This window comes from Polypterus senegalus, chromosome 9, assembly GCF_016835505.1.
Source record: "Polypterus senegalus isolate Bchr_013 chromosome 9, ASM1683550v1, whole genome shotgun sequence".
In the NCBI taxonomy this organism is placed as follows: Eukaryota; Metazoa; Chordata; class Cladistia; order Polypteriformes; family Polypteridae; genus Polypterus; species Polypterus senegalus.
The window spans coordinates 4,224,106-4,800,821 of NC_053162.1; the positions used below are offsets into that span (position 1 = coordinate 4,224,106).

Sequence of the window (576,716 nt, forward strand, 5' to 3'; positions counted from 1 at the left end):
GAAGAGCTTTATCACGTGCAGTACACGTCTGGACCCTCCAGGCCTGAGACCATTTCATGATGAAGGACGGATGTCCTTGCAGGTGTGAAGTTCGTCCTATCAGTCATGGGTGAAGTTTGCCAAGGGAGATCTCTTCAGACTTTGAGTCCAATTCCCTTCTAAAGGCCTCTGAGGACTTTGGAGTCCTGAAAGTGACTCTGGATTTTCCGGCCATATTTCCACATAATATGAAGTCAGTAGATGGATTGGGGGGTCATGAGGTCGCTAGAAAAGGGGTGTGTGGCGATCCTGATATCTCTGCAGAAGGACAAAGGTCCAAGTCTTTAGAGTCCTGGTGCTCCCTCTTTGTGAGACATGGCTGCTATCCAGTGACCTGAGATGAAGACTGGACTTCGGTGTCTCTTCAGAGAATCCTTGGGGGCCGCGGATTTGACTTTGTGTTGCTCATGGAATCCCGAATGAGGCACATGACCTGCATTGTGAGGGAGCGCCAGTTACGGCACTATGGCCATGTGGCACGATTACCCGAGGGTGATACGGCTCACAGGGTGGAGAACCAGTGGATGGACCAGGCCAAGGGGACACACATGTAACACCACATTGCGACACATGTGCAAGGGAGGCAGCTAAAAGGCTCAAAAGACGATAATTCCTTGCCAAGCCAGGGGATGGCAGAGTGCTCTAATCCTAGCTCCTTGCCCTTTTTCATTGACAGACCAATCACGGGAAATTCCGCTTGGGTCCGAGGGTCGATTCCATTTCTGGACCCCAAGGACATCACTTTTGGTTCCTTCCTGATGACTTCTTTTCCCATTTCCACCATGTTTCCCAGTTTGTGTTGTTCTTTTTCTGGACTAAGGTCCATATCATTGAACCCATCTCTAACCTGCCTTTCTTAAGTAAAGTTCTAGAGAAGGCAGCCATTATGCAGTTAAATGACCACCTAAATAAACCTGCTATTCTCGATAAATTTCAGTCAGGTTTTAGAACAAATCACAGCACAGAAACTGCACTCGTTAAAGTAGTCAATGCAGACAGAGGCCATTTATCTGTTCTCATCCTCTTAGATCTGAGTGCTGCATTTGACACCATTGATCACAATATTCTTAGAAATCGCCTTAGTCAATGGGTGGGCCTCTCTGGCAGGGTCTTAAATTGGTTTGAATCCTACCTGACAGGGAGAAAATTCTTTGTTACTTGTGAGAATTACATACTCGAAGACACATGATATCCGATATGGTGGTCCACAAGGCTCTATCCTGGTCTGCTGCTCTTCTCAATCTACATGCTTCTGTTAGGTCAGATTATCTCAGGGCACAACGTGAGCTACCACAGCTATGCTGATGACACACAGCTGTACTTATCAATAGCACCTGATGACCCCGATTCTCTTGATTCACTAACAGAATGTCTGACTTGTATCCCAGAATGGATGAATAGTAATTTTCTCAAGTTAAATAAAGAGAGAAACTGAAATTTTAGTGATCAGCAATAATGGATACAATGAGGCTATTAGAAATAAACTGGATACATTAGGATTAAAAGTCAAGACGGAGGTAAAAAGTTTAGGGGTGATTGTTGACTGTAATCTGAATTTTAAATCACATATTCATCAGATCACTAGGACAGCATTTTTTCACTTAAGAAACATAAGTAAAGTTAGACCTCTTATATCACTGAAAGATGCTGAGAAATTAGTTCACGCGTTTGTTTTCAGTCGACTAGATTACTGTAATGCACTCCTCTCAGGACCACCCAAAAAAGATAAAAATCATTTGCAACGAGTGCAGAATGCAGCTGCTAGAATCCTAACTAGGAAAAGAAAATCAGAACACATCACACCAGTTTTAATGTCACTACACTGGTTACCTGTGTCATTCAGGATTGACTTTAAAATTCTGCTTATGGTTTATAAAGCCTTAAATAATCTCACTCCATCTTATATATCGGAATGTCTGACACCTTATATTCCAAATCGTAACCTCAGATCCTCAAATGAGTGTCTCCTTAGAATTCCAAGAACAAAACTTAAAAGAAGTGGTGAGGCGGGCAGGCGGCCTTCTGCTGTTAGGCACCTAAAATCTGGAATAGCCTGTTAATAGGAATTCGCCAGGCTGATACAGTAGAGCAGTTTAAAACACTGCTGAAAACACATTACTGTAACATGGCCTTTTTATAACTTCATTTTAATCTTAATTTAACTTAATCCTGATACTCAATATGTTCAATTTCCTCAAAATAACTATTCATGGTGGCTCTAAAATCGGTACTGACCCCAACTCTCTTTTCTGTTTCTTTTTCCGGTTTCTTTGTGGTGGCGGCCTGTGCCACCTCCACCTACTCAAAGCTTCATGAGGCTCCAACAATGATGGATGGATTAAAAGGCAGAAGTCTACGTGACCATCATCATCATCAAGCCCTTCCGTGAGAATCCTAAATCCAAAGAGGACTGTTTCATTTATGTTAGGTAGAATGCCCAGAGGGGACTGGTCAGGGGGTCTCATGGTCTGGAATCCCTACAGATTTTATTTTTTCTCCAGCCGCCTGGAGTTTTTGTTTTTCTGTCCCCTGGCCATTGAACCTTACTCTTATTCGATGTTAATTAATGTTGATTTATTTTTTTTTATAATTGTGTCTTTCATTTTTCTATTCTTTAATATGTAAAGCACTTTGAGCTACTGTTTGTATGAAAATGTGCTATAGAAATAAATGTTGTTGTTGTTGTTGTTGAACCACAACCTTAGCTTCATCTGGCAGCCAAATTCAAGTATAAGGGCGGCCGCCCCCAAACTTTGTTCCATCTTGTGTGGAACTTATTACAAGGGTCATTTCCATTGGACTGGACCGTGTGTCTGCCTGGGGGGTTGCCAGCCTGGGGTCCTGAGCTGTTTCGCTGTGTGGTGGGCGCTGTACCAGTGCATGCCCCCCCAACTTGACCTGACCTTTCCAGATATTTTCCACCCTGACAGTCCTGTTCATGTTGGCGCCTGCTGATCTAAGGGTCCTCCTGTCATTTTGTACTTTCAGCAGGGCACACGCCTCGCTCGTTGGTTTCTGATCTGCTGACGTGCTTTGTGATGGTGACTTCTTCTAGGCATTTACTTATATATGGATTTCCAGACTCCACATTAACGTGTCGGTCACCAGTTGTGGCCTTCCTCAGCATATCTCAGTCACCCCATATGGTCTCCTGGGGGCTGTGATGGCTCCTTCTGGGCAGAGACGGTTATCTGAATCAGTAAAGGCATTGTCTGGGTCAGCACAGGGGCTCATAAAACCTGGGGAAGTCCTGCCCAAATAACTTCCCGTCTCCCTTAATCAAAACCGATTTCATGCCAACACGGCATCTGAAGATCACGTCCAACACACATGATTGAAACTACCCTCCTGTGCCAAGCTGCTGGGCCTCTGCCCAGTCATGCCAGCCTCTCAATGCTGAAGGGTCTTTAAGCACTCAAGTAAGTTCCAGTGGGTTCTTTGGGAAAGCTAGCAGATGGGCTGCTCTTCATCATCGTTAGTTCAGAAACTGACAGATGCAGAAGACGTCTGCCATGACAGGGTGAAGATCAGCCAGAAGGCTCACCCTGCATTTAAAGATGAAATGCCACTCCACGGGCTCACTTTACAGCTCCCACGGGTGGCAGTCTAAGATTCACAGTGATTTATTGATTTATTTCAGTGGAGATCCCAGGAATGCACCCCCAGCCTTGGCCCGACTCAAACGCACTCCCTCACAAATGGTAATAAAACAAAGATCCACAACTATATTAAATAATAATAATAAAGGAAATCTAACCACACAGACCCAAACAATCCCACCCCAGTTCCTTTTACAGAGATACACAATTAACACAAATTAAGCCACAACAAACAAAAACCGCACACAATGGAGTCCATGACAAAATCCATAGGAAACGTCAACCAGTGTCGTGAAATGAAGTCTGAATAATCCAGAGATCAGCTCGCTGTTACTAAATGTAAAGAACAGTCCTACCGGTATATCCCGATGATGAAGAGTAATAGGATCTGGAGCGATGAACAATTGAAATCAGTCCTCACACAGCAGGCAGACACCAGACAGGAGATCATCCAGGACAAGAACGATAATCCAACGGCAAGGAACGGGAAGACACAACAAACGGGTAACTCCAGACGCAACACCACGTGTCTTCTCTGAGTAACCGGGCCCCCTTTGAAACTCGCGCTGGCCTTCTTGAACCTGCAGTTGATCTGATTGGACAACCGCTGAGGGTGCAGGGGCTGCTGGGAACAAGAAGGCCAGCGCAAGTTTCAAAGGGGGCAGTTGACACAATACAATACAGTTTATTTGTTGTATAGCCCAAAATCACACAGGAAGTGCCGCAATGGGCTTTAACAGGCCCTGCCTTTTGACAGCCCCCCAGCCTTGACTCTCTGAGAAGACAAGGAAAAAATCCCAAAAAACCTTGTAGGGAAAATGGAAGAAACCTCGGAAAGGCAGTTCAAAGAGAGACCCCTTTCCAGGTAGGTTGGGCGTGCAGTGGGTGTCAAAAGTAGGGGTCAATACAATACAATACACAGAACAGAACAATTCCTTAATACAGCATAATAATAAAAATTTTAGAAGTACGGTTTAACAGTAGATGATATGACATAATTAGGTTTGGATATTTTTAGAGTCCTGGAGACCTCATCCATCTAGCTGCCTCCCCATTTGGCCATGCCACGGCTGAAACTTTGCTGCTCATGAAAGGACCCTCTTTCCCATGATTCCTGTGATCCTCCATCAGGGATGACTTTACCATAGGCAGGCAAACAACTTGGCAGGTGGGCGTGGCACCAATGCCACATTTGGGTACCGAGAAAGAAACAGAATAGGTGAGGGTTAGTATTCAAATATAATTATCATGTTACTTATGTTTTAGTGCTAATGACTAACAACAGAGATGCTGTACAGTTAACCAGCAGCTCTAGTCAGGATATGCTAAACTGAAGTAGTGAGTCTTCAGCCGGGATTTAAAGGCTGAGACTGAAGGGGCATCTCTTATGGAAGCAGGAAGACCATTCCACAGTTTAGGGGCCCTGTAACTAAAAGCTCGACCTCCCACTGTTATTTTATTAATCCTTGGAATCCTAAGCAGACCGGCATCTTGAGATCTTAATGTGCTCAGGTTTGTAAGTCATGATAAGTTCAGACAAGTAAGCGGACCTCGGCCATTTAATGCTTTATATGTTAAAAGGAGGATTTTGAAATCTGCCCTAAACTTAACTGGGAGCCAGTGTAAAGATTTAAGAACTGGGTTATGTGTTCATATTTTCTTGTTCTTGTAATAATTCTTGCAGCGCATTTTGGATTAACTGGAGGCTGTATAGAGAACAGTTTGAACAGCCAGTGAACACCGCATTGCAGTAGTCAATCCTACTAGAGATAAATGCATGAATTAATTTCTCACAATCCTGTTTATTTAGAAAGCCTTAATTTCCTAACATTTTTAAGATGGAAAAACATGTTTTGGACGACTTTGTAATATGTGCTTTAAATGACACGCTAGAGTCAAAGATAACTCCTAGATTGCGGGCTGATTCAGTAAAATTAATTGGGATTCCAACTGAGTTAAATGATGACAAAATATTGCTGTGATCAGCGTCATTCCCTCCAACAATTAACATCTCTGTTTTATCTGTATTTAAAGACAAGTAGTTCTCATTCATCCATTCCTTTAATTCACTAACACAACTAATTAAAGACAACATCGGAGAAACTTCATTTGATTTAAATGAAAGGTATAACTGGGTGTCATCTGCATACGAGTGAAAATTAACATTATGTTTCCTAATGAGAGATCCCAGTGGAAGCATGTAAAGTGAAAACAGTAAAGGTCCCAGTACTGAGCCCTGGACACCATATTGAACTTCTGTGTATAATGATGGAGTACTGTCAGCACATTTCTGTACATACTGGAATCGATTTGATAAATAAGAACTGAACCAAGCGAGCACGGGCCTGTAAGCCCAACATCGTTTTCTAGCCTGTGCAGTAAAATAGAATGGTCAATGGTGTCAAATGCTGCACTTAAGTCCAACAACATAATTACAGTGGAGTTTCCTTCATCAGAGGATATCAGAATGTCATTTACAACCCGTGTTAGTGCCGTTTCTGTACTATGACCAGTGCGAAAGCCAGACTGGAATTTCTCAAATAAATTGTAATGCGTAAGGTGTGACTGAAGCTGACTGGCGACTACTTTTCTAGTATTTTAGAGAGAAATGGTAAATTTGAAATAGGCCTATAGTTATTTAGTATGTGTGGGTCTAGGTCTGACTTTTTAAGTAAAGGTTTAATGACTGACACTTTTAGTGCATCAGGTATGTGCCATGCAGTAATGAACTATTGATAACGGTTAGAATAGGGCTGCAAGAACATCCATTGCACTTTTACTAGTTTTGTTGGCACTGGATCTAGGGAACAAGTAGTGGGCTTCATTGTAGTAATTAAAGTTAAGACTTCCTGTGAGTTACAGGATTAAAATTACTAAAGTGCTGAATGCAATGTGCAGGGTCTGCTAAGCTAGTATTTGGTTTGTACTGTGATGCTGAGATCTGGGATCTTATATTTTTAATTTTCTCATTGAAGAAGTTCATAAAGTCTGTACTGCTAATATCTGTTGGTATTTTGCACTGTTGATCTGAATTCCCATTTGTTAATTTAGCCACTGCTCTAAAAGTACCCTAGGATTTTTATTATTGCTATCTATTAATGTAGAATAGTATTCTGAGCGAGCTTTAAAGAGGGCTTTTTTATATTTATTAACACTCTCTGTCCATGCAATTTGAAAGACATGTAGCTTTGTTGTTCTCCATCTGCTCCAGTTTTCGACACTCTAATTTAAGAGCTAGAGTATTTTCATTAAACCAGGGAGAGTTTCTATGTGCTTTGATCACTTTTGTTTTAGGGGAGCCACTGTGTCCAGAGCATCTCTCAAGGTCACATATAATAATTAGCTGATGTTAGCTGATCTAAATGGTTTTCCACAATTACACTCGACTTACTCAAGGTATCTATAAATTTTGAAGCAGAATTACAATCTAGATGTCGCACTGTCTTTGTTTTAATCTGCGAGTGCTGGCATGGGCAGAACTAAATCAAATGTAATTAAGAAGTGATCGGAAATAACTACATTTAATGGAGTAATATTTAAATTTTGAATTTCAACTTTGTAAGTTATAATTAAATCTAATGTATGGTTATGATTATGAGTTGGACCTTTGACAATCTGACAAAATCCTACTGAATTTAACAAATAAGTAAAACATTTGCTAAAAGTGTCAGTTTCCACATCAATGTGTACATTAAAATCCCCCATCAGAACTACATGATCATAATTTATAGCCAAATCAGACAGAAGGTTGCTAAATTCAGTCATGAACAATGAATATGGCCCTGGTGGTCTGTAGACTAGCACTATAATTGTGTTGGAATCTGTTTTAATATTTAAAATGAATGCCTCAAAGGATGTAAAGTTGCCTAAATTTTTAGGAGTGATTTGCATTTTGTTACAATGAATTATTCCAAGGCCTCCTCCTCGACCAGAATCTCTAGACTTATGAAGGAACGAGTATCAATCTGGTGACGCCTCAGCTAGGGGGACAGTGTCACATTGACTAGGCCAGGTTTCAGTGAGAAGACACAGATCAGATTTTGTACTTAATATAATATCATTTACCAAAACAGCTTTAGTGCCAAGAGAGCGAATGTTCAATAAACTGCATGGTCCTTTCTGAACTGCTGATATATTTTTTGTTTTAATTTGAAGTAAATTTCTATTACAGATGCCCCTGGTGGAGGGTCTGGTTTTTATCCCTTGGTCTAATTATACACCTTATTTTTTGGTTATCAATTAATTTAAGGTTTGTATCAAGACTAAATTTACTGGATGCCCCACAACAGGGATTATGGGTAACAGCTTCAGGAAAATAAATGATTGGACGCCTGCTAAGGGTGCAGGGGCTGCTGGGAGTTGAAGTTTTTACTGCTTGGAAGCACTGCTACAAACGTCCCTTTTTTTTACCAGTTCAACCAAAGTAATCATTCATTCATTTCCCAAACTCGACTTGGTCTCAATCTTAGGCAGGACCATATTGGCACGAAGCATGTTTGTGATGCACCATCTGTTGGAATGACAAATTGAAAGCATTTTATTACCACATGCAGTACAAAATACCGTTCAACAGATGGTGCACTGCAAATGTTAATGCTGAAGTGGACATTGGAGTTTAACCCCCATCTTCGATGGGTAGAACAGCCAGACCATCACCATAAAAGGATAAGGGTCTGTCTGCCTGCCTAAATTTCAGTTTTTGTGCATTGCACGCTTGTGTTGTTCTCATAATGCAAGAACAAACCCCGATCCTGTCCGTTTCTGTCCTTTACTTCTGAAGAAGAAGAGTTTCTCATAGTAAAGTCATTTCTGGAAACGCTTCGAATTGTTAAGCGAGGGACTCCTGTACACGGGAGTCGTCATTTAGCAGGTTGGGCTGCAATTCCCTACTTGAACGAGGGGTGTCATCATTCCACAGTTTCTTCAGACTGTTGTGTCACGGAGGGCTCAGAGTTGTCGAAAATAAGTGAGTGTGCCCCCCTCCTCGTTAAGTTCTCCTTTATAAGTCCCAGCTTTTGCATGGAGAGCTGAGTGTGCACATTGCAAGCCTATTTTTGTGCATTCAGGCAGGTGGGTACATGTCGGTATTTGGACCACCTTTGTGGATTATTTAATGTCAACATACTGATAACTACAAGTAACGAGAAGCGTGTTGTTAGAAAAATGTTACTTTGGTTCATCTGCAGCTTCAATGTTTGCTAATATTCTAAACAAGCAGTGCCCACCTCAGTAATGCTAGCAGTGTAACTAGTAAGGTGGAAGATATGAATGGTAAGGCGAGAGCTGCAGCTGACATGGTGGCCCCTGAAACCCACCATCGCTTTCATACTACAAAAGACCCCAAGAGTGTCTGACTAAAAGAGAACACGGCGGAGAGCTGAGCAGAAATGGAGTAAAACTGAGAGTCCACCGTGAGACGACAAAGGCACAAATAAGCGAATGTAACGGCGCAGTCCGCCTGGAGCGACTCTCCTGTGTCTCTAAAATTAGAAATGACAATGCTGGCCGTCCGAGAGTTTGATTCTCATCTGTCGAACGTCTTCTAAACAACAGCTCACTGGACGGAAAGTCATCTAAAAACTACCAGCGAAACCTTTGAGGCTTTCGAAACACAAAATAAACGATCTTAGAAATAATCCAGTACATCCCCCCCCCCAGAATTAGTCCTCTGGATACCCCCCCGGCATGCCCCCTTAAGCGAGTTCAATTCTATTACTGGAGCAGATTGATCCGAATGGCGCAGAATTATTTCTCAGCTGAGACCCTCCAACCTGACATCGTAAACTTATCTTTACATACGGGGGTCTTCCCTGACTGTCAGTTGCTGAAGGAAAATAATCTCGACCCTCTGTCATTGACAACTGTAGACCGATTTCTAACCTGCCTTTCTTAGGGAAAATTCTAGAAAAGGCCGTCATCACGCAGGTAAATGTGCACTCGAATAAACCTGCCATTCTCGGTAAGGGCTTTAGAAGAAGTCACAGGACAGAAACGGCGCTGGTTAAACTGGTCGATGACCGGCGGGGTCAAGCGGACGCACAGGCCACGTATCTGCTCTTGTTCTCTTAGACTGGAGGGCAGCAGTAGACCACCGTATTCTTGAAAATTGGGAGTGCAGCTGGATGATAAACTGAACTGGACTGCCAACACTGATGATCTGTGTAAGAGAGGACAGAGCTGACTATGCTTCATTAGAAGACTGGCGTCCTTCAACATCTGTAATAAGATGCTGCAGATGTTCTATCAGACGGTTGTGGTGAGCGCCCTCTTCTACGCTGCGGTGTGCTGAGGAGGTGGCATAAAGAAGAGGGACGCCTCACGCCTGGACAAACTGGTGAGGAAGGCAGGCTCTATTGTAGGCACAGAGCTGGACAGTTTGACATCCGTGGCAGAGCGACGGGCGCTGAGCAGACTCCTGTCAATCATGGAGAATCTACTGCATCCACTGAACAGGATCATCTCCAGACAGAGGAGCAGCTTCAGCGACAGACAGACTGCTGTCACCGTCCTGCTCCACTGACAGACTGAGGAGACCCCACACTATGTGACCCGGGGAGGTAAACGTTAACATTATACAAAGTTATTGTCTGTTATACCTGCATTGTTATCACTCTTTAATTTAATATTGTTCTTATCAGTATGCTGCTGCTGGAGTATGGGAATTTCACCTTGGGTTTAATAAAGTATCTATCTATCTATCTATCTATCTATCTATTATATAGTGCCTTTCACACATCTATCTATCTATCTATCTATCTATCTATCTATCTATCTATCTATCTATCTATCTATCTTATAGTGCCTATCTATCTATCTATCTATCTATCTATCTATCTATCTATCTTATAGTGCTTTTCACTTCTATCTATCTATCTATCTATCTATCTATCTATCTATCTATCTATCTATCTATCTATCTATCTATCTATTATATAGTGCCCTTCACACATCTATCTATCTATCTATCTATCTATTATATAGTGCCCTTCACATATCTATCTATCTATCTATCTATCTATCTATCTATCTATCTATCTATCTAAAATATCACCTGAGTCAATGGGTCGGGCTCTTAAATTGGTTTCGGTCTCACTGAACAGGTAGAACTTTCTTTGTGAGTTGTCATTAAAACGTTCAAAGCATTTCATTACAATAGAAGGAAGTGCCACCCTTCATTCAGACAGCTTGGCCTGAAAACCTTAGAAACTGGGGTCCTGACCGATGGTTTTCCACAGCTTAGGTACAACACCACGGGGTCTGAGACCAGTGTAAAAGCAAATGAGAAACTGGAGAGAGCCGCTTAAAGCAGGACCCGATATGCCACCTGGCCCCTCTGCCCTGTTTTAGTTTCAGCCCACCACAAGCTTTTCTCCACTTCTGATGAACTGAATCCTAGCACAGCAGAGTTCCTGGTGTTTTTATAACCGATGTCATAGATGGTGCACCACAAGGGTCTCTTCAGGGTCTGCTGCTCATTTCAGTCTCCATGCGTCCATTAGGCACAAGTTGGTCTACCACGGCTATGCAGATGACACGCAGCTTTACTTATCTATAGCGTCTGATGGCAATGACACTCCTGGCTCTCTGATCCAATGTCTTAGCTGCATTTCTGACTGGATGAGGAGTAACTTTCTCAAACTATTCATCCATCCATTATCCAACCCACTATATCCTAACCACAGGGTCACGGGGGTCTGCTGGAGCCAATCCCAGCCAACACTGGGCGCAAGGCAGAGAATCCATCCTGGGCAGGGCGCCAGCCCACCACAGGGCACACACACACACCAAGCACACACCAGCGACAATTCAGAATCGCCAATCCACCTAACCTGCATGTCTTTGGACTGTGGGAGGAAACCCACGCAGTCACGGGGAGAACATGCAAACTCCACACGGGGAGGACCCGGGAAGTGAACCCACCTTACTGCGAGGCAGCAGTGCTAAACACTGTGCCACTATGCCACCCTTTCATAAACTAAATAAGAAAAAAAAATCAACATTTTAGTGATTGGCAAACATGGACATGAGGAGAGCATTAGAAATAAACTTGTAACAATCAAGGTGGAGGAAAAGAATTTAGGGGTAATCATCCACTCTGAACTGAACTCTGAACGATTACTAGGACTGCATTCTTTTCACTTAAGGAATATAACAAAAGTCAGATAAATTTACAAGATGAAGAAAAATGAATTGAGGCTCTCGTTTTCAGTCGGCTACATTACTGGAATGGACTCCAACCTAACAAAGACAAGAGTCGTCTGCAGCTAATGCAGAATGCAGCAGCAGGAATCTTAACTAGAAAAAGGAAATCTGAGCACATCACACCAGTCAAGTCAAAAGCAACCCCTCTACCTTGCTGTCATGGACCCCAAGGATGTGCACCCAGAATGCCCTGATGGTAGACACACCCCTGTTTTATTTATTTTTTTTTTTTGTTGAAGAAACTGCTAGAAGGTCGGTGGACCAACAGGTCTGATGGGGCACTGAACAGGACTTGGATTTTTGACCCCACACTTTATTTTCAAATCAACTTCTTGCTTCATTCGCCAATCCTGGGCTCTGCGCCAGCCAATTCACGTCTCTGCCGCTCGCGTTTGTGGATTTCACTTTCACCAAACAACAAAACTTTTAATTCTCACAGATACAGTACGTCTCCTCATTGGGAAGAAACCCTACTTTTCCCTGATGGCAACGTGAATTAGACGATCTACACGTCTCCGACTTACCAGTTTAAAGCCAAACAATATCTTCACACTTCTGTCATATCACCTACAGTATCTCACCAAAGCGAGTCCACCCCTCACATTTTTGTAAATATTTTCTTCTATCTTTTCATAGGACAACACTGAAGATAAGACACTTTGATCCGACGTCCAGTAGTCCGTGTACAGCTTGTATCACAGTGTAAGTTTGCTGTCCCCTCAAAATAACTCAACACACGGCCATTAATGTTAACAAAAGTGAGTCCACTCCTAAGTGACAAATGTCCAAATTGTGCCCAAAGTGTCAATATTTGGTGTGGCCGCCCACCATTATTTTCCAGCACTGCCTTAACTTTCTTGGGCATGGAGGTCACATGGGCTTCACAGGTTGCCACTGGACTCCTCTTCCACTCCTACATCATGGAGCTGGTGGATATCAGAGACCTTCCCCACAGATGCTCAATAAGGTTTAGGTCTGGAGACATGCTTGACCAGTCCAGCACCTTTACCCTCAATGGCCATCTTGGAGGTGTGTTTGGGGTCGTTATCATGCTGGCATACTGCCCTGTGGCCCAGGGAGGGGATCACGCTCTGCTTCAGTATATCACAGTACATGTTGGCATTCATGGTTCCCTCAATGCACTCATGCAGCCCCAAACCACGACACTCCCACCACCATGCTTGACTGTAGGCAAGACATCCTCACCTGGTTGCCTCCACACACGCTTGACACCATCTGAACCTAATAAGTTAATCTTGGCCTCATCAGTTCCAGTAATCCATGTCCTTAGTCTGCTTGTCTTTCTTGTGCATCATCTTTAGAAGAGGCTTCCTTCTGGGACGACAGCCATGCAGACCAATTTGATGGCGTGTGCGGCGGGCATACAGTCTGAGCACTGCCAGGCTGACCTCTGCAGCAATGTTGGCAGCACTCATACGTCTGGTTTCCTAAAAGACGACCTCTGGATGTGTCGCTCAGCACGTGGCACTCAACGTGGCGAGGCCTGTTCTGAGTAGAGCCTGTCCTGTTAAACCTCCATCCATCCATCCATTTCCTAACCCGCTGAATCCGAATACAGGGTCACGGGGATCTGCTGGAGCCAATCCCAGCCAACACAGGGCACAAGGCAGGAACCAATCCCGGGCAGGGTGCCAACCCACCGCAGGACACACACAAACACACCAAGCACACACTAGGGCCAATGTAGAATCGCCAATCCACCTAACCTGCATGTCTTTGGATTGTGGGAGGAAACCGGAGCGCCCGGAGGAAACCCACGCAGACACGGGAGAACATGCAAACTCCACGCAGGGAGGACCCGGGAAGCGAACCCAGTTCTCCTAACTGCGAGGCAGCAGCGCTACCACTGCGCCACCATGCCGCCCCCCTGTTAAACCTGTCGCCGTTAATAACCTGGGGCTGCTGCTATTTTTAATATATAGAAAGGATTTAGATGGGAATATAAGGAACAAGCTGGTGAAGTTTGAGGATGATACCAAGATTGATGGATTAGCAGATCATTTGGAATCCGTTATATCATCACAGAAGGACTTGGACAGCAGACAGGCTTTGGTCTCGGCCTCTGTGCTGCAGCTCAGTTTCAGGGTGTTGGCAGTCTTCTTATAGCCTCGGCCATCTTTATGTGGAGCAACAATTCTTTTTTTCAGATCCTCAGAGAGTTCTTTGCCATGAGGTGCCATGTTGAACTTCCAGTGACCAGTATGAGAGAGAGAGAGAGTGTCAGAGTGAGAACACCAAATTTAACACACCTGAGACCTTGTAACACTAATGAGTCACATGACACCGGGGAGGGAAAATGGCTAATTGGGCACAGTTTGGACATCTGTCACTTAGGGGTGGACTCACTTTTGTGTGTTGAGTTATTTTGAGGGGACAGCAAATTGACACTGTGATACAAGCTGTACACCGACTACATTGGATCAAAGTGTCATACCTTCAGTGTTGTCCCATGAAAAGATAGACGAAAATATTTAAAAAAATGTGAGGGGTGGACTCGCTTTGGTGAGATACTGTATGTCCATATATTCCGTCTCTTTTTCGTCATTTTCCCTTTTCGTCAAAATCGCATTGAATTTTGATTCCGTGTTTGGAATTCCATCGAGGCAACGCAATGTCTAACCTCCCGTGAGTGAATATCATTTCTTTCTCTCTGACAGTAGCATTCACACATGACAAGGACAGGAGTTATTCTGAACAGTCAGCATGGGTTCAGAAGAGGGAGGTCGTGTTTTACTAACATGTTGGAATTCTATGAGGAGGCAACAAAAGGATACGATCAAAGTGGAGTGTATGATATTATTTATCTGGACTTTCAGAAAGCATTTGATAAGGTGCCACATGAGAGGTTGGGCATCAAGTTAAAAGAAGTGGGAGTTCAGGGTGATGTTTGTAGATGGGTGCAGAATTGGCTCAGACAAAGGAAGCAGAGGGTGATGGTGCGAAGAACCTCATCAGAACTGGCCGATGTTAAGAGTGGTGACCAGCAGGGGGCAGTGTTAGGGGCCACTGCTATTTTTAATAAATAGAAATGATTTAGATAGGAATATAAAGAACAAGCTGGTTAAGTTTGCAGATGATACCAAGACATGTGGATTAGCAGATAATTTGGAATCCGTTATATCATCACAGAAGGACTTGGATAGCAGACAGGCTTGGGCAGATTTGTGGCAGATGAAATTTAATGTCAGTAAATGTAAAGTATTACACATAGGAAGTAAAAATGTGAGGTTTGAATACACAATGGGCGGTCGGAAAATCGAGAGTCCACCTTATGAGAAGGATTTAGGAGTCATAGTGGACTCCAAGCTATCAACTTCCCAACAGTGTTCAGAAGCCATTAAGAAGGCTAACAGAATGTTAGGTTATATAGCGCCTTGATCTGTGGAGTCACAGGAGGTTCTGCTCAAGTCTTTATAACCCACTGGTGAGGCCTCATCTTGAGTACTGGGTGCAGTTTTGGTCTCCAGGCTACAAAAAGGACATAGCAGCACAAGAGAAGGTCCAGAGAAGAGCGACTAGGCTGATTCCAGGGCTACAGGGGATGAATTATGAGGAAAGATTAAAAGAGCTGAGCCTTTACAGTTTAAGCAAAAGAAGATTAAGAGGTGACATGATTGAAGTGTTTAAAATTATGAAGGGAATTAGTCCAGTGGATCGAGACTTGTATTTTAAAATAAGTTCATCAAGAACATGGGGACACAGTTGGAAACTTGTGAAGGGTAAATTTCGCACAAACATTAGGAAGTTTTTCTTTACACAAAGAACGATAGACACTTGGAATAAGCGACCAAGTAGTGTGGTAGACAGTAAGACGTTAGGGACTTTCAAAACTCGACTTGATGTTTTCTTGGAGGAAACAAGTGGATAGGACTGGCGAGCTTTGTTGGGCTGAATGGCCTGTTCTTGTCTAGAGTGTTCTAATTCTAATTCTAATTCTAATTCACACGAATGAGAGATGATTGAACCGTGGGCGTGGTTATGAGGGCGGGACTTTTCCAAATGTCTTTGCATAAAGTCTTGTCTCGCGGGGTTTGAAATTTTCTCTCGTGGGATTTCACTTTCACTCAGCAACCAATCTTTTCATTCTCAACGATTCTTTTCTTGGGAAGAAACACTAGTTTTCCCCGATGCCAACGCAAATTAGACGATCCACAAGTCTCTGACTTAAAGTTTAAATCCGAACAATATATCCGATCTCTTTTCGCTGTTCCGTTATTTCACCGAGTAATAATTTCCGTTTGTTAGAGACTTTCAAATTTTCATACTTCCATTATCTCTAACCTGCTCTGTATGTGTATTCGAGGCAACGATTCAGAATTCTTTACGACGTCCTACTCTGCCATCTTCTCTTTGTCTTTTATTTCTGGCCCCGGGCCTGGTTCAATCTCTTGGCACAAAGACTCGTCTCATCTACTTCCAAGATTTTTATTATAATAGAGAGACGTAACTCAGGTGATATTGAGGTCTGATTGTTTATTGAACTCATTTGTTCGACAGTTTTGGACTTGTGAGCTCCCGTGTACGTTGGCTGAATGCTTTGTATGAACAGTGACTGTGTGCTTTACTGGTGATAAATTGAGTTTTGGTTTTTCCTTCTATTAAATTTGTTGGTAGTTACAAGCTGGTTGTGTGTATTTGTTTTATTTGGAATCAAACTAAAAATATTTGGGGCTCTTGAAGATGAATAACGTTAACATCAGGCATTAAGAAGCACACCCTAAAATATACAATGGAGGTGGCACAAGCTCAATGTCTGGAACTGCTGTGCCCCCCCAGCTATCGGTGAGGTCTCAGTGGACACTCCTGGTCCTGTCTGCCAACGTCATCAAGCTGCATGGAGGTCTTTCATTTGTCTTCTCTTCTGGGCCCCCAATCCACCCCCCAGGTATCTCTTCTCTTCCTCCAAATTAACCCATTTCACATTCACCAGGTCTTTCTTCCCCACCAACAAGATATCAAGGACAGAAGGCAGGATGGCATGGCCGGAGGTTTGTGTTTGTCACACACATACGCATAGGAGACAGCAAGAGGACCAATCAAAGGTAATGCCATGCCATGCCCCGCCAGGGGGGCAGCAGGGCACACTATTCTTTCCTCTGATATTCTGGCAGATCAAATAGGGAAAATTCTGCTTGAGTCCGCCCCCCTCCGATGACATCACTTCTGGTTACGACCCCCCTCCGATGACATCACTTGCTCCGACCTAATATAAAACCCAGACAAGCTCCACATGTGTTCAGATCTGTTTTGGACTCAAACCTGTTCACAACTTTGCTTGTATTTGCTCTTTTGGATTGTGTGTACTTCGGGGGGGTTTCTGCCCCAAACTTTTTTCTGTGTGTCAAGGCCAATCATTTTCACGGTTTTCTTCCTTTTGTCAATGACGTGCTGGTTAAAGCGGACACACAGGCTGTGTATCTGCTCTTGTTCTCTTAGACTGGAGGGCAAAACTTGACACCATAGACCACCGTATTCTTATAAATCACCTGAGTCAATAGGGGGGGGCCTCTTCAATTGGTTTCAGTCTCAATTAACATGTACAGGGTGGCCCACGAAAAAGTAGCCCGCCTCCCTGGCGAAAAAAGGCGCCCTTCCATAAAGACTTGAAATGCAAAAATCTTTACTCACTCTTAACAGAAAGTGCTGAAAATGATTCTTTGTGGAATGGAATACATCGCTCAGCTCGTACTCACACGTCACACGCACTACGTCTACACAGCTTTCGTGATGAGGGTAGTCAATCGGCGAGCCACTCTGGCAGGAAGGCGGGCTACTTTTTCGTGGGCCACCCTGTAGAACTTTCTTTGTGAGTTCAGAGACCCCCGATATTATAGATGGTGCACCACAAGGGTCTCTTCAGGGTCTGCTGCTCTTTTCAGTCTCCATGCGTCCATTAGGCACAAGGTGGGCTACCACGGCTATGCAGATGACATGCAGCTTTGCTTATCTATGGCGTCTGATGGCCCTGACACTCCTGGTCCTCTAATCCAATGTCCTAACTTTATTTCTGACTGGATGAGGAGTAACTTTCTCAAACTACCGAATATACTCGCAGATAAGTTCTCCCATGGATAAGTCAGGACTTGATTTTATCGTACAATTTCCGGTATTTTATAGGTTGGACTATTGGTCCAAGAGATTACAATCTGCCAACGCCCACCTGAGGGAGTCACCACGGGGCACACGGCCTTTTCTTCTATGTGGGTGTGGCAATGCGTTGTATCAGCGTGCACTCCTAACCCCCCTCTCTCTCTCTCTCTATTGTGCCTACGTGACCACACGGTAAGACCCACACTATTCTGAAGCGACGTTTGCACCGATTTGTGTTTTTTATAACTCACACCCTTCTTCTTCTTCTTTTGACTGCTCCCATTAGGAGTTGCCACAGCGGATCATCTTCTTCCATATCTTGATGTCCTCGTCATCTTGTTCTGTCACACACATCACCTGCATGTCCTCTCTCATCACCTTCTCTTAGGTCTTCCTCTTCTCCTCTTCCCTGTCAGCTCTATCCTTAGTACCCTTCACCCAGTAAACCCCTCATCTCTCCTCTGCACGTGTCCAAAGCAACACAATCTCGCCTCTCTGACTTTGTCTCCAAATCATCCAACCTCAGCTGACCCTCTAATGTCCTCATTTCTAATCCTGTCCATCCTTGTCTCACCCAATGCAAATCTTAGCATCTTGAACTCTGCCACCTCCAGCTCTGTCTCCTGTGCCACCGTCTCCAGCCCATATAACATACCTGGTCTCACTACCATCCTGTAGACCTTCACTGTCACTCTTGCTGATACCCGTCTGTCACAAATCACTCCTGTCACTCTTCTCCACCCTGCCTGCACTCTCTTCTTCACTTCTCTTCCATAATCCCCATTACTCTTGTTGATCCCAAGTATTTAAACTCCTCGACCTTCGCCAACTCTACTCCCTCATCCTCATCATTCCTCTGACCTCCCTGTCATTGACACACATGTATTCTGTCTTGGTGGTCCTACTGACCTTCATTCCTCTCCTCTCCTCTCATATCTCCACCTCTCCAGGGTCTCCTCAACCTGCAGATCACAATGTCATCAGCAAACATCAGTTTTGTGAAGGTGCATTCCATTTTCTAACTTGAGCTCAACTCCCCCTTGTATATTTGCGTCAGTGCCAACACCGGAGGTCTTTCACTGTTTTGCCGTCAGACGCAGCTGTCAAATGTGTAAAAGTCAGTCAGTCAGTCAGTCAGTCATTACCCAACCCGCTATATCCTAACACAGGGTCACAGGGGTCTGCTGGAGCCAATCCCAGCCAGCGCAGGGCACAAGGCAGGAAACAAACCTCGGGCAGGGCGCCAGCCCACCGCAGGTCACACACACACACCAAGCACACCCTAGGGACAATTTAGGATCGCTAATCCACCGTATATAATGTAATGTGTAATGTGCATCACAGGAAAATTAATGGAAGGAATTATTAAGGATAAGATTGAGCAACACCTGGCAAGGACAGAAGTTATTGTGAACAGTCAGCGTGGGGTCAGAGGAGGGAGGTCGTGGTTTACTAACAGGCTGGAATTCTATGAGGAACAACAAAAGGATACGACCAGAGTGGAGCAGAGGAGATTATTGATGTGGACTTTCAGAAAGCATTTGATGAGGTGCCACGTGAGAGGGTGGGCATCAAACTAAAAGAAGTGGCAGTTCAGGGTGATGTTTTTAGATGGGTGCAGAATTGGCTCAAACACAGGAAGCAGAGGGTGATGGTGGGAGGAACCTCATCAGAACTGGCCGATGTTAAGAGTGGTGACCAGCAGGGGGCAGTGGTGGGCCTGCTGCTACTTTAATGATTTAGATAGGAATATAATTAACAAGCTGGTGAAGTTTGCAGATGACACCAAGATAGGTGGACTAGCAGATAATTTGGAATCCGTTATATCATTACAGAAGGACTTGGATAGCAGACAAGCTTGGGCAGATTTGTGGATGATGAACTTTAATGTCAGTAAATGTAAAGAATTACACATAGGAAGTAAAAATGTGAAGTTTGAATACACAATGGGCGGTCGGAACATCGAGAGTCCACCTTATGAGAAGGATTTAGGAGTCATAGTGGACTCTAAGCTATCGACTTCCCGACAGTGTTCAGAAGCCATTAACAGACTGTCAGGTTATATAGCGCCTTGACGTGTGGAGTACAAGTCACAGGAGGTTCTGCTCAGCCTTTATGACACACTGGTGAGGCCTCATCTGGAGTACTGGGTGCAGTTTTGGTCTCCAGGCTACAAAAGGACATAACAGCACAAGAGAAGGGCCAGAGAAGAGCGACTAGGCTGATTACGGGGGTACAGGGGATGAGTGATGAGGAAAATGGAAATGGAGGATGGAAAGAGCTGAGCCTTAAGGAGATGAAGAGGAGACATGATTGAAGTGTTTAAAATTATGAAGGTTATTAGTCCAGTGGATCGAGATGATGACTTGAAAATGAGTTCATCAAGAACATGGGGACACAGCTGGAAACTTGTGAAGGGTAAATTTCGCACAAACATTAGGAAGTTTTTCTTGACACAAAGAACAACAGACACTTGGAATGAGCGACCAAGTAGTGTGGTGGACAGTAAGACGTTAGGGACTTTCAAGATTCGACTTGATGTTTTCTTGGTGGAAATAAGTGGAGAGGACTGGCGAGCTTTGTTGGATTGAATGGCCTGTCCTCGTCCAGAGTGTTCTGAAGTTCTAATGAACCCTGCATGTCTCTGGACTGTGGGACAAAAACCCACACAGACATGGAAAGAACATGCAAACTCCACGCAGGGAGGACCCGGGAAGCGAATCTTCAAGTCAGCAACGCTACCCACTGCGCCACCGTGCCACCCATATTTTAAATCCAAATCTGGTGGCCAGAAATCTGAAAATGTGTCGTCATTGGGTCTTCCTGCAGGATGATGACCCTAAACATATGGCAAAAGCTACACAAACGTGGCTCAGCAGACACAAAATCAAGCCCACGTGTAAAAGTAATAAATATAAAAAGTACAAAAGTCGAAGGAACCGCTTGTACGGTAAAATCAAAAGCAGTAAACTAATTTGCAGTTGAAGTCTCTCAAAATGTTTCTCTGCATTTCCACTTTCGTTTCAAGTTCTGCAGTCAGGCAGCCCTCCTCATTAATGACGGCGTCACAGAGTGGTGACGTGTGACACATTGACTGCCACCGGCTAGTAAGAGTTTCTCTGCCCTCGGTAAACGACGACATTTTCTACCCCAAATCGTTCACCTGCCCTTCTTCAATGTCCAGATTACCACCGAGTAACAGAAATCCTGCTGGGAACTCTTTTTGGATTCAGGAAGCCCACCAGATGCCTGCTAAGCAGAAAACACGCGAAGCAAGACAAGGTGAGCCATAAAAGAGAGATGACTTGATGTCCAGTAAAACAAAGAGGATTGTGTGGCTTCAATGTCCAGACACACACTTCATCATCATCATCATCATCAGGGTCCTGGATTAGAAAGAGCAAACCAAACGCGTACGTGTAAACAGCTTGATGGTGAAAGAACGCTGAACATTCGTGCATATAGCTTTCAAGAATCAAAGACTTTTGGTGTAGGTTTATTTGGCATTTTACGAGGCATACAATTTGTAATTCATTTACGTTTTGACCAAACAACGTGGACCTTTTCAACGGCAGATATAATAAGATAATGAATCCAAAAATAAGATAAGCACAGCAACCATTGTCCTCAAAGAGCTCCCTCCAGCCCGCCATGAGGAGCAAGTGGGTGGGGCCTCCCAGGTGAGCTCCGCCCCCGACAAAAAACGCTCCGCTGCCAAATGCAAAGACCACCGATGATCCAAGGGAAGAAATCAGGCATGAAGTGAGGAAAATAATAAAAAATAATAATAATAATAATAAACACAATGAAAGTTGAGAAGTAATAATAAAGTCAATTGTTTTCAGAATCAAAATACATTGGAAGCCAAGAGTGAGAAAACATGAAAGAACATTTGCAAAACCTCAGTAAGCACTTCAAGTAATCGTATAAAACACACAGGCAAAACAGTTCTGGAAAATTCCTTTACGAGAATATTTTAATCGTACAACTTGGAAGCGTTCAAGTGGTTTGTTTCTTAAACTTTCACAGGGCCTCGGAGCGACTGACCAGCCGTCACGTGACTCTTAACGCTACGTGCACAGGCGCCGCCCCCTCCACCCTAGGCCCCGCCCCCAAGCCCCCGCCCCTTCCCAGACACATGGAATGGACAGAGAAAGAGCAAATTGCACATTTCCTGCTTGCGTTCTTAAAACCATTTACAAAAGGTGACAACAACTGTCGAGGAAGATGAGGTGACAATCACTGGTAGGTCAATATCATCAAAGATAAATTAGCACCACAGACATTCTGCAAGTTGATTACACTTTGCCATTAATACAATCAGAAATATTGCATTTAGACAGTCGCTCTTTACAAAGGGCCCCGTAAGCTAATAACAGAAGGGAAAAAAAAAATAAAAATCAAAATAACAGAAACAAAACAAAGCAATTCACACACAAAGGTACGGTCCTGTCTAATGAATATGTAAATTGCATGCATAAAATTAAGAGCCAGGAATACGCCGAGAGCACTGAGAGATTTGGCAGGGTAGGATACCATCAGTGTTTTACTGAAACAAATAATAATAATAATAATATCAAATAATAAAAATAATAATACAAAATGTGTGTATATATACACATATATACACATACATATATACATACACACGGGTAGAGCACCACACAGGGGAAAGAAATTAGCACCTAGTTTTTTCCAAAAAAAAAAAAACATAAAGCGTGGTATCCCTCCCATAAATAATCTCCCCTGCGTCTATTTCATGGGAAAATACTGAATTATAAAATAACGAGCAGAAATGTAATTAACTTAAAACCTGCAAACTGAGCCCAGCAAGTTTACAAACACAAAAAAAAAACACGAGACAAAAAAAAAATAAAATAAAACTGTGACCTAAACAGACGCTCGTGGGAAACTCTTCTTTTAAACAAATAATGCTCAGATGATCGAGCCGAGTGCTATTTTTTTACCTTTATTAATATATTTAGACTTCAAATTTTTAAAAACCAAAATAAGGCCGCACTTTACACCTCTAGCAGAAAGATGTAACTTGGTCAAATCCCCCTTTTTTATTTTACAAAAAAAAAAAAAGGTCACATGCATGTTTTGAATCCGGAAATTATTTTAACATTACGTGAAAAAAAAAAAAAAATATACAAAAATTACTTACAAAACATACAAAAATTTATATTTATATTAAATGCACCACACTAAAGACCGAGCAGAAAAAGAACGCATAGGACGAAGCAAGGCGTGAAGATTAAATACTCGTTCAGTCCCCCCCACCCCGAATGGTTCACATTACCCAGCGGCCCAACGCCAGTTTCGTTTTTTTTTTTTTTGGGTCATGTGACTGGACTTGCAACCGTGGCAACATGTTAATGCCAGAGAGAAGTGGAATTCAATGATGGCAGATGAAGAGTCCCATTTGTCCAGTTTTCCAAAACCTGCATGTGACGAGAGAGGCACGCTGAGGTTGTAAGGTTGCTGTTCTTTTTTTCTTTTTTCTTTTTTCCTTAAAAAAAAAAAACCTTTATTTTTGGAGATGGTTAAAAATGCGTCCTTTGTATTGTTTTCTTTCTTGATTTTTCAGAGACACGTCAACCCATGAAGCACACCGGCCCGATTTCAAAACCAAACTTTTGCGTCGCGTCGCCAAAATCGTTGAACATGACATCAACGAATGGAACTTGCTCCACTTTAGGGGTGTTGATCTCGAGGATGGTCTTCTCATAGCCCTTCTTTAACTGAAAAAGACAAAAGACAAATAAAATAGCTAAGTAAACTGAAGGCCTATAGAAGAACCATGTCAAACAAAAATAGAAATCTAGACATTTTCATGTAAGGATGACAAAGGCGGCTCTGCACACTAATCACGGTGTGTTACATGCTGATTAGCAAATGCAAGTAAGAATTTCACACGGGACCATAATGTCCATCTCTAGCCATCAAGTTGGAAGGCAAAAGTTTCAAAATAAGTCAGCGCTACTCACTCATAATGGCCATGGCCTGCATGTGGATTAGCAAAGGCGAGTAAGAGTTTCACACATTAGAGTAATGACCTTACCTATCTACAGCATCTATCTATATAGTGCCCTTTATCTATCTATCTATCTATCTATCTATCTATCTATCTATCTTTCTATATAGTGCCTTTTTCATATCTATCTATCTATCTATCTATCTATCTATCTATTATATAGTGCCTTTCACATCTATCTATTATATAGTGCCTTTCATATCTATCTATCTATTTTATAGTGACTTTCATATCTATCTATCTATCTATCTGTCTATCTATCTATCTATTATATAGTGCCTTTCACATCTATCTATCTATCTATTATATAGTGCCTTTCACATCTATCTATCTATCTATCTATCTTTCATATCACCTGAGTCAATGGGTCGGGCTCTTAAATTGGTTTCAGTCTCACTGAACAGGTAGAACTTTCTTTGTGAGTTGTCATTAAAACGTTCAAAGCATTTCATTACAATAGAAGGAAGTGCCACCCGTCATTCAGACAGCTTGGCCTGAATACCTTAGAAACTGGGGTCCTGACCGATGGTTTCCACAGCTTAGGTACAACACCACAGGGTCAGAGACCAGTGAAAAAGCAAATGAGAAACTGGAGAGAGCCGCTTAAAGCAGGACCCGATATGCCGCCTGGCCCCTCTGCCCTGTTTTAGTTTCAGCCCTAACTAATCTATCTATCTATTATATAGTGCCTTTCATATCTATCTATCTATCTATCATATAGTGCCTTTCTTATCTATCTATGTTACAGTGCCTTTCACATCTCTATAGCTAATTAGTGACTTTTAAATCTATTATATAGTGCCTTTCATATGTATCTATCTAGCTACAATACAGCATATTTCAAATCCATCTTGCTAATGTGTTCTATGGTCTCTTTCATAATTATATAAATATGCATATCTTACACATAATGTTTTTTCTACTTTCTTTCTTATTTTCTGTAGTGCCTTTGATCCATTTATTTATCTACTTTATAAACTACTTTTCATATCTATGTTTAATATAGTACCTTCTATCCATTTGCTTCATATAGTGCCTTTCATATCTACCTAGTATATACTGTTTTTCCTTTCTATTATATACGTATCTATTTTTTTATACTGACATCTACTTTTAAAGCACCTTTCATCCATCTCTTTATCTGTTTTCTATAGTGCTTTTGAAATCTATCATCTAATGTCTTTCATATCATATCTATATTGTTATTTATGATACAGTGTATTTCCGGTCTGTTTTATATAGTGCATTAAATAATCCATCTATTTATCTACCTTATAAAGTATCTTTCATAGGTTTTATGGAGTACCTTTCATCTACCCACTTGATATAGTGCCCTGCATATCTACTTTCTATATTGCCTTCTCCTTTTCATCCACCTGTTCATTCCTACCTCTGTTTTGTCCAGTTCATTTCATACCTCCCTATCTATTATATTGTTTTTTCCGCTCTGATATATTTTGTGTCTTTATTGTATATCTGTTTTATATTCTGTAGTACCTTTCATCTGTCCATCTATTGCAGTGTGGTCGAGTGCTTAAGGCCGTGGACTTGAAACCCTGAGCTTGTGGCTTCAAATCCCACTACTGACACCACTGTGTGACCTGAGCAAACCACTTCACCTGCCGGTACTCCAATTGGAAGAAACACCAGAAATGAAACCAGTTGTGTGTCAAATGTTGCCTTCGGTGAAGATGTTGTCATCTAAGTAAGAAAATGTTGTCTATCTATTTAACCCCAAGAGGCCACCAGTGATAAATGAGCAGACGGATGGACTGGCACTGAGGACACTTACTGCACAGCCGTCGACCAGTGTGCTGATGTAAGGATTGTTGTCGTAGGACATCTCCTCATCGTTTGATCCCAGGAAGCGAATGGCTTTGTCGTAGTTATCCAGAGTGGCATCATGCCAGGCCACAGACTGGTAGCAGTTATAGGTGAAGTTCTGGCGGGCCGAAGCACTCAGAAGTCTGAGGAAGGTCATCTGCACGACTCCGATTGGGTTGCCATCTGAATCCACATATGACAGCTAACAGAATACAAAAAAAGAGAAAAAAAACTAGGCAGTGGCATTCAAAAAAGGAAACAAAAATGAACAAAATCAAGGAAGAGGAATCATGGGGGAAGAAAGAGAAAGAGATGACTAAACAGAGATTAGGGGGGGGGAAAGAGACGATAACATTGTGGAACCTGTGAAAGTGAAAACGAGTGAGATCATCAGACATCCTACATCCCGTGGAGGTGAAGAAGAGGAGTAGCAGAGGAGGACGAGGAGGAGGAGAGGGCGTGGCTACCAGAAGATCATCATTCCAACAGGATTCTGAAGCGATTGTAGATCAAAGTCAGCGGTCGATATTTAACCGGTGCAATGAACGAGTTTCCATTGACTTTCGAACACAGGGAATGCACATGAGAGTATCAATGGAGATTTAATAAGCAGGTGACATCATCCTCACCAGCCATTTAGAGCCAGGATGCAACACAGCAGCCACGTTTGACCAAAACAAATGACCCAAAATCGACTTCAGTTGGGTTAGGACCTCTGCTTGGTTACTTCAGCTTTTAGTTGGGATGCCAGTGCGATTTTGGCCGTTGGGCTCCCTTTAGCGATCCTCTTGTTGCCTCTCCCTGTAAAGGGCTCAGCTCAGCTCCTCTGCTGGTCCTCGCTGTTCCTCTCCTGTCTCTCTGGTCAAGGCAGTTTTCATCTTAGCCATAGTAAGAGCAAGTGAAGACGGTTAGCCCTACTCGTTCTTCAAAATCGAGTGAATCGGGAAATGAGAGGAAGAGCGTTAAATGTCTTGTTAGAACAATCTTTCAGTCCGCAGAGAACTGTATACTGGGAACAAGATGGGAACCGATGAAAACAAGTTGTGAGACTTGGACATTTCTATTTAATACGGCAGCTTTCACTGCTGGTGTTCATGAAACAATGAAACGAGTCCCTCTGGAGCTCGAGCTCAATGACACTTCCGGCATACGCAGTGTGGCTCATTAGTTTCCACCTTTTACAAATGTCCCCAAAATGACAGGGTGACTGAAATCTCACAAGTGTCCGGCTGCGAGGCAGGGCTGTTTAGCAGAGTGATTTCCGTGTATAAAATTAGACAGAGGTGACATGTTGACAGACTGTTACTGAACACGACAGCCCACATGATAATTAGGAGACATTTCTACTCATAAAAAAAAAAAAAGTGTAAAAAGTGCTTTTATCTCATCACGATTCTGAAAAATAAATATAGAAAAAGCTCCCAATAATGCTTGAGGAATTACTTTTTGACAGCTTCTGTCAGACCGAGTATGGTGGTGTGCCCTTTAAAAGTGACAGCTTCTGACTTTGCCTGCAGTTTGAGTCAGCTTGCTGTTCAATAAAAGTTGGAGAACACAAAGGAGATAATCCATCATTAACACCTCACCGAGGCCCACACGCTGGGACTGATCACGCCGGATTTACTTGACGCCCTCCGTAATGAGGCTGAGTCTTCATGGCAGCTGCGAGATCAACGAGTGACGGATTTGGGGGATTCGTCTTTGCATCTGACAGGTGCTCAGCTGAGGTGGCTTTTCTAGGTGTGCTCAGTCACATGGGATATGCAGGACGGTCACCAAAGTCACAAGGATAAATGGACAGTGCTGCCCCCTAGTGCCTAAGGGGCTTGGCAGTCACAGGTCGGCAGGTACAGCCTGCATCACAATCTACGGACAGGCCTCACCTCTCAGTCCATTGAAAATGACTTGGGAAGGCGAGCTTCACGAAAAGGTTAGGACGTAAGACTAGACCTGTGGGTGCACTGGGTTATCATTTAATAGAGTTACTTCTACAACATAAAAGATCGATCTGCTGGTTCTGTATGTTTACTCTTTATTTATTTTTCATATAATGCTTTTCATATCTGTCTATTATATGGTGGCTGTCTATTTATATGCCGGTACAGATCCCTGGTACAATTATTCCCTATTACTGTATGTAGTGCCTGTCAAGTCTACCTGTATGTCTGATCCTTATAGAGTGACTTACTTATGTGTTGTAGAGTGGCTGGCCATCTGTCTATCTATTATACAGTGACTTATATATCAATTGTTAACATTTATTTCAAAAAATATATCAAAATAGGATTTTTCTCATCTATTTGTTACAAGGTGTCCATCTATGTAGATCTATGGCCGAATTATTGTTTGTTACATTGAGCCTTTCACACCTAATGCTCTGCTTTTCACTTCCGTCTATTATGGCTGTCTGTCTATCTATCGGTGCAGAGCCATGGCACAATTAATCTCTAATATTTAGTGCTTTTCAAATCAATACTGTACATGACAGCTGATGATCACCTTCCTACCACCTCTCAAATCTTGTCATTCATTTTAAATGTATTTATTTTTAATGAACTGCCTTTGTTATCTGTCCATTATACATATACCTGTCTGTTTATGCATCTACAGTATATAGATTTATGACACTGTCATTCTCTATGATACTGTGTCTTACATATCCATCTTTTATATTTTTAATAATCTTTGATTTAAATTTTTAATAGTTCCATTTTTATCAATCTATTATACAGCAGACCTCTGTCTGTCCCTGTAGATCAATGGTACAGTTACTCTGTATTATATAGTGCCTTTCAGTATGTATCATCTATCTATCTATTCATCTATCTATCTTGCCTACTATACCAAATTCCCTCTCTATGTTATATAGTGCCTTTCATATCTATCAATCTATTTATTATATAGTGCCTTTCCTATCTATCTATCTATCTATCTATCTATCTATCTATCATATAGTGCCTTTAACTCTGTCTATCTATTATGTAGTGCCTTTCATATCTATCTATCTATTTATCTATCTATCATAAAGTGCCTTTCACTCACTCTATCTATCTATCTATCTCTCTATCTTGCCTACTATACCAAATTCTCTCTCTTTGTTATATAGTGCCTTTCCTATCTATCTATCATTTATATAGTGCCTTTCATATCTATTAATCTATCATTCATATAGTGCATTTCCTATCTATCTAACTATTATTTATATAGTGCCTTTCCGATCTAACTTGCCTACTATACCAAATTCCCTATGTTATACAGTGCCTTTCCTATCTATTATATATTGCCTTGCATATTTAATTAAATATAATAAAATAATTAAAATACTTTGACTTTTATTGTTGTGTAACATCTGTCTATCATTTATATAATACCTTTCCTATCTATCTATCTTGCCTACTATACCAAATTCTCTCTCTTTGTTATATAGTGCCTTTCCTATCTATCTATCTATTATTTATATAGTGCCTTTTCTATCTATCTAAGTATAAATCATTTGGCTTCTGTTCAATTTATTGATCATGTAGCGCCTTTCCTTGTGGACTGATCACAGTTGATTGATTTTTTTTATTTCTTGCATGTCAGTCTGAACCTTCTCTAAGAGAATCCCCAACTGAGGGGCACCAGCTACAGTGACTGAAGTGCATCAGCTGGTGGTCCCGGTGATTTGTGGCAGGCAGGTAGCTGAGCAGCTTCACCTGACAGACGCGGGGGTGCAGACCTGTCGCGGGTGGTCCACAGAAGCACAAAGGGTTTGGGTCTTGATGGTTATTTTGTGCTCTGGTGTGTTCTCTTTTTGTTTATCCTTTCATTATATTTTCTATGTGGAAATATAAATTGTATAATTGTACTCCTTTGATTTCCTTGTTGTTATTATTCTGTGAGGAACAGCGTAAGAGCGCCCCCTACCTTCCACATTGGACTGAATGTTTTGGTAAGTGAGCAGCTAATCTGCTCGTTTATCGTGGCCTGCTACAGAATACGTATGCGTTGTAAGAGAAGAACAGACATTTTAATGACATGAATTCTGATTCAGCTTGTGTTCAGATTATAAAAGCCATTTTTCATCTCTTTTATATCCCTCTTTATTAATGGATGTCATCATGGACCAGAAAAAAAATGGTCTTAATGAGGCCATAAAATTGATTTGTTAGTTTTAACATGTTTTTCAAGAGTGGATATCAAGCAGCAGGTGTTAAGTGGCTGCCGGAGTGCCCATGTATGCTGAACCAGCCTGACTGAAACATGGAGGCCTCAGTCACTCACAGATCGCTCCTACTTGGTGGTATTCACACACCTCGATGAAAGGGCATGCTGGGAGAATCTGATGGGGTCTTCACCTAGCATTAGTGAGCCAAAAGACTGTTTGTGACCCAGCAGCCAGTGACCCACACAAAGAAGACGGGTGGTGGCCCCAAAATGGGAAAAGGACAACAGCAGCCCAGGAGCAGAGGGCAAGGAAAGAGCCTGGACTGGAGGCCAGTGTGGATTTGACATAAAACGGTGAGAAATTAGACAAGAAGGAAACATTTAGTGTGCAACATTCCTGAAGACCATCATTCAGCATTGCTCTGGTAAACCTTAATAAGGGCAAACGTTTGATCATCCACCTTCAAATTGGCACAAATCAGTCAGGGGGCTGCCGTATGAGCAGAAAAAAAATAAAATGAAATGTAAAGACTTTAGGGGGTCACTCATCTGAAGAGAGATAAAGAGATAAAAAGAAAGATATGGGAAGGCGCTATAAAAGATAGGCAAGACAGATACACAGGAAAGGTACTCTATAAGAGATAGACATGAAAGATGCTATATACAATAATTCATAGATGGAGAGACAGATAGACAGCTATATCTTAAATTAATATAAAACTCACAGTATTATATATAGAAATATTTAAAAGGTAGAACATCACAGATACGGAATGACATAGATGGTGAAAGGCACTATATAATAGAAAGAAAGAAAGAAAGAAAGAAAGAAACGCACTATATAAAATAAAACAGATGGAGAGACAGATAGATAGTAATATAATATATTAATATAAAACTTACAGTATTATATATAGAAATACTTAAAAGGCAGTACACTATAGACAATGAAAGCCAAAATCCACATAAATAGTAAAAGGCACTATAATATAGACAGAAATGAAAGATATTATATAACATAACATATAGTCCAACAGATAGATATATATTATACAAATATAAAACTTACAGAATTATATATATAGAAATATATAAAAAGAAGACTATGATAGATACGTAATAAAAACCAATATCCATATAGATAGTTAAAGACACTAAATAAGACATAAACTTAAATGAAAGGCACTCACAGATAATTTACATAAATATAAAAGTAATATTATATATAGAAACAAAAAAGGCAGTGCAAACATCAACATAGTGACCGAAAAAATAAGAGATTGATATGAAGAGCATTATAATAAACAGACATAAAAGATAGATAGATAGATATGAAAGGCACTATAAGATAGATAGATAGATAGATAGATAGATAGAGTGAAAGGCACTACATAATAGATAGATAGATAGATAGATAGAGAGTGAAAGGCACTATAAGATAGATAGATAGATAGATAGATAGATATAAGATAGATAGATAGATAGATAGATAGATAGATAGCACTGAAAGGCACTATAGATAGATAGATAGATAGATAGATAGATAGAGTGAAAGGCACTACATAACAGATAGATAGACATGAAAGGCACTATATAACTGATAGATAGATGTTACACAACAATAAAAGTCAAAGTATTTTAATTAGAACACAAACCATCCACACAGAGGGTGAAAGGCGCTACAGAATACAAAGCAGATGGATGACAAGCTCATTCTAAAATACTCGTATACTTTGACCACAATGGCAACACAATGTTGATGAGATTAACCCAGAGGGTACATTGGGGTCCCGTGTGTGTGAAGTGGAGATTTTTCTGTAAGTGGGTGCTGCTCTGTGTGACAATGCAATTGGTGGTCCCACTTTCCCCGAGGCCCTAGTAAGGTGGGTGTGCTGGCTTTTCTGTTTCTTCTTTGGACCATGGGATAAAATAGCAGGAAGGTCCCTTTTAGGACCCCTGTAACCCAATGTACCCCTGGATTGATCCCCTATTACAAATAAATGCAAAGTTATTTGTCTCTAATTTGAAGTCACAAAATGGTTCACTTTTATGATTGAGAATGAATCATAGACACATTAAACAATGAAATAAAGCCAATAAGCAGTTTAGGAGATGATTGATGATGTTCGCATCAACACAGCAATGAAGCACCACCAGCACCACCACCACCACCACCATCATCATCATCTCTTCTGTCAAGAGGACCTGGACAGGTTCATTTCAGTCAATACCAACCGTCTGTGCTCCATGTGATCCCAGTGGTCTTGGAGATGGACATGACTGACCATGGAAGCGCGCATGCACAGCCATTAAATCAAAGGCAGCAAACCAGACCAAGCTACTCAAACTGGACGGCTGTCAGATCTTTCTGATTTTCCCATCGTTTCATATTTTAGTTCCAACAAGTTTTAAGTGTTTCTGTTGAAAAGCCCAGAATATGCCCAGTGATGCATTTGAACAAAATGTGGTTTAATGGCGATGAGGTATAAGGAGCTGTTATTGTGTTTTCCTTTATTGTAGGTAGGCACTCTCTGGACAAGGCGCTATAAAAAGAAGAACTGAACGCTCAGCTGCTGTCCACTTGTCTGTGAGAGTCACGCAGGTAAGAATGTCACAGGACTAAGGACATCTGAAGACCTTATTAACATCACACCTCTGTGTCATCTGTAATGCATACTTGAATACTTGTGTGTGGGTCTTATAAATTGCACTACATCAAAAATTGAGAAAGCTCTAGAAAAAGATGAGTTAATATAGCGCCTTGTTGTCAAGCTCTATTTTGTACAGTACTCTTATTTACTTTATAATGTGCCGTGTGTTAACACATACCTTGAAAGTCACTATTGTTATCAACCATCCTTCCATCCATCCACTTTACAATCCGGCTTATCGAAAGCAGGGTGATGGGGGAGCTGGAGCCTTACCCAGCAATCACCTGGCAAAAGGCAGGAGCAACCCCTGAGTTTGGGGTCAGCCCCTCACAGCATGAGATCATGAGGAAATGAAATTTACAGCCACACTGACCAGTCTGACCACAGCAGGGCCAGAAAATGTTTCAACGGCTGACCACATCACCAGTAGTAGCTGGCCGACTTTTACTGTTTCTATTGTGATGTCCATCAAACTACTCAGCCTGCAGACTGGCCAGAGGATATCACCTTCTACATCTAAGGACGGTGACGTGGATGAGACACCCTCAACATCAACATAAAGGAGTTTTCTAGAAGACCTGACTTGTGTGCACCGAGGGGCTTTTATGTTAAAGCGGCAAAAAGAAGAAAGACACACAAACTGAACTGCAGCTGGAAAAGCATTTCTGTAAATAAACTGGCAAGTGGCGGGATTGTTTAGTACTAGCTAGCCCAGCGGCACGGTGGCACAGTGGGTAGCGCTGCTCCCTCGCAGTTAGGAGACCTGGGTTCACTTCCCGGTCCTCACTGCGTGGAGTTTGCATGTTCTCCCCGTGTCTGTGTGGCTTTCCTCCACGGGTTTGTTTTCTGCCGTGCACTCTGTGGCTGGATGGGATTGGCTCCAGCAGACCCCATGACCCTATAGTTAGGATATGGCGGGTTGGATATTTGATGGATGGATGGATAGCTAGCCCAGTCCATGAGCAGCTGTGAAATACTGGCCAGCACTTTAATCCGAGTGCACAACTGTTACCTAATTGTCATGAATTCAACAGAGTGGAACTGCTGTCTGTAAAACGTGCAGCGTCACTGGTGTCACCGTCACGCCAGGGTGTCATTCGCAACATGCCCATTCTATGAGTTCCCTTCCATTGGGGTCTCTGAATAAGGCAGCATAATCTAGGAGAGTGAAGGATGACGAAGGACAGCTTAGACACCCAATGGGCGCCATTTGTCTCATGTATTTATAAGGTGCACTGCACTTTTCATTCTAACAGATGGCGCATACAATAGGCACTAACACCTAATAAGGAAATTTTAAATAGAAAACATATCTGTCTATCTGTTATATAGTGCCTTTTATATCTATCTATCTATCTATCTATCTATCATATAGTGCATTTCATCTATCTATCTATCTATCTATCTATCTATCTGGTATATAGTGCCTTTCATATCTATCTATCATATAGTGCATTTCATATCTATCTATCTATCTATCTATTATTATATAGTGCCTTTCCTATCTATCTTCTATATAGTGCCTTTCCTATCTATATATTACATAGTGCCTGCGCCACCACCACCTACTCAAAGCTTCATGATGCACCAACATTGATGGACTGAAAGCCAGAAGTCTACGTGACCATCATCATCAGGTCCTTCCATGAAAACCCTAAATCCAAAGAGGACTGTTTGACTTATGTTAGGTAGATTGTCCAGAGGGGACTGGGCGGTCTCGTGGTCTGGAACCCTTACAGATTTTATTTTTTTCTCCAGCCTTTGGAGTTTTTTTTTGTTTTTTCTGTCCCTGGCCATCGGACCTTACTCTTATTCTATGTTAATTAATGTTGACTTATGTTTATTTTTTATTGTGTCTTCTATTTCTCTATTCATCTTGTAAAGCACTTTGAGCTACATTTTTTTGTATGAATATGTGCTATATAAACAAATGTTTATTGATTGATTAAGTGCCTTTCCTATCTATCTATCTATCTATCTATCTATTATTATATAGTGCCTTTCCTATCTATCTTCTATATAGTGCCTTTTTCTATCTATCTGTTATATAGCACTTTTCACATCTATCTATTATATAGTGACTTTCCTATCTATCTATCTATCTATCTATCTATCTATCTATAATATAGCGCCTTTCATTTCTATCTATCTATCTATCTATCATTTTTGAATTTAATTTTTCCTTTTGTATGCTATGCTGTTGATGTGTCTGCTGCATCACTAATAGACTAAATGATTCTGGTACAGCAGTGCTAATGTTTGTGATGCACCACCTGTTAGAATGGAACATGCAGTTTTTAAAGACCACATGTATTACAAACAACATTTAAATATATTTTGCATGACAAATAAATGTAATGCTGAATACAACCAATAAGAGTGTAACTGTTGGCAGGATGGGAAGCGGTTGATATTACATATGAGAAAAAGGATGACAAATTTAAAAATAACAGATTGAAGAAGTAGTATAGATGGCATACGGGTAATGTTAAAGGAGAGAACAATCAAAAGAGTGCAGCTATGGGACTGATAGAATTTGGATTATATATAGTGCATATGTATATTTTGAATTAAAAACTTACATCATTAAGTTACAGTGTCAGTTTGGTGTAAATGTTTGTGATGTGCCATCAGATGGAAAGGAAAACACAACACATTTTATTACTACACACATTCTAACAGAGAGCACATCACAAACGCTTAACAGAGCATAGAGTGCTTTTGGATTGGCTTGTATTATATAGATTTGTTTTTTTTTTATTTCATTTTTCTCTTATTAAGTTATTGTGTCATTTGCTCGTTTCTTTCCTCAGCTGTATGGCTTTGCTATGCAATTCTCAAAAGCAGTGCGACTGTTTGTGATGTGTCATCTCTTTTTTATTACTACAGGAATTACAAAATGCATTCCAACAGATTGGCGCCCTGCCTAGGATTTATCCCTGCCTTGCGTCCTGTGCTGGCTGGGATTTGCTCCAGCAGACCCCCGTGACCCTGTGTTAGGATATACTGAGTTTGAAATGATGGTTCCTACAGATGGGATTTGGCTCTAGTTATCGCTGAATACGCCAATCAGATTGTACCTGTCAAACTGACATGAATTAGCTTATATTATCAACATTTTTTATTCAGTGTCTTTGTTTTGTCTGTTGCGTTGGTTAAGCTGCATTTGGTACTGTGCTCTAAACAGTACATTTCTGATGCTCCATCTGTTGGATTGAAAAATGCAATGGATTTTATTTACTACACACTTTACAAAATATATTCCAACAGATGGTGCATCACAAATGTTAACACTGAATAGGCCTCAACAGAGTGTCGCTGCCAGATGAACAGAAATTGGCTTGTATTATATAAACAGTATTTTGTGATTGTATTAATGACTGTAACTATTGTGTAGCTTACGTTCAACTTGAGTTAATGAACTTTTGTGATCAGATTTGTACGGTAACCAGCATTGATTACTGTGTGCACGAGGGCTCTTCAATTATCTGGAGAAAGATGTCACAGTTACTGATAATGAACTTGTTGGAACCTGGGCTGCAGCTCAGTCCTTTTTTGATTTTCGTTTCTTGCACTTTTCAAGTTTCAGTAGCTCTTTGCTGGATTACAAAGGGAGCACAATGCCTTATGAATGTCACTGACGTCCAGCCGTTGAAGCATCGAGCAGACAAAGCCACATTGTCACCCTGGCATGTGAGCGAGCCGCGGTCCTAGTGCATGGCCTCGGGATCAGCCGCTGCCGCATTTCAGGCGACTGGATATCTTTGGCCAAGTTAATGTCGACTGACAAAAGTGAGCAGAAGGCGTCAAGTCGCAGGAGTCTGAACGGCGTGGATTTTAATCGGAATTGTAATTTGTAATTAGTTACCTGTGGATTTTAAAGGAGACCTGCGCTGGCAGCTCAGACCTGATAATGACTGCGTGACCGAAGTCATTACTGTCTGGCCGTTGACCTTTATGGTTCATTAAATGTCTCGTCTGATGTATTAGTTACGTATGCCAGCAGCTTTCACTTTCCTTGGGCAGAAAAAAATACTACTTCTTAAGTCTCCCAATTCTGTTCTATAAAATATATATACAGTATATATACTGTATATATAAAAAAATACTTTTTAAAAGGGTGGCACGGTGGTAGGTGGTAGACCTGGGTTCGCTTCCTGGGTCCCTAGTGTGTGCTGGGTGTATGTGTGCCCTGCGGAGTGCTAGTGCCCTGCCTGGGATTTGTTCCTGCCTTAGCGCCCTTTGCTGGATGGGATTGGCTCCAGTAGACCCCCCGTGTTAGGATATAGCGGGTTGGAGAGTGACTGACTACTTTTTATAAACCATACTTATATTAAGTTAAAAAGTGTACTAAAAAGTAAAAGATAAGTCTCTCATACATCACTCGAAGAATAAAAGTGTGGGCGCTCTTCATTAATCAACGTTCTTAAAATCTTAGCAAAAGCGCCCACCTTGCAGGTCAGGTGCATTGGCGATCCTAAATTGTCCCTGCTGTGTGCTTGGTGTGTGGGTGCCCTGCCCAGGGATTTGTTCCTGCCTTGTGCCCTTTGCTGGCTGGGATTGGCTCCAGCTGACCCCTGTGACCCTGCGTTAGGATTTAGCAGGCTGGAGAATGACTGACTGACTGACTGACTGACTGACTGACAAATGACTCAAACACTCAGAAGATTTCAATAAAATCCAATTCGCAGGTATGTGACATTAACTGATTATGTACTTAAAGGAGGCTCAGTTCACCATCTACTAAATACTAGTAACAAATCACCTCAGTGTAGTGCTTCACGAATTGTCTGCAATGCTGCAGGACGTCTCGCCGGACTAAACGTAGACTAAGACGATAGCAAAACCAGGTATGTGGAGGATTAGAAACAGGCGGCCCTTCTGTCTGCATGTCACCTTGTGCACGGGAGCCATTTCTTTTGTTGAAGGAGTACTGCATACATACAGTCATATGAAAACGTTTGGGACCCCCTCTCAGCCTGCGTAATAATCGACTCTCCTTTCAACAGTAAAGATCACAGTGGTACGTCTTTCATTTCCTAGGAACATCTGAGCACTGCTCTGTTTTCTGAACAAAGATTTTTAGAGACGCAGTATTTAGTTTTATGAAATTAAATCAAATGTGAAAAAATGGCTGTGCACAAATGTGGGTCCCCTTGTCATTGTGCTGATTTGAATGTCTGTCACTGCTCAGTGCTGATTACTTGGTTGGATGAGCTCGTTAAGCCTTGAACTTCATAGACAGGAGTGTCCAGTCATGAGTGGTCAAAGGTATTTAAGGTGGTCAATTGCAAGTTGTGCTTCCTTCCCTTTGACTCTCCTCTGAAGAGTGACAGACAGCATGGGATCCTCAAAGCAACTCTCAGAAGATCTGAAAACAAAGATTGTTGAGTCTCCTGGTTTAGGGGAAGGCAACAAAAAGCCATCTGAGAGGTTTAAACTGTCAGTTTCAAATGTAAGGAATGGAATCAGGAAATGGAAGGCCACAGGCACAGTTGCTGTTAAACCAACCAAGAAAAATACAGGAGCGGCATATGAGCAGGATTGTGAGAAGTTACAGTTACAGACAACCCACAGATCACCTCCAAAGACCTGCAAGAACATCTCGCTGCAGATGGCGTATCTGTACATCGTTCTACAATTCATTGCATCTGCATGGCAGGGTGATGAGAAAGAAGCCCTTTCTGCACTCGCACCACAAACAGAGTCGCTTGTTGTATTCAAATACTCATTTAGACAAGTCAGATTCATTTTGGAACAAAGTGCTTTGGACTGATGAGACACAAACGGAGTTATTTGGTCAGAACAAAAAGCGCTTTGCATGGCGGAAGAAGAACACCGCATTCCAAGAAAAACACCTGCTACCTCCTGTCAAATGTGGTGGAGGTCCCATCATGCTGTGGGGCTGTGTGGCCAGTTCAGGGACTGGGGCCCTTGTTAAAGTTGAGGGTCCGATGAATTCAACCCAATATCAACCAGTTTCTCAGGATAATGTTCAAGCATCAGTCACAAAGTTGAAGTTACTTAAGCAGGGGTTGGATATTCCAATAAGACAATGAGACAAAACACAAAGGCATTCACGCAGAGGGAGAAGTGCAATGTTCTGGAATGGCCGTCACAGTCCCCTGACTTGAATATCATTGAACATCTATGGGATGATTTGAAGCAGGCTGTCCATCAAATTGAACTGAACTGGAGAGATTTTGTATGAAGAATGGTCAGAAATACCTCCATCAGAGTCCAGACACTCGTCACAGGCTACAGGAGGACAGCGTCGAGAGGCTCAAAGGAGCAAAAGGAGGCTCAACTGAGTATTGATGTCATATCTCTGTTGGGGTGCCCACATTTATGCACCTGTCTAATTTTGTTATGATGCATATCGCATATTTTCTGTTAATCTGATAAACTTAATGTCACTGCTGAAATCCTACTGTCGCCATAATGCATGTCAAATATTAAAAGGAAGTTGCTACTTTGAAAGCTCAGCCAATGAGAAACAAAAATCCAAAGAATTACGAGGGCTTCCCAAACTTTTTCATATGACTGTATAAGCTGAAAATGAATAAACTGATTGAACGATAGGAGGAGAATGTTCTAGAAACCCCTTTGTTTGTGACTTGCTTTTGTTCTAAATTTCATTTTCATGTCTCGTCTCTCGTAAATGGTTTAATTATTCTCTGGTAAAACAAAAATCTGATAATTGCATTTTTCTTATTTTGTTTTTCCTGTAACACCAATCTAGGAATCCATTTTTTTTCTGGTTATGTTTGCTAACGTGTTCTCATGTTGAATGATGTTTGATGGCACAAGTCAGACTGTACAGGGTGGTGCAGGGAAACGGGACATTTTCTATTGATGTTCAATGCACAAAAAAAACATATATACTGCATATTATATATATATATATATTATATATATATTTACAAACATATTTAATGATAAAATATATTGTACAGGATTTGCAATTAATGATGGTGATCAATATTCATTTTATGTTTTGAAGGTGTTGTCCATTTCTCCGTACACATTCTGACAGCCTGCATTGCAATGCCAGCGATTTCCTCTTCAGTCTTTCTTTTTAGTTCCCCCAACGGTTGCAGGACGTGTGCTCAGTACAGATGTCCCTTAAGATGTCCCCAAAGAAAAAAAATCACAAACAGTGAGATCTGGGGATTTCGGAGGCCATGGAATGTCACCAGGTGGCACGGTGGCGCAGTGGGTAGCGCTGCTGCCTCGCAGTTAGGAGACCCGGGTTCGCTTCCCAGGTCCTCCCTCCTTGCGTGGAGTTTGCATGTTCTCCCCATGTCTGTGTGGGTTTCCTCCCACAGTCCAAAGACATGCAGGTTAGGTGAATTGGTGATTCTAAATTGTCCCTGGTGTGTGTGTGTGTGCCCTGCGGTGGGCTGATGCCCTGCCCAGGGTTTGTTTTCTGCCTTGTGCCCTGTGTTGGCTGGGATTGGTTCTCGTGACCCTGTAGTTAGGATATGGTGGGTTGGATAATGGGTGGATGGACGGAAAGTCACTATTGCGTGAAATGACGCGTCTTCCAAATAATCGTCGAATTGCTGCCATCGATTGTCGGGTTGTATGTGAAGTGGCTTCTTTTTTTAAGGCCAAATCCGTTTCTTCAAAATTTACGCATCCATGCTGCACGATCAAACGCGACTGTGGCGTCCTAACTGGTAATGCCGCTGAAATTCCCTCTGTGCAGCAATAAGCTATCACCATTCTTATAAAAGGCTTTCACAGCGCACGCTTGCTGGGCACCATTCCGCTGCTCCATTATAACTAATGGCAAGGGGCTCTAAACGAGGTCACGTTGGTCCCAAACAACTGCCAATGCCCCAGGGTCGCCAACACCTAGTTCCAAAATTTGCTGTTTCCCTGTGCCACCCTGTATAAAGATCAGTGTCAGATACTTTTGGATCATCCGAGATTTCAGATATTGGCCTCTTTTTTTTTTTTGTGTACCAAGCTTTGGTTATTTCGTATTTCAAGGACCGTTCATTGACTTGTGTTAATTGTGTTTGACGACAGATTTTCCAACTTTTTGGTTTGGATTTGGGCTTCATTTTCCCAGTCCCTTCCCATTCTGCCCATGTGGCCTTCCAATTTCCATCCTGTGTCTCCGGATGTATTACTCACCAACTTACTTCTGACGAGGTTTGGTTGAAAAATATAAAGCTCGAAAGTGAAAGGCTGCCCAAATATTCTTCATCTGATAAAGACACACCGAGAACCCATTGGCCATTCTTGAGCAAAAGAACAAGTGAGACATGCATTTTATTGAGCACAGCCAGTGGCGTGACACATGCACGACTCAAGGCTTGATGTGCAACTTACCAATGAGCCCCGCTTGTACTGACTATACCAAGTATTGGGCCGCTCTTTGGGCCAACGGGCCATTTTATTCTGTAAAATATAAAACTGGTTAAAGGAAGAGAACAGATACAGGAAGGTGGCTTACCAGTTTACCCCGTTTGAATTCACTGAACCAGGAGCCTGGATTTTCCTTTGCCCATGATGTGATTCTAGCCTGGTGTGCCAGATGGAACAGAGAGGAAGAAAAAGCCAGTTACATAGAGAAGGCGAGCCCCATGCCCCAACAATTTAACCCGCACATCTTATAGGGGAGACAGACGGGACATGCGAGGGGACAAGACACTTTGAAAAACAATAATGGAGGATTTCAAATGAAGAGAAGCTTTAAAGCAAACAAACTGAGCAACCTCTTGAGAGAAGGTCAGGAGGTGAAGAGTAAGCCCCCTTTACCCGGTGCCACCTTTGCCAATTCATTTTAGTACAAAAAAATTCCACACTAATACAGATAAGAATTTGGCTGTTCAGAGGGGACACCAAACTTATGAGGTTCTTCATTTATAAACCAGGCTGAGCCCAGGTGTGAACACAGTGGGTGCTCTCATAGCTGCCTACCCACCCAAAAGGATGTCAAGTTGGCCACATTATGAAGACAACACTTTGAGTGAGGACAGGTGAGTGAAGTCCTGTCTGCCTGGCTTATGGACCTGCCCGCTTCCAGTTCTATTCGAGTTGCCATGTCCCCCTTTCATTCTGTGCCATGTTAAGATGGCTACTCTTCTTTCTGACAGGTGGGTATTCATCCTTTGCTTGCCTCCTTCCCTTCCTTGTCAAGGAGTGACCGTTAAACCTCCTTGTCTCCAGGGAGGAATTTGTGCAGGGTGATCGCTCCAAACCAACCAACCAACCAACCAACCAACCAACTGCCACTCCCAGACAAACCACCCTACTCCAGTGCTGCTCAATATCCTCGGCAGCTCTGAGGTTTAAACTCAAGGCATCCGGATGAACAACTTCCTGGGCTGCAATGGCCAATCAAGGCTCTGATTGTAAGGGCGGCTTTACACCGCAGCAGGCCCCCGTCTCTCTGCTTCACTACAAGTCACTGCACCCACTAGTCTCTGTTAGGGAGTCAAGGCTTGGGGGGCTGTCAGATGGCAGGGCCTGTTAAAGCCCATTGTGGCACTTCATGTGTGATTTTGGGCTCTACAAAAATAATTTGTATTGTATTGTATTGCTGTGGTGGGCTGGCGTCCTGCCCCGGGTTTGTTTCCTGCCTTGCACCCTGTGTTGGCTGGGATTGGCTCCAGCAAACCCCCGTGACCACGTAGTTAGGATATAGCAGGTTTTATAATGGATGGATGGATGGATGTATTGTATTGAGTGATTCACTCAGGGTGATGCCCCTGGCAGCTTTGAGACTAAGTTGCCACCTCTAGATTGCAGAACAACCATCTCTGTCTGCAGAACTAAAGGAGAACTTCCTTGGCTACAGTGGCCAATCAAGATATTACCTGTGTTTGTGTTTTAATGGAGCAGCAGCCTTTCTCTGTATTTTTCTCTGTGCCACTACACTCGACCCGCCAAGTCATAGCCACCAAATACACTATATGGCCAAAAGTATTGGGACACCTGAATTTACATACACATTAACTTTAATGACATCCCATTCTTAATCCATAGGCTTTAATATGGAGTCGGCCCACCCTTTGCAGCTCTGACAGCTTCAACTCTTCTGGACCACAAGGTGTAGGAGTGTATTGATGGGAATGTGTGACCAGGAGAGCATTTTTGAGGTCAGGAACTGATGTTGGACGAGAAGGCCCGGCTCGCTCGCAGTCTCCGCTCTGATTCATCTCAAAGGTGTTCTGTCAGGTTGAGGTTGGTCAGGGCTCTCTCTGTGAGGGCCAGTCAAGTTCCTCCACACCAAACTCGCTCCTCCATTTCTTTATAGACTTTGTTTTGTGCACTGGGCTTGAATATGGAGTCGGCCCACCCTTTGCAGCTCTGACAGCTTCAACTCTTCTGGACCACAAGGTGTAGGAGTGTATTGATGGGAATTTTGGACCAGGAGAGCATTTGTGAGGTCAGGCACTGATGTTGGACAAAAAGGCCCGGCTCACTCGCAGTCTCCACTCTGATTCATCCCAAAGTTGTTCTATTGGGTCTCTGAGAGGGCCAGTCAAGTTCCTCCACACCAAACTCGCTCCTCCATTTCTTTATAGACTTTATTTTGTGCACTGGGCTTTAATATGGAGTTGGCCCACCCTTTACAACTATAATAGCTTCAGTTCTTCTGAGAAGGTTTTCCACAAGGTTTAGGAGTGTGTTTATGGGAATTTTGGACCATTCCTCCAGGAGAGCATTTGTGAGGTCAGGAACTGATGCTGGACGAGAAGGCCCGGCTCGCTCGCAGTCTCCACTCTGATTCATCCCAAAGGTGTTCTGTCAGGTTGAGGTCGGTCAGGGCTCTTTCTGTGAGGGCCAGTCAAGTTCCTCCACACCAAACTCGCTCCTCCATTTCTTTATAGATGTTGCTTTGTGCACTGGTGCACAGTCGTGTTGCCATCCGCAAACTTGAAATTGTCCAAAATGGCTTTGTATGCTAAAGCATTAAGAGTTCCTTTCACTGGACCTAAGGGGCCAAGCCCAAGCCCTGAGAAAAAACCTCACATCATAATCCCCCCAGTCCACCAAACTTTACACTTTGCACAATTCAGTCAGGCGAGTCCTGTTCTCCTGGTCAGACTCGTCCATCGGATTGCGTGATTTGTCACTCCAGAGGACATGTCTGCTCTGCTTGAGAGTCCAGTGGCCGAACTACTGCATCTGACGCTTTGCATTGCACTTGGTGATGTCAGGCTTGGCTGCAGATACTCGGCCATGGAGACCCATTCATTCCATGAAGCTCTCTCTGTATGTTTCACTGTTCTTGAGCTTTTGGTGGTCTGTAGATTATCGACTCTGCAGAAAGTGGGCGACTTCTTCACACCTCAGCATGCGCTGTCCCCGCTCTGTGATTTGATGTGGCCTACCTCTTCGTGGTTGAGTCGCTGCTGCTCCCAGTTGGTTCCACTTTTGTTCTAATACCACTAACAGTTGACTGTGGGATATTCAGTAGCGAGGACATTTCAGGAATGGACTTCTTGCACAGGTGGCATCCTATCGCGGTACCAGGCTTGAATTCACTGAGTTCCTGAGAGTGACCCCTTCTGTCACTAATGTTTGTAGAAGCCAGCAGTCAGCATGCCGAGGGGCTCAATGTTATACACCTGTGGTCATGGAAGTGATTGGAACACCTGAATCCAGTGATTTGGGGAGGGGGGGTTCCCAATACTTTTGGCAATATAGTGTATAATCTGCTGTGGAATTCACCCACAGCGTTGACCTGTCTTGTACTGATCACCCTCTGGCAGTTTTGGAAACTGAACTCAGGGGGCCTTTGGGATACAGAACAACCATCTTGACCAGTGGAGGTCAGGGAGAACCTCCTTGGCTACTGTGGCCAATCAGACATCTTAACTGCTAGTTCCTTTAATGCAGCAGCAGACTCTCACTCTCATGGGCTGCACTCACCCCTCCAGGTCACAGCATGTAATCCTTATATATAACTTGATACTATCCGTATGTATGGTGTTCACGTCAATACCTGTATGTTGTGTCAATACCCCGTATGTATGGTGTTCGTTATAAATACCCCGTATTTATGGTGTTCACGTCAATACCCCGTATTTATGGTGTTCACGTTAATACCCCGTATTTATGGTGTTATGGTGTTCGTTATCAATACCCCGTATTTATGGTGTTCACGTCAATACCCGTATGTTGTGTCAATACCCCATATGTATGGTGTTCACGTCAATACCCGTATGTTGCGTCAATACCCCGTATGTATGGTGTTCACGTCAATACCCGTATGTTGTGTCAATGTATGGTGTTCATTATCAATACCCCGTATATATGGTGTTTGCGTTAATACCTCGTATGTACGGTGTTCACGTCAATACCCCGTATTTATGGTGTTCACGTTAATACCCCGTATTTATGGTGTTTGCGTTAATACCTCGTATGTACGGTGTTCACGTCAATACCCGTATGTATGGTGTTCGTTATCAATACCCCGTATTTATGGTGTTCACGTCAATGCCCGTATGTTGCGTCAATATCCCGTTTGTACGGTGTTGGCGTCAATACCTCGACTGAATACAAGTTAGAACCCTGCAATGGGACTCTGCCTCTGTAGTTAGAACATAACGTGGCAAACGCAGACGCAGTATTGCATGATTGGCTAAGAATGTTTGAATGCTTCAGTGACACCACTGGATGGCCGAGTATAGTAAGTCAATGTTGGTTTGAGCAGATAACAGTAAGTTCGGTTGGTTTTTGGAACGTTGGTTTGGTGGGGCGTACTTTCCAGGCCTAACATCATCGACTGAATTAAACCCTTCGACAGCTCCAGAACCGTAAGTAATTTAGAACGTATCGCCATTTGCTTGGTACATCGAAATCTATCTTTGGGCAGTTCGGCTTTGGCATCCGTCGTTCTTACATCTATTGGCAAACTGAGTAATGACGGCTGGGTATTAACAACGGTCATTGTTTAAATTATAGCTGATCTCAGATCTAAAATGACCACAGCAACATAATTATTACTCCGACTCTGATTAGAGTCGTAAAATACGGTTTGTTTTGAAAATTTGTCTGCTGGAAAAAATCAAATGAGGTGCGCCGAAGAGCTGAGCTCACGTCTCGCAGCCCCGTTTAAACAGGAAGCTCGTCATTACGTCAGCCGAAAAGGTCTATTTAGAGCACAAATCAGTGCCACGATAACAAAATCATTTCAAATATTTTAAAAAAAGGAAAGAATTCTTTGTAGAGAAAGTATGGATTTCACAAACGTAGAATTTGTAATGGACTCCCAGTCGCTAGTAAGTATATAAGTTTAATATGTCACTGAGCTCTGTACAAAAAATATTTTATAAATCCACTCACATGAATAGCTAACGCAAGGCCAGCTTTAACACATAAGAGTTCACCACATAAGAACTGCTAGGCAAGCTTTTTAAGACAAGACAAGTTAAGGACAACTACAAAATGGGCCTTGTACCATTTCTGTGTGTCAGAGTCAGCATGGCATTGGATCTTCTTTTTCTTGTTTGAAATGGCATGATTTACTGAAATGGGGGCCTGAACGTGTAGAAAGGGTATAAAACCTTGGCACATTGCTGGGCACACCTTTGAAGCCGACGGACGGATGGGAGATAACGTCATCCGATCCGGAAAATCCTTCAAGCGGAGCAACGAAAATGGCAGACTCTACCCGAAATGTCTTGTCATGGCTGCCTCGTCTGTTATGCCGCGTAAACCGTCATTAAAGAAAGCTACAGTACGTTATTTCTCCTATGTGATTTCTTACCGCCGCATCACTAAGGGAGGGGTATCGCCCTTTTTATATTATATCGATATAGTTTCGGGTTATGTAACACGCCACCATTATAAAAAGAACTTATTCCAACCAGGGAGCTAGCGCCCCCTGCTGGATTCACAGCACCATTCGTCTCTGCTTAGGGATATGTTCAGGGTGACCCCCAAAGCACAAAGTGCTTCTAATCCCTGACTACTGTAGGATTTGAACTTCAGGGCTTTGGATTACAGAACAACCATCTTGACCCATGGAGCTAAAGGAGAACTTCCAGGGGTTCTGTGAACAAACAAGCCTCGTATGCAGCAGCCGGCTCTGTCTGTCTCTCCCTCTCTGTCTCACTAACCTCTCCACTCCAAATGAAGGCACCACTGGTTTCTGTTTAGTGATGGCCTCCCTGGCAGCTGTGGGAACTCGGGGCCAACCATCTTGATCAGCGGAGCTAAAGAACTTCCTTGGCTACAGTGACTAATCACAATTCTGACTTGTCGTCTTCTTCTTCTTCTTTAGGTTGCTCCAGATAGAGGTTGCCACAGCGGATCATCTTCTTCCAGATCTTTCTGTCCTCGTCATCTTCCTCTGTCACACCCGTCACCTGCATGTCCTCTCTCATTACCTTCTCTTAGGTCTACCTCGTCTCCTCTTTCCAAGCAGCTCTATCCTTAGTACCCTTCTCTCAGTATACCCCTCATCTCTCCTCTGCACAGGTCTAAACCAACGCCATCTCGCCTCTCTGACTTTGTCTCCCAACCGTGCCACCTGAGCTGACCCTCTAATGTCCTCATTTCTAATCCTGTCCATCCTCGTCACACTCAATACACATCTTAGCATCTCTAACTCTGCCACCTCCAACTCTGTCTCCTGTGCCACTGTCTCCAGCCCCATATAACATAACTGGTCTCACTACCATCCTGTAGACCTTCCCTTTCACTCTTGTCACAAATCACTCCTCGTAATGTCTTGTAACTGTGCGGATGCCTTTACACAGCAGCAGCTTGTCTCTCTGCCACCTCCTTGTTGGGGTCACAGCACCATTATTCTCTGTTCAAGGATTCACTCAGGACGATGCCCCCCTCTCTGTTGCATACCTCATGGCAGCTGTGAGATTTGAACTCTGGCCCTTTAGATTACAGAATAACTCTCTCAGCCAATGAAGCTAAAGGATAACGTCCTTGGCTGCAGTAACAAATCAAACTTCTGTCTGCAAGGGCGTCTTGTCTCTGTGTCTTCCTCTTTGTCACGGCAATGTTTATCTCTCTTGATCAGCGTGACTCCACCACTCATCCTTTGGTCACCCGACATTCAAAGTTGGTCCCCATGGGGGTCACTACTGCTGAGTGACTCTTAGCTTAAATGCATCACATTGCTTCATGGTGGTTACAGCATTTGCTCTCTCCTTTATTCAGGTGGGCACCCCCTATAACACCAGGTGAAAGCGGCCGTTTTAGGGGTCTACTCCATGGTTTGAAAAACCCACAAAATGTCATACATTCGGTGGAGATCTGCTGTAGAGAGGAGAGGAATGAAGGTCAGTAGGACCACCAAGACAGAATACATGTGTGTGAATGAGCGGCTCTGAGCCCGTTCGGAGGTCATGGAATGGTGAGGATAACATCAGTGATCAGTAGGGACTACTGAGCCCGTTCTTATTTATAATGGTGATGGACAGGTTGACAGACGAGATTAGACAGGAGTCCCCGTGGACTGAGATGTTTGCTGATGACATTGTGATCTGTAGTGAGAGTAGGGAGCAGGTTGAGGAGACCCTCAAGAGGTGGAGATATGAGAGGAATGAAGGTCAGTAGGACCATCAAGACAAAATATATGTGTGTGAATGACAGGGAGGTCATGGAATGGTGAGGATAACATCAGGGATCGGCTCTGAGCCCGTTCTAATTTATAATGGTGATGGACAGGTTGACAGACGAGATTAGACAGGAGTCCCCGTGGACTGAGATGTTTGCTGATGACATTGTGATCTGTAGTGAGAGTAGGGAGCAGTTTGAGGAGACCCTGGAGAGGTGGAGATATGAGAGGAGAGGAATGAAGGTCAGTAGGACCACCAAGACAGAATACATGTGTGTGAATGAGAGGGAGGTCATGGAATGGTGAGGATTACATCAGGGATCGGCTCTGAGCCCGTTCTAATTTATAATGGTGATGGACATGAACTGTGATGTTCACTGATGACATTGTGATCTGTAGTGAGAGTAGGGAGCAGTTTGAGGAGACCCTGGAGAGGTGGAGATATGAGAGGAGAGGAATGAAGGTCAGTAGGACCACCAAGACAGAATACATGTGTGTGAATGAGAGGGAGGTCAGTGGAATGGTGAGGATGAGGGGAGTGGAGGTGACGAAGGTGGTGGAGTTTAAATACTTGGGATCAACAGTACAGAGTAATGGGGATTGTGGGTGAGAAGTGAAGAAGAGAGTGCAGGCAGGGTGGAATGTGTGGAGAAGAGTGTCAGGAGTGATTTGTGACAGACGGGTATCAGTGAGAGTGAAAGGGAAGGTCTACAGGACGGTAGTGAGACCAGCTATGTTATGTGGGCTGTAGACGCTGGCATAGGAGACAGAGCTGGAGGTGGCAGAGTTAAAAATGATAAGATTTGCATTGGGTGTGATGAGGATGGAGAGGATTAGAAATGAGGACATTAGAGGGTCAGCTCAGATGGGACTGTTGGGAGACAAAGTCAGAGAGGCGAGAAGGCGTTGGTTTGGACCTGTGCAGAGGAGAGATGAGGGGTATACTGAGAGAAGGGTACTAAGGATAGAGCTGACAGGCAAGAGGAGAAGAGGAAGACCTAAGAGAAGGTTTATGGATGTGGTGATCGAGGACATGCAGGTGACAGGTGTGATGACGAAGACAGAAAGATCTGGAAGAAGATGATCCGCTGTGGTAACCCCTAAAGGGAGAAGCTGAATGAAGAAGAAGACTGTTAAGTGGCATGGACTGTGAAGACCTGCGCAGGATCAGACAGGAAGCCATTCAAACAAGACTCTCAGGGGAAGCTGCTCATTTTTTCCAGGATGCCAGACAGCAAAGAAATCCAAGATGGCGGCTACAGGAAGGAGAAGCTGTGTCTAGGCTGCTTTTAAATGATAGTATTAGGTGGAGCGGGAAGCAGCAGGTTAGGACAGCCTGACCATTGAACCCAAGCAGGTGGTATGGAAGAGCAGGTTGGAGCAGCTGGACGGCAGAATGGCACCCATGAGCAGCAGAAGAGAAGACAGGGAGCCGGCCACCAAAAGCAGGAAGAATACCCGGCACGGGCTGAGGCAGGACCCACAGGCCTAATAGATTGATCTCTTTATGCTTTCATAACCTTTGCACAATAATTGCTGCTTCTGCCAGTCATATAACTATCTGAAATCCCCCTAAATTCATACAAGCAACAAAGATGAATCCAATAATACATTTATTATTATTGTAAAAAGTTGTACAGTATATTCCATGACAGAGCCGCAAGAATATGGAGCAAACTGCAGCAGCCCTGACGCCAACCCTGGAAGGGATGCCAGTACATAACAGGGCCTAATTCACTCACACGCATTGCGCCCCTCCCAGTCACCGGGGCTTGGGAATTTAGTATCAGGTCACCCTAACCTGCACATCCTTGTTGTTTTGGGGGGGACATGCAGAGAAAACTCCAAAAGCAGCAAGGAGGAGAACATGCTTGGGATTTGAACCCAGAACGCTGAATCTGTGAGGCCACAATATACATAAACATTAATAAATATATGATAGCAAACGCAGTTACTTCATACGTCCTAACACGTCATAGCACTGGAGAAGCAGCAGGTTCCAGTTCAGGGTCAGGCATGAAGCGGCCCTGTAAGGGATGGCAGCCTAGCACAGTGCACACTCACTTGTATCGTCACACGCGCGCGTCTGAGGGTCTGCTGACGGGCTCTGTCGAGGTCTGTAATGACCCTCCAAGCTGACAGAGGGCGCCGCCACTAACGCTGTCTTCTCACTCTCTCCCTGCAGCACCGAAAAAAAACAAAAAAACGCCCAGTGAGGGCGCCTAACTCCGCCCCCTTCTGGTCCCCCAACCATAAAGCTGCCATTCCTGGAACACAGTGCTGCATGGGGCGAAAAAGCCAATCCTGGAAGACATGCCAGTCTCTCCCAGGGCGCATCCATTCACCTTGGGCCAATTTAGAATCAAGTCGGCCTAACCTGCACGACTGTAGGGGATACGCAGAGCAAAAAAGGAGGAGAAGGTGCATGGGGTGTTGAACCTCTGTGCCCACCATATTCACTTATATTGGGGCCAGTTCAGGGCAACCACATGTCTTTAGATGTCAAGTTGGGGAGCAGGCACTGGTACAGAGTGTTGCCGCACCCACCATACGACGAAACAATTCGGGATCCCGGTTGGCAACCCCGCGGTCCAGTCCCACCATCTGGAAATGACCCTTTATCTGCCCCACGTTGGCACCCTCTTGGCCTGGTCCAGCCCCTCACTCAGGTCCTCAACAATAAGAATCCTGTGAGCCGGATCACCCTCGGGTAATGGTGCCACAGGGCCGTAGCGCTGTGACTGACGGTCCCTCACAATGCAGGTCATGTGACTCATTCGGGACTCAGTGAGCAACACAAAGTCAAACCGGTGGTGCCCAAGGATTTTCCGAAGAGACGCAATACCAAAGGAGTCCAGTCTTGCAGCACTTGGAGGAAAACCCACACAGAGGGGATTTGCAAACTGTGCCATGACCACTGGAGCTGTGAGGGAGCTGGATGAACCACTGGGCCAGCACTAGGCCGAGATCCGCACACTTTAGAAGAGATGCTAGCCTGTGCCACGTGACCGTAGATATATATGGGCGGAGATGACAAATAAAAAGGTCGTTACAGTCGATTTTACATCAAAGTGCTAATAATGAGAAAAGAATTTCTTAATTCGTATCCCGTTCAGGTGTATTTATGGATTCAACTGCTCATCTGATTCAGGATACCTGAACCCATGCCAACATCTTGCAAAGTTCCACCCCCGCCGGATGGGGTGCCAGTCAGTTAAAGTCTAACCGGGCAAGTTTTAAACTCACCAGTTAGCCTAACATGGAGGTCCTCAGGATGTGGTAGGAAAACCACTGAGGCACGGCGAGGACATGCAGGGAGATTCACCTGAAAGAGGCCCCGGATATTCAGTTGTAACTCCCGTTAGGATGAAGCTATCTAAATCCGCTCTCCACCTCGACGTACGTGTAATCGATTGCATGACATGCCATGCTGGAAGTGGTTTTCCGTTTTCAGCCAGACACGTTTCGACACGGCGCTCCGTGTTCCTGAACGTATCGACAAGCATCCCTGGATAGCAGCAATTTCACGTTGGATGTTGTCCTTCAGATATTCCACAGTGTTGTTCCGGTAGACTTCACCTTTGAGCAGACCCTAAAATGAAGAGGTCTGGTGGTGTCAGATCTGGTGACCGTGGTGGGCAATGCCCCCTGTTTGCCAAAGAAAGACTGACTCCATTTCTGCCAGGCTCCTTGCCCAATGTGTGACTCGTTGCTCCATCTTGCTGGAAGTCACCTTCCGTTGTTAACTCGCGATCATCCAGTCGATTCTGATTCATCGCTTAAACGAATTGGTGACCCGATAGGTTCACACCATGAAGACGCGCTGCCCGATACCATAGACCACCATCCTGATGAGAAGTCGAGTGACTTGAGTGAAGGGGTACGGGCGGTAGGCACCCAGAAGTTACAAACGGCTGTCCATCCAATCATTCCGGCTTGTTGGAAGCTCCGTATACCGAGGGGCACGTTGCACGTTGTTTCGTTCAGATTGCTTCGTCTCAGTGAGAGTCATTACAGAATATTCGGGGGGCCTCTTTAAAGTGAATCTCCCTGTACAAGCCCCCTGCAAAAAGACGGAAGGCTGGGCTTTGCTCGCGTGACTGAAGGGGTGAGCAGCAAGAACACAAACTGCTCAGCCACTTGTTTGATATCAAATCAGAAAAATTAGACGATGGAGAGAGGGCAGTCGGCGGATACATTTGATGGGCATCTGACTTGTTGGAGAGATGCCCGCCGGATAAACTGTGCGTGTGCGTGTGTGTCAGGAATCATTCAAGTAGGCTGCATCAGACTAGTAGAATTCAAGAAATAACTGAAATTATTAAGGATCTTGGTGATAACTGACAGGTGATTTTGTCCTTAATTGATAACAGCAGAAGGCCATTAAGTGCCCTCCTAAGTAAATTACGGAATCAAGCAGCCCTGAACAAGCCAGCCTGTCACGGTATCCGAAGGCATCAGACGTTCTGTTCAAATCGATGCAAATGAACACACACTTCAGACGAGCTCGGGCATTTTAAAAATTCAGGGTTGGCAACTTGTTATCTGCAGCTCACAACCACATCCTTGGCAGTGATATGGGCATGGGTGGCATTTGTGGCAAAACACATTCACACTTTAGAAGCCGCTGATTTGTGGCGTTCAAACACATAAATGCAGTAAAGCACCAGATAACAGACACTGCAGTTTATTAATACTGAAGTGAAGAGCAGCAGCATCAGGGTGAGGCTATGGATCAATCGGAAGGCTGCCGGTTCGAATCCCGTAAATGCCAATAGGGACTCTGCTCTGTTGGGCCCTTGAGCGAGGGCCTTAACGTGCAATTGCTGAGTGCTTTGAGTGGTGAGAAAAGCTCTATATAAATGCAAAGAATTATTTATTATTAATTTAACAAACTTGTGCTTATTCTACATTAAGATCAAAGAAGGGGTTGGTAGTGAAAGGGTAATCAGGGCATCATGTGCCAGCAGATGTGTGCTCAGGGTCAAGCAGACCTGCTAATGAATGAATGAAGTCTGCTTGGCACCCTGAGACAGCACCCGCGGCCAGCAGAAAAGTGAAAGCAAGCCGGTCAATGACTTTAAAATGTTACTCACTCCTTCGGACTTCTTGTCTGGATAGATGCAGCTCTCTCCTCCAGCTGTGAAGTTACAATACACCTTGAAGGAATCTCGGGAGCAGCCCTGGTTGGGGTCGATCCAGTATTCACCTGTCATCCAAAAGTGACAACGTCAGGCATTTCACGCAGCAGTAACAGGAGGAGGCCATCGACACACTCACAAGACTGATCACAGCAGGGTGTGTGTGTGTGTGTGTTACGTATAGTTAGCAATCTGCATTTACGTCAGTATATGAAAGGCACTATATAATAATTAAAAAGGTGCCATATCAAATAAAATATAGAAATATGTGAAGGCCATCTTATAACAGAGGGATAGGAAAATAGACAGATGAAGGCCACTCTGTAATACATGGACATGAAAGGAGATGTACAATGTACAATAGAGAGACAGATGAAGGGCACTCCACATAAAAGATATGTGCATAGACAGATATAGGAAAAATACTATTTAACAGAAGGGTATGAATGGTACTATTGGATAGATAGATAGATAGATAGATAGATAGATAGATAGATAGATAGATAGATAGATAGATAGATAGATAGATAGATAGATAGATAGATAGATAGATCTAGAACAGCACTATTATAAAAAAAAGATATTAGATTAAAGATAGATAATAGGTAGATAATGTAAACTTGATAGATAATAGATGAATTGGAAAGATACAGTACAATAGATATATTGTGTAACAGATACATGGATGTGAAATGCATTATATAATAGATTGATATTTGAAAGTACTATAAAGAGGTATAAAAGGCACAATACAACACAGATTGATACAAAACATTATATAAAAGATAGATACATAGACATATGGATTATTTGCAAAACAGTATACAATAGACAGATGAAAGGCACCATATAAGACAAGAGATGAGAGGCATTATATAATGCATTTATATATAAATGGATGAAAGGCAGCATATTAAAGATAGCTGGATGAAACATTTTATATAATAGATAGATATGAATGGCAGTATATAATAGATGAAAGACACTATATAAAAGACAGATATTAACAACAGTATAAAATATGTAGATTTAAAAGGCACTATACAATTGAAAGACAGATATGAAATGCACTGCATGATAGATAGATAGATAGATAGATAGATAGATAGATAGATAGATAGATAGATATGAAAGGCACTATATAATAGATAGATAGATATGAAAGACACTATATACAGTAAAAGTTAATATGAAGCCAAGTGTCAGCCTGACATATTGTCTACCCGCCCGCCCACTTGATCCATAGACCTCTGCAGCGTAGAGCAGAGTTTTTACTGGGCCAGTTCAAGTACTGGTGGACGCTCCATTGAAGGTGACTGCTGTACTTGTGAGTTTTTTTAGAACAAGTCTGAAACAATGCATTGTCTTGACCCGTCCTCAGTCCAGCAGTGATGGTCTCCCTGATCTGCTCAATCCCCCCTTGCTATTCATAACCGAGGCCCACCACTCTTACACATGCAATGTCTAAGGTTGGGGATGTGAACTTTCTGGAGGTCTGCATCGATGGCACTTTGGGGTCTGATCACATTGCTTTAGCCGTCTCACTCTGTCTTGGCCAGCCTCTGGACTGCCAGGGAGCCCTCGCTCTCTAACTCTGAAAAGGGGCGTCACTGTATGCTAATTTTCAAATGTAGTACACCAATGAGGACAAGTGCATGCACATTTCAACACTAGGTGGAGCTTTTGGGTGTGTCAACACTCTGGTAGACCTCTACAGACCTCCCTGCTCAATCGTCCAGTACCACCAGTCATCAGGGCCCAGATCTGAAGTTGGTCCCTGGAGATTTTAGGCAGGATTGATGCTCAGCTGGGCCTCCATGCCATTCATTTAACTAACCTCAATTTAACTAAGTCATTTCCCAGATTTGAGACTTATACTTGTGCTTATATATGTGCTCTGTAAATGAGTGTATTAACCAAACGTATAGGACACTATACCGTCTGGGAAGTCTGGGTGGCACAGCTGCAGGTCCTTGCACGTGCGCGCCGGGTTGTTCTGAGTACCCAAGGGATGTTTCATTTGTTCAATTTCCAGCTTCAGAGAGTTGAGAGAGCCAAAGATTTCCTCCATGCCATCTGCATAGTCCATGTAATTTTCAGAGTTGCCTTCATCCATCAGCTGGCTGGCATCAATGTTACGCTTGCTTCGCTTGGATGATTGGATGGGCAGCGGATGAATGACATCACCGGGAGGCCCCTAGAGGAGAAACAAAACCGTGGAGGGCAAAATAATCAAGTCATGGCAAGCAGCTTTCGTTACTTTGAAAATTAAGGCATAGCCCATGAACTGGGCATAAGAGCTGCAGGGCAGATGCCACTCCAGATAAGACTAAGAGGACACTTACCGCAGGACCTGGAGGTCCGGGCACTCCCGTTTCACCCTTGGGGCCTGTTTGACCCTAATTAGAACGAAATGAACAGCATTAGTGCCGTAGGATAAGAAATGTGCTCGGCAAGAAATTAATGATGCTCTCGCTATGATACAGATGGCTGAAGGGGCAAAGGGGACAGGGATTTGTCACAAGACACTTTACTTCTTACAGTTATGTAATTATTTAAATAGTTACACTTTTCTAATAGCACCTTATTATGGTAAACTAAACTTCAAAGCACCGCTGCACATAAGCATATCCTCAAAAAATGACAGCGGCATCGAGTGTTACGATCAGAGCCAGATCCACCATGGGACCCCCTCACATGTGGCTCATTCACAGTAAACAATCACACCCTGAGGGAGAATACAAGGAAAGAGCCACTTAAACACTGGGAGAACATGCAGACCCTACACAGACAGACACAGGCGCAGGATTGGAAACTGGGACACTGGAATGGTGAGGTGGCAGCGTGGCCCACTGTGCCTCAGTGACCCAATACATATTAATATTACACATAGTTGCCACATGGGGGTGCTTAACCTCAACAAAATGCCGGCACAGTCAAAATAAGGGGTTAGAAGTGTAATTGACTAAACGAGACACAAAATACAAAGGACAGGGGGAAGACAATAATAATAATACATGCTATTAAAATAACACATTACCAGTGCTCAAAGTGCGAGGTGTGCACACTGCACAAAATGGACAACGGGATAGCAAAGCTCTTTGACCAACCTACACACTCACCCAGGTACTGAAATATCAGTGAAAAGGCTCTGTCCCACCTCCCAGCCTTCCTCTTCCTCCTCCTTCACCGGGTGGTAAGACCTTACCTGTGCTACTCACCACACACCATGTTTCTCAGACTGAGGAGGTGAAAGACCCTTAAAGGCCTTGTGCCAGTTTGACGGGGAAGACTTCCAGTTCTCCATTGTTTAAAATGGAGACACTGGCACACACTACATTTCCCAGCAGCCTCTGTGGTAACTTCAGGTTACAGCAGCAAAGTACTGATGCTGCCTACTAGTGGATGGGAAAGATACAGCACCCTTACAGCTATCTTGGGACAAAATGGTGTAAGCATGGGATAGATAGATAGATAGATAGATAGATAGATAGATAGATAGATAGATAGATAGATAGATATAAAAGTCACTATATAGATGATAGATAGATAGATAGAGAGATAGATAGATAGATATGAAAGGCACTATATAATAGATAGATAGATAGATAGATAGATAGATAGATAGATAGATAGATAGATAGAAGGCACTATGAATAGGCACTATATAGATAGATAGATAGATAGATAGATAGATAGATAGATAGATAGATAGATAGATAAGAAAGGCACTATATAGATAGATAGATAGATCAGGCTCTTTCTTTTATTTCCTATCATGTTTTCTATTTAAAATGTCCTCATTAGGGGTTACTGCCTATTGTATGTGCCATGTGTTAGAATGAAAAGTGCTGTGCACCTTATAAATACATGAGACAAACGGCGTGGGTGTCCAAGCTGGCCTTCATTGTCCTTCTTCAATCTCCTAGATTATGTTGCCATATTCAGAGAACCCAAAATGTGCCAGATGTACAAAACAAAGAAGAAAAAAACTTGGCTGATGATAACTAAGCAGTCAGTCCCAGTAAGGCACTATAAAGGCAATACAGATATACTTGTACTGAAGTGAGATGAGTTTTATGGATAGCTGATATGTTCAAAGGAATTCATGTCATACTTATAGGGCCACAGCCTGTCCCAGTGGCATTGGGTGCCAGGCAGATCCTTACCCTAGACAGGACACCAGTCAACCTGTGGGCTCAGAACTGGATCCATGAAGCAGCAGTGCCAACTGCTGTGTTCCTGTGGCTTGCACACTACGTACCGTACATGTTAATAAGTGTATCTGACACGTATCTCATTCTCAAACCGGACTGAAACGGAGCCCAGAACCACCATGTGGTGCAGAGAAGAACCACAGCGAAGGTAACCCACACATCCACCCTCACTCGTGCCATGCCAACTGAGGATAGCCAGCCACAATAACCTGCACATCTTTAGGACGTGAGCAGAGGCTGAACTGCCAGGAGGAGAGCCACAGGGTGGCACAGGGAGTGCATGCGGGGTTAGTGCACAGGAGCAGAGAGAGGCGTTTATGACAGCCATCAGGTTTCTCATATTTTCAGTTTCATTCAGAATGTTTAAACACTCGACATATCCACAAACTTAACATATAATGAATTTTTTTACATACCGATGAACCCTTAGCACCTTTAGGACCGGGTGGACCCTAAGAAGAAAATAAAATGACATGTTAAATCACATTAATGGTCATTAAACAGTTGCAATATTCAATTAATCATTTCATCTTTTTCTTATATTGCTAACAAATTTATAGTGAAAAAAAAAAGGCATGGCATAATATTTACAAACTGTAATACGCCTCCTTAAAGTCTTTACACCTCCCCCACTTGCCAGTCCGTGCCCACATTTGACTTACTGTGTACAACAGTGCCGGTACCGTCACCCGTTAACCTTCATACTGTAGAATGGAGCCAATGGAACTCCAGTTACAGTGCATTCTGGGACAATACTTAAGACAATACAGAGAAAGGCGCTATATACAAATTCACTTTTTGCGGCATCTACAGGGCTAAGGGTCTGGACTGCAGCTGTGATGGCGGTCAGTTCAGCCCTCGTCTGACTTGCTGTATGTTATGGAGCAGCGCAGCTCACAGGCACTTCATGGCCGCCGCAGCCTCAGCTTGTGAACGAGTCCATTGTCTGCCAGTTCATGGCCTTCCATCTGGAGAGCTGACAACTTTTCCTTTTATGTTGAGATTTTCTTTTAAAATAGACATTCTAAATACCACAACACATTCATTTATTGTCTGATTTCTCATTTTATTTGAAATTCATTAATTTATTCATCCATTCTGTGATGAGATGTTTGCTCTGAGGGTGTTGATGGAGAAGTTTAGAGAGAAGGCCAGAAGGAGTTGCATTGTGTCTTTGTGGACCTGAGAAAGCATATGACAGGGTGACTGAGAGGAGCTGTGGTATTGTATGAGGACGTCGGGAGTGGCAGAGAAGTACGTAAGAGTGGTACAGGATATGACGTGTGACCGTGGTGAGGTCTGAGGTAGGGGTGACGGAGGTGGGATTACATCAGGGATCGGCTCTGAGCCCGTTCTTATTTATAATGGTGATGGACACGCTGACAGACGAGATTAGACAGGAGTCCCCGTGGACTGTGATGTCCGCTGATAACATTGTGATCTGCAGGTTGAGGAGACCCTGGAGAGGTGGACATATGAGAGGAGGGGAATGAAGGACAGTAGGACCATCAAGACAGAATACATGTGTGTGAATGAGAGGGAGGTCAGTGGAATGGTGAGGATGAGGGAGTAGAGTTGGTGAACGTGGATGAGTTTAAATACTTGGCATCAACAGTACAGAGTAATGGGGATTGTGGAAGAGAAGTGAAGAAGAGAGTGCAGGCTGGGTGGAGAAGAGTGTCAGGAGTGATTTGTGACAGATGGGTATCAGCAAGAGTGACAGGGAAGGTCTACAGGACGGTAGTGAGACCAGCTATGGTATATGGGCTGGAGAAGGTGGCACAGGAGACAGAGCTGGAGGTGGCAGAGTTCAAGATGCTAAGATTTACATTGGGTGTGACAATGATGGACAGGATTAGAAATGAGGACATTAGAGGGTCAGCTCAGGTGGGACGGTTGGGAGACAAAGTCAGAGAGGCGAGATGGCGTTGGTTTGGACCTGTGCAGAGGAGGGATGAGGGGTATACTGGGAGAAGGGTACTAAGGATAGAGCTGACAGGCAAGAGGAGAAGAGGAGGACCTAAGAGAAGGTTTATGGACATGCAGGTGACAGGGATGACAGAACAAGATGACGAGGACATAAAGTTATGAAAGAAGATGATCCGCTGTGGCGACCCCAAAAGGGAGCAGCCGAAAGAAGAAGAAGATTCTGTGATACTGTCACATTCACTTTTTTAAATGTCAGTAAATCATTCATTTTTTTATTAATTCATTGATTTGTGCTCTAACTGCGTTTAAGATTAATTTATTTGTTTGCTCATTTTGTCATTCTGTCCTTTTCTAATTACATTCATTCAGTAGTTTGTAATTAAGCGACTCTTTTCCATTTCATATTACAAATCGATTCATTCAATCATTTTCTTATCTCATTTCAAACGGATCAATTCATTCATGCATTTTGAATTCAGTTCAAATGAATCGACTCATTTTTTTAATTCGCATTTTAATCTTCTGATTTCAGGTGATTTTTTTTTTTTTCATTCATTCCTTCATCTTCCAATCACCTTGAAATGACTTCATTCAGACATACACTTGTTTTTTAAGATTACTGCTGAATTTCACTCATTTTCTAAGTGATTTGCCAATCAGTAACGTATTCATTCATTTACTGGTGTCAACCATTCAGTTTTTGTCATCTAATCATCCATCCATTAATTGTGTCATTTCATTCCAAATTCACCCATTCATTTCCTTACTTTAATTTAAATCCACTAATTTTTTTTTTTTTTTAATCAAATAATTGTGTTCATTTCCTTTCTGATTTCAGATGAATTTCACTCATTCATTAATTTATCTTCCAGTTTATTAACAATTCATTCCTGAATGCACTGAATCAAACACAGATTACAACTATCCATCCATCCATCCATCCATCCATCATCCAACCCGCTATTTCTATCTACAGGGTCACGGGGTCTGCTGGAGCCAATCCCAGCCAACACAGGGCGCCAGGCAGGAAGCAAACCCCGGGCAGGGTGCCAACCTAAGTCAAGTCAAGTTGGAGAGCATGCACTGGTACAGCATGTTGCCACACCCGCTACACAACGAAAAAAATCGTACAGACACATCGTCCAGTCACGTGCGCCAGGCAGGAAACAAACTCCGGGCAGGGCGCCAGCCTACCACAGAGACTACAACTAACATCAATCAATCAATCAATCAATCAATCAATCTCAGTCCATTCATGTATTCGTTTCTGATTTATTTGACATAACACAAAGTATTAATTCATTTTCATGGTTTGGATGCCATTCAAACATTTCTTTATTCACTTAGTTCATTCATCCATTCATTTATTTATGTTCTTATTTTATTTAAAAATAGTTATGAATTTGGTGATTTTTGAATTCATTTTCTTACTTCATTCTAAATCCATCTATCCAAACAGTCATTCATTTTCTTATTGAATTTGAAACTCATTCATTCATTCATTCATTCATTCTAAAGTCAATGAAGCCATTTTTGAATCTGTATAAATGTTTTCATTTTTGATTAAATACATTTATCCAAATTATTATTAATGAATTCATTGATTCGTTCCTGCATGCATTCATTAATATTCAGGTTGCAGTAACATTTCCTAACTTATTCGTTCACTTTCTCATGTGATTCGTTCATCAGTCATTCATCGAGCCATTCGTGCGTTGATTCATATTCTGATTTGATTTAAACCACTACATGTATTCATTCGTTCATCCATTTTTTTTTTCTTATCTTCTTATCCGAGCTGCAATCTGTTTATTCTGATGTCAGTTAAACAAAATGATGAGTTTTGCTCATTCGCTCATTTATCTTCCAATTCTTTCACGCACACCTTCATTCATTTTCAGATTGCAGTTCAATTTCATTCATTAGTTCTTCTATTTCAAGACCATCTGACATTCATTCATTCACTCATTTAGGACTTCATTTTTTCATTCCACCTCACCTCTGTAAATATGGCCCACCCGAATGCCCAGAGTGCCTGTAGTATGCCATGGGGTGGTGCCAAGTATGGAAAGGTGTGATACAAAACCACGAGACACCCACACTGTAGAAATGCGTGAAGAGCACCCCTTATCTGTGACCCCCCGAGTCTTTATGATTTTTCAGGGCTGGTGGCTCTTTGTCTGTCACTTCTCTGGGGTTACTTACTGAAAACCCACCACGGACATTCTGTGTAGCCCGGGATGAGCTGCACCAGCTGCCCGGGCTCACATGTCAGAGTTATGTAGGACGCAGTGCCATCCAGGTGGGCAAATCGCTCTAGATATGATCGTCAGCTAAATAAGTAAGAAATGTTAACATCAATGTTCTTCACCCACTTCTTACACTAACAAAAGTGCTAGAAATCTCTGGGAAGTGTTGAATGATGATGGCACTTACGCCACGAGGCAAGAAAAAAGCAGGATGTGTGAAATGTGGCAGCTTCACCCACACACACGACACGACACAACACAACAGTGATTGGCATCCCATGACGGCCAAAAGTGACAAACATCCACAGCACTAGAACACTACAAGGAAGTCAAGCAATCACTTACCGGCAGTCCAGGGGGGCCTGGTGGGCCAAGTGGACCAGCAGGACCAGCAATGCCCTATAAATGAAAAAAAAAAATCAGTCAGTCAGTCAGTCAGTTATCATCCAACCCGCTATATGCCAGCACAGGGTCACGGAGTTCTGCTGGAGCCAATCCCAGCCAACACAGGGTGCAAGGCAGGAACAAATCCCGGGCAGGGTGCCAGCCCACTGCAGGGCACACACACACCCATATGGGACAATTCAGGATCGTCAATCCACCTGACCTGCACGTCTTTGGACTGTGGGAGGAAACCCACGCAGACACGGGGAGGACATGCAAACTCCACACAGGGAGGGAGGACCAGGGAAGTGAAACCAGGACTCCTTACTGCGAGGCACTACCCACTGCGCCACCGTGCTGCCCATAATAAATGTTTCCATATTTTTACAATTTAACAATCTACTGAGTTAGTATGCCCATTAACACTTGGATTGTTTATTATTAAATGATGTTGGACTCATCTTGTTTGTAGGTAACACAAATTCTCCAGTCACTCCATTTTATAATCTGCTTATCCAGTTCAACATAATGGAGGCCAGAAAATATGACTGAATCCAAGCCATCCATAGGACACACAGACACACACACACAGAGCTGCCAATTTAGAGGGCACCATTAAGCTACACATCTTTGGCATGTGGTCAGAAACCTGAGGCTGACACCAAGAGAACATACAAACTCATACAGGCAAGGATTTGAATCCAAGGCACGGGGACCATGATGCATCTGTGCTGTGCCATCCTATATTATATTACAGCATCACAAACTCAAGTCTATTTAGTCCAATTTGTGGTCATAGATGTATGGAGCCTCTCTCTGCAGCACTGGGCATAAGGCAGAAAACAATTACTGACAACAGTGCCAGTCAATCATGGCATTATATTATGTCATGCCATGTCATTTTCTAACCCACTCAATTCAGACCACTTGTGGAGCAGTAGTGACAAACCCAGAATCAGTCATATCCCGGGTCACTGGAAGCAGAAAGATAATAATTCTTTGCATTTATATAGCACTTTTCTCACTATTCAAAGCGCTCAGTAATTGCTCAAGGGCCCAACAGAGCAGAGTCCTTTTTGGCATTTACGGGATTCGAAATCGGCAACCTTCCGAATGCCAGTGTAGATCCCTAGCCTCAGAGCCACCATATTGGGAGACGGGGGGCAAAAGCAAGCAGAAGTGATGACTTGGAGCTTCTAGACGTTTTGTCATTCTGGGATGTGTGGAGTAAAGACCCCAGGGCTACCAGGAGGTGGCACCGTGACGGCAAACAAACGTCTGAACTAGGTGGGCACTTACAGAATCTCCCTTTGGACCATGAGAGCCCTGAGGGCCCGGAAGACCTCGGTCACCCTTCTCACCCTGCTCTCCAGAAGGCCCAATCATTCCAATTAGGCCGGGGTGACCCTGATGAGAGAGAGAAAGAAAAATAAAAAAAAGAAAGTCAGATTATTTTATAAGAGGCATTCTGAGTTCTACAGCAAAAGTCATTCATTCATCAACTCTCCGACTTCAATTGAAATTCAGCCATTTTTCTATTTATTTTCTTATTATTGGAAAAAAAAAAAAAAAACAATCACTCATTTTTTATTCTTTCTTTGAAATGCAGCATTCTTATTCACCTTTAATTGAAATCTGTTTATTTGGTCGCTTTCTCATTTCATTCAGGTCTCTCATCCATCCATCCATTCATCAGCTCATTTCAAATCCAGTCATTCATCTACCCAACAATTTCCTAATTTCAGATCAATTTCATTCTTGTATTAAATCGGGGCATTCACTCAATCAAACTCTTATTGTAGTTGGTCACTTCATATTTCATTGATTCATTTCATAATTTCACTCATTCAATCATCCATCCATCCATTATCCAACCCACTATACTACAGGGTCACGGGGGTCTGCTGGAGCCAATCCCAGCCAACATAGGGTGCAAGGCAGGAAACAAACCCCGGGCAGGGTGCCAGCCCACCACAGGGCACACACACTAGGGACAATTTAGGATTGGCAATCCACCTAACCTGCATGTCTCTGGACTGTGGGAGGAAACTGGAGCACCCGGAGGAAGCCCATGCACCCCTTAAATCATCCATCCATCCATTATCCAACCCACTATATCCTAACTACAGGGTCACGGGGGTCTGCTGGAGCCAATCCCAGCCAACATAGGGTGCAAGGCAGGAAACAAACCCCGGGCAGGGTGCCAGCCCACCACAGGGCACACACACTAGGGACAATTTAGGATTGGCAATCCACCTAACCTGCATGTCTTTGGACTGTGGGAGGAAACCCAGGCAGACACGGGGAGAACATGCAAACTCCACGCAGGGAAGGAGGACCTGGGAAGTGAACCCGGGTGTCCTAAATGCGAGGCAGCAGCGCTACCCACTGCGTCACCGTGCCACCCTCATTCAATCATGTATTGAATCAATCTCTAATTACAGTTCAATTTCATGTATTCATTCACCTTCTTATTACAGTCATTCATTCCACTTATGATTCATTTATTCATTTTTGAACTTGGTCATTTATTTGCTTACTCATTTACATATGAATGAACTTGTACATTTTCTGATTTCAGTGGAAATGCGTCAATTCCTTAATTATAAATTCATGTGCCCATTTTCTCAATTACGCCAAAATGTTTGTATTCCTTCATTCATTTCCAACTTTTTAAAATCATTCATTCCTTCAATCTCCAATTCATTCAGTTATCTCTCCTCTGATGGCATCCGTTCATTTCTTCATTACTTCATTTTATTATTTCATTTGAACGTCATCCATTCATTTTCAGTTAAAATTCAGACATTCATTAATGAATTCATTTTGGTTTTGAATCACCCTTTTGTTTAATTTCTGTCACACACGTGCGCATGGGAAACAGAAAAGGGCTTAAATAACAAGAATTCTATGCCAGACTTCGGCAGAGTGTGCTAACTGTCTGTTTCTCTCAGTCTCTTGTAGACCATTATCGGGGAATGATGATGACGTCACTTCCGGTCATGAAGATGTCACTACCGGTGTCGATGAAGACGCCACTTCTGGCTCTGGGGCCAATGAAAAGGTCACTTCCGGTCATGAAGACGTCACTTCCGTTTTTTTTCCCGGATGCCGGTGATAACGACACTTTCAGTCATGAATGCGTCACTTCTGGTTCTGGCACTGCTGACGTCATTTCCCGTCCTATCTGTTAAAACCGCCATCTTGTCTCAATGCAAGTCAGTTGTGTCTTGGACTTACGCATTTAAAATCAACTTTTGCAGCCCGGAAAAACAACATAGGGTGGTTGCCCCAAATCTTCATGATGTCTGTGACTCGTTTGTTTGACAGTGGCGTAGTCCGTCTGTGCCAGAACTGGAAGTGACGTCTTCTTGACCGGAAGTGACGTCATCGTCGGCGCTGGCACCAAGCGGGATTCCCCGAGAGTGGTCCGCACGAGACTGAGAGATACAGTTAGCACAATCCGCATACCCCGGTCTGGTGTAGAATTACTGTTTTTAGGTCCTTTAGCTCTTTCCCATGCGCACGTGGGTGACATTTCAAAAGCATTCTTTCACATATTCATTCATTTTCTGTTTTCAGAACACTTTCAGTTATTAACTGTTTCTTTATCAAAAGCATCTGGGATTAATTCATTCATCCAACTCATTCATGCATTCATGGCCTGACTAAAGCTGAATTAATTTCCTCCATTTATTGAGTTTCAAATTGTACTCATTTATTAGTTTGTTCAATCATGTTTCCATTTTCTGAGTTCAGTTAAAACACACCGATATATTAATTCATGCCTTCAGTTCCTTGATTTACTTCAACTTAGTTTATTTTACTTGAAATTCAAAGATGTATTCAATCAGCTGTTTGGGAATTCATTCATCCTCTGATTCCATCTATTCATTCATTCATTTATTAATCCATTCACTCCATAATTATTATTTTTTATTTCCTGGGAAGGCTGTTCATTTATTTTCTGGTTTCAGTTAAAATCCACATTCATTTTTTTTAACTTATGTGATTATTTTATGTAATAATTCATTCATTGTGTTATGTTATTCAGTCAGTTTATGATTTATGTGCTGAGTTTCTAATGTTATCAATTCACTCTATCATTTATAAATTCATGTTGGTTCATTTTCTGACTGCAGTTAAAATTCATCCATTACGTCATTAATTCATACACTTTTTATTTCTTTTATTTGACATTAATTAATTAATCCATTCATTCATTCATTCAATCTCTGATTCCATGCAAACTGCTCCAAAAAATGAAAGGAACACTTTGAAAACACATCAGATCTCAATGGGAAAAAGAAATCCTCCTGGATATCTATACTGATATAGACTGGGTAATGTGTTAGGAACGAAAGGATGCCACATCGTTTGATGGAAATGAAAATGATCAACCTACAGAGCCCTGAATTCAAAGACGCCCCAAAAATCAGAGTGAAGAAATGATGTGGCAGGCTAGTCCATTTTGCCAAAATTTAATTGCAGCAACTCAAAATTGTCCGCAGCACTTTGTATGGCCCCTGTGTTCTTGTATACATGCCTGACAACATCGGTGCATGCTTCTAATGAGACGACAGATGGTGTTGTGGGGGATCTCCTCCCAGATCTGGACCAGGGCATCACTGAGCTCCTGGACAGTCTGAGGTGCAACCTGGTGGCATTGGATGGACCAAAACATAATGTCCCAGAGGTGTTCTATTGGATTTAGGTCAGGAAAGTGTGGTGGCCAGTCAATGGTATCAATTCCTTCATCCTCCAGGAACTGCCTGCATACTCTCACCACATGAGGCCAGGAATTGTCGTGCACCAGGAGCCACTGTACCAGCATAGGGTCTGACAATGGGTCCAAGGATTTCATCCTGATACCTAATGGCAGCCAAGGTGCCTTTGTCAAGCCTGTAGCGGTCTGTGTGACCCTCCATGGATATGCCTCCCCAGACAATCATTAACCCACCACCAAACTGCTCATGCTGAATGATGTTACAGGCAGCATAATGTTCTCCATGGCTTCTCCAGACCCCTTTCACTTCTGTCACGTGCTCAGGGTGAACCTGCTCTCATCTGTAAAAAGCACAGGGCACCAGTGGTGCATCTGCCAATTCTGGTATTCTATGGCGAATGCCAATCGAGCTGCATGCTGCTGGGCAGTGAGCTCAGGGCCCATTAGAGGACATGGGGCCCTTGGGTCACCCTCATGAAGTCTTTCTGGTTGTTTGGTCAGAGACATTCACACCAGTGGCCTGCTGGAGGTCATTTTGTAGGGCTCTGGCAGTGCTCATCCTGTTCCTCCTTGCCCAAAGGAGCAGATACTGGTCCTGCTGATGGGTTATGGACCTTCTATGGCCCTCTCCAGCTCTCCTAGAGTAACTGCTTGTCTCCTAGAATCTCCTCCATGCCCTTGAGACTGTGCAGGGAGACACAGCAAACCTTCTGGCAATGACACGTATTGATGTGCCATCCTGGAGAAGTTGGACTACCTGTGCAACCTCTGTAGGGTCCAGGTATCGCCTCATGCTACCAGTAGTGACACTGACTGTAGCCAAATGCAAAACTAGTGAAGAAACAGTCAGAAAAGATGAGGAGGGAAAAATGTCAGTGGCCTCCACCTGTTAAACCATTCCTGTTTTGGGGGTCATCTCATTGTTGCCCCTCTAGTGCATCTGTTGTTAATTTCATTAACACCACAGCAGCTGAAACTGATTAACAACCCCCTCTGCTACTTAACTGACCAGATTAATATCCCATAAGTTTCATTGACTTGATGCTATACTCTCATTAAAAAGTCTTCCTTTAATTCTTTTCAGCAGTATATAAATGTCTTCATTCCTTAATGTATTTTTATTGTCTCATGCGCATGTTGCTCATTTCTTTTCTGATTTCAGTTAAAATCAATGTATTCATTATTTTTTAATTTTAAATGTGTTTATTTCATGTAATAATTCATTCATTTTGTCAGTTTATGATTTATGTGCTGAGTTTCTAATGTTATCAGTTCACTCTATCATTTATAAATTCATGTTTGTTCATTCTCTGACTGCAGTTAAAATGTATCCATTACGTCATTAATTCATACACTTTTTAACTGAATTCTCTTTAAATTCATGTATTTCTTTCATTCGACATTCACTCATTTATTCATTCATTCTCCGATGTATAAGTGTCCTCGTTCCTTAATGTATTTTTCTTATTTCATTTCTTTTCTGATTTCACGTGTTCATTGTAGTTCCCGACTGAATGTGCCCGCCCCGGTGTAGTAGATGTTCTGCACGTGGGCACAGTTACATTAGCAGAGAATGTGAATGGCGAGCCCCGGTTCACAGCGTGAATGCCATCAGGTCTTCGCAGAGTGGTGACTGCGATGCCCCACCCGCCGTCTTACCTTTTCGCCCTTCAATCCTGAGTCGCCCTTCAGGCCTGGTAATCCAGGAGGTCCCTGAAACAGAAGGAGGCCTGGTGTCACTTGATGGAGACTTTGAATGAAATAAAAGCACAGACGCATAGACAAAGCTTTCATTACGTCAAGCCCCGAGTCGTGGGGTCAAGCATCTCTTCTACTTTGAAGTCTGTTACTAGAGACTGGTGCCAGCTTTACTTAGTGAGGGGGATGCCAGCAGCATCAGAGGTCACTGGCTGTGTCTTGTGTGCCTGGCAGCAGGTCCCACCGAGACCTTGGCTTACATGCCACAGATCTGCTGAGCAGAAAGACGGTGGCAGCAGATGGTGCAGAGAAAGGTCAGCAGAAATGAGGCCTGCGAGCGCCGCATGGCAGACGCTTTAAATTTAGTGCCATGGGCTGGGATGGAAAACAAACTGCCAAGAACAACTGTCTTCATGTTGGAGACAAACTCACCATTGGGCCAGGAGGACCATCTGGGCCTGGAGATCCTGGAAGTCCTTGTTCACCCTGAAAGAAGAGCAAAGTTAAAGAATCAGCCAGCCATCCCTTTTATTTTTTTCCCCATCAGTCCACTTTAGGGACACGGGACCCTTTTAATCACCCATCCATCCATCCATCCATCCATCTGGACGAAATGCAACTGTCGGGTTGCAAAAGGCCAGCAGCATTTTAAAGAAGAATGGGCTGTCAGTCCATTAGGGGGGCACACCCATACTCACATCTGACAAAATGACAGGAACACCAGGAAATGACATGGATACCAGGAGAACAGGCAAGCTCTACTCAGACTCACATAAAAAGCTGGCATTTGAACCAAAGGCTGTAGAGATCTGGCCTACTGCACATCTGCCCATCGTCAGACCCACTCAGTGCATTTTGTCAGATTGTGGGGGCTGGCGTCTACCCAGCAGAATGACGCACACAGCAGGAATGGCACACTCATGCCCACGTCCGCCCAATCACTCTTACCCCAGTCGAGATAACAGGAGCCAATGTACTGAAAGAATAATCCACATAGGAACGGGCAAACTCCAAAAAGTCAAAGATTCGAGTCAGGGCCCTGGAGCTGCGTGGTGGCACTGCATTAATATGCCACCCATATTCTCCCATATAACTGTTAGTTCATCTAAATGTAATGTTCTGACGATGTGAGAAGAAAATACAGGAACACGAACACAAGGAGATCAGGCAGGCTCTGCATAGAAGGAAAAGAACTCGGGTGACCGGAAATGTGATGCCTATGACCCTAACCAGTGTGCCATAATGCCAACTGCACAAGAGATCCACATATATCAAGAAATAAGAGGTGTATTGACAGAAATGAAAAAGAAGTGCATCAATAATAATTCTTATCCCCTCAAATGAATCAGCAACCTGATGAAGTGTTTTATTGATTCATTCATTCATATCTAGGACTGATTATTTTCTAAGGGTTTATGGGATTGGATCCACCCAGCAGGATCAAATCCTATATGGAGTTCCGATCCATCACCGGCTGCAATCACATCCCACGGTGCCACCCTGATCTATCAGTATGATGGAGTACAATAAACTAACCTGAAAACTCGAGATGTGACAGACTGTAAAAGTGTGCTGAGCTTTAACAAGTGCAAGAGAGAATAATGAAAGAAAAGTACGTCAAGGGGTACGGCAGCTGGAAATGGGGGTACAGCCAAGGAGGAGACACGTCTTAGCTCAGCACATGAGGGGTGACAACGGCCTGGACAGTCGCACAGTCACCTCTCAAGAATTGACACTTTGAATCGAAACCAACTTACCACTGGACCCGGGATTCCTCTGAGACCCTCGGAGCCTGTCTTTCCTGGAGCTCCTTGTGGACCAACTGGACCGGTCTTTCCTTGTGGACCTTCCAGGCCAGGTTCACCCTGAAGAAGATAAGAAAGATATCAATATAAATAAAATACATGATTATTATCTTGGCATTTCAAAAAATGCATTTTAAGATGAATGGACATATCTGAATGGCACAATATGATAATAATGACAATAATAGATAGCTACATATGAATGGCACTATAGGACAGATAGATAGACAGACAGACAGCCAGACAGACCGACAAACAGACAGAAAGACAGATAGATAGATAGATAGATAGATAGATAGATAGATAGATAGATAGATCTGAAAGGCACTATATGATAATAATGACAATAATAGATAGCTACATATAAATGGCACTATAGGACAGATAGATAGACAGACAGACAGCCAGACAGACCGACAAACAGACAGAAAGACAGATAGATAGATAGATAGATAGATAGATAGATAGATAGATAGATAGATAGATAGATAGATAAAGCTGGTATTCTAAACAATAGCTGGAAAGATATGCAAGGCACTACATGTGACAGAGTGACAGATGGAATTTTCTTAAATCATATTATTTTGTTTAATTAGATTATACTGTATACCCACCCAGACCACTTATTCCCATGTTGTTCCCCTCATTTCTGTCCAGTCAGATTTTTCTTTATAGATGGATAGATAGATAGTGGTGCCTTTCACATCCATCTATCTATTATATAGTGCCTTCCTATCTATCTGTGTATTTATTATATTGTGCCTTTCACATCAATATAACAGATAGATGGATAGATATGAAAGGCACCATATTATAGATAGAGATTTGAAAGGCACTATATAATAGATAGATAGATAGATAGATAGATAGATAGATAGATAGATAGATATTAAAGGCACTATATAACAGATAGATAGATAGATAGATAGATAGATAGATAGATAGATAGATATTAAAGGCACTATATAATAGATAGATAGATAGATAGATAGATAGATAGATAGATAGATAGATAGATAGATAGATAGATAGATAGATAGATAGATTGATCCTAACATGCAGAATCAGGCTCTGTTTCCATGGTTACCCCAATGTCTCGCCCCCTTCTTCTGGCCCCACCCCTTTCCACGATGCTGTTCTGTTATTGGGCCTCTCCCTGCAGCATTCCAGCTGGACACCACACAACACAAACCTGACATTAGCTGTTCATACTGTGACTTTGGGGTCTCTGTTGACAAACTCAATTCCCCTTGTAGTACAGTTAAAAACTGAAATTGAATTTGGAGTCATGGCATATGAGGGAAATAAGCTGGTCAACTTTCAGAAACTTTCCTGACCTACACAACAGTAAGTGACCAGGCCAGAAATCGAACCCAGGTCCATGTAGCTCTTAAAGAGCTGCACTGACCACATAGTGTGATCATGCCATCTCGTCCTGAAGTGCTGTCCCCTCATTCACCATGGCACCAAAAGAATTAGAGGGTCTATTCAACTGAGAGAAATGTATTTATTTATTTTTTACCTTTGCACCTTTTTCACCCTGTCTGCCCTCTGGACCTGCAGCACCAGGAGGACCCTAAAATGAATAACCAGAAAGAGTCATGAGCACCACGCAGACAATAAATTGAAACATGTACAACATGTACTGAACTCACTCATTCCATTATAGAGCAATTATGGGGGAACACAATGTTACAACCAAGGAACCAACCTTTGAAGAGATGACAGTCCATCACTCTCATAAAATTCATTTTGCGATTTGAGAGGAAACCCACCCAGGGCATAAGGGGTTAGCTACCTAAACTGAACCCAGATCCCTGCCGCTTTAAACTCACTGCACCACCATGGCTCCCCTTGTTGAAAGGTAGTGATACAAAAACCTTAATGACTCACTCGTTTTCCTGGAGGGCCTGAAGGCCCAGACTCGCCAGTAGGACCAGGTGACCCCTAGAAGATTTGAGAGGAAGGATTTTGTTACACATCATACATATCACAAAATGTTAAAACAAAAAAAAAAACTAAAGGCAATGCTTCATTTACAGGTTGTCCTGCTTCGCCGTCTTCACCCTTGTCACCAGTGGGACCATCTTGACCCTGAAGGGGAGAAACAAACATTGTCAGTAAGAGACATGGAGAGGCGATATCTATGAAAATACTTCAGTACACGGGTGTCAAATTCTAGGTGAGATGTAAGCTGACATGATGAGACGTGCTCCGAGTTGTTATCCGGAGCTTCACACGCTTTTCCCATTGTACGTATTCGGAGTGCAAGATTACCCAGCAGTGTATAGACATGTGGTGGAACTGGTCTGTCACCACCAGGGGGCAATATGGCCCCTAATAATTTAGGATGCCCCAGAAGGTTTAGTACTAAGATGTGGGTGGCTGGGTTGGGGTACCATACTAAGATGTTAAGTTTCCCTGGGACTCTAGAGGGGAGTCGATTTGGGGGTTAAGAGGGTCTACTGCTGTGTGACAGATAGGGGTTCACTTGAAGAAGGGCAGTAGGGGACGGAAGGCAGAAAGCCAGGATTACCAAGCATCACACAGATGAGAGCAGGGAGGCCCATTAGGAGACTGTAATTGACAAGGTCTTGACTAGCATTGGGAACAGAGGCCAGAGAAGGAGAAGAAAGGTGGTCTAATAAACAGATGAAGACCCCCATTAAGTATATTTGGGATGGCAAGCACACAAACCAGCTTACCACACAAATAGTGGCTATGAGGTTTAGTTTTTTTTTTGTTAATGCTGCACCTTGTGTCTCTAATTCTCATGTACCCTTCTGTTTTGTATTATTTTCATAAAATAACCCATCCAATTGGCACTTTTTAGCTCCTATTGCTTACGATGCTTTTTTTGATCCCATGATTTCCTTTTCAAGAATCCATCCATCCATTATCCAACCCGCTATATCCCAACTACAGGGTCACGTGGTCTGCTGGAGCCAATCCCAGCCAACACAGGGCGCAAGGCAGGAAACAAACCCTGAGCAGGGTGCCAACCCAAGTCAAGTCAAGTTGGGGAGCATGCACTGGTACAGCTTGTTACCGCACCCACTACGCAACGAAAAAAATCGTGATCTCGGTTGGCAACCCCCCAGGCAGACACATGGTGCAGTCCCACCCTCTGGCCAGGTGTTACGTGGGCGACCTCTTTGCCTGGTCCAGACACTCGGGTCCCCAGCAATGAGGACCTTACAAGCCAGATCACCCTCGGGGAAATGCTCCACATGGCCATAGTGCTGTAACTGACGCTCCCTCAGAATGTAGGTCATGTGCTTCATTCGGGACTCCATGAGCAACACAAAGTCAAACCAACGGTACCCAAGGATTCTCTGAAGAGACACAGGAGTCCAGTCTTCATCTCAGGTCACTGGATAGCGTACATGTCTCACAAACAGGGAGCACCAGGACTCTAAAGACTTGGACCTTCGTCCTTTTCCAGAGATATCAGGAGCACCACACACCTCTTTATGACCTCATGACCCCTCATACTCTAAAATCTGTCTGCTGACTTCATAGGAAGAGTCACCAGAGTCATGAATGTCACTGCAGAGGTCAGTAAACCTCTCAATGAGGTCACACTCTCTCTGCAGACAGACACACTGATGTGCCCAAGAAGTCATTAAAGGCCTGGATCTTTGGTTTTTATCAGGACCCTCGCAAGCCCAGACCCTCAGACTCCTCACTCAGTCTCTCCAGCGTCCCGATCAGAGCCTCCATGGACTCAGCGAAGATCACAGAATTATCAGCAAAGTCAAGATCCGTGAATCTTTCTTCACCAACAGATGCCCCATAGATGCTGGACCCCACGACCCTGCCCAACACCCAGTCCATACAAGCATCGAGCAGAGTAGGAGCAGAACACACCACCCTGACAAACCCCAGAATCAACTGGGAAAAACACAGAGGGTCTGCCTCCACTCTGCACACCACTCCCAGTACCAGTGTACAGGCCAGCCATGATATCCAGCAACCTCGAGGGGAACCCTCAGGATGTGCCACAGGGCAGCTCGATCAACTGAGTCAAACGCTTTGTGAAAATCGACAAAAGGCTGCAAAGAAACTCTGCCGATATTTGAGTTTGTGCTCCATGAGGACCCTCAGTGCCAGGATGTGGTCAATGGTGGACTTCTTAGGTGTAAAACCAGACTGCTACAATCGCTGGTAGGTGAGCAGGTGATCACGGATCGTATTGAGGACGACCCGGCCCACCGCAGATAAATGAATGACACTAAATAAAACCTAAATATTACCATATACTTGTTTCACATGTCACCCTAACCTGTAAGTTTTTTGTAATTTACTGAACCCGTGTAAGAACGAGGGGGTTAATAGCTACCCTCAAATCTCCTTAACATTACAGAAGTGCATTAAAACTTTGAGGAAAGTGTGCTGGTGAGACTCTAAGGTGGTCATTCAGAGGACTTACTGGCTGGCCAGGTTCTCCTGGGGGTCCTGGGTCTCCGGGGAAGCCAACTGGACCCTGAAAGAAGAAATAAAGAGTTGGTAAATGCTGAATTGGTGAGATGCCCCTGAATAATTTCTCTTTAAACACTACTTCCACCGGCTAGCCCCAAACCCGTTTAAGGAATGACACTGCAGGATGTTTCATGGTGCCACTTGCCGAAACACCAATGCGAGAAACCCCTCGAAACCCTCAACAATAGCTGAATCGAGCTCCCATTCCCATCACCGGCTGCACTCACATCCCATGGTGCCACCCTGATCTATCAGTATGATGGAGTACAATAAACTAACCTGAAAACTTGAGAAGTGACAGACTGGAAAAGTGTGCAGAGCTTTAAAAAGTGCAAGAGAGAATAATGAAACAAAAGTACGTCAAGGGGTACGGCAGCTGGCAATGGGGGTACGGCCAAGGAGGAGACACGTCTTAGCTCAGCATATGAGGGGTGACAACGGCCTGGAGAGTCGCACAGTCACCTCTTCACGTGGCCCAGAATTGCTGCTTTGAATCGAAACCAACTTACCACTGGACCCTCGGAGCCTGTCTTTCCTGGAGCTCCTTGTGGACCAACTAGACCAGTCTTTCCTTGTGGACCTTCCAGGCCAGGTTCACCCTGAGCCTCCATTTGTACATTTTTTTATTAAATCCTCTTGATTACTTGACACCAGTCAACAACCAGTGAAGACACCACATCACATTTTTACACTTTATTTTCTGGGACCAAACCACAATTTTGATTTAAGCCTTTCAGGGTGTCCAAAGGGTTAATTAGAGGTCCCAGCCCAGGTGGACCCCCAAGCGTTTCACACATTTTCTTTTCAGGTCCCTGCCACATCAGAATGAAGGACTGAAATAAGTTAAAGTGACCAGTACTTACAGGGCTGCCTTTTGGCCCATCGTCTCCTGGAGGGCCTTTAGGACCAGGTGGACCTGCTGAACCAGGTGGACCGGCTTCCCCTTTCTCTCCCCTCTCTCCTCTTGGACCCTAAGGAGACAAAGCGGCATGTACGGATTCGTGAAACGGCGACATTTTGGGTCTCTGATAAAGCGGAAAGCCACAAGCTGGGTATCTGATTAGTTTGGCATCCCCTAGGGCAGATGATGCCAGGCTGCACAACTGTTCTTGCATTTCTGGTTGGAGGCTTGCAGAAGGTCTAAGACAGAGCAGATGGCCACATTGGAACTTGAGCTAACAAAGGGGAACTGGGAATGTTATGGGAAAATTTGACCGCACGAGCATTGACTATTTTTGGCATTTTGCTGCAAAGACAGAACTGTGCCCCCAGATCATGACCTATCATACTCCCCCCATTTCAGCTTATGCTAGTAAAAAAATCAGAAAATCTATCTATCTGTGCTTTCCACTCCACTTATTTCGGGACAGCAGGGACAGTTTGAGCAGCATACACTGGTACTCCAAGCATCAGCAGCAAACTCCAAACTTTCCTGAAAGATTCCCAAAGACTCCCATCTGAAACGGTGAAAACTCTCCCTCCTGTAGCTCTCCACACCGGACGTATCTTCTTTCTCTGCCACTTCAGGTTCAAGAATCTAAACCTGACTCCCTTTCGATGGGCACCGGGTTGGCCTGCTTCAGAAAGAAGCTCTCTCATCCCTTAGGAGCAGCTGACCAATGTTCACAGGGAACCCAGCTCCACTTTGGTCTTCAAGGCACCCGTTTGAATATTTGCTACTACCAACAAGATCTGAACCTGTGGTCGCTTCACCTGGGCACTCACCCTAGGATTTGGTGCAAACCACAGCGGGCCTCCTACTTGTCACGTGGCTGTGTGTCGCCAAACACCCACACCATTTCGAAAGATGCTTCTTCACAGACCTACCAAGATGCACCTTAGAGAAAAATGAGCTACACGTGGTAAAGAGGCTCAAACACACCAATGGAACCTTGGGGGTAAACCAGGAAGGGTCACTCTGGACCAGTGGCAGTTCTGCTGACTTCTAGTGTATTAATTAAATAATATATTCTAGGTGATTTTTCACAATGTTTAGTCTTCTAACCTTATCTTCTGTCGTTTATGTTGACACATCCTCGTACCCTCCATGTTAACTTTTGCCAACACCTGCCTTGAGCGAATTAATCAAAAATGTGGTCACTTTGAGAACACCACTGGATTGTAAAACACGCTGGTGGCCGTATATATTGGTCCGCACTCGGGGACAAGTCAGTCTTCTTATTGAAGTGCTCATTTTAAAGTGACAATTGGGGTCCACTGTACTCTTTCCCTTCATATTCCAAAGCGCTATCATCATGTTATCATGATATGCCCTTCTAATTAATGCACAATGAAATCCTCAGCCAAAGTTCACACATTTAAACTCGATGGACATCATTAAAGTTTTAAGAACCTTCCTGAGTGATAAAGAACAAAAAAACCAACAACAACCCTTAACAAGGTTCTCAGCTCAGAATGATTGAAGAATATGATTCTCTAGAGGGATGTTTTAACATTAGTGGGAAATCTACCCCCTGAACAGTTTCCAACTGTGTCCCCGTGTTCTTATTGAAATACTCATATTGAATTTTTAATGTTTTAATGTTTTGAGAACCTTCCTGAGTGAAAGAAAAAAAAAAACAAAAAACAACCCTTAACAAGGTTATCAGCTCAGAATAACTGAAAAATATAGACTTAGACTTACTGGAGGTCCCACTTCGCCAGGTGGTCCAGGTTCACCAGCTTCACCAGAGTCACCCTGTGGAAATAAGGAATGAAATGAAATGTTAAATAACATAGAGTGTAAAATTGTTTTCTGTGATTGAATCATTAAGATGAGGGGTCCTCAGTTCCGGTCCTGGAAGACCACCGAGACTGCCTTCTAGACCCCAAAAAACACATTTTAGGCCTTTTTTGAACCATACTGTGCGCAGGTAATTACACCCTCATGGTAAAGAGTAAAGCAATGGGTGTCATCAACAAAAATAACTATGAGAAGGTCATGAAGTTGTGCAGGTCACATCTACTGACCACAGGGGATCACCCCCTGATGGGACATGAGGGCTCAAAGTTACTCGTTTTCACAAAATGTCATAATATGGGCCTGTGGAATGCTGCTGATTACAAACACGAGCCTATTTTTTGATAACTGATTCTTTACCAGAGGTCCTAGTCCTTTATGAGCCACTCCCGGAAGGTTAAATATGACAAATTTCAAACAATATGCACATGGGGATATCATTTTAAACAATTTCAAGGTCAGCGTTCCTCAATATGATGCGGATTTTAATTCCTTTCCTTAAGATCTAAGCCCTCTAATGGGCCTGAATCAGAGGGTGGAAAGGACAAATTTCAGTGACAATGGAGAATATTTAAACATTTCAACTGGAGCCACATTTTAATATTTCAAATATTTGGCGTAGCTGTCCTTGTTTATTACTTACTTGCTACCTCATGCAGTAAATCGTTTCATTTCTTATGAACATCCCAAATTGAGGTTTGATTATTTTCAGGTGTTTTTGATTTATTCTGCTTCATGTAATTTTTGGTTAATATTTTTAAACTTACATTTTTTTATTTTTTTTTTAGTATTTATGTTCTTAGCTCATGTTCATTGTTTTTTGTGAGTGGAAAAAGAGGCAGGTCCCCTGTGACATCACTGCTGAAGGGTCTTTTCCCTTAAGCCTTTATATTCAGGCAGAAGAGGCCCTTAGAGGTTCATTGAGGCTTGTGAAGTTTACTTGTATTGGAAATCTTCCGGTTTAATGGATTTTATTTTACTTTTGGCTTCAGGTTCTGGACAGCTGATTGGACTGGTTTGCCTTGGCTTGATATTTAAGTTATACCCTTTTGCCTTATTTTTGCCTTGCCATATTTGTGTGCTTCTTTTGTTTATTTAATAAATTCCTGTTTTTGTTGTCTCATGCCTGACATTTATGGTCATCCTCTCCTTTGAAGAGAGTTGTTCTATATTAGTAGTGAAGCTTCAGGGTAGGTACACGCCACTAAGTTTTCCTTTAAAAACATAGACATTAGTCTCTATTTTCGCCTTTCGGTCACACTGTGTTTTAAACCCCAAATAATATAGGCTTTTGAAAGTACAGCAAGTCATGCCAGTTATATGCAGGGGGTATAGAAAACAATCCCCCCCTTCGACATATTCCCATTTGTTTTGCTTTACAGCCTTAAATGAAGACACACAAACTAATATGCTGCTGCTGGAGTATGTGAATTTCCCCTTGGGATTAATAAAGTATCTATCTATCTATCTATCTATCTATCTATAGTGCCTTTCACATCTATCTATCTATCTATCTATCCCTCCCTCCCTCCCCAGCTTTACTTACTCAATGCCACCTCTAACATCCAAGTGAAAGACATCACAGCTACAGTTTAGAAGAATTATAAAAAATAAAAAATAAGAAATCCTGAGATTAATAAAGGACCCCCCCATGTCATTTTGTTGAGCCCCCTTTTCCTTTAATGACAGCCTTGAGTCTGTTGATTCTTCTCTCTCAGCTTTGCCCCCCACTCTTCGTTACAGTTTAACTGTTCAAGTTCGGTCACATTGGACGGTGAGCATTGCTGGTCTGCTATCTTCAGATCTTTCCTCAGATTTAGGTCTGGCTTATGGCTGGCCACACCAGGACATTCACTTTTTTCTCCTTCAGCCACCGTGTGGTCCATTTTGCTGTGTTCTTCGGCTCATCGTCGTGTTGAGAGGTGAACATTCTGCCCATCTTCAACTTTCTGGCAGAGGGTAGCAGGTTTTCCTACAGAATTTGACAGGATTTTGCCCCATCCATTTCTCCTTCTACCCTAATGGGAGCCCCAGCCCCCCCACGACAGGATGTTGCCCCCTCCGTGCTTTACTGTCAGTATGGTGTGTTGTGGATGGTGAGCTGCATTGGTGTACTGTTTGGTGTTGGGTCAAATAGTTTGATTTTGTTCTCATCTGACCAGAGGACACTTTTTCCACTTGGCATCAGAATCTTCAAGGTGCATTCTGGGAAAGCTCAAACGAGCCTTAATGTGGGCTTTCTTGAGAAGTGTGACCCTCCTGAACAAGCCACAATGGTGGAGCGCTTGTCAAATTGTTGTCACCTGCACACCACTAATGACCAGTCTTTGCCATCAAATCCTATAACTCCTTCAAAGTGGCCACTGGCCTCTCGGTAGCCTCTCTTACCAGTTTCCTCCTTGTTCTTCTATCCAGTTTGGAGGGTCCTTGTCGTACCAAACACTTCTTTATGATGGACTTTACTGAGCTCCTTGGGATTGATAAAGCCTTTGAGATTTGTTTTAGTCTCCATCTCCTGCCTCATGTCCGTCCACAACTCTATCCTTGAGATCTTTTGAGAGTGGCCTGCCACCCGTAGTCAGTTGTTTGCTGTCAGTGGCACTGCCAAGCAAGGAAATGAATGGACCAGGAACAGCTTCACTAATCACACTCATTACAACTGAGCACAGGTGGGAGGAAACCAGTAACCGCAATGGAAATGCTGATTGAGTTTAGGAGGGGGGGTCCTTTAGTCATCTCAGGATTTCCTGTTTTTAGTTTTTGATCATTCTTCTGAACTGTAGCTGAGGTTTCTTTCACTTGAATGTTAGAGATTGTATTGAGTAAGTAAAGCTGGAAAAAATATAAGTTAGTGTGTTAAGGCTTTAAAGCAAAAAAAAAAGGGAATATTTCGAAGTGGGGGGATTCTTTTAGATAGATAGATAGATAGATAGATAGATAGATAGATAGATAGATAGATAGATAGATAGATAGATAGATAGATACTTTATTAATCCCAAGGGGAAATGCCCACTGTATATTGACTAGTGATGCTACAGGTAACAGAAAGATTTAAAAATATTTACTACAGTTTCTCTTGCCCTGCATCTTCTTTCCTAGCCGTCCCACTCTGTGCCGACTCGTCCCTCTAGCGTGTGTTCCCATTAATCTGCTCCTCTGACTCTGTCATCGTTTTCGGGGCGCCTTTCTCACCTCCTGTCCACTTTTATCCTTGTGACTCTCTCAGTGTGCACCTTTACTTCCTCTCTCGTCAAGTCACATCACCAGAGCCAAGCTGACAAACCAGGCTGCTCTGATGGACCTTACTACAGGGTGCCCACAGAAACACTCCTTGACTTTTAAATGGTTACAAAATCCAAACTTCTTGAAATACGTTTATAAATAAGATGACAGCAAACACATGAACTCAAAACATTTCTTCTTTTCCACAACTTACTGAGGTAGATGACTACCTTTTTCAACAACATGGGGCAACCACCACACTGGCATCTCACTGTCTGTAATGATCTCAACGGGCGCCTGCCAAACAGATGGATTGGTCACACTGGACAAAATGACCAGGTGTTCTTCAAGTGGACCCCCCTCCCCCCAAGATCACTGGACATTACTGTTTGTGACTTTTTCCTTTGGGGGGTACATGAAAGACAGAGTGTACGGACCTCCACTACCCGCAACTATGGTTGATCTGCAAGGACACATCACTGAAGCTAGAAACGTGATAACGCCGGATATGCTTCGGAGAGTCTGGGCTGAGCTCAATTATCGCATCGATGTTTGCCAAGTAACAGGTGGGGCGCACATCGAGTGTATGTAATCAACAGAAGCCATATGAAACTTTATGAGGTGATGAAACTCTAGCCTCAAAGGTAAAAGAATATTCCAATAAATGTTGATTTTGGAACCATTTACAGTCATATGAAAAGTTTGGGACCCCCTCTCAGCCTGTGTAATAATCGACTCTCCTTTGAACAGTAAAGATCACAGTGGTACGTCTTTCATTTCCTAGGAACATCTGAGCACTGCGGTGTTTTCTGAACAAAGATTTTTAGAGACGCAGTATTTAGTTGTATGAAATTAAATCAAATGTGAAAAACTGGCTGTGCACAAATGTGGGTCCCCTTGTCATTGTGCTGATTTGAATGCCTGTCACTGCTCAATGTTAGATGAGCTCGTCAAGCCTTGAACTTCATAGACAGGAGTGTCCAGTAATGAGTGGTCAAAGGTATTTAAGGTGGTCAATTACAAGTTGTGCTTCCTTCCCTTTGACTTTCCTCTGAAGAGTGACAGACAGCATGGGATCCTCAAAGCAACTCTCCAAAGATCTGAAAACAAAGATTGTTGAGTCTCGTGGTTTAGAGGAAGGCTACAAAAGCCATCTCAGAGGTTTAAACTGTCAGTTTCAACTGTAAGGAATGGAATCAGGAAATGGAAGGCCACAGGCACAGTTGCTGTTAAACCAACCAAGAAAAATACAAGAGCGGCACATGAGCAGGATAGTGAGAATGGTGACAGACAACCCACAGATCACCTCCAAAGACCTGCAAGAACATCTCGCTGCAGATGGTGTATCTGGACATCGTTCTACAATTCAGAACATCTGTATGGCAGGGTGATGAGAAAGAAGCCCTTTCTGCACTCACACCACAAACAGAGTCGCTTGTTGTATCAAATGCTCATTTAGACAAGCCAGATTCATTTTGGAACAAAGTGCTTTGGACTGATGAGACACAAATGGAGTTATTTGGTCAGAACAAAAAGCGCTTTGCATGGCAGATGAAGAACACCGCATTCCAAGAAGAACACCTGCTACCTCCTGTCAAATTTGGTGGAGGTCCCATCATGCTGTGGGGCTGTGTGGCCAGTTCAGGGACTGGGGCCCTTGTTAAAGTCGAGGGTCTGATTAATTCAATCCAATATCAACAAATTCTTCAGGATAATGTTCAAGCATCAGTCACAAAGTTGAAGTTACTTATGCAGGGGTTGGATATTCCAACAAGACAATGAGCCAAAACACAAAGACATTCACACAGAGGGAGAAGTCCAATGTTCTGGAATGGCCGTCACAGTCCCCTGACTTGAATATCTTTGAACATCTATGGGATGATTTGAAGCAGGCTGTCCATCAAATTGAACTGAACTGGAGAGATTTTGTATGAAGAATGGTCAGAAATACCAACATCAGAGTCCAGACACTCATCACAGGCTACAGGAGGACAGCGTCTGGAGGCTCAAAGGAGCAAAAGGAGGCTCAACTAAGTATTGATGTCATATCTCTGTTGGGTGCCCACATTTATGCACCTGTCTAATTTTGTTATGATGCAAGTTCATATTTTCTGTTAATCCAATAAACTTAATGTCACTGCTGAAATCCTACTGTGTCCATAAGGCATGTCAGATATTAAAAGGAAGTTGCTACTTTGAAAGCTCAGCCAATGAGAAACAAAAATCCAAAGAATTACGAGGGCTTCCCAGACTTTTTCATATGACTGTAAAATCAAGGAAGGTTTCTGTGGGCTCCCTGTATAGTCGGTATGTGCTATGCTGTAGTTTTCAGTACCTATTTTCATTCTATATTTCCTAAACAAGTGTTTCATAAACTTTGGGTTGCGAGTCACCATTGTATTTAACGCCTTGTTGCTTAAGTTTATTTACAATTATATAAAAAAAAAACGATTTGTGTTTTTGCGGTCAAGCAGATGCTAAATTAAGTGGATATTGTTAATTTGTATATAGCACACAAGCAAACAAATAGCTGGTAAGTATTTTTAACTTAGCACAACTTTTCTCAAATTTGGACAATTTCTCAAAATTAGCAGCCAAAACCGCCATGCACGGCCACGCCAACACTTCACTTCCATCAGGCGGATGTAGTTTCTAATTATGACTGCTAGATGGCGTGACCAGTGCTTCCAATACAATCCTTGGTACGTATCGAATACGCATCGACCGGTATTGGCGGGATACATACGCCTCCTCGGCGGCATTTAGGCCGGAAGCAGTTTGAAGCGACAATCATCTTCAAGGGGTTAATTGGAATGGGTCACGTATGGTTTGGACAGTAAGTCGTGGAAGGTCGCCAGCGGATTGTTTAAGCAATCAGCATCGGCGGCGACTCTTGAAGGGGACATAAACTCCGATATTCGGGAGGACAGACAAGATGGTCGTCATGGAATGGGTCTTGAAGACACTAAGGTTGTACTCACACTAGACCTGTTTTTCTTTATTCCGTGCCAAAGCACCACTCCCTACTCCCGCGCTGCACTTAATGTTCTGCGCCCGGGCACACTTTGCGTCACGACCATGTGACTGTGTTTAACATCAAAACTAGATCCGAACACGGAGTGACGGCATGCACGTCCAAAACAATATTACTTATTTTGTGGTTGTTTGGATAACACTCTAACCGTCTTACCGATTTATTGAGTGAATTGGAAATTTTGCTGTTAATTGTGCTGCACGTACAGGATGTTACGGGAGGAATTTGAAGCTTTTCTTGCCAGCTACGATTCACATTCATGTTTAAGGTGAGAATAAAAACCCATTTTTACCTCAAAAGATATTAAATGAAACGACTTGTTGCATCATTGACGCCACCTCTGTTTTCCGTGCTCGGGCACGTGTAGTGATCACACTGTTCCTGAATGCTACTAAGTCGTACTCTGGCCAGGGCACGGTATGGCTGGCCTGGCATGGAGCGATCACACTAGTCAAACAAACTAGACTTTGCGGTGGTTACATGTGTAGAAATGTGCTCGGGCACGGAACGAATTGCCAATGTGAGTACACCCTAAGAGGGGCAAGATTGGACCGCAAAAAAAAAAAACCCTGTGCCATGGAGATCATGTTGATCATCCATCCATCCATTTTCTAACCCGCTGAATTCGAACACAGGGTCACGGGGGTCTGCTGGAGCCAATCCCAGCCAACACAGGGCACAAGGCAGGAACAAATCCTGGGTAGGGTGCCAACCCACCGCAGATGTTGATCATTGGTTTGTTATTTTTATGCTTGCGAAGGTGGCAATGCGGCACACCTCATCATAAGACATACCTTCTCACCAACAGCGCCTGGGTTTCCAATGCCTCCAGGGGGTCCTTGAGGGCCGTCTGCTCCGGGTGGGCCTGAAGGACCTCTTGGTCCAGGAGGACCAGGTGGGCCCTAGTAGAGAATAAGAAACACACAAATGAGAATGAAAGAAGAAGATACTTGTATTATTGAAGATGGGATCATTAAAAAACCTCACCATTTGACCAACGTCACCAGTTTCACCCTTCTCACCAGGGGGACCAGGTAAACCCTGAAAATAAAGAAAACGTTTATTAGACTATTGTAAATGGTGTCTTAAGAATTCAACATGCATACAAAGAAAAAAATATATAATTTATATAAATAACAGCATGCAAATCACAGGCTTGAACAGTAGGTGGCAGAATTAACAATAAAACAAGCCAGATTTTTGCAACATGCCAAGTATTTTAACATTCTCGGAATGGTCGATAGTGAAAAAAAAAAAATCAATTTTTAAATATGTAATGTAGAAAATGTTTAACTTTCGTTGCGGGAATGGGGGGGGGTGGGGGGGTTATTGTTTGTGTGAGCAGAGGAAGTCACATGACTGTTTCTTCTGGTCAGCCAGGAAGAAGCCACCTATAACCTCAGTTAAGCTCCACCCCTTGCCCTGCCTCTTCTCAATATGCTGTCCAAAGACCTGCGGGGTCTCATTGCTGCCACCTTCTAACCAAACGACCGCATCTCCTAGAGAGATGCCAGCTGGCAAACTGAATGGCAGAGGACATCTAAAGAACAGAAGTGTTTCTACCACTTATCTGAATCCGGGTTGTGGGTTGTCCAGAACTCCTTTTTTTCCCACCATCTTCTGTGAGGATTTGGATACCAACCTGTTCCCCAGGCCAGAGCTGAGTGAAATCATCTCTCCAATGTGTCCTAGGTCTGCCCTGAGGTCTCCTCCCTGTTGGATATCCCCAAATCAGTGGCTCAAACCACCTCAACTGGCTGCATTCAATCGAGGAGCAGCGGCTCTACTTTGAGCTCCTTCTGAATGTCTGCGCGCCTCACCCTACCTCTGAGGCCAGAGCTGAGACACCCTGCGATGGAAGCCCATTTCTTTCACTTGACCGTTTTCTTTTGGGCACTACCCAAAGCTTGTGGTCATAAGTGGGGACAGGGACATTGACTGGCCGTTAAATCAAGAGCCTTGCTCTCTCTTGACCATGACTGACCAGTGCAACGTCTGCATGAGAGTCCACATCACTCCTATCCAACTGTCAATCGCTCCCTTCTGTCCTCACCTGTGAACGAGACCCAGAGATACAGTACAACTGCTTGAAGCAGTTTTCCTTCCTGTGGGCCCACCACCTGCCGGAGGAGCCATAAGGGTGTGGTGCATTGTGCTCTGGGTGCCTGTCAAGGGTAAGTGATTTGCTGAACTGATCCCTGGATGCTGAAACTGACTCTGGGGACATGGAATGCTAAATTACCCCCTTGGGACTCTCCCTCTCTATCTGTCTATTTATCTAGTGTTGGATTGGTAGTAAAACTTTTACTTCAGTATCGATGCCAACGTTCGGATCAGTACCGGTACCAAAACGGTATCAAACACATTAACATATAACTCAATGTTCCCAGCAAACAGCAGCCTCCCGTGGACACATCAGAGGGAAAACCGTGTGCCTCCCCGCCTTGCTGCACCTTATGTATATACAGGAGCCAGTTCCCATTCGGGGTCTGCGGAGTCTGGGGGTCCGGATGTGGGTGACTGTGGTGCACCACCCCGTGAATGTAGTCTGCAACTCGTCCAAGTGCAGCATGTAATGGGTGAGTGCACAGACTTTGAAAAATAACATTTATTTCCAATAATGAAATGCTGGTACTGCACCATTTTAAACACTGGGATTTCCTGGAATTTTTCAGTGCTGGGACAAAACACAATTCTATCTATCTATCTATCTATCTATCTATCTATATAGTGCCTTTCATATCTATCTATCTATCTATCTATCTATCTATCTATCTATCTGTCTATCTATCTAGTATATAGTGCCTTTCATATCTATCTATCTATCTATCTATATAGTGCCTTTCATATCTATCTATCTATCTATCTATCTATCTATCATACAGTGCCTTTCATATCTTCTTCTATCTATCTATCTATCTATTCTATAGTGCCTTTCTTATCTATCTATCTATCTATCTATCTATCTAGTATATAGTGCCTTTCATATCTATCTATCTATCTATCTATCTATCTATCTAGTATATAGTGCCTTTCATATCTATCTATCTATCTATCTATCTATCTATCTTGTGGTCCTACTGGTCATGCTGGTGGTTATTTGGAGGTCAGCTCACTCTTTTTCCCATTACTACACTGGTATAAGAGGTCATATCCATCCCCAACACAAGATGCAGTCACCAACTCCTCCTTGGGAATTTGAACCTCTCCTCCAGTGTTTCCCCTCCCTTTCATTAAAGGCCATTCTTTCGTAGTCTAAGCACCCTGACATATCTGCATACCGGAGGGAAAGCCATGTGGCAAGTTAGTGAGCGGACCCCCCAAGGGACTAGACAGACTTGGAGAATTTATATCTGTGAAGAATTGTCATGCATTGGAAAAGGATCATTTACATTTTTTGTAGAAGGAAGTGACATTGACAATAAGCAAAATGTTCATTACCTGCTGGCCAACTGGACCAGGTGGCCCAGGAAAACCTCGAGGACCTTCATCACCTTTCTGACCAAAGAGACCCTGTTGTCCACGTGGTCCTGGCTCTCCATCAGCTCCCTACAGTCACAATCAATTAAAAGAGGACTTTGAAATATGTCAGGTCTGGTCAAACAAGTCATAGGACAGCAGAGGCAAGGACATGAGCAAAAAAACAACCCATTACTGACTAAAGAAGTCGGGTGTCTCATTAATACACTTGTGACATTCAGCTCTCTCTGGCCCTGAGCCCCCCAAAGCACAAATAAATCCAAAGGCATAGATCTTCCCAACTCATTAGCACAAAAGGCAGAGATTTGATTCAGAAGAAAAGGTCAGAAACAGCAGCTTAGGATAAGAGCCAAGTTCACGAAAAGAAGGCCGCATTGTGTCTTGTGACAGTGAGCCATTACTGGCGAGGCACAAAAAAACGAGAAACTGCACTTTGGGTTCTGCCTGCCACTGCGAAAAAGAGCTGGGAGAATTTAGTTAGCATAAGAAATCTCGTTAAAAACGTTTAATGCCTGAATTCGGCATGCGGAACTGAACACATTCAGATAAATAACATAAAAAAAGAACGATAAAGGATAAGATACATCTGACAGAGCGGAACATTTAAAAACCAGCATCTGAAACAGCAGAAACTGGACTGGAGACCTGGGAGGGCTGTGCACACCGGGCAGTCAGGCTTTACATCCATCACCCACCACAGCCTACTACAGTATGAGCCCCCGACACGGACACCTCATGGGCTGCACTGGTGGGAAAAATAGACTGGGAAGGCATGCAGCTCATTCTTTGACCCTGAGGAAGCTGTGCAACCTGTCGGGCACGAATGTCTACGGGATTTGAGAAGCTGCACACAAGATACTGGTCAAGGTCAGTGGGCCATAAAGGCTCTGTGTGGAAACGAGGAGTGCAAGTTTGACAGCCGACATTAAACTGAAGGGAATTGAAACGAGAACAGGATGTGGCCTGCTGGAGGCTCAGGATACCCATTGGTAAGATAGTCTGATTAAGAGAGCAAATCTCAAATAAAAATAAGAAATATAACAAGGACACTCTGCTGAACTGATCTATCTGTGTTATATAGCGCCTTTCTAACAATCACATAGTGACTTTCATAGCCGACTAACCTCTCGGACCTAGAAAGGGCTTGTTGTTAATTTTATTACATGCTGTGCCTTTTCTGCTCATCTAACCATTACGTCAGGCCTCTCATTATTATATAGCGCCTTTCACATCTGTCTGTTTAATGGTGCCTTTCAGATCTACCTGTTTATGCTGCTCTTCGTATCTATCATTATCTACAGTAACTGTTATACAGTGCCTTTCACATCTGTCTGTCATATATTACCTTGCAAACCTATCAATTGCAATTATCATTACGCTACAACTTATTAAGTTTATTACATAGAGAATTCACAAAAAAATATTTTTGTTGCTGATAGATGGCAGCACGATGGATTTTTGTTTATTACAAGAGATTCATATATCTATCTATCTATCTATTATATAGTGCCTTTCATATTTATCTATCTATGTGTTTTATAGTGCCTTTCAAATCTATCTGTTATATAGTGCCTTTCACATCTATCTATCTATTATATAGTACCTTTCACATCTATCTATCTATCTATCATATAGTGCCTTTCATTCTATCTATCTATTATATAGTGCCTTTCACATCTATCTATCTATCTATCTATCTATTATATAGTACCTTTCACATCTATCTATCTATCTATCTATTATATAGTGCCTTTCACATCTCCCTATTCATTATGTAGTGTCTGCCCATTGACATAGCATCTTTCTCTCTTCTAATCTTTCCATCTTTTCTATAGTGCCTGTCCCATCTCTCTTTCCATGAACACACACGTTTTTTAAAAGCACAGTCCTAATCTGTTTGTCTTTCAGAGAATTCAAGAGTAAAACTTCCTCTGATAAAGTCCGTTGGCCACTCCGTCCCTACTTTTCCACAGTTACCTGCTGATGCGCCTCACAGACAGGCCAACATTTTGTGAAGTGCCCTCATGAGGCTTTCTAGTTTTTAAAAAACCCACAACTGATTGCTTTTTCTTTTAACTCCAATCAGATCGTGCAGATTTTGTTATCGCTGAATTTTACTTGCCATATTCACCGTATTTTAAATGTAGTCTCACTGTAATCTACATTTTTTCTTCCTGTTTAGAAATAGTTTTTAAAATGAGAAACTAAGAAAGCCAGTATTTTGAAAGTCATTAAGTTTATAATAAACTCTACATAAACATCATCTGTCCAAACAAGAGAGATGAAGTCTATGGTCTTCCTCAGCTCAGGTCCTTCCTCCTTTCACCTCCTGCTGGCTCTGATCAGGTATGCAGTAGCACTCCATGGCGAGAGGGGGCGCTCTCACTGACTGTCTTGTCTCGTTCTTCTGCAGTACAGGTAAGATTAGCTAAGATGCTGGCTGGCTGGCCACTCCCTCATCGCTTCCTCAGGCCACGCCCCTTCTAGTCCCCCAGAAGGTGGCATCTCACTCCGACCCAAACCCACAGCAGGACGGAGCTCCCAGTCAGACAAAGCAAATGGCGACATTGTGTTTTAGCGTCCCTGTTTATTTCACTGCAGCTTTAAAATTTGAAAAGACTATCAAACAGAAGAATCTGGTTGGCCGCCCCCCATCCCCACATATATTTGGGACTCGGCAAACTGACTCGTTTTCCACAACTTCAACGTCAAAATTGCGATTCCCATTCCAAGACCAATGACATTAATATGGAGTTGACCCCCCCGGCCCACTCCACCCATTCTGTCAGAAGAACATTTGTGAGGCCAGGTGCTGATGAGAAGACCTGGCCCACCAAATCATCCCAATGGTGTCCAGAAGGGTCAAGGTCAGGACTTTTTGTGCAGGCCACTCGAGTTCCTCCATGTCTTTTTGGACCTGGATTTGGGCACAGGGGCACAGTCATGTTGGAAGAGAAAAGGGTCTCCCACAAACAGTACCTTTCGCTGGAGCCAACATTGCCATTATCACTCGGCCAGCAAACTTACAACAAGTGCAATGCAGTCCATAAGGTTAGTGTCCTCCTGGCAGCTGCCAAGCCCAGACTGGTCCATCAGACTGGCATGTGGTGAAGTGTGATTTATCACAACTCCAGAGTCTAGTGGTGGGCAGTGTGCTTTACCTCACGCCAAGCATCAGCTTGGCACTGCCCATCGTCATCTTTCAGGCTTGGTCACGGAAACCCGTTTCATGAAGCTCTTGAAGCTGGTGCTGATGTTGCTCGCAGAAGGATTTTGGGACTCGGTTGTGACTGATGCCACACAGGAGAGGACATTTTACACTGTTAATCATTCAGCAGCCCAAAGCCGCATGCTGTTGCTCATTGACGCGTCTATTTCACCATAATGGTGCTTACAGATGACTGGGGCAGGTCTAGCAGGGCATACATTTCGTGTACTGACTTGTGACAAAGCAAAGTTGCCATCCTACGGCAGCGCCATGTTTAAAGTCACAGAGCTCTTCAGCTTCTCTGCATGACCATGCGTCTGATCTGATGCACCAACATGTCACCACTGGCTCCTCACACACCAAACGCAGCCCACTTTGCCGATTGTTCCCACTCTGTTAGCGGTAATGGATGTTTGTATTGCTCTACTTTTCTTAAAATTAAGAAGGACGTCTCTTCTGTGAATTTGTGCACAAACACTTTAGTCCAGAAATGCTGTGGTCGACTCAAAGGAAAATCCACTCACTAAGGATGCCAAGAGCTGAAAGAGACGCGAGGAGAGCAGCAGGAGGAAGCCTCTTTGAAATGCCACTGCTCACCGCGTTTATGGCCATGGACACGGCAGGACAGGGCAACATCCTGGGACGCCTTTTCTGTCTTTAAATAACAACTTACTGCAGGAACATTTCAAAATTCAACTTGAGATTTATTGAGGAGACTTCATACTTGTGTGTTGAGGTCACAGAAGAAAAGCTAGGATGGCAGAAGTCACATTCTGATACTGCGGTGAAATCCACAGACAAGCCTGATGGACACTTAGTCTGAAAGTAGGAGCGAGAGAGACGGCGCTTGAGGGCACCACCTACTGGCAGCCGTATAACTAAAGACCACGCAAAAAGTCAAACCAGCAATGCCAGTGAGTCAGGCAGGGCTGTGAGGGTAAAAGAAACAATTACAGTGAAATGACAAAAGACAGTAGTTACTTACAGCTGGGCCGGGCTGTCCGATAGGACCCTGGGGACCAGTAGGACCAGGAGGACCCTTAAAAAGAAAACAGCATAGAAATAAATAACAGATACTGTAGATAGATAGATAGATAGAGAGATAGAGTAAAGCCACCAAACAATACAAAGACAGATTGAGAGCTACAAAATGCACAGTATAGGATAGACAAATACAAAATGTACTATATACAGAATAGAAAAAAAGAAAAAGAAAAAGTACAGTGGCTATGGATTACACTATATGATAGATAGATAGATAGATAGAAAGAATTTGGTATAGTAGGCAGGAATAGATAGATAGATAGATAGATAGATAGATAGATAGATAGACAGATAGATAGATAGATAGATAGATAGATAGATAGATAGATAGATAGATAGATAGATAGACAGAATTTGGTATAGTAGGTAGGATTAGATAGATAGATAGATAGAAAGGCACTATATAACAGAGATAGACAGACAGATATATATAAAAGGCACTATATGATAGATAGATGTGAAAGGCACTATATAATAGATAGATAGATAGATAGATAGATAGATAGATAGATAGATAGATAGAAAGGCACTATATAACAGATAGATAGACAGACAGATAGATATGAAAGGCACAATATGATAGATAGATGTGAAAGGCACTATATAATAGATAGATAGACAGATACAAAGAATTTGGTATAGTAGGCAGGATTAGATAGATAGAATTTGGTATAGTAGGTAGGATTAGATAGATAGATAGATAGATAGATAGATAGATAGATAGATAGATAGATAGATAGATAGAATTTGGTATAGTAGGTAGGATTAGATAGATAGATAGAATTTGGTATAGTAGGTAGGATTAGATAGATAGATAGATAGATAGATAGATAGATAGATAGATAGATAGATAGATAGATAGATAGATAGATAGATAGAAATGGCATTCTAAACAATAGCTAGAAAGATATGCAAGGCACTACACAGGACAAATGTCATTTTCTTAGATCACATTATTCTTGTTTACTTCGTTTCATTTGATTGTATAATCAGACCACCTTCCTATTCCCATTCTGATCCCCTCATTTCTTTCCAGTCAGATTTTTCTTTATATATTCCATATAAATAACAAGCCCAAAGGGGGATTTTTCTACTAGCAGCCGTAAAGGGACATTAAAGGCGTCACTCGGACCTCTAGTGACCTCTGTGACAGCCCCTTCTTGTATGTGCCCTTAGACATGTCCATGTATGTTTATCAAACCTGCTTTAACCAGTTTAGGACTGTTAGAGGTTGGGGTTACAAAGCAGAAGACCCCCTAGGTAGAACGCCAGTCCTTCAAAGTGTTATAGCCTTGGAATTTTAGAAAGCAGGCTTATCAATGGCAGTATCCATTGTTTTATTTTATTTTATTTTTATATGATGAATGGATTCACATTCAACTAAATGTTAAATGCTTTGTGAAGTTTACAGCTTACTCAGTGTGAAAGGTGCAGATTGTCATAGTGAGGTTTTAGAAGAGACCACATGTGCCTACATCTTAGTTAGATATAATACACAAACAGGTTTCAGCCAAATAAATTAAATATATATGAAAAAGATAACAAAGCAAGAAATGCCTACTGGTCAGTTCTACGTGACATTTTTAAACCAGTGTCAGATGGAGCACATAAACTACTTTTACTGGACCAAGGTTTAGAGCTCCCCCTGGTGGACATCATTCACATCATCAACAGCAGCAGACAATACAATTCTGCAGGCAGTGCTCGTGAACCTTTTTTCTTTTTTTGTGTCTGATTTTATTAATACACACCTGCTCACCCTTGTCACCTTTGCTTCCTTTCTGTCCGGGTTCCCCAATCTCACCCTGTTGGAGAAAAATAAAAGAGTCAGACAGATTTCTTCAAGTATCAATTCAGCCTGTGGGTTTTGTGCATTCAGTCATAAAGCAAAGTATCGATCAGCTGAGATGAGAACCAAATAGAAACCAAATCGAGTTTTTTTTTTTTTCTTGTTTTTCATCCTGCTGAGTGCCAATAATCCCCAGGAAATGCTGCAGAACTTTGTAGCCAGGAGATTATGCACTCGCCGACAACAGTCTGCATTCCCGTGGCTTTACGCTAATCCCTTTCTGTATTATGTTGCACTCTTAAAACATCAAGAGGGATGCAGGCGTGATGAAGCTATCCAAAAGATTTGCTGTTCCAGTTGGGATACTGCATGTTAATGCGGAAAACAATTAAAAGAGGATGGAATGATTTGGCACCACTGAAGGAAGATTAAACCCCATCGAGTAGGCAGACAGATTCCAGCATTAAAGAATCGTTTTTATTTTCTTGGAATTTTCTAGAAAAACTAATAAGCTTTTGATCAAATGTCCAGTTTTGTCTTGAAATTTGATGCAAACACTTTTGTTTGAATGGCAGGATCTTTCAGGTCCCCTGATTGTCTGTTATTAATGGCAGGAATCAAAGGAATACCTAACCCTCACCCTAGCTGGCACTGAGCAAATGAAATGGCATAAGGGTCTAACACTCTAACTCTTACCTTACCCTTCATCTGGAGTTGGCACTAAACAAGTGAGATGGCATAAGGATCTAACACACTAACTCTTACCCTACCCTTTATCTGGAGTTGGCATTAAACAAGTGAGACAGCATAAGGGTCTAACACCCTAACTCTTACCTTGCCTTTTATCTGGAGTTGGCACTGACCGAATGAAATGGCATAAGGGTCTAACACTCTAACTCTTACCTTACCCTTTATCTGGAGTTGGCATTAAACAAGTGAGATGATATAAGGGTCTAACACACTAACTCTTACCCTACCCTATATCTGGAGTTGGCATTAAACAAGTGAGATGATATAAGGGTTAATCACCCTAACTCTTACCTTACCCTTCATCCGGAGTTGGCACTAAACAAGTGTATATACTCTGTCCCCTTAAAACAGAGTTCTGGGGGTGGGGTCATCATGATGTCATCACTGAGGGACCACCCATTGCTGCTTTAACTCCAGGCAGAGGATCAGGCCAGCCATTAGAGCTTTGGAGAGCTTTAGAGTTTGGATTTGATTTTTTAGTGTCATTGATTGTTTGCTCTGTTTCTGTGGATTTTGCCTTTGGTTCATGTATTGCGATTTGCCGCCTTGGTTTACCCCTTTTGCCCTTTTTTTGTTAATATAAATAAACGTTTCAATTATAACACAGTTTTGCCTCTTTAAGCCAGGGGCTTTTATGGTTTCCTCTCCCTTTTGTACTATTTTGAAGAGTGGATTTTTTTAAATGAGAGAGGATCGGGGGCCTCATTTATAAAACTCTTCGTGGATTCAAGCATGAAAATATGAAAATATGTCTACGCCAAAAACACAGGAAAATGTGTATGTCAAAAAAAAAAAAAAGTCTGCTATATAAAACCTGCTGTAAGCACATTTCTACTGTAGATAAATCACACTCACCTTGTTAATATGTACACATAAGCGTGTCTCGCGGGCCGCCCTGCAACCTTCATATATGGTGCATTCTAATCAACCTCATACATATGCAATCAGGATGCTGCAGGACTTCAGTGGGTGGTAGAGTTGACGGGTTGAGACCCCACCACATGCATTTAAGTGTACCTGGCTGTGCTCTGCAAACGAGTGCAAAATGTATGTGTGAAATTTTAGCGTCTCTCCTCTACGCTCTGGGAGTCTGGGAAAGGCACAAGGTGCCAGCACCTGAGCAGGCAGACACTATCAGCTGGCACGTGTAAAGACGAGGTTGCTGTTACGGGCCACAAGAAACACGGGGGGTTCAGTCAGTCCTCTTACCGACAAGCCAGCCACCACATACCGAACGGTCACGTCTGCCAAAGCTAGTCTGCCTCGAAATAAACGAGTCACGGGTTGACTCAGGCACTTGGAGACACCATGTTTGCCAGGCGTTAATGGAATGTCACTGCTTACGGTTAACAATAGCAGATTCATTCTTGAGAGGTGGTCTGAGTATGTTAGGGGAACCAGACAACATGGCTGCAAATTGACTTTTTATTTTGGCAAAAACCTGGTGTTATGTGTACAGTGGGTATAGAAAAGAGTCCATCCATCCATCCATCTATCCATTATCCAGTCCGCTACATCCTAACTACAGGGTCATGGGGGTCTGCTGGAGCCAATCCCAGTCAACACAGGGTGCAAGGCAGGAAACAAACCCCAGGCAGGGCGCCAGCCCACCACAGTAGAAAAGAATCCCTCCCTTTGAAATATTCCCATTTTTTTTGCTTTACAGCCTTAATTGAAAACACACCGTAAGAGCCATTTTCCTACTTCTATAAGATTCATGAATATTTTACTAGATGACAACCCATAATCTATGGAAGGTTCCTAAACCCCCCGTAAGTAGAATTGTATTGGTATATTCTTGACATTTCTAACAGCTTTGAGTAAACATTATTCTTCAGTTAGTGACCAGCCTTGCCATGTGTAAGCTGCAGAAGGCATAAGGTTTTAAACTGTGCCAACCGTGCCAACCGGCCTTTTGTGTGTGTGACACAACTCTAAGAAAAGATCACTTATTTAAGTACTGTACCGTACGCTTAAGGTGTACAAATTAAGAACCTTTAAGTACAGAAAGAAGAACTAAAGTTTATAGAAGATACATTTTTCCTTTTTTTTTTTGTTTTTTATTCTACGTGTGTAACTATTTTCCCTTTATTCCTGTGTGGATTTTTTGCTTTTAACTTTCACTAAATATTTTTAAAACAAACTTTTGGACAGAGAGATTTCTTTCGGCACGCGTTTTACCCGTGCTTGATCTTGCCTTACACTTTGGCGAGCTACGCACACACAAACTAATATTTCTTGCCAGCTTTACTTACTCAATGCCACCTCAAACATCCCAGTGAAAGACATCACAGCTACAGTTGAGAACAATTATAAAAAATCAAACACAAGACCTACTGAGATTAATAAAGGACCCCCCCCAATGTCATTTTGTTGAGCCCCCTTTTCCTTTAATGACAGCCTTGAGTCTGTTGATTCTTCTCTCTCAGCTTTGCACACCCACATTGTGTAATCTTTGCCCCCCACTCTTCTTTACAGTTTAGCTGTTCAAGTTCGGTCACATTGGACGGTGAGCGTCGGTGGTCTGCTGTCTTCAGATCTTTCCACAGAGTTCGGTCTGGGCTCTGACTGGCCACACCAGGACATTCACTTTTTTCTCCTTCAGCCACCGTGTGGTCCATGTTGCTGTGTTCTTCGGCTCGTCGTCGTGTTGAGAGGTGAACATTCTGCCCATCTTTAACTTTCTGGCAGAGGGTAGCAGGTTTTCCTCCAGAATATGATAGTGTTTTGCCCCCTCCATGTGTCCTTCTACCCTAACGAGACCCCCACAACAGGATGCTGCCCCCTCCATGCTTTACTGTCGGTATGGTGAGCTGCATTGGTGTACCGTTTGGTGTTGAGGTCAAATAAGTTTGATTTTGGTCTCATCTGACCAGAAGACTGGGAATTTTCAAGGTGCATTCTGGGAAAGTTCAATCCAGCCTTAATATGGCCTTTCTTGAGAAGTGCGACCCTCCTGAACAAGCCACAATGGTGGAGCGCTTGTCAAATTGTTGTCACCTGCACACCACTAATGACCACTCTTTGCCATCAAATCCTGTAACTCCTTCAAAGTGGCCATTGGCCTCTCTTCCCAGTTTCCTCCTTGTTCTTCCATTCAGTTTGGAGGGTCCTAGTAGTGCCAAACACTTCTTTATGATGGACTTCACTGAGCTCCTTGGGATTGATAAAGCCTTTGAGATTTGTTTTAGTCTCCATCTCCTGCCTTGTGTCCGTCCACAACTCTGTCCCGGAGATCTTCTGAAAGTGGTTTGCCACCCATAGTCAGTTGTTTGCTGTCAGTGGCACTGCCAAGCAAGGGAATGAATGGACCAGGAACAGCTTCACTAATCACACTCATTACAACTGAGCCCAGGTGGGAGGAAACCAGTAACCGCAATGGAAATGGTGGGCACTGACAACTGATGGAGTTTAGGGGGGTGGTGATCCTTTACTAATCTCAGGATTTCTTGATTTTATTTTTTATAATTCTTCTGAACTGTAGCTGTGATGTCTTTCACTTGGATGTTAGAGATGGCATTGACTAAATAAAGCTGGAAAAAATATTAGTTTGTGTGTTAAGGCTGTAAAGCAAAAAAATGGGAATATGTCAAAGGGGGGATTCTTTACTATACCCACTGTACATGTGCGCCCACAAATATATACGGAAACCAGATGTAGCGCCTTGTCAGTCGGTTAATGGCTTCTAGCACAGCAGGCATTATGGAGTGAAGCCTGGCTGAGATATCCATGACTTGTCGGCCAGTGACCTGAGAAGTGACAACAGGTGGCCGAAACAAACTGACGAATAACTAAACAAAGTTCTTCAATGTATTTACACAGCATTGACCATCTTAAAAAGGAACTCAAATGCAGCCTGTGCATGACAATCATCACATCTGATGTGTCGGTCATCCTAAGAACGACTGGGTGATATGATTGATTATTATCATCGAGAACACGGTGGCACAGTTAGAAACTTATTACAGGCAGATTTCCCATAAATGCTAGAAAGTTCTTCTTCGTGGCCACAGACAGATGGAATAAATGACCGAGTAGTGTGGTAGACAGTCGGACTTTATATCTCGGCTTGATGGTATGTTGGAGAAGTTAGGCAGACAGCATTAATAACCTTGAAGGGCTGAATTCGATTCATTAGATCAGAACCCTTATCATTTTTGCTGAGCTTCTGGCTCAGACACAGGCAAGCAGAGTGTGATGGTGTGAGGAACCTCATCAGAACTGGCCGCTGTTAAGAGTGGTGACCAGCAGGGGGCAGTGGTGGGGCCGCTGCTATTTTTAATATCTATAAATGATTTAGATAGGAATATAAGGAACAAGCTGCTGAAGTTTGCAGATGATACCAAGATAGGTGAATTAGCAGATAATTTGGAATCCGTTATATCATTACAGAAGGACTTGGATAGCAGACAGGCTTGGGCAGATTTGTGGACGATGAAATTTAATGTCAGTAAACGTAAAGAATTACAAATAGGAAGTAAAAATGTGAAGTTTGAATACACAATGGGCGGTCGGAAAATCGAGAGACCACCTTATGAGAAGGATTTAGGAGTCGTAGTGGACTCTAAGCTATCAACTTCTCGACAGTGTTCAGAAGCCATTAACAGAATGTCAGGTTATATAGCGCCTTGACGTGTGGAGTACAAGTCACAGGGGGTTCTGCTCAGCTCTTTATAACCCACTGGTGAGGCCTCATCTGGAGTCCTGGGTGCAGTTTTGGTCTCCAGACTACAAAAAGGACATAACAGCACAAGAAAATGTCCAGAGAAGAATGCGACTACAAGTCACAGGGGCTGATTAACCCACTGGTGAGGCCTCATCTGGGTCCTACAGGGGATGAGTTATGTGAGGAAAGATTAAAGAAGTTGAAAGTTTTAACAGCTTAATGTCAGTAAATGTAAAATATTACACATGGGAAGCAAAAATGTGAGGTTTGAATACAGAATGGGAGGTCTGAAAATCGAGAGTCCACCTTATGAGAGGAATATAGAAGTTGTGTTGGACTCTACGGTATCGACTTCCAGACAGTGCTCAGAAGCCTTTAATTGATTGTCAGGTTATATAGCGCCTTGACGTGTGGAGTACAAGTCACAGGAGGTTCTGCTCAAGTCTTTATAACACACGGGTGAGGCCTCATCTGGAGTCCTGGGTGCAGTTTTGGTCTCCAGGCTACAAAAGGACATAACAGCACAAGAGAAGGTCCAGAGAAGAGCAACTAGGCTGATTCCAGGGCTACAGGGGATGAGTGATGAGGAAAGATGAAAAGAGCTGAAAGTTTTAACAGCTTAATGTCAGTAAATGTAAAATATTACATGTAGGAAGTGAGGTCTGAATACACAATGGGAGGTCTGAAAATCGAAACTACGCCTTATGAGAAGGATTTAGGAGTCGCAGTGGACTCGACACGATAAACTACCAGACAGTGTTTGTCAGAAGCCATTAAGAAGGCTAACAGAATGTCAGGTTATATAGCGCCTTGATGTGTGGAGTACAAGTCACAGGAGGTTCTGCTCAAGTCTTTATAACCCACGGGTGAGGCCTCATCTGGAGTCCTGGGTGCAGTTTTGGTCTCCAGGCTACAAAAGGACATAACAGCACAAGAGAAGGTCCAGAGTAGAGCAACTAGGCTGATTACGGGGGTACAGGGGATGAGTTATGAGGAAAGATGAAAAGAGCTGAGCCTTCACAGAGATGAAGAGAAGACCTGAGTGAAGTGTTTAAAATTATGAAGGGAATTAATCCAGTGGGTCGAGACAGCGACTTTAAAATGAGTTCCTCAAGAACACGGGGACAAAGTTAAAAACTTGTTACGGTTAAATTTCACACAAACATTAGTACTAAGGTGTTGTACCGTGTTAGCCATTATGAATGTAGACAAAAGCCAAGCAAAATGACCCCTTGTATTGGCTAACTAAAAAGATTACAATTTACAAGCTTTGGAGGCAACTCAGGCCCCTTCTTCAGGCAAGGCTTTTCTCTACACAAACATTAAGAACAACAGACACTTGGAATAAGCGACCAGGTAGTGTGGTAGACAGTAAGACGTTAGGGACTTTCAAAACTCGACTTGATGTTTTCGAGATAAGTGGACAGGACTGGCGACCTTTGTTGGATTTTCTTTTCCTAGTTAAGATTCTAGCAGCTCCATTCTGCACTCGCTGCAACTGATTGATGTCTTTTTTTGGTAGTCCTGAGAGAAGTGCGTTGTTGTAATCTAGTCGAATGAAAACAAAAGTGTGAACTCATTTTACAGCACCTTGCAAAGTTAGAACATCAGAACACTCTGGACGAGGACAGGCCATTCAGCCCAACAAAACTCCCAGTCCTGCCCACTTATTTCTTCCAAAAAAATGAAAGGGTCGGGTTTTGAAAGTCCCTAACGTCTTACTGTCTACCACACTACTTGGTCGCTTATTCCAAGTGTCTTTGGGTAAACCCCTTCTATGGTTTTTGGCTGAGGATACGCCTTCAGCCCATAAAAAGCGTCTCACTGCAGGATACTGCTTTTCTGACATGCAAATGGAGAGCGAAGTGGCCATGTGTACTCCTAGGAAGCAATAGGAGAAAATGACGGATGGAAGTCGACACTTCATCAGTGGGACCACAGGCACACTGCAAGTCCACATGTGAACAACAAGTCAAGTCAAGTTGGGGAACCTGCACTGGGACAGGGCGTTGCCGCACCCACTACACGACAAAACAATTCGGGATCCCGGTTGGCAAACCCCCAGGCAGACACACGGTTCAGTCCCACTCTCTGGAAATGATCCTCTATCTGCCGCGGCCAGGTGTTACATGGGTGACTCCTTGGCCTGGCCCAGCACACTCGGGCCCCAACAGTGAGGATCTTACAAGCTGGATCACGCTCGGGGTAAACGCCCCACATGGCCGTAGTGCCATAACTGACGCTCCATCACAATGCAGGTCATGTGTCTCATTCAGGACTCCATGAGCAACACAAAGTCAAACCAATGGTACCCAAGGATTCTCCATAGAGATACAGGAGTCCATTCTTCATCTCAGGTCACTGGATAGCGTCCATGTCTCACAAACAGGGAGCACCAGGACTCTAAAGACTTGGACCTTCGTCCTTTTGCAGATATTGAGAGCACCACACACCCCTTTCCAGTGACCTCATGACCCCCCCAATGCTCTCCCAATCCGTCTACTGACGTCATAGGAAGAGTCATGAATGTCACTGCCAAGGTAAGTAAACCTCTTAATGACGAGGTTGACACTCTCACCGCAGACAGACACACTGATGATGGCCGTGCCCAAGAGGTCATTTCAACTTTCAATTTCAATTTCGATTCTTTATTCTCATGTGTACAAGTGCCATGTACAATGAAATGCTTGCTTGCATGTGCCCACGCAGATAGTGAACAAAAACAAAATGCTCAATAAATAAATGAATAGAAATAAGTAAATAAATAAGACCAGAATCCCAGGAATAAACAGAGACAGTGGCAGACGCATATGTGCAGGTAGTAGCGGAGGTGACACAAGGTTACTGATTGTTCATGAGTCTGAGTGCAGTTGGGTAGAAACTGTTCCTGTACCTGGAGGTGCCCGTCCGAATGGACTTTAGTCACTTCCCCGATGGGAAAAGGGTGAAAAGTGACAGAGCATGGTGGCTGGGGTCCCGCCTGAGACCGTTCACTTTCCTAAGACAGGGTGTAGTGTGGATGCCACGGGTCGCGGGGAGCTGTGTGCCCGTGATCTGCCCTGCTGTGTTCACCACCCACTGCAGAGCTCTGCAGTCCTGAAGTGAGAAGTTGCTGTACCAGGATGTGATGCCTCCTGTCAGGATGGATTCCACAGTACACTTGTAGAGTCTGCACAGGGTTGTGGGGGACACCCGGGCCTCACTCAGTCTCCTGAGGAAGTAGAGGTGTCATTGGGCTTTCTTGACTACTGCCGCAGTGTGACTTGACCATTTAAGGTCATCAGTGAGGGTCCAGCCACTCAGGTTCCCAACAATGAGGATCTTAGGAGCCGCATCACCCTCGGGGAAACACACCACATGGCCGTAGTGCTGTAACTGACGCCTTATCACAATGCAGGTCATGTGTCTCATTTGGGACAACATGAGCAACACAAAGTCAAACCAACGGTACCCAAGGATTTTCTGGAGAGACACAGGAGTCCAGTTTTCATCTCAGGTCACTGGATAGCGTCCATGTCTCGTAACCATATAGCAAAACAGGAAGCACCAGGAATCTAAAGACTTGGACCTTCGTCCTTTTGTGTAGATATCAGGAGTGAAACGGGATCTCGAGTTGTTTCGCTATGTAGTGGGTGCGCCAACACACTGACCAGTGCATGCTCCCCAACTTGACTTGACTTGACTTGTGAGGGTGACTCCGAGGAACCTAAAGCTGCTGACCTGCTCCATAGCCTCACCTCCACCGCCTGTTTTCAGGAAATCCACAATCATCTCCTTAGTTTTGCTAACGTTGAGGGTGAGGTTGAACAGCCAACTCAAATAAAAAAATCAAAAACGGTGCCCATAATTATTGGCTTACCCTTGTACTTTTCCTTATTAATATTCCTTCCACAATGTCTAAGCGCAGTCTCAGTTTGCCACTGCAGTTTCTTTCATCGAGACAAAAATGGACTCCAATGAAGATTTTGATGTTGCCTCCGCTTAGGCAGTGCAGAGCACATCTTTTATAAACCTCTTTGGTGTAAATGAGAAGACTGAAAAGTGAGAAGACACCGGAAACAATGCCTTACCTTGTCTCCATCTTCACCAGGAGGTCCTGGAGGTCCAGCTGGCCCAGGGAGGCCTACTGGTCCTTGGATTCCATCTCGTCCAGCAGGACCTTGTGGGCCTTTCTCACCCTGAAACACAAACATATGTCAATGTTTTTTGGAGTTCGGAGTTTCTTTTTTGGTGTGTGAACTTAAATTAAACGAGCGGCCCTGACGTCTATGACACAGACTTTCCAGCTGTCGTCACTGCTGTAATACCTTCAGTGCTAATTATAGATGATGTGATTCATTCATGCGCCACACGCGCAGCACATTTCAGCGTTTTTAACGTCTCTCTTTCCACCTGTCTGCTTTCACTACAGCTGTGGTATTTGAGTAATGCCCGACAAGATGACCTGTGTCACGTGTGGCCTGCTAGTGTTTGCTGCTCTGTGAAATTCTCGTGCCCACTTGTTGGCAGCATATGTTGGCACTGTAACCTGTGGTATTAAAACCCAATACCCTTTACTGCATCTGTTCAGCACCAGCCTGTCACCACGATATGTAAAGTGTTCACAGTCTCAGTCCCTGCTTCTCTCCAAGTCTTCACTTCCAGCTAAAGGTTCACGTCTCCAACGCCTGTTTAATGTGATATATTCACCTGCAAAGTCAAACACCCCGGAGATATTATTAGCATTGGATGCAGATAAAGCATTTGATTTGATTGATGGAACTACCTTTGTGCTTGGAAGTTTGTGAACCCGTTAGAATTTTCAATATTTCTGCATAAATATGACCTCAAACATCATCAGATTTTCACTCAAGTCCTAAAAGTAGATAAAGAGAAACCAGTTAAACAAATGAGACAAAAATATTATACTTGGTCATTTATTTATTGAGGAAAATGATCGAATATTAGTGAGTGGCAAAAGTATGTGAAGCTTTGCCTTCAGTATCTGGTGTGACCCCCCTTACTAAACGTTTCCTGTAACTTCTGATCATTCCTGCACACCAGCTTGGAGGAATTGTATCCCATTCCTCCGTACAGAACAGCTTCAACTCTGGGATGTTGGTGGGTTTCCTCACATGAACTGCTCGCTTCAGGTCCTTCCACAACATTTCGATTGGATTAAGGTCAGGACTTTGACTTGGCCATTCCAGAACATTCACTTTATTCTTCTTTAACCATTCTTTGGTAGAACGACTTGTGTGCTTAGGGTCGTTGTCTTGCTGCATGACCCACCTTCTCTTGAGATTCACTTCATGGACAGATGTCCTGACATTTTCCTTTAAATTCTCTGATATAATTCAGAATTCATTGTTCCATCAATGAAGGCAAGCCGTCCTGGCCCAGATGCAGCACAGCATCCCACACCACAATACCACCAGCACCATGTTTCACAGATGGGATGAGGTTCTTTTGCTGGAATGCAGTGTTTTCCTTTCTCCAAACATAACGCTTTTCATTTAAAAAAAAGTTCTATTTTGGTCTCATCCGTCCACAAAACATTCTTCCAATAGCCTTCTGGTTTGTCCACGTGATCTTTAGCAAACTGCAGACGAGCAGCAATGTTTTTTTGGAGAGCAGTGGCTTTCTCCTTGCAACCCTGCCATGCACACCATTGTTGTTCAGTGTTCTCCTGATGGTGGACTCATGAACATGAACATTAGCCAATGTGAGAGAGGCCTTCAGTTGGGGTCCTTTGTGACCTCGCCGACTATTACACGTGTGTCTTGCTCTTGGAGTGATCTTTGTTGGTCGACCACTCCTGGGGAGGATAACAGTGGTCTTGAATTTCCTCCATTTGTCTGTCTGACTGTGGATTGGTGGAGTCCAAACTCTTTAGAGATGGTTTTGTAACCTTTTCCAGCCTGATGAGCATCAGCAACTCTTTTGTGAGGTCCTCAGAAATCTCCTCTGTTCGTGCCATGATACACTTCCACAAACATGTGTTGTGAAGAGCAGACTTTGATAGATCCTGTTCTTTAAATAACACAGGGTGCCCACTCACACCTGATTGGCATCCCATTGACTCGAATTTCACCTTCAAACTAACTGCTAATCCGTGAGGTTCACTTACTTTTGCCACTCACAACTATAATAATAATAATAATAATAATAATAATACGTTTTATTTATGTAGCGCCTTTCATACACTCAAGGACACTTTACAAATATGTAATATTCGATCATTTTCCTCAATAAATAAATGACTAAGTATAATATTTTTGTCTCATTTGTTTAATTGATTTCTCTTTATCTACTTTTAGGACCTGAGTGAAAATCTGATGATGTTTGAGGTCATATTTATGCAGAAATATAGAAAATTCTAAAGGGTTCACAAACTTTCAAGCACAACTGTACCTTTTCACTACATTAGAGAAATTTGGCCCGAACATTTGTGCATGGATCAATCTACAGGGTGGTCCAGATCTAATTATGCAGATCCTGATTGTCTGGATGACTTTGATTTATGTGGGGACGATTTCAATTCGGCATGAAGGCGACTCTTCATGTCGCCAGTTCGCACACTTCTCGCTGGTCTGGGATTTTTCAGGTGATTTTCTATGTAACAAACTTAATAAGTTATAGCGTAATAAAAGTTGCATAATTAGATCTGGTCCACCCTATTCTGTATACCAATCCAGAAGCTTCAATCTGTATCAAGAACATTTGTTCAGACTACTTTAAACTACCAGACAAGGATGCCCCCTGTCACCAGTGCTATTTGCAATGGCCATTGAACCACTGGCAGTTCACTGTTGAAATGCTTATCAGATAAAGGGGATTATCAGAGAAGGACTTGAACAGAACATTTCTCTCTATACAGATGATACGGTGCTGTAGATATCAGACCCACAACATACTGTGCCTGCAGTCCTAACAGCACTTACAGAATTTCTCTGGTCTCAGAATTAATTTGACTAAAAGTCTGCTCTTTCCAGTGAATTCTCAAGCACACAATATTAGATTGGACACCTGCCGGTTATACTCATCAATTTATTTATTTTTACTATTTTTAAGTTTTATTCCATTGGCCATGCTCTCCTTCTCAGGGGTGGGGGTTGATTTGTTTTCAATCCCATTTTTTTTGTAAAAATTGATCTATTTGTATGGAATGATTACAATAAAATCAATAAAGTTAAAAAAAAAAAGGTTCACGTCTCCAAAACAAGCTTGTCTAAATGAGGCAGAGTGAGTTATGAAATCCGACAGGAAGGAATTCACTTGGTATGCCAAATGTTTATTTAATGTTAATACGGTGTCAGTTTGGAGTTACATTATTCAAAGTTGTCACCTGGAGAGAAATTCCCAACATGTGTATGAAGCAAATGTGATGGCAGAAACATTGGCTTTATTTAGCCTCTGGTGGCTTGTAGTGTGCCTCACGCAGACAGGAGATGTACGTATACTGAATATATATATATATATACTGCATAAATGAGGCCACAGGCAAACAATACGACAACGTGACAAATCTCACTTATACTGTCACACACGCATGCTCTGGGGACAAACTCAAGGCTCTGGTAAGGTAAGCAGCTCCACCCCGGATTGAGAGGGAAAGCCGATGCTGACTGCCTTGACCTTTGCTCTCATTGCACCAAGGGGGGGTTGGGGGTGTGGTTATCAAGAAGACTTCTGACCTCACTTCCCCTCTGGACCAGAAAGTCCTGCCGTCTCTGGATACTGGCTGGCTGCAGGAAGACTCTATTCATACTGGGACCAGCACTTGAGAGAGACGGGGCTCCTTCTCAGTAGCTGAATCCAAGCCATTTAAACCACCACTGAGGCTCTTGTACAGCAGGTGCGTTCATTAAACAGGGTTTTACCAGGGTGATGTGCCCTCTGTCTGTGCCTTATTAACTATACTGTGACACTCAACTGGAGGCGGAAAGAGAGGAAAGAGTTTCATGGTTTCAGGTGATTAATGGCTGTGCTTATTTGTATAAAGTGCTTGGTGGATTAAACATCCATTATTTGAGCCCATGATTGTGTTGGGCCTTATTGAGTCTGGGCCCCCTACTAGTTACAGTGTGTGTGGGTATAATGACCAGTGAGGGGTGCCAGCACATCCAGCACATCATATCCTGCCAGTACAGGCCGTTTTTATCAAATGCAAATATGAGTCAGTCCAAGGCAAAAGAAGCCATCGCAGTTCACTTGAGTCTCAGTCGCTTTACCAGATTGTCTCCTTAGGGTTTTACACCCCAGAGGGGTTACAGGGTGTCACTGATCTCATTGCTCTCTGAGTGGTAGTGGGCCTTCTGAGTGGCCTTCACCAAGTGTCACCAGACATTCTCTTTCACATTACCATAAGAATTAGAGACCTAAAAGTGCTTGTCCATTTTGGTGTCCTTCAAATCGTTCCCTTAAAAACAGTATTGAATATAAAGAATAAAGGAGGCATGAGACGTCAAGATACAGACATCACGGTCCAATATTACCACAGTATGAAATCTTCAGAAAGGGAATACTGTAGATACTCTGTGTTTAGTGTTACTTATTATTAAATGATATCATCAATCAAAACACTGCAAAGTAACAAATCAGTGCGCACAAACAAATGTGATTTTGTATGCTGTATCTTTTTTATTAAAATAATATAATCTTAAATATTAACAAAAATAATTTAACTGCAGTAAAATAAGATGTCATTAAATTGCATCTATTTATCTGTCTATCTGTCTACAGGGTGGTCCAGATCCCGGACCATCGAGAAGTGTGCAAACTGACAACATGAAGAATCATCTTCACGCCAAACTGGAATGGTCCCTGCATACATCAAAGTCATCCAGACGATCTGGATCTGCATAATTAGATCTGGACCACCCTGTATCTATCATATAGCACCTTTCACTTTATCTATCTATCTATTATATAGCACCTTTCACTTTATCTATCTATCTATTATATAGCACCTTTCACTTTATCTATCTATCTATCTATCTATCTATCTATCTATCTATCATATAGTGCCTTTCATATCTATCTATCTATTATATAGCACCTTTCACTTCTATCTTCTATCTGTCTATCATATATCATATCTATCTATTATATAGTGCCTTTCTATTTTATAGTGCCTTTCATATCTATCTATCTATCTATCATAGAGTGCCTTTCACTTTATCTATCTATCTATCTATCTATCTATCTATCTATCTATCTATCTATCTATCTATCTATCAGATAGTGCCTTTCAAATCTATTTATCTATTATATTGTATTGCATTATAATTATTATTTCTTACATTATAGACTATAGCAAGTCTTTGTGTATCTACTTTTCTGTATTTTTTGTTATAATAAACCTTCTCTTCCTGTTTAATTGGTAAAAACCTCCAAGGACGGCCAAGACCACGGTTGGCTATAACGCCCCCTACAGCTCACTGAGATGTATATATATATATAATTTTTTTTATTAATGTTTTGCCCTTCTGCTGTGTTCGCCAATATATTCTCCTGCAGCTGCATTCACAGGAGTTACTATATAACAAACTTGAGACATGGCATTCACATGAGTCCGCCTCAGGTTCCGGAAGTTCCCACTTGTTTTTTTAAGGATTATTAAGTAGTGCCCTAATGGCCTGGCGTGCAGACAGGAGCGGCTGTTTATGTGCGCCTCATAAAGTGCTGCCAGATTTACTGGTCATGTGGCCTCCGTCAAAAGTGTGAAATTGGGAGGGTCTTTGCTCACAATGTAAGAATTTCAGCTATGACTGAAAAACAAAATCTGTTAATTATATCCCAATAAATCTGAGAAGAAGCTATGCCATGCAGCCATCTGCACTAAGTGCTTGGGCACACAGCACATTATTACTTTGGCAGCAACCGATTATAAGCATTTTTAAAAGTCTACCACATCAACACAAATGGTTGCCCTGATATAAAACATGCAGCACTTACCGGAGCACCTTTCTCTCCAGCTGGGCCTGGTGGGCCTTGGGGTCCAGGTCTGCCAGGGAGACCGATGGGACCGGCTAGACCAACAGCTCCCCTCTCACCAGGTGAACCCTAGAAATAAAAAGTAAAATTTCAGTTAAACTAAGCAGTGGCTCTTCTTTTCTTGTCAATCAAAGCTGATGCTCCTTCTTAGTCACTTTGGGTGACGCACAGTGCCTACTCTCAGGGTCTCGATGTTGTTCACTGTAGATATCTTTTCGATGAAAAAATTTTGTCCAATTAGGATCCCAAGAGACACACCATGTTTTAACAGCAAGGTGGTGTCAACTAGGATGGAACACCAGTCAATGCTTTGAGACGTGAGGTTTGTTACTGGCTCAGTCATTAATGTGTGTCTGGAGTTCACATGAATGGCACTGACACCTCAGCACTGTGTGATGATCACCACTGCACCACCTTCTCTGAATGAGTTAAAGTACATCCAATAACACTTTTACTGAACCTGAGGGCAGTGAGGAGAAAGGCAGGAGCCAGTGTAGTCAATGGAGGAGAAACCAACCTGCTGGGTGGAAGGAACCTGCAATACCCGGACAGTAGCCATTTGACCATACAGATGATGTGCAAACTCTTCACAAAGAGTGACTGGACCTGGACTTGAACCCAGGACTGAGGAGAACATCCAGACTCCACACAAGACTTAGTGAGTTTAGCCTTGAATCCATGTCTCTGGAGCTGTAAGGGGGAGAACATGTACACTGCAGGACTTAGGAACCTGCAATACCTGGACCAGAGACAGTGGACCATGGAGATGGTGTGCAAAGTCTTCACAAAAAGTGACTGGACCTGGACTTGAACCCAGGACTGAGGAGAACATCCAAACTCCACATAATGCAATGGAGGAGGAACCAACCTGCTGGGTGGAAGGAACATGCAATACCCGGACAGTGGCCATTTGACCATACAGATGATGTGTAAACTCTTCAAAAAGAGTGACTGGACCTGGACTTGAACCCAGGACTGAGCAGAACATCCAAACTCTACACAAGACTTGTGAGTGAGTTTAGCCTTGAATCCATGTCCCTGGAGCTGTAAGGGGGAGAACATGTACACTGCGGGCCTTAGGAACCTGTAATACCTGGACCAGAGACAGTGGACCATGGAGATGGTGTGCAAAGTCTTCACAAAAAGAGTGACTGGACCTGGACTTGAACCCAGGACTGAGGAGAACATCCAAACTCCACACAAGACTTGTGAGTGAGTTTAGCCTTGAATCCATGTCCCTGGAGCTGTAAGGGGGAGAACATGTACACTGCGGGCCTTAGGAACCTGTAATACCTGGACCAGAGACAGTGGACCATGGTGATGGTGTGCAAACTCCAAACACAGAGTGACTCAAGCTGAACTTGAACCCAGGACTGGGAAAACGGTCAAGGGAGAACATGCCAACTCTATACAGACATGGACTTGGCTTAAACCTGGCACTGAGAAGATCTTCACACAGAAGATGACTTGACCTTGACTTGAACCCTGGTCAAAGGGCCTGACAGGAAAGAACAGGCAGACTCTACACAGACACTACTTTGCCGTGAAGTCCAAGGAACTCACAGGTGAGCAGCGACCAGATCCTGGATTAGAACTTGGGTTCCAGGAGCTAACAAGAGGAGAAAATCCAAGCGATGAGCTGTCACAGAGCTTGGACTTGAACCCGAGTCATATGGGCATGGATTTGCAACCGGGTCTCAGTAGCTGACTCTACACAGACAGTGACTGGGGGCCTCGTGCTGAACCCAGGTTTGAAAAGCTGACAGGGGAGGACATTCAAATACCCCTAAAGATGGTGACTGGAACTGTACTGTACTTGAACTCGGGTCCTTGGAATTGACCTGGGATGGTGTTTGTGTTTTTGTTTTTTTTTTGGTTTTCTTGCTAACTTCACACATAACATACTGTATGTCATCAGAAGACCTTACACCCTGACTAGACCTGGACTTCAACCCATGTCCCAGGGGCCATCATGGGAAGAACGTGCACATTCAATGTCTGGACCGGGGACTAGAACCCAGATCCCAGAAGTTGACAAAAGCAGAAAATGAAAGCTACAGGCCACAAGGACTTGAACCCCGGGTCCTAGTATGGAGAACATTTGGGCAGGGATATGAATCTGCATCTCAGGAGCTGACATGAGAAGAATAAACAAACGGCACACAACTGTTTTTTAGGCTGAATGTGCACCCGGGTCTCAGGAGATGACAACGTGATCATGTACAAATTCCAAACAGACACTGGCTAGACAGGTCCCAGGATCTGATATGGCTTTGGCATGTGCTAAAATGTTTGGACATGGATTTGAACCCGGGTCTCAGGAAATGACAACAGCAGAATGTACAAGGTCCAAACAGTCATACTGACTAGGTCTAATCTTGAGCCCAAGTCGCAGTGGGGCTGGCATGGTGTGGGAAAGGCAGGTGCTAAAACGCATGGGCATGGATTTAAATCCAGGTCTCGGCAGATGTCAACAGCAGAATGAACAAAATCTAAATGGAGAACTCGTAGTGGGTGCTGTTTGGCATGAGCTAAAACATTTGGGCATGGGTTTGAACCCGGGTCTCAGGAGATATATAACATCCAAACAGACACTAAAGCCTGAACGTGAATCCAAGGCTTGGGACCTGACATAATGGTGGTGGTTGGTGTTTGGTACAATATTTGGGCATGGATTTGAACTACAGAATGTACAAAGCCAAAACAGAGACTGACTAAGCAAAGACTTGAGCCCAGGTAGCTGAACCATGGAGGGGCATATGCTAAAATGCATAGGCATGGCTTCAAACCCGGGTCTCAGTAGATGACAATAGCAGAAGGTACAAAGTCCAAACAAAAGCAGACTAAGTCAGGACATGAATCCTTGTCTCAGAAGGCAATATGCTGAGAACTTCCCAACTCCACAAAGACAGTAAGTAGCTAAAACCGGAACTCCATATCTGTATGGAAGCAGCGGCAGGGCCATCTTAACGCATGGGCACACTGGGCAGTTGCCTGGTGGGGGTACCCCACGCTAATCAAAGTATGTTGTGACTTGCTGACTGGTTGTGTAGGTAGGAGCCCCAGTGCCCTGCTTTGCCCGGGGGGGCCTATAATGCTGTTAAGCAGCCCCCTCCTATACACCAACATGTCTCCATATTTTAAACCTAAACATAAAAATCTAAAAGAGCCGAGCAAAAATTCACACCCTGAAGACGCCTGGAAATCACGAGAGGTGCAGAGCTCTCTATAATTCAGCACTCATTAGCCGAGAAGATTCACAGATACTAATGTGGACAGAGTTCTAATTATAATTTGAATAATAAATGTTATAATTACAATTGTAAAGTAGGCTTCATGTGCCTGCCATCCTAATCCACAGGAAAAGCAGGAGCGGGTAAAGGATGGAGGTGTCTTCTCCCACTTTATCATATCCACTTCCTCCAGTCAGACTGCCTTTCTGCACATTAATGAAGGCGTCTGCTAACGAGGATGGAGACCTTTAGGCAAATGACTGCCACTGCTGGCTTCAGTGCTAGCCGCTCATCATTCTCAGGGTGATGTCCCATAGGGGTGATGACCAAATGCTACTGATACTGTTGTGGTCGTCTGCCCCTCAGTCACTCAGGGAAACAACAAAACGGAACAAAATGAGAATCCCATAAAGAAGTGAGGGGTGAGGATTCACCTCAGTGTTAGTCTGCCGTGGAAGCAAAATGTGGCTCCAACCTCCACAGAGCCGAGGGTGGGGTTAGAAAACTATGCGAGTTAGGACCATAGACATATATTAGATAGACGTCACGTTCACTGTGTTGCCCAGTCGACAAGATACGTCAGCGCGTCTGCCATATTGCGAGTGGCGAAAGTGCCATTTAAACTAATAGAGGTAGACGTGGAAACCGGGTTTTCTGATGAAAAAACAATAACGTTTAAAACAGTATCGTTTACATACAAGAGATTTTGGCGAATCGTTTAAAAAGAAATTATTTATATCCATTTATACACTGATAATGACATTTATTAAATAATTCCTCCCATATAAGTAATATTTCTCAGACTGCCTTCTTCCATCTCCGACACATTTCTAGACTTCGTCCTGTTCTTACCCAACACAGTACTGAAGTGTCAGTTAATGCCCGAGTCACCTCACGTATAGATTACTGTAATGTTATTCTATCTGGCATCCCTCAAAAACGTTTCCATCGCTTACAACTTCTTCAAAATTCTGCTGCCAGGATAACAACCTGCTGTTCTAAATCCACTGAACACATCACATCGATTCTCTCTCGACTTCTCTGGCTCCCTCTTCACTACTGAATACGACACACAATCCCGCTCTGAACATTTCAAGCTCTCCACATCTCACTGATCTCCTCCAGACTGGCACTCCTCTCACTCACTCAGATCCTCATCAGCAGCTCGACTTTCTGTGCCACACGTCAGACTCAGTGCTATGGGAGCTCGTGCGTCTCTCCTGGTGCTCCTCAACTCGGGAATTCTCTTCCCTCTCATATCCGTCAGCTCGATTCAATCACACATTTTAAAACTGCCCACAAACTGGCATACCAATTGTGAATTTTGCACTGTTACTGCCAGTTATCTTTGTTTGTTTGCTAATTATTGCTTTCTGATTTATCATTCTCTTGTTTTAATTTTACTAATGTTGTTTAATTTTATTGTAAGGTGACCTTGAGTGCTAAGATTATAAAGCGGGATTTTCTAATGGCCAAATATAACCAAAACAATTGTTCAGCCTTACCTATGAGATGTGATCCCCCGGGATCTGGTTGGGAGCGTACAGCGGTTTGTACAATCCCAAGCAGCACATGTGTGAGGCATCTTTATCCATTACTTCCCTCCACAGCAGTGCCACACGCAATATGGCGGCGACGTTGACGTACGATGCTGCTGGTCATGCGGCGTCTAGTAATTCTATGTCTATGGTTAGGACCCCAGACAAACTCCAAGTTATTGTACAAGATCTCAAAGGCCTGTACCAGGAGATGGCCACTGAGGGCCACCATAGTTGAGGGACAGAATGATCACAATCACGGCTTTCTGCTGTTAGGCACCTAAAATCTGGAATTGCTGACCAATAGAAATTCACCAGGCTGATACGGTGGAGCACTTTATTTTAACATGGCTTCTTCCTAGCTTCATTTTAATTTAATCCTGCATTTAATTATCAAGATCATTCCTGGTGGCTCCATAATCCGTACTAACCCCTACTTTCTCTGCTATTCTTTTTCCGGTTTTCTGTACCACCTGATCAAAGCACCGTGATGTCCCTCCATTGATGGATTGAAGGCCAGACGTCCACATGACCGTCATCATCAAGTCCTTCCATGTGAACCCTGAATACCATGAGGTCTGACTGTGAGGTCATTGATGTCAGGTAGAATGACTAGAGGGGGCTGGGTGGTCTTGTGGCCTCAGTACCCCTGCAGATTTTATTTTTTTTCTCCAGCCGTCTGGAGTTTTTTTTTTGTTTTTTCTGTCCTCCCTGGCCATCGGACCTTACTTTTATTCTGTGTTAATTAGTGTGCCCTAATTCTATTTTCTTATTTATTTTGTTTCTTTCTTCAGCCTGTAAAGCACTTTGAGCTCCATTGTTTGTATTAAAATGTGTGACAGAAATAAATTTTGTTGCTGTCTAAATGAAGAGGTGGAGGATTTGAGGCCCAGATGGAGACCAAAGAAGATATGATTGAAAGAGGGAGGTGGGTGGCATGAGACGTTTCTCAACTCCAAAGGATGCTCAGGATTGTGGAAAGTGGAGGGAACAGACTGGCCCACCTAAGTAAACCTCGAAACGTCAGATAAACCGGTGATGATGAAGTCACTCTCTATGTGGAGTGAGTTCATTTTCCCCATATTTGCAGGAATTTTCTTCCAGGACTTCCAATTTCTCCTCCGTGTTCCAGATACTCCCATGTTAGGCTATTTGGAGTTTCTGAAAATGTCAGGTTATGCTGCAGATGGGTGTGTGGCATGTGCCAAGCTTGACGAATCACTGTTTCCAGTGTAGCCTCCCAGTGCAATGGTCCACTTTCAGGACACACATAGGTAGACACCAACAGAAGATGTCCAAGACAGGAACCACCACATCCCCACACACCAGTCCCCCTCATTTTTCCATAATGTCTAATGTACAGTCCAATATACACATGAAGTCTGCTTACACCACTGGCTTTCTACACCCAGACGTCCATGAAGAAGTTTCTACTTACAGCTGGGCCTGGTGGTCCACTGGGTCCCTCATTGCCTTTCAATCCAGCTGCTCCCTACGGCAAAAAAGACATTGAAAGAACACAGTCAAAGTCAAATCTGCTTATCCGTTTACACAACGCCTTTTTGAACTGTCAGGAATACAAAAGCGTCTCTAAATCATCCACCTCTAAATGAAACGAGAGGCATTTGAGCAGGAGTCTGTAGAGACACGTCGCCCTTCTTCTGGGTAAGAGAGGTGTGGTGGGAAGGCAGAGGCAGCAGGTGACGGCCGTACAAGCAGCGGGAGGAAATCTGGAAAACACTTGGAAGACTTTTGTCTTTCCCCCTTGTAGATGACATGACTGCTGCTTGAATGTGTGTTTATATTGCAGATGTTTGAGTGACAGGCGTTATGAAAAAAAGGCACAGGATGACGGGCGACTCCCAAACATACAGTAAGTCACCTGGCGTAATGCAAATGAAGAACGTCCCGATGCAACCGCACGGACCTCTCCTACCGAGTGTAAAGAGCTTTCTGATGTTCTAGCAGATTCCGGTCTTTATAATTTATCAGTAACTAGCAAAATACCGGCGCTTCGCAGCGGAGACGTGGTGTGTTAAAGAAGTTATGAAAAAGAAAAGGAAACATTTAAAAAATAACGTCACATGATTGTCAATGTAACTGTTGAGAAAGAAAACTGAAATGATTATTAGTATTTAACTCACAATACCTATGACTGTATTTTTTATTAAGCATGCTGCAGAGAGCTATATGATTTTACCTTCTATATAATTTGTTCTTCATTTAGGTAGAGAAAGAATTAATCTTATGCACAGAATTATTAGATTAAATTAGGGTTAGGATTAGGGTAGGTGATATGGCCCGGATTGGCATGCACTGGCACACTTATTTCCTAAATTGAAAAAACTCTTAAAGCAACACACACCCTCTACTTTCAAGTTATTAAAAACACTATTAAATCCCAGTAAAATGTCCTAAAAAATTCCTAAAATCAATAATTTATATATCCTTATAAAATTCCATTCATGGTGTACTTAAAATGATGACTCAAAAGGAGCGCCCCCTATTGGTCAAATATAACCATCCATCCATCCATCCTCTTCCGCTTATCCGAGGTCGGGTCGCGGGGGCAGCAGCTTAAGCAGAGAGGCCCAGACTTCCCTCTCCCCCCACTTCTTCCAGCTCTTCCGGGAGAATCCCAAGGCGTTCCCAGGCCAGCCGGGAGAAATAGTCCCTCCAGCGTGTCCTGGGTCTTCCCAGGGGCCTCCTCCCGGTTGGACGTGCCCGGAACACCTCACCAGGGATGCGTCCAGGAGGCATCCTGATCAGATGCCCGAGCCACCTCATCTGACTCCTCTCAATGCGGAGGAGCATTGAGTCAAATATAACATTACACTAAAATTGAAATAAATAAGGACTAAAAATTATCTAAATATAAAATTTTAAAAGGACATACAGAACAGGATAACAAAGTGTTAAAAATGCTCAAAAATAAGTTAATTTGGGCACTAAAAAGGGGTACATAAATAATGGTTAAAATTAGAAATCCCGGAGCACTCATCATTTTTTTGGAGATACTCCAGGTCTTTCACATTAAATTAGGGTTAAAATTCTTTAAAATTAGGATTTAAAACTAATCTGGGGTAATTTTTACAGTTAAGGGTGGGAATGGGTTGGTGTGGTTGGTGATAAAAACTTTGAATTTTAACCTTAGGGCCCCGAGTTATACAAACTTTAAGGTTAGGGATGAGGGTTGGGGATGGGGATAGAAAGGAAACTTACTTATTAAAACTAAAGGGGGTTTGAATTTTAACCTCGGGACCCTGGGGTGAGATTACTACTTAACCTCAGGGCCTGAGTTATACGAACTTTAAGGTTAGGGATGAGGGTTGGGAATGGGGATAGAAAAAAACTATTTAAACTAAAAAAGGGGTTTGATTTTTAACATCAGGGCCCTGGGATGAGATTACTGTTTAACCTCAGGGCCCGAGTTATACAAACTTTTTAAGGTTAGTGTTAGGGTTAGGGTTTCTCATTCCTTTCTGAGAAAATGCTGACCTTTTGATACTAACAGAACACCCTGTGATATTATAAATTAGTCACTTATGTATTAAATAAGAATGTGCTAAGCTAACTGAACAAATGTAATCCTTGGATATTTTATAAGTAATGTACATGCAAAGGAAAAAGGAAGCAAGCATTGTCTAAAACTGCTGAATTACATACACCTTATAACCGTTAGGAAAAAAACTTGCTATAACCGGTCTTATGTACGTGTAAGTGAGCAGAAGTGTATTTCTTAAAATTGTGAAAACACTGATTAATTTTTATCTGTAAAAAACACTGTGTTTTCCCTGCATGTACAAATTCAGGATGTGGACAAGGGCTACAGAAATCCATGTAATAACCTCAAGATGAACTGCTTTGTTTTTTTTTTTCTTTCAATGAACTTTAGTGTTTAAGGAAGTATCCCTTTTCCTCTTAGCAGGCTGCTGGTAAGGCTGACGGTCTGTAGCACACTAGACGTGACAGGGTCTGTAGCCTGCAGTCTCCTCTCACCAAGAATAAAAAGAAATTGCTTTTAATTTTAAATCGTTGTTTTTGACTCCCGTTGTTTTTTCCGACTTCAGCGTTCACAGTGTCATAAGCTTATTTTAGTATTGAGAGTGAATGCGATGATTGTAAAGAGTTTCATTTATGATCGTAAATGTCACGTATGCGCAATGCACATTTTTTAGGATGTCAGGATCTCTTTGGAAACGACGTTTGCAGTTCTGCCCTCTGAGCTCACTCTTGAGCGTGTAACGGACACTTGGCCATGTGAGAAGACATCTTGTGTCAAGTCAGTGGCATCCCTGTGACTTATTTATCGTCATAGCGAAGCAGAGACTCGCTGTTTGAATTGGAATGGGAGGTCGGAGGGTTTGAGATGGTCTCCCCATGAGTCAGTGCCAGTGACGACAGTTGCCTCAATGAGGTTCTTGTGCAGAGATGTGATCTGAAGCCTGGTGCCGTTACAAAGTTTCGTAGTAACATCATTGGTGCGCCAGACCTTCAAAAGTAGAGAGTGCGAAGGCCCGTCCGGAGGATTAAGAGTGTAAAGAAACTCTACCTGATAGAGCGCCGCGTCCTCTAGTTCTACAACAGAGTCGGCAGACTGGTATGTTTTTGTCTCGGAAGTTAGTTGGTGAAGTAAAATGGTGTTTATGTGTGAAGTCAGGTCATTTCTTGGTGTTAGAATAGCTCTCTCTCTCTCAACCATGGGACGTCCTTTACGTGTAGATTTCGTAGGTTGGCGTAAACATTTTCAATAAGGGTTTGTATGGTATTCACCAGGAGACAGAGATTGTTAGGAACTTTGATTTTATGGTTCTGTTCAATGAAACTGCCATCACCTATTTTGATGAGGAAAGCAGCGACCTCTCTGGTTTTTTTGTCGCAGTTCAAGTAAACCCTCCTGTTTATTCTTACGGTAAGAACATTGGTCTTAGGCCATCAGTGTGAAGACTTCAGACATGCTTTAACTTCATTGGCACGTGTTCCTCTTGGGACAACTGGGAAGTCTCCAGCCAGCAAGACTGTCAAGCCTCCCATCATTGTTGTCGCGTTTCTGATGTCTTGCAGGGTCCTGTCTAAATCTTCAGCACCTGCTCTGTGTGCCGTAGTGCATTCATCAAATACAATGAGCTGACAATCACGCCATGGTGCTCTGCTTGGATACGTTACACATGGGGGGAATCCGTATGGGTGAGGTTTAGAGGGAGCCTGAAAGAACAATGAGCGGTCCTTCCACCCTTGAAGCGGTGGGGTAAAGAAGAAGGGAGCAGTGAGCACGATGAACAGCTGAGGAGGCACATGAGCGTGGGATGGCGTTAATGTATATAGGCAGGGAGCCAACCACATGGTAGGTGCGTGGAAAAAGGAATGGGGACATATGACTTCCCTTGTGCATCTCTACCGTGAAACAAATCCTCTGTTAACGGAAATAAGGAACAAAACCGCCAAAAGGAGAGGTCAGTTACGAAAGTTCCTTACGGCATAATGGCAAGAACTGCCAAAAAGAAGACGTTATTCTCGACAGTTCGTTATGGGGCACGGCGCAAAATGAAACATACTTAACATTTGTAAGTACGGTGTAAAGGATGAGCATGGGAAATTTGGGCTTCCTATGTATATTGGAAGTCGCAGAATTAGTGAGATGAAGTTTCCCCTGTCTATATATACAGTTTTGGGGGTACACCCATTTCTCCTCCCTTGGGTGTTGCAATAGGACATGAAACATAACTAACTTTTGTACGTACACTGCAAGGAATGAGCACCCGAAATTTCAGCTTCCTACCTGTATGGAGAGTAGGAGAGTTAGTGAGGAGTCAGTGAGAGCTTTGCCTTTTATACGTATATACGTTGCGGCCAAAACCCAAAATCGGACAAATCGGGAAGTGTCGCTGTAATTTGACCAGCCAATGTCCGATCTTTTCCTCGATTTCAAGATTTGGGCGGCCAGTTTGTGAAATGGCACGGGGCGATCGGCGAAAGTCGGAAGGAAAAAGACATGAGCAGCGATTTGTTGCGCACTTCGTACTGCAATTGCATTGAGTGTAGCCTTGGCGGCTCTCGTTCAGAAAGCGGACTCCACTTGGTTGTTTCACAATAATTAACATTAGGTATGCAGTATAAGTAGGTTTCACATTTCTGTTATCATTTTACTCCTAAAATAGTGACTTAATATCAGGGACCCGTTTTATTGACCATAAGGTTAGTGTTTGGGCGAGGGGAAGGCCGTCTTTCTGAACAAGACTCGCCTTAAGAAGTTTCTCGTGCAGAATGGAAAACTCACTTCTGAATCTGCATCTGAAACTTTTAAGCATCTTCGCACGTCGAGCGGACAGTCTTACATCAGCACTTCGAATTTTGGCTAGGGAGTTCTCGCCACTTGGCGAAATGGCCGGCCAAAGTAGCATATAGAGGTGCGATCCAAAAGTTCCCGGAATCTATCTATTCTATCGGTTATATCAATCGGCGCTAGACAGCAGTTCGAGTTCAGTTCACGCGTTATAACGTCAGCGCATTTGTTTTTCAAGTCACAGTTTTCGTTTAAACTTCGGTTATGTCTGTGAAGGGTTGTTCGTGAAAATGAATGATTTGAAAGAGCAAAGAGTGTGTGTTAATTTGTGTTTTAAACTGGGAAAAACAGCAATAGAAAGCCATGAAATATAAAGGGTGTCATCCACAAGGGCAGACGGTGAATGGAGCTCTCTACAGGGATGTTCTAAGGCGTTTGCGAAATCGAATTCGCCGACCACGTCCTCAGATGTGGGCTGACAATGCACCAGCTCACAGGTCTCTGATTGTGCGCGAAGGTTTGGCTTCTGCAAAGTTTACTGCCATTCCCCGCCCTCCGTACTCCCCTGAGTTAGCGCCGTCTGATTTTTTTTTATTTCCTAAGATGAAGATGAGGCTCAAGGGACGCAGATTTGAGACCGTGGAGGAGATCCAAGCGGTAACAACCGACGTCTTGAACACACTGACAAAAAACGACTTCCAGAGGTGCTTCGAAAAGGTTGAAATCTCGCTGGGATTGGTGTATCAACTCAGCGGGTGACTATTTTGAAGGAACTGTTCACCATTAATTGTTATTTGGTGTGTATGCTTTTAAATAAATGCATTCCGGGGACTTTTGGATTGCACCTCGTACACTGGTCATTCCTAGTAATTCGGACATTGGCCACACCTCTCGTCCAAAATGCGAAATGGCCGAACAATTCGAGAACTGGCCGAACTTCAGGTTTTGGCCGTAACATATAAATATCCTGCGTGGACGAGTGCACATTACATGCTTCAGCCATCCTTGGCTCAGTTCTCTTTGGTTCTTATTTCATCTTTTGAATATTTTATTGTAAAATTAATTTTTAATAATGTATTTAGTATTACTTTATTGCTCTTATATTAATCATGTATTACTTTATTCTTTTTCTTCAGTTTTTGAGACCAGGGTTGGGGGCGGGGTCTCCTGATATGACCTCTGTGAGACCGCCCCCAGGCCTAAGGGTCAGCGCTGAGGCACTGACAAGTTGTTCTGCTTTAGTCAGGGTCTCCATTTATATTTCTAAGCTGCTATATCTCTTGTGTTTTTTTGGGTAGAACTTGCTGATGGACCACTTAAAGGCCCGAGGTCCTTTAGAGACTCATTGAGTGTAGTATTTTGAACGTATCATTTGCATTGAGGAACAACGCGGATTCCATCCTCTACAGCCTGGACAGGATCCTGGAGGGGGCATGGGAGTTTGTCTAACCAGTCCACATGTGTTTTGTGGATTTGGAGAAGGCATTCGACCGTGTCCCTCAAAGCATCCTGTGGGGTGTGCTCCAAGAGTACGGGGTACAAGGCTCGCTGTTTCAAGCCATCCAGTCCCTGTACAGGAGGAGCAGGAGTTTGGTCCGCATTGCCGGTAATAAGTCGCACTCGTTTCCTGTTGAGGTTCGACTCTGCCAGGGTTGCCTTTTGTCACCGATTCTGTTCATAAGTTATATGGACGGAGGGGCTCCGGTTCGGTGACCTCAGAATCTCGTCTCTGCTATTTGTGGATGACGTGGTTCTGTTGGCTTCATCGGACAGTGACCTCCAGTTCTCACTGGTGTGTGAAGCGGCGGGGATGAGAGTCAGCACCTCTAAATCCGAGGCCATGGATCTCAGCCGGAAAAGGGTGGAATGCTCTCTCTCTCATTACTGCCTCAAGTGGAGGAGTTCAAGTATCTCGGGGGTCTTGTTCACGAGTAAGGGAAGAATGGAGCGGGAGGTCGACAGACGGATCGGTGTGGCATCCGCAGTAATGCGTTCTCTGCAACGGTCCGTCGTGGTGAAGAGAGAGCTGAGCCAAAAGGCGTTCCTACTCTCACCTATGGCCACTACCCAAAGTTCGCAGATACAAGCGGCCAAAATGACTTTTCTCCGCAGGGTGGCTGGACTTTCCCTTAGAGATGATAGGGTGAGGAGTTCAGTTAGTAGAGTCACTGCTCCTCCGCATTGAGAGGAGTCAGCTGTGGTGGTTCGGTCATCTGGTTAGGATGCCTCCCTGGGGGGATGTTCTGGGCATGCCCCACTGGGAGAAGACCATGGGGCAGAACCAGGACACGCTGGAGGGATTACATCTCCTGGCTGGCCTTGAAATGCCTCGGGGTCCTCCCAGAGGAGCTGGAGGAGGTGGCCGGGGAGAGGGAGGTCTGGGCTTCCCTGGTTAGGCTGCTGCCCCTGTGACCCGACCTCGGATAAGTGGTTGATAATGGATGGATGGCATTTGCATCTTCTGCTTTCTGGATATTGCTATTCTCTTGTTATTGTCTGTTCAATTGTTCAAGTTTACTTTCACACCGGGGTCCTTTTCTTACTAGCTTACTTACTCCTGACTAGATGCCAGAAAGCAGTGACACACTTTGCAGTGTAGTACTGAGGTACCGTGATGAGGTCTCGAGGGAATTGTGGGTAATTAGTCCTTCCTGCAGTTGCTGCCACCATCAGAGGCAATGAGACTCAGCAACCGGCGACATTAAATTTGACAAGCTCTCCATCTAGAAGTCTGGTGGTGTGGTTCGGGCCTGAAGAGCAGGATGGGAATTCTTAAAGTGATTACATTCAAATAATACCGATGGGAGTGGGGTGAGATCTGATTATGTGGAATACAAGGAATTACTTCTTTCCAAATGAACAAAAGAAATCTCACAATCAATGGTAAAAATGTCATTTCAAGAAAGGTGTTGCGTCCCTTTGCAGTTTCTCCTTCTGTTGCTTTACCTGAGGAGCCTCATTATTTTTTTTTTTTTATCTACTCACACAGATTGCACGAGACTGGCGGTGATCAGATTATCGTGTTCTCATTTAAATGAAGTCCGAGTCCTTACAAAAATAGGAGGTGTGAGTCGATAAACAAGCCAAGTATGGCGTACAGATGCTGTGATTTAAGCCAATTACAAGTTCACACAACTGGGGGAAAATCGGGTCCTTTTCTTGTAGGTGATATGCTAAGTGGTGTCCTCGATCCACACGCTATTTATATAACATGTGCTGGCAAAGGGAGCACAAACTTTTTTAATGGCTATATTTTTTTCATATCCCCAACTGCGGCAAAACAATTCTGACTGTGTAAAGAAAACTGAAAAATGAAGTGTGGCTAAATTTAGCTGAATACGCAACATCACAGCTTTAAGAACTTTTTCTAGAACTCTTCATTCCCATTAATTGTCTCTCAGCAGCAGACACTCGCACAAACACATATGGAGGACCTTTGGATGAATGCAGAAAATGACACCATTAACATTAAATTATCCTTATGTTCAAAGCGCCGCTGAAATGATGTGTATGTGCTGCTTACACCAACTGGAGGGCAGTCACGTGACTGGGGTGGGCAAATGCAGAGGGGCGGAGCTTAGGACAAAACCACACAGTAATCAGGGGGAGAACATGGAAGCACCCATGGTGAGATGACTGGCAAATTAGGGGCCGGGTCGGGGCAGGGAGCATGCACTGGTATAGCACATTGCTGTACCCACCACACGATGAAACAGCTGGTTGGCAACCCCCCGGGCAGACAGGCGGTCCAGCCCCACCCCCAGAAATGACCCTCCATCTGCCACAGCCAGGTGTTACGTGGGCATCCCCTTGGCCTGGTCCAGCCACTCAACCTCTGGGAATCGTGCCACATGGCCATAGTGCCGTAACCGATTACAGGGGACGGTTTTATAAATTATTATTATTATTATTTAATTCATTTATGTTTATTTAGGGGGGATCATTTGGTCCTTATTTTTATTTTTAAATTAGTTTGACTTTGTTATGAATGTACCCTGTGTACAAGGAATATTGACACGTTATGAAATGATTTTGTTATTTAATGTTAAGTTTTTATCAATTAGTATTTGTTATGAAAGCACCCTGGACACAGAGAATACTAGAATATTATGTGTTTGTTATGTCATTATTCTTAATTAATTAATTTGAATTTGTTAAGAAAATGTGTAAGAGGAACATTAACATACTATGGAATCATGTTGTTCATACTATGAGTTTTTATTTACTTCAGCACATGCTCCTAACTTTAATGTGAATGCACCTTATGTAGCAAAAATACTGCAAATTATGAAATTATTATTATTATTATTATTATTAATTTGTATTTGTTATGAATGCGCCCTCTGCGTTGGGGATCCTGTCGCACCAGAGAATCATTTTGACTGTAATTATTGTTTTTATTCATTTGTATTTATTTTAAATGCACCTTGTGAATATTGGTGTAATATGTAAATATACTGTCATTATTATTATGTTTTGTTTATTTATTTAATTTGCTTTCATTATGAATGCACCCTGTGTACTGGGAATGCTGGGACACTCTGGAATCATTTTAGATTTTATTTTTGTATATACTGTGAATGTACCTTCTGTGGCAAGAATATTGGCATATTAAGAAATTATTATTATTATAATACGTATGTATGTACCATGAGTATTAGGAAAATTGGCAAATTATATACAATATATCAATGTGTTCATTTTCTCATTTTTTATTAATTTGCATTTATTATGCATGTACTAGGAATACTGGCATATTATGAAATTACTTTGTCTTAAATTATATTGTTATTTCCTAATAAAATGGAAAATTGGCAAATTTTGCAATTATTATTATTATAATATGTATGTATGAATGTACCATGAATACTGGAAAAACTGGCAAATTATATATATCTATTTGTTAATATTCTCATTTTTTATTACCATTTTTACTCGTGTACCACACGCCCTCGTGTAAGACGCACATCCTAATTTTTACAAAGAAAATCGTTTTGCCCCGTGTACGACGCACATTGTAATTGTATAGGAAGCGTTTAGAGAGAAAGAGTGCGCGAGCGAGCGAGAAAGAGAGAGTGCGAGCGAGAAAGAGAGAGCGAGTGAGCCCAAGCATAAAGAAGTAAACATTACAGAGTTACATTTCCTTGTGTATGACGCGCACCTGATTTTCTAATGCTAATTTTTGGGAAAAAATGTGCGCATGGTACACGCGTAAATACGGTAATTTGAATTTGTTATGCATGTACTAGGAATACTGGCATATTATGAAATTATTTTGTCTTAAATTATATTGTTACTTCTTAAGGGAATGTGTCATAGGAATATTAGCACACTCTAGAAAAAAATGGAAAATTAGCAAATTATGCAATTATTATTATAATATGTATGTATGTACCATGAATACTGGAAAAACTGGCAAATTATATATATCAATTTGTTAATATTCTCATTTTTTATTACCATTTTTACTTGTGTATCACACGCCCTCGTGTAAGACGCGCATCCTAATTTTTACAAAGTAAATCGTTTTGCCCCGTGTACGACGCGCGTTGTGATTGTATAGGAAGCGTTTAGAGAGAGAGAGAGTGCGAGCGAGCGAGCGAGAAAGAGAGAGTCGGCGAGCAAGAAAGAGAGAGAGCGAGTGAGCGAGAAAGAGAGAGTGCGAGTGAGCGAGAAAGAGAGAGTGCGAGCGAGCGAGAAAGAGAGAGAGCGAGCGAGCGAGCCCAAGCAGAAGAAGTAAACATTACAGAGTTACATTTCCTCGTGTACGACGCGCACCTGATTTTCTAATGCTAATTTTTGGGAAAAAATGTGCGCGTGGTACACGCGTAAATACGGTAATTTGAATTTGTTATGCATGTACTAAGAATACTGGCATATTATGAAATTATTTTGTCTTAAATTATATTGTTACTTCTTAAGAGAATGTGTCATAGGAATATTAGCACACTCCAGAAAAAAATGGAAAATTAGCAAATTATACAATTATTATTATTATTATAATATGTATGTATGTACAATGAGTACTGGGAAAATTGGCAAATTATGGGATCAATTTGTTAATATTCTCATTTTTTATTCATTTGCATTTGTTATGCATACAGTAGGAATATTGGCATATTATGAAATTATTTTGTCTTAAATTATATTGTTATTTCTTAATAAAATGGAACATTGGCAAATTCTTATTATTATGTTTGTATTTGTATGAATGAACCTTGTGTAGTGAGAATAGTATGACATCATTTTGTTATTATTACAATTTTCTATTAATTTATACCTTCTTTTTATAAATGCACTTTATGTAGCAAGAATATAGTACAATTATTTGGTTATTATTATTATTTAATATGTATTAGTTATGAATGCACCCTGTACATTTGGAATATTGGCACACTATGGAATCATTTTGTGATTTAAATTTTTTATTAATTTGTACTTTAGCAAGAAAATTGCTGTATATTAATGTAATATTTTGTCATTATTACTTTTATTATTATTATTATTTAAATAGTATTTGTATGAATGTACTCTGTAACTTGGGAATAGTGGCCTGTTATGGAATCAATTTGTTAATATCACTTTGTATTCATTTTCACTTTTTATTAATACACGCTATTTGGCAGACATTAATATATATATTATGCAATTATTATTATTATCTTAAAATTAGTTTGCATTTATTAGCACTAAATGACATAATCAAGGATAGGATGAAAAAGAAAAAGAAATAACTACAAATTATTCAAGTGCACCCCGGGTGGGGATCCTGACAGACGGTGGCTTTAAAACGACTTCAAATGTCAAACAGGCACAAAGAAGATACACGTGGTGTGGTGTGGTGTGGTGCAGGTCCACTCCTGACACTTTGATGGAGTAAATGTTTGAAAAGAGCAGAAGAATTAACATGACTATTAAAAGCACTGCACAGTCTGTACTTACTTGTGTGCCAGGGAGGCCTCTGTCGCCAGGGAACCCTCTTAGACCAGGTGGGCCATCTTTTCCGGTTGGACCAGGAGGCCCAGGGTCTCCCTATAATGATAACGCAGTATTACAACTCAAAATAAATGTCTTCTTGTCATGCAAAGACAAATCAACTTTTGCCCCCAGTTTCACCAATTTGCACATGACTCTTTGTGCAGTAGAACATTGTAGGTCCAATCAATTAATCATTTTTTAAATAAAATAAGCCCCTAACACAGGTTCACAGGGGTCCGCTGGAGCCAATCCCAGCCAACACAGGGTGCCAGGCAGGAACAAATCCTGGGCAAGGCGCCAACCCACCGCCGGACACATACCCACACACCAACCACTCTAGGACTGCCAATCCACCTAACCTGCATGTCTTTGGACTGTGGGAGGAAACCCACGCAGACACGGGGAGAACATGCAAACTCCACGCAGGGAGGACCCGGGAAGTGAACCCACAGGTCTCCATACTGCGAGGCAGCAGCGCTACCCACTGTGCCAACGTGCTGCCGCCTATTAATATTTAGGGGCAAAACAAGAGCAGAGGTAACTCACCTTTGATCCTTCTTTTCCAGCAGGTCCTGGAAGGCCCTGTTCACCAGGTGGGCCAGGAGGTCCTGGATGTCCTCGCTCTCCCATTGGTCCAGTCTCCCCTGTGGGGCCCTGCAGAAGTTATTTGGCATATTAATGGCTAGAAAACCACTTCGGAAAGAATAAGGACTTGGCAGAGGTGAAAATAAAAATATAAATTGAATAAATAAAAACATTAAATAACAATAATTATTTCAATGAACCTGGTCACAAGTACACAGTGGACTCCATAAATATCAGAAGACTGAAGTCTGAAGAGCTCGATCCACTGCATACTCAAGCAGTGAGGATTTTAGCTGACGCTGTGACATTTGAAGCAAAATGATTAAAAGCCACCTTTAATATTTGGGGGCTTTCACGCCTATATATTGTATACTGGACTTCAATTTGTTTTGTATTGGGAGTGCCGGAGTGTTTTCCATTTTTGCTCACAACAGCATTTTCCAATAATGGCTTATTTAACAATATTTTAGTAAAAGTGCAAATGTTTGGGGTGCTGTGAGCATACAACTGGATTATGTGAGATGAGTTAAGCGAGTTTTTTTTTTTTCCCATGGATATATTTGATATTTTTTGCTGTTGTCCAGCATTAGTCACCATTAATTTCAACTTGGTGAGACCAGCTATCTTAAATGGGCTGGAGATGGTGGCACAGGAGACAGAGCTGGAGGTGGCAGAGTTAAAGATGCTAAGATTTGCATTGGGGGTGACGAGGATGGACAGGACTAGAAATGAGGACGTTAGAGGGTCAACTCAGGTTGGACAATTTGGAAACAAAGTCAGAGAGGCGAGATTACGTTGGTTTGGACATGTGCAGAGGAGAGATGAGAGGTATACTGAGAGAAGGGTACTAAGGATAGAGCTGCTTGGAAAGAGGAGAAGAGGAAGGCCTAAGAGAAGGTTTATGGATGTGGTGAGAGAGGACATGCATGTGATGGGTGTGACAGAGCAAGATGACGAGGACAGGAAGATATGGAAGAAGATGATCCACTGTGGTGAACCCCTAACGGGAGCAGCCGAAAGAAGAAGAAGAAGAAGTCCAGCATTGGTCACCATTAACTTCAACTTGGTGAGATCAGCTATGTTATATGAGTTGGAGTCGGTGGCACAGGAGACAGAGCTGGAGGTGGCAGAGTTAAAGATGCTAAGATTTGCATTGGGGGTGACGAGGATGGACAGGATTAGAAATGAGGACATTAGAGGGTCAGCAAAGACAAAGTCAGAGAGGCGAGATTGCGTTGGTTTGGACATGTGCAGAGGAGAGATGAGGGGTATACTGAGAGAAGGGTACTAAGGATAGAGCTGCCAGGGAAGAGGAGAAGAGGAAGGCCTAAGAGAAGGTTTATGGATGTGGTGAGAGAGGACATACAGGTGACGGGTGTGACAGAACAAGATGACGAGGACAGGAAGATATGGAAGAAGATGATCCGCTGTGGTAATCCCTAACAGGAGCAGCCAAAAGAAGAAGAAGTCCAGCATTGGTCACCATTAACTTCAACAGAATTAGAAATTTTGTTATGTTCATTCTGCCTGAAAACACGAAAGTAAACATTTCACTTGACCATCACTACAAACTACATTTAGTATTTAATTTATTAAAAACATCACTTTGGGGTACAGTATTCCTTTAAGACAGGGGTGTCCAAATTACGGCCCATGGTCCATTTTCAATTGGCCCGCAGCAAATTCTAAAAATATCATGAAATATGGCCCACACACGAAACCTGTTCTTAACTGTATTGTACTTCTTCGGTTTAACACAAGGTGGAGCTACTGTCTCGATCAAGGCAGCGTCTTCACCAACAAGTGCAACCAAAGAACAATTTTGCTACGGGTGACCGAAAATGGCAGAACCAAAGAAACGCCCAATAGCAAGAGAGTGCAGAAAATTTCAGACACGGTGGAGAAAATGAATACGCCTTCCTAGAAGTGAAGGGCAAGTGTGTCTGTTTGATTTGCAGTGATGAAAGAGTATAATGTGTGTCGACACTGCGAAACCAAACATCCTCGACCTACACATCCTACGCTGGTGCCGAGCGAGAACAGAAAGTTTAAGCAAACGGCAGCCAGTCAACAACAGGATTTTTTCCGTGCTAATGAATCACAAGCCAGTTACGAAGTAGCGCAACTCACTGCCCGTCACGGGAAACTTGGCTCGTATGGTGACTTCATAAAACAGCCATCCATCCATTTTCTAACCCACTGAATCCGAATACAGGGTCACGGGGGTCTGCTGGAGCCAATCCCAGCCAATACAGGGCACAAGGCAGGAACCAATCCTGGGCAGGGTGCCAACCCACTGCAGGACACACACAAACACACCAAGCACACACTAGGGCCAATTTAGAATCGACAATCCACCTAACCTGCATGTCTGTGGACTGTGGGAGGAAACCCACGCAGACACGGGGAGATCATGCAAACTCCATGCAGGGAGGACCCGGGAAGCGAACCCGGGTCTCCTAACTACGAGGCAGCAGCGCCACCGTGCCGCCCCCTTCATAAAACAGTGCCTCAATAAAGCCGAAGGTGAAAATGCAGGAAGGTTCGCTTGTCCAGAAACACAGTTGTGCGGCGAAGTAAAACATCAAGTGTCAGATGAAGCTTGTGCTTTTGATTTTTACTCGATTGCATGTGATGAGAGCGCTTTGTAACACAATAAATGAAAACCCATTAATGGAGAGCTGTGATGCTGTTTTTTTTCTTTAAGCATATTCAATGATGAAGTATAATTTACTGGTTGACTTTGCTTGCTTAATACACAGGAGGTGAGGCAATAGACCTGACCTCTAGTGGGTGGCCCAGCCCTTTGTATGTTTCTCTGTATGTGGCCCCCCAGTGAAAAAACATTTGGACCCCCCTGTTTTAAGATCAAAGTCTATGTTAACTTTCTTGGTGTTAACCCCCAAGTCTGACTTGGGCTCAGAATTCTATGCAATTACAGTGAAACACGAGTCAGACTTGGGGTGACGCCTAATGAAGCGCTTCACATTATATTGTCAGGATAGTATTGTGCTGCCATCTAGTGGATGAAACAACATCCTGCTGCAAACAAATGAAAATTTGCATGCATTTTGCCACTCTAAGGTAACTCATCCATATTTAAGAGTGGGACGGGGGCCTCCAATGAAAAACACAATGGCAAATAAAAAGCTGTGAAGGCAGTTATAGAATGAAGTGAAACTGAACCATTGCTCAAATCGAGTGACAGTGGTGACGATGTGAATTGGTCATCAGACGTTGACATGGAGAGTGAAACAGATGCGTCATACGGTGCTTTATGACTGAACCTCCATGATATACAAGTATGCATATGTGAATTTGGGCGTGGAAGACAGCAGCTGATCCGACCGCATCTCCTTAGCGCGTGTTCAGAACCCCCTTCGCAATGCTAGCAGCGTTATACGTCCCGTGAGAAAGAGATTTAACCACACCCAGGGCCGGAAATAAAGGACAAAGAGTAGATGACAAAGTAGAACGTTGTAAAGAATTCAAAAATGTTGGCGCGATACACACGCAGAGCAGGTTAGAGATAATGGAAGTACAAAAATTCCAAAGTCTCAAAAAAAAAGGATTGCGTTTAGCGCAAACAAACAGAAATTATTACTCGGTGAAATAACAGAGATCGAATATATTTTTCAGATATAAACTTTAAGTCGGAGACTTGTAGATCGTCTAATTCGTGTTGCCAGTGAGAATTAAAAGATTACAAAAACGCTGTTGCGGTATGAAGTCCCGCGAGACGGAGACTTTTAACATGAGATTCTTTCAAGACACATCCTACTTACAACCATATTCAAACAAGACATCGGTCATCTCACCTCTCAGTCGTGTGAATGCTTTTGTCAGACACACTTCCTGCGCTCTCAGCTCTTAAAATGTTATCAGGACAATAATTTTATACGTTCGAGATGACACGTCAACGACAAAGCGAAGAAGAATAAGCAGGGACAGATATTCGAAAATTTTTTTAGAGAGAAAGAAACGATATTCACTCATAGGCAGTTATACGTTGTCAGTCCAAACACGGAATCAAAATTCAATGCGATCTTGAAGTAACATATTGTTTTACTAAAGTTTTTAAGTAAAAGTGAAAATAATGCATATGTAACAATGAAAATAACAATCTCTTAAAATTGTTTATCCGGTTAAGCAAACCCGGCAGTGCAGGGCGAGCGAAGCGAACAGGGGGCGGAGCCTCCTAGTCTTATTAAAACTAAAACAGCCTTTGTTACAAATCAGTAAGTGACATATCAATGCACCGCAGGCAGGCTTTACTCTGTGAAGAAAAATCTTATTACCTATCAGTAAGTGGCCGAGAGATGTGCTGTAAGAAACGCTTACTCTATAGGGTGGTCCAGATCAAATTATGCAATTTTCATTACGCTATAACTTATTAAGTTAATTACATAGAAAATCCCGGACCATCGAGAAGTGTGCGAACTGACAACATGAAGAATCGTCTTCACGCCGAACAGGAATTGTCCCCGCATAAATCAAAGTCATCCAGACGATCTGGATCTGCATACAGTAATTAGATCTGGACCACCCTGTATAAAGTGTTACCAACAACAAAAAGGACACTTTACAAGCACTTCATCCAGTTCAGACAATGACTTGGAGCTTGTTTTTGTCTAACGGTGGGACGTTTGTACTTTACTTGGCCAAAAGGGTGGCTTCTTCCTGTTGGGCGTTTACCACGTGTCTAAAATAGCAAGCCACCGTAAGACACACGCTGGTCACCTCTGGAAATTTCCAGAAATTGCATTATAAAGGAATATGACTCTTACCTGGGGTCCAACGACACCGGGAGGGCCAGGAGGTCCGGTTTTGCCTTGGAAACCCTAAAAAAAAAAAATAAAGAGAGAAGTCAACATTAAAATGAGTTAACGGGTACGGATGATGGAGCAGTAAAAAGGGTAGGAAGTCCGGGGCTGTTTCTGTGTAATTTCAGATCATCTACACACACACACACACACACACACACACACCACATTTCTATTTGGCTTGTTTGAAATGAGGATGCATTACAAGCAGGTTAAGTGACCTACTCAGGGCTAACTGGAGTCGATCTACAGTAGTGCAGCCATTTGAGTTCCTCAATGAATCTGAATCTTTGACTTTGTGCTGCCGCTTGCTGTTTTTAGGCAGCGTGTGCCAGCAGAGCCACCAATGAGGATGCAGACAGCGAGATGTGCCCCATCACGCCGGACCCTAAAGCCTAGCTTAGCGCCAGAATGTTACATTATTGAGGATATCTCCACAAAGCCAGACCACCAACTCAGTGCCAAATGGCTACCAAGTTGGCGAGGGAGCAAAACCTTCAATCAGGTGCTACTGAGGAGCACAACTGACAAGTTTTCATTCATATACAAATTCATATGACTGGCCGAGCAACGTTTCAGCCGTGGAATGGCCAAATGGGGAGGCAGCTTGATGGATGAGGTCTCCAGGACTCTAAAAATATCCAAATCTTGTTATAGGATATCATCCATCCATCCATTTCCTAACCCGCTGAATCCGAATAGGGCCACGGGGGTCTGCCGGAGCCAATCCCAGCCAACACAGGGCACAAGGCAGGAACCAATCCTGGGCAGGGTGCCAACCCACCGCAGGACACACACACACACACCAATCACACACTAGGGCCAATTCAGAATCGCCAATCCACCTAACCTGCATGTCTTTGGATTGTGGGAGGAAACCCACGCAGACACGGGGAGAACATGCAAACTCCACTCCCCTAACTGCGAGGCACCAGCGCTACCATTGCGCCACCGTGCCACCCTATGTGATATCATCTACTGTTAAATTCTGCTCCGTACTTCTAAAATTTTTATTATTATGCTGTATTGAGGATTTGTTCTGTTCTGTGTATTGTGTTGTATTGTATTGACCCCCTTTTTCTTTTTGACACCCACTGCACGCCCAACCTACCTAGAAAGGGGGTCTCTCTTTGAACTGCCTTTCCTGAGGTTTCTTCCATTTTTTCCTACAAGGTTTTTTTTTGGGAGTTTTTCCTTGTCTTCTCAGAGAGTCAAGGCTGGGGGGCTGTCAAGAGGCAGGGTGGGGATCGATCTGTTCTTAACTTAATTTTTCTTTTTGTAAAAACTTGATTGCTTTGTATGGATTGTAATAAAATTAATAAAAATAAATTTAAAGAAAAAAAAAAAAGCCCATTGTGGCACTTCCTGTGTGATTTTGGGCTATACAAAAATAAAGTGTATTGTATTGTATATACAGCTTTGGAAAACTGACACTAACATTTGTTTTGCAAATGCAAAATGAGAAATTCACTGAACATTTTTTGACAGTGTTAAATTTTTCTTTTTTGTGTACAGTAGGTGGGAAAAAACAGAATATGTCTTTCTAAAGCCTTGTTCACGCTTCACGTGTTGTTTTCGGCAGGTGTGTAATGGATGCCATCTGTACCACACTTGTAATTAATCCTAATTATTCTTATTCTCCTGTCCTGAATCAGCCTGGCTGCACTTCTCTGGACTTCCTCCAGTGCTGTTTTGTCTTTTATGTAACATGAAGAACAAAAGTGCAAATGTACTGAAAACCACAGAATACACTTTGAATACTCACCGTTTCACCTCTTTGGCCAGGGTGTCCAGGAAGTCCATCTTTTCCTGCAGGGCCCTAAAAGAAAAATTTGGCATTTTATTAAAAAGGCTTTAAAATGGGTTTACATGGACACGATTGATTTAAAAAGAAAACCATAACAAATAAACAAAGTTAACAGCAACAAAAATAAATGAATAATTAATTAAGTTGAAAGAGCTTTCACGTGTCAGGGCAGGTTATGGTGAGTTCAGGAACCGGTGCTATTTAAAGCAGGAGGGGGTCCGGAGATTTACGGGAAAACAAAATGCTAAAAAGCACAAACACTTTACAATTAAAGCTAAAATGTGTGATCCACACTGTGAAATACACGTTACTGACTAGGAGGGCGTGGGGTCATCCTGTTCATACTAATTTTGAAACAATGAATTCTGCTATGAACACTCAAAAGGTGAGTCATTGTGAACACTGGCATCTTCAACCAGGCCCCTTTGGATGGAACAGATTTATAATGACTTGTTACTTTTGTGGGCATGCTGTGCCCAAATGATAATACCATTAAATGTAAACCTATGGTACATCTGGAGAGGTCTGACCATCTTACTGCCAACCTACAGGTCTGTCCTTGACGGCAACAGCAGCTCTTCATTATCTAATGCAACTCTTATGTTTGGTTTGAAGGTTACCGTTAATAATAATAATAATAATAATAATGATTCTTTGCATTTATATAGTGCTTTTCTCGCTACTCAAAGCGCTCATCAATTGCAGGTTAAGGGCCTCACTGAAGGGCCCAACAGAGCAGAGTCCCTTTTGGCATTTACGGGATTCGAACAGACACCTTCCAACTGCCAGAGCAGATTAGATAGAGAAATAAAAATAAACTATCTATCATATAATATCTTGAACATATCTCATGTATTTATAAGGTGCACTGCACTTTTCATTCTAACAGGTGGCGCATACAATAGGCACTAACACCTAATAAGGAAATTTTAAATAGAAAACATGAAAGGAAATTAAAGAAAGAGGCTGACAGAGGAAGTGGTTTTGTTAACAATAAAGCTGAATACGCCCAGAAGAGTGGAACTGGGGGACTGGCAGAAATCAGCTTATTTATGAGTATCATCTATCTATCTATCTATCTATCATATAGTGCCTTTCACATTATCTATCTATCTATCTATCTATCTATCTATCTATCTATCTACAGTGCCTTTTCTATCTATCTATCTATTTATCTATCATATACTGTAGTGCCTTTCAGATCATTCTATCTATCTATCTATTATATAGTGCCTTTCACACATCTATCTATCTATCTATCTATCTATCTATCTATCTATCTATCTATCTATCATATAGTGCCTTTTCTATCTATCTATCTATCTATCTATTATATAGTGCCTTTCAGATCATTCTATCTATCTATCTATCTATCTACCTATCTAATCCTGCCAACTATGCTATCTATCTATCTATCTATCTATCTAACCAATACACCTTACCAAACAACCCTCGAGGTTTATTTTCTTCATTGTCTTTAATACCTGGAGTTTTTCTTATACGGCCATCTGATCATAACAATGGACATTTACAAGTTCAGTGTTTTGCACTGAAATAACCTACATGTTATATAGATAGATAGATAGATAGATAGATAGATATGAAAGGCACTATATGATAGTTAGATCCACCATAGCATCTGCAGGGTAATCTGAACTGATGGTTGAGTTTTTGATTTTGCACTTTCAGAATCCTCCACTGTGTGATGGCCGCTGTCCCGTCTGATGTTACTGTCTGACTTTATTGAATGAATAATTTCCCACACGCTCCTTAGAAGTCTTCAGCTGTCATACTGAATTTTGATTTTTCCTCATCAACACTTCCTTATTATTCTCATGTTACCCGATTTGTACAAATTATGTAGAAGAAGGTAATACTCACAGGAGGACCTTTAGGGCCAGGGAATCCAGTGGGTCCTTGAGGTCCAGGAAGCCCCTAGAAATGAAAAGGTCAAAGGTGTTAAGCAGCTGACACACATAAGTCGCATAACTCTTTGGGATGTGGGAGGAAACTGGAAACCTTGAGAACAATTCATATGGAGAGTGAGAAATCAACACTGAAGAAAATCCAAGTCAGTGCAGATATGGAGCCGCACTCAGGGGTCACCATGAGTGAAAATTCATTAAGTTCAAGGGGAAGTCTTGACTTTCAAATGCTGCTTGATAAACAGTCTAAGTAGGAAAAGAGGCATTAAAAATCTAAAAAAAGTCATGAAAGATGAGACACAACTGAGGGCAGTTAAGCTTAGCAAATTAGAAATGGGCATATGGAATGGAGGGATGGAATTTTATGAATGAACACAAACACCGTGAGATAAGAGAACAGATGCTCAAAAAAAGGCAGCAACTGTGAGTGAAGAAGACGGGAAAAATTACCCTTTCACCGGGAGGACCGGGTGGGCCATCACCTCCTGAGTTTCCCTGCAATGATAAAAAAAAAGAAAACCCAACAATTGAATCAGCGAGAAAAACCACCATTGTTATTTAACAACAAGATGGCAAATCCATGATTAGGAATGAAACTGTTGGCATTATAGCATTTGAAGAAGTACCTTAGGCCCAGGCTTTCCAGTGGGACCTCTTGCACCTCTTTCTCCACGAGGACCCTTGAAGAAAATGGAAAAAATAAATCAATAAGTAAACAAATAGTAACTGGAATAAAACAATACAGGCGGGCTAGAGAAAGAAAGGGAGAGAGAGAGAGAGAGACAGTAAGCTTTATTGCTTCTTTTTTTCCTTTTTCTTAATTAAGCATAATTAACAGTGAGATTAAAATTGGACAGACGTGACATTGAGTGCCTTTTAAAAATTTGTAAATCAACACATTAATGTGCTGGGCAGAAACGTGCAAAATGCCTGCTGCCTGAGTGAGTGGGCTGTAGTGGAGTCACAGGAGAAAAAACAGTGAATGTTAGAAAAGCAGGGAAAGAATAAAAAAATAATAAAAATAATAATTATTTTATTATAATAATAGTAAAAAAAATATTTATATACAGTATATATATATATATAAGAGCAGAAGAAGAAGAAAATGTTCAACCTATTTAATCCTGTTTACAGAAATGTGGAATAATATACATATATATACATATATATGTATGTATGTATATATATATATATATATATACATACATACATATATATATATATATATATATATATATATATACACATATCTACTGTATACATATATACATATATATTTTGTGGTGGATGGCAAGGATCCATGCCCAGCCAGGGCGACCCTTCACAATATGGTCAAGGGGAGCAGCCATGGACTGTGCAATACCTCCCTCTGGACGCTAGATGGCCGCCCCCCTGGGTTGGAGTGGTGCCTCGGTTTCCCACAGGGCTCCATGGGAATTGGAGTTTGGTGCAGCCCTGTTGGGTCCCACAGGCACCACCAGGGGGTGCTGCAGCTGGGACACCTGAGCCCTTATGGGCAGTGTATTCGCCACAACCGGAAATGTAGCCAGAACTCTGAAGTCAACCACCTGGAGCACTTCAAGTGGACTATAAAAGGGGCCAGGAGTCAGGAGGAGGAGGACGAAGCTTGACGGATGAGTGGTGGTGAAGGAAGAAGACTAGACTTGGGACTGTGTTGAGCATGTGGGGGTGACGGCGAAGACGTGCCCAACAGGGGAAGAGAAATAAAACTTTCTTTGGTTTTTATATGTGCCTCCAGTGTGAGTCAGTGTGACTTTGATTTATGCGAGGACAATTCCAGTTTGGCGTGAAGACGATTCTTCATGTCGTCAGCTCACACACTTCTCGATGGTCCGGGATTTTTCGGGTGATTTTCTATGTAATAAACTTAATAAGTTATAGCGTAATGAAATTTGCATAATTAGATCTGGACCACCCTATATATACATATACTAATATATATATATATTTATATATATATATATATACACATATATACATACATATACACACAGTATTATTAATAATAATAATAGTAGAAGAAGAAGAAGAAGAAGAAAACATTCGATAAGTGTATTTAATCCTGTTTAGGGAAATATGGAATAAAAAAAATAATAATAAAATCCATGACCCTGTCACTGGTTCACCAGTTGTCCTTCCTTGGACCACTCTTGGTAGGTACTGACCACTGCACAAGACCTGCCAGTTTGGAGATACTCTGGCCCAGTCTTCTTGCCATCACAAACTGGCTCTTGCCAAAGTCACTTCTTCTTGCCCATTTTTCCTGCTTCAAGACGTGAATGCTCACCTGATGTCTAATAATGCCACCCTGGACAGCTGCCACTATAATTTGATTATCAATGGTCATTCCCCTCACCTGTCTATATAGTCTGAATGTTGTTTCTGATTGGTGTTAAAGATAAATAATTGATAACAGCACTTTATCCATCTTGGTTTTCCACTTCCTTCACAGCAATTGTGGCAATAACCAATAATAATAATAATAATAGTATTTCCAATATCCCAAAATTGGATTACATGTGCTTGATGATTAACTATTATTATTGATATTATTATTAAAATTATTATACTCACAGACCTAATTATTGCTATCTTATCAGAAGGACTCTGATTACAGATAAGCAAAACCAAGGACTTTCATTTGCGAATGAAATGTGATCAAGCCATGCATACCAAACTCTTTGTAAAGTTCACAACATAAAGCTCAAAGCCAACAATCTCCTGGATCATGGACTACTTGACCAACAGACAACAATTTGTGAGGCTGAGGGGCTGTGTGTGTGTCAGAAATGGTGGTATGTAATACTTGAGCACCTCAGGGAACTGTCTTGTCCTGCTCTTTGTCTTCACAATGGACTTCCAGAATAATACCAACGCTTACCATCTACAGAAATTTTCAAATGACTCCTCCATCATAGCCTGCACTAATAATGGAGATGATTCCGAGTACAGGGAAGTCATGGAGGACTTTGTCCCGTAGTACAGGGAGAACCACCTGAATGGTAAGAGCTGGTGGTGGACTTCTATCATGCCAAGGAGCCTCAGTGATCAGTCACCATGAAGGTGTGTAGAGCTACAAGAATTTAGGAGTCCCAAATAAACAAGAAACTGCACTATAGATCTGAAAAAAACAAGAAGGGCCAAAGCAGACTGGATTTCCTAAGGAGACTCGGGTTTTTTGACACATGCAGCAAACCTCTGGAAATTGTTGTACCAGTCCATAGCAGCTAGTGTGGTGGTCTATGCTGTGGTCTTCTGGGGAAACAACATGAGCTCATAAGCTAATCGGGAAAGCCTAGTCCACCACAGGACAAACCCTGAATACACCGTGGAAAAGAGGACCATGGAAAAATGGGATGTAGCCATGGAAAATCTCCTCTTTTATCCACAGGCTCATTCCACCACAGTGTGCTATGAAATGTGATTTCTGCCCACTGCTTTCAATGCTTCCTCCCCAAGTACTGTGAGTCCGTATCCTTGTTTTTTTTATGTTTCTGCTGCTGTATGCATCTGAATTTCTGAAGTTAATCTAATCTTGCGTGGTGGACAAGGATTAGTACACAGAACTAAGAAAGAACTACAGTCAAGTCAAGTTGGGGAGCATGCACTGGTAAAGTGTGTTTCTGCACCCACCACACGGTGGATCCCGGTTGGCAACCCCCCAGGCAAACACTCGGCCCAGTCCCACCCTCTATCTTCCACAGCCAGGTGTTATGTGGGCGACCCCTTGGCCTGGTCCAGCCACTCGGGTCACCAATAATGAGGATCTTGCGAGCCGGATCACCCTTGGGTAATGGCGCCACATGGCCCTTAACTGATGCTCCCTCACAGTGCAGGTCATGTGCCTCATCTGGGACTCCGTGAGCCACACAAAGTCACACCAGTGGCCCCCAAGGATTCTCTGAAGAGACACAGGAGTCCAATCTTCATCTAAGGTCACTGGATAGAGTCCATGTCTCGCAAACAGGGAGCACCAGGACTCTAAAGACTTGGACCTTCGTCTTTCTGCAGAGAAATCAGGGAGCGCCACACACCCCTTTATGACCTCAAGACTGATGGTGGCCTTGGCCTGATCGAGCTCCTCGAGTCCTCAACAATGAGGGTCTTGTGAGCCGGATCACCCTCGGGTAATCACGCCACATGGCCGTAGTGCCGTAACTGACACTCCCTCATAGTGCAGGTCATGTGCCTCATCTGGAACTCCGTGAGCCACACAAAGTCACACCAGTGGCCCCCAAGGATTCTCTGGAGAGACACAGGAGTCGAATCTTCATCTCAGGTCACTGGATAGCGTCCATGTCTCGCAAGCACGGGGGCATCAGGACTCTAAAGACTTGGACCTTTGTCCTTTTTCAGAAATATCAGGAGTGCCTTTCCAGCGACCTCATGAATTCTCTCCCAATCCTGATCCTAATCCAAGAACTAAGAAACATCAAAAATCAAGAAAGCAAGCATCATGAAACCAGGCAGGAGAGAAACCCTAGGAAGAACATGAAGGGCCAGAAAGCTAATAAGACTCAGGATGAAGTGTTCAGTAGGTGAAAAGTGTGAATTCAAATGTGAGAAATGGAGTGTGGTGCGTCATGATGTCATGATGCAGAGAAAGGGCAAAAGAAACTCAGCACATCACTTCCGGAAAATCGCAAGCTCAGATAAGAAAAGAGAGTTGAGAAGAAAGGTGCAGGTAAGACAAGCAGATGGACAGGCAGGGCAGAATATTTGAACCCGAGCCGAGTGAATTCCAGATGGCCCGTTTTATGTGGAGTTTTCACTTTTATCTGCCACTGTGACCCGCTCTTCACAGACATCACTACCCTCGGGCTCGGACACATCTGCAGTAAAAGGCACCATTAGTTTCAAAGATGGCAGGAGAATGTTTCAACTTACAGTGGGACCTCTCTGTCCCCTTGGTCCTGGCTTGCCAGCAGTACCCTGATGGAAAGAAGAGAAATAAAGAAAACAAAATAAAAATCAAACTCGCTGGATCACAAACAAAGCGGGCACAGACATTGACTCCCAAGTACACTCAAATCCAAACAAATCCTTCGTGCCAGCTGTTGAGACGCACTTGAGAAGACGGCGTTGGCAGATATGGCAGAACTGCAGGTTGCAACACACACGCTGATCTCATTAAACTGGAACCTAATTAAGTTACGAGTCGAGCTGGCCTCCTTTGTCAAAAGAAAAGACGTCGCTCAGAAGTCAGAATCAATCGATATTTCATTGAGGGGGGCCGCATCATTTCAGTGTGACGTGCGCGTGTCCTGCCGTTTGCTTTGTTTCGGCTCTGGGTGAACTCAGTATGGGTGAGCGGTAGGACTGCTGCCACACACCTGAATCTTCTTCCTGTGTCCATCTTGGTTTTCTTCCCCATTAAGCTGGCGACTGTAAACTGGCTGAGTGTTGGTGAGCCCTGGGCTGAAATGGTGTCCTATCCAGGGTGGGCTCTACATATGAAGGGGGCTACTCCCCGTCACAGGACTAAATAGACAATTCCATATCCTTGACTGGATGGTGGCTTTGTTCTATGCAATTTTACACACAGATTAGCAACGATTCGCAGTGTAAATTTTATAACATCAGCCATTCAAAGATATGCAACGCCTTAACCAGTAGGGGGCACCACTTCCAGACATAAAAACAAAAAATAAAAACATGTATTACAGTATAGAGAGGGGCTCCTCATGGACCCCGTGATCATCAGAGGTGACTGTGCTGAGGGTGCAGACCTATAAATACCTGGGAGTGCAGCTGGATGATAAACTGGACTGGACTGCCAATACTGATGATCTGTGTAAGAGAGGACAGAGCCGACTATACTTCATTAGAAGGCTGGCATCCTTCAACATCTGGAATAAGATGCTGCAGATGTTCTATCAGACGGTTGTGGTGAGCGCCCTCTTCTACGCGGTGGTGTGCTGGGGAGGCAGCATAAAGAAGAGGAATGCTTCATGCCTGGACAAACTGGTGAGGATGGCAGGCTCTATGGTAGGCACGGAGCTGGACAGTTTGACATCCGTGGCAGAGCGACGGGCACTGAGCAGGCGAGTGTCCATCATGGAGAATCCACTGCATCCACTGAACAGGATCATCTCCAGACAGAGGAGCAGCTTCAGCGACAGACTGCTGTCACCGTCCTGCTTCATTGACAGACTGAGGAGACCCCACACTATACCACCCGGGGGGGTAAACATTAACATCATGAAAAGTTATTGTCTGTTATACCTGCATTGTTATCACTCTTTAATTTAATATTGTCATTTATCAGTATGCTACTGCTGGAGTATGGGAATTTCCCTTTGGGATTAATAAAGTATCTATCTATCTATCTATCTATCTATCTATCTATCTATCTATCTATCTATCTATCTATCTATCTATTATATAGGGTCTTTCATATCTATCTATCTATCATATAGTGCCTTTCATATCTATCTATCTATCTATCTAACTATCTATCTATCATTCTGCTCCATACTTGTAAAATTTTTATTTTTATACTGTATTGAGGATTTGTTCTGCGGTTGGCTAGTGCCGTGCTCAGGGTTTGTTTCCTGCCTTGTGCCCTGTATTGGCTCCAGCAGACCCCAATGCCCCTGTAGTTAGGATATAGCGGGTTGGGTAATGGATGGATGAATTAAGGAATTGTCCTGTTCTGTGTATTGCATTGTATTGTATTGACGGCCTTATTTTTGACACCCACTGCACGCCCAACCTACCTGAAAAGGGTCTCTCTTTGAATTGCCTTTCCCAAGGTTTTTTCCATTTTTTCCCTACTAGGGTTTTTTTGAGAGTTCTTCTCAAGGCTGGGGGGCTGTGAAGAGGCAGGGCCTGTTAAAGCCCATTGCGGCACTTCTTGTGTGATTTTGGGCTATGCAAAAAAATAAATTGTATTGTATTGTATTATGGGCAGCACAGTGGCACAGTTGTAGTGCTGCTGCCTCGCAGGTTTGCTTCCCGGGGGGCCCTCCGCCCTCCCTCCCTGTGTGGAGTTTGCATGTTCTCCCCATGTCTGCGTGGGTTTCCTCCCACAGTCCAAAGACATGCAGTTTAGGTGGATTGGTGGTCCTAAATTGTCCTTGATGTGTGTGTGTGTGTGTGCCCTGTGGTTGGCTGGCGCCCTGTCCAGGGTTTGTTTCCTGCCTTGTGCTCTGTGTTGGCTGGGATTGGCTCCAGCAGACCCCAGTGCCCCTGTAGTTAGGATATAGTGGGTTGGATGATGGATGGATGGATTGTATTATATTGTAATGTTGTTGGTCAGGGCAGCGTTCCTCCAATGACCTTATTGTGTTTATTTGATCTGCATGTCCATCATTATAAACACCAGCCCATTGCAGTTTGCAAGTACACAATCGTAGATAACGACTTACAATTTTTACTTCAATTAGAGCACCGACAGGTTTTTATTTCCGCTCGACGCCAATGTTTCCTAATTGTTGTGGTGTCATGACCCAGTTTTTCAAATGCTAGTGTGTGTTCCCGATCCACTGATTAGGGATAAGGAGTACCCCTTTGTGAATTTCATGTGATTGTCACAGCAGGGGGAGCGGGGAGGTTCCCCTCAATGAATCAGTCACAATTGGTTACGCGTTCCTTCTCATCAGCATGATCGTCAGAGCAGGTGCTGGGGAAGGCCGGCCAGGACTGGCTGTGATCCACCTGTGGTGCTGCCACTGTGAATCAAGCACAATCATTGGAGTGGTGAGGCGGGCTGCCAAGATTTCATCCGGGGGTCGGCCGTGGCCCACCTGCAATGCTGCCACAGATTGGTGACGCTGCACTAGGTCATATAATAATACAATTAACCAACAGCGTTACAGTTTATGCATTGCTCTAGTCAATAGGGGGCAATGCTTCCTGACACACAAAGTGCATTACAGTATAGATACGTGGCAACTGTCATGTCTCAACCAGAGTTTGGGGTTCAAATTCATGTTTTGTGTCTCTGTCATCTATATTTTGATTCCTTTATTGATGTTGACTAATTATTTTTGGTTTTGTCTATGTATATTGTGACAGACGGCCAGGGCCCATGCCCGGCCGGGATGCCCCTTCTGTGCATGTTCCAGGGGAGCAAGCATGGGCTGCACAGTACCTCCCCCTGACCACTAGGTGGCAGCAGGGCCAGATTAAGATGAAATTGGGTCTGATCCTGCAGAGCAAAAAAGGCCTATTTGTTCTCGGCATTGGTGCAGGTGCATTCGACTCTCACCATATACACGCACTCAGACCGACCGACCGAGGAGCCTTAATTGCTTGCTAGGCAACCAGCCGGCCTTTATTGAACATGAATAATAATAATGACGTAGTATCGTAACAACTCGAGATTAACATCAAACTATGCAACATCAACACTCAATAGAAATTGGCTGAAAAGTGCACTTAATGCAGAAAAGGCTAAACCAGATCAACTTAACCTAGGCATTGTGGTCCATGGCTGGCCATTTATCCCGGCCAATACCCCCAGGCCACCAGAGGGAGCCCTCCCTGCGACAAGGAGATGCTTCAAATTCCAGCAGGGCATCATGGACTATGGAGTTTTCCTGTAAAGCCCTGCTGGATAACATCGGGACCACCTGGGGTCGCTCCAGGGAGAGCCAGGGACTACTATTTGCCTTACGCCCCGGAAGTACGTCCGAGTCACATGGACAGGAGGAAAGATGTACTTCTGGGGTGAAGAAAAGGACTTTTTATCTGACCCGGAAGTGATAAGGAATCATGGACTAAAGGATGAGAAACACTTCCGGGTCAGGAACTATATAAGAACTCTGGGAACTCCCAGACGACGAGCTGAGCTGGGTGGAAGGGTGGCAACGCGTCTGGGAGTTGGAGGCTTGTGATTAATTGATGAGTAGCGTGGAGTGGAGGGTGCTTGGTGCATGTAAGTAATTATTATAATAAAAATAATAATTATTGGACTTTTATCTGGTGTTTGGCGTGGTACCTGAGTGCCCCCTACTGTTACAGCATATTGTCACCCTAACTACTGCACTAGTGCTGCTTACTTATATTGCTGTTCTTTTATCGTGTCAGTGAATTCAAGGCTGCACAGCCGCTCATGCAACTTCAGTTTCCGGAAAATTCTCGTCTGTTTTCATCTGGGCCTATTGCTGCAGCATCAATAGCACCCACCTTAATCCAGCCCTGGGTGACTGTGGTGCCTCAGATACCCGCAGGGCTCCATGGGAGATGGAGTTCTCCACAGCCCTGTTGGGATCCGGGATGGCCACCAGGAGGCGTTGGTCCCGTCTGGGCCGTAGTTCAGCCACACCTGGAGGTGCAATCGGAGGCAGGTGGTCAAGCACCTGAAGCACTTTTCTAGGAGCCAGAGTCGGGAGGAGGAGGAGGAGGAGGACAACGCTTGGCACGAGGAGGAGTGGTGGTGGAGACCAGTGTGTTTTGTGTAGTGCTTGTGGAGATTTTGGGACTGTGGGACACGGGGAAGACGTGCCCAAAACAGGTGAAGAAAAATAAAACATTATTGGCTTTTATAAGTGCCTATGGTGTCTATCTGTGTCAGGTCGGTGTCTATATGGCACCTTTGTCACAATATTCAGGGCCGTACTTCAGAAATGTGCAGGCCCTGGATTTTGGGGTCCCTGAGCTCAGAAAGGTGTTCTAATAAAACATCTGGAAAAAAACGATAACATTTAGGATGAGAAGGGTATCGTGACACACAATGTGAGGGACTGGCACAGATGGCAGCAGTGCCAGGGGCATGACAGGGGCCCCAGGCGCACTGCCCGACAACAAAAAAAAAAAATTGTAAGTCGTGGTTGGGCTGGGGGACCCCCTCACGGTCAGGGCCCCTATGCGGATGCGTAGTTGGCGTATGCCTAACAACGTCCCTGCCATATTAACTGCCTTTCCTATATTCTGTGCGTTTTGTGGTTGGTTCCCCAAGAGACGAGGCTCCCCCTCCCATTCGCCGCCAGGAACTGCGCTCCACCCTAAAAATGCCGGCGATTGTCCCACAGTTCCTGGCAGGACTCTCCTGTTCTGGACTCGGTGAGTTCTTGTGCATTTTGTAAATTCTTGTTGTTTTTTCTGGATTTTTTTTTCCCAGCCTTTTTTTTCAGATTTCTGCATTGGTCTTCTGCTCACCTGGGATCGCTTCTTTGTTACAGGCAATTCCGTTTTGCCTTTGTGCTCCACAGAGCCTCATTTTTATTGTTGAAGAATAAAGCTTCATTTTATAAAGATTCAGTGCTTGCCCTTATTAGTAGCCAGAGTCTGACGGTGATATCCCCCTCTAGTGGGCATTACTGGAAGTGTTTAGGACTACGTGCTTTGGAACTCTTTAGGGCTCGAGACTTCCAGTCACGGCAATGAGAAGCATACATCTAATGAACTATTATAACCGTACTGTATCGAAACAAACAGCACTTATTTTATATAGCGCCTTCCTGTCATAAACACCAGCCCAGTGCACAGCTTGTGTACAAGCACAATATTTTTTAATTTGAGTGCGGACAGATTAAGTGACTTGCTCAATGTCATCTAGCAAGGAGCTGAGCCAATAGCATTAAAGGTTATGCAATGCCTTAACCACTAGGGGGGGCATCACTCCATGTTACATAAAGCCTTTTCCAATTGGATTAACCAATGCAGCCAGTTGTCCAGTTTTTGAAGTCTGAAAAAATGAAGACTGCTGAAGACTCACTACTTCAGTTTAGCACACCCTGACTAGAGCTGCTGATTAACTGTACAGACTGCATCTCTGTTGTTAGTCATTAGCACTAAAACATAAGTAACATGATAATTATACTTGAATACTAACCCTCACCTATTCTGTTTCTTTTCTCGGTACCCAAATGTGGCAATTGGTGCCACGGCCCACCTGCCAAGTTGTTTGCCTGCCTATGGTAAAGTCATCCCTGATGGAGGATCACAGGAATCATGGGAAAGAGGGGTCCTTTCATCGGAGCAACGTTTCAGCCGTGGCATGGCCAAATGGGGAGGCAGCTTGATGGATGAGGTCTCCAGGACTCTAAAAATATCCAAACCTAATTATGTCATATCATCTACTGTTAAATTCTGCTCCGTACTTCTAAAATTTTTATTATTATGCTGTCTTAAGGAATTGTTCTGTTCTGTGTATTGTATTGTATTGACCCCCTACTTTTGACACCCACTGCACGCCCAACCTACCTGGAAAGGGGTCTCTCTTTGAACTGCCTTTCCTGAGGTTTCTTCCATTTTTCCCTATAAGGTTTTTTTTGGAAGTTTTTCCTTGTCTTCTCAGAGAGTCAAGGCTGGGGGGCTGTCAAGAGGCAGGGCCTGTTAAAGCCCATTGCGGCACTTCCTGTGTGATTTTGGGCTATACAACAAATAAACTGTATTGTATTGTATTGTAAGTCCTTTACAGTTCTCTCGTTCCAAATCCTCTGTCATGCTGGTACCCGGTAACAGCAGGAGGTTCAGGAAATGTTGAACCCAAAACTTTCATTAAAAAGAAATGGTTTGCACCTACCCTTCCTCCTTTTTCACCGTTAGCTCCTGGAAAACCTTGGAAGCCCTGAGATCCCTGAAAGAAAAACAACAGAACCATCATCTGTTTTGTTCTCGAAGATCTCCATGATAGCAGTGGGTAAAGCATGTCTTTGGGTTTGTTACACTTGAAGATGGGAACAGACAGAGATGCGGCTGATGAAGGAAGCTGCCAACAAAAGGGAAGCCATCGTGTAACACTCAGGTTGGCAGCGTCTTAGTTAGGAATGGGAGCTGACACTACAGGGGCAGCAACAGGAAGAAGGAATTAATCTACCTGGTCAGGGGTGCCAATCCCGCTATGAACCACTGCTGTTCTTGCATGTCATAAAAGGGGATTAAAGGATGTTGGCAGCAGGGAGGGCAACCACCTGTAGAACATTTTGCTCCAATACTCCCTTTTGAGGGGGCAACCAAAAAGAGAGGCTGTGATCCATTACAGGGCGCACTCTGGGGAGATACCAGCTTGTGAAGCAACATGACGGCCTGTCCCTAGAGTGGGGGAAATTAACTGGCATCCCAACATGGACACAGTGGGATCATGCCCACCCAGTAATCAAACATGCTTTCAAGCACATTTAAATATCACTCGTTGAGCCACCACATTTCCTAATAAATATGCATTTATGTATTGCCAAACTGGTGCTGGCACACTCACATTTATTGCAAGCAGCGTTTTATCACTTTACAGTTAAAAATATGCATGAGGCACATCGTGTTCTCACATTCCTTTGAGTCTGTGCATCACAACTGAGGGATGAGGTCTAGAAAAATCCTGTGCGTTAACAGAAATGACACCTTCTTACCTTTGGACCCTGTCGTCCTGGATAGCCGGGGAGGCCTGGAACACCAAGTTTACCCTGATTAGAAAGAAACAAGAAGACAAAATCAATTTACAGACTGCCGATGATGAGATTAATAAACCTTAAGGTGGACCAGCAGAAAGGACGTACGGCCATCAGGAAGGCCAAGTGTCACCTCTGCCTGCTCACATATAGGGCTCAAACTGGGCACCTAAGCAATATCGACTAACCAATCAGTTCAATAGTTACCATCCAACCAGCCATCCATTTGGCAACTCTTCTGTCCAATTCAGATTCACTGGGAGTTGGTGTTCGCTATGAACTTTCAGTCCATCAGGCTTGTCTGGCTACCCTAATAAGGGGTCAACCCTCAGGTGGGATGCCATTGTAATGGAGGTCACACTAACATAATGCAAACTAGTGTTTCATTCTCAAAGTAGCTTAATTCAGGGGTGATCTATCTATCTATCTATCTATCTATCTATCTATCTATCTATCTATTATATAGTGACTTTCCTATCTATCTATCTATCTATCTATCTATCTATCTATTATATAGTGACTTTCCTATCTATCTATCTATCTATCTATCGTTGATATAGTGCCTTTCAGATCTATCTCTCTGTCTCTGTATGTTATGCAGTGCCTTTCATAACTATCTAGCAATCGACTCTGTTACACAGTACCTTTGCTGTCTCTCTCTGACTGATATATAATGCCTTCCATTTATCTATCAATCCATTATATAGTGGATTTAATTGGTCTATTTATCTGTCACATAGTACATTTCATATCTGTTTATCAGTCTATTACAGAGTGCCTTGCATTTCTGTCTATCTATTAATATAGTGCATTTCATAGTTAGCGGTCTGTTACATTGAGCCTTTCAGATTGGTCCATCAATCCATTACACAGTCCTTTGTACCTAGATTTATCTGTTAAATAGAAAATTTGTTATCTTTCTATCTATCTATGTATATGTTTAAAGGTCAATAACTTCCCATGTAGAGAACAGTGACGTCTTATTTGCATGTTCTAATTAACATACAACCTGTTACCACTTTCTAACATTATGATTAGGGAGACAATTTACCTGAAAAAACAAAATGACTCCCACAACTATAGTGCCTTTCACTCTATTATAAAGAACCTTCTATCCATCTATCATATAGTGCCTTTCATATCTATCTATATATGTTTATTAAAATTAAATTAAACAGAGTGATCACCTGGCACCCTAACCCTTCATACGTCTAAAGGTTTTCTTTCTATGTCACACTAATAGTCTAATGCATATAGTGCTCTTCATGCTTACTATATATTGATGTTTTTACATAGCTATCTTGTATTGGTCCTATCTGTCTATATATCATCATATACTTCTTTTCATATCTAACAAGCTATTTATTTATTATATAGTGCCTTTCATATCTATCTATTCATCTATCATATAGTGCACTTCACATCTTGTATAGGTCCTATCTATCTATCTATCTATCTATCTATCTATCTATCTATCTATCTATCTATTATATAGTGCCTTTCACATCTATCTATCTATCCATTTTAAACTATATTTCTTATCTATCTATCAATCATATAGTGCCTTTCACTATATCTATCTATCTATCTGTCTATCTATCTATTATATAGTGCCTTTCCTATCTATCTATCTATCTATCTATTATATAGTGCCTTTCACATCATCATAGTGCCTTTCCTATCTATCTATCTATCTATCTATCTATCTATCTATCTATCTCTCTATCGTGCCTTTCATCTATCTATCTATCTATTATATAGTGCCTTTCATCTATCTATCTATCTATAGTGCCTTTCATCTATCTATCTATCTATTATATAGTGCCTTTCATCTGTCTATCTATCTATCTATCTATCTATCTATCTATCTATCTATCTATCTATAATATAGTGCCTTTCACTATCTATCTATCTATCTTTCTTGTCTCTCTGATGAAACAGAAATCTCACCTTCTCTCCAGAAGGACCCAGAGGTCCTGCATCACCCGGTAGGCCACTCCGCCCCTTTGGTCCTTCAGGGCCATCTTCTCCCCGTGGACCAGCAGCACCAAGTTCACCCTAGGGATAAAAAAACACATAGATAAGGAAAATAAAATGAGTGAAGCCTACTCTGATTGGACAGCTAAGGAGCTTCATGATGCTTTTCTATATCTTGCTCTCAGGTCCATGAACAAAAACCTGACTCGTCGTAGTGAGCTGTTTTTTTACATTGACCTTCAGAATATTACTGCAATGGTTAGAAATCATTTGCATTAACTTTATGTTCTCATTCTAATGTTAAATGTTGATTTAACACTCAAAATTCAGACAAAACAGTAAGAATAGCTATGGAATTAAAATATTGTCATATATACATAGTATATTTGTAAATGCCACAATGGATGGACAGGCATCTCGACTGAGATGAAGAATAAAAACCAACCTGATTGGGAGGCCATAACAGAAGGACAGCATGGACAGAAGTACATAGTGGCCGGGATGATGTCTCATTCTAGCATTAGGGTGCCCAATAAACGTGGGACTCATTGAGGTAAACTGTAACCCTAACACTAACCTGTGGGTGGAAGTGGGATTGAAGGCACAGTTAGGAAGCCACTAATCAGGGGAGGGTGTCATGTTAGACTCATCTATGGATTAAGGGAACAATCCTGGCTGGAAAGGCAGCGGGTCACCAGTGCATGTGAAAGAGGATTTGGAGTCGTCTTTTGTTTTCCTGCAACTCATACCCCAGAGGACAGTCAGTCAGTCAGTCAGTCAGTCATTGACCAACTCGCTATATCCTATCACAGGGTCACGGGGGTCTGCTGGAGCCATTCCCATCCAGCACAGGGTGTAAGGCAGGCAAAGATCCCGGGCAGGGCGCCAGCCCACCGCACACCAGAGGACAGGACTCTCCATTAAATGAATCACACCTTTGATCTTCAGAGATAGTTTGGACCACAACTGTTGGCACATAACAGGCCTTGTCAAAAGTCAGGTAAGAAGACTCCATGATTTACTTTGATATTTAGAAACCAATAAAGCAGTCAGCATTGAGCTACAAAGCAATTAATTCTCCAAGTCAATCTCCACAGAGCGTTCAATGTTCTGTACCAACATTAAAAATCCCTAAAGGGGAAAACGAATGCATAATAAAGAAGGAAGAGAACTGATTTAAATAAAATAGCCCTCTTGTCAAATAAATTTAAGTGCATCTGCTGAAATGCCCATAAGTCAATTTCTGTCAAAAGGAACGCAGAGCGATGTATGGAGTACAATTTGAGTGAAATAACAGCAAACAACAGACAGACAAACAAACAGAAAAAGCAAATGTGTGCATAACGCTTAAGGAGAGCGACTGTGGCACCGAGAGACGATTAAATGAAACACAACACAAGATGTGAATTTCACAAACAACATCAAATTACGCCTCACGCCACACGTTTTTCTAAGGTCACTGGGTATTTGGTGCCCCACACAGCCACCGCATTCAGTATGCTGACCTCCACCTGAAGTCACGCTGGGCGCTGCAGGACGTTGTGGTTTTGAAATGTGCAGAATCCATTTTTAGGTGCAAAAAAGCAAATACTGTCTGTCTGTCTGTCTGTCTGTCTGCACAAAACAAGCTGTCTTCCTGTGGAAAAATTTTGCTAAAATTTGTCACTTTGTTCCCCAATGATTTTTGTCAGGAAAATTTACTTCTGGTTGAGATATCTCAAATAGAGTCAGTCAGTCAGTCAGTGTCCAACCCACTATATCCTAACTACAGGGTCACGGGGGGTCTGCTGCACGCAAGGCAGGAACAAACCCCAGGCAGGGTGCCAGCCCACCGCAGGGCACACACACCAGGGACAATTTAGAATCACCAATGCACCAAACCTGCATGTCTTTGGACTGTGGGAAGAAACCCACTCGGGGGCACAGGGAGAACAGGCAAACTCCACACAGGGAGGACCCGGGAAGTGAACCCAGACGGGTCTCCTAACTGTGAGGCAGCAGCGCTACCCACTGCGCCATCATGTCAGGGGTTGATGAGCGAAGCAAGGAGGGGGCAGAGCCCCCTAGTATATATATATATATATATATATATACATTTTTTCCATAAGAAATAAAGGGAAAATTATTAATCCATTCCAATGAAAAAAAATCCTATTGTTATTGGCATATTATACATTGATGGGGTTGTATAAAATAAATTAAATACTGCTTAATACCAAAATACATAATACAAAAGCAATTAGATGATCATGGGAAACATTTGTTTGTATATATGTCCTATATATATATATATATATCATATATATATATATATATATATATACAGAGGTATATATATATATATATATATATATACATATATATGTATATACACATATATATATATACATATATATATATACACATATATATACCGTGGTACCTCTGTATTCATCCTTAATCCGCTCCAGATCCTTTGACTTATACCAATATATATATATATATATATATATATATATATATATATAGTGGCGCAGTGGGTAGCGCTGCTGCCTCGCAGTAAGGTGGGTTCACTTCCCGGGTCCTCCCTGTATGGAGTTTGCCTGTTCTTCCCGTGTCTGTGTGGGTTTCTTCCCACAATCCAAAGACATGCCGGTTAGGTGCATTGGTGATTCTAAATTGTCCCCTAATGTGTGCTTGGTGTGTGGGTGTCCTGCCCAGGGTTTGTTTCCTGCCTTGCGCCCTGTGTTGGCTGGATTGGCTCCTGCAGACCCCTGTGACCCTGTAGTTAGGATATAATGGATGGATGGATAGATTAACCTCACTTTACTTTCTAATAACGTCTTTGTTTTTCATAATCGTAGATACCGTTGCTCTCAGCATACGGTATGCAGCAGCCAAGTCCTGGATACGCATGCCACCTTCATACTTCTCAACAATCAATTCAAATTCAGGCGAAAAAACACAAAATCACGTGAAAATTCACAGAGAGTTACAGCACGGGTTGTTCACTGAATGCTAGCAACTGGCGAACTGATGCTCGTGGGCAGTCGTGGCTTTGTCTCGAGAGAGGTAAATAAGGGTAGCGCGCCGTGTTCTAGCACACGAGTCATATTCCAAACAGGACGTATACACACACACCAAGCACACACTAGAGACAATTTAGGATCGCCAATGTAATGGACTGTGGGAGGAAACCCACGCAGACATGGGGAGAACATGCAAACTCCACATAGGGAGGGTGGACCCTGGAAGCGAACCCACCTTACTGCAAGGCAGCAGCGTTACCACTGCGCCACCATGCCAGGGGTTGATGAGCGAAGCAAGGAGGGGGCAGAGCCCCCTAGTATGTATATATATATATATATATATATATATATATACTGTGAGATATGGCTGGCTGTTCATCCTGGCCAATACCCCCAGGCCGCCAGATGGAGCCCTCCTTGCAGCATAGAGGTGCCCCGAATGCCAGCAGGGAATCATGGACAGTGGAATTATAATGCACAGCCCTGCTGGATACCATGGGGGCAGCCAGGAGTCGCTGCAGGCAGGCCCAGGGATTTATATTTTCCGTATAGCCTGGAAGTATTTCCAAGTCATGGGAATGGAAGAAATGATATGCTTCCGGGTTGAAGAAAAAGAGAAGTTTACCTGACCCGGAAGTGCTGGATGAGTACATGGACTCAGGGCTCAGAAGCACTTCCAGGTCGGGGACTTTAAAGGATTGTGGGAGATCCCAGACAGATGAGCTGAGTTGGGAGGCAGGGTGGCTAAGCGTCTGGGAGATGGAGGATTGTCTATTTGATTATTATTGGGTATTGTGGAGTGGAGGGTGCTTTGTGCACATTATTATTGTAATAAATAATTATTGGACTTTTTATCTGGTGTCTGACGTGGTTTCTGAGGGTTCAAGGGTCCCAATTTGTCACTATATATACACTATATTTATATATAAATACACAGACACACACACACATATCTCTGCTGGGGTGGATCCCCCTCCCTTACCAGGCCAGAAGGCCACTGGAAAGGAAGGATAGGTGGGGAGCGGTGCTATTCCCCTGCTGTGCCAGGACATGGGTAAAGGAAGATGTTGTGGCAGCAGCTACACCAGAGCTGGCATCCCAGCTGCCTCAGAAGGAAACTCTCATTGGGCTTGGACAACTGGAGCAGCGGGACAGTGGGTGTCTACCTGCAATGGGCAGAACATTCCCCCGTACAGTGGGTGATAGCAATCCATCTGGACAGCCCCAGTATGGGCACCCATAGGGGCAAGCATGGGAGTTGTGGTCCCAGGGGCCTGCCTTGCTGGGTTCTGAGGAAGCCGCCAGGTAGAGCTGTTGGATACTGACAGCTCAAGGACTGTTTGAGAGGCTCTCTTATCTGGCAGTGCTTCCTGGGGGCAACTGATTAAGCACCGGAAGTGCTTGTGAGTCTGGAGTTAATAGTCAACTCAGGAGCAGTCGGAGTAGAAGAGGAAGAGGAGCTGTAGAAAAAGAAAAGCTAGGAAAAGAAGAGAAGGAGTTGTGCTGTATGACTGCGTTGTGCCAAAGGTAAATCAATTGATCTGAACTGGGACAGTTGTGGTGCAGCAGTGTCTGGCGTGCTGGTATGCCACCTAGTGGCCGCAGCTTGCTGTTGCAGTGACCCTCACCTGGTAAAGCAGAATAAAAAAATGACAACGCTGATGAAGAATCATAGAACAGGTTAATATTTAAAGTCGACTTTTTCTGCTTGTCTGACAGATTTCGCTTTTTTATTCTGTCAGCATAATTACTGCACCCTGTGCTTTGGTGTTATTCAGTTGCAGATCTGCTGACCGGGTGGTTTGCTTTATTTTCCTTACAGAATATATAAAAGGCAGAAGGTGGCCGTAGAGATGTAGCAGTTCATCAGTTCCTCTGACTTTATGGACTTTTATCATTAAAATCTGCACCGGTCACCCCTGTCCTGTTCTGCTGTAATCCACAGAGTCACAAACGGCTGCCTTTTCATGGCGTGACGCCGCTCTGCCAGCAAAACGGAAGATCAGTCAAGGTGGAACTGAAAACCAAAGCGCTTACTTACCCTGTCCCCTTTTATTCCCATGTCACCCTTGAATCCTGGGAAGCCATCTTCTCCCTGGAAAGAATGAAATGGAACAAGTCACAAAAGTCGCACAAGTTGAGAAACAAAGAAGTAACAAGTTGTGTACTTGTGCACACCCGCCGGCCGAGAACTTTAGTCGAATGAATTCTCTACACCGAGTGTGTCTAGGAAATGAATGCGGGCTGAATGTGGATGGTTGCTATGGAAACGGCAGCTTGATCAGGGCTGCCAGTGGCCGCTTTATTTATTTTCTTAAAGAGAGGACCTGCATGTGAGACCTCACATCGGCCGCCTATACGGTAAGCAGACTCCAATTCAGCAATAATCTGACGACTAACACAAGAACAATCATCTTCTTCTAAAGCTTTCCATCCTTCATGTGGCGTGGCTACATTTGACCAGCCTTCCTCTTCTTCTCCCTCGCCTGATACCCCATTTGTTTTCCTTGGACATCGACCATTTCCATACAACCCATCCATTTTCTCTGTGATTGTCCTCATCTCCTCCATATCCATGATTCTTCGAATGACACTGTTCTCCTGTCTTTTCATGAGAAGCCCGTTCCACTTTAACCTTCTTTCTGGTTAGGATTTCACCAACTTTACCTGAACCTCAGATTCTCCGATTCTGATCTGATCAGGATTTGTTGCTCCACACGTCCACCATCTGAACATCTTCATTTCTGTGGTATCAAGTTGGCTTTCATGCACAATTTAAAGATAAGGGAGAGAAGCTCAGTCATCCGGGAGAGGCTCAGAGTAGAGCCGCCACTCCTCCGCATCGAGAGGAGTCAGATGAGGTGGCTCGGGCGTCTGATCAGGATGCCACCTGGACGCCTCCTTGGTGAGGTGTTTCGGGCACGTCTAATCGGGAGGAGGCCCCGGACACGCTGGAGGGTCTATGTCTCTCGGCTGGCCTGGGAACGCCTCGGGATTCCACCGGAAGAGCTAGAAGGAGAGGAAAGTCTGGGCATCTCTGATCAAGCTACTGCCCCTGGGACCCGATCTCAGATAATAATAATTCTTTGTATTTATATAGCGCTTTTCTCACCACTCAAAGCGCTCAGCGATTGCAGGTTAAGGGCTTTGCTCAAGGGCCCAACAGAGCAGGGTCCCTTTTGGCATTTACGGGATTCGAACCAGCAACCTTCTGATTGCCAACGCAGATCCCTAACCGCAGAGCCACCACTCCGCCTCAATAAGTGGAAGAGGATGGATGGATGGACGGACAATTTCAACTAATCAGTTTTTTGATCCATACAACAATGCCGGTCTGTCCTCTCCTTCTTACATTTTAATCCTCAGTCTTTCACTAATTCTTCAGCCACTTAACAGCCCTAATATCTTTGATCCAATGAGTCCAACCTGACTGCATTCTACAGTTTAATTCAAGATCTTCCTCTTGGAACACTTTTAGCCACAAGCTCATTCCACCACCGTGTGCTAAGATGCGCCTCTGGGGGTCTTCTCTACCCACTGGTATCAGGAAATTCAATTCTGATGTATTTGTTAAATTTATTTTATTTATTTATTCATTGATCGGATGTATTATCTGTCCTAAGAGTCTGTATTCTTGTTATTATGTTCCTGCTGCCGTGTGCATCTGAATTTCCCCATGAGATTAAAAACGTTTATCTAATCTAATCTAACGAGGAGTGGACATTAATACACTGGTGTGGCGTCACTCTCCAGGAATGTCAAGGTGACCAGATCGGCATCCTCTCAAATGACAGGAACGTGGAGGCACCTGAGGAAGACAGCAAGCGATGAGAAGAAAAGAGCAGACCTACCTTTTCACCTTTGTTTCCCTTCAAGCCTCGGACGCCATCAGCACCCTGAAAACGAAACAAGAAACAAGACATAAGAAGAAGAGAAAAATAGAAAATACTGTAGACAATAATCTGCTCACGGAAATAAAATAAAACAATACAAAAGTGTGCCTGATTACTAATTTTTCAATTCAATGTTGGTTTGTCAGTAGGGGACAAAAGTAGGGCCGTTATGGTGGCATTTCACATTTACAATAGGGACACCGAAAAAGAGCCACAAAATAAGGAAGGGCAATGAGTTCTGAGGCAGGAAGACTCCAGAAAAAAAACAGTGTGACACTGAAAGGCGCTATATGATAGATAGATAGATGTGAAAGGCACTATATAATAGATAGATAGATAGATAGATAGATAGATAGATAGATAGATAGATAGATAGATAGATAGATAGATAGATGAGAGGCACTATATGATAGATAGATAGATAGATAGATAGAAAGGCACTATATAATAGATAGATAGATAGATAGATAGATAGATAGATAGATGAAAGGCACTATATGATAGATAGATAGATGTGAAAGGCACTATAGATAGATAGATAGATAGATGAAAGATAGATAGATAGATAGATAGATAGATAGGACTATATAATAGATAGATAGATAGATAGATAGATAGATAGATAGATAGATGTGAAAGGCACTATATAATAGATAGATAGATAGATAGATAGATAGATAGATAGATAGATAGATAGATAGACAGACGTGAAAGGCACTACATGCCAGACAGACGTCAGCGTTCTTTTATTTAACTGACTAATGAATTCCGAGTTTGCCCTTGAAATCCCATTAGGTTGGCTAATCGCTTGGTTTGAAAGCTGAATATCTGAATGTGTTGTAATTCAATGTAATGCTCTACATTTTCAGTGAAATATTGCACACTTTGGCTTATGGAATATGTTGTTTGAATGTCATATATTCCCATTTATTACATGCAAAAAATGAAAAAAGAAAACTCATTTAGTCCAAAGGACTGACGGTTGATTCATCTGAAATTCCACGGTACCATCTGCGTGAAACAATAACGCTGTCAGGCAGCTCTGATGATGCATGTCGATGGCTTTAGAATTTGAAGCGTAGCCACCATACTGACAATCTGTACACCTGTGGTTTGTATGTGGTGTTTATTGTAAAGTTTACTATAAAACAACATTTCAGAAGTTCAAACTGAACCCTTCTCTCAGGTGAAGGATGGCTGACCCTAAATCAAATAAAAAATATCTTTTATCCAGAACCAAAAGCAAATTCTGGCAAATGGCAAAGGTGGGCCCGGTTCACAATTAGGCAGGAGACAAATTCATCACACGATGATTCAAAAAGCAAATCCGCCGTCGATCTCCCATTATCCTGAGTGGAAAGAACCTAACATCTACCATCACACAGGGGTCCACAAACCTCCAGATAAGAAAATGAAATCCGGTGCCATCGCTTACAGTTGCTGCCATGCTCCGTGTTAACAGGCGCAATATTATCACATGTGACAGTAGTGACATCTTTCACCAGCATGCCAGTCCAGTTGAGGTCTTTAGCGAGTAGCCGGTCAGAGAAACTTGCTGATATCAAGTTGCTGTGTTTTTATTAAACTCGTAATCACTGGCACATACAAACACAGTGTGAGAGAAGAGGACCAGCAGGTGAGACCAGAATTCCATTCTCTGTCGCCTCTGAACTAACCGCGCTGTTTATTCCAGGAGCACGTTTAACAGTCAAGACGTGGCGTTCTGAGGGAGAAATAAACCATCCGGGTAATTGACTGGATTTTCATTTTGTCACAAAGCAGCAGTCACACAGTGTCCTACTGGAATGGGTCATGAGCTCGACTCAATGGGTCTGTCAGGCAATCACGCTCAAAAACGAAGAGTTGCGTTCAAAAGAAGAACGCAGCGGGGGGACTCACATCACCATACTCGGTGAAACGGTAGAATGTGGAGTCCTGCTGAAGGACAATTCATTTGGTGTTAAAGCAGCGCCTTTAGGTGACATGATGGCACAGTGGTTAGGTCTAGGAGGTGGCATTCGGATCCGAGTCTGGAGTTCAAATGTTTGCTTAGGACCCAAGAAAGCGAGTCTATTGTGGCTGGACCACAGAGGCCGGACCCTCCTAGTCGGACCGAATTAATGATTTTATTTTTAAATTGTGTACGTATGCCTTTTAGCTCACAAAGAATTAAACAGTTAACAGGCCAGCCATTTGCAGGCTGGTTGTCCTTTAATTTTGGTGGCCTGACCTCAACTGTATTCTTTGATTAACCCCAGTTTGGCGTCTCTTGGCCCTGTTGATGTTAGTTTGTCTGCTGGAGTTTAGGATGTTCTCTCACATTGGTGCCAAAGTTTTGTTACGAGTCTTCTCTTCTATCGAGTGTTGAACTAATAAGCACGTCAGCATCGTTCCTGCTCATACATGTTAAATAAGTTTGACATCAGCTCACAGAACCAATCCCAGAATGCAACTGGAAATTCATACTGCCTAAATACGAATGGATAATATTCACAATGTGTGTGACATGTTTGTCTGTTGGTTTTCATGTTCCAGCACCGACAATGCCAAAGATGTGGTAGTGGTAGTAGTATTATTGTTACATAGGCAGGCAAGAAACTTGTTCATGGCCACGAAGGTGGGCAGAGGTAGAAACTGAACCAGCAACCTTCACGTTTAAAATCAAGTTACTTAGCCACCACACCACACTATCTGCACTAGGCCTGTGGAACCTCACGTTTGCTAATGTCAATGCCTCAGGGAAGGAGCCGTGGAAGATCAGAGCAGTGATCGTGGAACTGGCGGGCGCCCGAGGAAGGAGACAACCAAAATTAGGCTACCAGCACCACATGACACGTAGCTTTACGCAAATTATGTTAAATGCTTATTGGTCTTGACTGGCATTTTGAATTTGTGGATTTATTTTTGTATTCACAACTTGTTTTATATACTGAGAACTTTGTGTTCCATGTATTAATTTATTATTTGGTGTTTAATTTCCCCTTGGGGATTAATAAAGTATCTATCTATCTATCTATCTATCTAAATATCTATCTATCATATAGTGCCTTTAATATCTATCTATTATATAGTGCCTTTCACACATCTATCTATCTATTATATATGGCCTTTCACATCTATCTATCTATCTATCTATCTATCTATTATATAGTGCCTTTAATATCTATCATATAGTGCCTTTCATCTATCTATCTATCTATCTATCTATCTATTATATAGTGCCTTTAATATCTATCTATTATACTAATATAGTGCCTTTCCTATCTATCTATCTATCTATCTATCTATAATATAGTGCCTTTCCTATCTATCTATCTATCTAATGTTTGATATTAGTTTGTTCCCAATTTTTGCAATTTAATCTTTTTAGGTGCTATTATTCTTGCTTTGCTCTTCTAAATATATGTGAATCACTTTTTGTTAGGGAAAGATGCTATATAAATGTATTATTGTATTGTTATTATTGATGCCAAATAACGGCATCACAAATGATATGCAATAAAGATCTATCAACATATTGTAATTAATAGCAATCTATTTAATTGCGGGTTGTTGTCATTTGTGAAACTTTAGTTTGAATGTGCTAATCGCCACACAACACCCCACTGAATATAGCAACCTTACCTCGAAACTTTGGTCTCTCTCACTTAAAACAAATCTTAGAATGTATTTGTCCTTAACAGACAAACAGAATAATAAAATTAATATTATAAACATGTCCTTCGGGCGGCACGGTGGCGCAGTGGTAGCGCTGCTGCCTCGCAGTTAGGAGACCCAGGTTCACTTCCCGGGTCCTCCCTGCGTGGAGTTTGCATGTTCTCCCCGTGTCTGCGTGGGTTTCCTCCGGGAGCTCCGGTTTCCTCCCACGATCCAAAGACATGCAGGTTAGGTGGATTGGCGATTCTAAATTGGCCCTAGTGTGTGCTTGGTGTGTGGGTGTGTTTGTGTGTGTCCTGCGGTGGGTTGGCACCCTGCCCAGGATTGGTTCCTGCCTTGTGCCCTGTGTTGGCTGGGATTGGCTCCAGCAGACCCCCGTGACCCTATTCGGATTCAGCAGGTTAGAAAATGGTTGGATGGATGGAACATGTCCTTCACTGTGAAAGGTGCTATATAAAATAAAATTAGATTTCTTCTGTCACTTCATCTTTTGTACTCAATGCCTTGGAATCAACAGTACAGAGTAACAGTGATTGTGGAGGAGAGGTGAAGAAAAGAGTGCAGGCAGGGTGGAGAAGAGTGATTTGTGACAGACGGGTATCAGCAAGAGTGACAGGGAAGGTCTACAGAACCGGAGTGAGACCAGCTATGATATATGGGCTGGTGACGGTGGCACAGGACACAGAGCTGGAGGTGGCAGAGTTAAAGATGCTAAGATTTGCATTGGGGGTGACGAGGATGAACAGGATTAGAAATGAGGACATTAGAGGGTCAGCTCAGGTGGGACAGTTGGGAGACAAAGTCAGAGAGGCGAGATGGCGTTGGTTTAGACCTGTGCAGAGGAGAGATGAGGGGTATACTGGGAGAAGGGTACTAAGGATAGAGCTGACAGGCAAGAGGAGAAGAGGAAGGCCTAAGAGAAGGTTTATGGATGTGGTGAGAGAAGACATGCAGGTGATGGGTGTGACAGAACAAGATGACAAGGACATCAAGATATGGAAGAAGATGATCTGCTGTGGCGACCCATAACGGGAGCAGTCGAAAGAAGAAGAAGAAGAAGAAGAAGAAGTCCTGTCACTGATCTCTCTGGCAAAAGAAGTCACAGTGTGGCGTTTTTGACAAATGGAGATGTACACACATTTCCACAATGGGAAATAAAATATTTGTATGGTTTATAGCCTCGCTGGCTGCAACCCCTGAATCGGATTAAGCAGGGCAGATAACGGATGGAGGGATGTTTAATTATTGTCTCTGGATGATTTTGCTATTATTAAAAAAGACAAGTAAAGCATTTAAAAATGAAAAATCTGCTTGTACGGCTGCTCTTAATGAGATGATCCAGGCTTACACCCCCATTGCCACACAGATCAGAGCTTCTAGGTGTGATATTAAAAATAATAATAATATGTCACACTGTCCAATAAACTGGATATGCAATTAAAATGTAACATTAAGAGATCGCAGTTTCCACAAATGGTTACTTCTTAATTGCCCATCACATTGGACCCCTGTATAGGAGGGAAGCTTTGATGTTGAAAGCCACAAATGGACAAGATGGTGAAATAAAGTGTCTAATTGTGTAGGCATTTTCCAAATCCACAATGGTCACTTTCTTAAGAATAAGCACCACGTAAAGCCGGGTATTTAAATGTCATTCTCTAGCAGGACCTCACCAAGCTTCAGATAAACTTCATTTCCGTTATCATTCAAACGACAAGCCTCTTGTATTACCCTGCTTACCCTTAAGGTCAGGGCTTCTCAAACCTCTTCTACGCCCCTCACTCCTCAAAACATCTGATTTACGTTCACCACCCCAGCAAAAGTAATATCCCATTAGAAGTCCCATTTCTCATTTCTGAACCACATATAGTACAGAAGGCTTTAAAAAAAAATAAATAAAATTTAAATTGCAAGTAACTTGGTCTGTGAGTGTTTTGCAATACGAGCAAAAATGTGTAATAAATATGAACTTGATAAACGAGCGAGGTCGTGCAATACGAGTAGTACGTCTGCGCTTTGTCTGCCGAGTGTCACGTGATCCCAATTGAGCCAATGGGTCATCTCTCTCTCTCTCTCGCTGGAGGATTGTGGGTAATCGTCTCCCATTCTCGGTCTCAGGCGTATAGTCGGCATTCATACGAGTGGATCCTACCTCTCGGGCCGCACTCAGTCCATTCAGCTTAAAACTTTCACATCGCAACCCACCGCTGTTACTTCAGGTGGGCTCTGTCCTGGGCCTCTTCTTTTTATGATTTACCTTCTTCCCCTTGGTGATATCTTTCGTAAACATAACATTAATTTTCACTATTATGTTCATGACACCCAGCACTATCTTGCAAGTAAGCCCACCTCTCCTTTTCCATCATCTTCGCTTATTGACTGCATTGCTGAAATTAAATCCTGGTTTTCTTCGAATTTTCTTAAATTAAACAGGAACAAAACTGAGGTTCTCCTCATTGGCTCAAAATCCTCATTATCCAAAGCCGATAATCTTTCTCTTGTGATTGATAACTCAGTTGTTTCCCCATCACCTCAGGTTAAGAGTCTGGGTGTCATCCTTGACAGTCTTTTCAATCTCACATTAATAACATCACCCGGTCTGCTTATTTCCATCTACGTAATATTAATGGCATCCGCCCCTCCCTCCCTCCCTCCCCATGCCACTGCCATCCTTGTTCACAGTCTTGTTAGTTCTTGTCTGGACTCCTGCAATTCACCCTTCTTTGCTCTCTCTAATAAATCTCTTCATAACATGATCACCATTATTGTGCAATATTTAAATTATGTGCAATAAGCCAATAGTGCAATAGTTATTTATTCTTTGTAAGCATGGAAACGGAAAACGGCGCATTGCCTTCGTCAACCGTTTGTGTCAAGAAATAACCCACTGATAGGAACAGGCAGTTGCCGGATCCCGGAATAGAGATGATGTTGTACAAAAACCCGTCGACAGAGAAGATACTGTCATTCATTTTATAACAAAGGCTTAGGAAACAACCGTCGCAGAATAACAAAAATTGCAAAGTGTATGAGAGGCTGCAGGCAGCGTGGGGAAGGGTTTGGAAGAGGACGAATAGGAATCGAGAAATGCCGTGTCGGCCTTGTGTGGGCGGGACCGGTTTTGAAGAGGAGTCGCAGGCAGCGTAGGGAAGGGTTTGGAAGAGGACGAATAGGAATCGAGAAATGCCGTGTCGGCCTTGTGTGGGCGGGACCGGTTTTGAAGAGGAGTCGCAGGCAGCGTGGGAAAGGGTTTGGAAGAGGACGAATAGGAATAGAGACATGCTGTGTCTGCCTTATGTGGGCGGGACCGGTTTTAAAGAGAAGTCGTAGGCAGCGTGGGGAAGGGTTTGGAAGAGAACGAATAGGAATCGAGAAATGCCGTGTCGGGCGCGTGTGGGCAGGACCGGTTTTGAAGTGGAAGCAGGATGAACCAGAAGAGAAATATATATAAGAGATTGAAGAATTAATGACTTTGGAGAAACACTGCACTATTTATTTGAACAATTTCTTTTTGTCGTTGTTTTTAATAAAAGCACTTGGCATCTTTTTTGTACCATCCCTTTGCTCTATTTGTTATGCCTCACTGTCAAGCTTATCGGTGACATTACCGACGCTGCGAGATATGAGCATGCAGCGAACCCGCATCGTCACAGTGCTTCGCTTCTCAATGCGCCAGGTCAGTAACATGGCCTGCTGGGAGAGAGTGGATGTGCATGTGAGCCTGGCCTGAGATGTAGGGAGTCCTGCCCTGCATCAGTTCTGTCAGGTTTCCACACACCATTAATTGAATAAAGTGGTATTGATAAAGTTAAGAAATATAAATCTTCAGGGGCCAAATATCTGGGATATGTGATGTGATGGGTTCTCCATTGCAGTGCCACTTGACCATTGACCAAGGAAAGCTTGTAGCAGCCATTACAACAATTACAGATTGGGTCTCTTATTCTTAAGTGAAGCAAGAGAATCGCTTGGAATGATCGTGAAGCTGCAAGTGGCACTGACACCGAGATGTACTCTGAAAGGTGGCACATTTGTTCACATAGCAGTACCATGCCATTGGTGTTCTTGTTTTAAATTCCAGCCCAGACCCCATACATGCCACATGTACATGACCCCCATGTCTGTGCGGCTATTCTGTGAGTACTGCATTGCTGTCCCAAATGCCAAAACGGGCAGATTAGGCTACCTGGCAGTGTGGATATGTGCACAAGTGTACCAAGAACTCCAGCCCACCCGTAGACCCTGAACTAGAACACAACTGGCTTGGAAAATAAATGTCTTCTGGAAATCTCAATAAACCTTTTGTTTGTGGATTTTGTGTCTACACCTTATTAAAACATTCTGACAGATGTGTCCTGTAAATTTGAAGTACAAGTCCAGACACTCCAGCTCTACCTCGGCAGCCCTAAAGCTTCTTATGGCGACAGGCACTATTTACTTGTCAATTCTGCAAACGTTAAAGAGGAAAATTGTGCCTTCACAACAGCACTAGCCTTTTGAGTGCAGAGGAAGGGCGCAAGAGTCCTTATTTAAAGACGCATCCAAATCCAATCTCAGCTAAATTTATTCAGTTGTGTCAGCACTGCAGCTGCCACCAGAAACAATGGCTAAGACAAAAACAGTTCATTCAAATCCAACTGGAATCTGAAATCAGCCCCACTTGCAGGGGAAAAACATTCTGATTCTATCCTTTGGCAATCTGTTCAACATCTTGGGCGCTGCCCATAGCACACCTTAAAGTGACCTCTTAATGTAGCGGGGCATCGGCTTTACAGGCCGCGGAGCTTGTAGTGTAAAATACAAGGAGACCCTCCACTTAACTGTTTGGAGGTCCTGAAAGCCTCAAAATCAAAATTGAGGGAGGGTCCTCGAAACAAAGCTTTTTGTAAATTACTAAATGCCCATCAATGGGTTTATGAGAGTGTGTCATAGCAGACAACTCTTCAGAGGATGGACAGGAAAGTGGCTGTTCTTGATATGGGGAGGTGACAGCTTCTTCTTTCAGCTGCTCTCGTTATGGGTCACCACAGCGGATCATCTTCTTCCATATCTTTCTGTCCTCATCATCTTGCTCTGTCACCCCCATCACCTGCATGACCTCCCTCACCACATCCATAAACCTTCTCTTAGGCCTTCCTCCTCTTCTCCTCTTGCCTGGCAGCTCTATCCTCAGTACCCTTCTCTCAGTATACCCCTCATCTCTCCTCTGCACATGTCCAGACTGACTGTGTCTCTCAACCTTCCAAACTGAGCTGACCCTCTAATGTCCTCATTTCTAATCCTTTCCATCCTTGTCAAACCCAAAGCAAATCTTAGCATCTTTAACTCTGCCACCATCTCCAGCCCATATCACATAGCTGGTCTCACTACCGTCCTGTAGACCTTCCCTTTCACTCTTACTGGTACCCATCTGTCACCAATCACTCCTGACACTCTTCTCCACCCTGCCTGCACTCTCTTCTTCACTTCTCTTCCAGAATCCCCATTACTCTGTACTGTTGATCCCAAGTATTTAAACTCATCCACCTTCGCCAACTCAACTCCCCTCATCCTCACCATTCCACTGACCTCCCTCTTATTCACACACATGTATTCTGTCTTGGTGGTCCTACTGAACTTCATTCCTCTCCTCTCATATCTCCACCTCTCCAGGGTCTCTTCAACCTGCTCCCTACTTCCTCTACAGATCACAATGTCATCAGCAGACATCACAGTCCACAGGGACTCCTGTCTAATCTCATCTGTCAGCCTGTCCATCACCAGTGCAAATAAGAACGGGCTCAGAGACGATCCCTGATGTAATCCCACCTCCATCACTCCTACCACAGACCTCACCACAGTCACACTTCCCTCGTTCATATCCTGCCCAACTCTTATGTACTTCTCTGCCACTCCCGACGTCCTCATACAATACCACAGCTCCTCTCTTGTCACCCTGTCATATCCTTTCTCCTGGTCCACAAAGACACAATGCAACGCCTTCTCTCTATAAACTTCTCCATCAACATCCTCAGACCAAACATCTCATCTGTGTTGCTTTCTTGGTATGACACCATCCTGTTGCTCGCTAATCATCACCTCACTTCTTAACTGAGCTTCCACTCCTCTTTCCCATAACTTCATGCTGTGGCTCATCAGTTTTATCCCCCTGCAGTTACTGCAGTCCTGCACACCCCCCTTATTCTTAATTTTATTTTATTTTATTGAGTGACAGCTTAATAAGCAGGACTAAATGCTTCAGTGACAGATGGCTGGGCATGACTAGAAACTTGAGTGGCTAAGGCAGAGTAGAACTGCATGCTTGAGTGGCAGTATACTGGGCAGGGTTAGATGCCCGAGTGGCAGCAGCCCCCAGTATGGTGAATTGCTTGAGTGGACATAGGCTTGATATTGCTAGATTCCTGAGTGGCAGCAGAGTGGGCAAGGCTAGAGGTGTAAGTGGCTAAGGCTGGAAAGAACTGGATGAACAAGTGGAAGCAGGGTGTGTGGGGATAATTGCTTGAGTGGCAGTAGGCTGTACTAGATGTTTGAGCCCACAGCAAGGTGGGCAGGGCTGGGTGCTTGAGTGGCAGCAGTCTGAGTATGGCTATATGCTTGAATGGTTGCTGGTTGGGCGGAGTTGGACACTTGAGTGGCAGCAGGCTGGCCTAGATGCTCAAGTCGAAGCAGGATGGGTAGGGCTAGCTGTTTGACTGGCAGAAGAGTGGGCAAGGAATTCTTGAGTGGCCAAAAACTGTGCATAGCTGGATGCTTGAGTGGCATCTAAGAGGGTAGGGCAAGATGCTTGAATGGCAGCAGGCTGGGGGGTGACGCTTGAATGGCATATGAGTCGGTCATTAGGGGCGCACTGGTCAGTTGCTGTTGGGTGCGTATTCACAGATCTCACATGTCCGTGCTTTTGCTCTTTCAGGTTTTCTGAATTTTCGGCTTGTTTCACTTGACTTTGATTCATTTTGCATCTTATTTTGACTTCTCTGTTCCCTAATCTCCTGGTTTTTGGCTTTTGGCCTATTTCTGGTTTATAATTCTGTGTCACAATCCTTTTTAAAACAAAGCCCTTTTAGGCCTGTTTTGGCCGGGCATAGCAAAATTAAAAATAAGTCAAGGGACCGTGCTGCCGCCTCGCAGTAAGGAGACCCGTCTGGGTTCACTTCCCAGGTTCTCCTTCCCTGTGTGGAGTTTGCATGTTCTCCCAGTGTCTGCGTGGGTTTCCTCCCACAGTCCAAAGACATGCAGGTTAGGTGCATTGGTGGTCCTAAATTGTCTCTAGTGTGTTTGGTGTGTGGGTGTGTGTGCCCTGCGGTGGGCTGGAGCCCTGCCCAGGGTTTGTTTTCTGCCTTGTGCCCTGTGTTGGCCCTGTGACCCTGTAGTTAGGATATAGCGGGTTGGATAATGGATGGATGGTACTTGTACACATGACAATAAAGAATTGAAATTAAATTTAATTGAGTATCAAGTGGGGCGGCGCAGTGTGTAGCGCTGCTGCCTCACAGTTAGGAGACCCGGAGTCGATCCCCAGGTCCTCCCCGCATGGAGTTTGCATGTTCTCCCCGTGTCTGCGTGGGTTTCCTCCCACAGTCCAAAGACATGAAGGTTAGATGCATTGGTGGTCCTAAATTGTCCCTAGTGTGATTGGTGTGTGCCCTGCGGTGGGCTGGAGCCCTGCTCCAGGTTTGTATCCTGCCTTGCACCCTGTGTTGGCTGGGATTGGCTCCAGCAGACCCCCGTGACCCTGTCGTTAGGATATAGCGGGTTGAATAATGGATGGATGGGTGGATCCTGCATTCATAAGTCACATGACCCCCAGCGGTCAGGGCCATGAATTAGTGAGTTTAATTTACTTGAGGTTTGCGGCTTCTTAATTTAGTCGCGTTTACACAAGAAAACATGACATTCGCCTTCTCAGATGTATCTAATAGCAGACAGAAAGGATTAAAACAACCCAACAGAGACAAGACAGGTTAAGGTAAGGCAGTTTGATAGTTCAAATGTGCACAAAAATGGTTACCGGACCTTCAAATATCAAACCTCTATTATTTTCTCCGATCCTTCTTACTTCCGTTCCTTGTTGGATGAACAACCGCCGGTTTTCTTTAGCATAATTAGCTTGAATTCTAAGTAGGCCCTAGTGGTCTCTAGTTTTCAATTTCATTCTCATTTAGCCTTCCGTCTTGCGATTCCTGGCTTAGTTGTTATGCGATGGTGTTTTACTCTTTCCTGCCTCAACCACATTTCCCGGTTATATTCAGTCTCACAATAATCCTTGGTCTTTTCACAGTGTCCGTAACATCCTTGGGCACACTATTTACTATAAAACGATGTAGGCGTTCATGATTGTGTTGAGCTCATAGATGACAATGATGAAGAACACGAGAGCAATTGCTAATTCTGTGATGCTGACAAGAAAAGGAATAAAAAACATGCAGGGAGATTTACTGACCTTTACTCCTCGGGGTCCTGGATATCCAATAGGACCTTGTGGGCCAGCTGGTCCCTAGAATGAAAACAAATATAAAAGTGCTTGATTATTGAGCACAACAATTGAAAGTGAGTTCCGGCACGACGTTTTCAAAATCGCTTGTTTCATGCTGCAGTGTGTACAACGGAGACATGCAGAAAAGAGTCACTTACAACATTCCCTTTCTCGCCGGAAGGACCTTCTTTACCAGGATGACCCTGTGAAGCAGATTAGAATGAATAAGTTATTAATTCAGTGGCATTCTTCACCCGTGTAAATGATGTATGAGGGGTGTGGCATACAAAACATCCAATCAGTGGGCAGTGTGGCCTGGGAGACAAGACACTGGACACCTCAGACTTACTGCGAGGCTTTAAGAGAGTCATTAAGTCTGTTTTAGTTCTCTACTACGGGCTTTGGTGCTGTAGAATTAGATGTTGTTGGTAGAAAGGGGCTTTATACAATAAAGGACATCTATTTGCATAAAACTTTTATGAAATAAGAACAGGAGGCAAAATCTTGTCACTTGTCAACACATTTTGGGCTCTGATTTCAAGAGTAACACGCGCTATCATTCATGGAGTACACGTTTGGTATCACAGTTATCGATAAAGTTCTCAGTTTCCCTCTTGTATTTATAAGATAACATTGAATCAAATTATTAAAACCCTGCATGCTAATTGGACAATTTAAAAAGACCACCCTCTACTGGCCCCAGTTGGCACTGCACTGAGAAAAGGGCACATATCCTAAAATGCCCCCCTTTCTTAATCTGAAATAGAGCGCCAGTTTTTCCTCCATGTGTAATACATAATCTAATTCAATGCCTGCATGCTTTATTCAACTCTCTCATTTTTCTCTTATTTCTAAATAAATGTAAATTAACGGACCCCTAGTCTCCTGCAGTCTAAAGACACGCTGGTTAGGTGAACTGGTAATGTTCAATTGGCTCTACTGCTTGATGCTGCATTCCATTTACCTCAGAAGTCAGAGCTGGGAATGACGTCACACACAAGTCGATCACATTCCAGGAAAACATTTCCGAAAACAACTAAGGTCAGGTCCAGGAAAACCTTTGGTGTGTTTGCTCCATCAGAATAAATAGCAGTTGATACCAAAGCACTACTCATCAAAATGCAGTACCAACATGACAATGGACGAAAGTTAGACAGTACTGTGTGTGAATGACTGACTTAATTCAGACACAAAGAGACCGAAGTGCTGTCACTACAGCTCATGGTGTACGTCGCCATCTTGGATCAACATCATAATCAGAAGTTGGTCAACTTGGACTTAACAGACCAGGGATTCAGAGTTGGAAATCCAACTTAAGGGGGCATTCCAGTTGAAACTTCATAACTATCTACGATATAGTGTCTTTCATATCTATCTATCTATCTATCTATCTATCTATCTTATATAGTGCCTTTCATATCTATCTATGATATAGTGTCTTTCATATCTATCTATCTATCTATCTTATATAGTGTCTTTCATATCTATCTATCTATCTTATATAGTGCCTTTCATATCTATCTATGATATAGTGTCTTTCATATCTATCTATCTATCTATCTATCTATCTTATATAGTGCCTTTCACATCTATCTATCTATCTCTATCTATCTATCTTATATAGTGCCTTTCATATCTATCTATGTATCTATCTATCTATGATATAGTGCCTTTCATATCTATCTATGTATCTATCTATCTATGATATAGTGCCTTTCATATCTATCTATGTATCTATCTATTATATAGTGACTTTCATATCTAGCTATCTAAATACAGCATGTTTCAATGTTGTAGTAGTAAATGTGAAAAAATCGAACAATGTTAAATACTTTCACTTTAACTTCTCATTTAACACTAGAATACCTGAAGCCTATGAAAATATTCGTAATATCAAATATATTGTTTGGATTGAAACTTTAAGTCGGAGACTTGTAGATCGTCTAATTTGTGTTGCCATCTGGGAAAGGTAGTGTGTCTTCCCAATGAAGAGGCGTATCTGTGAGAATTAAAAGATTTGTCGTTTGGTGAAAGTGAAATCCGCAGACGCTTGGGTCACGGAGTTGCACAGATACACGGGAGACTTTAGAGACAGAAATGTTATTCAGACACTTCAAACAAATATAAGCCTCTGTCAGGAGTGAAATGAGCTCCATGTGCAGTCAGAGAGGACAGTTCCATCTCTCAATTAAAAGAATAGAAAATCTTCCTCTTCATAGGGGCGAGCCTTGGGTGCGGGACCTAACAGGAGCAGAGGATGTCTGGTGGAGAGGAGAGACAAAAGGATAGCTGCTGTACAGGCTTTTAAATGTTCGAAGTGCCGCGCGAGATGCAGAAAGCGGGCATCTCAGGAGAAAAAGACAAGACAGTCTACCCTGTTGGTCTGTCCTGCGGTCTAATTAGAAACTACTAGAAGGACAAGACTTTGCTTTCTGGGTATTTAGGAGTTACCACGATTTACTCCCTGTAATCCTCCCACTCAATTATACTTTAATTCAAAATACATTTGCTCAAATTGCATTGTGAGTTTAGTCAGTTCTTCCTCAAGTAATTTTAAGTAAGATCGTTCTGTTCATTACGGTGGGCTGGCGCCCTGCCCGTGGAGATTGTTCATGCCTTACTCCCTGTGTTGGCTGGGATTGGCTCCATCAGACCCCCGTGACCCTGTACTTAGGATGTAGCAGGTTGGATAATGGATGGATGGATGGATAGTTCTGTTCACTAATCGTAGGATGGGAGAATGGCAAGGTGCAGCATGTTCATTAGCACAGCAGTGCAAGTAAGAATTTGACACGTGACAGTAATGCAACTATAAACCTTGAGCTTCTGAGCGTCTTTTACTTGGGTACTATGGTGTCCCTGTACAGCGCCCTCCTTGACGTGACTTTTTAAACTCTTTAGTGTCTAACTGAGGATACCTTGGACTCATTGTTCACAATGTCTGACCATACTATTTCTTTCCTGCCAGCACATTTTGGAACAGTGACACCTAGTGACTGGAGGACTGAGAGGTTAGGAGCACACACTGATACAGCGCATTGCCGCACCCACCACACGACAAACCAACTCAAGATCCAGATTAGGACCCGAGTGCAGCCATGCCACGGGTGACACCTCAGCACCACACCAGTTCAGACGGGAGGTTTTCTAAATGGTGGCTGGAGTGCCAATTCTGCCACCAACCCCCAGGTTTTTCCCTGCAGGTTGGAGGGCCTACATGCAGGGCTGGATGCAGATTAACGTCATACCCAGGACAGAGCAATTGCAGGTTAAGGGCCCAACAGAGCAGAGACCCTTTTGGCATTTGACGGGATTCGAACCGGCAACCTTCCGATTGCCAGCGCAGATCCGTAACCTCAGAGCCACCACTCCATTTTTATGAGAGTAAGAAAATAACTTTTTTTTTTCCCCCCATGTGCCCCATCATCCACTCCTTTTGTACTTAATAAATAACAAAAGTTCAACTCTTGGTGATCCCCAGATGATTACGAGATATTCACAGACCAAGTCAGAATATAAATTCAAAGGTGGCACACTACTTACCGGAGGACCATCTGCTCCAGGCATACCAGGGAGACCAGGCTTACCAAATGGACCCTAGAAACAAAGAGCAATACAACTGGGAGTGAGCAAAACCTGCATTAGTATAAGGTGAACGACTATGTCGGCAAGAACAGCCCTGTAGCAGGGCACGGTTTCTTATCAGAAATACTGTTGCCCCGTGAAACCCAACAGACAGGCGTCCTGGACACACATATAAAAGCACCATGTATAATTTTTTATATTTTTCTTAAATAAAGTGCACAACAACAATCCAATAATCAATAATCACAATAATCCAAATCCTCCACTCCCAGCAGCTCCGTCGCACACCCTCCCAACTCCGGCTCCGCTTGCTGGGTCTCGAACAGTCCTTTATATATTCCTTGACCCGGAATTGCTCCTTCTCTTCTTCCGTTTCAAACGCCACATCACTGTGGGCTTCCGTCCTTAGGACTCCAAAGTACTTCCGGGTTGTAGGAAAAGTAGGAGCCCTCAGGACCTTTGTCAGCTCCCCCTGGCGGTCCCCACGGCACCCAACAGGGCTGAGAAAATGGACTCCATGTCCCATGATGCCCTGTGGGAATCCGGGGTACATTTACTGTCCAGGGAAGCTGCCACCTAGCGTCCTGGGGGAGAGGCAATGCCCTGGAAAGGCTGCCCTTCTCCACTCTTCCAGTTCTGGGACGTCCCTGGCCGGATTGAACTGCCGGCCATCTATCACATTGTATTAGAGCCCCTCTGAGTTATTTTATTTCATTTTTGTCAAATGTATACTTACGTACAGTATTTCACCCTATTTATGCTATGGTGATGATGACATTTCTTGCCGTTAACTACATTTAAAGATTCACACCCAAACTATGCTTCATTTTGGACTGAGCACTAAAGGCCAACTTACTTGCATGTAAAAGCTCGGGTGATTTCTGGGGTTGGCTTGGTGTTAGAATGGGGGTCTTCTTTTTGAGCCACTCCTTAGTGGATCTGCTAGTGTGATTCACATCGTCTCCATGATGAAAGGTCCATTTCCGATTTTAACTTTCAGAAGGAGGGGCCTCACATTCTCTTCAACTACACCTTGATATGATGCAGAATTCACGGTGGATTCAACGGCATAACGTAGTGGATGCTTTTCTTCTTTCTTCTGGATTTTGTCTTTTGTGTTTGCTTAGCTTGCCTTGTTCACGTCAACCCCTTTTGTCTAACTTTTGCAATTTCTGCCCCACCATGCCTCTTTGTATTTCCTATCTCTTATAAATATTTCTCTTCTGGTTCGTCCTGCTTCCTCTTCAAACCCGGTCCCGCCCACACGCAGCCCACACGGCATTTCTCGATTCCTATTCGTCCTCTTCCGAAACCTTCCCCACGCTGGCTGTGCCCTCCCATACACCCCCACGCCGCTTTTCTCGATTCCTATTCCTCATTCAGACTAGCGCGTTCCCCGCTCCTCTCTCATGACCCCATTGGTGTCACGTCACCGCCCGATATCTAGCCAGACCGCGTGACCTTTCACTTCGGCCATGCGTGCGCCTTGGAGTCTTTTCCATAGCTTGCTACAGGAAGATACCCTCTCGACCATTGGCATTGGTTTCACTCCTTGCTATTTTCGCCTTTGTTATAAAATGAACGACAGTATCTTCTCTGTCGACGGGTTTTTGTACAACGTCATCTCTATTCCAGGATCCAGCAGCAGCCTGTTCCTATCAGCGGTGTTATTTCTTGACGCAAACGGATGATGAAGGCAATGCACTCTCACTACGACATAGGGCAGTAGATTTCGTTGCATCACATTGGGACAGATTTGGAGACGTTCTTCCTGTTGTTCTTTCCAACGCAAGTCGAGTTATCACAACAAGTCACGAGTACTAGCAATACATGGCAACATCTGGAATTTATGGTGGCTAAGCTGAAATTCAAGCTCTTTCCGAGATTCTCCATGCTACCATTGTCACTTACTTCAAACACGACCCCATCATCCTGCCTTGCATTACGTTTGCACAGATTTGCGTTAATCTACAACAACCAGTCTTCAGCCACGGTCAGTTGTACGTGGCTTTTTCTAGGGTTAGATCTTTCGACTCATTATCTGACGTCTCCAGCAAAACACCTATTCACAACTGCGTCTTTCAAGAAGTATTTCTTTCTTCTTGATTTCTGAATTCCTTTCTCACCGTTTTCCGTTCCTATTCTTACACCGCCGTGTGCTACGGCGGGTGTCGGCCTAGTTTTGCTTATGTCATTAAATTCTTTATGTAGAAAGGATCTTTGCTTGCTTTTTTGTCGTTTTAGCCAGAGGTTTACGGTCAATCTCTCCCCTAAAGGACATTTATGAGTATTCTGAATGTTTAAAAACCTGAGCTGTAATTTGGGTATGTGCAGGACAGAAAGCATCCCATTTGAAATTTGGGTAAAGGTGCCTGGGGTGAGGCCTGCTCCTGTGCTCAGACCTAGACGTGCCCCTGTCTGCTCACCATTTTCTTTTTTTTTTTTGCTATGTTGGTATTGCAGAAACACAACACAACTAAACAAGGAACACACTTGAGTCGGGCTGAAATATAATAGTGGGGATTCCTAATTCAGGTCTTCAAAATTCACAGATTAGATCAAGCACAAATGTTTTGACTAAATACAGAATCTCATACTTGCGGTCACCAATGGAAATTTGAGGGTAAAACTGAAGTGAGGAAGTGTTGTAGAACTCTCAGGGTCATGGAGTCAAAGCAGACTCTTGAAGCATCGGGATGAGGTGTTGGGATAACTTAGCCATTTGTTTGATGGACTGCATCATCATTTCTCAAATTTCGTACGTCTCTTGTGTTTCCTACAGATGCAGAGCAAGTCATTTTCGAAACTTTTCTTCCTCCACACATTAAAGAATGCCACCCCTTCTATTGTGTGATTGATTTTGCATGAATGCCTTATGTGAATTTCAATATCCCGCACTTAACATTTCAGCCTTTGTTTAAGCCAAACTTTGCTCTTCAGGGCCCGACACCATTTAGCAGACGGCCTGAGATTTTCTTTCCTTTTTTTTGAAATTTCAAATTAAGCATTTATAGGACAACAAAATCAATGGTTTTTCCATTGGTCAACACTTCTTATTTTGAATTGATTTCAACATCACATTGACTTTCTGGAGGGCACTCTTTACACGACATTAATAAGCAATGACTGCGGTGTGCCGTCTAATCAATGTAAACTGAATTTTCCTTTATGATTTTGAAGGCAACCCAACTTATGGTAGAAAAAAAATCGGACTTGTTGCAGTTTTTTTTTTTCGATGGAAACTACAGCAAGATTTATTATGGCTCACACAGCTATTACTTTAATTTATGTGCATTTATATCACTTGTCATATTTACCTTTTCTCCCGGTGGGCCGATGGGACCTTGAGGACCTGGAAGTCCCTGTTCAAAAGAAAAAAAAAAAAGTTTAGTTCTCTTAACATATTCTGTCTGTGTCACATATTTAGATGTAAGACCTTTCATTTCAAGACAATTCAGGTTTTTGCTTTGGATTGCGCAGTAGTGTATGCTCGGGACATCGTAACATGTTTACTGGCAAAATGAAATGACAAACTTTATAAATTACATAATGTGCAGAAATAAAAACACAGATGAGACATATAGATAGATAGATAGATAGATAGATAGATAGATAGATAGATAGATAGATAGATAGATAGGCACTATATAATAGATAGATAGATAGATAGATATGAAAGGCACTATATAGATAGATAGATAGATAGATAGATAGATAGATAGATAGATAGATAGATAGATAGATAGATAGATAGATATGAAAGGCACTATATAGATAGATAGATAGATAGATGAAAGGCACTATAGATAGATAGATAGATAGATAGATAGATAGATAGATAGAAGGCATATAGATAGATAGATAGATAGATAGATAGATAGATAGATAGATAGATAGATAGATATGAAAGACACTAGATAGATAGATAGATAGATAGATAGATAGATAGATATGAAAGGCACTATATAGATAGATAGATAGATAGATAGATAGATAGATAGATAGATAGATAGATAGATAGATAGCAACCATTAACTGTGGTTATGTGCCTAATATAATATAATATAATATAATATAATATAATATAATATAATATAATATAATATAATATAATATAATTCACTAAGGGCACGCAAGACAGAGCCCCGCCCGCCAATTCTAACCCTCCTACCACATCATGGGATACGCACAACAGAGCCACGCACGCTAACTGTAACCGTCCTCCCGCGTCGCTCTCGAGGCATGTGCACTGCCAGCTTGTGTGCCCGCATGCAGCAACTCACCAAACACAGCCTCAGTCGCTTTCGTCTGTGCAAAAGTCCACATGCACCTCTGAGCCACGTTGACTTTACACCGCACGCAAGCACAGAGAGCCACGATCGCCAACTCACAGCCCCGCCCGCCAGCTCTAACTAAGGGCAAGCAAGACAGAGAACCATGCCCACCAACTCTAAGACCATGGGATACGCACACATTTAGTGTATAAATGGATATAAATAATTGCACGTAAACGATAAGCCAAAATCTGTTGTATGCAAACGATACTGTTTTAAATGTTATTGTTATTTCATCAGAAAACCCGGTTTCCACGTCTACCTGTATTAGTTTAGATGGCACTTTTACCACTCGCAATATGGCGGACGGCTGGCTTATCGTGTCGACTGGGTAACACAGTGAATGCGGCGTCTATCTATATATGTCTGTGTTTTCCGTAGCCTGCTACAGGAAGGTACTCTCTCGACCATTGGCATTGGTTTTGCTCCTTGCTCTTTTCGTTATACTGCGACGGTGGTTTCCTAAGCCTTTGTTATACTGAATTCCTTTCCCACCGTTTTCCGTTCCTATTCTTACACAGCCGTATGCTATGGCGGGCTTCGGCTAGTATAATATAATATAATATAATAGTGACGCAGTGTGTTGCCCTGCAGTAAAGAGAGCAGAGTTTATGGCCTGGCTGCGCACTGTGTGGTGTTTGCATGGTAGACCCAACCGGGTGCTCCGATTTGCTCCTACTGTCCAAGGTCATGCAGGTTAGGTGTATTGGTGACACTAAATTGGCCTTAGCATGTTTTTGGTGTGTGGGTGTGTGTCCTGCGGTGGACTAGTGCCCTGTGCTGGGTTTGTTCCTGCCTTGTGCCCTGTTCTACCTGGCATGGGCTCCAGTGCCAGCCCACCATAAATGGCTTGTATTGAAAATTATGACATGGCATGACATAATATAATGCCATGATTGACTGGCACTGTTGTCAGTAATTATTTTCTGCCTTATGCCCAGTGCTGCAGAGATAGGCTCCATTCATCTATGACCACAAATTGGACTAAATAGACTTGAGTTTGTGATGCTGTAATATAATATAGGATGGCACAGCACAGATGCATCATGGTCCCCGTGCCTTGGATTCAAATCCTTGCCTGTATGAGTTTATATGTTCTCTTGGTGTCAGGCTCAGGTTTCCGACCACATGCCAAAGATGTGTAGCTTAATGGTGCCCTCTAAATTGGCTGCTCTGTGTGTGTGTTTGTGAGTCCTATGAAAGGGTTGGATTCAGTCATATTATCTGGCCTCCATTATGTTGAACTTGAGAAGCCAATTATAAAATGGAGTGACTGGAGAATTTGTGTTACCTACACACAAGATGAGTCTAACATCATTTAATAATAGAAATTCCAAGTGTTAATGGACATACTAACTCATAGAACCATTTATTATGGGCGGCACGGTGGCACAGTGGTAGTGCTGCTGCCTCGCAGTAAGGTGGGTTTGCTTCCTTAGGTCCTCCCTCCCTGCGTGGAGTTTGCATGTTCTCCCCGTGTCTGCGTGGGTTTCCTCCCACAGTCCAAAGACGTGCAGGTCAGGTGCATTGGCGATCCTAGTGTGTGCTTGGTGTGCGTGTGCCCTGCGGTGGGCTGGCGCCCTGCCCGGGGTTTGTTTCCTGCCTTGCGCCCTGTGCTGGCTGGGATTGGCTCCAGCAGACCCCCCCGAGACCCTGTAATTAGGATATAGCGGGTTGGACACTGACTGACTGACATTTATTATGCATGTATATTACAATAAAATAGCTGTATAACGGGTGTGTACTTTGTCTGCAAAGTGCAATAAACTATTCAGGATTTCTTTGGGTTTTCCCCTGAGATCTCAGCAAACGCTTCCATTAAATGATATCATGATGAAGATCAATTTGTTTGTTAAGAGTCTTCAGCCTGCACGCCCAAATTGGTTTTATTAATAATTCCTTCCTAAACATTGAAGACCCCAGCTGTATGCAAGCGCTTGCTTTATTATAAAGCTGTCATCTTGTGGCCCCCTAAACACGGTGTAAATGGGGATTTTCGTTAACGGTGACAACGATAACCGACTTGTCAGCCGCACTCGGACTGCATGTTAATGTGTGCTCATCGACAAACTCATCATTCATGGTTTGGAGGAACACCTTGGGCGTTTTCAGGCATATTATAAATATGAAGGAAGGCTCCTTGGTAGGCGGGGGGGTGCCCACTGGTACACGATTAGCAATGAACAAAGCAGGGCCATTGATCTATTGAGTGTAACATGGGCTGTGCAGCTTTGAATGACTGAAGCTAGACATTTGTTCCTGTTACTCGTCCATGACATGATTGCTTATTACAATGTTCAAATGATAAATGATACTTCATGCCTTCCTTATAAATGATCGGCAAATGAGGTTTAATTGAGAGCCTTAATCGGTGGGGTTTGCTTGTTGTGTTCATATTCCTGTATTACAGTGGGTTCATATATTCATGTATTCATTTCTGAACCCAAGTTTAAGGTCATGGGGTGGTGCAGAACCGAACCCATCCAATTACTAACAATAAAAAGGGTGCCATACAGGAGCAATAAACCCAACGTGTCCATCTTAGAGTTGGGGGTGAAAACCCCACACAGACATTGGCAGATAATTCAAACTCTATACACTGCACGTCGTCAAGCATGCGCATCGAAGGGTCACCTTCCAGGATCATCGGAGGTAAGCACTACCACCCTGGGACACCAGGGGGCGCGATGGTCGAGAAGGCACCCATTAATGGCAACTGACTCCACCCCTTCTGGTAGCCACTCCCTGGTGGGAGGAGTCTCATTTGAGAGATGAGCCACCCATCCAACAGAACTCTGGGCCTGAAGCTTCAGAGCTTTCTAACTTCAGTCAGAATATGGTACACCATATTAATCACCGAGGGGAATATTGTCTTTCCGTATGACCTTAGGGGGTCAGAACGCAGGGTCAGCCATTGTCCAATGCAATACAATAGCATTTATTTTTGTAGAGCCCAAAATCACACAAGAAGTGCCAGCAAGGGGCTTTAACTGGTCCTGCCTCTTGCCAGCCCCCCCAGCCTTGACTCTCTAAGAAGACAAGAAAACCCCTTGAAGAGAAAAAAAAAAATGGAAGAAACCTCGGGAAAGGCAGTTCAACGAGAGACCCCTTTCCATGCAGTGGGTGTCAAAAAGAATAAGGGGGTCAAAACACTACAATATAATACACAGAAGACTTGTGTTCCTCAATACAGTAAAAAATCAAAACAGTACAAGTATAGAGCAGAAGTTAACAGGAGATGGATTTGGATTTGTTTAAGAGTCCTGGAGGTGTCGGCCAACAAGCTGCCTCCCCCTATTGGCCATTCCACAGCTGAGACAGCCAATCCGATGTAAGGATTCCTCCATCAGGGATGACTTTACCTTGTGTGGGCAGAACAACTTGGCAGGTGGGCCTTGTCCAGTGCCCTTTAAGCAAATTTTCAGTTTAAGGGCCTTTGCTCAATGGCCCAACGGAGTAGCATCCCTTCTGGTAGTAATGGGATTTAAACCTGCGACCTTTCCAGATACCCGCAAAGATCCTTAGCCTCAGAGCTATCATGCCTTTGGAGAACTAGAAAGGTAAATGGTCAAACTTACCTGAGCTCCGGGATTTCCCTGCTGACCCGGTGGGCCTGGCTCCCCTTGAGGACCCTGGAAAATAAATTGTAACAGTTTGATTAGTTCTAACTGAGCCATGTTTTATTTGATCTAGAAGAAAGCACAGCCTCATTTTCAAAGGTTCAAAATTGAAATAAGCCAGAAGAGGAACAGCAACCTATGTCGGCTGGGATTGGCTCCAGCAGACCCCCGTGACCCTGTAGTTAGGACATAGCGGGTTGGATAATGGATGGTCCAAAAGCATTATCATTTTTTCACAGTTTTTTTTGCCGTCATCCATCCATCCAGCTTACTGCCCCCATCATAATGAAAAAGGGAATTGACAGCCCCTTAAGGTGGAAAAAATAGTTAATTGTCCCCTACTGCCACACTGTGTACCCAACAAAAGAAGATTGTGTAATGTTGTTCAACAACCCCGTTCGTACTTTTTAAAGAAAGAGGAAGGTTGTTCAAAATGTTTCTCCTTCTAAACTCTGTGAAATTCCATCCATCCATTATCCAACCTGCTATCTCCTAACACAGGGTCATGGGGGTCTGCAGGAGCCAATCCCAGCCAACACAAGACGCAAAGCAGGAAACAAACCCCGGGCAGGGCGCCAGCCCACCACAGATGATAATAATGATACTAATAATAATAATGATGATGATGATGATAATAATTATTATTACTCTTCATGTCATGTGTCTGCAGAGATTGAGTGTGTGTGTTGCTCGTCTTGCACCAGGGGACTTGATACCCGGCGAGGAGAAGTTGCTAGTTAGACCCACTAATGGAATTCCTCTTGGCACCCTCGCCTCTTTATCGTCACGGTCGTTAAGCGGTTGATTAGGTTTGCTCCGGTGCCATCTAATTACTCCTTTATGAAGTTAGTGTGAAGCAGACATGTGGGTGTGTGGATGAGTGCACATTGTGAAGAACCGGCGCCCCCTCCTGGACTGTTTCCTACCAGGTACTCAATACTTCTAGGATTCCTTCCAGCTCAACCACCACCCGACACTAAACTGGATTATTTGGGTTTCAGATTGTTGTTTTAAGTAACCGTTGTGTGAAAAGCGCCACCTCCAGCTCACTCATATGACCGACGATGAAACTTGAGTTTTGAAAACTGCCGATTGTTAAACTAATTCTCTGCTCGATTTTGCACTGTGATGATGAATTTGTCCCTTTCAGGGTTATATTGTTCAGTGTTCCAAAAATCAGCATTTGAATCGCCAGCTAAATGGACGTGTAGAGGAAGAAACGACAAAACAGCCGGAGTCGCGTTAACACAGCATCGTCACTGATCTCAGATTAACTGCAAGGGAGAGAACGCCGGGTAAGCAGCTTCCCGTGAACTTCACACGGGATCAGGACTGTGTAACATGAGGCCCATTTCAACGTTAGTTGAGATGACATGGAGGCTCAGCGGTTAGCACTGGTGCCTCACAGATCATCGTCTTGGATTTTGAATATTTTACTGGTTTCTGTGTGGGTTTTCCTCTGGACAGTCGATATTCCTTCCAAATCCCAGTAACATGGGATGGGTTTAACTGGGAAGAGGAGTGGCCTTTGCAATGGACTATCTCCTTGGTCAGTGTTGCTTCCAAACTGTTGTGGGGTACAAAATCTGTACATTTTGGTTTATATTTCCATTATATTTTGTTCAAGACAAGACAACAGATGAACTACATTCAGGACAAATCAAAGCGTGTCTTCTTCCCAGTTATACCTCACTTTTTAAACAGCTGTTCCAACATAGAAAGGAAGACATGCTGGTGGCTCAATTACTTTATAACCTGAGAAAAGGTGGACATCTAATTAGTTTACAGCCTGGGAAAGGTGCCCTTTGGCAAATTCCAGGTGGGCTGCCATGTGCCTTTTACTAAGGAGTGGCTTCCGTCTGGCCACTCTACCATACAGGCCTGATTGGTGGATTGCTGCAGAGATGGTTGTCCTTCTGGAAGGTTCTTTCTCCACAGAGGACCTCTGGAGCTCTGACAGAGTGACCTTTGGGTTCTTGGTCACCTCCCTGACTAAGACCCTTCTTCCCTGATTGCTCAGTTTAGATGGCCGGCCAGTTCTAGGAAGAGTCCTGGTGGTTTTGAACTTCTTCCACTTACGGATGATGGAGGCCACTGTGCTCATTGGGACCTTCAAAGCAGCAGAAATTTTTCTGTAACCTTCCCCAGATTTGTGCCTCGAGACAATCCTGTCTCGGAGGTCTACAGACAATTCCTTGGACTTCATGCTTGGTTTGTGCTCTGACATGAACTGTCAACTGTGGGACCTTCTATAGACAGGTGTGTGCCTTTCAAATCATGTCACATCAACTGAATTGACCACAGGTGGACTCCAATGAAGCTGCAGAAACATCTCAAGGATGATCAGGGGAAACAGGATGCACCTGAGCTCAATTTGGAGCTTCATGGCAAGGGCTGTGAATACTTATGGACATGGGATGTCTCAGTTATTTTATTTTTAATAAATTTGCAAAAATCTCAAGTAAACTTTTTTCACGTTGTCATTATGGGGTGTTGTGTGTAGAATTTAATCCATTTTGGAATAAGGCTGTAACATAATGTGGACAAAGTGATGCGCTGTGAATACTTTGATTTCCCCTGAAATGAAGGGATTGTGTTCAGAAAATACTTTAGTTGCCTCACAATTTTATTCAATCGTTTTGTTCAACCCACTGAATTAAAGCTGAAAGTCTGCACTTCAAAGTCATCTGAGTTGTTTCATTTCAAATTCATTGTGGTGATGTGCAGAACCAAAATGAGAAAAAAGTTGTCTCTGTCCAAATATTTATGGACCTAACTGTATACATATACAAGGGATGTTCAAAAAGTTTCCGCACTTTTTCTAAACTCTACTTATTTAGAATTTCAAAAACAAGATCCATCACTTTTCTACAAAGTCACCTTTGTTTGCGAATACAATTTTCCCCGTGTGCTATCAAGTCTTTAATGCCCGATTACAACTCCTCCCGCCTTCACTGTTTCCAACGAAATTATAAAAGTGCAGGAACTTTTAGAACGACCCCTGTATATATATATATATATTGTGGTGGTACCCAGCCGGGATGCCCAGGAGGACCGGAAGAGGGCTTACGCCTCCTCCAGACCACGAGGGGCCGACCGCCCTGGTTGTATTGGGGGCCACCGCCAGGGGGCGCCCCGGTGCCTGAAGAACCCTGGACCACACCAGGAAGTGCTGGGGGGGAAGAAGACTGGGGACACCCAGAGGGCTTCCGGGTGCGCAGCCGGCACTTCCGCCACACAGGGGCGTGTCTGCGGAGGAGTGCCGGGAAGCAGCTGGAGCCCATCCAGGTTGGTATAAAAGGGGCCGCCTCCCTTCATTTGGAGCAGGAGTCGGGTAGAAGAGGGCGGAGCTCAGAGAGAGTGGAGGGCCAGAAGGAAGGCACAAAGGACTGTGAGAGGCCTGGACTTTGGGGGATCGGTGCTGGAGGCACTGGGTTGTGCACTGACTGGACTAAATTGTAAATACTATAAATAAAATGAGTGTGTTGGGTGCTAAACCGTTGTCCATCTGTGTCTGGGTCACATTCCACTATATATACATATATATATATATATATAAACACTGTGAACGGGCCCAGGACACAGACAGACGGACATCTTTTCTTCCACCACACACGTGTTTATTTACAACTATTTATGGTCTTAAGTGCACACAAACCCAGTGCCTCCAGCACCGATTCCCCAAAGTCCGGACCTCTCACAGTCCTTTGTGCCTTTCTTCGGGCCGCCTCCAGTCCTCTCTCCAGCTCCGTCCTCTTCCACCCGACTTCCGCTCTTTAGTGGTGGAGGCTGGCCCGTTTTATACCCCACCTGGAAGTGTTCCAGGTGCTTGACCACCTGGTCCCAATTGCACCTCCGGGTGGGGCTGATGACTCGTCCAGCCGGGTCCTTGAGTCTTGGCAGCGCCCCCTAGCGGCCACCCCATCTCCCAACCAGGCTGTGGAGGACTCCATGTCCCATGGAGCCACGCGGGAGAGTGGGAAATGAGCATTGGCTAGGAAAGCTGCCACCTCACGTCCCAGGGGAGGTATTGAGCTGCTGGTATATAAGCAGCAGGGGCGTCCCGGCTGGGCATGGGACCCGGCTGTCCATCACAACACACACACCAGGCTGGGACACCCAAAGAGGAGAAAAATGGGTGAAAACAGCTACTGAGGGCCACTGCCTCTCCCAGGACGCCAGATGGCGACGTCCCTGCAGCATATCGCTACCCTAGATTCCTGCAGGGCATCATGGGATTTTGAGTTCAGCTTCACAGCAATGCTGGACACCATGGGTGCCACCAGTAGACGCTGGAGCAGGGAGACCTGGGAGTCTTTACTTTCCATATAGCCCGGAAGTGCAGGCAAGTCATGTGAACGGAAGAGGAGAAGCACTTCTGGGTCATGGACTATATAAAGAACTGCTGGAGACACAGCAAGCGAGCTGGAGTTGGGAGGTAGAGGACAGAGCTTGCTGGGAGGTGTGGAAGAATAATTAAGAATCTTCTTGGTGATTTTACCCTGTGTGCAGTGTGCCAGTCAGTTGGGTTGAAAGGGGCAACAGTGACCCCTAGCGTCTTACATTATATATATATATATATATATATATATATATATATATATATATATATACAGTATATATATATGTTGTGATAGACGGGAAGCAGAAGTCCCAGAACTAAAAGAGTGGAGAAGGGCAGCATTTCCAGGACACTGCCTCCCCAAGGATGCTAGGTGGCAGCTCCCCAAGACAGTAAATGTACCCCGGATTCTCTCAGGGCATCATGGGACATGGAGACCATTTTCTTAGCCCTGTTGGGTGCCATGGGTGCCACCAGGGGGAGCTCATAAAGGACCTGGGGACTCCTCCTTTTCTTATAACCCGGAAGTATTTCGGAGTCACGAGGCTGGAAGCCCACAGTACTTCTGGGCTACTTGAAGATGGATGACGTGGCGTTTGACCCGGAAGAAGAGAAGGAACGCTTCCGGGTCAAGGACTATTTAAAGGACTGATGCAGACCCAGCAAGCGGAGCCGGAGTTGGGAGGTTGGGTGACGAAGCTGCTGGGAGTGGAGGATTGTTGAATAGAGGATATTGATGATTGATTTATTGTTAATTGTGGCGTGTGTGTGGTGCTTTGTGCACTATATTTAAGAAAATATTAAATATTATATTTGGTGCTTTTTATAAGTGTGTCTTGGACGTCTGTCTGGTGGGTTTCACAGGGCAACAGCGCCTCTAGTGTCCACAATGTATATACAGTAGCATGCAAATGTTTGGGCCCCTTTGCTTAAAATGTCCGATACTGTGAGTAGTTAGGTGATCAGAAGAAGAACTGATCGCCAAAAGGCATAAAGTTAAAGATGACACATTTCTTTAATATTTTAAGCAAGGTTATATTTTGATCTCCATCATTCACTGATCCAAAACACCAAAACAATGAAAAGGGCCTGAAGCAACAGTTTGAGCACCGGACACGGTCAGTACTTAGTAAGACCCCCTTTGTCAAGCATCGCTTTTTGTAGCCAGCTAAGAGCCTTTCACTTCTTACTTGGGGTATTTTTTTGTCCATTCATCCTTACAAATGGCTTCTAATTCTGCGAGATTCTCGGGCCGTCTTGCATGCCCCGCTCTCTCTCTTCAGATCTCTCCACAGATTTCCAACGATGTTTAAGTCGGGGGCCGCAGCAAAACCGTCATCTTACGCCTCTTGAGATATTCCATTGTGGATTTTGAAGTGTTGTTTCAGATCATTCTCATTTTGCAGGACCCATCCTCTTTTTAACTTCCGACTTTTTTAATGATGGTATGATGTTTGCTTCCAGGATCTGCTGGTATTTCTCAGACCGTTCTACTGTGTGGCGACACCTGAACAAATAGGACCTTTATGGCAGAGTCAGCAGAAGAAAACCTTTCCTGCAGCCTAGCCACAAGATTCTGCGCCTGAAGTTTGCAAACGAACATCTAAACGAGCCTGATGCATTCTGGAAGCAAGTCCTTTGGACTAATGACGTCAAAATAGAACTTTTTGGCCACAATGTGCAATGGTACAGTATGTTTGGAGAAAAAAGGGTGCGGAATTCTCGGAGAAGAGCACGTCTCCAAATATTAAGCATGGAAGTGCATTGATCAGGCTTTAGGTTTGTAGCTTTGGTAGAAGGAAGAATGGATTTAAATGAACTGCAGCAAATTCTGGAAGCAAACATCACACCACATGTAAAAAGAGGATGTTTCAAACAAAACGACACACAGTGGCTCAGTGTGGCAGGAATAAGGAATCCTGGGATTGCCCACGTTCTCCTTCTCCTGTCTCCAGGAGTTCCAGTATTTTTCATTGAAAACACAAGGATGGACTGGCACACCATTCAGAACTGAACAAGTACAGCTCGGATAGGTTCCGTTACCTGTGCCACCATGAACTGGACTAAGCAGGACTGGAAATGTCACGTAAGTCAGTGGTGACACCAGACCAGTAGTTTTTTCGATGTGTTTAATGATGAGGTCTCCGTACCAGGGAGAACATGCAAATCTGGGCCAAGAATTCCAACCTAGGCATCTGGAGTTGAAAGGCAGCAGTGCCAAACACTGTGCCACCCAAAAGCCTAAAGTGCTCCATTTTGCTAGCCAGCCATCGCTCCAGTGGCAGACTTTAGCTGACGTTCCTTCAGATTTTTTTTTTCCAACTCCAACACTTACACTTTATGCTCACATCTTGCCATTTGCTCATTAACAGCAGTCCGCAGATGTTTCATTTTATCTGACGTGTTTGGCAGATTAGCTACTTGAAAGTGATGTTAACACTGATTTAAATTTAGGTGAGACGTTATGATTCGGATGCCATTTTCATACAGATGACTGTGAGTGCAGATCAAAAGGATGTGGTAAGATACTGGCATAAATATCAGGGTTGTAGCCACATAGTTGCCTCCATCAGCGATTAATGGCTTTCCTAAATCAGCTCTCAGGCAGATATTTTCAGATATTTATTCATTAGACAGGGCGGCACGGTGGCACAGTGGTAGCGCAGCTGCAAAGACATGCAGTGTTAGGTGCATTGGCCATCCTAAAGTGTCACTAGTGTGTGTTTGGTGTGTGCGTGTGTGCCCTGCGGTGGGCTGGCACCCTGTCCTTGGTGTTTTCCTGCCTTGTGCCCTGTTCTACCTGGCATCGGCTTGAGTGCCAGCCCAACCCATGATCCCCCACCACAAGTGGTCTGGATTGAGCGGGTTAAAAAATGACATGGCATGACACAATATAATGCCATGATTGACTGGCACTGTTGTCAGTAATTGTTTTCTGCCTTATGCCCAGTGCTGCAGAGATAGGCTCCATTCATCTATGACCACAAATTGGACTAAATAGACTTGAGTTTGTGATGCTGTAATATAATATAGGATGGCACAGCACAGATGCATCATGGTCCCCGTGCCTTGGATTCAAATCCTTGCCTGTATGAGTTTATATGTTCTCTTGGTGTCAGCCTCGGGTTTCCGACCACATGCCAAAGATGTGTAGCTTAATGGTGCCCTCTAAATTGGCTGCTCTGTGTGTGTGTTTGTGAGTCCTATGAAAGGGTTGGATTCAGTCATATTTTCTGGCCTCCATTATGTTGAACTTGAGAAGCCAATTATAAAATGGAGTGACTGGAGAATTTGTGTTACCTACACACAAGATGAGTCTAACATCATTTAATAATTAAAATTCCAAGTGTTAATGGACATACTAAGTCAGTAGATTAATAAATTGTAAAAATAAAGAAACATTTATTATGGGTGGCATGGTGGCGCAGTGGTAGCGCTGCTGCCTCGCAGTTAGGAGACCTGGGTTCGCTTCCCGGGTCCTCCCTGCGTGGAGTTTGCATGTTCTCCCCGTGTCTGCGTGGGTTTCCTCCGGCCCGGTTTCCTCCCACAATCCAAAGACATGCAGGTTAGGTGGATTGGTAATTCTAAATTGGCCCTAGTGTGTGCTTGGTGTGTGGGTGTGTTTGTGTGTGTCCTGCGGTGGGTTGGCACCTTGCCCAGGATTGGTTCCTGCCTTGTGCCCTGTGTTGGCTGGGATTGGCTCCAGCAGACCCCCGTGACCCTGTGTTCGGATTCAGCGGGTTAGAAAATGGATGGATGGATTTATTATGGGTGGCACGGTGGCGCAGTGGTAGTGCTGCTGTCTCGCAGTAAGGTGGGTTTGCTTCCCGGGTCCTCCCTCCCTGTGTGGAGTTTGCATGTTCTCCCCGTGTCTGCGTGGGTTTCCTCCCACAATCCAAATACGTGCAGGTCAGGTGTATTGGCGATCCTAAAACGTCGCATATGGGTGTGTGTGTGTGTGCCCTGTGGTGGGCTGGCGCCCTGCCCGGGGTTTGTTTCCTGCCTTGCACCCTGTGCTGGCTGGGATTGGCTCCAGCAGACCCCCCGAGACCCTGTAATTAGGATATAGCGGGTTGGACACTGACTGACTGACATTTATTATGCATGTATATTACAGTAAAATAGCTGTATAACGGGTGTGTCTGCAAACTGCAATAAACTATTCAGGATTTCTTTGGATTTTCCTATGAGATCTCAGTAAAAATATAGAAACATTTATTATGGGCAGCATGCTGGCACAGTGGTGGCGCTGCTGCCTCGCAGTAAGGAGACCAGAGTTCGCTTCCCGGGTCCTCCCTGCATTGTTTGCATGTTCTCCCCGTGTCTGCGTGGGTTTCCACCCACAGTCCAAAGACGAGCAGGTCAGGTGCATTGGCGGTCCTAAGTTGTCCCTTGTGTGTGCTGTGTGTGTGCCCTGCGGTGGGCCAGGGTTTGTTTCATGCCTTGCGCCCTGTGCTGGCTGGGATTGGCTCCAGCAGACCCCCATGACCCTTTGTTAGGATATAGCTGGATGGATGGATGGATGAATGGATGGATGGATGGATTCATTCGACAATTTCGGGAAGTCAATACGTCTCGGCAGCATCAGGTGAAAGTCATGAGCAAACCCCTGGATGCCATGCCAGCCCATTACAGTTCACTCTTTGGCCAGCTTAGAGGAAGCACCTGGTGAAAATCTGCATTGGCATAATTGGAAGGTGCAAAACCAACAGAAGAAAAGAACCAAAGTCCTAGGAGAAAAGAGGCGTAACGCTAACCACCATGGCACCACTGATAGATGGGAATTTTAGCTCAATTAAACAAGGTCAACAATAATGGAGGACCCTAACTTTTAGGAGAACTCTCTGTTCAGTATAGCAGGGCAAGACCTGGAGAACACCTAATGGATGAGACTGGCTTGTGTTTGTTCTTCTCGCACTGCCAACTCTCCATCCAATTCTTTTATATATTTTAACCATCTGCAGGTCTACATCTGAAAGTCCTGAGCAGCACCAAGGGGTGGCGCTGTGATGCAATCATAACCTTGACATCCATACCAGTGTCACTTTGTCATTATTGATATGACCAGACTGTCTACATAAAATACAGAAACATCGATATCTTTTTATGTATTATTTTTAAAGCTCACTCACCACATTGCCTTTGGGACCTGGCTGACCATCAGAACCAGTTACACCCTGGAGGAAAAAAAACACAAACATTGAAGATGAAGTAGGTAATCATAAAGCAAACACTTCTATCAATACAAAAATTAACTAATAAAGTCATGTCCTTGGGTGGGCTCATTGGCCAGTTGGGTGCTTCTCTTGAATTGGACCTGCTGTGGAGCCCCCTTTGGTTTTCCCTGTATATTCACTCCATCCATTTCAATTTCTCTGCCTAGATGGAGAGGTTTCTAGAATGGCAAGCACACCAATAGGTGGGGACAGTAACACTATGGTGGGTAGCTGATCCTGCAGAAGCAAACTGTATGGAACACACACACATATATTATATATTACAGTTTATATATATATGTTGTGGCAGACAGCTGGAAGGACCAGGAGAGGGACTATACCTCCCCTGGACCACAAGAGGGCAGCCACCCTGGTTTGTATGGAGGAACCACACGAACTGAGCATGGAATGTCAACCCTATTAGGGCCCATTGCTACCACAGGGGGGTTAGAGGATTGTGGAGCAATCGGCACCCGGAAGTGCTGTCAGAAGGAATTCCAGGGATACCCGGATACTGTATATATCTAGTGGCGGAAGGCCGGAACCCAGCCCACCGGAACACCCCTTTGACACTAGGACCGGAGGAGCAGTCATGGGATGCACACTACGTCCCCCAGAACACATGGTGGCAGCCCTCCTGGGATACATTGGTGCCACAGGCCTGGGACTTCAGGACTCAGACCTGTTAGGCTCCGTGGCCACCACCAGGAGGAGCTGCACGGCTTAACAAGCCTCTTTGGGCTGGAATGCAGCCAGACCCGGAAGTGCAGCCTATTTAGGTTCAATTACCACCCGGAGCACTTCTGGAAGGGCTATAAAGGGAACCTGCAGCCACTATTCAGGGCACCAGAGGACAAAGCTGCCTGGGATAAGTGGAGGAAGAAGAGTGTGGTTTGGGTGCTTATCGTTTGGTGTTTTTTTTGGACTGTGTTGTGTCTGTGGGTACAGGGAAGGCGTAACAATCAGACGAAGAAAAATATCATCTTTTTGTTTGTTTTCACCTGTGCCTCTGGTGTCAGTCTGTGTTTGGGTCGGCAGCAACCAAGCAGTTTTGCCACTATATATATATATATATATATATATATATATATATATATATATATATATAAATTTATATATATATTGTGGCAGACAGCTGGGGCTCTTGCCCAGCTGGGGTGCTTGGAGAATGAGAAGACCGGAAGAGAGGTAATGCCTTCTCCGGGACACAAGAGGGCGTTTGGATGATTCCGGAGCAATGGACTGCAGCACATCCGCCACACCAGGAAGTGTTGCAGAAAGATCTATAAGGAGCACCTGGGGCACATCCGGGGGACAATATACAGATTAGATGACAAAAAAAAAAGGAAAGAGATACTGTAGATAGATAGATAGATAGATAGATAGATAGATAGATAGATGTGAAAGGCACTAGACAGATAGATAGATAGATAGATAGATAGATAGATAGATAGATAGATAGATAGATAGATAGATAGATAGATAGATAGATGTGAAAGGCACTAGACAGATAGATAGATAGATAGATAGATAGATAGATAGATAGATAGATAGATAGATAGATAGATAGATAGATAGATAGATATGAAAGGCACTATATGACAGACAGGTGGACAGACTAGAATCAAAAGTAGGCATTCAGAAAGTTGTCTGTCAGAAGAATAAAGAAAAGGTGTAAGGGAGTACAAGTGAAAGCATATTTTGATAAACAGGCAATTCTAGAATGCAGAAACTTACAGGTGAGCCAGTAGGTCCGGGGGGTCCTTTAGGCCCTAACAGTCCACGGGGTCCCTGTAAAGACACAGCAGTTATTAAAGGGTACAATGACACAACAGGTAAAAAGCAGCCGAGGTGGGAGAACTTGAGCAAGAGTGTAAATTTGAAGAACCACACAGTATAAACTGTACAAAAGAAAGTGTCAAAACAAGTCATCAAAGTAATACAAATACAAAAGGAGATTTATTTAACATTATTAAAAAAAGCAAATGCAATTTTAAGATATTAGCTCTTTGGCCAAAGGTTCACTGCCATATCTATCGTGTGTGTTAAAAGTAATGTTAAGATTCATCTGCCATTTATTTTATAGTGCCTTTCATATATACTATATTTACCTATTTGTTACAACTTCAATATGTATTTAAAAATTATACACAACACATTTCTATCCATCTATTACATAGCTCCTTGAATGTATATCTGTCTGTTATACAGAGGCTGTCTATAGATCCATTATTCTCTTTTATATATTGCCTTTCTTATCTATTTACTAATATATTATGTTATAACTTAAATATGTATTTAAAAATCATACAGCAGATTTCAAACCCATCTATCTATCTATCTATCTATCTAAGTAGTAATTATATTTTTTTCTGTTTATCCATATTTCTATCTGCTGTATAGTATCTGTCCTATCTGTGTCTTTGTTTTCTTTCTTTATGTCTGTTATATAGTGCCTTTCCTATCTATTTATCATATAGTGCCTTTTACTCTATCTATCTATCTATCTATCTATCTATCTATCTATCTATCTATCTATCTATCTATCTGTTATATAGTGCCTTTAATATCTATCTATCTATCTATCTATTATATAGTGCCTTTCATATCTACCTATCTATCTATCTACCAGGCCCCTCATGGACCCCGTGATCATCAGAGGTGACTGTGCAGAGGGTGAAGACCTATAAATACCTGGGAGTGCAGCTGGATGATAAACTAAACCAATACTGATGATCTGTGTAAGAGAGGACAGTGCCAACTATACTTCATTAGAAGGCTGGCGTCCTTCAACATCTGCAATAAGATGCTGCAGATGTTCTATCAGACGGTTTTGGCGTGTCTATCTATCTATCCATCTATCTATCTATTATATAGTGCCTTTCACTCTATCTATCTATCTATCCATCTATCTATCTATTATATAGTGCCTTTCACTCTATCTATCTATCTATCTATCTATCTCCATAGTAAATTATTTTCTTTGATATAGTGTCTTTCATATCTCTAATACCATATTGCAAAGGGTACTCTTGGCAGTCTTTCTCACCCATATGAATGCCAAGAAAGCAAAAGATATGTATATAAAATAGTCCCTTCATTACAAAATCTCATCAAAGGCTCTATTAAGCCTGCTTAAACACACCTTGAGCATGGGAAAGGCGCTATATAAAAATGTATTATTATTAAACAACGGTTGAAGCTTTATCCGTTAGACGGAGTGGCACATGCCCTTGCCCACCCAGGGTTATACCCAAATGTATTCCCTATTCTCAATTCGTATCCTCTGGCTCTGTGGTCCTTTCATGTTCAGTGCCACTCCAGGGTTAGGCTAAGCCATCAGTGGTTAAAGGGGTGCCATCCTAGAACTCCCTCTAGTGGCTCTTGTTGTTCCTGCCCCCCTAATGCTTCAGTTGCCCTTAAGTGGCTTGATCACCAAGGTTGTTCTCCAGGTGACTGCATGCATTCAGCTCAGTTTGGTGTCATCCTTTTACTGTACAGTCCAGTATTTGTTGCCAGCCCATCTAGTACAGAAACAGGCAGCAATATGGCCACACAGCAGACAGACTGGGCACAAAGCCAGACCAGTGCAGTAAACAGTCAATCACAGTAGACCAGTTTGAAGTGGCCAGTCAACTCAAAGGTATGCATCTAGACTTTGGAATGAAGGCCATGGGACAAACACACAGGGGGCTGAAGCCCTGGAAGGTGGTAACCCATTTTTCCGCTACTTCATTCTGCATATCCTTCTGAACTGGGCACCCAGAATTTTAATGTCCACCATTAAAAACTTAAATGGCTTTAGACTGAGCACACATCGGTATTGTAAAGTCACAGTTCTAGCTACGGAGACCTCTTTATGAAAATAAATAGAATTCAACAAAATGTTTTTTTAGGAACAGCCTGCATTGAAAAGATGAGAGAAGGACCATCTCCGAAAGCAGTCGACAAGATAACAGAATGCCTCTTAAGACAAGGCGAGCCAAGATGTCAGGAGAAGAAAAAAAAAAAATGAAGCGAAAAACATCCATTTCTGCACACTGCAGGAATCCACACGCTGCAACTGCCGTCGGCAGCTTAAGAACATGCGAAATTCTCCAACTGGATGAATGTCAGACTCGGCGGGTGCACAACAGACCCCTCTGCAGGCACACGCTGCTGATATCCCTCCTTGGCACCTCACTTTGGTTTGGCTTTTGCAGAGTGAGAAACGGGAGAACACGTCAAGAGCTCCTAATGCAGCAAGGGCGCCATCTGATGGCGAAAGGGGAAATTACAACAACAAAAAAAAAATCACATTCAAAACTGCTTCCAGTGTTCTCTCTCCGGAAGGAAGGGCAGGGCTTGTTTTTAGGAATACTGTTTAAAACCGTCATAAAACAACGTATGGATTTGGCTTTTCTTCTCTGCTTTTTTGTGTTGTTCCAATGCACATAAAGGAAATAAACATGTGGATACCAAAACATTTGGAATTGCAACAATTTTCTGGGAGAAATGGTGCATTTTCTGGGAAAATTCCAGGGGTGCCGATAATTTCGGCCATGACTGTAATATTAAAATAATTTGGATATTTCGTACTTTGCCCAAAACGCCAGGAATTCTGTATATTGCCTAAGCATTCTATACTATGCCCGTGTCTCATACATTGCCGGTAGCATAGACTGGGCTATACAAAAATAAATGTGTAACCTTTTCTCCTGCCTGTTCTGGTGCTTATTTAGTTGCCTAGGCCCATAGATATAAAAGACGGTGTAAGGTTTGCTTCTGTGGTTTGTGGCGTTTCGCTCTCTCCCGCTGCCTCAGCTGTTTGCCCCTTTTTCAATTTCAATCTCCGCCTCGTCCTCATCTGAGGTCTGCCCCTCTACAATTCCCTGCAAAGGACATTCAAGATCTGATGGCATCAGACGTATCCCTGTGCACTGCTTTACTCTGTTGTCCATCATTTGCCTCCCTGTCATGCTCCTCGCAGTCTTGTATCTGAAACAGTGGAAGGATACATAACTGAGACTTGAGGGGCGAGAGCGGCAGGCCAGAGTGTCGTCGGCCCAACTCTGACTCCTTCCACTGGTGCTGTCAAAGCTCAGAAAGGAAATCCCCAGTGACGTGATCAATTTGTGTCTTCTTCTTCTTCCATAGCCATTCCCATTTTTATTATGGGGGCGCTACTTGTTTTGACCAGACTGGTTTAGGCATGACTTTTATAGCCGGATATGCCAAAACTTTGGTGTGGTTCAAGGCTCAAAGAACAAGAACTGAACACCAGCAATGATTCATGTTAGGCCCGGGATACATAAGAGGCTCCGCACTAAAAGGACAGGTCTGGGATGTTGTCCTGGGGACGCACTTTAGTGCTATCTAGACCAGGGGTCGCCAAGTCCGCTCCTGGAGGACCACCGTGGCTGCCGGTTTTCATTCTCACCCTTTTCTTAATCAGTGCCCTGTTTGTGCTGCTGATTCACTTCTTCTGAGTTCATTTTAACTGACTTGCTCTTGAGAACTCGGACCCCTTAATTGTTTCTTTTTCCTTAATTAGCAGCAAAACAATAAGGAGATACAAAAGGATCCAAAACAACTGGTGCCCATCATACACTCACTGTCTACAAATAAAGCAAGAATGTTGATCTGCTCAGGTCCACAAACATTTTAACAGTGTCCTCTTGGAAAGAAAAAAATCCTCAATTTCGGACATGTCTGCTATTGCACAATGAGAGCTGCAGCAAGCCATGGAATTAAAGACTGAGTTTAATTAACGACAAGACTTGTCACCTCATTAAGCAGCTGGTCGGAGTGAAATAGGTTGGAGTTTGAGGCCCTGACTTAGTTGGTCTTCTGATGGCTCCCTCACTTCACATTTCACTTCTGTTTGGGTGCCATTTAAGGAAAGAAATGAAGCAATAAAGAGGAACGATGAAGGTGGATGAGTTTAAATACTTGGGATCAACAGTACAGAGTAATGGGGAGTGTGGAAGAGAAGTGAAGAAGAGAGTGCAGGCAGGGTGGAGAAGAGTGTCAGGAGTGATTGGTGACAGATGGGTACCAGTAAGAGTGAAAGGGAAGGTCTACAGGACGCTAATTTTATTTTCCATGGACATATTTGATATTTTTTGCTAATTGTCCAGCATTGGTCACCATTAACTTCAACTTGGTGAGACCAGCTATGTTATTCGGGCTGCAGATGCTGGCACAGGAGACAGAGCTGGAGATGGCAGAGTAAAAGATGCTAAGATTTGTGACGAGGATGGACAGGATTAGAAATGAGGACATCAGAGGGTCAGCTCAGGTGGGACGATTTGGAGACAAAGTGGGAGAGGAGAGATTGCATTGGTTTGGACATGTGCAGAGGGGAGAAGAGAAGAGGTGTATATTGGGAGAAGGATGCTAAGGATAGAGCTGCCAGGGAAGAGGAGAAGAGGAAGGCCTAAGAGAAGGTTTATGGATGTGGTGAGAGAAGACATGCGGATGACGGGTGTGACAGAACAAGATGACGAGGACAGAAAGATATGGAAGAAGATGATCTGCTGTGACAACTCCTAACGGGAGCAGCCAAAAGAAGAAGAAGAAGTCCAGCATTGGTCACCATTAACTTCAACTTGGTGAGACCAGCTATGTTATTCGGGCTGGAGACGGTGGCACAGGAGACAGAGCTGGAGGTGGCAGAGTTAAAGATGGTGTGACGAGGATGGATAGAATTAGAAATGAGGACATCAGAGGGTCAGCTCAGGTTGGACGGTTTGGAGACAAAGTCAGAGAGGCGAGATGGTGTTGGTTTGGACATGTGCAGAGGAGAGATGCTGGGTATACTGGGAGAAGGATGGTAAGGATGGAGCTGACAGGGAAGAGGAGAAGAGGAAAGCCTAAGAGAAGGTGATGAGAGAGGACATGCAGGTGACGGGTGTAACAGAACAAGATGCAGAGGACAGAAAGATATGGAAGAAGATGATCTGCTGTGACAACCCGTAACGGGAGCAGAGTTAAAAATGCTAAGATTTGCATTAAGTGTGACAAGGATGGACAGGATTAGAACTGAGGACATTAGAGGGTCAGCTCAAGTTGGACAGTTTAGGAGACAAAGTCAGGGAGGTGAGATGCTGTTGGTTTGGACATGTCCAGAGGAGAGATGAGGGGTATGCTGGGAGAAGGGTGCTAAGGATAGAGCTGACAGGCAAGAGGAGAAGAGGAAGACCTAAGAGAAGGTTTATGGATGTGGTGAGAGAGGACATGCAGGTGACAGGTGTGACACAGCAAGATGACGAGGACAGGAAGAGATGGAAGAAGATGATCTGCTGTGGCGACTCCTAACGGGAGCAGCCGAAAGAAGAAGAAGAAGTTGACCAAATTCAGGGGAACAAATCTTAAACAAGCAATTCAATTAAAATGAATCCATAAGAAGTTAATTAGCAGCACAAACAGGGCACTCATTACAAAAAAGGGTTGGAATGAAAACCTGCGGCCACAGTGGTCGTCTAGGACCGGACTTGGTGACCCCTGATCTAAAGTATGGTCTGGACTAGATGAAGCTGACTGCCAAGGAACAGGAAAAGATATTCCATTAAAAATATCCCATGAACTGGCCGAGGCTGTGCAGTAGAATATCATATTTTGCTTTAAGTCAGAAAAAATTTGCCCTGGAAAGGACAAAAAGACAATTCAACTAGAAGATGAATGTTGGGTAAAAAGGACAAGACCAAGAATGATCTAAACAACAAAAAAAAAAACAACAAACGACAGCTGGAGTCTAAGCACCACGAGGCACCAAAATGCCAGCTTCCCTTTGTATGCCCCCCAACACCACTCAACTCTCTAAGCTGCTGCATTTTTCTGCCAACACATCAGCCACTTTCCTCCACTCAAAGCTGTTTTACACATCTCTGTATCTGTATCTGTAATTTATAACTCACGGAGGTCAGAGAAAAATCCGTTTTATTGTACACACCAACATCCAGGTCATCAAATACAAAAGACAAGGAGTGTGTAGAAATAAATCAAATGGTACTTACTGGTTCACCTGGCAATCCTCTTGGTCCAACCTCTCCATCATCTCCCTAAAGAGATTAGCACAGAAAAGTTAGAATGCTGTGATCAAAGTTCACCTTCAGGCTGTCTGCAGACTCAAGTCTATTTTCTCTCCTTTTAAATCCATAACATGCAGCGCTGGATCATGCATTGCATTTTTAACCTCACTGCTTCTCTTCCTCATTCTTGACATCTCCACTAAATCCTGTAAATTTAAAAAAAAAAAAAAACCTTTCTTCCCCAGCTATCTGTCTCCTGTCTTGTTAAGGCGAGTGTGAGAATGTGTCGTCTGGTAAGATAAGGTGGGCCTTGTTACTCCTGTCTAGCCAAGGTGACGGCTCCTTGTGGGTCACAGATTGCTGGAATGTTCCTCTTATGGAGGACGGGCCTCTTTGACCCCCTCAAGGGACTCCTCCTGATTTCTTACATTGTTAAATAAATGAAGCATTACGGTAAGAAACGGCCCTGTTTTTAATACTGTCTGAGTGCTGCCCACCTTCTTCCATGTTGCTCATTACTTCTGGACACTGGCATGCAAGTAGAGTCGCTGTCATGGAGCCACCAGGACTTTCATATCAAATGAAATCATAGGAGATGACAGGCCTCGTCTCACGTCAGTTTCTTATGTCCCTACATGTCAGATGAAGTCACTCCTTAGGCCTTCATACATTACATGCCACCTAGCTACGTGACTACAGACTTTACTAAACCGCTGGGCAGGTGGATTAGGAGACACTGCCAGATGAGGCATCTCAACCGAATGGCAGATGGCAGTGCCATGGTTCAATCCTTCACTTTACTTTTCAGCATGCAGTTAACCATCATCTGATTTACCATTATGTACTGCAGATGCCTACTGATGCTGCTATCATTAATTTCTGAATAAAATCCATCTGCCTGTCTGTTTGTCCATCTGTATGTCTGTCTATCTTTCAAAACAGATATGCTAATGTTTGTAAAGCTCCATCTGTTGGAATGAAAAATCTATCTACTATATAGTACCTTTCATATCTATCTATCTATTATATAGTGCCTTTCACTCTATCTATCTATCTATCTATCTATCTATCTATCTATCTATCTATCTATTATATAGTGCCTTTCACTCTATCTATCTATCTATCTATCTATCTGTCTATCTATCTATCTATTATATAGTGCCTTTCACTCTATCTATCTATCTATTATATAGTGCCTTTCACTCTATCTATCTATCTATCTATCTATCTATTATATAGTGTCTTTTGCTCTATCTATCTATCTATCTATCTATCTATCTCTTATATCCATCCATTCAGTTTCAAGGTAAATTCAAACTAATCTACATCTAACAAATAATTCTAGTACTAAAGCAAGCCATCCACCAATTCATTTTCAATTTCGTACATATCCATCTATTTATCCATTCATTCATGTCTAAACAAAAATGTATACATCCATCCATTATTATACACATCCAGTCAGTCAGTCAATTTCCACTAACTGTTAACTACAGGGTCACGGGGGTCTGCTGGAGCCAATCCCAGCCAGCTCAGGGCTCAAGGCAGGAACAAACCCTGGGCAGGGTGCCAGCCCACAGCAGGGCACACACACCAAGCACACACCAGGGACAATTTAGGATGGCCAATGCACTTAACCTGCATGTCTTTGGACTGTGGGAGGAAACCACACAGACACGGGGAGAACATGCAAACTCCACGCAGGGAAGACCCGGGAAGTGAACCCTCATCTCCTCACTGCAAGGCAGCAGCACTACCACTGCGCCGCCCACATCCATCAATCTTATTTCTATTTCTATTTTATTCACTTTCTCATTAAACTATCCATCCATCCATTGCAATTCAAGCTATATCCACCTAAAATGTCCAACATAAAAGATTTATACCCACAGCCGTCCATTCATGAACTCATTCACCTCCAAACATGACATGTCCATCCATCTATCAATTAGCTGTAAAACATAAGCCATCCACCTATCCATCAATTCATTCTCAAACTAAATCATTTACAGTGTGGTGGGTGGCCCTTGACTGGGTGGTCTCCTGGCCTCGGAACCCCTGCAGATTTTTTTTTTTCGCCAGCCCCATGGAGTTTTTTTTTTTTTTGTGTGTTTTCTGTCCTCCTTGTCCTACTTGATTCTTTGTTAATTAGTTTTGCCTAATTTTATTTTCACTTCACCTGTTTGCTGTCTGGTACAAATCTTGTAATCGATATTTAACCCACTTCCTCTTCTCCAAATGACTTGACATTTTGCACACTTAGTAACTTCTGATGTCAATACATGAATCAATAATCAGTTTCACTAATTAACTAATCAATTAATCCATGTGAATTAAGAACTGAAATGTTGATATTAAGAATAGTTCAAGATTTCACCAATAGATGGCGCTAGTAACTGATAGAAATATTAAAGGAAGCGTTAACATATTGATTACAAAATGATACTAAAACAAACCCAAGACTAAAAAGTTGAAAATTATATATATATATATAAAAAAATACTTTTTAAAAACATGCTTATATTAAGTTATAAAGTGTACTAAAAATTAAAGTACACTTTTTAACTTAATATAAGCATAGTTTTAAAAAGTTATTGTTTAATATATTTTTGTATTTTTTCTTTCATCATCTTCTCCATCATTTGTATGAAAATGTGCTACAGAAGTAAATGTTGTTGTTGTACATATATACATACAGGACAATTTGTATGTCACAAATACAATTATTTGATTTAAGTTGGGTAGAAACAATTTAGTCTGGAAATGAAATGATGGATGGATGGATGGATGAAGCTGATCCGTCCACCCCTTTATTCATGAATCATTTTTCACACTGCAGCCACCCACCATCCATTTAAGAATATTCAAGCTAAACTCATCTGTTAATTTTCAAAATAATTGTTTCTATCCACAGCAATCCATTCAATTACCTGACAATTGATTTCTTAACTAACTCCATCCATCAATTCCCCAACTAAAGCCATTTGTTATTTTTCAAGCTAAATGTTTTGTCCATACCCATTCATTCATTCATTGCTCCCTGGGCTATACTCTCCCATTTATTTTTAGACATTTTTCATACTAAATCCATCCATCTTCAAATTAAATTCACAAATCTGTTAAAACCAACTACTCACCCATCCACATATCCATCCATCCATCCATTCATTCATTTTTAATATAAATCCACACATCCAACAAATAATTTTCATCCTAAAATAATCAAATCAGCCTTTAATTTTCGATCAAGATGATTCTGTACGCACACCTGCATGTTTATCCGATTATTAATTTCTAAACTAAACTAAGTTTATTCATCTATCCACTAATCAATGTTCATACTGAAACAATCCAAACGCCTATCAGTTTTTATCTTTTATTTATTGTTATTCAGTTTTTTTTACGCTCAGCAATCCATCCATCTGCTCATTTTCTAAATATTTTGCTTAGCCATCCACTGATTGAAGTTCACACTAAAATGATTCACACGCCCGTCCATTTTTCAGACCTTTAATTCACTGTCAGACTAAATGTTTCTCTCCACACCATTTCATCCAGTCATTCATTTCTAGACTACGCCCGTCTCACCCCCCATCTTCTTAGCCCACCTTGTCCTGCCTGATCAGTAACACATCATCAAAGACCCCCATCCCTCAGACAGTTTTAACCCCTTCTTGCCACTTTACCATCCCATAATACTTTTAAGTGTTACACACTTTTTTTCCATATGAGCTGTGAGCTCCTGGTTGCCACCTTGCTATCCCATAATAATTCTGACTATTAGAACCTTTGTTTTATTGGTTCCAGGTTACCCCTTAGCCATCCCATAATATTTTAAATGTTGATTTATTTATTTTTTACACAAGATCTGGTAACCACCTTACCATCCCATAATAGTTTTGAACATTATAAACTTTTTTATACAGGACATGGTCACACTTTGCTATCCCATAATAACTCTTGACTATTGGAATCTTTGGATCTTTGACTCCTAGTTACCTCTCAGCCATCCCATAATAGTTTTCATTTTTTTTATATATATGAGATGAGACCTGGTGCCCACCTTACCATCCCATAACAATTTTCTATATCATAATTATTATTTTTTTAATATAAGACATGGTGACCATTTTGCTATCCCATAATAATTCTGACTATTAGAACCTTTGGTTCTTTCGCTCCTAGTTACCACTCAGTCATCCCATAATACATTTACAAGTTTTCATTTTTGTTTTATATGAGATGAGACCTGGTGCCCACCTTGCCATCCCATAAAAATTTTCTACATTCATTTTTTTTTTTTTTTTAATATAAGACATGGTGACCATTTTGCTATCCCATAATAATTCTGACTGTTAGAACCTTTGGTTCCTGGTTACCTCTTAGCCATCCCATAATATTTTAAATGTTGATTTATTTATTTTTTTATATGAGATCTGGTGCCCACCTTGCCATCCCATAATAATTTTGAACATTATTAACATTTTTTATGCGAGACATAGTCGCACTTTGCTATCCCATAATAACTCTGACTATTAGAACCTTTGGTTCTTTCGCTCCTAGTTACCTCTCAGTCATCCCATAATACATTTACAAGTTTTCATTTTTTTTTTATATGAGATGAGACCTGGTGCCCACCTTGCAATCCCATAAAAATTTTCTACATTAATTTTTTATTTTTTTTTTTAATATAAGACATGGTGACCATTTTGCTATCCCATAATAATTCTGACTTTTAGAACCTTTGGTTCCTGGTTACCCCTTAGTCATCCCATAATATTTTAAATGTTGATTTATTTATTTTTTTTTATATGAGACCTGGTGCTCACCTTGCCATCCCATAATAAATTTGAACATTACAAACTTTTTTATACAAGACATGGTCACATTTTCCTATCCCATAATAACTCTGACTATTAGAACCTTTGGTTCTGTGGCTCCTTGTTACCCCTTAGCCATCCCATAATACTTTTAGAAGTTTCCATTTTTTAAATTTTTTTTATATGAGATCTGATCTGGTGCCCACCTTGCCATCCCATAACAATTTTCTACATATATATATATATATATATATATATATATATATATATATATATATATATATATATATATATATATATATATATATATATATATATATATATATATATATATATATATATATATATATATATATATATTTATTTATTTATTTTAATACAACACCTGGTCATCATTTTGCTATCCCATAATAGCTGACTATTAGAGCCTTCTGTTCTTTGACTCCTGGTTACCCCTTTAACCATCCCATAATACTTTTCTTTCTGCCTACTGACTTGACGTCCCACTGCTCATCTGTGATGACAGAGCCTTCACTCTTCCATGTGCCCCTCCTAGCCTGAGTGATCCTGCCACGCTACTGTGTACCACTGCAGCCACCCCCTGAAGGGTTAACAGTAAAGGAAATGCACAAACCCTTTCTCCGTCGTCTCCTGGAGGCCCGGGCGGGCCGGGTGGGCCTGATTCACCCTGCAACAAGACGAAACAGTGATCAGTGCATGTAAAACACATTGCCGTCCCAGTTGGACGCAGAAGAACAGTTCAGAAACACCATGCCAGGATTTTGAAATATTACGCAGCCATGTTTTTCTGTTATAACAATATTACCACAATATCAACAACATCTGGCTGTGCGAGGCAGGGCCGCTGCAGCATTTCAAACAAGTCTCTAATGCCTCGAGCCGTTTTGGCTTCCAGTGATTTTCTGCTTCGAGGTCCCATCAACCATATTATTATTATTGTTTTTGCAATTTTGAATATATAGATCTCAGTTCCCTCATAATCATTGCCATATGCACAGCACACTGAGCAGTAGCTCAACAAATTACTTGGGGCACGGGACGGGAGATGCTTATGGGTAGGAGACCGCCATCCTCAAATAGGCCTGAGGCCACCAATTCTATTAAAGAATGCTAAGCACTTATGAAGGAGTTCCACTCTTAGGCAGCAGGGGGCAGTACATTTTCTTTTTCTTTGCAAAGTGTAATCCCTAAATGAGCCTGATATGACTCTTTTTACTAAAAAAAATATGACATGAAATCAAGGGAGTTATGCTCTGAGGCAGCAGGGGGCGGTATGCTCTTCTTATCATTGGGGAGCTCTGTCCTTAAATGGTTTGGGGGATTTCAGTTTGCTGAACAATACTGCTCAATCTTGAAGGGGGCAGCAAAGGGCATTAAACTCCCTTTTTTATTATGGGGTGGACTTTGGCACAGTATGCTTAGTTCTTCATTACTGGGCACTGTTTGTATAGTCTAAGGTTATCAATGTTTTTAAAGAATATTAACCAGTCGTAAAGGAGTTCACCCTCAGTACTCGATACTATTTTTAAATGGGACTGGGGTTATGGAATTTGATGAACAATTTCACAGAGGGGTGGCACAGTGATAGCGCTGCTGCCTCACAGTGAGGAGACCTGAGTTCACTTCCCCGGTCCTCCCTGCATGGAGTTTGCATGTTCTCCCCGTGTCTGCGTGGGTTTCCTCCCAAAGTCCAAAGACATGCAGGTTGGGTGCATTAGTGATTCTAAATTGTCCCTAGTGTGTGCTTGGTGTGTGTGTGTGTGTGTGTGTGTGCCCTGTGGTGGGCTGGCGCCCTGTCTGGTGTTTGTTCCTGCCTTGCATCCTGTAAAAAGAAGGGCAGCATGGTGGCATTTATAGAGGGTACAGCAGCTGCCTCACAGTTAGGAGACCTGAGTTCGCTTCCCTGCATGAAGTTTGCCTGCTCTCCCCGTGTCTGCATGGGTTTCCTCCCACAGTCCAGAGATGTGCAGGTTAGGCGCATTGGCGATTCTAAATTGTGTGTGCCATGTGGTGGGCTGGCGCCCTGCCTGGGGTTTGTTTCCTGCCTTGCGCCCTGTGTTGGCTGGGATTGGCTCTAGCAGACCCCCTTGACCCTGTAGTTAGGATATAGCGGGTTGGATAATGGATGGATGGAATTTCACAGAGTTTAGAAGGAGAAACATTTTGAGCAACCTTCCTCTTTCTTTAAAAAGTACGAACGGGTCCACGGCTACTGATGTTGTTGAACAACATTACACAATCTTCTTTTGTTGGGTACATGGTGTGGCAGTAGGGGACAATTAACTATTTTTTCCACCTTAAGGGGCTGTCAATTCCCTTTTTCATTATGATGGGGGCAGTTACTCTCCTTTTTAATTATAGGGCACTACCTTCATATTGATATTCTTGAACAGTATCATGCAGTCTTAAAGGAGTTCCATTCTGGAGCAGTAGGGGGCAGCACACTCTCTTTCTCATTGGAGGTCACTATTTTAGATGAGTGTGAGGATATCAGTTTTGCTGCACAGACCAGAGGCATTAGGAGGCAGTAAGCTCTACCTTTTCTTTACAAAGATCTTGAGGGGACAGTAGGGGGCAAAAACACTTTTTAAATTTACTTTTCAGAAAAGGGGGGTACATGAAATCTCATTAATATAAGACATGGTGACCATTTTGCTATCCCATAATAATTCTGACTATTAGAACCTTTGGTTCTTTGAGTACTGGTTACCCCGTAGCCATCCCATAATATTTTAAATGTTAATTTATTTATTTTTTTACACAAGATCTGGTAGCCACCTTGCCATCCCATAATAATTTTGAACATTATAAACTTTTTTATACAAGATGTAGTCACACTTTGCTATCCGATAATAATTCTGACTATTGGAACCTTTGGTTATTTGGCTCCTTGTTACCTCTCAGCCATCCCATAATACTTTTACAAGTTTACATTTTTTTTTATATGAGATGAGATCTGGTGCCCACCTAGCCTTCCCATAACAATTTTCTACATTATATATATATATATATATTTTTTTTTTAATATAAGACATGGTGACCATTTTGCTATCCCACAATAATTCTGACTATTAGAACCGTTGGTTCTTTGGTTCCTGGTTACCCCTTTCATTATAAGGCTCCATTTTTATTCATTAATAAAATATTTTTATTCATTAATAAATTATTATATATTTATTTTATATTTTATCTTATTTTTACTCTTGAACAATATCTCAATGGAGTTTCTGCTCTGAGGCAGCAGAGGGCAGTACACTCTCTTACTCAGTAGAGGGCATTATTTTAAATTGCTATGAACCTACCCAGTCCATGAGTTCCACTCTGAGGCAGTAGGGGGCAGTACACTCTACTTTTTTTTAACAAAGCATTATGTTTAAATATGTGGTGGGATTTATTTCTGCCTAGTGCCCTGTGTTGGCTGGGATTGGCTGCAGCAGACCCGTGACGCTATGTTAGGATATAGCGGGTTGGACAATGACTGACTGACTATGTTTAAATGCGTCTAAGATTATGGATTTTGTTGAATAATATTTCATAATCTTGAGGGAAGTTACGCTCCAGCAACTCTATTTTTTCTTTTCAAACTGCCCTATCATTATATGGGGCAGTAAACTTTCTTTTTCATTATAGGGCATTATTCTTATATGGGTCTGAGGCTACCAATACTCTTAAACAACATCACCCGATTTTAAAAGTATTTCACTGTAATGCAGTAGGGGGCAGCACAGTCTTTTCCCTGTTACACTGCACTATTTTCGAAAGGACCTGAGGATACCAGTTCTGCAGAATGATGTTACACTCTGAAGCAGAAGGGGGCAGCAAAGTTTCCTTTTTACAAAGCACTACATTTTGGAGGCGGCATGGTGGCACAGTGGTAGTGTTGCTACCTCGCAGTAAGGAGACCTGGGTTTGCATTCGGGGTCATCCCTGTGTGGAGTTTGCATGTTCTCCCCGTGCCTGCGTGAGTTTCCTTCCACAGTGCAAAGACATGCAGGTTAGGTGCATTGGCCATCTTAAGTTGTCCCTAGTGTGTGCCCTGCTGTGGGCTGACGCCCTGCCCAGGGTTTGTTCCTGCCTTGCACGCTGGGATTGGCTCCAGCAAACCCCCTTGACCCTGTGTTACGATATAGTGGGTAAGATAATGACTGACTGACTACATTTTGGAGCAATGGTACACATTCAAGAAGGCTTTCCACCTTCTAGTCAGTAGGGGGCGGTAAACTCCTTTTTTCCTTTTCAAACCACTATCCATAAATGGGTCCAAAGCCTTACACTTTCTTGAAGAATATTACACCTCCTTTGGAGATTTCCTCTGTGAGGCAGCAGGGGGCAGCACACGTTTTCTTTAGGGGGCACTATTCTTAAGCAAGCACAGGGCTATTAGTTTTGTTGAGTGAGTTCCACTCTCAGACAATAGAGGGCAGTAGATTCTCTTTTTCTTTACAAAATACGTATACTTCAGTATGTCCAAGGCTGCTGGTTTTGTTAAATAATATTACACAAAGTTGAGAGGAGTTAGGGCAGTAGGGGACAGTAAACTCTATTTTTCTTCTTAATCTTTCTTATCATTATAGGGGGCAGTAAAGTCTCTTTTGCATTCTTATTCATGTGTCTGATGCTCCAAAAATTCAAAAGAAGTTAATTAGCAGCAAAAACAGATCACTGGTTAAGAAAAGGGTTAGAATGAAAACCTGCAGCCACTGCAGCCCTCTGGGACTGGAGCTGGGCACCCCTGATTTAAAGGGCCCAGGGCTGCTGATTTGGTTGAACAATATCAATAATAATAATAATACATTTTATTTATATAGCGCCTTTCCCGTGCTCAAGGCGCTTAACATGAATTTTAATGAAAAGTGTTGATAACAGGGATGAGCGGCAGCAACATGCGTGTGCCAGCGTCCCCTCCACAGTTAGACTGTGCCCAATCTTGAAGAGGGTTAGGCTTTGTGGTAGTAGGGGGCAGTTAACCCTCTTTTCATTTCAGGGGACAGAAAACTTTCTTTTTCATTATTAGGCGGGCACTATTCCAAATTGGGTTTGACGACACCAATATTCATAAACAATACCACCGAATCTCTTAAAGGGGGCGGTTAGCTCCCCTTTTCTTTACAAAGTACTTTTACAGTATTTAAAGGGCCCGGGGCTGCTGATTTGGTTGAACAATAATATTAATAATAATAATAATAACAGATTTTATTTATATAGCGCCTTTCTTATGCTCAAGGCGCTTATCGCAAATTTTAATAAAAAGTGTTGATAACAGGGAAGAGCGGCAGCAACATGCATGCCCCAGGGTCCCCTCCACTGTTAGGCTGTGCCCAATCTTGACAGGGTTAGGCTCTGTGGTAGTAGGGGGCAGTTAACTCTCTTTTCTTTTCCTTTTTCATTATTGGGATGACGACCACAATATTCATAAACAATACCACCTAATCTCTTAAAGGAGGCAGTAATCTCTCTTTACCTTTACAAAGTGCTACCTTCTCCAAAGATGTCCATTTTATTCAGACAGACCGTCACAAGGGGTGTCCCCGTCTGAGACTACAGGGGGCAGGAAGCGCTTCTTTTCTTTTCAAAGCACTATCTTTAAATGGGTCAGAAGATGGCAATCTGATTAAACAATATTACATCGACCCAGAGATCCGCTCTAAGGAAGTCAGGGACAATAAAGTCTCCTTTTCCTGCATTACAATGGAGTCCTTTGGTCTCCTCAAAGGTATTAATCGGCTCAAAATGTCAAGACAGATGGAAAATAATTACGCACAGATGTGCACGCTAACACCAAGGCACCGTCGAGGCATGAGGCGGCTAATTAGGTTATAACAAGGTCAAGGGTGGCATCATCTGGGTTTGTTTGCCAAGGAAGGAAAAAAAACAAAAACAAAAACAAAATGCCACATAAAGTGTAACCAGGGGATCCACCGGTGACATAACAGCTGGACGCCTCCTCTCGCTTTCTGTTCTGCACTCGTGTAGTTGGCCGTTAGATACACTTGGGGAAGTCAATGACTGTAACTTAATTTTCCAGGATCCATACTGTAGAAGTCCAAAGCACAGAGCAGTGCCACCGTCACCACGACATGGCACATACAACATTTATAATCACAGGAAGGGAAGTGACATTACCATCCAGTGAAACCTTGCAAGAGAGCAACCTATAGATGGCACTGTTACCATTTTATTGGACGGTTACCGCAGGAGGAGCTTTGAAGGCAGCTGGATTAGTAACTTTAAAAGTATTTATTTATTACATTGCATATGTTATTCCAAAATACTGGACAAACCAAAAAATGTTGAAATTGTTCCAATACTCATATAAGGCAGACCCTGACACGTAAACATTTTCAGTCTGGGCGATTCAAGGAGTGGAACAGTCAGAACAAACCAATGAAGCCCTTTGTGTTGCAGTTCAACGTAGGAGCCAGTAGGTGGACCCCACAGCATTTGAACAATTACTCGTCGTAACAGCGCATTCTTTAAATCCAGTTCAGGGGTCAGAGCGGGGCTGCAACAGTAGCAATGCAGCAACCCACACTGGATGGGATGCCACCCATTCATCCACACATTGGTTTATACTTCACGCAACGCGACATTTGCTCCAGCGGACTCCCCTGCTTGCAACGCGTTTACTGTTTATACGCGCGCGCGTACTTTACGGAAATCTGGCAGAATCCACCAGGTGGCAGTGCGAGATATCATCACGATGAGAACAGGTTCGGCTTCACCCATTCAATTCCCTTGCCGCAATATCTCTGAAAAGGATTTTTAATGATTAAATCCATCAATCGAGGGATGTGCCCATTCCAGCAAGCATTAAGGCACGAGGCTGAAACAATACCAGTGGACGGGGCATCAGCTCCTCGCAAGGTGAATACAAGCACTCACATACACACTGGCGTCATTTTAGCGTCACCAAATCTGCATATCTTTGGAAGGAAACCGGAGCCCACTGTGGAAACCCAGCAGGAAAACACCGTGTCACCCTATGTGTGTAATCATTAACAATATTTAAACGAAATTAACTATTTATTTGTAAAATATAACATACATACTTTAATGCATTTCATCATGAAAGTGATATCAAGTAGAAATCTAAGGATTCTAAATGTGCTGGAATATCATATACATTTAATGTGCTCTGTGTGGCGATTGCTGCTGTCAGGTCGGGAGGAAGCCACAGATAAAACGACGGCACATAAGACGGTATGTGAGACGATCGGGAATATGCGACGCTTAATTATAAAAGCACCACGAATGCATTTGTATGTCGGCATTTTGCTTCACCGCATCCAACCATTCATCAGACATTGAAGCGCGCACACCGATCTCGTAGGATCTGCATAGAGGCTTTCTGTCACATGTCGATAGTAAACGGAGACTCTGACGTCACGTTACTACATTTATCACACTGCACCTCCCGACTGGGACTGCAACTCGCGCACGCGTCGCGTTAATTTCTGAGGACCTGCTCAGAGGACGCGTCAAATGAATGCTGGGCACGCGCGGCAGCTATGTTGTGTGCGCGTACACGTTCTCAGTGTGACGTGTAAACGAGCCCTGATGTGTGCGCGCACGCATTCTGAGCGTGACGTTTAAACGAGCCCTGATGTGTGCGCGCACACGTTCTGAGCGTGACGTATAAACGAGTCCTGATGTGTGCGCGCACGCATTCTGAGTGGGACGTTTAAACGAGCCCATACAGCGCTCACATGGCTCAAATTTAATCACCAATGAATCCTTATGGGGGTAACCAACATCAGCCGAGGTGCCAGTGGATGGCAGGACACACTCTGTATCCAAAAAGACTTGACGTCCAGACAGGTTCTGGTAATGCTAATCAGGTCAAATAAAACCCACTCCTAACATTTTTTAAAATCGAGTTTACTTCCAGGGCTTGCCAACAACATTTGACTTTTTGGGTACCTCGTGTTCTCATTGTAGCAGAATCAAGAAGCAGCTTGAACCTCAATACTGTGAGCTCCTCTTTTTGATTAACTCCATTAAAAAATATAAAGCAAGAATCATTGACCACTCACAGTGACTAAACTGTGTCATATCATGGCAGCTCAGCTCTACTCAATAGACAGAAATAGGAAGAGAGAGACCCTCACCCTGTGGCCCTTTTCACCAGGCAAACCAGCAAGACCATCAAACCCTCGGTCACCCTGTGGAGAGAAAAAAGAAAACAAAAAACAAACATTATTTAGTGAACTCCAAGACTTGTAGGGATGGCATAAGACTGGCACACTGCATATGCTGCTATAGCCATATCAAGGGGGGCTTGGGGGGAGAGGTCAAAGTTAAAGGTTGTGTTGTAATCTGATTGTTTCAACACGTTGTTATGGTTACAAACATCAGTCCTCTAAAGTGTTTTCAAATTGGCTTATTCATGGAAATTGGGGCGCAGTGGGAAACAAACACCACACATTCACACCCAACCACATTAAAGCTGCCAATTAAATGAAAACACATCTCTCTGGGAAACGGGGGGAAAAAAGTAAAGAAATCTGAGGAAAAACAACAAGGAGACCTCCATACGTGGGAGCAGGAGAGTAACTGGGAGACGTCAGTACTAAACACTGCACCACTCGGCACCACCGACAGGTAGACACGACCTGCAAAACCGACTATGTGTAAAAATGAAATGAAATGAAATAAGATGCGGTGGGCACCATGGTCAACTTAAATCAATTAAAGCAGAACAATAAAGGAAGAGATTATTATAGGATGGAAGGCAATGGTTCATCTGCAACACAAAATTGGATTGAAGGAACTGCAGAACACAAGCAAAATGGAAAACAACTGAAGGACACAACTGATGAAAGAAATGAAAGGGACAAGATAGATAGATACTGTAGATAGATAGATAGATAGATAGATAGATAGATGGATGAAAGGCACTATATAATAGATAGATAGATAGATAGATAGATAGATAGATAGATAGATAGATAGATAGATAGATAGATAGATAGATATGAAAGGCACTATATAACAAGTAGATAGATAGATAGATAGATAGATAGATAGATAGATAGATAGATAGATAGATAGATAGATAGATAGATAGATAGATAGATAGATAGATAGTTTTTTTTCTATCTATCTATCTATCTATCTATCTAAGACAGGGTGCCAGTCAATCATAGGGCACACTGAGCTAAGTAGTCACTGATCGACTTAACGAGAACATTTTCGAGATGTGAGAGTAAACCCCACATGAGCAACAAACATGTAAACTCCCCAGGCAGGAATTCAAATCCAGAAATGTATGCCAACCAGGTGATGCAACACTTTTCTCTGCAGAATAATTTGTAAGAAAAACAAATAAGTGCAATTACCTTGGTTCCAGTTTGACCGGGCATTCCTCGAGCACCATCAGAACCAGCGCGTCCCTGTTGGAGGAGATGTGATAACATGGCTCATAAGTCATGCAAAGGCAGATGCTTTATAAATTGAAACAAGTATAGCATATCACGAAGGATCCTGATGAAGGAGTATAACCAAGCAGGGGGTTCAAAAATATTAATAATAATAATAATAATAATAATAATAATAATAATAATAATAATAATAATAATACATTTTATTTATTCATAGGCATCTTTTTAAACACTTAAGGACACCAAACAATAGATAAAACATATATTATTAACAAAAATAAAATACAAAATTTAAAATCAGACCGAGCAATTGTAGTCAAAGAGAAAAAGCCGTCTTAAACAGATGAGCTTAAAGTTTAGATTTGAAAAGTGAAAATGACTCAATATGTCTAAGCTCAGATGGTAGTGAGGGGGCGGTCAAGCGGATGGAGGAAGAGGATCTGAGGGTACGGGGAGGGAACAGCAACATGGAGGAGGTCAGACAGATATGGAGGGGCGAAGTTGTGGAGAGCCTTAAAAGTTAACAGAAGAATTTTGAATTGAATGCAGAATTGAATTGGTAGCCAGTGAAGCTGCTGCAAGACGGGAGTGATATGGTGAATAGAGGGGGTTCTAGTAATGATGCGGACGGGCAGCTGAATTCTGGACCAGTTGAAGCTTATAAAGAGATTTGTGAGAAAGACTAAAAATAAGGGAACTGCAATTATCGAGACGAGAAGTGACAAGGCTATGAGTGGGGAACAATGGAGGGGCGAATACGATTAAAGTTACGCAATGGAAATATGGAGTCTGGGAAATGTTACTGAAGTGAGACTGAAAAGATAAAATACTGACAAGGATGACACCTGTGGGGAGGGGGAGACAGAGGAATTATCAACAACAAAGGAAAAATAATCAGTTTTGGATAATGTTGATTTTGTACCAACGAGCAGAGTCACAGTCAGGGCGGCTGATGGGACGGTCCTTACAAATGACACTGCAGTTGTGACCCTCTGGGCTGGCTACTCTGAGCAGTTATTCAAAGCTGATCCTCTGGTTAGGACGTTGGATATCTCGGGGTCTACGGTCCTAAGGCTGATCCTCCAATTAGCTGTGAACCCCCCAGTCTCACTGAGATGGCACAGGTGGTGAACCAGCTGAGCATAGGGGGTGAAGGCTGCAGGGATCTGTGGTATCCTGGGGTGAACTTCTCCAGGCTGGTGGTAAAGCTGTCCTCCTGGCATTACAAGCAATCTTTGCTTCCATTTGGGAGACTGGCATCATCCCAACTGACTGGAAAACAGGACTTGTCATCCCTATCTGGATTGGGGCAACTACAAGGGGATACCACTGCTCTCCGTGCCAGGTGAGGTCTTCGCTAGGGTCGTCCTCAATAGGATCCGTGATCACTTGCTCACTTACGAGCAAATGGAACAGTCTGGTTTTACGCCTAAGAAGTCCGCCATCGACTGCATCCTGGCACTGAGGGTTCTCATGGAGCGCAAACGCGAATATCGGCAGAGCTTCTTTGCAGCCTTTGTTGATTTTCGTAAAACGTTCGACTCAGTTGATTGAGCCGCCCTGTGGGACATCCTGAGACTTCGCAGGATCCCCTTGAGGTTGCTGGATATCATGGCCGGCCTGTACACTGGGGCTGTGAGTGCTGTGCAGAGTGGAGGCAGAACCTCTCGGTTAACACTAGAATTACCAGAGCCTACGAAAAAACTCGTAATTCCGTCCCACCTTAAACTGCTTCTTAAATCCCTTTACACCTCTCCGCCAGCGTCCTTTGTCTTCTAAATGTGCTGATAAATAGAAGCCGGCTATTCCATCCCCCCACCAATTTAGAACGTGCACGAACTTCTCTCAGCTCATGCCTTGATTGAGTATCTGGGAGTGAAGTGGAGTTTTAGAGTGGAAATAATAGATCGTTGTTTGGAACACACGCATTTCATGTCTGTTCAGTTTCTACAGTAATCTGTGTCAACACATTGTTAAAACAGAAACTTTTTTATATTCTAGTAGTAGATGACAAAATGTAGGCATAAACTATATAATGTATGAAGCCTGAAGTCCAAATAGCAAAGAAACATTTTCACAAGAATAACACAATTGCACTTTTATTCAAACATATAACTGCAGAAACAAAAGCCGCCTTAACATGCGACATTGACACCAGTTTACTGTAACTGACTCCGTGGCTCAATAGACTCAGCCCCGCTTGGGAATCAAGGGGTCGCGGGTTCGATCCTGCGCCCTCCGTTTTGAGAAGTAAACTGCTCTTAGTCTTACTGTTTTAAAATAAAAGCATACTTTTGATTTCAGTCTGTAACAGCCGGTGCAGTTTATGATCCTTGTAAAGGTTAGCTTTTTTTTATTCACTTTTCAGTCTCAGTCGCGTTCAGAATCAATCCATACAACCCCATCTGACACGGCTGTTTTCACTAAAGACGCGCTATAGCTCTGCAGTGTACCACGATGCATACTAACGCACAATCACCAATCGCCCCCGGTTCTGACATACAAACGCTGGCGAAGCTGCCTTCTTCGTATCTCACCGTCACTTGCTTTTCGTTTTATTGAGTGTTCCTGCCAGTCCCCGCATGTTGCTGTATGCTTTTTCTTTTGTACTACAGGACATGCAGAGGAAAAATGGTAAAGACCAGTAACTTCGGCGCTATATGCAATCATCAGACACTCCCCATCTGCCCATGTCGTTCAAGCACAGGAACATATATTGGTGTAAAAGTATAACAAAAGTGCACTTTTATTCAAGTGCACTTTTTCCATCGCCTTTTCCTGTAAGAAGCAGTGTACACACTTCTCTCTATCCAGCATACAGCAACATGCGGGGACTGGCAGGAACACTCAATAAAACTGAATAAAAAGAAAATCAAGTGACGGTGAGATACGAAGAAGGCAGCTTCGCCAGCGTCTGTGTGTCAGAACCGGGGGGGCGTTAGTATGCATCGTGGTACAACGCAGAGCTATAGCGCGTCTGTATTCTGTTTCTTTTGTACTCGAGGGCACGCAGAGGAGAGAATAGTAAAGAGCAGTAAGTTCGGCGCTATATGCAATCATCAGACACTCCCCATCTGCCCGTTGTTTTGTTATACTTTTCAATACTTTTATACTGCTCAAACGGGCATGCTCAAAAAATACACGTGTAATGCCACGAAAAGTGCACGCAGACACTTCATTTCGCAAACAAAACAAGTGCACTTTTATTCAAAACTACCTGTATAACCGAAGAAAAAAGAAAGCAAGTTACAGTAGGCGATTGATACGACAGCTTGCATGGTGCAATGCTAAGAAGTGCAGATTTTCATTCCGTGCTATATAAAATCATCACATTCAAATATTAACAGTTCCCACACACCCAAGGACCGTCCTTCCTACATTTACGACACGTGTACTTGTTGCCGTGTACACACCTCTCTGTGCTATGGTTTCTATTACACTGAATGAGCACCTGACACTGTACTTTCTTCCCTGGGGAAGGGTCCGCATCAGAGAATTTCCAGTTCCTGCATAAATTCACACCCGATCTGACGCTGTTCGTTTTCAAATAATATTGCATTAGTGCGATTATATTTTCACATATATTGTCTCTTTCTTTCAGGTGTGTAATAGAAACCACAGCATAGAGAGAAGTGTGTACACTGCTTCTTACAGGAAAAGGCGATGGAAAAAGTGCACTTGAATAAAAGTGCACTTTTGTTATACTTTTACACCAATATATGTTCCTGTGTTTGAACGACACGGGCAGATGGGGAGTGTCTGATGATTGCATATAGCGCCGAAGTTACTGGTCTTTACCATTCTTTCCTCTGCATGTCCTGTAGTACAAAAGAAAAGCATACAGCAACATGCGGGACTGGCAGGAACACTCAATAAAACGAAAAGCAAGTGACGGTGAGATACGAAGAAGGCAGCTTCGCCAGCGTTTGTGTGTCAGGGGGGGGTGATTGTGCGTTAGTATGCATCGTGGTACACTGCAGAGCTATAGCGCGTCTTTAGTGAAAACAGCCGTGTCAGATGGGGTTGTATGGATTGATTCTGAACGCGACTGAGAATGAAAAGTGAATAAAAAAAAGCTAACCTTTACAAGGATCATAAATTGCACCGGCTGTTACAGACTGAAATCAAATGTATGCTTTTATTCTAAAACAGTAAGACTAAGAGCAGTTTACTTCTCAAAACGGAGGCGCAGGATCGAACCCGACCCTTGATTCCCAAGCGGGGACTGAGTCTATTGAACCACGGAGTCAGTTACAGTAAACTGGTGTCAATGTCGCATGTTAAGGCGGATTTTTGTTTCTGCAGTTATATGTTTGAATAAAAGTGCAATTGTGTTATTCTTGTGAAAATGTTTCTTTGCTATTTGGACTTCAGGCTTCATACATTATATAGTTTATGCCTACATTTTGTCATCTACTACTAGAATATAAAAAAGTTTCTGTTTTAACAATGTGTTGACACAGATTACTGTAGAAACTGAACAGACATGAAATGCGTGTGTTCCAAACAACGATCTATTATTTCCACTCTAAAACTCCACTTCACTCCCAGATACTCAATCAAGGCATGAGCTGAGAGAAGTTCGTGCACGTTCTAAATTGGTGGGGGGATGGAATAGCCGGCTTCTCTTTATCAGCACATTTAGAAGACAAAGGGCGCTGGCGGAGAGGTGTGAAGGGATTTAAGAAGCAGTTTAAGGTGGGACGGAATTACGAGTTTTTTCGTAGGCTCTGGTAATTCTAGTGTTAATTCTGGGGTCCGTCAGCGGTGTGTTCTGCTCCTACTCTGTTCAATGCTTGTATGGACTGGGTGTTGGGAAAGGCGTTGGGTCTGGCGGCTGTGGGGAGAAGAAAGATTCCCGGATCTTGACTTTGCTGATCTTCGTGGAGTCAAGGGAGGCTTTGATCGGCGCTCGAGAGACTGAGTGAGGAGTCGGAGTGTCTGGGCTTGCGAGGGTCCTGATAAAAACCAATGAGCCAGGCCTTTAATGACCTCTTGGGCACGGCCATCAGCAGTGTGTCTGTCTGCAGAGAGAGTGAGAGTGAGAGTGACCTCAGCAGTGACATTCATGTCTCTGGTGACTCTTCCTATGATGTCAGCAGATGGATTGGGAGAGCATGGGGGGTCATGAGATCGCTGGAAAGGGGTGAGTGGCGCTCCCGATATCTCTGAAAAAGGACGAAGGTCAAAGTCTTTAGAGTCCCGGTGCTTCCTGTCTTGCTATATGGTTGCGAGACATGGACGCTATCCAGTGACCTGAGACGAAGACTGGACTCCTTTGGTACTGCGTCTCTCTGTAAAATCCTTGGGGGCCACTGGTTTGACTTTGTGTTGCTCATGGAGTCCCGAGTGAGGCACATGACCTGCATTGTGAGAGTGCGTCAGTTACAGCACTACGGCCATGTGGCGCGTTTCTCCAAGGGTCATTGTTGGGAACCCGAGTGGTTGGACCAGGCCAAGGGGTCGCCCATGTAACACCTGGCTGGGGCAGATGGAGGGTCATTTCCGGAGAGTAGGACTGGACCGTGTGTCTGCCTGGGGGTTTGCCAACTGGGATCCCGAGTTGTTTCGTCGTGTAGTGGGTGCGGCAACGGGCTGTACCAGTGCAGGCTCCCCAACTTGACTTGACTTGAGGAGAACCTCAGCTTTGTCACTTGTTATTTAATTTAAGAAAAATTGAAGAAAACCAGGATTTGATTTCTGCTATGCAGTCAATAAGCAAGGAGGGTGGAAAGGAGACAGTAGGTTTGCTAGTGAGGTAGAGGTGGAAGTCATCAGCATGACAGGGGAAGATGATGTTAGATTTACGAAAGGAGAAGGAGGTAAATAATGAAGAGGAGGGGCCCCAGGACAGAGCCCACCTGAAGTAACAGCGGTGGGTTGGGATGGGAAAGTTTTAAGCTGAACAAACTGAGTGCGGCCTGAGAGGTAGGATCTGAACCAATCCAGTGGAGTGTGGGTAACGCCAATCGGAGATAATCTATTAAGAAGCGTGGTGTGACAAATAGTGACAATGGCCGCACTCAGATCAAGGAGGATGAGAACTGTGATTAGCCCAGAATCAGCTGCCATCAGGAGGTCGTTAGTAATCTACAGAGCTGTAGTCATGTGAAGAAGTTTGGGAACCCCTCTCAGCCTGCATAATAATCGACTCTCCTTTCAATAAAGATCACAGTGGTATGTCCTTCATTTCCTAGGAACATCTGAGCACTGCGGTGTTTTTCAAACAAAGATTTTTAGTGACGCAGTATTTAGTTGTATGAAATTAAATCAAATGTGAAAAACTGGCTGTGCACAAATGTGGGTCCCCTTGTCATTGTGCTGATTTGAATGTCTGTCACTGCTCAATGTTAGATGAGCTCGTCAAGCCTTGAACTTCACAAACAGGAGTGTCCAGTCATGAGTGGTCAAAGGTATTTAAGGTGGTCAACTGTAAGTTGTGCTTCCTTCCCTTTGACTCTCCTCTGAAGAGTGACAGACAGCATGGGATCTTCAAAGCAACTCTCTAAAGATCTGAAAACAAAGATTGTTGAGTCTCGTGGTTTAGGGGAAGGCAACAAAAAGCCATCTCAGAGGTTTAAACTGTCAGTTTCAACTGTAAGGAACGGAATCAGGAAATGGAAGGCCACAGGCACAGTTGCTGTTAAACCAACTCAGCAGGTCTGGTAGGCCAAGAAAATACAAGAGCGGCACATGAAGAGGCAGGATTGTGAGAATGGATACAGACAACCCACAGATCACCTCCAAAGACCTGCAAGAACATCTCACTGCAGATGGTGTATCTGTACATCGTTCTACAATTCAGAACATCTGTATGGCAGGGTGATGAGAGAGAAGCCCTTTCTGCACTCGTGCCACAAACAGAGTCGCTTGTTGTATGCCAATGCTCATTTAGACAAGTCAGATTCATTTTGGAACAAAGTGCTTTGGACTGATGAGACACAAATGGAGTTATTTGGTCAGAACAAAAAGCGCTTTGCATGGCAGAAGAAGAACACCGCATTCGAAGAAAAACACCTGCTACCTCCTGTCACATGTGGTGGAGGTCCCATCATGCTGTGGGGCTGTGTGGCCAGTTCAGGGACTGGGGCCCTTGTTAAAGTCGAGGGTCGGATGAATTCAACCCAATATCAACAAATTCTTCAGGATAATGTTCAAGCATCAGTCACAAAGTTGAAGTTACTTAAGCAGGGGTTGGATATTCCAACAAGACAATGACCCAAAACACAAAGGCATTCACGCAGAGGGAGAAGTCCAATGTTCTGGAATGGCCGTCACAGTCCCCTGACTTGAATATCATTGAAAATCTATGGGATGATTTGAAGCAGGTTGTCCATCAAATTGAACTGAACTGGAGAGATTTTGTATGAAGAATGGTCAGAAATACCTCCATCAGAGTCCAGACACTCATCACAGGCTACAGGAGGACAGCGTCGAGAGGCTCAAAGGAGCAAAAGGAGGCTCAACTAAGTATTGATGTCATATCTCTGTTGGGTGCCCACATTTATGCACCTGTCTAATTTTGTTATGATGCATATTCCATATTTTCTGTTAATCCAATAAACTTAATGTCACTGCTGATATCCTACTGTCTCCATAATGCATGTCAGATATTAAAACTAAGTTGCTACGTTGAAAGCTCAGCTAATGAGATACAAAAATCCAAAGAATTACGAGGGCTTCCCAAACGTTTTCCTAGGAGGGTACAATAAACTTTCATAAAGGTGACAGCTCACTGCCAAAGGCACTTTAAGGTCACCTACTTCTAACATTGGTGTTTTTTTACCAGTTTTAAACAGATTGTGACAAGAAAAGTCAAGCAAGGTGTGGTGTTGAGTGAGCAGGGTGGGATCGACGCATTGAAAAGCTGCTCAATAAAGAAAATCAAAAGGGCAGTATGTGGAGATGGAGTCCTAAATGGAGGAGAATAAGGAGGGAGGAAGTAAAAGAGGCACTGAAAAGGTAACAGAACCAGATGAAATACCAGCAAAAGTGTGAAAAGATGGAGTAGATGTGTTGTGGGATCTCATGCAGAAGATCCATGAACAGGAGAGAATAGCAGAGGAGTGGAGGAACCCATTTAAAAGGAGAAGGGCGACCATTCAGAATTGTGGGTACCATAGAGGGATAAAGCTGATGGCACACATACTGTAATAAAAATGGGAAAGGGTTATTGAGAGAAGGCTATAGGGAAGAGACCACCATAAGGGGAGAAACAGCCTCATGCCAGGGAGAGGAACAGCTGATGCAAGTCTTTGTACTGAGTCAGCTGACTGAGACGGCATCAGGAAACACAGAAAGGTCTGCATGTGGCGGTCAGTGATTTGGAGAAGGCTTATGATGGAGCGCCACGTCAAGAGGTCTGGTATGGCGGTGCATGAGAGAGAGAGAAGGGAGGACCAGAGAAGTGTGTGGGGATTACCAACAATATGTATGAGGAAGTGAGGGTAACAGACAAGATCTTAGATACAGGAGGGTCCACACCAGGGTTAGTATTGAAGTCCTTGTATCGTTGATCTGGTTTTGCATGTCTTGACTCACAGGATTAAAGAGCATTCCCCTGGTGCAGCCTTTGTGCTGAGGACATTGTGTTGGGTAACACCAGAAAGGAGGAAGAGGAGAGGAAGTAAGAAAGAAGATGGAATACCTGAGGAGTAAAGGTGATTAGGATTCATAAGTTAGCCTGCAAGGGGAAATACTGAAAAGAGTTGATATGTTTAAACATCTATGATCAGTAGTAGCCCAAGATGGAACATTAGAGGCAGAGATAACCCACAGAGTACAATGTGGAAGGAAAAAACTGGGATCAGGAGGACTGTGTGAACAAAGAATTATGGCTGAGGTTTTTAAGACAGTAGTAAGACCAGCAATGGAGCTTTGACATGGGCAGCCAATGGAAACCAAGAAGACAGAGGCGGCAAAAATGAGAATGTTGAGACGGATATGTGGAGCTACAAAAAGGACAGAATCAGACATCAGACAATCAGAGAAACTGCAAAATTGGGAGAGATAGCTGAGAACGTACCAGAAAGTGAGTTGAAGTGGTGAGGGGAGACAATGAATGACAGGAAAAAAGATGATAAGCATGGAAGTGCAGGGGAAGAGAAAGCGAGGGAGGCCAAAGTGGAGGTGGACGAATAAAACAAAAGGTGACCAGAAGGAAAACAGCTTGACCAGTGAAGGGGAAAGTTCATCAACTCATTGACCTTACACAGGAGTGACGAAGATGAAGATGAAGAGGAGGACGAAGAATTAACAAGAAAAGCATTCGCAAACTTACCCTGCGCCCGGCTTTTCCTGAAGGACCTGGAGGGCCTTGGGGACCACGGGGACCCTGGAATTATGAAAATGAAACACAATTGAATTAATTCAAACAGAGAACAAAGTTAAACAAGTAAAATATATGGTGGGTGTGACTGTAAACAAATTAATAAAACTGTCATGCTTTCAAATAAAAGTTATGTTTTTAAAATGAAAGACATTGGCTATGAGATAGATAGATAGATAGATAGATAGATAGATAGATAGATAGATAGATAGATAGATAGATAGATGTGAAAGGAGCTATATAATAGATAGATAGATAGATAGATAGATAGATAGATGTGAAAGGCACTATATAATAGATAGATAGATAGATAGATAGATAGATAGATAGATAGATAGATAGATAGATAGATAGATAGATAGATAGATAATCTGTACAAGGCATTTAACACTATTTGGACTTTTTCACATTTCATTTTTATTAAATACTGAATCACAGTTTTCATTTCACTTTTTTGACTACACGTCGTTCTCCCTTCTTGCTAACTGGATCTTGGCCTGGAGAGGTCTATTCATTTTTATATCTAAGATGTGTCACTTAATGGTTTTCCGGGGCCGTCTCTCGTCCCAGTTTCTATATAAGGACAGGGATTTCCACTTTCTGTCTTACATCTTGCCTATTATAATCTTTTTCAGTTAGTCAATTAAAGGGGTCATTTTGCTTGACTTCTCACGACACTGATCGATATAAAAGGACTTTCATGTTAAAGTGCTACCAGATCTTTGTAAAGTGGTCTACCAAATATAAAACACACAATGACTGATTGCATCCCCTCATTTTTCAGTAGATACACCTTTGGCAGCCATGACAGCACTGGGTCTGTGTGCGCAGGTCTCTCTGTATATGAGCTCTGCCATTTTTTAACTTTTCTTCTGCTTTGTAAAACTTCTCCAGCACCTTCACTGTCAGGTATAATGGGGACTCCAACTGCAGAGCCGTACAGTGAAGTCTACACCCGTAGTTCTAGAGCAGCACTTTCACGGTGTAAATGACGTCAATGCGTCTCAGTACTACAAACTAACGTTGCTACTCTGTAACCTTCATTTCCCTCCAACTCTTCACCATTTATACTGAATGCTAACCACAGTAACTCCTAACGTTAATGTCCGCCATGAAACTGCTGATGTAGACCTGCAGTGATGTTTGGTGCTGCGGCTCTCGTGGCTCTGCAGTTGGAAATTACAGACAAAGACTCTGACTCTGCCATTCTAGGACATTAGCATTGCCGTTCTGAAGATGTTTCTGTGTAGTTTTGCCTTCATATTTGTTCTTGCTGTCTTCTCCCAAGGCGTAGATTCTTGCAGACTCTTATCAGTTTTTCCTCCAGGATTTCCCCCCATTTTCCTGCATTCATTTTCCACTCAAGGCCTTCCTTCCATGGACTGTAGCTTGCAACGCCTTCAGAGATCTCAGAGGTCTGTTCTTGGCCTTCCTCACTTGTTATCAACTTGCTATGGCAGATTTACGTTTCTTCATGATTGCTTTAACTGGATATTCAGTGATTTGGATATTTTTTGTCATCTCCATCCCGACGTGTGCTTTGTGTGGAGTTGCTTGGTGTCTTCACTTCACTGTCTGTAGGTTAGGCCACCATACTAACTCACCACAGGCTGGACCTTCAGATACAATCAAGTGCTCCACTGAACTAGTGATAGGGTTTTTAAAACCAACTGCCAATACCAGTGATGTGCCATATTAATGATTTTTGTGTTTTATATTTGTCATTCATTTACAACACTTTACAGGGATCTGTTCTTGCTTTGACATTAAATAGTCTTTATCGAGTCAAAAAAAAAGGCAAACTAAACCTACGGTGAGTCAAAGTTGTTTATCAATAAAACTTTCATGGGGTGAATACTTTTTACACACACACAAATGGGGGCCTGGCTTTTAAAATTCAAATTTTACAAAAATGTCAAAAAACTCTCCACAAGGGAGAACTGTGAGACAATGACAACAAAACATCTTAATAAATAAAGGTATTTATTTGTAAAAATCAAAATGAGAACAAAAAAGAGCAAAAAAGGATTTGCCTACAAAACAGAAAAAACAAAAAAAGCCGAAGTAAAATGTCAAGAATCCAGAAAAGTAGCACAATAGAAAAGTCAATGAACCGCAGAAATTCCGTCTGTCTGCATCAAATAAATACTGCAGGATGGGGGCGGTGCTTCTGTGATGACATCACGGTGGCCCCGCCTCTCGAGGTTCCACCCACACAGAACAAGAATCACAGAGGAACAACACAAAATACAGAGAAACTAAACAGAACATTAATAAACTTCAGATAATATTAATGAAAACATATAAAAATATTATATTAGAAATAACAAAAATGACAAAAAGAAGTAAAAATAAACCAGTCAGGAAGCAAATCCTGGCTGAAACACAACAACATGCAACCGCTGTACAGTCAGTCAGTCATCATCCAACCCGCTATATCCTAACTACAGGGTCACGGGGGTCTGCTGGAGCCAATCCCAGCCAACACAGGGCGCAAGGTAGGAATAAATCCCTGGGCAGCGCGCCAGCCGACCACAGGGCACACACACTAAAGCACACACTAGGAACAATTTAGGGTCGCCAATCCACCTAACCTGCATGTCTTTGGACTGTTGGAGGAAACCCACGCGGACACAGGGAGAACATTCAAACATCACACAGGGAGGACCCAGGAAGCGAGCCCACCTTACTGCGAGGCAGCAGTGCTAACACTGTGCCACCCAACCTCTGTACATAGTCTTTTAAATTATAATTATATGTAGTTGTTTCCATTAAAATAAGATACAGTAAAACTTAGCACTTAAAGAAAAGAAGTAGATTTGGGGTCTAATAGGACACTCACCTGTGGGCCGCTGTCTCCAGATTCACCCTTCTGTCCTGGCACACCCGGAGGACCCTGTGAACACACAGACAGGCAAAGAATGAGCAATCCCACCATAGCAAAATGCTGCTTCAGCTGGGTTCAGGTTCTTTGACACCATCCTGTCAACCATACTTGAGCCAGATTTGGTCCTTACATCTCAATCTGGCAGGCAGTGTGGCACTGTGGTTAAGGCTTCTTTTTACTTCATATCCTGAGGTTGAGGGTTCATATCCTACCAGTGACACTGTGTGACCCTCAGCAAGTCACTTTACCTGTCTGTGCTCCAATTGGAAAAAGAAAACAAATGGAACCAATTGTATCTCAAGCATTGTAAGTCGTTTTGAATAAAGGTGTCGGCCAAATGTACAAATGTCAGTCAAGTCATGGTCCCCTGGCAAGACTGCATTGAAGAAGCACATGGTGGCAGAGTGTGGGAGCAACGGATGGAAGGTTAGGTGTCTGCCTTTGGAAGAAGGCAGCAAAGGCTTTGCATTTCTGGAGTGCGCAACAAGCCAAGCCATTAAGAACATTCTTGATGGGGCTGGAAATGATTCTTTGGATCAACAGGACTGAACCTTGGTGTAGCACACTACCTGGACACAATCACGGGCTTTGTCATTCCCTACTGGGATGCCTGGCTGAGGCTGTCTGATGAAGCACCCAGTGACCCTGTACAAGCACCCTGAGCATGGGAAAGGCGCTATATAAATAAAATGTATTATTATTATTATTATTATTATTAATAATAATCAATCAGGATAAGCAGAAGATGCACTGCAAGGCATATTATAAAGTCTAAAAGCATTAGATAAAGTCCCACAAGACGCTGAACATCAAAGTAAAGGGAACTGGGAGCATTGGGCGCAGTGTGTAGATGGATACAAAACTGGCTAAAATACAGGAAGAGAATGAGCACATCAGGATGAAATGATCTTCTCCTTCCATTACCATTTATTAATGCTGAGTCAAAACACATCCTTTACCATCTTGAGTTCTTGAGTCGGTCGAGATACACATTTGTATACCTGTCTTTTTTATGTCTTAATGTGTCTGTGCTAATTGTTATATGCTTCATAACTTTGTTGTCCTTTTCCTTGCATTTCTTTGTGTTGATTATCTCTTATACATATAACACAATGCTGTTTTTAAATCTGCTTTACAAAATTTGCGCATTTGTTAGATAGATATGATAGATAGATAGATAGATAGATAGATAGATAGATAGATAGATAGATAGATAGATAGATAGATAGATAAGATAGATAGATAGATATGAAAGGCACTATATAATAGATAGATAGATAGATAGATAGATAGATAGATAGATAGATAGAGATAGATAGATATGAAAGGCACTGAAAGGCACTATATGATAGATAGATAGATAGATAGATAGATAGATAGATAGATAGATAGAAAGAGATAGATAGATAGATAGATGTGAAAGGCACTATATGATAGATAGATAGATAGATAGATAGATAGATAGATAGATAGATAGATAGATAGATATGAAAGGCACTATATGATAGATAGATATGAAAGGCACTATATAAGTAGATAAGTAATTAGGTACATACCAGAGGACCTGGCCTTCCAGTAAGACCCATCGGGCCTGTTGGGCCTCTCATGGCGAGCTATGATAAAGAAAGTCAAAGAGCAGATTTGTTAAGATATCATAACCTTTTAAATGGCTGTCAGCCCCGTACACATTCAGGCCCATTAGTCTCAGTGACCCGTGTTTTACGTACTCTGGCTTGCTGCATGATGGCTTGCATCTGGGCTTCCTGTGCAGACACGGCAGGTCCTTTCTGTCCGGCATCTCCTCCAGCACTGAAGCGGAACTGCAAAAATGAAAGGACGTGGTTTGTTACTATCAGAGTGGACACATAAGCACTCCATTCTTATCGTTGTAATGATTCCGTATTTCTCTGGAACTGTAATTTGTCAGCAATGTGCCACCATGATCTGCTCTCCACCATGGACCGAAGCAGGTAACAATTTGACTATGAGACTTAATGGGATGAGACCCTCCATTGGGTGCGTCTGTAAATGAGAATGTGAACTCTGATTGGTCAGAGACCCTCCACAGCTAGCAGCAGCACATCAGCTAATGCCATTTGTTTCATTACTGCTGTCTGTTGAGCCACCTCTTGAGCCCATTTGAGCTTTTAAAAAGTGTAGTTTTAATGTCACCTATTAGTGCTATAACGTCACTGTCATAAAAATAAACAAAAGCAGGATGACTAAATCTTTAATGGACAAATTTTTTGACTTTTAAATAAATCGAGCAACTAAGCCCCCCAGTGCATTTGAATGCTGGCCCTGCTGACACTTTTTAACTTGTTGCAACATTTCTTTTGCTCTCCTAGCATTGATCTTTGTATATTTTCATCCCCTTTGATCACACAATGGCACTGTAGACCCTCACACTTTCATCCTCCTTGCCTTTTCCACACTTCCCATACCTGAACAGCAGCAACTGTTTATTATCCTGCAGTAAGTAGACAACTAATCTAATTATGTAGAAGAAGAACCTGTTTGGGGGGATTCAGTTTGTGAGGGCAACTAGATGGACCCCTAGAGGGGAGTGTGGTGTGGATGTGACTATGCCCTGTGAAGGAATGGCATCTTGGCTTTTGTCTTTGGGATTTTTAGAGTAGTGGCGCAGTGGTAGCGCTGCTGCTTCGCAGTTAGGAGACCTGGGTTCGCTTCCCGGGTCCTCCCTGCGTGGAGTTGCATGTTCTCCCCGTGTCTGCGTGGGTTTCCTCCCACAGTCCAAAGACATGCAGGTTAGGTGCATTGGCAATTCTAAATTGTCCCGTGTGGGTGTGCCCTGAAGTGGACTGGCACCCTGTCCGGGGTTTGTTTCCTGCCTTGCGCCCTGTGTTGGCTGGGATTGGCTCCAGCGTGACCCTGTGTTTGGATATAGTGGGATGGATGGATTTTTAGAGTAAATTTTGAAGCTTGAAAAGATGTCAAAGCCAAAGAAGGACTTTTATTTAAATAAGCAGGTGATGTAAAAGTTTAGCAAACTACCGCAACTCACAAACGTACATTCATTGTATCTAAAATTGAATGATTTGTCTTTGAAATGCAAAAAGAATACCACTTTATAAACATTCAGAGCCAATTTGTGGTAATTAAAACCTTTGCATTCCCCAAAAAAAAAAAAAAGGAACACATGGATGAATGAGAAAAGTCGGAATCTGGTAGAGTAAAACCACTGAGGCCGCCGACATTTCCGTTTTTGTGTTGCAAGCCTTTAGAAATCCTGATAGAATTTGCTGCAAAGGGACATCCACCGGAGGAACATCTGCTAACATCCTGAACATGAGGCATATAAATTATTAGAAAAGTTTCAGGCTTTAATGTACTGTTCTTAAATATGTTTACTGTGGGAAAGAAGGCAAATTTGGAAAAAGGAAAATAAAAAACAAAAAGTCGGACTGTGCCATCAGCCAGGTCTGCTTTGTGCAGGAATTTGAACTTTCCGTGCTAATCTATTCCACTGTTTTCCACATTTTGTTTACTGCATGTGCTGCAGTATATATTCATATGTATTTGAATATTTGGGTACTGGACGTCCTCACCGGCAGACCTGAGCAAAGTGCATATTGGTGGAAAAAGCTGCTCTATCATCACCATCAACACTGGCACCCCGCAGGGCAGCGTGCTGAGCCCCCTGCTTTACTCTCTCTACACCCGTAGCTAAGTACAGCTCTAACGCCATCCTCACGTTTGCTGACGACACCACTGTAATAGGTCTGGTCAGCGAGGACGATGAGACGGCCTACAGGGAGGAGGTCAGACTCCTGGCAGAATGGTGTCAGGACAACAACCTCACCCTCAACGTTAGCAAAACTAAGGAGAAGATTGTGGATTTCTGCAAACAGGCAGCAGAGCACAGCCCCGTCTACATCGGAGGTGAGGCTGTGAAGCAGGTCAGCGGCTTTAGGTTCCTCGGAGTCACCGATGACCTTAAATTGGTCAAGTCACACTGCGGCAGTAGTCAAGAAAGCCCAATGACACCTCTACATCTTCAGGAGACTGAGTCCCTGAAGACCCTGTGCGGACTCTACAAGTGTACTGTGGAATCCATCCTGACAGGAGGCATCACAACCTGGTACAGCGACTTCTCACTTCAGGACTGCAGAGCTCTGCAGCGGGTGGTGAATACAGCAGGGCAGATCACGGGCACACTGCGACCAGTGGCATCCACACTACACGCTGCCTCAGGAAAGTGAAAGGCGGGACCCCCAGCTACCCTGCACTGTCACTTTCACCCTCCTCCCACCTGGGAAGCGACTAAAGTCCATTCGGACGCACACTTCCAGGTACAGGAACAGTTTCTACCCAACTGCAATGAGACTCATGAACAATCGGTACCCTTGCGTCACCTCCACTGCTACCTGCACATATGCGTCTGCCACTGTCTCTGTTTTTTTTTATTATACTTTATTAATCCCGAAGGAAATTACTTGGTTTTTCGCATACCCCTTGGGATCAGAGCGCAGGCTCAGCCATTGTACGGCGACCCTGGAGCAATTGAAGGTTAAGGGGGGCCTTACTCAAGGGCCCAGTAGAGTAGGATCTCTTCTGGCAGTGACGAGGATTCGAACCGGCAACCTTTGGGATACCAGCGCAGATTCTTTACTTGTTTATACTCATTTATTTATTGTGTGTTTTTTGGTTCTCTTTTGGCGCTTTTCCAATGCAATGTACGGCACGACACGGTTCAGTTCAGCTAAGTTTTGGGGGGTTTTCCACTGGGAACAGTACCTGGTACCTGGTCCTTTTTTTTTAGTACCACCTCAGCCGAGGTTCCAAGCGCGCCGAACCGTTACCAAAGCGTGGCGTGTAAACTGCTGGTCACTGATTGGCCGGAGAAAATCGTCATTACTGCGTCACTGGCTATTCTTTTAAAGGTACACACACGTGGAAGTTTGTGTCCCGTCTCTCCATCGCTGGACGCAGTTTGTTGCATAAGTGGATGAATGTTTCTTCAGACCTTCGAAAGTTCTCCAGCCACTGAGTGTTTGTAAAACCGGGAACAATCACATCCCACCACTCTGAAGCACGATTAAATGTCCAAACAGATGGTCTGTTGCGGCGACTTTTTTGCAAAATGTGGAAGATCTGTAATCTACAGAATCAGCATTTTAATGTTACACTGGCAGTTAAGGTCATTTTATGCTTTGCAACAGTGATAAAAGTTAGCTAGTGATGTGCTTTTTTTTAGATGCTTACCGCTGCGCGTCGTCGAGCTAAAGTGTTGTCGTTGTCTGCGTGTTGTTGTAAAAGTTCCACGGTGTCACGGCAGTAGAGGCGGCGCAACTCTAACGACACGTGAATAATCCCGCCCACTCTAAAGCGGTACTAAACTGCAGTCGAAACGCAAACCGAGCCGAACTGAGCCGAACCAAGGTGAGCTGTACTGAACCGTGCTGTGCCGTACTATGCAGTGGAAAAGCGCCATATGCTCACTGTCTACAGGGGCACATGCAAGCAAGCATTTCATTGTACATGGTACTTTCTCGAGATGCTGGTCTTCTTATGATTCCAAGGATTAATAAAATAACAGTGGGAGGTCGAGCTTTTAGTTACAGGGGGTCCCTAAACTGTGGGGTGGTCTGCCTGCTACTATAAGAGATGCCCCTTCGGTCTCAGCTTTCAAATCTCACAAATTCAGTTTAGCACACCCTGACTAGAGCTGCTGATCAACTGTACAGACAGTCATTAGCATTAAAACAGAAGTAATATGATAGTTCTAATTTGTTACTAACCCTCATCTCTTCTGTTTCTCTTCTTGGTACTCAAATGTGCCACTTGGTGCCACTGCCCACCTGCCAAGTTGTTTTGCCTGCCTAAGGTAAAGTCATCCCTGATGGAGGATCACAGGAATCGTGGGAAAGAGGGGTCCTGACATCAGATTAACGCTGTTTTAGCCGCAGAATGGCCAAATGGGGGAGGCAGCTTGATGCGTGAGGTCTCCAGGACTCTAAACAAATCCAAGTCATATTATGGGATATCACCTACTGTTAAATTCTTCTCCGTACTTGTAATATTTTTATTTTTATACTCTATTGAGAATTTGTTCTGTTCTGTGTATTGTGTTGTATTGTATTGACCCCCTTTTTCTTTTTGACACCCACTGCACGCCCAACCTACCTAGAAAGGGAGTCTCTCTGTGAACTGCCTTTCCCAAGTTTTCTTCCATTTTTTTTCCCTACAAGAGGAGTTTTTCCTCGTCTTCTTAGAGAGTCAAGGCTGGGGGGCTGTCAAGAGGCAGGGTCTATTAAAGCCCATTGTGGCCCTCCTTGTGAGATTTTGGGCTATACAACAAATAAATTGTATTGTCTTGCATTGTTAAGTTTTTAAGCTTTTCCTCCGGCCCCATAGACTGCAATTCAACGTGCCAACGCGGGCAAGATATACTTTTTAATTTATAAAATAGAACGTAATTAACTTTGAAATGCAATTTTACATAGCAAATGCATACACAAAATAACTTGGACTTGAAAAATAAATGCAAGGCCTTAACTGCGACGTCACACTGCCTGCTTTTTTACTTCATTGTGTATGTTTGGGTGCCCTGCGGTGGGCTGGCGCCCTGCCCGGGGTTTGTTTCCTGCCTTGCGCCCTGTGTTGGCTGGGATTGGCTCCAGCAGACCCCCCATGACACTGTAGTTAGGATATACTGTAGCGGGTTTGATAATGGATGGATGTTTGGGTAATTATGGACTAAAACGTGGCCTAAAAGTACGCGATGATTCAATTGGCATCCCCATCACTGCTGGTTCCTGCTTTATGCTAATTGGCACTGCGGCCCTCAGGCGGATAAAGAAGGTTCAGGAAATGGATGGACGGCAGATGTCTCTAATTTTTTAACTTTTCGGTGTGACTGTATTTTCTTTGTATTTTGCTTTCTTTCTTATTTTAATCTGAATAGGCATCTAAAGCACCATAGGTTTCAAAACTGAACAATATGCCAAGGTTTACATTGGCACCTCTCTCATCCCTACCAGTAAGCTAGCTCTGTATTTCTATATATAAAAAAATTCAATTCTCTGGCTGCTTCTCCGGGGTGGCAGAGGGCTTCTCTTTTCTTTTCTGTATCTGCGCTGAATACGTTCTTCAGGAATGCCCGGTAAACAGGAAGTCAAGGGGTTTATGTTTATGACCACCGTCTGAATGCCACATGCTCTGTCTGGGAGTTTGAGACGTGCTACCAGGGCTCGAAATGTCTGGCACTCAAAGACATGCATGGCAGCCAAAGTTGTATAATGCTTCCCATGAAAACACTCCACATCTCGATAAAAATGGCTGAATGGAGCCGGGAATGTTAAGACTTGAAGTCACTAGGCTGGCATAAAAAAGCCTGGCAAATTACAGGGCATATTAATGTTGTACATAGTGCACTGGGTGGACAGGGAGAAAAGAATGGCACAGGGCTATGTACTGTATGTATGGAAGAGTTCATTCAGCAGGGCCTGAAGAGAGACAGACAGTGGCAGAAAGAGCACCACTAGAGGGCAGCATGCCTTCTTATTGTAATGGATACTCTGGAAGGACAAAAGACACAAATGACCAGTGGGGAGAAAAGCGCAGACAGGCAGGTGACACGTGCTGATGTGTGAAACAATCGAGATTCAATAAAATTGGTGCTAAAATTCATTTTTCATATACTTTCACAATCGTGGAACATGAAACTCGGTAAAAAAGCTCTTTTGTATTGTTAAATAACAAAATGACTTAAATTTAAAGGGTCTCAAGTTGACCCACTTGAAGGGTTACATATTCATAGCCCCTCTGAATCTGTGAAAGGACATTTAAAAGAAGTTGAGAAGATTAAGAATAAGACATACGGCTAACTACAGCGCAACCACAAAAGTCAAGTAAAACGAGAAAGACATACAGGCAGCATGAGGACAGTCCCTGGGGGTCCTGCCAATCCATCTGCTCCTGGGAGACCCGGTCTGCCTGGTGGGCCCTGGTAAATAATAAAAAAAAAGCAACAACTTAATATCGGGGTCTATTATCAAAACTGCCTAAATCCAAACAAGGGGCAGTATTAGAATGAAAGAAAGAAAGAAAGAAAGAAAGAAAGAAAGAAAGAAAGAAAGAAGGGAAGAGTAAAGGAAGCACAAAAAGAAAAAGAAAGAAAGAGAAAAGGGAGCACAAAAAGAAAGAAAGAAAGAAAGAACAAAAAATGAATGGAGGGAAGAGTAAAGGGAGCAAACATAATATGGGGGTGTGTTATCAAAACCACCTAAATCCAAACAAGGGGCAGTATGAGAAAGAAAGAAAGAAAGAAAGAAAGAAAGAAAGAAAGAAAGAAAGAAGGGAAGAGTAAAGGAAGCACAAAAAGAAAAAGAAAGAAAGAGAAAAGGGAGCACAAGAAAGAAAGAAAGAAAGAATGGAGGGAAGAGTAAAGGGTGCAAACATAATATGGGGGTCTATTATCAAAACCACCTAAATCCAAACAAGGGGCAATATGAGAAAGAAAGAAAGAAAGAAAGAAGGGAAGAGTAAAGGAAGCACAAAAAGAAAAATAAAGAAAGAGAAAAGGGAGCACAAAAAGAAAGAAAGAGAAAAGGAATCACAAAAAAGAAAGAAAGAAAGAAAGAAAGAAAGAAAAATGAATGGAGGGAAGAGTAAAGGGAGCAAACATAATATGGGGGTCTATTATCAAAACCACCTACATCCAAACAAGGGGCAGTATGAGAAAGAAAGAAAGAAAGAAAGAAAGAGTAAAGGAAGCACAAAAAGAAAAAGAAAGAAAGAGAAAAGGAATCACAAGAAAGAAAGAAAGAAAGAAAGAAAGAAAGAAAGAAAGAAAACACTTATTTATATTTTGTACCTTTGAAAAACAAGAAAGAAGGAATAACACACTTATTACACTCAGCTTTGTATGGTGCCTTTCAAGAAAGAAATAAAAAGGGCACACATTTAATAAAATGATTGTATGTAGTACCTTTCAAGGAAAAAAGAGAGAAGGGAAAATGACACACGCTACGCTAAAATTATTACTATATAGTGACACATATTTACTACACTTCAAATAATTTATATAAGACGTCTATCAAGAAAGAAGGATAGGATGAAAGGAGGGTAAATGACACATATTTACTATTCTTAAAATTATTTTTCTATAGTTCCTTACAAGAACACTTAAACTACATAGAGTGCATTTCAAGAAAGACGTAAAATGGGCCCATATTAACTACACTAAAAATAATAGTTCCTTTGAGAAAGAAAATAAAAGTACACACATTCACTATGTTAAAATTATATAAAGTGCTTTGAAAGAAAGAAAGAAAGGCACATATTTATTACACTACAATTCTTTTGATGTAGTGCCTTTCAGAAAATAGTTGGATAAAAGAAGGGACAATGGCACATATTTACTACATTAAATGTATTCATATATAGTGCCATTCAAGAAAGCAGGAAAAGATGGCACATATTTAGTAGAGTAACATTTTTTTACATATTGTGCCTTTTAAGTCACGGGTTTACTACATTTAAATTACATGTAGTGTAGAAATGAAGAAAGGTTATCCCTTTGCTACCTTTAAATTATTCACATATATCACCTTTCATGAGACAGGAAAAAGAAATGGCATTTACTGCACTCTATTTATAAAGTATATATAGTAAAGATTTGAAAAACTAAGAAAGAAAGAAATGGCACACATGAATTGACTACACTTGAATCATATATATATAGTGCCTTTTAAAAAGTAAAAAAGAAAGACTGAGCTTTTACAAGATCACTTACTCTGTCGCCTGGATCTCCAGGAATACCCGCAGAGCCTGTTGGACCAATGGGGCCTGGAAGACCCTGTAAAAGAAAAGGAGAAAGAAAAAAATGAGACCCATTGTTTCAAATCAAACCCATGTGCCCAGCCTCCCAAGACCCCCTGTGCACTCTGCCTTCCCTGCTTACAAAAGCCTGAATTCTGGTGCCACCTTCAATGCTGTTAGGGTCCCACTGGGCCAGATCAAATGGGTGTAAATATCCTGCCTAAAAATGTACATTTGAATGTTCACTACTCCCTCGGGAAGGACTTTCTCCAGTAGTAAAGCGGGCAGTGAAATTGCCCCCCACCCATCCATCCACTTACTGAAGTCACTAAATGAGGCTCAGTGATGGGGTTGCCAGTCCTTTATAGTTAGACTTGAATTCATAAGACAAGAAGCAAATTCTGCAAATGATATCAAGGCATAGTCTTGGAGTCTCTCACTGCAGATTTCTTTTAACACCGGGTGAGGGCTGGCAGGGGCAGTTTTTTTGAGGTCACATGACGTTTTTTCCCACCTTAATGACAGATTAGACATGGGAATCAGCCTCCTGCCGCATGGGACATTTTACACAGCAGCAACATTTTAATATTTTTGAACAACTCATCATGTATGTAGCACTTGAATGTTATCGCTTTGTGTGTGTGGAGTTTTGGTTTCCCACCCACACCCCCAAATACAGGCTGGTTAGGCTGGTGAAGTTGACCCTGACGTTTCTGTATGGGTGCTGTAATGGATCGGTGGCCTTTCCAGGGTTGATTCCTGACGCAGTTTCTATGCCAATCACTTCAAGTATGGTATTTGCCCATTTTCCCTCACTGCTTTTCTCCAGATGTTATAGTTTAACCCTAAAGACATGTATGTTAGGCACACTACCAGCTATAAGCAGGTCGGGTGCCACTATGTGTGCTTGTGTACATGCGAGCGTATCTTGTGACAGACTGGCGTCCTGTCCAGGGTCAGTTTCTACCTTATGCCAAAAGGAGTAGGATAGGTTTTAGCTCCCCACATTAGAACATGAGAGTTTACAACACAAATAAATGAAGGGATTATTGACGGGCAGCATATGATTACAATGCCAGGGTCCTGACACAATTTCTACACCAATTTTTGCCCGTTTCTCCTTACGGGTTATCTGAGGGTATTGCAGTTTCATCCTAATAACTTGCAGGTTAGGCACACTAGCAGCTATAAGCAGGTCCAGTGCCATTGCAAGTGTGTGTGTCCTCTAATAGATTGGCATCCCAGCGCGTATTGGTTCTTTCCTTATGCCAAGGGGACTGGGATATGTTTTGTAACTCCTTATTAGAATAGGAGAGTTTGAAAAACAAATAAATGAAGGAATGACTGAGAGACAGCATGTGGTTACAATGCCATGGCCCTGACACAATTTCTATGCCAATCGTCCCAAGTGTGGAGTTTTTTCTGTTCTCCCTCACCGTTTTTCTCTGAGCATTACAGTTTCACCCGCAAGGCATACAGTTTAAGCACACTGGTAGCTAAAAGTAGGTCAGGTGCCACTATACGTGTGGGCATGTGCATGCACGTGTGTTTTCTGAAGGACTGGCACCCCATATTCCTGGGTTGGTTGCTGCCTTATGCTTAAGCGAGTGGGATAGGTTTTGGCACCCCTATATTAGAATAGGAGAGTTTCAAAAACAAATAAGTGAATGAATGGATGGACAGTATGATTGCTATGCCAGGGCCCTGACACTATTTGTGTGCCAGTCACTTTGTGTATGAAGTGTGCCCATTTTCCCTCACAGGTTTTCTGAGGGTATTACAGTTTCACCACCAAAGACATGCAGATTAGGCACACTGGCAGCTATAAGCAGACCCAGTGTCAATGTAAGTGTGGGGGTCCTCTAATAGACTGGAGTCCCATCCAGGGTTTGTTCCTGCCTTATGCCAATTGGAATGGAGATAGGTTTGGGCTCCATATATCAGAATAGCAGAGTTTGAAAAATGAATGAATAAATCAATAAATGAATGACTGAAGGGTGGCACGTTGGCACAGTGGTAGCGCTGCTGCCTCGCAGTAAGGAGACCTGGGTTCGTTTCCTGGGACCTCCCTGCGTGGAGTTTGCATGTTCTCCCTGTTTCTGCATGGGTTTCCTCCCACAGTCCAAAGACATGCAGGTGAGGTGCATTGGTGGTCCTAAATTGTGCTTGGTGTGTGTGTGTGTGTGTGTGTGTGCCCTGCAGTGGGCTGGCGCCCTGCCTGGGGTTTGTTCCTGCCTTGTGCTGTGTGCTGGCTGGGATTGGCTCCAGAAGACCCCCATGACCCTGTGTTAGGATATAACGGGTTGGATGATAAATGACTGATGGGTAGCATGGCGTTATTACGTCAGGGTTCTGAACCAATTTCTATGCCAGTCACTCCAAGTATGAAGTTTTCTCCAGGTGTTAACTGTTTCACCCCAAAGGCATACATGTTAAGCACACTGGCAGCTATCAGCAGACCAGTGTCAATGTTAAGTGTGGGGGTCCTCTAATAGACTGGAGTCTCAAACAGGGTCTGTTCTATGCCAGTCACTCCAAGTATGACGTTTTCTCATTTTCCCTCACTGGTTTTCTTCAGGTGTTAACTCTTTCACCCCAAAGGCATACATGTTAGGCACACTGACAGATATCGGCAAACCCAGCGTCAGTGTAAGTGTGGGGGTCCTCTAATAGACTGGAGTGTCCCATCCAGGGTATGTTCTTGCCTTATGCCAATTGGAGTGGAGATTGGTTTGGGCTCCATATATCAGAATAACAGAGCTTGGAAAATGAATGAATAAATCAATAAACGAATGACTGAAGGGTAGCATGGCGTTATTACGTCAGGGACCTGAAACAATTTCTATGCCAGTCACTCTGAGTATGAAGTTTTCTCCAGGTGTTAACTCTTTCACCCCAAAAGGCATACAGGTTAGGCACACTGGCAGCAATAGCCAGGTCTAGTGCCACTGCATGTAGACGTGTGACGTGTGAAAGACTGGCATCCCACCCAGTGACAGTTCCTGACTTGTGCCTGATGTTGATGGGGTAGGCTTTGGATCCCTTCAGATTACAAAACCAGACGGATGGACAGCTTGACCAACATGACAGGTGAGCTTTGCTCTCCTTTACTGTACACTTCTGCAGGATACTTTAAGCATCTTTTCATCTCATGTTCTTCCATTGGAAAGTGCTTGATAAGCTGAAAGCTGCCAATGTTTTCCTCAAATGTCTATCTGGCCCAAAAAGTTCTTCAGGTGTATCTAAACGAAAGAGTTCATAATGCTCAAATGAGCAGCAGTAACATTCCCTCTGCAGTACAGAGTTCACTTTGGCTGTCGGCCACGGTCCAACACGGAGCGCCACTTTAGCAGGAGTTGAAATGTTTTCCCATTTTACATTCCAAACAGGCATAAAACAGGCACAGGCGTCAATTTGAAACTAATAAAAAAAGGAGCCAGCTGTATGCAAATACACTTGAGATGTACATACGGTACTAGTGTACAAGCAGACTTTTTTATTTTTATTTTTATGGCTTGAGGGTACAGATTAGAAAACATGGCTTACTTACAGCTGGGCCTTCAGGACCTGGAGGACCTTCAACCAGCATTCCCTGTAAAAAAAAAAAAGAAAAGAAAATGAAAGGCGGAGCTGAAAGTCATGACAAAGACAATTACGGTAGCTGTGTAAAACATTCAGGGGGATCACATTACAGAATGAGGGGACCAACAAAAACCAAAATTGAACGCAGGCATTGAGAGAAAGATGAAGCCATTATCAGATGTCACTCTCTCTATCTCTCTTCCCATTATGTCATTCCATAGGGGCCACTTGGGAAATCTTCGGGTTTAAAGATTTTCCGGCACAATACTGAGTCATCTTTAAAACTCTGTGTCTCTCGTTCAGATTTACCACACCGCCTGGGTTTAAATAAAGCTCATCTATCTATCTATCTATCTATCTATTATATAATGCCTTTAATATCTATCTGTCTATCTATTATATAGTGCCTTTCATATCTATCTATCTATTATATAGTGCCTTTCACATTTATCTATCTATCTATCTATTATATAGTGCCTTTCATATCTATCTATCTATTATATAGTGCCTTTCACATCTATCTATCTATCTATCAGTTATATAGTGCCTTTCATATCTATCTATCTATCTATCTATCTATCCATCTGGATTTGAGCAGTTGACTCCACTGGAACTGGAAAGTGTCTGTAAACTGCCATCCTGGGGTCTCCCCACACATGCAGTGGGGTTTAAGTCTGCCCATTCAAAGACGGTTACAGGCTTGTCTCTAAGTGACTCCAGCATTGGGTCACTGTCGTTCCAAAAGGTGAACCTTCGCCCCCAGTTTGAGGTGGAGTGCACCCCGGTGCAGGTTTTCTTCAAGGAGTTCTCTGTGTTTGGCTGCATTCATTCTTCCCTCTTTTCTGGCCACCACCTCATAGTTAATGTGTGTTGAATGTATTGGCCCAAAAATGGCTGTTGTCAGTTTTTGTGCGCTCTAAGTATTTTGTCTGTTTTTTTTTATTTGTCCCGTCGTTTGGTATTCAATTGTAATCAAGTATACCCTTGAAGAATTTTGTGAAAGAAAGCCTAATTTAGAACATTAGAACACTCTGGACGAGAACAGGCCATTCAGGCCAACAAAGCTCGCCAGTCCTATCCACTTATTTCTTCCAAGAAAACATCAAGTCTAGATTTGAAAGTCCCTAATGTCTTACTGTCTACCACACTACTTGGTCACTTGATCCAAGTGTCAATCGTTCCTTATTTTTATACAGAAAATCTTCCTAATTATTGTGTGAAATTTACCCTTAACAACTTTCCAACTGTGTCCCCGTGTTCATGATGAACTCATTTTAAAATAACAGTCGCGATCCACTGGTCTCATTCCCTTCATAATTTTAAACACTTCAGTCAGGTCTCCTCTTCATCTCCAATAAAGGCTCAGATCTTTCAATCTTTCCTCCTAACTCATCCCCTGTAGCCCTGAATCAGTCTAGTCGCTTTTCTCTGGACCTTCTCTTCTGCTGCTATGTCCTTTATGTAGCCTGGAGACTCTAAGAATTCCAAATTATCTGCCAATCCATCCCTAGTGTGTGTGTGTCTGGGGCCCAGCCTGGGGATTTATTTCCTGCCTTGCACCCTATGCTGGCTGGGATTGGCTCCATGACCCTGTGTTAGGATAAAGCGGGTTGGGAAATGACTGACTGACTGTTACAGACTCAGATCAAATGCATGTTTTTCTTATATTGTAGTAATAATAATAATAATAATAATAGCAGCTCACTACTCAAAACGAGGAGAGCCCAGGTTCAAACACACAACCTTTTGGCAGCAAATCCCCTTGTGGTATGTTACAAATAAAGTTTGATTTGAGGCAGAAGGTAGCTTTAATGTCTGCTCACAAGCCCCAAATAGATAGACAGATTGGTATATAGAAGGAGAGATTTATAGATAGATAAACACAAAAGGCACTATATAGATAGATAGATAGATAGATAGATAGATAGATAGATAGATAGATAGATAGATAGATAGACAGATAGATAGATAGATAGATAGATAGATAGATAGATATGAAAGTCACTATATGATAGATAGATAGATAGATAGATAGATAGATAGATAGATAGATAGATAGATAGATAGATATGAAAGTCACGATAGATAGATAGATAGATAGATAGATAGATAGATAGATAGATAGATAGATAGATAGATAGAAAGGCACTATATGATAGATAGATAGATAGATAGATAGATAGATAGATAGATAGATAGGACTGTACTTGATTTATCCTTTTCAGAAGCTCAAAATATAAAAATATAACAAACAACAAAGAAATGTGAAAGACACCCACAGTATAAAGCCAATCAAATGGAGTTATTTTTGTTAAAGGGCTAATTAGAACATAATGACACCTAGTGAAGACTAAAGGAAGTACAGAAGACGTGACAAAGATGAACGCTAAAACACATCGCTAAAGCTGGAATGGCTTCAGTTAAACAGAATATTGCGTACTCAGCGACATCTAGTGGAGACTATGAGGAAGTGCTTCCTAGGCTGAAACCAATAGATTGTAGGTGGCTACGACACACTTGTCAGTCCTACGACTGAAATGGAAACCCTGACTATTTTTTTTAATGTATCTTTCTGAGATACTCTGATATGTACCCATTGGCTAACTGTACAAGCTGGATGGACTAAATGGTCACGTATTATGTCGCTATGTTCATAATCAGTGTTAAAAACCCACACATTTTTCCTAGACCACACATTGTAATTTTTCTTCTATTTTTCTTAGAAACATTTCCATTTTCACTATGACCATACTTAAAATATAATATAATGCCCACAAACCCAAAATGTGCACACGCAAACCCTTTTGAAAGACCCAGACTGAATATATTGGTTTAGCTGTTGCTTTAAGGCAGTTTATAATTTTGCTCAATACATTTTAATTTTGTTACACACTTTGGAGGAGATTGTTGCGGCCTCATAGTTCAAGCATTGGGTTCAAATCCAGCTCTGAGTTATTGTCCATGTGTAATTTACATGTATGCTATGTTATGTCACATTGCATTATGTTAAGTTATATTATGGTGTATTATGTTAATGAACCTTAGGCTACCACATTACATTATATTACTGGACCTAATGTTATGTCATGCTATTTATGTTACATTCTTATCCTAGATTACATTATGCTATTGTTATGATACATTACTTTATGGCATTTTACATTTTAGATCATATTAAGTTATGCTATATTATCTTTTTTTATGTTGTGTCATTACATTTTTGTCCATTACTACATTACGTTATTTTCATTATGTTATGTTAGGTTATAATGTTACATTACTGTGTTAGATTATGTGTTTCTGTTATTCTATGTTACATTATGCCATGTTTCATTGTTATGTTAAATTACATTAATTAACCTTACATTACATGGGCGGCACGGTGGCGCAGTGGTAGCACTGCTGCCTCGCAGTTAGGAGACCCAGGTTCGCTTCCCAGGTCCTCCCTGCACAGAGTTGGCATGTTCTCCCCGTGTCTGCGGGGGCTTCCTCCAGGCGCTCCGGTTTCCTCCCACAGTCCAAATACATGCTGGTTAGGTGGATTGGCGATTCTAAATTGGCCCGTTTGTGTGTGGGTTGGCACCCTGCCCTGGATTGGCTCCAGCAGACCCCCGTGACCCTGTGTTCGGATTCAGCGGGTTAGTAAATGGATGGATGGAACATTACTTTACGTGATGTTACATTTCATTACATTACTTTGTCACTTTATGCTATTATGTTATATCATTTTGTAACATTTACATTAAGTGACATTATTACCTTATGTTACTTTATGTTATGTTAAATTACTTTATGTTAAATTTGGTATTATGTTATTCTAGTGCACTACTACGTTATATTGTTATGGTACGCTACGTTGTTATTGCGTTACATGACTTTGGGCTTTGTTACTTTGCTACATTAGATGTCATCATGAGCAGTTCCTGCTGTGCCCACCGGGGGGCGCGTCCTTGGAGTTCACAAGCTCAGTCCTCAACGGTGTAACCTGAAGTGCCTCTGGGGCTTTAGGCCTGTGGCCATTAGGCAGTTCAATGCTCCCCTCACCACCCCCCACTTAGCCCTTCATCCCCCAAACAGCCCCCCTGCCCCACACACACCCTGACGTCCCATCCTGCACTCCAACCGTAACGAAATAGTACAAACTTCAATTTACAAGTTGCTTTCGGCATAACATTAATGGTATACGTTTTCATTCTGTTACTGTATGTTGTACTTTGAGTCGACAGCTGTGTATTTTATGTTATTATATTACAGTAATCCCTCGCTATATCGCGCTTCGACGTTCGCGGCTTCACTCTATCGCGGATTTTATATGTAAGCATATCTAAATATATATCGCGGATTTTTCACTGCTTCTTGGGTTTCTGTGGTCAATGGGTCTTTTTACTTCCTGTACATGCTTCCTCAGTTGGTTTGCCCAGTTGATTTCATACAAGGGACGCTATTGGCAGATGGCTATGAAACTAGCCAATCAGAGCATGCGGTTAAGTTCCTGGGTGCTGATTGGCTCAACGACGGAGAGCGCAGAATTCGATTTCAGTTTGCGTTAACCGGCATCTCGTCTCGCTCATTCAGCATCAACATGTTTCTTTGTGTGTACAGTAGTCAAGCCCTTCGTCATGTCTACAAAACGATCGGCTCCTGCTACTGCTTCAGGGTCCGTGCCCAAGCGCCAATGGAAGATGCGAACGATTGCCGAAAAGGTAAAAGTGCTGGGTATGTTGAAGGAAGGAAGCAACCCCAGCACAGGAAGAAGACGACGCCGGCCGAACTCTCGAGCGTCTCGAGACCATTCTACGAATGGCAGAAGATCTCCAGACATCGGTTGATAAATGGGACCCGCAAATGATTTGTTCTTTGAAATTTAGAAATGTATGAAAACCTCCTTACACAAATGAAAAAGCAACGCCAGCAACTGCCCATCACGATGTTCCTTACCCACAAAACACTGCCTGGTACGCCTTCAGTGGAAGAAGAAACTCCAGACGACAACGGCGGTGCTACACGGTCGCCTGAAGAGGCTCCTTTAGAAGAGCTGTACAGTAACGCTCTCCATTGTTGTGCAGTAAAACTAAACTCATCGTTATCGGACAAGTCATCGTGTCATTGTTGGTGAGTAACCATAACTCATTTTCTACATACTTAGTACACGTACGTACGTTTAGTGTCACTGTACACACTGTGATAGATGGCCGGCAGCTCAATCCGTTCTGGGACGTCCCTGAAAGAGAAGAACGGAGGAAGGCAGCCTTTTCAGGGCACTTCCTCCCCGCGGGATTACGCTAGGTGGCAGCTCCCCTGGACGACAACGGTTCCCCAGATTCCCTCAGGGTATCCTGGGACATGGAGTCCGTTTCCTCAGCCCTGTTGGGTGCAGTGGGTGCCGCCAGGGGGAGCTCACAAAGAATCTGGGGACTCCTATTGTTACAACAACTCAGAAGTACTTCAGAGTCACGAGGACGGAAGAACCACAGTACTTCCGGGCAACTTGAAGACTGAGGATGTGGCATTTGACCCGGAAAAGAGAAGAAACACTTCCGGATCAAGGAATATAAAAAGGACTACGGGAAACCCAGCAAGCGGAGCCGGAGTTGGGAGGTTGGGTGACGAAGCTGCCGGGAGTGGAGGATTGTTATTGTTTATTTGTGATTATTAATATTGGATTAGACAGATAGATAGATAGATAGATAGATAGATAGATAGATAGATAGATAGATAGATAGATAGATAGATAGATAGATAGATATGAAAGGCACTATGTGATTGATAGACAGATAGATATGAAAGGCACTATATAACTGATAGATAGATAGATAGATAGATAGATAGATAGATAGATAGATAGATAGATAGATAGATATGAAAGGCACTATATAACAGATAGATAGATAGATAGATAGATAGATAGATAGATAGATATGAAAGGCACTATGTGATAGATCGATAGATAGATAGATAGATACTTTACTGAACAATTGTGGCGTATGTGGTGCTTTGTGCACTTTATTTGAAGAAAATATTAAAGAATTCTTCTGGGTACTTCTACGAGTGTGTCCTGGATGTCTGTCTGGTGGGTTTCGGGAGCAACAGCGACTCCTAGCGTCCACAGCTCGTTTTATACAATATTTTTGCATTGTCCGTATTTATTGCCTGGTGGCCTGTCAATCGTAATGGCTGTAAAATATGTGACATCGGAGACCCTCGATATCTTTAAAATAACATTTAGGTTTTATGTATTTACATGTTGTAGATTTTTCATTTATTTTTATATTACCTAATCAATTACAATGTAGTGTCACAGGAGGCTGGGGGACAGACTCAGCCGGGAAGCTTGGAAGGACTGGGAGGTGGCATATATGTCCCCTGGGCCATGAGGGGGCAACTGCCCTGGATCTTGAGAGGAGCAAAGGGGGCTCAAGCCCATTGAGGCCTGTGGCCACCACCACTAGGAGGCACCCCAAGCCTCAGAGAGCCTGGGAAACATTCAGTTTCACCACACCTGGGAAGATGGAGGCAGAGCTTTCCAGGGACAGGTGCAAGAGCAGCACCTCCACCACACCAGGAAGTGCTGCCAGAAGAGCGTCATCGAGCACCAGGAGCACATCCGGGTGGGAATAAAAGGGGCCGGCCGCCTTCCTACAGTCTGGGAGCTAGAGTCAGGAGTGGGGGCAGGACGAAGCTCCCGTGGAGAGAGGAAAAGGCTGCCCACGGACTGGGAGAGAAAGGCCCGTATTGGGGTGATTGGTGCTGGGAGCACAGTGTGCTGTTTGGTGAAAATAAACGTGTGCTTTTATAAAGAAGCGGTGTCTGTCTGGTGGTGTTCGGACCCGGGTCTCACAGTGTTTTAAACTGTATTATGTATTAAATAAAACTCCTCAATGATATACGATACGTATGTTTGTGCGTCGTATATAAACAGTGTGTTCACATACATATTGTAATTTCAACAAATGTTAACCAAAATCTAAGAGAATATAAAGGGTTTATGCTGTATAACTGTGTGGGAAATGTTTATAAGAGTGTGGGAGAGTTTATAAGGGCTTAAAATATATAAAAATAACCATAGAAGCAAAAGGTTGTTACTTCAATCCTTTCGAGGAGGGATCACTGTGTTTGCTTTGCTGAGATATGCAAATGAGTTTCCCCTTCAGGATCAATAAAGTAAATCTAATCTAACATCTCATTTTACATTACGCTAATATGTTATGTTATAACTTGTTATGATTCTAGCAACATTACGTTAGGTTTCATTTTATTACTTTATATTACGGCTGGAATCGGCTCCAACAGACCCCCGTGACCCTGCAGTTAGGGTATAGCGGGTCGGATAATGGATGGATGGATGGACTACATCAAGTTACGTTAGTACATTAGAGTATTAACGTCATCTTACTTGACTTTACTTATTATGTTAAGTTCTGTTATTGTCACATATTATGTTTTTTGTGTACTTTTTAACTGGAATCGCCTCTTGCTTCTTTCAGAGGGGCCTAGAAAATAACTTACTGGGGATATCTCTTTAAGGGGAGTTGGGGGGCCAAACTACGCCTGTGGGTCCTTGCCATACGGTACGTTGGTGTGACTTAAAGGTTGACTGACTTTAAAAAGGCAAGGAGGCGCGTATGGGAAAAAAAAAAACAACAAAAACAACGAGAAACGAGAAGGAGGTGAGCAAGAGAAAAGGAGCTGGGAAGGCGTAAAACAAGGAGCTGCAAGCAGTAAAGCAATCAAGACAGACTCTGGAATAAGGACTGTTGGGTGCTCGGATAAGTTTTCCTTTCAACCTACAAGGAGCTTCGGAGTTCACGTCTTGTCTTGACTGTTATGAAGCGGGCGTCGGCCATGGACGAACGCTAGCGCGGAGACTCCTGGGTGCGACGGATTTTCATCCCCCCTCAAAAGAACTGAGAACTAAGCCGGTGAGATCTCTTCTTGTTATCTGTAAGTTCAGTAAAAGTCGGAGCGGCATCACTTCAGGATTGGTCGCATGTGCTACTGCAGTTTTCCTGGGCCGAGTGAAGATAAACTTTTAAACAAGTTAATATAAAAGGGACTGGGGTACATTGCAGGGATTGTATGTAGGTGTCCGCTGGTTACTCGTATATCTCTATATATAATCTTCATTTGGGTCTTGATCTTTGTTTGTCCGTGAATGAATAAGAAGAAGAAGCACTAGATGGCAGTAGAGAGACAGCTAAAACATAGGCATTGCATGAAGAATCTCCTCCAGGCTTATACTACTGAAGACTGCAGTACGCCAGTCACACCTCAAAACACAGACATTCAAACTAAACAAATTTTTGTGTTTTAAATTAACTAAAGAGATCTTCATTTAACTCTTGATCTTTGTTTGTCCACGAATTCCACGTATGCGTAGACCACCTTCCAGTTTAGTACGTTGTTGTTACTCATGGATGTCAATAATGTGCCGGAATAACGAAAGGGGTGTTGGACAGTGTTACGCTGATTACTCGTATATCTCTATATATAATCTTCATTTAGATCTTGATCTTTGTTTGTCTGTGAATGAATTAGAAGAAGAAGCACTAGATGGCAGTAGAGAGACAGCTAAAACAGAGGCATTGCATTAAGAATCTCCTCCAGGCTTATACTACTGAAGACTGTAGTACGCCAGTCACACCTCAAAACACAGACATTCAAACTAAACAAATTGTTGTGCTTTAAATTAACTAAAGAGATCTTCATTTAGATCTTGATCTTTGTTAGTCCGTGAATTCCACGCATGCGTAGACCACCTTCCAGTTTAGAACGTTGTTGTTACTCACGGATGTCAACAATGTGCCGGAATAACGAAAGGGGTGGTGGACAGTGTTACGCTGATTAGCTCCTGAGGCCTGGTTAGAGAATGAGATTGCCGAAGATAAAAGGTACGTGCCTACGTAACATATGAATGAAAGAAAGACAGTCGGTACAATGAATGACACGTAACAGCGCGTTCTGGAAATTCTAATTGTTACGTTGTAGCCGGCGAGTGCTGCGCATCTCACAGTTGTACCGTGGCTTGCTCACATGTCAGTGAAGTGATCCCTATTTTTGCTTTATGTGTCCCCCTTTTATAACCATTGCTCCGAGTAGATTGCCTTACTCTTTGGACTGCCACAAAGCAACCTGCGAGATTGGAGAATGGTTGAGAAGACATCGTGAGAGGAAACGACAGCGTCGTGAAAACGAGACGGACTGTGAACGGACACAAATGCTCCTACACCACCACATAATTACGATTCGGACAGTGATTCCAAGTAGGCCGTTCCTATTGAATCAACGTCCAAGGGTTTTCTTTTTTTAATTTTGTTTCCTTTATAAAAAATCCTAATGCTGTGCGACGAAGGGCCCAGTTCACGACTGGCAGCCGCGTTTAAACAGGGAGCCCGTCACAGACAACTTTAACACACGTAACGTAGTTGGCCGCACATGGCTAGTAAGTGTAATATAGATCTATGTAATTGTGAAGATATGTGGGTTGTTTAGAAATAAGTTTTTTTTTTTCTCTCTTCTGGCTTTTTTTGCTTTCTTTGCTGCTGCACCGAATTCTGGGTAACATATTAGAGTGTTCAAGGGGTTTGAATAGATATAGTGGTTATAAGAATTGTTTAAAGGGGGTTTATTGTTGTTTAAAATATAAAACATATTGTTTTTGTGATTGATGAAAAGTTTGATGGGGTGATTATTTCTCGAGCCTCAATTCACAAAAGTACATTTCATCGGAGAACTCCAAATTGAGGCTTAGGTTCAGTCGGTTGCCGTTCCTGATAGGATTATTTCTTTTTTCCTAAGAGTAGGAGATATTTAGTGTGTGAGGGCTCCTCATCCATCAAAAAGAGGAGTTTGCTACATTATGGCACATTATAGAGCATCACTTTGTGTTAAGCTTTGCTGTATTACGGCACATTATGTTACAGTTTGCATTAATGGAAGCAGCGACGCACCGTGTTAAGAGACAATGGTTTCTCGAAGTACCCGAGCCCAGGTGGTTATAATTTGTCACAGTAGCATGATGGTTTGTTACGCGGTGCCGCCTCAGGGCACAAAGATTGCGCATATTCAACAGTGGTAACACACTTGCCCCTTTGCACACAGAGATGTCTTTGAATTCTCTGACTCTTTCACAATATTACGTTCTGTATATGATGAAAGACCTAAATTAGCTGCAATCTTGCATTAAAAAACGTTCCTTTTGAACTGTCTTAACAACTCTCGCACAAACGGGTGAGGCACGATCCATCCCTGCTTGCAAAGACTGAGCGTTCGGCGAGCGCTACTTTTATACCCAATCACGATGCCCTCACCTGATACCAATTAGCCTGCTTAACGTGGAGTCTTTCCAAACCGCTGTGACTTCAATATTCTGTGCACTTTTCAATCTGGGCAGCACGGTGGCACAGTGAGTAGCTTCCCAGGTCCTCCCTCCTCTGTGTGGAGTTTGCATGTTCTCCCCGTGTCTGCGTGGGTTTCCTCCCACAGTCCAAAGACATGCAGGTTAAGTGCATTGGTTATCCTAAATTGTCCCTAGTGTGTGCTGGGTGTGTGTGTGTGTGTGTCCTGTGGTGAGTTGGCACCCTGCCCGGGGTTTGTTCCTGCCTTGGGATTGGTTCCAGCAGACCCCCGTGACCCTGTGTTAGGATATAGCGGGTTGACCGATGGGTAGCATAGTGTTATTATGTCAGGGACCTGAAACAATTTCTATGCCAGTCAATCCAAGTATGAAGTTTTCTTCAGGTGTTAACTGATTCACCCCAAAGGCATACAGGTTAGGACACTGGCAGCAATAAGTAGACCCAGCGTCAGTGTAAGTGTGGGGGTCCTCTAATAGACTGAAGTCCCAACCACGGTCTGTTCCTGCCTTATGCCAAGGGGAGCGGGGATGGGATTGAGCTCCACATATGTCAGAAGCTTTCAACAAAATAAAAGCAACTCATATGTTAGTCTTTCCAGGAAACACCCAGAAACGAAGAGACAGAGGAATGGACACCTCAACGATAGACAGATAGATAGATAGTGTGATGGACGGCCGACACATCCAAGACGCTAGATGGCATCTTCCCTGCAGCCTAGAGGTGCCCCGGGTATTCCCGCAGGGCATCATAGAAGATGGAGTTCGGCTTCACGACCCTGCTGGGTGCTGTGGGTGCCACCGTGTGATGCTGCAGGAAGACAAGGGGATTGTTGTTTCCCGTATAGCCCGAAGTACTCCAAAGTCACGGGGATGGAAGAACAGAAGATATACAGAAAAATATAACTCTTCATCTGACCCAGAAGTGCTGTGGAATCACATGGACAGAAGGACAGGAGCACTTCCAGGTCAAGGAATAAAAAAGGACTGTGGGAAATCCAGCAAGCTGAGCCGGAGTTGGGAGGTAGAGTGACGGAGCTGCTGGGAAGAGAGGAGGATTTATTGTATTATTATTATTGTTTATTGATTGGTTTATGGTGGTGATTGCGGTGCACTGTGGCACAATTGAGAAAAGAGGAAATTAAAATTATTTCTTGGTACTGGACGTTTGTCTGTGGGGTTTAGAGGAGTGCCCTCTAGTGTCACAATAGATAGATAGATAGATAGATAGATAGATAGATAGATAGATAGATAGATAGATAGATAGATAGATAGATAGATAGATAGATAGATAGATAGATATGAAAGGCGCTATATGAAAGATAGATAGATAGATAGATAGATAGATAGATGATATGAAAGGCACTATATGATAGATAGATAGATAGATAGATAGATAGATAGATAGATAGATAGATAGATAGATAGATAGATAGATAGAAAGATAGATAGATAGATAGATAGATAGATAGATAGATAGAAAAGGCACTATATAATAGATAGATAGATAGATAGATAGATATGAAAGGCACTATATAATAGATAGATAGATGGATAGAAAGACACGTCACAACCGTCTGGTAGAACATCTGCAACTTCTAATTCCAGATGTTGAAGGATGCCAGTCTTCTAATGAAGTATAGTCGACTCTGTCCTCTCTTACACAGATCATCAGTATTGGCAGTCCAGTCCAGTTTATCAACCAGCTGCACTCCCAGATATTTATAGGTCTGCACCCTCTGCACAGTCACTTCTGATGATCACGGGGTCCATGAGGGGCCTGGTCCTCCTAAAGTCCACCACCAGCTCCTTGGTTTTGCTGGTGTTCAGTTGTAGGTGGTTTGAGTCGCACCATTTAACAAAGTCCTTGATTAGGTTCCTATACTCCTCCTCCTGCCCACTCCTGATGCAGCCCACCATAGCAGTGTCGTCAGTGAACTTTTACACGTGGCAGGACTCTGAGTTGTATTGGAAGTCTGATGTATGTTGGCTGAACAGGACCGGAGAAAGTCCAGTCCCCTGCGATGCTCCTGTGTTGCTGACCACAATGTCAGACCTGCAGTTCCCAAGACGCACGTCCGTCTGTAAGATAGTTCACGATCCAGCTAGTGACGATGCTCTCGATTGTGCCCCGGTAGAAACAGCACATGATGGAGGGAGGAACTTGTGCTCTCCTCAGTTTGCATCAGAAGTAGAGGTAGGTTTGAGCCATCTTGGCCAGTGATGTGGTGTTATCAGACCAGGAGAGGTCCTCTGAGATGTATGTCCCCAGGGATTTGGTGCTACTCACCCATTCCACAGCTACACCATCGATGGATTTTGTCAGTTAAATAAACGCTTGTCTAATTCGAGCGTTGCACGTGGATCTCTCGTTATTCCCCTTCACTTTATTTCCAAAACGCATCCCCCCTAAAAATAGTCCACTCGTAAAGCATTATTACCGACAAATAGATAAAAAACGTATTGCCTACTTTTCTTTCTTCTGTAACATCACCAAATTTCTATCAAATCTCTCACAGTATTTTTGGTATTACTTGCATTTGGTTATTCTATTGTGGGAGTGAATGTTACCCCTCAGTATGGATATATCAGCTTTGCATTACATATATTTAGATTTTTGTTATTATTTAAACAGAATTTTCCTTATTGTTATTCATTTTTCAACAGGCTCCATTTCACATTTTATAGCCATTAATATCTGAAGAGACACCTGGAATATGTTCTTCATTTACTCCAAAAAGAACACGTCATGCTATTAAAAACAGAAATTTGAAAACTGTGGCAAGAAAAAGCGTTCACAGCGCGAGTGCGAGTAGCCAAGTCCAATAAACGCCATGTGTTTTTTATATATCAGCCCTCAATGACAGGGTAGCCCTATACTTTGAGAGCGCCATCTTCGCCACAAGAAACACACACATGCATGCTCCGTCTCCCACTGTGCTCAATGTTCCAGGAATTTTCATTTCATTAAAACATATAATAATTACACAGAAGGCTTTATTTGCCAACCAATAATGGCACCACACGTACCCATCTTTTCTATACTGTGGAAGAGGGCCTGGTAGGGTCTTCAGCTGCAGGCAAAATACAGCAGTACAGGGTAGGAGTTGGGCTGTGACATGTGCTGGTGGAGAGCACACTGGCACTAGTGGCATAAGACCTCCACCAACTGGGAGCTTTATGTCCTAGTATAATTGGAGGGACACCCAAGACTGGAGTGACACTGGCAGTGACATAATGACTCCCTTAAGGGTGGGCACTAAATCTCAGTAAAATGAGCAGGAACCCATGAATGACATAGCCAGTTACATAAACACACCCCTAATACCAGGTGCTATGTCCCAATACAATAGGAGATGCCCAAGAATGACTCTGCCAGTGACAAAAGGCCACCACAATCAGGGGGCACTTTGTCCAGAGTAATGGACAGTACCCAGCAATGTCCCAATACAGTAGGAGGTGCCCAGCAATGACATTGCTGAAGACATAAGACCACTTTGAACAGGGAGCGTTATGTCCTGATAAAATGGATATTAGCCACGGAGTGCCTGTAGTGGACAGATAGATACTGTAGATATGAAAGGCACTATTTGATAGATAGATAGATAGATAGATAGATAGATAGATAGATAGATATGAAAGGCACTATATGATAGATAGATAGATAGATAGATAGATAGATAGATAGATAGATAGATAGATAGATATGAAAGGCACGATGCATATATACAGTATATAGATAGATAGATGTAAAAGGCACGATAGATAGATAGATAGATAGATAGATAGATAGATAGATATGAAAGGCACTATAAGTGATAGATAGATAGATATGAAAGGCACTATATATATAGATAGATATGAAAGGCACTATATGATAGATAGATAGATAGATAGATAGATAGATAGATAGATAGATAGATAGATAGATAGATAGATATGAAAGGCACGATGCATATATACAGTATATAGATAGATAGATGTAAAAGGCACGATAGATAGATAGATAGATAGATAGATAGATAGATAGATATGAAAGGCACTATATATATATATAGATAGATATGAAAGGCACGATACATATATATATAGATAGATAGATGTAAAAGGCACGATAGATAGATAGATAGATAGATAGATAGATAGATATGAAAGGCACTATATGATACCATACCATACCATATTTATTTGTTGAGCGCTTAAAAACACAGCATTACAACTGACCAAAGCGCTGTACAGTTACAACAAGCATATGATAGATAGATAGATAGATGTGAAAGGCACGATAGATAGATAGATAGATAGTGTGAGATATGGCCGGCCTTTCATCCCAGCCAATACCCCCACGCCACTAGATGGAGCCCTTCCGGCAGCATGGAGGTGCCGCAATTTCCAGCAGGGCATCATGGATATTGGAGTTTTCCTTCACAGCCCTGCTGGATACCATTGGGTCTGCAAGTTGTCGTTGTAGAGAGGCTCAGAGACTTTTATGAGCTCTATAATCCGGAAGTACGCCCTGGTCACAGGGACAGAGGAAATGACATACTTCCGGGATGAAAAAGAAGAGCTTTTGATCTAACCCAGAAGTGCTAGTTAGTCACATGGACTGAGGGTTCAGAAGCACTTCCGGGTCAAGGACTATAAGGACTCTGGGAAATCCCAGGCGGACGAGTTGAGTCGGGTGGCAGATGGACAACGCGTCTGGGAGTGGAGGATTGATTAATTGTAATGATTTGTTGATTGCATATTGGATTATTGTGGAGTAGTGGTGTTTTGTGCACTTTATTATTATAATAAATATTCAACTTTGGACTTTTATCTGGTGTCTGGCATCTGAACTGAGGGTTCAAGGGGACGACAGCGCCCCCTGTCACAATAGATAGATAGATAGATAGATAGATAGATAGATAGATAGATAGATAGATAGATAGATAGATGTGAAAGGCTCTATATAATAGATAGATTCTTTGGTTGAAAGTCCTGAGTGTTGGTGTGTCGGAGAGACACTGTGCAGCTTTGTTCATAATGACACTCAGTTTTGTCCTCCAGGGGGTCCAGAGGGCATCCTAGACCTGAGCTTGCCCTTTTAGTCAGATTTTTGAGTTGGTGGGCCTCTCTTGAAGTGATGTTACTGGCCCAGCACATCAAAGCACAGAAAATTGCATTGGCCACCACAGCGTTATAGAAGATTGAATCAGAATCGAAGTTCTCCAACTGACTCCTCACCTCTGTGTCATTCCCCTTATCAATGCCACCCCAACCCCCCCCATAAATGTAGAATCATCTGAGAATTTCTGCAAGTGACCTGGCCTGCTGTTGTGTTTATAGTCGGTGGAGTACGGAGTAAAGAGAAAAGGAGACGGGCCAATGCCTTGCGGTGCTCCAGTGTTAGTTCTAGTAAAGGAGTAAATCAGCTGCTTTATAAGGGCACCTCAACACTTGGGTTTGGGGCACAGCCCATAATATTAATACACTTAAGAGTGGACTTACCGGTTCGATTATGGCCGGCTCTCCTTTCTGACCCTTCTCCCCCTTCAAACCGCCAGTCTAGAAGAAAAAAAAGATGACGTTAATGTTTAACCTCACAGCACGTGACATTATAGCATCATGTAAAGGTACACGGTGCACTACAGGGATATTTTACAGTAGATTTGGTGATTTGAACGTTTTCAGGTAAATATTTTCATTAACCTGATCTCTGATTGATTGACCTTCCATCTATTCCTTATACCCTTAAGTGCCAAGGTCACCTCCACTTCTCTGTTCAACAGCAGACAGAAGGGTGACATTACAGAACAAAGCCATGAACTCTAATAAAAGTCAGGTCGCCATTCTTTGACAATTAGCAGCTACACAGCAATAAAAGTCTACAGCTATTCAGAAGATGAAGACAAATCCCTGCTGTGGCAGCTTAACCGGAGCCTCTAAATAAATCCTCTGTGGGTATGCAAGTTGGTGGGGCCTTCTTCTCACCCACTGCTGCTGGAAAAGGTTTGAGCCCCCCAAACAACTGTGAACTGGATTAGGAGACTCCGAGAATGTTATGCACCATCATACAGTCGTCCATCTTTACCCGACATTTCTTTATTTGGATTATTCACGAGGTGTAGACTTGGGAGTATATTCTTGCATTATTATTTATTCATTAATTATTGAATTATTTATTTGGATGATTTGTTTTAACCTGTATGTCATTTTCCATTCAAACAAATGTAAACCTAATTTGGACCTGCCCCTGTACATTCTTTTGAGTATTTTTGACGGGCATTTTATTAGAAAAGTGTGGGTGGCAAATAAAAAAACATTTATTTGAACCCAGAATTATGCTGGGTAATATTAATAATAACAATAATAATAACAATAATAATAATAATAATAATAATACATTTTATTTATATAGCGCCTTTCCCATGCTCAAGGCGCTTCACAGACTTTTACAAAAAAAACAGCTTTGGATACAAATGTTCTCCTGAATAGAACAATGAAACAGATAACAAAGCATTAAATAGAATAAAGGACAATAAACCAGAGTAAAACAATAAATTGAATACTAAAAGAAAAACCAACAAATAACCTAATTTGTGAAATAGCAGACGCACAAAGTATCCTGAGCATCTGGACAGAGAGGTATATGTGGTTTGGGCTTGGTGGCTCCCATTTTTTAGACATATATATAAAAATAATAAAAGAGCCATTACAAATATGTGGCTGCTCCCCCAGATCCAGTGTCAAAGGGGCATCCCGGTCCAGGCCGTCCACCACTATATATATATATTGTCACACACGTGTGCATGGGAAGCAGCTGAAGGGCTTAGACAATACTGTTTATACATCTGCCCAGGGGCGGGGTACGCTGATGCTCTTTCTGAGTTCTCTGAAGGTCTTACCGGAAATCCCACCAGGAGCCGCCATTTCCAGGAAGGACACATCACTTCCGGTTCCGGCCCCAAGAATGAGGTCACTTCCGGTTCCGGCCCCAAGGATGATGTCACTTCCAGTTCCGGCCCAGAGGACGACATCATTTCCACCCTCTGTGCTATAAAGCTCACTAATTTTGCTTAGGCAGGCAGTTCTGTTTTGGACTCTGTTGTGTAAACAACTGTTTAAAAATGCCTCAAAGACTTTTGCAGCCGGGAAACCGCATTAAACGGGTGGCTGCCCCAAACCTTTCCACGCCTCTGGTCTCCAGTTCTTACAATATATACACACATATATATATATACACACACACATATATATATATATATATATATATATATATATATATATATATATAGTGGTGGACGGCCAGGACCCATGCCCGGCCGGGATGCCCCATTGACACTGGATCCGGGGGAGCAGCCACAGGATGCACACTACGTCCCCCAGGAGACTTGGTGCCAGCCCCCTGATTATAACAACACTGATTATACAGTGTCTTTCATATCTATCTATCTATATTTAATATAGTGCCTTTCAAATCTATTCCACTATCTATAATATAGTGCCTTTCATATCTATCTATCTATACTAATAAAAGGCAAAGCCCTCACTGACTCACTGACTGACTGACTGACTGACTGACATCACTAATTCTCCAACTTCCCGTGTAGGTAGAAGGCTGACATTTGTCAGGCTCATTCCTTACAGCTTACTTACAAAAGTTATGCAGGTTTCATTTCGAAATTCTACACGTAACGGTCATAACGGTCTATCTCTGTCTTGCATATTGTGGAACACCAGAGCTCAACCCTGTTGGGCTCTGTGGCCACCACCAGGGGGAGCTGCACGCCTTCCTGAGCCGGTGTGGGTTGTAACGCAGCCACACCCAGAAGTGCAGCCGTAATTAGGTCAATTATCACCTGAAGCACTTCCGGGTGGGCTATCAAAGAAGCCGGCAGACACCACTCCGGGGCTCAGAGTCGGGAGGAGGACAACGCTTGCCAGGAGGAGTGGTGGAAAAGGAAGATTTGGTGTTTTGTTGCTTTTTGTTTTGTGTGCTTCTGGGACTGTGTTGTGTCTGTGGGTACGAGGAAGGCGTAACCCACAGATGAAGAAAATAAATCTTTTGGTTTAATTTTCATGTGCCTCCGTTGTCAATCTGTGTTGGGCTGTATAGCGCCTTGTTACAATATATATTTTCATGCATGTGAGTCATCATAGGATCAACTTCCAGACTTATCCAAGGTTAGCGATGCCACCCTGAAGAAAGAGGGGTTGCCACTGCTAACAATATCATCTCTTCTTTCACCTGCAGTGACGGTAACTGACTCTACCCCTTCCAGCTGGATCCCTATAAGAACCCAGAAGCCCCAGAAAGAGATGACTCAGTCTGGAGCCAAACTGCAAAGAGGATGGAACTCCCAGTCAAGACCTGCTCTACTAAGCAGATAGTTTACAAAGCTGAGAAGGCTGCCACGCCAATACAAGTTTTTCAGTAACATAACTGATGCATGAGTGGCATAAATCAGGGCTTGGATGGTTATTTCATTTTCTAGCCCACCTAATCCATGGTCATTTTGGAGGTGCTGGAGCTTATTCCAGCTAGCATAGGATGCAAAGCAGGAACAAAGCCTGGACAGGTTGAAAGTCCATCAAGTGGGAAACACACACACCTCGACTCAGAACCACACACAAATGGACCAGTTCAGCTTTGCCAGTTCATCATGTTTTTGGACAGTGGAAGGGAACTGAAGCATCTGGAAGAAAAGCATGCAGACATGGGAAGAACAGGTGAACTCTACGCGGGGAGAATTTGTGGGAGGTCTACTTTGTTCTTCTTAGTGCAAGGAAGCAGTGCAACCACTGCACCACAGTCAGTCAGTCAGTCAGTCAGTCAGTGTCCAACCCGATATATCCTAACACAGGGTCACAGGGGTCTGCTGGAGCAAATCCTAGCCAGCACAGGGCACAAGGCAAGGCACCAGCCCTCTGCAGGGCACACACACACACCAGGGACAATTTAGGACCACCAATGCACCTAACCTGCATGTCTTTGGACTGTTAGAGGAAACCCACGCAGACACGGGGAGAACATGCAAACACCACGCAGAGAGTACCCAGGAAGCGAACCCTTAAGGGTCTCCTTACTGTGAGGCAGCAGCACTACCCACTGCGCCACCGTGCCGGCCATTAACACAGGGGTTTAAATAATATTTGGGAAAATTCACCAAGAGGATTGTGATATGCTAAGATACCACATTATTCTTTTTTTCTCCATTTAGCATAAAAGAAACTAGCTTCTCAGCAACATATTTTTCATTTTGTGACCCATTTTCAGGCACTGCTTATAGGTTTGGAGGTTCCATACTGTCACATACACAGAATCTAGTGAAATTCTTACTGGCCTGTGCTGATCAACTGGCAAGAAGTCAGCACTCTTTGACACCATGAACTGCCTTACATCCTCAGCTGAAAGATTTACCTTCTCTAAATCCTGTCAGCCAACATAAGCCCACTTCTGAGTTGCTGGAATGCATAACACACTGTTAACAAAGATTTAGTGTAATCATCTCCGTGTGTTTCTTTACAGTCGGGGTCACAGGCGGCTTAAGTGACTTTCTTAGGGTCACCCAGAAAGTGAGTGGTGAGGGCTGATCTAGCAACCCAGGAACGCAGAGGGTATACCATGAAAGTCAGCATAGTTCAATGTCTTTAAATAAAAATAAAATAAAAACATCTCAAACAGGGCAGCACGGTGGCGCAGTGATGGCACTGCTGCCTCGCAGTAAGGAGACCTGGGTTGGCTTCCCGGGTCCTCCCTGTGTGGAGTTTGCATGTTCTCCCCGTGTCTGCGTGGGTTTCCTCCCACAGTCCAAAGACTATCTATAATATAGTGCCTTTCATATCCATCTATATATCAGTCTAATATAGTGCCTTTCAAATTTATCTATGTATCTGTCTGTCTATCTATACTATAGTGTCATTCATATTTCATATTTATCTATCTATCTATCTATCTATCTATCTATCTATCTATCTATCGTGCCTTTCACATATATATATATATATATAATGCCTTTCATATCTATCTATCTATCTATAATATAGTGTCTTTCATGTTTATCTATCTATCTATCTATCTGTGTCCCTGGTGTGTGCTTGGTGTGTGTGTGTGTGCCCTGCAGTGGGTTGGCGCCCTGCCCGGGGTTTGTTTCCTGCCTTGTGCCCTGTGTTGGCTGGGATTGGCTCCAGTAGACCCCGTGATCCTGTAGTTAGGATATATCGGGTTGGGTAATGATGGATGATGATGGGTAATGGATGGATTTCTTCCTTCCTTGAGTGTAATGTTTACAGGACAGGCTCCACCACCAGCAAATCTTTGCAGAATGAATGACTGAATGAATTCACCCCATATAGGAACTAAAATGAGCAATCGTGTCCTACAACATAATTCTAGCCTACCAAAGTTAGAGCGGATCACTTCAACAAAAGTATGACCTACCGCCACATAGTCGGGATTAGTCTCTGCAGGTGAACCTGGGCCAAAAACTTCTTCATCACCTTTACCCAAATCAAAGTAATCATATTCCTCGTTGTAGTCCTTCAAGTCATCAATGGTTTCTTCTGTGAAGTCATCTGTGTCTTCTCCTTGTCCTGCTCTGCTGCCTCCTCCCTGAAATATTAGAAGAACAGTTAGAGAGGATGGATTATGCACAACACTGGTTGTATAATAAAAGTGGGTACAAATTCATGTAACCCCAGCAGAAACAAAATGTATGTCTATAGCAAGTTTACATACAAGATATGAAAACTGTTATTACTAATAATAAAGATTCCATAAAAGACTGCCATTTTGGACACTCTCCGTGTTAAAGTCTGTTAGTGGATGTGATACTTGAGAAAATGTAGTGCCTTCTGATTATGTTCATATCTATCTATTATACAGAGTGGTGTGCAAAATCACACCTCATAAGAAGTCGCTGACACACATGAAAATGAATACATTTATGTTCATAGTTTACTATTTCAATTTTGAACTAGCTCATGTTCATTTTTAAGGAGTGAGAATAAATGACCCATGAGTTTACATGTCTTATATTAGGCTATTGCAGTCAACTTCTTGAATAAAATACAATAATTATGAAGACTTCCTTATTTAAATACACTTTATTCAGTTATACGTTGCTTCCACTCAGTTATACCCAGCAACAAACACGTATAACCAAATATGCTAATATCCTCCCAGTCAAAAAAGAAATTCAATAGATTAAAGTATAAATATAAATTACTGCTCTGTTTACCAACCATGTGACATAAATGGTGATGGTGGGACCAGCGTGCTCATGTCAGAGAAGGTACAGCTTAAGCACAAGCAGGCAGACACAGACATGGCCGATTTGATTTGACGTTATTTTTTCCGAATACAAATAAATGGCAAAAACTCTGTACAAAATAAATATTTGTAAAAATCCACTATTTGTGCTTATCTGAATACTGTATTTGAATTGGGCTCCACCCCTACATTACAGATTGAGGCAAAACGTTTAATCAGGACCAAAACCAGCTCGAGAATGTCTCATAAAACTGAACCGGCTCACATTCAATTTCTTCACTTGCAAATACATTACGTTAAGTTCATCGTTCTTAGAAAAATTAGCTTGTTCAATGAAGGCGATCTTTACAACTTGTTCATGCACAACACTGATTATACAGTGCCTTTCATATCTATCTATCTATCTATCTATCTATCTAATAAAGTGTTTTTCCTATCTATCTATATATAATATAGTGCCTTTCAAATCTATCTCTTTATCTATAATATAGTGCCTTTCATATCTATCTATCTATATTAAATATAGTGCCTTTCAAATCTATTCCACTATCTATAATATAGTGCCTTTCATATCTAACTATAATATAGTGCCTTTCATATCTATCTATCTATCATATAGTGCCTTTCATATCTATCTATCTATCTATCTATCATATAGTGCCTTTCATATCTATCTATCTATCTATCTATCTATCTATCTATCTATCATATAGTGCCTTTCATATCTATCTATCTATCTATCTATCTATCTATCTATCTATCTATAATATAGTGCCTTTCAATCTATCTATCTATCTATCTATCTATCTATCTATCTATCTATCTAATCACATGGTGCCTTTCACATGAATTTTCTCTACATGGAAGACAAAGATCTTGACAATAAGAAGTTCTGCTGCCTAATGATGGTGCCAAGCTGTGGTGAAGTGTTAGACCATGCCAAGTGAGGACCCATGTCATCAATAATGGATCTATAAACTTAAAAAAAAACCTTTTGATGAGTGTGTATAGAGTGTCTATGTTAAACATATAGGGTCATTAACAATTATCTATCTGTCTATCTCACTATCAACGGAAGAAAGAGGACTCAATGTAAGGAAGATGTGCTTTCTAAGGATGGCACTGGAGAGTTACTGCATGCTGATTAGGCCTTCCAAGTAAGAATTTCACATGTGACAATAATGCCATCTATAACTAAGCTGATTCTTTGTGCAGTGTCTTTAACAAAATGTGCCACAGTGTACCTGGACAAGAAGGCAACATTAAAGGTGACCAAGATGTCATGCTTACGGGAACTCTAAAAGTATACTAAACATATCAGATGCCTTTTTAGGTTTGAACTTCTGACAGGCTATGTTTAGTTGTTATGATTTGGATTCTTTTTAAAATTATCCTGGTCTTTTTCTGCACCCTTTTTTAAACCTGTTTTCACTTCAAATGTTTCTAATACTAAACCCAATTCTGCACTGTGTACATTTTCACGTCTTTTTTATTCTATATTGTTTTGGACGGGGTGCTGGCATGTTGCGCTTCTTGTGTCTTCCATTACCATGGAGATCGATCAGGAGCGTGCTGGTGTGCATCCTGTTTGTGCCATGGCATAAAAGATTACCACTGGGCACTCCCAGGTCACCTGAGACTGAGCTGGATTTACTTTACTGTGCAGTATACACTACTTTGCTTTCCTTTGGACTTTTGTTAAAAGACTTTTCGATTTGATTATTTCGACTATAAGTTTCTGATTCTGGCTCATGATTAGACTTCAGCTCCCGATTCCTATAAATCTTTAAAGGCACAACATGTACCTGTAATCCCTGAAATCATTCAAACCAGCAGATCTGAAGCGTTAACAGTACAAACACTTACGTGAGTCCTGTTTCGTGAGATGATGACTGTCGAGGTATGGATGTCTTCAGAATCCAGGTCTTCCGTTTCTTCCCCTTCAATTCTTATGTTCCGGTCTATGCTGGAGCCGCCTCCGATTCGTGTTCCCAGGTCCACACCAGCACCGCCACCGCCTCCTACTCGTGTTCCCAGGTCCACACCAGCACCGCCACCGCCTCCGATTCGTGTTCCCAGGTCCACACCAGCACCGCCACCGCCTCCGATTCGTGTTCCCAGGTCCACATTAGCACTGCCACCTCCTACTCCTGTCCCCAAGTCCACATTGGCGCCCCCACCAAGCCGAGTTATGATATCCAGATTTGAACCCACCCCTACAGTAGCACTCCCGTCCACTCTTGCCCCCAAGTCCACATTTGCTCCCCCATCTAGCCGAGTCAGAATATCCACATTTGAGCCTCCACCGATCCTTGTTCCCAGATCCACATTTGAGCCCCCATCCAAGGTAGTAATAGTGTCCACATTGGAAACCCTCGCGCCTCCTCCTACCCCACGTCCTCCTCCTCCTCCTCCTCCTCCTCCTAAGTTGATTTCCGTGTGTACATCTACATTTGGGCTCTCAGTCCCATCTAGTTCTGTTTTAGAGTCGATGGTCTTGTAGAAATCCTCATCGTATGTTTCATAGTCATAATTGCCCTCTGGAGTGACTGTTCCTTCATAGATTTCCTCCTCAGGTTTCTCAAGTTCAGATGGGTCGGGCTCTTTTGTAGGAGCTAGAGTGACTTCTTCTTCTATGGGGTCATACACAACTTCCTGGAATTGAAAAATAAAACGATTGGCATTGTATATTTGAGAAAGACAGATATGAGGAAAACAAACTAAGGTGTTGAAAAATATACTGATAACATCAGAAATGCATTTTAAGTAATCGTCAGTACAGTTCAAAGTATCTTGATATGACAACCCTATCATCTGCAAGTGTCTTAAAATAACTTTCGATCTCCATTCTTCCATTATCTCAGAGCGTAACGTGAGCCACCACAGCTATGCTGATGACACACAGCTGTATTTATCAATGGCACCTGATGACCCCGACTCTCTTCATTCACTGACACAATGTCTTACTTGTGTTTCTGAATGGACGAGGAGTCATTTTCTCAAACTAAATAAGGAGAAAACAGAAATTTTACTGACTGGCAATAACGGATATAATGAGGACATTAGAAATAAACTTAATGCATTAGGATCAAAAGTCAAGATGGTGGTAAAGAATTTAGGGGTAACATTTGACTCGGACCTGAATTTTAAATCACATATTAATCGGATTACTAGGAGAGCATTTTTTCACTTAAGTAACTGAGGAAAAGTTAGACCTCTTATAACATTGAAAGATGCTGAGAAATTAGTTCACGCTTTTGTTTTCAGTCGACTAGATTACTAAAACGCACTCCTCTCAGGACCACCCAAAAAAAAAAAAAACATCAATCGACTGCAACGAGTGCAGAATGGAGCTGCTAGAATATTAACTAGGAAAAGAAAATCCGAGCACATCACCCCAGTCTTAGCGTCACTACACTGGTTACCCGTGTCATTTAGAATTTACTTTAAAAATCCTGCTTATAGTTTTCAAAGCCTTCAATAATCTGCTCCATCTTATATATCAGAGTGTCTGACATCTTATATTCCAAATCATAACCTTAGATCTTCAAATGAGGGTCTGCTTAGAATTCCAAGAGCTAAACTTAAAAGAAGTGGTGAGGTGGCCTTCTGCTGTTGTGCACCTCAAATGTGGAATAGCCTGCCAATAGGACTTCACCAGGCTGATACGGTGGAGCTCATTAAAAAACTGCTGAAAACACATTACTGGAACATGGCCTTCTCATAACTTCATCTTAGTTTAATCCTGATGCTCTGCATATTCGATTAATTATCATCACTATTCATGGTGGCTCCACAATCCATACTAACCCCTACTCTCTCTTCTGTTCTTTTTCCAGTTTTCTGTGATCTGCACCACCACTACCTGATCAAAGCACCGTGATGTCCCTCCATTGATGGATTGAAGTCCAGAAGTCCACTTGACCATCATCATCATCAAGTCCTTCCATTAGAATCCTGAATACAATGAGGACTGATCATTTATGTTAGGTAGAATGCCTAGACGGGGCTGGGTGGTCTCGTGGCCTCAGTACCCCTGCAGATTTTGTTTTTTCTCCAGCCATCTGGAGTTTTTTTATTTGATTTTTCTCTCCTCCCTGGCCATCAGACCTTATTTTTATTCTATGTTAATTAGTGTTCTCCTATTTTTAATTCGTACTTTGTCTTTTATTTCTTTTTTCTTCATCATGTAAAGCACTTTGAGCGCCATTATTTATATGAAAATGTGCGACAGAAATAAACGTTGTTGTTGTTCCTGACTGAGAGACCTCAGTCAGTCAGGATTGGAAACAACATCTCGAGAACCAGCACACTGAGCACTGGAGCCCCTCAAGGCCGTGTGCTCAGTCCATTACTGTTCACACCGCTGACTCATGACTGTGCAGCAACGCACAGCTCGGATCACATCATAAAATTCACCAATGACACGACTGTGGTGGGTCTCATCAGCAACAACAACGAGTGAGCATACAGAGAGGTGGCGCAGCGGTTAGCGGACTGGTGTAAAGCCAATAACCTGTCTCTGAATGTAGACAAAGCAAAGGAGGTGATGGTTGACTTTAGGAAGACTAAGAGTGACCATCTGCCACTGAACATTGACGGCTCAACTGTGGAGGTCATCAATAGCAAAATTATACGGTGGAGCACATTAAAACACGGCTAACAACTCATTACTTTAACATGGCTTTCTCAGAGCTTCATCTCAGTTTAATCCTGTTATTCTGTACATGGATTTAATTATCATTACTATTCATGGTGGCTCCACAATCTATACTAACCCCTACTTTCTCTTCTGTTCTTTTTCCAGTTTTCTGTGGTGGTGATCTACGCCATCACCACCTGATCAAAGTACCGTGATGTCCCTCCATTGATGCTTCCCGTGTACATATACAAAGTACAGCGATGGCAAAAGTACATTTTTGATCCGATGTAGAACCGTCGTCATGATCTGAGTTGACCTCTGTTATAGCACGTCTATGTGAAAACAGCAGTGTCAAATGCGGAGCTGGGATCGTGAACGCGGCTGAGAGAATAAAACTGAATAAAAAGAAAAAACAAAGCTAACCTTTACAAGTATCATAAATTTACAGCGGCTGTTACAGACTGGAATCAAATGTATGTTTGTATTCTAAGATTGTAAGAATACGTGCAGCTCACTTCTCAAAACGGACTCGTCCGGGATCGAGCCCGTGCAGCTTCGATTGCCACTCAACAGTTGATACCGTTGCGCCACCGAAACTGCCGCAGCAAAAGCGTGTCAATGTCGCACCCCCTAACGCGGCTTCTTTTTCTGCAGTTATATTTTGGAATGGAAGCGCACTTGTTCTGTTATATTTGTACCTTTTGTGAAAGTGTTTCTTTGATATTTGGACTTCATGCTTCACACATTATACACTTCATGTCTACATTTTGTCAATTATTACTAAAACACGAAAAATGTTTCCGTGTTAACGATGTGTTTACATAAACCGTTGTAGACACGGAAAACACATGAAATGCATGTGTTCCAAATAACAATATCGTATTTATAAAAGGTGTCATTTTGCTTGACTTGTCACTCTATATGACACCAAGCAACTGACACGCAAGTGAAGAGACTTGAGCTAATAAAACTGTGCGCCGGTAGGGGATGTGATAGCCGACTGCTTGCTGTTTGCTGCTTATCAACACATTTAAAGGACAAAAGACGCTGACGGAGAGGTGCGAAGCGATTTAAGGTGGGACGGATCTACGAGTTTTTTCGTAGGCTCTGGTAATTCTAGTGTTAAGTGACTCCTGCTATGCAGAGGTCCTCTCACCTCTCGTCTTTACTTTGCTTGCTGACCTGTCTGTACAATCCTTACTGCCCAGAAACAAAAGTCTTTCCACAGTCTCATCAAAACAACAAAAATTGGAGTTCAGTACCTCGGGGATTTCAACATCGGGTTCAGCTGTTTCTTCGAGTTTCGGTGCTGCGGTGACTGTCTTGCTCTCAGTCTTTGGGTCCTCATAATAAGGGTATTCATAGTAGTAGTTATCTTCTTCGGTATACTGAAACAGAAAAGGAAATTGAATCATTATGTCTGAATAAATCAAGCACAGTATAAGAACGAGAACATTTGAATTATAACACTTAACCAAGTGCAAAAAAGTGAAAGAAAAATGGAAAAATCTTGCAAAAAACACATAAGGTCCATTTGGAAATATCAAACCTAAACACTCTGGTTGAAATCTAAAAGGACTTAGAGAAACAAGAAAGGACAGAAACCTGAATTTTATTACAATGACTGTTTTGTTTGCACTACAGGAGGTGCATTTGGTTGGCCCTGATGACACACAGCTCCAGGGCCTTGGGTTCAAATTCTAGACTGGTGAGCTTTCCTTCCTAATTTTTTCTTCTTCTTCTTTCGGCTGCTCCCATTAACAGTGGATCATCTTCTTCCATATCTTTCTGTCCTCGTCATCTTGCTCTGTCACACCATCACCTGCATGTTCTCTCTCACCACATCCGCAAACCTTCTCTTAGGCCTTCCTCTTCTCCTCTACCCTGGCAGCTCTATCTTTAGCACCCTTTTCCCAATATACCCCTCATCTCTCCTCTGCACATATCCAAGCCAACGCCATCTCGCCTCATTGACTTTGTCTCCCAACTGTCCAACCTAAGCTGACCCTCTAATGTTCTCATTTCTAATCCTGTCCATCCTCGTCACACCCAACGCAAATCTTAGCATCTTTAACTCTGCCACCTCCAGCTCTGTCTCCTGTGCCACCGTCTCCAGCCCATATAACACAGCTGGCCTCACTACCGTCCTGTAGACCTTCCCTTTCACTCTTGCCGGTACCCGTTTGTCACAAATCATTCCTGGTCTCCCAACCGTCCCACCTGAGCTGACCCTCTAACGTCCTCATTTCTAATCCTGTCCATGCTCGTCACACCCGATTACCACTTCCAACAGAAAAAGGGTGTCAGGTGGCCACTAGAGGGCATACAGCTCCAAAAAGAGAGTGCAGGGGTCATGGCTTAATCCTAATAATAATTCTTTGCATTTATATAGCGCGTTTCTCACTACTCAAAGCGCTCAGCATTTTCAGGTTAAGGGCCTTGCTAAAGGGCCCAATAGAGCAGAGTCCCTATTGGCATTTTACGGAATTTGAACTGGCAACCTTCCGATGGCCAGTGCAGACCATTTTTTGGTTGCTGCCCCTCATTCTTTAATCGGATATATGCTGCAGTCTTCTCCCATTATGGTGATGTGCCAATTAGACATTCGCTCCTGTTTGAGTGACATGAATTCTTTATTGGCACTCTGGCACGCAGCCCTCATTTCTTCGTATGTGGGCCTAATTTGAATTAATTACGGGGTAATTATGTATAAGGTGGGGCTTTGATAAAACACAATAATACTCAATATTGTCTTATGGCTACAGGCTTAGTTTGTGTTTTTGGTTGTCTTTATTTTTAAGGGTGTTGTACATTTTCTGCTCCTGGTGTCTGCAGAATTCAAAAGCTTTGTCGTGCTTTTCTGGGTACTGAGGCAACATTCTCCTTAGTTCTTGATTCACAATTAATATTGGGAAGTCTGGAAGCCTGGTCTTGACTTTCACAAATATTGTTAAAGCTGACGATAATCAGTAATCAACTGTAAACTGTGACAAAACCAATCATTACATTTTAATTAGACTCTCGTTGGTAGAAGGAAAGTTAGCTTCATTGGTTTTGACATTTAATAAGAGTGCCACTCCTGGCATGGAGCTACCGGGCCTTCCTCCTGGAAGATGAATGAATGAAAGCGCTGGAATAATTAAGTGAGTTGACCGGAGTGCAGGGGTCCTCAATCACGGTCCTGGAGGGCTGCAGGTTTTTGCTCCAACTCAATTGCTTAATAAGAAGTAACACTTCTGCTTCACTTTAGTGGTCTCGCTCGTTAAGATTTTGAACCCTTATTGCTTATTTTCGTCTTAAACAGCTGCCTTCTTGGTCTTTGATGGCTCCTAATTAGCAATAACATGCAAATGACAAAAGAGACCAGCATTTCTCCATTTAGCTTGCTATGATTTACACCCCTCTGTGTGGATTCATCAGGCACTGTTGGGTTTAATTAAACACTTGGAAGGAAAGTGAAGAGAAAAAAGTGAAGGCCTGAGAATTACTCCTCCATTTTAGCCTTCAAATCATTTGGATGATATCCTGAGAAAGGGGAAGGAAATCCAGGATATGAGAATGAGCTGACATGGCAGAGTTAAAGCACCAGCAAGCCCTGAAATGAAATAATTGGCAAGAATTGCTTTCTAATTAAGCAACCAGTTAGAACAAAAAACCTGCAGTCACAGCAGCCCTCCAGGGCTGGGATTGAGGACCCCTGAGATAGAGGATGCATTAAAACAGCAAAATAGAGAAGAAGGAGGAGTGTGGACAGGCCCTGTGTGTGTGTGTGTGTGTGTGTGTGTGTGTGAGAACGGCAGACTAAAGAAGCCTCCCCTCTTCAGGTGTCACATTTTGTGAAGTTGTAATTAGAGGGTTGATTTACAGAACTACAAACTAATGCATCCATTTAAAGTCTTGTTAGGTGTGTGTGACGCTTAAGGCGGTGGGAGCCCCTGAAAGTCGTATTCATTTTTTTTTTACAGATTTGCTGCTCCATTTACTAAAGTCAGATGCTTTTTGGAGGGTGAGGGTCAAAAACATTAGATTGCCATAAAGTAAAAAGACAAGCGCCTATGACAAGCAGTATTCTAGTATGCTGGTTGGCTTGCGCAGGGTGGAATAAAGTGCAAGGGTCGTTACTAAATAAATTCCCCCATGGAAAAATGTTGGCCCCAAACAAAAATTTCACTGAGTAAACCCACCATGGAGAGCTGTGCCAAGTGCTAGGGGCACAGCCCTAATTAAGCACAGGTGCGGTCAGATTCCGGAATGAAGCGTTGCCCTGTAGGAATGTGACGGGTTCAATGGTGCGGATTTGCATGCCACTCAAATACTTAAAACATGTTAGAGTCCCATTTTATTTCTAATGTTTCTTTAACTTGAATCGACGTTTTGTTCTGGAATTTTTCTGTCAATTTGGGAGTTTTGAATCGTGCAGAGTGCTGAATTATGTTTTTGAAATGCATTTCACTAGGGCTGCTGTTTGAGTCGCCAAATTTCATCCCTACAAATTGCACATTTCCATCCATCCATTATCCAACTCGCTACATCCTAACTACAGGGTCACGGGGGTGTGCTGGAGCCAATCCCAGCCAACACAGGGCGCAAGGCAGGAAAGAAACCCCAGGCAGGGTGCCAGCCCACCGCAGGGCACACACCCACACCAAGCACAAACTTTTAATCAAAGTGAACTGTAAATGAATTTGAAATGTTACGTTTTTCATTGAAGCATACTAGTATTTGTCTATTAAGCAGAAATAACGCAGTGATTACTTTCTAATATAATATGATAGATAGATAGATAGATACGAAAGGCGCTATATGATAGATAGATAGATAGATAGATACGAAAGGTGCTATATGATAGATAGATAGATAGATAGATAGATAGATAGATAGATAGATAGATAGATAGATAGATAGATAGATAGATAGATAGATAGATATATACGAAAATGCGCTATATGAAAGATAGATAGATAGATAGATAGATAGATAGATAGATAGATACTTTATTAATACACCTTAAACCTGAGATCCCCAACTGACATTTAATTCTAAGACCTACACATTAAAGCAAATAGAAAATACCTCACAATTCTGATTTACCTTTTATTACAGTGCTTTAAAATCTTCACTTTAAAGAGCCAACACACCGTGTCCTACAATTAGACCGCGGCAGTTGGCCTAAAACAATGAAGTGTTGCCTCGCAGTAAGGACACCTGGGGTTCACTTCCCGGGACCTCCCTGCGTAGAGTTTGCATGTTCTCCCCGTGTCTGTGTGGGTTTCCTCTGACAGTCCAAAGACATGCAGGTTTGGTGCATTGGAGATCCTAAATTGTCCCTAGTGTGTGCTTTGTGTGTGTTTGTGTGCCCTGTGGTTGGCTGGCACCCTGCCCGGGGTTTGTTTCCTGCCTTGCACCCTGTGTTGGTTGGTTGGGATTGGCTCCAGAAAACCCCCATGACCCTGTAGTTAGGATATAGCAGGTTGGATAATTTATGGATGGATGTTAATTGTACTGCGGTGGGTTGGCACCCTGCCCAGGATTGGTTCCTGCCTTGTGCCCTGTGTTGGCTGGGATTGGCTCCAGCAGACCCCCGTGACCCTGTATTCGGATTCAGCGGGTTAGACGATGGATGGATGGATGGATGCTAATTGTATCGTTTTCTTTTATTCTATTACTAGCCAACGTACCATACGCCGCATAAGGTGAGGAGGTGCAGGACCAGGGATTAACTGCCCTTAATGGAAAGGTTCAATGACCTATTTGTGGATCTTGTTCACAAGGGATGGGGGAAAAAAAAGGAACATCAGATCAACAAGCAAACTGGAGCAGCAGCAGACTCTTCTGTATGCGCTTTACCAGTCCATGGTGGTTCAGTAGGAGCCGAGTATTAAAACTAAACTCGCAGCTGATCTCCATCCCTGTTCTCAGAACCAAAAGATTGTGAGGTTTCTTTGCAGGGTGGCTTGTCTGAGAGCCTCAGAGTAGAGTCGCCGCTCCTCCAGATCAAGAGGAGTCAGTTGAGGCGGATTGGGGCATGTCGTACGTCAAACTGTGCGGAGATCCTGTGGCACACCCGGGAATTCCCCAGGAATAGCTGGAAACTGGAAAGTGTGGGCCTGATGCCCCCGTGACCCTCAGCAGGACAAGGAGTTAAGAAAATGAGACACACCTTTGGGATCTAGGTGGAGGACTGCAGTAGCCAGAGGAAAAAATCCACAGGCAATGGGAGAACGGTCAAAATCCTAGCCAAAATTTGAGCCCAGGATTCCAATCCCACATACGTCTTTGGGGGGGAAAATGGAGTGCATGGAAAGAAAAGAAAGCTACAGGGAAACCAGTCAAAGTCCCAGTCAAGAGTCTGAACTCAGAACATTGGGCCCATGAGGCAACGGGGCTAACCGCTGCACCACAGACAAATTCAAATCTGAACGGAAAACACGACACCCAAATTCCAGTCGGTCATGACTCACGCCACAATGCTGTGTCTCAAGCCCAACGGGGCTGATTTGAGATTGTTCCAGTTTGAAAGTCGTTATTGGCACAGCATAGAGGTGCAAGTTCACACAGGCGCTGCCATCATTCCAGCAATGCTTATCTCTTCTGTTAAAATGTCCTTGAAGTTCTGTAGGTTTAATTTACTGTCAGCAGATTTTTTTTCTTTCATTCTTCTAACAGTTCAGTACGCAGGGTTAGGGGTGGAGACTTAACTCTTTTAGGTCTAAACCTTTACATTGAAAACTATTACTGCTGAAGGTGGGACGCTTCATGTTATTATATGAACCCACAATTAAGGTGTTCAGGTTAAAATTAATGAAGATACGCAAAAGCAAGAATTTACGGAAGCCGAGAGAGGACGTGCAATATCGCTAGCCTCGAGATAACTGGGTTAATCTTATCGTGATCTCGAGAAAACGAAACTTAACCTTTACTCCTGACATCAGGCTCGCTTAGTTTGTGACGCCTATACAGCTGAAGCCTTGCTAACCGACTTCTTAAATGACAGACACTGACGTTATTATTTTCTAAACTGAGGCATAAACATTTCAGCCAGCGTCAGGCCTTGATTGAACAAAAATGTGACGCGCTGATCAATACAGTCCTGCTCTTCTGCCATTTCAAACAGGACGTGGCTTCAATAAGCTAAACATTACGGAATCCAAGAGAGGACGTGCTATATCGTTATTTTTTTAAATTGTTTCCTCGAGATAACAGACTAATTTTATCGAAATTTCAAGAAAACAAAAATTTGTTTTCTTGAGATAACGGAATAATTTTAGCGCAATCTCTGGATAACGAAACTTAACCTTTGCTCCTGGCATCAGGCTCGCTTAGTTTGCGACTCCTATATTTATTTTTTTTTATTGTTCCCTCGAGATAACAGAATAATTTTATCAAGATCTTGATAAAACAAAAGATCTTGTTTTCTCGAAATTATGAAATAGTTGTATCTAACGTTTAATGTTTAGCTTATTGAATCCACGTCCCGTTTGAAAGGGCAGAACTGTATTGATCAGCATGTTATATTTTTGTTCAATCAACGGCTGACCAGGCTGAAATATGTTTATGCTTTAATGTAAAATATAATAACGTTAGTGTCCATCATTTAATAAGATGGTTAGCAAGGCTTTAGCTGAATAGGCATCGCAATCTAAGTGAGCCTGATGCCAGGAACAAAAGTTAAGTTTAGTTTTCTCGAGATAAAAATTCTTCAGTTATCTTGAGGAGATGAGTAAAAAAAATAATGATATTGCATGTCCTCTCTCGGCTTCCGTAAAAAACATTAAATGTTAGATACAATTATTTCATAATTTCAAGAGAACAAGTTTTTTTGTTTAATCGAGATCTCGATAAAATTATTAAATCATCTCAAGAAAACAAATGTTCATTTTCTCAACATCTCGATAAAATTAATCCGTTATCTCAATAAAATTAGTCTGTTATCTCGAGGAGACATTTAAAAAAAATAATGCTATTGCACGTCCACTCTCGGCTTCCGTAAAACATTAAACGTTAGATACAATTATTTCATAATTTTGAGAAAACAAGATCTTTTGTTTAATTGAGATCTCGATAAAATTATTCCATCATCAGAAGAAGACAAATTTTCATTTTCTCAACATCTAGATAAAATTATTCCATTTCCTCGAGATCTCAATAAAATTTGTCTGTTATCTCGAGGAGACAATTAAAAAAATAATAATATTGCACGTCCTCTCTTGGCTTCCGTAAATCATTAAATGTTAGATACAGTTATTTCATAATTTCGAGAAAACAAGATCTTTTGTTTAATCGAGATCTCGATGTAATTATTCCATCATCTCAAGAAGACAAATTTTCATTTTCTCAACATCTTGATAAAATTATTCCGTTATCTCGAGAAAACAAAATTCGTTTTCTCGAGATCTCAATAAAATTAGTCTGTTATCTCGAGGAGACATTTAAAAAAAAATAATGATATTGCACGCAATAAAATTAGTCCACTATTGCACGCTTGGCGTAAAACATTAAACGTTAGATACAATTATTTCATAATTTTGAGAAAACAAGATCTTTTGTTTAATTGAGATCTCGATAAAATTATTCCATCATCAGAAGAAAACAAATGTTCATTTTCTCAGCATCTCGATAAAATTATTCCGTTATCGCAATAAAATTAGTCTGTTATCTCGAGGAGACATTTTAAAAAAATAATAATATTGCACGTCCTCTCTTGGCTTCCGTAAAATCATTAAATGTTAGATACAGTTATTTCATAATTTCGAGAAAACAAGATCTTTTGTTTAATCGAGATCTCGATAAAATTATTAAATCATCTCAAGAAAACAAATGTTCATTTTCTCAGCATCTCGATAAAATTATTCCGTTATCGCAATAAAATTAGTCTGTTATCTCGAGGAGACATTTTAAAAAAATAATAATATTGCACGTCCTCTCTTGGCTTCCGTAAATCATTAAATGTTAGATACAGTTATTTCATAATTTCGAGAAAACAAGATCTTTTGTTTAATCGAGATCTCGATAAAATTATTAAATCATCTCAAGAAAACAAATGTTCATTTTCTCAGCATCTCGATAAAATTATTCCGTTATCGCAATAAAATTAGTCTGTTATCTCGAGGAGACATTTTAAAAAAATAATGATATTGCACGTCCTCTCTCGGCTTCCGTAAAACATTAAACGTTAGATACAATTATTTCATAATTTCCAGAAAACAAGATCTTTAGTTTAATCGAGATCTGGATAAAATTATTCCATCATCTGAAGAAAATAAATTTTCATTTTCTCAACATCTCGATAAAATTATTCCATTATCTCGAGAAAACAAAATTCGTTTTCTCGAGATCTCAATAAAATTAGTCTGTTATCTCGAGGAGACATTTTAAAAAATAATGATATTGCACGTCCTCTCTCCGCTTCCGTAAAACATTAAACATTAGATACAATTATTTCATTATTTCCAGAAAACAAGATCTTTAGTTTAATTGAGATCTGGATAAAATTATTCCATCATCTAAAGAAAATAAATTTTCATGTTCTCAACATCTCGATAAAATTATTCCATTATCTCGAGAAAACAAAGTTCGTTTTCTCGAGATCTCAATAAAATTAGTCTGTTATCTCGAGGAGACATTTAAAAAAATAATGATATTGCACGTCCACTCTCGGCTTCCATAAATCATTATCATGTTAGATACAATTATTTCATAATTTTGAGAAAACAAGATCTTTTGTTTAATCGAGATCTCCATACAATTATTCCATCATCTGAAGAAGATAAATTTTCATTTTCTCGACATCTCGATAAAATTAGTTTGTTATCTCAAGGAACCAATTTTAAAAAATAACAATATTGCACCTCCTCTCTCGGCTTCCGTAAGAATTCAACCCAAGAGAACTCTATTAGTAAATTGTGACTAATGAATAAATCAATTTAATACTAAATGTTGATGAAGAGCATGATCAGCAGAGTCAGAATTTTACAAGCTGATCAACTAAAATACGGATTGACTGGATGACAGATAGTTTGACCACCTGACTAAATGACTGAAAGATTAATGAATTGATTAGAAGAGTGAGTAATAAATTAATCAATGGCATATTTACAGGGCGGCACGGTGGCGCATTGGTGGCGCTGCTGCCTTGCAGGAAGGAAACCTGGCTTCGTTTCCCAGGTCCTCCCTCCTTGCGTGAAGTTTGCATGTTCTCCTCGTGTCTGCGTGGGTTTCTTCCCACAGTCCAAAGCCATGCAGGTTAGGTGCACTGGCAATCCTAAATTGTCCCTGGTGTGTGCTTGGTGTGTGTGCCCTGCGGTGGGCTGGCGCCCTGTGTTGGCTGGGATTGGCTCCAGCAGACCCTCGTGACCCTGCCTTAGGATATAGTGGGTTGGAAGATGACTGACTGACTGGCATATTTACTGACTGACCAACCAACTGGTTAGTGGATTCAGTACCTGGCAAACTGACCAACTGACTAAAATCAGAAACCCGTCTCTCGCACGATTCTTTGTCTTGGTTTGTAGAACACCCTCTAGAGGTCAAACATGGCATAACACATGTGCGTAAGGCTACACATAAACATTTTTAGATTTGTACTTACATATTCATCAGTGTTTGGGTCTTGAGACTGCACCGACTCTGGGACAGGAGTTTCACAGTCCGGGCTGTAGTGCTCGCAGTAATCATTGGCTGCTCGGTGGTCGGGAACGATCAATAACTGTTGAATATCACCCTGAAATGAACAAATCAGTAAATCAGTAGGGTGTCCTCGGTGTAACTTATGTAAAACATCAAGAAGAGAGGAGTTGCATTTCATTCACATTTCAATTCAGACATTACTACGCTGTGTAGCAAGCACACGTTTGGAAAAGAACATCTCAGTCTTCACAACTCGCCAGGTCCTCATCGCTTGGTTGCTTCAAGCAACTTTTATTCATTCTTTTTGATTGTTTATTTATTGTGGGCAAAAAGGAATTTGCTACACTTTGTGTGACGCTGACTTCTCACCAGCTCCCTCCTTTTCACCTGTTTGCCCCTTCTGTTAATCCTCTTACCTTCTGTGGAGATACCTTCACTGTGAGGCCATTAGAACAGCCCAACAAGATTGTCCAGGCTATTCACCTCAATTGTCCAAAATAACGTATCCAGTTACATTTCACTCTTGAATCTGGCATCCCTGATTTTCTATTGTTTTCTACTGAAGTCATTAAGCAGTCATTGTCGTAAACAAAAGCTGGTTTCCTTTCTCAACACGACGTGAAATAACTGCCATCTTACTGAGTTTGCTTTCATTGTAACAACGGCATTAAAATCGTCATTTGAAGCGTTCGACAAAAACATACTTAGCAATCTCAACCAATACGTGTCTTTAGGAGGCCATTGGATTAACGCATAACTCCGAAAACAAAGGCGCAGTGAAAAATAGATAATAAGGTTATATGCAGGGCTGTGGAGTCGACTCCAACTCCTCAGTTTCCGGTACTTCTGACTCCTCTGTATTTAATTTTCTCAAGCTAAATAAAAAAAAAACTGAAATTTTAGTGATTGGCAATAATGGATAGAACAAGGTTATTAGAAACAAACTTAATGCATTAGGATTAAAAGTCAAGACGGAGGTAAAGAATTTAGGGGTAACTATTGACCTGAATTTTAAATTACATATTAATCAGATCACTAGGACAGCATTTTATCACTTAAGAAATGTAACAAAAGTTAGACCTCATATATCACTGCAAGATCCTGAGAAATGAGCCCACGCTTTTGTTTTTAGTTGACTAGATTACCGTAACGCACTCCTCTCAGGACCACCCAAAAAAGACATAAATCGATTGCAACGAGTGCAGAATGGAGCTGCCAGAATCTTAACTAGGAAAAGAAAATCTGATCACATTACGCCAGTCTTGGTGTCACTACACTACACTACACTAGTGCCACTAAATAAGTGGTGTGAAAAACTATTTGCCCCCTTCCTGATTTCTTCTTCTTTTGCTTGTTTGTCACACAAAATGTTTCTGATCATCAAACACATTTAACCATTAGTCAAATATAACACAAGTAAACACAAAATGCAGTTTTAAATGATGGTTTTATTATTTAGGGAGAAAAAAAAATCCAAACCTACATGGCCCTGTGTGAAAAAGTAATTGCCCTCTTGTTCAAAAATCACCTAACTGTGGTGTATCACACCTGAGTTCAATTTCCTGATTACTGCCACACCTGTTTCAATCAAGAAATCACTTCAATAGGAGCTGCCTGACACAGAGAAGTAGACCAAAAGCACCTCCAAAGCTAGACATCATGCCAAGATCCAAAGAAATTCAGGAACAAATGAGAACAGAAGTCATTGAGATCTATCAGTCTGGTAAAGGTTATAAAGCCATTTCTAAAGCTTTGGGACTCCAGAGAACCACAGTGAGAGCCATTATCCACAAATGGCAAAAACATGGAACAGTGGTGAACCTTCCCAGGAGTGGCCGGCCGACCAAAATTACCCCAAGAGCGCAGAGACGACTCATCCGAGAGGTCACAAAAGACCCCAGGACAATGTCTAAAGAACTGCAGGCCTCACTTGTCTCAATTAAGGTCAGTGTTCACGACTCCACCATAAGAAAGAGACTGGGCAAAAACGGCCTGCATGGCAGATTTCCAAGACACAAACCACTGTTAAGCAAAAGAACATTAGGGCTCGTCTCAATTTTGCTAAGAAACATCTCAATGATTGCCAAGACTTTTGGGAAAATACCTTGTGGACTGATGAGACAAAAGTTGAACTTTTGGAAGGCAAATGTCCCGTTACATCTGGCGTAAAAGGAACACAGCATTTCAGAAAAGAACATCATACCAACAGTAAAATATGGTGGTGGTAGTGTGATGGTCTGGGGTTGTTTTGCTGCTTCAGGACCTGGAAGGCTTGCTGTGATAGATGGAACCATGAATTCTACTGTCTACCAAAAATCCTGAAGGAGAATGTCCGGCCATCTGTTCGTCAACTCAAGCTGAAGCGATCTTGGGTGCTGCAACAGGACAATGACCCAAAACACACCAGCAAATCCACCTCTGAATGGCTGAAGAAAAACAAAATGAAGACTTTGGAGTGGCCTAGTCAAAGTCCTGACCTGAATCCAATTGAGATGCTATGGCCTGACCTTAATAAGGCGCTTCATGCTAGAAAACCCTCAAATAAAGCTGAATGACAACAATTCTGCAAAGATGAGTGGGCCAAAATTCCTCCAGAGCGCTGTAAAAGACTCATTGCAAGTTATCGCAAACGCTTGATTGCAGTTATTGCTGCTAAGGGTGGCCCAACCAGTTATTAGGTTCGGGGGGAAATTACTTTTTCACACAGGGCCATGTAGGTTTGGATTTTTTTTTCCCTAAATAATAAAAACCATCATTTAAAAACTGCATTTTGTGTTTACTTGTGTTATATTTGACTAATGGTTAAATGTGTTTGATGATCAGAAACATTTTGTGTGACAAACAAGCAAAAGAATAAGAAATCAGGAAGGGGGCGAATACTTTTTCACACCACTGTAACTGGATAGGACTGGCGAGCTTTGTTGGGCTGAATGGCCTGTTCTCGTCTAGAGTGTTCTAATGTTCTACACTGGTTACCTGTGTCATTCAGAATTGACTTTAAAATACTGTGTATGGTTTACAAAGTCCTAAATAATCTGCTCCATCTTATATATCAGAGTGTCTAACACAGGGTGCCCAATGCGTCAATTGTGATCGACCAGTAGATCGCAAAGGCAGTGCAGGTAGATCGTGTTGCATTCAAAAAAAAGTTTTTAAACGTTAGTCTATCATATATTCTCCCTATGGCATTGACACTTGATTGAAATACAGAGCGGCCAGTCTGAGATCTCTTCTCTTCTAACACACTGGTCATCCCGCACGCACGATCAAACACGTGAGCTACTGCAAAACTCAAGCTATGATCTAGTTAACCTTCCAATTTATATCGACTAAAGAAGGGATTTAAAAAAAATTGTTGTTTATGGGCTGGATGTGGAATTAGAAGAGGATTTTTTTTCTCACAATGTCACAATCGAAGTGCGTTTGTCTGATCTGTCAATCAATCATTGCTATTCCAAAGAAGGAAAATGTGCAAAGGCAAGTTCAAACTGTTCATAAAAACTACGAAACTGACTTCCTTCCGAAAAGTGATCTGAGAAAGAGAAAGGAGAGGGAACTAAAATCGCAGTTAATCGCACAGCCGTCATTTTTCACTCGGCTGAATTCAAAAGCTCATTGACTGAATTATTCGGCTCTACTTATTTAATGCGAGTCAGCCTTTACCGACATGACGATTATTACATCCAAATACTGTAGTGACCATAAATGTACTGAATTGTTACTGTGCCATAAGGGTTATTCAGTTATGCAAAGTACAACAACATATATTTTATGTATGAAGTATACTTAGTATATATATATATATATATATATATATATATATATATATATATATATACAGTGGAATCTCTAGATACAATCACCTCTGTATACGAGAAATTCAAGATAAGAGAAAAGTATGAGCGAAAAATTCAGATCTAAATACGAGCATTGGCTCGCTTAACGAAGCCAGGCTGTGGTTATGCGTGACGCGTTTCCCGATCCGCCTCGACTCGGGGATTCACCCAAGCTGACGCTGCCAGCCCGTCTGCTCACTCAGTGTTCCTTGTTCTCTCATAGCGTGAGGATCTACGCGAATGTGCGCTTGTGATTTCATTGTTTCGCTATAGCAGTTCGCTGTATAAGCGTATCCAAAAATATCGCGGACATGCAGACGGAGAATAGGAGACGATTGCCCTCAAGAGGAGAGAGAGAGAGAGAGACAGAGAGAGAGGCGTGCGCGCAAGCGAGCGAGCGAGAGAGATAAGTAGAGAGAAAGACGTGTGCGCGAGTGAGCGAGAGAGATAAGGAGAGAGACAGAGAGAGAGAGAGGTGCGCGCGAGCGAGATAAGGAGAGAGAGAGGCGCGAGTGAGCGAGAGAGATAAGGCGCGCGCGAGCGAGCGAGAGAGATAAGGAGAGAGAGAGAGAGACACGTGCGCGAGAGAGATAAGGGCAGAGAGATGCGCACGAGAGAGAAGAACCATCAGCTCAGTTGTGATCACATGGCGCTCAGCAGACAAAGTGTATCCATACTACTTGTATTGCAAGACATCGCTCGTTTATCAAGTCAAAATGAATTAAAAAATTTAGCTCGTCTTGCAAAACACTCGTAAACCAAGTTACTTGCAAACCGAGGTTCCACTTGTATATATTATTTATCAGTGTTATTTGTTAGGAAAATTGATTTTTATGTTGATATTTTTGGGGGTGCGGAACGGATTAACTGGATTTCCATTATTTTCAATGGGGAAGTTTGTTCTAGATACGAGAAATTCGCTATACAAGCTCAGTGCTGGAACGAATTAAACTCGTATCTCGAGGTTCCACTGTGTGTATATAATTTTTAATGTAGGTAGATCATTTCAACCTGGTCATTTTAGAAGTAGCTTGCAAGCCGAAGAAGTGTGGGCACCCCTGTTCTAACACCCTATATTCCAAATCGTAACCTTAGATCTTCAAATGAGGGTCTGCTTAGAATTCCAAGAGCTAAACTTAAAAGAAGTGGTGAGGCGGGCAGGCGGCCTTCTGCTGTTGTGCACCTCAAATGTGGAATAGCCTACCAATAGGAATTCGCCAGGCTGATACAGTGGAGCTCATTAAAACACTGCTAACAACTCATTACTTTAACGTGGCCTTCTCATAACTTCATTTTAGTTTAATCCTGATGCTCTGCATATTCAGTTAATCATCATTGCTATTCATGGTGGCTCAGTAATCCATACTAACCCCTACTCTGTCTTCTGTTTCTTTTTCCGGTTTTCTGGGGTGACGACCTGCACCATCACCACCTGATCAAAGAACCGTGATGTCCTACATTGATGGATTAAAGGCCAGAAGTCCACATGACCGTCCTCATCAAGTTCTTCCATGTGGACTGATTGAGGTCATTGATGTTAGGTAGAATGCCTAGAGGGGGCTGGGTGGTCTCATGGCCTCAGACCCCCTGCAGATTTTATTTTTTTTTCTTCAGCCATCTGGAGTTTTTTTTATTTGTTTTTTCTGTCCTCCCTGGCCATCAGACCTTACTTTAATCCTATGTTAATTAGTGTTCTCTGATTTGAATTCTTATTTTGTCTTTTTTCTCTTTCTTCATCATGTAAAGCACTTTGAGCTCCATTATTTGTATGAAAATGTGCGGCAGAAATAAATGTTGTTGTTGTAATGTATTTTCCATGTTGATTGAAGGAAGGCAACATATACTTAACATTTACATTTAACCACAGAACTACTGGCTAGGAAGCTGACTCTCTCTACCGTATTGTCCAGTTTAAACAAAGACAAGAACCCCTGAAGACACATCAGGCCATAGCATAGCACACACCTCCACCTACATCATTACACTTGTTTACACTCGCATGAACTTTTTAAACACATTGTATCTCTCTAATACAAAAAAAAAAACCTGGAAAGGAAGCAGGGCGACGAGACGTGATCTTCTCGGAAGTTCTCGGAAGACACTTATAGACCCGCGAGACGAGAACAATATCAAAGAAGAGCAGGGCCAGCAAAACACTCAGTCGTGTAAAGGCACGTAGCACACACAGATCCTGTGCTCTAAGCACATATAAAGCGTAGAAGGACAATACGTTCTTGATGAAATGTCAATGACTAAGCAAAGAAGAAAGAGCAGCGCGGAGAAAAGAGACCCAAAAGCGTGTAGTAAGTATGAAAGTAGTGGAATTCGAAAGGCTCAAACAAACGATGGTGCGATACACACGCAGAGAAAGGTAAAGAATATGAAAGCAGTACAATTCAAAAGGATTGTAGCGTCCCAGCCAGGTTGAAGCCTTTTTTGTTTTAAGTGACTGTCCGATTGAGGGAGGGAGGGAGGAGTACAGCACGGAAGACTGATAGCGGGCTGGGCGATAACCGGGGGGTGAGAGATTGGAGACGGTGCTAGAAAGTTGTGTTTGGGGTTACAAAGTCGCCGATTGTTCAAGTAAAACTGTTGTGACACTTTATTACGTCAGTCACTACAGTATCAAAAAAATGATAGTAAAGATCGCATTAGCGCAAACAAAAGGAAGTTAATCATCAGGATTAGGTGTAACTGAAAAAATATAAGAACAAAGCGAGGTCAGAAATAAAAGGCAAAGAGCAGAAAACAAAGTCTTTTCGCCTTCGGATCATTCAATGCACAAAACGTAGATTTACACAATAATGGACCATACGCTACGAGAATCTGTGGTCTTGCAACACTTAAAGCAACGACAAGTTTAATTTCAAAGAAAACACAATTCGGTCAGGTGTATATTTCTGATCACGGAGAAGCAATGCAAATTTTAACAGGCAACAAGAAAGGTAATGTAGTCCATCTTCACTAATGACATTAGACCCCAAAGTAGAACTTGATATGCCATTCGTATTAAAATGTTTACTGTGAGAACAGCTTTTGCTATGACAATTAACAAATCACAGGGACAAACATTACAAAAAGTCGGATTATTTATTAGAGAAACAGAAACAATGTTCACTCGCGGGCAGTTATCCGTTGCGTTGTCACAATGTGTCTTCAAAAAACGGAATCAAAATGCAATGCGATCTTGAAGAAAAGGTAATTCCAAATATTGTTTTATACTCTTTCAGGGCTGATGTCGACTTTTGTCAAAAGGAGGAGTTGACGATGGTAATCAACTGTAAACGGTGACAAAACCAACCGTTATGTTTTAGTTGGACTCTCGTTGCTAGAAGAAAAGTTAGCTTCATTTGTTTGACCGAGATTTTCTGCACTCGTGTGAGTAGTAAGGTGCAAACAAGAGCAAAAATGACACTGACGTAATGGCGAGAGATCAAAGCGAATGCATAAAGCAAAATACACCGTGGATAAAGTTCTGCCTATTATCTCTGAACTGGACTATGACTTGTCGGACTCCAATTTTGATACAAGTGATCGAAAACAAATGTGAGGTTCCAGCTTCAGCTGACTGGTCCCCAGCTAATCGTGTAGCTGACATGCCTATGGCAATGTTCGCCAGGAGGAATGCCACTTAACAATGGTAAGAGGTAGAAACCACATTGCAATGCAATGCGACCGTGACGCTGCTGCTGCAGCTGCCACCCCAGCCACGCGAAGACAGCCTGGCAGCAAGTCTGCCGCACGTTCTTTGCTAACTGGCAGGTACAGCAACAGACATTTTACGTTGAAACATTTTTTGGAAAAAATATTCAGCCCTCAAAGACTTTATGAAGCTTTAAAGTAAAAGTGCAAAAGAAAAAACAAAGCTTTTAAAAATTGTATATCCGATTAACCAAACACAGGGGTTGGCGAGCGAAGCGAGCAGGGGGCAGAGCCCCTAGTCTGAAATAAAATGGAAACACTTTTTGTAATGTACCATAATCCAGATTGCAATATGTGAACATCAGGTTGTATAACAGCTCAGATGAACTTCACACTAGTAGTAACACAACTATGCACTGGGCTTTATTCTGACGTCAGAGAAGGACTTCATTAGGACTATTGTTTGTGAAATGGGACATTTGAAATTGCTGTATTTTTTTTTCATTACAATTTCAATTTATTAGGAGTCTGAGTTGGTACAAGTTTGAGAAGCCCTCTTAATTCTTCGGATTTTTGTTTCTCATTGGCTGAGCTTTCAAAGTAGCAACTTCCTTTTAATATACGACATGCCTTATGGACACAGTAGGATTTCAGCAGTGACATTAAGTTTATTGGATTAACAGAAAATATGGAATATGCATCATAACAAAATTAGACAGGTGCATAAATGTGGGCACCCCAGCAGAGATATGACATCAATACTCAGTTGAGCCTCCTTTTGCTCCTTTGAGCCTCTCGACGCTGTCCTCCTGTAGCCTCTGATGAGTGTCTGGACTCTGATGTTGGTATTTCTGACCATTCTTCATACAAAATCTCTCCAGTTCAGTTCAATTTGATGGACAGCCTGCTTCAAATCATCCCATAGATGTTCAATGATATTCAAGTCAGGGGACTGTGACGGCCATTCCAGAACATTGGACTTCTCCCTCTGCGTGAATGCCTTTGTGTTTTTGGTCATTGTCTTGTTGGAATATCCAACCCCTGCATAAGTAACTTCAACTTTGTGACTGATGCTTTAACATTATCCTGAAGAATTGGTTGATATTGGGTTGAGTTCATCGGACCCTCAACTTTAACATGGGCCCCAGTCCCTGAACTGGCCACACAGCCCCACAGCATGATGGGACCTCCACCAAATGTGACAGGAGGTAGCAGGTGTTTTTCTTGGAATGCGGTGTTCTTCTTCCGCCATGCAAAGCACTTTTTGTTCTGACCAAATAACTCCATTTGTGTCTCATCAGTCCAAAGCACTTTGTTTTAAAATGAATCTGGCTTGTCTAAATGAGCATTTGATACAACAAGCGACTCTGTTTGTGGTGTGAGTGCAGAAAGGGCTTCTTTCTCATCACCCTGCCATACAGATGTTCTGAACTGTAGAACGATGTCCAGATACACCATCTGCAGCGAGATGTTCTTGCAGGTCTTTGGAGGTGATCTGTGGGTTGTCTGTCACCATTCTCACAATCCTGCCTCTTTATATGCCACTCCTGTATTTTTCTTGGCCTGTCAGACCTGCTGGGTTGGTTTAACATCAACTGTGCCTGTGGCCTTCCATTTCCTGATTCCATTCCTTACAGTTGAAACTGACAGTTTAAACCTCTGAGATGGCTTTTTGTTGCCTTCCTCTAAACCAGGAGACTCAACAATCTTTGTTTTCAGATCTTTGAGAGTTGCTTTGAGGATCCCATGCTGTCTGTCACTCTTCAGAGGAGAGTCAAAGGGAAGGAAGCACAACTTGTGATTGACCACCTTAAATACCTTTGACCACTCATGATTGGACACTCCTGTCTATGAAGTTCAAGGCTTAAAGAGCTCAGCCAGCCAAGTAATCAGCATTGAGCAGTGACAGGCATTCAAATCAGCACAATGACAAGGGGACCCACATTTGTGCACAGCCAGTTTTTCACGTTTGATTTAATTTCATAAAACTAAATACTGCGTCACTAAAAATCTTTGTTCAGAAAACACCGCAGTGCTCAGATGTTCCTAGGAAATGAAGGACATACCACTGTTATCTTTACTGGTCAAAGGAGAGTCGATTATTACGCAGGCTGAGAGGGGGTCCCAATCTTTTTCATATGACTGTATTTGCTCCCTTCAGTTGCCGCTCCTGCATTTCCTCTAATCCACCAGATTTCATCAAACTTTTATGACTGACGGCCTCTCTTTAGTGCATTCAAATATTTAACAGCATGGGCCATGCAGCAAATTACTTGTCACAGCTTGTCATATTAACTTTTCTTTTTTTTTTTTTCAGAAATCTGTGATTTAACATATTTCATTAAAGGGAAATAAAATGACACGAGGCGAGGCTAAATGTCTCCCGGTGAAGCAGATGTTTCCACACAGAGCAGGGCTGCATTCCCAGGGCCCCATGCTGATGATCAAATACATGACTTGATTTTTCCACTGCCACCATTACTACTTCACTTCACCCCTGAAGGAGACAAATGAATTCCTGCTTTTTTTGTGCCAAGTTTTCCATTTGGAATACTGTACACCATATGGCAGAGGTCCTCAGGTTTGGTCCCAGAGGGCCGCAGTGTCTGCAGGTGTTTTTTGTTCAAAGCCACTTCTTAGTGCCGATGCTGATGGCCACTCACACAACGTTTCTGGGCTTCGTTTTACATAACATGACTTTTAAGATTGCCCTTAATGGCTTTCTTAAGTCTTAAACAGCTGCACTCCCTCTGGTTAACTGCTTGTTGTTTTCATAACCAGCTGCCAATAAGAACACAAGAAATGTGATAAACGGAAGGAGACCATTAAGCCAGTTTGTTTAGGGAATAGGGTTAGGGTTAGGGAATATACCCCAGTCTATCCATCATCCAACCCACTATATCCTAACTACAAGGGTCACGGGGATCTGCTGGAGCTAATCCCAGCCAACACAGGGTGCAAGGCAGGAAACAAATCCCGGGCAGGGCGCCAGCCCACCACAGGGCACACACACACTAGGATCGCCAATACTCCTAACCTGCATGTCTTTGGACTGTGGGAGGAAACTAACGCAGTAACGGGGAGAACATGCAAACTCCACGCAGGGAGGACACGGGAAGCGAACCTGGGTCTCCTAACTGCGAGGCAGCAGCGCCACCGTGCTGCCCCATAATTAAATATATAATTATAAAATATATAATGAAATACATAAATATATACCGTGCATACTCGTGGATAAGTTCTCCCACGGATAAGTCGGGGCTTGATTTTACCGTTTAATTTCCGGTATTTTAAAATGTCGGTCGTATAAGTCGAATGCCGAAAACTCACGCTATTGGTCCAAGAGGATACGATATGCTAACGGCCACGTGAGAGAGTCACCACGGAGCACACAGCCTTTTGTGCCTACCTGACCACACGGTAATACTCAAACTATTCCAAATTGTTGTTTGCACTGTTTTATGTATCTCACATAGTCATACACCTTTATCGTAAAAGCATCCCTTATCTACGATGGAGCGTTCAATCAGAAGAAAATATGAAGCTGGTTTTAAATTAAAAGTCGTTGAAGTGGCGAAAGAAATCTGTAGCTACGCTGTCTACGACAAAATTCGATGTGTCTGAGAAACTGGTGAGCGAGACTGGAGGAAGTAAGAAAATTGTCGGATTTTTGAACGGGCGTATAAGTCGGGGTCTGATTTTTATGGTCCGATTTTTCGTCTTTCAATACCCGACTTAAACGTGAGTACATCCATCCATCCATCCTCTTCTGTTTTTCCGAGATCGGGTCGCGGGGGCAGCAGCTTGAGCAGAGATGCCCAGACTTTCCTTTCCACGGCCACTTCTTCTAGCTCTTCCAAGGGAATCCCGAGGTGTTCCCAGGCCAGCCGAGAGACATAGTCCCTCCAGCGTGTCCTGGGTCTTCCCCAGGGCCTCCTCCCGGTTAGATGTGCCCGAAACACCTCACCAGGGAGGCATCCAGGTGGCATCCTGCCATGAGCCACCTCATCTGACTCCTCTCTATTCTGAGCCCCTCCTGGATGACTGAGCTTCTCACCCCATCTTTAAGGGAAAGCCCAGACACCCTGCGGAGGAAACTCATTTCAGCCGCTTGTATTCGCGATCTCGTGCTTTCAGTCATTTCTACATATACGTGAGTATATATGGTACACAAATATAAATATAATATTAAATATACATAAACACACTAGGGTCACCAAGTCCGGTCCTGGAGGACCAACGTGGCTGCAAGTTTTCATTCTAACCCTTTCCTTAATGAGTGCCCTGTTTCTGCTGCTAATGCACATCTTTTGAGCTAATTTTAGTTCTTAAAGACTCAGACCCCTTAATTGCCTTAATTGTTTCTTTTTTCATTAATTAGCAGCCAAACAATAACGAGATACAAAATAAACCAAAACAACTGGTGGCCATCATACAATATCTGAAAATAAAGAGAGATGGTCTCAGGAATGTTGATCTGCAAAACATTTTAACAGTGTCCTCTTAGAAAAGAGAAAATCCTCAATTTCGGACATGTCTGCTAATGCAACATGAGAGCAGCAACAAGCCATGGAAATAAAGAACGGGTTAAATTAACGACAAGACTCAGCGCCTCATTAAGCAACTGGTTGGAATTTGAGACCATCCATCCATCCATCCATCCTCTTCCGCTTATCCGAGGTCGGGTCGCGGGGGCAGCAGCTTAAGCAGAGAAGCCCAGACTTCCCTCTCCCCGGCCACTTCTTCCAGCTCTTCCGGGAGAATCCCAAGGCGTTCCCAGGCCAGCCGGGAGACATAGTCCCTCCAGCGTGTCCTGGGTCTTCCCCGGGGCCTCTTCCCGGTTGGACGTGCCCAGAACACCTCACCAGGGATGCGTCCAGGAGGCATCCTGATCAGATGCCCGAGCCACCTCATCTGAATCGGAATTTGAGACCCCTGACTTAATTGGTCTTCTTTTGGCTACCTCACTTTGCTTTTCATTTCTCTTTGGGTGCCATTTAAGGAAAGAAATGAAGCAATTCAGAGGAACAGGGAAGAAATTCAGGAGAACAAATCTTTAAAAAGCAATTCAATTAAAATGAATTTACAAGAAGGGCGGCACGGTGGCACAGTGGGTAGCGCTGCTGCCTCACACTTAGGAGACCCAGGTTCGCTTCCCAGGTCCTCCCTGCGTGGAGTTTGCCTGTTCTCCCGTGTCTGCGTGGGTTTCCTCCAACAGTCCAAAGACATGCAGGTTAGGTGCATTGGTGATTCTAAATTGGCCCTAATGTGTGCTTGGTGTGCGGGTGTGTGTGTTTGTGCATCCTGCGGTGGGTTGGCACCCTGACCAGGGTTTGTTTCCTGCCTTGCGCCCTATGTTGACTGGGATTGGCTCCAGCAGACCCCCGTGACCCTGTAGTTAGGATATAGTGGGTTAGATGATGGATAGACTGGGGCAGCTTAGATATTCGCTAACCTAACCCTATTCCCTAACCCTATCCGCTAAGCAAACTGACTTAATGGTCTCCTTCCGTTTGTCACATTTCTTGTGTTCTTATTGGCAGCTGGTTATGAAAACAACCCCTGCCCAGGGTTTGTTTCCTGCCTTGCGCGCTGTGTTGGCTGGGACTGGCTCCAGCAGACCCCTGTGACCCTGTAGTTAGGATATAGCAGGTTGGACAATGGATGGATGGATAAACTTACAAGAAGATAATTAGCAGCACAAGCAGGGCACTCATAAAAAAAAAGGGTTAAAATGAAAACCTGCTGCCACTGCGCCCCTGCAGGAGTGGACTTGGTGACCCCTGGTCTAAATGCACACCAGAATAACTAAAAAAGAGGAACATGAAAAAGAAAGAAAAACTTTTTACTTGGCACTCCCAGTCCCAGTCAACTGCTACACAGGTATATTGCTGTTGGCATGACAGACCCCCCAATCGCATTTCTTGACACACTTCTCCTGAAAAATTCAATGGCCAAAAGTCCTCAGTGTTGTTGTGTCACAGAGTGGCTGTGCAGCTTTGTTCATAATGGCACTCAGTTTTATTTTAATTCTCTCCTTCGCCACAACCTCCAGGGGATCCAGAGTGTGTCTCGTAACTGAGCCTGCCCTTTTAATTAGCTTGTTGATTGGGTGGGCCTCAATTGAAATGATATTAGCAGCCTAGCCCACCACACTGGCTACCACAGAGTTGTAGAAGTTGTGAAGGATGTCCCTTTTCCACACTAAAGGAACACAGTCTTCTAAGAAAATAAATAGTCTGTCCTGCCCTTTCTTCTGTATTTCCTTTTTGTTACGAGACCAGTCCAACCTGTCATTGATGTGGACCCCCAAGTACCCACCTCTACATCCACTCCCTGAATTGTGACCACCGGACACAGAGGTGTGGCAAAAGTCAATACGCGGTTTCTTGGTTTTGCTGCTGTTAAGTTGCAGACAGTTCTCAAAGTCCCCCGACTCCATGCCCCTGTCTCACCCCCCTTATCAATACACCCCATAAGTGCAGATTCATCTGAGGATTTCTACAAGTGACCTGACCTGCTGTTATATTTATAGAGCAGAGGTGTACAGAGTGACGAGAAAAATCAGGACAGGCCTGTTCCTTGTGGTGCTCCAGTGTTATTCACACAGTCCTTGAGTCTCACAAACTGTGTTCTGGCCGACAGGTGGTCCGTCATCTAGGACACCACAGGCACATCTGCCTGCCTGTCTCTCAGTTTACAGCTTAACAGGGATGGCTGGATGATGCTGGAGAAATCACAAAACCGAATCCTCACGGTGCTGATAGCTTAGTCCAGGTGAGAATAAGCCTTGAGGAGCAGATAGATACTGTAATTACATCCTGATCATTCCTCAGCAGCTGACGGAAAAGCTGAGCCTGCTGGGACTGAACGCCTCCCTCTGTCACTGGATTCTGGGCTTCCTCTGCTTTTGAAAATTTTCTAACCTGCCTAAAATCCTAGAGAAGACAGTCATTATGCAGCTAAATGACCACCTGAATAAACCTGCCATTCTTGGTAAGTTTCAGTCGGGTTTCAGAACAAATCACAGCACAGAAACTGCACTCGTTATTAAAGTAGTCAATGACTTGCGGGTCAATGCAGACAGAGGCCGCTTATCTGTTCTCATCCTCTTAGATCTGAGTGCCGCATTTGATACCATTGATCACAATATTCTTAGAAATCGCCTTAGTCAGTGGGTGGGCCGCTCTGGCAGGGTCTTAAATTGGTTTGAATCTTACCTGGCAGGTAGAAAATTCTTTGTTAGTTGTGGTAATTATAGTTCAAAGACCCTAATATTCTAAATGGTGGTCCACAAGGCTCTATCCAGGGTCGGCTGATCTTTTCGATCTCCATGCTTCCGTCAGGTCAGATTATCTCAGGGCACAACGTGAGCTACCACAGCTATGCTGACGACACACAGCTGTACTTATCAATAGCGCCTGATGACCCCGACTCTCTTCATTCACTGACCCTAATGTCTTACTTGTGTTTCTGAATGGATGAACAGTCATTTTCTCAAGCTAAGTAAAGAGAAAACTGAAATTTTACTGATTGGCAATGATGGATATAATGAGGTTATTAGAAATAAACGTAATGCATTCGGATTAAAAGCCAAGACGGAGGTAAAGAATTTAAAGGTAACTATTGACTCTGACCTGGATTTTAAATCACATATTACAGTAATCCCTCACTACTTCACGGTTTACTTTTCGCGGATTCACGACTTTGCGGGTTTTTAAATATAATAGTAGTATTTCCTAGTCTAAGAACAACAAAACAAGTTCGGTGACTAAGTGCGTTATAACACGGGCTGTGATTGGTACATGAGAGGGAGATGACAAATCACAGCTTCCCGCTTTCTAATTGGGCCCATGATTGGTGCTTTGACTGATGCCCAGATCCCACAGCACCTCCCCTTGTCTCTCTGTCGCGGCCATTTCACTTCAAGCTTTCTCGCCGAGTGGTTTACTTTACACTGTACTGTGTGTGATTTTTTTTGTGGTTTCTTTGTGTTGAACTTCACTTCAATTTTCACCCCCTGCAATGGCTCCCAAACGTGGTCCTTCTTCCAAGGTTGGTGCTGAGCCTAAACGGCAACGAAGAATGATGACAATCGCCAAGAAGGTGAAACTTCTGGATATGTTGAAGGAAGGGAGAACGTTCGCGGCTGTGGCTGCAGACTGGCTAAGGATCTGCAAGAGCGGTCACAGGAATGGGACGACAATATGGTTCGATCGGTCCAATTTTGCAACAATGTCGACGACATCATGACCGCCTACAAGCTGCTCTTCGACCGGAAAATGAAGCAGCAGCTGACGATCACGATGTTTTTGCAGCCTCGCAAAAATGAGCCAGTTCCTGCTACTACTATGGATACACATTCGGAAACCATGGAAGAGGTGTCCCATCTGAAGAGACGTAAAATACAGTCATCGGCTGCACAGTAAAAGTCATCATCACCTTCATCGTCATCATTTTTACTGCACAGCATATTCATCACCATCATCACGTCATATATAGCTACGTGTACTTCGCCATACAGTAGCTGTAAACTTATCTATCTATCTATCTATCTATCTATTTCATATTGCTTAACAGTTGTCCCTGTTATTAATAGAGTAAAGGGTGGGTTGTAAACAGTACAGGGAGGGTTTAAAAACGTCCAAATATACGTTAAATAATTAAATAAATATGGTGTCCCTACTTCGCGGAAATTCAGTTATAGCGGCCGGCCTTGGAACCTATCTCCCGCGATAAACGAGGGATTACTGTAATCAGATCACTAGGACAGCATTTTCTCACTTAAGAAATACAGCAGAAGTTAAACCTCTTATACCATTGAAAGATGCTGAGAACTGAGTTCAGGCTTTTGTTTATAGTCGACTAGATTACTATAACGCAATCCTCTCAGGACCACCCAAAAAAAGACATCAATCGATTACAATGAGTGCAGAATGGAGCTGCTAGAATCTGAACTAGGAAAAGAAAATCCGAGCACATCACCCCAGTCTTAGCGTCACTACACTGGTTACCTGTGCCATTCAGAATTGACTTTAAAATCCTGCTTATAGTTTTCAAAGCCTTCAATAATCTGCTCCATCTTATATATCGGAGTGTCTGACATCTTATATTCCAAATCGTAACCTTAGATCTTCAAATGAGTGTCTGGTTAGAATTCCAAGAGCTAAACTTAAAAGAAGTGGTGAGGCGGGCGGCCGTCTGCTGTTATGCACCTCAAATCTGGAATTGCCTGCTAATAGGACTTCACCAGGCTGATACGGTGGAGCTCATTAAAAAACTGCTGAAAACACATTACTGTAACATGGCTTTCTGATAACTTCATTTTAGTTTAATCCTGATGCTCTGCATATTCGATTAATTATCATCACTATTCATGGTGGCTCAGTAATCCATACTAACCCTACTCTCTCTTCTGTTCTTTTTCCAGTTTTCTGTGGTCTGCACCACCACCAGCTGATCAAAGCACCATGATGTCCCTCCATTGATGGATTGAAGTCCAGAAGTCCACTTGACCATCATCATCATCAAGTCCTTCCATTAGAATCCTGAATACAATGAGGACTGATCATTTATGTTAGGTAGAATGCCTAGATGGGGCTGGGTGGTCTCGTGGCCTCAGTACCCCTGCAGATTTTGTTTTTTCTCCAGCCATCTGGAGTTTTTTTATTTGATTTTTCTGTCCTCCCTGGCCATCAGACCTTATTTTTATTCTATGTTAATTAGTGTTCTCTTATTTTAATTCGTACTTTGTCTTTTATTTCTTTTTTCTTCATCATGTAAAGCACTTTGAGCGCCATTATTTATATGAAAATGTGCGACAGAAATAAACGTTGTTGTTGTTCCTGACTGAGAGACCTCAGTCAGTCAGGATTGGAAACAACATCTCGAGAACCAGCACACTGAGCACTGGAGCCCCTCAAGGCCGTGTGCTCAGTCCATTACTGTTCACACCGCTGACTCATGACTGTGCAGCAACGCACAGCTCGGATCACATCATAAAATTCACCGATGACACGACTGTGGTGGGTCTCATCAGCAACAACAACGAGTGAGCATACAGAGAGGTGGCGCAGCGGTTAGCGGACTGGTGTAAAGCCAATAACCTGTCTCTGAATGCAGACAAAACAACGGATGTGATGGTTGACTTTAGGAAGACTAAGAGTGACCATCTGCCACTGAACATTGACGGCTCAACTGTGGAGGTCATCAATAGCAAAAAACACCTGTCAAAGAACCTCGCCTGGTCCGTCAACACCAGCTTTTTATCCAAGAAAGCCCAGCAGCGGCTCTACTTCCTAAGTAGGCTCAGGAAAGCTCATCTTGCACTAGCTGTTCTTACAACATTCTACAGAGGAACCATAGAGAGCATCCTGAGCATGTGCATCACTGTCTGCTTTGGAAATTGCACGGTCAGGGATCACAAAGCCCTACAACAGATTGTGAAGACATCTGAGAAGATCATCGGTGCTTCTCTTCCCTCCAACATGGACATTTACACCACACGCTGCATCCGCAAAGCCCCCAGCATTGTGAATGACCCGACACACCCTTCACACTCACAGTCTACACTCCTGCCATTGGGGAAAAAGTAGCGAAGCATTCGGGCCCTCACTTCCAGAATGTGGAACAGTTTCTTCCCCCAAGCAGCCAGACTCCTGAACACTCCCGGACCGGTCTGATATCTGATAGATGTGTTCTGTTCTGCAGTGTTGCACATTTGACTCACATTATATATATTGCATCTTTATGTTATGTGTCGTGGATTCTTCGTCATCCTGTGTTCTCTGTAGCACCATGGTCCTGGAGGAACGTTGTTTCGTGTCACTGTATGCTGTACTACTGTATATGGATGAAATGACAATAAATACTCTTGAATGTTAAATCTTGACACCCTCCACTCCAATCTTTGCAGTGTGCCCAGGTGGTCTACCACAAATAGTACTACTCACATAGTCCAGTCTCAAAGATCTTCATGATGTGAGACCTAAGTGTCACTGGTCTGTAGTTGTTATGTGAAAGAGCGCCTGCCTTCTTTGCAACAGGAACAATGCAGGATGTTTTCCTCAGCAGCAGCAATTTCTGGAGCGTTAGAGACAGACTGAACAGCTGGCAGGGGGACACCACAAATTTGGTGAACTCGGGGACTGGCTTCGTCTTGTTTGTAACTTCTTCAGTTGTCTCCTTACTAGGTCTTCAGTTAAGGACAGCCTGAGAGATGGACTCATCTCTGGCCATTCCAGCTGACGTGATAGGAATTGTTGATGCTGTTTGGATGCATGTAAGGCTGACTGGCAACTCTAAACAAGTCTTGGACACATATTGCCCTGTGATGGACCCATAGCTGGCACCTGATGCTGCCAGTTCAAGGTAACTAAAAAACTGGTATCTACGAGATTAGTAAATGGCAGGCTGTGGCAGTGTGTGCTTATTTATTGACTGTGTGCCCTCTAGTGGTCACAATTGTCATGTCTTATTATTTTTATTTTAAATTAGGTCAGATTTCCACACTGGGTTTTTAATGCCTAAAATAATGAATGAACTAGTCGGTCAGTCATTATCCAAACTGCTATATCCTAATACAGGGTTTACGGGGGTCTGCTGGAGCCAATCTCAGCCAACATAGGGCACAAGGCAGGAACAAACCCTGGGCAGGGCACACACACCAAGCACGCACTAGGGGCAATTTAGGACCACCAATGCACCTAACCTGCATGTCTTTGAACTGTAGGAGGAAACCCACACAGACACGGAGAGAACATGCAAACTCCACGCAGGGAGGGAGGACCCGGAAAGCGAACCCACCTGACTGTGCGGCAGCAGCGCCACCGTGCCGCCCTGAATAAACTAAACTTTAAAAATAATCTATAACAATTTAATAACATATAATTTATCATATGAGTGTAATTCAGAAAACTCTCTTTAAGATAGGGATTTTTTGCAATCCTTTGATATGGGAAAACAGATCATCGCAGTGGTAATCCTGGGGAGGGGGGGCGCAAATGTGAAAAAAAGAAAACAAGAATCGAAAATATGAAGAATACATCTATTGAAACCAAAACAAACTCTAAATATAGAGTTAGATAAATGTCAATAAAAGTTAAGTAGGTATAATAAAATATGCATCTATGATATATCCATCCATCCATCCATTGTCTAACCCGCTGAATCCGAATACAGGGTCACGGGGTTCTGCTGGAGCCAATCCCAGCCAACACAGGGCACAAGGCAGGAACCAATCCTGGGCAGGGTGCCAACCCACCGCAGTCTATGATATATCATTAATTAAAAAAGAACAAATTGGTATTAGTGGGCTCCTTTCAAAAAAAACGCTGGGGGGGGGCGCGATTAGAACTGTTATGAAAACTCACAAATACTTAAAGGTTGAGAAACGCTGGATTATCGCTTCTCTCATGGAATTCTTCCAGTTATCAGTGGACATATTTTTTAGACGACAATAAAATCCAATTTAACAGATACACTAAATTCCACTGGCCAGAAATCTAAACATTTGGTTTATGGGCCCCAACATTCCGAGCCCTGCTCTGTTAATTCCTGTCTCGGTCCCATGGGTTGTGAAGTTAATGTGAAAAACGTGCAGCGAAAGTTTGAGACACCTGGCCAGACTTTAGAATGGGGGTAGTTAGGGAAATGCTGAAAGGACGGAGCGTCAGAAGAAAACAAGGAATGCCGGTGGGTTCGCCACATCTGGCAGGTATTACTTGGATTCCGCCTCCTGGACGCGTTCCCTGGCCACGGGCAGTGCAGCAGCTGAGGCCGGCATGTGCTCCTTGAGGTCCCACACTGAGGAAGCGGCACCACTTAAAAAAACAGTGCGAGCTTACTGCACGTAAATCTTGTATCATGTGTGATACGAATTAACGGACGAGAGCCAAAAGGGTCAGCTGTCGGGGGATCTTTTTACTCCCTCATTTTATTTTAGTTTTTTCAACAATCCGAATGAGGTGGTTCACCTTAAATGTGCAAGATCTGATCATTTCACCTTGCTTTATTTTCCTTGGGATGAACGTATTTTTTAAAAGATTTTACAACTTTATTTTAGACAACATTTGTGGACCACGGGAAAGGGGGAGACTACCAGGGTGCAGGCTACTTTTGGCCTATTTTTTAGTGAAGAGCCAGTGATTTAAGCAAAATTGAGTTTCTAGACTCATTTGATCCACTGGACTAATTCACTTCATCATTGTAAACACTTCAGTCAGGTCTCCTCAATCTTCTTTTGCTTAAACTGTAAAGGCTCAGCTCGATTCACCTTTCCTCATCACTCATCCCCTGTACCCCCGTAATCAGCCAAGTCGCTCTTCTCTGGACCTTTTCTAGTGCTGCTCTGTCCTTTTTGGAGACCAAAACTGCACCCAGGACTCCAGATGAGGCCTCACCAGTGGGTTATAAGGACTTGAGCAGAACCTCCTGTGACTTGTACTCCACACATCAAGGCGCTATATAACCTGACAGTCTGTGAGCCTTCTTAATGGCTTCTGAACACCGTTGGGAAGTCGATAGCTTAGAGTCCACTATGACTTCTAAATCCATCTCATAAGGCGTAGTTTTGATTTTCAGACCTCCCATTGAGTATTCAGACCTCACTTCCTACATGTAATATTTTACATTTACTGACATTAAGCTCTAAAACTTTCAGCTCTTTTAATCTTTCCTCATAACTCATCTCCTTTACCCCCATAATCAGCCAAGTCACTCTTCTCTGGACCGTTTCTTGTGCTGTTATATCTTTTTTGTAGTCTGGAGACCAGAACTGCCCCCAGGACTCCAGATGAGGTCTCACCAGTGGGTTATAAAGCCTGAGCAGAACCTCCCGTGACTTGTACTCCATACATCAAGGCGCTATACAACCTGACAGTCTGTGAGCTTTCTTAATGGCTTCTGAACACTGTCTGGCAGTCGATAGCTCAGAGTCCACTATGACTCCTAAATCTTCTCATGAGGTGGACTTTCAAGTTTCAAACCACCCATTGTGTATTCAAACCTCACATTTTTACTTCCTATGTGTAATACTTGACATTTACTGACATTAAATTTCAACCCCTGTAGCCCTGGACTCGCCAAGTCGCTCTTCTGTGGACCTTCTCTAGTGCTGCTATGTCCTTTATGTAGCTGGGAGACCCAAACTGTACCCAGGACTCCAGATGAGGTCTCACCAATGTGTTATAAAGACTTGAGGAGAACCTCCTGTGACTTGTACTCCACACCTCAAGGCGCTATATAACCTGACAGTCTGTGAGCCTTCTTAATGGCTTCTGAACACCATTGGGAAGTCGATAGCTTAGAGTCCACTACGACTTCTAAATTCATCTCATAAGGCGTAGTTTTGATTTTCTGACCTCCCGTTGAGTATTCAGACCTCACTTCCTACATGTAATATTTTACATTTACTGACATTAAGCTTTTAAAACTTTCAACTCTTTTAATCTTTCCTCATAACTCATCTCCTTTACCCCCATAATCAGCCAAGTCACTCTTCTCTGGACCGTTTCTTGTGCTGTTATGTCCTTTTTGTAGTCTGGAGACCAGAACTGCCCCCAGGACTCCAGATGAGAGCTCACCAGTGGGTTATAAAGCCTGAGCAGAACCTCCCGTGACTTGTACTGCACACATCAAGGCGCTATATAACCTAACAGTCTGTTAGCCTTCTTAATGGCTTCTGAATACTGTCTGGAAGTTGATGGCATCAAGTCCACTAAAACTCTTTCTCATAAGTCAAGTCAAGTTGGGGAGCATGCACTGGTACAGCACTGTGGCGCACCCACTACATGACAAAACAACTTGGGATCCCGGTTGTCCACCCCCTGGAAATGTCGACCTATCTGCCGTAGCCAGGTGTTACGTGGGTGACCCTTTGGCCTGATCCAGCCACTCAGGTCCCCAACAATGAGAATCTTACAAGTGTCATAACTGACGCTCCTTCACAATGCAGGTCATGTGCCTCATTCGGGACTCCATGAGCAACACAAAGTCAGACCAACGGTACCCAAGGATTTTCTGGAGAGACACAGGAGTCGAGTCTTTATCTCCGGTCACTGGATAGTGGCCATGTCTCACAAACGGGGGGCACCAGGACTCTAAAGACTTGGACCTTCGTCCCTTTGCAGAGATATTGGGGAGACACACACCCGTTTCCAGTCGACCTTATGAACCCCATGCTCTCCCAATCTGTCTATTGACTTCATAGGAAGAGTCACCAGAGTCACATGAATGTCATAGCTGAGGTCAGTAAACCTCTCAATGATGAGGTCGACACACACTGCTGATGGCCGTGCCCAAGAGGTCATTAAAGGCCTGGCTCTTGGTTTTTATCAGGACCCTCACAAGCCCAGACACTAAGACCCCTCACTCAGTCTCTCGAGCACCCCGATCAGAGTCTCCATTGACTCCACGAACATTGTCAGCAAAGTCAATATCCGTGAAGCTTTCTTCACCAACAGATGCCCCACAGCCGCTGGACCCCACGACCTTGCCCAATACCCAGTCTATACAAGCATTAAACACCTTATAAGGCGTTTTCAGACCTCCCATTGTGTTTTCAAACCTCACATTTTTAATTTACACTTAGTGATATTAAATTTCATCTGCCACAAATCTGCACGAGCCAGTAGGCTGACTAAATCCCTGTGCAATGATTCAACAGATTCTCGATTATCTGCCAAACCACCTAAATTGGTATCATCTGCAAACCCAGGAGTTTTATTTTGCATTACTGATCATCTTCTAAACCCAGTTTAACCAATAAAATGCCTCCTGAATACGTCTAGCAAAACCTGTGAGGCTTTTGTCACATTTTGTAAACACAAAATAAAGAAAATTAGAAATAACACAATACAACCTTCCAAAATGAGTCCCTTTAAACCCCAGCATGCTCTTTTTAGAGAACTAAATTCCTTTACTCAGACTGGTTTACCTGAACTTCACAGATCAATTTCTCAACTTAAACTGTCCACTTGTGTCCTTGACCAATCCCAGCAAGCTGTTTTAAAGAAACCACAGATGTGCTCATTGATGGTATACTTGGCACAGTGAACTCGTCATTAGATATGGGGGTCATCCCCGATTGTACGCAGTAATTAACACTAGAATCCCTGAAGCCTGCGAAAATATGCGTAATGCCGGGCCACCTTAATCTTACTCGCACCTCCTCATCCCTGCATTAACTATGCAACAATAGCGGCTTTGTTCTGCAAATGTGTCAATCGGCTGCAGGCAGGCAGCCTGCAATCCCATCCCAAGTCCGACACAAAATACTGGGAGTTCTGGAAGTGAGGCATCTGGAATTGTAGAGGAAAATAATACAGTGGAACCTCGGTTTGCAAGCATAATTCGTTCCGAAAACAGTCCAATGCACTCGTATATCAAAGTGAATTTCCCCATAAGAAATAATGGAAACTCAGATGATTCGTTCCACAACCCAAAACTATTCATATAAAAATGATTAATACAAAATATAAAGTAAAAATACATCAAATTAACCTGCACTTTACCTTTGAAAAGAATCATGGCTGGTGTGAGTGAGTTTCTAAATTCTTTTGGGATTCCACCCAACGGGACGACATGCGGAAAAACGTCCCAAAGCAATCGCAATCTCCCAGCACTTTAGCAGTTCGGTGTTAAAAGTGAATCAAGAAAGATCGCGGACATGCTATAAGCGCCAGCCGTCAGTGGGTGATACAAGGAACATTATAAATGCACAGGGCACAGTACTACTTGGCTACGACCTTGCCTGACTGCTGTGTCTGTGTATAGGAGAGTGGCAGATCCCGCTACAATAAATAACCGCGCTCAGCTGAATAAAGCAGGTGGTGCAAGACGGGGACTCGCATGTCACAGCACACACACACACACACACACTCACAATGCTGTAGTAAGCAGTATACGCTCGTACGGATGTTGACTATATAAGTGAGGCACGCTGACTTAGACAGAGAATAGGAGATTACCCACAATCCTGCAGCGAGAGAGAGAGAGAGAAGAACCATCAGCTCAGTGGTGATTACATGACGCTCAGCAAAGTGTATAAATACTACTCGTATAGCAAGACGTCGCTCGTTTATCAAGTCAAAATTTATTCAAAATTTTAGCTCGTCTTGCAAAACACTCGTAAACCAAGTTACTCGCAAACCGAGGTTCCACTGTATATCGTAATTTGAAATACATACACTTCATGTGTGTTCCGTGTCTTCAACGGTCAGCGTAAATGTAGGATGACAGGAAATGTTGAACACAGGTCAAGTTGGACACAACGTTCTTCCCGCTCAAGACTGTTTATCTTGGTGTGAGGTTCCTGGAGTTGTACAAGGTAAATAATATATCGCTATTTGGGATACATACGTTTTGTGTGTGTTCTGTGTCTACAACGATTTGAAATGTAGGATGACAGGAAATGCGAGGCAAGAAATGTTGAACACGTAACTAAAACAGATTTTTTTTTTTCATATGTTATAGTTATAGCAACAAAATGTGGATGTGAAGTGTATAATGTGTGAAGACTGAAGTCCAATTATCAAATAAGCACTTTCACAAAAGGCATATCAAAACAAGTATGCTTGTATTCGAGAACAAAACCGAAGAAATAGAAATTGTTCAATTGACATGTTGCTGTCAACGTGTGAAAACTGAAACCCAAATATCAATCGATAAGAAGTGAAGACATTTGCATGCATGTTGTGTGTTTGTGTATTTCACAGTGGAAAAGCGGCGGTCTCCCAGACAATCTGCTTTACTGGTGCAGCGGTAAGACCTGCTGCTTCATTATCGGGACATTGCTGCTGGTGTGATCCTAGTTCCTCTCTCCATTTAGCACTTTGAGTGGTGGGCTGCTTTAATTGTTATTATTATACAGGGTGATTCATAAAGATTCATACGATTTCAAAGTGCCAAATTTTTACAACCGTGAGGCGCCTAGGAAGCAATCACATACCAAATGAAAGAAGAGTTCATAGAGTTTCTGACTGTGACCAGAAGATGGCTCCCTTCAGTCTGCATATTTCTCAACAACGAGCTCCTTCATCGCTGGATTGGTCAACGATTTGGCACTCCACTTCTGGCCCCCAAGATCCCCAGGGGCATCATGCATAACGCCATGCACAGAATTCACACTATAACATGGTGTACGGACAAAAGAGGAAATACGTATGCACAAAAAAATCCAGATGAATAAATCTGTGTGAACGCCATCTTCCATGTTCTTCCGCTACATAAATCCTGGTCATCGTGAAAAGTAACGCACGTGCACACGCCTGCTGTCCTACACTGTCTCCTCCCAGAATTATGTCGCTTTGAATATGCAAATCAATATAAACAGCCCTTAAGGTCAGCGTTCTGTGAAAAGGCAATGGCAAAAGCACGAGGGAAACTAGAAGAATTTCAGCAAATACTAAGTGGAGGCAAAGAAAAACATACTATTTGTTGGTTTAAACAGTGATATAAACTACAAAAGGAAGTTTTCGGAGAAACTCAAAAGCTCAAGTTCACAAAGTCGCACAGTGCCCGAAATAAAAAAGAAGTTGTCAGATATCAAAGTTGTAGCCCACCGTCTGAGTGTCATATGAAAGCTTATTAGGGTACATAGAAAAAAAAATAGGCACACAGTGGGGCAAAAGCACGAAATGTCAACTTCAGTCTCGAAATTTCCACTTTAATCACGTAGTTTATTTTGTCATTAAAGTAGAACATCATAAACTTCATCTTAAAATTGTTTCATTTACTAGTTTAATCCCATCATGACTAAAGTAGCACATTAAATGCTTTGTTTTGTATTTGATCTTCTATGTACTCTTTGTGTGTGAATCACTACGTGCTTCCGGGCTTTCCCTTCCTCCGACAGGACACAGAATACATTACATTCGTGAAAGTATAGCTCTCTGAATAATTAAAATACCGAGATGTACACATGATATCATTTTCATGATGATAGGAATGAAAGCATGTTATTAAACATGGGCACACAGTGGCTCAGTGATTGTTCATGTCTCACGCAAGATGCTTGCAGCGCCGTGAGCGACTTTCGATGAAATAAGTTATTGCAGCAATTCCGTCTCTTTCAAGCGTACTAACCTCCAATTCCTGTCCTTATTTTTCTTTCTCCAAGTAACCAATTGCCACACCATCAGCTCTGTGAAAGATGTTAAGCCATCTGTAAGTTTAGAACGCCAATTTTTCAAAACTTTTAAGTAACATTGAAATATTTTCGTAGTACGTGTTTAATTATTCTATCCATCTATCCTTCCAGTGTTGCGCCAACAAAAGCTAGAATACAGCGAGAGTCAGGAACAAACCATGAATGGAGCGCCAGCAGCTTGCTAGCGCTGTGGCACCGTGTCCTCACATGTTTAATTATTTACAATATAGATTATTTAAATGAAGTTAAAGTTTAATCTGTGTAATATAATAAACATATTTTGCTGCATTTCATCTTAAAATGATATCGTCATCATATGTAAATACGCGTTTTATAAAGTTTACAGTGAGGTGATTGTACTAATAAGTACTTACAGGTCTACACGGAGCAGTTGATGGACTGATTGAGTGCGTTTAGAGTTCTTGGGATGAAACTGTTTGTGAACCGCGAGGTCCGTATAGGAAAGGCTCTGAATCATTTGTCGTATGAGAGGAGTTCAAATAGACTGTGTGCATGACTGAGGCAGCGTGTGCTGTATCCCAATAATTCTCTTTCTGATCAGCTGCTGTAGATCTGTGATCCCCCACTCAGATACTGTGGGATAAATACTCAGAGTGATGCAGTGAGAAGAATATGGAAAAAGATGATCTGCTGTGGCAACCCTTGAAGGGAGCAGCTGAAAGAAGAAGAAGAAGGTGCAGTGAGAGTAACAACGCTAAAGCAGTTATGGTATTTACAATAGTTTGACCATTCTGTTGTCAATTATATTGTTACAGGTTAATTACAAGCAGATCTATTAAACTAATAAACAATATGCACTTAATTTCAGCGTACTTATAAAGCCGTGTCAGGGATGTGGATCTAAAAAAAGAAAGGGAAACTACACTGGAACAGTAGCACTGCTTTAACACTGGGTGCCGCCAGTCTGCAAAACCGAGCGGAGAACTTGCATATGCCAGGGTTGGAGCTAGCGCGAAAATGTGGCTTTACAGCAAGTTACGGTTTTATACATCGCGATTTGAACGTGGAAACGAGCTTACTCAACATCGCAACCGTTTATATGAGGCCCCAGATCTCACGGCGTGGGACTTTGTTTTTTTTTGGGGGGGGTACATTAAGGATTCTGTTTATGTGCCAACCACTCCCAACAACACTTGATGATCTTCGAAATCGCATTGAAAGAGCCGTGAGTACAGTGACACCCGACACGCTCAATCGAGTATGGGATGAATTTGACTGTCGCATTGATGTTCCCCGTACAGCTGCAGGAGGACATATTGAGCATTTGTAAAATGACATAATAAACTTGAGGAAGAAATATTTCGAATTGAGGTGCTTCAGTCTTTCCAAATATTAAAGTATGGTGCTAATAGAACTATAAGAAACATGTCACTTATGTATTATTAAATAAGGATGTGTTAAGCTAAGCACATTGTAACCCAATACAGACACTAAGCTGTAAGAATGTATTCTTGTAAGACAAATCTACTACACAAACTTTTAAGGTAGCTTTTGATATTGTATAATCAATCGTTATGTGCTGTGCATTAACCGACAGTATAACAATAATCCTTTTATAAGCTGAAAAAATATTCTTAAATTGTAACTGCCACATAGCCGTTGAAGTGTTGTAACCCTGATGGTGCAGAAGAATAGAGACGTATATGTTTCACAAAGGGCTGTCTCTGTAAAACTAGTCATAGCTGAATTGCACAGCCTAAGATGAATAGGGAATCTGGAATTTTGGATATGCAGACAGTTCCTCTTATCTAAAGACTACCATGTACTTCTCCTCTATTGACCTAATGTGTCATCTCAAGCTACTTGCAAACTCTCAAAATTAACTGCTGCGTTAATTTTTATTTTCTTCTTGTCATCGAACTTGAGTATAAAGGAAGACAGACTTCCTGCTAGCAGGCTAGGCTGCCTGTGACAAACTGAGCCTCTGCCACCAAGAATAAAGAAATTGCTAGCGACTGGGAGCCCGATCGAATCGGGCTACAAATTCTACGTTTGTGAAATCCATACTTTCTCTGCAAAGAATTCTTTCCTTTTATAAAATCCTTGAAATGATTTTGTTATCATGGCACTGATTTGTGCTCCAAATAGACCTTTTCGGCCGATGTAATGACGAGCTTCCTGTTTAAACGGGGCTGCGAGACGTGAACTCAGCTCTTCGGCGCACCTCATTTGATTTTTTCCGGCAAACAAATTTTCAAAACAAACCGTATTTTACGACTCTAATCAGAGTCGGAGTAATAATTATGTTGCTGTGGTCATTTTAGATCTGAGATCAGCTATAATTTAAACAATGACCGTTGTTAATACCCAGCCGTCATTACTCAGTTTGCCAATAGATGTCAGAAGGACGGATGCCAAAGCCGAACTGCCCAAAGATAGATTTCGATGTACCAAGCAAATGGCGATACGTTCTAAATTACTTACGGTCCCGGAGCTGTCGAAGGGTTTAATTCAGTCGACGATGTTAGTCCTGGAAAGTACGCCCAACCAAACCAACGTTCCTGAAACCAACCGAACTTACTGTTGTCTGCTCAAACCAACATCGACTTACTATACTCGGCCATCCAGCGGCGTCACTGAAGCATTCGAACATTCTTAGCCAATCATGCAATACTGCGTCTGCGTTTGCCACGTTATGTTCTAACTACAGAGGCAGAGTCCCATTGCAGGGTTCTAACTTGTATTCAGTCGAGGTATTGACGCCAACACCATATATATGAAGTATTGACCCGAACACCGTACATATGGGGTATTGATGCAAACACCATACATACGGGGTATTGACGCCAACACCATATATACGGGGTATTGATGCCAACACCATACACTCCGGGTATTGACGCCAACGCCATACATACGGGGTATTGACGCCAACACCGTACATATGGATAGTATCAAATTATATATAATTATTGGTGTCCGCCTTCTGTCATTCTCGACTTCAGCATTCACAAACTTTATGCTCATCAAAACCATTTACAATATACAGCACTGTTCTGTAATAATTTACAAGTGAAATAAATCATTTTGAAAACGAATGAATCTTTTTGAATCACCCTGTATAATCCATCCATTTTCCAACCCGCTGAATCCAAACACAGGGTCACGGGGGTCTGCTGGAGCCAATCCCAGCCAATACATGGCACAAGGCAGGAACCAATCCTGGGCAGGGTGCCAACCCACCGCAGGACACACACAAACACACCAAGCACACATTAGGGCCAATTTAGGATGGCCAATACACCAAACCTGCATGTCTTTGGACTGTGGGAGGAAACCCACGCAGACAACAAGCAAACTCCACGCAGGGAGGACCCTGGAAGTGAACCCTTAAGGGTCTCCTAACTGCGAGGCAGCAGCGCTACCCACTACACCACTGTGCCGCCCACCCTGTATAATAAAAGCATATATTTGATTTGAGTCTCTAACAAATTAATGAAACAAGTGTGCTATTATTCAAGAACAGGACTGAATAAAAACCAAATTGAAAAAAAAAACTGCACCTAAGTGAAGAGTCTTAACAGCCTGTGTAAAGCTTCGGTACTTGTAATAGTTACTGTTTTTTATTTTAGTTAAGTTTTATTCTTTCAGTCATGTTCATGCTGCCCCAAATCTGACACTCTTATTTTTCAAATAAAGACACAGAATAATGAAACAAGTGTGCTTACATGTGCAATACAATCCACAGAACACAGAGACGATGAATAAAGGACAAAATAAAGAGAATCTTTTCTGTTTGATCTCCCGTTTTTTATGGACGAAAACAGAATGGAAGAAAGAAATAAAAGGGCTGAGGTTACTGCTGAATTCTCCGCAGCTGTTAATCGTTTGCACGGCGCCAGCTCTGTCAGGCGGCACGCAGAACAAGGGACTGCACTGGAAAGTCTGAGCTCGGTCAGTAAACGCCACACAGGTGGTGATATTTAGTTGTGTCATTTGACGTGGCGCAGCAACTACATCAGCATTTGTGGTCCACAAATCCAACATCCTCCGCAGAAAGTTTTACTTTGTGACTTCAGCTTTAGAGGTTATACGGCGCTCACATTCACAGGGGACTACTGGGCATTCTGCGATTAATCACAATTAAAAATGCTCTAATAGAAACTGAATTCAAATGATCTGAATTGCATCAAACGACTTTACAGAATTGAAATGTACAAAAACAAGCAGAATTTTATTAAACGTGAATTCAACTGAATAAAAACGAAGTGAGTTACATTGAACTTTACGGCACTGCAACAAGATGCACTTTACTAAATTCACTACTTTAAACAGAAGTGATCTAAAGTGACCTGCCCAGGATTGGTTCCTGCCTTGTGCCCTGTGTTGGCTGGGATTGGCTCCAGCAGACCCCCGTGACCCTATGTTCGGATTCAGCGGGTTGGAAAATGGATGGATGGATGATCTGAAGGACGGCACCAACTTAAAGTTATCATGTGAATTTCCCCTTGGGATTAATAAAGTATCTATCTATCTATCTATCTATTGATTATACAGTGCCTTTCATTATCTATATATCTATCAATCATTTTATAGTGCCTTTCCTATCTATCTATCTATCTATCATTTTATAGTGCCTTTCCTATCTATCTATCTATCTATCTATCATTTTATAGTGCCTTTCCTATCTATCTATCTATCTATCTATCTAAAGAACACGACATTTCTTCTACAGTGGAACCTCGGGTTCAAAACTCCGGTCGAAACCCGATTTGGTCGTGACCCGAAGTAATTTCCCCCATAGGATTGTATGTAAATACAATTAATCCGTTCCAGACCGTACGAACTGTATGTAAATATATTTTTTGAAAGATTTTTAAGCACAAAAATAGTTAATTATACCTTAGAATGCACAGCGTAATAGTAAACTAAATGTAATAACACTGAGAAAACCTTGAACAGAGTACATTGCAAGAATTCATGCTACAGCCTTACGAACTGCTTGCTGTAAACACCTTTTTTTAAAAGATTTTTAAGCACAGGGGAAAAACATGAACATTTGAAAAATCCGTAATTTAATAAACAACCAAGAAAAGTCACATTGCAACAATGCACGGAATGAACTGATCGCTGTAAACAGAAGTGAAGTGGAGGTTAAAATCCAATAGAAAAAAGTCTTCAATAAATACAATGAGGTTAAAACAATGCTGGAATCAGTCTCTTCAAAAACAAGCCCGGTGCCTTCTTTAACTGCCTTCTCGGCCTTACGCGGCCATCTGTCTCTCTCTCTCTCTCGATGCACAGCAAACGCACAGGGAGAGACTGAACACGTGCGGAAATCATCGGCGCATACGAACCGGAAGGGAAACTGGCTTGTTCGTCACCCGAGCGTGTGGTCGTGAACAGATACAAAAGTTGGGCAAACTTTTTTGTCGTAACCCGATTTGTACGTGGTCCGAGGCGTTCGTGACCCGGGGTTCCACTGTATTCTGAATTTTTCGATCAATGTGTTTGCTATGTGATTGATTGTTTTTACAAATGTAGTTTCATTCCTGGATTCAAACTATGCAGTGCCATCTTTTCTGAATCTGCATATTCCAAGGCATTGAGAGTGGGGTGCATCAGGTGCAAGGCAGGATGGGAAGGGATGCCATTTTCTATTTTGAGACGTGTTTAATTTCAACTAAACAGGGTGGAGTGGTGGCTCTGAGGCTAAGGATCTGCGCTGGTGTCCCGAAGATTGCCAGTTCAAATCCTCGTCTCTGCCAAAAGGAAATCCTACTCTCTGAAGGCCCTTAACCTTCAATTGCTCCAGGGACGCTCGCTGTACCCTGCGCTCAGACCCCAAGGGGTATGCAAAAACTAACAAATTCCTAATATGAGAAATTGTATAAGGTGAAATAAAGAACAAAATAAAACTGTCTGTCATTGTTTGCCTACAGATTGGACAGTTAGAATGTGGACTTACATCCTGTTAGTGTGCATTTCTTTTTGGTGATCAGATATTTATTACATTAATGTAATCCAATTCAAAATGCCGCCAACTAGAATTATATCATACAATAAAATGAGAAATCACACTCACTTTATTCTCGTATAAACTGTGCAGTGTTTCCATACTTGTGCTGAATTCAGTTTTTTTCCTAATTCCTGTATAGTGCACTGGAAAGCCCCTCCTCACCCACACTGCTCATTGTTTAACATCACCCTATTGTTAAACGTTGACTCCATTTTGTTATTCATATTACATCCTAACTAAACCATAACTTAGCTCCATCTGCCAGCTCAAATTTTCTCTTGTCTTTCTAAGAAACGATGAATCATTTCTTTTTTAATTGTTTAATAAACAAAGAACAAAATGGCATTCTGGAGGCAGCTGTTTCACCTCCAGCTCCCAGCCAGCTGCTGACAGAGTCACTTGGCTCTACCCGGCTTTCTTTTAAACATTTCTTTCCATTCATTTTTGTTATGGTTATATTTTAGATTGGCTTTTTTGGTCATGCACAATATGAAATGATTCTATATATATATATATATATATATATATATATATAAAGTGATGTCACTATCAGATATGTCAGGCCCCTTATTGTTTGGGCATCCAACACTTCAATCTTCCAGCCAAGTGGAGGCCACTCTGCCCGTCTCAATCCCGTATTCAACACTCCGGTTCTCTTCAGCTTCTCATTTGAAATGAGAATGACATCCACTGGCATTAGTGGTGTGAGCCAAGACTGCTCAGGACTTCAGTCCTATGGCCACAGATCATAAGATAGAGGGCTTCACATACATCTCCTTTCATTTCCCTCTTGTCTGCCCTATCAAACACATGGCGTCAAAGTGAAGTGACACCTGATCAACTCCATAAGGGGCACTGTATGTGTGTGCGTGTGTGTGTGTGTGTGCACGTACGCCTAGGGTCTCTCTGCTAGTAATGTTACTAATCGGCCTTGAAGGTCTGTGAACAAGGAGGGTCCAACTGCAGTGTGCATGTGAGGGGATCAGGAGCAAACCTGAAGTGGCCCAAAAGAGTCTACTAAGGTCGCAATGAAAGCAAAAAGTAAAGAAAATAAGAGGTAAACAAATTTAGTAGGGAACATTTGAAACACAGAGACGATTCTGGATGATATTACATACACACGACACATCTGACCAGTGTATTCATGCAGCCTACATGTGAAACCCTGGTGATTTCACTTGTAGAGAATCTCCTTATCAAAAACATTCATTCTTCTGTGAATGCAAATGAATTTTTCTAAAGTAGAATGTTAAAAAAAAAACGTTTAACATGGCACTACTGTTAGTATTTTCACTTTTTGTATGTTATGCAGATTATATCCTAAAGTGAGACCTTTATAGATAGATAGATAGATAGATAGATAGATAGATAGATAGATAGATAGATAGATAGATAGATATGAAAGGCACTATATAATAGATGGATAGATAGATAGATAGATAGATAGATAGATAGATAGATAGATAGATAGATAGATAGATAGATAGATAGATAGATAGATAGAAAAATCACCATATAATACACAGAAAGATAACTAGGAAATGCACTATAGAAAATACAGATATGAAAGGCACTATTCAAAACTAAGATATGAAAAATACTGTGTAAAAGTAGAAAAGACAACATATAATGCATAGACAGAAAGGTACAATATAAAAGATAGGAATGAAAGGTGCTATATAATAGAAAAGAGCCTATGTAATTGATAGAAAGACAGAGAAAGGGGCACTAGTCCAGCTAGATATGAGAGACAGTACTTAATCTGTATATTTCTAGATTAACTAGCTGTGTAAGCCCGTTCTGTATAAAGCTTGGGGTTCCAGAAACAATATAAATCATTAGAAAAAGAATTGAAATGTAGAGATGTCAGGTAATTAAAAGGAACTACTCTGGGCGTCTCTCTCCTAGGAGGATTCGTTTTGCCGACATGCATTAGTGGCAGGAGGTAAAGTAAAAGAGATACCGTTTTGCCAGTTTGCTTACCTTGCTTGTGTATTAGCGGCTAAGCGACTTTGTCTTTCTTTGGAGGTTTTGTTTTTCTGACATGCTGGCCTCACTTGTGTTATTAGCGGCTAAACGAGTTTTCTGTTTCCTTGGAGGCGGAGCTCTTACTCCAACTCCACCTCTCACTTCCGGGCTGGACAGACACACACAAACTCTTCCACACGTAGACATTTATATATAAGAAAAGGTACTGACATAGATATCAAACACACTATACAGTAAAGAGAGATTGACAGATGTCAAAGGCAGCATATATAAATATTTTTTGATATAATTTGTTAATTCCCAAGGGGAAATTGTCTTTTTGCATGACCTTTGGGGGGGTCAGAGCACAGGGTCAGCCATTGTTTATCACCCCTGAAGCAATTTTAAGGGTTAACAGACTTTCTCAAGGATCCCTACTAGTTAGTAATGGGATTTGAACCAGCAACCTTCCAGATACCACTGCATATCCTTAGCCACAGAGCCACCACTAACCTTACTATCACCTTATATGATGGCTAAATAAGAAAGGCACCATAAAATAGATAGAAAAAGCAGTATATAATACATAGATATGTAATGATGTAAGGCATTATACAAATGTATATATATGAAACCTAGTATGTAAAAACTAGATATGCAATGCACGATAGATAGATAGATAGATAGATAGATAGATAGATAGATAGATAGATAGATAGATAGATAGATAGATAGATAGATAGATAGATAATATTTTATTATTTCTTACATACAGTAAATTTGGCTCCAGCATTCCCTTTTTATTTTACGGACCCCTCAGACAGACCCAGAGTTCTGCACTTGGCCCTAGTGCCATCCTTCTGCCATAAACATTTTCTTGGTCTCACTTAGATCAGATGCCCGCCTTGTACCCAACCATAGTTTTTAAGCTACCAAGTGTAGTAGCCGCCAAATGGCCAGCAGGTGAACTCAGGTTGCACGAATGGTCTGATTGATATTCCTTATCCACTAAACGCATGTTCAATCTCTTCATGGTATCTACTGACGTTTTTGCCCTTTACAGGACAATTCGTTTTCCTTTCATCATCCGAGCAGAATATTGTGGATGGCGGCCTCAAGTCCACCACACCTGCTTCTCTCATTGCTGCTGCTGATGTATTTCATATCAGACTCTTCATAAAAACATCCAACGTGAAGGTTTCACTGTAAACACAAGTATGTATTTAATGAGCCTCTAAAACGCTGAGTGAAACCACAGACGCCCAAGTATGCCAAACCCCAGTAGAGTCTGTTATTGTGCCAAACTGGTGGTTTTCCATTGGATCCAAAAGACTTTGAGGGCAACTGTAACACTGGTCAGAAAACATCTCAGAATCAGCAACATCTAACTGTGGTGACTCTAAAGAGCGAGGTGTCATCCAGACTTTGAGTGGTGACAGTAAATTGCCGTGTTGTCAGCCAAGTATGATGAGCGTGGCAGCAAATTGCTGTGGAGTCAGCCAGTCATATGTAGGATCATTCCGACCTCAAAGTCTCCTAAAAGTGCTATAAATCCCTTTTTCTATGGATGTCTGTTTATTGGGTTGCTCAAGCTATACAACCACTGGAGTGTGCCAGTCTGCTCATAAAGTGTGAAATATAAAGCCGGGATGGAGACTGAAAATACTTTTATGAAGGAAATATTGTGATGGATGGCCGGGATGGACTGAACAGACCCTGATCCTTTGCTGGGCCAGAATAACGAGTGGTCAGAGACAGGACATTCACTGTCTCAGCCAGAAGATGGTCATGCCACACCAACATTGAAGGATGAATGGATGCAATGGCACCCTGGCAGGGTTGGACAGAAGACCACTGCCCAGCGAGAAGGCCAATGAAGGGGATGATCATAGGCAGACAGACTTCCAAGACTGTATGATTCCCTTGTGCGTTGGGTGGCATCACTTGTTCGTTGTACCACGTGAATGTGACTGAAAGAATAAATCTGAATTAAAAAAAAAAACACTAACTTTTACAAGTACGGGTGTTACAGACTCAAATCAAATGTATGCTTTTATCATATAATAGTAATAATAATAGAAGCTCGCTACTTAAAACAGGATATGCAGGGGAGACCCAGGATCGAAACCAGGGATCGACGAGGCAGTCGTTCTTACCTCTAACTCACCCATGCAATTGATAAATGGACTTCGGTTTTTACATAACGACAGTAGCACATGAATTGAATAATTTCTTTTTTCTTCGGTTATATTCTTGAATAAAGGCACGCTTGTTTTGCTGTACCTTTTATGAAAGTGTTTCTTTGATATTTGGCCTTCAGTCTTCACACATTCATTTTTAATAAAACATGAAAAAAAAATCTGTTTAAGTTATATGTTGTCTCACATTTCCTATCATTCTATATTTACCAAGATCGTTGTAGACATGGAAAACACATGAAATGTACAGTATGGATTCCAAATAACAATATCTTATTCACCCTGTACATCTCCAGGTACCTCACACCCAGATAAACAGTCTTGAGCGGGGAGAACTTATTGTCTGACTTGAGCTGTTGGGAGAGCAGGCTGCTTGTGCTGATCGACACAAGTGCAAAACAAAAGACGCTGATGAGGAGGTGCGAAGGAAATATAAGGTGGCCCAGGATTACGACTTTTTTCATAGGCTTTAGGGATTCTAGTGTTAAATATGGTGTTCCTCACAGATCAGTTTTAGGTCCTGTTTAATTTTCTATATATCTTAATTTTCTATAGGAGCTATTTTCAGGATATATAATATTTCTTTTCACTGTTACACTGATGATACACAGGTTTATATTCCTGTGTGTAACTCTGCAATTAATCTGCTGCACAACTGTCTTTCTGACCTAAGATCCTGGATGGCTGACAATATTCTCGATCTCAACCAAAATAAAATGGAAGTGCTGATAGCTGGTCCTTCAGCCAAAGTTCAAATTGGTCTTGAACTTCTCGGCTCTTTCGCTGACTTTTGCAAACCTCAAGTCCATAATCTTGGTATTATCTAGCGCCTTCAACACCATCCAACCTCTGCTCCTTAGGGACAAGCTGACAGAGATGGGAGTAGATTCACACCTGGTGTCATAGATTGTGGACTATCTTACAGACAGACCTCAGTATGTGCGTCTCGGGAACTGCAGGTCTGACATTGTGGTCAGCAGCACAGGAGTGCCGCAGGGGACTGGACTTCCTCCAGTCCTGTTCAGCCAACATACATCAGACTTCCAATACAACTCAGAGTCCTGCCACGTGTAAAAGTTCACTGACGACACTGCTATGGTGGGCTGCATCAGGAGTGGGCAGGAGGAGGAGTATAGGAACGTAATCAAGGACTTTGATTAAATGGTGCGACTCAAACCACTTACACCTGAACACCAGCAAAACCAAGGAGCTGGTGGTGGATTTTAGGAGGACCAGGCCCCTCATGGACCCTGTGATCATCAGAGGTGACTGTGTGCAGAGGGTGCATACCTATAAATATCTGGGAGTGCAGCTGGTTGATAAACTAAACCAATACTGATGATCTGTGTAAGAGAGGTCAGAGCTGACTATACTTCATTAGAAGGTTGGCATCCTTCAACATCTGCAATAAGATCCTGCAGATGTTCTATCAGATGGTTGTGGTGAGCGCCCTCTGCTACACGGTGATGTGCTGGGGAGGCAGCATAAAGTTGAGGGACGCCTCACGCCTGGACAAACTGGTGAGGAAGGCAGGCTCTATTGTAGACACGGAGCTGGACAGTTTGACATCCGTGGCAGAGCGACGGGCGCTGAGCAGACTCCTGTCAATCATGGAGAATCCACTGCATCCACTGAACAGGATCATCTCCAGACAGAGGAGCAGCTTCAGTGACAGACTGAGGAGACCCCAAACTATGCGACTCTTCTATTCCACCCGGGGGAGTAAACATTAACATTATACAAAGTTATTGTCTGTTACACCTGCATTGTTATCACTCTGATATTTAATATTGTCATTTATCAGTATGCTGCTGCTGGATTATGGGAATTTCACCTTGGGATTAATAAAGTATCTATCTATCTATCTATTATATAGTATCATATATATCATATAGTGCCTTTCATATCTATCTATCTATCCATGTATTATATATTATCATATATATCATATAGTGCCTTTCATATCTGTCTATCTATCTATCTATCTATATAGTGTCTTTCATATCTATCTATCTATATAGTGCCTTTCATATCTATCTATCTATCTATCTATTATATAGTGCCTTTCACATCTATCTATCTATCTATCTATATAGTGCCTTTCATGTCTATCTATCTATCTATCTATCTATCTATCTATCTATATAGTGCCTTTCATGTCTATCTATCTATCTATTTTTGACAGTAACCTCTCTGTAGTCAAGAGTAGATTTTTTTTATTGTAGCAAAGGTCAAATCTTTTTATTTTTTTTTATCTCCTAGGGATCTTGAGAAAGTTACACCTGCTTTTATCTTTTCTTGACTTGATTACTGCGGGATCAGCAATTCCCTGATACGTAGGTTGTAGTTGGTTCAGAATGCTGCTGCTCATTATTTTGTTTGAAACTAAAAAGTTTGATTCTGTTTCTCTAATATATGCTTCTTTACACTGGCTGCCTGTTAAGTTTTGGAAGTGTTGCTGGTTTTTAAACTGTGAGGTTTCTAAACTCTTTTGGGACTTGCGTTGGCTGGGATTGGCTACAGCAGACCCCCATGAACCTGTGTTAGGATATAGCGGGTTGGATAATGACTGACTGACTGACTGATTGACTGACTGACTGATTGACTGACTGACTGACTGACTGATTGACTGACTGACTGACTGATTGACTGACTGACTGACTGACTGATTGACTGACTGACTGACTGATTGACTGACTGACTGAATTTAGGTTTAGGTTGTAGCCCTTCAGCAGTGTAGAATAACAACATTTATTTCTGTCGCACATTTTCATACACAAGATTTAGCTGAAAGTGCTTTACAGGATGAAGAAAGAGAAAAAAGACTACTGTTGGTTCGTGCAAAGGGAGACAGACGTGCAGTAAAAGTGCAAAAGCGAGTGCCTCCAACATTTTGGAGCACGCTGACCTCACTTTTATATTGAGGTAAACTGACATAAATATGTTTTAACGTCTTCTGGTTTGTTTTCAGAATAAACACATTCAAACAATTTTGGTGGGACAGAGTCCAAACTCCAGATATCGTGTTGATATATTATATTGATATTCAAAAGTGTCAAAACGGCAATGATGTGTATCTCACAAACCTGACGTGCTAGCATTATTCTGATTTCATATATGAAATCGGTGTAAAAAACTTAAGAGAGCTGGTCTGAAGTTTCCAGTATCAAACAAAACATATTTTTTTGTAGACCAGTGTTACTGATGCTGTTTTAAATGTGCTCTATAAATAAATTGGCATTGACATTGAAATTGCAGTCTAGATAAAGCAGCATCATTTTCAGAACAACCTGGCAAAGACAAGACCACCCTGTTATTCCAGCTTCCATCTCTGTTCAGCGTGGCTCACTACTGCCAACAGCTGCCAAGTCGGTATGCGACCTTAGGGTGAAGATCATGGACGAGCGCTCCTCCAATGGCCACGCTGCAACTGTCTTTAAGACTCACTGTATACAATATGAGACCACATCTGAAGGAGTATGCAGCACAACAGCCTGGTCCAAGCTTTGGTCTTGTGATGTGTGGACTGTTGTGACTCCCGGCTGGCAGGACTACCGCCACATGTCTGGAGTATAGCGGGTCCACGGCTTCCCATATGAAGCCCAGGTTTTAAATCCGTATAACCGCACTGTTCTCCGTGGGCACGACTGCATGACTGCGGGGAGTTAATGAGGTAGTGGAGCGAGTCACACCAGCATGTGTGGGTACAGTCGTTCTTGATTGCCTCATTGGCTTCCTGCGGTATGTGATTAAGGGGCTGTGCCCGCGGAGGCGTGCGCAGAGATGTGTGTGTGTGTGTGTGTGTATATATATATATCTGTACTAATAAAAGGCAAAGCCCTCACTAACTCGTCACTAATTCTCCAACTTCCCGTGTAGGTAGAAGGCTGAAATTTGTCAGGCTCATTCCTTACAGCTTACTTACAAAAAATTAACATCCGCCATGTTGAACTTTCTTATTTATGGCCCCATCTTCACGAAATTTGGTAGGCGGCTTTCCTGCGCTAACCAAAACCGATGTACGTACTTATTTCGGTGGTTTGATGCCACTGTTGGCCGCCATATTGAACTTTTCAACGGTCTTTTTTACTTATGGGCCCATCTTCAAGAAATTTGGTACGCGGGTTCCCAACGCTAACTGAATCCTACTTACGTACATATATACATCCATAGCCTGCAGCTCGGTCGCTGTGTAAGTCGGCGTTGGGTCCCCCATCTCAATGCCTCCCACGTTGTTGGCTGCCTGCCTATATAAGGCCGTCCGTCGCTCCGGTCTCTACATTCCCTTCCTTGCTTTGCCACGGGATTCACGTCTCCCTGCTGATAACTACAGCATTTTTATTTAATCCACGGCTTCTCCGCTGTTTTATTGTTCATTTATTATGATTATAGTTATTGTGTAGGTATTTTAGACTTACTTTACATTGTTCAGGTAACCATTTCCTTTATCATTCCAACCGTACCCCCATTAACATGTCTATCGAGGTGATCACCATCGATCAAAGAACTGTCACTTACCGAGTGGTTTCCATGCCCGGCGATGGCACCTGCCTTTTCCATTCTCTTTGTTACATATTGCACGGCCATATCAGGCTCACTCTTGATATCCATTGTGTCTTATGTATTGAATGACTGGACAGGTTCAAGGTGTGGACTGATGACGTACAGGAGATAATTAGACTACACAGGAGCACTAGAAGAGTCAAATGCTTAAGCCCTTCACCTATGGATCTGCATGTGAGTTGATGGCTGCCGCTGAATTGTTCGGTTGTCGCTTTCAAGTGTACCGAAATGCCCAAATATTTTACACCTTTGACAACCGCCAATGCCTCTTAAACATCTTAGACTGACAGGTGACGATTTCAGTAGTGGACACTTTGATGTTTATGAATGTTTAAACTCTCAAAAGCTGGATGTGAAGTTATCAATGAAACTGGTTGTATACTTACAACACTTGACAGATGCCAAATGTCACTTCAACACCACAAGTCCTACAAATACTGTCGTCATTTAAACAAACCATGAAACTCAAACCGATTGTGACCGCAGCAATCCAAGCTGTGAGATTTGACACAAGATTACTGTTCACATGGCCGACTGTACGTTACATGCTCAGAGTAAGCTCAGCGCACAGTTTGGTCATATTACAACCGGAGGGCCGAACTCACAATGTGGTATACAAAGAGATCCTTAACAAATAATTATTGGTAGATTCTCACTCAGTTTAAAGAGGTTTAATTTTCTTCTTAATAGAAATTTTAAGGCAGTACTTCGCCGCTGTGAAGAGCGGGTATTTTGCTAATATATACATATATATATATATATATATATATACACATTATATATATATATATATATATATATATATATATATATATATTTTATATATATATATATATATATATATATATATATATATATATATATATATATATATATATATATATATATATATATAGTGGAGGACTGCCGGCTTCCCATGCCGTGCCCCGAGGTCCAGCAGGGCCTTATGGACTCTGTAGTGTTTATTCACAGCCCTGCTGGATACCTTGAGGGCCACCAGGAGTCACTGTGGGGGGGCTTATGGGCTCTTTTGTGCCATATGACCCAGGAGTACGTCACGGTCATGTGACGGGAAGGAACGACGTGCTCCCGGGTTGAAGTAAAGGACTGATTGCCCTGACCCGGAAGGAATAAGGAACTGTGGACTGATGGGACAGGAACACCTCCGGGTCAGGGGCTATAAAAGGACGATGCCTCAGTCCAGACACGGAGCTGTGCTGGGTGGGAGAGGAGCAAAGTGTCTGGGCGAGGAGAGAGAATATTTGGTTTATTGCAGTTTGTGGTTTGATATATGAGTAGTGTGGAAGGTGCTTGGTGCACTGTGCTTAAAAATAATAAAAGGTCTTGGACTTTTACCTGGTGTCTGGAGTTGTACCTCAGGGTTCAAGGGAGCACTAGCGCCCCCTACTGCCACAATATATAAAAGGAAAAGAACTTAATTAACAGTGAAAACTGGAAACTGATTAAGAAAATGGTTAGAAAGAAAACCTGCACCCACTGCGGCCCTCCAGGCCCGGAGATCAACACCTGTGATCTATTATATAGTGCCTTTCACATCTATCTATCATTTATTACCTTTCATATCTATGTATGTATCTATCTATCTGAATTAATTATATACTGTATCTGTGTTATGTGAGCCCACACTGATTTTCTTTTTCAGGTCACGTCAGGTTGGGCAGCCTGCACTGGCACAGCGCGTCACTGCAGACACCACATGACATGACAGCTCGGGATCCCAGTTGGCAAACCCCCAGGCAGAGACGCAGTCCAGTCCCACCCTCCAGGAATGACCCTCTATCTGCCGCAGACAGTTGTTACGTGGATCAAGGTTGCAGATTTTGTTTGTTATGCATTAATTATTATTCTTCCCTAATCTTATTTTGTTTTTTCCTTTTAAGTAACTACTACTTTGACATTTTGTGAAGCACTTTATGTTGCATCTGTGCTTTAGACATACAGTACATGTCATTGTTGTTAGACAGATTAGCTCTTTGTTACTAATATGAGGTTGATAGACAGAATAGTCTCTGCTCATATCCACTTTGTCATCCTTCTGCCATCTCCTTTGTAGTCACCATTTATCAAACTCTTTACAAATCGTATTATTATGTTTTTTTTAATTTAATTGATTTTATTGTGGGTGGCATGGTGGCGTAGTGGGTAGCGCTGCTGCCTTGCAGTTAGGGGACCCAGGTTCACTTCCCAGGTCCTCCCTGCGTGGAGTTTGCATGTTCTCCCCGTGTCTGCGTGGGTTTCCTCAAACAGTCCAAAGACATGCCGGTTTGGTGGATTGGTGATCCTAAATTGTCTCGTGTGTGCCCTGTGGTGGGCTGGCACCCTGCCCAGGGTTTGTTTTCTGCCTTGTGCCCTGCGGTGGCTGGGATTGGCTCCAGCAGACCCCCTTGACACTGTAGTAAGGATATAGCAGGATGGATGATTTTATTTTAATCACACAACATTCCATACAAACAGATAGAAAACCAATCAACCCTCACCCCTAAGAAAGAGAGCATGGCCAGCAAAATAAAATGTAAAGCCAATAAAAATAAGTCAATAGATAAATTAATAAGTGAATAAAGATAAATGGAGAAGAAAAAGAAATGGAGAGAGAATCTGCTTCCTCTGTGCTCTAAAAGCTTATTCTAAAGAGTTATTGATCTGATCCTGCCGGGTTTTGAAAAAGTTCTGCACAGATCCTCTAAGTGAGAATTTGATTTTTTCCAATTTCAAATAGTGTAGAACATCAGTTACCTAACTGACTTAAAAGAGGAGAATTAGGATTCTGCCCGGAACTCGGGGTGGGGGGTCTGCTGGAGCCAATCCCAGCCAGCACAGGGCACAAAGCAGGAACAAATCCCGGGCAGGGTGCCAGCCCACTGCAGGGCACACCAAGCACTGACCAGGGACAATTTAGGACCGCCAATTCACCAAACCTGCATGTCTTTGGACTGTGGGAGGAAACCCACGCAGACACGGGGAGAACAAGCAAACTCCACGCAGGGAGGACCCGGGAAACGAACCCAGGTCTCCTTAATGCGAGGCAGCAGCGCTACCCACCATGCCACGCACTATATAAATGTAAAGAATTATTATTATTATAATTACTATCCATCCATCCATTATCCAATCTGCTATATTCTAACTACAGGGTCACGGGGGTCTGCTGGAGCCAATCCCAGCCAGCACAGCGTGCAAGGCAGGAACAAACCCCGGGCAGGGTGCCAGCCCACCGCAGGGCACACACACACCATGGGGCAATTTAGGACTACCAATGTACCAAACCGGCATGTCTTTGGACTGTGGGAGGAAACACACGGGGAGGACATGCAAACTCCACGCAGGGAGGACCCGGGAAACGAACCCAGGTCTCCTTAATGCGAGGCAGCAGCGCTACCCACCATGCCACGCACTATATAAATGTAAAGAATTATTATTATTATAATTACTATCCATCCATCCAGTATCCAATCTGCTATATTCTAACTACAGGGTCACGGTGGTCTGCTGGAGCCAATCCCAGCCAGCACAGGGCGCAAGGCAGGAAACAAACCCCGGGCAGGGTGCCATCCCACTGCAGGGCACACATACACACATACTAGGTACACTTGAGGACCGCCATTTCACCAAACCTGCATGTCTTTGGACTGTGGGAGGAAACCCACGCAGACACGGGGAGAACATGCAAACTCCACGCAGGGAGGACCGGGAAGTGAACCCAGGTCTCCTAACTGCAAGGGAGCAGCGCTACCCACCATGCCACGCACTATATAAATGTAATTACTATCCATCCATCCATTATCCAACCTATTATATTCTAACTACAGGGTCACGTGGGTCTGCTGGAGCCAATACCAGCCAGCACAGGGCACAAGGCAGGGTGCCAGCCCACCGCAGGGCACACACACACACACTAGGGACAATTTAGGACCACCAATTCACCAAACTGGCATGTCTTTGGACTGTGGGAGGAAACACACGGGGAGGACATGCAAACTCCACGCAGGGAGGACATGGGAAGAGAACCCGGGTCTCCTTACTGCGAGGCAGCAGCGCTACCCACCATGCCACGCACTATATAAATGTAAAGAATTATTATTATAATTACTATCCATCCATCCAGTATCCAATCTGCTATATTCTAACTACAGGGTCACGGGGGTCTGCTGGAGCCAATCCCAGCCAGCACAGCGTGCAAGGCAGGAACAAACCCCGGGCAGGGTGCCAGCCCACCGCAGGGCACACACACACACACACACTAGGTACAGTTGAGGACCGCCATTTCACCAAACCTGCATTTCTTTGGACTGTGGGAGGAAACACACGGGGAGGACATGCAAACTCCACGCAGGGAGGACCCGGGAAGCGAACCCTCTTCCATTAACTCTTTACACATTAATGTGAATTTCATCCTTGTGGACAAATGGCGCCACCATCTTGGCAGACTTTATACCAGGGTAGCTTTACTGCTTCTCTAACTGCCCAGACCGAGTTTCAGCTTATATTAGACTCGCGTTCCTCCATTGTGCTCCTCTATGCCACGTCTATGGACGCCGTACAGTCGTGATCCACTGCTTTTACAAATTGCCTCGTTTTGATCTCATTTCACAAGGTGCCTGCCATATCCAGTTACGTGTGCGCAAAGGGCAGCATTTCACGTGGGGACTCACAAAGCAAAGCAAAGGCGCGTCCCAATGGCCACATGTCTTTTCTTTCTATCAGTGCCTGCAATGGAAGCCGCCTCCATTTTTGTCTCCATTTGATTTGTCAAGTGTTGGCCGCCGTCCACTGAGCTCCTGACTCAGCCGAGTCTGCTTGTACTCTTTCTGCACGTCTCATGTACTTCGATGTTTTAAAGAACGCTAACACTCTGCATCCCGGCTCTCCTGTTACACTTAATTAAACGTCTAATTTCCCTGACCTTTCATGAGCCGCCGCACTCTAATCCAAGGGAATTGCTCACTGGCTGTGCACACTTGATAAAAGCCAGCTTGACGTGTTGTCATCGGCCCCGGGAGAGCGCCACGTGTACACTTCGGGCTGGGCCAATTATGCCAGATATTATCTGAAATCTTCCAAGCGAAACAATGTTTTTTTTTAAACCTCTAATAGCATAACAGCAATTCTCTGCTCAAGTAGGTGTAGAAACCAGCAAAAGAGGTCAGACGGAGGTTCAAATAACATGAAGGCACATCTGTCAGGAAAAAAATGGGACCACGAAGGAACCATCAGGGGGTCGTCCGAGCAAACGGAAAGACAAGAAGTGCAACACATGAATGGATCTATACGACTCAATAAATGACCTTTATTTGTCAGTTCATTTGTCTGTTTAGGGTGGCACGGTGGCGCAGTGGGCAGCGCTGCTGCCTCACAGTAAGGTGGGTTCACTTCCCGGGTCCTCCCTGCGTGGAGTTTGCATGTTCTCCCCGTGTCTGCGTGGGTTTCCTCCCACAGTCCAAAGACATGCCGGTTTGGTACATTGGTAGTCCTAAATTGTCCTTAGTGTGTGTGTGTGTGTGTGCGCCCTGCGGTTGGCTGGCGCCCTGCCTGGGGTTTGTTTCCTGCCTTGCGCCCTGTGCTGGCTGGGATTGGCTCCAGCAGACCCCCGTGATCCGGTGTTAGGATATGGCAGGTTGGATAATGGATGGATGGATGATGCATTTCACTGCGTGCTGCCCTGTATAATTATGCATGTGACAAATAAAGAATCTTGAATCTATAAAATGAACCTCCATGCTTTGATTCTCTGACCAGGCTGTAACGGACTGCTTTTGAAGAATGCTACCTACAAGGCATTTTGCAGAGGAGTCATTAAAACATATTGTTCTGCTCCTACTCTGTCCAGTGCTGGCAAGGACTGGGTGTTGGGCAAGGTCGTGGGGTCCAGCGGCTGAGGGGCGTCTGTTGGTCAAGAGAGATTCACTGATCTGGACTTTGCTGACAATGCTGTGATCTTCGTGGAGTCAATGGAGGCTCTGATCGGGGCGCTCGAGAGACTGAGTGAGGAGTCTGAGTGTCAGAGCTTGTGAGGGCTCTGATAAAAACCAAAATCCAGGCCATTAATGACCTCTTGGGCACGGCCATCAGCAGTGGGTCTATTTGCGGAGAGAGTGTCGACCTCAGTGACATTCATGTGACTCTGGTGACTCTTCCTATGAGGTCAGTAGACGGATTGGGAGAGCATGAGGTCGCTGGAAAATGGGTGTGTGGCATTCACGATATCTGAGAAAGGATGAAGGTCCAAGTCTTTAGAGTCCTGGTGCCCTCTGTTTGCGAGACATGGACGTCATCCAGTGACCTGAGATGAAGACTGGATTCCTTTGCTACTGAAAATCCTTGGGTACCAGTGGTGTGACTGTGTGTTGCTCACAGGGTCCCGAATGAGGCACATGACCTGCATTGTCAGGGAGCGTCAGTTACGGCACTATGGCCGGGTGATCTGGCTTGTAGGATCCTCATTGTTGGGGACCCGAGTGGCTGGACCAGGCCAAGGGGTCGCCCATGTAACACCTGGCAGCGGCAGATAAAGGGTCATTTCCGGAGGGGGGTACTGGACCGCATGTCTGCCTGGGGGGGTTGCCAACACGGATACTTAGTTGTTTTGTCATGTAGTGGGTGCGGCAACGCGCTGTACCAGTTTATACTACTCAACTTGACTTGACATGAAAACACAACAAACAGCTCTCCTCCTGCCTGATTACTGAATTGTCCTGTTAGAGGATGTTTCATTCTTTGATAAGATGTTAAATTTCAACCACAACAACAGAGTTACAGCAGAAGACACTGTTGTCTCTCAGCATCTGGAAAGTCCGCAGCCGCACTTGTAAAAGAATGGATTACTAGAAGACACCAAAGGACACAATCCTTCTAAAATTATCAAGAATATAAGGACAGAAGAAATGAGAAACGGGATCAGGAATTGTAAGGGGAACCTCTGTCCTAGATAAGTAAAGAAAGCCATGTGCTTCTACAAGACTGTCCAGTTTAAGGTGGTTATGTTATGGAGGAACAGCGGATACTCTTGTTAACCTAACAGGGCTGGAAAGACCCCGATAGATAGATAGATAGATAGATAGATAGATAGATAGATAGATAGATAGATAGATAGATAGATAGATAGATAGATAGATATGAAAGGCACTATATGATAGATAGATAGATAGATAGATATGAAAGGCACTATATAATAGATAGATAGATAGACAGATAGATAGATAGATGTGAAAGGCACTATATAATAGATAGATAGATAGATAGATATGAAAGGCACTATATAATAGATAGATACATAGATAGATAGACAGATAGATAGATAGATAGATGTGAAAGGCACTATATAATAGATAGATAGATAGATAGATAGATAGATATGAAAGTCACTATATAGATAGATAGATATCAGGAGCACACACTGATACAGCGCATTGCCGCACCCACCACACAACAAACCAACTCATGATCCAGATTAGGACCCAAGTGCAGCCATGCCACGGGTGACACCTCAGCACCACACTAGTAGAAAGATAGAAATGAAGGGCACTACAGACAAAGATAGACAGATAGGCTGATATGAAAAGACACGATACACAAGCCAGATAAAGGCACTATATGTCAGATATGAAATGTGATGTATACTAGACAGATAAAACAGATATGGAAGGTGCTACAAATGAAAGGGGCCATATATAATATTATTAGACGGCTATGCAATGTGCTCCACCTTGTCTGAAGTCCTCTGCCACAGCCTCAGTTTTGCTCGTTTCAAGTCCTGTTTGATGACACCAATAGACGTTCCTTCCACTCCAACAACTGTCCTACCTCACTCAAGTCCAAAGGTCCAACTAATCGCTTCAGAAATGTCCAGCAGCCCACACTCTGTTATCGGCTCTTACAAAGCCATGGACATTCCAAAACATAACGGCACAACCCGTCCATCAGTGTCAAGTATTTGAACCACAAAACAGACAAAGTCAGGTATCGGTGAGGTACAAAGGGCAACAGAAAGATGGCGCCATCTGTTTACTGGAAGGGAAACGCAAAAGTGAAATCTTCAAGGAGGTGGATGAAGGAAGACGCTAACAAGACGGCTTACCTCAAAAACTTCTTCATCGAGTATTCTGGTGCCAAACACGAGAATGCCCTTGGTGTCAATAATCGGGTGGGCGCTCCTGTCCAGCGTCTTTGTCATCTTCTTCTTACAGTCTACCACCAAGGTGACGGTTTTCTTGTGAACACTGATAGCTACACGATGCCACCTGTGGGAGAGAAACTGTCACTGCTTCTGTTGTGTAAATGACAGGCAGGTCAATGAGAACTTTGTGTTCCCTACTTACTCAAAAACATACTGCTAGGGAACTGTTACTGACTCCTCACAAAGCATACAAGAAAAACACAGAACTTTTATTTTTTGGGGGGCTCTGTAGGACACCCACTGATCACAATCTTAATACCATAGGTGAAATGGCCAAGTGTTCATTCATTGTCAGGCCCACTTCCCCAGTTTAATGTGAATACTCATCCACACTTCCTAATGCCGACGGGTCAAATCCAAATTATGGCCGTCCCGTGGCTGCCATGAGCATAACATACAGTTAAAACTTGACCTGATATTTACCTGGATGGGCTGACCCCTCATTTACAAACAGCCATCAGGGACTTCATGCAGGTGACTCCCCCACGTCTGCACTGCTACAGCCATTCTGTTTACTGTTGCTTTGTAACTGCTGGCCATTTAACGCAGCAGTCACATGACTGTCATGTCGCCATGTTGCACGAATAAAAACTGGCACTGCCCACTCATCTGAGGCCAAGCTTTGCATTTCAAATGATAAAATGAATATTTAACAGAATACTTTGGGTTGGCATTAGGACTGTTTCTGGCTATGATTTATTAACTTTGATTTTTGTTTAATGTTTATGGCTTTGATGATGGGGTTTATAATTCATTCTCCTGGTATTTGTGCTCCTTGCCTGCTCCATTTATCATTTCTTCACTCTTCCCCTGCAGGTCTATTCCCTTTGGCACACTGAATTCCAGTAGCATTTGTTACAATGCTAATCATAAAGTAGCCACTGACCTATCCATTCTTCAAATCTGCTTATCCTGGGCAGAGTCCTGGGAGAACAATCATTAGATGATAATAATATATATATATTATTTATTTACTTTTAACCACTATCTTACCCTCCTAACCAACTATTATCCAAAACATCATTCAGTCAGTTTTAGAGTGAGAGTAAGTGTCACGGAGCACTACTGTCCTGTCTGGACTGAAAAGGCATCCCAGAAAAACACAGGATTGGAAAAAATACCAAAGCCTGAACACACAAACTAAACTCAAAGTTTAAATACGCACAGCAAACGTCAGAAGCTTTCAACAAAATAAAAGCAACTCATATGTTAGTCTTTCCAGGAAATATCCAGAAACAAAGAGACAGAGGAATAGACAATACAACAATAGATAGATAGATAGATAGATAGATAGATAGATAGATAGATAGATAGATAGATAGATAGATAGATAGATAGATAGATAGATAGATGAAAGGCACTATATAATAGATAGATAGATAGATAGATAGATAGATAGATAGATAGATAGATAGATAGATAAATAGATGAAAGGCACTATATAATTTATAGATAGATAGATAGATAGATAGATAGATAGATAGATAGATAGATAGATAGATAGATAGATAGATGAAAGGCACTATATAATTTATAGATAGATAGATAGATAGATAGATAGATAGATAGATAGATGAATGGCACTATATAATTTATAGATAGATAGATAGATAGATAGATAGATAGATAGATAGATAGATAGATGAAAGGCACTATATAATAGATAGATAGATAGATAGATAGATAGATAGATAGATAGATAGATAGATAGATAGATAGATAGATAGATAGATAGATAGATAGATAGATAGATAGATAGATATGTAAACTGCTATGTAAGGTTGATGGGTACTCTGAGTCACAGGTTGAGATCAGCTTTTCTGATTTTTTTTGTGCCCAGTGCTACCTGGTAAAACTCTGGCCTACTGCCACCTTGAACTGGATTGAGCCACCTTGAAAATATAATTTATGAATATTATGAATAAATGAAGAATGTTCCGGAATGGTGTGTTATATCACGTCACACACTGGATCTTCCATGCTTTTCTGCACTCCATTCTCCTCTACTCCCACTTTGAACCCTGGTGGGCTCAGTTTCACTTACTTCCCATCAGCCAGGTTTATGCCCCTGAAGAGCGGGTAGTCCTCTGGGCCAGGTTTACCCATATGGTCCTCATAGAGGAACACCGGCGAGCGGCCCATTTCCATGCCAATCTGCTGGATGCCTTGCTCATTGTAAATGGACAGGAGGAATGACTGACTGCCCTTCTTTGGCTTCACAGTGGTCAAAATGGAGAAGTCCTCAGGAAAAGATGAATCTACAGAAAAAAAAACAAAAAGCCATTGTCAGTCTTACTATAGGCCAAAGCATACTGATCTCATTTTAATACTACTGGGAAGAAAAAGTAGAACTACAAAATAATAAAACTTTTTCTCCTGATCCTTTGTCTCTTGTTGTGCTCAATGCTGCCAAAACAAGCTCTGGCTTCTAATAAAAATGAACTGGAATAGCTGTTAATAAAATGGGGGGATATGTTGACCTATTAAAGATGGTGGCACCATGGAACAGGTCTAGAAGACAGGTTTCAGGTATACATGTTACCCACATGTCCAGGTGGGAGTTTCCTCCACGGATTCTGACTTTTCCTACCTTATCCCTGAGACACAGTTATAGGTTAACTGGTGACCTTTTCTGGCAGGTAGGGTCAGTGCCTGCTTTGTGCCCAATGTTGCTCCCTCAATATAGAATGTGGGAAAAGTGGGCACAAAATGTATAGAACACAACCCATTATCTGGTAGATGTCACAAACATTTTGATTTACATAAGAAAGCTTCTCCATGAGGACATTTAAAAATGCGATTGTCAGATTTCATTTGAAGCCCACAGTTTATTAGAAAGCAACAACACAACTGGAAAGCATCAGTGCCCTTGGCTTGTGTTATACAGACCTGTGAAGGTATGGCATGGCAGGGCACAGCACAGCATGGGCTCAAATGGCCTCCGACAAACACTAGGAAGTCATTCTGCCCCACACCTCCTGAGCGCTTCCACACTTCTATTCCTTGAATGGCCCTTTGACTCCTAGGCTAATAATTCACATCCTTCAGTAAAACACCTGAGATGACAGCAGCACAGGAAATCAATGGACATCTTAAATTCCCCACAGACCCCCAGGATGTGTGGTTTTCTATTTGGCCTGCAAATACAAATTCATTCTCACATTCTCGTGTCCCCGAAAATAAACGAGCCCCAAACAGAGTGAAAAGGAATAGGTTGTGACTGAGGGTGGCACAGCAGTTAGCTCTCCTGCCTCTAACCTCAGGAGCTGCTCACCATGTGGTGTGTGGAGTTTGTCCTCCCTCTTCAGGTACCCCACTGTCCCCTGGTGACATGCTAGCGATACATCAGAGGAAAATAAAGTGGGGGTCTGCCAGCTGATCATTTAAAAGCCAAAGGTGGTCTGGGCATGGGAGAGCAAATGCTGGACGAATAGTTTGGACATGGAAAGCGAAAAGAGTTAAGAACCTAATTATTAAAATACACTTTAAAGCCAAGGCCCAACAGAAGATTAAAAAACATAGATTAGAACAAGAAATGTGCTATTTAAAGTACAGAGATAAAACATGGAAGGTGCAATATGATCAATAGACAGACAGAAAGATGGGTAGCAATGAGATGTGTTATAAGTCAGATATGAAAGGCACTATATACAAGACAGACAGATAAATAGAAAGTAAAGGCATTATATGACAAATATAAATGATGCTATATACTAGAGAGACAGATAATAAAGGCAATAGAAACAAGGCAGATAGATATGAAAGGCTCTATATAAAAGACAGATAAATAATGGGCTAAAATAGAAAGATGAAAGGCACTATAAATGAGACAGACAGACATACAAAACACATATATATATATATATATATATAGTATATATATATGAAAGGCTCATAGATAGATAGATAGATAGATAGATAGATAGATAGATATGAAAGGCACGATAGATAGATAGATAGATAGGTAGATATGAAAGACACTATATAGGTAGATAGATTTGAAAGGCACTATTACTAGTATTAATAGAATACTATTCTACATTAATAGATAGCAATAATAAAAATCCTAGGGTACTTTTTAGAGCAGTGGCTAAATTAACAAATGGGAATTCAGATCAACAGTGCAAAATACCAACAGATATTAGCAGTACAGACTTTATGAACTTCTTCAATGAGAAAATTAAAAATATAAGATCCCAGATCTCAGCATCACAGTACAAACCAAATACTAGCTTAGCAGACCCTGTCTCACATTGCATTCAGCACTTTAATAATTTTAATCCTGTAACTGAGCAGGAAGTCGTAACTTTAATTTCGAAAATGAAGCCCACTACTTGTTCCCTAGATCCAGTGCCAACAAAACTAGTAATAAGTGCAATGGATGTTCTTGTAGCACCAATTCTAAACATTATCAATAGTTCATTATTGCATGGCACAGTACCTGATGCACTAAAAGTGTCAGTCATTAAACCTTTACTTAAAAAGTCAGACCTAGACCCACACATACTAAATAACTATAGGCCTATTTCAAATTTACCATTTCTCTCTAAAATACTAGAGAAAGTAGTCGCCAGTCAGCTTCAGTCACACCTTACGCATTACAATTTATTTGAGAAATTCCAGTCTGGCTTTCGCACTGGTCATAGTACAGAAACGGCACTAACACGGGTTGTAAATGACATTCTGATATCCTCTGATGAAGGAAATTCCACTGTAATTATGTTGTTGGACTTAAGTGCAGCGTTTGACACCATTGACCATTCTATTTTACTGCACAGGCTAGAAAGCGATGTTGGGCTTACAGGCCCGTGCTCGCTTGGTTCAGTTCTTATTTATCAAATCGATTCCAGTATGTACAGAAATGTGCTGACAGTACTCCATCATTATACACAGAAGTTCAATATGGTGTCCCAGGGCTCAGTACTGGGACCTTTACTGTTTTCACTTTACATGCTTCCACTGGGATCTCTCATTAGGAAACATAATGTTAATTTTCACTCGTATGCAGATGACACCCAGTTATACCTTTCATTTAAATCAAATGAAGTTTCTCCGATGTTGTCTTTAATTAGTTGTGTTAGTGAATTAAAGGAATGGATGAATGAGAACTACTTGTCTTTAAATACAGATAAAACAGAGATGTTAATTGTTGGAGGGAATGACGCTGATCACAGCAATATTTTGTCGTCATTTAACTCAGTTGGAATCCCAATTAATTTTACTGAATCAGCCCGCAATCTAGGAGTTATCTTTGACTCTAGCATGTCATTTAAAGCATATTACAAAGTCGTCCAAAACCTGTTTTTCCATCTTAAAAATATTAGGAAATTAAGGCGCTTTCTAAATAAACAGGATTGTGAGAAATTAATTCATGCATTTATCTCTAGTAGGATTGACTACTGCAATGCGGTGTTCACTGGCTGTTCAAACTGTTCTCTATACAGCCTCCAGTTAATCCAAAATGCCGCTGCAAGAATTATTACAAGAACAAGAAAATATGAACACATAACCCCAGTTCTTAAATCTTTACACTGGCTCCCAGTTAAATTTAGGGCAGATTTCAAAATCCTCCTTTTAACATATAAAGCATTAAATGGCCAAGGTCCGCTTACTTGTCTGAACTTATCATGACTTACAAACCTGAGCACATTAAGATCTCAAGATGCCGGTCTGCTTAGGATTCCAAGGATTAATAAAATAACAGTGGGAGGTCGAGCTTTTAGTTACAGGGCCCCTAAACTGTGGAATGGTCTTCCTGCTTCCATAAGAGATGCCCCCTCGGTCTCAGCCTTTAAATCCCGGCTGAAGACTCACTACTTCAGTTTAGCATATCCTGACTAGAGCTGCTGATTAACTGTACATACTGCATCTCTGTTGTTAGTCATTAGCACTATAACATAAGTAACATGATAATTATATTTGAATACTAACCCTCACCTATTCTGTTTCTTTTCTCGGTACCCAAATGTGGCCATTGGTGCCACGCCCACCTGCCAAGTTGTTTGCCTGCCTATGGTAAAGTCATCCCTGATGGAGGATCACAGGAATCATGGGAAAGAGGGGTCCTTTCATCGGAGCAATGTTTCAGCCGTGGCATGGCCAAATGGAGATGCAGCTAGATGGATGAGGTCTCCAGGACTCTAAAAATATCCAAACCTAATTATGTCATATCATCTACTGTTAAACCGTAATTCTAAAATTTTTATTATGCTGTCTTAAGGAATTGTTCTGTTGTGTATATTGTATTGTATTGACCCCCTACTTTTGACACCTACTGCACGCCCAACCTACCTGGAAAGGGGTCTCTCTTTGAACTGCCTTTCCCAAGGTTTCTTCCATTTTTCCCTACAAGGTTTTATTGGGAGTTTTTCCTTGTCTTCTCAGAGAGTCAAGGCTGGGGGCTGTCAAAAGGCAGGGCCTGTTAAAGCCCATTGCGGCACTTCCTGTGTGATTTTGGGCTATACAAAAATAAACTGTATTGTATTGTATTGTATATAATAGATAGATAGATAGGTAGATAGATATGAAAGGCACTATATAGGTAGATATATATGAAAGGCACTATATAATAGATAGATAGATATGAAAGGCACTATATAATAGATAGATAGATAGATAGATAGATAGATAGATAGATAGATAGATAGATAGATAGATATGAAAGGCACTATATGATAGATAGATAGATAGATAGATAGATAGATAGATAGATAGATAGATAGATAGATAGATAGATAGATAGATAGATAGATATGAAAGGCACTATATAGATAGATAGATATCAGGAGCACACACTGATACAGCGCATTGCCGTACCCACCACACAACAAACCAACTCATGATCCAGATTAGGACCCAAGTGCAGCCATGCCACGGGTGACACCTCAGCACCACACTAGTAGAAAGATAGAAACGAAGGGCACTACAGACAAAGTTAGACAGATAGGCTGATATGAAAAGACACGATACACAAGCCAGATAAAGGCACTATATGTCAGATATGAAATGTGATGTATACTAGACAGATAAAACAGATATGGAAGGTGCTACAAATGAAAGGGACCACATATAATATTATTAGACGGCTATGCAATGTGCTCTACACAAGACAAACAGATATGAAGAGTACTAACGTATATATCTGTAAGACAGATGACAAATAAGTGCAGTAAGACAGACAGGTATAAAAGTTACAGTTCTGAAGTCCTAGGTTCAGGTCTTAGCCCCTCTGGAGTTTACAGGTTCTCCGTGTATACAGATGGCACTATGTAAGTAACAGATAGGAAAAACACTGAAAAAAAGAGATACATATGAAAGGCGCTATATTAAAGATACAGATAAACAGCTAGCTTGACAGATAGTATACACCAGGTGGTCAGTGTAGTTGTTAGCATTATTTCCTTATCGCTGCTCCAAATCACAGGCTCTGTGGAGTTTGCATCTTCTCCCCATGTCCAGATGTTGTTCAGGCCTACTGTACATGTCCAAGTGTGATTGTGCCCTTTGCTGTGCCATCCATAGCTGGTTTAGATTCCGTTTCCCTTGACGCTCCCATTGGTGTGTCGACAGATGGCACCACTTTTGTAAAGTAGGTGTACAAGTCACAGCTGGACGACGTTTGAATGTTCTGCTTTCTGATTTCACGCCTTTTTAACTGCAGGCTGAGATTTGCTCCAGCTGAAACTTATTAGGGGATACAAACAGGTTTGGTGAAAATTCATTTTGGGGGTGGGATGGGCTTTTCCAGCTTTCTAAACTTCTCTGTTGACTGTGGAGCCGATGCCAAGCCATTGTGTATTCTTTATCTGGCAGATGCTTGTGCCTCCTAACAATTGGCACACCGAGGCAGCAGCTGCCCTCCTTACATGCATGACTATCATACTTTCATGATGTGCTAGCATGAGAATGGATTTAGTAAGTAAACTTGAGCAGGCCTCAAGGAGTAAAGAGCTCATCTTCATTCTAATTGAATTCCGGATTTCTCTTTACAAGAGACCCCTGAGACAGGCCAGGAAAGATAAAAAAAAAAAAGTGGAAAAAAATAACAGAAAATCAAAAAGCTGGGGAATCCACACAAAGAACAGTAGTGTGATACTGGCCGACATGGCACACACACACACACACACATAAAGCAAGAAATGACGACATTTACTGTATTAGGGCAGCTTTCACAGAGACCTTAAATGATCCCAAACAGTAGGGGTGTTGGCCACCAAGCCAAGAAAAGTCAGGAATCTTCATTAAATTGAAAACACAAGCAGCTGTCAGAGCTGATAAGTCATTTACAAGAGGCAGGCCTCAGCGTCTTTACATGCATTCCTTCCCCAGCATGAGAAAGATTTTTAAGAATTAACACTGAAACATTTCCTCCATTTCCTGTGTTCCATATCCTTGCTGGGATTGTCTGTATGGTGACGGCTTTGTGTCTTTTGTTAAAAAAAACACGGCAGTTTTAGAAAAGACCAAAAGACGTTTGGAGTAAAACACAAGGAAAAGGAGCGGCAGGCGCAGCGGCAGAGCAAAGGAGGGTATTGGGAGTAAGTGGAAAATCCATCATCTAACCCACTATATCCTACAGGGTCACGGGAGCCAAGGCAGGAAACAAACCCCAGGCAGGGTGCACACACACACACACACACACACACGGGACAATTTAGAATCGCCAATGCACCTAACTTGCACGTCTTTGGACTGTGGGAGGAAACCCACGCAGACACGGGGAGAACATGCAAACTCTGGGAAGCGAACCTGGGTCTACTAACTGAGAGGCAGCAGCGCTACCCACTACGCCACCGTGCCGCTGAGTGGGAAACGATTTCAAATAAAATTAAAAAATAAACCAGGTGTTTGATGAAATGTCAGCTGTGTAAATAAGGAAATGCAGAACAATGTATGGCTTCTCCATTTCCATTTAACATGTCACCTCTTCTTTCTATCCAACTACGCATTCTATCTCTCCATTATAAACTGCTCAAAAAAATGAAAGGAACACTTTGAAAACACATCAGATCTCAATGGGAAAAAGAAATCCTCCTGGATATCTATACTGATATAGACTGGGTAATGTGTTAGGAACGAAAGGATGCCACATCGTTTGATGGAAATGAAAATGATCAACCTACAGAGCCCTGAATTCAAAGACTCCCCAAAAATCAGAGTGAAGAAATGATGTGGCAGGCTCGTCCATTTTGCCCAAATTGAATTGCAGCAACTCCAAATTGTCCGCAGCACTTTGTATGGCCCCTGTGTTCTTGTATATATGCCTGACAACATCGGTGCATGCTTCTAATGAGATGACAGATGGTGTTGTGGGGGATCTCCTCCCAGATCTGGACCAGGGCATCACTGAGCTCCTGGACAGTCGGAGGTGCAACCTGGTGGCATTGGATGGACCAAAACATAATGTCCCAGAGGTGTTCTATTGGATTTAGGTCAGGAAAGTGTGGTGGCCAGTCAATGGTATCAATTCCTTCATCCTCCAGGAACTGCCTGCATACTCTCACCACATGAGGCCAGGAATTGTCGTGCACCAGGAGCCACTGTACCAGCATAGGGTCTGACAATGGGTCCAAGGATTTCATCCTGATACCTAATGGCAGTCAAGGTGCCTTTGTCAAGCCTGTAGCGGTCTGTGTGACCCTCCATGGATATGCCTCCCCAGACAATCATTAACCCACCACCAAACTGCTCATGCTGAATGATGTTACAGGCAGCATAATGTTCTCCATGGCTTCTCCAGACCCTTTCACTTCTGTCACGTGCTCAGGGTGAACCTGCTCTCATCTGTAAAAAGCACAGGGTACCAGTGGTGCATCTGCCAATTCTGGTATTCTATGGCGAATGCCAATCGAGCTGCATGCTGCTGGGCAGTGAGCTCAGGGCCCATTAGAGGACATGGGGCCCTTGGGTCACCCTCATGAAGTCTTTCTGGTTGTTTGGTCAGAGACATTCACACCAGTGGCCTGCTGGAGGTCATTTTGTAGGGCTCTGGCAGTGCTCATCCTGTTCCTCCTTGCCCAAAGGAGCAGATACTGGTCCTGCTGATGGGTTATGGACCATCTATGGCCCTCTCCAGCTCTCCTAGAGTAACTGCTTGTCTCCTAGAATCTCCTCCATGCCCTTGAGACTGTGCAGGGAGACACAGCAAACCTTCTGGCAATGACACGTATTGATGTGCCATCCTGGAGAAGTTGGACTACCTGTGCAACCTCTGTAGGGTCCAGGTATGGCCTCATGCTACCAGTAGTGACACTGACTGCAGCCAAATGCAAAACTAGTGAAGAAACAGTCAGAAAAGATGAGGAGGGAAAAATGTCAGTGGCCTCCACCTGTTAAACCCTTCATTCCTGTTTTGGGGGTCATCTCATTGTTGCCCCTCTAGTGCATCTGTTGTTAATTTCATTAACACCACAGCAGCTGAAACTGATTAACAACCCCCTCTGCTACTTAACTGACCAGATTAACATCCCATAAGTTTCATTGACTTGATGCTATACTCTCATTAAAAAGTCTTCCTTTAATTCTTTTGAGCAGTATATATTACTAGGCGTCCCCCGCGGCTTCACCTACGTGTTAATAAAACAGGACAGTGAGGAGGGCCCTGCCAGCTCTCTACACCTGACGTCACTCTTCCCCCTCTGTCTCGGATTAGCGTAAATATATCACTCCTGTCAAGCGAATTATGATTTTTAGTGCAATGTGATGAGTCGCAAAATCAACCAGAATGTTCAAGCAAATTCTAGAAAAAAACCCAACCTAAATCCGTTAAGTAATCCTCTCGTTCGCTAAGTAAGCGGAATTAAGGTTACGCCCCGAGGCAGACACATGAGTGAGGAGGGCCCCGCCCCACAATGAGTCTCTCTTTGCGACACTTAGCACGAAGAGAAAGTCACAAAAGCAACAGAATGTTCAAGCAAATTACAGAAAAAAACCTGATCTGAATCCTTTAAGTAATTCTCTCGTGAAAAGCGGACAGACATACAAACGGGTCTAAAAAACTATAAAAAATTTTGCGCTTGGACCACAAAACTTAAAACCATTTCTTAGCGATCACCTATGAGCTAAAGGTAACCTACATTCCAAATTTCAAGTCCTCATGGGATAATTCGTGATGAATGAGTCAGTGGTATTTGGTTTTTATATATATATATATATATATATATATATATATATATATATATATATATATATATATATATACACATATATATATATACAGTATATATACACACATATATATATATATACACATATATATACATATACATATACATATAAATACATATATATACACATATATATACATACATATATATTGTGAAAAGGCGCTATATAGCGCCCGACCCGGCACAGACTACACAGAGGCACGTGTTCACAATTCTTAATTCTTCAACCGTGGGCACACGTCTTCCCCGTGTCCCACAGGCCCAACACAGTCCCAAGCACAAAAACCCATACAAACCAAACTTTCCTGCTCCACCTCTCCTCCCAGGCAACCTCGTCCTCTTCCTCCCGATTCTGGCCCTGATTGCTGGGAGGCAGGCCCTTTTATATGGGGCTGATAAACCATCCAGTGTGGTGGCTGGTTCTCTGCAGCACCCCCTAGCGGCCACCCCATCTCCCAACCGGGCTGCTGTGGTGGACTCCATGTCCCATGGAGCCACGGGGGAGATTGAGGAGGGATCCACGGCCAGGGAGACTGCCCCCAAGCGCCCTGGGGAAGGTAATGCAATGTCCATGATGGCTCCCCTGGGACGTATGTAGCAGAGGCGTCCCGGCCGGGCATGGGACCCGGCTGTCCGTCACAATATACATATACATATATAAATACATATATATATACATACATATATATACATATACATATATACATATATATATATATACATATATATATATAAATATATATATACATATACATATTTATAAATACATATACATATACATATATACATACACTATAGGATGGTCCAGATCTAATTATGCCATTTGCATTACGCTATAACTAATTAAGTTTATTACATAAATAATCACCCGAAAAGTCCCGGACCACCGAAAAGTGTGCGAACTGACGACATGAAGAATCCATCCATCCATCTATTCATCCATTTTTCAACCCGTTGAATCCGAACACAGGGTCACGGGGGTCTGCTGGAGCCAATCCCAGTCAACACAGGGCGCAAGGCAGGAACCAATCCCAGGCAGGGCGCCAACCCACCGCAGACATGAAGAATCGTCCCCACATAAATTAAAGTACAATTACTTACTAGGAGGTGGGGAGGGGTGGCTAGGTCCGTGTTGTATTAGGGTTATTGGGTGTAAAGTCTTGTTTATTATGAATAAGTTCTTCTTAAGTTTGCATACGCTGGATTTATAATATATTAATCTATACTAATAAAAGGCAAAGCCCTCACTCACTGACTCACTCACTGACTCACTCACTCACTGACTCATCACTAATTCTCCAACTTCCCGTGTGGGTGGAAGGCTGAAATTTGGCAGGTTCATTCCTTACAGCTTCCTTACAAAAGTTGGCAGGTTTTATATCGAAATTCTACGCGTAATGGTCATAACTGGAAGCAGTTTTTCTCCATTTACTGTAATGGAGATGAGCTTCAACGCCGGGGGGAGTTTCGTGTGACATCATCACGCCTCCCACGTAATCACGCAGTACATAGAAAACCAGGAAGACCTCAAAAAGCGCTGAAGAAAACATGCATTATATAATTGAGAAGGCAGCGAAACAATAAGAAGCGAGCGAGTGACATATACAACCATATTGATGAGTTCTGCTACTTCGGAAACAAAGCACGGTGTAAACCTACACTTTAAATTAAGTTCATAGACAGGCTGCGCTGGCGTTTGTAATTTAGTGCCTGCCCATATAAGGCCGTCCGTCAGCGGCAATCCAATAGCAAACTGCCACGGGTAAATATTCACGGGTGAAGGACTGTGCTTATGGAGAGGAAGATGAGATGGTCAGGGTGGTGTTTGACACAAACTCAGCGAAACTGCGAGAGAAAGTTTTAAGTGCCAGGACTAAGGTAACATTAAATACAGCCACGGACATAGCACGAGATGGCACCAGCACAGCTGGGAACCTTCGATGCATGAACACCGAGTGGCTCACGTGAACTGGCGCAGTGCACAGATAAAAGCAACAGTTCCAAAGAGCTGAACAAAACCGAATTACACAATTGAAAAGGCAGCAAAAATATGAAGCGTCTGATAAGCATATTCATAAATGCAGCTACTGCGGAAACAAAGCACACGTTGGAAAAAGTCAATGTCCGCTAAAGGAAGACAGTGTAAAAAACCCGTGCATGCAGTGTGTCAGGTCTCAGATAAAGAAGAAGACGAGCTGTTTATTGATGCAGTAAGAAACGAATCGATGAATGAAACCTGTCATCTTTACAGCGATTGACAAACACGGAATGTAACTTGAACACAACACATCCTACAAATACAAACCTGATTGAAAGAAATAATGATAATCAAATCCTTGATGACAGCAACACTCAGTAACACTCACAAAACAAATACTGTATATTGACAGTCATGTTACGTTATTTTTAAAATGTTCCCTTTTCTTTTCTAGCTTTTTAACACACTACTTCTCCGCTGCGACGCTGGTATATATATATGTATATATATATAACCCGATCTACATACTCGAATAATGGATACTTTATTAGCCATCAATGATTGTTTTGGTAAAGCCATACTCAGTGTATTCATTAGATGAACGGTAAAAAGTAAGAGCGAGGGAGGATGACTCATTGAGGCATGCAGGCTGTAGTGCGCGTCAACTCTATCTGAATTGCGCGATCACATTTGAAAAAATATATCTTTTCAAGTTCTATTTAGTCCATATGTGTCAAACTCAAGGGCCGCGGGCCACATCCAGCCCGGCGTGTAATTATATCCGCCCGAGATCATTTTATATACTGTATTATTGTTATTAATGGCCGGGTATATGAAGCGCTGGTAACACAATAAACTACAGATCCCATAATGCAGCGCTTCAGCTGCCTTGCCGAACACTTACCCGTTAATCAAGTCTACCTTATGATGCTGCAAGTTATTGCGAAGCTAGAGTTATTGCGCACTGAGTTTGCACGGCACTTTGGTGACTTTGAAGAACAAAAAAAGTCCGTCTACATGCGGCTCGAACCTTGTGCATGTTTGGTAGCACATATCTGTGTGAGAAGCTCTTCTCAGTGATAAAGACTAACAGAACAGCACACAGGAGTCGCCTCACTGATGAGCACCTGCAATCCATCCTGAGAATCTCCACAACACAGAACCTCACAGCAAACAGAAACGAACTTGTGGCCAAAAAGATGCCAGGCGTCCAGCTCTAAAATGACATCTGAGCAAAGACAACTGAATGATTTGATTTGTTATTGCACGTAAGAGCGGGAGTCAACCGTTTTAACAAACAGCGTATTGCACTGATATGAAATAGCTGTGTGTGTATATATGTAGATATGTATGTATGTATATATGTGTATATGTATAGATATGTATATATATATATATATATGTTTATGTGTGTGTGTGTGTAACAACAACACTCATCACTCACAACAGTGACAAAACAATTACATTGACAATCAGGTTACGTTATTTTCAAAATGTTTCCTTTTCTTTTCATTGCTTCTTTAACACACTACTTCTCATTGGCTGGCCTTGGTATTTTGCTAGTATTATATATACTAGCTGAAATACCCGGCATTGCCCGGGAGGAATATAAAGTATTTTTTTAATTGTTTGAGAAAAATATAATTAAAAAATAAAACACAACTTTAAAATTAAATAAACAAGCAATGAAGACTCGCTATATCTGATCGTGTTCAGCTTTGACGGGAGAGCGTTCCCCACGTGGGAAGAAAAACACATGACCGTGATATGTCTGCCAGTCAGCAGCTACCCAGTAAAACACATAGAGCTCTGGTCTCTCACTCTCTCGCTCTCTCAAAAACGGCAAACGTTACTCCATAACAATCTGGAGATGATAACGTCTGTTGAACAAAAAGGCATCGTTAGCTAAGCGGACGCAGGGCGCACTCCAACACGTGGTGAGACGTACAGCAACACGAACGGAGGCTGGCGCGTGAATGAGGAAGGCCCCGCCCCCTGCTCTCGGCCCACAGCTACTCTGTTGGATCTGCATAAATACATTGGTACCGCAAGCGAACTCTGGTACTTAGCGCGATGAGAGAAGTCATAAAATCAACCGGAATGTTCAAGCAAATTATAAAAAAAATGACCTAAATCAGTTAAGTTATTCTCTCGTTCACTAACTTAGCAGAGTTAAGGTTACGCCCCGAGGTAAACGCGTTAGTGAGGAGGGCCCGCAGCCCAATGAGTCTCTCTCGTATTCACGTTAATAAATCGGTACCGCAAGTGAACTATGACACTTAGCGCAAAGAGAAAGTCACAAAGTCAACGGAATGTTCAAACAAATTCTAGTAAAAAAACCCGATATGAATAAGCTAAGTAGTTCTCTCGTGAAAAGTGGACAGACATACAAACGGCTCATAAAAAAACTATCAGAAAGTTTGTGCTTGGACCCCGAAATTTTTAAAACCGTTTCTTAGCTAGCACCTATGGGCCAAAGGTAACCTTACATTCTACATTTCAAGCACCAAATCCTCCTGGTTCGGGAGACCTCGTGATGAGCGAGTCAGAGGTATTTGGCTTTTATATATAGAGATTCGAAGCGGCACGGTGGTGCTGCTGCTTCGCAGTTAGGAGACCCGGGTACGCTCCTCTGTGTGGAGTCTGCATGTTCTCCCCGCGTCTGCGTGGGTTTCCTCCCACAGTCCAAAGACATGCAGGTGAGGTGCATTGGCGGTCCTAAATTGTCCCTGGTGTGTGTTTGGTGTGCTTCCTTAAAGTTGAAACTGACAGTTTAAACCTCTGAGATGGCTTTTTGTTGCCTTCCCCTAAACCAGGAGACTCAACAATCTTTGTTTTCAGATCTTGAGAGTTACTTTGAGGATCCCATGCTGTCTGTCACTCTTCAGAGGAGAGTCAAAGGGAAGGAAGCACAACTTGTAATTGACCACCTAAAATAATAATAAATTACATTTATATAGCACTTTTCTCAAAGTGCTATCCACACAGGGAGGAACTGAACCCACAATCTTCTTACTGCAAAGCAGCAGCACTACCACTGCACCACTCATGATTGGACACTTCGGTCTATGAAGTTCAAGACTTGACGAGCTCATCATACCAAGTAATCAGCACTGAGCAGTGACAGGCATTCAAATCAGCACAATGACAAGGGGACCCACATTCGTGCACAGCCAGTTTTTCACATTTGGTTTAATTTCATACAACTAAATACTGTGTCACTAAAAATCTTTGTTCAGAAAACACCGCAGTGCTCAGATGTTCCTAGGAAATGAAAGACGTACCACTGTGATCTTTATTGAAAGGAGAGTCGATTATTACGTAGGCTGAGAGGGGTTCCCAAACTTTTTCATATGACTGTATGTGATATTGGGATGGTGTTTTATTAATTATGTGGCATGCATTGAGATGTAATGCATATTTTTGTGTAAGAGAGCATTGAATCTGCTTATGTTGTACAGGTTTGTCCCATTTGAACTCAAGGTGTTTGTATCGTTCACCATCTGCCATGGCCTCGATTTGGTTGCCATTATCAAGTAGAATTCCCATTTCTACATAAATTGCTTCACACTTGTCCAGTCCAAACTCCATGTGTATGTCTTTTGAATACATTTTGATTAATTTTAGTAATTACTTTTACTATTATTATTATTTCTGGCAGGATTTTTTACAAGTCACTTCTTTCTTTTTCTTTAGGTAGAAGGCCTAGAGGGGGCTGGGTGGTCTTGTGGCCTCGAGACCCCTGCAGATTTAATTTTTTTCTTTGTTTTTTTTTGTTGTTGTTTTTTCTGTCTTCCCTGGCCATCGGACCTTATTTTTATTTTATGTCAATTAGTGTTCCCTAATTTTAATTATTTATTTTTTTTTCTCTTTCTTCATCATGTAAAGCATTTTGAGCTCCATCACTTGGAATCTAGTATAAGAGATGACAGCCAGCACAGGGTCAATACCAAGTAGTGCTGAATCGGTACTAACATTTTGACTTTGGTATTGATATCAGCTTTTGGACCTCAATACCGGTTATCCAAACAGTCCCAAAGCTAATAATGGATTAGTCCCTTCTCCCGTGCCACAGCTGTTTCATTCCCCCAGATCAGAGAAAAGTGTGCCTACCTGCTATGGCACACTCCACAATTCCTGCTTGGCACTTGGAGTCTTGGATGCATTTATATAAATTAAATAAAGTGGAACCTCGGTTTACGAGTGTTTTGCAAGAGGAGCAAAAATTTTTAATAAGTTTTGAGTTGATAAACGAGCGACGTCTTGCTATACGAGTAGTATGGATACACTTTGTCTGCTGAGCGTCATGTGATCACAACTGAGCTGATGGTTCTTCTCTCTCTCTCATCTCGCTCGCTCGCCCAGCGCGTCTCTCTCTCTCTCTCCTTATCTCGCTCGCTCGCTCGCCCAGCACATCTCTCTCTCTCTCCTTATCTCGCTCACTCACTCGCCCAGCGCATCTCTCTCTCTCTCTTCTTATCGCTCGCCGCCGCCAGCGTGTCTCTCTCTCTCTCTCTCCTTATCTCGCTCGCTCGCTCGCCCAGTGCGTCTCTCTCTCTCTCTCCTTATCTCGCTCGCTCGCCCAGAGGGTCTCTCTCTCTCTCTCCTTATCGCGCTCGCTCACCCAGCGGATCTCTCTCTCTCTCTCCTTATCTCGCTCACTCGCTCACTCGCCCAGTGCATCTCTCTCTCTCCTTATCTCGCTCGCTTCCGCCCAGCGTCTCTCTCTCTCTCCTTATCTGCTCGCTCGCCCAGTGCGTCTCTCTCTCTCTCTCCTTATCTCGCTTGCTCGCCCAGCACATCTCTCTCTCTTCTTATCTCGCTCGCCCAGTGCGTCTCTCTCTCTCTCTCTCTCTCTCTCCTTATCTCGCTCGCTCGCTCACCCAGTGCATCTCTCTCTCTCTCTCCTTATCTCGCTCGCTCTTCTCTCTCTCTGGCAATCGTCTCCTATTCTCCGTCTGAGTCTGTGTGCCTCACTCATACAGTCAACATCTGTTTACTACAGCATTGTGACTGTGTGTGTGTGCTGTGAAGTGCGAGTCCCCATCTTGCTCCCCAAAACACGAAGCTGAGTCTCAGTACTTTAACACCAGCTTTATTCAGCTTGAAACAGCAACAGCGCTGTTATTTATTGTAGCGGGATCTTTATAATGTTCCTTGTATGACCCACTGACGACAGGCGCTTATAGCATGTCTGCGATCTTTTTGGATGCGCTTATACGGCGAACTGCTACAGCGCTGGGAGACTGCGATTGCTTTGGGACGCTCATCCGCGTGTCGTCCTGTTGGGTGGAATCCCACATGAGTTTAGAAACTCACTCACACCAGCCATGATTCTTTTTAAAGGTAAAGTGCAGGTTAATTTGTATTATGTATTTTACTTTATATTTTGTATTAATCATTTTTATATGAATAGTTTTGGGTTGTGGAACGAATCATCTGAGTTTCCATTATTTCTTATGGGGAAATTCGCTTTGATATATGATGAGTGCTTTGGATTGCGAGGACATTTCCGGAATGAATTATGCTCGCAAACCGAGGTTCCACTGTATATACTTTCAAAGACCAAAGGAGGAGAGAGTCCCCATTGGTGATTCAAGCTCTAAGTATATATGATTTAACAATCAAAGAGTTGTCCCCCTTGGAGTTCTAATTGCTTGAAACCTACCATTAACGTCCAGTAAAACAATTAAAGAAACGCTGGCACCATACAATTTTTAAAAACTGGAGATTCCTGTATTTTTTTCAATACCAGTACCTACAGTGAGGTCCATAAATATTTAGACAGAGACCACTTTTTTCTCATTTTGGTTCTGTACATCACCACAATGAATTTGAAATGAAACAACTCTGATGTAGTCGAAGTGCAGACTTTCAGCTTTAATTCAGTGGGTGAACAAAACGATTACATAAAAATGTGAGGCAACTAAAGTATTTTTTGAACACAATCCCTTCATTTCAGGGACTCAAAAGTAATTGGACAAATTAAATAACTGGAAATCAAATGTTCATTTCTAATACTTGGTTGAAAACCCTTTGCTGGCAATGCCAGCCTGAAGTCTTGAACTCATGGGCATCACCAGATGCTGGGTTTCCTCCTTTTTAATGCTCTGCCAGGCCTTTACTTTCAGTTGCTGTTTGTTTGTGGGCCTTTCTGTCCGAAGTTTAGTCTTCAACAAGTGAAATGCCTGCTCAGTTGGGTTAAGATCAGGTGACTGACTTGGCCATTCAAGAATTGTCCACTTCTTTGCTTTAATAAACTCCTGGGTTGCTTTGGCTGTCTGTTTTGGGTCATTGTCCATCTGTATCATGAAACGCCCGCCACCCAATCAGTTTGACGTCATGTAGCTGGATTGGAGCAGACAGTATGTCTCTGAACACCTCAGAATTCATTCGGCTGCTTCTGTCCTGTGTCACCTCATCAATAAACACGAGTGTCCCAATGCCACTGGCAGCCATGCACACCCAAGCCATCACACTGCCTGACTCCACCGTGTTTTACAGATGATGTGCTATACTTTGGATAATGAGCTGTTCCACGCCTTCTCCATACTTTTTTCTTGCCTTCATCATTCTGGTGGAGGTTCATCTTGGTGTCATCTGTCCAAAGAATGTTTTTCCAGACCTGTGCTGGCTGTTTTAGATGTCCTTTAGCAAAGTCCAATCTAGCCTTTCTATTCTTGAGGCTTACGAGTGGCTGGCACCTTGCAGTGCACCCTCTGGATTTATTGTCATGCAGTCTTCTCTTTATGGTAGACTTGGATATCGATACGCCGACCAAGCCCTGGAGAGTGTTGTTCACTTGGTGGGCTGTTGTGAAGGGGTTTCTCTTCACCATGGAAATGATTCTGCGATCATCCACCACTGTTGTCTTCCGTGGACGTCCAGGTCTTTTTGCGTTGCTGAGTTCACCAGTGCTTGCTTTCTTTTTCACAATGTACCAAACTGGAGATTTTGTCATTCGTAATATTGTAGCAATTTCTCAGATGGGTTTTTTCTGTTTTTGCAGCTTAAGGATGGCTTCTTTCACCTGCATGGAGAGCTCCTTTGACCGCATGTTGTCATCTTCCACATGCAAGCAGCACACCTCAAATCAACTCCAGGCCTTTTATTTGCTTAATCAATAAGAAATGACGGACTTGAAGACACCTGACCATCAAATAGCCTTTGAGTCGATTGTCCGATTACTTTTGAGCCCTGAAATGAAGGGATTGTGTTCAAAAAATACTTTAGTTGCCTCACATTTTTATGTAATCGTTTTGTTCACCCACTGAATTAAAGCTGAAAGTCTGCACTTCAACTGCATCGGAGTTGTTTCATTTAAAATTCATTGTGGTGATGTACAGAACAAAATGAGAAAAGGTGTCTCTGTCCAAATATTTATGGACCTAACTGTATATACCATGTACTGTAATTTTAATACCAGGAGATCTAAAAGTCTGAGTGAAATGTGCTATAGGAATAAATGTTGCTGTCGTTCCCCTTCCCTTCCCTCTCCCAAACCCAGTGCACAGTCAGAAGATCCTGATGGTTTCAATGACTTTCTCTAAATTTAAGATGAACTGCCGGCTTCATGTCAAGTCTACAGAGATAAAGATCTGTGTGCATTGAAATCCAGCAGGTGCTAAAATCAAAACACAACTGCAGCCTTCAGGGGGCTTGGCAGCTGAACAAGGACACTCTGCCTTTACAGATGTGCTAAGAGGGTCTACTTGAACTTTTAGGGGGAAGTGATTTCTTTTGGAAAGAAGGTGCTGCTCTCCCCTCGAGCGACATGCAAGCCCAAGCACACTTAATTCAGCACTTTGGTTTCCACTTTGAACTTGGTCCTCGTTTAGCTGATACGGAAGTGACCTCGGAAAACTCAGATGTGACTTGAACCCAGATCTCCATCTGCAGAGCCACTGTGGGTAAGGAGGAGGAGATGGAGTAGTGCCAACACGGTGCCCACTTCTGCATGTGGTTAAGAACCTCAAATATTACTAGCAAGTCGGCCTTCCGGAGCAAAGGAGTTCTTGCTGGTCTCGTCTATGACGAACTGAAGTTCACTGTTTTAGTGCTTGTTTTTTTCAGACCCACCTATTCAAAGCATGGCTACTGCAAGCATCGGGGGCAAGACAGGAATAACCCCTGGAAAGGATGTAAGTCTTTGGACTGTTGGAAGAAAGCAACACGGACATGGGAAGAGAACGTGCAAACTCCATATAGAAAGCAACTGGGATCTGAACCCATAGCGAGCACCTAGGGGCCAAAGTCAAATACAGTACATTCCACATTTCCACTACTAAGTCCTCCTGGTCCGGGAGATCCAAACAGTCCCAAAGCTAATAATGGATTAGTCCCTTCTCCCGTGCCATAGCTGTTTCATTCCCCCAGATCAGAGAAGCGACATGGATGAGGAAGTGAATTCCAGGAGGACCTTTTAACCCGTTGCGTTGTGTCGCAGCCTTTAAGGAAACGACAGGAGGTCCATAGTGGCAGAGAGCATGAAAACCAAAATGGTGGTCTAACCATCTAAAGTCAAGTTGTACCGCTAATCCCGGGCATTAAGGCACGATTAGAAAACTGCTAGTGTAAAGCAGTTCAATATCAAAAATCTATCGGGCAACGTGACCAACGCTCGTCCTTTTATTGACCCCCACCACAAGTCCCAGCTTAGCATTAACAACAAGCCATATCACCAAATAAAGAAGAAGCAAAAGAACAAATATATTATTTTACATATATAAAGAAAAGCAAACTAATACATAGCAATCAAAACCCCCCTCTGTGGTTTAAACACGCGATGTTCATAAATAAAAAAAAACAGACTGTCCAAATGGGTTTACTGTCCTTATTGTTCAGGGCAAAGAGAAACCCTACTGGAATACGGCGGCTGTCGAGCCGATAACAACAAAGTTTAATCCTACCGGTCTGAGATATTTGTCAGCGAAATCAAAGAAAAAGAGTCCGTCTTCAGAGACGCGTCGCCCTTGTGTCGCTGAGTCTTCAAAAAAAAAAAGAACTTGTTCCAGTAGATACTTTTCTTGGTGCTACCTTCTCACTTCTCTTTGCTCCACCACAAGATGTCTCCCTTTCTCCCCTTCTTTTCCAGTTTTTAAGCTTTCAACACCAACCACCCTGACCGAGTTATGACCTCCCCTTAAAGGTGTTTTTACAGCAATGCACCCAAAGAGGCAGCAACCGCCCACAGAATAAAAGCACATGTGGCATCCGCTACAAAGTCGAAACCAAGTGAAGTGGAATTTCTGGTTATACCTTCTATACAAATCCTTTGGTTCTTTATACAGTGATATGAACTTACACATCCCAGGGCCACACTATTTATTTAGATTATAAATACTAGTATATCACAATACAGGAGGTGGATACTTTTACATAAGGGAATGTAGAATAAGGAGGAACATTTGTGCAGATGGGCATCATATTGACAAACAGGTCATGGGAGGGAGGTCGTGTTTTACTAACATGTTGGAATTCTATGAGGAGGCAACAAAAGCATACGATCAAAGTGGAGCAGAGGAGATTATTGATGTGGACTTTCAGAAGACATTTGATAAGGTGCCACATGAGAGGTGGGCATCAAGTTAAAAGAAGTGGCAGTTCAGGGTGATGTTTTTAGATGGGTGCAGAATTGGCTCAGACACAGGAAGCAGAGGGTGATGGTGTGAGGAACCTCAACAGAACTGGCCGATGTTAAGAGTGGTGACCAGCAGGGGGCAGTGCTAGGGCCGCTGCTAATTTTAATATCTATAAATGATTTAGATAGGAATATAAGGAACAAGCTGGTAAAGTTTGCAGATAATACCAAGATAGGTGGATTAGCAGATAATTTGGAATCCGTTATATCATCACAGAAGGACTTGGATAGCATACAGGCTTGGGCAGATTTGTGGCAGATGAAATTTAATGTCAGTAAATGTAAAGAATTACACATAGGAAGTAAAAATATTAGGTTTGAATACACAATGGGCGGTCGGAAAATCGAGAGTACACCTTATGAGAAGGATTTAGGAGTCATAGTGGACTCTAAGCTATAAACTTCCCAACAGTGTTCAGAAGCCATTAAGAAGGCTAACAGAATGTTACGTTATATAGCGCCTTGAGGTGTGGAGTACAAGTCACAGGAGGTTCTGCTCAACCTTTATAATGCACTGGTGAGGCCTCATCTGGAGTCCTGGGTGCAGTTTTGGTGTCCAGGCTACAAAAGGACATAGCAGTACAAGAGAAGGTCCAGAGAAGAGCGACTAGGCTGATTCCAGGTCTACAGGGGATGAGTTATGAGGAAAGATTAAAAGAGCTGAGCCTTTACAGTTTAAGCAAAAGAAGATTAAGAGGTGACATGACTGAAGTGTTTAAAATTATGAAGGGAATTAGTACAGTGGATCGAGACTTGTATTTTAAAATGAGCTCATCAAGAACATGGGGACACAGTTGGAAACTTGTTAAGGGGAAATTTCACACAAACATTAGGAAGTTTTTCTTTACACAAAGAACGATAGACACTTGGAATAAGCGACCAAGTAGTGTGGTAGACAGTAAGACGTTAGGGACTTTCAAAACTCGACTTGATGTTTTCTTGAGGAAACAAGTGGATAGGACTGAGAGCTTTGTTGGGCTGAAAGGCCTGTTCTCATCTAGATTGTTCTAATGTTCTAATGTTCTAACAGCATTCAGGGATAATAGATCTTCAAACGGCAAGGAATACGATGAAATGTAGAACAGAGCAGTAAACAGAAGTGACTCTGTACTAAGGGGGCAGTCGCAAGGATGGGGTACCATTACATTCAGGAGCCTTACCTTACTGTCTGTGAGAAGAAGTTGATGTTCAGTCTGGCAGTGCTGGTCCGCAGACTGCAATATCTTCTTGCTGGATGGAAGAGATTGTGGAAGTTGTGGGAGGGCTACCCCACAATGTCGGAGGCCTCTAGGGTACTGCGCTTTGTGAACACGTCCGCGATGGAAGGGAGAGAAGCCCCGACGATGGTCTCTGCAGCCAGCATGCACTATATGATATAGAGACTTGCAATCAGATGTGCTAACAGATCCCATACCAGACAGTGATGCAGCCAGTCAGGACCTTTTCAATGGAGCCCCTATAAGAATGCGGTGAGGATACGGCATGGATGGCTTGACCTCTTTAGATGGCACAGAAAGTGGAGTTGCTGCTGTGCTTTCTTGGTCAAGTAGGAGGTACAGTATTGACAGAAAACACCAGGGGCCTCATGTATAAACGGTGCGTACGCACTTTTCCACATTCAAATCGCGATGTATAAAACCTACACTTGGCGTAAAGCCACGCACTTTTCCACGGTACCTCATGTCTTGTCGTACGCAAGTTCTCCGCTCGGTTTTGCAAACTGGCGGCACCCAGCGTCAAAGCAGTGCTACTGTTCTTGTGTGATTACTCATTATTTTCATGACGCGGCTTTATAAATACACAGAAACTAACCGCATATTGTTTATTAGTGTAATGCATCTGATTGTAATTAACTCGTAACAATATAATGGTAGAGGGAACAGCCATAGTATTCAAATACCATAAGTGCTTTAGCGTTGTTACTCTCACTTCTCCTTCTTCTTCTTCTTCTTCTTCTTTCAGCTCCTCCCGTTAGGAGTTGCCACAGCGGATCATCTTTTTCCATATTTCTCTCACTGCACGACTCGGAGTATTTATATCACTGTATCTGAGTATGAATCACAGCAGCAGCTGATCGGAAAGAGAATTATCGGTATACAGCTTTAAGCACACGCTGTCTCAGCCACGGCAAAACGTTTTAACGCCTTTCCTGTACGGACCTCGCGGTTCAGAAACAGTTTCATCCCAAGAACTTTAAATGCACTCAATCAATTGCTCCTTGTAGATCTGTGAGGACTTATAAGTACAATCACCTCACTGTAAACTTGCACTACAGTTATAATATCTCACAACCTGAGCCACTTTATAAAGCGCGTATTTACATATGATGACGATATCATTTTTAAGGTGAAATGCAGCAAAATATGTTTGTTAAATTATACACATAAAACTTTAACTTCATTTAAATAATCTATATTCTTCACTGGGAGTGTCGTAGGATAGAATAATTAAACATGTACTACGAAGATATTTCAATGTTCTTTAAACGTTTTGAAGAATCGGCGCTAAGCTTACAGATGGCTTAACGTCTATTACAGAGCTGATTGTGTGGCGATCGGTTACTTGGGGAAAGAAAAGCAAGAACTGCATGGGCGGCCACGCCAATATATATTGAATATAAAACAGAAAGAGAAAATAACAACACAGCTAAAAACGCAGCGACAAATTTCGACAAAAGATAAATGCTTGTCATGAGCACGAGGCTCATGAAACACATGTTTAATAAGCGTGCTTTAACTCCTATCATCATGAAAATGACATCACGTATACATCTCAGTATTTTAGTTATTCAGAGAGCTGTAATATCACGAATGTAATGGACTCTGTGTCCAGTTGGAGGAAGAGAGCCGGTTTAAGAAACAAGTAGTGATTCACACACACAGAGCACATATGAGTAGAAGATCAAATACAAAACAAAGCATTTAACGTGCTACTTTAATTACGATGTGATTTTGAGAAACTGGTTAATTAAACGATTTTAAGATGAAGTTTATGATGTTCTACTTTAATGACAAAATAAACTACGTGATTAAAGTGGAAAATTCGAGATTAAAGTTGACATTTCGTGCTTTTTCCCCACCGTGTGCCTTTTTTCTCTGTACCCTAATAAACTTTCATATGACACTCAGACAGTGGGCTACAACTCGGCTTTTCACGGCGACTTTGATATCTGACAACTTCTTTTTTGTTTTTGGCACTGTGCGATTTTGTGAATGTGAGCTTTCAAGTTTCTCCAACACGCTATGTCACTCGATCAACTTCATTTTGTTGATTACACCACGGTTTATTTGAACAAATAGTACGTTTTTCCTTTGCCTCCACTTGGTATTCGCTGAAATTCTTATATTTTCCCCGTGCTTTTCTCATTGTCTTTTCACAGAAGTCTACGCTTAAGGGCGATTTATATTGATTTGCATATTCAAAGAGGCGTAATTCTGGGAGGATTTGGGGCGTTACATAATGCGCGTGCACGAGCGTTAGTTTTCACGCTGATCGGGATTTATGTAACGGAAGAACGTGGAAGTTGGAGTACGCACAGATTCCTGCATCTGGATTTTTCTGTGCGTAAGCACATTTTGGCTTTTGTGCTTACGCCATGTTATAATGCGAGTTCTACGCACGGCATTACACATGAGGCCCCAGTACTGCGACATTCAATTTAATCAAGTTACTGTTCTGTATGCAAACTGGCAGATAAACTTTTCGAGCAAAAAATGGGAGATTCATGTATAAAACAAAACAAACAAAAAAAAAAGATATAAAGCAAAACAAAACTAAAGCCCACAACAAGAGACAATAATCGTGGTCAAGAGAACATGAGGGTCAGCACACACAAGAAAAGAGCACAAAGATGAACTGAACTGAACACTTCAAAGATTCTGTGGATCGAATAAGGATTTGCATTCGCTTTTATCCCATCATGTCGATTACACAAGAGACCACACCCCTAGTAACTCTGTGTGACCCATCGCCCGCCGGGACGCCACTTTGACACTAGAGCAGCGTTTCTCAGCCTTTACGTATTTGCAACCCGAGTTTTCATAACAGTTTTAATCGCGCCCCCCTAAGGTTTTTTTGAAAGGAGCCCACTAATACCAATTTGTTCTTTTTTAATTAATGATATATAATAGATGCATATTTTATTATACCTACTTAACTTTTATCGACATTTATCTAACTCTATTTTTATTTTTCTAGTATCAGAATGTAGTTTAAGTTAATTTGTTTCGGTTTCAATAGATGTATTTTTCCGATTCTTGTTTTCTTTTTTTGCACATCTCCGCGCCGCTTCTTTTTGTTACTTCGTGCCCGCCCCACAGTTTGAGAACCACTGCACTAGAGCAACCATGGGATTCACGCTATGTCACCCGGAACTCTTGGTGACAGCCCCTCCAGGTTGCATTGGAGCAACAATTTTGGAACACCGGAGCTCATTCTTTTTGGGCTCTGTGGCGACCGCCAGGGGGAGCTGCATGGCATAACGAGCCCATCTGGGCACGAGCGCAGCCACACCCGGAAGTACAGTCGGACGTAGGTCAACGAGCACCTGCACCACTTCCGGGTGGGCTATCAAAGGAGCCGACAGTCACCAATCCAGGTGCCAGAGTCGGGAGGAGGAGGGCAAAGCTGCCTTGGAGGAGTGGAGGAGAAAGAAGAGTGTGATCTGGGGTGTTGTTTTTTTTGGGGGGGGACTGTGTTGTGCCTGTGGGACTCACAGAAGACGTGCCCCACAGGTGAAAGAAAGTAAATCTTTTTGTTAATTTTTACGTGCCTCTGGTGTCGGTCGGTGCCAACAGAGCGCTTATTCCACAACTGAAGGAGGACCCAATGATGGAAAGAAACACTGGTGGCCTTTGAAGACCCAAAATCAGACCAAATCATGACAGTTACAGCGATAAAGAGGTGACAGGATTGAACTGTCTTAAAATTATGAAAGGCATTAACTTTCAAAGAAATTAAAACAAATATTCAGAAATACAGTATCTTCTTCACACAGAGAGTGGGATCATTAGGGAGCAACATGGTCTGGCAAAAACGTAAAACTCATCTTTATACCATAATACACTAAACTGCACGTCCCCTCTTATCACATATGGTTTATATTTGCTTAAAGCAAAAAAAAAATGGCACATGTGTTCCAAGACACAATGCAAGTGAGTGTTGGGATGATGATGATGAAGTACGGAAGGAGACAGGAAATGATGTTGTTGGTCATGGCTATAACTGAAGGAACATGGGAAATTGAACAAACCACAGGAGACCATTGAGTCAGTCAAGCTCCGTTGTTGACCTAATAGTTGAGCTGTCCCAGTACCTCATCCAGATACTTTTTGAAGGTTGTCAAGGTTTCGATTTCAACTCCAAGTCTCAGTAGTTTGCTCTAGATTCCCATAGTTCTTTGCATAAAAGAGTACTTCCTGACTTCAGTCTTAAATGCAAACCCCTAACTGTACACCACATTTCAACATCTGTGAAAATCTCAAACCATGTTCAGTCAAGTCCAGTCCAGTTGGGGAGCATGCACTGGTACAGAACATTGCCGCACCCACCACACAACGAAACAACTCAGGATCCCGGTTGGCAACCCCACCAGGCAGACATGCGGTCCAGTCCCACCCTCCGGAAATGACCCTCTATCTGCCACAGCGAGGTGTTACGTGGGCGCCCCCTTGGCCTGGTCTAGTCACTCAACAATGAGGATTCTGTGAGTGTGATCACCCTCGGGTAATCGTGCCACATGGCCATAGTGCCGTAACGGACGCTCCCTCAAAATGCAGGTCAAGTGCCTCATTCGGGACTCCATGAGCGACACAAAGTCAAACCAACTGTACCCAAGGATTCTCTGAAAAGACACAGGAGTCCAGTCTTCGTCTCATGTCACTGCATAGCGTCCATGTCTCGCAACCATATAGAAAGACAGGGAGCACCATGACCTTCGTCCTTGAGCATAGATATTGGTCTAACAGAATAAGAAATGAGATAATCAGAAGTACAACAAAAGTGGTAGAGATACCTCAGAAAGTTAGGGAAGAGGAGATGAGAAAAGGAGAGACAATGAATATGTGGGGAAAAGAGAGATGTACATGGACGTCTGGGGAAAGAGAAAGTGATGGAGGCCAAAGTGGAGGTGGATGGATGAAGAACAAAGACGATCTGAAGCAGGAGGAGGTGCAGGATGGAGCTGTAAGGAGAAGGCTGATCAAGCACATCAACTCCACATAAAAGTAGGAAAAGATGAAGACAAAGAAAGAATCAGTAATTGTGTCATCAGCGAAACTGGTCATTATGAGAGCTCACTTCTGGACTGTCCTTATTGTCTATGATTTTGAGCAAGTGACCTCTTCACTGTTTACCATTGGTTACTTAAAAGCGCACAAGATACGCACACACATCCATAATGCCAAAGACATTAACATGGACATAAGCTGTTTTGCTTATTTTAAATTGTAAGAAGCCTTTTTGCATGGGACCCTGTGAAAGGCACTATATAAAACTCAAACTGAAGAAGGGATTCATTCAAACCTTTATAAGTCACAAAAAGGTAGAACAGAAACATTTCCGTTCATCGGTATGCAGGTTGTAAAACCACCAGGAATGCAGTCTATACTTTATTAAAATATACAGTCATATGAAAACGTTCGGGAAGCCCTCGTAATTCTTTGGATTTTTGTTTCTCATTGGCTGAGCTTTCAAAGTAACAACTTCCTTTTAAAATACGACATGCCTTATGGACACAGTAGGATTTCAGCAGTGACATTAAGTTTATTGGATTAACAGAAAATATGGAACATGCATCATAATAAAATTAGACAGGTGCATAAATGTGGGCACCACAACAGAGATATGACGTCAATACTCAGTTGAGCCTCCTTTTGCTCCTTTGAGCCTCTCGACGCTGTCCTCCTGTAGCCTGTGATGAGTGTCTGGACTCTGATGTTGGTATTTCTGACCATTCTTTATACAAAATCTCTCCAGTTCAGTTCAATTTGATGGACAGCCTGCTTCAAATCATCCCATAGATGTTCGATGATATTCAAGTCAGGGGACTGTGACGGCCATTCATGAACATTGGTCTTCTCCCGCTGCATGAATGCCTTTGTAGATTTCCAACTGTGTTTTGGGTCATTGTCTTGTTGGAATATCCAACCAGTGCGTAACTTCAACTTTGTGACTGATTCTTGAACATTATCCTGAAGAATTTGTTGATATTGGGTTGAATTCATCGGACCCTCGACTTTAACAAGGGCCCCAGTCCCTGAACTCACCACACAGCCCCACAGCATGATGGGACCTCCACCACATTTGACAGGAGGTAGCAGGTGTTTTTCTTGGAATGCGGTGTTCTTCTTCCGCCATGCAAAGCACTTTTTGTTCTGACCAAATAACTCCATTTGTGTCTCATCAGTCCAAAGCACTTTGTTCCCAAATTAATCTGACTTGTCTAAATGAGCATTTGATACAACAAGCGACTCTGTTTGTGGTGTGAGTGCAGAGAGGGCTTCTTTCTCATCATGTTCTGAATTGTAGAACGATGTCCAGATACACCATCTGCAGCGAGATGTTCTTGAGGTCTTTGGAGGTGATCTGTGGTTGTCTGTCTCCATTCTCACAATCCTCTTCATATGCCACTCCTGTATTTTTCTTGGTCTGCCAGACCTGCTGATTCTCTTTAACAGCAACTGTGCCTGTGGCCTTCCATTTCCTGATTCCATTCCTTACAGTTGAAGCTGACAGTTTAAACCTCTGAGGTGGCTTTTTGTTGCCTTCCCCTAAACCAGGAGACTCAACAATCTTTGTTTTCAGATCTTTAGAGAGTTGCTTTGAGGATCCCATGCTGTCTGTCACTCTTCAGAGGAGAGTCAAAGGGAAGGAAGCACAACTTGTAATTGACCACCTTAAATACCTTTGACCGCTCATGATTGGACACTCCTGTCTATGAAGTTCAAGGCCTAATGAGCTCATCCAACATTGAGCAGTGACAGGCATTCAAATCAGCACAATGACAAGGGGACCCACATTTGTGCACAGCCAGTTTTTCACATTTGATTTAATTTCATAAAACTAAATACTGCGTCTCTAAAAATCTTTGTTCAGAAAACACCGCAGTGCTCAGATGTTCCTAGGAAATGAAAGACACACCACTGTTATCTTTATTGAAAGGAGAGTCGATTATTACGCAGGTAATTCCGAAAAACAAGGACAAGCGTCCATCATTGGTGTTGTGATATCTCTCCACAGTAAAACTGGGCAGTAGAAGCATGCGGCACATTGCCAGTCAAGTGCGGCTCTAGCCTAACAGACACTTGGTTAAGGCCCAAAGCCACAGGGCGGCCGCGTCTTGTTCCCAGTCCTGAAGCATGCAGCCATGTCATGAGGCCGACCACATTGCACTTTGTTTCATGACGCCTGTTTTGTTGCCTTCTTACTTTCCCAAAGATTCCCTGAGCCACAGTGGAATAAGACATCTAGACGACGAGAAGCCACTGAATGATTTCACACAGATGCCACTGCGCCAGTACAAAGAACTTTGTCCTGCATCAGCAAAACCTACGGGTCTGTTAAAGCAGCGAATTCACAAAGTACATAATAATAAGCAATAGAAGAATAATAAGAGTAATAATAACAATGCATTTTATTTACTTCAGAATTCTCTACAATCCATAATTCATAATGACAATGTGCAAACATGTTTTTTTCCGAAAGATTTACACACCTTATTAAAAATCAAGGTGTGTTCTAACTACAGAGGGATCAGCATCCCGGGTAAGGCTGATATCAGGGTGCTAGAAAGCAAACTCCATTGATAGCTAATCCAAATATCCAGGAGAAACAATGTGAATCCCATCCTGGCTATGGAACAGAATCAATCAATCTGTCTTATCTGTCTATCTATCATATTGCTCCTTTTATACCTACCTACCTATCTATCATATAGTGCCTTTCACATCTATCTATCTATCTATCTATCTGTCTATCTATCTATCTATCTATCTGTTATATAGTGCCTTTAAATCTAACTATCTTTAGTAAAGTGCCTTTCATATTTACAGTTAGGTCCATAAATATTTAGACAGAGACCACTTTTTTCTCATTTTGTTCTGTACATCACCACAATAGATTTGAAATGAAACAACTCAGATGTAGTCGAAGTGCAGACTTTCAGCTTTAATTCAGTGGGTGAACAAAACGATTACATAAAAATGTGAGGCAACTAAAGTATTTTTTGAACACAATCCCTTCATTTCAGGGACTCAAAAGTAACTGGACAAATTAAATAACTGGAAATTTAATGTTCATTTCTAATACTTGGTTGAAAACCCTTTGCTGGCAATGCCAGCCTGAAGTCTTGAACTCATGGGCATCACCAGATGCTGGGTTTCCTCCTTTTTAATGCTCTGCCAGGCCTTTACTTTCAGTTGCTGTTTGTTTGTGGCCTTTCTGTCTGAAGTTTAGTCTTCAACAAGTGAAATGCCTGCTCAGTTGGGTTAAGACCAGCTGACTGACTTGGCCATTCAAGAATTTTCCACTTCTTTGCTTTAATAAACTCCTGGGTTGCTTTGGCTGTCTGTTTTGGGTCATTGTCCATCTGTATCATGAAGCGCCCGCCGCCCAATCAGTTTGATGTCATTTAGCTGGATTGGAGCAGACAGTATGTCTCTGAACACCTCACAATTCATTCGGCTGCTTCTGTCCTGTGTCACCTCATCAATAAACACGAGTGTCCCAGTGCCACTGGCAGCCATGCACGCCCAAGTCATCACACTGCCTGACTCCACCGTGTTTTACAGATGATGTGCTATGCTTTAGATAATGAGCTGTTCCACGCCTTCTCCATCCTCTTTTCTTGCCTTCATCATCCTGGTAGAGGTTGATCTTGGTGCCATCTGTCCAAAGAATGTTTGTCCAGACCTGTGCTGGCTTTTTAGATGTCCTTTAGCAAAGTCCAATCTAGCCTTTCTATTCTTGAGGCTTACGAGTGGCTGGCACCTTGCAGTGCACCCTCTGTATTTACTGTCATGCAGTCTTCTCTTTATGGTAGACTTGGATATCGATACGCCGACCAAGCCCTGGAGAGTGTTGTTCACTTGATGGGCTGTTGTGAAGGGGTTTCTCTTCACCATGGAAATGATTCTGCGATCATCCACCACTGTTGTCTTCTGTGGACGTCCAGGTCTTTTTGCGTTGCTGAGTTCACCAGTGCTTGCTTTCTTTCTCAGGATGTACCAAACTGTAGATTTGGCCACTCGTAATATTGTAGCAATTTCTCGGTTGGGTTTTTTCTGTTTTCGCAGCTTAAGGATGGCTTCGTTCACCTGCATGGAGAGCTCCTTTGACCGCATGTTGTCATCTTCCACATGCAAGCAGCACACCTCAAATCAACTCCAGGCATTTTATCTGCTTAATCAATAAGAAATGACGGACTTGAAGACACCTGCCCATCAAATAGCCTTTGAGTCAATTGTCCGATTACTTTTGAGCCCCTGAAATGAAGGGATTGTGTTAAACAAATGTTTCAGTTGCCTCACATTTTTATGTAATCGTTTTGTTCAACCCACTGAATTAAAGCTGAAAGTCTGCACTTCAACTGCATCAGAGTTGTTTCATTTAAAATTCATTGTGGTGATGTACAGAACCAAAATGAGAAAAGGTGTCTCTGTCCGAATATTTATGGACCTAACTGTAGCTCTCTATCACATAATGCCTTTTATTTCTCTCTCTTTGTATATAGTGGTTTCTCTATTTACAATATTTGCTTTATATATTGCCTTTCTCAACTACATCATCTTTCTATCAGTCATTTCCTAACCCGCTATATCCTAACCACAGGGTCACGGGGGTCTGCTGGAGCCAATCCCAGCCAACACAGGGTTTAAGGCAGGAAACAAACCCCAGGGCAGGGTGCCAGCCCACCACAGGGAACACACACACACACCAATCACACATTAGGGACAATTTAGAATCGCCAGGGCACCTAACCTGTATGTCTTTGGACTGTGGGAGGAAACCCACACAGACACGGGGAGAACATGCAAATTCCACACAGGGAGGACGAAGCGAACCCGGGTCTCCTAACTGCGAGGCAGCAGTGCTCCCCACTGCGTCACCATGCCACCCTCAGTCATTTCCCAAACCACAATATCCTAACTACAGGGTCACGGGGGTCAATCCTAGCCAACACAGGGCACAAGTCAGGAGCAAATCCCTGGGCAGGGGGCTAGCCCACCGCAGGGCACACACACACACCAAGCACATACTAGGGACAATTCAGGACCACCAATGCACCTGACCTGCATGTCTTTGGACTGTGGGAGGAAACCCACACAGACACGGGGAGAACATGCAAACTCCACACAGGGAGGGAGGACCTGGGAAGTGAACTCGGGTCTCCTAACTGTGAGGCAGCAGCGCTACCCCCTGCGCCACCGTGCCGCCATTGATGCAGCCTTACTTCTATTTATCATTTACAGTATTTTGGGCGGAGTGGTGGCTCTGAGGCGTTGGTATCCCGAAGGTTTCCGGTTCGAATCAGTAATTGTGTCATCACTGCCAAAAGAGATCCTACTCTGCTGGGCACTTGAGCAAGACCCTTAACCTTTATTTGCTCCAGGGGTCCTCTACAATGGCTGACTCTGCACTCATGACCCCAAGGGGTATGTGAAAACTAACAAATTCTTAATGTGAGAAATTGTATAAGGTGAAATAAAGAACAAAATAAAATTATTTATGTTCATTTATTTTATTTCTATTTATGTTATTTACGTTAATTGTAGGTTTTTTTTCTTCTTTTATTGTAAAGCACTTTGGCCAAAGCATTCCTATTTTGTTCTAAATATGCTCTATAAATAAATTGACATCGACATTGGATAATGGATGGATGGACGGAGTTAACAGCTGATTGTCTCCCGCTATCCCAGGACGTGCGTCCTCAACCCCTCCTGTCGACATCTGCCCTAAAAGAGTTAAGAAGGCTCGTGGTATCGATTCCCAGGATTTTTTTTTTCTTGTTTTCAAATCGAGTGGTCTTCTTCTCCTACTTCATAACCTGACTTACCACACATCAGAAGAGAAAGTCACTAAAAAGATTCTCATTTCATAGTGAGCACCTGAGCCATGAAGCCTTAATAAGACTTCACCGTGTTGGTCAGTAAGGAGAACACATTTCCAAGACAGGGAAGCGTGCAAAGAGGACAAAGATGTGCAAGTGTCCAATAGCAGCAAAATTCTTTACATTCTGTGGGAAATCCACACGGTTGTTGTACGCAGCCATAAAAAACTGTGGAAAATGGAAAGGACTCAAAGTCTCAAAGCCAAAGCAGCAGTTGGACGCCTGGTGTGAAACTTTTCCACTGAATCTGTGAGAATCCCACTGCTCGGTAAGAGACACTTTTGGCTGGCTGAGTTGAATTTCTAGTCCCTACTTAGGGCGGAGGGGTGGCTCTGAGGCAATCGGAAAAGCTGCCGGTTCGAATCCCGTAAAATGCCAAAAGGGACTCTGCTCTGTTTGGCCCTTGAGAAATTGCTGAGCGCTTTGAGGAGTGAGAAAAGCACTATATAAATGCAAAGAATTTATTATTATTATTATTATTATTACTCGCCTCTCTACCCATTTATTCTGAAAGTTTACACTTCTTGCCACAATTTGATTTTTAGAAAGACGCCCTGACACACACTGACCTGCCCTGCTCACATCCTCCAGACTCGTCTATCTTTCCTAAAACTCCTGAGGCTGAGCCCTTTTAGTTGGCTGTGATCTTCACCCATAAGATGATCACTAACAATGGCCTCAATGCTGGCCTAACATTCAAACATTTCTTCTTAAAAACGAAGAATACAACCTCACTCCTGAAGATCGACTCATCTCATTTGTTTTAACCTGCTGATCCATCACAGGATACACACAACAACGACATTGGAGCCATTTAGACATCAAAAGGAAGCCTTTTGGAATTGTGGGTGAAAAACAAGAAGCCCCCGGATTACATAGTAAGGTGGGCAGTCAGTAAGGAAAACGAGACTCAGTGTAAGGACGCGGTGATGGCACCAGCAGCACTCGCCAAGGGCAAGCCTTACAGTCAAAAGAGTTTAATCATTCACAGAACTGGCTGTCTGTGACCGAGAATTCAACAAGCGGCAGAGAAAAACAAGATGGCTGGACGAAGATGTAAATACAGTCATATGAAAAAGTTTGGGAACCCCTCTCAGCCTGCATCATAATTGACTCTCCTTTCAACAATAAAGATAACAGTGGCGCGTCTTTCATTTCCTAGGAACATCTGAGCACTGCGGTGTTTTCTGAACAAAGATTTTTAGTGTCGCAGTATTTAGTCGTATGAAATGAAGATAGATAGATAGATAGATAGATAGATAGATAGATAGATAGATAGATAGATAGATATGAAAGGCACTATAGATAGATAGATAGATAGATAGATAGATAGATATGAAAGGCACTATATAATAGATAGATAGATAGATAGATAGATAGATAGATAGATAGATAGATAGAAAAGGTACTATATAATAGATAGATAGATAGATAGATAGATATGAAAGGCACTATATAATAGATAGATAGATAGATAGATAGATAGATAGATAGATAGATATGAAAGGCACTATATAATAGATAGATAGATAGATAGATAGATAGATAGATAGATAGATAGATAGATAGATAGATAGATAGATATGAAAGGCACTATATAATAGATAGATAGATAGATAGATAGATAGATAGATAGATAGATAGATAGATAGATAGATAGATAGATAGATATGAAAGGCACTATATAATAGATAGATAGATAGATAGATAGATAGATAGATAGATAGATATGAAAGGCACTATATAATAGATAGATAGATAGATAGATAGATAGATAGATAGATAGATAGATAGATAGATAGATAGATATGAAAGGCACTATATAATAGATAGATAGATAGATAGATAGATAGATAGATAGATATGAAAGGCACTATATAATAGATAGATAGATAGATAGATAGATAGATAGATAGATAGATAGATAGATAGATAGATAGATAGATAGATAGAAAAGGTACTATATAATAGATAGATAGATAGATAGACAGATAGATAGATAGATAGATAGATAGATATGAAAGGCACTATATAATAGATAGATAGATAGATAGATAGATAGATAGATAGATATGAAAGGCACTATATGATAGATAGATAGATAGATAGATAGATAGATAGATAGATAGATAGATAGATAGATAGATAGATAGATAGATCTTAATCGGCACATTTACAGGACAAAATATGCTGATGGAGAGGTGTGAACGGATTTAAGGTGAGCCGGATTTGTCCGTTTTCTCGTAGGCTCTGGTAATTCTACTGTTAAGAGTGATTGTACTGTATTAAAATTGCATCAACATCTGTAATTTTTTCCGGGTGCCGTAGTTTTAGAGGCTATTCGTCCAGAAATTCCAGGGTGATCCTTCACAGAATTCTCCAGAAAGTGCGATAAGTGTGACATCTTTGACACAACCATCTTTAGACCGGCTTTCGTACCCAATTTTGATGGATAAACATTGAAACCTCTAATCGCATGAAATAAAACTCTTTCAAATCTTGTCTCTCGGTATTTCACACGTAACTTGTGTCTTTTGTTTTACTTTTGGCGATTTGATTGGTTGCTTTTCTGGCTTTGACCATTCGTTGTTTGGACTAGGTCTTTCTCCTGTCCTTACTTCAGATCATCACTGATTCTTTCCGAGACAGCATAGTGAGTAGAACGAAGATATGCTGATGGAACCTTTCAACATTTTTTTGGAAAAGAATTTGGGCAATAAGCACAGCTAGACAAGCCTTCCCTCAGAGCACTTGAACCCCAGTTCAAACTTCACTTAAGGTGCCTTCTATGTGGACTGTAAAATTCCTTCCTAATGATTTTGATTTCTCCCCTACTTAAAGATGGATAGGCGACTCCAAACTGGGCCAGCATAACCAATTTCTGTGGTTCATTAGCACCCCCTATAGGACGGATCTTTTCTTTGGTTTTGGCATTGCAGGGTGATTGGGCATAACACTTGAATCCCAGTTGAATTTTCATACTGCCGATCTCTGGCATCTCAATCTGTGTGCCATCTGGGACAACACAGCCCTATACTGGCAGGACAGGCTCCAGGTCAAAGCTGGGCAAACAATTTAAGCAAAGATTCACAAATGTAGCATTAGGATCCCTGGATTCAAACAATCACCACCGTAGCATTCTAGCTTATTGATGAGTAGACACGGAGGGGGCATATGACAGTTTCAGTGAAGACTCGCACCAAGACTCCCTCATTTGGCTGACCCTTTGAAATGAAACAGATTTTTTTTTTTTGCTGTATTCATTAGCAGGGTGGTTTCCTTGATGTTAAAGAGAAGAATTTTTAAAAAATCCACAAAAAAGCTTTCTCAAGACTTTTGGATGCTCTCAGAAAATTCCCCAGGGCTCCCTTGACCCCCAGGCTAGAAACAGCCAATTTAATGAAATGTTTACTATTTAAAGTCCAAGCCCATCATTAAAAGGCATTTTATTGAGAGCTTGTGCTTCCCTTTTTGGAGTGTTTTTCTCATGAGTCACTTTCAGATTGTTTAATCTATTCCAAGAAAGTTTATAAAACCTTCACTTCCAACATCCTCCCGTGCAGACAGATATAGGACGCTATATGATGCACTCAGCTGGGGCCAAGCTGTTTAAACTAAACAAATGATAAATCACTAAGAGCACCGGCACTGGAATAACCCAAAGCTTACATTAGCAAGTTTTAATGGAACAGCAGGCTGCAGGGTGGAACAGAACTACTGGCAGGTAAACCTTCTGAATATCAGGAGATACCACTCAGATCTGGGCCAGAATGCTAGACTGGACCAACGTATTGTGACATTCTGTGAGGCAATGTAATGCTACTCGCTAATCATGGCATCCCACTGTGACAACATGCTGCATGTCAGTTAGAGAGATTACATTAACAGGCCATTCTGAAATAGATAGATAGATAGATAGATAGATAGATAGATAGATAGATAGATAGATAGATAGATAGATAGATAGATAGATAGATAGATAGATAGATAGATAGATAGATAGATAGATAGATCTGAAAGGCACTATATGATAGATAGATAGATAGATAGATAGATAGATAGATAATGTAGATAGTATAGATAGATAGATAGATAGATAGATAGATAGATAGATAGATAGATAGATAGATATTTTTTTTTTTTTAAAACAAACTTTATTGACAAAAACATCAAATATACAACTTACACATTATTATAAATATATTTACATGTTCATTTTTTTTTTTTTGAAAAAACACAAATGAACCAAACAAACCCCCTAAAAAACAAACCGCAGTTCCTCATTATCACAGTCACACAGTACACTATTCACACACCATATTGTTTTAAACTTGTCCATATTCTTTGTGGATTTGTAAAAATTAAAATCAATCAAAATGCGACTAAGGCACAGTATTTTAAAAAACACAATCGGATCTTGTAAACCATTCCCTTCAATTTTGTGCCTTCTGTTTTCCAAATAGCTAATTTACTTTGCCCCATAATAAAGTTTGCCAAATTCACATTATCTGTGTTTCTTTTAGTTTTTTTAAAACCAAACAGAAAGCCCACCCTAGTGTACACCATTTCCAATCCCCCAACAAGCCTCTCTAGTAAATTAAACAAAGGCTCAAGCCTTGGACAAAACATAAAACAGTGAAACACGGTCTCTCTTTCCCCACAGAAACAACAACAGTCAGACACCCCAGGTATAATAATTGACAAGAAGGAGTTCACAGCTAAGATCCCATGTAAGACCCTCCACTGTAAATCACCCACCCTACTGGTCAATGGTGGCTTGTATAGCGACCTCCAGGCTGGCTCTGAGAATTCTGTGCAGTCCATCTTTCTCCTCCATGGAGTGTCTGTTATCGTCCTCAGGGAGTCTCGATGTCTCACTTTTACGCACAGCCAGTACAATTGTTTCCCTGTAGCCGTTGGCAAAGGCAGGTCCATCAGCCTCTCCACCGAAAGAAATTTGCTTGGCTCCGCCGTTGTCCAGTCACCCCCAGGAGATACCAAAAGTGTAGGAAAATCAGGATCCTCAGGTGGATGAGTCCGTTCATTGAACATGTCTCTCAGGAGTGCCGATCTCTCAGATGACAGTGAAGCCTTCACTTGTGTTAAAAGGTCTGCACCACTCTCACTGACCGCACTCCAATTTGGTGTGCAATTTCATTTGCGTTTTCCAACAAAACTTTTCACAGTCAATAACATGTTTTAGTTTTGTGCACACTCCATGTTTAAGATGATTAATGAAAGTTTGAGACAGTCCCACTGAACTACTGTACTTCACATTATTAACAATGGGCTCTTCCAAAACCCAGAACAATGACAGGCTGTCCTCATCCCCTTTAATTGTCACCATCTGCCAGGCTTTAAAAAGACTCTTATAAAAGTCCGGTATGTCCGACATATCAAATTTATTCACCTGGCACAGCAGCAGAGTTTTTCCAAATTTCAGGTTTTCAATGTGGTCAAAGAAACGTTGTGCCAAATCCATCCACGGCTGATGCTCAGAAGGATACAACAATTTCTGTAAAGTCTGTAGCGAAATGCAGCAACTCTCCGAACACATCTATAATGCCTTGCCCACCTTCATCCAGTGGCTGAAACAGGACACTTCTCCTAAGCCAATGCAGGCCATCCCAAAAAAAGTTGATTAAAACTTCCTGAATATTTTGAAGCAGCTGTGCAGGAGGCTCTAAACAAATGCATTTATGCCACAGTCCTGAGGCTATGAGGTTGTTAATGATGAGCATCCTGCCTCTGTAGGATAACTGAGGTAGAATCCACCTCCACCGAGCAAGCCGATCCTTCACCTTCTGCAGTACTCCATCCCAGTTCTTTCGTATGAAGTGTTCATCCCCAAGAAACACTCCTAAATATAACAATCCTTCAGAGGACCACTGCAGGTCACCAACCAGTTGTGGTGGTTTTAAACCAGTCCAGTTGCCCAGTAAGATAGCACTGCTCTTTCCCCAGTTTATTTTAGCTGATGAAACAATTTCAAAAGATCTCTGGCATTGAAGCAAAATGTCAACGTCCTCCTGATTTTTAATGACGATGATGATGTCATCAGCGTATGCTGAAACCTTAACAGGCTCCGCAGTGCAACATGGAATTGATAGACCAGTCAACACTCCTCTCAGTTTAACCAAAAAGGTTCCAAGGCCAACACGTAGAGCATTCCAGACAAAGGGCACCCCTGCCTGACTCCTCTTCTGACATCAAAAGGTTCGCACAAACCACCATTGACCTTAACTACACCAGAAATGTCACTATACAATAGCTGAATATATTTAACAAAACGGTCCCCAAACCCAAAAGCCTGCATGACTTCCCATAAATGAATGTCTGACCCTGTCAAAGGCCTTCTCTTGATCTAAAGAAATAAGACCAATTGGAAAGTTAAAGAGTTTGGATACTGCAAAAATATCTCGAATTAAGAAAATATTATTAAAAATCATTCTATGAGGGACACAATAGCTCTGATCAGGATGCACCACCTGAGCTAAAACAGTTCGCAATCTGTTAGCTAGAGCCTTTGACAGGATTTTGTAATCAGCACAAAGGAGGGACACAGGCCGCCAGTTTTGAGATTTTGTAGGTCACCTTTTTGGCAGTAGTGTTATTACGCCCTGCGGCAACTCTGAGGTAACACACCATTTTAATACTGTAGAGGAATACCTCCAATACATCAGGACCAATAATATCCCAGAAGTCTTTATAAAATTCCACTGGAATGCCATCAATGCCTGGGACTTTTCCATTATTCAATTCTTTCAGTGCAGCAGTGAGCTCTCCTAAGCACAACTCCTTCTCCAGCTCTTCGGAGTCTGCATCACGAAGGTGCGGTAAATCCTTCAAGAAGGTCTGCTGTTCCTCAGCCTCACCTTCCTCTGTTGCAAAAAGAGTCTCATAAAACCTCCGGACCGCCGCCTTATCTCACCCGGGTCCTGAGTCTCCTCACCGTTATCCTGTCTTATGCAATGTAAGACCTTATGTTGAGAGTTCTTTTCTCAAGTCCAAAAAATACTGGGTTGGTGCATCCATGTCAGTTATCTGTTGGAATCGCCCTCACTAGAGCCCCCCGAGCCCTTGTTTCCAATAAGTGGGCAAGGCCCTTCTTTTTAACCCCAAGAGTTTCCAACAATTTGACATCTGGACCCTGCTGTAGAAGCTGCTGAATCTGAATGATTTCAGTTTCTAACATTGCCATGTCAGCCTGTAGTGACTTAGTGACATTTCTGGTGTATTCCTGACATAATAAACGAATGTGGGTCTTCCCAACCTCCCACCACTGTTGTAAACTGGTGAACTCCTTCTTCATGAGTCTCCAACTTGCCCAAAAAAATTTAAATAAGTCTTTAAAACTTTGGTCTTGAAGGAGGAGCGTATTAAAATGCCAGTAGGCACTACGGGCTTATAATCAGTTAATATCACAGAACAAGACACCAAACTGTGATCTGAGAACCCTGCAGGGGTAATGTGACCGTTTTTAAATAAACCAATATGGTGCTTGAAACAATAAAGACGATCAAGCCTCGCCATTGAAATAATCCCCCCATTCATCCTCCCCCATGTATATTGTCTGGTGCCCCCATTTTTATTTCGCCACACATCTTCCAGTCCCATCTCGCTCACAACTCTCTCTAATTCCTGGGCTGAGCGTGTGTGGCTCCAGCCCGTTATTTCTGTCTTTTGAGTATCAAGGGTGCAATTAAAATCCCCACCTAGAACGAGGACTTCATTTGTACAACATTGTGTCAGCACACCCTCCAACTTCTTAAAAAAAGCGATTTTCTCATTCCCATCGTTCGGGGCGTATACATTAATAAAAGTAAAAGAACTGCCTTGAAGTTTGACGCACTTTGAGCAGCCTCCCCTTCACTATTTCTTCAACATCACAAAGAACTACGTGAACATTCTTAGAAAACAGAATGGCTACTCCAGCACTAATATTTGTACCGTTACTGTAATAAATGTCCCTTTCCAATCCCTACTCCACTCCCATTGATTTGCTGTCTATATGGGTTTCCTGTACAAAGGTAACTTTTAAGTCTTTTTGCTTTATGAATTCAAACAAAGCTAGCCTCTTATTATTATTTCTTCCACCATTAATATTTAAGCTTCCTACATTAAAGCAAGCCATGTTAAATGAAAATATAAAATAGTCAAAATAAACCACAGATCCCAGAATATACAGGATCTTGGAAATGGTGCAGTTGCCCTCTCCATTACTGCTTATTTAGTTTGAACTGTTTCTTCAGCCTGCTTGACAGATTCTTTAATCTGAGAAGCTCTTTATCAGTGAACAAGACAGAAGAGGACTTTTCTTTTCTTAGGCTTTGTATTGAAGAGATAAAAAGTTGCACATCAGGAAAGTAATCGGTCACATCTACACCCCTTCTGCCCTCAGTTTCCGTCACAAATGTTCTGATACTTTGAGCACTGTATCCCCCTCTACCTTTACATTCTTGTAGGTCAGACACAGTTGAACTATCCGACATTTCCCCCTCCGCCTCCTCGTCTCCCTCACTCAGCCCAGCCGCGTTTTCACTGTCTGCCTCAGCTAGGGCCGCGTACCTGCCCTGCGTAACCGGTGGGGCTGCAGCGGGACCCTCGCCTTCCTCAGCAGCACAAGCCGTAACATTACTGCGTTTTCGCGCGGTTCCTTCCTCCTCCCAGCTTGTCTTTTTAGCAGGCCGTTTAAACCCATCGTATGGCTCAGGTGCGTTATCGTCGCCTTCCTCCATTTCAATCTCTCCCCACACACTTCCCTGTGCTGTAGCAGAATCTTCTGCTGCATTTTCATTCCGATGTCCCCATCGATGCTGGTCTGTGCATTTCCCCATCAAGCAACTCATCTCCCTTATTTAAAGGTTCAGAAACATTTACACTCTCCTCGGGCCGCGCTTCCTCTGGTGTCTTTGTGTTTTCATTACCATTAAGCAGTAAAGGCCGATCTTGTAAATCGTCATTAGTGACATGCAGGTTATCACGAACAACTGCTCTGTTCACTTTCACTGGACAATTTTAACTAAATGCCCCTCACTTCCACACCCAAAACATTTCATTTCATCCGAACTCAGAAAAATCACATAATCGAAACCATCAATCTTAAACCTCATAGCAACATTTAAACTTTCATCCATTTTGTTGAGCACCATGTAAACTTGTCTCCTAAAAGACATTACATGTTTTAACTCCGGCGACTTGCACCCCAAAGGAATATAGCGGATTTTTGAAACTAAACGACCGTGACGTACTAATTCTTTTCTATAGTCTCATTCCTCAAAAAGGGGGGGACATTCGATAACGTTACTTTACGTGCTGGCGCCGCCAACGGAGACACCTGCACGAACGAGCCATCGATCACTACACCCTTTTCTACAATTGTCTGCACCAGATCGACAGAACTCAAAAATAATACGATTGCGCCGTTCATTCGTGAGGCGGACTTAATGTTCTCACAACCGATCACATTGCCTACCGCCAACACCGCACTTTCTAAGGGGAAAAAAACATCACACAGAAGTTTTATCCCATGGCGGCGACTCAATCGTTCTAAATTCGCAGCCATTATGGCTGCTGTGGCCAGATGCCACTTCACACAAAAGAAAACGGAAAAACTTTCAAACAATTCACCAAGAAAATGAAAATGGGAAAGGGGGGAAAAAAGTTAAACAAAACACTTCACTCACCAGACTCAGAGCCCACCACCAGCACTCGCGCCAGATCAACCACCCAACATGCACTGCGACAATGAAACAGGAAGGAAGCAGATAGATAGATAGATAGATAGATAGATAGATAGATAGATAGATAATGTATATAATAGATAGATAGATAGATAGATAGATAGATAGATAGATAGATAGATAGATAGATAGATAGATATGAAAGGCACTATATAATAGATAGATAGATAGATAGATAGATAGATAGATAGATAGATAGATAGATAGATAGATAGATTTGAAAGGCACTATATAATAGATTTATATAAATCTATTCTGTCAAATCTAATCTATCTACAAATAATAAATGTATAAACAATACAATTAATAATATCACGATCAATCAAAATAAATAAATAAAAAGAATGGACATCAGAGAGAGCCCTGGTTAACCATAACTCCCAGTAAATGAATCAGTACAGCGATGAAAGAGTTTCAACAGTCACCATTTAGAAGCCAGACGTGTCACCAGCAGAGGAGACATGGGGCATGGCCAAGTTCAAAGTAAAAGGATGTTTTTCAAAGTGCCCACTGGGTTCAGGAACAGCAAGGCATAAATAGAAAAAATCTTTAATCAATTGCAGCCCATTAATAAACCAGCAGCCACTGTGGCCTAGCGTTAGTGAAGCCTGACACCACTGGACTTGCACAGCAAGTTTCTCGTTTAGCTGTAGTCAGTTTTCTTAAGCACGTCACCTTGCTCAATGGTCAGCTGTCTTGGCCTGCAGGTGACAGACGCTGTAATTCTGCACTGAACGGTGCCAACCGATTTCATCCCTAGCCAGGCCCATCAATAAGGTGTAATTTAGATCATCGACAGGATTTCGGAGACTCCACTTTTTTCCTGCAGTAAACATTGTCAGTATAAGGCCGTCCCAGTGGTTGACCACCTCGGAGTTTGGCTCTGAGCAGATACCCACGACTTCTTGGCCTTGCCACCATACTGTTTGTTGTGGCCGAGCCTGGTTTTGCAAAAGGCAAGCCTGTAAGCTAAATTACATGAGAGCAGACATCTGTGGTTTCCAAGTGATAACACTTGAAATGGGGTTTGCGAATGGGAAGTGTGGCATTGTAAAAGGAAATTCTGTCATTTCATTGTTGTGATATGGTGGGACTGAATCACGGACGCTTTGGAATCAGCTTTTTTGGGACCTTGCACACGTGTCTATAAATGCAGGCTTTGTTGGCCTTCATGAGAGCCTGTGCTGTCTGATAAAAATAAAAATGCCTACACGACTTGACTTCAGTGAACCTCAATAATACTCATGAGTGACTCTGCAAAGCCATTGGAGCCCAATGACATCTATTATTGAATCCACACTGTCAGTGGACTCCAATGAAGACCCTCATTGACCACAATATTCCAGTGTGCTCTAATGACTCCACAATGACCGGTGACAATCTTCATTAACCCCACAATACCAATTATCTCAGGTTACGCTTGTAAGTGACCCCAAAATCACAGTGCTCTTCAAATGTGTTCTTCTTTATTTATACCCACATTGACCCCAACAGCTTTCCTTACTGGGTCCACACTGGCAAAGCATTCAGATAGATGTGGTGCCATCCAGTGATGTCCTTCACAGACTCCCTAATGTCAATCAATATCTCAATACCAGGGAATCCCAATTAATGCCTTTCATTAACCACACAATGACAGTGGGGTCCAAAGTTGCCTCTGACTGACCCTGAAATAGCATCATAGTCCAAAGATACCCTTCATTGACCCCTCATCAAATCTACACTATTAGTGCCCCTCCTTGCAGTCCAATGATGCCTGTCATTAACCCCATACTGCTATTTATGTTCAATGACAATAGCAGTGTAATCCAAAGATGCCCCTCACTGATCTCTCCAAATTTAGTGATGCTATTCATGGGCTCTACAGTGGCATGGTATCCTACCGTTTTAATATATTTGACCCCATCATGCCACTGCAGTTCCATCATGATCCTCAATGATTATATGTTGCCAGTGTACTTCAATGTTGCCCATTGTTTACCCCCACTTAATCCAATAATACTATTGAATGACCCCACAGTGTCCCTGATTAATTCCATGGTGCCAGTGTACTCTGATGATGCCCTGTTGACATAAAATTGCAATTAAAGTCCACCAATGCTTGACAATCATCCCCACAATGTCAATGTATTCTAAAGATTCTCCCCATTGACATCCTCGATGTCAGTCCATTCGAATCTTGCACCTCATTAATTCCATGATGCCACTGCACTCCAATGATGCCTTCTGACCCCACATTGGCACTGACGTTCAACAATACTTCTCATTGATAAAACATTTCCATTGTGTTTCAAAAATGCCCCTTGTTTAACCAGTGACTTCAGTTTATTCTCCAACGATTCATACTACTGACCCTCTCATTGGCATTTAAGTCCAATAATGCTCCTCAGTGATTCCACAATGCCACTGTAGTTCACTGCCTCTCGTTGACACCACAATGTCTGCCATTAAACACACTTAGAAAAGATCAGTGTTTCTTACCAGGATAAAGCTGCTTGGTGGGTGCACTCAGCTGGGCCTCCTTCGATACTCTATAAGCCACATCAGGTCCTTTGGAAGATCTTCTGTGTGGACAAAACCCTGTCGTTTTCGTTACACCTTCGGGTAAATTCTGAAACTCTAATATCTTCAAGAGATCTGCGGGTTCCACTGTGGAAACAAAAAAACAATACAAAATCAGCAATGTCACCGGTGGGCACCCTCCTGTCTCTCTATTATAAAAAAAAAATCTTGGGAGGGAGACAAGACGTTATCTTCTCGGAATACACTTTGACGTCACGTGAGACAAAAGGACAGCTGCTGTACAGGCTTTTAAAGGATTGACGTGCAGCGCGACAAGCAGAATACGCAGATCAGCAGCAGCAAGCCAGCAGCTGATCCAACCGCATCTCCTTTGTGTGCATTCAGACCACTTCATAACGCGAGTGGCAAAGATACAAAGTGACAAAAGGACAGCTGCTGTACGGGTTTTTAAATGATCGACGCGCAGCGCGACAAGCAGAACACACGGCTCGCCAGCAGCAGAAGCAGCAAGACAGCAGCTGATCCAACCACATCTTCTTAGCGTGCATTCAGCCCCCCCTTCACAACGCGAGTGGCATAATACATCCCGCGAGATCGAGATTTAACCAGGCCCGCAGCCGGAAATAAAGCACAAAGAGTAGATGACAAAGTAGAACGTCGTAAAGGATTCAAAGACGTTGGTGTAGTACACATGAACAGCAGGTTAGAGATAATGGAAGAAAAACTCCAAAGTCTCAAAAACATGACAGTAAAGATCACATTAGCACAAACAAATGGAAATTATTACTCGGTGAAATAACGGAACAGCAAAAAGAGATCGAATATATTGTTTGGATTTAAACTTTAAGTCGGAGACTTGTAGATCGTCTAATTCGTGTTGCCAGCGAGAAAAAGATTCCAAAAGCGTTGTTGCGATATGAAGTCCCGTGAGACTTTTAACATGAGGTTCCTTCAAGTCACATCCTACTTACAACCATTTTCTAACAAGACATCAGTCATCTAACCTCTCATTCGTGTGAATGCTTTTGCGAGACACACTGCCTGCGCTCTCAGCTCTTATAAATTTTCTCAGGGCAATAATTTTATACGTTTGAGATAACACGTCAACGACAAAGCGAAGAAGAAAGAGCAGGGACAAACATTCGAGAACGTTGTTTTATTTATTAGAGAGAAAGAAACGATATTCACTCACAGGCAGTTATATATGTTGCATTGTCATGATGCAAGTCCAAACACAGAATCGAAATTCAACGTGATCTTGAAGAAAAGTTAATTCCAAATATTGTTTTTACAAAAGTGAAGATAATGCATATGTAACAATTCCCATGAAAATAACAATCTCTTTAAATTGTATATCTGGTAAACTAAATCCGGGGGCGGAGCCCCCTAGTTTTTTAAATATTGCTTCGTGTCTCACACGCATTGACAACAAAATTAAAATAATTGAAAAAAGCATTGTCCTCAAGTTGGACATACAAAAGGGGTGGCTGTTGTGACACACACAAAATCTGAAGGGTGACAGGCTAGAGAAGACGAAAAGAAAGGCCAAAGTGCTCCAGTCGACTCCAAATCATCCCCTAAAGGAGGAATCAATGAAACGCAATGTCCTCATCATGTACCCTAATGTCGGGATGTAACCATGGTAACAAAGCATCTCCTACTTAAAAAGATTGGCTAAGAGCTCCGTGTGAAATACAAAACAAGGATGAACAAAGGGAGGTGACACATCACTGCACTGGGGCATTGGGATCCACACACGGGATAAGTGGTTTCATCAACACCACTTCCAGCAGCAACACCAGTTTTACCAAGATGGTCTCTCCACCCAAGTCCTGGCTGGTCCAGATGCTTAACTTCAGGCGGATGACATGTTCTGAAGTGCAGGTGGCATGACTGCTGGTGTCCAAGATTGTGCTCACTACTAGGGATGTTCTGATCGATTGGCCGCCGATCAAAATCCAAATTACGAATGTGTAGTTGATACATTGAAGAAAAACACACACCTGTGTAAATATAGTAAACTAGTTGTCCCCTGTGGCTCTGCGTGCGTAGTAGTGAAACAGGACAAACTGTTAAAATCAATAAACAAGCAAGTATCGCTAGCTAAGAGAAGGTAAGGTACACTGCAAAACATAACCAGAAGTGGAGCGAGGGTCCCACCTGACTCCCCACAACTGATGTTACGCTCCCCACTCTCCTCGGCCCACAGCCTCTGTCTCGGATTAGCGCAAATAAATCCTTCCTGCAAGCAAACTATGATACTTAGTGCAATGACCTAAGTGGCACAATCAATGTTCAAACAAATTGTAGCAAGAAACCCAATCTAAATCTGTTAAGTTATTCTCTCGCTCGCTAACTCAGTGGAGTTAAGGTTACACCCCGAGGCAGACGCGTGAGTGAGGAGGGTCTCACCCTACTCCCTGCAGCCTGATGAGTCTGTCTCGGATCCACCCTAATAGATCGGAACTGCAAGTGAACTGTGATTGTTAGTGCGATGAGAAAGTCGCAAAATCATCCGGAATGTTCAAACAAATTTTTAAAACCGGACATTAGTGAGCACCTATGGGCTAAAGGTAACCTACATTTCAAATTTCAAGTCCCAAATCCTCATGATTGAATTCATGATTTCATGATGAGTGACTCAGTGGTATTTGGCTTTTATATATATAGAAGATATCTATACTGTATATATATATATATATTGTCACGCCCGCATGTTTAGGGACAACTACAGGGCCTGAATAAATGTATTTTCACGCCAAATCAGGGGGTGACGAAGGGTACTAATTCTCTCTCTCAATTCCTTGCAGGCCATTCTAGGGAAAGCCCGCCTGGTTGTGGGTCAACCAACGACATCACTTCCAGCTCTGACCCTGATGACATCACAGCCGCTGCGAGCATTTAAAAGCCGCCATCTTAAGACAATGATCAGTTCTGTTTTGGACTCAGTCATGTGAACATGTCTTCTCTTTAATTAGTTTTGCAGCCGGGAAATATTATATGGGTGGCTGCCCCAAACCTTCTCAATGTCTCTGGGTCATTCTTTTTACTATATATATATATAATTAATTATTTAATACCATATTTTTAATAAATAAAAAATATATATATATATATATATATATATATATATATATATATATATATATATATAATAAATAAATATATATAATATAAATAAGTTGACTTATATATAAATAAGTATATATATATATATATATATATACTGCTCAAAAATTAAAGGAACACTTTTTAATCAGAGTATAGCATAAAGTCAATGAAACTTATGGGATATTAATCTGGTCAGTTAAGTAGCAGAGGAGGTTGTTAATCAGTTTCAGATGCTGTGGTGTTAATGAAATTAACAACAGATGCACTAGAGGGGCAACAATGAGATGACCCCCAAAACAGGAATGGTTTAACAGGTGGAGGCCACTCACATTTTTCCCTCCTCATCTTTTCTGACTGTTTCTTTACTAGTTTTGCATTTGGCTACAGTCAGTGTCACTACTGGTAGCGTGAGGCGATACCTGGACCCTACAGAGGTTGCACAGGTAGTCCAACTTCTCCAAGATGGCACATCAATACGTGTCATTGCCAGAAGGTTTGCTGTGTCTCCCTGCACAGTCTCAAGGGCATGGAGGAGATTCTAGGAGACAAGCAGTTACTCTAGGAGAGCTGGAGAGGGCCATAGAAGGTCCATAACCCATCAGCAGGACCAGTATCTGCTGCTTTGGGCAAGCAGGCCACTGGTGTGAATGTCTCTGACCAAACAACCAGAAACAGACTTCATGAGGGTGACCCAAGGGCCCCATGTCCTCTAATGGGCCCTGAGCTCACTGCCCAGCAGCATGCAGCTCGATTGGCATTCGCCATAGAATACCAAAATTGGCAGATGCACCAAGGTTGCTGTAATTCAATTTTGGCAAAATGGACGAGCCTGCCACATCATTTTTTCACTCTGATTTTTGGGGCGTCTTTGAATTCAGGGCTCTGTAGGTTGATCATTTTCATTTCCATCAAACGATGTGGCATCCTTTCGTTCCTAACACATTACCCAGTCTATATCAGTATAGATATCCAGGAGGATTTCTTTTTCCCATTGAGATCTGATGTGTTTTCAAAGTGTTCCTTTAATTTTTTTGAGCAGTTTATATATATATTTTAACAGCAAAAAGCTGTAGGGTAATTAGTTATTTAAAATAATTTAAACATATGTGTATGTATATTGGGAGGTACGGTGGCACAGTGGATAGAGTTGCTGCCTCACAGTTCGTTTCTCGGGTCCTCCCTGCGCGGAGTTTGCCTGTTCTTCCCTTGCCTGCGCGAGTTTTCTCCGGGTACTCCAGTTTCCTTCCGCAGTCCAAAGACATGAAGGTTAGGTGGATTGGCGATTCTAAATTGTCCCTAGTGTGTGGGGGTGTGCTTGGTGTGTGTGTGTGCGCCCTGCGGTGGGCTGGCACCCTGCTTGGGTTTGTTTCCTGCCTAGCACCCTCTGCTGGCTGGGATTGGCTCCAGCAGACCCCCGTGACCTTGTGTTCGGATTCAACGGGTTGGAAAATGGATGGATGGATTCTCCATGTCGTCAGTTCGCACACTGGATGTATATTTACATTTAAGCAGTGCTTAATTGCCAATATCAATTAAATGAATTTGTGATATTTTATATATATGCTGTATATATATATATATATATATATATATATATATATATATATATATATATATATATAACATTAAAACTATACAATACAACAGCTTGTAATAATGAGAAGCATTTTATTTTCTGTTATGCCATATGTATTATGGATAAATATTTTTGCATGTATTTTATCAGCTAAAGCATATATTTTATGGAAATTATATTTATTGTATTGTTTTATGGTTACTGAACAATAAGCCTACACAACTTCATTTTGGTAATAAAAAATGAACATTTAAGCCAATGAGCAGCCATGTTACTTTTAAAGGCGAACACTGCGAGGCTATGAAATCACTAAGTATGCACAGCCACCATTTGCTTTAGCATCTGCAAGCTGTTAACGAGGCCCCCCTGAGATGTAAGGTTTGCTTGAATCCAGCTGTGTCCTGACGTGACAGACTTCCACGCCTCGTCTCCGTGGAGCATGCAGAAGGTTACTTGAGGTGAGCACATCCTACTGGAAAAGCTGATTTGTAGAGATACCCCCCACTGGATGAATGATGCACACTCAACAAGAAGCTGCCATTTTGGAGAGACTCTCTCGACAGTCCCTTGTGACTTGTCAGATACATAACATCAAGTAACAACTGGAGGCCAACTTGATCCAGTTCAAAATGGCAATGAGCTGGAGCCTATCCCAACAGTACTGGGCACAAGTCCATATCAGAGTCTACTCACACTCAGGGAAGTTAAACTAACTAACATGTCCTTAGGGATGTGGGAGGAGATCCAGAGCAGACACACACATGGGGAGAACATGCAAACTACATAAAAACAGGGAAAATTTTGGATAGCCAATGCACCTAACTTGCATGTCTTTGGACTGTGGGAGAAAACCGGAGCAGACACAGGGAGAACATGCAAACTCCACGCAGGGAGGGATGACCCGGGAAGTGAACTTGGGTCTCTTAAGTGTGAGGCAGCAGCGTTGCCACCGTGCCTCCTAGATAAATATATAAATAGATGTGAAAGGCACTATATGATAGATAGATAGATAGATAGATAGATAGATAGATAGATAGATAGATAGATAGATAGATAGATAGATAGATAATGAAAGGCACTATATAACAGACAGATAGATGTCTGGTCTTAATTTCACTTCCATAGATGTAATGAGAGAAAGGTGGCCGTGCTGAATGCTTATTTCCCCGGGGTATGTATTGCAAGAACCAGTGCCTATCCCAGCAACAGTGGGCACAGTGCAGAATTCAACCCATCAGGATGCCATTCCATCCCTGGGCACACTCATGTACATACATACACACACTCAACAACACCAGACCAACATGCCAGCCTGGATTTGTATCCATTCAATAAAAACAGAAGGGATTCTGAACTCCCATGGCCCCTTTTTATTTCTCATCTAAAGCCTTTGCAGGGGGCCTGATGAGCCGGCAACACTTTAAATCATTACTTGGAAATCACAGCCAGGAGCTACATGTGGCAACGCTGTTCACCACTAAGCGGATCTGAATCACTAAAATCAAACAATTTAAAGATCACGCCAAGTGTTATCAGCTGTGAATCAGCCTACAATAAAGACAATGATACTTTTGTAACAAAATTTTTTGACAAACAGCCAAGAAAGCCAAAAAGCACTTTTAAGTATCTGCTTGTGGGCTGTGACATGCATTTGGATAGCCAATCCGTTGGACAGATAACAATCAACAGGCAATTCTTAGCATGGGAGTTGACTTCTTGGCAAAATCTCCAACTCCATTATATTTCTTAAACGAACACACTTCTTTGCTTGCCAAAGAGTTTTGGTTTTTACTTGCTTAGTTAGTGGACAACTCTAAAACAAATGATCATCTTCATCTGCTTATTGTACTCGCGTAACACAATTCTGCTGACACAAACGGGCTGTAGCCTGGCACAGAAGGGTCAGCCACAAGGCAGAAACCAACTCGTAACGGGATGGCAGTCCTTGATAGGACACAACGATGTTTCACTCACACTAATTCATCCCCAGTCAGAGGCCTTCTTAACCTAAAGGAATTCGTAATGAAGGAGTGAAAATGTTATTTTAAAAAATATTTTTTATGCAGTCGTTTATTTTACAAAACACTTTACTCTAAAAGAGGGTCAGAAGTGGCACGAATTTACTCCAGAAACATTGCATTGGGAACAATGCAGGGACCAACCCTGCTCGGGACACCAGTCCATCGTAGGACACACTGACTTATGCATCCAAATTCACTCATACCAGAGAAACCCAAAGTCATTACCCAACATAAGCTACCCATCTTTAGGCTATGGGAGGAAACACTATAATAATAATAATAATAATAATAATAATAATAATAATAATAATAATAATCGGGTTGTGCAGTGATAGTGCTGCGACCACACAGTAACGAGATCAGAGTTCCCATCCCAAGTTCTCCCTGCATTGAGATTTCTCCCATGGGACTCCACAACACATTCCAAAGATATGCAAGTTAGAGGTCTGGTGACACTAAATTGCCCCATATGTGTGTGTTCAAAATACCCCATACCCAATGCCTAATCCTAAATCAAAGTCAAAGTGGAAGCCTTGAGTCCGTACAAACACTTATAGCCTGTAGGGAGCATCTTACTGCCTCCAAATCCTTGACATAACCTTACACACACAGTTTTTGATACAAACATTTTTATTCTACAGTACCTTACACGGGTCTCTTTTATGTTGGTATGAAACTATTAAGATGCATCGGTTTCCCTCCACTCCCCTCAAGTGAGCTTAGTCCCAATCCTCTCCTGACTGGACAGAGGTGGTCCTTTTTATGCCGGACCCTGGAATACTTCCACTCCCGAGTCAGACAGACGCCCCTGAAAGCAGTGTCCTGTGGGACTACAACTCCCAGCATACCATGCAGGCACATGAATGAACATGCTGACCCAGGAATGCTGCCACCCAATGTGTCAGGTAAGCATGTACACTTGGGATTCAACCACACAGGTCTGTCCACTATGTTGGCTCCCCTATCCATCACACATTGCACTTGACAACACTTGTTCTTTAACCTGTTGTGCACATCCTGTATTTACCAGTAGATTACCCTGCAATGTGTACTGGTGTAATACTGTGATACTGTGATCTACATACAGCTCACAACTGAGCTGTTGGTTCTTCTCTCTCTCTCTCTCTCTCTCTTCTCTGCTCTCTCTCTCTCTTCTCTCTCTCTCTTTCTCTCTCTTCTCTCTCTTCTCTCTCTTCTCTGCTCTCTCTCTCTCTCTCTCTCTCTCTCTCTCTCTCTCTCTCTCTCTCTCTCTCTCTCTCTCTCACACACACACACACACTGCGGGATTGTGGGTAATCATCTCCCATTCTCAGTCTCTGTCGGCGTGCCTCACTCATATAGTCAACATCCGTATGCACATATAGTGTTTACTACAGCATTGCGACCATATGTGTGTGTTGTAACGTGTGAGTCGCTGTTTTGCACCCCAAAAACACGAAGGCTTAGTCTCAGAACTTTAGTAGAACTACCTTTTATTCAGCTTGAAACAGGAACAACGCGGTTATTTATTGTAGCGTGTGATCTGCCGCTCTTCAATGTACAGACACAGCAGTCAGGCAGGGTTGTGTCCAGGTAATGGCCAAGTAATCCTGTTTCCTTGCATTTGTAATGTTCCTTCTATCACCCATCGATGGCAGGTGCTTATAACATGTACGCGATCATTTCGGATTCGCTTTTGCGGCGGCTTCATCCGGACGCTCTTTCGTGTGTCGTGCCGTTTGGCCGGGGAGGATTTGGGGAGTCCCAAAACAGTTTCGAAACCTTACAGTGCGTAAAGCATTTATTTTATTTTGTGTCCAAGTGTAGTGACTCTTCAGGCAAAAGCAACTGTCATTGGAGAGGTCCCCTTGTTAAAGTCGCAAAAAAGAAGGAGATTCCAGCATGCCGACAGATAGCGGGGATTCTGTTACTTAGATGAGTCAACGTTTAACCTCCTCTTCCTCCTCCTCCTCTTTCTCAATCCCTCACTCCAGCCACGGTTCTTTTCAAAGGTAAAGCGCAGGTTAATTTGTTTTATGTATTTTTACTTTATATTTTGTAATAATCATTTTTATATGAATATTTATGGGTTGACGGGTCAGTCCCATGTTTCCAAGTTGGAAATCTGATCTAAGGAGATGTCCCAGTTGAAAATTCCAACTAGGAACTCGGATATTCTGACTTTCCACTTTAAATGGAGCGCAGCATTAGTGTCCAAAAGGTCTCAAGCTAGCGACCTTAAAACGCTTGTTGACCACTTCTGGACAGCTTCGGGACGAGTGGTCTGTATTTCAAACAGAGATGGACAGCTACAATGAGTTATAACACTCTGAGTGGGTATGGCTTTGCTCATGAGTGGGTTCTGTGATGGTCAGGCATCCCATCTGGGTTTGGTTCTGCGGCCTGTGACACTTTGTGACCCTGAACTTGAATGAGAGACCCTAAAAATGGACAGATGGTTGACAGCATTCGCAGAGACAGAAAGTGAAGCGTGTAAACCCCACCTGGGGATGAAGATCAGTAGGACCTTAAAGACAGAATACATGTGTGTGAATGAGAGGAAGGTCAGTGGAATGGTGAGGATGGAAGGAGTAGAGTTGGCGAAGGTGGAGGAGTTTAAATACTTGGGATCAACAGTACAGAGTAACGGGGAGTGTGGAAGAGAAGTGAAGAAGAGAGTGCAGGCAGGGTGGTGTGGCTGGAAAAGAGTGTCAGGAGTGATTTGTGACAGACGGGTATCAGTGAGAGTGAAAGGGAAGGTCTACAGGATGGTAGTGAGACCAGCTGTGTGATATGGGCGGAGACGGTGGCACAGGAGACAGAGCTGGAGGTGGCAGAGTTAAAGATGCTAAGATTGGCATTGGGTGTGACGAGGATTAGAAATGAGGACATTAAAGGGGCAGCTCAGGTGGGACGGTTGGAAGACAAAGTCAGAGAGGCGAGATGGCGTTGGTTTGGACATGTGCAGAGGAGAGATGAGGAGTATACTGGGAGAAGGGTGCCAGGGTAGAGCTACCAGGCAAGAGGAGAAGAGGATGGCCTAAGAGAATTTGATGGGAGAGGACATGCAGGTGATGGGTGTGACAGAGCAAAATGACGAGGACAGAAACATATGGAAGAAGAGGACCCGCTGTGCCAACACCTAATGGGAGCAGCCGAAAGAAGAAGAAGAAGAAGAAGAAAATTAACATACACAAAGATTAAGGTGCCATTTTATACTGCGGTGGGCTGGTGGGACCCTGTCCCTGCCTTGCGCCCTGTGTTGGCTGGGATTGGCTCCATGACCCTGTAGTTATAATATAGCGGGTTGGATAATGGATGGATGGACGGATGTCATTTTATGTAACTGCTTCTGAAAGGTGCTATATAAACCCCAGGCAGCCTGCAGTGTGTAAACATTTCACAAATGGACTGACAGCCAGAATTAGTCATCATAATGTGAGTCATTAGAGTGGACTCCATGATAGACTGGTGTCCCAGTCAGGGTTGGTTCCGACCCATCGCCAAATATTGCTGGTTTAGACTCTGGCACCCGTTGACACCAGAATGATTCATAGCAAGGTGTCCCAGAGAGGTCTCTTTGAATGTCACGAAAGCCCAAAAATCCAAACTGTGTGGGGGGTCCTTAAAATGTCAAATGTTAAAAGATGAACACCACTCATTTTTTTCCCCATCATCCATATGGATCTCAATACACAGAAGGGTGCAGTATGGCATCCAAATGGAAACATCTGCCAGGAACCGAGAGCAGAAGAAAAATTGAAAAAGTGATTTTGAGAGTGAGAAGAGCAGCCCACCATATCCCCCCAAACCCGAACCCCCAGACCCATCATATGTTTTGGGAACTTATCGACCTTAAACAAGCTTAGCGACACAGTAATGAAACGACAAATGACATCATTGCAAAATTATAGCCAAGTGACCCTGTACCGCTTGCATAGGTTGCAAAAAGTGAGAACCAGTACGCCACTGGCTACGGAGTTTACATCTCATGTGCTGGCAATGCCACACCTGACAGAAGTTTACGAGACCCCCACTGCGCCGGTGCAAATAGAGCTGAACAGTTCATTTTGTAAAACTAATCTGCCTCAAGTTGAAGTTATTCATAGTGCCAACTTAAGCTCCTAATTTGTCCCCTGCTGTGTTCCTGGGTAGTCAGTGCATCTTGCAGACAAACCAGAGGAAACATCTCCATGTTGGATCATTAATTGGCGCGCTTTGATCCCCGGGCCAGCCTGGCCTGCACTCGCCCTCATGTTACAGACACTTTGCCCCAGCAGGCAGATACTCTGACCAGGCAAGCATAGAAAATCACATCCGCTCCAGCATTTGAGGGGGCTCACACGTCCCACTGGGTGATAAAACGATCAGACGGCGGTCAGCGGCCTTCAATGAAATGCAATCAAGCTATTTAAGAGCAAGTGGGCTGAGCGGTCATCTGATCTACACGTAAGTGAGGAGGCCAGCTGATCTGTGGGGTAGCGACCACGTCAGGGTTTCAGCCTGACTTCTGACAGCAAGGATGCATGGCAGCATGGTAGGGCAGGTGCCCCCCCCGATACAGCATCTGTTAATTATAATGACCACCTGCGCTTTCAGATAAAGTGGTGACCATCTGAAATAGTAAATAAAATTAATTACCACCTGAGCTACGAGATAAAGTGGATGGTGACCTGAGCTATTAAATAGGGAATGTTTGCCCCTGATATCGCTTAGATCAGTTATGATGACTACTTGGGTTACCGCATAAAGTGGATGGCCATCTGAGCTACTGGACAAAATGGATGACCCACAGAGTCCCCAGAAAAAAAGTGGATGATCGCTTGAACTACAAGATACACTGCATGACCACCTGAGCTATCAGACATAATGGATGACCACCTGAGCTACTGGATAAGGAGGATGAACACCTGTGCTTTCAAATTTAGTGGATGACCACCTTAGACAGTGTGGCGGACGACCGGGGGCCCATTCCCAGCTGGGATGACCCTTCAGCATATGTTCCAGGGGAGTGGATGCTAGATGGGTTGCAGCGGTGCCTCAGACTCCCGCGGGGCTTCATGGGAGTTGGAGTTTGGTGCAGCCCTGTTGGGTTCCACAGGCGCCACCAGGGGGTGCTGCAGTGGTAGCTGCTGGGCTCTGGTGGGCAATATTTTCACCACACTCGCAAGTGGCAATCAAGCACCTCGAGCACTTCCGGGAGCCTAATAAAAGGAGCCAGAGGCCACACTTTGGGAGCCTGAGTATAGGGAGGAGGAGGAGGATGAGGTTGCCTGGGAGGAGTGGTGGAGGAAGAGGAGAGTTTTATAGTGTGTGCTTTATTGGTTTATTTTGGGGCGCTTGGGACTATGTTAGGGCTGAGGGACACGGGGAAGACGTGGAAAAGGCCAAGGAAAATACCAGAGCGGCATATGCGCAGGATTATGAGAATGGTGACAGACAACCCACAGATCACCTCCAAAGACCTGCAAGAACATCTCACTGCAGATGGTGTATCTGGACATCGTTCTACAATTCAGAACATCTGTATGGCAGGGTGATGAGAAAGAAGCCCTTTCTGCACTCACACCACAAACAGAGTCAGTCGCTTGTTGTACTCAGATGCTCATTTAGACAAGTCAGATTCATTTTGGAGCAAAGTGCTTTGGACTGATGAGACACAAATGAAGTTATTTGGTCAGAACAAAAAGCACTTTGCATGGCGGAAGAAGAACACCGCATTCCAAGAAAAACACCTGCTACCTCCTGTCACATTTGGTGGAGGTCCCATCATGCTGTGGGGCTGTGTGGCCAGTTCAGGGACTGGGGCCCTTGTTAAAGTCGAGGGTCCGATGAATTCAACCCAATATCAACAAATTCTTCAGGATAATGTTCAAGCATCAGTCACAAAGTTGAAGTTACTTATGCAGGGGTTGGATATTCCAGCAAGACAATGAGCCAAAACACAAAGGCATTCACGCGGAGGGAGAAGTACAATGTTCTGGAATGGCCGTCACAGTCCCTGACTTGAAGATCATTGAACATCTATGGGATGATTTGAAGGAGGCTGTCCATCAAATTGAACTGAACTGGAGAGATTTTGTATGAAGAATGGACAGAAATACCTCCATCAGAGTCCAGACACTCATCACAGGCTATAGGAGGACAGCGTCGAGAGGCTCAAAGGAGCAAAAGGAGGCTCAACTGAGTATTGATGTCATATCTCTGTTGTGGTGCCCACATTTATGCACCTGTCTAATTTTGTGATGATGCATATTGCATATTTTCTGTTAATCCAAAAAACTTAATGTCACTGCTGAAATCCTACTGTGTCCATAAGGCATCCATCCATCCATCCATTATCCAACCCACTATATCCTAACTACAGGGTCACGGGGGCAGGAAACAAACCCCGGGCAGGGCACACACACACACACACCAAGCACACACTAGAAACAATTTAAGACCACCAATACACCTCACCTGCATGTTTTTGGATTGTGGGAGTAATCCCACGCAGACACGGGGAGAACATGCAAACTCCACACAGGGAGGACCCAGGAAGCGAACCCTGGTCTCTTTACTGTGAGGCAGCATCGTTAGGTACAGAAAGGTGCTATAAAAAATAAAAGGCTGCAAATGATACCAGCATGACAGACTCAGTGGTCAGCCGCTACCGTGTCGCTTTAGCTGCCAGTGCTCTAATAGGGGAAATATAAAAATCTTCATTCTATACCATGGGATGGTGATTGGCATAGAAAGGCGCTATATAAAATCAAGAGATAAACTGATATTACAGACTAAGTTGGTAACCTTAACAAAGTCACTTTACCTGCCAATGCTTAAATTAAAGATAAAAATGTAAATGTAATTAATATAGATATCAAAAAGTTGATTCTCTATTACATTTATTAACCACCATGGGATGGTGATTGGCATAGAAAGGCGCTATACAAAATCAAAGCATGCAAACTACATTCTCATCATCACAGACTCAGTGCCAAGTGGTTTTAGCTGCCAGCGCTCTAAGTTTAAATTTATGAAAATGTGGATTCTGTATTACAACTATAAAGCACCATGGAATGAGGATGAGGACAGAAAGGTGCTTTATGAAGTCAATAGGTCACAAATTAAATTTTCATAATAGACAGATGCAGAGGACAGGAAGATATGGAAAAAGATGACCTGCTGTGACAACCCGTAATGAGAGCAGCCGAAAGAAGAAGAAGAAGAAGACTCAGTTCTTATGACATCTATAAATGGCCATGAGAAGATGATCACTATAGTAAGTCACTGAATAAAAAGGCAATGCCCATCACTGACTCACTGCCTGACCCAGTGCTCAGTAATCGCGCCAGGCATCCCATCCAGAACCGGTGCCTGTCCTAAACTTGAACCTGCCCTCTTGACCCAGTCCCTAAACCAGATTAAGCAGGGCAGAGAATTTCAGGATGGCATGCAAGTCAGGAGCCAACCTTGGAAAGGGATGCCAGTCTGAGACAGAGCGCCACACTCACATTGGCTCAACAACTGTCCTAACGCAGACTCCTACGGGACAGAGACAGTCTTTTGGAAGATCAACCATGATAGTGTTGAGGAAATCCGAGCAGCAGCTGGTGACATGTTGTTTGTTGGAGTTCAGTAATTTGTCTTCAAAAGAACGCTAAATTGATGAGTCCAATTTTAGTCCTCGGAGTACAATACACTAATTCACATTTACATTATGTTTCATGTCAGTAATTACAGTGTAATCCTTTTTTTTTTTTAATCGGAAAATCCATGCCACATACAAGTCTCGACAGCCGTAAGAAAGAGGAATTCCAGCCCATGGCTTTCATTGCCAGCTTTTAATGACGGGTTTTCTCCCACAAGTACATGAAAATTTCAGGCACAAGTAAGGATGAAGAAAACCGCAGACTCACTGAAGTCTTTGAAAAGAAAAAATGAAAGGCAGACTTGTCATTCATTCAACAGGCGAATGGAGATGCCAGCTAAAATACCCTCCTTACTGTGGGCATCGGCAGCTCTGTGAGCCGGGCTTCTCAAGGAAAGCCGACTTAATTGGAATGATTGAATTAGTTAAACAAGACAGCATGCAGATAGGGCGAGGAGGAAACAGCGCTTTGATTTTAGCGAGTCAACCGGGTTAGGGTGGCACTGTGACAGAATCCTAGTGCTGCCGCCACGCAACAGGGAGACGGGGGTTCAAGTAATGGGTACTAGTCCCTGTGTTCAGCTCACACATGATCCACGTGGCTGTGTCTTGATGCTTTTCCTCTGTGATGGAGGGTATGGTGGAACGGTGATGCCAACTTAGCCCTGATGTGTGTGTGTTTGTGTATTAACCCTGTGATGAGCTAAGGACCGACCTGGCATGATGTTTGCTGAAATGAGCTCCAGCTTGCCTGCGACCCTGCCCTGAATGAATGGGTTTAGAAAATGGATAAAAGAACTAACTTCCCGGGTCCTCCCTGCGTGGAGTTTGCGTGTTCTCCCCGTGTCTATGTGGGTTTTCTCCGGGTACTCCGGTTTACCTCCCGCAGTCCAAAGCTGTGCAGTTTAGGTGCTTTGGTGGTCCTAAATTGTCCCTAGTGTGTGTGCCCTGCCCGGGGTTTGTTTCCTGCCTTGCGCCCTGTGTTGGCTGGGATTGGCTCCAGCAGACCCCCGTGACCCTGTAGTTAGGATGTAGCAGGTTGCATAATGGATGGATGGATCTACTATGCATTATACAGTACATTTCACATCTATTTACTGTAGGTATAAAGTTATTACATAGGGTCATTCACCTCCCTCTGTAACTGGATTCTGGACTTCCTGTCAGTCAGGATTGGAAACACCATCTGCAGAACCAGCACACTGAGCACTGGAGCCCCTCAAGGCCGTGTGCTCAGTCCATTACTGTTCACACCACTGACTCATGACTGTGCAGCAACGCACAGCTCGGATCACATCATAAAATTCGCAGATGACACGACTCTGGTGGGTCTCATCAGCAACAACAATGAGTGAGCATACAGAGAGGTGGCGCAGCGGTTGGCGGACTGGTGTAAAGCCAATAACCTGTCTCTGAACGTAGACAAAGCAAAGGAGGTGATGGTTGACTTTAGGAAGACTAAGAGTGATCATCTGCCACTGAACCTTGACAGCTCAACTGTGGAGGTCCTCAAAAGCACCAGATTCCTGGGTGTCCACCTGGCAGAGAACCTCACCTGGTCCTACAACACCAGCTCTTCAGCCAAGAAAGCCCTTCCTGTGTAGGCTGAGGAAAGCCCATCTTCCACCAGCTATTCTAATAACATTCTACAGAGGAACCATAGAGAGCATCCTGAGCAACTGCATCACTGTCTGCTTTGGAAATTGCATGGTCAGGGATCGTAAAGCCCTACAACAGATTGTGAAGACAGCTGAGAAGATCATCGGTGCTTCTCTTCCTTCCATCATGGACATTTATTAACACCATACGCTGCATCTGAAAAGCCACCAGCATTGTGAATGACCCGACACACCCTTCACACTCACAGTCTACACTCCTGCCATTGGGGAAAAAGTACCAAAGCTTTCGGGCCCTCACCACCACAATGTGGAACAGTCAGACTCCTGAACACTCCCGGACCGGTCTGATATCTGATAGATGTGTTCTGTTCTGCAGTGTTGCACATGGTTACACATTTGACTCACATGCACCTTGTTATATATTACGTGTCTTTATGTTATGTGTCATGGATTCTTCGTTGTCCTGTGTTTTATGTAGCACCATGGTCCTGGAGGAACGTTGTTTTGTGTCACTGTATGCTGAGCTACTGTATATGGATGAAATGACAATAAATACTCTTGAATCTTGAATCGAATCTATGTTCCTGTTTTATTGAGCCTTTAATATCTATGCATCTTACTTTAAGCCTTTCATATTTACCTATCCACTGTACAGTACATTTAATATCTACAGTATGTACTCCATGTATGTACAGTATGTAGAGCTTTTCATACCTAATTTGTCCATTTTACACTGCATTGCAGATTTATCCATTCCTCTAGTTTTAATACATGTATCTAACTATTATTTAACAGTCAGTCAGTCATTGTCCAACCCGGGGACAATTTCGGGACAATAACCTGCAGTCACGGGGAGAACATACAAACTCCACCCGGGAAGCGAAGCCAGGTCTCCTTACTGCGAGGCACTACCACTGCGCCACTGTGCCGCACCTGTTATTTAACTCCATCCATCCATCCATCCATTTTCTAACCCGCTGAATCCGAACACAGGGTCACGGGGGTCTGCTGGAGCCAATCCCAGCCAACACAGGGCACAAGGCAGGAACCAATCCTGGGCAGGGTGCCAACCCACCGCACTATTATTGAACTCCTTTCATATATTCCTGTTGCCGTGCAGTAAGGAGACTGGGGCCGGGTCCTCCCAGTTGTGGAGTCTGCATGTCACTGTCCAAAGACATACAGGTTAGGTGAATTGGCGAAGCCAAACTGTCCCGTGTGTTTGCTTTGCGTGTGAATGTTCAGCGAATCCCGGGTTTGTTCCTCCCGTGCGTCCTACGCTAGCTGGGACAAGCTCTAGATAGCCCAACTAAAAGTAAACCCTTATCTGGATATACCTATCAATTGTATGATATCTTTCACATCGTCTTAATGAACTATCGTTTGCTTGAACAATTACATAGCGCTTTTCATATAACTATTATATTGTACCAGTAACGGCGGACTGAACGATAACGTGCAGTGAATACGTTTGACTTAACAGTTTTCATTCTCTATCTCTATACGTTTAGTATTCGTTTGCTCCGAAGTTGATGCTGCTTCTCTTCATGTCTCCACCCTAACGCATCGCTTCTTCTCTTCTTTCGACGGCATCTTTTCACATTAAAACTGATCAAGTCAGTGTTTGTGTTGCAATTAGTACGTTTTTCTTAATTTTTCATATGAGCTAGCACTTCAATCTGCCTCAAGAATGATTTAGCCGTACGCATGCGCCGCACGTCAGCCCTGCTGCCGAGAGTTGATTCTACATCAAAATAAAATAGGAATAGAAACAGTAATAGAAATCATCATCCTAAAAGTGGACAGTAAGAGGTCACGTAGTATATGTGTACTAAATTTCCGGTCGAACGGTTTGCGATCTACAGGCGATTTAAAATCCTGGACAGACAAACGAATAGCCACGTTAGCGTATTAAATAAGAAGATCTTTCAAATCTTTTTATATGTCTAGCACTTTTCGTATCTATTCATCTGTTCCTGAAATATCTATCTATCTATCTATCTATCTATCTATCTATCTATCTATCTATCTATCTATCTATCTATCTATCTATCTATCTATCTATCTATTATATAGTGCCTTTCATATCTATCTATCTCTCTCTCTATCTCTCTATCTCTCTATTCCTGCCTACTATTCCAAATTCTATCTATCTATCTATCTATCTATCTATCTATCTATCTATCTATCTATCTATCTATCTATCTATTTTATAGTGCCTTTCATATCTATCTATCTATCTATCTATCTATCTATCTATCTATCTATCTAGGAGTGCCTTTCAAACCTCTTTAATATAAAGCGCCTTTCGCCTTTACCTACACAGCATTAACAATCTGAAAAACAAAGGTGTCCGATTTTCAAGAAGTGTCACACACCGAGAGTCACTGACACGACACTGTTCCAATGGTGTGAGGAAGGTCACAAAGCGTTACCAAGTGCAGGAGTGCCACCTCGAGTGGGTAATGCCAGTGTGGACCCCTTTCTTCTGGATGCTCTCATACACGCCAGCTTCTCCCTTCTCACAGCGCCAGTGTGCTCGTATGTTTGCCAAGCGCCACATGTTTTAGTTGGATGACGTTCAAAACTAAAATTTCCCCTCTCGTACCCCACACAGAGTCTGACTATCCCTACATGTGGAGAAAAGAGTAAAAAAAAAACACAATGCATTTTAAAAACCTGCCATTTTATACCAACACTGGCAAGATCTGCAGTATACACGAGAAAAAAAATAATTTATTTCGATGGGTATGTGCTGAACATCTCAAGCAAATCCAATGAGGAGCTATCCAAAGTGGAAACACACATGTTGAAAAGCGGATTCCTTCAGCCTCCTATTCATCACTCCTAGACGTTGTTTCACCGCAGCTTACAATTCATCTTCACTGTTGGTCCTCCCAGAGCCGTATTTCCTTTCCGTTGTGGATTTAAGCAGCAGAAGGTAAATCAATTAAGTTCTTCACTTCCCAAATTCACAAGCCTGTACCTCAGACTCAAGCAGGCAGACAGACCGACTCGATAATCCTAACCAGGCTGGATGCCAGGACTTCAGAGAACGTTAGTCAGAGACTCCAGCCTTACCTCAGTCAGATTCATCAATGGCAAAGTCTTAGATCGAGTGTGATGTGATCTCAACAAGACCGCCTGAGCTTGGACTGTTGTCCAGAGCTAATACAAAGAACTATTGGTTATGAGTTTAAGTTATAAACTCATTATTTTATTTTATCAAGTAATCACCACCGGTATTGTCCTCTAGAAGCTACCAGTTAAGCTCAGCAGAGGTCGCCTAACCCTTCGGATGGCCACCAATGTCACTAACTGGTGTGATGCACTAAAATAGCACACAACATGAGTGAGTGAGTGAGGCCAGCATGGCGGCAAACTGGTCAGCACTGCTTTCCCACACTTCAAATACAGCCTGCTCACTTCTTGTATGGAGTTTGCTTGCTGTCCTAATGTTCTAAAGGGCCGTTTCTGTGAGTGGGCCATGGTCATGGTGGACTGGTGCCAAGCCAACAGCTGGTTCTCTTACCCTCCTCCCAATATTGCCTAGGTGGGTTGAGAAGAGAGGCGTGGCCTGTCTCTGGATCACTGGGTACACGGCAACAACGAGACCAGTCCATGTGGCATTCCGTTAAATCCATTAATGAATGGACAGACGGGCTACTCTCGATAAAGCGGATGGCCTAGTGTACCGGGGTGAAGAGAACTGGGATGAAAACCTCTTCATCAGTCCAGTCTGTTCATCACATGAACACAATAACTTTGACCTCTATCATATTTATATCATACCTTCGAAATCTATTTTGCTATATTATATAGTGCCCTGCGGTGGGCTGGCTCCCTGCCAAGGGTTTGTTTCCTGCTGTGCGCCCTGTGTTGGCTGGGATTGGCTCCAGTACACCCCCGTGATCCTGTAGTTAGGATATAGCGGGTTGGATAATGGATGCGATGGATGGATATAGAGTGCCTTTCACTGTACCACTCTATTATATTGTGCTTTTCAACCCAGCAAACTACCTTTCTATCTGTTATGTAGCAAATGTCCTTTCTATCTACCTACAATATGGTGCCCTCAATGCCTATTTATCTATCTGCCTCTGTATCTATTTTAGAGTGACTTTCCTATCTATCTATCTATCTATCTATCTATCTATCTATCTATCTATCTATCTATCTTATAGTGCCTTTCACTATCTATCTATCTATCTATCTATCTATCTATCTATCTATCTATCTATCTATCTATCTATCTATCTATCATAAAGTGTCTTTCATGTCTATCTATCTATAGTGAAGGGCATAGATAGATAGATAAATAGATAGATAGATAGATAGATAGATAGATAGATAGATAGATAGATAGATAGATAGATAGATAGATAGATAGATAGATAGATAGATAGATAGATAGATATGAAAGGCACTATATGATAGATAGATAGATAGATAGATAGATAGATAGATAGATAGATAGATAGATAGATAGATAGATAGACATGAAAGGCACTATATGATAGATAGATAGATAGATAGATAGATAGATAGATAGATAGATAGATAGATAGATAGATAGATATGAAAGGCACTATAATAGATAGATAGATAGATAGATAGATAGATAGATAGATAGATAGATAGATAGATAGATAGATAGATGTAAAAGGCACTATATCTACAATCATATGAAAAGTTTGTGAACCCCTCTCAGCCTGTGTAATAATCGACTCTCCTTTCCACAGTAAAGATAACAGTGGTACGTCTTTCATTTCCTAGGAACATCTGACCACTGCGATGTTTTCTGAACAAAGATTTTTAGTGACGCAGTATTTAGTTGTATGAAATTAAATCAAATGTGAAAAACTGGCTGTGCACGAATGTGGGTCCCCTTGTCATTGTGCTGATTTGAATGCCTGTCACTGCTCAATGCTGATTACTTGGTTGGATGAGCTCGTCAAGCCTTGAACTTCATAGACAGGAGTGTCCAATCACGAGTGGTCAAAGGTATTTAAGGTGGTCAGTTACAAGTTGTGCTTCCTTCCCTTTGACTCTCCTCTGAAGAGTGACAGACAGCATGGGATCCTCAAAGCAACTCTCCAAAGATCTGAAAACAAAGATTGTTGAGTCTCCTGGTTTAGGGGAAGGCTACAAAAAGCCATCTCAGAGGTTTAAACTGTTAGTTTCAAGTGTAAGGAATGGAATCAGGAAATGGAAGGCCACAGGCACAGTTGCTGTTAAACCAACTCAACAGGTCTGGCAGGCCAAGAAAAATACAAGAGCGGCATATGAGCAGGATTGTGAGAATGGTGACAGACAACCACAGATTGCCTCCAAAGACCTGCAAGAACATCTCACTGCAGATGGTGTATCTGGACATCGTTCTACAATTCAGCTCAACTTGCACAAAGAACATCTGTATGGCAGGGTGATGAGAAAGAAGCCCTTTCTGCACTCACGTCACAAACAGAGTCAGTCGCTTGTTGTATCAAATGCTCATTTAGACAAGCCAGATTAATTTGGGAACAAAGTGCTTTGGACTGACGAGACACAAATGGAGTTATTTGGTCAGAACAAAAAGCGCTTTGCATGGCGGAAGAAGAACACCGCATGCCAAGAAAAACACCTGCTGTCAAATGTGGTGGAGGTCCCATCATGCTGTGGGGCTGTGTGGCCAGTTCAGAGACTGGGGCCCTTGTTAAAGTCGAGGGTCCGATGAATTCAACCCAATATCAACAAATTCTTCAGGATAATGTTCAAGCATCAGTCACAAAGTTGAAGTTACTTATGCAGGGGTTGGATATTCCAACAAGACAATGACCAAAAACACAAAGGCATTCACGTAGAGGGAGAAGTCCAATGTTCTGGAATGGCCGTCACAGTCCCTTGACTTGAATATCATTGAACATCTATGGGATGATTTGAAGCAGGCTGTCCATCAAATTGAACTGAACTGGAGAGATTTTGTATGAAGAATGGTCAGAAATACCAACATCAGAGTCCAGACACTCATCACAGGCTATAGGAGGACAGCGTCGAGAGGCTCAAAGGAGCAAAAGGAGGCTCAACTGAGTATTGACGTCATATCTCTGTTGGGGTGCCCACATTTATGCACCTGTCTAATTTTGTTATGATGCATATTGTATATTTTCTGTTAATCCAATAAACTTAATAAACTCATGTTTTCCATAAGGCATGTCGTATATTAAATGGAAGTTGCTACTTTGAAAGCTCAGCCAATGAGAAACAAAAATCCAGTGAATCAAGATGGCTTCCCAAACTTTTTCATATGACTGTATCTACAGTACCTGTGTATATTTCATATCGCCACTCATATGTTACTATTATATAATTCTATTTCCATCTAGCTTCTTTCTATGTTTTATAGTAGCTTTCCTTTTTATCTATCACATCTTTTTCCCTATCCATGTATATGGTGCCTTTCAACTCTATTGATCATACAATGACTTTCCTCTATATGTTATTTAATGACTTTTCAATATTATATAGTCACTTTCCTATCTATGATATAATACCTTTTAAATCCATATATCCGTGGCTTTCTTTCTTTTATTATCTGTTATGCGGTGACTTTCCTTGTGGATGCCTTTTCCTCGAAGACTCTTGAAATGACGCAGGTTCCGACGTCTCCTAAAGGGGTGATGTTTTTTTTTTTTTGGTGGCGGTACTTTTAACAGAATCTCTGAGCCCATTGAACTTGTGTCTCCTGATCAAAGTGAAGGGTGGAAGGTAACGATTAAGAGAACCTGTTTTAGGAATGCTGGCTTTTCCGGCTGCACACAGCATCTCCCTCACCCCCCCATGGAGGTGCAGTAAATCATCTGATAAACACCCATAAAATGTCCAGACAAAAAAAAAAAATCACTCAGAGAGAACAGGCTCTTTTATCTGTTATTACTGTGGCGGTGGGGTGGTGGTGGGGGGCATGTGGTTTACCTCACCACCGACAGACCAAGGCCCAGTCAACCTGCACAGAGGACAGATAACTCAGTGTCTGCCACTAAAATGGAAAAACTGAGTCAGCCATCGCTGGTGCCGTCCTCAGTTGTGTGTTTCCAGCCAGACTCCAGAGGCTCAGCTCCTTTTCTTTTTCCATTTGCACACTTCCTTAGAAGTATGAGCTCACCAGGTCCCCTTCACACTCTCCACTCTCTAGACAGATGGCACCGGGGTCGGGGGTTTGTGTATGCTCTGGTGTAACGAAGGATGAATGAGTTGGAGGGGTTAGATAAGACCACCCCTTAGCGACAAATGTCAGGTCTTGTTCAAAAAGTGGACGCCATCTCCTTCTTGTTGTTTGTTTTAGACTGGCCTACCCCTACTATAAACCCTGAACTTAAGGTTCGTGGAGGTACGGCCAGATACACCAGGGTGTCCCTAATCTTCAAAATTTAGAGGAGGTGCCTAATCTTAAAATAGTGTAAGGGAGCCTAATCTAAAAAAAAAGTGGCGCTTGCTTTTGCCGCCTGCTTTCTGAAAAAGAGCCCAAATGTCTTTAGAAGTGGGCGATGGAGCTGAAGTGCGGGTGCTAAAAATTCTTTTTGTGAAAGAGAGTGTGGGAGAGATGACCACAGAGAAAGGAAAAAAGAAAAAAAAAGAATCCTGCAGTAAGTACACGGGCACCTCAGGTTGGTCTCAGGGTCTTTAATTGACATCTGTGGGTCAGCAGGGCAGTCAATCAGTTAATACGTTCTTTCCATTGGGCCTCCTCTTCTTATTATTACCACACTTGTATTAACGTCACCTGTTTGTTGTCTGGTACAAATCTTGTAATCGATATTTAAGTCACTACCTATTGTCCAAACGACTTGAAATTCTGCACACTTACTCACTTCCGATGACAACACATGAATCAATAATCAGTTTCACAAATGAACTAATCAATTAATCCATGCTAATTAAGAAATAACATTTTCATATGAAGAATAGTTCAAGATTTCACCAATAGACGGCACTAGTAACTGCATCTTGTATGGAGATGTGTGCATATAAACGTCAATTGGAAGTTTAAAAATATTAATTACAAAATGATACTAAAAACTACCCAACACTAAAAAGTTGAAAATTATATAGTTTACTGTCAAATAAAGCAAAGAGTGTGAGACACGTGTTTCGCCCTTATTTGGATTCATCAGGCGTACACACTCACTATATATATATATATATATATCCATCCATTGTCTAACCCGCTGAATCCGAATACAGGGTCACGGGGGTCTGCTGGAGCCAATCCCAGCCAACACAGGGCACAAGGCAGAAACCAATCCTGGGCAGGGTGCCAACGCACCGCAGGACACACACAAACACACCAAGCACACACTAGGGCCAATTTAGAATCGCCAATCCACCTAACCCGCATGTCTTTGGATTGTGGGATGAAACCGGAGCGCCCGGAGGAAACCCACGATATATATATATATATATATATATATATATATATATATATATATATATATATATATATATATATATATATATATTCATGGCAATCGTAGTCTAAATCACAATCTGATTGTATGGGTAGTTACCTACCAGGTAATGCATGTGGTTGGTCTGCAAGTTGGCAAACATCCGCCATGGTGCCCTCTTTCAGTTTCTAGAAGCAGATGATAGAATGATTGAATTAGGGCGAAACACGTGTCGCGTACTCTTTGCATTTTCTGACAGTAAACTATTCAACCATATATATATATATATATATATATATATATATATATATATATATATATATATATATATATATATATATATATATATATATATATATATATACATACAGTCATATGAAAAAGTTTGTGAACCCCTCTCAGCCTGCGTAATAATCGACTCTCCTTTCCACAGTAAAGATAACAGTGGTATGTCTTTCATTTCCTAGGAACATCTGAGCACTGCGGTGTTTTCTGAACAAAGATTTTTAGTGACGCAGTATTTAGTTTATGAAATTAAATCAAACGTGAAAAACTGGCTGTGCACAAATGTGGGTCCCCTTGTCATTGTGCTGATTTGAATGCCTGTCACTGCTCAATGTTGGCTGAGCTCGTCAGGCCTTGAACTTCATAGACAGGAGTGTCCAATCATGAGTGGTCAAAGGTATTTAAGGTGGTCAATTACAAGTTGTGCTTCCTTCCCTTTGACTCTCCTCTGAAGAGTGACAGACAGCATGGGATCCTCAAAGCAACTCTCTAAAGATCTGAAAACAAAGATTGTTGAGTCTCCTGGTTTAGGGGAAGGCTACAAAAAGCCATCTCAGAGGTTTAAACTGTCAGTTTCAACTGTAAGGAATGGAATCAGGAAATGGAAGGCCACAGGCACAGTTGTTGTTAAACCAACTCAGCAGGTCTGGCAGGCCAAGAAAAATACAAGAGTGGCATATGGAGAGTCAGGATTGTGAGAATGGTGACAGACAACCACAGATCACCTCCAAAGACCTGCAAGAACATCTCGCTGCAGATGGTGTATCTGGACATCGTTCTACAATTCGGCACAATTTGTACAAAGAACATCAGTATGGCAGGGTGATGAGACAGAAACCCTTTCTGCACTCGCACCGCAAACAGAGTCGCTTGTTGTATCAAATGCTCATTTAGACAAGTCAGAGTCATTTGGGAACAAAGTGCTTTGGACTGATGAGACACAAATGGAGTTATTTGGTCAGAACAGAAAGCGCTTTGCATGGCGGAAGAAGAACACCGCATTCCAAGAAAAACACCTGCTACCTCCGTCAAATGTGGTGGAGGTCCCATCATGCTGTGGGTTGTGTGGCCAGTTCAGGGACTGGGGCCCTTGTTAAAGTTGAGGGTCCGATGAATTCAACCCAACATCAACAAATTCTTCAGGATAATGTTCAAGCATCAGTCACAAAGTTGAAGTTACTTATGCAGGGGTTGGATATTCCAACAAGACAATGTCCAAAACACAAAGGCATTCACGCAGAGGGAGAAGTCCAATGTTCTGGAATGGCCATCACAGTCCCCTGACTTGAATATCTTTGAACATCTATGGGATGATTTGAAGCAGGCTGTTCATCAAATTGAACTGAACTGCAGAGATTTTGTATGAAGAATGGTCAGAAATACCTCCATCAGAGTCCAGACACTCATCACAGGCTACAGGAGGACAGCGTCGAGAGGCTCAAAGGAGCAAAAGGAGGCTCAACTGAGTATTGATGTCATATCTCTGTTGAGGTGCCCACATTTATGCACCTGTCTAATTTTGTTATGATGCATATTTTCTGTTGATCCAATAAACTTAATGTCACTGCTGATATCCTACTGTGTCCATAAGGCATGTCAGATATTAAAAGGAAGTTGCTACTTTGAAAGTTCAGCCAATAAGAAACAAAAATCCAAAGAATTAAGAGGGCTTCCCAAACTTTTTCATATATCTGTATATATTCCATATAATCAGTTCAAGCTTAACAAAACAAAATTCAAACCTCAAACTGTGGCCAACAGCCAGAGTAAAACTTTAAGAGTGGAAAAGTGGAAAGAGAATCCTTTTCCTCAATATAAATACGCATTCTAAAATATTATTGACGAGGTCCTGCCAGGTTTTATAAAAGTTCTGCACAGATCCTCTAAGTGAGAATTAGATTTTTTCCAATTTCAAATAGTGTAGAACATCAGTTACCCACTGACTTAAAAGAGGTGGACTGGGATTCTTCCAGTTGAACAAGACATGTACACTAAAGAAAATTACAGTTTGTTTGTCCTTCTCCACTTTAAGCCCACCTAGGAGACCACCAAATGCAGCTGTTAATGGATTAGGAGTGACTGTGACACCAGAGCATTTGAAGATTCAGGTCTGTCCCTAGTATGTGCTTGGTGTGTGTGTGTGTGTGTGTGTGCCCTGTGGTGGGCTGGCACCCTGCCCGGGATTTGTTCTCTGCCTTGTGCCCTGTGTCGGCTGGAATTGGCTACCAGCAGAGCCCCGTGACCCTGTAGTTAGGATATAGTGGGTTGGATATTGGGTCCAGAATGACGTTAATTTGGTGCCCACCCAAGACATGTGGCCCAATGAGGCTGGAGCTCGATTGCAACATTAGGAGATCGGATCCTGCCTTGGAAACATGTTTTATTCAGTGCCTCTCCATACTGAAACCTTTCTCAAGATGCTTTACTGGGGCAAAACAATTGTTTCCAGTTCCAAGCTTGCACAAATATAAGTGCAGGCTTCCAATGACTCCATAGCAGAGTTAGCAGGTTCACAGAATGGATGGATGGATGGTCATTTTCATTCCTGGACACCAACAAGCCCTCGAGGACTGTACTCTGTGACATTTTATGTAAGCCCGGACCTTCAGCTCTAACACCTGCATGGAAAGGACCGCAGAATTCAAGGTAATTACACATAGAAGTCTCATTCAGGACAGCTTGGAATTTCCCCTTAAGGCGGCTGCTCCTCTGTTTTTCTAAGCTAATCCACTTTATTGCCAGATCTTATTAATTCAGAGAAGCCCCTCAGAGAAATATTTCAGAAGCCATTTTTTTTCCACGCTAACAGAACTTATTTAATCATTCAGTCCATATGTGCTAGTTATTACACGTCTGGGAGACGTCCAAGAGGAGCTGGCTGACCCTTCACTAATTAACTTTATAAAGGCACCATGTTTGATCACTATCTATTAAATAGCACCTTTCACATCTATCTATCTATCTATCTATCTATCTATCTATCTATCTATCTATCTATCTATCTATCTATCTATCTATCTATCTATCTATTATATAGTGCCTTTCACATCTTTCTATCTATCTATCTATTATATAGTGCCTTTCACATCCATCTATCTACCTATTATATGGCACCTTTCATATCTATCTGTCAGTCAGATATCAGTGTTCTCCATTCTCTGCTGTCTTCTTCACATTCGCTCAGCCTCTCAGGTGCCTGATGTCTATGGCTTCAGTCTGATCATCTGCTCCATTGACAAGTAGGCTCTGCAGTCACTGTCACTGTCACTGTCATCAACTCATAAGACCAAAATCAGTCAATCCCAGTAAGACAAGAACCAAGTATTTTAGCTACAGCCATCCCCATCTTTTTATTTAACTCACCATAGGTTTTCTGTCAACTTCTAAATTCTGTATTTATTAATGTCAAAGCTTTCAGGGGCATTTGCTAACTGTAGTATTCATTTAGATGGAATCTGCAATAAAATCCAACAATTCCAGAGTTGGACATGAAGGCTATCAAATCATAAACGAACAATACTAGGTTATCCAGTTACATTTCTAAAACCAGTTCAATCCAATTCACCAACATAATGTATTGTAAATTTAATAATAAGAACAATATTGTATCTCACAGCTTTATGGCACATTTTTCAAGTTCTGGTCAGGTGAGTACTCATTGTGTGCAAATTTCTTTACACATGGCTGACTCATGACCTGAAACTGACTTTGTATGAGTGATGGCGGCTGTGGAAGTTGAGTGGGCTCTACCTACGACAAAACCACCAGGAGAGGCTCCAGCTTCCCATGACCCTTAAGTGAACTAAATGGGCAATGAATGGATGGGTGGAGTACACATTGCGGTCAGTTTTGAATTAGATTTTTGTTTTCACATATAATGGGAATCTTTTGTATCATGCTCATCACACACAACCTCCACCACATACCCCATGACAAAGGACGGAACCGAGTGTTATCTGTTTGGAAAACTGGGAAACAAAGGAGCTGGTGTGTAGGGTGCATGCGCATGTCTGTCATCTGTGCACATAAAGGTGCTGCGTGAAATGATTTAACTGTAAGACTGACTTGGTGTGACCAACCTGAGATCTCCTTTGTTTAGAATTTGATAGATAGATAGATAGATAGATAGATAGATAGATAGATAGATAGATAGATAGATAGATAGACAGATAGATGTGAAAGGCACTATATAATAGATAGATAGATAGATAGATAGATAGATAGATAGATAGATAGATAGATAGATGTGAAAGGCACTATATAATAGATAGATAGATAGATAGATAGATAGATAGATAGATAGATAGATAGATGTGAAAGGCACTATATAATAGATAGATAGATAGATAGATAGATAGATAGATAGATAGATGTGAAAGGCACTATATAATAGATAGATAGATAGATAGATAGATAGATAGATAGATGTGAAAGGCACTATATAATAGATAGATAGATAGATAGATAGATAGATAGATAGATAGATAGATAGATAGATAGATAGATGTGAAAGGCACTATATAATAGATAGATAGATAGATAGATAGATAGATAGATAGATAGATAGATAGATAGATAGATAGATGTGAAAGGCACAATATAATTAATAAATAGAAAAATATGAAAGGCACTACACCTGTATATAATAATAAATAGACAGGTAGATAGATGTGAAAGGCACTATATAGATAGATAGATAGATAGATAGATAGATAGATAGATAGATAGATAGATAGATAGATAGATAGATAAATATGAAAGGCACTATATAATTGATAGATAGATTTACTAAATACTTATGAAAGTTACTATGTAATAAACTGACAATTCATTTATTCTTTTCGTTTATGTTGTGCTTTTCTCACCTTCTCAAAGTGTTTTAGACAGATAGTAGTGAACCACTTTAACCATTGCCAATTTGCAGCATCCATCTCCACAATGCCACAGGAGTTATTTTTGTGCCAGTGTCCTTGGCACACATTTACAGATAGGTGATGAAGTTGTGAGAGCACCTTAGCCAACAAGGGATAGTTGATGATGAGAGGCCAGAATGCACAAGGCCATGGTGGGCATTGTAGATGTGACACTGGGGTACACCTCACTTTTTTCAAAGGATGCCCAGAGATCTTTTTTTTAACCAGAGAGTCAGGACTGTGAGGACCGAATGCTCACACTACATTTCTTTTGTTCTGTTTGTGCTCCAACCCTTTCTGCCCTAAACCGTTGTGTCGTCCTTATAACTCTTACTGAGTGGTCCCCTGTTTTTATGGTCTATCTTGTCTTCTTTTGTTGCACTTGATTGCGTTGCTGCTTGTTTAGTGTTGTGCTGGCTGTGAAAGGCGCTATATAAAATATAGGCACCCAAAGCCTGTGCCCGCCCTCTCTCTCTGTCTCTCTCTCTTCCACTGCTGCACTACAGAATCTTCAAACTCCCCTGAAGTTTCATATCACCTCCCAGCCACCGTGTGACTAATGATAAGATAAATCTCTATGATACACCAAAGAAGATTCATCTGCTGCTCACGCACAGGAATGAGGTGCTTCATCAAAACTCCCTGCACTTCACTGACAGTCGGATGTTAACATCAAGCAATTTGACTCCAGCAGAATTTTATTTTTTTGTCTTCTTAATTCCTACAGGCTTCCCTCCAAAGAGACACACAAGTTAAGATAAGCCCAAAATAATAAGCAAAAGAATTAAACACCATCCTGAGCCAAGAGTCTCTCGTCTTTTCTTTTTTTATCTTCGCGCTGCAGGTCAGGCTCATCTCAGTGTAATGCACAATACAACTCATGTGGACTGGAATCGCTGTTGGAAGTCGAAAGAAAGGACACAGTAAATCCTGCATTGTTAAACTCCTTTATGGAACTCACTGAAACTACAACAAAAGGCTACAAAAAATGAACAGCAAAGAAAACTCAAGGAAGAGTGACACATGGAAGAGGAATATAACGGGCAAGAGTTTGTGCTTGCTCTCCTAAATCACACTGCTAAATAATAATTTCAGAACCTGTAAGCCGTTTCAGTGGAGGCCATGTCGTGTAAGTTTTTCACCTATTGGTTCATTCCTTCATTTGTCCGGCATGGATTCAGTGGAGCCTGTGCTGGCAGTACCAGGCAGAGAGCAGGTTCTTATGATATTTCATCATTTTTTGATATCAAATCTAAATCAAAGGGTGGCACGGTGACGCAGTGGGTAGTGCTGCTACCTTGCAGTTAGGAGACCTATCTGGGTTCACTTCCTGGGTTCCTCCCTGTGTGGAGTCTGCATGTTCTCCCCGTGTCTGCGTGGTTTTCCTCCCACAGTCCAAAGACATGCAGGTTATGTGTGTTGGCGATCCGAAATTGTCCCGAGTGTGTGTGCCCTGCGGTGGGCTGGCACCCTGCCCAGGGTTTGTTTCCTGCCTTGCACCCTGCGTTAGCTGGGATTTGTAGATTTCACTTGAAACTGATAAATGTGCCTTTGCTCCCATCAATCTGCACTCAAAAAATGTCATAAAACACTAAAAACTCTCATTACTAGAAGTGTTTGGTCCCTTCATTCAGTATTTTGTGGAAGCCCCATTGGCAGCGGTTTTCAAGTATTCTTGGGTAAGTCTCTACAAGCTTTGCACACCTTGTTTTAGGCTGGTAGATCAGAGCAGATCTTGAGAGGATGGGGACAGGGAGTCTTTTTAAACTGACATCATCAGATTTCTCCCCAGATGTTCTTTGGGCACAGTGGTAGTGTGGGAAAGGCGCTATATAAATAAAATTTATCATCATCATTAATTATTATGTGGCGGCATGGTGGCGCAGTGGTAGCGCTGCTGCCTCGCAGTTAGGAGACCCGGGTTTAGGATATCCCTATCTAACCCTAACCTTAACCCTATCTGGGTTCACTTCCCGGGTCCTCCCTGCGTGGAGTTTGCATGTTCTCCCCGTGTCTGCATGGCTTTCCTCCCACAGTCCAAAGACATGCAGGTTAGGTGGATTGGTGATTCTAAATTGGCCCTAATGTGTGCTTGGTGTGTGTTTGTGTGTGTCCTGCGGTGGGTTGGCACCCTTCCCAGGATAGGTTCCTGCCTTGTGCCCTGTGTTGGCTGGGATTGGCTCCAGCAGACCCCCGTGACCCTATTTGGATTCAGCGGGTTTGAAAATGGATGGATGGATTAATTATTATTATATATCTGTGTAACATAACAAAAGACAGCTAAATAAGGAAAGCTTTATATAATAGACATATAGTGGAAAGGCACTATATAATACAGTGAATACAGTCAGAGAAATATGTAAGGCAGTATATTATAGATGGAAAAGGCATTATATAATTGATAGATACAATGTAAAAAACACTTAATAATGGACAGATGGATAGATGGGGTGGCACAGTGGGTATCACTGCAGTCTCCCAGTAAGGAGACCTCGGTTTGCTTCCCAGGTCCTCCCTGTGTGGAGTTTGCACGTTCTCCCAGCATCTGCGTGGGTTTCCTCCCACAGTCCAAAGACATGCAGGTTAGGTGCATTGGCAATCCGAAATTGTGCCGTGTGCCCCCTGTGTTTAGTTGGCACCCTGCCCGGGGTTTGTTTCCTGCCTTGCGCCCTGTGTTGGCTGGGATTGGCTCTAGCAGACCCCCATTACCCTGTGTTATGATATTGTGGGTTGGATAATGACTGACTGAATCTAAATCTAAATCACGGTTAGTGTACTTGTCAATGATTATACTAATATTTAAAAATTTGATAATGGCAAAAATCTTTAAACTTAGAATTCCTCTTAAGATATCTTTAAAGATACTTGAAATGAATTGGCCCTGCGGTGGGCTGGCGCCCTGCCCGGGGTTTGTTTCCTGCCTTGCGCCCTGTGCTGGCTGGGATTGGCTCTGGCAGACCCCCGTGACCCTGTAGTTGGAATATAGCGGGTCGGATAATGGATGGATGGCTAAATATCGATGCAGAAAATAGCAAAGCGCCACCTGCTGGGTACCTGATGCAAATGTGGTTACGTTTATTAAAGCTAAACTGAAGGCCACATGATCAGAGGACAAAGGAAATACAGAATCAAGAAATTCAATCTGCCCGACTAGAAAATGGGTCAGTCTGTGAGTGACCAAGACGTTGCCCTGACCATCCCAATCAAAATGTCCAGAAGCAGCCATACTGCCATACCCAACATGGAGAGCTGTGGTGCGGCCCTTGGCACTTGTATGACCCTCCTGATCCTGCTGTGGGCCATTAAATCTCTGCTTAGCTCCCACTCCTAACTTATCTGTCACCTGTTGATTTTACACCTCTGTGTAGATTTGTGCGTAATTTGTCACTTGTCCTCAGTGGAGCCTTTTGACGTCTATGAGTAGCAGACATGATAATGGATTTGTAGTGTGATCTATCTGAAAAAAATCGAGGTGAAAGGCACTATATAGAAGAAAGCCTGATTTCACCGTGCACACAATAGCCTTAAAAATCAGTTCGTAGCCTCCTTTGTCTCTCCAGTGATCCCCTCCCTTTATATTGTAGTAATTATCTGTGACCGATGACTTAGGGGAGGAAAGAACATTCCACAGTTTTTTTTTTTGTTTTTTTTTTAACTTAAATTGAAAGCAGTAACAAAAGAAATTGGAAATAACTCAAAACAGGCCCAGACACCACATAGAAGCGAATTCCTTCCTCAGCGCAGTAGGCCATTGTAAGACCCCCAACCATTTATCGCAGTCTGACCTTTCACCTCTTAACAAGATCCTTGGAGCCATCTCCATGAATGGGGATTGGATGACATTGTTTATATCCTGGCTTCACTGCTCTGTCCCAGAAATGGAACTCCACTCCATACCATCCATCCATCCATCCATTTCCAAATGGTTTAAACCGGTTCAGAGCGTATCCAGGTTGCACTGGATGTAAAACTGGAACCAACCCAGAATGGGATGCCATTCCATCTTGATCTTACGGGGTTAATGTCGAATTGTTTTTGGGATGTGAGAGAATCAGAAAATAAACAACCAGCAAAACTACTTTAAATATGGGAAGAATTAACCAGCATTTATTTTAAACAGCACAGGACCGTCCCATGGAAAACTCCACCCAAGTCACTTTACAAATAGAGATTCATACCCGTTTACATCCATCCATCCATTATCCAACCCGCTGTATCCTAACTACAGGGTCACGGGGGTCTGCTGGAGCCAATCCCAGCCAGCACAGGGCACCAGGCAGGAAACAAACCCCGGGCAGGGCGCCAGCCCACCGCAGGGCCAATTCATTTCAAGTATCTTTAAAGATATCTTAAGAGGAATTCTAAGTTTAAAGATTTTTGCCATTATCAAATTTTTAAATATTAGTGTAATCATTGACAAGTACACGAACCGTGATTTAGATTTAGATTCAGTCAGTCATTATCCAACCCATGATATCATAACATCAGGGTAATGGGGGTCTGCTAGAGCCAATCCCAGCCAGCACTGGACACAAAGCAGGAAACAAGCCCCGGGCAGGGTGCCAGCCAACCTCAAGGCACACACACACACACCAAGCACAATTTCAGATGGCCAATGCACCTAACCTGCATGTCTTTGGACTGTGGGAGGAAACCGACGCAGTCATGGGGAGAACATGCAAACTCCACGCAGAGAGGAACCCGGGTCTCCTAACTGCAAGGTAGCAACACTACCACTGTGCCACTGTGCTGGCATCAATATTTAGCCATTCATAAACCCATTCACTGCGGTGGGCTGGCTCCCTGCCCAGGGTTTGTTTCCTGCTTTGTACCCAGTGCTGGCAGGGATTGGCTCTGGCAGACCCCCGTGACCCTGTATTTGGATTCAGCGGGTTAGAAAATGGATGGATGGATGGATAAACCCATTCAATTCTAGTTCTGAGCCACTGACAGCCACAGCTTATCATGTGAAACACAAACACACCCTGGACCAAGAGTAATGGCACAGCTTCAGGCAGCGTGGCATAGTGGGTGAGACTTTGGACTTCAAACCCTGAGGCCATAAGTTCAAATCTCGCTACTGACACTGTGTGACCACGAGCAAGTCACGCAACCTGCCTGTACCTCATCTGGAAATAAAGAAATGTAATCAATTGTATCTTAAATGTTGTAAGTCGCCTTCTATAATAATTTGCTCAGCTTGCTATTTTTTTGTTCCCATTGGCTGGCAACTGAATCTGGATCAGCTACTACAAACTCTGGATACAGAAACTGACAGTGTACCATGGGATCATTCATTCTCCCTTTTCGGTTAATGAAGGATCCAATTTTAGACACTGAGCAGTTTAGACATTCCAGGGTTTGGTTTCGTGCTCTCCATGACCGACGGATTCCCGTGAGAGCCTCTGTTCAGTTCTCCTTGGAAATTATTAAAATTCCAGGGCAAGGCTGAGTAACAGCTACTGCTTCTTTTAAATCAAATGATGGAAAATGTTGGTTCAGTTTAATTTTGCTGTGTAAAAAAACATAAATAAATAAATAAATAAATCAAATCATTATCCTTTTTAGAAATCTACTTTTTTCCAGTTTAGAGTGGCATGACAGCCAAAGCGTATCCTGGGAACAAACAGTATTATAGATTTATAAATATATAGCGTCATTACTGTCACGTATGAGGTTGTTATGACCAACATGCAACATGTCATTACTCTTCATCACGACGAATAGTCAGTAGAACAACCTCACCTCGAACCTTTTGTCTTCATTACCTGATAAAAGAAACTCACAACTATAGTGTCTGCAATATAATTAAATTGTATCCTTCATATATGTCATGTAGTGTCATTGCTATCTATCCATCTCTCATTTATTGCCTCTCTATTTACAGTGCCTTTCACGTCTATGTGTTATACAGTATAATACTTTTCAAGTCATGTTATCTAACTTTTAGAGGATTATTGGGTTATTATCGTCATATATGCCTGTGCTAATCAACATGCAATATGTCACCATTCTCAAGTGCCAGGATTAATGATTTGTGAGCAGAACTAACATTTTTTAGAAACTTCTGTTTTATCCTTGAATGAAAAGAATCTCAAAAATATAGTGCCTTTCATATCTAGTCCCTCTCCCTCCCTCACTTTCTTTCTCTCTTAAATAGTTTTTTATATCTGGCAATCTATTAAATTGTGTCTTCCCTTGCCATCAGTCGAATATGAAAGACATATCTGTTAGATACATACTTAATATACATATATACATTTACACACATCCAGTATATAAATATATATATTTACAGATATATACATACATATACTATATATATATATATTTATATACAGTATATATAAAATGTAAATAGTGCTTTTGCTATCAGATAGATAGATAGATAGACATGAAAGGCACTATATGATAGATAGATAGATAGATAGATAGATAGATAGATAGATAGATAGATAGATAGATAGATAGATAGATAGATGTTAAAGGCACTATATAGATAGATAGATAGATAGATAGATAGATAGATAGATAGATAGATGTGAAAGGCACTATATGACAGACAGATAGATAGATAGATAGATAGATAGATAGATAGATAGATAGATAGATAGATGTGAAAGGCACTATATAATAGATAAATAGATAGACATGAAAGGCACTATATGACAGATAGATAGATAGATAGATAGATAGATAGATAGATAGATAGATATGAAAGGCACTATATGACAGATAGATAGATAGATAGATAGATAGATAGATAGATAGATAGATAGATAGATAGATAGATATGAAAGGCACTATATAATAGATAAATAGACAGACATGAAAGGCACTATATGACAGATAGATAGATAGATAGATAGATAGATGTGAAAGGCACTATATAATCTATCTATCTAATATTACATTATTTATTAAGCCTGAAGTCATTCATTGTGACATACAGTATATACAGAAATGGTGGATACCCGGAAGGGGTCAAATACTTTTTCATAGCCCTGCATTAAGAGACTCGAGTTAATCAAGTTTAGGGTCAATCCTGGTTGGGATGACAGTCCATTACAATGCTCACACACACACACACACACACACACACACACACACACACAGAGGCAGGTAGAAGTTCCCTGCCAGTTAACCCAGCATTCATGGGAAGATAGCCCCCCCACCCCACCCCACACACACACAGGGACAACATGCAAGCTACACACAGGCAGCTATTGTGCCAGGGCAGATTTTCATTATTATTTTTGAATGAAGAGGATTTTGCCCTCAAGTAAACTTTGTCTCTGTCACTATGTGAGTATCCGAGTATCCTGCAGAGCACAAAAGCTAAAGATCATCCCGGCATGAAAGCGCAGTAAGTTGAGCCTTGTGCTTTGTCCTGCTGCTGTAACTCGAGAGATAAACTCTGAAGGGTGAACTGCTCTGACGCGGGGATTGTTTTCTTTCTAAACATTTCAAGTTTCTCAGATTGGTCGCATTGATTGACGGCTCTGATTAATATGGCAAGATAAGAAAAGCTGTATGGTCTTCATTTTTTGACATTCTATTCAGAAGCAGTAGGAGCCTCATCTGCGGTTGTATTATTGTTATCCCAGTCGCAGCTCCTGGAAGTTCAAAAAAAGCTGGCCTTTGGATCCACCAACCTTTACATTCTTGTGGCGGTCCGGTGCCGTTAAGATTCACACCGTCAAGATGACGGTGATTTATTTATTTTTATGGAGGAGATCCCAGGGACTCTCCCAGCCTGGGGCCGACCCGCACACACTCACAAACAGAGACAAAATAATGCACGTGGGAATCCAACAACAATTAAAGAATATCACAAAAGAAATGGAAACAATAGCACCCCTACAGTGAAATTACACTAAACACATAAACACAAATAACCCCCCACAGCAAAGTCCATGGAAAACAGCATCGGATGTGATGAATGATGATGATAGTAAGTCCAGAGATCTCTACATTGTAAGGGAATGAACAAAACAGTGCAAGCGGTAGTGCCTGGAAATGGTGAAGACAGGTGGACGGTTTCTTGCTGGAAGGCCATGACCTCCTATCAGTCCTCAGCACACAACTAGACAGAAGACCATCCAGACCCCAACAACGAAACAATCCAGGACTCAACGACTAAATACGGTGAAACAACAGAAGGCAGCCAGACAGGTACACGGAATACAACAAAAAAACACTTTTTTCTCTTTAGACACCTGGCCATTTTTTTCCCTTTTAAGCCACTCCGACCACTTTTGACCCCACCAGCCCCTGCAGGGACTGCTGGGAGATGCAGTTTTAACTAATAACAGCACTGCTACATTCTTATAGTGGCATGGTTGGTGGCACGGTGGCACAGTGGTAGCACTGCTGCTTCGCAGTAAGGTGGGTTCGCTTCCCGGGTCCTCCATGTGTGGAGTTTGCATGTTCTGCCCGTGTCTGCGTGGGTTTCCTCCCACAGTCCAAAGACATGCAAGTTTGGTGCATTGGTAATTCTAAATTGCCCCAAGTGGGTGCTTGGTGTGTGGGTGTGTGTGTGCCCTGCACTGGGTTGGCGCCCTGCCCGGGGTTTATTCCTGCCTTGCGTCCTGTGTTGGCTGGGATTGGCTCTAGCAGACCACTGTGACCCTGTAGTTAGGAATTAGCGGGTTGGACGATGACTGACTGACCATCAGAGGAACAACAAAGTGAGGAGAGATAGTACAGGAAAAGTAGGTTGAAGTGGTATGGAGACCAGGAATATGTGGGCAAAAGAATGATGGGAGTGGAAGTCCAGGGAAAGAGAAAGTGAGGGAGGCCAAAGTGGAGGTGGATGGATAAAGTAAAAGAAGATCTGCAGGAAAAGGGTCTGACTGGTGAGGAGGTGCAGGACCAGGCCGCGTAGAGAAGGTTGACAAAGAACATCGACCCCACATAGAAACAGGAGAAGATGAAAAGGAAGAAGAACAGATGAGTTCAGTTTGAATGTTATTGAATGGATGGTGGATGGTTTTAGAATAACAAATGATTAATGAATACATGGCTGATTCAGCCTTGAAGTAAATAAATGGATGTGGATAGAGGCAATTAATTTTCAAAAATTGACGGACAAATGGATAGATTGCTTTAGTTTGGCATTTGATTAGTAGACCGATTGAGTTTGTATGTCCTCCCCGTGTCTGCGTGGGTTTCCTCCCACAGCCCAAAGACATGCAGGTTAGGTACACTGGCGATCCTAAAATGTGCTTGGCGGTGTGGGGTGGGCTGGCACCCTGTGTTGGCTAAGATTGGCTGCAGCAGACCCCCTCGACCCTGTGTTAGGATATCCATTATTGCCAATCACTAAAATTTCTACTTTCTCCTTCTTCTGTTTGAGAAAATGACTTCTGATCCATTCAGAAACACAAGTAAGACATTGGAGGTCAGTGAATCAAGAGAGTCAGGATCGTCAGGTCTAGTCCTTAATAATCTTCTCTGTGAAAGACACTATATAAAATGACATCACTTTGAATAAGCACATCATCCACTTGTGCTACAAGTCCAGAAAGAGGTCAGCCATTGTACTGTTTGAATCTGTGTGAGGCTTTGTAGGTGCCTGGACACAGAAACCTGATAGAAATGAGTTTGCTATCTCAAGTGATCTGCATGATGTAAGGCGCTATATAATGTTACAGGTTTAAAGAGTTAGTTACCATCATGGACTGTCTACTGTATGTGACAGCTAGAGCTTCAAATGCAGACAGATGAATATTATAGTACTGGACCCCTTAAGCACCTTGTAATGATGTCTTTATGAAAGGCTCAATTTAAACGTTTAAGTTTGTAGATTTAATGTCCTGCTCATTCTTTGTTTAATCCAAAATAAGATAATCCGCTTGCTGGTGCTTCAAACAAAAGAAAGGTGGAAATAATGGTAAAGTTATTCTGCATGGTGATCTTATGAAAGGCGCTATATAAAATAAGGTTTGCAGGCTCAGTATCCACAGCACAGTCTTGGTGTCACTCTGAATGAGACGGGGCCTCAAATTGGACTGTTGGTGTAAACCACTCTGAGTGATGTTTCATTTTGAAAGACACAGTGTGCTGTACGGGTAAACACTTACAATGATATTCTGTACAAAAGGTGCTGTTCAAAAAAGTCGAGGTTTGCTTATTTAATCCTACTGCTGACTCTGTGTGTGACCCTGAATGGGCAGCTACACCTGTTAAGGCGTCAGACGAAAAGCAAGTGGAATCAGTTGTGTAGTACTTAGTAGTAATGGTCTTCCTGTGAAAGGCACTATATAGAATAACAGTTATGCTGCATTTCTGTGCAGCGCCTGTTAATGCTTTAACTTAGAAAAATAAAAGTGGAAACAATTGTTGAATACCTGTGAGTCTGTTAGGTATGATTCTTCTGTGAAAGGCACTATACAGTGGAACCTCAGTTCACGACCATAATTTGTTCCAAACTCGATTTGGTCGTGAACCGAAGTAATTTCCCCCCATAGGATTGTATGTACTGTAAATACAATTAATCTGTTCCAGACCGTATGAACTGTACGTAAATATATATTTTGTTAAGTTTTTAAGCACAAATATAGTTAATTATACCATTGAATGCACAGCGTAATAGTAAACTAAATGTAAAAACATTGAATAACACTGAGAAAACCTTGAACAACAGAGAAAACTAACAGTGTAAGAGTTCGCCTTACAACCCGCTCGCTAAAAACAATTTTTTTCTAATGAGTTTTAAGCACAGGTTAAAAAATGAACATTTGAAAAATCCATAATTTAATAAACCACCAAAAAAAGTCAAATTGCAACAATGCAAGCTACAAACCGATCGCTGTAAACAGAAGTGAAGTGGAGGTTAAAATCCAATAGAAAAATGTCTTCATTAAATACAATGAGGTTAAAACAATGCTGGAAGCAGTCTCTTTAAAAACAAGCCTTATGCATCCAGCCGTCTCTCTCTCACACTTGCGTGTGTGTGTGTGTCTGTGTGAGAGTCTCTCTCTCTCTCTCTCTCTCTCTCGCTCTCTCTCGCTCTCTCTCTCTCTCTCTCTCTCTCTCTCTCTCTCTCTCTCTCTCTCTCTCTCTCTCTCTCTCTCTCTCTCTCTCTCTCTCTCTCTCTCTCTCTCTCTCTCTCTCGCTCTCTCGCTCTCTCGCTCTCTCTCACTCTCTCGCTCTCTCGCTCTCTCTCGCTCTCTCTGCACACATACGGAAATCTTCGGCGCACACAAACGGAAAGGGAAACTGGCCTGTTCGTATACCGAATCTGTGGTCGTGAACAGATGCAAAAGTTTGGCACACTTTTTGGTCGTAATCCGATTTGTACGTGTTCCGTGACGTTCGTGAACCGAGGTTCCACTGTATAAGGTATTTTTTGTGTTAGTCTAAGTGTGGTATTTTGGCAGAAATTCTTTCAGCTCCACAAATATTCAAACAAGCATACTGTACTTATAAAGCACATATCATGGTATTCTTATGAAAGGTGCTAATTAAATCACCAGTGTGAACTCTGTGTGATTCAGTTCACTCATCTAATGATGCATTGGACAAAGTAGGATGAAATCACGTGTATAATAACCTGTACAGCAATTTGGAGTCATGAACTATATAAAATGCTACATACTGTAAATTGACAGTTTTGCTGAGTTTCTGTCATGACATTTCACGTGACATGAAATTCCACACGAAAGATGCTTCATGGAAGTACAGTATATGTTTGCAGGTTCGAATCACACCACTGGCATTCTGTGTAACTTAATATGGTGCTTTTCATAGGGAAATCCCTTCCACTAAGTATCTGTATTACTGTAACATGAAAGAGACATTCAAACAACAGTGGACACAGTTCCTGGAATTATATCTTCAAACCAACAGAGCCAGCACTTGATGTCGGAAGGAAAGAAAGAAAGAAAGAAAGAAAGAAAGAAAGAAAGAAAAGAAAGAAAGAAAGAAAGAAAGAAAGAAAGAAAGAAAGAAAGAAAGAAAGAAAGAAGTCTTAGGGGTCTTTGCCACAGGCTTTTCATTTTAGTGGTTGTGTTTACTGACGATGAGAAAAGTCTGCTGCCCCTCAAGACAGGCCTCTCATACGGAATGAGTTTATCTGCTTTGGAATTTTGTCTCACTCCATAAATGCAGGATATAACTTTGAGAGAACTAGGCAGAGGGGAAAGGAAGGTTTAGTGTACGGGAATGATTGAATTACATCGGTTCAGGATAGTAAAAACGTGCGGCACAAACCTGACTAATGGAGTAGCCACATTCCAGTGGGACTGCCCCCAGATCACGTGGCATTTAACAGCCAAAGAATTTAAGATAAGGATTGGGATGAATGTTTAAAGCACATTACTGGCAGGGCACATCGTTCAGCCTTCTGTGGTCAATTGCCAACACATGCTGTGCCATGGTCTTCCACATGCTTAATACTTATGATTAAGTGAGCATGGTGAGAAGATTTTGTCATGTAGTATGGTGGCGTGCAGTTGCCCATGGTGTCAGGAATGGCACCAGCTACCCAAGACATTATCACCAAAGTAAAAAAAAAATATATATATATACATAATATATAATATATATATATATATATATATATATATATATATAATATACATATATATAATATACATATATATATACACACATATATATATATATATATATATATATATATATATATATATACTGTATATATATATATATATATATATATATATATATATATATATATATATACTTAATATAGAAGGAAATCTGCACGTTTATAAAACTCTTGAGGAAAGGCAGTTCTACTGGCCCTGGAGAGTAGCAAGGTGCCTCATAATGATTAACACATGGCAAGAAAGAATGTCAGTGGACTCTGTTCAAGTGACAATAAGGACTTCAAAAACCTACAATAGATAGCTAGACAACAGACATGAAAGGCACCTTATGATAGATAGATAGATAGATAGATAGATAGATAGATAGATAGATAGATAGATAGATAGATAGATAGATAGATAGATAGATAGATAGATAGATAGATAGATACTTTATGAATCCCAAGGCGATATTCACATACATAGAGGGAACTAGAGAAGCATAACACACCATTTCTAAATTGCTGCTTAACTTCTTTAGGTAATAAAGCTCTCCAACAACTGTATCAGGTATAAAAAAGGTAATTTCCCCCTTAGTTTCTAACTCAAACTGCTGATGAAAGTTAATTTGTAATTAGATTAACATGGCATCCTCACCACATGCTAAACCTCACCATGACAGTGAAGTCGTCACCACCAAGTTTCTACAAGAACACAAAGCCATGATTAAAGGAGACTCCAGAAAAAGTGTAGCAATGTAGCTAATCAGAAAAAGGCTATAAACCCATTGTAAAGGCATCACAGTGAGGGCCATCCATCCATCCATCCATTTCACTGGTCAACAAGCATTTTGCTACTGGGATTCTTTCATCTGTCAGTCAGTCAGTCAGTCATTCTCCAACCTGCTATATCCTAACACAGGGTCACGGGGTGTCTGCTGGAGCCAATCCCAGCCAGCACAGGGCGCAAGGCAGGAGCAAATCCCGGGCAGGACACCAGCCCACCGCAGGGCTCTTTCACCTGTACTTTAACAAATTTCACTTGCTCACTCCAAATCTGAAAACCGTTTTCGTCCCGCAGCACGTCCTATTTTTTTAGTTATGATGTTCCAGGTCTTGGACAACTAGGGTGACTGGACAGTAAACCCCCGGAGAACCTCCAGCTGTCTGGAGTTTTTATTTTTCTGTTTTTTTCTGTCCACCCTGGACCATTGGACCTTACTCCTTTTCTATGTTAACTAATGCTGTCTTATTTTAATTTCTTATTTTGCCTTTTATTTTTCTATTCTTCATTTTGTAAAGCACTTTGAGCTACATTTGTTTGTATGAAAATGTACTATATAAATAAATGTTGTTGTTGTTGTTGTAAAGGCGATGCGTTTCAGCCTTTAAGAAATAAGTTTGGTCTCGAGAAAAGTGAAGCCAAAATGAAGGGAGGTGTTTTTGTTGGCCCTGAAATCTGTGAACTGATGCTTGACGAGGAGTTCAAAAGGAAACTGAAGCCCACTGAATCAGCTCCCTCATTCGAGCGGGTTGTCCGGAATTTTCTTGACCGTCACAGAGCAGAGAATTATACTGAGAATTATACTTTACTTATTCTGTGTTAATTAATGTTGACTTATTTTATTTTTTTTTACTGTGTCTTCTATTTTTCTATTCTCCATTTTGTAAAGCACTTTGAGCTACATTTTATTTGTATGAAAATGTGCTATATGAATAAATGTTGTTGTTGTTGTTGTTACTGAGCTTGTGGAGAACCTGCTGAAATTAAATCAGCTTACGGGAGCCCGAATGTCACTGAAGACGCAGCTTTTTACATTTTCATCTCGACTTTTTTCCACCAAATCTAAGCGATGTCAATGATGAGCATGGGGGAAAGATTTCATCGAGATATAAAGGTGATAGAAAACTGATATCGGGGGAAATTCACTCTGAGCATGATGGGTGACTACTGTCGGTTCTTGCAAAGAGAGACGGACGTGCAGTACAAGAGCAAAAACGAGAGCCTCCAACATTTTTGGACACGCTGACCTCCATTTTATATTTTGGTAAAGTGACATAAATATGCTTTAACGTGTCTCTGGTGTCGTCTTCTCAGAGTAAGCAATTTTCCAATAGTCCAAACTCCAGATATCGTGTCGATATATTATATTGATATTCAAAAGTGTCAAAACGGCAATGATGTGTATCTCAAAAACCTGACGTGCCAACTTAGTTCCGATTTCATATATGAAATGAGTGTAAAAAACTCATTCCCTACCGCCTACGCCGTCACTTTCCCTTACCTATCCATATCTTAAATCATTCTTGAGGCAGATTGGAGACTTAAGTGCCAGCTTAAGTGAAAAATGAAAGCAATTGCAACACAAACACTGACTCGATCAGTTGTAGCACGAAAAGATGTCGACGGAAGAAGAGAAGGAGCGGGGCGCTAGGGTGGACAAAAGAAGAGCTGCTCAGGAAGCAACAAGCGCATCAACCTCTGAGCAAACGAATGGTAAACAGCGACCGAGAAAGAGGAGGAAAACTAGAAATGCTCAAGTGTATTCGCTGCACGGTATCGGGCAGTGCGCCTCTCCTGGTATTATATATTTCAAGAAAAGGTTTGGAAATCATTTGTAATTTTCTGGAGTTCGGTCCGATTTCCACCTAAAAATGTCGTCTGATCGTCAGCTGAGTCCCAAACATAAACAAACACAATCATCTTAAACAAAAGGCCACGTAACGTTATGTGACTATTCCAACGACCTTCGTTTATATAATTCTAGCGAGTCAGGCAGCTGCCAGCCAGCGCGCTCTCGTGAAGCTGGTCACAATGTGACAAACCTAGCGACTCACTCCAACTTGTCCATGATGCACCACTCAAACAAATCTGATTTTGTCTTTAGTCATGGGGAGAGCTTTACGTGCATAGGAGCTGACAGTCAATGAATCTTTATCCTGAAGTACAACGCATATAATGCAACAACAAGGACTAAAGAACACGAGTGTTTTAGACCTCACAAATAAAAGAAACACTCGTCTGGCTGATGTCTCATATTTTGAACACTGAAACAGAATGGAAAATAAAAAGAGCATAGGTTGCAGCTGAAATCGCCTTAACTGTTAACCCTTCACATAGCGCTAGCATGCTATTGCCTGTCACAAAGATAGGCGAGCAAAAGTGTGCTGAAAGGACTTCACGGTCGGTAAATTAGACACGTGCAATGAGTTTCAGTCATTTAAACAGACACGGTCTGGCGACAGGATCAGCAACCGCAGTCGGTAAGTCTGACATCAGTCAGTCAGTCATCGTCCAACCTGCTATATCCTAACACTGGGGTACAGGGGGTCTGCTGGAGCCGATCCCAGCCAGCACAGGGCGCAAGGCAGGAACAAACCCCAGGCAGAGCACCAGCCCACCACAGGGCACACAAACCAGGGACAATTTAGAAATGCCAATGTACCTAACCTGCATGTCTTTGGACTGTGGTAGGAAACCCACACAAGAGAGGACCCGGGAAGCGAACCCACCTTTCTGTGAGGCAGCAGCACTACCACTGCGCCACCGTGCTGCCTAAGTCTGACATACCCAGCAACTAAACATTACATAATATGACATGGGCTTAATACCACATATTGTAACCCCATCCTTTGATTATATTTTTGTCTTTATCCTTACTGATTTTCTATGGAGGAATATTTCGGATAAAATGAAATAAATAAATAAATGCGTAAATAAATAAAAGTACTGTGAAATGTGAGCATAAATAAATAAATGTGTCATGAAATGAGAGCCTTAATAAATAAATATGTCATGAAATGAGAGCATAAATAAATAAATAAATGTGTCACGAAATATGTTTTTCGTTGCTTATTTATTTATTTCATTTTGTCCGTAACATTCCTGCAAACCGTCATGAAATACAACTTGAAATAAAACTGTCACTTTCACTCGTCAAAGATGAGAGAGTGGGCTCTAACACGCCCTCTAGTTACTGATTGGTGAATCGATAGCACAAGAATTAATTAGAAAAATGCTTACTACTGCCGATGAAATGGATTCTGCCGAAGATATTACGTATTTCAGAGAGAGAATTGAAGATTTATCGGAAGAAATTACAATGTTGGCGGCCCTTTTAGACTCCGATATAGATGAAACTGTTTTTGAAATTATCGAAGAACAGGTGGAACGGACTCGACTACACTCCAGTTCAGGTGATGCAGTTCCCTGCTCTGGACGTCCATCCTTTGACATTCCAGCTGAGTAAAAGTACAACAGATTGCAGATCTATATGGTGTATCGGAGAAGACGATCACAAGGCTAATGAGCCAGTTTGATATACGGTGAGCTGCAACGGCTGTATTAGTGCAGGTACTTTGACATTGAATGCCCAAAGCAGCTCCAACTAATATTTTGAACTGAACAACTTTACCACTGATCAGAGCTGTACAGTTGTTTGAAAAAGTAGCTGCGAATATGCAACTGAGTTTATACTCGTAAAACAAGGGTCAAATACTCAGTTCTAAAAGGGCCTCCAACATTGTAATTTCTTCCGATAAATCTTCAATTCTCTCTCTGAAATACGTAATATCTTTGGCAGAATCCATTTCATCGGTATAGTAAGCATTTTTCAAATTAATTCTTGTGCCATCGATTCACCAATCAGTAACTAGAGGGCGTGTTAGAGCCCACCCTCTCAACTTTGACGAGTGAAAGTGACAGTTTTATTTCAAGCCGTATTTCATGACGGTTTGCAGGAACGTTACGGACAAAATGAAATAAATAAATAAGCAACGAAAAACATATTTCATGACATATTTATTTATTTATGCTCTCATTTCATGACACATTTATTTATTTATGCTCACATTTCACAGTACTTTTATTTATTTACGCATTTATTTATTTATTTCATTTTGTCCGAAATATTCCTCCATAATTTTCAGGCAGTTTTCTGTTTCTCCTCCTGCCTTTTTCCATTTTTGTGTTCTACTAAAATTTGCAACAAGAGCAAACACAAATAAAAAGTAAGAAGAATGCAGTGGTTAAAGCTTTGGACTTCAAACCCTAAGGCTGTGGGTTCAACAACAACAAGAACATTTATTTCTATAGCACATTTTCATACAAACAGTAGCTCAAAGTGCTTGAATGACACTATGTGGCCATAAGCAAGTTACTTGGCCTGCCTGCCCCCCAAATGGTTGAGCAAAAAACTTGAAGTGCACTTGTATAGGACTGGCACCATCTGCCAACTGATAAACTGGAAACCCACATGTGTGATGTTGGCACCTAAAATGTGATCCTATAAACAGCGTTACTCAACCTTTAAGTATTTGCGACCCGAGTTTTCATCACAGTTTTAATCGCCCCTCGTAACGTCTTTTTGAAAGTTGCCCACTAATACCAATTTGTTCTTTTTTAATTAATGATATATCATAGATGCATGTTTTATTATACCTACTTAACTTTTATCAACATTTATCTAACTCTATATTTATTTTTCTAGTATCAGAATGTAGTTTAAGTTAATTTGTTTTAATAGATGTATTTTTCATTCTTGTTTTCCATATCTTCACAACCCCAAAGTTTATGAACCACTGCTTTAATAATTCCTTGCATTTACATAGCGCTTTTCTCACTACTCAAAGCACTCAGCAATTGCAGGTTAAGGGCCGAACAGCACAGAGTCCCTTTTGGCATTTTACGGGATTCAAACCAGCAACCTTCCAAATGCCAGTGCAGCTCCCTAGCCTCAGGACCACCACTCCACCACAATAAATAAAGTGTGCCTCAGGACCCCATAAGTGGCAAGTAGAGGCCCATAAGCGTAGTAATGAATAATTTGGCTTTGATTCTGCACTTTTTGAATTTACAATGCACCCAGTAAGTGTTAAGGCTTGCGGTGTGGCATACTAGTTAAGGCTTTGGGCATTAATCTGTGACATAGTGGGTTCAAATCCCAATACTGACACTGTGTGACCTACGAGCATGTCACTTCACCCACCTGTGCCCAAACTAGGAATAAAAATAAAAGATGTTATAAGTCAACTTGGATAAGGTGTGTGCCAACTAAAAAACAGGAAACCCCCAAGTGTAATGTTGGCGTCTAAAATGTGATGCTTTAATACTGAAGTGTGACTTAGGGCATCATAAATGGCATTCGAGTGCCCGTGAGAGTAACAATGAATAATCTGGCTTTGATTTGGTGCTTTATAAATTTACAATGGACTCAGCAAGTATTCAGACTAGCAGTGTGGCATACTGGTTAAGGCTTTGGGTATCAGTCCCTGACATGGTGTGTTCAAATCCCACTTCTGACACTGTATGACCATAAACAAGTCACTTCACCAACTTGTGCCCAAACTAGTGCAAAAAATGTTATAAGTCAACTTGGATAAAGGTGTGTGCCAAATCATAAACAGAAACCCCACAAGTGTGATGTTGGCACCTAAAATGTGATGCTTTAATAAATAAAGTGTGCCTCAGGACCCCATAAGTAGCAAGTAGAGGCCCATAAGCGTAGTAATGAATAATTTGGCTTTGATTCTGCACTTTTTGAATTTACAATGCACCCAGTAAGTGTTAAGGCTTGCGGTGTGGCATACTGGTTAAGGCTTTGGGCATTAATCTGTGACATAGTGGGTTCAAATCCCAATACTGACACTGTGTGACCTACGAGCAAGTCACTTCACCCACCTGTGCCCAAACTAGGAATAAAAATAAAAGATGTTATAAGTCAACTTGGATAAGGTGTGTGCCAACTAAAAAACAGGAAATCCCCAAGTGTAATGTTGGCGTCTAAAATGTGATGCTTAAATAACGAAGTGTGACTTGGGATGCCATTGCGGGCCCACAAGAGTAACAATGGATAATTTGGCTTTGATTCTGCACTTTCTGAATTTGCAATGCACCCAGTAAGTGTTAAGGTTTGCGGTGTGGCATACTGTTTAAGGCTTTGGGCATTAATCTGTGACATGGTGAGTTCAAATCCCATTTGCGACCCACAAGCAAGTCAATTCACCCGCCTGTGCCCCAACTGGAAAAATGAAAGAAATGGAATCAACTGGGAGTCAACTTGGATGACGGCATCTGCCAAATAATAAGCTGGAGTCCCACAAGTGTGATGTTGGCACGCAAACATGTGATGCTTTAATACTGAAGTGTGACTTAGGGCATCATAAATGGCATTCGAGTGCCCGTGAGAGTAACAATGAATAATCTGGCTTTGATTTGGTGCTTTATGAATTTACAATGGACTCAGAAAGTATTCAGACTAGCAGTGTGGCATACTGGTTAAGGCTTTGGGTATCAGTCCCTGACATGGTGTTTTCAAATCCCACTTCTGACATTGTATGACCATAAACAAGTCACTTCACCCACTTGTGCCCAAACTAGTGCAAAAAATAAAAAATGTTATAAGTCAACTTGGATAAAGGTGTGTGCCAAATCATAAACAGAAACCCCACAAGTGTGATGTTGGCACCTAAAATGTGATGCTTTAATAAATAAAGTGTGCCTTGGGATGCCATAAGTAGCAAGTAGAGGCCCATAAGAGTAGTAATGAATAATTTGGCTTTGATTCTGCACTTTTTGAATTTACAATGCACCCAGTAAGTGTTAAGGCTTGCGGTGTGGCATACTGGTTAAGGCTTTGGGCATTAATCTGTGACATGGTGAGTTCAAATCCCATTTGCGACCCACAAGCAAGTCAATTCACCCGCCTGTGCCCCAACTGGAAAAACGAAAGAAATGGAATCAACTGGGAGTCGACTTGGATGACGGCATCTGCCAAATCATAAGCAGAAACCCCACAAGTGTGATGTTGGCACCTAAAATGTGATGCTTTAATAAATAGTGTGCCTTAGGATGCCATAAGTAGCAAGTAGAGGCCCATAAGAGTAGTAATGAATAATTTGGCTTTGATTCTGTACTTTTTGAATTTACAATGGATAAATCAGCAGTTCTCAAACTGTGGGGTGCACCCCCCTTGGGGGGCTTGCGTCGAATAAATGTACAAGACATTAAAATTATTTTTTTTACATCCATCCATCCATCCATTTCCTAACCCGCTGAATCCGAATACAGGGTCACGGGGCTCTGCTGGAGCCAATCCCAGCCAACACAGGGCACAAGGCAGGAACCAATCCCGGACAGGGTGCCAACCCACCGCAGACAAATGCATAACTAAAATTTAAATCAAACATTTCTAAGGCAGAGATCTAATGACTAATACGTGCCAGCTTTAAAGTACACAGCCTGTCCAGGTCTGGTTTGATATTCGAGATATCGAGACACTCGGAGCTCCTTTTCTATTCGAAGTTTGTTTCTATGACGAGTGGCGCCGCCGCTGCTGCTGCCTTTATAGTCGCGTATTTTCAGTCCAGAAAGTTCGAGACGTGTCGGTGTCTGTCGCGAACATGCGGGTAACAGTAGATCGGGTGATAATGCGGCGCGGCTGCACCACCTTGGCAGCGTAGCCAATATTGGCAAATTGAGTTCAATAATTGACTGCGTTTTGGGTTATTTTCATGATACGACTAACAGCGGTTTAATGTTTGTCGGACAAAAATACGTTCGTCTCGCGCAGATTGACGTCATCGGTGTCCTCGTTTACGAGATTTTTAAAAATTAAAACAATCGTTATTTTACATAACAAAACAAATAAGAATAAATGATGTATTCTTTCTTTTTGGGATTAGAACTACTACCAAAAACCACACAAGGCATTTTAACAGTTATTAAAGCACTTTAAAAAAAAAGAAATTTCATATATTTCATCGAAGTTAGCCGAACCCATGCAAATCTTATGGAAGTGAAAATGATACGGCGACATCGCACGAGTATCACACCTTTGTTAGTTGTATCCTGGATCTTATATAATGCAGGGGGCGCAGAATTTTAACAGGTAGAAGTGGGTTTGGGGGAATGAAAGTCTGAGAACCGCTGGGATAAATGTTATAAATGTTGTAAGTCGCGTTAGATAAATGTGTCAGCCAAATAATCTTGTACTTTTGTTAGATGGCGAGAACAATGGGTTGAGTTGCCAAACATTTCTTTGAGGCATTCTGAATGAATGAATACATGAATGAAAAAAATGAAAGCAAATGAAAAAAAGAATGAATTTATTATTAAACAAACAAAAGAACAAATAAACAGATGATTGCATACTTGAATGAGGCCTACAAAAAAAAAATAAATAAATAAATGAAAAGGTTTGGTCCAAACAGGGCTTAAGAAGGGCCAGAGTACGAGAAAATGGAAATGGAAAGCCAAAATGCAGGATATCCATAAGAGAAGCATCAGGAACCAGGCTAAGGTTTTAACTAACAGTCAAAAAACGTAGAGAAAGCAAAATCAAAGCTGCAGACTCAAAAACAAAAGCAACCTCTTGCTAGTCAAACATTTCACAGAGAACCCTTAACTAAATTAAATTAAATGAAATAAAAAAACATTACTTTAATATGGCCTTTTCATAATTTCACTTTAACTTAATCCTGATCCTCTGTATGTTCAATTCATCATAATAACTACTCATGGTGGCTCTAAAATCCGTACTGACCCCTACTCTCTCTTCTGTTTCTTTTTCCGGTTTCTCTGTGGTGGCGGCCTGCGCCACCACCACCTACTCAAAGCTTCATGATGCCCCAGCATTGATGGACTGAAAGCCAGAAGTCCACGTGATCATCATCATCATCAAGTCCTTCCGTGAAAACCATAAATCCAAAGAGGACTGTTTCATTTATGTTAGGTAGATTGCCCAGAGGGGACTGGGTGGTCTCTTGGCCTGGAATCCCTGCAGATTTTATTTTGACTAGTTTTTTGACTGGGAGACTAGTCAGGATAAAGGGAAAGATGACTGCAGCAATGTACAGAGACATCCTGGATGAAAACCTGCTCCAGAGCGCTCTTGACCTCAGACTGGGGCGACGGTTCATCTTTCAGCAGGACAACGACCCTAAGCACACAGCCAAGATATCAAAGGAGTGGCTTCAGGACAACTCTGTGAATGTCCTTGAGTGGCCCAGACTTGAATCTGATTGAACATCTCTGGAGAGATCTTAAAATGGCTGTGCACCGACGCTTCCCATCCAGCCTGATGGAGCCTGAGAGGTGCTGCAAAGAGGAATGGGCGAAACTGGCCAAGGACAGGTGTGCCAAGCTTGTGGCATCATATTCAAAAAGACTTGAGCCTGGAATTGCTGCCAAAGGTGCATCGACAAAGTATTGGGCAAAGGCTGTGAATACTTATGGACATGGGATTTCTCAGTTTTTTTATTTTTAATAAATTTGCAAAAACCTCCTGTAAACTTTTTTCACATTGTCATTATGGGGTGTTGTGTGTAGAATTGTGAGGAAAAAAATGAACTTAATCCAGTTTGGAATAAGGCTGTAACATAACAAAATGTGGACAAAGTGATGCGCTGGGAATACTTCCGGATGCACTGTATCGTCAACGAGGTTTTGAACGTATTAATAAAATGATTTGAGTAAGAGGTTTTTTTTTGTATGGATATATATGTTTGCGTGCTAACTTACTAATGCAAATGACTCGCATAGCGGAGAGTTGTAGGCGGGGAAAGTTAACCGGAAATAATAAAGTGACTGCAGCTCTGAGAGAAAAGGTTTATGTAGTTATTAGTGACCTGGTGACTGGAGATGGTACTAAAGTGAAAATTCTTTACACCATAACGAAATATCCTGGTGCTGTATAAAAGTAAAATTTGATTTTGTCTCTGTTAGATATCACATTTCCAATAGTTTGTTTTATTGCACTGATTTTGTTCAGTGTTTATTAGAACGCTTTGGTGCTGCCGGGGGGCGCCATTGGGGGTGTTCGTCCAGCAGGCTAGGACCGCCCCTGACTGTACGTCATGAAAAAATGCAACTGGCTCTCTGTGACTGAAATCTTAAATCCTCGTCTTAAGCCGGTGTGACTTTAAGGTAATCTGAGGTTAAAGTATACCCGTTGCGGCACAAAATTAATTAAAAATTCTATAAAAAATAAATAAATAAATAAATAAAAATAAAAGTCATAGTAAACTTGAGTACTAATTAAAAATAAATAAATAAATAAAGTGAACAGCAACATTCCAAATGACAATGAATGTTTGTCCTTTTGAACACAGCAATGACCCTCCATGATCCACCACTGAAGCCACTTTAGCACGTGAAGGCGCAGCCATGAAAGACGCTAGTCCCGCTCGAATGTCAGCCATTCCTCTGGACTGTCACGGTCCCGTTTTGCCCCCGTCGTCACTCGCCCATGCAGCTGCCGCACTGCTTTTTTAGAACACGGGCTACAATGCAGGCTTGCATATCAATCTTCCCACAAGAGTGACAAATCTGTCACCAGGAGGAATGCACAGGCGCCATATTTCAAAGGGGTCCCTTAGCAGACACTACTTGTAGTTCTTTTGCTTTTGCTGCCCCAGTCACATTTTTGTATGACGCCCGTAAACCACGCAGTGTGGATTTACAAGGACACTCCGGGAATCGATAACTGTTGTGGGGAATCCTCTGACGTCAGACGTGTGTTTTCTTTCTTTCTTTCTTTTTTCGTTTCAGCTGTACTCTTGTTTTGTTGATTCATTGACTGACACCCTGAACATTTTCATTTATTTAACCTCCAGTCATAAAACTCTGTAACTGCATCATTTTACTAACGTCTTTAATCAGTCAGTCAGTCCGTTATTACCCAACCCGCTATATCCTAACTACAGGGTCACGGGGGTCCGCTGGAGCCAATCCCAGCCAGCATAGGGCGCAAGGCAGGAACAAATCCCGGACTGGGAGCCAGCCCACCGCATGTGTTGAAACATATTAATAAAAATAATGTTTAATTAATACAAAAAGCCAATCCCAGCCAGCACAGGGTGCAAAGCAGGAAACAAACCCTGGGCAGGGTGTCAGCAGACCCCCATGACCCTGTAGTTAGGGTATAGCAGGTTGGATAATGGATGGATAGATAATATAAAAAGGAAAAAAAAAAACCAATAAGCACAAGACAGTGGCTAAAAATTACACCTTTAAAGACTAACAGGGACATTTCAGCCCTTAACACCTGTGCGCTTTTCCTCCGATGTCTCGATTTTCCACAAACTCATCAAATTAGGTTAACTGGCAATAGGAATGTTATATGCCATGTGGGTGGTCAAGTCCTGTAATGAGCAAGCATCCCATCCACAGTGGGCCCCTGCCTTGCACCCAAAGCTACTATTACTGCTATATAAGTTACTAGGTCAGGATTCAGCCATGTGACAATGTCATCACATGAAGAATTGTCATCCATGTAACCCGTGGCCTCAAAAGTGGGGCTTCACACTTTGAAGAAGACTGCCTCAGGATGGCCACAGGGGCTTTCTTAGTAAGCCTGGGCCCAGCAACTGCCTGCAAAGAGGAGGAGGAGGAGGAGCAGAGCAGCTGTGACAATGATGATGACAAGAGCTGAGTGGCCCTGTCAAAGCCAGTGCTGGACCATTTGTCATTTATTTATAGTGTGGCACCCAACTCTAAATCAAGCGCCTTGTTAGTTTCAACTGCCTGTGCTGCTTTCTTAAAAAAAGTGAAGTCCACTGTCCACATCTTTAGCATTTTCCTCTTTATTTCAAAGAAGTGTGTTTCAAGAAAATTGAAAAAAATAAATAATAAAATAATTTAGTTTATTCATCTACGCATTATTTGAACTCACAATGCATTCATCCATCAATGGGCTAATAAGAGGGTTAGAAAATGAATGGATGGGTGATATTCCATTAGAAACTCATGCAGAGGGGTCTGAGCCCAGCAAGGCAGGAACCAAACCAGGATGGAATGCCAGGTCACTGCAGGGACTTTTGAAAAATGAAAGTCCCGCTCATTGTGGGTTTGGAGTCTGCATGTTCTCCCCTTGACAAACACTCTGGTTTACCCTCCCATATAAATCCTATAAATTCGTGGGAGTGCAGCTGGATGACAAATTGGACTAGACTGCCAACACTGATGCTCTGTGTAAGAGAGGAAAGAGCCGACTATACTTCAATAGAAGACTGGCGTCCTTCAACATCTGTAATAAGATGCTGCAGATGTCCTATCAGACGGTTGTGGCGAGCGCCCTCTTCTACGCGGTGGTGTGCTGGGGAGGCAGCATAAAGAAGAGGGACGCCTCATGCCTGGACAAACTGGTGAGGAAGGCAGGCTCTATTGTAGGCACGGAGCTGGACAGTTTGACATCCGTGGCAGGCGGCGGCGCTGAGCAGACTCCTGTCAGTCATGGAGAATCCACTGCATCCACTGAACAGGATCATCTCCAGACAGAGGAGCAGCTTCAGCGACAGACTGCTGTCACCATCCTGCTCCACTGACAGACTGAGGAGACCCCACACTATGTGACTCTTCAATTACACCCGGGGGGTAAACGTTAACATTATACAAAGTTATTGTCTGTTATACCTTCATTGTTATCACTCTTTAATTTAATATTGTTCTTTATCAGTATGCTGCTGCTGGAGTATGGGAATAATAAAGTATCTATCTATCTATCTATCTATCTATCTATCTATCTATTATCCAACCCGCTATATCCTAACTACAGGGTCACGGGGGTCTGCTGGAGCCAATCCCAGCCAACACAGGGCACAAGGCAGGAAACAAACCCCGGGCAGGGCGCCAGCCCACGGCATTCTATCTACTGTATCTATCTACTGTATTTATTATATAGTGCCTTTCATATCTATCTATCTATCTATCTATCTATCTATCTATCTATCTATCTATCTATCTATCTATCTAATAGTGCCTTTCATATCTATCTATCTATCTATCTATCTTATAGTGCCTTTTGTATCTATCTATCTATTATATAGTGCCACTACAATGAGAGAGACACTGTGCTGTGAAAATGACAGCATCCTTCAGATGAGATCTTTGAACATGAAATACACCTGTCCAATCTTATAAAGAGTAGGGAGTATCCGATGCCCCTGTCTCTAAGTGGCTGACTATCTCTAACCCTTTCAACACCTAACAGCTAATGTGTGGTGAGATAACTGGAACACAAATGGCTGCCGTCGCATCATTCAGGTGGATGCTACACATTAGCGGTGGTTGAAGTGGCTCCTTACTGACTATGAAAAGCACTTGGAGTAGCGCTATAGAAATGTCCAGTCATTCATTGTCCAACCAGCTATAGCCTAACACAGGGTCATGGGGGGTCCCAGCCAACACAGGGCGCAAGACAGGAAACAAACCCCAGGCAGGGCGCCAGCCCACCGCAGAGCACACACACACACACACACCAAGCACAATTTAGAACCGCCAATGCACCTGACCTGCATGTCTTTGGACTGTGGATGGAAACCCACGCAGACACGGGGAGAACATTCAAACTCCACACAGGGAGGACTTGAGAAGCAAACCCAGGTCTCCTTAGTGAGTAGCGCTACCACTGCGCCACCATGCCACGCGCTATATAAATGTTAAGAATTATTATAATAATAATAATAATAATAATAATAATAATAATAATAATTATTATTATTATTACTAGCCATCCATCCATTTTCCAACACGCTATATTCTAACTGCACGGACACGGGGGTCTGCTGGAACCAATCCCAACCAACACAGGGTGCAAGGCAGGAAACAAACCCCAGGCAGGTTGCCAGCCCACCGCAGGGCACACACACACACACACACACACACCAAGCACAATTTAGAACCGCCAATGCACCTCACCTGCATGTCTTTGGACTGTGGGTGGAAACCCACACAGACACGGGGAGAACATGCAAACTCCACGTAGGGAGGGAGGACCTGGGAAGTGAACCTGGGTCTCTTTACTGAGAGGCAGCACAAACCATATAGCAAGACAGGAAGCACCAGGACTCTAAAGACTGGGACCTTCACTCTTTTTCAGATATCGGAAGTGCCACACACCTCTTTCCAGTGACGTCATGACCCCCCATGCTTTCCCAATCCATCTACTGACGTCATAGGTAGAGTCACCAGAGACATGAATGTCACTGCCAAGGTAAGTTAACCTCTCGATGAGGTCGACACTCTCTCCACAGACAGACACACTGCTGATGGCCATACCCAAGAGGTCATTAAAGGCCTGATGTTGGTTTTTATCAGGACCCTCACAAGCCCAGACACTCAGACCCCTCACTCAGTCTCTCGAGCACCCCGATCAGCGCCTCCATTGACTCCACGAAGATCACAGCATCGTCAGCAAAGTCAAGATCCATGAATATTTCTTTACCCCACAGCCGCTGGACCCCCCGACCCTGCCCAACTCCCAGTCCATACAAGCATTGAACAGAGTAGGAGCAGAACACACCACCCTAACGGACCCCCAGAATCAACTGATAAAAATGCAGAGTTCCCGCCTCCACTCTGCACAGCACTCCCAGTACCAGTGCACAGGCCGGCCATGATATCCAGCAACCTTGAGGGGATCCCGTGAACCCTCAGGATGTCCCACAGGGCAGTTCGATCAATTGAGTCAAACACTTTGTGAAAATCGACAAAGGCTGCAAAGAAACTCTGCCGATATTCGAGTTTGTGCTCCATGAGGACCCTCAGTGCTAGGATGCAGTCGATGGCGGACTTCTTAGGCGTAAAACTAGACTGTTCCCATCACTGGTAGGTGAGCAGGTGATCACGGATCCTATCGATGATGACCCTAGCGAGGACCTCATCCGGCACCGAGAGCAGTGGTATCCCCCTGTAATTGCTGCAATCCAGGCGATGCCCCTTCCCCTTCCAGACAGGGATGACAAGTCCTGTTTTCCAGTCAGTTGGGATGATGCCCGTCTCCCAAATGAAAGCAAAGATTGCTTGCAATGCCAGAAGGACAGGCTTACCACCAGCCTGGAGAAGTTGACCCCCAGGATACCACAGACCCCTGCAGCCCTTATCCCCCTCTGCTGGTTCACCACCTGTGCCATCTTAATGAGATTGGGGGGTTCACAGCTAATTGGAGGGTCAGCCTTAAGGACCGGAGACCCTGAGATATCCAACGTCCTAGTCGGAGGATCAGCTATGAACTGGTCAGAGTTTAAAAAAAAAAATAAAAGAAATAAGGCAAAAATGTGATTTCACCGAAGCTTCATATCCCATCACCTTCCAATGGTAAGGTCAATGCAGGTTTGCCACTTGACAATATCTCCGTTTTTTGCCTCCAGTCCCCGGGAATTCCACACGACGGGCAGCCAGCTGACAGCAGTCCTTTCACGGCGGACAGATCAGCACAGGAGCGTTCGGAAGACCGCCCCGGCTGGCTTAAGGGGACCTCTGTTTCCATTTTTATTGCATTCTGTCTGAATAACAAAGGCTCCCTTGACTCTCATGGGAGTAAATGGAAATAAATGGAAAGGTCAAACGTTAGTGGAATCCGCATCTGTTCTGAATAACGAAGAGACAAATGACTCAGAGTGGGACAAAAAAGAAAAATCTGTTGTGTGAGGCAAAGGGCGAGAAGGAAAAATGACGGAAGATGTCCTGCTCATGCTGCCCAGGCAGTGACACTGTGCCACCCACTCAGGTGTCCTCTTCAAACAAGACACGCCAGGGAGAGCGGCACATTCCCAGCAAGGAACTTCTCCTGAAAAAGGAGTTGCAATGTAAATGAAAAGGAGAAGAGAGAGCGGAGCAGGCAACTGACCAACTAAGTGAATCTGAGACACGAGTGCCGTGATGTATGATGGCTCTGAGCCTTACTGCACATGTGTGCCAAACCTGTCCACAGTGAAGAGCACAGAACTGGCACAACTCAGCAGAAAAATGAGGCACACGTGGGCAATTCAAAGCCCACTTAACCCTCAGAGCGAGCCACACTATAGGGCAGGAGCCAACCTTGGACAGGACACTAGCCAATCACACCAGTTCACAGTTGGAGTTACCAATCAGATTAAACAGCGTGTCTTTGGGATGTGAGAAGAAAACCGGAGAAATTGAAGAAAGTCTAAAAAAACACAGGGAAAACACTCAGATTCCTCACAGAGACTGGAGGATTGAGGACTTGGACGCGTGTCCAAGGGAGGACATAGTGACAACTGCTGTGCCAATCCAAGGTCTATTCAAGCATTGTTGATCCAAGTTATTATTATTATAATCCGCATTTATTTGCTTCTGTATAAACCGGTGGCCCTGGGTTTGCTTCCCGGGTCCTCCCTGCCTGGAGTTTGCCTGTTCTCCCCGTGTCTGCGTGGGTTTCATCCCACAGTCCAAAGACATGCAGGTCAGGTGCATTGGTGGTCCTAAATTGTCCCTAGAATGTGCTTGGGGTGTTGGGGTGTGTGTGTATGTGTGTGTGCCCTGCGATAGGCTGGCACCCTGCCCAGGGATTTGCTCCTGACTTGTGCCCTGTGTTGGCTGGGATTGACCCCCGTGACCCTGTAGTTAGGGTATTGTGGGTTGGGAAATGACTGAGGGTGGCATGGTGACGCAGTGGGTAGCACTGCTGCCTCGCAGTTAGGAGACCTGGGTTTGCTTCGTCCTCCCTGCGTGGAGTTTGCATGTTCTCCCCGTGTCTGCGTGGGTTTCCTCCCACAGTCCAAAGACATGCAGGTGAGGTGCATTGGCGGTCCTAATTTGTCCCTGGTGTGTGCTTGGTGTGTTGGTATATGTGTGAGTGTGCCCTGTGGTAGGCTGGCGCCCTGCCTGGGGATTTGTTCCTGCCTTGTGCCCTGCAGTTAGGATATTTTGGGTTGGGAAATGACTAAGGGCGGCACGGTGGCGCGGTGGGAGCGCTGCTGCCGCGCAGTTAGGAGACCCGGGTTCGCTTCCCTGGTCCTCCCTGCGTGAAGTTTGCATGTTCTGTCTGTGTGGGTTTCCTCCCACAGTCCAAAGACATGCAGGTTAGGTGCATTGATGCTTTGTGTGTGCCCTGCAGTGGTCTGGTGCCCTGCCTGGGGATTTGTTCCTGTGTCGGCTGGGATTGGCTCCAGGAGACCCCTGTGACACTGTAATTAGGATATTGTGGGTTGGGAAATGACTGACTAAACTGGTGGCATTTATCCTGAAGGGCAGTATGTGAGACTTTTCAAAGAGGGCAATAATTGAATTTCACGTTTACCATCCTAAAAGTTACAACTTTACTATTATTAATTCTGTTAGCCATTTGGAGCCTTAGCCTAACCCAGTTGCACCAGGCACAAGGAAAGTGCAAAGCCTGGGTGGATGCCAGTCCATTGTTGGGCAAACCTACACATCCACACTCACTCATTTAGGAGCAAATTGCAGATATCAGTCAAACTAAATGAAGCACCGTTAGGATGAGACTGTTTAGGATTGTTTACTAAATTCATATTCAGGTTTGTTTCATTTTATTAAATAATTGACAACTGCCAATTTGTGGCTATGTCGAGAAATCTAAGGAAATACACAATCAGCAGGAAGTAAGAGTCGATCCTAACAGTGCTGGGCACAAAGCAGGGCCCACTCATGCACACACGCGCACTCCGATTCACATTGGGACCATTTAAATAATCTGGAGTACCCAGAAGGAAAAAACGACACGGGGGGAACATTCAAACCTCACACAGATAATCAGGTGCTGGATCTGAACCTACCGCAATATGCTGCATCTGTAAAGTGACAGTGCTAGTCAGTGTATACTTATTGTGGTGCATGAGCTAAAAATATATTTTAACAATTACCTCACACCTGGTGTGGCGGAAGTGCTGCCTTCCAGCGCCCTGTAATTGTTTGAGCGCCCCCTGGCGGTGGCCTCGGGCCCCAACAGGGATGAGCTTCCATGCTGTGCCCCAGTGGTCCCCACGTAGACCAGGGTGGCTGCTCCTCTCCTGGTCCCTCCAGGCGTCCCGGCTGGGCAGGACCCCCAGCCATCCGCCACAACACTTACAAATTTAAGCTCATTACTTAAATTATGGGGGGAGTGGTGGCTCTGAGGCCAATGATCTGTGCTGGCATCCACTAGGTTACCAGTTCGAAACCCCGTCACTGCCAAAAAGAGATCCTACTCTGCTGGGCCCTTGAGCAAGACCCTTAACTTGTAATTGATCCAGGGTGCTGTACAAGGGCTGAGCCTGTGCTCTGACCCCAAGGGTTGCATAAGGTAAAATAAAGAACAAAAAATAAATAAATGTCTTAAGAAAATTACAGTCTGACATGAAAAACATTACTGTGTAGGCTAAAAAATACAATATATTCTTAGAATGTTTTGTAGTCTCTAAATTTTTGCATTATTCACCTTGTTTTCCTTTGCAAGTCTGGTAGGGAATTTCTACATGCTAAATGTATGTAAAGTTAGATTAGCTGAAATAACAAACTCATCCACAATGCATCGACTTGGATAAACCGCTGTGGACATAAAAATAAGTTGTGACATTTCAAAAATGCACAAAACATTAATATCAAAGTGCTTGTGAAACTGTGGCCTTATGACCCCCACTTGAGTCTAATGACTCCCCCAAGTGTTAAACTTCGGGGGTTTGATTTCTCTCCCAATTTCAAAAATTCATTTCGCATCTCGTTCTTGCATATTATTATTATTAGGGAGCTCCGCCCCCTGCTCGCTTCACTCGCCCTGCACCCCCGGGTTTGGTTAACCGGATATTCAATTTAAAGTGATTGTTATTTTAATGGGAATTGTTGCATATGCATTATTTTCATTTTTACTTTAGAACTTTAGTAAAAAATATATTTGGAATTAACTTTCCTTCAAGATCGCATTGAATTTTGATTCCGTGTTTGGACTTCCATCGTGACAATTGCAACGTATAACTGTCTGTGAGTGAATATCGTTTCTTTCTCTCTAATAAATGAAATGACTTTTTCGATTTGTACATCCCTTCTCTTTCTTCTTCTCTTTTGTCATCTTGAACGTATAAAATTATTGTACTGTTAAAATTTATAAGAGCTGAGAGCACAGGAAGTGTGTCTGTCAAAAACATGCACACACCACTGAGAGGTTAGATGACCGATGTCTTGTTTGAAAATGGTTGTAAGTAGGGCGTGACTTGAAAGAATCTCATGTTAAAAGTCTCCGTCCCATGGGATTTTCATACCGCAACAACTTTTTTGGAATCTTTTAATTCTCGCTGGCAAGACGAATTAGACAATCTACAAGTTCTCCGACTTAAAGTTTCAATCTGAACAATATATTTGATCTCTTTTCACTGTTCCGTTATTTCACTGAGTAATAATTTCCGTTTTTTTGCGCTAATGCGATCTTTACTATCCTTTTTTTGAGACTTTCAATTTTTTGTGCTTCCATTATCTCTAACTTGCTGTGCATGTCTACCATGCCATCGTTTTTGGAATCGTTTAATTCTCGCCGATACGCCTCTTCATTGGGAAGAAACTCTAATTTTCCCTGATGGCAACATGAATTAGACAATCTATAAGTCTGCGACTTAATGTCTAAATCCGAACAATATATTTGATCTCTTTTCACTGTTCCGTTATTTCACCGAGTAATAATTTCCGTTTTTTTGCGCTAATGCGATCTTTACTATCCTTTTTTTGAGACTTTCGATTTTTTGTGCTTCCATTATCTCTAACCTGCTGTGCATGTGTACTGCGCCAATGTTTTTGGAATCGTTTAATTCTCACCGATACGCCTCTTCATTGGGAAGAAACTCTAATTTTCCCTGATGTCAACACGAATTAGACAATCTATAAGTCTGCGACTTAATTTTTAAATCCAAACAATATACTTGATCTGTTTTCGCTATTCTGTTATTTCACCAAGTAATAATTTCCATGAGTTTACGCTAATGCGATCTTTCCTATCCATTTTTTGAGACTTTTGAATTTTTGTACTCCATTATCTCTAACCTGCTGTGCATGTGTACCGTGCCAAAATTTTTGAATTCTTTATGACGTTCTACTTTGTCATCTACTTTTAATCCTTTATTTCCGTCCCTGGGCGTGGACTCGTCTCGCAGGACATAAAAGTGTCTCTCCAAGAAAATCACGTCTCATCTCCTTCTAAGATTTTTTTTTTAGAATAGAGAGAAATTAAAGTAGTCCGTCTCACTACTGGATATGTGGTCCACTTCTTTTCCCGCTTATGAACAACCACCTAAGTAAAGTCTCCCAAAGTAGACAGATTGATAAATAAATGGCCAAAGGCACCATATCATAGATAGACAGACAGATAGGAAAGCCACTATATATTATTTAGTTGCGTACATTCCTGCCATTTTTTACCAGTACTTCATTATTATTATTAGCCTTCTTCACTACTGCCGGTCTGCTTAGGATTCCAAGAATTAATAAAATAACAGCGGGAGGTCGAGCTTTTAGTTACAGGGCCCTAAACTGTGGACTGGTCTGCCTGCTACTATAAGAGATGCCCCTTTGGTCTCAGGTTTCAAATCTCACCACTTCAGTTTAGCACACCCTGACTAGAGCTGCTGATTAACTGCACAGACAGTCATTAGCACTAAAACAGAAGTAACATGAGAGTTAGAATTTGTTACTAACCCTCATCTCTTCTGTTTCTCTTCTCCGTACTCAAATGTGCCACTTGGTGCCACTGCCCACGTGCCAAGTTGTTTTGCCTGCCTAAGGTAAAGTCATCTCTGATGGAGGATCACAGGAATCATGGGAAAGATTCTGATTAGCTCTATTACAGCTGTGAAATGGCCAAATGGGGCAAGTAGCTTGATGGATGAGGTCTCCAGGACTCTAAACAAATCATATTATGGGATATCATCTACTGTTAAATTCTACTCCGTACTTCTAAAATGTATATTTTTATACTGTATTGAGGATTTGTTCTGTTCTGTGTATTGTATTGTATTGTATTGTATTGACCCCCTTTCTTTTTGACACCCACTGCACGCCCAGCCTACCTGGGAAGGGGTCTCTCTTTGAACTGCCGTTCCCGAGATGTCTTCCTTTTTTTTTTTTTGGGAGGTTTTTCCTTGTCTTCTTAGAGAGTCAAGGCTGGGGGGCTGTCAAGAGGCAGGGTCTGTTAAAGTCCATTGTGGCACTTCTTGTGTGATTTTGGGCTCTACAACAAATAAATTGTATTGTATGTAGTACTAGATGTGTAACCTTCTCCTCCTCTCACTCATGGACACCCACCTAACTAAAATACCCCCAGACTCCACTTGGCAAGGACAGAGAGAGACGGCAACACAGAAATAAGAAGTTTGTGCTATGAGGGACCACCCACAGAGGCACCCCACACTGGCTGAACTCTTAAGACAATAATAGATGTCACTATCCTTCAAAGACGTCCTTTACGGTTTGCAGAGTGCAGCAGTAGGAGCCTGCAGGCGGTGTGTTTGTTATTTTAGCTGTGATTTATTCTTCCTTGAACCATAGGTCTTGACAATGTACTCAAAAGGGTGCTGCTAAAATTCAGTCAGGGTCACTACAAATACTATTATATAGACTATGGATGAGATGAGAGCCACAATATGAGTCTGACTACATACAAGTCATGTTGGAATTGAGATCAGTCTCGACCTCAGCGGCCACCACAGCTCACACCACACACTGGATGCACAAGAGGCTTTGCCAGCTCGGCTATAAACAGGCGCTGTCACTATTACTTAAAGGGGAGCGGCACCATTACAGGCTGGCATGCCAAACACCCCCACGTACAGTTGTGCTGGAAAGTTTGTGAACCCTTTAGAATTTTCTATATTTCTGCATAAATATGACCTCAAACATCATCAGATTTTCACTCAAGTCGTAAACGTAGATAAAGAGAAACCAGTTAAACAAATGAGACAAAAATATTATACTTGGTCATTTATTTGTTAAGGAAGATGATCGAATATTACATATTTGTGAGTGGCAAAAGGTATGTGAAGCTTTGCTTTCAGTATCTGCTGTGACCCCCCTTACTAAACGTTTCCGGTAACTTCTGATCATTCCTGCACACCGGCTTGGAGGAATTTTCGCCCATTCCTCCGTACAGAACAGCTTCAACTCTGGGATGTTGGTGGGTTTCCTCACATGAACTGCTCGCTTCAGGTCCTTCCACAACATTTCCATTGGATTAAGGTCAGGACTTTGACTTGGCCATTCCAGAACATTCACTTTATTCTTCTGTAACCATTCTTTGGTAGAACGACTTGTGTTTTTAAGGTCATTGTCTTGCTGCATGACCCACCTTCTCTTGAGATTCACTTCATGGACAGATGTCCTGACATTTTCCTTTAGAATTCTCTGATATAATTCAGAATTCATTGTTCCATAAATGAAGGTAAGCCGTCCTGGCCCAGATGCAGCACAACAGGCCCAAACCACAATACCACCAGCACCATGTTTCACAGATGGGATGAGGTTCTTATGCTGGAATGCAGTGTTTTCCTTTCTCCAAACATAACGCTTTTCATTTAAACCAAAAAGTTCTATTTTGGTCTCATCCGTCCACAAAACATTCTTCCAATAGCCTTCTGGTTTGTCCACGTGATCTTTAGCAAACTGCAGACGAGCAGCAATGTTTTTTTTTTGGAGAGCAGTGGCTTTCTCCTTGCAACCCTGCCATGCACACCATTGTTGTTCAGTGTTCTCCTGATGGTGGACTCATGAACATGAACATTAGCCAATGTGAGAGAGGCCTTCAGTTGGGGTCCTTTGTGACCTCGCCGACTATTACACGTGTGCCTTGCTCTTGGAGTGATCCTTGTTGGTCGACCACTCCTGGGGAGGATAACAATGGTCTTGAATTTCCTCCTCTTGTACCCAATCTGTCTGACTGTGGATTGGTGGAGTCCAAACTCTTTAGAGATGGTTTTGTAACCTTTTCCAGCCTGATGAGCATCAACATCTCTTCTTGTGAGGTTCTCAGAAGTCTCCTTTGTCCGTGCCATGATACACTTCGACAAACATGTGCTGTGAAGAGCAGACTTTGATAGATCCTGTTCTTGAAATAACACAGGGTGCCCACTCACACCTGACTGGCATCCCATGGACTCGAATTTCACCTTCAAACTAACTGCTAATCCGTGAGGTTCACTTACTTTTGCCACTCACAACTATAATAATAATAATAATAATACGTTTTATTTATGTAGCGCCTTTCATACACTCAAGGACACTTTACAAATATGTAATATTCGATCATCTTCCTCAATAAATAAATGACCAAGTATAACATTTTTGTCTCATTTGTTTAACTGGTTTCTCTTTATCTACTTTTAGGACTTGAGTTAAAATCTGATGATGTTTTAGGTCATATTTATGCAGAAATATAGAAAATTCTAAAGGGTTCACAAACTTTCAAGCACAACTGTATGCATGCACAGTTATATCCACTGTCATTTAGGATGTCGCAGTGCTGAAAACACATTACTGTAACATGGCCTTCTCATAACTTCACTTTAACTTAATACTGATACTCTGTATGTTCAATTCATCATAATAACTATTCATGGTGGCTCTAAATCGGTACTGACCCCTACTCTCTCTTTTGTTTCTTTTTCCGGTTTCTTTGTGGTGGTGGCCTGTGCCACCTCCACCTACTCAAAGCTTCATGATGCTCCAGCAATGATGGATGGATTAAAAGGCAGAAGTCTACGTGACCATCATCATCAAGCCCTTCCGTGAGAACCCTAAACCCAAAGAGGACTGTTTCATTTATGTGAGGTAGATTGCCCAGAGGGGACTGGGTGGTCTCGTGGTCTGGAATCGCTGCAGATTTTATTTTTTTTCTCCAGCCGTCTGGAGTTTTTTTTTGTTTTTTCTGTCCCCCCTGGCCATTGGACCTTACTCTTATTCTATGTTAATTAATGTTAACTTATTGTGTCTTTTATTAGAACATTAGAACAATCTAGACGAGAACAGGCCATTCAGCCCAACAAAGCTCGCCAGTCCTCTCCACTTGTTTCCTCCAAGAAAACATCAAGTCGAGTTTTGAAAGTCCCTAACGTCTTACTGTCTACCACACTACTTGGTCTCTTATTCCAAGTGTCTATCGTTCTTTGTGTAAAGAAAAACTTCCTAATGTTTGTGCGAAATTTACCCTTAACAAGTTTCCAACTGTGTCCCCGTGTTCTTGATGAGCTCATTTTAAAATACAAGTCTTGATCCACTGTACTAATTCCCTTCATTATTTTAAACACTTCAATCATGTCACCTCTTAATCTTCTTTTGCGTAAACTGTAAAGGCTCAGCTCTTTTCATCTTTCCTCCTAATTCATCCCCTGTAGACCTGAAATCAGCCTAGTCGCTCTTCTCTGGACCTTCTCTTGTGCTGCTATGTCCTTTTTGGAGCCTGGAGACCAAAACTGCACCCAGTACTCCAGATGAGGTCTCACCAGTGGGTTATAAAGACCCGAGCAGAACCTCCTGTGACTTGTACTCCACACATCAAGGCGCTATATAACCTGACATTCTGTTAGCCTTTTTAATGGCTTCTGAACACTGTCTGGAAGTTGATAGCTTAGAGTCCACTACGACTCCTAAATCCTTCTCATAAGGTGGGCTCTCGATTTTCCGACCGACCGATATTTTTCTATTCTTTATTATGTAAAGCACTTTGAGCTACATTTGTTTGTATGAAAATGTGCTATAGAAATAAATGTTGTTGTTGTTGTTTGATTGTGATGTCTTGTCACTACTGGTGTGTTAAATGTGTATCACTTGCACATTCTCTGGGGGCTTTTGTAGGTTTCCCCCACTGCTGCTGAATTCCTATCTGCTGTCTAGACCAGAGGTCCTCAATCACGGTAATGAAACGGAATAATAAAATAAAAAATAATTTACACACAAAAAAAAAAAATAGGAAATCTGGAAAATGTGCTAAGAATGGTAATTTTTAAAAAGGAGATAAAACAAACAATATGACTTAAGACAGGGGTCCTCAATCCCGGTCCTGGAGAGCCGCAGTGGCTGCAGGTTTTTGCTCCAACCCAGCTGCTTAATAAAAAGCACTTATTGCTAAAGTAACACTTCTGCTTCACTTTAGTGATTTTGAGCCCTTATTGCTTAATTTTGTCTTAAACAGCTATTTTAATTGCTCCTTATTATCAATAACATGCAAACGACAAGAGAGAGCAGCATTTCTCCATTTAGCTTCTTTACATTTACACCTGTGTGTATTTATCTGCACTATTGGGTTTAATTAAATACTTGGAAGAAAAAATGAAGAGAAAAAAAGTGAAGGACTGAGAATTACTCGTCCATTTTAGCCTTCAAATCATTTGCATGATAGAAAAGGAAAGACAATCTAGGATAGGAGAATGAGCTGACATAGCAGAGTTCATTTAATTTCATAGCTTGTTAGTGCTTTATTGGCAAGAATTGCTTTCTAATTAAGCAACCAGGTCAGAACAAAAACCTGCAGCCACTGCGGCTCTCCAGGACTGGGATTGAGGACCCCTGGTGTAGACCAAGCAGGTAGATAAGGTAATTGTTGCAAATATACTTAAAAAGGAGAAAATGGCAACATTAACAGTAAGTAAAAGTTGAATGTGAAGATAAAACATCTTAGCTATCAGCTCGTGGAGTTTGCATGTTCTCCCCGTGTCTGTGTGGGTTTCCTCCCACAGTCCAAAGACATGCGCGTTAGGTGCTTTGCTGATCCTAAATTGTCCCTAGTGTGTGCTTGGTGTGTGTGTTTGTGGGCTGGCACCCTGCCCGGGGTTTGTTTCCAGCCTTGTGCCCTGTGTTGGCTGGGATTGGCTCCAGCAGACCCCCGGTGACCCTGTAGTTATGATATAGCGGGTTGGATAATGGATGGATGGATAAATGATTAGTCCTCATTGTATTCAGGGTTCTCATGGAAGGACTTGATGATGACGGTCACGTGGACTTCTGGCCTTTAATCCATCAATGGAGGGACATCATGGTGCTTTGATTAGGTGGTGGTGGCGCAGGTCAATGCCACAGAAAACCAGCAATAGAACAACAACAGAAGTTCTGGATTATGAGTAGAGGATGAAGGTTCAAAGCCCATGAGAAGTTTCTATATTTGTGTGGGTGTGCGCAATTCTTCCACTCCAGGTCAGGTGTGTTCACCCATAGGCCACAGATTTTGTTTGCCTAAACAAAAGGCAATGGCAGCGATTTTCAGAAAGACGTGTTTCTAAAAGTAGAAGAGAGTTATCTAGAGGAGGCAGTCTTCTTTCTACTCAGCTGGTAATTTGTGAAGAAAGAAAATGAGCTTTTTTTCATCGTTGTTTTCCTGTCTTTGTTAAATAAACCATGCAGTCAGATGCAGGCGCACTTGAGGTCGGTCTCTCAGATGACTTTCTCATGCGTGTCAGCGTCTGAACGGGGGCACAAACAACGCAAATGAGAAACAGACGGTGGGGGAAAAAAAGGCAGGAGGCGATGGCAAGAACAGAAACACTACCCAGACTGAACGTCTAGGACGTCTGGCAACTCCCCTCTCTGAGTGCCGTGTGATCAGCTGGAGGTGGCTCCAGGTGCAAAAGATCACAAAACAGCTTGAAACCCCTTGGGACCTCTGCTGTCAGCCTGGCATATGAAATAAAAAGCGACCTTCTCAAGAAGGTCAGAAGGTGACGTCCTGTCTCTTCAATGTATTCAGATGCTGCTCTCCAAGCCTGCAGCTCCACACAGTCCAGGAAGATGTTAAAGGCCTGGGGGTACGCAGGGGGACGTGAATTTTGGAAAACGTTAGACAAACATTAGACATGCTGAGCAAAAGTTTAGAGGCGACTGGGCATCACTGGCAGAGACCTTAGACCAGGGGTGTCCAGTTACATTGAAAAAAAGTATAACATGGATTTTGTTCATTCAACGTAAATTTTCTCTTTCAAGCAACTTAAGATTAGTCATTTAATGTTGCAGCTTGAAATATTTGGTTTCAGATCTCAATCAAAGTAAAAAAAAATTTGCTTGTACCAAATTAAGTTATGGTGGAGGGAATAAACGTAAAAATCCTATTTCATTCAGCTTAATATTTTAGGTTGTTCATGTGCTGTGTTTGAGGGGCCGTTTGTATTTTCTTTTGGTCGAACTTCCCAGTTTGACGGCTTTCCAACTGCCAAAAAAGAAGAACAACTTAAAAAATAGATTTACTTCCATAAAAAAAAAAACAAGTGAATTGCACCCAATCACTCTAAATGATTTGCCTCAACTTAAAAATTGTGGGACCAATAAGCTAAAAAGAATTATATTAGTTCAGATTGAAAATATTAAGTGTGAATCATCACTTTTTTTTATTTCAATGTATGGTCCTGGTGGGCCAGCTTTTCATTCTGACCCTTTTCTTAATCAACCAGCAGTTTTCACTGCTAATTAACTCCTTTCCCTTCATTCTAATAGGCCTGTTTTTAAGGATTCAGTCCTCTGAATTGACTTGTTACCTCATTAAATGGCAGCCAACAGATGACCAGCTAAACTGAAACATCAAACTTCAGGCAATTTCACTCCAACCAGCTTCTTAATGAGAAGCCGATATTTAAAGCCGCTATCGAATATCATTATTTGTTGCTGCTCTCATTCTGCCACGGCAAGACTGGTGATTTTCTATATTTTCCAAGACCACCGTCAAGATGTTTTGGTGACCTGAGCAGACCAACATGACCGAGACCTTCACCTTTCCTTATTTTCAGGTTAGCTGATCATGTGGCGGCTTGTTTCGTGTCTCATTGTAGTTTGTCTGCTCATTAAGGAAAAGGAAACAACTGAGGGGTTTGAGTCGCTACAATTAAAACTGAGGCAAAGCAAGTTAATCAGCAGCAAAAAGAGGCTCACTAATTAAGAAGATGGTTAAAATGCAGCCACTGTGGCCCACCAGGACCGGAGTTGGACACCCCAGCCTTAGACCATCCATCCCTCCTACCAGGACAGCTCAACAGAAATGTGTCCACACGGCTGCATTTGCTTTGAAAATGATGCCATCAGATTTGCTCTTTGAAGTGTCTTGACAAAAGTACTACAAAAAAGAAATGGTTGGTCAATTAATGATCTCCATTTACAGCACAGGACCCTTGAATGGTGACTGCCTCTTTTATTGATATTTTAATTTATATAATTCTGAATCTCTAATATATTATTAACAATAAAATCTGAGTTTGAATATATCAGAGGGTACAGACCTATAAATACCTGGGAGTGCAGCTGGATGATAAACTGGACTGGACTACCAATACTGATGATCTGTGTAAGAGAGGACAGAGCTGACTATACTTCATTAGAAGACTGGCGTCCTTCAACATCTGCAATAAGATGATGCAGATGTTCTATCAGATGGTGGTGGCGAGCGCCATCTTCTACGAGGTGGTGTGCTGGGGAGGCAGCATAAAGAAGAAGGACAAACTGGTGAGGATGGCAAGCTCTATTGTGGGCACAGAGCTGGACAGTTTGACATCTGTGGCAGAGTGACGGGCGCTGAGCAGACTCCTGTCAATCATGGAGAATCCACTGCATCCACTGAACAGGATCATCTCCAGACAGAGGAGCAGCTTCAGTGACAGACTTCTATCACCGTCCTGCTCCACTGACAGACTGAGGAGACCCCACACTATGTGACTCGGGGGGTAAACGTTAACATTATACAAAATTATTGTCTGTTATACCTGCATTGTTATCACTCTTTAATTTATTATTGTTCTTTATCAGTATGCTGCTGCTGGAGTATGGGAATTTCCCCTTGTGGATTAATAAAGTATCTATCTATCTATCTATCTATCTATCTATCTATCTATCTATCTATCTATCTATCTATCTATCTATCTATCTATCTATCTATCTATCTATCTATCTATCTATCTATCATATAGTGCCTTTCATATCTATCTATCTATCTATCTATCTATCTATCTATCTATCTATCTATCTATCTATCATATAGTGCCTTTCCTATCTATCAAATACATAATACAGTAACACCTTGGATTGCGAGTAACTTGGTCTGCGAGTGTTTTGCAAGACGAGCAAAAATTTTTGAATAAATTTGAACTTGATAAACGAGCGAGGTCGTGCAATACGAGTACTTTGTCTACGCTTTGCCTGCCGAGTGTCATGTGATCACAACTGAGCCGATGGTTCTTCTCTCTGTGCGGGATTGTGGGTAATCGTCTCCCATGCTCGGCCTCAGTCGTGTATCCGAGCGGATACTGTTTACTACAGCACTGTGACCACCTGTGTGTGCGTAAAGCATTTTTTTATTTTGTGTGTGAGCGATGAATCTGTTTAACGACAATGCGATGTTACATTTCCGCACAATCCTCAAAAAGATGCAAAACCAACTCGTTGGAGAGTCTCCTTGTTAAAGTCGCAAGAAAAGAAAAAGATTCCAGTGAGCCAACAGATAGAGTCAAAGTAAAAAGTATGTGAACCCCTAGGAATTCTCTATATTTGTGTCTAATTCCCATACAAATGGCTGTATCTTCTTGTCCGTCCCAATAATGAACAAACACAGCCTCCTATAATTAAAGATTTTCAGAGAATTTTTGACCGTATTGAATAAATCATTCAAACTGTGAAACTGAATGTTGGAAAAAGTAAGTGAACCCTAAGCCAATGACTTTTTAAAAAGCTCATTGAGGTCCGAATTTAGCACACCTGGAGTCCATTTAATGAAACGAGTTCAGAGATGCGGCCCAGAATGACTTTGATTGATCAAAAACATGATAAAGTTTGAGTTTGAGCTTTCGACAAGAAGCATATCCAGATGGGAGTCACGCCTCGCACAAAAGAGCTGTCTGAAGGGCTGTGATGGAGAATTGTTACATAATCTACATACGGCTGGAAAGGGTGACAAAGTCATCTCAGAGATCTGAGGTATTCATCAGTCTACTGTTAGACGAGTTGTCTATAAATGGAGACCAGTTGGTATTGTAGCTACTCGGCCTAGAAGTGGGCACCCTGCCAAGCAATGAGGTAAAGAAGAACCCTCGAGTGACAGCAAAGGACTTGAAGAAGTCATCAGAACTGGCGAACATCTCTGTTTATGAGTCAACTATACACAAAACATCAAACAAGAAAGGAGTGCATGGCAGGACACCAAGTAGGAAGCCACTGCTGAATGAGCACTTGGACACTCCACAACGGTACTGGGAAAATGTCTTGTGGAGTGATGAAACCAAAAATGAACTATTTGGGAGGAACAAGCAGAACTTCATTTGGTGTAAAAAGGGCACCGCATATCAACATCAAAACATCATCAATACGGTAAAGTATGGTGGAGGAGGGAACTTCAGGATTTGGGCCTGCTTTGCTGCATCAGGGCCTGGACAACTTGCCATCATTGAGGGGAAAATGAATTATCAGTAAATTCTACCAGGATGATGTGAGGGTGTCTGTCTGTCAACTTCAGCTCAGAAGAGGCTGAGCGATGCAACAGGACAACGAGCCAAACATCGCAGCAAATCCACAGCACGATGGCTTCAGCAGAACAAACTCGGCCTTGTGGAGCGGCCCAGTCAGAGCCCTGATCTCAATTCTATGGAAAGACTCGAAGAGAGAGGGCCACACACAGAAGACAACCAAAGAATATGGAAGAGTTAAGGCAGTTCTGCAAGGAAGAATGGGCGAAAATTACCCCCCGTACGATGTGCAGGTCTGATCTGCAGTTACAGGAAACGCCTGCTTGAGGTCATTGCTGCCAAACGAGGGTCAACCAGTTATTCAATCCCAAAGTTCACTTACTTTTTCCACGACCACTGTGAACGTTGAATGCGTTTGTAAAATAAAGACATGAAAGAGTAGAATTGTTTTGTGTGTCATTGGCGTAAGCTCATTGTGTAGATCAGGACCTGGGACTCAGATGAAGATCACATGACTTTATATGACCAATTCATGCAGTAAACCAGATCATTCCAAAGGGTTCACATGCTTTTTACTTTGACTGTAGCAGGGATTCCACTCCAACCCTCACCTGTGTTCATGAGCTATGGGTAGTGACTGAAAGAACGAGATCGCGAATACAAGCGGCTGAAATGAGTTTCCTCCGCAGGGTGTCTGGTCTTTCCCTTAAAGATCGGGTGAGAAGCTCAGTCATCCGCGAGGGGCTCAGAGTAGAGCCGCTGCTCCTCCGCATCGAGAGGAGTCAGATGACGTGGCTCGGGCGTCTGATCAGGATGCCACCTGGACGCCTCCCTGGCGCGGTGTTCCGGGCACGTCTTACTGGGGAAGATCCAGGACACGCTGGAGGGATTATGTCTCTCGGCTGGCCTGGGAACGCCTCGGGATTCCCCCGGATGAGCTAGTAGATGTGGCAGGGGAGAGGGAAGTCTGGGTATCTCTGCTCAAGCTTGCTGCCCCCGTGACCTGATGTCGGATAAGCGGAAGAGGATGGATGGATGGATGGATGGAGGAATGCCGTTAGTTAGAGTGAAAGCCGTCCTAAACAATAACCTTCCTCTCTCTTGTCTCCGTCACACCAGCCACGATTCTTTTCAAAGGTAAAGTGCAGGTTAATTTGTTTTGTGTAATTTTACTTTATTTTTTTGTACTAATACACTTTTATTTCAATATTTTTGGGTTGTGGAACGAATCGTCTGAGTTTCCATTATTTCTTAGGGGGGAAATTCGCTTTGATATACGAGTGCTTTGGATTACAAGCACGTTTCCGGAATGAATTATGTTCGCAAACTAAGGCACCACTGTATGCAAGACTGCACTTATGCGTCTGTGTGGTATGTAAATCAAGCACCATTGAAATTTGCCATAGTTGTCAGCAAAATGTGGCAGACATGGCTAACAGATCATGCTCCCTGTCAGAAAATGGGCTCCTAAATCGACAAGAGGATATGTGCCTGTGCACGGGTATCTGGATTAGGAAGGCCTACAGTGCATCTCTGGTAAGTATGGAGGCAGGGTGGGCCGAGACAGCAAAGCAAAAAGGTCAGAGCCACACCCCTCATCCCGGGCCCACCAATCAGCAACATTCACAAAGAGTTCCACAGCACAAGCCTTGCCAGCCTTTTACTTTAACTGACACAAAAATATTACTGATGTGACACTGGTAGGCAAGCATTTTATTCGAATTTTGGGGAATTAACGTGGATTCATCTCTGGTAATAAGTCCTTTTACAAATGTATACCAGGAAGGACATGAATGGGGACGCTGGAGGTCATGCTAAACCAGAACAGCTGCAGCTATTTATGCTCTTCAGATGTCAGTGCCTGAAACCACAGAGGATTTGGTAGGCAAAGCCTGGGCCTATAAAGACAGACGGAAATGAAAGGCACTATATCTTATATAGTGTGAACGCTGGCCCGGACACACACAGGCGGACAACATATTTTCACCCACACACCGTTTATTTATAATATATACAATGTTCTGTGCACTCACGAACCCCAGTGCCTTCAGCACCGATTCCCCCAAGTCCAGGCCACACAGTCCTGTGCCTCTTTTCTCCTGGCCGCCTCCAGTCCTTCCTCTCGCTCAGTCCTCTTCCACCCGACTTCCGCCTCTGACTGAAGGGATGTGGCCCCTTATATAATGCTCCCGGATGAGCCCCAGGTGTTCCCGGCATTCCCTCCTTAGCCACGCCCCAGCGTGGCGGAAGTGTCAGCTGTCCTCCTGGCAGCTCTCCGGGCGCCACATAAAGTGTTCCCCCCAGCACTTCCTGGTGTGGCGGAAGTGCTGGGCTCCAGGGACAATTAGGCACTGGGGCGCCGCCTGGCGGTGGCCACGGGTCCCTAAAGGGCTGGGCTTCAAAGCCCCCTACCCGAGGCCTCCTGGATAACCAGGATGGACGCCCCTCTCGGTCTGGAGGAGGCCCATGCCCTCCTCTGGTCCTCCAAGGCGTCCCGGCCGGGCTCCAGCCCCGGCCAAGGACCACACGGGATAAACCGGCATTGGGGCGCCGCCTGGCGGTGGCCACGGGCCCCTACAGGGCTGGGCTTCCAAGCCCTCCACCCGTGGTCCCCAACAGAACCAGGACGGACGCCCCCTCGCAGTCTGGAGGAGGCACAAGCCCTCCTCTCGTCCTCCTGGGCGTCCCAGCCGGGCTCCAGCCCCAGCCGGGGACCACAATAGTTAAAGAGACAGACATATTTAAAAAGACCCACAGTATGTAAAACAGGCAAATCGATTGCTAGTAAAGTTTCCATATTATTGCTTCAAACTTAAAGCAGCGTCTAACTCACTCCTTCTCCAACGCATGAACACCCACCTCACTAAAGTTTCCCAAAGTTAATAAATAGAGAGAAATATGGGGAAGCCACTATATGATTGATAGCTGTCACATACGTGCGAGTAGGAGGACGTTGTATGGACCAAGTCATGGCAAGTCAAGTTGAGGAGCATACACTGGTACAGCGTGTTGCAGCGCCCACTACAAGACGAAACAACTTAGGATCCCGGTTGGCAACCCTCAAGGCATTCACGCAGTCCAGTCCCACCCGCCGGAAATGACCCTCTATCCGCCGCAGCCAGGTGTTACGTGGGCGACCCCTTGGCCTGGTCCAGCCACTCGGGTCCCCAACAATGCCGGATCAACGTGCCACACGGCCATAGTGCCGTAACTGCCGCTCCCTCACAATGCAGGTCATGTGCCTCATTCGGGACTCCACGTACCCAAAGATTTTCCGGAGAGACACAGTACCAAAGGAGTTCAGTCTTCGTCTCAGGTCACTGGATAGCGCCCACGTTTCACAAAAAGGGATCACCAGGACTCTACATTAAAGACTTGGACCTTCGTCCTTTTGCTTAGATATCGGGAACACCACACACCCCTTTCCAGCAACCTTATGACCCCGCATGTTCTCCCAATCCATCTGCTGACTTCATAGGAAGAGTCACCAGAGTCACATGAATGTCACTGAAAGTAAGTAAACCTCTCAATGACGAGGTCGACACTCTCTCCTCAGACAGACACAGTGCTGATGGCCGTGCCTAAGAGGTCATTAAAGGCCTGGATTTTGGTTTTTATTAGGACACTTGCAAACCCAGACACTCAGAACCCTCACTCAGTCTCTCGAGCGCCCCGATCAGAGCCTCCATTGACTCCATGAAGATCACAGCGTCATCAGAAAAGTCAAGATCCGTGAATCTCTCTTCACCAACAGATAATAATAAGAAGAAATTGTATTTATATAGCGCCTTTCCCATGCTCAAGGCACTTCACAGGGTTTAAGAGAGAACTGCAGGGTATACAGTATATAGCATTGTACTAAACCAGATAAATAAATACATAAATAAAGGAGAGTAGATAGATAAGATAGATAGACAGATACTTTATTAATCCCAAGGGGAAATTCACAAAGATTCACAAAGTAAGATAGTAAATTCAGAGAAAAGCCTAACAGACAACATAACTGATGGTCTAGCACACACACACACACAGACAGGTGTCATACCCGGATGGAGGTGGTACCCAGCCGGGGCGCCTGAGAAGACAGGAGGAGGGCTTGTGCCTCCTCCAGACCTCGAGGGGGTGACTGCCCTGGAGGCCTCGGGTAAAGAGCTGGGAAGTTCGACCCTGTAGGGACCCATGGTTACTGCCAGGGGGACCCCAATACTATGAAGACCCTAGACCTCAGCACTTCAGCCACACCAGGAAGTGCTGGGGGTAAAAGAAAATGGGGACACCTGGAGTGCTTCCGGGGAGACAGCCGGCGCTTCTGCCACACTGGGGCGTGTCGGTGGGAGATTGCCGGGAACACACCTGGAGCACATCTGGGGGCTTATTTAAAGGGGCCGCCTCCCTGCAGAAGGGACAAGAGTCGGGTGGAAGAGTGACAAGGTCTTTGGAGGAGGCAGGAGACGGCTTGAAGAAGAGAAGAAGAGAGAGAGAGAAGGCATTGATTGGCCTGGACTGAGGGGTATTGGGGCTTATGAGCACGGACTTGTGTAAATAGAAATGAAAAATAAAAGTGTGCTTGGTGACATGAGCGTGTAAGCCTGTCTGTGTCCGGGCAATGTTCACACAGGATACATGAGCATCTTAACAGAGAGGTAAACAGAAAGAAAGGGTAGAATGTTAAGTTAAGTTAAGTTAAAAGCCTTCCTGAACAGATGAGTTTTGAGTTGTTTTTTAAAAAAAAGAATTCATGGAGTCAGCTGATTTGTTTGTTTATCATGTAATCATAGTATACTGTCTCATTGAATGTCGTTATGTTCCGTGTTCTTTGCGGGTAGAGCCCTTGTAGGTGGGACTACCCTAACGTCACCACTCCTAGGCCCTCCGTTCATCTACATAGGTAAGCTGAGAAGGCTCAGGAGTGGGGATCATTCGTATAGTGGAGTTTGTGTTTCTTGTTACTTGATTTCTCTGTAATTCTTTCTTTGGGTTAAGGGTTTTGCTTTTCGGATTTCTTAGTGGGACTTTGTTTGCTTAGGATTGCCTATTAGCCAACTTCTTTGTGCCTCCTTTTACGTTTTCTTGGTTTATTTTTGTTTTATTATTTTTAATTTTTTTGCTATATTTGTGAATAAATCTTTTATTTATTAAGATTCTTTGTGCGACTCCTATTAAAGCTAAGAGTTTAAGGTTATCCTTCCTCTTTTGAACTTTCATTTTATTTTGGGACTATTATAGTTGTTTTTGCCAGCTGTCCATTCTTGGTTCTGCTCTGGCTAAAGCTAGCAGGTAGCGTTAGGGCCCTTGCTGTCGTCAAGATTGTTGTGCAGACCAGGTAAGGCTCCTGGTCTGTTTCTTAGCTTGTTTTGGAGCCTTCACTCCCATATCATGACACGTAAATAGTAGAAATAAAATGTTAGCCAAAATCAGCTTTTCAGAACAAGGTCAAATGGAATGTAAACAATAGAAATGTGATCTGAAGGATCCAAAACACTAAATTGATTTCGGTAGGTCATTCCAGAGACGCCTAACCCTAATCCAGATGCCCCACAGCCGCTGGACCCCACGAAAAGGTCGTTGTATGGAACAAAAGCAAAGTTAATTCCATGCCAGGCCAGGGGGTGGCGGGGTGCACTAAATCTCTTCCTGTTGTCTCTATGGACCAGCAACGGGAAAACCTGTCTGACTCAGAGCTGTTGACGTCACTTCCGGCACCCAGGATGGTGTCACTTCCGGTTCCGGCACTCAGAAGAGTGTCATTTCCGGAGCACAGACTGATGTCAGAAGAACACCACTTCTGGTCCCCCCCTTCGTCACTTCATTTCCGGTCGGATCCCTTAAAGCCACCGTCTTTGCAAACCCTCACCAGTTCTGTTTTGGACTCAGTCTTGTGGACATCTCTGTTCCTTTTAAAGCATTTTTGAGGCCAGGGAAATTAAATGGGTGGCTGCCCCAAACCTTTATGAGTGTGCCGAGTCTGATCCTTTTCACATAGCAAAGAAAAGCAGTGAGTCGTTATCAGCATTTTATGGGCTGAAGGTGTAGTAGGAGCAGAAACCCACAGAAGGCTTACTGCACAATATGGAGTTTTACCACGGCAGAGTGTTTACAAATGGATTGAGAAGTTCATAAAGGGCCAGACAAGTGTTAGGCACAAAGAAGGAGCAGGGTGCCCATCCATATCCAGTGTCGACAACAACATGGAGTAAAGTCTGTACTGTCATTCTGAAGAGCCAATAAGGATTTCGGCTTCTGGAACACCTTCAGCCCCATAAAAAATTATATCATCGCTTACTACTATCCTTTGGTGCAAACAGAGAGTTTTCTTGGTTATCGCTACAAAACACACAGGGCAAAGTAGCATCAAAAATTTTTGGGAGAAGTATTCCTGAATGTTTTTCAGTCCCTCATGCTGCCTCACCTCCCATCTCAGTAAGTAAAAGTACTTTTCAGGACTCTGACACATCTCCGTGAACAAAGACCAGATGGGTGTGCACGCACATAATTAGGACAATCCATGGAAAACACCACAATATGTTATTTTCATGGAAAAAGTGCTCTCTCGGAGCAGGTGGCTTTTTCAGACTAAGCCTGTCATTACAGGGACATTTTATCCATACATGAAAAAAAAAAGCAAAAGTTTGGCTGCTTCCTGCAGAACCTCTAAGCTTTATGTCGTCCTCTCTCTAATTAGTGCCGATGCCTAATGAAAAGCCAGAGTAGAAGGATTCCAGGCAAAGTATTCATTTCACAAAGGGAAGGTGGTGCCACCAAAGACACCTGATAATTTGTCTGAATCGTTTTGTTTCCTTCCAGCCGCTCAGAAGCTGTGGTTCTTCCACTGGCTCAGACCAGCAGGCTTACTGAAGCTTTGGCAATCGGCGTGAGTACTTGAATAATTCGCCATTCTCAAAGCCTCGCAGATAGAAAAGACAGCTGAGAAAGTTGTCAGGGAGCTCCAATATCCATCCACCCATCCATTCTCTTCCGCTTATCCAAGATTGGATCAGAGATGCCCAGACTTCCCTCTCCTCTGCCACTTCTTCTAGCTCTTCCGGGGGAATCGCGAGGTGTTCCCGGGCCATCCGAGAGACATAGTCCCTCCAGCGTGTCCTGGGTCTTCCCCGGGGCCTCCTCCCGGTTAGACATGCTCGAAACACCTCAACAGGGAGGCGTCCTGGAAGCATCCTGATCAGATGCCCGAGCCACCTTATCTGATTCCTCTCGATGCGGAGGAGCAGCGGCTCTACTCTGAGCTTCTCACCCTATCTTTAAGGGAAAGCCCAGACACCCTGCGGAGGAAACTCATTTCAGCCGATTGTATTCGCGATCTCGCTCCTTCGGTCACTACCCACAGCTCATGACCATAGGTGAGGGTAGGAACGTAGATCGACTGGCAAATTGAGAAGTTTGCCTTATGGCTCAGCTCCTGTTTCACCACGACAGACTGATGCATCACTGTGGACACCGCACCAATCCGCCTGTTGATCTCCCGCTCCATTCATCCCTCACTTGTGAACAAGACCCCGAGATACTTGAACTCCTCCACTTGAGGCAGGATCTCACTCCCAACCCTGAGAGGGCACTCCACCCTTTTCCAGCTGAGGACCATGGTCTCAGATGTGGAGGTGCTGGTTCCCATCCCAGCCGGCTGCTTTACCGAACCAGTGAGAGCTGAAGATCACGGCCTGATGAAGCAAACAGGACAACATCATCTGCAAAAAGCAGTGACCCAATCCTGAGACCACCAAACCGGACCCCCTCACCGCCCTGGCTGGGCCTAGAAATTCTGTCCAATAATCCCTTTAAAATGTACTGTGTTCTTCCGATCTAGGCTGCCCATACCTCATTATACTTCGCACTTTTTTGACTTCTTTTATAACCCCATGAAATGCGACAGATGAGCCTCTTTAACACTACAGGTTGCCAACATGGAAAAGATGGCCTTGTCGTATTTTATTTTAGTCTCTCTCTTTTTGGTCCACATGGACATTAAACTTTTCTAGAAATTTCTTTCTGCTGTCGTATCAGTTTTAGGTCAGTCAGTCAGTCATTGTCCAACCCACTATATCCTAACACAAGGCCACCGGGGTCTGCTGGAGCCAATCCCAGCCAACACAGGGTGCAAGGCAGGAACAAACCCCAGGCGGGGTGCCAGCCCACCGCAGTTAGTTTTAGGTAACCTGACAAAATGGTGTTCACTTCTGAGCTCTGCATAAAATGCCCCCTTAATACAACTGACACAACAGGATCAGAGCGTCAATCAGTGGCCTGCAGAGTACTTAATGGTTGCCCCTCCAAAGCAGACGGGAGAAGCTCTGGCACCCCGCAGCGCTAAACTACATTTAGCAGACTGGATAAAGGATAGATGGATCTTCCATGTGTGGCAAGCAGCCACAGAAGGACCGAAGGAGGGATTATGCCTCCTCTGGACCATGAGAGTGCAGCCACCCCGGTTGGCACGGGGACCACGGGAACAGAGCATAGAAGCTCAACCCTATAGGGGCCCGTGGTCACCGCCAGGGGGCGCCCGGATGCCTAAGGAGCCCTGGCCTTCCGCGTGTGGCGGAAGTGCTGAGGGGAAGAAGACCAGGGATACCCGGAGTGCTTTTGGGTGCACAGCCGGTACTTCTGCCACACCTGGGGGGGCTGGCAGAAGGGTATCGGACGGCACCTGGAGCCAGGTGAGGATAAAAGAGGCCCCCGGCTGGAGTCGGGTGGAAGAGGATGGAGCTCGGAGGAGAGGAGTGGAGGCGGTCAGGAGAAGAGAAAGGCATTGTGTTGAGGGCCTGGACTGAGGGTGATTGGTGCTGCGGCACTGGGTGGTGTGCTTCACTTTATTTTAAACAGTAGTATAAATAAACGTGTGTGCTGCTTAAAACGATGTCTACCTGTCTGTGTCCGGGCTGTTCCCCACACATGAAAAAACGCAACCTGAAGCTTTTATCAAGCGGAGCAGACCCCCTGAGTTTAAAGGGGACAAGCAGTTTGACCGTGGCAGTCGAAGTGAGATTTCGGAAAGGCAGCCTGGTGCCACCCACAACATGGCTACCTGGACAACCAAGCCTTCTCTATCTTCTAACCCTTTTCCATAATTGTATTATTTTTATTCCCACATCATGTTAGTTTTATTAGTTTCTACGCTGGCTTTGTGTGTGTCTGTATTTGTGGGTGTCTGACTGAGGTGCCCCTGAACTTTTGTCTATAATAATACCTGATTCCATGTATAGAGTGTTTTTCTAGCTTCTCAAAGCACTTTATGTAGACAGTAGGGAATCAATTCAGTTTAGCTAGAACACCAAGAAACCCTCACTCTTTTCACAGATACCCCGGGATATTTTATGTGCACAAAGAGTCAGGACATCATTTTTGTATCTCACACGAAGGACGTTGCTATATTTTCAGCACAGCGTCCCCATCACTGCACTGGGGCACTGGGAAATTACCTGTATGTGATTACTAGCTGGGTAAGCCCATGTCCTAGAAACTATTGAAATTGTCAGAAGATAAATTGAAATGTAGAGATGTCAGGTAATTGAAAGGAACTACTCGGGGCACCTCTCTCCTCGGAGGAATCATTTTGCCGACATGCATTAGCGGCAGGAGGTAAAGTAAAAGGGATACCGTTTTGCAGATGTTAGCTCCTAAGCGACTTTGTCTTTCTTCTGAGGTTTCATTTTGCTGATGTGCTCACCTCGCTTGTGTTATTAGCGGCTAAACAAGTTTTCTGTTTCCTCACCCCGACTCCACCTCTCACTTCCGGACTGGACAGACAGACAGACACACTTCCACGCGTAGACATTTATATACAAGATACTACATCATAGGTTAGTTAAATTCAGACACCATAATCTAATTTCTATCTTCACATGCTATTATGACAGTTATCTTGTCACCATCAGCATAAGCTACCTTTTACACTCCTGGGTTAAATAGAGAGATGCCCACCTCACATGATATATACAGATGTTACTTTTTTTTTTTTGTTTTTAATCTTGTGTTTTCCTGGAGAATGAGGATAAAAACACTTATGATATAATACAAGCCAATGATGGATGATACTTTACAAAGAGTATTAAAAACATCCATCGGAAAAACATATTTGCATAATTCACATGCCAGTAATCCAGTTGCTTACTTATAACACTCAAAACACAGCATTTCTTGCTAAAAATATTGTTACTTATTGATACTTTCATAAATTATAGCACACATACAGTAAACAGTTAAACACATTTGTATAATACTGAGCTTTTGAAATGAAGGTCCTCCTCTCCTCCTCATTCATTGGTCAAGAGACTTGCCTTCCTAAAATGGCAACCCACAGCAACAACCTCAAGTCTAATATTCAAAACTTATAAAAGTAAAGACAGAGGCAGTAAACCTAGAGATCAGAAAATCAATACTTGGAATAAATAATGCACTCTGCGATTGTCAACGAACCGCTGAAGTATCCGCTCTTAGCTTCAAAATATAAAAGCGGAGGACGCTCCTTCAAAAATGATGTCAGGGTGGCCCATCTCTTCGGGTTCCAGCCACAAAACATAAGTAATGCCTCCAAAGATCATGGAAGAACAAAATTTACCAAGTAAATAATTCAAGAAAATATAGTAAGTATAGAATATATATAAGTATAGAAGAAAACGATTTTACATGCAAGCAAATCAGAAACAGAAATAACAGAAGATGGGAACCTAATAAACATTGAAAATATTAAAGATACAAGAAATAAACGTAATGTGGGGCAAACACTCTGGATGAACTATAACAATAGTAAAAGACTAAGATTCACAAATACTATCTATACTAATAAAAGGCAAAGCCCTCACTGACTGACTGACTGACTGACTGACTGACTGACTGACTGACTCATCACTAATTCTCCAGCTTCCCGTGTAGGTAGAAGGCTGACATTTCGCAGGCTCATTCCTTACAGCTTACTTACAAAAGTTGGGCAGGTTTCATTTTGAAATTCTATGCGTAACAGTCATAACTGGAACCTATTTTTTCATCCATATACTATAATAGACGTCTGCTCGATGCCTGTGGGAGGCGGAGTTACGCCTCCCACGTAATTTAGTGCCTGCCCATATAAGGCCGTCCATCAGCCGCAATCCAATAGAAACACTGCCGCTAAATATTCATGGGTGAAGGTCTGTGCTTATGCAGATGAAGATGAGATGGTCAGGGTGGTGTTTGGCACAAACTCAGCGAAACTGCGAGAGAAACTTTTAAGTGCCGGGTCTTAACTAACATTAAATACAGCCGTGGACATCACACAAGATGGCACCAGCACAGCTGGAAACCTTCGATGCATGTACACCGAGCGGCTCACGTGAACTGACGCAGTGCACAGCCACAAAGCAACAGTTCCAAAGAGTGCTGAACAAAAACCGAATTACACAACTGAGAAGGCAGCAAAAAAATATGAAGTGTCTGACACATACAAACATATTCATAAGTGCAACTACTGCGGAAACAAAGCACACGCTGGAAAAAGTGAATGTCCCGCTAAAGGAAGACAGTGTAAAAAAAAAAACCTGTGCATGCAGTGTGTCAGGTCTCAGATAAAGAGGAAGACGAGCTGTTTATTGATGCAGTAAGAAACGAATCGATAAATGAAACCTGTCATCTTTACAACGATTGACAAACACGGAATGTAACTTGAACACAACACATCCTACAAATACGAACCTGATTGAAAGAAATAATGATAATCAAATCCTTGATGACAGCAACACTCAGTAACACTCGCAAAACAATTACATTGACAATCAGGTTACGTTATTTTCAAAATGTTTCCTTTTCTTTTTCATTACTTCTTTAACACACTATTTCTCTGCTGAGAAGCGCGGGTATTTTGCTAGTAATGAATAAAAGGCCTGAAGCAATACAAAGACCAAAATACTGATAATACAAAATGAAGGAAAAGGCCAAACATTACAAATCATACAATGAAAAAATATTATAATTAAGAAAAGGCCAAGTAATACTAAAATGGCAAAGATTGAAAACTATTATAATACGGAGAAGTCAAAGCAAGACAAAATGGCCAAGATACAAATCACTACAATGACAAAAGACCACATCAGACTAAATGGCCATACTTTGCTATACTATGCTATAATATGTTATGCTATACTGCACTGAACTATACTGTACTATACTATACTATACAATACCGCACTGCTCTGTAATGTACTGTACTGTACTGTACTATACTATACTATACTGCTCTGTAATATACAGTACTACACTATACTATACTATACCATACTATACTATATTATACTATACTATACTATACTGCACTGCTCTGTAATGTACTGTACTGTACTATACTATACTATACTGCACTGCTCTGTAATGTACTGTACTATACTATACCTCACTGCTCTGCAATGTACTGTACTATACTGTACTATACTATACCAAACTGCTCTGTAATGTACTGTACTAAACTATACTATACTATACTATACTATACTATACCAAACTGCTCTGTAATGTACTGTACTGTACTGTACTATACTATACTATACTATATCGCACTACTCTGTAATGTACTATACTATATTATACTATACTATACTATACTATGCTATACTATACTATACTATACTATACCGCACTGCTCTGTAATGTACTGTACTGTACTGTACTATACTATACTATACCGCACTTCTCTGTACTATACTATACTATACTATACTATACTATACTATACTATACCTCACTTCTCTGTAATGTACTGTACTATACTATACTATACTATACTATAAAGAGGAAAAAGCCAAGCTAAACATAAAACAAAATTGCAAAATTATAAAAGAGAGGAAAATTCTAAGCCATACAAAAGTCAACATACACAAATCGTGAAAAAAGGCCAAAAAATACTAAACAGCCAAGACAAGCAGTATGGTGCAGTAGTTAAGGTGTTGGACTTCAAACCCTGTGGTTGTAGGTTCAGATCCCTCTACTGACACCACTGTGAGACCCTGATCAAGTCACTTCACCTGCCTGGGCTCCAACTGGACAAAAAAGAATGGAATCAGTTGTATCTCAATTATATTTTGGGATATCATCTACTGTTGAATTCTGCTCCGTACTTGTAATATTTTTATTTTACTGTTGTATTGAGGATGACTTGTGTTCTGTTCTGTGTATTTTGTTGTATTGACCCCCTTTTATTGACACTCACTGTATGCCCAACCTACATGGAAAGGGGTCTCTCTTTGAATTGCCTTTCCCAAGGTTTCTCCTATTTTTTCCCTACAAGGGCTGGGAGTTTTTCCTTGTCTTCTTAGAGAGTCAAGGCACTGGGGGGTTGTCAAAAGGCAGGACCTCTTAAAGCCCATTGTGGCATTTCTTGTGTGATTTTGGGCTACACAAAAATAAATTGCATTGTATTGTATTGTTGTGGTCTTGCTACACATCAGCAATGCGCTCCAACATTAAATCTTTCAAAAATATTAAAATGTGGATGACGCCATGCAAAACAACGAGGCCAAGAGTCCAAATACTATAACAAAGAAAAGCCCAAGTAATACTAAACAGCCAAGACTCAAAATAACTTAATGAGAAAAAAGCTGAAAAGCAAAACAAAAGCCAAAATACCAATCATTAAATCTTGATGAAAAGGCTATGCAATATCAAAGTCACGAACAAAAAAAATACCTTAATAATAAAAAGGCCATGTAACAGTAAAGGGCTAAGAGTCAAAAAATGCTAAAATAAATAAAAGAAGCAGCCAGCCTCTCCGAGTGAGGACATGAAACAGAGAGGTGCGGGATGCGGAGTGATTTTTCACTGATCTGCATTATCAAGGACAGCCAAAATAAATCAATGGACCGGGAGATAAATCATAACACTGAATGCACTCAGGTGATCAGCACCAGAGAAGGACTAAAGTTTAGGACCAAATTTAAAGGTCAGATTAAGAGTTGTTAATTATTCTTAATCTCAAACCACACCGAAATGGAAGACAAATCTTCAAATAAAGACCCATGTTGGTGATTTTCTGCATTGTGACTTTTGGGAACCCGTTACTGTGTAACACATCCGGACCACCAAATCATTGTGCCCATGCTAAAATAAGAAGACAGCACAGCAGAATGAAAACATCCATCCATTATCCAACCCGCTATATCCTAACTACAGGGTCATAGGGGGTCTGCTGGAGCCAATCCCAGACAATACAGGGCGCAAGGCAGGAAACAAACCCCGGGCAGGGTGCCAGCCCACCGCAGGGCACACACACACACACTAGGGACAATTTAGGATCGCCAATGCACCAAACCTGCATGTCTTTGGACTGTGGGAGGAAACCCACGCAGACACGGGGAGAACATGCAAACTCCACGGAGGGAGGACCCGGGAAGCGAACCCACCTTACTGCGAGGCAGCAGCGCTACCCACTGCGCCACCATGAAATGAAAACATAATGATAACAAATGTCTACATAAGTTCAGAGACCAAATGTTACAAAGATAATCATACAGAAAGAAATCCTGACATTCCAATCCACTGAAAACACTAAATACTTCCAGAAGAAAATGTGTTTCTGCATCGTAATGTGATCTCCCTTTGGCATTCAGACCCTTTGCCTGTCCGTGACCTCATGTGTGCTCTGTCCTTGACTTACAGGAACCTTGAAGACAGAAAGACTTTTTTTTAGAGTTAGGACCCCTGTGTCTTAATGTTTTAACTATGCGGTTGTGTTAGATCTCTGCTTTGTTAATTTACTTCCCTCAAGTCGGAGTTTGAAATGATATCCTTAGGAAGACTTCGTTTCAGCCCTGCCCCTTGTAGTTTTCTTTTTCTGTGCTAGTATCGCGTCTTTGTCTGTTCCTACCGCTTTAGGATCATGAGGGCTTGTCTCTGTGTGAATCTCAGCTGCATTTCAGGTTAGGGCTTTGAGCCGTGTAAGGCGCTTCTGTCTTCTCTTCTGGACTTCTTTCCTCTTATAGACCACTGACTCTGTAATTCAGGATGAGGCCTTGGTTTTCAATTGGTGTTAAGCCTTTTACTCTAACTTTCAGGATAAGACCTTCTGTCTTGGTGTAGGTCTCTAACTCTGGCTTTCAGGATCACTCTTCTTTGATTATGTAGACCTCTGAGGCTGTTTCCAGGATGAGGCCTGCTATTCCTCCTATAATTTTCTGGGTAAAGCCTTTGGTGTAGGCCTCTGACTCTGTAACTCAGGTTAAGGCTCTTTTTCTGATCCGGTAGATCCCTGTCTCTTACAGAATAAGGTCTTTTCTGGTGGAGGCCTCTAGCTCTGTGTTTTAAGATAAGGCCCTTAACTTTAGGGTTAGGTTTCTAGGTTTAGGGTTAGCTTTAGGCTAGGGGTCCCTTGGCTAAGATGTTGGTGTCTCTTTCTCAGGATAAGACTCTTTTTGTAATCTGGTAGATCCCTGGCTCTTACAGAATAATGTACTTTCCGGTGGAGTATTCAATTTCTGTGTTTTATGATTAGGGTCAAGTTTCTACGATTAGGGTTAGCCTCAGGTTAAGGGTCCTTCGCTTAAGATGTTGGTGTTAACTTCTGACTCCGTTTCTCAGGATAAGGCTCTTTTTTGTGATCGGGTAGACCCCTTGCTCATACAGAATAAGGTCTTTTGTGGTGGAGGCCTGTTTTTTAGGATAAGGCCCTTAACTTTAGGTTTGGGTTTCTAATCTTAGGGTTAGCTTTAGGCCTTAAATTCTTCAGTTAAGCTGTTGGTGTCCACCTCTGACTCTCTTTCTCAGGATAAGGCTTTTTTTGTGATGCAATAGATCCCTGGCTCATACAGAAAAACGTCTTTTCTGGTGGAGTATTCCATCTCTGTGCTTTATAATAAGGCTCTTAACTTTATGGTTACATTTCTAGGATTAGGGTTAGCCTCAGGTAAAGGGTCCCTCGCGTAAGCTGTTGGTGTTCTCATCTGACTCTAATTCTCAGGATAAGGCTCTTTTTTGTGATCTGGTAGACCCCTGGCTGTTACAGAATAAGGTCTTTTCTGGTGGAGGCCTCTAGCTCTGTGTTTTAGGATAAGGCCCTTAACTTTAGGGTTATGTTTCCAGGCTTAAGGTTAGCTTTAGGCTAGGGGTCCCTTGGCTAAGATGTTGGTGTCTCTTTCTCAGGATAAGACTCTTTTTGTAATCTGATAGATCCCTAGCTATTACAGAATAATGTATTTTCCGGTCAAGAATTCCATTTCTGTGTTTTATGATTAGGGTCAAGTTTCTAGGATTAGGGTTAGCCTCAGGTTAAGGGTCCTTCACTTAAGATGTTGGTGTTAACTTCTGACTCCGTTTCTCAGGATAAGGCTCTTTTTTGTGATCTGGTAGACCCCTGGCTCATACAGAATAAGGTCTTTTGTGGTGGAGGCCTGTGTTTTAGGATAAGGCCCTTAACTTTAGGTTTGGGTTTCTAATCTTAGGGTTAGCTTTAGGCTAGGAGTTCTTCAGTTAAGCTGTTGGTGTCCACCTCTCACTCTCTTTCTCAGAATAAGGCTGTTTTTTGAAATGCAGTGGATCCCTGGCTCATACAGAATAACGTCTTTTCTGGTGGAGTATTCCATCTCTGTGCGTTTTATATTAAGGCTCTTAACTTTATGTATTAGGGTTAGCCTTAGGTTAAGGGTCCCTTGGTTAAGCTGTTGGTGTCCACCTCTAACTCTGTTTTTTTTTTAAGATTAAGGCTTTTTGTAATCCAGTAGATCCCTGGCTTTTACAGGACAAGGTATTTTCTGGTGGAAGCCTCTAGCTCTGTGTTTAGTACATGAAACTCAGTAAATGTGATTGTAATGACCTTATAAACCTTATGCATGGGAAAGACCCTATATGAATCAACTTAATAATAATAATAATAATAATAATCCATCCATCCATCCATTTTCCAACCCGCTGAATCCAAACACAGGGTCATGGGGGTCTGCTGGAGCCAATCCCAGCCAACACAGGGCACAAGGCAGGACACTGCAGGACACACACAAACACATTAAGCACACACTAGGGACAATTTAGAATCGCCAGTCCACCTAACTGGCTTGTCTTTGGTCTTTGGGTGGAAACCCACGCAGACACGGGGAGAACATACAAACTCCACGCAGGGAGGACCTGGGAAGCGAACCCTGGGTCTCCTAACTGCGAGGCAGCAGCGCCACCGTGTTGCCCTAATAATAATAATAATAATAATCCATCCATCCATCTTCTAACCCGCTGAATCCGAATACAGGGTCACGGGGGTCTGCTGGAGCCAATCCCAGCCAACACAGGGCACAAGGCAGGAACCAATCCTGGGCAGGGTGCCAACCCACCGCAGTAATAATAATAATAATAATAATAATCTGAATAATAATAATGTAATCTGAATTTTAAATCACATATTAATCAGATCATTAGGACAGCATTTTTTCACTTAAGAAACATAAGTAAAGTTAGACCTCTTTTATCACTGAAAGATGCTGAGAAATTAATTCACGCGTTTGTTTTCAGTCGACTAGATTACTGTAACGCACTCCTCTCAGGACTACCCAAAAAAGATATAAATCGTTTGCAACTAGTGCAGAATGCAGCTGCTAGAATCCTAACTAGGAAAAGAAAATCAGAACACATCTCTCCAGTTTTGATGTCACTACACTGGTTACCTGTGTCATTCAGAATTGACTTTAAAATTCTGCTTATGGTTTATAAAGCCTTAAATAATCTCGCCCCATCTTATATATCGGAATGTCTGACACCTTATATTCCAAATCGTAACCTCAGATCCTCAAATGAGTGTCTCCTTAGAATTCCAAGAACAAAACTTAAAAGAAGTGGTGAGGCGGCCTTCTGCTGTTATGCACCTAAAATCTGGAATAGCCTGCCAATAGGAATTCGCCAGGCTGATACAGTAGAGCACTTTAAAACACTGCTGAAAACACATTACTTTAACATGGCCTTTTTATAACTTCATTTTAATCGTAATTTAACCTAATCCTGATACTCTGTATGTTCAATTCATCATAACAACTATTCATGGTGGCTCTAAAATCGGTACTGACCCCTACTCTCTTTTCTGTTTCTTTTCCGGTTTCTTTGTGGTGGTGGCCTGCGCCACCTCCACCTACTCAAAGCTTCATGATGCTCCAACAATGATGGACGGATTAAAAGGAAGAAGTCTACGTGACCATCATCATCATCAAGCCCTTCTGTGAGAACCCTAAATCCAAAGAGGACTGTTTCATTTATGTTAGGTAGAATGCCCAGAGGGGACTGGGCGGTATCATGGTCTGGAATCCCTACAGATTTTATTTTTTCTCCAGCCGTCTGGAGTTTTTGTTTTTCTGTCCCCTGGCCATTGAACCTTACTCTTACTCGATGTTAATGTTGATTTATTTTTTATAATTATGTCTTTCATTTTTCTATTCTTTAATATGTAAAGCACTTTGAGCTACTGTTTGTATGAAAATGTGCTATATAAATAAATGTTGTTGTTGTTGTTGTAATAATAGTTATTATTATTATTATTATTATTATTATTATTATTATTATTATTATGGGCGGAATGGTGGCGCAGTGTGTAGCGCTGCTGCCTCGCAGTTAGAAGACCTGGGTTTGCTTTCTGGGTCCTCCCTCCCTGCGTGGAGTTTGCATGTTCTCCCCGTGTCTGTGTGGGTTTCCTCCCACAGTCCAAAGACATGCCGGTTTAGTGCATTGGCGGTCCTAAATTGTCCCTTGTGTGTGTTTGGTCTCTGTGTGTGTGTGTACCCTGCCTAGGGTTTGTTTCCTGCCTTGCACCCTTTGTTGGCTGGGATTGGCTCCAGCAGACCACCGTGACCCTGTAGTTTAGGATATAGCAGGCTGGATAATTGATGGTTGGATTATTATTATTATTATTATTATTATTATTATTATTATTATTAATTTCATTTTTCAGTTATAATTTTTCTTTTTTCTCTCAGTCAGAGTCACATGAGGGGAGCCCCTTTGCCACACACAGTTTTATCTTAAATGGCACTTAGAAGTGGTAACTTATCTTAAGTGTTCATCAGGCTGTTCTGCTTGTGACTATGAAGCCCCCCCATATAAACAGAAAACAATTTTTAAAAGTTTTTGCCCATTGCTAAAGTATAAACTTTCATAATGTCATTAGAAACTGTCACTCTATGTCCAGTTTTCATGCCAGTGCATTCATACTGACGGATCCTTTGTTTCTTTGTAATTCACTTCACTTCATTTTTTTCACGCTGCACTCCAAGCCAAAGGGCATAGCTGTGAACTAAAATGGCCAATTATAGGTTTATAGGGTCATTACAGTCATGTGTACAGAGTACAGTGAAATTCTTCATTTCATGTCCTACTCAACATGCAACATTTCAATTACTTTTGCAGATTGGCTGAACTGTAAACGTCTGATTGTTAAATGGGGTGTCTAACTCCTTCCTTAAGGTCTGAGGCGACTTGTGGTCTCGTTTTAACAGGAATTGAAAGCCGGAGGAGGAGGAGGAGGAGGACGGTGATCAACTACATAAAAGACATGCAACTAATGTACAATAATAGAAGTACCATAATGGAAAATGTTCTTAAAACTCCACCCCACCCTATGGAGAACATGACCCCCGAAGAAAGATGGAGCGCCACGCTGCACGCATTACTGCTCCTCGCCACTGATTACACCAGGTGGATTCAATTAGAGAAATGCCTCAGCCAACCCTTAGAGGTAATCGAGGGGGGGGCGGGCTGGTTTGGGGGGTCTGCTAGGAGGTTGGGTTTTCAAAGTGAGACCATCTTGAGGGAAGGAGCATGCGCATTATTGAAAACAGAGGAGTGATGGTGGAGAGCAACACAAAATGAGCAGCTGTGCAATCAAAAGAGCAGCCATTGTATTCATGTCCTGTGAAAACCAACGAGGAGAAGAATCGAACATCGAAATGGGGGCCAGCGACCTGTCAATATCAGTATTAATACAGCAATCTTTATTGAGCTTTTCACACTCTCCGTTTAATGGAATCTTGGAAAGTGAGTGGATGCCTGAGGAGTGGAGAAGAAGTGTCCTGGTGCCGATATTTAAGAACAAGAGGGACTTGCAGGACTTCAGTAACTACAGGGGGATAACACTGATGAGCCACAGCATGACGTTATGGGAAAGAGTAGTGGAAGCTCAGATAAGAAGTGAGGTGATGATTAGTGAGCAGCAGGATGGTTTCATGTCAAGAAAGAGCACCACAGATGTGATGTTTGCTCTGAAGGTGTTGATGGAGAAGTAGAGAGAAGGACAGAAGGAGTTGAATTGTGTCTTTGTGGGCCTGGAGAAAGCATATGATATGGTGGCAAGAGAGGAGTCGTGGTATTGTATGAGGAAGTCGGGAGTGGCAGAGAAGTATGTAAGAGTGGTACAGGATATGAATGAGGGAAGTGTGACCATGGTGAGGTCTGAGGTTGGAGTGACGAAGGTGGGATAACATCAGGGATCGGCTCTGAGCCCGTTCTTATTTGCAATGGTGATGGACAGGTTGACAGACGAGTGATGGACAGGTTGACAGACGAGATTAGACAGGAGTCCCCGTGGACTGTGATGTTTGCTGATGACATTGTGATCTGTAGCGATAGGTTGAGGAGACCCTAGAGAGGTGGAGATATGAGAGGAGAGGAATGAAGGTCAGTAGGACCACCAAGACAGAATACATGTGTGTGAATGAGAGGGAGGTCAGTGGAATGGTGAGGATGAGGGAGTAGAGTTGGTGAAGGTGGATGAGTTTAAATACTTGGGATCAACAGTACAGAGTAATGGGGATTGTGGAAGAGAAGTGAAGAAGAGAGTACAAGCAGGGTGGAGTGGGTGGAGAAGAGTCACAGGAGTGACTTGTGACAGCAAGAGTGACAGTGAAGGTCTACAGGACGGTAGTGAGACCAGCTCTCTGATATGGACTGGAGACGGTGGCACAGGAGACAGAGCTGGAGGTGGCAGATTTGCATTAAGTGTAACGAGGATGGACAGGATTAGAAATGAGGACATTAGAAGGTCAGCTCAAGTTGGATGGTTGGGAGACAAAGTCAGAGAGGCGAGATTGCATTGATTTGGACATGTGAAGAGGAGAGATGAGGGGTATACTGGGAGAAGGGTACTAAGGATAGAGCTGCCAGGGAAGAGGAGAAGTGGAAGGCCTAAGAGAAGGTTTATGGATGTGGCGAGAGAGGACATGCAGGTGATGGGTGTGACAGAGCAAGATGACGAGGATAGAAAGATATGGAAGAAGATGATCCACTGTGGCAACCCCTAATGGGAGCAGTCAAAAGAAGAAGAAGAAGAAGAAGCACATTCCGGAGTAAACATTATCCTAAGTGCTTTGTGGCAGACATATGAATTTCTGTCTGCTTTGGTTCACAAATGTGTACAATTCTTTTAGCCTTTGGATGGCCATGTCAACTGCATAAACTCTAATGTGAATAACAGGAATACACAGTCACTTGGGCCTTTATGCTGTAAACATCCTGGGTCCTACAATGACAGGCATTTTCAGGAATCTGGAGCAGAACAGAAATATGGCTAGACAATAACAACAATCTCTTGCATAAATTGCACCAATTTTTTTCAGGATTCCACCCCACTTTAAAATGATGGTATCACCACTTGGATTATTCACATTATTAAAAGAGGTATTTGGAGCCTCCGGGGATCTGAAGATATAAGAAATGTGCTGATTGTATCCATTTGATAATCCACGGCAGACAAGCGAGACGATGATTAAATGTGAAACAGAAGAACCACAAAGGTAAGGAAACAACGAAATGTGTATCTGACAGCTAGACGTGACATGTCAAGGAGTTACCAAATCAAAGAGCCCACAGGAGCCTCCCCTTGTTTGACCTCTGATTGTCTTTTTGATGCACCCTGCTTCTCTGTTCTCTCTTTGAACTCAGAATCTCTGGATTGAAGTACAACTAATGAAACTTATCCTTCTGTGCCTCATGCAGTTATCAGGTATGCTCCGCCCATTGCCACGCCCATTGCATGTTACTTGTCTCTTATTGGGGTTACGTGTTAACACAGATAGATTGGTTTGTGTCAAACAGCTCATGAAGGGAAGTGTTGTGTACTTAGTTAGGGCCAAGCATTTCATCAAGGGAGGGGTCATGGGTGAGGTTAGGGCTAAGTTGTGTCATCAAGGGAGAGGCTGTGGGTGGAGTTAGGGTCAAGCAGTTCATGATGGGGGTGATGGGTGGAGTTACGGCTAAGTTGTGTCATCAAGGGAGGAATTGTGGGTGGAGTTAGGATCAAGCAGTTCGTGAAGGGAGGATTTATGGGTGGAGTTAGGGCTAAGTTGTGTCATCAAGGGAGGGATTGTGGGTGGAGTTAGGGTCAAGCAGTTCATGAAAGGAGGGGTTATGGGTGGAGTTAGGGCTAAGTTGTGTCATCAAGGGAGGGGATTGTGGGTGGAGTTAGGGTCAAGCAGTTCATGAAGGGAGGGTTGATGGGTGGAGTTAGGGCTAAATTGTGTCATCAAGGGAGGGGATTCTGGGTGGAGTTAGGGTCAAGCAGTACATGAAGGGGGGGGTGATGGGTGGGCTTAGGGCCAAGTTGTTTCATAAAGGGAGGGGTTGTGGGTGGAGTCAAGATCAAGTGGTTCATGAAGGGATGGATTATGGATGGGGTTAGGGCTAAGTTGTGTCATCAAGGGAGGGATTGTGGGTGGAGTTAGGGTCAAGTGGTTCATGAGGGGAGGGGTTATGGGTGGGGTTAGGGCTGCAATATGAAGAATTTATGTCCATACAGTAAGCTGTGTGTGGTGGGAGGTGTCAGCCACGTTGAAGCTTGCTGGAAGTTTACCAAAGTTTACCCTGTTATAATAGTAATAGTCGAGTATATAGTGCCTTTTCTGCCTGTCTGTTACCGGTTTTTGGGGTCCTTATATTTGTGTGTTCAGAGTCCAATGGGGTAATCAACATCATTAATAATGGGGGTGACACAGTGGCTCACTGAGTAGCATTGCCACCTCACAGATCCTGCCACCTGAATTCAATTCTTGTGCCCTGACATCGCTCATTCACCATTTATATATCTATTTAGGTTCTCCTCCTTTTTACTGAAGAAGCAGCCAGCCATTCAGTCTTCTTTGCCACTTTTAAGTGTTGCCAGTGAAGGGCGCCACATTTTTGCGGTTCGTTTTTACAAAGTCTACGGTGGGCTGGCGCCCTGCCCGGGGTTTGTTTCCTGCCTTGTGCCCTGTGTTGGCTGGGATTGGCTCCAGCAGACCCCCGTGACCCTGTCGTTAGGATATAGCGGGTTGGATAATGGATGGATGTATGTAATGTAGACTGCAACCCAAGATGGCAAGAAGACTTTTCAAACCTCAACGGAAAAATAAAGCAAGGCAAGCATCCCAGCATCTGATCTCTCCTCTGCAAATCACTTAACACCCCAGCTAGATGGCCCTCTGGTTGTGACATACAATCTCACCTCAGTTTTAAAAAATGGTCTGTCGTCATGATTACCACCTGTTGTAGCAACAACCAGCTGGCAAACGGGCAAAGCTGGCACCCCATGGTACACCACCCTGTATAACAGGATAGCACCCTCCACCCCAGACAGCGACACGGTGAATCCATTACTTTCAAAGACTCGATGCTGTAGGCCAGACAAGGAGGAAAGCTGTGCTTGTGTTGGCAAATGGGGCGACTGGGCGAGGTGGGTGACATCAGAACCCATTGAGCCAACACAAACAAGAGGCGGAATGTGGACAGTCGGCCAAGGAGACCCTCGTCATCCTACCACTCAAGGCCTGTCAGTGCGCCCAAATCCACCTGCCCATTAAGCACCAGAAGGGAAGAAATGCATTGGATGGAAAGAAGAAACTGAGGGCACACGGACTGACTGGCAACTGATGGCTTCACACGACAATGAGGTGCTTTGTGTTTTAATCTTCATGTAATTATGTTCATTTTCATTGAATTGCACTTTTAACTTTTTGCATTAAATTTATTTGATGGAAACATAGAAAAGATTGATGGATTCATTGATTTATTTGCAATGGAAACGGCGTTTGACTGGACAGTCGAGTTGGTACGATGGTACGATGCTGGCCGGGAAAGCAGAAGTCTAACTGAGCCGTTCGTTTATTCATCCACTCATTGACTGCCATTGGAATCCTGATGACTTTCAAACTGAATTGGCCTGCCTGGCTGGAAATGGAGCCACGGAAACTGGATTCACCCATTCACTCAATTATATTTGAATTTTGTTTGCTTTTTTATACTAGACATGGAGGCAAATACATGAAAGAATGATTAATATATTCATTTATTTAGTCATTCATTGCAATGCAATGGAAATGTATTTGCTTTGAAAATTGAATTGTTGTAATGCTGACTGGGAAAGTAAAAGTCTCACTGAGTCATTCATTTATTCCAGCATTCAAGGAATAGCATTTGAAAAGTCATTGGTGCGGCTTAGATTGGGAATGGAGGCGCGGAATAGAAGGGCTCATTCATTCATCCATTCATTCATTCAGCTAAATTTGAATTTATATGGTTTTTAAACAAACTAGAAATTGAGACAAAGAAAATACTCATTCAGTTATTCATTCATATTTGAATTTTATTTGTTTTTAAAATAAACTTTGTTCTATACCAGAAACGGGGAACCAAATGCATTCATTCATTCATTCAATCAATCAATCAATCAATTAGATTTTATTTTAAACTAGAAACAGCGAACCAAATTAATTAATCAATTAATTCATTCATTCATTCAATTAGATTTGAGTTTAGTTTGCCTTAAAAGCAAACTTTGTTTTATAACAGAAATGTAGTTAAATAAACTAAAGAATCACCCATTCATTCATTCATTCATTTGGCTAAATTTTAATTGATTTGGTTTTTAAACAAACTTAGTTTTATACTAGAAATTGTGACAAAGAAACTACTCATTCAGTCATTCGTTCATATTTGAATTTTGTTTGTTTTTAAAATAAACTTTGTTCTGTACCAGAAACAGGGAACCAAATTAATTAATTCATTAATTAATTATTTAATTAATTAATTAGATTTTATACCAGAAACAGGGAACCAAATTAATTAATTCATTCATTCATTCTTTCAATTACATTTGAGTTCAGCCTGCCTATAAAACAAACTTTGTTTTATAACAGAAATGTACTTAAATAAACTAAAGAATCACCCATTCATTCATTCATTCATTCATCCATTCATTCATTAATTAATCTGTTCATTCATTCAGCTAAAATTCATATCATTTTTAAACAAACTTAGTTTTATACTAGAAACTGAGACAAAGAAACTATTCATTCATTCATATTTGAATTGTGTTTGTTTTTAAAATAAACTTTGTTCTGTACCAGAAACAGGGAACCAAATAAATAAATAAATAAATGAATATATTTGTTCATTCATTTAATTAGATTTGAGTTTAATTTGCTTTAAAACACACTTTCTTTTATAACAGAAATGTAGTTAGATAAATTAAAGAATTACCCATTCATTCATTCATTCATTCATTCATTTATTCATCCAGGTAATTTGAATGTATTTGGTTTTTAAATAAACTTAGTTTTATACTAGAAATTGAGACAAAGAAACTATTAATTAATTAATTAATTCATTCATTCATATTTGAATTTTGTTTGTTTTTAAAATAAACTTTGTTCTATTCCAGAAACAGGGAACCAAATCCATTCATTCATTCATTCATTCATTCATTCATTTAGATTTGAGTTTCGTTTGCTTTTAAACAAACTTTGTTTTATAACAGAAATGTAGTTAAATAAACTAAAGAATCACCCATTCATTCATTTGTTCGTTTGTTCAATCATTCATTTATTCATTCATCCATCCAGCTAAATTTGAATTTATTTGGTTTTTAAATAAACTTGGCTTTATACAAGATATTGAGACAAGAAACTAATTATTCATTAATTCATTCATTCATTTATTCATTCAGTTACATTTGAATTTAGTTTGCTTTAAAAACTTTTTAGTTTGTTTACAGGCAAATCATTTACATTTATTTGCATTTGAATTTTGGTTTGTTTTGAAAGTCCACCAAGTATGATTTGAACTGGCAATGGGTGCGATATAAACTCAAGATTGATTCACTAATTGATTCATTTGTTCATCCTTTCATACATTGCCTCATTTCTTGAATTTACAAATCCATTTTGTTTGCTTTAGATACGGACTTGCTGGGGTCTTCAGTTAGAGTTGAGTCACATAAAATAAAATAAAATAAAGAAGTGCCTGAGATTTGCTTTGTAAACTGCTCACTTGAACGGGAAATATATAAGGGCTGGCGGACTGATGCATCCTTTCAAGTATTCATTCATTCATCCATTCAACTCCATTGTTATCTACTTTGTGAACTGACTTTGAATAGTTGGAAATGGCGATGGAGGCACAAATAATCGAGATTAATCAATTTATTCATTATCTATTTCATTTGTTTGCATTGTTTTCCTTTGTTTAACTTATTTTGGTTTGGACTAGAAATGGACCTTTTATAAATTTAAAGATTCATTCATTCACTTTCACTGATTGACCCTACAGTTTTGTGTGCTTTAATAAAATGACTGCCTATGGTGTTCACTTGGAATGAAGCTGTAGTTCAGTAAGGACTGAACTGTCAGACTGTCTGATGGATGGATGGATGGATTAAATGACTGATTGATCAGTTGGTTGATTGGCTGATTGATTGACTGATTTATTGATTAAATGATTGATTGATTAATTGATTGACTGAGTGCTTCCTCATTTGCTATGTCATGGCAGTCATTGAGAAGGGCTCTTTATCATTTAATTATTAATAGATCATGGCTGTTCAACTCCAGTCCTGGAGGGCCGCAGTGGCTGCCGGTTTTCATTCTCACCCTTTTCTTAATCAGTGACCTGTTTGCGCTGCTAATTAACTTCTTTTGAATTCATTTTAATTGACTTGCTCTTGAAGACTCTGACCCCTTGATTGTTTCTTTCTCCTTAATTAGCAACCAAACAATAATGAGATATAAAATGAGCCAAAACAACTGGTGTCCATCATGCAATATCTGAGAATAAAGAAAGGTGAAGCTCTCAGGAATGCTGATCTGCTCTTAGAAAAGAGAAAAATCCTGAATTTCGGACATGTCTGCAATTGCACAATGAGAACAGCAACAAGCCATGGAATTAAAGAACGGGTTTAATTAACAACGAGACTCGGTGCCTGATTAAGCAACTGGTTGGAATGAAATTGGTTGGAGTTTGAGGCCCTGACTTAGTTGGTCTTCTGTTGGCTCCCTCACTTCACATTTCATTTCTGTTTGGGTGCCATTGAAGGAAAGAAATGAAGCAATAAAGAGGAACAACAAAGAAATTCAGGGGAATAATCTTATAAAATATAAGTTATAAGTTAATTAGCAGCAAAAACAGGTCACTAATTAAGAAAAGGGTTGAACTGAAAACCTGCAGCCACTGCGGCCTTCCAGGACCGGAGTTGGACACCCCATGGGGAAGATGGATGTGAATCAGAATCGCCCGACAGTTCGCCCCCATGCTCTCGAGCATGCCCAGTTCAGATGACACAGTATCCGTCTTTTATTTATTTATTTATTTATTTTAATTATGACCTCATAAGCTGGAGGGCCACCTGTCTTTTTGGATGCCAGTACCTCCAGACATCTGTAAAGTCACCAGCTCATCTCTTACACTTCAGTGGTCTCAAACCCCAGACCTGGAGGGCCCGCAGTGGCTGCCGGTTTTCATTCTCACCCTGTTCTTAATCAGTGATCAGTTTTCACTGCTAATTAACTTCTTTTGAATTCATTTTAATTGACTTGCTCTTGAAGACTCTTAATTGTTTCTTTGTCCTTTATTAGCAACCAAAAAATAATGTTATATAAAATGAGCCAAAACAACTGGTGTCCATCATACAATATCTGAGAATAAAGAAAGGTGAAGCTCTCAGGAATGTCGATCTGCTCTTAGAAAAAAGAAAATCCCCAATTTCGGACATGTCTGCTATTGCTCAATGAGCGCAGCAACAAGCCATGGAATTAAAGAACGGGTTTAATTAACAATGAGACTCGGCGCCTCATTAAGCAACTGGTTGGAATGAAATTGGTTGGAGTTTGAGTCTTCTGTCGGCTCACTCACTTCACATATCGTTTCTGTTTGGGTGCCATTGAAGGAAAGAAATGAAGCAATAAAGAGGAACAAAACTTAAAAAGACAAGTCAATTAAAATGAAAGGAGTTCATTAGCAGCAAAAACAGGGCACTAATGAAGAAAAGGGTCAGAATGAAAACCTGAAGCCACTGCTGCCCTCCAGGACTGGAGTTTGAGACCCCTGTCCAACAGTCTGTTCAGTAGCACCGCCAGCCCCCTTCTGCAGACACACACATGCGTGTGCAAGGCCGAGGACGTTCGTCTAAATCATTTCTCATAAGCAGCCTCCTATCCAAACGTTTCCTCGCGACGTTTTTCCAAGCCTGCCCCGTTGTGCGTTTCCATCTAATAAAAGGCTGGCGCTCATCTCAGGGGCGAGCGTTTAAATTCCTCCCAGAAAAAGCCCACTGGCTCCGTCCTGCTGTGAGCCGCCTTTCGACCTTTTAACATCGGCACTCTGCCCTCCTCCTCAAGTTGAAACGCCAGGCGCTCCGTGTTACGCTCAGCGGTGACACATGTCCCGTATGCACAAATAGAAATGACATTGTCACTGTTTTTGGGACACGTACAGATAAAAAGAAAAAAAAAAAAAACAACCCTTAATCCCCATCCGTAGAAGAGGGGCTTTATCCGCCATTACTAATTCATTGTTTGCTACTTGCTGCTGTGAAGGATGGCACAGACTTTTTATAAAACATCCGAAGTGAGCTCCACTAGCCCTGAGCGGCCATACTGGGCTTGCTGAGTCCAACCACCCGCATGCTTTCTTTCCCAAGGCTTAGACCCCCTTAATGCATCAGCAGATTGAGCCTTACTGAGAACGCAGACCCCCTCATCAGAACACACATCGTCCCTGGTCAGTCTTACTGTCCCCCCTGTGCAAAGTCCTGGCTCAGCCATTCCACCGTGGCACTCCTGCCAATCCCACCCTAAGTCTCACTGAACCTGCACTTCATCAGAACAAATAAGCCCCCTTACTTTCATTAATTGTTAGACGTTACCAAGACTTTAGGGGGACCCCCATTGACCCTTTCAATCGCCAGGGTCCGCAGACTCACTCAGACACCCGTAAGCAGCGGAGTTCAGGCAGAGCAAGGGGGCAGCCAGCCATCCTGGTTCAGCTTTAGTCATAAATCAGCCCACCAGAGACCACCGATACACTAAGGTGCCCTTAAGCACTTGTGATGTGCCCAAACGGAGCAGTGGGCAGTCACATGGATTCGGCAATGCAAAGTGATCTGGTGGAGCACCAGACACACACATCAGCTGTTTGTGAAGCCCTCCAGGGACCACCAGTCTATTAAGACACCCTGAAGTGCTCACAAGGGGCCAAGAGAGAGCTGGGCATCTGTCCTGATTTAGCGACGTATAGCAAGCCACTTGATTATCTGGAGCCCAAGGAACAAATCAGCCCTCCAGGGACCACCGATTCACTGAGATGCCCTTAAGAGCTCACAATGGGCCCAGACCGAGCAGGGGGCAGCCACCTTGATTCAGCAACATGCAGCAAAGTACTTGATCTGCTGGAGCCCGATGTCACATAAATGAACTGTACATATGAGCTCCTCCGGGACCACCAATTCACTAAGTGCCCTTAAGTGCTTGCGATGGGCCAGATTCAGCAAAGCAAAGATCTGCTGGAGCCCTAAACACAAATCAACTGTTAGTGGAGCCCTCTGGGGACCACCAAAATCATGAATATATCTTTAAGTGCTGGTAATGTGCCCAGAGAGAGCTGGGGGGGCAGCCTCCCTGATTTGGCAACGCGTAGCAAGCTGCTTGATCTGCTGGAGCCCTACACACAACTCAGCCCTCCAGGGACCACCGGTTTACTGTGATAATCCTTAAGAGCTTGTAATGTGCCCAGACACCGCTGCGGGCAGCCACCTTGACTCAGAAATGTACGGCAAGCCGCTTGATCTGCTGGAGTCCTAGACACAAATCAGCCCACCAGGGACCACCAGTTCACTAAGATGTCCTTAAACACTCAGGATATGGCCCAGACAGAGCAGCTGGCAGCTACCTTGATTTAGCAATGTAAAGTGATCTGTTGGACCCCCAAACACAAATTAGCTGCTAGTGGGACCCTCCGGAGATCAACAATTCATCTATAAATGTTGGCAATGGATCTAGTTAGAGCTGGCGGGCAACCACCCTGATAATGCAGTGCACAGAAGGCTAAAGGCAAATAAGCCCACCAGGGACCACCAGCTCACTAAGATGTCCTTAAACACTCACAATAGGCCCAGACAGAGCAGTGGGCAGCAGCCCTGATTTAGTAATGCAAAGTGATCTGGTGGAGCCCTAAACACAAATTAGCTGTTAGTGGGACCCTCCAGGGACCACCAGTTCATCTTTAAATGTTGGCAATGGATCTGGTTAGAGCTGGGGGCAACCGCCCTGATAGTTAAGTGCAGAGTTGGCTAGAGGCAAATAAGCCCTCCAGGGACCACCAGTTCACTAAGATGTCCTTAAACTCTCAGGATAGGCCCATAGACAGCAGTGGGCAGCTTCCCTGATTTAGCAATGCAAAGTGCTCTGGTGGAGCCCTAAACACAAATTAACTGTTAGTGGGACCCTCCGAGGACCACCAGTTCATTAAAATATCTTTAAACGCTGGGAATTGACCTAGTTAGAGCTGGGGGCAACCGCCCTGATAATGCAGTGCACAGAAGGCTAAAGCCAAAAAAGCCCACCAATTCACTAAGATGTCCTTAAACACTCATGATAGGCCCAGACAGACAAGTGGGCAGCGGCTATGATTCAGCAATGTAATCTGACCTGATGGAACCTTAAACACAAATCAAATGTTCGTGAAGCCCTCTGGGGACCACCAACTCATTAATAAATCTTTAAATGTTGGCAGTATGCCCAGAGAGAGCTGGGGGCTGCCACGATGATTAGGCAATGCACAGCCAGCCGCTGGATCTGCTTGAGACCGAGACACAAACCAGCCCTCCAGGGACCGCTGGTTCACTAAGATGCCTCTTAAGCACTCATGATGGGCCCAGACAGAGCAACGGGTAGCTGCCACCTATGGATTCAGAAATGTATAGCAAGCTGTTTGATTGGTGGAGTCCTGGACACAAATCAGCTGTACAGTGAAAGCCCACTAGGGACCACTGGTTTATTAAGATACCATTAAGTGCCCACAATTGGCCCAGACATAACCATGGGCACCCACCCTGATTCTACAATGCACAGCAGGGCGCCCAATCTGTCCAAGACCTAGACACAAATCAGTCATGTAGTGGAGCCCTCCAGGGACAACTGGTTCACTAAGATGCCCCTTAAGCACTCATTGATGGGCCCAGACAGAGTAGCGGGCACCCACCCTGTTTCTGCTATGCACAGCATGGCACCTGATCTGAATGAAGCCCTAGACACAAATCAGTCATATAGTGGAGCCCTCCAGGAACCATCGATTCATTAAGATACCCTCAAGCGCTTACAATGAGCTTCAACACATCAGCAGGGTGCTGCCCTGATTCAGCAATCCAAAGTCATCTGTTGGCGCACTAGACACAAATCAACTGCTAGTGGAGTCTTCCAGGGACCACCGGTTCAACAGGGTTCTCCTAAAGCATTCACAAAAGGGGCCCAGAGAGAACCGTCCCACTCAGCAGCACAAAGTGATTTGCATGAAGCCCTAGACACAAGTTAGCGATGTGATATGTGGACCCCCATTATCTGCTCAGGGGACACACAGGGACACTGTGAGCACAGAGAATGAAAAATCTTCAGACAGACTATGGGTCAGACATGAGTGCATAATTCAGATTTAATGACAGGCCTTTCCGAGTGAGTGTGTGTGTGTGTGTGGTGAGGGCATTTAGAAAGCGCGCGTGTTTGCGTGTGTATCTTTGTAAAAAAATGAAATGGATTCAAGGGCAAGGATGGCGCAAGTGTGACAATAGGTGGCGTAGCTTTACAACTTTAATTAATTAAAAAAAAAAAAAACCTCAGACAGGCCGGTGGGCAGGCTACATTCTTGTCGCGAACCATTAAAAGAAACAAAATGTTCAGTCTTTTTTTTTTTTCTCCTGTTATTTTCCACTCTCGGTCTCTTATTCTTTTGACGAGCAGACGTGCGCGCGGAAGTCGCGCGAAAGAAATCCAATTGAAGCCGTCGTACAAAAAAAAAAAAAAAGAAAAGAAAAAAGAAAGAAAGAAAGTTACATTGTATTTGATTTTGCATAGTTTCGCATATATTATTGATTCTTTTTTTATTTCCCACTTACACTAAAGGCATTTTCTAAACTAAACACGCAACGCGCGCAACAGGCTCGGAATTTAAGACGCGTTGATCACTGGAACGCACGGCCGTTAGAAGTTGCGCCGTCCACTTCACGTAAGTGTGCACCGTTGGGTGTGCACAGTCTGTAGCTTATTACACAGAACAACGCCGTGTACGGACAGAAGCGGATCATACGCGTGTGAACACAGAGGAAGAAAGTGGAACTATAGCCTTACACCTGTACTTATTTGGCTGACGTCTTAATCCAAATCGACTTACTGTACGATATATGTTGCATTTTTTTTTTAGTTTGTCCGGTTGCAAACATGAATGTGAGGCGACTTACTGATGGTCGCACAGTGGGATTTGAACCGACATCCTCGAGAGTTTTAAGTCCAAAGATATAACCGCTACGCCTGACGTCTTCCGATTGCGCTGTTTTAATTCACGGCAAAATCTGCAGAATAGAGCGGTGCGAAGAGGGGATAATTATGGGGTAACCCCTACGATTTAGACTGAGACGCGTCTTCACTACGTGTGAGCGCGTCTTCAGGATTCCAGGTTGTCTTTAATGTGTTGCCCGAGAGTCATAGCGTCCGCCTGCCTGTATTACGTGTCAGAGTGAATGAGTGTGACAATAAGAGTAAGAAAGAATTAAGGCGTCCACACGTTCGCGTGAATGAGTGTATCGAACACGCGTGGGATTGAATGGGCGAGGCTTCGTTGAACGTTGAGAGTTAATGGCTGTATAGTCGAGGGGCTCGACTGCGTCCTCAGATTGGACAACTGGGTCTTCAAAAATACGCACAAGTAGGTGTCCTGTATCCGTGCGCGTGCACGCAGGAGTGTAAACGACGGTCTCCTTGATGCCGAAAACTGTACACGAATGCAAATGAGTGTGCCAAGTTGTATTTCATAAGCGCCGTCTATGTTTCGATTGTGTCAGAGTGAACAAAAATGTCTTCAAAATTACTGCGCGTGAACGACTGCGCGCTCCGTTTTCCATCCCATGTATTTCTTTATAGCGCTCTTTACAGAGTGCCGGGGCAGAAAGCTGGAACAAGTGCTCAGCTGCGAACTTTGCTAATTCCTGAATGCATAATTAGTGAACCGACTTGGGAGTACTTTGAAACTACGTGTGTGTATGTGTGTGTGTAGATCATGCAGAAGCGACCCCGATATGTATTGAATGTGGAAATTAACGGGAGTGAGTCACCAGGCAGCATCCCAGCTTGTCTATAATAACCCGGGATGAACAGCTGTCTTCGTTTAGCGTGAGAGTGTCCATGAACAAGTAGCACTGTGTGTTCGGTATGAGTGAGGCTGGGGCATGCAGACCTTGTCTTCAGTGCCGATAAGTGTAAATGAGTTCGGGGTCTCCACAATACACGACTTTTACAGGAGAACTTTATTTTTCTGTGCGGCATGTGTGTCAACCAGTGATTGAGTGTGTTAAACATGAAACATTCTCAAAGCCTCTACATCCAATTCGGGGTACCGAGGGGCTGGAGCCGATCCCGACAGCATGGGACAAGCTCAAAAACTGGGGGCTTGGTTAATTGTTTATTGAATGAGGGCAACTCGCTTTAAGGTTGCGTGTGCGCGTCATGCTAGGCTGTGCGGGTGAATATGTGCACCCGCATTTAAATGTGCACGCGTGTCTTCCAGTACGTGTGTGTGCATATGGGTGTACACAACACGCATGTATTTAGCGTGTGATATTTTCAGTGGAGTGCGTGCGCGCGCCGCGACCCTCGGTGCCCTCTCAGCGCAGTGGCAGGCGGCACACGGAGGCATCAGCGGGATTTTCAAAGTGGCGCTGAGCGCACAAAGCTCAGGCAGACAGCGCAGGGAGGTTGTTTTGGGCGAAACACGAAAACGTCGACCGCACTTACCTGAGCTGGCTTGCGGAATGATACATGCCACAATAATCGCTATCGCCAGGGGCAAGTCTCTAATCCGACGTTTTCTTTTCCACTTTATATGGATATCCATGTCCGCCAAAAAGACGTCCACCCAAGCGCAGATCTAGATCTCGTTCAATTCAAAAGTGGAGCGCAAAACTGCAAAAAGCTGGAGTGCAAAAGTCGACAAGATTCCCAGAGAATAAGAAGAGAAAAAAAAGACAAAAAAAGGGATGCACAAGTCATTCAGCCATGAAGTTGTTTTCTCACTCTGGTTTCCAGCAAGTTCATGAACGGGGCTGGTGCGGTGCCTCGGCTCGCCTCCTCCCCAGGTCCGCTCCTTTCTGAGTCTCCGCTCAGAAGAGATGCCCTCTTTCTGAGTCGGCCCTCAAAGTTCTTGGAGGTTTTAAAAAAAAAAAAGTTCTCAGCAGAATGGCATTCCGAGCACGAAAAGAGTCCCTCAGCCAATCAGATCCACAGATCCATCGACGCGGACCTCTGAGCCCCCGCATTGGAGGGGCTGCGGGGAGAGCGAGAGAGAGAGAGAGAGAGAGACATAGAGAGAGAGAGACATAGAGAGAGAGAGAGTTTAAGACACAGTGTTGGGGGGGTGGGGGGCTTGTTGGGGTTGTGGTGGTTTACTGTCTTACAACTTTTTTCCAAGCCGGAGCGGTTAGGGAAATAAAACGTTTAGAACAGCACGGCTTCTACGCTTACAAGCCCACCCCTCGCCAACTCCCCATATTCCCAACCCCCCCCCCACGCAACACACAGATACGCACAATCACTTCCAGAGCTGGAAATCGACACATCCCAGCAGTGACTCTACCTAATACAACTATAATCCAAATCTGAAAACGTGCTTCTCCGAAACAGCTAAGACAACCACACAACAAGCAAACAGACAGTGGCATACCAGTTAAGGTTTGGGACTTCAGACCCTAAGGTTGTAGGTTCAAATCCCACTACTGACACTCTGTGACCATAAACGAGTCACCTCACCTGCCTGTGCCCCCAAATGGTAAAACAAAAGAATTGAAGTCCACTTGGATAAAGGCATCTACCAGCTAATAAACTGGAAACACCCAAGTATGATATTGGCATCTTAAATGGGATGCTTTAATAATGAAGTTTGACTTAGAACCCCATAAGTGGCAAGTAGGGGCCAACAAGAGTAATAATGAATAATTTGGCTTTGATTCTGCATTTTTTGAATTTACAATGGACCCAGTAACTGTTAAGGTTAGCAGTGTGGCATACTGGTTAAGGCTTTAGGCATTAATCTGTGACATGGTGGGTTTAAATCCCATGTGTGGCCCATTAACAAGTCACTTCACCTGCCTGTGCCCCAACTGGAAAAATGAAAGAAATGGAATCAATTGGGAGTCGACTTGGGTGACGGCATTCGCCAAATAATAAGCTGGAGTCACACAAGTGTGATGTTGGCACCCAAAATGCAATGCCTTGATACTGAAGTGTGACTTAGGGCATCATAATTGGCGACAAGGTGCCCACGAGAGTAACAATAAATAACCTGGCTTTGATTTGGTACTTTATGAATTTCCAATGCACCCAGTAAGTGTTAAGGCTTGCATTGTGGCATACTGGTTAAGGCTTTGGGTATCAATCCCTGACATGGTGGGTTCAAATCCCACTTCTGACACTGTGTGACCATAAACAAGTCACCTCACCTGCCTGTGCTCCAACTGGTAAAACAAAAGAATTGAAGTCCACTTGGATAAAGGCATCTGCCAACTAATAAACTGGAATCCTACATGTGTGATGTTGGCACCTAAAATGTGATGCTTTAATAAAGAAGTGTGACTTAGGATGCCATAAGTGGCAAGTAGAGGCCCATAAGAGTAGTAATGAATACTCTGGTGTTGATTCTGCAAATTATGAATTTACAATGCACCCAGAAAGTGTTAAGGCCAGCAGTGTGGCATACTGGTTAATGCTTCGGGTATCAATCCTTGACATGGTGGGTTCAAATCCCAATACTGACACTGTGTGGCCACGAGCAAGTCACTTCACCCACCTGTGCCCAAACTAGGGAAAAAAATAAAAGATGTTAAAAGTCAACTTGGATTAAGGTGTATGCCAAATAATAAACAGGAAACCCCCAGGTGTAATGATGGCATCTAAAATGTGATGCTTAAATAACAAAGTGTGACACAAGAGTAGTAATAAATGATATGGCTTTGATTTGGCACATTTTGAATTTACAATGAACCCAGTAAGTGTTAAGGCTAGCAGTGTGGCATACTGGTTAAGGCTTTGGGCATTAATCTGTGACAACTGGGAGTCGACTTGGATGACACCATCTGCCAGATAATAAGCTGGAGTCCCGCAAGTGTGATGTTAGCTCCCAAAATGCGATGCTTTAATAATGAAGTGTGACTTAGGGCATCTTAAGGGCAATAAGGTGCCCACAAGAGTAACAATAAATAATCTGGCTTTGATTAGGTACTTTATGAATTTACAATGCATCTGAGTAAGTGTTAAGGCTTATGGTGTGGCATACTGGAAAAGGCTTTGGGTATCAATCCCTGACATGGTCGGTTCAAATCCCATTTCTGACACTGTGTGACCAAGAGCAAGTCACTTCACCCACCTGTGCCCAAACTTGGGCAAAAAATGAAAGATGTTTTAAGTCTTCTTGGGTAAAGGTGCATGCCAAGTAATAATCAGGAACCTCCCAAGTGTGATGTTGGCATCTAAAATGTGACACTTTAATACTCAAGTGTGACTTAGGGCATCATAAGTGGCAATTAGGTGCCCATAAGAGTATCATTGAATATTGAACTTTGAAATTATACTTTATGACTTTACAATGGACTCCAAAAGCATTTAGACTACTAGTGAGGCATACTGGTTAAGGTTTTAGGTGTCAGTCCCTGACACGGTGGGTTCAAATCCCACTACTGGCCCACCTCCCTGTGATCCTTATAGAAAAATAAAAGAAATGGAACCAATCATAGGTTGACTTGGATGAAGGCAATTGCCAGTGTGGAGGATTGCCGGCTTTTGGTTCTGGTCCTCACCCCCAGGCCGCCAGGAGGAGCTCTCCCGACAGCAGGATCGTGCCCCGAGGTCCAGCAGGGCCTCATGGACTTTGTAGTGTTTATACACAGCCCTGCTGGATACCTTGGGGGCCACCAGGAGTCGCTGTAAGGGGGCTTGTGGGCTCTTTTGTGCCTTATGACCCGGGAGTACGTCACGGTCACGTGACGAGAAGGAACAATGTGCTCCCGAGGTGAAGAAAAGGACTGTTTGCCCTGACCCGGAAGGAATAAGGAACTGTGGTCTGAATGGACAGGAACACCTTCAGGTCAGGGGCTATAAAGGGACCAGAAGCCAGTCCAGACACTGAGCTGAGCTGGGTGGTAGGAGGGCAACACGTCTGGGAGTGGAGGAGTGTTTATTGTTATTATTATTGGTATTGTTTATGAGTAGTGAGGAGTGGAGGGAGCTTAGTGCACATAATTATTATAATAAAAGAATTATTGCACTTTTACGTAGCGTTTTGGCGTGGTACCTGTGGGTTCAAGGGAGCACTAGCGCCCCCTACTGCGACACCAAATAACAATCTGGAGACCCACAAATGTGATGCCTTAATACAGAAATGGGCCTTAGGGTATCATAAGTGGCATTTAGGTTCCCATAAGAGTAACAATGAATAATTAGGCTTTGATTTGATACTTTAGTAGTTTACAATGGGCTCAGTTACAAGTGTTGTACCGCGTTAGCCATTATGGACGTAATGAGAAGTCAAGCGCAATGACCCCTTTTATTGGCTAACTAAAAAGATGACAATATGCAAGATGTCTATCTATCTATCTATCTATCTATCTATCTATCTATCTATCTATCTATCTATCTATCTATCTATCTATCTATCTATCTATCTATCTATCTATCTAATGACACAGTGTGACCACAAGCAAGTCACAAGCAAGCAAAGGAAATGGCACCAAATTGACAAAGTCACCCCTGATAAAGGTGTCAGCCAACATGAGTTTAATAATACACACCACTTTTCCAAAAAAGTCGGGACACTTTCTAAAAATGCAATAAACACTAAAATCTGTAATTTCGTAATTCACTTGAATCTTTATTTAACAGGCAAAAGGACAAAGAAAAGATTTTCAGTGTTTTCACCGACAAACTTAATTCTATTTGTTAAACATAAACACACTGAGTAATCGATGCCTCCAAAAAAAAAAAAAGATGGGACAGAGGCAAAGTAAGACTGTGAAGGTTATTCAAGTCCCATTCTGTAAGGGTCCTCAATTAGCAGGTGAACTGGGAATCAAGATTCCTTTTGCCAGTCCTTCACCTCCACTCCTCCTCACAAGCTTTGTCCTTCTTCCTCCAGACTCTGGCACCCTTTTATAGGACACCCAGAAGGACTCCAGCTGTCCAACGACCTTCTTCCGGCAGCACTTCCAGGTGTGGTGCAAGTGCGGCCAAACAGGGCTCAGTAAATGTCCAGGTGCCCCCCCCGGTGGTGTCCATGGGGCCTAGCAGGGTTGAGCTTCCATGCTGCAAACCCATGGCCCTGCTTAAAGCCAAGGGTGGCTGCCCTCAGTCATTCTGCGGGAGATAAGAACCCAGCCAACCTTGACCCTACATGCACACACTCACACACAGAGACCCTGATAAGCAGCACAATGAATCAATAAATAATAATGAAATAAAATAATCAAATGATGAAAATAGAACCCACAATATAACAAAATACACATACGCAAAGGCAACCCCCCCCACCCCAAGCTTCCTGATGGCGATTATAAATTACAACATTAAAGGCAAACAATAAACAGTAACCACAATATCCAAAACAGACAAATATAGCAGAAACAGTGGATGATGGATGTGTGACTGAAACCCCCTGTGAACAGCTTTCTGAAAGCAACGTAAAGTTTTGTCCTACCGGGTTCCTGATGCGGTGTGAGGTGATTTTCTTAATTCAGTTGTGTGTATGAGGCGTATTAGATAGATAGATAGATAGATAGATAGATAGATAGATAGATAGATAGATAGATAGAGAGATAGATAGATAGATAGATAGATATGAAAGGCACTATATAATAGATAGATAGATAGATAGATAGATAGATAGATAGATAGATAGATAGATAGATAGATAGATAGATAGATAGATAGATAGATACTTTATTAATCCCAGGAGGAAATTCCCATACTCCAGCAGTAGCATACTGATAAATGACAATATTAAATTAAAGAGTGATAACAATGCAGGTATAACAGACAATAACTTTGTACAATGTTAACGTTTACCCCCCGAGTCACATAGTGTGGGGTCTCCTCAGTCTGTCAGTGAAGCTGCTCCTCTGTCTGGAGATGATCCTGTTCAGTGGATGCAGTGGATTCTCCATGATTAACAGGAGTCTGCTCAGCGCCCGTCACTCTGCCATGGATGTCAAACTGTCCAGCTCCGTGCCTACAACAGAGCTTGCCTTCCTCACCAGTTTGTCCAGGTGTGAGGCGTCCTTCTTCTTTATGCTGCCTCCCCAGCACACCACTGCGTAAAAGAGGGAGCTCGCCACAACCGTCTGATAGAACATCTGCAGCATCTTATTACAGATGTTGAAGGACGCCAGCCTTCTAATGAAGTATAGTCAGCTCTGTCCTCTCTTACACAGATCATCAGTATTGGCAGTCCAGTCCAGTTTATCATCCAGCTGCACTCCCAGGTATTTATAGGTCTGCACCCTCTGCACAGTCACCTCTGATGATCACGGGGTCCATGAGGGGCCTGGGCCTCCTAAAATCCACCACCAGCTCCTTGTGTCTGTTTAAGGCATTTTTGGGTGTTTGGTGTCTGTCTGTGTTTGAGGGATGAACTTCCACACTATGTACAATATATACAGCATTTTCCATTATTTATGTACCTCATATTGCCTTTCATTATTTGTCTGTCGTTAGGGGAAACATATTTGCTTTTGCTCAAGTAATTCAGGCAGCAGTCTTAACTGAGCCACCGTATTTAGATTTTATTTTGACCTCCATTTATATAAGTTAAAATACTTTGATATGTGTCAGTTAGACGTCTGTTAAGCTATTGGCAGCATCATATCATGATGTAGCCGACTGGAATCTCACTTTCTCTGCATTGTATCAAGGACAGTCAAGTCAGAGGCGTGTACGGGAGAAACAGACGTTTTTTATTTATCTTTCTGGAAACAAGTCAAGTCAAGTTGAGGAGCATGCACTGGTACAGCACGTTGCCGAACCCACTACACGACAAAACAACTCAGGATCCCGGTCGGCAACCCCCCAGGCAGACACGCGGTCCAGTCCCACCCTCTGGAAATGACCCTCTATCTGCCCCAGCCAGGTGTTACGTGGGCGACCCCTTGGCCTGGTCCAGCCACTCGGGTCCCCAACAATTAGGATCTTACGAGCCGGATCACCCTCTGGGAATCGCGCCACATGGCCGTAGTGCCATAACTGACGCTCCCTCACAGTGCAGATCATGTGACTCATGTGGGACTCCATGAGCAACACAAAGTCAAACCAGCTGTCCCCAAGGAGTTTCCTGAGAGACACAGGAATCCAGTCTTCGTCTCAGGTCACTGGATAGCATCCATGACTTACAAACAGGTAGCACCAGGACTCTAAATACTTGGACCTTCTTTCTTTTGTTGAGATACTGGGAGTGCCACACACCCCTTTTCAGTGACCTCATGACGCCCCCATGCTCTCCCAATCCATCTACTAACTTCATAGGAAGAGTCACCAGAGACATGAATGTCACTGCTGAGGTAAGTAAACCTCTCGATGAGGTCGACACTCTCTCTGCAGACAGACACACTGCTGATGGCCGTGCCTAAGAGGTCATTAAAGGCCTGGCTCTTGGTTTTTATCAGGACACTCACAAGCCCAGACACTCAGACCCCTCACTCAGTCTCTCGAGCGTCCCGATCAGAGCCTCCATTGACTCCGTGAAGATCACAGCATCGTCAGCAAAGTCAAGATCCGTGACTCTTTCTTCACCAACAGATGACCCCCAGCCACTGGACCCCATGACCTTGCCCAACACCCAGTCCATACAAGCATGGAACAGAGTAGGAGCAGAACACACTACCCTGACGTACCTCAGAATCAACTGGGAAAAACACAGAGGGTCTGCCTCCACTCTGCACAGCACTCACAGTACCAGTGAACAGGCCGGCCATGTTATCCAGCAACCTTGAGGGGATCCCACGAACCCTCAGGATGTCCCACAGGGCAGCTCGCTTTATGAAAATCGGCAAAGGCTGCAAAGAAACTCTGCCGATATTCACATTTGCGCTCCATGAGAACCCTCAGTGCCAGGATGCGGTCGATGGGGGGCTTCTTAGGTGTAAATATAGACTGTTCTGTTCGCTGGTAGGTGAGCAAGTGATCACGGATCCTATTGAGGATGCAAGAACTTTACCCGGCACCAAGAGCAGTGTTATCCCCCTGTAGTTGCTGCAATCCAGGCCATCACCCTTCCCTTTCCAGATAGGGACGACAAGTCCCGTTTTCCAATCAGTTGGGATGATGCCCGTCTCCCAAATGGAAGCAAAGATTGCTTGCAATGCCAGGAGGACAGCCTGACCACCAGCCTGGAGAAGTTCACCCCAGGATACCACAGATCCCTGCAGCCTTTCCTCCCCTCAGCTGGTTCACCACCCGCAAATCACAGAGGACAGGAGTGATGTGAGCAGATTTTTTAGTGTGTGTAAGTAAACGAGCAGCAGAATTCTGAACATACTGCAATCTAAAAGAAGAAGAGGGCGTCACACAAGCGGCTTCTCCCCCTGTGCCCCCACAGCATCCACCGTGCTTCTGCTTTCTTTAATAATGGATGACAGCTAATTTTTTATGACTTACTCCTGACAAATAAGAAATCCTATTGGTCGGTACCAAATCTGTCCTCTCTGCCCTTCGCGGGCTAAAAATTGATGTCGATGGGATCCTGGTTGAACCCTCAGCGTCAGCCCGTAATTTGGGTGTCATCTTTGAATCTTCTCCTTACTTTCCAACCACACATTAGCTCAGTAGTACAGACAGCTTGTGTTTTCATCTTCATAACATTGCTCATCTGCATTCTTTCCTCAGTGTGAGGGATACTGAAACACCGATTCACGCTTTCGTCACTTCCCATCTAGACGATTGCAATGCAGTGTCTTATGGACCCCTGACTAAATATATCAACAGATTGCAGTATGTTCAGAATTCTGCTGCTCGTTTACTTAAACACGCTAAAAAATCTGCTCACATCACTCCAGTCCTCTGTCTATGTATTGGTTACCAGTCACCAGCATAGGAGAGAGTTTCCCCCACACCCACAATTACAACCGCCCAGTTAAGCAGAGAGCTGAGGAGACTTCGTGCCAGCAAAGCAGCGGGTCCAGATGGAGTATCACCACGTCTGCTGAAGGCCTGTGTGTTGGAGCTGGGGAGTCCTCTACAGTGCATCTTCAACCTGAGCCTGGAACCTGGGAGAGTCCCGAGGCTTTGGAAAACATCTTGTATCACCCCAGTCCCAAAGGTATCACGTCCTAGCAAGCTGAATGACTTCTGGCCTGTCACTCTGACGTCACATGTGATGAAGACCATGGAGCGGCTGCTGCTTCACCACCTGATGCCACAGGTCCATCACGCCCTCGACCCTCTGCAGTTCTCATACCAGGAGAAGGTGGGAGCGGAGGATGCCATTATCTACATGCTACACCTATCCCTCTCCCACTTGGACAGAGGCAGTGGTGCTGCAAGAATTATGTTTCTGGACTTCTCTAGTGCCTTCAACACCATCCAACCTCTGCTCCTCAGGGACAAGCTGACAGAGATGGGAGTAGATTCACACCTGGTGCCATGGGTCATGGACTATCTTACAGACAGACCTCAGTAGGTGCATCTCGGGAACTGCAGGTCTGACATTGTGGTCAGCAGCACAGGAGCACCGCAGGGGACTGGACTTTCTCTGGTCCTGTTCAGCCAACATACATCGGACTTCCAATACAACTCAGAGTCCTGCCACGTGCAAATGTTCACTGACGACACTGCTATGGTGGGCTGCATCAGGAGTGGGCAGGATGAGGAGAATAGGAAACTAATCAAAGACTTTGTTAAATGGTGCGACTCAAACCACTTACACCTGAACACCAGCAAAATCAAGGAGCTGGTGGTGGATTTTAGGAGGACCAGGCCCCTCATGGACCCCGTGATCATCAGAGGTGACTGTGTGAAGAGGGTACAGACCTATAAATACCTGGGAGTGCAGCTGGATGGTAAACTGGACTGGACTGCCAATACTGAGGATCTGTGTAAGAGAGGACAGAGCTGACTATACTTCATTAGAAGGCTGGCGTCTTTCAACATCTGCAATAAGACGCTGCAGATGTTCTATCAGACGGTTGTGGCGAGCGCCATCTTCTACGCAGTGGTGTGCTGAGGAGGCAGCATAAAGAAGAGGGACACCTCACGCCTAGAGAAACTGGTGAGGGAGGCAGGCTCTATTGTAGGCACGGAGCTGGACAGTTTGACATCCGTGGCAGAGCGACGGGCGCTGAGCAGACTCCTGTCAATCATGGAGAATCCGCTGCATCCACTGAACAGGATCATCTCCAGACAGAGGAGCAGATTCAGTGACAGACTGCTGTCACCATCCTGCTCCACTGACAGACTGAGGAGACCCCACACTATGCGACTCTTCAATTACACCCGGGGGGTAAACGTTAACATTTTACAAAGTTATTGTCTGTTACACCTGCATTGTTATCACTCTTTAATTTAATATTGTTCTTTATCAGTATGTTGCTGCTGGAGTGTGGGAATTTCCCCCTGGGGTTAATAAAGTATCTATCTATCTATCTATCTATCTATCTATCTATCTATCTATCTATCTATCTATCTATCTATCTATCTATTATATAGTGCCTTTCACTTCTATCTATCTATCTATCTATCATATAGTGCCTTTCATCTATCTATCTATCTATCCTTTCTGTCTGTGGAAACTCTGTAGGTTGACTGCTCTGGTCTGGGTGGGCGTGGTTGTGGGTTGGGCCGGCTTCGTTCCTCGGGCGTCTCTGTGAGTATTTGTATTTTTCCATCTTTTTTCCTCTTTTCTCTTAGCTATATTACTGTTGTAAAGTTAGTTTGTTGTCAGTTAGTTGGTTTTTTGGCCATGGCCGTGTCCAAAGTGTCAGGGTTTATTGCCAAAGTTTTATGAGAATCTCCCGCCGCAATGGCGCTAAGATCTTGGCGGATCCAATGGTCTCTGTTGATACGTGTGTGGAGGCAGCTGGGAGAGTAGTTGGATATAAAAATGTTCGCTCATCATCGAGAATGAATAAATCTGTCGTTGTTTTTGTAAATGAGGAATCCTTGGTGAATCAGTTGGTAGAGGAAGGATTAGTTATAAGCGGAGCGCTTGTCCCTGTTTTGCCTTTATCAACGCCAGCTAAAAAAGTAATTGTTTCAAATGTTCCTCCATTTTTAAAGAACGATGTTCTGGTAAATGAACTGAAGCGCTATGGCCAGATAGTTTCAGAATTAACCATGATCCCTCTTGGTTGCAAACGGCATGAGTTAAAACACGTTGTTTCGATTCGTAGACAAGTGTATATGATATTAAATAACATGAACGACGATATTAATGTAGCCCTCCGATTTAAAGTGGACGGCAGTGACTATGTTGTGTTTGTCACGTCTGAATCCATGAAATGTTTCACTTGCGGTAGAGCAGCACACAAGGCCTCGCAGTGTAAAACTGGATCAGTGATTTTTGCGGGTTCTCCTACTCACCCTGAGGAGAATTTAAATGAAGAGAACACTGAAGATAGTGAGCATGAATCTGAGAGTGGCGAAGAGATTGAAAGTATGGATGAGTGTGAAACTGATATGAAAGAGTCGATGGCTGCAGCGGGTGTCGTTTGCGATCAGCCCCTTAGTACTTTGGTGACGGCGGCTCCTGAGAAGAGTCTGCTTCAGAGTATTACAGATATGCCGGCCAAGGCCGGCGGTTCAGCTGATCGCCTATCAGTCAGTCCTGAGCTCCGCGAGCCGGCAGAAAGCACACCGACTGAAGTTCACGTATTGCCTGAGATCAACAGCACTGGGGTGGCGGCAGTGGCAGTTTGCTCGGGAGAAGCTGCGTCACTGGTCCCGGCTGTAAATGAGCCTCAGATCGCTGATAAGATTGTTGAAGTGAACATTTCTGATCACAGTCTCCTGCCGGAGAGCTCATTGAAGGGGGCTGCTGAGAAGCAAAGATGTGAGAGAGCCGAGACTGACGGCGGAGTGGCCGTTGTGGTGAGCGGCAGTGCAGCGGTGTGTGAAGGAGTGAGTGCGAGCAATGAGCCCGTTAAAGTTTCCACTCGAAAAAGGAAGGAACAATCAACGGATAGAGGACAGGCAAAGAAAAGCCTTGTGTCAGATCAGTCATCCAAAGTAACATAGCGAACGAGTTAAGAGACACTAATGTGGAGGGTGAGAGTGACATTGACACCTCTCAGTATCTGCTAAGAGGCGGTTATAGCACTGGCAGTATTAGGACTTTTTTGGAGTTTATTGATGGCAAGAAAGGAGTGAAGGTTGAAGATCATTTTCCAGATCTGCAGTTATTTCTCGTGTCTGCACAAAGAGTTATGCGTGAAGCAGTTCAGTTAGGTATGGAGCAAAAAGAAGCAACCCGTTTAAAGTACGTTATCAGTAAAGTGCGCAAGTCACTCAACCCAAAATAATGGATTGTCTCTTTAGTCAGCTCATTTGTTTGGTGTCCTGTTTTTTACTGTGGACTCCCATTGGCTTTTCTTCCATGCAGTCACTTCATATTGGGAGTTTAAATGTTAATGGCTGTAGAGGAGAAATAAAGAGGGCTGTGGTTTTTAACTTTTTAGAACAGAAAGCTTTGCATGTCAGCCTGCTCCAGGAGACCCATTCTGACCTTCAGAATCCACCAGACTGGCTACGAGAATGGAGGGGGTCAGGTTTTTCTTAGCCATGGTTCTAGTCTTAGTGCTGGGGTGGCCATACTGTTCTCCAAATCTGTGCAATTCCAGGTCACTGCCATCAGTGAGGTGGTGGCTGGACGATTGCTAGTGGTTCAGGTCAAAGACGGGGATCAGGATGTGGTGTTCATTAATGTCTATGCCCCTACCAACGGGAGAGAAAGGATTTGTTTTTTTGAAACGTTACGAAAGGTGGTCGATTCTTTTGTTAATGGCGAGTTGGTGCTGGTGGGTGGTGATTTTAATTGCACAGTTAATTACATGTTGGATCGCAATGGCATTGAACCTCATCCTGCCTCTGCTCAAGTCCTAGCAGCTCTTTTAAAACGGGCCGATCTCGTGGATGTCTGGCGTCATAAATTCCCATCAGACAGACAGTACACCTGGGTGAAGGGATGGGATGGAAATATTTCTATGGCTCGATTAGATTGCTTTTACTGTCCTTGTCACAATCTGAACACTGTCACTTCTGCCTCTGTCTCTCCTGTTGGCTTTTCTGACCATTCTTTGGTGGTGTTGAAAGTTGTCATCCCTAAAAGGAAACCTTTTTTCAAAACCTTCTGGTATTTCAACGTGTCACTACTAGAAGATGCCCATTTTGTGAAATGTTTTGAATTTTTTTGGAAGCAATGGACTAATACCAAATCTAGATTTGTTTCACTGAAACAATGGTGGGACGTTTCGAAACTTCAGATAAAGGCATTCTGTCAACAATATACACAGGAAGTCACTCGAAAGTGCCTGTTGGACATGGCAGCCTTAGAAGAAGACATTTTGAAACTGCAGGATGCTTTACAAAAGGGATTTGATGAGGAGATTTTTTCTGCTCTAACATCTAAAAAGCGTTCCCTTGCTGATCTTTTGGATTTACGTGCACAAGGGGCCCTGGTGAGGTCACGTTTTCAAAATATTAATCATTTGGATGCACCCACAAAATTTTTCTTTGGGTTGGAAAAGAAAGAAGCCCAAAGCAAACTAATTGACATGCTGCACGACGCAGAGGGGAGAGAACTGAGCACCACTGAAGACATTCGAGACTTTGCAGTTTCTTTTTATACAAATTTATTTAAAGACGATTCTATTGATCATTCGGCAATGACTGATTTTCTCAATGGACTTCCTAGGATCCCAAATGATTTTAAGCTAAAACTGGACTCTGAAATAACTTTTCAGGAAATGTCTGATTCACTCTCCCATCTAAACACAGGAAAGTCTCCAGGAATTGATGGCCTTCCTGTCGAGTTCTACAGAACGTTCTGGTTTTTACTGGGGGCTGACGTGCATGCAGTGTTCATGGAAAGCTTAAGAGATGGGGAGTTACCTCTGAGCTGCAGAAGAGCGGTGATCACTCTGCATCCAAAATAGGGAGATCTATGCCAAATAAAGAACTGGCGTCCCGTGAGTCTGCTCTGTACAGACTGTAAGATTTTCTCCAGGACTTTGGCAAACCGTCTGAGGACTGTAATGAGTTTGGTGGTTATTTCTTGTCAAGCTTACTGTGTACCTGACCGCTCCATTTTTGATAACATTTTCTTCATGCGTGATGTGATTGCAGCATCCAAAATGTATGGCGTCGATCTGGGAATTTTATCTATTGATCAGGAGAAGGCGTTTGATAGAGTTGATCACAGATATTTGTTTAACACCTTGAAATGCTTTGGGTTTGGGGAAAATTTTATCAAAATGATCAGACTCTTGTATACTAAAGTTTTTGGTATTTTAAAGATTAATGGCACATTGAGTGCCCCTTTCCTGGTCAAGAGGGGGATTCGACAGGGGTGCGCCTTATCAGGAATGTTGTACTCTTTGTCGATTGAGCCATTCCTTTTTCAGATCACTCAGAGACTGCAAGGTCCAAATCTCCCGTCTCGCCCAGTTGTCACTGCTAAATGTTTGACCTATGCAGATGACGTGTCCATATTTGTCAAATCTGACCACGATGTCGATGTGCCAAACAACATTTGAGAGCATCTCCTCAGCTAAAGTCAACTGGGCTAAAAGCAATGCTCTCCTACTCGGCTCTTGGGTTGAACGTCCACCACCAAAGCTTCCTGCAAATCTGACCTGGAACAGGAAGTGTTTTCGTTACCTTGGGGTGATGTTGGGAAGTGAAGGACTGGATGAGAGTAATTGGGATGGCATTTTGGATCAAGTCAGTGCTCGGCTGAACAAATGGAGATGGATTGTGGCCAAACTGTCTTTTAGAGGGAGAGTAATTGTGGTAAACAACTTAGTTGCGTCGATGCTTTGGCATAAACTCATGTGTGGAGATCCTCCTCCAGGGATGTTACATAAGATCCAAAAATTGTTAGTTGATTTTTTTTGGGATGGTCTGCATTGGCTGCGACAGAGTGTGCTGTTTCTACCAGTGGAACAAGGAGGTCAGGGACTCATCGATGTACCATCAAAGGTCGCAGGCTTTCGACTCCTGGTTATTCAAAAGCTTTTTTTTGGTTCTCACCACCTGATTTGGAGGGATTTGGCACGTCATTTCTTTTTTCGAGTTGGGGATTATGGATTTGACAAGCAGCTTTTTGGTAATGGAAATTAATGACATGGACCTTTCAGTGTTACCCAAATTTTATAGGGGTGCTTTATTGACCTGGCATCTTGTTTTTAAAAGACATTTCAGTACATCAGGTTGGTTGCACGATGAACCTTTGATTTTTAATTTGCTGTTCTCGTGCTCTCAATTGAGGAGTAAAAGTTTTACTGATTTATTGATTAGAAATGGGATTTTAAAAATCAGCCACATATATGATAAGGAGCAACAGACATTTGTGGAGCCTTCAGTTTTGGCATCAATTTTAGGTGTGAAGTCTATGCGGATGATCGAGGGCTTTCTGTCTTCTGTGGCCAAAGAACATCACAAACTTGAAGACTCCATCAGCACCACCAGCACAGATCTACAGGTCTGTCCTGCTGTTGATGTCAACTCCATCCCCACAAACTCAATTATCACTTTTGACAAAGGAAATGTCATTTATGTGTTTATCCAAAAAAGAACTTTATCAATATTCTGTGAAAGTCATTCATTTTCTTTCCCTGAAGACTATCGTTGATTCACAATGGAGAGGACATTTAGAGGTAGTAGGTGGGAGGGTGCCGGCCTGGAGGGACCTGTACAAGCCTCCGAGCAACAAAAGGACATCCGACCTACAATGGAGGATTGGGCACGGAGTCATAGCCACAAACTCCTTCTTAAACAGAATCAGACTTAAAGAGGATGACAAATGTGATTTTTGTGGGCAAAGGGAAACCGTTTTTCATCTGTTTGCAACATGTGTAAGATTAAGAGTTTTTTTTAAGTTTTTAACTGATTTGTGTGAAAAGCTAAAATCAGATTTTAATATTGTGATGTTTATTTATGGGGCTGTGTATAATAAGAACAACAGGCACAGGACACAGTTAATGAACTTTTTGCTAGGTGAAGGAAAACTAGCAATTTTAAAAAGTAGGAAAAATAAACAATGTGGGAAGGGAACTGTGGACATCCACTTACTGTTTAAACTGAATATTCACTCGAGAATCAATCTGGAATTTACTTACTATAAACTGATGCACCAAATTCATATTTTTGAGAATGTGTGGTGTACGAAAGGGGTACTGTGTGCTGTTGAGGAGGGTGAACTAAAAATCAATTTATAACTCGTTGGAAAATTGTAAAAATTGAAGTTATTTGTAGCAAGAGATACTTTGTGAACACCACTGGGAATTGGGGCTGAGTGGGCCTTAGTTGTATTTTCTATGAACATAAATGAGGAAGGAACTGGGGGGAGATGAGAAAATCTAAAATATTTATATGCTAACTGAGTGTGGGGTTACACGGGGTTAATAATCGGGTGTTTTTACTTTTCATTTCTTTGTATTGGTTATTTATAATACGTTTTGTTGTATGTGTACTTTAATATATATTGACATTTGTTATTTTTTTGGTTCAATAAAGTACTTTTAAAAATTAAATTATCTATCTATCTATCTATCTCTATCTATCTATCTATCTATCTATCTATCTATCTATCTATCTATCTATCTATCTATCTATCTATCTATCTATCATATAGTGCCTTTCATATCTATCTATCTATCTATCTATCTATCTATCTATCTATCTATCCCTTAACGACAGACAAATAATGAAAGGCAATATGAGGTACATAAATAATGGAAAATGCTGTATATATTGTACATAGTGTGGAAGTTCATCCCCCAAACACAGACAGACAGACAGACCCCAAACACCCAAAAATGCCTTAAACAGACACAAGGAGCTGGTGGTGGATTTTAGGAGGCCCAGGCCCCTCATGGACCCCGTGATCATCAGAGGTGACTGTGCAGAGGGTGCAGACCTATAAATACCTGGGAGTGCAGCTGGATGATAAACTGGACTGGACTGCCAATACTGATGCTCTGTGTAAGAGAGGACAGAGCTGACTAGACTTCCTTAGAAGGCTGGCGTCTTTCAACATCTGTAATAAGATGCTGCAGATGTTCTATCAGACGGTTGTGGCGAGCGCCCTCTTCTACGCGGTGGTGTGCTGAGGAGGCAGCATAAAGAAGAGGGACGCCTCACGCCTGGACAAACTTGTGATGAAGGCAGGCTCTACTGTAGGCACGGAGCTGAACAGTTTGACATCCGTGGCAGAGTGACGGGCACTGAGCAGACTCCTGTCAATCATGGAGAATCCACTGCATCTACTGAACAGGATCATCTCCAGACAGAGGAGCAGCTTCAGTGACAGACTGAGGAGACCCCACACTATGCGACTCAGGGGGTAAACGTTAACATTATACAAAGTTATTGTCTGTTATACCTGCATTGTTATCACTCTTTAATTTAATTCTGTTTTTATTAGTATGCTGCTGCTGGAGTATGGGAATTTCCTCCTGGGATTAATAAAGTATCTATCTATCTATCTATCTATCTATCTATCTATCTATCTATCTATCTATCTATCTATCTATCTATCTATCTATCTATCTATCTATCTATCTGTCCAAGAATCAACTCTCAAATTATTCTTCTCACCTTTAAAGCCCTTCATGGTTTAGCCCCTCATTATCTCTCTGAGCTGCTGCTTCCTTACACTCCTGATGGACGCTCACTTACTCATTGTACCTAAATGCAGGTTAGTAACTATGGGTGGCAGAGCTTTCAGTGTGATGGCCCCTAAAATTTTGAATGCTCTTCCTCTCAGTCTTCACAAGGAAAAATCATTAGTCATTTCAAACTCCCCTTAAAAACACATCTTTGTCAAAGAGTATTATTTGTTTTCTTGTATGTAACTTTTTGCTGTCTTGTTAATGTGTTTTTTGTTGAATTGTAAAGTGTCCTTGAGTGAAAGAAAGGCGCTACATAAATAAAACATTATTATTATTATTATTATTATTATTATTATTATTATGATTAATAACACAATAAACACATTACATGTTAAAACTATTTACAAAATATTGTTCAGATATCCTAGAGAAAACTATTCACAATATACATTGCGTCAAACTTTATAATGATATATCTCATTATTATAAAAGGAAATCCTGGGACGAGACTTTCTCAGAGATAATTTCAGGTCCCGCGAGACGAGAGATTTTGACAAGTCCCGCCCTCCTCTCAAACATTTACAGCCATGTCCACGGTCCACTCACTTCTCATGCATATGAATGCCATGTGGCCCGTTTCCTCAGAGGGTGATCCGGCTTATAAGATCCTCATTATTGGGGTCCTGAGTGGCTGGACCAGGCCAAGGGGTCACCCAGGTAACACCTGGCTGCGGCAGATAGAGGGTCATTTCCAGAGGGTGGGACTGGACCGTGTGTCTGCCTGGGGAGTTGTCGTGTAGTGGGTGCGGCAACGCTGTGTACCAGTGCATGCCCCCTAAACTGACTTGACTTGTCCTCAAACCTTACTATGGCTCTTGTTTAAGTTTGTGACATTGTGTGTAAACACGATAACTTGAGTCCACTTTCACTTTGGTCGACCAAATTTTGCATACAAGGATTAGGTACAAAATGTAGATTTCTATCAACTTTTGGGTTATTTCTGCTAACCTGAGGTGGTACTTCACCTTTGATTCATGCAGCTGCAGAGTCTGATTTGTTCAACTTTACTTTTATAATAGCCATGCCAGTCAGTTATTATCTACCCACTATATCCTATTGTTCAATAAATTATTAACTTGATTTGATTTGTTGTTTCTTCAATGTACATCTCTCTATTATAAAAGGAAATCCTGGGACGAGACTCTCTTGGAGATAATTTCAGGTCCCGCAAGTGGATTCTTTTTGCCAGGAGATTTTGACGTGTCCCGCCCTCCTCTTAAATATTTACAACCACACCCACGGTCCACTCACTTCTCACTCGTGTGAATGCTACTGTCAGACACACACAGTTCCTGCCTTCTCAGCTCCAAGCAGGGTCAGAAATAAAAGACAAAGAGTAGAAGACAAAGTAGAACGTCGTAAAAAGGTTCAAAAACGTTGGCACGATACACACGCAGAGCAAGTTAGAGATTATGAAAGTCTCTAAAAACGTGATAGTAAAGATCACATGAGCGCAAACAAACTGAAATTATTACTCGATGAAATAACGGAACAGCGAAAAGAGACCGAATATATGGACATAGGTGATATGACAGAAGTATGTAGATATTGTTCCACTTTAAACTTTAAGTTGGAGACTTGTCTAATTCATCTGATTCGTGTTGTAATCACGGAAAAGTAGTGTTTCTTCCCAAAGAAGAGGCATGTCCGCAAGAATTAAAAGATTGGTTGTTTGGTGAAAGTGAAATCCATATACGCGAGCGGTAGAGACATACATTGGCTGGTGCATAGCGCAGGCCGGGGGTTGTTGGCGAACAAATAGAGCAGGGGGTGAAACCCCCTAGTTTGTAACAAAAAAAAAAGAGTAGCATACCTTTCCAGAAACAAGAAGGAAAGAAAGAACAGGGTGTCACACAAGTGGCCTATTAAAAAATATTAAATAATAATTATAATAATATTTGACTCCAGCCGACCCCCATGACCCTGTAGTTAGGATATAGCGGGTTGGATAATGGATGGATGGATGGATGGATATTACAATAATAACAAATCAAATCATAAATTATTCTAAACAAAACTATTACTACAAAATAAATAAAATGAGATATCAAATAAAAATTAAAACCCAAAATATACATATGGTCAACTGTACACAGCACCAAATCACATTAACACGCTGTTCACAATGCTAACAAAAAACATAACCATTAACTTTTTTTCTTAATATTCAACATACAAAAACTACGAATTCAAATCCTATTACGTGATATCATCTACTGCTGAATTCTGCTCAGTATTTGTAATATTTCTATTGCACAATTATATATTACCTGCAACTGCGCACTGCCCGATAACTTGCACTGAATCCACTTGACTTTCCTAGTTAAAGTTAAAACAGTTAAGGTAGTGGTTCTCAATCTGTGGGACGGGCCCCCCTAGGGGGACGTGAAGTGACAAAAAGGGGGGCACAAAGATGTGAAAAAAAAAACAAGAATCAAAAATATGAAAAAAAAAACATCTGTTGAAACCAAAACAAATGAACTTAAACTACATTCTGATGCTAGAACAATGAATATAGAGTTAGATAAATGTCGATAAAAGTCAAGTAGGTATAATAAAATATGAATCCACATTTCAAAAAAATGTTAGGGGGGGGCGCGATTAAAACTCAGATTGCAAATACTTAAAGGTTGAGAAATGCTGAGTTAAGGACAAGGCACTGCAGCGGGTGGTGAAAACCGCACAACGCATCATAGGGACTCCACCTCTGGTCATTGAGGACGTTCACAAGAAGAGATGTTTACGCCGAGCTCGTTGCATTCTTAAGGACTCCTCTCATCCAGCCAACAAACTCTTCCAGCTCCTCCCTCCAGAAGGCTACAGGAGCCTTCCGACTAAAACCAGCAGGTTTAGGAACAGCTTCTTCCCCACAGCGGTCACACTTCTGAACTCAGTCCCCCGTTGAACCTTCACATCCACACACACTTAATCCTCTACACTACTCCTCCTCCCTGCCTTGTACATATCTGTACATACCTGTGCACACACAGCACACCTGTACATTGTACATCATATATCATATATTGTACATCTGTATACATTACAATACTCATAGTATTATAGCACATACATATCACATCTGTATATTGTACATCTGTGTATATATATAATAGTACTTATATTATTACTGCACATACATAACATACCTGTATGTTGTACATCTGTATGTATATATATATTGTCACACATGTGCGATTAGGAGGCAGTCAAAGAGCCTAAAGGTGAGTGAAACATCGCGAGATAGAGGGTTGTCACGTGGTACTTACCTAAATCTCTTTTGCTCAACAGAAATTCTGAAGAAAAATAAGTTCCTCCACTTCCGGCTTCCAAAATGGCCGCAATGACATCACTTCCGGCCAACCATGATGACGTCACTTCCGGCTCCATCAATCCACCTCACTTCCGTCTCATCATTATGATGTTAATTCCGGTTCCTGTTTTCATGCCAACCATTTCCTGTCCCATAATCCTTTTCCCTATAAATTCGCCATTTTGTTGAAACTAAACTGTTCATTGTTTTGATTTAAGACTTTGAATCATTTATTCTTTATTGTCTGGACGACAATATATGGGGACAGTCCCCAAACCTTTGTTTGTGTATTGTGGAAAATTATTTGAACCAGAACATTTCACCACAATTGGCGTAGCCGGCAGGATTGTTTTTTCGTCTGTTTTCAAGATGTCAGAGGAACAGGACCTGAACACCGTCCTAAACACCATCATGAGCGATCTTCAGACTTTAAAACTACAGATGGGCGAGACGAGGACCCAAGTAGCAGAAGCCAACGCTCGTGCTGCTGCAGGAATACGGACGGAGGTCGCTCGGTCACCACCTATTGCATTGACTACATTGACGGAGACAGATGACATTGAAACATATTTTTTGATTTTTGAGCGTACCGCTAAGCGGAATGCGTGGCCGAGGTCGGAATGGGCGTACCAACTGGCTCCCTACCTGAAGGGAACGGCGCAGAGGGCCTATTATGATCTAACTGAGGAGCAGGCCGCTGATTATGACGCTCTTAAAACGGAGGTGTTCAAGCGCTACGGCGTATCCCCGGAACAGCAGGCGAGGGAATGGAGGGAGTGGCAATTCGATCTGGAAAGACCAATAAGAACCCAGGGCTTTGAAGCCTGGGGAAAAGTATGTCGCTGGCTACGGCCCGACATCAATAATTCGCACAAGGTGGCCGAGCTTTTAGCGTGCGAGACTTTTGTGCATGCCCTCCCTGAGAACATCGCCCAGCAAGTCCGGAAACATAATTTCCAAGATATGGACACCTTGATACAAATCACGGAGCGTCACTGGGTGGCTTGTAAATCAGGGCGGTCAGAACGGTTCTCGCGCCGAACCCAACAGGCACGTGGGGCAGCTCCTGAGCCCACCCGACAAACTCCCGAGCCTGCCGTCCGTAAACGGGACAGATGTGCTAGTCTTCCCGCTGTTTCAAGTGTGGGGAGATTGGACATCTGTCCCCCAACTGTCACATCGAGCCTATGGATTGCTCATTAGTAAGGGGAGAAAGGTATTGTGCCACAGTGACTAATCCTTTATCTCTGCCCTATACAGGTGCAGTTATCATAAATGGCAGGATGTTTGATTCCGGGAGTAACATTTCCATTGTTGCTACCCGTTTTGTTTTACGGCAAAAGTGGACTAAGGTAAAAACTAGTCTTAAATGTATTCATGGGGATGTCCGGTATTATAAAACTGCCAGATGTGTGATATTGGTGAACAATAACCTAACAAGCATGGCCATGGCTGTATTACCGGATCCCCCCTTTCCAGTTATACTAGGTAGGGACTGGAATAAAATTACTAGCTGTATTAACGTAACTGCACCTAAAAAACATTTAGGCTTAGTAATGGAGAATACTGCTCCGACTGCCTCCAAGCCATGTCCCACAGTAGCACGGACCCATACGGGTACCCAATGTGAAGGAATCGATGTCCCATCACCTCTGCGGGAACTAGTACAGTTAACGTGGAGGGCGTGGCGACAGAAAACCCACCTTTTAAGGTCGCACAGGACCCAATACAAGAATTAACTGCCCAATTCCTATTAACCCCATCCTCTTTTAAAAGAGAACAATGGAACGATGATTCCTTAAAATTTATTAGGAATGCAGTAGTATCCACTGAGGGTTATACAACCCTGGATCCCATGCCACCGATGCCGTTCTTTGTACTTAAAAATGAATTATTATATAGAGTGGCAGAACACGAGGGAGAAGTGCGATCATTGTTGTTAATTCCACGCACTTTTCGGCGAAAGGTGTGTGAATTAGCACATGCTCACCTTCTTGGAGCCCACTTAGGCTCCGAAAAAACGTTGGAGAGAATAAAACTCCGATTCTATTGGCCGGGAATTAATAAGGAGGTCCAGCGATTTTGCGCTTCCTGCCCAGAGTGTCAACTTCGCCAGATTCCAAGAAGGACTCGAGCTCCTCTCGTTCCTATTCCCCTTATTGATATTCCTTTTGAGCGAGTCGGAGTCGATCTCGTAGGGACCACTAGAACCCTCGTTAAAAGGCTTTAAATATATTTTGGTACTAGTAGATTATGCCACTCGCTTTCCGGAAGCTGTTCCGTTGCGCTCAGCTAATACGAAGAACATCGCACGGGAATTAGTAGGGATATTCGCTCGTGTTGGGATCCCCAAAGAGGTTTTAACGGACCAAGGGACTCCTTTCACTTCGGAGACGTTCAGGGAAGTAGCCAAATTACTCCGAATAAAACATCTGAAAACGTCTGTCTATCATCCCCAAACTGACGGGTTGGTGGAACGTTTCAATCAAACTTTAAAACAGATGTTACGGAAGGTAGTTAACGAGGATGGAAGAAACTGGGATCAGTTGCTTCCTCTCGTTTTGTTTGCTTATCGGGAAGTCCCTCAGACCTCTACTGGTTTTTCTCCTTTTGAATTATTATATGGAAGACAACCCAGAGGACTTTTGGACATGCTAAAAGAAGGATGGGAAGAGGAGGTCCTCCCTACTTCAAATATTCTTGAATATATCGCAATTACGCGATAGACTAGAGAAAATCAGGCAGATTCTAAAAGAAAATTTGGAAAAAGCACAAGCAGCGCAGTCCCGTTATTATAACCGAAACACCACCATCCGGGAATTTGTCCCGGGTGATCGTGTGATGGTACTCGTCCCAACTTCTCATTCAAAATTGTTAGCTCATTGGCAAGGCCCGTATGAAATTAAGGAGAGAAAAGGACTCGTTGATTATTTGGTTAAACAACCGAATCGTCGACCGACTGAACGAGTGTATCATATTAATTTGCTGAAACCATGGAAGGACAGGGAGCCTGATCCCTCGTCCAGTCAGCCTCGTTCTCTCTTTATGTCATGTGCCCACCTTAATTTTGGCCCTGAATTAACATCTGAACAGCGACAAGATCTCGAGGCGGCTATCTTGTCTGTCCCCAAAGTTGTGGACGAGATACCTGGACGTACTGCGTTGATTGTTCACGACATTATTACTAACCCTGGAGTGATTGTCAGAGAAAGACCTTATAGGCTCCGGAGGCAAAGAAAGGAAGTAGAGTTGGAAATTAGGCGAATGCTAGAACTGGGGGTTATTGAGGAGAGCTATAGCCCTTGGTCTAGTCCAATTGTCTTAGTTTCTAAACCTGATGGGTCATGGAGGTTCTGTAATGACTTTCGGCGACTTAATCAGGTCTCTAAATTTGATGCGTATCCCATGCCGCAAGTGGATGATTTACTTGATCGGTTAGGGAACGCTCAATTCCTAACTACTCTTGACATGACAAAAGGGTATTGGCAAATTCCCTTAGCGGACTCCGCCAAAGAAAAAAACGCTTTTAGTACACCCAGTGGACATTGGCAATACAAGGTCCTTCCTTTTGGCTTGCACGGGGCGCCAGCTACCTTCCAACGTCTGGTAGACACACTGCTACGGCCCCACAATTCATATAGTGCTGCCTACCTAGATGATGTTGTCATTTATTCCAGCACGTGGAAGGATCATGTATGGCAGGTTAAAACAATACTCTCAAGCTAGCGTCAGCAGGTCGTATTAATCCAAAGAAATGTTTCTTTGGGTTGAAGGAAGCCAAATATTTAGGCTACCTAGTGGGAGGGGGGGTTGTTAAACCACAATGTTCTAAAATTGATGCCATTTTGAATTGGCCCCGTCCGATAAATAAGCGGCAGGTACAAGCATTTTTGGGATTGGCAGGTTACTATCGCCGTTTTGTACCGCATTTCTCAGAAATTGCTACGCCCTTATCTAATTTAACAAGGAAACGAGCACCTTTAAAAGTGGTATGGGATGATGCAGTGGATAAAGCATTCAGTGACTTAAAGTTGGCCCTTACGCCAGCACCTGTTTTAAGATCTCCTGATTTTTCTGTTCCTTTCATCCTCCAGACCGACGCATCGGCCACAGGATTGGGTGCCGTGCTGAGCCAGTGCGTTGATGGTGCTGAACACCCGTTATGTACCTTAGCCGGAAACTGCTGGACCGGGAGACCAAGTATGCTGCGGTGGAGCGAGAAGCCTTGGCGATTAAGTGGGCTGTCACGTCTTTAAGGTACTACCTATTGGGGCGTGAGTTTACTCTGGTGACGGATCATGCTGCTTTACAGTGGATGTCCCTTCATCGGGAGTCTAACCCTCGCATCACTAGGTGGTTTTTAGATCTTCAGCCTTATCGTTTCAGTGTCATTTATCGTAAGGGTTCCTTACAGGCCAACGCAGATGCTCTCTCGTGTACACGACCTCTCGGTGCAGGTCGCCCGACCCGATGGGTCTGGGCTGAGGGGGGGGTCATGTCACACATGTGCGATTAGGAGGCAGTCAAAGAGCCTAAAGGTGAGTGAAACATCACGAGATAGAGGGTTGTCACGTGGTACTTACCTGAATCTCTTTTGCTCAACAGAAAATCTGAAGAAAAATAAGTTCCTCCACTTCCGGCTTCCAAAATGGCCGCAATGACATCACTTCCGGCCAACCACGATGATGTCACTTCCAGGTCCATCAAACCACCTCACTTCCATCTCATCATTATGATGTTAATTCCGGTTCCTGTTTTCATGCCAACCATTTCCTGTCCCATAATCCTTTTCCCTATAAATTCGCCATTTTGTTGGAACTAAACTGTTCATTGTTTTGATTTAAGACTTTGAATCATTTATTCTTTATTGTCTGGACGACAATATATGGGGACGGTCCCCAAACCTTTGTTTGTGTATTGTGGAAAATTATTTGGACCAGAACATTTCACCACAATATATATATATAGTACTTACAGTATTATAGTACATACAAATACATGTATAGGTACATAAATGTATATTGTAAAATATGTATATTTGCCATCCGCATTTAGAACATTTGTATATCTATTTATATATATCTATATATCTATTCCCATCTTCACTGTGCTCTTAACTGTATATATCGTATTTAACTGTACATAATATGCACATATTATATTTATTGTACTTCTGCTCTTTGCACTTCTGATTAGATGCTAAACTGAATCTCGTTGCCCTGTATTTATACATGTGTAATGACAATAAAGTGAATCTAATCTAATCTAATCTAAAGAAACCGGCCACATGGCTTATAGAAACATCTAAAGCAGAATCTGAAAAAATATGGGAAATGATATCAGGTAATTATCTCCCAAATAATTTTAAAGACTTAGCATGGCAGGCCGTACACAATATTCTCCAGACAAACAACAATCTGTATACTGTAAAAGAAAATCGGTGAAAAACCCAAAATGTCCTTACCCATGATGTAAGGAAATTTACACTACAAAACACGTACTATATGATTGTAAGCAGGCAGAACTAGTGCGGGACAGGGTAAGGGCAGAAAAAATAGTGGAAGGGCCAATAGATAAAGAAATAGTCATGTTTAGCAGGTCTAAAAAAGAAAATGTGCACAATGGGTCAAAATAAATTACATGAAGGAGGTGATTTGGGTCAGAAGGCAAATATATACAAAGAAAGAGAAACTTCTCCCCATTGTAAGTGTTGTTACAGATGGCCAAAGACAACCTAAAACTCCTTGAATCAAGGACGACCACCGCTGGGGCAAAGTAAGTTTGAAATATCTTTTAAATTGTTTATATATGTATTGTTTTTATGGTGGGTGGCACGGTGGCGCAGTGGGTAGCACTGCTACCTCACAGTTAGGAGACCCGGGTTCGCTTCCCAGGTCCTCCCTGCGTGGAGTTTGCATGTCCTCCCCGTGTCTGCCTGGGTTTCCTCCCACAGTCCAAAGACATGCAGGTTAGGTGGATTGGCGATTCTAAATCGGGCTTGGTGTGTTTGTGTGTGTCCTGTGGTGGGTTGGCACCCTGCCCAGGATTGGTTACTGCCTTGTGCCCTGTGTTGGCTGGGATTGGCTCCAGCGTGACCCTGTGTTCGGATTCAGCGGGTTGGAAAATGGATAGATGTTTTTATGGTTTGAAATGTTTTTATATATGAACCACAAAACCGGTATTTCCAAACGGAAGCCATGGAACAGTCATGGAGTTCACGTGGAAACCAGGAGAGAAATAAAATCTAATTTGTTTTAATCGAATAAATCGATTAGCACAAAAAAAAAAAGCTAAACGTTGAGAGGTATGGACCTCTGGGCCTACACGTCTCTGTCGTGGCAATCCACCTGGTGTCAAAAGAATACAATACAATACAATACAATTTATTTTTATATAGCCCAAAATCACACAAGGAGTGCTGCACTGGGCTTTAACAGGCCCTGCCTCTTGACAGCCCCCCAGCCTTGACTCTCTAAGAAGACAAGAAAAAACTCCCCAGGGGATACAAAAATGGAAGAAACCTTAGGAAAGGCAGTTCAAAGAGTGACCCCTTTTCAGGTAGGCTGGGTGTGCAGTGGGTGTCAAAAAAAGGGGGTCAATACAACACAACACAATACACAGAACAGAACACAAGTCATCCTCAATACAATACAATAGTGCAGTAGAAATATTACAAGTGCAAAGCAGAATTCAACAGTAGATGATATCCCATAATATGATTTGGATTTGTTCAGAGAGTCCTGGACACCTCAGCCATCAAGCTGCATCCCCCTATTGGCCATTCCACAGCTGAGTCAGCACTGGGCCAGCCAATCCGATTACAGGACCCCTCTACCCGACGACTTCTGCGATCCTCCATCAGGGGGCAGAACAACTTGGCAGGTAGGCCATGGCACCAAGTGACACATTTGAGTACTGAGAAGAGAAACAGAATAGGCGAGGGTGAGTAACAAATTATAACAATTATAATTAGAACAACTTAGATGCAATCTGCACAGTTGATCAGCAGCTCTAGTCAGGGTGTGCTAAACTGAAGTCACGAGTCTTTGAAAGCTGAGACTGAAGGGGCATCTCTTATAGTAGCAGGCAGACCACCCCACAGTTTAGGGGCCCCCTGTAACTATAAGCTCGACCTCCCACTGTTATTTTATTAATCCTTGGAATCCTAAGCAGACCGGCATCTTGAGATCTTATTGCGCGTTCTGGTTTGTAAGTCATGATAAGTTCAGATAAGTAAGCCGGACCTCCATCATTTAAGGCTTTATATGTTAAAAGGAGTATTTTGACAGGACATAGACAGGAGCCATCAAAAGGTTTGGGGCAGCCTCCGATATACTTGAAGCCTGGCTGTAAATTTGAGAATTTAAAGTACAATAGTACAGATTCAAGTCCACAATACTACTGCCTGGATGAGGCAAAGGTGGTGGCTTTAAGGGATGCCAGAAGAAGTGACGTCATTGGGGCTGGAACCAGAAGTTGTGTCATCAGGACCAGAAGTGGCATCATCAGGACCAGAAGTGACATTGTTGGGGTTGTGACTGGAAGTGACATCATCAAGGCCATGCAGAATTTCCTGTAACTGGTCTGTAGTGGAAGAAGTGAAAGGATTAATGCGCCTTGCCACCCCCTGGTCTGGCATGGAAATACCTTCTTTAGCTGCCTCCCATACGCATGTGTGTGACACCCGGGTATTTAATGGCAGCTCTCCTTCCTACCCCTCAGTCTCCCTCCTTGCCTCTGCTCCTCTTTCAGCTCCAGGTTTATCTGATTGGGAAGGTGGAGTCCTAAATACACTCAGAGGGTGCTGTAACGAATTGTTCATATGTCATCCTCAATCCTGCAGACACTCCTGCCCTGACTACATTTCCCAAGAGCCTTTGTGAGAAGCTGAACCGCTGCAGCAGAGTATTGCTGTTGTCAATGGGTACTTAACAGCACATCCCCTTGACTCCCATCCCAGCTAGATAATAACATCTCATCTGGACTATTAATCACCTTGCAGCTGTCAAGGCCATTCTATTTGCCCTCCACCAACAACTTCTTCCCTATTTTTTTAGGACATTAGAACAATCAGGACGAGAACTGGCCATTCAGCCCAAAAAAGCTCACCAGTCCAAGACATCAAGTCGAGTTTTGAAGGTCCCTAAAGTCCAACTGTCTACCACACTACTTGGTCGCTTATTCCACATGTCTGTTGTACAGGTTCAAGTCCGCAATAGAACTGCCTGGATGAGCCAAAAATGGAGGCTTTAAAGGATGGCAGAGGAAGTGATGTCATCAGGGCCAGAACCAGAAGTTGCATCATTGGGACTGAAAGTGACATCATCAAGGCCAGGCAGAATTTCCTGTAACTGGTCTGTAATGGAAAGAGAGAAAGGATTAATGCACCTCAACACCTCCTGGTCTGGCATGGAATTACCTTCATTTGAGCCCTTGTGACAGTTTAGGGACTTTCTCGCTCCCTTGTACCCTCAGACCACACATCAGACACCAGGTAAAAGTCCAATAATAAGATTTATTATAATAATAAAGTGCACACAGCACACTCCTCTCCACAATACTCCACTAACAATAACAATGATCAATAATCCAATCCTCTACTCCCAGACGCTTAGCCACCCTGCCTCCCAACTCAGCTCGTCCGTCTGGGATTTCCCAGAGTCCTTTATAGTCCTTGACCCGGAAGTGTTTGTCCCTCAGTCCATGTGACTTTCTATCTCTCCCAGGTCAGGTAAAAACTCCTTTTCTTCATCCCAGAAGCACATCATTTCTTCTGTCCATGTGACTGGGACGTACTTCCAGGGTGTAGGGAAAATAGTCTCTGGGCCTCCCTGCAGCGACTCCTGGTGGCCCCCATGGTATCCAGCAGGGCTGTGCATTAAAAGTCCACTGTCCATAATTCCCATTCGGGGCACCTCTATGCTGCAAGGAGGGCTCCATCTGGCGGTCTGGGGGTATTGGCCGGGATGAATGGCCGGCCATATTTCACAGCCTTTAGTTGCCACCCTATGTGCATGCGTGTGACACCCGGGTATTTAATGGCAGCTCTCCTTCCTACCTTTCAGTCTTCCTCCTTGTCTCTGCTCCTCTTCAAGCTCCAGGTTAATCAGCTCGCCAGTCCAAAACATCAAGTCAAGTTTTGAAGGTCCTTAAAGTCCAATTGTCTACCACACTACTTGGTCGCTTATTCCACGTGTCTATGGTTCTTTTTGTTGTCAAACGAAGAGTACGAAAAAGGTTTGGAGCAGCCACCTGTATACATAATTCCTGTCTGCAAAAGGCAAATATGAAGCAGGGCTGTGTACAGAATTGAGATCAGGACAGAACTGAATACAAGTGGAGACTGATCGGCTTTTAAAACAGGTTGGCGGAAGTCACATCATTGGGACCTGGAGCCAGAAGTGACGTCATCTGGGCTGGAACCAGAAGTGACGTTGTTGGAATCCCATGTCCAGTCTGCAGGGATAAAAGAGAGAGGTTTACTGCACACCACCACCCCCTGGCCTGGCGTGGAATTACCTTCTTTTGGTCCTTCTATCTGCCTCCCATGCGCACTTACTGTATGTGACACTGCAAAATAGTAAATCAGTTGCACAATTGCCAACAGATTCGAGTCCAGAACGGAACTGATTTGAAGGAGGTAAAGATGGCGGTTTTAAGGAAAGGCAATGGAAGTGACATCATTGGGGTTGGGATCAGAAGTGACGTCATCAGGGTCAGGCGGAATTTCCCGTAACTGGTCTGCAGAGGAAAGAGAGAAAGGATTACCGCACACTGCCACCCCCTGGTCTGGCATGGAATTACCCTCATCTGGGCCCTTTAGCTGCCATCCCATGTGCACGTGTGTGACAATTAGGAGGCAGCCAGCAAGTCCTAAGGTGAGTGAATTTTCACAAGATGAAGGGTTGATGTCAAGCATCAGTGCCTCCCTCCTTCTTTCACCAGACATACAGAAGAAAAGTCACGAATTAACGCACTTACCTTCATCGTTTACAGATTCCCAAAATTGCATTCTGACCAAGACATCACTTCCAGTTCCGACTCCTGAAGATGGCGTCACTTCCAGTCCCAGGCCCGATGATGTCACTTCCGGTCCCACCCTGATGGGGTCACTTCCATCTTTCTGTTATGACGTCACTTCTAGCCATACTTCCTTCCGGTCGCCATTTTGTGTATAAACCACCACCTTACTGCTGAATTTTGTCAAATGCTTCTTGTTTTTGATCCAAATTCAACTTATTGTTTCGCTATTTCTCTGGACATTATACGGGGCAATTCCCCAACTTTTCTTGATTTATTGAGTCTATTCTTTTGGTACCACAGAGTGTAAAGAAAAACTTCCTAATGTCTGTGTTAAATTTACGTCTCCAGCTGTATCCCAGCTGTGTTCTCGATGAGCTCATTTTAAAGTCACCGTCTTGACCTACTGGACTAATTCCCTTCGTAATTTTAAACTCTTCAATCAGGTCCCCTCTTCATCTTTTTTTTGCCATCATCTGAGCCAACAATGCCGAAGAAGAGTTCTGAGAGCCCCCGTCATCTCCACCACCTGTCCACCTGTCATGGCTTTATGTGGATTAGTCTGCCGTATTTTGTGCCTGTGTTTAGCAACATTTCCGCCATTTTGAATTCCCACTTTCCCACAGCCTTTCCCAGAGTCCGTGACCTACGCGTAATCGACGCAATGGGATTAAAAAGGCTGGCTAGACTTCATTTGCTTGTCCAGTCTGTGGATAACACATCTCTCGAAATGCCCGATGCCAACTTCACTCGCGGTTAGCTTTCGATTTCCATCTCTTGCCTTGTCTCTCGGCCTTAATTACTGTCTCTTGGATTTGGAATCTCGTTCCTGTTTCATGAGCCTTTTTTGCATATTTCTTTTTGTTTTTCTTTTCTTTTCACATCTCCTGGTTTTCTTCAAAAGTTTATCTGACAGTCTGCGGTCAGGACGCCACCTCTGCCACATCAGGCGCATTTTGAAAACGACTCCACTTCCAGACCACAAGCCAATTAAGACTCACTGGGTGCTTATATATTACAGACCTCTAACCTATGGTCATCAGTTAAGAGGGGATCTCCATTACTTGACCCTTCACTTTATTTCCATTCGTTTTTAAATTGTTCACAAAGCCAGGTGTTCAGCGGGAAGGATTCAAGTGGCCGTACTATAAACTGAAGTCAAGCGCTTAACCGCAAGACCACCCCAGTGTGATTGTTATGCTGGGAGGACATGTTATCTTCATGCTTGGTTTGGATTTGTGTTGTGTTGGGCCCTAAACACGGCACGGCATTTAGATGTGGCAGTCGGAGCGACTTGGATGTGCTTTTCATAAAGCATGTGGCCACCATGACAAGAATAAGAAGGCCATGCGCAGTCCTTGATGGTCGCATGAGACAAGTCGTGCATTCATTAGTACTTCTGAAGAGCTTCACCTATCTGGTGATACTCCAGTTAGGCTGAATGGCCTGTTCACGTCTAGAGGGTTCTAATGATACTCTCAAGATTTGAGGGGCAAAAAGCCCAACAGGGTGAAGAAAGAAAGAAAGAAAGAAAGAAAGAAGCTGGTACTTAAGAGGAGAGAAGGAGAGTAGGAGAGAGACATTTGTTCATGAATTCATGTTATTAAATACACCATTTTTCCAGGACCTTCACCTATTTGGCGATACTCCAGTTAGAAGGACTGCCTTAATAGTGCCCCCTCTTTATGGCAATTATTTAACCAAACTAAGCTCCGATCTTAGATGATTGACACTTCCACCTAGTGAGCTTATATGGCGCCTTACCATTTCAAATGTTGTTCTGCTGTAAAATGGAATTAGAAAAGAAGACTGAGAAAGATTCGCATCTGGAAGGACATCTGGTTGTAAATCGTTCTGCTTTGATGCGTGCAAGATCTGGGGCATAACCAGCCAACTTGGTGAACAAAGAAAGAAAGAAAGAGAAAGAAAGAAAGAAAATGAATATGAAAGCAATATGGGAGAGAAACATTCATTTATCTGTTCATTGGACTCAAGGCACTATTTGATGTTACTGCCTCAATAGCGCCCCCTCTTTGTGACAGTGTGCACCTGAAATGGCCATTAACCAAACTGAGCTCCAAATTTAGAAGACTGACACATCCATCAACTGATCTAATATGGCACTTTAACATTATGAAAGTTGTATCCCTGTGACATGATATTAGAATAAGGGGATAGAGAAAAGGATGGCATCTAGAATGGCATCCAGCTGTTCACAGGTGTACTGATACCTGCAAGATCTGGGGCAACTAACTAACCCGGGTGGGCTGAGAAAGAAAGAAAGAAAGAAAGAAAGAAAGAAGCAAATGGATTTAAGAGTAAAGGGAGAACAAACAAAAAAAGAAGTGAATGGAGAGAAGAGTAAAGGGAGAACAAAAAAAGAAAGAAAAGTGAATGGAGAGAAGAGTAATGGAAGCACAGAAAGAAAGAAAGAAAGAAAGAAAGAAAGAAAGAAAGAAAGAAGTGAATGGATGGAAGAGTAAAGGGAGAACAAAGAAAGAAAGAAGTGAATGCAGAAAAGAGTATGGGGAGCACTAACCCGGGTGGACTGAGAAAGAAAGAAAAAAAGAAAAAATAAAAGAAAGAAAGAAGTGAATGGATGGAAGAGTAAAGGGAGAACAAAGAAAGAAAGAAGTGAATGGAGAGAAGAGTAAAGGGAGCACAAAAAGGAAGAAAGAGGGTGATAGAAGAAGTGTAGGAAGGAGACACATGTTCATGCATTCATTTGATTAGAGACACTATTACTGAGGACCTGCACCTATATGGTGATACTCCGGGTACAAGGACTGTCTCAATAGCGCCCCCTCTTTGTGACAATGTATGCTTGAAATGTTCTTTAACCAAACTGATTGACACGTCCACCAAGTGAGCTTATATGGCACCTTACTATTTAAAAATAGTATCACTGTTACATGGGATTTGACTAAAGTGATTGAAAAAGGCTGGCATCTGGAAGGGCATTCATCTGTATGAAACTCTGCTGGGGAGGCAACCAGTCAGTCCGGGTGAACCGAGAAAGAAAGAAAATGAGAAAGTGGCAGGAGTGTAGGAGAGATACATTTGCTCATCTGTTCATTTGGTGTTACTGCCTCAATAGCACCCAACGACTCAAACGGATTTGAACTCTCAACTTGTTCAGCGTGGTGGGCATCGAGCTGAGTTGTTAAATTCATCTTTGCTTATCCAAGGTGGCCATAAGCTGCCCCTTGACTGTCCCCTGTTTGTGACAGTGCATGTATGAAATGGGCTTTAACTGAACTCTACCCTTATTTCAGATGAGCTGGTTTTGAAGGTTGTCACTTTCACCTAATGATCTTTTAAAGCACCTTACCATTTTGAAAGTGGTACTCCCGTGACGTGAGTGAGGAAAAAGGTGACTAAAAAATAGTTGGCATCAGAAAGGACATCCAGCTGTAGAAAGTTCTGTTCTGATACCTGTAAGATTGGGGGGCAAACAGCCAACCTGGGTGAATGGAGAAAGAAAGAAAGAAAGAAAGAGGGTGACAGAAGGAGTTTAGGAGGATGATATGTGTTCATGCATTCATTTGATTAGAGACACTATTATTGAGGACCTGCACCTATATGGTGATACTCAGGGTGCAGGAACTGTCTCAATAGCGCCCCCTCTTTGTGACAGTGCATGCTTGAAATGTTCTTTAACCAAACTGAACTCCATATTTAGAAAATTGACACTTTTGCTTATAAGGTGTGCATGTGAAGTGTTGAAGATTTCTTCTTATCCTTGATGGTGAAGATGTCATCAGAACAAATCAGATATGATTGGGTGGGTCTTTGGGATGTCTCATCCTCTGGCCTTGGATCAGGAACTCTTTTTATAAATAGTGTGTCCAGTGCCCCCCAGTGTTCTATTAAATCGGCCCAAGAAAGAAAGAAAGAGAAAGAAAGAAAGAAAATGAGAAGGGGTGGGATGGGAGGGGCCAGAAGGCCTGTACGAGAATAAAATTTGCTCATCTGCACTATTTCTGGGGTTACTCCATGCACGCTGCCACCTAGTGATGTTATGTTGTACCCTCACCCATTCTGAAAGCAGTGCCCACGTGATGTGGGTTTAGAGCAAGGAAGGACAACCCGTTGTAAAAACGTGTGCTCTGGTTCCACCAAAATCTGTGGGGGCTACCAACCCACCCACCTCAGAGAACTGATAAAAAAGAGAGAGAGAAGAAGAAGAGATGGGCTCATTCATCCATCCATCCATTCTTTTGTTTCCCAGACCTGCTTATTCCAGTCCAGTTCTGATAAAGACAGAGGTTTTGCTCGCCTCAGATGAGGTGTTTTATAGTCAGAATGCTCTGATTTTTTCTTTAAACAATCTTTCCTCCTGGGGAAATCCCCAAAAACAAAACCGCTCAATAAAAGCATCGTCGAAGCCAGGCAATTTGCCAGTGTTCCGTAAATAATCGGGTAATGAAAAGCAGCTGGCATGAAATACGAAGCAGAGGCCAATGACTCCAACGGACTTAAACTCTCAACTTGTTCAGAGTGGTGGGCATCGAGCTGAGTTCTTAAATTCATCTTCACCCATTCAAGGTGGCCATAAGTCGCCCCTTGACTGCCCCTGATGTGTTAAGACCCTAAATTGGTTCAAAATGACTAGCGAGTGCAGTTGAGAACTTCTGATGTTTCTTACTTCCTGGACCAAAGGCCACCAATTCTTCAAATTCCTCCCCTCTGCAGCCAATGTGCTTTACTGTCGGCAGACTTTAAATAATTCTCAGAGCGTAGTGGCTCGTCTGAACGTAAAGTCATCGATATCGACAGGTAATGTATGTTTTCGAGGTCCAAAAAAAAAAAAAAAAGAGGTCAAGGAATGCAGAGAAAAGTCCAGATGTGGTCAAGAATGGCCAGGGGTACATAAAAGGTTCAGGAGCAAAGTGACAATGGCATTTCAATGGAGATACAAGAAAGAGAAGCGTCAGGAGGATTGTCGGCAGGGGCGTGGCTACTGTGAGTTAGGCTTGTTTAATAGGTGTTGGGCTGCAGTTGCTAAGAAACATGTCACACAAAAGGGGCGTGGCTAAATGTATATGGACACCTAAACTTAAGATGAAGAGGTGAATGCTTCCAACTCATTTAAATTCAGTTAAAGCACATTTCCTCTTCATTTTCTCACAATGAGGGGTATACTATGGCAGAAGCCCCCACAAAGTGAAGTAACACCAAGGAGGCCCAGCACTTTTCTTAGATAAAGCACTACAGGGTGGCATATGAAGACGACAAGTCATGAAATAGACTGAATGAACTAGAAGTCCAGGTCTCTTCTGGCTTTTGAACCTCTGCTTAAGAGTGGCTGCCCCATTTGCCCACCTTCTCTTTACCCCCGCCTTTCTAACATCTATCCATCTAATATGTGAGCTTTAAACCCGCTGATGGAGTCACTCCCTGATAATCCTCCTTATTACTTCTGGGGTCAGTTCAACCCTCATTTTGAAATGAGGACACCCTCTAGAGGCCAGTGGTGTGTCTGCAACTTAACCCGTTAGATGCTTCAGGAGGACTGAGAGCTCTAAGGCAGGACTCTTTTTATGATGGGGATACCACGTTAGAGTTCCCTCTAGTGGCCTCCTTGTGCCCTGCACCTTGACTATTAATACTCCCTCTAGTGGCCAATGATACGTCTGCAACTCAAGCCATCAAGAGGACTGAAATCTCTAAGTTAGGACTCCATTAGTAATAGGGATACCATGTGCAATAAAACAAAAGAGTTGGGAAAAAGACCGCGTATAATGAAAAATAGCATAAAAATTGATTAAAAAACCAAAGCATTTGACAGTTGAGTATTGGTTACATAGGGGCTTCTATAAAAAAAGGTAACAGAAAATGATAGAGAGAAAATTACATCAAAACAGACAGCTGGAAGTGACGTCATCATGGAGGAAGTGACGTCATCATGGAGGGCCGGAAATGACGTCACCATGGCGGAGCCAGAAAGTGTCGTCTTCTCTGGAGAGCCGGAAGTGACGTTGGTATGGAGGGCCAGAAATTACATCATCATGGAGGGCCAGAAGTGACGTTATCATGGAAGGCCGGAAGTGACGTCATCATGGAGGGCCGGAAGTGACGTCATCATGGACGTCCGGATGTAACATTATCATGGAAGCCCGGATGTGATGTTATCATGGAGGGCCAGAAGTGACATCATCATGGAGGGCCGGAAGTGACATCATCTTGAAAGAGCTGGAAGTGACATTGCCGATAGAATTTTGACATGGTATTGCTAGAAAGTAGCTATTCTGGGAAAACGTACGTATTGTGTGTGAGTTATTGTATTTCTTCTGTGACTCTGCTGATAGAGAGAGAGAGAGGCATTAGTACATTTAATCAACCCTTCGTCCCTTGTAATATCACTCACCTGCGGGCTTGTTGGCTGCCTCCCGAGTGCATGTGTGTGACACACGTGAGAGTTCCCTCTAGTGGCTGCCTTGTTCCCTTGCACCCTACGCATTAATATTCCCACTAGTGGTAAATGGTGTCTCTGCAATTAAAGCCATTAGAGGACTGAAACATATACTGTAGTAGGTTTTCCATATTAGAGTTCCCCCTAGTGGACAACATCTACAACACATGCTGACATGCATACACGTCTCAAGATCACCTTGTTGGCTCAGATCAGGTATGCAATGCCACTACAGGGTGAGAGGGGGCACTGTTGCTAAGAGTCTTGTCTCTTTCCTTCCACAGCTCCAAGGAGGCTCCACCTTAAGTTTGAGTGACTCCGCCCTCATTGCTCCAAGACGCCCTGCCCCCTGTGGTCTGAACCAAATAAAGGCGGCCATAATCAGAACAAGGAGTCAGTCTCGACCTGAACCTACCGCAGGACGGGTCCCCCTAGACAGACTTTTAGCAGGGTGTGTGTCTATTGTGCGTGTCTATTGTGTGCTTGCCCAATCAAGTGCCTGTTTATTTTACTGCCATTATTTTTTTCTTTGTTGATTTGTTATTAAACTGGGTGGCCAGGTTAGCACCCCAACTTTTCTTTGAACGTTGTCTGTCTCTTGTACCCAAGCAATGCAATAAGAGGATGGAGATCTCTAAGGGGGGGGTCCTCTTTTTTGTTACATTTCCCTCTAGTGGCCCTCTAGTGTCACTACACCCTGACAATTCATTAATCTTCTAATAACTTTTCACTTTCCTTAATTAGAACCATTTTGACGCCAGCAGACCATTCAGTCCATTAATTTCAGATTAGATTGGATTTTGGTGTCGGGGGGTCACACATGCCAGTCCAGTGCCTTAACATTTGAGCTCCACAAGCACGAGTACACCCCTGCCGAATGCTGCATTGTCACCTTTTACTGTTTGACACATTTCAGAGTTCACAATACATCCAGTCATTGGTGAGATTTGACCGAGCCTTAACAATTGAGCCACAATGATTTGAGCAGCGCACATGGAGAGAGCCGTCACACGCTAAGTGACCTGTCACAAAACTGGGAATTCTGTCATAAAAATCGAGAGAATCCAATCAAAAGCATGTTCGTTTTCATTTTAAAACACGTGCACTTTATAACAGGCACATCATTTGTATGGAAAAACTGAATGCTGTTTGTTTTTGTTTGAGGGAGCCAGCCATCGACTGCAGGAAAAGCAGACCAGTGCCAGACCTCAGTGGTGGGCCCCAGAATCCGCCGGAGTGAAGGTGTCATTTCGTTGGGATTTGTGTTTATCAGGAATGTCATCTAAACTGCCTGTCACGGCCAAGAACATCACCGTAAAAGGAAGACACCATCCAAGACTCCGCCCCCTTACTGGGTGAGTCACCTTGTGGTGACACAAAATCAGAATGTCGGACTTTTCCAGTCTGGTAAGCTGATGTGTTGGTCTGACCTGCTGTGTAAATCACAAACATCACAGTAAGTCGTTAAGTCAAAGTGGCTCAGTGGTTAGAGCGGCTGTTGGGATCCGAGTTCAAATCCCTAGCTGTGTAAATGTAACCTTTCACAATAAAGCAAATTGGATTTGAAGTAAATTGGCAACAATGAGCCGCATGTAAAAAAGTGGCTCAGTGGTTAGCACTGCTGCCTCACAGCTTGGGGTTTCGAGTTCAAATCGCTCAAATCATGATGATGATCAAATCATCCTCAAACGGAAAATACAGTGAATTCAAATTTCAGCCAGGTCTCCAGCTCCTTCATTTTATTCTTTCACATCTCAGAGATCTGCAGGTTCAGTAAATTGGCAGCACCTTGGTGCTTAAAGTGAAGTGGCTCAGTGGTTAGTGATGCAGACTCCCACTCCACGGGACTTCTGTTCAAATCCTGGCCAAAACACTCGCTGTTTACGTAAAGTAATTTGGTGACCCTGTCACACTAAGAGCAAAGTGGCTCAGTGGGTAGCACTGCTGTCTCTCAGCTCCAGGAATCAAGAGGAAGCCGCTACTTGAACAGGGACAAGAATAATAAGAATAAAGTGGGTAACAATACTGCCTCTTAGTGTCAGGCACCTGAGTTCAAATCACTGCCTGTAGAGGTTTACACTTTCAAATTTGTTTGGTGTAAACTGGCAGCACATTTACACAAAGTGGCTCAGTGGGTAACACTGCAGCCTTAAAGCCCAGGGGACTCAAGTTCAACTCCTAGCTGAATCACTCGATGTCAAAGGGTATCCACTCAAATCGAAAAAGATGTCTGTGTGTGTCAGTGTGAACTGGCCATCATGTCACACTTGACCAAAGTGGCTCAGTGGTTAGTACTGCCACTTCAGGGATCAGAATTCAAATCCTAGTGATGTCACTGGCCGTGTAAGTTTATCCTTTCATAAAATAAAATACATATTTGAAATAATTCATTAATCTATTGATCTATTTTTATATAGTGCCTTTCATATCTATCTATCTATCTATCATATAGTGCCTTTCACTATCTATCTATCTATCTATCATATAGTGCCTTTCCTATCTATCTATCTATCTATTTTATAGTGCCTTTCACTATCTATCTATCTATCTATCTCTCTATTTATAGTGCCTTTCACTATCTATCTATCTATCTATTATATAGTGCCTTTCATATCTATCTATCTATCTGTCTGTTATATAGTGCCTTTCATATCTATCTATCTATCTATCTATAGTGCCTTTCACTATCTATCTATCTATCTATCCACATAAGCTGGATGGGCATCTCAGCCAGAAGGAATGGTACCATACCCAGAGGTTAGAGCTAAAGGGCAGATGGGGAGGAAAAAGGCATCAGGGAGTGACGGTCAGCCCACCATATCGCTGTGGGCTTTTCACTCACCCAAGACGCTAGATGGCAGCAGCCCCGGATATCGGTGCCCAGTGGAAACCCAGCAGGGCATGTAGGGAGATGTAGTCTGGCAGAGCAGCCCTGCTGGGGTCACTGGGTGCCGTAAGAGGGCTCCCTTCTGTAATGGACTTCTGTCGGGCAGTGGCCCTGGCACCAGAAGTACTCGCAGGTCTTTAATAAAATGGACCGCACTCCCTTGACCAGGCGAGTTGGAGCTGGGAGGAATTAGGGCAACACTCGACTGTAGGTGGGCAGTGTGATGGTGGTGGTGAGAGGAATTGTGGGGAAGAATTGAACTGTGGAGAGAGAAAGCTATGCTTTTTGTTAGGGTTTGTAAGAGGGGTCTGGTTAATAAACCAGCCTTTATTTGAACCCGGGACTGTGCTTGTGTGCTCCTTTTGGGGGTTTGGTGCACGCTGACGCCCCGGGTTTCCATCACAACGTCTGCTGATTTTATCCTATGCCGTTTTTAAAAATTGTTCCACATATGCCTGGCATGACACAACGACCGCGAGGGATTTCAGGAGAGCCTTCCTGGGATACAAAAGTCGCCCAGCTCCATTTCTGATTTCTTTTTTTTCCCCCACTTTGGTAGTTGGCAGACTTTCGGCCCGATTGGCTTTGTTTGATTTTAGCCTCGGTGTAACGAGTGAGTCCGCCGATGACTAATGCGCAGTGAGTGTCTGCGTTTTCTCAGGCTGCTGTTTTTAAAGACAACCATAAAGCGGGAGGTCCACCGAGACCGCCCCAGGGCACTCCGAGCTCCCACATTCCCATTCTGTTAGGCAGGCTTGGATGAACTCTGTAGGGATGAGTTGCCTGCTTTTCCCACAATAGTCTGATATGCCCGCGATCTTCTAACGGTTAATTCTCAAGCACTCCTTGGTATGCCAAAGTAGAGGCCATCTGATGCGAGAGCCGAGGTCAATTGCTAAAAATAAAAAAAGAAAAAAACGTAATAGAAATATTGAAATCCTTGGCAGAAAATGTCCTCCTGTTTGGTCTTCTAAAATCTGAGCATCCTACACCCAAAAAGGGGCACCGTGGCTACTGTGGGTGCCCCCCAGCTCTAGTGCCTTCGGTTCAAATCCAAGATCCTTATGGAATGAAGCCTCGAAGATGACAATAGAGGTGCGAGTCCTCCACACATAAGAAGCAGGCCAAGGACCCTGACTAACCTGACCAGAGGGGTCTCTCCAAATGCAGGACCCCAAAAATGGAGAGCTGGCAAAGCAATACAAAAGCGTTAACAAATATATTAAAAAGTCCCTTGAGAATGAGGAGAAATATCAGAATGAAAAGGGTAATAAGGAATCTTTATAAATCAAAGGTTTGTTTATGAAAAATAGAAAAACTCAAGGGGGCAGAAAGGGGCAAAGAGGAACTGCCAAAAAAAAAGTCAACGAGTCCAAAAACACAACCTGGACATCAGAATCTGCAGCCAGCAGAGGGAAAGTCACAAAGTGCAGTTGAGTAGGCCCTTGTGATTGACAGCAGGGTTCGGTTTGGAGGGCGGGACAATCCTTGAAAATGTTTTGGGCCCCCCCGGGTCATCTCCTGATACTGAGCTGCTGGCCACAAGCCTTACCGACAACACGCAGCCCTGAACCACATGCTACAGCGTGTACAACGTACAACGGATGGAGGCGAACTTCACAAAACTGACCTCAGAGGTTTAAACTTCCAGGTCAACTGCCTAGCAACCGAGCCAAGCCAATACACGAGACAGCGGTCATCAAAAGTCCCAAAACAGAATCAAGAATGTCATAAAAAACAATAAAAAATAACCACTTGAAATTACAAGCGAGGCTGTGGGTCACGTTATGTCAGACTGCGCTGTGCTGTGTCACGTTGTCATTTTACACTGAATTCTGGTATGCTGGGCCGAGTTCTGACAGGTTAGGTTAGGGCTTTGTGTGTTAGTTTATGTTACATTATGTCACGTTATGCTAGGACGTGTTGTGTTGCGCTATGTCATTTTATGTTACACTGTGCTGTTTGATGTTACGTGATGTTACGTTACCTCAGGTTATGTCATAGTATCTATATATATAATTCACTAAGGCAAGACAACCATGGAAAACTAAGCTGCCAACAAGTGAGACACCTATGGCGCACGCAGGAAGGAGCCACACCCACCAACTCCAAGACCATTGGATACGGCGACAACTCGCACGGCCACGCCCACCAACTCGGTCGCGACGACACGGAAAAAATGGCGTCATTTATATTCGTCTGTCGTAGAGGCCACATGCAGTGCAGGTCAGGTTAATGTCATGTGCATGTCATTCACCTCCGAGCCACGTTGACTGTTCAGAGAGGACTGGTCAGGTGGTCTCATGGTCTGGAATCCCTACAGATTTTATTTTTTCTCCAGCCGTCTGGAGTTTTTTTTGTTTTTCTGTCCCCCCTGGCCATTGAACCTTACTCTTATTCTATGTTAATTAATGTTGACTTATTTTGTTTTCTTATTGTGTCTTTTATTTTTCTATTCTTTATTATGTAAAGCACTTTGAGCTACTGTTTGTATGAAAATGTGCTATAGAAATAAATGTTGTTGTTGTTCATAGAGGCAGGTTTCTCGCGGAGGTGAACGGTTTGCGAGGGGTATCCCATGGGATCCTTACAACAATCCTTTACAACTGAGGTTAAACCACAATGAAGTAAGCAGTCTTTAAAAAGCAGTCTTTTCGGTTACGACGCACGACCGCGTGCACCATAGCAAACTGTTTTACACGCTACATACAGCAATTCGCATCCGCGACAAACATGCGTCTTCTCAGATGCTCCTGCAGGAACATGGAAGACGTTTCCCTGCCCACCAACACTCCTTTTTCACCGGCTGGCATCTACCCTCGCTCTCTAGGCATTCACACTGCCTGCCCATTTGCCCGGACGCAAAAACTCACCGAACACCCAGTTAGTCCCTTTCGTCTGTGCTAAGAGTCCACATGCACGTCTGAGCCACGCGGCGTTTGTTCACTATCGTGTTGTATCTTGCTCTCTCCAGAGTTCCATCTCTTCATTCACTTACTGTCGTATTCTCACACCAACCCGTTTTAGACAACCGTGTCTTTCCAGAAGTGTTTAGCATTCAATAAATAATTATGCATGAGATTGTGCGTGTGTCTACCCGGCGCGGAGAGGCGCGGGTATGCCGTTGTACCCCATTCAGACTGCACTAAGTGCGACTCGTACGCTCCCACTCATTACGTCCCTAGCCTTTGTACACACCCCCCTCCCACCTCGCTACTACCGTGGTCGGGTGTCTTGGTGGATTATATATAGAAAAGCAGCCAAAACCGCACAGAGCAATGAAACGTCTACGTGAGTCACAGGTGCATCTGGACTGTGCAAAGACGACAACTTACGTACGACGACTTAGGTAGAATGCCCAGAGGGGACTGGGTGGTCTCATGGTCTGGAATCCCTACAGATTTTATTTTTTCTCCAGCCATCTGGAGTTTTTTTGTTTTTTCTGCCCCCCCTGGCCATTGAACCTTACTCTTATTCGATGTTAATGTTGATTTATTTTGTCTTATAATTGTGTCTTTCATTTTTCTAATCTTTAATATGTAAAGCACTTTGAGCTACTGTTTGTATGAAAATGTGCTATAGAAATAAATGTTGTGTGACGAGTTGGAGGTGGGCACATGAGTGGGCAGTGCATACTGCACGAGAAATCAGCAGACTAGCATGACGGAGGGAGCGGAGTGGACATCCTTTTCCTCTCCTCCCGTTCCACCCTGAGCACCGCACGGACGATTGTGTGTTGGTTCGTTTCATGCATTGTTACAATGTCGCTGTTCTTGCTGATTTATCACATTACCGATTTTTCAAATGTTAATTTTCTCCCTGTGCTTAAAAATCATTAAAAAACCGGCCTGGTTATGCGGCGTATGGTACGCCGCGGGTTGGCTAGTGCTGGGATACATCATCATGTGCTGTTATCTTATTTTCCGTTAAACAAGTTTTATGTTATTCCGTGCTCTACTATGACGCGTTATGCCGGACTACGTTATTTTATATTCCACTATGTGGTGTTGTTTTACATTATCTGATGTCGTGTTATGTTCTGTTATTTCATGTTATGTTAGTTTATGTTACACTTGTTTTGTTACTTTATGTCATGTTATGCTGTGACATTACGTTATTTTATGTTATACTGTGTTGTATCGTTTTATATTACTTGACGTTATGTTACCTTCTGTTATGTCATAGTATGCCGGGATACATCATCTTGTGCTGTTATCTTATTTTCCATTAAATACGTTTTATGTCATTCTGCGCTCTACTCTGACGTGTTATGTCGCACTACGTTATTTTAGATTCCACTATGTTGTGTTGTTTTACGTTATCTGATGCTGTGTTACGTTATGTTATTTCATGATGTGTTAGCTTATGTTCACTGTGCTTTGTTACATTATGTCATGTTATGTTATTTTATGTTAATTGTGTTATTTTATGATATGTTACGTGATTTTACACTGCATTTCATAATGTTACGCTGTGCTTTGTTCCATTATGTTATCCAATGTTATGTTTCATCAGGCTGTGATGTGATTTTACTTTACCTGATGCCATGTCATGTTAGGCTATGATGACGTGTTACGTTGCATTCTGTTATTTTATGTTACACTGCGTTGTGCTGCCCTGTGGGACATCCTGAGGGTTTGTGGGATCCCCTCGACGTTTCTGGATATCATGGCCGGCCTGTACACTGGGACTGTGAGTGCTGTGCAGAGTGGAGGCAGAACCTCTCGGTTAATTCTGGGGTCCGTCAGCTCCTACTCTGTTCAATGCTTGTATGGACTGGGTGTTGGGTAGGGTCGTGGGGTCCAGTGGCTGGGGGGCATCTGTCGGTGAAGAAAGATTCACTAAGCTTGACTTTGCTGACGATGCTGTGATCTTCACAGAGTCCATACAGGCTCTGAGTGCGGAGTCTGAGTGTCTGGGCTTGCGAGTGTCTTGATGAAAACCAACATTCAGGCCTTTAATGACCTCTTGGGCACGGCCATCAGCAGGGTGTCTGTCTGTGGAGAGAGTGCCGACCTCGTCATTGAGAGGTTTAATTACATTCATGTCTCTGGTGACACCTCCACAACATTTCTGGACAGGTGAGGTTTGGGACATGGGACTAAAAAGACAGTGAGGGCCTTGTTATCAGTAAGAAGACATCTCAAGGCACTCCACCAGTGCGGGAATATAATAGAAAATGTCAAGTGACTCACGTGGGGGTCGCACGGTGAGTCAAAATTCAGGATGGAAAAGGCAACCTAGTGGTTAGAGTCCAATGTCTGAGCCTCATGTCTCTGGTGACTCTTCCAATGAAGTCAGTAGATGGCTTAGGAGAGCATGGGGGGTGTCATGAGGTCTCTGGAAAGGGGTGTGTGGCGCTCCTGATATCTCTACAAAAGGATGAAGGTCCAAGTCTTTAGAGTCCTGGTGCTCCCTGTTTGTGAGTCATGGACGCTATCCAGTGACCTGAGACAAAGACTGGACTACTTTGTCTCTTCAGAAAGACCTTGGGGGCTGCTGGTTTGACTTTGTGTTGCTCACCAAGTCCCGAATGAGACACATGGCCTGCATTGTGAGGGAGCGTCAGTTACACCACTATGGCCAAGTGGTGCGATTACCCGAGGGTGATCTAGCTCGTAGGATCTTCATTATTGAGGACTCGAGTGGCTGGACCAGGCCAAAGGGTTGCCCACGTAACACCTGGCTGCAGCAGATAGACGGTCATTTCTGGAAGGTGGGACTGGACCGCGTGTCTGCCTGGGGGGTTGCCAACCGGGATCCTGAGTTGTTTTGTCGTGTGTTGGGTGCGGCAACGTGCTGTAGCAGTGCATGCTGCCCGACTTGACTTGTGTTGTCTTCTGTCACCTGATGTTTCATTACCTTGTGTTATTTTTTAATATGCCGTGCTGTGTTATGTTACTTTATTTTTCAGTGTGTCCTGATGTGCTGTACTACGACATGTTACGTTGCATTACATTATTTCATGTGTGGCCAGGTGTAGGATTGGCAGGTCGAAGAGGCAGAGAATAGTTGGGGCACTAAGCGGGTCGTCGCGTTTAACAATATTAGTCCAACTGAGAGCAAAGCCTTCCTGGCGTCAATAAACAGCAACAAAATAAATGCGGCTCATTGCCATCGTGAGACGGGGTCATTCAGAAGACCCCTGTCCGGTGATTGGTTCTGCTCGTCAGAAGACACCTCCTTCCAGATGGCTGTGCGTCTTATGATACGTGAACTGGAATGGGCGGGGCCAAGTGGCTTGAATGGGCGGTTCCCTGGCTCTCCAGGGAGAGAAGGATGAAAAACGATTAACGTCAGCGGACCCTCTCTCGCCCCGGCTGGTTTTCACACGCCTCGACTGGTACCCGTGAGGAGGTCCTCGGACGTGCATGCGTCACGTACTGTATGTTACACGGTGTCGTGCTGTTTTATGTTGTCTGACGTTATATTTGATGTTCTTAGGTTATTCCAGGACTCTAAACCCACTGCGCCATTCATTCCACCAAATCCCCGGCCCCCCTGAGCCCCTTACTCCATTTCACATCACACACTGCTCCTATTCCTTGAATCCCAGCTATCAAAGACCTCTCAAGAAAACCTCATTAACCCCCTTCAAGCCATTTTATGTAATCAAGACCCCCAAATCTGCCCCCCGCTCTCTAAATGTGTGCCTCATTGGGGTCCATGGTTTGTCTATTTTTCTTAATTTCTATAATTTCTTCTAGTTTTGAACTATTCCTTCTCTTGCTTTCTTTGCCAATTTGTTATTCTTGTTTTCTTTGAATATTTTTTAATATTTCTGTTTTTCATGGTTATTGTGTTTTATGAGGGAAATCCAAAGAGGCGGGCCACTGTGATGTCACCAAAGATGGTTCGCCCACAATCTTTATTCTCGGGCTGGAGCTCTCAACCCCTCAAGTGGGTCAATGAGTGTTGTGGCTTTTGGATGATTCTGGAAGTTTTTTTCTTGGATTTTTCTGGTTGCTTTGCCTGTGGTTACTGCTTACTGGGTTGTGAATTGGACCAGTTATCCTTTTAGGTAAAGCCATTGTGCTTCATTTGTGTCTTGTTTTACCCTTGTTTTGCCATCTTATGTTTTACTTTTGTTTATTTATTACAATTTTTGAAGTTTAAGAACATTTTTTTGCCTTTTATCCTTTAAAGCCAGAGGTTTCCAGTTATCCTCTCCCATGGAGGGCATTACAGGCCCTGAAGCTTGCCATTTGATTTTAGGGCCAGGCAACCTGGGGTGAGGCCTGCTTGTGAGGCAGGCCAGTGGTCAGATTTCTGTTAATATTAATGTTTCGGCCATTCCTTACTGCTGGGCTGTTTCTGTGCCTTTCCCATTCTTCCCTTGGCAGTGCTGGGCCTTGGCTGGGTGTTTGCTGCTCGACGTCTGTTTCCTCACACGTTGTCCAATTGTGTAATGAAGCCATTTCTGCTTGTACTTTGCTAAACAGTAGCCAGCAGTTCTTTTCTTTTTTTAGATCATTTGGAGTCCAAGTTTGCTTTTAGTCTGTTAGTGAACCGTTCTGGTAAAAGTGACAAATGGACACCCCAAAATGAAACCCAAGATGTCAGAACACTCGATGACTGATTTAATGATCCTGAAGTCGACTCAGCTCTGTTTGTGATTTGACATAGGCCGGCAATGGACAACAAGGTCTATCAGTCCAAATCTTAGAAGACATGAAGTCTTGGCCCCCTCATGCAGTGCCCCCTCTCCGGCTTAACCGTTTACACGTTCTGCTCTGAAGGGGAGTTTTCTTTTTATTTTCTGTTCCTTAGATTCCAAAGCTCTGAAGCCAAAAGTAGATACAAATCATTTGGCAGAGTTTCCTGGCAGCAATCGGGCCAATTCACATTCAGGAGAGACCATCAGACTTTAATTTAACCCAATGCGCTCTCACCAGTGTGGCACACGGCAGCCCTGCCACCTATGCCACCATCTGGATGGGGTTGGCATGTTCTTCTTGTGTCCATCTGGGTTGATCTCTGAGTACTCCAGTTATACTTCCACATCCCAAAGATCTGCATGTGTGTGTGTGTATTAGGTGAACAGATGATAAATAAAAATAAGAATAAACAGAAACAGAAAACGGGGATAAAGAACAGGCTCTTCATAAAGACGCATGCAGCTGTGCTGGAGCTCAGCCCTTTGGGAAGGAAAGCAGCGGTCAGCGCGATTGAATCTGATCTGACAAACACCATGAGAGAGGTGGACAACACGGACTCAAGGCAATCACGCTAAGCCATCTTGCCTCTGCTCCATGGTATCTACACGGTGCAGCTAACAGGGAGCACTGAATAAAATGAGGTGTCACCCGCACCAAGCTGGCTTCTGTCCAGGACATGCTGGAACTCACATGGCTATCGAAGTGACATCCCTGGACATTCTGCCCAGTCACTTTTAGCGACTATGAACACTGGCACCATGACATTTAGGGACAGCATTTGTCATCCGGTAAGTGGGCTACTCAGCTGACCCCTTTGTGAGCATCGCCCCTATCTATCTATCTATCTATTATATAGTGCCTTTCAAATCTATCTATCTATCTATTATATAGTGCCTTTCACATCTATCTATCTATCTATCTATCTATTATATAGTGCCTTTCACATCTATCTATCTATCTATCATAGTGCCTTTTCATATCTATCTATCTACCTATTATAGTGCCTTTCATATCTATCTATCTATCTATCTATTATATAGTGCCTTTCACATCTATCTATCTATCTATTATATAGTGCCTTTCACATCTATCTATCTATTTAATCCTGCCTACAATACCAAATCTACCCCATATAACTGAGATCTATGCATTGTGTTTGTCATTTCAACAGATGGTGCATCACAATCATGTGTAGTTATGCATCTCATTATTGCAGATGTTTGTGATGCACCATCTGCTGAAATGACAAATGCAAAGCATTTTATTCCTACATGCATTAAACAAATACATTCCAATAGATGTTGGACCACAAACATTAGTGCTGAGGTCTACGTTGATTACTGACATTTCAACCTGTCCACAGATTGGTAGCACAGCTAGTAATAATAATATAAGGACAAGTGTCTATGTATGTGTCTGCGTATCTGTGTTTCCTTCTGTTGATATGTCTATTTTATATGCCATTTGGTAAAGGATTAGCAAATGCTGTGTTATTCTTTGGGCTGCACCATCTGTTGGAATGAAAAATGCAAATCATTTTATTTTTACAGGCATTACAACATACAGTATATTGCAGCAGACAGGAAATGTTAACTCTGAGGTCTACATCGATTAGTTAGATTTCAGACCCTCTTAGATGGGTAGCACAGCTAGTTTTAATAACAAGTGTCACACACGTGTGCATACGGGAGGTAGCTAAAGGGTCCGAAGGAGGGTAATTCCACGCCAGACCAGGGGGTGGCGAAGTGCATTAACCCTTTTCCCCTTTTCTCTGAAGACCTTCTTCTTCTTCTTCTTCTTTCGGCTTCTCCTGTTAGGGGTTGCCACAGCGGATCATCTGTCTGCATATGGATTTGGCAAAATTTTACACTGGATGCCCTTCCTGACGTAACCCTTCCCAATCACAGGAAATCCTTCCTGACACTGATGATGCCACTTCCAGTCCTGGGGCCCTATGTACATCACTTCCGGTTCTCGGCCCATTGATGTTACTTCCTCTGCCTCACCATAAAACCGTCATTTCGCATTATGAAAGTCAGTTCCATTTTGAACTCCTAAAGATTCATGTTCTTTTGCTACTTCAGCTACCTACAATACATGGGGCAGCTATCCCAAATCATTTTTGCCTTCTTTCTGTCTTTGTCATATGAACATGGGAAGCTAATGACTTATTTCACACAACGTCAACGTCAGGGTTGTGGCACAGTGACCCGTGAAACATGCAGATACACCGTTGATTGTCCAGTTTCTTCCCTCAGGTGTGTCAAATTATTATTTACTACTCTAATACAAAAAAAAAGCGCAGAAGATAAATGTGAAGTCCTGGACTTCTTGAGAGCCAAGCAGTGCGTCTTATTAAAAACACATTTTCACATCAGTGCAGTGAGGGCTGGCCAAGACAAAGAGCTGTGAGGAATGAACACAAGACACGGACCGAGCGCAGCCGCTCTCTTCATGGATTTGTACGCGTAAAGCGCAACAACATGTTCACTGATTCTTGTGTGCAGGAGTCCTTTGCTCAATACGTAAGTTAAGTTACAATGTCACTAAAATGTCTTCACCCCCTTAGAAGTTTTCATATTTTCTTGTTATACAAATCAGAAAATGTTGGGACTGTATGGAAAATGCCAATGAAAAAATCGGGAGTGCTTCTCCCTTTGACTTTCTCGTATACTCAGATATGGGGATGAATATTTGAGGAGTAAACCGCAAGACAAGGATTATATTTTTATATTACTAGGGGCTCTGCCCCCTGCTTGCTTCGCTTGCCAACCCCTCAGCCTGCGCTACACGCCAGCAGCTTCACATCTCTGACGCTCATGTATGTGGATTTCACTTTCACCAAACAACAAAACTTTTAATTCTCGTGGCTACACCTCTTCACTGGGAAGACGCACTACTTTTCCCTGATGACAGCACGAATCAGACGATCTGCAAGTCTTCTGTCATATCACCTATGTCCATATATTTAATCTCTTTTCGCTTTTACCTTTTCATCAATATCGCATTAAATTTTGATTCTGTGCTTTGACTTACATCGTGACATCACAACATATAACTGCTCGTGAGTGAATATCATTTCTTTCTTTCTACACGAACTGTGTCTGACAATAACATTCACACGAATGAGAAATGATTGAATCGTCTGTGTGGTTATGTGGGCGGGAACTTTCTAAATCTCTTTGTATAAAATCTTGTCTCATGGGGCTTGAACTTTTCTTTGCGGGATTTCACTTTCACCAAACAACAAATCTTTTAATCCTCATGGATACGCTTCTTTATTGGGTAGAAGATAAATAGATAGATAGATAGATGTGAAAGGCACTATATAATAGATAGATAGATAGATAGATAGATAGATAGATAGATAGATAGATAGATAGATAGATGTGAAAGGAACTATATACTAGATAGATAGATAGATAGATATGAAAGGCACTATATAATAGATAGATAGAGTGAAAGGCACTATATAATAGATAGATAGATATATAGATAGATGTGAAAGGCACTATATAATAGATAGATAGAGATAGATAGATAGATAGATAGATAGATAGATAGATAGATAGATAGATAGATGTGAAAGGCACTATATAATAGATAGATAGATAGATATTTTTTTTTTTTTTTTTTAAAAACAAACGTTTATTGATATAATTGTTAAAAAACAGTATATAACACCACCCAACAGACAAAAAAACACATATATACAGAAAAATAATCTTATTCAATATAACAAATGAAGAAAACATTTCCAAACCAATCTGTCCTACCACGCTCTAATTAAGTATATGTGTGGAGATATTATACCATCAAGTGTAACTCGTCTTCTTCACATTCACATAGTACACTATTTACACACCATATATCCCTAAACCTTTCCAAATTCTTTGTACATTTATAAAAATTAAAATCCACTAAGATTCTACTTTTACATAACAGTTTGAAGACCCCAATGGTATCCTGAAGCCCAGCCCCACTGATCTTATTTTTGCGGGTTCTCCATATTGTTAGTTTTGCTTGCCCTATGATGAAGTTCACCAGGTTCACGTTATTCGCTGTTCGTTTTGTTGCCTTCCACCCAAATAAGAAGCCCACCTCGTTATAAACAAAACCCAATCTAACGGTCAGATTTCTGATGACAGTGAAAAGAGGTTTAAGCCTCATACAAAACATAAAACAATGAAACACAGTTTCTCTTTCACCACAAAAAGGACAAGTATCAGTAACCCCAGGACTAATTATTGCTAAAAATGAGTTCACCGCTAAAATGCCATGCAACAGCCTCCACTGCAGATCTCCCACCCGATGAGCCAATGGTGGCCTGTACAGCGACCTCCAGGCCGGCTTTGCTCCCTCTAGAACAGCGAGTTTCTCTCTCCACGGTGTATCAGGATGCGTCTTCAGCTGAGTTTGATGGTTGACAGTCACACACATTCTGTAGAGTTGTTTTCCTGTCACACACTGCAATGGTAAGTCCAGCAGGTTGCTTATGGACAGTGAGCCATTAGTTTTACTGTCTGTCCACTCACATGCCGGGGACACCACAAGTGCAGGAAAATCACAGTCACTGGAAGGGCAAATCTTTGTAACAAACAGGTCTTCTATTTGTGTACAATAGTTCTTGATCAATGATGTTCTCAGTCTATCTAAGAATTTACCTAATAATCGCAGAGAGTGCACTCCTGTCTCCTCTGCTATTGTTGTTGTGTCCTTCCAAGCAAATCTGTCCCAATCAATTAAATGCCGAAGTTTAGTAATATGGCACTGTGCAAAATTATAAGCAAAATGTTGTAATTCCCAAGAGCAGCTGACATGATGATTAAACAGCAGCGGTTCCTCCAGTACCCAAAACAAGGAAGTCCTTTCAAAATCCCTTGTGACCTTTAGTAGAGACCAAGCACTTAATAAACTTTTATAAAAGGCCGGTAACTGTGAGGTATTGATCTTGTCCACTTCACACAGCACTATGTTCTTCCCCAGTCTCATCTGTCCAACCTGGTCAAGAAAGAACCGAGCTAAAAAAGTCCATGGGTGCTGCTCCTGTGAATATAACAGTTTTTGTATTGTCTGTAGACGGAAAGCAGCCACTCGACTCCCAACATCCATAAGTCCTTGACCGCCTTCCTCCAGTGGTAAGTACAGCACACTCCGTCTCAGCCAGTGCATACCGTCCCAAAAGAAGTTCACAATAGCCTCCTGTACCTGCTTGATCAGCTGTGATGGGGGCTCCAAACAGATGCACTTGTGCCACAGGCTGGAGGTCACCAGGTTATTAACAACCAGCATCCTGCCCCTATAGGACATCTGGGGGAGGATCCAGCGCCATTTTGCCAGTCGATCTTGAACCTTTTGTAGTAATCCCTCCCAGTTCTTACTTACAAAGTGTCCATTGCCAAGGTAGACTCCCAGGTATAATAATCCTCCAGTGCTCCACTGCAGACGCCCCTCAAGCTGGGGTGGACTCAATCCTGCCCAGTCTCCCACTAGCAGAGCACTGCTTTTGGCCCAGTTTATTTTTGCCGATGACATTTTTTCATAAGTTCTTTGACAAGCTGTCAGCTTATCCACATCCTCCTGATTCTTGATGAGAACCACAATGTCATCCGCATAAGCCGTAACTTTAAATGGCTCCACTGTATATTCTGGGATAGACAAACCACTCAGCACTCTCCGCAACTCCTTTAAAAATGGCTCCAATGCCAGTGCGTACAGCATTCCAGAAAGTGAGCAGCCCTGACGAACTCCTCTTTGAACTGTGAAAGGCGCACACAAGCCACCATTGACTTTCACTACACTAGAAATGTCACTATAGAGTAACTGAATATTTTTAATAAATTTCTCCCCAAAACCAAAAGCCCTCATCACATCCCACAAATAGGAATGACTGACCCGATCGAAAGCTTTCTCTTGATCTAAGGAGAGTAAGCCAACTTTAAAATTAAGAAGCTCTGAGGAAGCCAAAATATCCCGAATTAAAAATATATTATTAAAAATGGTTCTGTCAGGGACACAGTAGCTCTGATCTGGATGCACCACTTTAGTCAGGACAGTCCGGAGTCTGTTGGCCAGCGCTTTAGAAAAAACTTTATAGTCCGCGCACAGCAGTGACACAGGCCGCCAGTTTCGAATTTCACACAAATCTCCCTTCTTAGGAAGGAGGGTTATCACTGCTCTCCGACAGCTCTGGGGTAAGACACCCGTCCTGATGCTCTCTGTGAACACTTCTAGGAAGTCTGGACCAATGAGATCCCAAAATTCTTTATAAAATTCAACTGGGATCCCATCAATACCCGGAACCTTGCCCACATTAAGCCCCCATAAAGCATCAGAAAGTTCCGATAAAGTCACAGCTGCTTCCAGGTTTGTGACATCTCCTTTAGGAAGCTGAGGAAGATTCTGTAACAACTGATGGCAGTCCTTGTCATCTTGAGCCGTCTCTGCAGCATACAAAGTCTTATAAAAGTCCCTCACGATCTCCCTGATCTCCACTGGCTGCTGTTTCTCTGTCCCATCTGCTGCCCGCAAACAATATAAAACTTTACTTTGTGAGTTTTTTCTTTCAAGATTAAAAAAATACTTTGTTGGTGCATCCATTTCATTTAGGCTCTGAAATCTTGATCTCACCAGAGCCCCTTTAACTCTGGTGTCCAACAGCTGGGCCAGACCCTCTTTTTATCTTTGAGGCTCTCTGTAAGCTGTGTGGTTGGGCCAGAATCGAGAAGCCTCTGGATTTCTGTGACCTCAGCTTCTAATTCAGCCATCTCAGATTTTAAACATTTAGTGACATTTCTAGTGTATTGCTGACACAACCCTCGAATCTGCACCTTCCCTAAATCCCACCATTGTTGCAGGCTGATGAACTCCCTTTTTTTAAGTTTCCATGTGTTCCAAAAAAACCTGAATATTTCTTTGAAATTCTGATCTTGAAGTAAAGTAGAATTGAAGTGCCAATAAGCACTTTTAGGTGTGTAGGCTGTAAGCAGCACACTGCAGGTTAGTAAACTGTGATCTGACAGCCCAGTGGGTGTGATGGAGCTCGATTTGAACAGTCCAAGGTGATGTTTGAATGTGTAAAAGCGGTCCAGTCTGGCCAGTGACACCTCCCCACCACTTACTCTCCCCCACGTGTATTGCCTGCTCTCCCCATTCTTCCTCCTCCATACATCCACCATCTCCATTCCCCTCAGTATCCTCAGCAGTTCTTGGGCAGAGCGAGGATGAGGCTCAATCCCGTTATTTCTATCTATTGGTGAATCTATGGTACAGTTAAAATCACCTCCCAACACCACGAGTTCTTCGAACTGCACTGCTCTAAAAGATCTTCAACTTTCTTAAAAAATTGTACTCTCTCATTTCCATCATTCGGAGCGTAAACATTTATGAAGTTAAAAACCTTCCCCTGGATCTGTGCCTTCACTCTCAATAATCTCCCCTCCAGTATGTTATCCACCCCACAGATGTCTGCATTTATGTTATTTGTCAACAGCACAGCCACGCCGGCACTGACATTGGACCCATTACTATAAAATATCCCACCATTCCAGTCCCGGCTCCACTCCCACTGGTTTTCCTTATCAATGTGAGTTTCTTGTAAGAAGGTTACATTCAGATTTTTCTGTTTTAAAAACTCAAAAAGAGCCCATCTCTTGCCAGTATTTCTACCCCCATTGATATTTAAACTCCCAATCTTTATACTGGCCATAATCAAAGATGATATAAAAAAAACAATTCACGAGAAGACCCCAGTTCAGAAGGGGGTGAATCCTACAAGTCCTATTCATTTTGAACTTTCTCTTCAGTTTACTTAATATGTTCTTTAGTCTCACCAGCTCTTGTGAGGTGAACATTGCGGAAGAGGATGGACATTTTCTTAAACTGCGGACTGATGACACAAACAGATCAATATCAGGAAAGAATTCGGACTCATCGACTCCTTTCCGCCCAGCGGTCTCTAATAGAAAGTTTTTTATACTCTGGGCACTGTGGATGAATCAGAAATACTGCCTTCCTCTTCCTCACTTTCACTAGCTACCGCGGCGTCTTCCTCCGTCACAGCTGCTAAAACTGCAAAGCTGCTCTCAGTGACGGGAAAGGCGGCAGCGCTGCTCTCTCGGTCAGCAACAGGCGATTCCGCCGCGACGTTGCTGCGCTTTTTCAGAGAACCTCCTTCTACTGTATTATAATGGCGCTTTTGAGCCGGTCGTTTAAAACCGTCATTGTTTTCAGCATCTTTAATTACTTCCATTTCAATCGATCCCCAAACACTGTCATCCACAACAGCAGGTAGTTCTCCCGTAACCCCACTGCTCCCTCCTCACTGTTCACAGTCTCATCAACATGCGCGCCCTTCTCCCCCAGCGCACTAACAGAAGCCCCCTCACTGGCTGATCTCACGGGCACTGAGGACACCCCCTGCGCTGCACCTTCTAGGGCTGAGGAGGGTCCAGCCTGCTGTACACCTTGTTCATCTTCTCCCTCTTTATGTGCCATTGTCCGATTCCGCTTTTCAGGGCACTGTTTAACTAAATGCCCCCCACTGCCACACGCTAAACATTTCATTTCATCAGAAGTAACAAAAATCACGTAATCATGACCGTCAAGCCTAAACCGCATAGTAATATTAAGATCCACATCCGTCTGATTAAACACCATATACACCTGCCTTCTAAAAGATAATACATGTTTTATTGCAGGAGCTTTGCACCCAAGGGGAATATATCGGATCTTTGATACGAGGCGACCGTGACGCTCCAATTCTCTTTCAAGTACTTCATTTCTTAAAAACGGCGGTACATTGGACAAAATAACTTTACGGGCCGGAGCCAGCGGATACACCTGTACAAAAACACCATCGACAACGACTCCTTTTTCGACAAGTGTCGATACCAAATCAACAGAACTTAAAAATAAAACTATGGATCCATTCATCCGAGACGCTGATTTAATGTTTTCACATCCTATAACTTCTCCTACGGCCAATACCCCACTTTCCAAAGGAATAAAATCCTCTGACACAAGTTTAACGCCATGCCGGCGAGTCAACTTTTCCAAGCCTGCAGCCATTTTGGCTGCCGTGGCCTAAGGCCACACAATAAGTACTTTTAAAACTCTTCCACCAACACTTAGAAAGAAAAGTAAGAAAATTAGAAAAGAAAAGAATAGTGATTTAAAGTTTAAACAAAACAACACATACCTCAAGATCCGCTCCCACACACCACAACCGCCATCCGCGCCAACACAAACTCCCAACAAGCACTGCGACAGCGAAACAGGAAGGAAGCAGAGAGAGATAGAGAGAGATAGATAGATAGATAGATAGATAGATAGATAGATAGATAGATAGATAGATATGAAAGGCACTATATAATAGATAGATAGATAGATAGATTGATAGATAGATAGATAGATAGATAGATAGATAGATGTGAAAGGCACTATATAATAGATAGATAGATAGATAGATGTGAAAGGCACTATATAATAGATAGATAGATGTGAAAGGCACTATATAATAGATAGATAGATAGATGTGAAAGGCACTATATAATAGATAGATAGATAGATAGATAGATAGATAGATAGATAGATAGATGTGAAAGGCACTATATAATAGATAGATAGATAGATAGATAGATGTGAAAGGCACTATATAATAGATAGATAGATAGATAGATAGATAGATAGATAGATAGATGTGAAAGGCACTATATAATAGATAGATAGATAGATAGATAGATAGATAGATAGATGTGAAAGGAACTATATAATAGATAGACAGATAGATAGATTGATAGATAGATAGATGTGAAAGGCACTATATAATAGATAGATAGATGTGAAAGGCACTATATATAAGATAGATAGATAGATAGATAGATAGATAGATAGATAGATAGATAGATAGATGTGAGAGGCACTATATAATAGAGAGATAGATAGATAGATAGATAGATAGATAGATAGATAGATAGATAGATAGATACTTTATTAATCCGAAGGGGAAATTCACATACTCTAGCAGCATACTGATAAAGAACAATATTAAATTAAAGAGTGATAACAATGCAGGTATAACAGACAATAACTTTGCATGTTAACGTTTACCCCACCGGGTGGTATTGAAGAGTCGCATAGTGTGGGGTCTCCTCAGTCTGTCACTGAAGCTGCTCCTCTGTCTGGAGATGATCCTGTTCAGTGGATGCCGTGGATTCTCCATGATTGACAGGAGTCTGGTCAGCGCCCGTCGGCACTATATAATAGATAGATAGATAGATAGATGTGACAGGCACTATATAATAGATAGATAGATAGATAGATAGATAGATAGATGTGAGAGGCACTATATAATAGATAGATAGATAGATAGATAGATAGATAGATAGATAGATAGATAGATGTGAAAGGCACTATATAATAGATAGATAGATAGATAGATAGATAGATAGATAGATAGATAGATAGATAGATGTGAAAGGAACTATATAATAGATAGATAGATAGATAGATAGATAGATAGATAGATAGATAGATAGATAGATAGATGTGAAAGGCACTATATAATAGATAGATAGATAGATAGATGTGAAAGGCACTATATAATAGATAGATAGATAGATGTGAAAGGCACTATATAATAGATAGATAGATGTGAGAGGCACTATATAATAGAGAGATAGATAGATAGATAGATAGATAGATAGATAGATAGATAGATAGATAGATAGATAGATAGATAGATAGATAGATAGATACTTTATTAATCCGAAGGGGAAATTCACATACTCTAGCAGCATACTGATAAAGAACAATATTAAATTAAAGAGTGATAACAATGCAGGTATAACAGACAATAACTTTGCATGTTAACGTTTACCCCACCGGGTGGTATTGAAGAGTCGCATAGTGTGGGGTCTCCTCAGTCTGTCACTGAAGCTGCTCCTCTGTCTGGAGATGATCCTGTTCAGTGGATGCCGTGGATTCTCCATGATTGACAGGAGTCTGGTCAGCGCCCGTCGCTCTGCCAAGGATGTCAAACTGTCCAGCTCCGTGCCTACAATAGAGCCTGCCTTCCTCACCAGTTTGTCCAGGCGTGAGGCGTCCTTCTTTATGCTGCCTCCCCAGCACACCACAGCGTAGAAGAGTGCGCTCACCACAACCGTCTGATAGAACATCTGCAGCATCTTATTGCAGATGTTTAAGGATGCCAGCCTTCTAATGAAGTATAGTCGGCTCTTTCCTCTCTTACACAGATCATCAGTATTGGCAGTCCAGTCCAGTTTATCATCCAGCTGCACTTCCAGGTATTTATAGGTCTGCACCCTCAGCACAGTCACCTCTGATGATCACAGGGTCCATGAGGGGCCTGGTCCTCCTAAAGTCCACCACCAGCTCCTTGGTTTTGCTGGTGTTCAGTTGTAGGTGGTTTGAGTCACACCATTTAATAAAGTCCTTGATTAGGTTCCTGTACTCCTCATCCTGCCCACTCCTGATGCAGCCCACCATAGTAGTGTCGTCAGCGAACCTTTGCACGCGGCAGGACTCTGAGTTTTATTGGAAACACTACTTTTCCCTGATGGCAACACAAATTAAACAATCTACAAGTCTCCGACTTAAAGTTTAAATCTGAACAATATATTCGATCTCTTTTTGCTTTTCCGTTATTTCACCGAGTAATAATTTCCATTTGTTTGCGCTCATGCGAACTTTACTATAATTTTTTTGAGACTTTCAAATTTTCACAGTTTCATAATCTCTAACCTGCTCTGCGTGTGTATCTCTCCAACGTTTTTGAACCTCTTTAGGACGTTCTATGTAGTCTTCTACTCTTTGTCGTTTATTTCCAGCCTCGCTTGGAGCTGAGAGCACAGGAACTCTGTCTGACAGTAGCATTCACACGAGTGAGAAGTGATTGGACGTGGTTGTAAATGTTTTAGAGGAGGGCGGGACTTATCAAAATCTCCTGGCAAAAAGTCTCGTCTCGCGGGACCTGAAATTATCTCCAAGAGAGTCTCGTCCCAGGATTTCCATTTATAATAGAGAGATGTACATCGAAGAACCATCAACAACAAATCAAATCAAGTTAATAATTTGTTGAACAATAGGATACAGGGGGTTGAATAATAACTAACTGACATGGCTATTATAAAAGTAAAGTTGAACAAATCAGACTCTGCAGCTGCATGAATCAAAGGTGAAGTACCACATCAGGTTAGCAGAAATAACCCAAAGGTTGATAGAAATCTACATTTTGTACCTAATCCTTGCATGCAAAATTTGGTCGACCAAAGTGAAAGCAGACTCAGGTTATTGTGTTTACACACACAGTCACAAACTCGAACAAGAGCCATAGTAAGGTTTGAGGACAAGTCAATTCAAGTCAAGTTGGGGAGCATGCATTGATACAGAGCATTGCCGCACCCACTACATGACGAAACAGCTCGGGATCCCGGTTGACAATCCCCCAGGCAGTCCAGTCCCACCCTCCGGAAATGACCCTCTATCCACCGCAGCCAGGTGTTACGTGGGTGACCCCTTGGCCTGGTCCATCCACTCGGGTCCCCAACAATGAGGATCTTATGAGCTGGATCACCCTCGGGGAAACGCACCACATGGCCATAACTGATGCTCCCTCACAATGCAGGTCATGTGCCTCATTCGGGACTCCATGAGCGACACAAAGTCAAACCAGCAGTACCCAAGGATTCTCTGGAGACAAACAGGAGTCCAGTCTTCGTCTCAGGTCACTGGATAGCATCCATGTCTCACAAACAGGTAGCACCAGGACTCTAAATACTTGGACGTTCGTCCTTATCCAGAGATATCATGAGCACCACACACCCCTTTCCAGTGACCTCATGAACCCCCCCATGCTCTCCCAATCCATTTACCGACTTCATAGGAAGAGTCACTAGAGTCACATGACTGTCACTGCCAAGGTAAGTAAACCTCTCAATGTGGTCAACACTCTCTACACAGACAGACACACTGCTGATGGCCCTGCCCAAGAGGTCATTAAAGGCCTGGATCTTTGGTTTTTATCAGACCCCTCACTCAGTCTCCTGAGCACCGCGATCAGAGCCTCCATTGACTCGACGAACATTGTCAGCAAAGTCAATATCCGTGAAACTTTCTTCACCAAACTCGAACAAAAGCCATAGCAAGGTTTGGGGCAGCCACCCGTATATTGTATTGTGTATCCTGGCCACAAAATTGAAAAAACAAGTGACAGCACTGGTGCGGAGGGGAGTGAGGTTTTATAGGGAGTCTTGGGAAAGTGACATCATCCTCGGGTCGGTACAGGAAGTTACATCATCCTCAGGGCCGGTACAGGAAGTGATGCCATCCTTGGGGCTGGTACAGGAAGTGACATCGTCCTTGGGGCTGGGACAGAAAGTGACATTGTTCTTGAGCAGGGAAAGGAAGTGACATTGTCTTCTGGTCAGTACAGGAAGTGATGTCGTCCTTTGGGCCAGTACAGGAAGTGATGCCATCCTTGGGGCCAGTACAGGAAGTGACGTTGTCCTTGGGCCAGGAAAGGAAGTGATATCGTCCTCAGGGCTGGGACAGGAAGTGATGTGTTTAGAGTCGAAGCACCGGAACCTGGCAGGATTTCCCAGGAAAAGTCTGCAGGGAACTCAGAAAGAAAGTTAATGCACCCCACTGCCCGCTGGTCGTGTGGGTCAGTACTATTCTCTAAGCCCTTTAGCTGCCTCCTACTCTCACGAGTGTGACAACATACACACACACGCACAGACATAATTCCAAAAATGATATTTTCGGACTCAGGGAGGTCTAAAATATCGAGACTCATCAAAATCTCGAGATGGAATTTTTGGCGGATTCCAGTACATTTCCCATACTTTGTATATAGGATGGGACAAAAGAACAATGCAGTGATTCTTAAATGTACTGTGGTGAAAAAATTAGGCAGCAGACAGGTAAAGGTTTGGGGATGGCCACCCCATATATTGAAAAATCGGCAAAAGAAGAGGCACCCGTCTTTACAGAAGCGGAGTTCACGGAGTCTGTGCTAGAAATATGGTGGATGTGAGGAAGAGGCAGAGTCAAGGTGGCCAGGAAACTGGAAGGTGGATTCTGAGTGCCAGAAATTGCCGGAAGTGATGTCATCAGTGGGTGGGCCAGTGGTGATGTCATCAGGAGGTAGGGCCTTTGGCTGAACTGCAGAGGACCAACAGGGCAGAGGATCAGGTGAGAGCCCCCACCCCTGTTCTGGCTGACCAATAACACTATTCGAGCCTGTAAACTGTCCCCCGTGGACACGCGTGTGACAGTACTTGGACTTTGATGTCACTGCAGACAGTATGAACCCGAGATATTTGGTGTTTTGTAGGCTCAGCGTCATTTCATTTTTAATATTCGTCCATTCCTGAATTTCTAGCCTTCCAGAAAAAAGTTGGGACTGGTGGGGGGCAAATTAAGGCCAGCTATGAGGTCTAATAATGAAACAATGTTGTGATTTCAAACAGGGGATTGTAATCTGGCTGGAAGGAAACAGCTCCGGATGGTGCCAGTCTATGGCCAGGGACATACTCAGACATGGAATACACCAGTCTACCCAACCTAGAAGCATTTTTTGGGAATGTGGGCAGGAAAGATGGAGCACCAGTGGGAAATCCACACAGACAAAGAGCAGAACATGCAGACCCCGCACAGAAAATATCGTGGCACAGAGATTTGAACCCCCGGATGCTGGGTGCACTCCTGCAGGCCCCATCTCTCCATATCTTTCTATTATATAGCACCTTTCATACACCTATATCTACCAATATATTCCTTTGGTATCCACGAAGGGCTGAGTCTTTGAGGAGCAGAGATGGGCAGAGGATCTCCAGTTGGTCAACACACGTATGAGAAAACAATTGAGATGTTTAGAAACAATGGTCCTCGAAGAAACATTGGAAGGGATTTGCATATTTTTCCATTATAAGAATAGAAAAGCGGCAACAACTCTCATAAAGGCTTGGGGAATTTCCCCGTAGAGAATGTGCTGGTCCAAGTAGTCCATTCAGACTGAAACAAAACAGAATGAGACACAACAGGACAATGAAAGCCAGGAAATGACAGGATTTTAGAGGAATTGGCAGGAACTGAAGTAAAGAGGAATTGATGACGGAGATGACATTGAAAACAGAAGCCGGAAGTGAGGTGATCGGGTTGGGGGTGGAAGGTAAACAGTGAGGTCGTGTTATGGAGACGTTCTTCTGGTGGTTTTTCCGAAAGATACGGACTTTAATCTTCTGGTCTTCTACTCGGTAGACAGAGGTTAGAATTCCATTCCAAGCCTGATTTCTTTGTTCTGTCGCGCTTCATTAAGCCTGTCGGCTGCCCCGTAATCGATCGTGTGTGACACCGTCTATGATGCATAACGTCATTAAACGATTCAAGGAATCGGAAGGAATCTCAGTGCGTAAAGGCCAAGACCTAGTGAACACCTGGGATCTCCAATCCCTCTGACTTGCACCACATCAAGAAGTATCACTCATCGATAGCTGATAGAACCACGAGGCCTGAGGACTTTGGCAGACCTTTGTCAAGACACCTACAAGACGGAGTTCCATTCACAACACACCACTTCACAGCTTACTGTGCAGAAAAGAAGCCTCACGTTAATCACGTCCAGCAGTGGAGTCAAGTTCTCTGGGCTCAGAGGCATCTGGGATGGATCACCACACAGTGGGAACATGGATTGTGGTCAGATGATTCATGGTTGCAGATCTGTTTAGGAAGAAAAGGACGCCGTGTGCTCTGGACCATCCAGACTGTCATCAACAACAAGTCCAAAAGTGTGTCTGTCATGGTCTAGGGTTGTGTCTGGACTCTTGGCACTGCTGTGATGGCCGCATTAATGATTAAACGTACGCTGAGATTTTAGAGCAACAGATGCTACCTTCGAGATGACGTCTTTTCCAGGGGTGTCCGTGTATTTGTCAGCAAGACAATGCAAACCCACATTCTGCAGGCCTGGCTGTGGAATAAGTGAGTCCGGGTACTGGATTGGCCTGTCTGCGGTCCACACCTGTCCCCAAAAGAGTGTAGCGGATGGTCAGCAGCTCAACCCTGCCCGGGACGCCCCTGAGATGGAAGGATGCGGGGAGGCAGCTACTTGTGGACACTGCCTCCCCCAAGATGCTAGATGGCAGCTCCCTGCAGTGTCCCAGATTCCCGCAGGGCATCCTAGGACTTGAAGTCCGGCTTCTCAGCCCTGTTTGGGTGCTGTGGGTGCCGCCATGGGGAGCTGTGAAATGCCATGGCTACTAGGAAGTCATGAGGACGGAGCCCCAAAGTACTTCCGGGCTGATTGAAGAATTGGGATTGTCCATCTGACCAAGTCACGTGGGAGGAAGAACAGAAGCACTTCCTGGTCAAGGACTATTTAAAGGACTGTGAAGCACCCAGCAAGTGAGCCGGAGTCAGGTGGATGGTGGACAAAGCTTGCCGGGAGGTGTGGAGGAGAACTGAGGGAGAGACCTGTGTTTATTATTACTGATTTACTCGTGTTTATGGTGGCTGTGGTGCTTAGACACACTGTGGAAGAACTTCATCGTAGTCTGCTTGCGGTACTGATTTATTCATGTGAATCCGAGAGAGAGGCTGCGGGCCGAGGAGAGGGGGAAGCGGGCGGGACCTTCCTCACTTACACACCAATGTGACGGGGTAAACTTAACTCCACTTAGTTAGCGAACGATAGAACTACTTCACGGATTTAGATCGTTTTTCTTTCTAGAATTTGCTTGAACATTCCGGTTGTTTTTGCGACTTCTCTCATTGCGCTAATTATTATAGTTCACTTGAGGCAGCGATATATTTGCGTGAATCCGAGAGAGATGCAGCGAGCTGACATATGCCAGCCTCAGGGGGTAACCTTACCTCCGCTTAGCAATCGAACGAGAGAACTACTTAATGGATTTAGATCGTTTTTCTTCTACTTCTAATTTGCTTGAACATTCCAGTCAATTTTGTGACTTCTCTCATCATAGTTCACTTGCGGTACCGATTTATTTGCGTGAATCCGAGATAGAGACTACTGGCCGAGGGGAGGGGGAAACCGGCGGGGTCTCAGGACTAGAGGGCTGGGCGGGGCCCTCCTTACTTACACACCAGAGTCACGGGGTAACCTTAACTCCGCTTAGCTAGCGAACGATAGAACTACTTCACGGATTTAGATCGGGTTTTTCTCTAGAATCTGCTTAAACTTTCCGGTTAATTTTGTGAGTTCTCTCATTGTAGTTCGCTTGTGGTACCGATTTATTCATGTGAATCCGAAAGAGGGGGCCGTAGGGAGGAGAAAGTGGGGCAGGGCCTCAGGTGTAGAGAGCTGGGTGGGGTCCTCCTTACTGTCTGGTTTCACTAATACGTGGAGGACGGCTAAGTTATTATAGAAATAAAACACAAAAGAATTGAGTGCTGTCACGCCCGTGCGATGAGGAGACAGTTTACGGGCTCACATAGTGTGTTTGGGGTCGGCGCTGTCTCCTCTCTCTCTCTGCAGAACTACAGAAGAACCCTCAGCTTAACCTTCACTTCCGGTCCTCAGACAACATCACATTTCCGGTTCCGGCCCACCAGATCCCGCCTCTCCCAGATGTCACTTCCAATTCCAGAAAGCCACATTTCCTCCCGCCGACCATCTATATTGCCACCCCTTTGTTAGAATCAATGGCGTCCACAATATCGATTTCATGTTAGTGTGTATTGATTGACTTTGTTCATTATTATTCTCAGCTTATTGTGATTTGTTTTTCTTTTCTTGCAGCTGTTTCTTTGACATCTTGTAAAGCGATGCTTCTTATATCATTTGGTTTATCTCCCTAGGGGGGAGGTCCCCCTTGTGAAATTGTTATCCTGGCCCCCCTTGGATGTTACAATGCTGAAGTGACTTAAACTACTCGTGGCGACCCTTCATCAGACACTCCGCACTCCCGACCTTTTCCCATTATTTACAATTGTGAATTGTGACTTTGTGTGACCCAAAATGGTTAAAAATAATACATTTTAGGTTTATATAGTGCCTATTCCATGTTCAAGTGGTGGCCTAAATTTTTAAAAAGCTGTTGTAAAGCACTGCACTTTGTGTATGCTACAGAAATAAATGGTGTTGTTGTTCTTCATATGTAAGAGGTAATGTCTGCCCATCCTGCCATCTACGCCATTTACATCTTAATTATGTTGAAACATCCATGTAATGCAAGTCATAAAATTCTATTAAGGTCACTAACTGTTTTGTGATGTCAAGAATTTAAACTGCAGTGTCTTACTGCCATTAACATGAACGTGTTGACCCCCGGACTCCTGGTTGCACGTCGGTCTTGTTTGCTCCATGATGATAAACTTGAACTGAGAGCCTTCAGTGGACTGTGGGGCTCCAGGAACGTGTCAGCCCAGGAGGACATGGAGTTTGTGATGCGACTTTTATCCTCCTCACTCATTTGTTTCCAACGGTGCCAGCAGAAGACCCCCACAGGCTGGCAGCATTACAGCTGCAAGCAGCGCTCAGACATTTTGGATTTGCCGGCGAGCTACTTCTCTCGATAATTACAAGGCTGTGCGCTCCTTCAGTTGTGGAGGCGTCTGGAAAAAGTTATCAGGTCTTGTAATTTCTGTTCAAGGGCCTGGCATGGGACCCTCTGGGACACTTTCACTCGGCAGCCGTGACCTCCTGACCCACGTTCAGCTGTGAAATTAAGCAATGGGTGGGAGCTTCATGTGGCGTTTTAGGAGCAGGACTTAATATGAGGAGGCAGCCCACCAGCCAACAAGTGACTTGACTTTTACTTTAATACACCCAACTAGCTGGCCATCCATCATGGGGAGCTTGGACCAAATCCAACATTGGGCATAAAGCAGATGGGCACACTCTCACACACACACACACGCACGCACGCACGCACGCATACACACACATGCCAGTGCACACACACACCAGCGTACACACAGACACACACATACACAGACAGACAGACACCCATGCACACACTCAGACACACACACATGCAGACACACATGCAGATTGACACACTCTCACACACATACACACAAACTCACGCACGCAGACTCACACACACCAGTGCACGCACACACACACACATGCAGACACACACGCATGCACACCCACGCATTTACACACATGCACACATCTACATGTGGGATTAAAACTTTTGCACCTGGAGACAGAGACACACAAGAACAGGAGTGGAGATGCTGTTGTCCGTCTGTCTGTCGGTCCATTTCCATTTATTTTCTGCCACTTATCCCGGTCCTGGTTGCATTGGCAGGAGACTAAACAAAGGTACCCACACATTTCCTTTTCCTGCCACCTCCTTTAACTCCCCTGGGTGGGGACAGCAAAGCATGTCATCTCTCCAGCATGTCCAGGGGTCTGCCCCCTAATTCCCCCCAAGGTCTCCTCCCAGCTGCAGAAAACTTAATGTTTACAAACAGAGAACTCAATACACTACAGAGCAAAAGGGTTTGTGGACACATGACCACCCCACCTCCATCAGCTTGTTGGAGATCCCATTCCAAAACTCTGGGTGTTAATATGGAGTTAAGCCTTCTAGGAAAGCCCCCAATCTTTTCTCTACAAGACTCTGCAATGTGTCGGTGGGATTTGGTGCCCATTCAGCCAAAACAGCATCTGTGAGGTCAGCTGCTAACGTTGGATGAGCAGATCTGACTCACCGATTCATCCTAAGGGTGTTCAGTAAGGTTGAGGTCAGAGCTCAGTGCAGTTCCTCCATGTCTTCATGCTGGAAACAGAAAAGGGTCTGCAACAAACTGGAAGCTCACAGTTCTCTGAAAGGGTCTGTCAAGGGTGGCATGGTGGCACAGTAGTAGCACTGCCACCAAACCCCTTATCAAGCGGGGTCATTTTTGCTAAATCGCCTGTAATTGGACCTCTCCAAATTAGAATCATTGCTGTTATTGAACTATCTGGAGTATAAACACATGTTTGGTCTCTTTGTAAAGGTCACATTCTCTAGTTTCACCCTTAGTAGTCAGAATCACTGTAGGTGTGACTGATCAAAAGTTATGCACATTAGAACTCACAAAAAAAAATGATTTTTTTTGTTCTCGCCTAAGTTTTTTTATGAAAATAAAGCTGCAGTAGGTAGGTGGGGACAGAAACACACTATGTACCAACAGAATAACTTGTTGACTACTCACATTTCAAATTTGAAAAGAATACCAGTCAAAATGACATTTTTACACCAGTTTTTATGTGGGCATGCCCAGGGGGTTTTTAGAGGGACCATTATCCACATTTTGGAACATATGGAAAAAGTGTAATAACTTTGAATGCTTCAACCCACAGATATCAATGAGGGCTCTACTGAAAGCTTACACCTAAAGGAGTCTATATCTACACACAGTGTCACTCTATTAGTTATAAAAATAATAAAAACAATAAAAAATACACATTTCTATGTAAAAATAGTCAATACAAGTCTTATGGGCCAAAAATATATATATATATATATTTTATTTTTTACTTTTTTTTATCAAATGCACACAAACTATATACATTTCTTTTACAAACTGTTACAACACAGCTCAGCGTTTTTTCCATGTGCCACTTGATGGCAGCAATCACTAGCAAGCAGTAAGCACAAGGGTGTGTCACATGTCATTCTCTGCCATTAGACGTCTCCTGGGCTGGTTGAATACTTTCACGCCGCGTACATGCATCTATTATTTAAGCGAGAGTGTATTTACGTTTATCGGTACGTTTATTCATATTTAAAATGCGAAAAAACTTGGCGAAATCACAATAAACAACCACGCACCAAGTCTGCAGACTGGCACAAATGCCACCTTCACGCAGCTCTGATTGTTTTGTTTACAAGTTAGTATGGCAAGTTACATATCAAAATGCTCGGCTGCTCATTGGCTGTAAGTTTTGAGTGTCAGTCACAGTGTCCAATCAAACTGGTAGATTCTACCAGGGTTTGGAGCTATACGTCATCCTTCAAGCTTTCTGTGACACTCGTTGGCTATACGAGGTGCCAGTCAACCCCAGACCCGTCGTAATTGGCCAACTTAGGTGTCGATCAGAAGCTAACACTTCCGTGTTTCATGCGGTAGCATGGTTATCGCCGACAGAAACAAATTACGTCTGATATGATCAATAGAATTGAAAAAAAATTACGTAGGTGGTCTCAAGTTATGAAACGTTTTCTGGAGTTTTTGTCCCTTTGAGGATATATCGTGTGTTTTGGACCTAATCGTTTTACTGGATTATATTCGCTGGAGCCTTACGGACAGAATGGGATCAATACTGCTCGGAAATATTGATGTTTGACTTGCAGGGGGTCTTCAATGGTAGGGAAAGTCAACTCTTAAAAGTATGTACTTCTCTGTAAAAAAGGCTTTAGTGTCAGTGTTGTGGTTATTGTGTGTCAAAATGGTTTATATCATCGGTAAGACGAGACTTTGAAGTTTCATTTGATGGGTAGTATTTCGGGATGCATGGCAGATGGGCATGCACACATTACTGTAACGTTTTTAAAACACTTAATTGTCCCGGGACCGGCACGTGTGCACGTTAAGAGGTTTTAAAGTATTCAGGCCAGGGTTTGTGTCCCAGGTCCTCCGTGAGTGCTATTTGCATGTTCTCCCCATGTCTGCGTGATCTGTTTTCCTCCCAACATCCAAAGACATGTAAGCTAGGTGGACTGGCAATGCTAAATTGGCCTTTGGTGTGTGTGTTCATCCTGTAATGGACTGGCACCCTGAATAGGGTTTGTTCCTGCCTTGAGTCCCCTACTTGCTTGGATATGCTCCAGACCCCCATGACCTGGCTCAGTGGGCGTAGAAGATGGTATGGTGTGGTATGTGTGTCTGCTGTAACATTAAGAGTACCCTTCACTTGGCTGAACCCAAACCCTGCCATTACCCCACTAAACTTTACAGTAGGTATTATGCTAGGGGTCTCCAACTGCAGGGCTGCTGTGGCTGCAGACTTTCATTCTAACCATTTCTTAATTAGTGACCAGTTTCTACGCTAATTAACTCCTTTTCCCTTCCTTTTCATTGACTTTTATTTGTTAAAGATTCACTCCCCTGAATTCATTCTTTTTTTTTCCATAAATGGAATCCAAACAGAAATACGAGGTGAAGTCAGTGACCCAACAGATAACTTGGGGTCTCAAACTCCCATTGCTTTTACTCTTAACAGGTTCTTAATTGGAAACCAATTCTTGTTGTTAATTAAACCCATCATTTAATACCACGGCTTGTTGATGATCTCATTCTGCCAGAGCAAGAAATGTCAGAAACTCTTAAAATGGTTTGTGGACCTGAGCAAATCCACATTCCTGACGCCTTCATATGGAGCACACATGGTGGACACTGGTTAGCATGTCATGTGTTGGCTTGTTCGTTTGGGAGATTAGATACTGAGGAAGGGCACTATATAATAGATAGATAGATAGATAGATAAATTAATTTGGTATAGTAGGCAGGATTAAATAGGAAGATAGAATTTGGTATAGTAGGCAGGATTAGATAGATAGATAGATAGATAGATAGATGTGAATAGCCCAAGTCCGTGCCGAGTTCCTTTCCCACCTCTCATAATGGCGCAGCTCTTCGTTGCATTCCCAGCACCTCCCTGTCTGCGTATTCCTTTTCTCCCAGTAATTACTGTTCGTTTCTAATCTGTATCATTTTATATATAAATATCGTCTTCTATTCTTTTCCACTTAAAATAAAAAAAATAAAATACAGTTTTCCGCTCCATCAGAAACAAGAATGCAGTGACTGCTGAGTAAACAGAGCCTCTTTGGAAGCGACCCGATTGAAGTGCGCTAAAAGACACGGCAGCTGTATCTGCATATAAATAAACGTAAACTCGGCTGGGTTTTCTTTTTATCCAGGCTCGTGTCTTATTATAGATTGCGTCTTTGAGATGAAAGTCAGCTGCGTCTTAAACTGTTCAAATTACCGTTTACCATCAGCGACAGTATTGTTAGAAATAAAAAAAAAAAAAAATGAATGCGCCATTCAAACAACGTGAGCGGCCATTTTCGAACGGACTGAGTCTGCGCATTTAGATATCCCGAGTGACGGTGAGTGCGCATTATTGCAAGACACCCTAACGGTTATATTAGGCCTCTAAAAATAAGCAAACTAATAATTACAACAAATAAATAAATCGACTGGTCACAATTTTATACATTCCATGCAGGTGACATTTTACGGGCTTCCCGACCATTTTTGTGCTGCGCTCTTCAGTGAGCGTAGACGCAGTGCGCTTTGACGACTTCTCAGGTGAATTAGATTTTACAAATCACGAAATACAAATTAGTGCACATAAAGATACACACAGAAAACCAATTTGAAACCTAATAACATTAATGAAATACAACTATCTGTCCATTAAATAATGATTGAATTATGGCCAGATGGCAACGGATAACGGAGTTCCATTATTTCTTCTCGCTTCACGCAGCCTCGGGGAAGCTTTGATTTTATTTATAAAGCCAAGCAATTGATGCATTTATGAACCTGATTTTCATTTCTGTGTACTGCACATTTCAGAACTGAATCATCCTAAGCTGTCTTAGAGGAAAACAAGGAAATGCTAAGAACATCCATCCATTATCCAACCCGCTATATCCTAATTACAGGGTCACGGGTGTCTCCTGGAGCCAATCCCAGCCAACGCAGGGCACAAGGCAGGAAACAAACCCCAGGCAGGGTGCCAGCCCATTACAGGGCACACACAGCAATCACAATTTAGAATAGCCAATGCACCCAACCTGCATGTCTTTGGACTGTGGGAGGAAACCCACGCAGACACGGGGAGAACATGAAAACTCCATGCAGGGAGAACCCGGGAAGCAAACCTGGGTCTCCCAAATGCAAGGCAGCAGCGCTACCCACTGCACCACCGTGCCACCACTAAGAACATAAAACGGATAAATGAATCAAAAATAATAACAAAGAATGGCAACGAGCTGATAAAACTGATCATTCAATGTTACACTTCATTTGAAAGTGGATGGCTCTGCTGTCCTCGGCCAAAGACTGCAGGTGAAGGTCTGGTGTGGAGTTTGCATGTTCTCTCTGTGTCATAGTGATGATGTGCTTTGTAAGGCAAAGAAAAATGAAATGCAGCAATGCCGGAGACAACAAACTGCAAGTTATTTTTATTTTACTAAGCACCTTACGGACCGCATGGTTTTAAAAAGCTCGTTTACAAATTTTAAAGCCACGTTTGCATAAATATCCAAATCTGTGACAGTTTAAGTTCATTTATAGGACTTTGGAACATTCTTTCCTTTTTGTTCTCCTGGAATTGCTTTTGATTTATTTTCCATATTCTGCACATCATGTTTTTGATGGGCTGTTGCTGTTTTCACTTTATACACTTCCATTGTGAACGCTCATTAAACGTCACATTACATTTCATTTCATTTCATTTGCAAGCAGGCGACACCTTGCTAGATCTTTCTTTTAGATCAGGGGTTCTCAAACTCGGTCCTGGGGGCCCACTTTGGCTGCAGGTTTTTGTTCCAAACAGATTCCTAATCAGTGGCAACACCTGATAGCGCTGATCTCATTTAATTAGCTGGTATTATTTATCTTCTATTCTACATTCAGGAAAGCACAGTAGCATGATTTTCACATTTAAAAGAAACATAGAAATATTTTTGTTTTTGCTATGGATTTAAATGCTTCACTCTCTTTTTATTACATTTCGACCTTTCTCTGTGCAATTTGCTCCCTTCATTAAATCTTAATAATGACAATTAAAAACAAGCAGAGCAGAAACAACAGCAAACAACACACAATCGTCAAAGGCTGCAACCACTTTAGCGTCAGCCCCACAAAGTAGTAAATAACGGCTTAATTAAACAATTAGAACACCCAGAAATGTAGAATGACAATCAAGATGAAAATACTGGTAAAAAGAAAAAATACATATAACTGCTTAGAATAGTTTAATATATATATATATATATATATATATATATATACCAAACTTAGCTTTCTAATTTGTATCCATCCATCCATTTTCTAACCCGCTGAATCCAAATAGGGTCACGGGGGTCTGCTGGAGCCAATCCCAGCCAACACAGGGCACAAGGCAGGAACCAATCCTGGGCAGGGTGCCAACCCACCGCAGGACACACACAAACACCAAGCACACACTAGGGCCAATGTAGAATCACCAATCCACCTAACCTGCATGTCATTGGATTGTGGGAGGAAACCAGAGCGCCCAGAGGAAACCCACACAGACACAGGGAGAACATGCAAACTCCACACAGGGAGGACTCGGGAAGTGAACCCGGGTCTCCTAACTGCGAGGCAGCAGCGCTACCACTGCGCCACCGTGCCGACTTCTAATTTGTATATTGTTCCCAAAACAGGGAATCTGGAAAACAACAATTCACTTAATTTGCCCAGGTGTCCAATTAAAAACAGGCTGGTTGAAACAAAAACCTGCAGCCACAGGGGTCCCCCAGAACTGAGTTTGAGAACCCCTGTTTTAGACCAAATGACGTTTTTCTGATGTCTGTCTTTAATTAATCATTTCAGTGAGTTAAAGGAGTGGGAATGGATGAAAATGATAATTTTCAGAAAAAAGAAATGTTCTCTACTGGGGGGAACGATGAAGACCCCAACAAAATCCTGTCACTTTTTGGAATCACCATTACTTTCACTGAATCAACACACTATTTTGGCTTCATATTTCGATAGATAGATAGATAGATAGATAGATAGATAGATAGATAGATAGATAGATAGATAGATGTGAAAGGCACTATATAATAGATAGATAGATAGATAGATAGATAGATAGATAGATAGATAGATAGATAGATAGATAGATAGATACTTTATTAACCCCAAGGGGGATTTCCCATACTCCAGCAGCAGCATACTGATAAAGAACAATATTAAAATAAAGAGTGATAACAATGCTGGTATAACAGACAATAACTTTATATAATGTTAACGTTTACACCCCCGGTGGAATTGAAGAGTCACATAGTGTGGGGTCTCCTCAGTCTGTCAATGAAGCAGGATGGTGACAGCAGTCTGTCACTGAAGCTGCTCCTCTGTCTGGAGATGATCCTGTTCAGTGGATGCAGTGGATTCTCCATGATTGACAGCAGTCTGCTCAGCGCCCGTCACTCCCTCCCCTCAGATGTCAGACTGTCCAGCTCCATGCCTACAATAGAGCCTGCCTTCCTCACCAGTTTGTCCAGGTTTGAGATATCCTTCTTCCTTATGCTGCCTCCCCAGCACACCAACGCGTAGAAGAGGGCGCTCACCACAACAGTCTGGAAGAACATCTGCAGCATCTTATTGCAGATGCTGAAGGACGCCAGCCTTCTAATGAAATCTAGTCAGCTCTGTCCTCTCTTACACAGATCATCAGTATTGGCAGTCCAGTCCAGTTTATCATCCAGCTGCACTCCCACGTATTTACAGGTCTGTACCCTCTGCACAGTCATCTCTGATGATCACGGGGTCCATGAGGGGACTGGTCCTCCTAATATCCACCACCAGCTCCTTGATTTTGCTGGTGTTCAGGTGTAGGTGGTTTGAGTCACACCATTTAACAAAGTCCTTGATTAGGTTTGACACTTGCAATTACCCAAAAAGCATGCATTTTTTCCAACTTTAAAATGCTGGAATAATAAAACATTTTCAAAAAATGAAAGAACCTGAAAAATGAAATCCTACATTTATTTCTAGCAGGACTGGCCACTGCAATGTGTTATTCACAGGCTTTCATTTTAATTCAAAATACTGCTGCAAGAATCATTAAAAGAGCTGGAAAGTCTGACTGCATAACCCCAGTCCTGGAGTCGTTACACTGGCTACCAGTTCGGCTTAGGGTTGATTTTACAGCTTAAGCCTTAAATGTCTGATGTCCTGATTTCTTATCTAAAGTTACCATTCAGATCTTATGATTCCAACCCACTAAAGAATCCAAGGATTAATGAAATAAGAACAAGAAGTTGAGCTTTAAGCTCCAGGGCCTCAAAGCTTTCTAACGATGTGTCTGCTTATAAAGGGAGACTCTAATGGGCGCTGCCCCGAGTTATGACGTGTTACTCAGATTAGAATAAAGCATCCAAAATGAAATAAATAAAGTGCATACCTTGATGAATGTGTAAATGATCCAATCACATTCGGCGTTGGAAATGGTCGCCTTCTTCTCACAAACACAGATCCACACGGCACTCCATATTGGCAAAAGTCTCCTCAAGTACTGTAGGGGAGATGGCAGCAATGTCCTGTTCAGTGTTCCAGTGTTACGAGGCTTGTTCTTGTACACTTTTCCTTTCAGCGCTACCCAAAGGAAGAAACCTGGAGGTGACAGGTCCCGGGGAATGAGGTGGCCATAGTCCCTTTGAAAAGACCCCATTGACAAAGAATGATTCAATTTGTGCCCTGCTGCGAGCTGACGTGTGACAGGTTGCCCCATCTTGCTGTAGCAGTGGGGTGTTGTACCGTGTTAGCCATTATGGATGTATTATGGATGACCCCTTTAATTGGCTAACTAGAAAGGTTACAATATGCAAGCTTTTGAGGCAACTCAGGCCCCTAAATCTCGCTGGAAGAAAGGGGCCCAAGTTGACTCGAAAGCTTGCATATTGTAACCTTTCTAGTTAGCCAATAAAAGGTCCCATCTTGCTGGAAATAACCTTCACGGACTTCATGGTCATCCAGTTCATTCATAATTAAGTGACAAATGTTTCTCTGCTCAGTTGTGTACGCCACCCTTCCGTGCACTGAATTTAGAGGGGAAGTGCCAATGTGTTAACTTTATATACACAGGAGCTCGCTGTAGGTGCTGGTCCAGTAGACCGTCGCCAACGTTGTGCCGCCCGCCGGCAGTCTCGACAGAAGAGCACCATGCCTCACTCGTTTGTCCATTTACCCAGGAATACTGTGATCTTTATTTCGATTGGATTGCTTCCAAAGAAGAAGTGGGATAGTCAGAGAGATGCAGAAAGTACACAAGAGTACAAGGAGATAAGGTGCAAGGTGAAGAGAGAGGTGGCGAAGGCTGAAGAAAAGACGAATGATGAGTTGTATGAGAGGTTGGACAATAAGGAGGCAGAAAAGGACCTGTGGGCTACAGAGAGGGGCCGAGATGGGAAAGATGTGCAGCGGGTTAGGGTGATAAAGGATAAAGATGGAGACGTACTCACAAGCGAGGAGAGTGCGTTGAGCAGATGGAGAGAGTACTGTGAGAGGCTGATGAATGAAGAGAACGAGAAAGAGAAAAAAGGTTGGATGATGTGGAGCTAGTGAACCAGGAAGTGCAACGGATTAGCAAGGAGGAAGTAAGGACAACGATGAAGTGCCGTTGGTCCAGATGACATACCTATGGAAACATGGAGGTGTTTAGGAAAGATGAAAAGTGGAGATTTTAACAGGATTGTTTAATGGAATCTTGGAAAGTGCGAGGATGTCTGAGGAGTGGAGAAGAAGTGTACTGGTGGGCCGACATTTAAGAATAAGAGGGATGTGCAGGACTGCAGTAACTACAGGGGGATAAAATTGAAGTTTGAAGTTATGGGAAGGATTAGTGGAAGCTCAGTTAAGAAGAAAGGTGATGATTAGTGAGCAACAGTATACTGAGAAAAAAAAGATCCCTGTTAAAAAAAGGAAAGATGTATCGTAGTCCATGAATACGGCGAAGAAACCTGCAGTACAGTTCCTACTGTAGGATGGAGTGAAAAAAAAAATAATCCTCCAGCGAAAACAGCTTCCCGGCTGGCTATCCCGAAGAAACTTAATCACGAGTCTGACTCACCAAACGGGAGCACCAGCCCCTGGCCCCTTCTCGGGGATTCATCGCACTGATTCAGCTTCAGGGTGGCCACCCACAAATAGCAGTCGTCCCTGGGTGAAGTCTGATCCTGAAAATTCTTTACGCGCAGATAGTCGCCTCCTTGCCTTCTTCCTTTTCCTTTTTTTTCCTTCCTCCTCGATCCGCCATTCCCCTTAAAAAAAAGTTTCCCGCCGAAACATCCTTTCCCTGTTTAGTTGTTATAGCAACATGACGCCGGCAACTGGCAGCTGGAATATTTACCAGGCAGGGTCCTCCCAGTACTTGGTGGTCCACAAAAGTGCCTGAAGGGCTATTCCTTAGACACCCTCCCAGCTACATTATATACAATACAATACAATACAATTTATTTTTTTGTATAGCCCAAAATCACACTAGAAATGTCACAATGGGCTTTAACAGGCCCTGCCTCTTGACAGCCCGCCAGCCTTAACTCTCTAAGAAGACAAGAAAAAACTCCCAAAAATAAACCCTTATAGGGAAAAAATGGAAGACACCTTGGGAAGGCAGTTCAAAAAGAGACCCCTTTCCAGGTAGATTGGGCATGCAGTGGGTGTCAAAAAGAAGGAGGTCAATACAACACAATACAATACAATACACAGAACAGAACAAATCCTCAATACAGTATAAAAAATAAAAAAATGACAAGTATGGAGCAGAATTTAACAGTAGATGATATAGTGACAGGGTGGCATGGTGGCGTGGTGGGTAGTGCTGCTGTCTCACAGTTAGGAGACCCGGGTTCGCTTCCCGGGTCCTCCCTGCATGGTTTTCTTCCGGGCACTCTGGTTTCCTCCCACGGTCCAATGCCATGCAGGTTAGGTGCATTGGCGATCCTAAATTGTGCTTGGTGTGTGTGTGCCCTGCGGTGGGCTGGCACCCTGCCTGGGGTTTTTTTCCTGCCTTGCACCCTGTGTTGGCTGGGATTGGCACCAGCAGACCCCTGTGACCCTGTGGTTAGGATATAGCGGGTCGGATAATGGATGGATGATATAGTGATGGCCAGACCAAATGGCCAACCCACCTGAAGTTATGTAGCCTTGCTAAACATTATTTTCACTTTTACTTTAAAACTTTAGTAAAAACAATATTTGGAATTAACTTTTCTTTAATATCGCATTGAATTTTGATTCCGTGTTTGGACTTACATCGTGAAAACGCCACGTATAACTACCCGTGAGTGAATATCGTTTCTTTCTCGAATGTTTGTCCCTGCTCTTTCTTCTTTGAGGTGTCATCTCAAACGTATAAAATTATTGTCCTGTTAAAATTTAGCGGAGCGGAGAGCACAGGAAGTGTGTCTGCCAAAAGCATTCACACGACTGAGAGGTGAGATGACCGATGTCTTGTTTGAAAATGGTTGTAAGTAGGGCGTGACTTGAAAGAATCTCATGTTAAAAGTCTCCGTCTCAGGGGACTTCATACCGCGGCGTTTATGGAATCATTTAATTCTTGCTAGCAACACGAATTAGATGATCGACAAGTCTCCGACTTAAAAGTTTCAATCCGAACAATATTTTCGATCTCTTTTCGCTGTTCCCTTATTTCACTGGTTAAGAATTTCCGTCTATTTGTGCTAATGCGATCTTTACCATCTTTTTTTTAAGACTTCGAAATTTTCATTCTTCCATTATTTCTAACCTGCTCTCTCTCGCGGGAGGTGTAAGTGTCTCTCTTCTCGTTTCCTTCCAAGACTTTTTTTTTATAATAGAGAGATTTGGTCTTACCGACTGACTATTCTTTTGGCTTTGCCCTTAAAATCGTTTCATTACCCGCTCCATTCTACCGGTTGTTTCTTTGGCACAGGACCTTTTTTCCCCCATCCCAGGTCTCCACTCCTAGAGTCATCCTGATGAAATGAGTCTGGGTGCCGGGTGAGTCAGTGACCCTCATTATGGAGCGAGTGCGTCAGCAGGCAAACACACTGTTGGCTTTGAATTCGGCTTAAAAATTCCTTAGCCAGACTTATAAAGAGGATTTCTTCTTCTTTAGCCAACACTCCAGACACTTCAGATGGTTTAAATCTGTCGGATCATCTCATAGATAAAGGACATCTTCACACTCCTCTTTGTTTAGACGCCCACCTTATGTTTATGAGGCACGGCCCTCGTGCTTTGACCCAAATCTCATTAACTTCCACTTACACGGAGGTGTCTAGGCAGGCAAGGGTGGAGCTGGGCGGAGGGGTTGTTTGTGCTCGTTGCTATGGTTACACCGGTAAACACTGACCTCCTAGCCTAAGGAGTAAGCCCACCTGCCTTGTGACTTTGGGTTTATTCATTACAGTTGCTTATGAAGAAGCCCCCCATCGGCCAGTTTCTGGGTTCTGGAAGTCCAGATCTGTCACGGTGTGATCGACATTAATAACAGCCATATTACTCTTGTGTTCCTGATAACAGATGGCACCCTTTTAGCTGCAATCTGCACTCCAGATGTTCTTTAAGATGAGCGGGCGGCCCATTGGTCATAAAGGCCTTTCATGTTTGTGTAAATATCTGGGTTGTCAGGACCCAAATGGTTTTTCTTTTCTTTTCTTGTTTAGCACCACGCACATTGCAGCCCATCGTCATGAAGCGTTTGCTCACTGGCAAAGCCTTCTCCTTCATTTTCTTTTTAATTCATCTGTTTCCCTCTGCTAACACCACCGGGTTGCCCACCCTTGACATCTGGGAGCCAGCTTGTATGTTACATTTCGGAGAAAGCGTCTTCCTTTTCCTTCTTCTTCTTCTTCCTTTGGTCTCTTTAGGCCTCCTGAGCTGATGTCATAAATTAAACGTTTCAGATGTTCCTCGTATAATCAGGACCAAATGAACACTTCATCAAAAGACCTTCTTTACGGGGGAGGGGGCTGTGTGCGGGGGGCCTGCCAAGTGGGCCAAAGGGGTTGGGAATGGAGAACATGAAACGTGCAGGAGGAGGAGGAGGAGGAGGAAGACCGTATGAGCTTGGAATATCAAAAGTGGGTCGACGGAGCGGGCGGGTGTGACATCATCAGAGGTATGGCCTCCTCTTGAAATTGTTCTTATCGAGTTTTACATCTCTATATATATAAAATCCAACGTCTTTCTGTCTGTCTGTCTGCTTTTCACGAGAGAACTACTTAATGGATTTAGATCGCTTTTTTTTTTCTACAATTTGCCTGAACATTCCGGTTGATTTTGCGACTTCTGTCATCGCGTTAAGTATCATAGGTCACTTGCAGGAGTGATATGTTCCCACTAATCCAAGAGGCAGAGGCTGTGGGCTGAGAGGAAGAGGAGGCGGGACGTCAGGAGTGGGGAGCCGGGTTGGCGAGGCCCTCCTCACCGTCCTGTTTCACTACTACGCAGGCGGAGCCACGGGGGGCGGATAGTCTCTCTATATACAGTGGTGTGAAAAACTATTTGCCCCCTTCCTGATTTCTTATTCTTTTGCATGTTTGTCACACAAAATGTTTCTGATCATCAAACACATTTAACCATTAGTCAAATATAACACAAGTAAACACAAAATGCAGTTTTTAAATGATGGATTTTATTATTTAGGGAGAAAAAAAAATCCAAACCTACATGGCCCTGTGTGAAAAGTAATTGCCCCCTGAACCTAATAACTGGTTGGGCCACCCTTAGCAGCAATAACTGCAATCAAGTGTTTGTGATAACTTGCAATGAGTCTTTTACAGCGCTCTGGAGGAATTTTGGCCCACTCATCTTTGCAGAATTGTTGTAATTCAGCTTTATTTGAGGGTTTTCTAGCATGAACCGCCTTTTTAAGGTCATGCCATAGCATCTCAATTGGATTCAGGTCAGGACTTTGACTAGGCCACTCCAAAGTCTTCATTTTGTTTTTCTTCAGCCATTCAGAGGTGGATTTGCTGGTGTGTTTTGGGTCATTGTCCTGTTGCAGCACCCAAGATCGCTTCAGCTTGAGTTGACGAACAGATGGCCGGACATTCTCCTTCAGGATTTTTTGGTAGACAGTAGAATTCATGGTTCCATCTATCACAGCAAGCCTTCCAGGTCCTGAAGCAGCAAAACAACCCCAGACCATCACACTACCACCACCATATTTTACTGTTGGTATGATGTTCTTTTTCTGAAATGCTGTGTTCCTTTTACGCCAGATGTAACGGGACATTTGCCTTCCAAAAAGTTAAACTTTTGTCTCATCAGTCCACAAGGTATTTTCCCAAAAGTCTTGGCAATCATTGAGATGTTTCTTAGCAAAATTGTATTTAGATCGGGTTTTTCTCTATAATTTGCTTGAACGTTCCGGATGATTTTTGGAAGAATCATTGTTCGCTTGCGGTACCAATTTATTTGCACAAATCCGAGAGACACATAGCAGGCTGCAGGGAGGGGGAAGTAAGCAAGGCCCTTCTCACTCACACATCTGCCTCGGGCCGTAACGTTAACTCCATTTAGCTAGCAAACGAGAGAACTACTTAACGGATTTCAATCTTTTATTTTTTTCTATAATTTGCTTGAACATTGCGGTTGATTTTTTGACTTCTCTCATTGTGCTGAGAATCATAATTCACTTGTAGGAGCAATATATTCACGCTAATCCGAGACAGAGGCTGTGGGCCGAGGGGAGGGGGAAGCGTGACGTCAGGAGTGTGGAGCCATCGGGGCCCTCTTTGCTGTCCTGTTTCACTAATCCGCGGGTGAAACCGTGGGGCATGACTAGTCTCTGTATATATTTAAAATCCAACATCTGTCTGTCTGTATGTCTGTCTGCTTTTCACGAGAGAACTAGTTAATGGATTTAAATCCATTTTTTTTCGATAATTTGCTTGAACATTCCGGTTCATTTTGCGCGAAGTGTCATAGGTCGCTTGCGGTACTGATTTATTTGTGCGAATCTGAGAGAGAGGCTGTGGGCCGAGGGGAGGGGGGCGGGGCCCTCCTCACTCACGCACCATCCTTGGGTCGTATCTCACCTCCGCTTAGCTAGCAAACGAGAGAACGACTTGACGGATTTAGATTATTAGTTTTATTTTCTACTATGGGGCCCACCCCCGTGTTTGGTTTACCGGATATACAATACAATTTATTTTTTGTATAGCCCAAAATCACACAAGAAGTGCGGCAATGGACTTTGTCAGGCCCCGCCTCCTGACAGCCCCCACCCTCGACCAGAAAAAACTCCCAAAAACAACCCTTGTGGGGGAAAAATCGAAGAACCCTTGGGAAAGGCAATTCAAAGGGAGACCCCTTTCCAGGTAAGTTGGGTGTGCAGTGGGTGTCAATAAGACGGAGGTCAATATAAAACAATACAATACATAGAACAGAATAAATCCTCAATACAGTATAAAAATGAAAATTCTAGAAGTACGGAGTAGAATTTCACATTAGATGATATCCCATAATATGATTTGGATTTGTTTAGAGTCCTGGAGACCTCATTCATCGAGCTGCCTCCCCCATTTGGCCATTTCACAGCTGAAATAGAGCTAATCTGATGAAAGGACCCCTCTTTCCCATGATTCCTTTGATCCTCCATCAGGGATGACTTTACCTTAGGCAGGCAATATACAATTTAAAGAGATTGTTATTTTCTTGGGAATCGTTACATATGCATTATTTTCACTTTTACTTTAAAAACTTTTGGAAAAACAAAACATGTCCTTTATTTCCGGCTCCTTGGGTGGTTACATCTCTTTCTTGCATGACGTATAACACTGCGAGTGTTGTGAAGGGGGCGGCCGAATGCACACTAAGGATATGCCTTTGGATCATCTGCTGTCTTTCTGCTGCTGGCGAGCTGCCTGTTCTGCTTGTCGCATGTCATTGTTTTAAGAGCTGGGAGCACATGATGATTCTCTGCCAAAAGCAATCCAGCAACTGCTAGGTTAGATGTCTGTGGACTTGTTTTAAATGATGGCTCACTGCCTGGTCTTGCGTGACGTTGGAAAAACAATACTTGTCCTTTATTTCCGGCCACGGGCATGGTTAAATTCTTTCTTGCAGGACGTACAATGCTGCTCGCGTTGTGTTTTTGGGGGCTGCTGTCACGCTGCCCTTCGATCTTTTTAAAGCCTGTACAGCCGCTGTCCCTTTTGCTACTTTGTGTCTCTGCTGCTCGCGTTGCGATCGTTTCTCCGTGATCATAAATATCCACCTGACCGAATTGTGTTTTCTTTGAAATGAAACTTGTCTTTGCTTTAACTGTTGCGGGTCCACAGATTTTCATAGCGAATGTTCCATTATTGTGTACATCTACGTTTTGTGCATTGAATGACGCGAATGCAAAAAGACTTTGTTTTCTGCTCTTTTCCTTTGATTCCTGGCCTCGCTTTGTCCTGCTATTTTTTCAATTACACCTGGTCCTGATCATTAATTTACTTTTTCTTTTGTGCTAATGCGATCTTTAATTCGTCAACGTTTCATTTATAACGTATTGTCCTTTATATGCTTTTGTATGCACTGAGACCCCTGTATCTGTTTGTGCTGCTTCCCTTTACACTACTAATTTTTTTTTTTTTGCCCATTCACTTTTGTCTCGTAGTTCTTCTATTTGTCTTTCGTGATCTTAACGCGAAGATCACGTATCGTCCCCTAGTCATTCATTCCACAGGATGTTTTTTTTTTATAATAGGGAGATAATTTGCTTGAACATTGCGGTTGATTTTGTGACTTCTCTCATCATGCTAAGTATCATAGTTCGCTTGCGGTACCAATTTATTTGCGCAAATCCGAGAGACACGCAGCAGGCTGCAGGAAAGGGTTGGGGCCCTCCTCGCCCATGACGCCAGCCTTGGGGTGTACCTTACCTCCGCTTAGCTAGCAAAGGACAGAACTACTTAACGGATTTAGATCAGGTTTTTTTCTATAATTTGCTTGAACATTCTAGTTGATTTTGAGACTTCTTTTATCGCACTAAGAATCATAGTTTACTTGCAGGAGTGATATATTCATGCTAATCTGAGGGGGAAGCATGACGTGAGGAGTGGGGAGTCGGTCTGCCTCTGTCTTTTGGAGCGTAACGTGCCTTGGCTTAGCTAGCAGTAGCTAGAGGTGGTGCCCAGCCGGGACGTCCAGAAGGACCAGAGGATGGCTTACACCTCCTCCAGACTATGAGGGGGCGACCGCCCTGGTGGCTTTGGGGACCACAGGAACAGAGCTTAGAAGGTCAAACCCTATAGGGGCCCGTCGTCACCGCCAGTGGGTGCCCCAATGTCTATGGAGCCCTGAGCCTCAGCACTTCTGCCACACCTGGAAGTGCTGGGAGGAAGAAGACCAGGGACATCCGGAGTCCTTCCTTCTGTGGTGGAAGCTCATCAGGAGGCACCTGGAACACGATAGCTGGAGTCGGGAGGAAGAAGGCAAGAGCTCGGAGGAGATGAGTGGAGGCGGGCCAGAAAGGAAGGCATTGTGTGAGAGGCCTGGACTTTGGGGGAGTTTTGGGTTATGTGGTTCACTTTGTAAATATTAATAATTGTAAATAAATGTGTGTGGGTTTGAACCAACGATGTCTACCTGTCTGTGTCCGGGCTGTGGTCCACAATATATATATATATATAGTAAGAAAGATGCTATATAGCGCCTGACCTGACACAGATTGTGACATAAATAAACTGTTTATTTTTCTTTGTCTGTGGGCTACACCATTCCCCGTACCCACAGACACAGCACATTCCCAAGTATTAAGCACAACTCTCTGGCACCACCACTCCTCCTCCTCCCAGGCAGCCTTGTCCTCCTCCACCCGACTCTGGCCGCTGAGTGGTGGTCGCTGGTTCCTTTTATAGTTCATCCGGAAGTGCTCTAGTTGTTTGATCACCAACTTTGGGCAAGGAGGAACAGGATGAGCACTGCCAGAGCCCTACAAAATGACCTCCAGCAGGCCACTGGTGTGAATGTCTCTGACCAAACGATCAGAAAGACTTCATGAGGGTGACCCAAGGGCCCCATGTCCTCTAATGGGCCCTGAGCTCACTGCCCAGCAGCATGCAGCTCGATTGGCATTCGCCATAGAATACCAGAATTGGCAGATGCACCACTGGTGCCCTGTGCTTTTTACAGATGAGAGCAGGTTCACCCTGAGCACGTGACAGAAGTGAAAGGGTCTGGAGAAGCCATGGAGAACATTATGCTGCCTGTAACATCATTCAGCATGAGCAGTTTGGTGGTGGGTTAATGATTGTCTGGGGAGGCATATCCATGGAGGGTCACACAGACCGCTACAGGCTTGACAAAGGCACCTTGGCTGCCGTTAGGTATCAGGATGAAATCCTTGGACCCATTGTCAGACCCTATGCTGGTACAGTGGCTCCTGGTGCACGACAATTCCTGGCCTCACGTGGTGAGAGTATGCAGGCAGTTCCTGGAGGATGAAGGAATTGATACCATTGACTGGCCACCACACTTTCCTGACCTAAATCCAATAGAACACCTCTGGGACATTATGTTTTGGTCCATCCAATGCCACCAGGGTGCACCTCAGACTGTCCAGGAGCTCAGTGATGCCCTGGTCCAGATCTGGGAGGAGATCCCCCACAACACCATCTGTCATCTCATTAGAAGCATGCACCGATGTTGTCAGGCATGTATACAAGAACACAGGGGCCATACAAAGTGCTGCGGACAATTTGGAGTTGCTGCAATTAAATTTGGGCAAAATGGACTAGCCTGCCACATCATTTGTTCACTCTGATTTTTGGGGTGTCTTTGAATTCAGGGCTTTGTAGGTTGATCATTTTCATATCCATCAAACGATGTGGCATCCTTTCGTTCCTAACACATTACCCAGTCTATATCAGTATAGATATCCAGGAGGATTTCTTTTTAACCTTTGAGATCTGATGTGTTTTCAAAGTGTTCCTTTCATTTTTTTGAGCAGTTTATATATACTATCTACTGTATATATATATATTTATCTTCAAGTCTTCAGCCCCACCTGGAAGTGCAATTGGGACCAGGTGGTCAAGCACCTGGAGCACTTCCGGGTGGGCTATAAAAGGGGGCCAGCAACCACCACTCGAGACCCAGAATCGGGAGGAAGAGGACGAGGTTGCCTGGGAGGTGTGGTGGTGCCAGAAGGAGGGTTTGTTGATTACTGAGTGCTTTGGGACTGTGTATTGCCTGTGGGGTTCATGGGGAAGATGTGCCTCACAGGTGAAGAAAAATAAAATACTCTTTGATTTTAGGACGTGCTTCTGTGTCAGTCTGTACCGGGCCGGGTGCTATATAGCGCCTTATTACTATAAATATATATATACAGTGGAACCTCAGTTTGTGAGCATAATTCATTACAGAAAGGTGCTTGTAATCCAAAGCACTCTTATATCAAAGCGAATTTCCCCATACAATGGAAACTCAGATAATTTGTTTCACAACCCACAAATATTTATTTAAAAATGATTAGTACAAAATATAAAGTAAAACTACATAAAACAAATTAACCTGCACTTTATCTTTGAAAAGAATCATGGCTGTTATGAGGGAGACGAGAGAGACGAGGGTTATTGTGTAGGACGACTTTCACTCTAACTAACGGAATCTGTCGGCTCACTGGAATCTTCTTCTTTTTTTGCGACTTTAACAAGGAGCCTCTCCAATGACAGCTGCTTTTGCCTGAAGTGTCGCTACACTTGGACACAAAATAGAAAAAAAAAAATACTTTACGCACTGCAAGGTTTCTAAACTCCACCCAATGGGACGACACGTGGAAGAGCGTCCCGAAGCAACTGCAGGCTCCCGGTGCTGTAGCAGTTCGCCGTAAAAGCGAATCTGAGCTGATCGCGGACATGTTATAAGTGCCTGCCATCGATGGGTGATACAAGGAATGTTATAAATGCAAGGGAACAGGATTACTTGGCCACTAACCTGGCCATGACCCTGCCTGATTGTGGTGTCTCTGTATAGGAGAGCGGTAGATCCCACTTCAATAAATAACCATGCTCTTCCTGTTTCACACTAAATAAAGCTGGTTTTGCTGTACTGAGACTCAGCTCCATGTTTTAGGGTGTAAGACAAGGACCCACACGTTACAACACACACACACACACACACGTGGTCACAATGCTGTAGTAAACAGTATACGCGCGTACGGATGTTGACTATATGAGTGAGGCATGCCGACTGAGACCGAGCATGGGAGATGATTACCCATAATCCACACATGACGCTTGGCGGACAAAGCGTATACGTACAACTCGTATTGCAAGTCCTTGCTCGTTTATCAAGTTAAAATGTATTCAAAATTTTAGCTCGTCTTCCGAAACACTGACAGACCAAGTTACTCGTAATCCAAGGTTTTACTGTATTTGAATTTGAAGATTGATTGGGTGTGCAATCGCACATCCACGTCCACCTTTGGCTACGCTGCCGATGAGGTGTGAGTTCAATGTCTTCTGTGTTTCAGTTAAACTTTTCCACTCCTCTGTCACTCACTTTGTCCTGTAATGCTCTGCTCTAATGTAGTGTACTGGTAAAGATCTTTAGGAGAAGAGGAAGAGAAACAGAGACATTGCAATAAGAAAGAAACTGAGAAGAGCAAAAGAGTCAAATCAATTTAGAAGTTGTGTAAGAATAAAGAGATGACGACCAGCCTGGTAACCCCGTGTAACTGAATTGCAAAGCAAAGATGAAACAGGAAAAAATTGTGAAAACGTCTTTTCAGACCTGAGTTTAGGACAGAACCTGACAAAAATGGTGGAGCTTCCAGGAGGAAGAGGCGGGGTCCAAACGGAATGAAACTGGAAGTGACATCAGAGGTATTACAGCTGTCAATCATCTGTTCTGCAGCGGGTGGAAGAAAAAAAGGAATTATGACACAGCGCCATCCTCTGGAGTGGCAGTGGAACTGCAGTCACTAAAGTCCTTCAGAATAGAACAGACAAAGATGGCAGAGGTTCCGGTTTTCAGTCCTTCTGGCAGGAAGAGGCGGGTCCAGGTGGTCTGTCAAATATCCAGTCTGAAGAGAGAGAACAAAATCAAAGGAATTGTGATGCAGCACCATCCTCTGGAGTGGCAGAAGAATTAGTCACAGTCACTGTCATGACAGAACTGACAAAGATGGCCGAGTTTCTGGTTTTCAGACCTTCTGGCAGAAAGAGGCGGGGTCCAGATGGAATGAGAGAGGAAGTGACATCTGAGGTGTTACAGCTGTCAGTCATCTGGTCTCAGAGGGTGGAAGTAAAAAGGAATTATGACACAGCGCCATCCTCTGGTGTGGCAGTGAAACTGCAGTCACTAAAGTCCTTCAGGATAGAACTGACAAAGATGGCGGAGGTTTTGGTTTTTCAGTCCTACTGGCAGGAAAAGGTGGGTCTAGGTGGATTGGTGGTGGAAGTGACATCAGAGGTGTTACAGCTGTCAATCATCTGGTCCAGAGATGGAGAACAAAAATGAAGGCATTAGGACACAGTGCCATCCTCTGGAGTAACAGTAGAACTAGTCACTGTCAGGACAGTACTGACAAAGATGGCAGAGTTTCCGGTTTTCTGAACTTCTGGCAGGAAGAGGCGGGGTTCAGATAGAATGAAACTGGAAGTGACATCTGAGGTGTTACAGCTGTCAGTCATCTGGTCTGCAGTGGGTGGAAGAAAAAAGGAATTATGACACAGCGCCATCCTCTGGTGTGGCAGTGAAACTGCAGTCACTAAAGTCCTTCAGGATAGAACTGACAAAGATTGTGGAGGTTCCGGTTTTCAGTCCTTCTGGCAGGAAGAGGCGGGTCCAGGTGGTCTGGCAATTATCTGGTCTGAAGAGGGATAACAAAAACAAAGGCATTAGGGCACAGCACCATCATCTGGAGTGGCAGTAGAACTAGTCACAGTCACCGTCAGGACAGAACTGACAAAGATGGCAGAGTTTCTGGTTTTTCAGTTCATCTGGCAGGAAAGGGAAGGACCAGGCGGATTGGCGGTGGAAGTGACATCAGAGGTGTTACAGCTGTCAATCATCTGGTCCGGAGATGGAGAACAAAAATTAAGGCATTAGGAACCAGCGCCAACCCCTGGAGTGGTGGTCTAATTACAGTCACTAAAGCCCTTCAGCTGTCCCCCAGCTTGTGAAATGGGTAGAGAATTCAAGAACTGCTGAAGCAAACAAAATGATGTTGCCCATAAAGCAAGTAAATAGCAATTTTAAATTAATCTTTACTTTAAAAAACAAAACAAAAAAACATAAAGACATTAAACATTTCCATCATCTGTGGAGGTCTCATGACACTTTTAATCTTATTTCTCATTTATATAGGACCGCGGCACACCATATTTGTTATCTTATAATTGGATTTTTTTTCCAAAAATATAATATATGCTATCAATAGTTAGCAGAAAATGTTCTGCTAAGGAAAAACAGCCGATGGAATTTTAAGCACAAACCAAAAGATGAAACGATAGTCGATAGCCAAGCCAAATCTGTGTGCTGCCTTGGAAGAAAACCGAAAGTTTTTAAGCAGTGGACCAGGAAATGAGACATTGTAAAAGCACGCTAGGATTGCACCCTTATTGTCCATGGCAGTGTTTCTCAAGCGCTTTTGGGTAGTGAGTTGCTATTGTTTATAATTTATAATGGTATTAAAAATCAAGCCATTCTTTCAAGGAGATAAAAGCACTAAAATTGAAGTCTTAAAGATAACCACAAATGTCATTATCAAAAAATTGTTCTTAATCCAAGGGTCAACCAACAGCTGGATCCTCCATTTCCAAAAACCCAAGAATAGGTCTTCCCAGTTAGGTTGGGGACTGTGATTCCCCCTAAAGTTGGAACACACCTTCCAGTTCTTTTCCTGATGACCATCACCTCAGTTTTGTCATCTTGAGGCTTCATTCCCCAACCTCCATGAATTGTTGAAGAGACGCGTCAGCCACAACTGCCCAATAACATCCACAGCCTTTAAGAACTCATCCAAACCCCTAGTCTACTCTATAGTCCCACAGTCACATTTTAATGCTCGCCACTAATGGGACCAGATAGATAGATAGATAGATAGATAGATAGATAGATAGATAGATAGATAGATAGATAGATAGATAGTGTTAGAGATGCCAGGGGCAACGACCCAGCCAGGACGCTGTGAGGGACCGGAAGAGGGTCAATGCCCACCCTGGATCATGTGGGGGCTGCCTTCCTGGTTGCTTTGGGAGCCACGGGTAGAGGGCTTGGAAGCCCAACCCTGTAGGGACCCATGGTCACCACCAGGGGGTGCCCCAATGCCTTGGGGACTCTGGGTTGAAGAAGAAGAGGGACATCCGGAGAGCTTCCGGGAGAACAGCCGGCATTTCCGCCACACTGGGGCGTGTCCAGGGAGGAATGCCGGGACACACCTGGAGCTCTTCCGGGATGATATAATAGGGGCCGTCTTCCTTCATTCGAGGCTGGAGTCGGGTGGAAGCAAGACAAAGCAGGAGAGGAGAGTGGAAGCGGCCCGAAGAGAAGGCATTGTGTGGCCAGGACTGTGTGGGGTTTGTGTGTGTGCACTTGAACTTATTGTAAATATTGTAAATAAACGTGTGGTGGTGGATTAAAACATGTCCACCTGTCTGTGTCCGGGCCGCGTCCACAATAGATAGATAGATAGATAGATGTGAAAGGCACTATATAATACATAGATAGATAGATATATAGAGATGAAAGGCACTATATACTAGATAGATAGATAGATAGATAGATTATTAATCCCAAGGGGAAATTCACATTTCACATGAGATGGACGAGGGAGAGACAAAGGTCAGAACTGGTAGATCAGAAGACACCGGATGGGATAAAAATGGGCCTGCAAAATGGTCAGAACCAGAAGAATCAGATAAACACATTCTAAACCAAAGGGGGTCTTAAATCTGCAACTTGGAGGAAGAAGTGAACATTCTGCTATATCTCAGTCAGGGTTCTTCCTCTGGCCGGGGTCCTAGTTTATATCTCTTTTATGTATGTTGATTATGTGCATCATTCTTTATTTTTGGTAAGACGCCTTTGTTATGTTTCACGTGTTTTGTGGGTGGTCCCCTAAGTGGCAGGGCCAGGCTATAAATCCGGAGGGTCTTTCGCAGTTCCTGGTGGTTCATTTCCAAGGCACTTAGGACTGATGCTTTCTGTAAATTCAATGTGCTGTGTGGTTGCCGGATTTTTGACATTTTGCCCGGTATTTCTACTATTTTGTTGGATTTTGTGTTGGAACTTGCATTGGATTGTCTTATTGTTTTGGGAAATCCCATTGCCTTTGTACTCCATGGAGCTTCATTGTTATTGAAGAACATTTTTTTTATTTTATAAAGATTCTACAAGGTTCCTTCTGTGTCAAGCCGGGGTTTTTGAGAGGATTTCCTCTCCTCCCCTCTAGTGGACTTATTTGGAAGTTCTTTTGGGAATTCCATGCTTCGGGGTCCTACTTCATGACACTTTTTGCCAACCTTTTAACCAGTTGCTTTGGTTAACTGCAGGTCATGACCTCTGAAGCTGTCCTGACAAAGGGTGTCCAAAGTGGCCAATGATCATTAAAATACAAAATGATAGTCAAAATGAGGCAAATAATAATACTGCTGCTAAACAGTTACATGAAAAATGAACATAAGAAATGACCCCCCAAAAAAAACCAGAAAAATAAGTGAAATAAACACACAAAAAAATGAATTATGAATCGATACGAAACCAAATATCATGAGGCATTTTGCATGAGCAGAATCACCATGACATACCCATAATCAGAAGAGTCCGTGATTCCCAAGTCAGATTCATTCATGTCTCCTCCTCCAATTATCCCATACAGATGGATAACATTCCAAGTTGCCCCCCCACCACAGACTTGAAAGTCCCTTTAATTTTCGACAATTGAATTCAAGTCAGACTTAATGATGGCCTCCACAAAATGGGATGAGAATTAACCAAAGTGCCATTGGAACGCTTTTCAAAAAGACATCGGTTTGTGCCGCCCGTCTGAGAAAAAAGGAGGTACAAGAAGGAAATGCGGCTCACATGTTAAAGCCACAGGCCACGACGACTTGACAAATCGAGATGGGGGGCCCGGGTGAATTGTTAGTGGCAGCAACAATAAAACTATTGAATCTTTCATCAAAAGGTTGGCAATAGGGAACTGAAGAGATGGCACAACAGCAATTCAGTGGAATGGAGCAACAGGGGCAAGGCAGGAACCAACCCTGGATGGGACGCCAGTCTGAAAGTGAAATATTATATGATAGATTTTAACAACATGGCATCCCATAACCTTTTAAGTTCAATATAGAGTTGTGGTCACTGCTCAAAAATATTAAAGGGCCCTTTTTGAATGAGAGTATAGCATCAAGTGGGCTGTTGATCTGCTCAGTTAAGTAGCAGAGGGGCTTGTTCATCAGTTTCAGCTGCTTTGGTGCACTAGAGGGGCAACAATGAGACGACCCCCAAAACTGGAATGAATGGTTGAACAGGTGGAGGGAGGCCACTGACATTTTTCCCTCCTCATCTGTTTTGTCACTCGTTTTGGATTTGGCTACGCTCTGTGTCACTACTGGTAGCATGAGGCCATACCTGGACCCTACTTAGGTGGCACAGGTAGTCCAACTTCTCCAGGATGGCAGGCACATCAACACATCAACACATCAATACCAGCACAGTCTCAAGGGCATGGAGGAGATTCCAGGAGACAGACAGGTGGTTACTCAAGGAGAGTTGGACGGGGCTCCTCGTAGAAGGTCCTTAACCCATCAGCAGGACCCACCGGTATCTGCTCCTTTGGGCAAGGAGGAACAGGATGAGCACTGGCAGAGCCTACAAAAAGACCTCCAGCAGGCCACTGATGTGAATGTCTCTGAGCAAACAATCAGAAACAGACTTCATAAGGGTGGCCTGAGGGCCCGACATCCTCTAGTGGGCACTGTGGAGTTCAGTTGGCATTTGCCATAAAATTTCAGAATTGGCAGGTCCACCACTGGCATTTTCACAGATGAGAGTAGGTTCATCCTGAGCACATGTGACAGACATGAAAGGGTCTGGAGAAGCCGTTGGAGAACTTTATGCTGCCTGTATCATCGTTCAGCATGAGCAGTTTGGTGGTGGGTCAGTGATGGTATTTGTGGGAAGGAAGGCCTATCCATGGAGGGACGCACAAACCTCTACAGGCTAGACAAAGGCACCGCAGGACTGCCATTAGGTATCAGGATGAAATCTTTTGGATCCATTATCAGACCCTATACTGGATTCCTCCTGGTGCACGACAATGCCCGGCCTAATGTGACAAGAGGATGAAGGAACTGATACCATTGACTGCCAACCCTGCTCACTCTCCTGACCAAAATCCAATAGAACACCTCTTGCTGGGACATTATGTTTCCATCCATCCGATGTCCCAGACTGTCCAAGGGCTCAGTGATGCCATGGTCCAGATCTGGGAGGTGATCCCCCAGGACACCATCTCATTAGGACAATGTCAGGCATGCATACAAGCGCATGGGAGTCATACAAACTACTGAGTACGAACTGGAGTTGCTATAATGAAACTTCGGCCAAATGAACTCACCTGCCTGCCGCATCATTTTTTCCCTTTGATTTTCGGGGTGTCTTTGAATTCTGCCCTCTGTCGGTTGATCATTTTCATTTCCATCCTTTCATTCCTAACACATTACTATATCCGTCCATAGCAGTAGAGAGAGCCAGCAGGATTTTTGATTCCCATTGAGATCTGATGTGTTTTCAAAGTGTTCCTTTCATTTCTTGAGCAGTTTATACAGAGTTGTGCCCATAACCCATTTTGGGCAGATCAGAAGGTGAGGCAGGAACCAAATGTGAATGGGACGCCAGTCTGGAAGTGAAATATTATACGATGGATTTTAATAACATGGCATCCCTTAACCTTCTTAATTCAATATTGAATTAAGAAGGTTAAGGGATGCCATATTATTAAAATCCATCTTTTCCATCATAGAGTTGTGCCCATAGCCCATTCTGGGCAGATCAGCAGGTGAGGCAGGAACCAAACACAGATAGGGTGCCAGTCTGGAAGTGAAATATTACATGATGTATTTTAAGAATATAGCATCCCTTAACCTTCTTAATTCTATATTGAATTAAGAAGGTTAAGGGATGCCATATTATTAAAATCCATCATTTTTTTTTTCCATCTTAGAGTTGTGCCCATAGCCCATTCTGGGCAGATCAGAAGGTGAGGCAGGAACCAAACACGAATGGGGTGCCAGTCTGGAAGTGAAATATTACATGATGTATTTTAATAACATGGCATCCCTTAACCTTCTTAATTCAATATAGAGTTGTGCCCATAGCCCGTTCTGGGTAGATCAGAGGGTGAGGCAGGAACAAAATGAGGATGGGGTGGCAGTCTATGTGTTAAATACAATAATACTAGCCACACTACCTGGTAATAGAATCAGTCAGACTTAGGGCAGGGGATGCCAGCGATACTGACACGCATGGGTTTACTGGCCCAAGAATTTTTATATAATTAGATCTTAATTATCTCTACTGTCTTAAGGCCCCATTGGTTATACACTTATTTTTCATTTAAGCCATCCGAATCAGTTAGAGTTAGGGTGACGTCAATACCATGGATTATCTCATGACAATGACACCTGTCCAGGGGTGGCATATATCAGGCAGCAAATGAGCAGTATAAGGATCTGAGTGTATGACTGTATCAGAGCCTCTCCAAAATGGCAGGTCTTATGGGGTGTTCCCAGTATGCTGTGGTCAGCTACACATCTCTCCTAGTAATAATTCTTTACATTTATATAGCGCTATTCTCACAACTCAAGTGCTTTATTTGGTGTGGGGGATTCAGTTCAACCACCACTAATGTGCAGCACCACCTGGATGATGCGATGGCAGCCATTTTGTGTCAGTAAGCTCACCACACACTTGAGCCATCCAATAGCCATTTTTATGTTATCCCGTGTCCAGGTGGCTTTTCTGCATTTCATTTTCTCCCGGGGGGGTCCCGGCCTTCACAGACCTGTCCCCTTTGCTTCTTTGCCCTGATCCTCAGGGATGTCCTAGTTTTTACTTTTAATTTTTTTCCTGCTTGTCCTTAGACGTCCGGACCAGATAACTGCTCCTAAAAACTGCCCAGACGTCTCTCCGCGGCTGACAAGGTACATTTTCATTTTCAAAGCACATCCCGTCGCCTCTGGCGGGCCGACTCTGCGGGATAAAACTGTTTTCCGACAGGCTTGAGTAGCACGTTGGATTCTGTGGCAAGTTTCATACCATCTGTTGCTCCGTTCCATCGACTGCGGCAAACGAAACAGATTGACGAAATATTCCAAGCATGCTTTCCCAATTCCCACCCTTTGTTAGAAGCAGGGATGCATTTTTGAGGGAAAAGTCGAGCAGTTGAGAATCAAAGGCAGCCGAGCGGCGTTTCCGTGTAAGATTACCAACCACAGATGGACAGCTCAGCATTTTTGAAGCGTGAGGCAAGCAGGCCGAGGGTCTCGTGACTCACCCGACGTCTTGTGTGGAGAATTTGTGTTCAACAGTTTTGAGACAAAGCCCTAAAGACGGGGTCGATTGTCTGTCATGGTCTTGTATAGAGCTATCACAGTGTGCTTTATTAAATATACACAACTAAGCTAAAATAATCTTCCGAACCCTTAGTAATATATAGCGCCTTTCTCTTGTGGAGACAATTTGTGTTCATCAGTTGTGGGGGAGAAAAATGGCACCTGAAAGTCTTCAGTCAATATCAATTCCAGGCAATTTAACTTATTATATATAAACGACTAAGCTAAAATAATCTTTCGAACCCTTAGTGATATATAGCGCCTTTCTGTAGCGGACATCAACCCAATTGTTTAATTGTTTCCTGATTATTATTTTTTCAGGCAGGACTACTGATGGACACTTTTAGTGTCTGCTGCTCCCCAAGTTTCCAGATTCATGTGCTTCACATCCTGGCAGATGAATGTTTTTAGGGGTCCCACATAGGACATTTGCTGCCAGTCATTAAAGATCAGGAGCCTGAAGTGCAGGGTGAGCAGCAAAGACGTCGATGAGACGTCATCCCAAGTCCACGGTGGCCGCTGTTACTGTATGTGACCGAGGCACTGGCGGCTTTTTAGCAGTTGTGTTTATAGGGGAGTGCGGACTGTTTACAGTGCAAATACAAACTTCGGCAAAGAACGCCTCTCTGCCGTCCACCCTGCAGAACATAAAACTCACGCGGCCGTTAATGTGAGTCAGGAAATGAGCTGGGAGGTCGGGGAGGCCATCCGCTCCGGCAGGACTCAGTGGAGCGCAGGCCAGTGAGGAGAAACAGATGCGGCCTTCGAAGGAGGAGGAACGAGCAGAATGAGCATCGGAGAAAGAGGAGAGCCCTCGGCGCACGTGACCCCATGGCAATCGAGTATTGTGATCCACGATAGGAAAAAAGTGAATTTGGAAAATGAATGAATTTTAGGAAGGGCTGGGCACCAGAATGAGCATCAGAGAAAATGGAGAGCCCTTGGCACATGTGACGCCATGAGAATAGTGTCCTGTGTGATCTGCACTTTGAAAACTCTGAAGTAGAATCATTGAATTTGGAAGATGAATGAATGAATGATAAGACATAAAGTTACAGTGTGATGGACACACCATATGTGGACTATGCTGTTTTATTTTAGTAGCTGTTTTTGTAATGAATAAGCAGCTTTGGAAATGCATGAGTGAATGAATGGATGAATGAATGAATTTTAGGAAGTGCTGGCCAGCACAATGAGCATCAGAGAAAGAGGAGAGTCCAATAAGAATGGAGTCCAGATTCTTCACCTGTGATCTGCGATAGGAACACGCTGAAGTAGAATCAGGAATGTTAAAAGATGAATGAATGAATAATACAAAAGTTACATTATGATGGACACACCAGATGTGGACTTCACTTCTTATTTTAGAAGCTGTTTTGCAATGAATAAGCAGGTTTAGTAAAGCATCAGTGAATGAATGAATGAATTAGGGTTAGGCTTAGGGTTAGGGTTCAATCAATCAATCAACCAATGAATGAATGAGTGAATGAATTTTAAGAAGCACTGGCCAGCAAATGAGAATTGAGTCCAGATTGTTCACTTGTAATCCACACTGAGGAAAATGCTGAAGAAGAATCTGTAAGTATGGAAGATAAATGAATGAATGAATGAATAATAAGGCAAAGGTCACAGTGTAATGGACACACCAGATCTTATTTCAGAAGCTGTTTTTTTAATAAAAAAACAGTTTTGGAAAAGCATCAATGAATGAATGAATGAATTAATGAATTAACTGATTTTCACAATATGTATATATTGGAGACAAGAGATTTGGTCTTGTTTACCCTCGACTGGATATTTCTTTTCTTTCCTTTCTATAATCTGTTTGTCAACATTTATATATATATGATATATTTTGGGAACGTTAAAGGGGTATTTACAGGTTAGCACATCCCCTCCCCTTTAGGCCTGTGTAGGTTGAAGCCAGCCAGTGAGATTTCGGGGTCAGGCTGCCTTTGTGTAAATTCTCTGGAGGCCTGCACCCTTCTCTATATTAGAGTCAGTTATGTTTCTCCCAGGGTTGCATTGTCCCCGCAGGACTGGTGAGCAGATTTCTTTACTCTATTTTTTTTTTAATTTAATTTAGATTCTTTTCACATATGCTAATATTGCTATTATTTGTTAATTATTTGCATTCTTTTGTTTTTTATTATTCCAGTGTATATTTTTATTTCTCTGTATCCAGGCCTGTGTTGCCATGTTCGTTGTGTTTTGTGGGTGGTTCCCCAAGAGGCGGGGCCCAATTGTCTATCATTGCACACAGACTGACATAGGGGCCGAGGGAGCGCACAGTCCCTTGTGGTTCATTGAATGTGCTTGGTCTTGTTTGTGAATTCTTTTGATTATTACTGTGCTCTTCTGCAATTATTGGATGTTTAGGACCTTTATACTTTATGTTTATGACTTTGCTTTCTGTATTTGTGGCAAATGTTTCATTTTATAAAGATACTCCATCTGCCCTTTATATTTTACAAGCTGACGGTAAGCTAATGGGTCCTTCTTCTTGTTGGCATTTTTGTTAAAGAACTTGGGACGTCCTGCTCAGGAACTCTCTGCTTCATGACAGTCTTCATGACAACAGTATTGAACTAAAAAAAATAAAAATAAAATGAAAAGCACTAAATTATTAGTTACTAATAGACAATTAATTCAGGGTAAAACTGGGAAGTGACTTCATTTGCAGAGATACGCATACAATTCCAGTCAAAAGCCTTACAGCCCAGGGAACGATTTTAATTTCCAGAGGCAGTGAAAAGCCCAGATGTTTGTGCTGGTAATGTATACACTTATTGCCATAAAACCTTTTTTGGGTTTTGGAAAGTTTATATCATGT

The 576,716-nt window shown here is 42.9% G+C and overlaps 1 protein-coding gene across 2 annotated transcripts; it reads right to left on the reverse strand.

The window, feature by feature from the left end:
• Positions 1-23,276: 23,276 nt before the first annotated feature.
• Positions 23,277-479,576, reverse strand: LOC120535077 (collagen alpha-1(XI) chain-like). Of its 2 annotated transcripts, none has more exons than XM_039762625.1 (66): positions 479,186-479,576; positions 371,659-371,826; positions 326,590-326,803; positions 324,447-324,609; positions 274,983-275,114; positions 265,657-265,782; positions 261,619-262,407; positions 258,922-259,092; positions 253,989-254,045; positions 238,116-238,157; positions 234,540-234,602; positions 232,674-232,748; positions 226,507-226,599; positions 226,336-226,392; positions 224,735-224,788; positions 221,845-221,898; positions 212,523-212,576; positions 211,293-211,346; positions 203,798-203,851; positions 198,329-198,373; positions 192,069-192,122; positions 190,248-190,292; positions 180,732-180,785; positions 176,137-176,181; positions 172,778-172,831; positions 169,393-169,437; positions 169,202-169,255; positions 157,063-157,107; positions 155,253-155,306; positions 150,177-150,284; positions 148,188-148,241; positions 147,365-147,418; positions 140,779-140,823; positions 136,497-136,550; positions 136,321-136,365; positions 135,827-135,880; positions 133,904-133,957; positions 132,103-132,156; positions 127,277-127,384; positions 126,695-126,784; positions 114,908-114,961; positions 108,660-108,767; positions 102,791-102,898; positions 93,267-93,320; positions 91,457-91,510; positions 87,225-87,332; positions 84,771-84,824; positions 84,578-84,685; positions 77,432-77,485; positions 75,651-75,758; positions 74,738-74,791; positions 72,346-72,399; positions 72,199-72,252; positions 71,828-71,881; positions 70,258-70,365; positions 68,933-68,986; positions 68,462-68,515; positions 63,376-63,483; positions 62,038-62,091; positions 57,931-57,966; positions 55,643-55,696; positions 55,236-55,494; positions 53,253-53,365; positions 40,953-41,021; positions 25,781-26,014; positions 23,277-23,695 (listed from the first exon to the last, which is right to left on the reverse strand). In XM_039762625.1, exons 1-66 carry the CDS (start codon positions 479,283-479,285, stop codon positions 23,549-23,551), a joined length of 6,051 nt encoding a protein of 2,016 aa, XP_039618559.1. In that variant the 5' UTR covers positions 479,286-479,576; the 3' UTR covers positions 23,277-23,548. The 2 variants fall into 2 exon arrangements, with proteins under 2 accessions (XP_039618559.1, XP_039618558.1); XM_039762624.1 differs by lacking the exon at positions 40,953-41,021 and adding an exon at positions 41,077-41,145 and having other exon boundaries at positions 479,186-479,575.
• Between the last annotated feature and the right edge of the window lie 97,140 nt (positions 479,577-576,716).

Excerpts from the sequence above, each read along its gene's own strand:
- LOC120535077 (XM_039762625.1), bottom strand. The coding sequence starts at position 479,285 with ATGGATATCCATATAAAGTGGAAAAGAAAACGTCGGATTAGAGACTTG. Across the intron at positions 234,603-238,115 it reads CAGGTCCTGAAGGCCCAGCT|GGTCTTCCAGGCCCCATTGG; the intron begins GTAAGTAAGCCA and ends TTTCTTTTACAG. Across the intron at positions 68,516-68,932 it reads ATGGTCCTCCTGGCCCAATG|GGACCTCCTGGATTACCAGG; the intron begins GTGAGTTTGTCT and ends CTTCTGTTTCAG.